Source organism: Pseudophryne corroboree, chromosome 5 (genome assembly GCF_028390025.1).
Source record: "Pseudophryne corroboree isolate aPseCor3 chromosome 5, aPseCor3.hap2, whole genome shotgun sequence".
Taxonomy (NCBI): Eukaryota; Metazoa; Chordata; class Amphibia; order Anura; family Myobatrachidae; genus Pseudophryne; species Pseudophryne corroboree.
The window spans coordinates 31296705-31826233 of record NC_086448.1 but is presented as its reverse complement, the minus strand read 5'-3'; the positions used below and the strand labels follow the sequence as shown (position 1 = coordinate 31826233).

General features: G+C 48.8%; 1 protein-coding gene across 12 annotated transcripts; it reads left to right on the top strand.

The window, feature by feature from the left end:
* Positions 1-53024: 53024 nt before the first annotated feature.
* On the top strand, positions 53025-502051 carry PTK2 (protein tyrosine kinase 2). Of its 12 annotated transcripts, none has more exons than XM_063921188.1 (34): positions 53025-53135; positions 182566-182592; positions 231353-231579; positions 238210-238376; positions 246387-246474; positions 310137-310216; positions 312564-312626; positions 323337-323391; positions 323771-323911; positions 325191-325268; positions 327643-327750; positions 362442-362559; positions 396402-396432; positions 397454-397506; positions 410824-410910; positions 415128-415184; positions 415760-415780; positions 416902-416999; positions 417681-417765; positions 421177-421277; positions 421786-421901; positions 422517-422617; positions 424732-424821; positions 437915-438119; positions 450921-451032; positions 458892-458978; positions 461622-461759; positions 462187-462318; positions 486919-486981; positions 490086-490125; positions 495353-495459; positions 498905-499060; positions 500321-500401; positions 500846-502051. In XM_063921188.1, exons 3-34 carry the CDS (start codon positions 231385-231387, stop codon positions 501056-501058), a joined length of 3267 nt encoding a protein of 1088 aa, XP_063777258.1. In that variant the 5' UTR covers positions 53025-53135; positions 182566-182592; positions 231353-231384; the 3' UTR covers positions 501059-502051. The 12 variants fall into 12 exon arrangements, with proteins under 12 accessions (XP_063777258.1, XP_063777259.1, XP_063777254.1 ...); XM_063921184.1 differs by lacking the exon at positions 53025-53135 and adding an exon at positions 109646-109715; XM_063921189.1 differs by lacking the exon at positions 182566-182592.
* Positions 502052-529529: the final 27478 nt, after the last annotated feature.

Below are 529529 nucleotides of genomic sequence, written 5' to 3'. Positions count from 1 at the left end.
CTGTTCCGCCGCTCCGGCTTGTAAGTATAGATACGTCTTCTCCCTGTACACAAATGACTGTACCTCAGAGGCGCAATCAGTAAGGATCATCAAATTCGCAGATGACACCACCGTCATCGGCCTCATCAAGGATGGGGACGAATCGGCCTATAGACAGGAAGTAGACCGGCTGGCCCAGTGGTGCATCCACAACAACCTTGACCTCAACCCCCTCAAAACTGTTGAGATGATAGTGGACTTCAGGAAGAAGTCATCTAGTGCACCTCCGCTAACGATTGCTGACAGTGTGGTATCGCTAGTGGACTCCTTCAAGTTTCTAGGGACCACAATCTCCAGGGACCTCAAATGGGGGTCCAACACTGACGCCACTGTTGGGAAAGCGCAGCAGAGGTTGTTCTTCCTCAGGCAACTAAGGAAGTTCAACATCCCACAGAAGCTCCTGCTCCTCTTCTACTCCGCGATTGTGGAGTCGGTACTGTGCTCCTCGATACTCGTATGGTACAGCTCCGCCAGCGCGAGGGACATATGCAGGCTCCAAAAGGTGGTCAGAACCGCAGAGAAGATCATCGGGGCCGACCTTCCCTCAGTCCAGGACCTGTACTTGTCCAGAGCTAAAAAGCGGGCAATGAAGATAGTAAAAGACCAGCTACACCCCGGCCACAGCATGTTTAACTTGCTTCCTTCAGGCAGGCGTCACAGGGCTGTCCCCGCCAGATCCACCAGAAGCCTCAAAAGTTTCTTTCCCCAAGCTGTCCGCCTGCTGAACTCCTGAACATTGACTGACTAGACGTACATGTAACTCACTTGTGTCTCTACGGTATACCTATCTGTGTAACTTTACTTGCCCCCCCCCCCCCCCCCCACACAAACACACACACACACCTGCTTACCTGTTACCTACTTGGCTGTTGTATAGCAAACCGAAGACAAATTCCTAGTATACGTAAGTATACCTGGCCAATAAAGCTGATTCTGATTCTGATTCTGATTCTGATTGAAATACAAATGCATCACAAATGTACACAAGGTATATGCTACACAAATGGCACACAACATTTACACTCCCCTTCAGCCCTTTAAGTGTGAAAGCGTCAGGAGACTGTAGACAGAGTGATTTCCAAGACTGGGATTTTGCCAGCAGAGCATGTGATATAATCCCACAACAATATAACCCGGGCAGAGAGTTTATATTGCACATGAGGGGCTGCAAAGTCATAAGAAGTTGGAGTAGACAATAATAGAATTGTGTGTTTGGCAGAAACTTATAACAACCTCATTGTATTCTGTACAATTATCTGGAACTCTTTAGGTTGAGCGTGAAACCTCCTACACAGCAGCCCCTGACGATCCTATCAGCGCTGAGAGTAGAGTGTCAGCACGGGGGTAATCAGAACCGCACTGTGGGCAATTATATTCTTGGAGCGAGGCGCATTGTGGTGGGGTCTGCAGAAATCCCTACAGTGTCTTTGCCAGTTTCACAGAAGAAAAACACAGATTCTGTTGCAGCTGTAAGTCTGGTTATAGGAATCTTGCTGATGTTTCAGAATATTATGACAACTGATCCACAACTGTATAAAAGCATTATTTACTAATAATCCAAAACAAAAGGGATTATTCCTCTCACAAATAGTTTTGGTTTTAACAGGAGCCTCAAGTCATTGCTCTGTACTGTTGAGAGAAGCTGCGCTTTCCACTATATGCCTCTAGACCTGGGTACACACTTGAGCGATGGCCATTCAAAGGCCCGTCAGCCCAAATTGTGCGTACACACTGGAGCGACTTTAATGAAGGACAGACAGTTCGTGTTCCGTTCATTAGCATACTACAGGACGCTAGCAATACCGCTTGGTTTGATGTGCAGCACATCAAACCAAGCGTCTGTCGCTAGCAACAACGGGAGCACACAATCCTCTGTACACACTGAACGATGTAGGCGGTATGTCGCTATGAAGCTGCATATTGGGGGTCATTCCGAGTTGTTCGCTCGCTAGCAGATTTTAGCAGCATTGCACACGCTAGGCCGCTGCCCTCTAGGAGTGTATCTTAGCTTAGCAGAATTGCGAACGAAAGATTAGCAGAATTGCGAATAGAAAATTCTTAACAGGACTTACTCCTACACTGCGATCAGTTCAGCCCGTTTCGTTCCTGGTTTGACATCACAAACACGCCCTGCGTCCAGCCAGCCACTCCTCCGTTTCTCCAGACACTCCCGCGTTTTATCCTGGCACGCCTGCGTTTTTCCGCACACTCCCTGAAAACGGTCAGTTTCCGCCCAGAAACACCCACTTCCTGTCAATCACACTACGATCACTTCAACAATGAAAATTCTTCGTTCGGACGTGAGTAAATCTACTAAGTTTTGTGCTAAATTACTTAGCGCATGCGCACTGCGTACCATGCGCATGCACATTTTTGCCTTAATCGCTCCGTTGCGAAAATCGGCAACGAGCGAACAACTCGGAATGAACCCCCTTGTGACAGCATCGCACCAGTGTGTACCCAACTTTAGGGGGAGATGTATAAAGCAGTGAAAAGAGTGGAGAGATCAGCCAGTGGAGATGTTGTCCATGGAACCCAATCAGCATTGAGGTCATATTTTTCAAGTGCATTCTATAAAATGATAAGTAGCAGCTGATTGGTTGCCAAGGGCAATTTCTCCACTGGCTCACTTCTCCAGTCTTTTCACTGCATCATATATCTCCCCCAGAGTCTGTGTCTTTCTTCTGCCTCCATTCCCCTCCTCACATCATGTTACTGCCCCTGTCACATGCAGTCCTGCCCTCACTGACACATCACTCATCTCCTGATATACTCTGTGCTGCTGGGGACCCTGCTCCTCCCACTACATAACTTAGTCTGTGGCTTCCTTCTGCCTCCATTCCCCTCCTCACATCATATCACTGCCCCTGTCACATGCAGTCCTGCCCTCACTGACACGTCACTCATCTCCTGATATACTCTGTGCTGCTGGGGACCCTGCTCCTCCCACTATATAACTCTCAGTCTGTGGCTTCCTGCTGCCTCCATTCCCCTCCTCACATCATGTCACTGCCCTGTCACATGCAGCCCTGTCCTCACTGACACATCACTCATCTCCTGATATACTCTGTGCTGCCAGGGGACACTGCTCCTCCCACTACATAACTTAGTCTGTGGCTTCCTGCTGCCTCCATTCCCCTCCTCACATCATATCACTGCCCCTGTCACATGCAGTCCTGCCCTCACTGACACATCACTCATCTCCTGATATACTCTGTGCTGCTGGGGACCCTGCTCCTCCCACTATATAACTCTCAGTCTGTGGCTTCCTGCTGCCTCCATTCCCCTCCTCACATCATGTCACTGCCCTGTCACATGCAGCCCTGTCCTCACTGACACATCACTCATCTCCTGATATACTCTGTGCTGCTGGGGACCCTGCTCCTCCCACTATATAACTCTCAGTCTGTGGCTTCCTGCTGCCTCCATTCCCCTCCTCACATCATGTCACTGCCCTTGTCACATGCAGCCCTGTCCTCACTGACACATCACTCATCTCCTGATATACTCTGTGCTGCTGGGGACCCTGCTCCTTCCACTATATAACTCTCAGTCTGTGGCTTCCTGCTGCCTCCATTCCCTCCTCACATCATGTCACTGCCCCTGTCACATGCAGACCTGTCCTCACTGACTGTTAGGGTCTCCTGCCCTGTGCTGCCACGTCGTCATGGCAACCGGGAGACAAGTGCTAGCGGAGTAACCTGAGCGCAGCTGATACTCCGGTTCGGGTCTTTTGCTGTGCAGTGGTTACAGGCTCTGTGCACGGCAGGGGATCCGGTGCTGGTTTTTGTGCTCACAGTCTGTGAGGTCTGAGTGGGGCGTGGACAGCACCTGCTTTATAAGGCCTCTTCTCAGGTTAAGCAGATGCTGCTGAATCTTTGTTGGTTAGTCAGTTCCTGAAAGTTAGCCAGTACTGTGTAGCTTTGTATTTGTTGTTGCTTACTGCAAATAGGCCTGGGGATTTGGTACTACACTCTGCCAATCCAGACCTAGCAGTAAGACTGGAGTCAGTCGTTTAACTTGCTGGGGTTCTTTTACTACTCTGTGAACTTAGCAAGTTTGCGGCTGTATTCTAAGACTTGCCTGCCTAAATCCTGTCTCACTGTGCAAGGTGTCAGGTGTCAGTTTAGTGGCAGTAAGCTGAACCTGTGCACTGCAAGTGAGAATTAGGATTGTGGAGACTCTCCTTGTGTCTATCATTCCATCTCTGACCAAGGAGTTTACTGCCACACCCATTGGTAACCCTTTAGGGTTTTGCTGTTGCCCTTAGCAACAGCATTTCGGGTTCTCTACGTATTAAAACACAACATCTTGCTTTTCCCATCTGAGCATTACTAATACTAGGGAGACACCCAGTTCCTTAGCCTCTGGGCTTCTCTGTTCACTTTGTGTGTATTTTGTTACCCTATCACCTTCTGTGTATGTAATGTCATATTCCCCAGTCTGTCTGTGAGTTCATTTGTTTTGCATACCTATCCGTTCAGACACCAGTACATTCCTGCAGGCACTGGTGTGCATAACAGTTCAAACACCAGTACATTCCTGCAGGCACTGGAATGCATAACAGTTCTGACACCAGTACATTCCTGTTGGCATTGGTGTGCATAACATATTCAGAAGCCTAATACTCCTGATGAAATTTTGTGGGAATATGGAGCATACCCCTCAAAATACGTTGCAACAGGTGGTCGATCAGGTGCAGGTCCTGACTCGACAATTTAATGATTTGTCCATTAAAATGCACACCTCTCAGGCCGCTGGCGGAGCTCCCGCAGCAGCAGCACCTTCAGGGGTTAAGGAGCAGAAAGTAAATCTCCCGGATCGTTTTTCTGGAGATCGCTCGCAGTTCTTTTGTTTCAAGGAGAGCTGCAAGCTATACTTCCGGCTTAGGCCTCAGTCTTCTGGGTCGGAGATTCAGCGGGTGGGCATAGTGATTTCCTTGCTACAAGGAGACCCACAGGTCTGGGCTTATGGGTTGCAGCCTGACTGTCCGTCGCTTAAAAGTGTTGATGCTTTTTTTACGGCACTGGGCATGTTGTATGATGACCCTGACAAGACGGCCTCAGCCGAGGCTCAGATTTCGATCCTTAAGCAAGGGCGAAGGCCAGTTGAGGTTTACTGTACAGAGTTTCGGAGGTTGGCCCATGATACCCAGTGGAATGACCCAGCCCTGAGACACCAGTACCGAAGAGGTCTTTCTAACCAGATAAAGGACCAACTGGTACAATATCCCTTGCCTGATAGCTTGGATCAGCTCATGCAGTTATCCATCCGGGTGGATAGACGGCTGAGAGAGCGTAGGCTTGAAAGGGAGACTGAGGTTTCCTTCTTTCCCAAGGGAACCTCAGACTCTGAGGAATTTTCTGAGGAGCCTATGCAGATTGGGGCTACCCGCCTCTCCTCGCGTGAGAAGACGCGGAGGAGACAGCAGGGGTTGTGTTTGTACTGTGGGAATAAAGGTCATGTGGTAGTATCATGCCCAGAAAAGCCGGAAAACTTCAGGGCCTGAGGGTGATGGGAAATATCCTGTCAGGCCAGAAGTCAGAATTTCCCCAAGAAGACTTTTATCATTCCGGTGACCTTGAAGATCCTCGGTCAAACTGTCAAGACTGAGGCCTTTGTGGACAGTGGGGCCGACGGGGTTTTCATGGACCGCCAATTTGCCCTGAAACACTCTGTTCCCTTAGTACCCTTGGCATCGGAAATTGAGATTTGTGGGTTAAACGGGGAACCATTATCCCAAGGTAAAATTACCTCTTGCACTAGCCAGATTTCTTTGTTTATTGGAGCCACATACTCTGAAAAATTGTCCTTTTATGTGACTGTCTGTACTTTTGCCCCATTGGTGTTGGGGTTACCCTGGTTAAGGGCCCACAATCCTCAATTTGACTGGGTCTCTGGGGAGATTCTTAGTTGGGGTACTGATTGTTTCAGGAGTTGCTTGAGCCTTCCAGTCAGGCTCTCGCAGCTAAGTTTGCCAGGATTGCCAGGGTGTTATGCAGATTTTGCGAACGTGTTCTCCAAAAAAGTTGCAGAGGTACTACCTCCCCATCGCCCCTATGACTGTGCCATTGATTTGTTGCCAAATGCTAAGCTTCCCAAGAGCAGGTTGTACTCCCTGTCACGTCCTGAGACTCAGGCTATGGCAGAGTACATTCAGGAGAACTTGGCTAAGGGATTTATCAGACCTTCACAGTCTCCAGTTGGGTCGGGGTTCTTCTTCGTGGGTAAAAAGGACGGTTCGTTGCGACCCTGCATCGACTTCAGGGAATTGAACCGTATCACGATTAAAAACTCATACCCACTGCCCCTCATTTCGGTCTTGTTTGACCAGCTTCGTACTGCCACCATTTTTTCTAAGATTAACCTACGCGGTGCGTACAATCTAATCCGAATAAGAGAGGGGGATGAATGGAAGACTGCCTTTAATACCCACTCAGGGCATTATGAATATTTGGTGATGCCTTTTGGGCTCTGTAATGCCCCGGCAGTCTTCCAGGATTTCATGAATGATGTGCTCAGGGAATATTTGGATAGATTCTTAGTTGTATACTTAGATGACATCCTAATCTTCTCCCATTCCCTGGAGGAACATCGGAAGCATGTACGTTTAGTCCTCCAGGCAGTCCTGGATTGGGTGCAGCCCACTAGTTTGAAGGCGCTTCAGCGTTTCCTGGGCTTTGCGAATTTTTATAGACGATTTATCGCTGGATTTTCGTCTATAGTGGCGCCCTTGGTGGCACTCACTAAGAAAGGGGCGGATGTTGCTCACTGGTCTTGTGAGGCTAAAGCGGCTTTTGCCCGTCTCAAAAGGGCATTTGTATCGGCCAAGGTGCTGCGACACCCAGATCCAGAGCGTCATTTTGTGGTGGAGGTGGATGCCTCTGAGATGGGAATTGGGGCAGTGCTTTCTCAGATGGGAGTGTCTGATAATCGCCTTCATCCCTGTGCTTACTTTTCCCGTAAATTTTCGCCTGCCGAGATGAATTATGACGTGGGTAACCGGGAATTGTTGGCTATTAAGGATGCACTCGAGGAGTGGAGACACTGGCTTGAGGGGGCTAAGTTTGTGGTCTCAATTCTCACCGACCATAAGAATCTGGCATATTTAGAGTCAGCGAAGCGTCTCAATGCCAGGCAGGCACGATGGGCTTTGTTTTTTGCTCGCTTTAATTTTTTGATAACATATCGCCCTGGGTCAAAAAACATCAAGGCTGATGCGCTCTCGCGGAGTTTTGCTCCAATCCAGGAGACCACCGAGGAGCCGTTGCCCATTGTGTCCCCATCATGTATTAAAGTGGGCATTACCCAGGACCTCTTATCATTAGTCCTTAGAGCACAGGAGCAGGCTCCTCCAGACCTTCCGGTAGGTCTTTTGTTTGTGCCTCCTAGGTTAAGACAGCGAGTGTTCCTGGAATTCCATGCCAAGAAGTCGGCAGGTCACCCGGGTATTGCCAGAACTCGGGAGTTGCTATCTAGGGCGGTGTGGTGGCCCTCGGTGGCTAAGGATGTGGATCAGTGGGTTCGGGCATGTGACATCTGTGCCCGAAATAAGACTCCTAGAGGGGTTCCTGTTGGCCCATTACATCCACTCTCTATCCCATCTAAACCATGGACCCACATTTCAATGGCTTTTGTGGTGGACTTGCCCAAATCCTCGGGGATGACAGCCATCTGGGTTGTCGTTGACAGGTTTTCGAAGATAGCGCACTTCGTTCCACTGGTTGGGCTGCCATCGGCCAGACGCCTGTCTGAATTATTTATGCTGCATGTTGTGCGTCTCCACGGGTTGCCACTTGATGTGGTCTCTGACCGCGGATCCCAGTTTGTGGCCAAATTCTGGAGGGCATTTTGTTCCGATCTCCAGATTTCTGTCAGCTTGTCGTCAGGCTACCATCCGCAGTCTAATGGGCAGACTGAAAGGGTGAACCAGTCCTTGGAGCAGTTCCTCAGGTGTTATGTCTCCAAGTGTCAGACTTACTGGGTTGCTCATCTGTCCATGGCGGAGTTTGCCTATAACAACGCGGCTCACTCTGCTACAGGGATCTCTCCCTTCCTTTGTGTGTATGGGCATCATCCTAAGGCCAATTCTTTTGACCCCCTGGACTCCACGCCTGGTGGTTCCTCTGTGGTTTCGGTCCTTAGAGGTATTTGGCGGAAAGTGAAGAAAGCCCTTGTGTCTGTGTCATTAGTGACCAAAAGGGTTTTTGATAAGCAGAAAAGACCCTGCAGCTTCAAATTAGGAGACTTCGTCTGGTTGTCTACCAAGAATTTGAAGTTGAGACAGCCATCTCATAAGTTAGGCCCCCGGTTCATCGGCCCTTATAAGATCACCAGGGTTATCAATCCGGTGGCATTTCAGTTAGATCTGCCCCGTTCTTTGGGTATCAATAAAACATTTCATTGTTCCCTTTTAAAACGGGCGATTCGTAATCCTTCTTCCAGTGAAAGACCTTCCCCTCTTCTGATACGTGGCCAGAGGGAGTTTGTTGTTGAAAGGATTCTTGACTCCAAGATGGTTCGGGGTCGGCTGTCATTTTTGGTGCACTGGAAGGGGTATGGCCCGGAGGAGCGGTCGTGGGTGCGCAGTTGTGATCTTCATGCCCCCAGACTGATACGCTCTTTCTTCTCGCAGTTCCCCGATAAACCCGGTGGTAGGGGTTCTTTGACCCCTCGTCAGAGGGGGGGTACTGTTAGGGTCTCCTGCCCTGTGCTGCCACGTCGTCATGGCAACCGGGAGACAAGTGCTAGCGGAGTAACCTGAGCGCAGCTGATACTCCGGTTCGGGTCTTTTGCTGTGCAGTGGTTACAGGCTCTGTGCACGGCAGGGGATCCGGTGCTGGTTTTTGTGCTCACAGTCTGTGAGGTCTGAGTGGGGCGTGGACAGCACCTGCTTTATAAGGCCTCTTCTCAGGTTAAGCAGATGCTGCTGAATCTTTGTTGGTTAGTCAGTTCCTGAAAGTTAGCCAGTACTGTGTAGCTTTGTATTTGTTGTTGCTTACTGCAAATAGGCCTGGGGATTTGGTACTACACTCTGCCAATCCAGACCTAGCAGTAAGACTGGAGTCAGTCGTTTAACTTGCTGGGGTTCTTTTACTACTCTGTGAACTTAGCAAGTTTGCGGCTGTATTCTAAGACTTGCCTGCCTAAATCCTGTCTCACTGTGCAAGGTGTCAGGTGTCAGTTTAGTGGCAGTAAGCTGAACCTGTGCACTGCAAGTGAGAATTAGGATTGTGGAGACTCTCCTTGTGTCTATCATTCCATCTCTGACCAAGGAGTTTACTGCCACACCCGTTGGTAACCCTTTAGGGTTTTGCTGTTGCCCTTAGCAACAGCATTTCGGGTTCTCTACGTATTAAAACACAACATCTTGCTTTTCCCATCTGAGCATTACTAATACTAGGGAGACACCCAGTTCCTTAGCCTCTGGGCTTCTCTGTTCACTTTGTGTGTATTTTGTTACCCTATCACCTTCTGTGTATGTAATGTCATATTCCCCAGTCTGTCTGTGAGTTCATTTGTTTTGCATACCTATCCGTTCAGACACCAGTACATTCCTGCAGGCACTGGTGTGCATAACAGTTCAAACACCAGTACATTCCTGCAGGCACTGGAGTGCATAACAGTTCTGACACCAGTACATTCCTGCTGGCATTGGTGTGCATAACACTGACACATCCCTCATCTCCTGATATATTCTGTGCTGCTGGGGACCTGCTCCTCCCACTATATAACTCTCAGTCTGTGGCTTCCTGCTGCCTCCATTCCCCTCCTCACATCCTGTCACCGCCCCTTTGTGCTTCTGTGTGCTGTGAGCAGGAGAGCTCCATCAGTGGTAGCTGTGATATTGTGCTGCAGGGAGTTTCCCTGCTGGCTTCCCCAGGGGGATGGATCCTCCTGGGGGAGAGAGCTCCCAGAGTGCAGGCCATGGCTCGGGCCCTAAACCAACAGCCAGACTAAAGTCTTCCGGTGCCCTGACAGATTGTGCGGCTGGCCAGTTGGGGACATCCAGAAGAGGCAGCAGTGGTAGTGCTAATGGTGCGGATTCAGTGAGGCAACTGGAGTTGCAGTCAGTTCCCCATAACATACCGGAGGGTGCTGCTCTCCTGTGTGAGGAAACACAGGATCGAGCGGTGGTGGCTGCTACGAGCCCTGTCGGTGTGGCTCTAGTGAAGGAACTAGAGCCTTCAAATCCCCCCAAACTGTCCGAGGGTGCTCCCCCATGTGCTGTAACATGGGGTGGAGTGGCAGCAGCCGCTGTCTGCCCTATGGACAGTGAAGTAGTGGGGGAGGGGATGAAGCCCTTTGATGCCAAAGAGAATGTGCCTGAGTCTCCTGGAAGTACTGATGATGAGGAAGAGACTTTTGACAGCCTCAGTGTGGAGGAGCTGCAGAAAGAATCAAAAAGAATAAGTGCAAGAATCGCTGATAAGAAAAAGAGAAGATACTCTTGCTTTAAATGGGAAAGACCTGTGCTGAGAGAAGCCATCAAGTCACTTTCTAAAGACCTGGATAAGGTAAAAAGCAAGCTGCATGAAAAGCGGCAAGATAGAAAAGACAAAGAAATGGCAGCACAAGCAGCAGTGCAAGAGTTACCTGATCAAGCAGCAGTGCAAGAGTTACCTGATCAAGCAGCAGAGCATGAGTTACCTGATCAAGCTGCAGCTCAGGTGTTGCAAGTGTCTATGCAGATGAGCTCTCAGGAAGCAGAAGGGTGTGGTGTCCAGAGCATGATCACCGAGGCTCCAGTGAGGACAGAAAGCAGTGCACACCCCGGCCTACTGACTGATCTGGAGACTGACAGTGGTGTGCAGGAGAATGCAGGTGTACCAGTCCATGCGGGATCAGAGGTGCCTACCACATCAGCAGCAGCTCAGCTTGGTCCTGCTCCCCCAGCAGTGGGGCCTCCTTCTGTAGTGATGGCTGCCATGGATGAGCTTGAGGAAGAGGAAAAGCGCACAGACTTCCAATTGCGCATGGAGGTAATTAAAGCAGAACTAATGTTGGCCACATATGCAGAGAAAATAAAGTTAAAGGTTGGTGTACAAAGTAAATCGGCAAATGTCAGTAATGTGCCAGTGACTGGGGAGGCTCTGGGGGTTAATGCTGGTGGGAACACTGTGCAATCCTGCAGTACAGCACAGGGTATGCCAGCACTAGATAAAAGTACTCTATCAGACGGTGGTAAAGACATTATTCAGTCTGTATATGGACAGATGGCTGCCCCAGCCATGGTCAAGGCTGCTGCTGAATTAATTAGCCAGGAACAAAAGAGGCGCAAAGGGTTAAGCAATATAAATGTGGTTAATGCAAATGCTATTGGAAATGTGAATGAACAGCCCGTTCCCGGTACAATGTCTTATTCTAATGTGGCTGCAAGGCCAAATGTTATTAATAATGTGTCACCTGTAATGGTCGGGCCTGGTCAGGTCAGTAAAAGAAGAAATCTTTTACAGTTTAAATGGGCAGGAACAGGTGAAGTTCCCACTAAAGAAGTGTTCCTACAAATGATTTTCAGCCTTGGGTTCCATGCCTCGGATCTGTATGCCTGCATCCATCCAGTTAAGACGCCAGATTTTGATGTGAGCTTCCTGTCCTATCAGGGACTGCAGACGTTTTGGACGAAGTGGCAGGCATGCAGATCCGTGGAACCCTACAGTAGCTACAAAACAAACTTGGTCACTAAACAGGATAAAGTTAAACTGACAATCTTGGTTAGGAACGAGTCAATTCCTGCCCAGGATATATTGTTCTGGTTATCCAGATTCTGTACTGTACAGTACAACTTGATCAAGGTTGGTTTTACAATGGGAGTTTGGGGGGGAGCGTGGTCAGCTATGGTCCAATTAAGAAGTACAGACAGAGGTTTTATACATGTGCCTTCTGCTGCGTATATAGGCCGAGACCATGTTCAATGTTTTTATTCAGGGCAACCCCGCACCTGCTTCAAATGCGGGGATTTTCGACACATGAGCAGTGATTGTAATGTTACCAAATGTACATTATGTGGGAAAATAGGACATGTTTCCAGGGATTGCAGTAATGTCAAATGTAATTTGTGTGGTGAGGATGGCCATACTTACAGCAGGTGCCCCTGGGCAAGTCACAATATGGAAAGTGAGAGAGAGCAGAGGGAGGAAACAACTAGGAATGAGAAAGAAGGTCAGGGAAAAGAACAGGGACCAGTTTTTGTGGGAGTAAGGACAAGGAGTTCTGTAGACAAGGAAGATGCCTTTCAAATGGTGAAAAACGGTAACAATAAAAAAAAGAGGAAAGGTGATGATGAGCAGGTAATCCTTACTAACAGATTTGATGTGCTTTCCACTGATGAGGAAGAGGAGGGTGAGGTGGCAAGGAATGGTGGGGAACCAATTTTTGTACCCAGAGTGAGTAAAAGAAAAGCAAAACAGAATAAAAAAAAACATCTGAAGGGGTAACTATTGAAAAGGGTAAAAGTAAAAGTAAAAGAAGGAAAAAGAAAAAACAAGTACTGGTAGAAGATGATAGTGGAGAAAGCGGAGGGGAGGAGGTACAGGAGGGTCTAGAATGGGACCCCATGGGCACAGAGTTGGTGGAAAATGAGGTGGCCAGGGATTCAGAGGTTGGAAACGGGCATACTCCTATTGATGAAATGGTAATAGAGGAGACTCAAGAGGTGGAGGAAGAAGAGATTAACATGGACTCTTCTGGTTCAATAATTAAGCCAAGTGGGGCACCTGCATGTGATTCACTGGGGGTTCCAGGCTTGACACACAGGTCTGAGCGTAAACCACCAGATCCTGGACCCTCACAGAGTAAGGATAGCCTGTCCCAAGGGTTAGGCAAGGGGGATGGCATGTTGGGTGTCATTGGGGAGAGGGAAACCCCTCCCAAAGGGAAAGAGACACAAGGATCCGGGTCTTCAAATATGGGGTCAGGGAAAGATGTAAAGGAAAAGTGAGCAAGGTTCTGCTTCTATAACCAAAAGAAACATGGATCCCCAACCCATACGATGTGCCACCATTAATGTGGCTTCCGTAATTTCCGAACATGCTCGTTTTCTGGCCTTTGATTTTTTCAATACGATTGAGATTGACTTTTTATTTTTGCAAGAGACTAGAATTACTAAGTTGGACACTCTCCACAAGGTGAAGCGTGAGTGGAGGCGTGGGCCTTCTTACTGGTCTCTTGCGGCCGAGCCGTACGGTGGGGTGGCAGTACTTTTTACTGGTATGGTAACCGTGCACAAGGTTATAGAATTACAGGCAGGTAGGTGTATGATTTTGGATGTCAACCTGAGGGGACATGACCTGAGACTCATTAACATTTATGGGCCACAGTCTTCATGGGACAGGAAATGTCTCTTCAGGGAGATAAAACCGTTCCTTTTTACGGCCCAACAGATTGTCTTTGGAGGTGATTTCAACACCATTATCAGGCCAAAAGACAGGGGAGGTTCAAGGACAACACTGGGTCCTGATTCCAATTTTTTAGTTAGCATGGTTAGACAGGCCGGTCTGGTGGATGTGCATGTTCGCCATTTCCCAGACCTCACGGGTTACACCTATTTTAGTGGTAGTCGTAGGTCTAGGATAGATAGGTTTTTTGTTAAGGAAACTTCGAAAACTTTGCCTCCAGAGGTAAAGCTAGTAGAGTTCTCTGATCACGCTTTTCTCTCTATTACTTTGAATGCTTCAAAAGCTACTCAGAAAGGACGGGGCCTATGGCGCTTGAGCTCTGAGCTCCTAAAGGAAGAAAGGGTTAGACATTCCTTTAGAGACTTCTTTCAATCCCAGGAAACACTTTTGGAGGCGGGTTGGAGTAGATCTGAGTGGTGGGAAGATACTAAAAAGAGAATTCGGAGATTCTTCCGTGGGCTGGTAGCAAAAAAGAACTTGATAAGATGGAATATCTATCAGAAACTGAGAAGGAAATTAGATTTCTTAATCTCTGAGTGTGGAGATAGTGGGGAAATCTCCCGGGTGAAGGCTCAAATGAAGGAATATCAGTATAACCGGCTGGATTCCTTGGTTCTGGAGAGGGATTTTGGAAAGTACCACTCACCTGATCCCTACCAGAGCTGTGGAAAATCAGTTGAGGTGAAGGAGGTGAGGGGTCTGTATGACAGACAGGGTGTCCTTCAAGAGGACAAGGAAGGTATCCTGAATGTTATTGGATCCTATTACTCCGATCTTTTGTCTGAGCAGCCACTTATCAGAGAGAGGATGGAAACATTTCTAAGGGAGACTCCTGGTCTTCGTAACCCAGATGCCTCTTTTGAAACTTTGCTTCAAATATACCCAATAGGTTATAGCAATAACTTTGTTCATAAACCCATTATAATTTTGGATCACATACCGAATTGGGGGAAAACAAAACACAAAAAGGAAAAAAAAAAAAGAAAAAAAAACCCACTGCTTTCTCTCCCTCTCTCATCATCATCATATGCAGCTCAAACTTATAGTAATCTGTCATTGATGTCCAAATGTATACGTATTGCTCCAGCTTCATTCTTTCACTCCGCCCACCACGTTCTGCAGTTCCTATCACACCATCACAGGCTTCTATTCTCCAATCCCTTGGCATTTTAAAAAGAAAACACAGGCGCATTCGTGGGAAGCGAGCAGGCCGGAAATGTATCTCCCCCGGTAACCATCTACGTCCTTTGCCCACCTGCTCACCCCCATACTCAAAGAACAATCAAATAGAAGTGATACCCAAAAGACGGCCCTATGTTTGGAAGGACAAAACGGTCAACTCTTGCTTTGTGACCCCCATACCCAGAGCTCCTGCAATTAACATAAAGAAAACTGAAGGCCCTCTGGTATGCCCAATCAGGTCAGTTCTTTGTAATGCCAGATCTATAAGAAACAAGACTGCAACAATTGCTGACCTTATTGAATCTGCAGTTCTAGCCTGTATTACAGAGACCTGGCTAGATGAAAATGCAGCACCTATATTGGAGGCTGCAGTACCAACAAACTACTCGGTCATCCACAACCCAAGACTGGACCGCAGGGGTGGCGGGGTGGCTATCTGCTTCAAAAAAGAACTTAAACTTAGGGTCCACCCTATTGAAATTACTCGCTCATTCGAGTGCATTGCTGCCCGGAGTTCGACAGGATTAGGTTTCAGAGTACTTCTCATTTACCGTCCACCTGGAGATGGAAAGATATTTCTACAAGAAATTGCAGACACTGTTGCTGGCCTGGTTCTGGAACATCAAAGATGGCTCATCCTCGGGGATTTCAATGCATGGGTGGATGATGAGCTCTCACGCCTTGGCCAAGACCTCCTGTGCACAATGAATGGTCTGTGCTTCACATAGGTCATTCCCTCTGCCACACATAAAAGTGGTCATACTCTTGATCTTGTCTTTCAGATTGGATTAGAAGTCACTGACCTAAAAATAAACCCAGTCATCTGGTCAGACCACTACTCCCTCTGGTTCTCAGTTGCAACCCCTCAAATAAGATCTCTGCCCATGGAGTTGACCAGGTATCGTCCAAGGAGGGGTATGACTCCCCAGGCTCTTGCAGCAAATCTGGATCTCTCTGCTATACTGGGTGCCTGTGAAGATCCCTGTTCCCTAGTCCGTTATTATAATAGGGATGTTATGGCTGCAATTGATATTATCGCCCCTGTGCGTATAAGACCTCGCAAACCACAACGTCAAGCTCCATGGTTCGACAACAGTGTTAGTGAGCTCAAGAAAAGGGGGCGTAGACTGGAAAGACGATGGAGGAAGACTAACCTAGTGGATGACAAAATAAAACTAATAAAGCATAACGAAGAATATCAATCGACAATCACTCGTAAGAAATCACAGTTCCTGTCAAATGAGATCACAGCAGCAAACAATAGGCCAGCTCAACTTTTCCGCACAGTGGAGATGCTTTGCAAGCCAGCATGCCTGCAGACTGATGAGACCCTTTCCCAGGCAAGATGCAACGAGTTTGCAAACTTCTTTGCAGATAAAATATCCACCATCCGGGCTGGAATCTCCACAGTGCCATCAAAGGAGTGCCAAACTACAAAGCCTGCCAATATAAGCTACCTGCCTTCATGGACCAGCTTTGACCCAGTGGATGTAAAGGACACTGCTGAAATTGCTCGGATTTTGCGTCCCACCACCTGTGGTCTGGACCCAGCCTCAACAAAGCTTCTAATAGGTTGTATGGATATAATTGGTCCTGTCTTTGCAAAAATTGTTCAATGCTCTTTGCAGACAGGCATTTTTCCTGGACCCCTAAAGGAAGCAATTGTTAGACCGCTTCTTAAAAAACCTAATTTAGATCCCGACTGCATGACCAACTACAGACCGGTATCAAACCTTCCTTTCCTAGGAAAGGTTATTGAGAAAGTGGTGGCAAATCAACTGGAAACCCGCCTGACAACCCATGATATTTATGATCCATTTCAATCAGGATTCAGGAGAAGACATAGCACTGAAACAGCCCTGGTGTGTGTGTTAAATGATCTTCTGATGGCAAAAGACAGAGGTGACTGTTCAATATTAATCCTTCTGGATCTCTCGGCAGCATTTGATACCGTGGACCATGGGCTTCTGATTGAGCGACTGATACATTTCTGTGGTTTGAATGGCACAGTCCTAAGCTGGTTCAAATCATTTCTCACAGGCAGGTCACAGAGAGTATCATCTGGATTATACTCATCACCACCAGTGCCATTGCCATGTGGTGTCCCACAAGGTTCTATACTATCCCCCATGCTTTTTGCAGTATACATGCTCCCATTGGGCGAAATAATCAGGCGCCATGGCCTGGTCTACCACTGCTATGCAGATGATACACAATTGTACTTGTCCTTTGCTCCGGGCACTGATAACCCAATAGCAACCCTAAATGGCTGTCTAGCTGAACTACAGGAGTGGATGAGCGCCAGCTGGCTACGACTGAACCCGGATAAAACAGAGGTCCTTATAATACGACCGCAACATCAAAGGACAGGACTGCAGCATAGCCAACCAACTGGACTTACACTCGGGGATTCAGAATTACAGACCAGTGATCGTGTGCGGAATCTTGGCGTTGTCCTGGATGGTGGCTTGACACTTAAACATCAGATATCAGCCACAATCAAATCCTCATTCTTTCACCTGAGGAACATAGCCAGAATCAAGCACTTAATTCCCTCAGATGATCTGCCAAAAGTCATACATGCATTTGTATCATCTCGATTAGACTACTGTAATGCCCTCTACCTTGGTCTACCAGCAAAAGAATTGCAACGCTTACAGCTGGTGCAAAACACAGCTGCCAGGCTGTTAACCAACCAGCCCCGTTCTAGCCACATAACACCCATCCTCTACTCCCTTCACTGGCTGCCTGTAAGATGGCGAATCATCTTCAAGATTGGCTTACTGAGTTTCAAAGCATTACATGACCAAGGCCCAAGGTACCTGAAACAGCTTCTGACCCCATACTGCCCCACTCGATTACTGCGATCTGTAGATGAAGGACTTTTAGCTGTACCTAGAATCTACCGTAATTCATCTGGGAGTCGAGCTTTTAGTCATGCGGCTCCGACTCTATGGAACTCACTTCCCCGCACAGTGCGAGAGGCCCCAACTATAGAATCCTTCAAAAGTAGACTCAAGACTTTCCTGTTTACTCAAGCATTTCCATAGTGTCCCTTTTAGTATCTTCGTGCTTCTGTATTTTATGAAAATGTACTTCATTATTTTCTGTATTATATCATGCTATATATCTGTTAAGCGCCTTGAGTCCTATTGGAGAAAGAGCGCTATATAAATAAAATTATTATTATTATTATTATTAATAATGTGACAGCAGAGGAAATCAGGAAGGCGATTGATGGGTTAAATTTAAAGAAGTCTCCAGGCCCAGATGGCTTAACATCTGAGTTTTATATAGCTTTTGCAGACCTCTTGATTCCCCGCCTTGTAGAAGTATATAATGAGTGCCTGGACGAGGGAATTCTCCCTCCTTCTATGAGGTTATCTGCTCTCATATTGTTGTCCAAAGGTAAGGATCCATCTCGCATTGAGTACTGGCGCCCCATCGCCCTTCTCAATACAGATAGAAAGATTTTGGCAAAAGTACTTTTTAATAGGTTGTTGGAATTTTCTGAACAACTGCTTTCTCCATCTCAGCACTGTACTGTGAAGGGCCGCAGCACCTTTAGTGCAGTCCTTGGCGTCCGGGAGGCCATAGAGCAGTGCCGTGCTGAGAAATGGGGAAAGTACTTGCTGGCATTAGATCAGTCTAAGGCTTTTGACCGAGTAAATCATGATTTCCTATGGGCCTTGCTTGAAAGGTATGGTTTTCCAGTCAGGGTGGTGAATTGGCTAAGAACAGTATACAGTCAGGCCGAGAGCTTCCCACTTGTTAATGGTTGGGTAGGTCCTACCTTTGGCGTGAGCTCTGGTGTTCGTCAGGGATGCCCCCTGAGCCCCCTTCTATATGTATTCGCGATCGATCCCTTCATCAGAAGGGTAGAGAACGGTGCAGTAGGAGGAGTGCAGCTGGGACCGGAGTTCCCTCTGAAGGTAGTGGCTTACGCAGATGATGTCACAGTGGTTCTGTCATCAGTGGCAGAGGCACGTGAAGTAGAAAATCTCATCTGTGAATACTCTGAAGCTTCATGCTCCAGAATAAACCATGAGAAGTGTGACGTTTTCTGGATGGGGGAGGAAGGCGAGGAATTCTGCCTTCCGGACAGCCTCCCCCTGGCCAGTTCACAGATAAAGATTTTAGGCATCTGTTTCGACCATGGTGACTATGCCACTCTAAATTGGGAGAGAACTCTGGAAAATGCTGCCCGGAAAGTAGAGAGCTGGAAGAGATGGAAATTCTCTTACAGGGAAAAGGTTGACTTGTGCAAAACCTACCTGATCCCGATCTTTCTGTACGTCAGCTATGTGTGCTTCTTGCCTCAATCTTTATGGACCAAATTGAACTCTCTGTTCTTTATGTTACTTTGGGGGAACAGAATAAATATAGTCAAGAGGGGCATCACTTATAAGTCGAGGAAAGACGGGGGTTTGAGTATGGTCAACCCTGTGGTCTTTTTTGTAACAACCTTTGTAAAACTTAATTTTGGGAGCCTACTGTTAGAGACTCCCCCTCGATGGGTAAGTGGCTTTGAGATCTGGGTGTCTCCCTTCCTCAGGTTTTGGTTAGAAGGGGGCCAAGTGAAGAGTCCCCAAATTCGGCATGGGTATCTCCCGATCTACGTTATCCAGTGCTTGAAAGTGATAAAGCGTTGGGGACTGGAAGTGGGGGAAGTCAAAAGTCTTTCCAGGAAGGAGTTGGGGGAGAGGATTTTGCGAACCCACTTTCATGTTCCGCTGTCACTAAGGGATTGCCCGAGTGATGTCGCTTCAGCAGGGTTGGCTCTGATTAATTCGGAGAGAATACCGCTGAAGTTCAGAGATATTGCTTGGCTTTCTTTCCACGGGAAGCTTTACGTAAAGGGGAACATGATGTGGAGAAATGCCAGTGATCGTGGTTGTCCACGGGAGGAATGTCTAGGGGAGGTGGAGACAATGGACCATTTCTTGATCAGGTGCCCCTTTAACGTAGAAATTTACAAGAGAGTTTCAAGAGCTTTACGTATCCCGTGCCTTTCGGGGCTTAATTACCCTGAGTGGGCTTATGGAGCATTCAAAAGATATGGTAGATTTAATTTGACCACCATTTTTTTAGTCAGTTTAGCAGTTAGATATCACACTTGGATGGCACGGTGTCAGGTGTCCATAAGAAATAAAGTCCTTCCCTGTGAAGTGGTGGTGGATTTAATTCTGCACGAGGTGGAAAGGATGATGGTTCTGGATAAGGAGAGGATGGATGCTGTCAGGTGGTCTCGTTGGTGGGGCCACCTGAAACCCCCTTGAGTGGGTGGTAGAAGTCCTCTCTAAATCTAGCTTTAGGGTCTTTTCTTCATTTCACATCCCATAGATTTTGAGTACTTTCATGTTTTATGGAATAGGTTTGCATACATTTAACTAGCTTTGCTCAATTTTTCTTAAACATAAGTGTGTAGATTTGGGTGGAGTGTTGGTGAGGGTGGTGGTTGGTTTGGAGTATTATTTCTGAATATTTATATATACAGTGTATCTTATTTATTCAAGGAATGTAAATTTGAGTTCTGTTTGTTAATCATTATTATTATTATTATTATTATTATTTTGTATAATGTATTTATATATTTATTTGTTTTATTCTGTATATATTGTAAATTTTGATGCAAGTTTTAAATAAATGAAACATTTCCTGATATACTCTGTGCTGCTGGGGACCCTGCTCCTGCCACTATATAACTCTCAGTCTGTGGCTTCCTGCTGCCTCCATTTCCCTCCTCACATCATGTCACTGCCCTGTCACATGCAGCCCTGTCCTCACTGACACATCACTCATCTCCTGATATACTCTGTGCTGCTGGGGACCCTGCTCCTCCCACTATATAACTCTCAGTCTGTGGCTTCCTGCTGCCTCCATTCCCCTCCTCACATCATGTCACTGCCCTTGTCACATGCAGCCCTGTCCTCACTGACACATCACTCATCTCCTGATATACTCTGTGCTGCTGGGGACCCTGCTCCTTCCACTATATAACTCTCAGTCTGTGGCTTCCTGCTGCCTCCATTCCCTCCTCACATCATGTCACTGCCCCTGTCACATGCAGCCCTGTCCTCACTGACACATCACTCATCTCCTGATATACTCTGTGCTGCTGGGGACCCTGCTCCTCCCACTATATAACTCTCAGTCTGTGGCTTCCTGCTGCCTCAATTCCCCTCCTCACATCATGTCACTGCCCCTGTCACATGCAGCCCTGTCCTCACTGACACATCCCTCATCTACTGATATATTCTGTGCTGCTGGGGACCTGCTCCTCCCACTATATAACTCTCAGTCTGTGGCTTCCTGCTGCCTCCATTCCCTCCTCACATCATGTCACTGCCCCTGTCACATGCAGTCCTGTCCTCACTGACACATCCCTCATCTCCTGATATACTCTGTGCTGCTGGGGGACCTGCTCCTCCCACTATATAACTCTCAGTCTGTGGCTTCCTGCTGCCTCCATTCCCCTCCTCACATCATGTCACTGCCCCTGTCACATGCAGCCCTGTCCTCACTGACACATCACTCATCTCCTGATACACTCTGTGCTGCTGGGGACCCTGCTCCTCCCACTATATAACTCTCAGTCTGTGGCTTCCTGCTGCCTCCATTCCCCTCCTCACATCATGTCACTGCCCCTGTCACATGCAGCCCTGTCCTCTCCTCAGACACATCACTCATCTCCTGATATACTCTGTGCTGCTGGGGACCCTGCTCCTCCCACTATATAACTCTCAGTCTGTGGCTTCCTGCTGCCTCCATTCCCCTCCTCACATCATGTCACTGCCCCTGTCACATGCAGTCCTGTCCTCACTGACACATCACTCATCTCCTGATATACTCTGTGCTGATGGGGACCCTGTTCCTCCCACTATATAACTCTCAGTCTGTGGCTTCCTGCTGCCTGCATTCCCCTCCTCACATCATATCACTGCCCCTGTCACATGCAGCCCTGTCCTCACAGCAGGGAGCTCACTATGGGACTAATTTGCGATCCAACCGGAATTTTTGCAGAAAAGAGGGGGTAGCCAGTCAGCATGCTGGGCGGCCTTGCCCAGCGATGGGCAGACCCCAGCATGAGATCCAAAGGATAGCAAATTCTGCTGATTAGCAGAATTTGCAATCCTTACTGAATTAGCCCCTATAGCAGCAGAGTGGCGGCAGAGACAGTACAGTGGCAGCAGAGACAGTACAGTGGCAGCAGAGAGTGCACTATGGTAACAGAGTGGCAGCAGAGAGTGCAACATGGTAACAGAGTGGCAGCAAAGACTGCACCATGGTAGCAGAGTGGCAGCAGAAACTGCACCATGGTAGTAGAGTGGCAGCAGAGACTGCACCATGGCAGCAGAGTGGCAGCAGAGACTGCACCATGGTAGTAGAGTGGCAGCAGAGACTGAACCATGGCAGCAGAGTGGCAGCAGAGACTGCACCATGGTAGTAGAGTGGCAGCAGAGACTGAACCATGGCAGCAGAGTGGCAGCAGAGACTGAACCATGGCAGCAGAGTGGCAGCAGAGACTGCACCATGGTAGCAGAGTGGCAGCAGAGAGTGCACCATGGTAGCAGAGTGGCAGCAGAGACTGCACCATGGTAGCAGAGTGGCAGCAGAGACTGCACCATGGTAGTAGAGTGGCAGCAGAGACTGAACCATGGCAGCAGAGTGGCAGCAGAGACTGCACCATGGCAGCAGATACTGCACCATGGTAGCAGAGTGGCAGCAGAGAGTGCACCATGGTAGCAGAATGGCAGCAGAGAGTGCACCATGGTAGCAGAGTGGCAGCAGAGAGTGCACCATGGAAGCAGAGTAGCAGCAGAGACTGCACCATGGTAGCAGAGTGGCAGCAGAGACCGCACCATGGTAGCAGAGTGGCAGCAGAGACTGCACCATGGCAGCAGAGTGGCAGCAGAGAGTGCACCATGGCAGCAGAGTGGCAGCAGAGACTGCACCATGGTAGCAGAGAGGCAGCAGAGACTGCACCATGGTAGCAGAGTGGCAGCAGAGACTGCACCATGGTAGCAGAGTGGCAGCAGAGACTGCACCATGGCAGCAGAGTGGCAGCAGAGAGAGCACCATGGCAGCAGAGTGGCAGCAGAGACTGCACCATGGAAGCAAAGTAGCAGCAGAGACTGCACCATGGTAGCAGAGTGGCAGCAGAGACTGCACCATGGTAGCAGAGTAGCAGCAGAGACTGCACCATGGTAGCAGAGTGGCAGCAGAGACTGCACCATGGTAGCAGAGGGGCAGCAGAGAGTGCACCATGGTAGCAGCAGAGACTGCACCATGGTAGCAGAGTGGCAGCAGAGACTGCACCATGGTAGCAGAGTGGCAGCAGAGACTGCACCATGGTAGCAGAGTGGCAGCAGAGAGTGCACCATGGTAGCAGAGTGGCAGCAGAGAGTGCACCATGGTAGCAGAGTGGCAGCAGAGAGTGCACCATGGTAGCAGAGTAGCAGCAGAGACTGCACCATGGTTGCAGAGTAGCAGCAGAGACTGCACCATGGTAGCAGAGTGGCAGCAGAGACTGCACCATGGTAGCAGAGTAGCAGCAGAGACTGAACCATGGTAGCAGAGTGGCAGCAGAGACTACACCATGGTAGCAGAGTGGCAGCAGAGAGTGCACCATGGTAGCAGCAGAGACTGCACCATGGTAGCAGAGTGGCAGCAGAGAGTGCACCATGGTAGCAGAGTGGCAGCAGAGAGTGCACCATGGTAGCAGAGTGGCAGAGACTGCACCATGGTAGCAGAGTAGCAGCAGAGACTGCACCATGACAGCAGAGTGGCAGCAGAGAGTGCACCATGGTAGCAGAGTGGCAGCAGAGAGTGCACCATGGTAGCAGAGTGGCAGCAGAGAGTGCACCATGGTAGCAGAGTGGCAGCAGAGAGTGTACCATGGTAGCAGAGTGGCAGCAGAGAGTGCACCATGGTAGCAGAGTGGCAGCAGAGAGTGCACCATGGTAGCAGAGTGGCAGCAGAGAGTGCACCATGGTAGCAGAGTGGCAGCAGAGAGTGCACCATGGTAGCAGAGTGGCAGCAGAGACTGCACCATGGTAGCAGAGTGGCAGCAGAGACTGCACCATGGTAGCAGAGTGGAAGCAGAGACTGCACCATGGTAGCAGAGTGGCAGCAGAGACTGCACCGTGGTAGCAGAGTAGCAGCAGAGACTGCACCATGGTAGCGGCAGCAGAGACTGCACCATGGTAGCAGAGTAGCAGCAGAGACTGCAGCAGAGAGTGCACCATGGTAGCAGAGTGGCAGCAGAGAGTGCACCATGGTAGCAGAGTGGCAGCAGAGACTGCACCATGGTAGCAGAGTGGCAGCAGAGACTGCACCGTGGTAGCAGAGTGGCGGCAGAGAGTGCACCATGGTAGCAGAGTAGCAGCAGAGACTGCACCATGGTAGCAGAGTAGCAGCAGAGACTGCACCATGGTAGCAAAGTAGCAGCAGAGACTGCACCGTGGTAGCAGAGTAGCAGCAGAGAGTGCACCATGGTAGCAGAGTGGCAGCAGAGAGTGCACCATGGTAGCAGAGTGGCAGCAGAGAGTACACCATGGTAGCAGAGTGGCAGCAGAGACTGCACCATGGTAGCAGAGTAGCAGCAGAGACTGCACCATGGTAGCAGAGTGGCAGCAGAGAGTGCACCATGGTAGCAGAGTAGCAGCAGAGACTGCACCATGGTAGCAGAGTGGCAGCAGAGACTGCACCATGGTAGCAGAGTGGCAGCAGAGAGTGCACCATGGTAGCAGCAGAGACTGCACCATGGTAGCAGAGTGGCAGCAAAGAGTGCACCATGGTAGCAGAGTGGCAGCAGAGACTGCACCATGGTAGCAGAGTGGCAGCAGAGAGTGCACCATGGTAGCAGAGTGGCAGCAGAGAGTGCACCATGGTAGCAGAGTGGCAGCAGAGACTGCACCATGGTAGCAGAGTGGCAGCAGAGACTGCACCATGGTAGCAGAGTGGCAGCAGAGACTGCACCATGGTAGCAGAGTAGCAGCAGAGACTGCACCATGGTAGCAGAGTGGCAGCAGAGACTGCACCATGGTAGCAGAGGGGCAGCAGAGAGTGCACCATGGTAGCAGCAGAGACTGCACCATGGTAGCAGAGTGGCAGCAGAGACTGCACCATGGTAGCAGAGTGGCAGCAGAGACTGCACCATGGTAGCAGAGTGGCAGCAGAGAGTGCACCATGGTAGCAGAGTGGCAGCAGAGAGTGCACCATGGTAGCAGAGTGGCAGCAGAGAGTGCACCATGGTAGCAGAGTAGCAGCAGAGACTGCACCATGGTTGCAGAGTAGCAGCAGAGACTGCACCATGGTAGCAGAGTGGCAGCAGAGACTGCACCATGGTAGCAGAGTAGCAGCAGAGACTGAACCATGGTAGCAGAGTGGCAGCAGAGACTACACCATGGTAGCAGAGTGGCAGCAGAGAGTGCACCATGGTAGCAGCAGAGACTGCACCATGGTAGCAGAGTGGCAGCAGAGAGTGCACCATGGTAGCAGAGTGGCAGCAGAGAGTGCACCATGGTAGCAGAGTGGCAGAGACTGCACCATGGTAGCAGAGTAGCAGCAGAGACTGCACCATGACAGCAGAGTGGCAGCAGAGAGTGCACCATGGTAGCAGAGTGGCAGCAGAGAGTGCACCATGGTAGCAGAGTGGCAGCAGAGAGTGCACCATGGTAGCAGAGTGGCAGCAGAGAGTGTACCATGGTAGCAGAGTGGCAGCAGAGAGTGCACCATGGTAGCAGAGTGGCAGCAGAGAGTGCACCATGGTAGCAGAGTGGCAGCAGAGAGTGCACCATGGTAGCAGAGTGGCAGCAGAGAGTGCACCATGGTAGCAGAGTGGCAGCAGAGACTGCACCATGGTAGCAGAGTGGCAGCAGAGACTGCACCATGGTAGCAGAGTGGAAGCAGAGACTGCACCATGGTAGCAGAGTGGCAGCAGAGACTGCACCGTGGTAGCAGAGTAGCAGCAGAGACTGCACCATGGTAGCGGCAGCAGAGACTGCACCATGGTAGCAGAGTAGCAGCAGAGACTGCAGCAGAGAGTGCACCATGGTAGCAGAGTGGCAGCAGAGAGTGCACCATGGTAGCAGAGTGGCAGCAGAGACTGCACCATGGTAGCAGAGTGGCAGCAGAGACTGCACCGTGGTAGCAGAGTGGCGGCAGAGAGTGCACCATGGTAGCAGAGTAGCAGCAGAGACTGCACCATGGTAGCAGAGTAGCAGCAGAGACTGCACCATGGTAGCAAAGTAGCAGCAGAGACTGCACCGTGGTAGCAGAGTAGCAGCAGAGAGTGCACCATGGTAGCAGAGTGGCAGCAGAGAGTGCACCATGGTAGCAGAGTGGCAGCAGAGAGTACACCATGGTAGCAGAGTGGCAGCAGAGACTGCACCATGGTAGCAGAGTAGCAGCAGAGACTGCACCATGGTAGCAGAGTGGCAGCAGAGAGTGCACCATGGTAGCAGAGTAGCAGCAGAGACTGCACCATGGTAGCAGAGTGGCAGCAGAGACTGCACCATGGTAGCAGAGTGGCAGCAGAGAGTGCACCATGGTAGCAGCAGAGACTGCACCATGGTAGCAGAGTGGCAGCAAAGAGTGCACCATGGTAGCAGAGTGGCAGCAGAGACTGCACCATGGTAGCAGAGTGGCAGCAGAGAGTGCACCATGGTAGCAGAGTGGCAGCAGAGAGTGCACCATGGTAGCAGAGTGGCAGCAGAGACTGCACCATGGTAGCAGAGTAGCAGCAGAGACTGCACCATGGTAGCAGAGTGGCAGCAGAGACTGCACCATGGTAGCAGAGTAGCAGCAGAGACTGCACCATGGTAGCAGAGTGGCAGCAGAGACTGCACCATGGTAGCAGAGGGGCAGCAGAGAGTGCACCATGGTAGCAGCAGAGACTGCACCATGGTAGCAGAGTGGCAGCAGAGACTGCACCATGGTAGCAGAGTGGCAGCAGAGACTGCACCATGGTAGCAGAGTGGCAGCAGAGAGTGCACCATGGTAGCAGAGTGGCAGCAGAGAGTGCACCATGGTAGCAGAGTGGCAGCAGAGAGTGCACCATGGTAGCAGAGTAGCAGCAGAGACTGCACCATGGTTGCAGAGTAGCAGCAGAGACTGCACCATGGTAGCAGAGTGGCAGCAGAGACTGCACCATGGTAGCAGAGTAGCAGCAGAGACTGAACCATGGTAGCAGAGTGGCAGCAGAGACTACACCATGGTAGCAGAGTGGCAGCAGAGAGTGCACCATGGTAGCAGCAGAGACTGCACCATGGTAGCAGAGTGGCAGCAGAGAGTGCACCATGGTAGCAGAGTGGCAGCAGAGAGTGCACCATGGTAGCAGAGTGGCAGAGACTGCACCATGGTAGCAGAGTAGCAGCAGAGACTGCACCATGACAGCAGAGTGGCAGCAGAGAGTGCACCATGGTAGCAGAGTGGCAGCAGAGAGTGCACCATGGTAGCAGAGTGGCAGCAGAGAGTGCACCATGGTAGCAGAGTGGCAGCAGAGAGTGTACCATGGTAGCAGAGTGGCAGCAGAGAGTGCACCATGGTAGCAGAGTGGCAGCAGAGAGTGCACCATGGTAGCAGAGTGGCAGCAGAGAGTGCACCATGGTAGCAGAGTGGCAGCAGAGAGTGCACCATGGTAGCAGAGTGGCAGCAGAGACTGCACCATGGTAGCAGAGTGGCAGCAGAGACTGCACCATGGTAGCAGAGTGGAAGCAGAGACTGCACCATGGTAGCAGAGTGGCAGCAGAGACTGCACCGTGGTAGCAGAGTAGCAGCAGAGACTGCACCATGGTAGCGGCAGCAGAGACTGCACCATGGTAGCAGAGTAGCAGCAGAGACTGCAGCAGAGAGTGCACCATGGTAGCAGAGTGGCAGCAGAGACTGCACCATGGTAGCAGAGTGGCAGCAGAGACTGCACCATGGTAGCAGAGTGGCAGCAGAGACTGCACCGTGGTAGCAGAGTGGCGGCAGAGAGTGCACCATGGTAGCAGAGTAGCAGCAGAGACTGCACCATGGTAGCAGAGTAGCAGCAGAGACTGCACCATGGTAGCAAAGTAGCAGCAGAGACTGCACCGTGGTAGCAGAGTAGCAGCAGAGAGTGCACCATGGTAGCAGAGTGGCAGCAGAGAGTGCACCATGGTAGCAGAGTGGCAGCAGAGAGTACACCATGGTAGCAGAGTGGCAGCAGAGACTGCACCATGGTAGCAGAGTAGCAGCAGAGACTGCACCATGGTAGCAGAGTGGCAGCAGAGAGTGCACCATGGTAGCAGAGTAGCAGCAGAGACTGCACCATGGTAGCAGAGTGGCAGCAGAGACTGCACCATGGTAGCAGAGTGGCAGCAGAGAGTGCACCATGGTAGCAGCAGAGACTGCACCATGGTAGCAGAGTGGCAGCAAAGAGTGCACCATGGTAGCAGAGTGGCAGCAGAGACTGCACCATGGTAGCAGAGTGGCAGCAGAGAGTGCACCATGGTAGCAGAGTGGCAGCAGAGAGTGCACCATGGTAGCAGAGTGGCAGCAGAGACTGCACCATGGTAGCAGAGTGGCAGCAGAGACTGCACCATGGTAGCAGAGTGGCAGCAGAGACTGCACCATGGTAGCAGAGTAGCAGCAGAGACTGCACCATGGTAGCAGAGTGGCAGCAGAGACTGCACCATGGTAGCAGAGGGGCAGCAGAGAGTGCACCATGGTAGCAGCAGAGACTGCACCATGGTAGCAGAGTGGCAGCAGAGACTGCACCATGGTAGCAGAGTGGCAGCAGAGACTGCACCATGGTAGCAGAGTGGCAGCAGAGAGTGCACCATGGTAGCAGAGTGGCAGCAGAGAGTGCACCATGGTAGCAGAGTGGCAGCAGAGAGTGCACCATGGTAGCAGAGTAGCAGCAGAGACTGCACCATGGTTGCAGAGTAGCAGCAGAGACTGCACCATGGTAGCAGAGTGGCAGCAGAGACTGCACCATGGTAGCAGAGTAGCAGCAGAGACTGAACCATGGTAGCAGAGTGGCAGCAGAGACTACACCATGGTAGCAGAGTGGCAGCAGAGAGTGCACCATGGTAGCAGCAGAGACTGCACCATGGTAGCAGAGTGGCAGCAGAGAGTGCACCATGGTAGCAGAGTGGCAGCAGAGAGTGCACCATGGTAGCAGAGTGGCAGAGACTGCACCATGGTAGCAGAGTAGCAGCAGAGACTGCACCATGACAGCAGAGTGGCAGCAGAGAGTGCACCATGGTAGCAGAGTGGCAGCAGAGAGTGCACCATGGTAGCAGAGTGGCAGCAGAGAGTGCACCATGGTAGCAGAGTGGCAGCAGAGAGTGTACCATGGTAGCAGAGTGGCAGCAGAGAGTGCACCATGGTAGCAGAGTGGCAGCAGAGAGTGCACCATGGTAGCAGAGTGGCAGCAGAGAGTGCACCATGGTAGCAGAGTGGCAGCAGAGAGTGCACCATGGTAGCAGAGTGGCAGCAGAGACTGCACCATGGTAGCAGAGTGGCAGCAGAGACTGCACCATGGTAGCAGAGTGGAAGCAGAGACTGCACCATGGTAGCAGAGTGGCAGCAGAGACTGCACCGTGGTAGCAGAGTAGCAGCAGAGACTGCACCATGGTAGCGGCAGCAGAGACTGCACCATGGTAGCAGAGTAGCAGCAGAGAGTGCACCATGGTAGCAGAGTGGCAGCAGAGAGTGCACCATGGTAGCAGCAGAGACTGCACCATGGTAGCAGAGTGGCAGCAGAGAGTGCACCATGGTAGCAGAGTGGCAGCAGAGAGTGCACCATGGTAGCAGAGTGGCAGAGACTGCACCATTGTAGCAGAGTGGCAGCAGAGAGTGCACCATGGTAGCAGAGTGGCAGCAGAGAGTGCACCATGGTAGCAGAGTGGCAGCAGAGAGTGCACCATGGTAGCAGAGTGGCAGCAGAGAGTGTACCATGGTAGCAGAGTGGCAGCAGAGAGTGCACCATGGTAGCAGAGTGGCAGCAGAGAGTGCACCATGGTAGCAGAGTGGCAGCAGAGAGTGTACCATGGTAGCAGAGTGGCAGCAGAGAGTGCACCATGGTAGCAGAGTGGCAGCAGAGAGTGCACCATGGTAGCAGAGTGGCAGCAGAGAGTGCACCATGGTAGCAGAATGGCAGCAGAGAGTGCACCATGGTAGCAGAGTGGCAGCAGAGAGTGCACCATGGTAGCAGAGTGGCAGCAGAGAGTGTACCATGGTAGCAGAGTGGCAGCAGAGAGTGCACCATGGTAGCAGAGTGGCAGCAGAGAGGGCACCATGGTAGCAGAGTGGCAGCAGAGAGTGCACCATGGTAGCAGAATGGCAGCAGAGAGTGCACCATGGTAGCAGAGTGGCAGCAGAGACTGCACCATGGTAGCAGAGTGGCAGCAGAGACTGCACCATGGTAGCAGAGTGGCAGCAGAGACTGCACCATGGTAGCAGAGTGGCAGCAGAGACTGCACCATGGTAGCAGAGTGGCAGCAGAGACTGCACCATGGTAGCAGAGTGGCAGCAGAGACTGCACCATGGTAGCAGAGTGGCAGCAGAGACTGCACCATGGTAGCGGCAGCAGAGACTGCACCATGGTAGCAGAGTGGCAGCAGAGAGTGCACCATGGTAGCAGAGTGGCAGCAGAGACTGCACCATGGTAGCAGAGTAGCAGCAGAGACTGCACCATGGTAGCAGAGTGGCAGCAGAGACTGCACCATGGTAGCAGAGTAGCAGCAGAGACTGCACCATGGTAGCAGAGTGGCAGCAGAGACTGCACCATGGTAGCAGAGTGGCAGCAGAGACTGCACCATGGTAGCAGAGTGGCAGCAGAGACTGCACCATGGTAGCAGAGTGGCAGCAGAGACTGCACCATGGTAGCAGAGTGGCAGCAGAGACTGCACCATGGTAGCAGAGTAGCAGCAGAGACTGCAGCAGAGAGTGCACCATGGTAGCAGAGTGGCAGCAGAGAGTGCACCATGGTAGCAGAGTGGCAGCAGAGAGTGCACCATGGTAGCAGAGTGGCAGCAGAGACTGCACCGTGGTAGCAGAGTGACGGCAGAGAGTGCACCATGGTAGCAGAGTAGCAGCAGAGAGTGCACCATGGTAGCAGAGTAGCAGCAGAGACTTCACCATGGTAGCAGAGTGGCAGCAGAGACTGCACCATGGTAGCAGAGTGGCAGCAGAGAGTGCACCATGGTAGCAGAGTGGCAGCAGAGAGTGCACCATGGTAGCAGAGTGGCAGCAGAGAGTGCACCATGGTAGCAGAGTGGCAGCAGAGACTGCACCATGGTAGCAGAGTGGCAGCAGAGACTGCACCATGGTAGCAGAGTGGCAGCAGAGACTGCACCATGGTAGCAGAGTGGCAGCAGAGACTGCACCATGGTAGCAGAGTAGCATCAGAGACTGCAGCAGAGAGTGCACCATGGTAGCAGAGTGGCAGCAGAGAGTGCACCATGGTAGCAGAGTGGCAGCAGAGACTGCACCATGGTAGCAGAGTGGCAGCAGAGACTGCACCGTGGTAGCAGAGTGACGGCAGAGAGTGCACCATGGTAGCAGAGTAGCAGCAGAGAGTGCACCATGGTAGCAGAGTAGCAGCAGAGACTGCACCATGGTAGCAGAGTGGCAGCAGAGACTGCACCATGGTAGCAGAGTGGCAGCAGAGAGTGCACCATGGTAGCAGAGTGGCAGCAGAGAGTGCACCATGGTAGCAGAGTGGCAGCAGAGACTGCACCATGGTAGCAGAGTGGCAGCAGAGACTGCACCATGGTAGCAGAGTGGCAGCAGAGAGTGCACCATGGTAGCAGAGTGGCAGCAGAGAGTGCACCATGGTAGCAGAGTGGCAGCAGAGAGTGCACCATGGTAGCAGAGTGGCAGCAGAGAGTGCACCATGGTAGCAGAGTGGCAGCAGAGACTGCACCGTGGTAGCAGAGTAGCGGCAGAGACTGCACCGTGGTAGCAGAGTGGCAGCAGAGACTGCACCGTGGTAGCAGAGTGGCAGCAGAGAGTGCACCGTGGTAGCAGAGTGGCAGCAGAGACTGCACCGTGGTAGCAGAGTGGCAGCAGAGAGTGCACCATGGTAGCAGAGTAGCAGCAGAGACTGCACCATGGTAGCAGAGTGGCAGCAGAGACTGCACCATGGTAGCAGAGTGGCAGCAGAGAGTGCACCATGGTAGCAGAGTGGCAGCAGAGAGTGCACCATGGTAGCAGAGTGGCAGCAGAGACTGCACCATGGTAGCAGAGTGGCAGCAGAGAGTGCACCATGGTAGCAGAGTGGCAGCAGAGAGTGCACCATGGTAGCAGAGACTGCACCATGGTAGCAGAGTGGCAGCAGAGAGTGCACCATGGTAGCAGAGTGCCAGCAGAGACTGCACCATAGTAGCAGAGTAGCAGCAGAGAGTGCACCATGGTAGCAGAGTGGCAGCAGTGACTGCACCATGGTAGCGGAGTGGCAGCAGAGAGTGCACCATGGTAGCAGAGTGGCAGCAGAGAGTGTACCATGGTAGCAGAGTGGCAGCAGAGAGTGCACCATGGTAGCAGAGTGGCAGCAGAGAGTGCACCATGGTAGCAGAGTGGCAGCAGAGAGTGCACCATGGTAGCAGAGTGGCAGCAGAGACTGCACCATGGTAGCAGAGTAGCAGCAGAGACTGCACCATGGTAGCAGAGTGGCAGCAGAGAGTGCACCATGGTAGCAGAGTGGCAGCAGAGAGTGCACCATGGTAGCAGAGTGGCAGCAGAGACTGCACCGTGGTAGCAGAGTGGCGGCAGAGAGTGCACCGTAGTAGCAGAGTAGCGGCAGAGAGTGCTCCGTGGTAGCAGAGTAGCGGCAGAGACTGCACCGTGGTAGCAGAGTGGCAGCAGAGACTGCACCGTGGTAGCAGAGTGGCAGCAGAGAGTGCACCGTGGTAGCAGAGTGGCAGCAGAGACTGCACCGTGGTAGCAGAGTGGCAGCAGAGAGTGCACCATGGTAGCAGAGTAGCAGCAGAGACTGCACCATGGTAGCAGAGTGGCAGCAGAGACTGCACCATGGTAGCAGAGTGGCAGCAGAGAGTGCACCATGGTAGCAGAGTGGCAGCAGAGACTGCACCATGGTAGCAGAGTGGCAGCAGAGAGTGCACCATGGTAGCAGAGTGGCAGCAGAGAGTGCACCATGGTAGCAGAGTGGCAGCAGAGACTGCACCATGGTAGCAGAGTGGCAGCAGAGAGTGCACCATGGTAGCAGAGTGCCAGCAGAGACTGCACCATAGTAGCAGAGTAGCAGCAGAGAGTGCACCATGGTAGCAGAGTGGCAGCAGTGACTGCACCATGGTAGCGGAGTGGCAGCAGAGAGTGCACCATGGTAGCAGAGTGGCAGCAGAGAGTGTACCATGGTAGCAGAGTGGCAGCAGAGAGTGCACCATGGTAGCAGAGTGGCAGCAGAGAGTGCACCATGGTAGCAGAGTGGCAGCAGAGAGTGCACCATGGTAGCAGAGTGGCAGCAGAGAGTGCACCATGGTAGCAGAGTGGCAGCAGAGACTGCACCATGGTAGCAGAGTAGCAGCAGAGACTGCACCATGGTAGCAGAGTGGCAGCAGAGAGTGCACCATGGTAGCAGAGTGGCAGCAGAGAGTGCACCATGGTAGCAGAGTGGCAGCAGAGACTGCACCATGGTAGCAGAGTAGCAGCAGAGACTGCACCATGGTAGCAGAGTGGCAGCAGAGACTGCACCATGGTAGCAGAGTGGCAGCAGAGACTGCACCATGGTAGCGGCAGCAGAGACTGCACCATGGTAGCAGAGTGGCAGCAGAGAGTGCACCATGGTAGCAGAGTGGCAGCAGAGACTGCACCATGGTAGCAGAGTGGCAGCAGAGACTGCACCATGGTAGCAGAGTAGCAGCAGAGACTGCACCATGGTAGCAGAGTGGCAGCAGAGAGTGCACCATGGTAGCAGAGTAGCAGCAGAGACTGCACCATGGTAGCAGAGTGGCAGCAGAGACTGCACCATGGTAGCAGAGTGGCAGCAGAGACTGCACCATGGTAGCAGAGTGGCAGCAGAGACTGCACCATGGTAGCAGAGTGGCAGCAGAGACTGCACCATGGTAGCAGAGTGGCAGCAGAGACTGCACCATGGTAGCAGAGTGGCAGCAGAGAGTGCACCATGGTAGCAGAGTGGCAGCAGAGAGTGCACCATGGTAGCAGAGTGGCAGCAGAGACTGCACCATGGTAGCAGAGTGGCAGCAGAGAGTGCACCATGGTAGCAGAGTGGCAGCAGAGACTGCACCATAGTAGCAGAGTAGCAGCAGAGAGTGCACCATGGTAGCAGAGTGGCAGCAGAGACTGCACCATAGTAGCAGAGTAGCAGCAGAGAATGCACTGTGCATATCTCAAACTTTCATTTTCTTTTCATCACCAAAGACAATAAGAGAAAAAAAACAACAACAATTAATACCACTTAACTGGCATGGTCAGATTTCATGCAACTGCGCCGTCCCATTCCCCCCCCCCCCCCTCCCCCGTTTTTGACGAGGAGATCCGTTCTGCAGATGCAGAATATAATGTTTAAATATTTAAAAAAATACTTTTTTTCAACTTTATTAAATAAAATACATTTTAAAAAACAATGGCCCTCATTCCGAGTTGTTCGCTCGGAAGGCGATTTTAGCAGTATTGCACACGCTAAGCCGCCGCCTACTGGGAGTGAATCTTAGCTTCTTAAAATTGCGAACGAAAGATTCGCAATATTGCGATTACACATCTCGTAGCAGTTTCAGAGTAGCTTCAGACTTACTCGGCATCTGCGATCAGTTCAGTGCTTATCGTTCCTGGTTTGACGTCACAAACACACCCAGCGTTCGCCCAGACACTCCTCCGTTTCTCCAGCAACTCCTGCGTTTTTTCCGGAAACGGTAGCGTTTTTTCCCACACGCCCTTAAAACGGCCTGTTTCCGCCCAGTAACACCCATTTCCTGTCAATCACATTACGATCGCCAGAACGATGAAAAAGCCGTGAGTAAAATACCTAACTGCATAGCAAATTTACTTGGTGCAGTCGCAGTGCGGAAATTGCGCATGCGCATTAAGCGGAAAATCGCTGCGATGCGAAGATTTTAACCGAGCGAACAACTCGGAATGAGGGCCCATGTTGTTAACGCTTTTGAAGGGAAAAATCGTCAGTTAAGTGGTTAACAGAGGATTCAGAAATGTTCAAGTAACTGGGTGAGATAACTATTACAATGATGTATACGAGCAGGGTAGTGCAATTACACTGTGATCTGTACCAAGGCTGCATAAAGGCCCTCATTCCGAGTTATTCGTTTTAGCAGCATTGCACACGCTAGGCCGCCGCCCTCTGGGAGTGTATCTTAGCTTAGCAGAATAGCGAACGAAAGGTTAGCAGTTCTTCTATTACATAATTCCTTGCAGTTTCTGAGTAGCTCCAGACCTACTCCTAGACTGCGATCACCTCAGTCAGTTTCGTTCCTGGTTTGACGTCACAAACACGCCCAGCGTTCGGCCAGCCACTACCCCGTTTCTCCAGCCACTCCCGCGTTTTTACCTGGCACGCCTGCGTTTTTTAGCACACTCCCTGAAAACGCTGAGTTGCCGCCCAGAAACACCCACTTCCTGTCAATCACACTACGATCACTCGAGCGATGAAAAAACGTTGCTCGAGCTTGTGTAAATCTACAAAGTTTTGTGTGAAAGTACTTAGTGCATGCGCGCTGCGTACCATGCGCATGCGCATTTTTGCCGTTTTTTTCACTTAAACGCTGCACTGCGAAAATCGTCAGCGAGCGAACAACTCGGAATGACCCCCAATGTTCTGTGTGACAATGCTAAATTCCTTGTCGTATAAACAACCCTTTATGAAGCTAAGAACACTGTACGCTGTTTGCTCAAGAAGTACCGTAATGGTACGCTATTGGCGTAGCGATCGCTCAGCCGTAGGCGAGACGCTCAAGCGTCACGTTCGCTCACGGCCCAGTGATCACAGGACACGTTATTGGTTATGTCTAGGGTAATGATTCACTATGGCGTAGCTTACGCTCGAGACCACGAGGAGGTCACCAGCGATGCAGACGCTCACAACACTATACCTTAATGTTAAAACCTTATACCAATGAAATACACTGAATACCTTAATGTGAGTACAGGGTGTAAATGCAACCTTGTGTAACCTGACTAACTACAAAGCTGCTTGAGCGTCACCGACGCTCAAGTGAACACTTAACACTATAGAAAATACACAGATACTGGTTTAGGTTCCAAAGCCTATTAACTGTATTATATCTAATATACTTGTAAAAGGGGATAACAGTACAAATGATACACTACAATATAACAGAGACTACCTAACCAGATAACTACACAAGAAATACAATACAATACAATTACTATTTATGGGAAAATGGAAGGGGAAGAGAAGAAGAGAGAGATAGAGAGAAATGGCTCATGATAACATTAAATAAGAGACAACATGGTTGCAGATAAAACTACACATGTGAGAGACAATCGCTGCGCAGTTAGTCAATGCTGAATACAGCATGGGATGGAAGCTAGACTCCATTTTGAGAAACCTCCACTTGATTCCAAAGACCACACCACATGGCTGAAAGGGGGAGGGGAAGACATCCAGCAGCAGCCATTTTAGATTTGCAGGTCCAAACACATGGCACTCTATACTAAACCACAATCACATAGCAGAAAACACAAGACTCCATTTTCTTCCAAAATGTCCAAGCCTCAAAACAATGCATATGTTCTGATTTTACAATTCCAAACCATCTAAAACACCTTTCACAATGTAATCCAACTTCCTAGAACCATCTCATAATTTCACATCCCAAACAACTTCAGTATCTCAATAACCAGAGCATATTCATCACAAGACCAGATCACAATGTAATTAACACAACCGTAACTGCATGGTGGTATTTATGATTAACAGGATATATATTATAACTAACCAGCACAATCTATTTTAAATCTCCATTGGCAAACAAATACCACAAATACTATGCTACAGATTGTATACTGTTCCAATTTATCACAGACTTCACAGAGTATCCACAAACACCCAACAATCACACAACCAAGTTACAATATCCTATTTAAACTAGAAAGCAATCTGTCTGTTTCCTTATCTAGCCATGTGAAGTTCAATACTTAGCCTTTAGTTTGGAAGATGTCCTGGGGATTCAGCCGCCATGCTGCTTGGTGCCAGGTAGCTGTGTGTGTGTCTGTGAGTGTAGCTACATTACATCTGTTCTCTGAGGCCACACCTGACCACTACCTTCCTGTTTGACCAGTACCTGGGGGAGGGGTCTTTCTTTCTCCTTTGTATTGAGTCACCATTCTCTTTGTATATGCTAATCAGGTTCAGCCCTGAAAACTTAGTAAAAGGTTGTCTTGAGCATCATATTGTTCTAACAATATGATCTTAGCTTTTATACATATAATCATATCTATCCGCTGCAATGTCCCACAACAACACAACAGGCCTCAAACTAACCCACACCTGATTCTGCTTGCTTCAATACCAAACATGATGTGTTTATCTGGTTCGGTTCGAATGATACACATCCATGACATTAATTCATTAGCCAATTCTAAATCTCCATGATGTCTGGTGCTGTTCATTATTATAACCATGTACTGTATGAAACAAGTGCCGAATCCATCTCTGTGCCATGTCCGAGCAAATGCGTGTGTTTCCATATATTGCTGTGCTCGCTGCGCATATTTGCAAGTATAGCGACTTATATGTGTGCAGTTTATATGGTCTCTCTATGTAATATTTTTGACTTTGACATGTGTAAGCCAGGTGTGGTCAGTAGCTGGGTACCAAATTGTGTGCCTACAGGTTGTAAATGTAAACCCAGGCCTGCTTATATGGAGAGTGAGACTACAGCTGTTACATATTGGCAGCAGCGATGGCACCCAGAGAGCGCTCACCATCCATCACCCCCTTACTACCACCACAAACACAGGCATTTACCTATCAGTGACTGGGGGCGGCATCATAAGAGACAGGCGCAGCGTGGAGGATGGGGGCTCAGTGCAGAATAAGTGTATTCAGCTGCATCATATTCCCAGCTAAGCAGGAAGTATACTGGTGCCTGTAGGGCATGCCGCAGGATGGCTGGTTCCTCCGATACCAAGCTCCGACTACTACAGCAATGCTGCACCCATGAGTGATGATAATATAGGGACGGATCGGGTAAACACCGGAACGGCTGCGGCTGCTGTCGGAAATAGAGGAAATGTGTCAGATATGGAGACATGAAACATTGGGGTGATACTTAATATTTGCTAGCCCGCCCCGCATGTCAGTGCCGCCCCCCCCCCCCCCCCCCCCCCGCAGAAGTGCAAAGTACACTTCAGGGGTAGCTCCCGCTAGCGTGCTGGCCGGGAGCTACTCCTCGCTTCCCAGCCCGCAGCGGCTGCATATGACGTCACGCAGCAGCTGCGGCCCGCCCCCTGTTTTGGTCCGGCCACGCCTGCGTTGGCCGGACCGCGCCTATGAAACGGCAGCCAAAAACAGCCGTTTCGCCCCCTCCCGCCCATCGATCGCCTCTGCCTGTCAATCAGGCAGAGGCGATCGCTGTCCTGCTACGGCCTTCGGCCGTCCAGCATGCGCAGGCGCACTACGGCATTAAAACGCAGCGAGCGAACAGGTCAGAATGACCCCCTATAGGTGCTGCTAAAATGACAAATTTACCAAGCTCCGGAATGTGAAGCATTTTGGATCTTGACCCCAGTAGATAACGCCATCTTCAGATGCGTTAGCCGTTGTAGTATATGAGCTACGGATCCGTTAGATCCCTCCCCCCACTCTCCGCTCACACATGCGCAGTCATCAGATTGTTTTTACACAGTAGCGTGGCCAGTCTCCGTGACTACAAGTTATTATCCATAAAAAAACAGTGAATCGTAAGCATAGAGATGTAGTATGTATGTATAATCATATATAGAGAGGCTGAAACTCATATTAGCATAAACTAGTAAGAAGGCTGCCATGTCCGAACGCAAAAGTGACTACAGGTATATCTGATTCAGAATAATGTGGGGAGATGTATTAAGCCTGGAGAAGTGTTAAAGCAGTGATAAGCGGAAGGTGATAATGCACCAGCCAATCAGCTCCTGTCGTTTTTCAAACCCGTAATGATTGGCTGGTGCGTTATCACCTTGCACTTACCAGTACTGCTTTATCACTTCTCCAGGCTTAATACATCTGCCCCACAGTGTGTAATATGTCATTCTGCCTTTATCCCCATTTTCCTGGCACTACGTCACGTTCTAGTGTCAGGACTGTACATTTAGGCTTAGCAAGCTGCAACGTATGGATATTACATGCAGAACTCCTGCGCCTTACCCTCAGTCTCTCACTGTCCATAACCAGTCCTGTGTCTCATATCCAAGGCACCTATGTGACTATATATGAGCATTATAGCACGATTTTATAAACAATCCCATTTACAAAGGCTACAGCCCACAGAACCGTCCCATTCATTCAGAAACAGCATAATTAGGAATACACAATAGACTAATCTATGTGAGGTATGCACATTATAGAATAATGTAGGGGCTACGGTCTATGTCTGGCACATAACTCGCGTTATTGTCTCATTAGAATGACCGCAGCAAAGCTCTGGAATGTGAAGGGTTTTCAATTTAATACAGAAAAACTCATTCCAAAGTATTAACCCCCAGGATGCTGGAACAATGTGTCTCATTACTGGTCATAGTGAAACCTGTTTGCAGCCAGTAAAGCTGGTGCAGACACCACACCATTATGCTATCTGTGACGCTATAAGGCAGGGGGACATAAGGATGGATAGTAATACCTATAATCTATATATATAAAAGGCAAATACCACTGACTCATCACAAAATCTCTTGAACCATAAGGACTAGGAACTTGACGTTTTGACAGTAGTTGCTTTTGTGACGTAGTCACCCACTAAGAAGGGATTTTTCAAAATTCCACCCACAAAGGGGTTAAAAAGGGTGAGATAATTCCCCCCTCACAGAGGAAAGTTAAGACAGTCTACCCAACTGGGGCTATAAGTGCATAGTGCCGGCGATACCAAGGGTGATATTCAATTTGGCCTGAAGAGACATCGGGAGTAAAAACCCCCAATGTTTCTTCGGGTGCTGCGGTCGGGCTATTTAATTTGCTCGGCCGGTAAAGTCTTCTTACAGCCGAAAACACACAGGTTCAGTGAAACCTGTGTGTTTTCGGGTGAAATAGCACCGTTTTCGGTTGAAAACGGGGCTGTTATCGGGCATTTTGCTTCGCCTGCCGGAGGCAGGTGAAGCAAAACCCCCGATAAGCCGCGGCACGCGCCGGCTTTTCAGGGCCAATTTAATAGCCCCCGCCAGCCGATACTTATCACCCGGCACCCTGGGACAAATTGAATACCTCAGCCTGTCGCGGAGCGGGGAGGACACAATGCTTTGTTCCTGTACTTCCTTGACAGTGGCAGTTGCAGAGCACTCCATTATTCAAATAGGGGAGCCACATCAACTGCCACCCCTTAACACTGTCAAACATCGCTGGGTGTGTCTCCCCTATTTGAATAATGGACTGCTCTGCAACTGCCACTGGAAAGGAAGTGCAGCCTTATGGCTCAAGAGATTTTGTGATAAGTCAGTGGTATTTGCCTTTTATATATATAGATTTCAGATATTTGGGGCTGATTCAGACCCAGTGTTCTACAAATAGCACAGCCTGCTTGCTGGCAATTCCAAACCTCTGGAAGTCTCCATCGTCACGGGTAACACCAGCTGTTTGTATTCCTTCTTCCCAGGGAACTCTGCATATTCTCTCAGTCCGGGATCCTTTGTGGACACTTATTAGCAGCCATTACCAATGATTTTCAAGCTCCATCAATGCCCTAAACTATATGTTTACATTGGAATTCATTCTTGTTTTTAGTATGTGATGTTTAGTTAATTAATAAATTACATGTTATTTTATTGAAATCTATCCACAGTTTTTATTATTGGAGAAACACGTAGCGCCAGTTCATATTTTCTAGTTACAGCACTGAGCAGGGCAGCATCAGAGGTGGGATGGGGCAGATAAGGAGGTGGATTATTCTCCTCAGCACCAGCATGTACAGCACTGAGCAGGGCAGCATCAGAGGCGGGACGGGGCAGAGAAGGAGGATGATTATTCTCCTCAGCACCAGCAGTTACAGCACTGAGCAGGGCAGCATCAGAGGCGGGACGGGGCAGAGAAGGAGGCGGATTATTCTCCTCAGCACCAGCAGTTACAGCACTGAGCAGGGCAGCATCAGAGGTGGGATGGGGCAGATAAGGAGGCGGATTATTCTCCTCAGCACCAGCAGTAACAGCACTGAGCAGGGCAGCATCAGAGGTGGGATGGGGCAGATAAGGAGGCGGATTATTCTCCTCAGCACCAGCAGTTACAGCACTGAGCAGGGCAGCATCAGAGGTGGGATGGGGCAGATAAGGAGGCGGATTATTCTCCTCAGCACCAGCAGTAACAGCACTGAGCAGGGCAGCATCAGAGGTGGGATGGGGCAGATAAGGAGGCGGATTATTCTCCTCAGCACCAGCATGTACAGCACTGAGCAAGGTAGCAGCAGAGGCAGGACGGGGCAGAGAAGGAGGCGGATTATTTTCCTCAGCACCAGCATGTACAGCACTGAGCAGGGCAGAATCAGAGGTGGGACGGGGCAGAGAAGGAGGCGGATTATTCTCCTCAGCACCAGCAGTTACAGCACTGAGCAGGGCAGCATCAGAGGCGGGACGGGGCAGAGAAGGAGGCGGATTATTCTCCTCAGCACCAGCAGTTACAGCACTGAGCATGGCAGCATCAGAGGAGGGACGGGGCAGATAAGGAGGTGGATTATTCTCCTCAGCACCAGCAGTTACAGCACTGAGCAGGGCAGCATCAGAGGCGGGACGGGGCAGAGGAGGAGGCGGATTATTCTTCTCAGGACCAGCAGTTACAGCACTGAGCAGGGCAGCATCAGAGGCGGGACGGGGCAGAGGAGGAGGCGGATTATTCTTCTCAGGACCAGCAGTTACAGCACTGAGCAGGGCAGCATCAGAGGCGGGACGGTGCAGAGAAGGAGGCGGATTATTCTCCTCAGCACCAGCAGTTACAGCACTGAGCAGGGCAGCATCAGAGGTGGGATGGGGCAGATAAGGAGGTGGATTATTCTCCTCAGCACCAACAGTTACAGCACTGAGCAGGGCAGCATCAGAGGTGGGACGGGGCAGAGAAGGAGGAGGATTATTCTCCTCAGCACCAGCAGTTACAGCACTGAGCAGGGCAGCATCAGAGGTGGGACGGGGCAGAGAAGGAGGAGGATTATTCTCCTCAGCACCAGCAGTTACAGCACCGAGCAGGGCAACATCAGAGGTGGTTCGGGGCAGAGAAGGAGGTGGATTATTCTCCTCAGCACCAGCAGTTACAGCACTGAGCAGGGCAGCAGCAGAGATGGGACGGGGCAGAGAAGGAGGCAGATTATTCTCCTCAGCACCAGCAGTTACAGCACTGAGCAGGGCAGCATCAGAGGCGGGACGGGGCAGAGAAGGAGGCGGATTATTCTCCTCAGCACCAGCAGTTACAGCACTGAGCAAGGCAGCATCAGAGGTGGGATGGGGCAGATAAGGAGGCGGATTATTCTCCTCAGCACCAGCATGTACAGCACTGAGCAGGACAGCATCAGAGGCGGGACGGGGCAGAGAAGGAGGTGGATTATTCTCCTCAGCATCAGCAGTTACAGCACTGAGCAGGGCAGCATCAGATGCAGGACGGGACAGAGAAGGAGGTGGATTATTCTCCTCAGCACCAGCAGTTACAGCACTGAGCAGGGCAGCATCAGAGGCGGGACTGGGCAGAGAAGGAGTCGGATAATTCTCCTCAGCACCAGCAGTTACAGCACTGAGCAGGGCAGCATCAGAGGCGGGACAGGGCAGAGAAGGAGTCGGATAATTCTCCTCAGCACCAGCAGTTACAGCACTGAGCAGGGCAGCACCAGAGGCGGGACGGGGCAGAGAAGGAGACGGATTATTCTCCTCAGCACCAGCAGTTACAGCACTGGGCAGGGCAGCATCAGAGGTGGGATGGGGCAGATAAGGAGGCGGATTATTCTCCTCAGCACCAGCATGTACAGCACTGAGCAGGACAGCATCAGAGGCGGGACGGGGCAGAGAAGGAGGTGGATTATTCTCCTTAGCACCAGCAGTTACAGCACTGAGCAGGGCAGCATCAGATGCAGGACGGGACAGAGAAGGAGGTGGATTATTCTCCTCAGCATCAGCAGTTACAGCACTGAGCAGGGCAGCATCAGAGGCGGGACAGGGCAGAGAAGGAGTCGGATAATTCTCCTCAGCACCAGCAGTTACAGCACTGAGCAGGGCAGAATCACAGGTGGGATGGGGCAGAGAAGGAGGCAGATTATTCTCCTCAGCGCCAGCCTTTTGACAGCATCAATCCGGGGAAGTCCCGGCCGGAGGTGTGGCCTGACAAAGATTGGCAGCGGTGGGCGGAGCATGTACTGTTGTCTAATTAGTTTACCAGGGAGCCCTTCAAAATTAAAGTTATACGCATGGACATACTTCAAATTCCGTTGCGAAGCACGGGTATTCAGCTACTACATAATATGATACCTATAATTATAATGCTGGAATCTCTGGGCTGATAATTGTGTCAGCAAAAAAGAATGCTTTGCTAAATGAAGCATGTAGTTCAGGGTAGGTAATGCGTTCTCTCTTAAGCGCCCTACACATTGGGCGACAGCAGCAATTTGGACGATGAACGATCTAAATGATGATAGTTATCATCCAGATTGTTTTTAATTGAAAAACGACGGGACACCAACGATGAACGACCGTGGGGACGTGCATCGTTCATCGTTGGTGCCTACACACTAATCGATACGGATGATATATCGTTCATTTCTGATTGATATTGTTCATATCGCCCGTCACCAGAGCCGGCCCTAACCAATATGATGCCCTAGGCAAGATTTTGGCTGGTGCCCCCTAGCACCACCGCTAGTTCTGCAGGAGATGCCTGGCATGAGTCAGCTGGCAGCTGTGCTAACGTCGGGCGCCTTTTGTTTATGAAAATGCATATTATTTGCATTACTATATGGCTAGGATGCACAAGCAGCTTCTGCTGATTAAAATGATATGCAGCATGCCTATATTCTGTGTGCGACTGTGGCTGTATCTGCATACGAAATGCTACATTACAGTGATTTCCAGGAATACACGCAACGTAGCATTTTGTATGCAGATACAGCCGCAGTCACACACAGAATATAGGCATGCCGCATATCATTTTAATCAGCAGAAGCTGCTGGTGTCCCTAAGCATACCAAATGCCCTAGGCATTTGCCTAGTTTGCCTATGCCTAAGGCCGGCTCTGACCGTCACCCAGTGTGTAGGGCACTTTAGGGCGAGAAATTCTAGAGTTCCACCACCAATGCAAACACACTTACAAACATAAGAGATGGACAATCTCCACAGAATATGTATAACAGCAACAAGCTGTGTTGAACAAGCTATTATCCTATGCTGATCAGTGTAGTTAGATTTTAATTTTATTTCTTAATCACTTTTTTTTTGTGATCAGCACGGTGGAGTGGTGGTTAGCATTGCCATCTCACAGGACTGAGGTCATGAGTTCAATTCCTGGCCAAGGGATTTATTTATACTCTGTGTTTAAAACACATCTGGAAACGGCAGCTTTTATGTGCTACCGCTTAGTAAATAAACCCACAAGCGTTATCTGTGGGGATTTTTTATGTTCTCCTTGTGTTGGCAGCAGAAGCGTCATAAGAGAGGAGGAGGGCCGTGTGCAGTCTCCTTGCGGGCCACTTCCTCTCTAGCTGGCAGCGCTCTGGTCACTAGGATCACTACGGGACCCTAACTCTGTCTCAGAGTCTAGTGAACATGCGCATGTGTGAAACCCCAGGAAAATGGCTGCCACGCAATTTTCCTACTGATTTCTGCAGCACTGCTGCTATGACGCGGGACTCAGGAGGCAGTAGCGGATCTTGCCACGGGCAAGCAGGACTTTTGCCCGTGGCGCCGCCTTCCGGAGGGCGCTGGCGCCATCCGGAGGGCGCCGCACCATGGCAAGATCCGCTACTGCTGTGCCCTCCGCTGCCCGCTGTGTCCCCCAGCTGTGTCCCCCTGTGAAGTCTAGTTTCCCTTCGTGGAGAGGACCTTTGCTGTGCGCGATGACGTCATTGCGCACTGCACAGCAAAGGTCATCTCCACGAAGGTAACTAGACGCGTAGCGTCTAGTTTCCCTTCGTGGAGAGGACCTTTTGCTGTGCGGTGCGCGATGACGTCATTGCGCACCGCTCAGCATTTCAGCGGCGCTGCTACTGTACAGGGGGCGTAACTGACCACGCCCCCTGTATTAAGCTACACCCCCATTTCCTGCCCGGGGCGCAAAGAGGGCTCGAACTGGCCCTGTCAGGAGGGTAAGTATTGAAAAAAAAATGGGTACAGAGTGTCCGATGTGGCCCCCATGCACCGCACAAACTACACCCATTACAAATATGCCAGTGGTTGGCAGAGGTTTGACTATTACCCTGGTTCCGTCCTACACTCCATAAACAGAAATGACTTTAGTGTCCATGAGGTAGGGAATATTAATAGTAAAAGCTGCACTGGGTCAGGGACTAATGTGAATTGCTAGCTATTCTCTGTAAAGCACTGCGCAATGTGTGTGCACTATATAAGTAATTGAAATAATATGCTGGGCAGGGGTGCTTTAAGAGAGGAGGAGGCCCGTGTGCAGCCTCCTCCGTTCGTGACCCCTCCTCTCTCTCGGAAGCGCTGAGAGTCTGAGCGCTAGAGGGCTCAGCCTCTACTGCGCATGCGCAGACCTCCTAGAAAATTGCGTGGCGGCCATTTTTTCCAGTGATTTCTCTACTGCGCATGCGCAGAACCCCGTGAAAATGGCCGCTGTGCTGTGTTTTAACAGCACTGCTGACGTCGTTGCAGGACTCCGTAGGGGTAAGTATTCCAAAAAAGGGCGCAGAGTGAGCAGTATCCCTGGACTTGGGCCCGTGTGCACTGCACACACTGCACCCACTATAAATACGCCAGTGATGCTGGGGCTTAAATACCCACAGACTTTTATTGGTACAGAACGATGTAGGTAACAGGTTCCCCAGAAATAGATCCAGCTTTTGGAACTCGTTATTCAGCTGCCTTACTAGTGGGCCCGGCTGGTGATGGCTGGCAGTGGGGTTTAATTACAGTCCTGGATCCTCCAGTGTTGCGGGAGGACCCCACAACTGCTGAGGGTATGCGGGTGTTCTGGCCTACACTCTGTGAGGGATGGAGGTAGAGTGGGGGGAGCAGCCAGTGTAGTAGGAGAGGGATGGACTCTGCGGGTTTCTGTTGCCTGAATATTTGGACAGAACATGTCTTGTCTCAGGAGCACTGCCTCCCCTCCAATACTCATCAGTACCCCAATATGGCCTGGGTACGATAGGTTTCCATTAACGTTTGCATGCAATCCTACACACGACTAACTGCTACTAGTTTCAGTTTTAGCAGACATTTATTGAAGACATTTATTGAAATTAAAGCTGTGATCAAGATGTTTTGTGGAAAATGAAATAGAAAAGTTAGTTGATTTCAGTAATTCAGTATTTATATTTCTGCTTGTTAGTTGATTTCAGTAATTCAGTATTTATATTTCTGCTATCTGCAATGTAAGACCCTTCATGTACATTGAAGGCCATTTTAGGCATTGGTACTGACCTCGGATCTGGGTATACACTTGTCTAGATTAGTAATTGTGCTCGCAAATTCCCGCTCCATTGTCTATACTGAGAAAGGACAGATAATAAGTAAATGTTAAATAGAACTGTTTCTGTGCAGTTCACCGAACAGGGCTATCCTGAGTATCTGCCGAGTTGTTCACATTTTATTGTGGAAAAATATGCTAAAAAACGATTTTCATGGGTAATGTACAGCAATGTGTATTGATATGAAACATTATTGTGCTTGGTTATAATTTGTTTTACAATATTTCGGCTTATAGAGTATATACTGTATGTATCCCGTCTGCTGTACATGGCCTGCTGAGAGCTGTGGCCTCCATGTTGGGTTACCGTCCAGAGAGATTTTGAAAAAATAAGAATTTACTTACCGATAATTCTATTTCTCGGAGTCCGTAGTGGATGCTGGGGTTCCTGAAAGGACCATGGGGAATAGCGGCTCCGCAGGAGACAGGGCACAAAAAGTAAAGCTTTAGGATCAGGTGGTGTGCACTGGCTCCTCCCCCTATGACCCTCCTCCAAGCCTCAGTTAGGATACTGTGCCCGGACGAGCGTACACAATAAGGAAGGATTTATGAATCCCGGGTAAGACTCATACCAGCCACACCAATCACACTGTACAACCTGTGATCTGAACCCAGTTAACAGTATGATAACAGCGGAGCCTCTGAAAGATGGCTCACAACAATAATAACCCGATTTTTGTAACTATGTACAAGTATTGCAGATAATCCGCACTTGGGATGGGCGCCCAGCATCCACTACGGACTCCGAGAAATAGAATTATCGGTAAGTAAATTCTTATTTTCTCTATCGTCCTAGTGGATGCTGGGGTTCCTGAAAGGACCATGGGGATTATACCAAAGCTCCCAAACGGGCGGGAGAGTGCGGATGACTCTGCAGCACCGAATGAGAGAACTCCAGGTCCTCCTTAGCCAGGTTATCAAATTTGTAGGATTTTACAAACGTGTTTGCCCCTGACTAAATAGCCGCTCGGCAAAGTTGTAAAGCCGAGACCCCTCGGGCAGCCGCCCAAGATGAGCCCACCTTCCTTGTGGAATGGGCATTTACATATTTTGGCTGTGGCAGGCCTGCCACAGAATGTGCAAGCTGAATTGTATTACACATCCAACTAGCAAAAGTCTGCTTAGAAGCAAGAGCACCCAGTTTGTTGGGTACATACAGGATAACAGCAAGTCAGTTTTCCTGACTCCAGCCGTCCTGGAACCTATATTTTCAGGGCCCTGACCACATCTAGCAACTTGGAGTCCTCCAAGTCCCTAGTAGGCGCAAGACACCACAATAAGCTGGTTCAGGTGAAACACTGACACCACCTTAGGGAGAGAACTGGGGACGAGTCCGCAGCTCTGCCCTGTCCCAATGGACAAACAGATATGGGCTTTTTTGAGAAAAAAAACCACCAATTTGACACTCGCCTGGTCCAGGCCAGGTCCAAGAGCATGTTCACTTTTCATGTGAGATGCTTCAAATCCACAGATTTGACTGGTTTTAAACCAATGTGTTTTGAGGAATCCCAGAACTACGTTGAGATCCCACAGTGCCACTGGAGGCACAATAGGGGGTTGTATATGCAATACTCCCTTGACAAACTTCTGGACTTCAGGAACTGAAGCCAATTCTTTCTGGAAGAAAAATCGACAGGGCCGAAATTTGAACCTTAATGGACCCCAATTTGAGTCCCATAGACACTCCTGTTTGCAGGAAATGCAGGAATCGACCGAGTTGAAATTTCTTCATGGGGCCTTCCTGGCCTCACACCACGCAACATATTTTCGCCACATGTGGTGATAATGTTGTGCGGTCACCTCCTTTCTGGCTTTGACCAGGGTAGGAATGACCTCTTCCTGAATGCCTTTTCCCTTAGGATCCGGCGTTCCACCGCCATGCCGTCAAACGCAGCTGCGGTAAGTCTTGGAACAGACATGGTACTTGCTGAAACAAGTCCCTTCTTAGCGGCAGAGGCCATAAGTCCTCTGTGAGCATCTCTTGAAGTTCCGGGTACCAAGTCCTTCTTGGCCAATCCGGAGCCATGAGTATAGTTCTTACTCCTCTACGTCTTATAATTCTCAGTACCTTAGGTATGAAAAGCAGAGGATGGAACACATACACCGACTGGTACACCCACGGTGTTACCAGAACGTCCACAGCTATTGCCTGAGGGTCTCTTAACCTGGCGCAATACCTGTCCCGTTTTTTGTTCAGACGGGACGCCATCATGTCCACCTTTGGTAATTCCCAACGGTTTACAATCATGTGGAAAACTTCCCCATGAAGTTCCCACTCTGCCGGGTGGAGGTCGTGCCTACTGAGGAAGTCTGCTTCCCAGTTTCCATTCCCGGAATGAAACACTGCTAACAGTGCTATCACATGATTTTCCGCCCAGCGAAAAGTCCTTGCAGTTTTTGCCACTGCCCTCCTGCTTCTTGTGCCGCCCTGTCTATTTACGTGGGCGACTGCCGTGATGTTTTATCCCACTGGATCAATACCGGCTGACCTTGAAGCAGAGGTCTTGCTAAGCTTAGAGCATTATAAATTTACCCTTAGCTATATTTATGTGGAGAAAAGTCTCCAGACTTGATCACACTCCCTGGAAATTTTTTCCTTGTGTGACTGCTCCCCAGCCTCTCGGGCTGGCCTCCGTGGTCACCAACATCCAAAACTGAATGCCGAATCTGCGGCCCTCTAGAAGATGAGCACTCTGTAACCACCACAGGAGAGACACCCTTGTCCTTGGATATAGGGTTATCCGCTGATGCATCTGAAGATGCGATCCGGACCATTTGTCCAGCAGATCCCACTGAAAAGTTCTTGCATGAAATCTGCCGACTGGAATTGCTTCGAAGGAAGTCACCATTTTTTTACCATGGCCCTTGTGCAATGATGCACTGATTTTAGGAGGTTCCTGACTAGCTCGGATAACTCCCTGGCTTTCTCTTCCGGGAGAAACACCTTTTTCTGGACTGTGTCCAGAATCATCCCTAAGCACAGGAGACTTGTTGTCGGGATCAGCTGCGATTTTGGAATATTTAGAATCCACCCCTGCTGTTGTAACAGTATCCGAGATAGTGCTACTCCGACCTCCAACTGTTCCCTGGACTTTGCCCTTATCAGGAGATCGTCCAAGTAAGGGATAATTAAGACGCCTTTTCTTCGAAGAAGAACCATCATTTCGGCCATTACCTTGGTAAAGACCCGGGGTGCCGTGGACAATCCAAACGGCAGCGTCTGAAACTGATAGTGACAGTTCTGTACCACGAACCTGAGGTACCCTTAGTGATAAGGGCAAATTTGGGACATGGAGGTAAGCATCCCTGATGTCTCGGGACACCATATAGTCCCCTTCTTCCCGGTTCGTTATCACTGCTCTGAGTGACTCCATCTTGATTTGAACCTTTGTAAGTGTTCAAATTTTTTTAGATTTAGAATAGGTCTCACCTAGCCTTCTGGCTTCAGTACCACAATATAGTGTGGAATAATACCCCTTTTCTTGTTGTAGGAGGGGTAATTTAATTATCACCTGCTGGGAATACAGCTCGTGAATTGTTTCCCATACTGCCTCCTTGTCGGAGGGAGACCTTGGTAAAGCAGACTTCAGGAGCCTGCGCAGGGGAAACGTCTCGACATTCCAATCTGTACCCCTGGGATACTACTTGTAGGATCCAGGGGTCCTGTACGGTCTCAGCGTCATGCTGAGAGCTTGTCAGAAGCGGTGGAACGCTTCTGTTCCTGGGAATAGGCTGCCTGCTGCAGTCTTCTTCCCTTTCCTCTATCCCTGGGCAGATATGACTCTTATAGGGACGAAAGGACTGAAGCTGAAAAGACGGTGTCTTTTTCTGCAGAGATGTGACTTAGGGTAAAAAACGGTGGATTTTCCAGCAGTTGCCGTGGCCACCAGGTCCGATGGACCGACCCCAAATAACTCCTCTTCCTTTATACGGCAATACACCTTTGTGCCGTTTGGAATCTGCATCACCTGACCACTGTCGTGTCCATAAACATCTTCTGGCAGATATGGACATCGCACTTACTCTTGATGCCAGAGTGCAAATATCCCTCTGTGCATCTCGCATATATAGAAATGCATCCTTTAAATGCTCTATAGTCAATAAAATACTGTCCCTGTCAAGGGTATCAATATTTTTAGTCAGGGAATCCGACCAAGCCACCCCAGCTCTGCACATCCAGGCTGAGGCGATCGCTGGTCGCAGTATAACACCAGTATGTGTGTATATACTTTTTATGATATTTTCCAGCCTCCTGTCAGCTGGCTCCTTGAGGACGGCCCTATCTATAGACGGTACCGCCACTTGTTCTGATAAGCGTGTGAGCGCCTTATCCACCCTAAGGGGTGTTTTCCAACGCGCCCTAACTTCTGGCGGGAAAGGGTATACCGCCCATATTTTCTATCGGGGGGAACCCACGCATCATCACACACTTCATTTAATTTATCTGATTCAGGAAAAACTACGGTAGTTTTTTCACATCCCACATAATACCCTCTTTTGTGGTACTTGTAGCATCAGAAATATGTAACACCTCCTTCATTGCCCTTAACGTGTGGCCCTAATAAGGAATACGTTTGTTTATTCACCGTCGACACTGGATTCAGTGTCCCTGTCTGTGTCTGTGTCGACCGACTAAAGTAAACGGGCGTTTTAAAACCCCTGACGGTGTTTTTGAGACGTCTGGACCGGTACTAATTGTTTGTCGGCCGTCTCATGTCGTCAACCGACCTTGCCGCGTGTTGACATTATCACGTAATTCCCTAAATAAGCCATCCATTCCGGTGTCGACTCCCTAGAGAGTGACATCACCATTACAGGCAATTGCTCCGCCTCCTCACCAACATCGTCCTCATACATGTCGACACACACGTACCGACACACAGCACACACACAGGGAATGCTCTGATAGAGGACAGGACCTACTAGCCCTTTGGAGAGACAGAGGGAGAGTTTGCCAGCACACACCAAAAACGCTATAATTATATAGGGACAACCTTATATAAGTGTTTTCCCTTATAGCATCTTTTTTATATATTTCTAACGCCAAATTAGTGCCCCCCCTCTCTGTTTTAACCCTGTTTCTGTAGTGCAGTGCAGGGGAGAGCCTGGGAGCCTTCCCTCCAGCCTTTCTGTGAGGGAAAATGGCGCTGTGTGCTGAGGAGATAGGCCCCGCCCCTTTTTCGGCGGCCTCGTCTCCCGCTCTTAACGGATTCTGGCAGGGGTTAAATATCTCCATATAGCCCCCGGAGGCTATATGTGAGGTATTTTTAGCCAAAAATAGGTTTTCATTGCCTCCCAGGGCGCCCCCCTTCCAGCGCCCTGCACCCTCAGTGACTGCCGTGTGAAGTGTGCTGAGAGGAAATGGCGCACAGCTGCAGTGCTGTGCGCTACCTTAAGAAGACTGAGGAGTCTTCATGCCGCCGATTCTGGACCTTCTTCTTGTTTCAGCATCTGCAAGGGGGCCGGCGGCGAGGCTCCGGTGACCATCCAGGCTGTACCTGTGATCGTCCCTCTGGAGCTAATGTCCAGTAGCCAAAGAAGCCAATCCATCCTGCACGCAGGTGAGTTCACTTCTTCTCCCCTAAGTCCCTCGTTGCAGTGATCCTGTTGCCAGCAGGACTCACTGTAAAATAAAAAACCTAAGCTAAACTTTTCTAAGCAGCTCTTTAGGAGAGCCACCTAGATTGCACCCTTCTCGGCCGGGCACAAAAATCTAACTGAGGCTTGGAGGAGGGTCATAGGGGGAGGAGCCAGTGCACACCACCTGATCCTAAAGCTTTACTTTTTGTGCCCTGTCTCCTGCGGAGCCGCTATTCCCCATGGTCCTTTCAGGAACCCCAGCATCCACTAGGACGATAGAGAAAGGTGCATATCAGCTAAGGAAAAAAATGATGCATTATTAAAAAGTCTATTTAAAGGACACAAGAAACTTTGTCTATGTGCGATGGCTGCTACAATAGTGTCGCGCTATAATAATAGTGTCGTGCTGCAAACGCATTTCATGTCGCAGTGACTGTGTAGATGGATGTGAGGTAAAAACCTAATTTTGTGTGAGGGAACAAATGTAGCATTGCGATAAAATCTGGAATTATCAAAGGAATTAAATAAATAAGGCAAATTAGGAAAATAAATAAATGAATAAATTGGTGTAAATGACTAGGATAAAAGTGTCCACACTGATGATGGAGTGCACTGTACATGTACTGCTGAGTTTATGCCCACATCTGACAGGGGCAGGGAGACATGACAGGGACAGGATACTCCTGCTGTGCACATCCCCTGCCCCTGCCAGCATCCCCCTGCCGCCATGTCAGTGACAAGAGGGGAGGGGGCGGGGCTCTCTTCCTGGCGCATGACGTCACCGTGATGGTTAGTTCCCGCAGGAACAGATTCCCACAAAAGGGGCGGAGCTACGGCGGAAGTGGGCAGGTGCAGGGAGGGCGGCAGAGGTAAAGAGGGCGTGTCTTCCAGGGGAGGAATGGACGCGTGACGGCGCGAGGAAAAGAGCGATTGTGCATGGGTGGGCGGGGTTTCTCGGGATCCATCCAGTAAGGGAAAGTGGAAATGGGAGGTGGGGTGGTCCCTGGGAGGAAGCGAGCGCGGCGCTGAAGCGCTTGTGAGGTAAAAGCGCGCTCCCGCTTGTGAAGTTCAGTGTGCGGCGGGGTCGCGCTGCGGGGTCACGGCGGAGGCGGCGGCTGTGACGGGTTCCCGGGGGTCTCGGTGAGGCCGATCAGGAGGTGAGCGCCGGGAGAACACACACTGCTGTTACATATATATGTGTGTGCTGCTGTACATGTGTGTGTGCCTAGTGTTACATGTCTGCGTGTAGTGCTCCAGTGTGTGTATCCATAGCGCTACACGACTGGGATGCTGTACATGTGTGTGTACCTACTATTACATGCCTGTGTACTGTACATGTGTGTACCTACTATTACATGCCTGTGTACTGTACATGTGTGTACCTACTATTACATGCCTGTGTGTTTACATGTGTGTACCTACTATTACATGCCTGTGTGTACTGTACATGTGTGTACTTACTATTACATGCCTGTGTGTACTGTACATGTGTGTACCTACTATTACATGCCTGTGTACTGTACATGTGTGTACCTACTATTACATGCCTGTGTACTGTACATGTGTGTACCTACTATTACATGCCTGTGTACTGTACATGTGTGTACCTACTACTACATGCCTGTGTGTACTGTACATGTGTGTACTTACTATTACATGCCTGTGTGTACCTACTATTACATGCCTGTGTGTACTGTACATGTGTGTACCTACTATTACATGCCTGTGTGTACTGTACATGTGTGTACCTACTATTACATGCCTGTGTGTACTGTACATGTGTGTACCTACTATTACATGCCTGTGTGTACTGTACATGTGTGTACCTACTATTACATGCCTGTGTGTACTGTACATGTGTGTACCTACTATTACATGCCTGTGTGTACTGTACATGTGTGTACCTACTATTACATGCCTGTGTGTACTGTACATGTGTGTACCTACTATTACATGCCTGTGTGTACTGTACATGTGTGTACCTACTATTACATGCCTGTGTGTACTGTACATGTGTGTACCTACTATTACATGCCTGTGTGTACTGTACATGTGTGTACCTACTATTACATGCCTGTGTGTACTGTACATGTGTGTACCTACTATTACATGCCTGTGTGTACTGTACATGTGTGTACCTACTATTACATGCCTGTGTGTACTGTACATGTGTGTACCTACTATTACATGCCTGTGTGTACTGTACATGTGTGTACCTACTATTACATGCCTGTGTGTACTGTACATGTGTGTACCTACTATTACATGCCTGTGTGTACTGTACATGTGTGTACCTACTATTACATGCCTGTGTGTACTGTACATGTGTGTACCTACTATTACATGCCTGTGTGTACTGTACATGTGTGTACCTACTATTACATGCCTGTGTGTACTGTACATGTGTGTACCTACTATTACATGCCTGTGTGTACTGTACATGTGTGTACCTACTATTACATGCCTGTGTGTACTGTACATGTGTGTACCTACTATTACATGCCTGTGTGTACTGTACATGTGTGTACCTACTATTACATGCCTGTGTGTACTGTACATGTGTGTACCTACTATTACATGCCTGTGTGTACTGTACATGTGTGTACCTACTATTACATGCCTGTGTGTACTGTACATGTGTGTACCTACTATTACATGCCTGTGTGTACTGTACATGTGTGTACCTACTATTACATGCCTGTGTGTACTGTACATGTGTGTACCTACTATTACATGCCTGTGTGTACTGTACATGTGTGTGATTGTATACATACTATTACATGCCTGTGTGTGCAGTATATGTGTAATCCATACTGCTGCATGACTGGGATCCTGTACATGTGTGTGTGTGTGTGTGATTGCGTACCTACTGTTGTTACATGTCTGTGTGTACTGTACATGTGTGCAATTCTGTATGGGCAACATGTCTGGTGCCACAGCTGTGTACATGAGTGCGCTCTCCAGAGCTTATTCTCCTATGCTTGTGTGTGTGCATTCCGCTGAGTGCGCTCTCTAGGGCTTATTCACTTGTGTGTGCATTACGATGAGTGCACTCACCTTAGCTTATTCTCCTGTTCTTGTGCGTGCGTTCCACTTAGGGGGTCATTCCGAGTTGTTCGCTCGTTATTTTTTTTTCTACGGAGCGATTAGTCGCAAACTGCGCATACGCAATGTACGCAGTGCGCCTGCGCCAAGTAAATCAGCACAAAAGTTTGGTATTTTACTCACAGCGTTACAAAGTTTTTTTCTTCGTTCTGCTGATCGGAGAGTGATTGACAGGAAGTGGGTGTTTCTGGGCGGAAACTGACCGTTTTATGGGAGTGTGCGGAAAAACGCAGGGATTATCTGGAGAAACGGGGGAGTGGCTGAGCGAACGCTGGGCGAATGTGTGACGTCAATCCAGGAACGAAACTGACTGAAATGATCGCTATTTGTGAGTAAGTCTGGAGCTACTCAGAAACTGCTAAGAAATTTCTATTCGCAATTCTGCTAATCTTGCGTTCGCTATTCTGCTAAGCTAAAATACATTCCCAGAGGGCGGCGGCCTAGCGTGTGCAATGCTGCTAAAATCTGCTAGCGAGCGAACAACTCTGAATCACCCCCATAGTGCGCTCTCCTGAGCTTGTGTGTGCATTCCGCTGAGTGCGGTCTCCTGAGCTGAGTGCTATCTCCTGAGCTTATTCTCCTATGCTTGTGTGTGCGTTCTGCTGAGTGCGCTCTCTAGGGCTTATTCTCCCGAGCTTGTGTGTGCGTTCCGCTGAGTGCGCTCGCCTGAGCTTATTCTCCTGTGCTTGTGTGTGCGTTCCACTTAGTGCGCTCTCCTGAGCTTGTGTGTGCGTTCCGCTGAGTGCGCTCTCCTGAGCTGAGTGCCATCTCCCGAGCTTATTCTCCTGTGCTTGTGCGTGCGTTCCGCTGAGTGCGCTCGCCTGAGCTTATTCTCCTGTGCTTGTGCGTGCGTTCCACTTAGTGCGCTCTCCTGAGCTTGTGTGTGCGTTCCGCTGAGTGCGCTCTCCTGAGCTGAGTGCCATCTCCAGAGCTTATTCTCCTATGCTTGTGCGTGCGTTCCGCTGAGTGCGCTCTCTAGGGCTTATTCACTTGTGTGTGCATTACGATGAGTGCACTTTCCTGAGCTTGTGCATGCATTCAGCTGAGTGCACTCTCCTGAGCTTATTCTCCTATGCTTGTGCGTGCATTCCACTTAGGGGGTCATTCCGAGTTGTTCGCTCGTTATTTTTTTTTCTACGGAGCGATTAGTCGCAAACTGCGCAATGTACGCAGCGCGCCTGCGCCAAGTAAATTAGCACAAAAGTTTGGTATTTTACTCACGGCGTAACAAGGTTTTTTCATCGTTCTGCTGATCGTAGTGTGATTGACAGGAAGTGGGTGTTTCTGGGCGGAAACTGGCCGTTTTCTGGGAGTGTGCGGAAAAACGCAGGCGTGTCAGGGAAAAACGCGGGAGTGTCTGGAGAAACGGGGGAGTGGCTGGGCGAACGCTGGGAGTGTTTGTGACGTCAAACCAGGAACGAAACTGACTGAACTGATAGCAGTGTAGGCGTAAGCCTCGAGCTACTCAGAAACTGCTAAGAATTTTCTCTATTCGCAATTCTGCTATGCAAAGATACACTCCCAGAGGGCGACGGCTTAGCGTGTGCAATGCTGCTAAAAGCAGCTAGTGAGCGAACAACTCGGAATGAGGGCCTTAGGCCCTCATTCCGAGTTGTTCGTTCGTTCTTTTTCTTCGCATCGGTGCGATAAGTCGCAAACTGCGCATGCGCAATGTTCGCAGTGCGTCTGCGCCAAGTAAGTCAGTGTCGTTCCTGGTTTGACGTCACAAACACACCCAGCGTTCGGCCAGACACTCCTCCGTTTCTCCAGCCACTCCCGCGTTTTTCCCAGAAACGGTAACGTTTTTTCGCACACACCCATAAAACGGCCAGTTTCCGCCCAGAAACACCCACTTCCTGTCAATCACATTACGATCACCAGAACGAAGAAAAAACCTCGTAATGCCGTGAGTAAGATACCTAACTGCATAGCAAATTTACTTGGCGCAGTCGCACTGCGGACATTGCGCATGCGCATTAGCGACTAATCGCTCCGTTGCGAGAAAAAAATAACGAGCGGACAACTCGGAATGACCCCCTTAGTGCGCTCTCCTGAGCTTGTCCGTGCATTCCGCTGAGTGCACTCTCTAGGGTTTATACTCCTGATCTTGTGCGTGCATTCTGCTGAGTGCAGTCTCCTGAGCTTGCGCGTGCATTTTGCGGAGCACGCTCTCCAGGCCTTATTCTCTTGAGCTTGTGCATGCATTCCACTGAGTGTGCTCTCGTGTACTTCTTCTACACTTGTGTGTGCATTCTTCTTGGTGTGCTCTCCTGCGCTTATTCTCTTGACCTTGTGCGTCCATGCTGAGTGTGCTCTCCTGCGCTTGTGTGTGCGCATTCTACTGAGTGTGCTCGCTGGGGCTTATTCTCCTACGCTTGTGCATGCATTACACTAAGTGCGCTTTACTTGGCTGATTCTCCTATGCTTGTGCGTACATTCCGCTGAGTGTGCTCTCCAGGGCTTATTCACTTGCGTTTGTGCCTGCGTACTGCTGCGTGCGCTCTCCAGGGCTTATTCTCCTGGGCTTGTTTGTGCGTACTGCTGAATATGCTCTCCAGGGCTTATTCACTTGCATTTGTGCGTGCGTACTGCTGAGTGCGTTCTTCAGGGCTTATTCTTCTGAGCTTGTACGTGCATTTTGCTGTGCGTGCTTTCTGCTGAGTGCGCTCTCTAGGGTTTATACTCCTGATCCTGTGCGTGCGCTCTCCTGATCTTGTATTCTGTTGAGTGCGCTCTCCAGGGCTTATTCTCCTGAGCATGCATTCCACTGAGTGTGCTCTTGTGTTTTTATTCTTCTATGCTTGTGTGTGTGCATTCTTCTTGGTGTGCGCTTATTCTCTTGTGCGTGCTGAGTGTGCTCTCCTGCGCTTGTTCATGCATTCTACTGAGTGTGCTCTCCGGGGCTTATTCTCCTATGCTTGTGTGTGCATTCCGCTGAGTGCGCTATCCAGGGCTTATTCTCCTGTTCTTTCGCGTGCATTCCACTGAGTGTGCTCTCCTGGGTTAATTCTCTTGAGCTTGTGTGTGCATTCTTCTGAGTTCGCTTTCCTGTGCTTATTCTTCTGTGCTTGTGTGTGAGTTCTTCTTAGTGCACTCTCCTGGGCTTATTCTCCTGAGCTTGTCCGTACATTCTACTGCGTGCACTTTCTTGTGCGTGCATTCTGCTGCGTGCCCCCTCCTGCGCCCCTCTCTGTGACTCTACGTGCCCCCTCCTGCGCCCCTCTCTGTGAGTCTGCGTGCCCCCTCCTGCGCTCCTCTCTGACACTGCGTGCTCCTCTCTGTGACTCTGCGTGCCCCCTCCTGCGCTCCTCTCTGTGACACTGCGTGCCCCCTCCTGCGCTCCTCTCTGTGACTCTGCGTGCCCCCTCCTGCGCTCCTCTCTGTGACTCTGCGTGCCCCCTCCTGCGCTCCTCTCTGTGACTCTGCGTGCCCCCTCCTGCGCTCCTCTCTGTGACACTGCGTGCCCCCTCCTGCGCTCCTCTCTGTGACACTGCGTGCCCCCTCCTGCGCTCCTCTCTGACACTGCGTGCCCCCTCCTGCGCTCCTCTCTGTGACTCTGCGTGCCCCCTCCTGCGCTCCTCTCTGTGACTCTGCGTGCCCCCTCCTGCGCTCCTCTCTGTGACTCTGCGTGCCCCCTCCTGCGCTCCTCTCTGTGACTCTGCGTGCCCCCTCCTGCGCTCCTCTCTGTGACTCTGCGTGCCCCCTCCTGCGCTCCTCTCTGTGACTCTGCGTGCCCCCTCCTGCGCTCCTCTCTGTGACTCTGCGTGCTCCTGTCTGTGACTCTGCGTGCCCTCTCCTGCGCTCCTCTCTGTGACTCTGCGTGCCCCCTCCTGCGCTCCTCTCTGTGACTCTGCGTGCCCCCTCCTGCGCTCCTCTCTGTGACACTGCGTGCCCCCTCCTGCACTCCTCTCTGTGACACTGCGTGCTCTTGTCTGTGACTCTGCGTGCCCCCTCCTGCGCTCCTCTCTGTGACTCTGCGTGCCCCCTCCTGCGCTCCTCTCTGTGACACTGCGTGCCCCCTCCTGCGCTCCTCTCTGTGACACTGCGTGCCCCCTCCTGCGCTCCTCTCTGTGACACTGCGTGCCCCCTCCTGCGCTCCTCTCTGTGACACTGCGTGCTCCTCTCTGTGACACTGCGTGCCCCCTCCTGCGCTCCTCTCTGTGACACTGCGTGCTCCTCTCTGTGACACTGCGTGCCCCCTCCTGCGCTCCTCTCTGTGACACTGCGTGCCCCCTCCTGCGCTCCTCTCTGTGACTCTGCGTGCCCCCTCCTGCGCTCCTCTCTGTGACTCTGCGTGCTCCTGTCTGTGACTCTGCGTGCCCTCTCCTGCGCTCCTCTCTGTGACTCTGCGTGCCCCCTCCTGCGCTCCTCTCTGTGACTCTGCGTGCCCCCTCCTGCGCTCCTCTCTGTGACACTGCGTGCTCGTGTCTGTGACTCTGCGTGCCCCCTCCTGCGCTCCTCTCTGTGACTCTGCGTGCCCCCTCCTGCGCTCCTCTCTGTGACACTGCGTGCCCCCTCCTGCGCTCCTCTCTGTGACACTGCGTGCCCCCTCCTGCACTCCTCTCTGTGACACTGCGTGCCCCCTCCTGCACTTCTCTCTGTGACACTGCGTGCTCCTGTCTGTGACTCTGCGTGCCCCCTCCTGCGCTCCTCTCTGTGACACTGCGTGCTCCTCTCTGTGACACTGCGTGCCCCCTCCTGCGCTCCTCTCTGTGACACTGCGTGCCCCCTCCTGCGCTCCTCTCTGTGACTCTGCGTGCCCCCTCCTGCGCTCCTCTCTGTGACTCTGCGTGCCCCCTCCTGCGCTCCTCTCTGTGACTCTGCATGCTCCTGTCTGTGACTCTGTGTGCCCCCTCCTGCGCTCCTCTCTGTGACTCTGCGTGCCCCCTCCTGCGCTCCTCTCTGTGACTCTGCGTGCCCCCTCCTGCGCTCCTCTCTGTGACTCTGCGTGCCCCCTCCTGCGCTCCTCTCTGTGACTCTGCGTGCCCCCTCCTGCGCTCCTCTCTGTGACTCTGCGTGCCCCCTCCTGCGCTCCTCTCTGTGACTCTGCGTGCCCCCTCCTGCGCTCCTCTCTGTGACTCTGCGTGCCCCCTCCTGCGCTCCTCTCTGTGACTCTGCGTGCCCCCTCCTGCGCTCCTCTCTGTGACTCTGCGTGCTCCTGTCTGTGACTCTGCGTGCCCCCTCCTGCGCTCCTCTCTGTGACTCTGCGTGCCCCCTCCTGCGCTCCTCTCTGTGACACTGCGTGCCCCCTCCTGCGCTCCTCTCTGTGACACTGCGTGCTCCTCTCTGTGACACTGCGTGCCCCCTCCTGCGCTCCTCTCTGTGACACTGCGTGCCCCCTCCTGCGCTCCTCTCTGTGACACTGCGTGCCCCCTCCTGCGCTCCTCTCTGTGACACTGCGTGCCCCCTCCTGCGCTCCTCTCTGTGACTCTGCGTGCCCCCTCCTGCGCTCCTCTCTGTGACTCTGCGTGCCCCCTCCTGCGCTCCTCTCTGTGACACTGCGTGCCCCCTCCTGCGCTCCTCTCTGTGACACTGCGTGCCCCCTCCTGCGCTCCTCTCTGTGACACTGCGTGCTCCTCTCTGTGACACTGCGTGCCCCCTCCTGCGCTCCTCTCTGTGACACTGCGTGCCCCCTCCTGCGCTCCTCTCTGTGACACTGCGTGCCCCCTCCTGCGCTCCTCTCTGTGACACTGCGTGCCCCCTCCTGCGCTCCTCTCTGTGACTCTGCGTGCCCCCTCCTGCGCTCCTCTCTGTGACACTGCGTGCCCCCTCCTGCACTTCTCTCTGTGACACTGCGTGCTCCTCTCTGTGACTCTGCGTGCCCCCTCCTGCGCTCCTCTCTGTGACTCTGCGTGCCCCCTCCTGCGCTCCTCTCTGTGACACTGCGTGCCCCCTCCTGCGCTCCTCTCTGTGACACTGCGTGCTCCTCTCTGTGACACTGCGTGCTCCTCTCTGTGACACTGCGTGCCCCCTCCTGCGCTCCTCTCTGTGACACTGCGTGCCCCCTCCTGCGCTCCTCTCTGTGACACTGCGTGCCCCCTCCTGCGCTCCTCTCTGTGACACTGCGTGCCCCCTCCTGCGCTCCTCTCTGTGACTCTGCGTGCCCCCTCCTGCGCTCCTCTCTGTGACTCTGCGTGCCCCCTCCTGCGCTCCTCTCCGTGACACTGCGTGCCCCCTCCTGCGCTCCTCTCTGTGACACTGCGTGCCCCCTCCTGCGCTCCTCTCTGTGACACTGCGTGCTCCTCTCTGTGACACTGCGTGCCCCCTCCTGCGCTCCTCTCTGTGACACTGCGTGCTCCTCTCTGTGACACTGCGTGCCCCCTCCTGCGCTCCTCTCTGTGACACTGCGTGCCCCCTCCTGCGCTCCTCTCTGTGACACTGCGTGCCCCCTCCTGCGCTCCTCTCTGTGACTCTGCGTGCCCCCTCCTGCGCTCCTCTCTGTGACCCTGCGTGCCCCCTCCTGCGCTCCTCTCTGTGACTCTGCATGCTCCTGTCTGTGACTCTGTGTGCCCCCTCCTGCGCTCCTCTCTGTGACTCTGCAGGCCCCCTCCTGCGCTCCTCTCTGTGACTCTGCGTGCTCCTGTCTGTGACTCTGTGTGCCCCCTCCTGCGCTCCTCTCTGTGACTCTGCGTGCCCCCTCCTGCGCTCCTCTCTGTGACTCTGCGTGCCCCCTCCTGCGCTCCTCTCTGTGACTGTGTGTGCCCCCTCCTGCGCTCCTCTCTGTGACTCTGCGTGCTCCTCTCTGTGACTGTGCGTGCCCCCTCCTGCGCTCCTCTCTGTGACTCTACGTGCCCCCTCCTGCGCTCCTCTCTGTGACTCTACGTGCCCCCTCTTGCGCTCCTCTCTGTGACTCTACGTGCCCCCTCCTGCTCTCCTTTCTGACTCTACGTGCCCCCTCCTGCACTCCTCTCTGTGACACTGCGTGCTCCTCTCTGTGACTCTGCGTGCCCCCTCCTGCGCTCCTCTCTGTGACTCTGCGTGCCCCCTCCTGCGCTCCTCTCTGTGACTCTACGTGCCCCCTCCTGCACTCCTCTCTGTGACACTGCGTGCTCCTCTCTGTGACACTGCGTGCCCCCTCCTGCGCCCCTCTCTGTGACTCTGCGTGCCCCCTCCTGCGCCCCTCTCTGTGACTCTGCGTGCCCCCTCCTGCGCTCCTCTCTGTGACTCTGCGTGCCCCCTCCTGCGCTCCTCTCTGTGACTCTGCGTGCCCCCTCCTGCGCTCCTCTCTGTGACACTGCGTGCTCCTCTCTGTGACACTGCATGCCCCCTCCTGCGCTCCTCTCTATGACACTGCGTGCCCCCTCCTGCGCTCCTCTCTGTGACACTGCGTGCCCCCTCCTGCGCTCCTCTCTGTGACTCTACGTGCCCCCTCCTGCACTCCTCTCTGTGACACTGCGTGCTCCTCTCTGTGACACTGCGTGCCCCCTCCTGCGCTCCTCTCTGTGACTCTGCGTGCCCCCTCCTGCGCTCCTCTCTGTGACTCTGCGTGCCCCCTCCTGCGCTCCTCTCTGTGACTCTGCTTGCCCCCTCCTGCGCTCCTCTCTGTGACACTGCGTGCTCCTCTCTATGACACTGCGTGCCCCCTCCTGCGCTCCTCTCTGTGACACTGCGTGACCCCTCCTGCGCTCCTCTCTGACACTGCATGCCCCCTCCTGCGCTCCTCTCTATGACACTGCGTGCCCCCTCCTGCGCTCCTCTCTGTGACACTGCGTGCTCCTGTCTGTGACTCTGCGTGCCCCCTCCTGCGCTCCTCTCTGTGACTCTGCGTGCCCCCTCCTGCGCTCCTCTCTGTGACTCTGCGTGCCCCCTCCTGCGCTCCTCTCTGACACTGCGTGCTCCTCTCTGTGACTCTGCGTGCCCCCTCCTGCGCTCCTCTCTGTGACTCTGCGTGCCCCCTCCTGCGCTCCTGTGTGCACTATTTTGCCTGTTCCCTTGTTGACAGTGTGAGTATGTTTTGTCTTTGGTGGTCATTCCGAGTTGATCGCTAGCTGCTTTCGTTTGCTGTGCAGTGAGGAGGCAAAAAAAGGCACTTCTGCGTATGTGGCGCAATGCGTATGCGCGACGTACTATTACAACGACCGATGTAGTTTCACACAGGGTCTAGCAAAGCTTTTCAGTTGCACTGCTTGCCGCAGAGTGATTGACATGAAGTTGGCGTTTCTGGGTGTCAACTGACCGTTTTCAGGGAGTGTTCGAAAAAAAGGCAGGCGTGCCAAGAAAAACGCAGGCGTGGCTGGGCGAACGCGGGGCGTGTTTGTGACGTCAAAACAGGAACTGAACAGTCTGAAGTGATCGCAAGCGCTGAGTAGGTTTAGACCTACTCAGAAACTGCACAAAAAACTTTGCCGCCGCTCTGCGATCCTTTCGTTCGCACTTCTGCTAAGCTAAAATACACTCCCAGTGGGAGGCGGTATAGCGTTTGCACGGCTGCTAAAAACTGCTAGCGAGCAATCAACTCGGAATGACCACCTATGTGCGTGTGCCCCCGCTATGATGTGAATTCCTTCATATAATGTACTTTTATACAGTATGTTGCACGGATTTGCTGCGTGGTGTGGTGCACACATGTACATCTATACTGGTGCAGTTTGGCTTTCTCTAAAGGACCTATTCATAGAAGGTCCTGACCCTGTAATTTGTGAGCCAATCATGGATGTAGTTACGGTGCCTCGAGGGCTGTGTGTGGTTCCTGTCTCTCCATATTCCACATGAGCAGCCCTGGTCCTTGTGTGTCTAGTCCTAAAATCAGAGTATGTTATGTGATGCCCATATACCGGAGATCCCTAGCGTGTTCTGTATGTCACCACTGGTTAGGTACGCTACAGGAGTGGGAGCCAGAAATGGGCCTGAAAGTCCCAGCTACAGACTTTTGCAGGAATGAAAACCTTTGTGCAGCTCTGTGTGGTTTATTTTTATTTCAGTACTACTCATTTTTTTGGGCGGGGAAGTGTTTATGGCAGAACAAAGGCTCTTGGCTGTTATCCGTTTCCCCTCTCCCTCCATCTGTAATGCAATATATGGACATTTCTACAGAAAGGACTATCCCCCTCCTATGCTACGGTATAAGTTCTTTCACAGCAAGCCTTCCTTACAGTATGTTACGTTCCAGAAACCCACATCCAGGCGTCACTTACAGTGTTGTGCAGACGTCTAGCACCGCACGTGTGACATACGATCCGCGGTGCTTGTTAAACTATTATGGAAACTGAGCCATTTTACTCGATAAACGTCCGGAGCTCGGGACTTCCTCCTGACTGCTTAACCCTTCTGTTACCGGTACTGGATGAGTCGTTGCTATAAACCAACATTGAGGGGGTGGGGGGGTTAAACGCAATGAATAATTGAAACACGCATTCTCCTGAATTGCGGTAACACCTATGTTTACAGAGCGTTCTGCAGTGTTGGCCGATCCTTGTTGTGGTTAGCGCTAATTGGGAGGGGGGGATTTGAGGGACCACAAAAATACAGAACTGGATGTAACATGCAGACTGTCATTGTACAGCAGTTTCAGGACCCTGTTGAGGCTTCTGGCTGGTTAAATAAGGATGTGATCTAGGTGGAGGCGTTAGTATACATGCAGCAGGCTTCCTATAATCTTGCTGGGTGACAGGCTGCATGAACAGGCGAGACAGAACATACAAAAATAACGTCTGGTCGGACTGGGATCCCCCTATCTGCAGGAGAAAGACCTGGTCCATGCGTTGCAGCTTTGGGTTATTTCCAGGTAGATTTCATATTGCCCAGGCGAGAGCAAACTCAATTGACTCTCTCTCTCTCTCTCTCTCTCTCTCTCTCTCTCTCTCTCTCTCTCTCTCTCTCTCTCTCTCTCTCTCTCTCTCTCTCTCTCTCTCTCTCTCTCTCTCTCTCTCGTTATACTTCCAGGCTACTACTATTCCAACACGTGTTGGTCCTGGGAAATTTACAGTTATCTTTTTATGAGGTGCCACAAGGGTTCTGCATCACCGCACTCAGTAGAGGCACATCTCCACATTAGAATAATGATTTGCTTCATAAAGATGTGGAGCCGGTTTATGTACTGCTTCGGTTGTGACTAACGATCGCCATTGTTCGATAGCTCGGTTGAAGCCATCTCTCGGGTTGTCAGGGATAACTGGGAGGCAGCGGACTTCGTAGGTCTGAGAGAGGAATGAAGTGTTGTTCCTCCTGGTACCTGGCTTTGGGGATTTATTTATTACCAGTTATTTATATAGCGCACACATATTCCGCAGCGCTTTACAGAGATTATTTGGCCATTCACATCGGTCCCTGCCCCAGTGGAGCTTACAATCTATATTCCCTATCACATGTACACGTGCACACATTCATACTGGGGTTAATTTTTGGATTGTTGGAGGAAACCCACGCAAGTACGGGGAGAATATACAAACTCCACACAGAGCCATGGTGGGAATGGAACCCATGACCTCAGTGCTGTGAGGCAGTAATGCTAACCATTACACCATCCGTGCTGCCCATATGACCTGCAGATTATGTCATGTGGTGTGTTCCCTTCTCCTACACTGGCCATTATTTAATTTACTACTGTACCAGGTGCAAGCAATAGATTTTGGCAATGAAGTCCAGGTATGGATGACCCCCTTACTCATATGAAATTGGGGGACCTAACGATGATCTGAACATGCCCACTTTTGGCCACCATCTAGCGCTTTGTCTTACCCCCCCCCCGTGCACCCTGTGTCGTTACAGTGTTGTGATGATTGAATATTTCAGCTGTAATAGTAATTCGGGTAGCTGCAATAATAAAATAGGAGGGAGGTCCGGGGCCCCGCAGACCATTTGTTAATGATGTAAGGGGTCACGTGGAAGGGTCTGCCCCTGTATAGGGGTGCCAATAAATCTGCATTTGGTTCCTGGTATCCCTCTGAGATTGGGATTGTTATCGGTGCGCAGGGGGTGTCTGTAATGATGACTTTCCGTGTAAATGATCTCCTGTGTACACACGCGCTGTCTGCTCTCCCGTCTACGCTTTCACAAATCGCTTCTCTGTGTTCTGTGCGTTTGCCCTTTTCTTTATTACATTACACTGTGTTTCTTGGAAAAGTCTGCAAGTCTCTATTTATAACTAATCCGTTTCTGGGTTTATTTAATCAGCAGCAAGTTACAGGTGAGGAAGCCCGGGAAAGTAATAGTGTACAAGGACCAGCCGTAATATTTATTTATAGAGCGCTTTTACAGAGAATATTCAGCCTTTCACGCCAGTCCCTGCCCCAGTGGAGCTTGCACTCTATGGGGGTAATTCAGACCTGATTGCTGCCGTGCGTTTTTTGCACAGTGGGCGATCAGGTCTGAACTGCGCATGCGTATGCACCGCAATGTGCAGGTGCGACGGACTGCAGCAACAGGGATTGCCGGTCAGCGACGGGATGGTGCGAAGGATCCGATCGCACAGGCGATCGCAAGGAGATTGACAGGAAGAGGGCGTTTGTGGGTGGGTGGAAACGGACCGTTTTCAAGGAGTGTCTGGAAAAACGCAGGCGTGTCCAACCGTTGGAAGGGCGGGTGTCTGACGTCAAATCCGGTCCCGGACAGGCTGAAGTGATCGCATCGGCTGAGTAAGTCCTGGGCTGCGCAGAGACTGCACAGAATCTGTTTGTACATCTCTGCTACACATGCTTGCACAGCAAAAATACACTCCCCTTGTAGGCGGCGACTATCTGATCGCAGGGCTGCAAAAATGGCTGCCCAGCGATCAGGTCTGAATTACCTCCTATATTCCCTACCACATGTACACCCATTCAATCTAGGGTTAATTTTGTCGGGAGCCAGTTAATCTACCAGTATATTTTTGGATTGTGGAAGGAAACCTACGCAAGTACGGAGAGAATATACAAACTCCACACAGTTATGGCCATGGTAGGAATCGAACCCATGACCTCAGTGCCGTGAGTCAATAATAGTAACCATTACACCGTCCGTGCTACATAACCAACCCCACATTGGCCATTTTTGGTGTTTTAAAAACTAATATTTAGTTGTTGAAAAAGTTCTGTAGTCTCTGTAAATATTCTAGCGGGACTCTTTCAGCATTGTCCATTTTATGGATCGCAGGTTAGACGTGGAGTCCAGGACTTGCTCCATTGAACGTGACGTAAGGATTTTTTCAGTGTTTTATTTGGGCAAGCAGCAGCGAAAAAACTGTTGGGTCATTGCATCAGTTCTAAAATCTTTCATTAATTGATCCTGGTCTGACAGGCGATTTGTGTGATGTGACAGCAATATGACCTATGTAGTGCCTGAAACCTCCTGCGCCGTGTAATAGGAACCTGCATTAATAGTTGTGCACTTACTGCAAGACTCTCGCCAATCTGCCGTAGACTCGCTGACAGTACTCACCGCAGGCACTCACATCTAGATTTTTTTACAGCTGATAAAATACAACCATAGAATAAAATGAAATAAACCTTATTCTCTCTGCAATGTACAATGTGATCGCTTTTCTATTGGTTAAGGGCCTAATTCAGAGTTAATCGCAGCAGCAAATTTGTTAGCAGTTGGGCAAAACCATGTGCACTGTAGGGGGGGCAGATGTAACATGTGCAGAGAGAGTTAAGGGCCCTACACATTGCGCGATCCGCCACCGAGCTGCCCGGCAGCGGATACGGCCGACCGGCGACCCGGTGGGGGAGGGAGTGAAGTTTCTTCACTCCACCCGGCTCCATAGCCCTGCATGCTAATATGGACGAGATTGTCCATATTGGCCTGCATGCACAAGCGACGGGGCACCAGCGATGAACGAGCGCAGGGCCGCGCATCGTTCATCGCTGGTGTCTCCACACTGAAAGATATGAACGAGATCGTTCATATCTTTCACTCATATCGCCCAGTGTGTAGGGCCTATTAGATTTGGGTGGGGTGTGTCCAAACTGAAATCTAAATTGCAGTGTAGAAAGAAGGCAGTATTTACCCTGCACAGAAACCATTTAACCCACTCAAATCTAACTCTCTCTGCACATGTTACATCTGCCCCACCTGCACTGCACATGGGTGGTCATTCTGAGTTGATCGCTCGCTAGCAGTTTTTAGCAGCCGTGCAAACGCTATGCCGCCTCCCACTGGGAGTGTATTTTAGCTTAGCAGAATGAAAGGCTCGCAGAGCGGCTGCAAAATAATTTTGTGCAGTTTCAGAGTAGCTTCAGACCTACTCAGCGCATGCGATCACTTCAGACCATTCAGTTCCTGAGTTGACGTCACAAACACGCCCTGAAAACGGTCAGTTGACACCCAGAAACGCCCTCTTCATGTCAATCACTCTGCGGCAGCCAGTGCGACTGGAAAGCATCGCAAGACCCTGTGTGAAACTACATCGTTCGTTGTAATAGTACGTTGCGCACGCATGCACAGAAGTGCCGTTTTTTTGCCTCATCGCTGCACAGCGAACAACTCTGAATGACTACCATGGTTTTGCCCATCTGCTAACAAATTTGCTGCTGCGATCAGATCTGAATTAGGTCCTAAATCTTTGAGACCGCCATGATGTCATATATAAACGAATAATTGGTTTTATACGTATATATACCGCTTCCGTCTTTGGTTTTAAACCCCCATAATGGGACTATAAATATTGCTCAGGATATTGTCTGATACTGTTGTTGCTTTCATACCATATCAGTCACTGGGATGTTATAGAGAACTTGCTGAAGGGATTTGCTGTAAGCATTGGTGGTGGTGGTGGTGGGGGTTTCGGGGAAATGTTTTGCCCAGTTGCAGTACATGTGGTGGTTTTGCGATGTGTTCACTAATTTGAATGGCACATAATGAGTAGCTAGATGTTCGCTATTGTGTTACACGTAAGATAATAGCGCAGCAGATGCCATGTGGTTATTATCGGGGATGGAGCCTGAGCAGATAAATATTACTTGTCTGTACGCGGCACGATTATCCCACAAGGGAAAATATTCAGTTATTTAGTGTTTAGTAGGCTCCATATTGACCCTTTCACTGCTAGACAGGAGCCTCTATCATTCTCTGTATGACATGGGGCTACAGCCGCGGTTCTCCTGCTTCTGCGTGAGCAAGAACGTCCTAATACACAGATGTATAGGACCGCTGGGAAGATAAAACCTGATTATAGCAGTGTAATGGGTAAAGGAGTAGTAACTGGGAAACAGCAGGGGGGGGATATGTAATCATTGCAGATATTGTCCCCTGGACTATGACCTGGGGGTTATCACAAAAGTATCATTTGTAAGCATTCTGTAACAACAGTCTCCGTATTCACAAAATCATAAATGTCAGTATAGAGGTCCTTGAGCAAGAGGACCACTCATAACCTAAAAGATTGCACATTCTGATTGGTCCTCCTGCCCCACCCCAGAATGTGTGCCAGGGCACATAAGGTTCTGTATCTCCCCAGTCCTGCCAGCCAGAAGGAGCGTAGTCCCCTTCCAAAATATCTGGCAATAACCAGACAATAACACCCTATACTATAGAAAGTGGTAAGACATCCAGAGTTGATGTGTGTGGTGGGGGTTCTTATTCCTAGGTCTTCACCATCCTGACAACAAACACTTGGGGGTCTCCTTAATGCGGTAGATACTATAGGTTGGCTACTTTTCAATTATTCCTTCACATTTTGATGCAGATTCTCTGTTAGAGCAAAGCAAACAACCCCCCCCCCCAAAAAAACAGACCAGTAAATTTGCACCTTTGAAAGACCAACTTGCAACACCGCGGGTGGGGTGGGGTTTTTGTTTCGGGCAGATGTCAGATTTGTAGAGATTTAAGTCAGCAATCGCAAAAAAAATATTTGCAGATTCAGAGAATTTATCCCCCCCCCCCCCCCCCCCCCCCCACACCAGGTTTAAAGATTCCCTAATCTACCAATCTGTGCCCATATATCTCACATAAGATGCATACACACAGTGCATTTTAGGGCCGGCGGCGCGGGTGACGTCACGGAGCGATATGGTTTGCGGTATCGCTCAGTGTGTACGCACTGTGCACTAGATACAGTCTGCAGATCTGCTGATTGTCACCATACACCAGCAATCTACAGGCCCAATTCATCTGTAAAATCCAACATGTTGGACAACCTGATTTAACAATCCCAATCAATTTTTGGTTTGAATCCGCGATCTTTGAGCCCCCGTACATTGCAGATTTATTTACATAATCGTCAGCAAATTGGCAGATTGGGCAATCGATTGCTGATGTAGGGGGGCCTTTTCGATTTGGGAGGGGCGTGTCCTAGTTGAACTCTAATTTGCAGTGTAAGAATAAAGGTGCCCAGCATGTGTGGGCTACATGTAGAAGCAGCCAGTATTTACCCTGCAAGGTGGAGGTACTGCCCAAGGGGAGTGTATATTCGACGTGCAAGTGTTCGCCGAGCTGCTAAAAATCCCTCAGTGAGCGGACCGCTGCACACCTGTTCGCACCTCACTCACCAGTGAATGATTTTTCTACTGTGTGCAGCCTGTGCGCAGCCCAGGACTTACTCCTACAGCGCGATGAGAATGGGCTGATCGGGGCCGGAGCTGACGTCACACACCCTCCCTGAAACCGCTTGGGAACGCCTGCGTTTTCCCTGACACTCCTTGAAAATGGTGAGTTACCACCCACAAACGGCTTCCTCCTGTCAGTCAGTCTGCGAATGGCTGTGCGATTGGAATTTTCGCACCAGCCTGTCGCTGATTGGCGATGCCTGTTGTTGTTTGAAGACGCGCGTGCACATTGCTGTGCATGCGCAGTCTATTGCTGATCGCCCGCTGTGCGAAGACGCACAGCGGTGATCAGGTCTGAATCGGGCCCGTGGTGTTTTGTACAGTACATTTTTTCTTTAATTTTGCTCCCAATTGAGCATGTGATGTCTTTATACATTTCATATAAACCAGTTTAAAAAAAAAAGCAACAAAAAAAAAAGCCCCAAACCCATATTTTCTTAATGAAGTGAGACCCAGCGCGTAGAATCTGTCTTTTTGCTGTTTCGGAAAGCTGGATAATACCGGGTCAGGAACCACAAAGTACTGTGCTTCTTGGCGGTGTTTATAAAAAAAACGAACCCAAAACAAAACCCACTTTTGGCTATTTTGGGCAGATTCCACGCCGCGTGAGCAAGCATAAATTTAGGCCTTTGAAAATAAAAAAACAAGGTATAATTTGTGTGGGTACGGCATGCCAAAAAAATTACAGAGTACAGCGTGACCCATCCAGCCAGTGCCAACATAAGCTCCGCACAGGGGTGGGGAAATGCTGCAGAGGCGAGGGGGTTTAACACCTTCTTAATTTGACGCTAAGATGACCACATGACACAGTCTCTGGAACCAGACGTTTGATACTTCTTTCATATGTATCATTCTTTTAACCACTTAACTGGCATAGGGGGCCATTCCGAGTTGATCGCTAGCTGCCGTTTTTCGCTGCGTAGCAATCAGTGGGAAAAATGGCTAATCTGCGCATGCACCGCAGTGTGCACGTGTGTCGTACGGGTCCTCTGTGGTTTTGCACTGGTTCTAGCGACGATTCCAATCGCACAGCCGATCGCAAGGAGATTGACAGGAAGAAGGCGTTTCTGGGTGTCAACTGACCGTTTTCTGGGAGTGTTTGGAAAAACGCAGGCGTTGCCGGGCGGGTATCTGATGTCGTTACCGCGTCACTCATCGCAGCAATCATCGCACAGGATAAGTAACTACAGGGCTGGTCTTGTTTTGCACAAAATGTGTTTGCAGGCGCTCAGCTGCACAGGCGTTCACACTCCTGCAAAGCGAAAATACACTCCCCCGTGGGCGGCGACTATGCGTTTGCACGGCTGCTAAAAACTGCTAGCGAGCGATCCACTCGGAATGACCCCCATAGTCCGATCACAAGCAACTGCGCCGCCCCACCATGTCCGCCAGTTTTTGACAAGGTCTGTCCTGCAGATGTGCATAATATATTTAAAAAATACTTTCTAAACTATATTAAATCTTTTTTTAAAACAATGAGTTTAATAAACCCGCCGCCAAACAAAACGTAACAGTGTGGGAATACCATAGTGGCGATATGTCTAATTTGGTTTGAGCACATGAAATGTCTATTGCTTATGTGTGTGTGGTGGTGGTGGGGGTGAGGAGGGGAGGGGGGTGGAGATCACCTAGTATCATGTTTCTATAAAACATGAAAGGGACAAAGGTTTCCCCACTCTGTGCACACACATAATAGTAACTGAGAATGACAGGTAAATCTCCGTCTGTCTGCGAGTTCTGCGGAAACCGGTTGGGCGATTGTGCTCCCTTTCAGTTTTTGCAGCCACAGGGCATGAATAATAGTGTAATCCGGAAGCGTTTCCCCGTGAAGCACGCAGCGAGCCTTGCTCTGTCATGTGAGGTTCCCGTCCTACCAGACTTCTCCCAGCTACCCGCATGAAGTCATCCTATTCTGCAGCTGGACAGGGATTAGGTGGCGCTCGAGGAATTTCTCCTGGAAACCTCCGACACGAACCCAGCCATGTTACTGAAAACGTGTGTGCTTATTATAAACGTGCATTTTTTGGGGTTACCGATTGCGCGGTGCTGAAGTCGTTAAAACAAGTTTCAGACTGGTTCCAGCAATCTTAGGGTAAAGCGTGGTACACACTGTGCCGTTTGCTCGGCGGATCAGATAAACGCTCTGTATTTGTAGCTCGGTGTGTATGTTCTTCAATAGATCGGGAAGCCGGGCATTTTAAATTTTAAGATTCGATCTCCCGATCCGATCTTCTGCAGGAGCGATTTGAGACGGTTATCGGCTTAAGGGGCGTACTCATGGAGCGATCGCTGCTTAAAATCTAAGCAATCTGACTAGATTGCTTAGATTTTAAAAACGATCGCTCTGTGTGTACCCCCCACAGCGATAGCGATGCACAGCCCCGCGCATTGCTATCGCTGGTGCTAGATTGACCTGCATGCCAATCTCGCGGGTCGCTCACTTCACCTGCTGGGTGAAATGAGCGCCGGCCCCCTGCACGCCCAGCACACATTGCGCTGCGCTGAGCGGCGGGAGAGATGTGTGCTGAGCGCTTCGCTCGGCACACATCTCTTCCACATCGGCCAGTGAGTACTGGCCTTAACTCTCCTGCATATGCACCTTAGGGTGCGTCAAACGCCCCGATATTCGGAATGCTTGCTGTCCCTATTCTTAAAATGTACCTTTTTAGCATAGAAACAACTGTGCAAAATTTTTTTTTTTATGTACGATTTGACTTAGGTGGTCCACCGCCAAACCCAAAAATTGTCTGTATTGTATTATACAAAACAACTAACTTTAGCAAAACGAAGCCAACTTTTGTATGTGTGCCATGAATGCGTGTCTTACATTGATTTAAGAACATAAGAATATAACAAAGAAAGGGAACAGCATGAAGCCTCATGGGCCTATCGTGGCTGTTCCCATCCTAATCATTAATCAAATCATTATTTCTTTTTCAGATAAAATAAATAGAAATTTATAAAAATAAAATGAAATTGAAATATAGAAATTAATAGAAATCTTTAATCTTCAGGGGCATGGTGGGCCACATAAATATCATCTCAGATTCTTCAAAATTGGTATGCAATATATCCTTAACAATTCAAAAAAATGCAGCATGGGGACAAATAATTTTTCTTACTTTCACAAATTCATGGGGCGTTTGATGCACCCTAACGTACCTATACCATTATTGGCTGATAGCAGGTGAATGGCCAGATCATTGCATAGGTGTGTACCTAGCTTAAGGCTGCAAGGCTCACGTATATTTGGTTCTAAAACACAATTTACATTTTTCAGGTGCAGCAAATTATTTTTTACTGTATGTATGGGGACTGGCAATTTAGACGCAAATTCCATCCAGCTCCGCATGAGACCCTAAGTTATGGTTTCTAGACACCTATGAATTAAACATGTTCTGTGGCCGATTAAAACCATATGTATTGCAGGTTTGAAGGCAACCGGCCACTGAACCTGTACAATTGATTAGTGTCCGTGATTAAAGGGATACTAGGGCAACTCTAACCGTAGGAGCTCCAACTGACTTGGAAGCAACTCAAAAACGGCAAAGCATGATATGATGCAAGGGGGGCATTTTTTTTTTCTTGGCTGCATTTGCCTGTAGCCCACAAATCTTTGACGGCTTAATTTTTGCAATGCAGCTTAGATTTGAGTAAGGAGAGGACCCTCCCACAGCTAACTCTCTGCACATGTTACCTCTGCCCCCTCTGCAGTTCAGCACGATATTACCAAGGTGTTAAGTTACTTGCTTTTTTTTTTTTTTTTTTTGTTAAGCTATGATCATTATCTACATTGTGTGTGATATATTTACATTACACTTGGGCTCTGGGGTGGATGTGTAAAAAGAACCTGTAACCACCACACCATTCTACATTAAACCAGTGTCTGGGCAGATAAATGCATTATCTCACTGTACAATTTATTTACTGCGCTTGCATAGCTACATGAAGTCAGCCATCCTCTGGGCGGCTTTGCATATTCATGAGTATTATTGAGAGGGAGAACAGCCCACGTGCTGACAGGAAAATGTGCCGTATGCTCCTCAAACTTCCTGTGACATCATCAAGCTGCCAGCTTTCTCTCCATTGGCTCGCAATGATCACATGGTCAATGTCACAGGAACTTCTGTTCCCATCGCCGCACCCGAATATCTGGGATAATGGCAGACGTAGGGGTCCCTGGCTAGTCATCCCGTAACACAAGTACCCCTTATAGCCCCCATGGCGGGCCTGCTGGTCCGTGTCATCTAGTAATGGATAGTTGTGCTTATACAGTATTTTTACTAACGGAGGCGTGATAAGTGCTTCATTTACCTTCTGTAGAATAATGGAATACACAGCTTTTTGTTTATATACTAGTTGAAACGTGTGAAATATATGGAACATATGGAAAATATGCACTTGCCTAAGAGGAATTTTCTTTCAGCCAATAAAACCTCATTAATCTACCCTGAAAGGGAATCTGTAAAGGCCCATACACGCTAAACAGGCCCCCCTGAAGCCGATATTGGCAGGACCTCCCTCGTCTATACGTGTTCAGACGAGGGAGGGGATTGTTAACATTAATGACATTGAGTGTACACACTAGACGAGATTGTAAAAGATCTCGCTCAGATCGGCCCTTCTTAGCGATATCTTTTTTTCTCTATCGTCCTAGTGGATGCTGGGGTTCCTGAAAGGACCATGGGGAATAGCGGCTCCGCAGGAGACAGGGCACAAAAAGTAAAGCTTTAGGATCAGGTGGTGTGCACTGGCTCCTCCCCCTATGACCCTCCTCCAAGCCTCAGTTAGATTTTTGTGCCCGGCCGAGAAGGGTGCAATCTAGGTGGCTCTCCTAAAGAGCTGCTTAGAAAAGTTTAGCTTAGGTTTTTTATTTTACAGTGAGTCCTGCTGGCAACAGGATCACTGCAACGAGGGACTTAGGGGAGAAGAAGTGAACTCACCTGCGTGCAGGATGGATTGGCTTCTTGGCTACTGGACATTAGCTCCAGAGGGACGATCACAGGTACAGCCTGGATGGTCACCGGAGCCTCGCCGCCGGCCCCCTTGCAGATGCTGAAACGAGAAGAGGTCCAGAATCGGCGGCAGAAGACTCCTCAGTCTTCTTAAGGTAGCGCACAGCACTGCAGCTGTGCGCCATTTTCCTCTCAGCACACTTCACACGGCAGTCACTGAGGGTGCAGGGCGCTGGGAGGGGGGCGCCCTGGGAGGCAAATGAAAACCTTTTTTGGCTAAAAATACCTCACATATAGCCTCCGGGGGCTATATGGAGATATTTAACCCCTGCCAGAATCCGTTAAGAGCGGGAGACGAGGCCGCCGAAAAAGGGGCGGGGCCTATCTCCTCAGCACACAGCGCCATTTTCCCTCACAGAAAGGCTGGAGGGAAGGCTCCCAGGCTCTCCCCTGCACTGCACTACAGAAACAGGGTTAAAACAGAGAGGGGGGGCACTAATTTGGCGTTAGAAATATATAAAAAAGATGCTATAAGGGAAAACACTTATATAAGGTTGTCCCTATATAATTATAGCGTTTTTGGTGTGTGCTGGCAAACTCTCCCTCTGTCTCTCCAAAAGGGCTAGTGGGTCCTGTCCTCTATCAGAGCATTCCCTGTGTGTGTGCTGTGTGTCGGTACGTGTGTGTCGACATGTATGAGGACGATGTTGGTGAGGAGGCGGAGCAATTGCCTGTAATGGTGATGTCACTCTCTAGGGAGTCGACACCGGAATGGATGGCTTATTTAGGGAATTACGTGATAATGTCAACACGCGCCAAGGTCGGTTGACGACATGAGACGGCCGACAAACAATTAGTACCGGTCCAGACGTCTCAAAAACACCGTCAGGGGTTTTAAAACGCCCGTTTACTTTAGTCGGTCGACACAGACACAGACAGGGACACTGAATCCAGTGTCGACGGTGAATAAACAAACGTATTCCTTATTAGGGCCACACGTTAAGGGCAATGAAGGAGGTGTTACATATTTCTGATACTACAAGTACCACAAAAGAGGGTATTATGTGGGATGTGAAAAAACTACCGTAGTTTTTCCTGAATCAGATAAATTAAATGAAGTGTGTGATGATGCGTGGGTTCCCCCCGATAGAAAATATGGGCGGTATACCCTTTCCCGCCAGAAGTTAGGGCGCGTTGGGAAACACCCCTTAGGGTGGATAAGGCGCTCACACGCTTATCAGAACAAGTGGCGGTACCGTCTATAGATAGGGCCGTCCTCAAGGAGCCAGCTGACAGGAGGCTGGAAAAATATCATAAAAAGTATATACACACATACTGGTGTTATACTGCGACCAGCGATCGCCTCAGCCTGGATGTGCAGAGCTGGGGTGGCTTGGTCGGATTCCCTGACTAAAAATATTGATACCCTTGACAGGGACAGTATTTTATTGACTATAGAGCATTTAAAGGATGTATTTCTATATATGCGAGATGCACAGAGGGATATTTGCACTCTGGCATCAAGAGTAAGTGCGATGTCCATATCTGCCAGAAGATGTTTATGGACACGACAGTGGTCAGGTGATGCAGATTCCAAACGGCACAAAGGTGTATTGCCGTATAAAGGAAGAGGAGTTATTTGGGGTCGGTCCATCGGACCTGGTGGCCACGGCAACTGCTGGAAAATCCACCGTTTTTACCCTAAGTCAAATCTCTGCAGAAAAAGACACCGTCTTTTCAGCTTCAGTCCTTTCGTCCCTATAAGAGTCATATCTGCCCAGGGATAGAGGAAAGGGAAGAAGACTGCAGCAGGCAGCCCATTCCCAGGAACAGAAGCGTTCCACCGCTTCTGACAAGCTCTCAGCATGACGCTGAGACCGTACAGGACCCCTGGATCCTACAAGTAGTATCCCAGGGGTACAGTTTGGAATGTCGAGACGTTTCCCCTGCGCAGGCTCCTGAAGTCTGCTTTACCAAGGTCTCCCTCCGACAAGGAGGCAGTATGGAAAAAAAAAAAAAATAAATTCACGAGCTGTATTCCCAGCAGGTGATAATTAAATTACCCCTCCTACAACAAGAAAAGGGGTATTATTCCACACTATATTGTGGTACTGAAGCCAGAAGGCTAGGTGAGACCTATTCTAAATCTAAAAAAATTTGAACACTTACAAAGGTTCAAATCAAGATGGAGTCACTCAGAGCAGTGATAACGAACCGGGAAGAAGGGGACTATCTGGTGTCCCGAGACATCAGGGATGCTTACCTCCATGTCCCAAATTTGCCCTTATCACTAAGGGTACCTCAGGTTCGTGGTACAGAACTGTCACTATCAGTTTCAGACGCTGCCGTTTGGATTGTCTACGGCACCCCGGGTCTTTACCAAGGTAATGGCCGAAATGATGGTTCTTCTTCGAAGAAAAGGCGTCTTAATTATCCCTTACTTGGACGATCTCCTGATAAGGGCAAAGTCCAGGGAACAGTTGGAGGTCGGAGTAGCACTATCTCGGATACTGTTACAACAGCAGGGGTGGATTCTAAATATTCCAAAATCGCAGCTGATCCCGACAACAAGTCTCCTGTGCTTAGGGATGATTCTGGACACAGTCCAGAAAAAGGTGTTTCTCCCGGAAGAGAAAGCCAGGGAGTTATCCGAGCTAGTCAGGAACCTCCTAAAATCAGTGCATCATTGCACAAGGGCCATGGTAAAAAAAATGGTGACTTCCTTCGAAGCAATTCCAGTCGGCAGATTTCATGCAAGAACTTTTCAGTGGAATCTGCTGGACAAAAGGTCCGGATCGCATCTTCAGATGCATCAGCGGATAACCCTATATCCAAGGACAAGGGTGTCTCTCCTGTGGTGGTTACAGAGTGCTCATCTTCTAGAGGGCCGCAGATTCGGCATTCAGTTTTGGATGTTGGTGACCACGGAGGCCAGCCCGAGAGGCTGGGGAGCAGTCACACAAGGAAAAAATTTCCAGGGAGTGTGATCAAGTCTGGAGACTTTTCTCCACATAAATATAGCTAAGGGTAAATTTATAATGCTCTAAGCTTAGCAAGACCTCTGCTTCAAGGTCAGCCGGTATTGATCCAGTGGGATAAAACATCACGGCAGTCGCCCACGTAAATAGACAGGGCGGCACAAGAAGCAGGAGGGCAGTGGCAAAAACTGCAATGACTTTTCGCTGGGCGGAAAATCATGTGATAGCACTGTCAGCAGTGTTTCATTCCGGGAATGGAAACTGGGAAGCAGACTTCCTCAGTAGGCACGACCTCCACCCGGCAGAGTGGGAACTTCATGGGGAAGTTTTCCACATAATTGTAAACCGTTGGGAATTACCAAAGGTGGACATGATGGCGTCCCGTCTGAACAAAAAACGGGACAGGTATTGCGCCAGGTTAAGAGACCCTCAGGCAATAGCTGGGACGTTCTGGTAACACCGTGGGTGTACCAGTCGGTGTATGTGTTCCATCCTCTGCTTTTCATACCTAAGGTACTGAGAATTATAAGACGTAGAGGAGTAAGAACTATACTCATGGCTCCGGATTGGCCAAGAAGGACTTGGTACCCGGAACTTCAAGAGATGCTCACAGAGGACTTATGGCCTCTGCCGCTAAGAAGGGACTTGTTTCAGCAAGTACCATGTCTGTTCCAAGACTTACCGCAGCTGCGTTTGACGGCATGGCGGTGGAACGCCGGATCCTAAGGGAAAAGGCATTCAGGAAGAGGTCATTCCTACCCTGGTCAAAGCCAGAAAGGAGGTGACCGCACAACATTATCACCACATGTGGCGAAAATATGTTGCGTGGTGTGAGGCCAGGAAGGCCCCACGAAGAAATTTCAACTCGGTCGATTCTTGCATTTCTTGCAAACAGGAGTGTCTATGGGCCTCAAATTGGGGTCCATTAAAGTTCAAATTTCGGCCCTGTCGATTTTTTCTTCCAGAAAGAATTGGCTTCAGTTCCTGAAGTCCAGAAGTTTGTCAAGGGAGTATTGCATATACAACCCCCTTTTGTGCCTCCAGTGGCACTGTGGGATCTCAACGTAGTTCTGGGATTCCTCAAAACACATTGGTTTAAAACCAGTCAAATCTGTGGATTTGAAGCATCTCACATGAAAAGTGAACATGCTCTTGGACCTGGCCTGGACCAGGCGAGTGTCAAATTGGTGGTTTTTTTCTCAAAAAAGCCCATATCTGTTTGTCCATTCGGACAGGGCAGAGCTGCGGACTCGTCCCCAGTTCTCTCCCTAAGGTGGTGTCAGTGTTTCACCTGAACCAGTTTATTGTGGTGTCTTGCGCCTACTAGGGACTTGGAGGACTCCAAGTTGCTAGATGTGGTCAGGGCCCTGAAAATATAGGTTCCAGGACGGCTGGAGTCAGGAAAACTGACTTGCTGTTATCCTGTATGCACCCAACAAACTGGGTGCTCTTGCTTTTAAGCAGACTTTTGCTAGTTGGATGTGTAATACAATTCAGCTTGCACATTCTGTGGCAGGCCTGCCACAGCCAAAATATGTAAATGCCCATTCCACAAGGAAGGTGGGCTCATCTTGGGCGGCTGCCCGAGGGGTCTCGGCTTTACAACTTTGCCGAGCGGCTATTTAGTCAGGGGCAAACACGTTTGTAAAATCCTACAAATTTGATACCCTGGCTAAGGAGGACCTGGAGTTCTCTCATTCGGTGCTGCAGAGTCATCCGCACTCTCCCGCCCGTTTGGGAGCTTTGGTATAATCCCCATGGTCCTTTCAGGAACCCCAGCATCCACTAGGACGATAGAGAAAATAAGAATTTACTTACCGATAATTCTATTTCTCGGAGTCCGTAGTGGATGCTGGGCGCCCATCCCAAGTGCGGATTATCTGCATTACTTGTACATAGTTACAAAAATCGGGTTATTATTGTTGTGAGCCATCCTTTCAGAGGCTCCGCTGTTATCATACTGTTAACTGGGTTCAGATCACAGGTTGTACAGTGTGATTGGTGTGGCTGGTATGAGTCTTACCCGGGATTCATAAATCCTTCCTTATTGTGTACGCTCGTCCGGGCACAGTACCTAACTGAGGCTTGGAGGAGGGTCATAGGGGGAGGAGCCAGTGCACACCACCTGATCCTAAAGCTTTACTTTTTGTGCCCTGTCTCCTGCGGAGCCGCTATTCCCCATGGTCCTTTCAGGAACCCCAGCATCCACTACGGACTCCGAGAAATAGAATTATCTGTAAGTAAATTCTTATTTTCTCGCCTAGTGAGTGTGGGCCTTATGTACTATATATAGATATGAAGTGCAGAATGGGTCACACCGTATCTCACATTGCATCTTTCTCCCCTCCCCGGTGGCTGTATGTGATATTGACACAGTGTACAGTGATTGCCACAGGAGACGTGGGGGCGGCCATATTGAGCCACAAGGATGCTACACTAGGCGAAATGTATCCTGCAAACGCTGGAAATGATCTTGGACTGTTATTATGTGTAGATGAGGATTTTGTGCTGCATGTCGGCATACGGTGAATGTCCTATTGTCAGCGGTGAAGTGTCGGCATGTTCATAATGTCACCATGTCGGCATATCAACGCCGATGAAATGATAACGTGGCAGCGTCTGCATATCCCCTAATGCTAATTCCTAGCGTCCACATTCAGCGTCGTCCTAGGATTGTCGCCTGTGTGACTGCGTGGCACTGTAACTGGCGCTCGGTATCATCCATTCCTGCTATGGTTTAGCGTGATGCGAGGGTTGCGCTGAGCAGGATGTTTGGGCTCCTTTTCCCTCCCTTAGGATGACAGCCGGGAACGCCCTTTCCTGTATCAGCGGCTGACCGCACATTTCCCCCCTGCTCAGATTGTACTGACAGAGAAATCCATCATCCTATTACCTGGGAGCAGCCACAGCTGTCTCGTGGTGACCAATCACGCCTCCTCTTTCACCAGTGGGCAATGTATTAGGTGAAAGCCAATCTGGGATTGGTTCCTGCAGATCACATAAATCACAATATATCTGGAGGCTTTCCAGCATCTGTGCAAATTTATTTCTTTTCTGGGTTACTATTTATGTCTTCTGTGCGCAAGTATAGCTTTCAGAAATATATTTGTTCAGTTCATTCAGAATGTAGTGTTTGCTAAAGCCAAACGAGCCTTCCCGCTCAGTTAGTGGCGTGGTCCCACCAGCCGAGTTGGAATTACCTGTGTTGGTTGGGATTCTGACAGTCGGCATTTCACCGACTGCAGAGATTCCGTCGCCAGTCTCCCGGTCGCTGGCACCCCGACAGCTAGTATATCAACTCCATCCTGATTGGCTGATAGAAGGAAATACCTATGAAACCAGGTACTTCTCTTTTCTATTAATAATAAGATTTTAAACCTACCGGTAAATCTATTTCTCCTAGTCTGTAGAGGATGCTGGGGACTCCGTAAGGACCATGGGGTATAGACGGGCTCCGCAGGAGACATGGGCACCTATAAAGAACTTTTAGTATAGGTGTGCACTGGCTCCTTCCTCTGTGCCCCTCCTCCAGACCTCAGCTAGAGAACTATGCCCAGAGGAGATGGACAATACGAGGAAAGGATTTTGTAAATCCAAGGGCAAGATTCATACCAGCCCACACCAATCATACCATATAACCTGGAATACACATAACCAGTTAACAGTATGAACAAAAAACAGCATCGGTCCAAGACCGATTCCAACTGTAACATAACCCTTATGTAAGCAATAACTATATACAAGTTTTGCAGATTTTCCGCACTGGGACGGGCGCCCAGCATCCTCTACGGACTAGGAAAAATAGATTTACCGGTAGGTTTAAAATCTTATTTTCTCTTACGTCCTACAGGATGCTGGGGACTCCGTAAGGACCATGGGGTTCATACCAAAGCTCCCAATCTGGCGGGAGAGTGCGGATGACTCCAACACCGACTGAGCAAATGCTAGGTCCTCATCAGCCAGGGTATCAAACTTGTAGAATTTAGCAAAAGTGTTTGACCCCGACCAAGTCGCTGCTCGGCAAAGCTGTAATGCCGAGACGCCCCGGGCAGCCGCCCAAGAAGAGCCCACCTTCCTAGTGGAATGGGCCTTTACTGAATGTGGGAACGGCAATCCAGCCGTAACATACGCCTGCTGAATCGTGATACAGATCCAGCGAGCAATAGTCTGCTTTGAAGCAGGCGCGCCAATCTTGTTGGCTGCATACAGGACAAACAGTGCCTCTGTTTTCCTAATTCTAGCCGTCCTGGCTACATAAATCTTTAAGGCCCTGACTACATCCAGGGACCTGGAATCCTCCAAGTCACTTGTAGCCACAGGCACCATAATAGGTTGGTTTATATGGAATGAAGAAACCACCTTAGGTAGAAATTGAGGACGAGTCCTCAATTCCGCTCTATCAACAATGAAAAATCAAGTAGGGGCTCTTGTGAGACAATGCTGCTAATTCTGACACCCACCTTGCAGATGCCAAGGCCAATAACATGACCACCTTCCAGGTGAGAAATTTCAACTCAACTATGTTAAGGGGTTCAAACCAGTGTGATTTTAAGAACTGCAACACCACGTTCAGGTCCCATGGTGCCACTGGGGGCACAAAAGGAGTCTGGATGTGTAGCACTCCCTTTACATAAGTCTGGACTTCTGGAAGAGAAGCCAATTCCTTCTGAAGAATATAGACGGAGCCGAAATCTGTACCTTAACAGCCTAATTTTAGGCCCATATCCACTCCTGTCTGTAGGAAGTGGAGAAAACGACCCAAATGGAAATCTTCCCTAGTAGCATTCCTGGTTTCACACCAAGAGACATATTTCCGCCAGATACGGTGATAATGTTTTGCTGTCACCTCCTTCCTAGCCTTTATTAGAGTAGGTATGACCTCTTCCGGAATACCCTTCTCAGCTAGGATCCGGCGTTCAACCGCCATGCCATCAAACGTAACCGCGGTAAGTCTTGGAACATGCAGGGCCCCTGCTGCAACAGGTCCTCCCTTAGAGGAAGAGGCCAAGGATCTTCTGTGAGCATCTCCTGAAGATCTGAGTACCAGGCCCTTCGAGGCCAGTCTGGAACAATGAGTATTGTCTGTACTCTTTTTCGCCTTATGATCCTCAACACCTTTGTGATAAGAGTAAGAGGAGGAAACACGTAGACCGATTGGAACACCCATGGCGTTACCAGAGCGTCTACTGCTATTGCCTGAGGGTCCCGAGGCCTGGCACAATACCTCCAAAGCTTCTTGTTGAGGTGTGACGCCATCATGTCTATTTGAGGAACTCCCCAAAGACCCGTTATCTCTGCAAAGACTTCTTGATGAAGTCCCCACTCTCCTGGATGGAGATCGTGTCTGCTGAGGAAGTCTGCCTCCCAGTTGTCCACACCCGGAATGAAGACAGCTGACAGAGTGCTTACATGATTTTACGCCCAGCGAAGAATCCTGGTGGCTTCTGCCATCGCGACTCTGTTCCTTGTCCCGCCTTGGCGGTTCACATGAGCCACTGCTGTGACATTGTCCGATTGAATCAGCACCGGTAGGTTGCGAAGAAGACTCTCCGCTTGTCGAAGGCCGTTGTATATGGCCCTTAATTCCAACATGTTGATGTGCAGGCAGGACTCCTGGCTTGTCCATAGTCCTTGAAAATTTCTTCCTTGGGTGACTGCTCCCCATCCTCGGAGGCTCGCGTCCGTGGTTACCAGAACCCAGTCCTGAATGCCGAATCTGCGACCCTCTAGGAGGTGAGCACTTTGCAGCCACCATAGAAGAGACACCCTGGCCCTGGGGGACAGTGTTATCTTTTGATGTAATTGTAGATGGGACCCGGACCATTTGTCCAGAAGGTCCCATTGAAACGTCCTCGCATGGAACCTGCCGAAGGGGATGGCCTCGTAGGCTGCCACCATTTTCCCCAGAACACGAGTGCATTGATGAACTGACACTCTTTTTGGCTTTAGCAGATCTCTGACCATGTTCTGGAGGTCCTGGGCTTTTTCCAACAGGAGAAAAACCTTCTTTTATTCCGTGTCCAGTATCATACCTAGGAACGCTAGTCGAGTTGCTGGAACGAACTGTGACTTCGGTAGATTGAGAATCCAACCGTGTTGCTGTAGTACTCTCAGAGAGAGTGACACGTTTCTCAGTAATTGCTCTTTTGATCTCGCCTTTATCAGGAGATCGTCCAAGTATGGGATAATTGTGACTCCTTGCTTGCGCAGGACCACCATCATTTCCGCCATTATCTTGGTGAAAATCCTCGGGGCCGTGGAAAGCCCAAACGGCGACGTCTGAAACTGGTAATGACAATCCTGTACAGCGCATCTCAGGTACTCCTGATGAGAGGGATATATGGGGACATGAAGGTAAGCACCCTTTATGTCTAGCGACACCATAAAATCCCCCCCTCCAGGCTGGCTATTACCGCTCGGAGCGATTCCATCTTGAATTTGAATCTTTTCAAGTACAGGTTTAGGGATTTTAGATTTAAAATGGGTCTGACCTAACCATCCGGCTTCGGGACCACAAAAAGGGTCGAATAGTACCCTTTTCCCTGTTGGTTCAGGGGAACCCTGATAATTACTTGCTGTTGACACAGCGTTTGAATTGCAGCTAATACTACATCCCGCTCTGGGGTAGAAGCTGGTAAGGCCGACTTGAAAAATCGGCGTCGGGGCACCTCTTCGAATTCCAGTTTGTAGCCCTAGGAAACTATTTCCAACGCCCAAGGATTCACGTCTGACCTGACCCAGACCTGGCTGAAGAGTCGAAGGCGTGCCCCCACTGGTGCGGACTCCCGCAGGGGAGCCCCAGCTTCATGCAGTGGGTTTTGTAGAAGCCGGGGAGGACTTCTGTTCCTGGGCACCAGCCGAAGCAGGTGTTCTCTTTGCTCTACCCTTACCTCTGGCAAGGAAGGAGGATCCCCGACCTCTTCTGGACTTTTGCGACCGAAAGGACTGCATATGATATTGTGGAGTTTTCTTTTGCTGTTGGGGAATAAAAGGTAAAAAGGTAGATTTGCCCGCGGTAGCTGTGGAAACCAGGTCCGCAAGCCCATCCCCAAACAACACGTCACCCTTATAGGGTAAAACCTCCATATGCTTTTTCGAATTCTCATCACCCGTCCATTGGTGGGTCCATAAGGATCGTCTCGCTGAAATAGCCATGGCATTGGCTCTGGAACCCAGCAACCCAGTGTCCCTTTGAGCGTGTCTCATATACAAGTCTGCATCTCTAATATGGGCTAGAGTTAACAAAATAGCATCCCTATCTAGGGTATCAAGGTCAGCCGACAGGGTATCTGTCCAAGCTGCAACTGCGCTATATACCCATGCCGACGCAATTGCTGGCCTGAGCAAAGCACTAGTATGTGAATAAATAGACTTTAATGTAGTCTCCTGCCAGCGGTCTGCAGGGTCCTTGAGGGCCGCTGTGTCTGGAGACAGCAGCGCCACTTTCTTGGACAGGCGTGTTTAAAGCCTTGTCCACAGTGGGAGAGTATTCCCAACGTACCCTGTCCTGTGTAGGGAAAGGGTATGCCATATTAATTCTTTTGGGAATCTGCAGCCTTAAGTTCATGAGATGGGGGAAAATGTATTTCTCTTACGTCCTAGTGGATGCTGGGAACTCCGAAAGGACCATGGGGAATAGCAGGCTCCGAAGGAGGCTGGGCACTCTAGAAAGATTTATGACTACCTGGTGTGCACTGGCTCCTCCCACTATGACCCTCCTCCAAGCCTCAGTTAGATCTTGTGCCCGGCCGAGGTTGGATGCACACTAGGGGCTCTCCTGAGCCCTTAGAAAGAAAGTATAGATTTAGGTTTTTTATTTTCAGTGAGACCTGCTGGCAACAGGCTCACTGCAGCGAGGGACTAAGGGGAGAAGAAGCGAACTCGCCTGCTTGCAGCCGGATTGGGCTTCTTAGGCTACTGGACACCATTAGCTCCAGAGGGATCGACCGCAGGCCCAGTCCTTGGTGTTCGGTCCCGGAGCCGCGCCGCCGTCCCCCTTACAGAGCCAGAAGCAAGAAGAGGTCCGGAAAAACGGCGGCAGAAGACATCAGTCTTCACCAAGGTAGCGCACAGCACTGCAGCTGTGCGCCATTGTTACTCAGGCACACTTCACACTCCGGTCACTGAGGGTGCAGGGCGCTTGGGGGGGGGGCGCCCTGAGCAGCAATAAAAACACCTTGGCTGGCAAAAATACCACAATATATAGCCCCAGAGGCTATATATGTGGTAAATACCCCTGCCAGAATCCAGAAAAAAGCGGGAAAATAGGCAGCGGAAAAGGGGCGGAGCTATCTCCCTCAGACACACTGGCGCCATTTTCTCTTCACAGTGCAGCTGGAAGAAAGCTCCCCAGGCTCTCCCCTGTAGTTTTTCAGGCTCAAAGGGTTAAAAAGAGAGGGGGGGCACTAAATTTAGGCGCAATATTGTATATACAAGCAGCTATAGGGGAAAATTCACTCAGTTATAGTGTTAATCCCCACATTATATAGCGCTCTGGTGTGTGCTGGCATACTCTCTCTCTGTCTCCCCAAAGGGCTTTGTGGGTCCTGTCCTCAGTCAGAGCATTCCCTGTGTGTGTGCGGTGTGTCGGTACAGCTGTGTCGACATGTTTGAGGAGGAGGCTTATATAGTGACGGAGCAGATGCCGATAAATGTGATGTCGCCCCCTGTGGGGCCGACACCAGAGTGGATGGTTAGGTAAAAGGTATTAACCGACAGTGTCAACTCCTTACATAAAAGGGTGGATGACGTAACAGCTGTGGGACAGCCGGCTTCTCAGCCCGTGCCTGCCCAGGCGTCTCAAAGGCCATCAGATGGCAGACACAGATGTCGACACGGAGTCTGACTCCAGTGTCGACAAGGTTGAGACATATACACAATCCACTAGGAACATCCGTGACTTGATCCCGGCAATAAAAAATGTGTTACACATTTCTGACATTAACCTCTAAAAATGGGTTTTTATGTTTGGGGAGAAAAAGCAGGCAATGTTTTGTTCCCCCATCAGATGAATGAATGAAGTGTGTGAAAAGCGTGGGTTCCCCATGATAAGAAACTGGTAATTTCTAAAAAGTTACTGATGGCGTACCTTTTCCCGCCAGAGGATAAGTTACGCTGGGAGATATCCCCTAGGGTGGATAAGGCGCTCACACGGTTGTCAAAATAGGTGGCACTACCGTTTTAGGAACGGACACTTTGAAGGTACCTGTTGATAAAAAGCAGGAGGCTATCCTGAAGTCTGTATTTACACACTCAGGTACTAGACTGAAACCTGCAGAGCGTGCTGCTGCAGCGTGGTCGGTGACCCTGTCAAACATACTAATTTGCTAACATGAGAACATATTAAAGACGTCGTCTTATATATGAGGGATGCACAGAGGGATATTTTGCCGGCTGGCATCCAAAATGAATGTAATGTCCATTCTGTCAGGAGGGTATTAGAGACCTGTCACTGGACAGGTGATGCTGACCTTAAAAGGTGCATAGAGATTCTGCCTTATAAGGGTGAGGAATTATTTGGGGATGGTCTCTGGGACCTCGTATCCGCAGCAACAGCTGGGAAGAAATATTTTTACCTCAGTTTTCCTCACAGACTAAGAAAGCACTGTATTATCAGGTACAGTCCTTTCGGCTTCAGAAAAGCAAGCGGGTCAAAGGCGCTTCCTTTCTGTACAGAGACAAGGGAAGAGGGAAAAAGCTGCACCAGTCAGCCTGTTCCCAGAATCATAATTCTTCTCTCGCTTCCTCTGAGTCCACAGCATGACGCGGGGGCTCCACAGGTGTAGCCAGGTACGGTGGGGGGCCGTCTCAAAAATTTCAGCGATCAGTGGGCTCGCTCACAGGTGGATCCCTGTTTCATTCAAGTAGTATTTCAGGGGTACAAGCTGGAATTCGAGATGTCTTCCCCCCGCCGTTTCCTCAAATATGCCTTGCCGACAACTCCCTCAGGCAGGGAGGCTGTGCTAGAGGCAATTAATAAGCTGTATTCCCAGCAGGTAATACTTAAGGTGCCCCTACTTCAACAAGGACGGGGTTACTATTCCACACGGTTTGGGGTACCGAAACCGCATGGTTCGGTGTGACTCTTTTTTATATTTAAAATCCTTGAACACATACATAAAAAATTCAAGTTCAAGATGGAATCGCTCAGGGCGGTTATTGCAAACCTGGACGAGGGGGATTACATGGTATCCCGGGACATCAAGGATGCTTACCTGCATGTCCCTATTTACTATCCTCGCCAGGAGTACCTCAGATTTGTGGTACAGGATTACCATTACCAAGTCCAGACTCTGCCGTTTGGACTGTACATGGCACCGAGGGTGTTACCAAGGTAATGGCCGGAATGATGATACTCCTTCGAAAAAGGGGAGTTTTAATTATCCCGTACTTGGACAATCTCCTTATAAGGGCGAGGTCCAAGGAGCAGTTGCTAGTCGGGGTAGCACTATTTTGGAAAGTGCTACAACAGCACGGTTGGATTCTAAACAGTCCAGAGTCACAGCTGGTTCCTACGACACGTCTACTGTTCCTGGGGATGGTTCTGGACACAGACCAGAAATAAGTGTTTCTCCAGGAGGAGAAAGCCAAGGAGCTGTCATCTCTAGTCAGAGACCTCCTGAAGCCAAAACAGGTATTGGTGCATCATTGCACGCGAGTCCTGGGAAAAATGGTAGCTTCCTACGAAGCAATCCCATTCGGCAGGTTCCATGCAAGAATTTTTCAGGGGGACCTGTTAGACAAGTGGTCCGGGTCGCATCTTCAGATGCATTAGGCTGATAACCCTGTCTCCAAGGACCAGGGTATCTCTACTGTAGTAGCTGCAGAGTGCCCATCTTCAAGAGGGCCGCAGGTTCGACATACAGGACTAGGTCCTAGTGACCATGGTTGCCAGCCTTTGAGGCTGGGGGGCAGTCACACAGGGAAGAAACTTCCAGGGACTTTGGTCAAGTCAGGTGACTTCCCTACATAAATATTCTGGAACAGAGGGCCATTTACAATGCCCTGAGTCAGGCAAGGCCTCTGCTTCAAAACCAGCCGGTCCTGATCCAATCGGGCAACATCACGGCAGTCGCCCATGTAAACCAACAGGGCGGCACAAGAAGCAGGATGGCGATGGCAGAAGCCACAAGGATTCTCCGATGGGCGGAAAATCATGTGTTAGCACTGTCAGCAGTGTTCATTCCCGGAGTGGACAACTGGGAAGCAGATCTTCTCAGCAGACACGACTTCCACCCGAGAGTGTGGGGACTTCATCCAGAAGTCTTCCAAAGGATTGTACACCATTGGGAAAGGCCACAGGTGGACATGAAGGCGTCCCGCCTCAACAAACCGCTATAAAAGATATTGCGCCAGGTCAAGGGACCTTCAGGCGATAGCTGTGGACGCTCTGGTAACACCGTGGGTGTACCAGTCGGTTTATGTGTTCCCCCCTCTGCCTCTCATACCAAAGGTACTGAGAATAATAAGAAGGCGAGGAGTAAGAACGATACTCGTGGTTCCGGATTGGCCAAGAAGAGCCTGGTACCCAGAACTTCAAGAAAATATATCAGAGGACTCATGGCCTCTGCCGCTCAGACAGGACCTGCTGCAGCAGGGGCCCTGTCTGGTCCAAGACTTACCGCGGCTACGTTTTGATGGCATGGCGGTTGAACGCCGGATCCTAAAGGAAAAGGGCATTCCGGAGGAAGTCTTTCCTACGCTGATTCAACCCAGGAAAGATGTAACTGCAAAACATTATCACCGCATATGGCGGAAATATGTTGCTTGGTGTGAGGCCAAAAAAGGCCCCAACAGAGGAATTTCAACTAGGTCGATTTCTGCATTTCCTACAAGCAGGAGTGTCTATGGGCCTAAAATTAGGCTCCATTAAGATACAGATCTCGGCTCTGTCGTTTTTCTTCCAGAGAGAATTAGCTTCAGTACCTGAAGTTCAGACATTGTAAAAGGAGTGCTGCATATTCAGCCCCCGGTGGTGCCTCCAGTGGCACCTTGGGATCTCAACGTGGTGTTGAGTTTCTTAAAAATCACATTGGTTTGAACCACTAAAAACCGTGGATCTAAAATATCTCACGTTGAAAGTGGTCATGTTAGTGGCCTTGGTTTCGGCCAGGCGTGTATCAGAATTGGCGGCTTTGTCATATAAAAGTCCTTATCTGATTTTCCATATGGATAGGGCAGAATTGAGGACTCGTCCCCAGTTTCTCCCTAAGGTGGTATCAGCTTTTCATTTGAACCAACCTATTGTGGTGCCTGCGGCTACTAGGGACTTGGAGGATTCCAAGTTACTGGACGTAGTCAGGGCCTTGAAAAATTATGTTTCCAGGACGGCTAGAGTCAGGAAAATTGACTAGCTATTTGTCCTGTATGCACCCAACAAGTTGGGTGCTCCTGCTTCTAAGCAGACTATCGCTCGCTGGATCTGTGACACGATTCAGCAGGCGCATTCTGCGGCTGGACTGCCGCATCCTAAATCGGTGAAAGCCCATTCCACAGGGAAGGTGGGCTCATCTTGGGCGGCTGCCCGAGGGGTCTCGGCTTTACAACTTTGCCGAGCTGTAACTTGGTCAGGGGCAAACATGTTTGCAAAATTCTACAAATTTGATACCCTGGCTGAGGAGGACCTTGAGTTCTCTCATTCGGTGCTGCAGAGTCATCCGCACTCTCCCGCCCGTTTGGGAGCTTTGGTATAATCCCCATGGTCCTTTCGGAGTTCCCAGCATCCACTAGGACGTCAGAGAAAATAAGATTTTACTCACCGGTAAATCTATTTCTCGTAGTCCGTAGTGGATGCTGGGCGCCCATCCCAAGTGCGGATTGTCTGCAATACTTGTAAATAGTTATTGCTAACTAAAGGGTTATTGTTGAGCCATCTGTTGAGAGGCTCAGTTGTTTTCATACTGTCAAACTGGATATAGTATCACGAGTTGTACGGTGTGATTGGTGTGGCTGGTAAGAGTCTTACCCGGGATTCAAAATCCTTCCTTATTATGTCAGCTCGTCCGGGCACAGTGTCCTAACTGAGGCTTGGAGGAGGGTCATAGTGGGAGGAGCCAGTGCACACCAGGTAGTCATAAATCTTTCTAGAGTGCCCAGCCTCCTTCGGAGCCCGCTATTCCCCATGGTCCTTTCGGAGTTCCCAGCATCCACTACGGACTACGAGAAATAGATTTACCGGTGAGTAAAATCTTATTTTTCTCTAACGTCCTAGTGGATGCTGGGAACTCCGAAAGGACCATGGGGAATAGCGGGCTCCGAAGGAGGCTGGGCACTCTAGAAAGATTTAGGACTACCTGGTGTGCACTGGCTCCTCCCACTATGACCCTCCTCCAAGCCTCAGTTAGATTTTGTGCCCGTCCGAGGTTGGATGCACACTAGGGGCTCTCCTGAGCTCTTAGAAGAAAGATAGTCTTAGGTTTATTATTTTCAGTGAGACCTGCTGGCAACAGGCTCACTGCAGCGAGGGACTAAGGGGAGAAGAAGCGAACTCGCCTGCTTGCAGCCGGATTGGGCTTCTTAGGCTACTGGACACCATTAGCTCCAGAGGGATCGACCGCAGGCCCAGCCTTGATGTTCGGTCCCGGAGCCGCGCTGCCGTCCCCCTTACAGAGCCAGAAGCAAGAAGATGGTCCGGAAAATCGGCGGCATGAAGACATCAGTCTTCATCAAGGTAGCGCACAGCACTGCAGCTGTGCGCCATTGCTCCTCTCACACTTCACACTCCGGTCACTGAGGGTGCTGGGGGGGGGGGGGGGGCGGCGCCCTGAGGCAGCAATAAAAACACCTTGGCTGGCAAAAATACCTCAATATATAGCCCCAGGGGCTATATATGAGGTAAATACCCCTGCCAGATTCCATAAATAAGCGGGAGAATAGGCCGCGGAAAAGGGGCGGAGCTATCTCCCTCAGCACACTGGGCGCCATTTTTCCCTCACAGTTGCGCTGGAAGGAAGCTCCCTGGCTCTCCCCTGCAGACTACTCTACAGAAAAGGGTAAAAAAGAGAGAGGGGGGGCATTTAATTTGGCGCAGTATATAGTTTATATTAAAAAGCAGCTATAAGGGACATAACTCAGTTAGTCCCTGCCTTATATAGCGCTCTGGTGTGTGCTGGCATACTCTCACTCTGTCCCCCCAAAGGGCTTTTGTGGGTCCTGTCCTCTATATAGAGCATTCCCTGTGTGTGTGGAGTGTGTCGATACGGCTGTGTCGACATGTTTGATGAGGATAATGAGGTGGAGGCGGAGCAGATGCCTTTAGAAGGGATGTCACCCCCTGGGGGGCAGACACCTGAGTGGATGTGCTTATGGAAAGAAATGAGTGCACGTATAGACTCATTACATAAGAAATTTGACGACATGCCGACTGCGGGACAGCCGAGTTCTCAGCTCGTGCCTGTCCAGGTGTCTCAAAAGTCATCAGGGGCTCTGAAACGCCCGCTATCTCAGATGGCACAAGTAGATGTCGACACGGATACTGACACCAGTGTCGACGACGAGTCAAATTTAATGCCCATTAAGGCCATTCACTGCATGATTGAGGCAATGAAAGAGGTGTTAAATATCTCTGATTTACATCCAGGTACCACAAAAAAGGGTATTATGTTTGGGGAGAAAAAACTACCTGTAGTTTTTCCCCCGTCAGATGAATTAAATGAAGTGTGTGAAGAAGCGTGGGCTTCCCCTGATAAGAAATTGGTAATTCCTAAGAAGGTACTAATGGGGTTCCCTTTCCCGCCAGAGGATAGGTTACGTTGGGAAACACCTCCTAGGGTGGATAAAGCGCTCACACGTTTGTCTAAAAAGGTGGCACTACCGTCTCAGGATACGGCCGCCCTTAAGGAACCTGCTGATAGAAAGCAGGAGGCGATCCTGAAGTCTGTATATACACACTCAGGCATTATACTTAGACCAGCTATTGCGTCAGCATGGATGTGCAGTGCTGCCGCTGCGTGGTCGGATAAACTGTCAGAAAATATTGACACACTAGACAGAGACACGATTCTGCTAACAATTGACCATATCAAAGACTCAGTCTTATATATGAGAGATGCACAGAGGGAAGTCTGCCGGCTGGCATCTAAAATGAGTGCATTGTCCATCTCTGCTAGGAGATGCTTATGGACTCGCCAGTGGACTGGAGATGCAGATTCCAAAAGGCACATGGAAGTTTTGCCTTATAAGGGGGAGGAATTATTTGGGGATGGTCTCTCCGACCTAGTTTCCACAACAACGTCTGGCAAGTCAGCATTTTTACCCCATGTCCCCTCACAGCCTAAGAAGGCGCCATTTTATCAGGTTCAGTCCTTTCGGACCCAGAAAAACAAGCGGGGAAAAGGAGGGTCTTTTCTCTCTAGAGGCAGAGGTAGGGGAAAAAGGCTGCAACTAACAGCAGGTTCCCAGGAGCAAAAGTCCTCCCCCGCTTCCTCTTCCAAGTCCGCCGCATGACGGTGGGGCTCCACAGGCGGAGCCAGGTACGGTGGGGGCCCGCCTCATGAATTTCAGCGATCAGTGGGCTCGCTCACAGGTGGATCCCTGGATCCTTCAAATAGTATCTCAGGGGTACAAGCTGGAATTCGAGGCGGCTCCACCCCACCGGTTCCTAAAATCTGCCTTGCCGATTGCTCCCTCAGACAGGGAGGCGGTGCTAGCAGCGATTCACAAGCTGTATTCCCAGCAGGTGATAATCAAGGTACCCCTACTTCAACAAGGCCGGGGTTACTATTCCACACTATTTGTGGTGCCGAAACCGGACGGTTCGGTGAGACCCATTTTAAATTTGAAATCCTTGAACACATACATAAAAAAATTCAAGTTCAAGATGGAATCGCTCAGGGCGGTTATTGCAAGCCTGGAGGAGGGGGATTACATGGTATCCCTGGACATCAAGGATGCTTACCTGCATGTCCCCATTTACCATCCTCACCAGGAGTACCTCAGATTTGTGGTACAGGATTGCCATTACCAATTCCAGACGCTGCCGTTTGGACTCTCCACGGCACCGAGGGTATTTACCAAGGTTATGGCGGAAATGATGATACTCCTTCGAAAAAAGGGAGTTTTAATTATCCCATACTTGGACGATCTCCTAATAAAGGCACGATCCAAGGAACAGTTGTTAGTGGGAGTAGCACTATCTCAGGAAGTGCTGCGCCAGCACGGCTGGATTCTGAATATCCCAAAGTCACAGCTGGTCCCGACGACACGTCTAATGTTCCTGGGAATGATTCTGGACACAGTCCAGAAAAAAGTGTTTCTCCCGGAGGAGAAAGCCAGGGAGTTGTCTTCTCTAGTCAGAGACCTCCTAAAACCAAAACAGGTATCGGTGCATCACTGCACGCGGGTCCTGGGAAAGATGGTAGCTTCTTACGAAGCAATTCCATTCGGCAGGTTCCATGCCAGGATTTTTCAGTGGGACCTGTTGGACAAGTGGTCCGGATCGCATCTTCAGATGCATCGCTTGATAACCCTGTCCCCAAGAGGGGCAGTCACAAAGGGAAGAAACTTCCAAGGACTATGGTCAAGTCAGGAGACTTCCCTTCACATTCTGGAACTAAGGGCCATTTACAATGCCCTAAGTCAAGCAAAATCCCTGCTCCTACACCAGCCGGTGCTGATCCAGTCAGACAACATCACGGCAGTCGCCCATGTAAATCGACAGGGCGGCACAAGAAGCAGGATGGCAATGGCAGAAGCCACAAGGATTCTCCGATGGGCGGAAAATCATGTACTAGCACTGTCAGCAGTGTTCATCCCGGGAGTGGACAACTGGGAAGCAGACTTTCTCAGCAGGCACGACCTCCACCCGGGAGAGTGGGGACTTCATCCAGAAGTCTTCCAAATGATTGTAAATCAGTGGGGTCGTCCACAGGTGGACATGATGGCGTCCCGCCTAAACAAAAAACTAGAGAGGTATTGCGCCAGGTCAAGAGACCCCCAGGCGATAGCTGTGGACGCTCTAGTGACACCGTGGGTGTACCAGTCAGTTTATGTGTTCCCTCCTCTACCTCTCATACCAAAGGTATTGAGAATAATAAGAAAGCGAGGTGTAAACACAATTCTCGTGGTTCCGGATTGGCCAAGAAGAGCGTGGTACCCGGAACTTCAAGAGATGATCTCAGAGGACCCGTGGTCTCTGCCGCTCAGACAAGACCTGCTACTTCAGGGGCCCTGTCTGTTCCAAGACTTACCGCGGCTGCGTTTGACGGCATGGCGGTTGAACGCCGGATCCTGAAGGAAAAGGGCATTCCGGAGGAAGTCATTCCTACGCTTATTAAAGCTAGGAAAGAGGTTACAGCAAATCATTATCACCGCATATGGCGGAAGTATGTTGCATGGTGTGAGGCCGAAAAGGCCCCAACAGAGGAATTTCAACTAGGTCGATTTCTGCATTTCCTGCAAGCAGGAGTTAATATGGGCCTAAAACTAGGCTCCATTAAACTACAGATCTCGGCTCTGTCGATTTTCTTTCAAAAAGAACTAGCTTCAGTACCTGAAGTTCAGACATTGTAAAAGGAGTGCTGCATATTCAGCCCCCATTTGTGCCTCCTGTGGCACCTTGGGATCTCAACGTGATGTTGAGTTTCTTAAAATCACATTGGTTTGAGCCACTAAAAACCATGGATCTGAAATATCTCACGTGGAAAGTGGTCATGTTATTGGCTTTGGCTTCAGCCAGGCGTGTGTCAGAATTGGCGGCTTTATCATGTAAAAGCCCTTATCTGATTTTCCATATGGATAGGGCAGAATTGAGGACTCGTCCCCAATTTCTCCCAAAGGTGGTGTCAGCGTTTCACCTGAACCAGCCTATTGTGGTGCCTGCGGCTACTAGGGACTTGGAGGACTCCAAGTTGCTAGACGTTGTCAGGGCCCTGAAAATATATGTTTCCAGGACGGCTGGAGTCAGAAAATCTGACTCGCTGTTTATCTTGTATGCACCCAACAAGCTGGGTGCTCCTGCTTCTAAGCAGACTATTGCTCGCTGGATTTGTAGTACAATTCAGCTTGCTCATTCTGTGGCAGGCCTGCCACAGCCAAAATCTGTAAATGCCCATTCCACTAGGAAGGTGGGCTCATCTTGGGCGGCTGCCCGAGGGGTCTCGGCTTTACAACTTTGCCGAGCAGCTACTTGGTCAGGGGCAAACACGTTTGCAAAATTCTACAAATTTGATACCCTGGCTGAGGAGGACCTGGAGTTCTCTCATTCGGTGCTGCAGAGTCATCCGCACTCTCCCGCCCGTTTGGGAGCTTTGGTATAATCCCCATGGTCCTTTCGGAGTTCCCAGCATCCACTAGGACGTTAGACAAAATAAGAATTTACTCACCGGTAATTCTATTTCTCGTAGTCTGTAGTGGATGCTGGGCGCCCATCCCAAGTGCGGTTTATCTGCAATACTTGTACATAGTTATTGTTAACTAAATCGGGTTATTGTTGAGCCATCTGTTGAGAGGCTCAGTTGTTTCATACTGTTAACTGGGTTCAGATCACAGGTTGTACGGTGTGATTGGTGTGGCTGGTATGAGTCTTACCCGGGATTCAAAATCCTTCCTTATTGTGTACGCTCGTCCGGGCACAGTGTCCTAACTGAGGCTTGGAGGAGGGTCATAGTGGGAGGAGCCAGTGCACACCAGGTAGTCCTAAATCTTTCTAGAGTGCCCAGCCTCCTTCGGAGCCCGCTATTCCCCATGGTCCTTTCGGAGTTCCCAGTATCCACTACGGACTACGAGAAATAGAATTACCGGTGAGTAAATTCTTATTATCTGTTTCTTTCCCTTAAACATGTGTACCCTCTTGTCTGGAACAGAGGGTTCATCAGCAATATGCAACACATCTCTTATTGCAATAATCATACACTGAATACTCTGTCACCTTAGGGTGCAATCTAGCTTCATCATAGTCTACACTGGAATCGGAGTCAGTATCAGTGTCTACAATTAGTGACAAGGGACGCTTTTGAGCCCCCGACGGGCCCTGTGAGTCGGTCCAATCCGAGGATTGACCCCATGAGGCCTCCCTGGATTCAGCTTTATCTAGCTTCTTATGTAAAGATGCCACACTTGCATTCAACATATGCCACATGTCCATCCATTCCTGAGTCGGCACTACTCACCGGGACACACCACTCAGACATGCCGACATGCACGTACCGACACCCCACACACACAGGGATATACTTATAAGGGGACAAATCCCCAACCAGGCCCTTAGGAGAGACAGAGAGAGTATGCCAGCACACACCCAGCGCCAAACTGACACTGGAAAATCCAGACAGCGCTTTTATATTATATATAATGCCAATCTTCCCACTCACTGCGCTCCAATGTGCCCCCTCCTCTTTTTCAGCCCTCTGAAGTGTTCAGCAGGGGAGAGTCCGGGGAGCCAGCGTTCTCTGCAGCCTTTGTGGAGAAAATGGCGCTGGTTAGTGCTGAGGGATCAAGCTCCGTCCCCTCCAGCGGCGGGCTTCGGTCCCTCTTCAATTTAATAAAATGGCGGGGGATCATCTATTTGCTGCCTCCGCAGCCTAATGTGACCTTTTTTGCCCAAAAACTAGGTTTATTGCTGCCCAGGGCGCCCCCCCCCCCCCCCCCCCTGCGCCCTGCACCCATCAGTGCTTTCTGTGTGTCTGTTGTGTGTGGGAGCAATGGCGCGCAGCGTTACCGCTGCGCGCTTTACCTCATGAAGATCTGAAGTCTTCTGCCGCCTTTGACGTCTTCTTGCTTCTCATACTCGCCCGACTTCTATCTTCCGGCTCTGTGAGGAGGACGGCGGCGCGGCTCTGGGACTAACCCCAGGGTGAGACCTGTGTTCCGACTCCCTCTGGAGCTAATGGTGTCCAGTAGCCTAAGAGGCAGAGCCTATCATTTAAGTAGGTCTGCTTCTCTCTCCCCAGTCCCTCGATGCAGGGAGTCTGTTGCCAGCAGTGCTCCCGGAAAATAATAAACCTAACAAAATTATTTATTTTTTTTTCCACAGAAAACTCAGGAGAGCTCCCTGTAATGCACCCAGTCTCCGCTGGGCACAGGATCTAACTGAGGTCTGGAGGAGGGGCATAGAGGGAGGAGCCAGTGCACACCCATACTAAAAGTTCTTTATAGGTGCCCATGTCTCCTGCGGAGCCCGTCTATACCCCATGGTCCTTACGGAGTCCCCAGCATCCTCTAGGACGTAAGAGAAAAAATGATACTAAAATGTTGCATAGCCCTACCCATGATGCAACGTTCCGGGCAATCATTGCTGCCAGACAATGGGGGTCATTCTGACCTGATCGCACGCTAGGATTTTTCGCTGCGCTACGATCAGGTCACTACTGCGAATGCGTGTGCACCGCAATGCGCACGCGCGTCGTACGGGTACAAAGCAGGTCGTTGCTGAGCGATTGATTTAACGAATCCATTCGCACAGCCGATCGCAATGAGATTGACAGGAAGAGGGCGTTTGTGGGTGTGAACTGACCGTTTTCAGGGAGTGGTTGAAAAAACGCAGGCATGTCCAAGCGTTTGCAGGGCGGGTGTCTGACGTCAATTCCGCGCCCGTACAGGCTGAAGTGATCGCAGCGGCTGAGTAAGTTCTGAGCTACTCAAACTGCACAAAACTTTTTGGTACCGCTCGGCTGCACAGGCGTTCGCACACTTGCAAAGCGAAAATACACTCCCCTGTAGGCGGCGACTATCTGATCCCAGCGCTGCAAAATAATAGCTAGCGAGCAATTAACTCGGAATGACCCCCAATGTTTCCCAGAGAGCTAGCAATCTAGAAGGTGACGCAGTGGTTTCCATGCAGACCTGGGGTCGGTAAATGAGAAGTGTGGAGAGAAAGTTGCCTGTTAGTTCACTCTGGAAAGTTTCATGTTTCTTAGTACCCCGCAGACAACTGCTATTTCCCTCTAATTCTTCCTTTTTCCAGCAAGTGAAGATGATGATCTGTGTCAGCCAGCCAGGGCAAGCGCCTGTGATGCAGCTTCCTCTTCTCATTAACCCTTTCCTGCTGCAGAGACCAACTACCTGCTTAGTTCTGTAGGCTGTCCTGGTGTAGGGATCGGCTGTGATCCCGATTTCCCACAGGGACCTGGTGTAGGGATCACCTCTGCTCCCGATTTCCCACAGGGACCTGGTGTAGGGATCACCTCTGCTCCCGATTTCCCACAGGGACCTGGTGTAGGGATCGCCTCTGCTCCCGATTTCCCACAGGGACCTGGTGTAGGGATCACCTCTGCTCCCGATTTCCCACAGGGACCTGGTGTAGGGATCACCTCTGCTCCCGATTTCCCACAGGGACCTGGTGTAGGGATCGCCTCTGCTCCCGATTTCCCACAGGGACCTGGTGTAGGGATCGCCTGTGCTCCCTGATTTCTCGCAGGGACCTGGTGTAGGGATCGCCTGTGCTCCTGATTTCTCGCAGGGACCTGGTGTAGGGATCGCCTGTGCTCCTGATTTCTCGCAGGGACCTGGTGTAGGGATCGCCTGTGCTCCCGATTTCCCACAGGGACCTGGTGTAGGGATCACCTCTGCTCCCGATTTCCCACAGGGACCTGGTGTAGGGATCACCTCTGCTCCCGATTTCCCACAGGGACCTGGTGTAGGGATCGCCTCTGCTCCCGATTTCCCACAGGGACCTGGTGTAGGGATCGCCTGTGCTCCTGATTTCTCGCAGGGACCTCGTGTAGGGATCGGCTGTGCTCCTGATTTCCCACAGGGACCTGGAGTAGGGATCGCCTGTGCTCCCGATTTCCCACTGGAACCTAGTGTAGGGATCTCCTGTGCTCTCGATTCCCCACAGGGACCTGGTATAGGGATCTCCTATGCTCCTGATTTCCCACAGGGACCTGGTGTAGGGATCTCCTGTGCTCCTGATTTCCCACAGGGACGTGGTGTAGGGATCTCCTGTGCTCCTGATTTCCCACAGGGAACTGGTATAGGGATCTCCTGTGCTCCTGATTTCCCACAGGGACCTGGTGTAGGGATCACCTCTGCTCCCGGTTTCCCACAGGGACCTGGTGTAGGGATCACCTCTGCTCCCGGTTTCCCACAGGGACCTGGTGTAGGGATCACCTCTGCTCCCGGTTTCCCACAGGGACCTGGTGTAGGGATCACCTCTGCACCCGATTTCCCACAGGGACCTGGTGTAGGGATCACCTCTGCACCCGATTTCCCACAGGGACCTGGTGTAGGGATCTCCTGTGCTCCTGATTTCCCACAGGGACCTGGTGTAGGGATCTCCTGTGCTCCTGATTTCCCACAGGGACCTGGTGTAGGGATCACCTCTGCTCCTGATTTCCCACAGGGACCTGGTGTAGGGATCTCCTGTGCTCCTGATTTCCCACAGAGACCTGGTGTTTTGTTCTTGGAAATTCATTTAATGTCTCAGAAATCTCTTGAGCTGGTTGTAGTAAATGTATTTTCTCTGACGTCCTAGTGGATGCTGGGAACTCCGTAAGGACCATGGGGAATAGCGGGCTCCGAAGGAGGCTGGGCACTCTAGAAAGATCTTAGACTACCTGGTGTGCACTGGCTCCTCCCACTATGACCCTCCTCCAAGCCTCAGTTAGATTTCGTGCCCGGCCGAGGTTGGATGCACACTAGGGGCTCTCCTGAGCTCTTAGAAAGTTATAGTCTTAGAATTTGTTATTTTCAGTGAGACCTGCTGGCAACAGGCTCACTGCAGCGAGGGACTAAGGGGAGAAGAAGCGAACTCGCCTGCTTGCAGCCGGATTGGGCTTCTTAGGCTACTGGACACCATTAGCTCCAGAGGGATCGACCGCAGGCCCAGCCTTGATGTTCGGTCCCGGAGCCGCGCCGCCGTCCCCCTTACAGAGCCAAAAGCAAGAAGATGGTCCGGAAAATCGGCGGCATGAAGACATCCTGTCTTCACCAAGGTAGCGCACAGCACTGCAGCTGTGCGCCATTGCTCCTCATACACACTTCACACTCCGGTCACTGAGGGTGCAGGGCGCTGGGGATGGGCGCCCTGAGGCAGCAATAAAAAAACCTTGGCTGGCTAAAATACCTCAATATATAGCCCCTGGGGCTATATATGAGGTAAATACCCCTGCCAGAATCCCATAAAAAGCGGGAGAATACGCCACAAAAAAGGGGCGGAGCCTATCTCCTCAGCACACTGGCGCCATTTTTCCCTCACAGCTCGGCTGGAAGGAAGCTCACTGGCTCTTCCCTGCAATTCTACAGTACAGTAAGAGGGAAAAGAGAGGGGGGGGGGCATTAAAATTGGCACTGTATACAGTATATTATATTGAAAAGCAGCTATAGGGGACATTACTCAGTTAGTCCCTGCATTATATAGCGCTCTGGTGTGTGCTGGCATACTCTCACTCTGTCCCCCCAAAGGGCTTTTGTGGGTCCTGTCCTCGTTTAGAGCATTCCCTGTGTGTCTGCGGTGTGTCGGTACGGCTGTGTCGACATGTTGAATGAGGAGGCTTATATGGTGACGGAATAGAGGCCGATATATGTGATGTCGCCCCCTGTGGGGCCGACACCAGAGTGGATGGATAGGTGAAAGGTATTAACCGACAGTGTCAACTCCTTACATAAAAGGGTGGATGACGTAACAGCTGTGGGACAGCCGGCTTCTCAGCCCGCGCCTGCCCAGGCGTCTCAAAGACCATCAGGGGCTCAAAAACGCCCGCTCTCTCAGATGGCAGACACAGATGTCGACACAGAGTCTGACTCCAGTGTCGACAAGGTTGAGACATATACACAATCCACTAGGAACATCCGTGACTTGATCCCGGCAATAAAAAATGTGTTATACATTTCTGACATTAACCCAAGCACCTCTAAAAATGGGTTTTAGGTTTGGGGAGAAAAAACAGGCAGTGTTTTGTTCCCCCATCAGATGAATAAATGAAGTGTGTGAAAAGCGTGGGTTCCCCCGTTAAGAAACTGGTAATTTGTAAAAAGTTACTGATGGCGTACCCTTTCCCACCAGGAGGATAAGTTACGCTGGGAGATATCCCCTAGGGTGGATAAGGCGCTCACACGGTTGTCAAAAAAGGTGGCACTGCCGTTTTAGGAACGGCCACTTTGAAGGTACCTGTTGATAAAAAGCAGGAGGCTATCCTGAAGTCTGTATTTACACACTCAGGTACTAGACTGAGACCTGCAGAGCGTGCTGCTGCAGCGTGGTCGGTGACCCTGTCAAGCATACTAGTTTGCTAATATGAGAACATATTAAAGACGTCGTCTTATATATGAGGGATGCACAGAGGGATATTTTGCCGGCTGGCATCCAAAATGAATGTAATGTCCATTCTGTCAGGAGGGTATTAGAGACCTGTCACTGGATAGGTGATGCTGACTTAAAAAGCGCATAGAGATTCTGCCTTATAAGGGTGAGGAATTATTTGGGGATGGTCTCTGGGACCTCGTATCCACAGCAACTGCTGGGAAGAAATATTTTTACCTCGGCTTCAGAAAAGCAAGCGGGTCAAATGGCGCTTCCTTTCTGTACAGAGACAAGGGAAGAGGGAAAAAGCTGCACCAGTCAGCCTGTTCCCAGAATCAAAATTCTTCCCCCGCTTCCTGTGAGTCCACAGCATGACGCGGGTGCTCCACAGGTGTAGCCAGGTACGGTGGGGGGCCGTCTCAAAAATTTCAGCAATTAGTGGGCTCGCTCACAGGTGGATCCCTGTTTCTTTCAAGTAGTATTTCAGGGGTACAAGCTGGAATTAGAGATGTCTCCCCCCAGCCGTTTCCTAAAATATGCCTTGCTGACGACTCCCTCAGGCAGGGAGGCTGTGCTAGAGGCAAGTAATAAGCGGTATTCCCAGCAGGTAATACTCAAGGTGCCCCTACTTCAACAAGGACGGGGTTACTATTCCACACGGTTTGGGGTACCGAAACCGCATGGTTCGGTGTGACCCATTTTATATTTAAAATCCTTGAACACATACATAAAAAAATTCAAGTTCAAGATGGAATCGCTCAGGGCGGTTATTGCAAGCCTGGACGAGGGGGATTACATGGTATCCCGGGACATCAAGGATGCTTACCTGCATGTCCCCATTTACCATCCTCGCCAGGAGTACCTCAGATTTGTGGTACAGGATTACCATTACCAAGTCCAGACACTGCCGTTTGGACTGTACATGGCACCGAGGGTGTTTTATCAAGGTAATGGCCGAAATGATGATACTCCTTCGAAAAAAGGGAGTTTTAATTATCCTGTGATTGGACAATCTCTTTATAAGGGCGAGGTCCAAGGAGCAGTTGGTAGTCGGGGTAGCACTATTTTGGAAAGTGCTACAACAGCACGGTTGGATTCTAAACAGTCCAAAGTCACAGCTGGTTCCTATGACACGTCTACTGTTCCTGGGGATGGTTCTGGACATAAACCAAAAATAGTGTTTCTCCCGGAGGAGAAAGCCAAGGAGTTGTCATCTCTAGTCAGAGACCTCCTGAAGCCAAAACAGGTAGCGGTACATCGTTGCACACGAGTCCTGGGAAAAATGGTAGCTTCCTACGAAGCAATCCCATTAGGCAGGTTCCATACAAGAACTTTTCAGAGGGACCTGTTGGACAAGTGGTCCGGATCGCATCTTCCGATGCATAGGCTGATAACCCTGTCTCCAAGGACCAGGGTATCTCTACTGTGGTGGCTGCAGAGTGCCCATCTTCAAGAGGGCTGCAGGTTCGGCATACAGGACTAGGTCCTAGTGACCATGGATGCCTGCCTTTGAGGCTGGGGGGCAGTCACACAGGGAAGAAACTTCCAGGGACTTTGGTCAAGTCAGGTGATTTCCCTACACATAAATATTCTGGACCTGAGGGCCATTTACAATGCCCTGAGGGGCAAGGCCTCTGCTTCAAAACCAGCCGGTACTGATCCAATCAGACAACATCACGGCAGTCGCCCATGTAAACCAACAGGGCGGCACAAGAAGCAGAATGGCGATGGCAGAAGCCACAAGGATTCTCCGATATGCGGAAAATCATGTGTTAGCACTGTCAGCAGTGTTCATTCCCGGAGTGGACAACTGGGAAGCAGAGCTTCTCAACAGACACGACCTCCACCCGGGAGAGTGGGGACTTCCTCCAGAAGTCTTCCAAAGGATTGTACACCATTGGGAAAGGCCACAGGTGGACATGATGACGTCCCGCCTCAACAAAAAGCTATAAAAGATATTGCGCCAGGTCAAGGGACCCTCAGGCGATAGCTGTGGACGCTCTGGTAACACCGTGGGTGTACCAGTCGGTTTATGTGTTCTCCCCTCTGCCTCTCATACCAAAGGTACTGAGAATAATAGGAAGGCGAGGAGTAAGAACGATACTCGTGGTTCCGGACTGGCCAAGAAGAGCTTGGTACCCAGAACTTCAAGAATTTATATCGGAGGACCCATGGCCTCTGCCACTCAGACAGGACCTGCGGCTGCAGGGGCCCTGTCTGTTCCAAGACTTACCGCGGCTGCATTTGACTGCATGGCGGTTGAACGCCGGATCCTGAAGGAAAAGGGCATTCCGGAGGAAGTCATTCCTACGCTTACTAAAGCCAGGAAAGAGGTTACAGCAAATCATTATCACCGCATATGGCGGAAATATGTTGCATGGTGTGAGGCCGAAAGGGCCCCAACAGAGGAATTTCAACTAGGTCGATTTCTGCATTTCCTGCAAGCAGGAGTGACTATGGGCCTTAAATTAGGTTCCATTAAGGTACAGATCTCGGCTCTGTCGATTTTCTTTCAAAAAGAACTAGCTTCAGTACCTGAAGTTCAGACATTTATAAAAGGAGTGCTGCATATTCAGCCCCCGTTTGTGCCTCCTGTGGCACCTTGGGACCACTAAAGACCGTGGATCTGTAATATCTCACTTGGAAAGTGGTCATGTTATTGGCCTTGGCTTCGGCCAGGCGAGTATCAGAATTGGCGGCTTTATCATGTAAAGGCCCTTATCTGATTTTCCATATGGATAGGGCAAAATTGAGGACTCGTCCCCAGTTTCTCCCTAAGGTGGTGTCAGCGTTTCACCTGAACCAACCTATTTGTGGTGCCTGCGGCTACTAGGGACTTGGAGGACTCCAAGTTGTTAGACGTGGTCAGGGCCCTGAAAATATATGTTTCCAGAACGGCTGGAGTCAGAAAATCTGACTCGCTGTTTATCCTATATGCACCCAACAAGCTGGGTGCTCCTGCTTCTACGCAGACTATTGCTCGTTGGATTTGTAGTACAATTCAGCTTGCACATTCTGTGGCAGGCCTGCCACAGCCAAAATCTGTCAATGCCCATTCCACAAGGAAGGTGGGCTCATCTTGGGCGGCTGCCCGAGGGGTCTCGGCTTTACAACTTTGCCGAGCTGCTACTTGGTCAGGGGCAAACACGTTTTCAAAATTCTATATATTTGATACCCTGGCTGAGGAGGACCTGGAGTTCTCTCATTCGGTGTTGCAGAGTCATCCGCACTCTCCCGCCCGTTTGGGAGCTTTGGTATAATCCCCATGGTCCTTACGGAGTTCCCAGCATCCACTAGGACGTCAGAGAAAATAAGAATTTACTCACCGGTAATTCTATTTCTCGTAGTCCGTAGTGGATGCTGGGCGCCCATCCCAAGTGCGGTTTATCTGCAATACTTGTACATAGTTATTGTTAACTAAATCGGGTTATTGTTGAGCCATCTGTTGAGAGGCTCAGTTGTTTCATACTGTTAACTGGGTTTCATATCACGAGTTATACGGTGTGATTGGTGTGGCTGGTATGAGTCTTACCCGGGATTCAAAATCCTTCCTTATTGTGTACGCTCGTCCGGGCACGGTGTCCTAACTGAGGCTTGGAGGAGGGTCATAGTGGGAGGAGCCAGTGCACACCAGGTAGTCTAAGATCTTTCTAGAGTGCCCAGCCTCCTTCGGAGCCCGCTATTCCCCATGGTCCTTACGGAGTTCCCAGCATCCACTACGGACTACGAGAAATAAAATTACCGGTGAGTAAATTCTTATTATTATGTCACATGTGCGTTACTCTTTAACTAATAGGGCGTTATTCAGTTACCTGCGATCATTGATTGCGTGTGATTCTCGCCGAGGGCTATTCAATTAGCCCCAATAAACTGGTATGAGACGCGGCTTATCAGGGATTTGTTTAACCTGCTTCAGCAAGTGAAGCAAAATCCCTGACCACAGCCCCATTTTCACCCGAATACGGGGCTGTTTCTATTGGAAACACACAGGTTCCACTAAACCTGTGTATGTTTTTGGATGAGAAGGATGTTTGTTTTTACCGGGAGAAAAAACATCAAAGAAACATCGGGAATAATCGCCCGAAGTTTCTTCCTCGTTAATTGAATATCCCCAATAGTATTTGTCATCTTATGTCACATGTTCCTCCTTTTAGTGTGTTATACACGTCCCCTTGTGTCACAGCTACCTCTGGGGTGTACACGTCCCCTTGTGTCACAGCTACTTCTGGGGTGTACACGTCCCCTTGTGTCACAGCTACTTCTGGGGTGTACACATCCCCTTGTGTCACAGCTACTTCTGGGGTGTTCACGTCCCCTTGTGTCACAGCTGCCTCTGGGGTGTACACGACCCCTTGTGTCACAGCTACCTCTGAGATGGGGGGTTTACACGTCCCCTTGTGTCACAGCTACCTCTGAGCTGTGTGTTATACACGTCCCCTTGTGTCACAGCCACCTCTGAGCTGGGGGGTGTACACGTCCCCTTGTGTCACAGCTGCCTCTGAGCTGGGGGGTGTATACGTCCCCTTGTGTCACAGCTGCCTCTGAGCTGGGGAGTATACACGTCCCCTTGTGTCACAGCTGCCTCTGAGCTGGGGAGTATACACGTCCCCTTGTGTCACAGCTGCCTCTGAGCTGGGGAGTATACACGTCCCCTTGTGTCACAGCTGCCTCTGAGCTGGGGAGTATACACGTCCCCTTGTGTCACAGCTGCCTCTGAGCTGGGGAGTATACACGTCCCCTTGTGTCACAGCTGCCTCTGAGCTGGGGAGTATACACGTCCCCTTGTGTCACAGCCGCCTCTGAGCTGGGGGGTGTACACGTCCCCTTGTGTCACAGCTACCTCTGAGCTGGGGGGTGTACACGTCCCCTTGTGTCACAGCCAGAGCCGGCCATAGCTATAGGCAAACTAGGCAATTGCCTAGGGCATTTGATATGCCTAGGGGCATCTGCAGCTTCTGCTGATTAAAATGATATGCGGCATGCCTATACTCTGTGTGTAGCATTTCATATGCAGATACAGCCACAGTCTCACACAGTATATAGGCATGCTGCATATCATTTTAATCAGCAGAATCTGCTTGTGCATCCTAGCCACATAGCAATGCAAATAAGATGCATTTTCATAAAAAAGGTGCCCGACGTTAGCATTGAGGCAAGATTTATGAGGACACATCTGTATCCAAGCAGAGGCAGAGGTCACAGTGTTAGTGGAAGTGTGAGTGCTGTGTGCATGTGAGTGGGTTGGTTGTGCAGTAGTGTTTGGAATATGTGTAAGGAGCATTATGTGTGTCATGTAAAAATGCATTAATAATGTGCAACATATGTGTAAGGGGCACTATGTGTGTCATTATGTGTATAACGGCATTAATAATGTGTGGCATATGTGTAACAGGGTACTACTGTATGTGTGTCATTATGTGTATAGGGGCACTAATAATGTGTAGGGGGCACTATGTGTCATTATGTGTATAAGGGCATTAATAATGTGCGGCATATATGTAAGGGACATTATGTGTAAAAGGGCATTAATAAAGGTTGTCATAATGTGTAAGGCACATTATGTTTATAAGGACATTAATAATGTGTAAGGGGCATTACTGTGTGGAATTATGTGTATAAATGCATTACTAATGTGTGGCATTATGTGTATAGGGTGCTCTACTATGTGGCGTTGCGTATAGAAAGGGCACTACTGTGTCATCTAATATGAATAAAGAGCAATAGGGTGTGGTGTAATGTGAATAAGGAGCAATTCAGTGTGATGTAATGTGAATAAGGGGCTCTACTATGAGGAGTAACGTTTATAAGGTAAAGTGATACTACTGTGTGATGCAATATGAATTATGGACACTATCGCATTATCAAATGTGAATAAAGTTGCAGTACTGTGTGGCGTAATTGGAATTGGGGTTACTATTGTGTGGTCATGCCCCTTGCCAGCAAAAACACACCCTTTTTGGGCTGTGCGCCAAATGTGCGAACTGTTCCTATTTAAAATATAGGGGGTACAAACACCAAAATAAGGACTGCTATGGATGAGGGGTGATGGTGCTGGGAAAGAGGTGTAACCAGTGGTGGTGCTAGGGGGCACCAGCCAAAATCTTGCCTAGGGCATCATATTTGTTAGGGCCGGCCCTGGTCACAGCTACCTCTGAGCTGGGGGGTGTACACGTCCCCTTGTGTCACAGCTGCCTCTGAGCTGGGGAGTATACACGTTCCCTTGTGTCACAGCTGCCTCTGAGCTGGGGAGTATACACGTCTCCTTGTGTCACAGCTACCTCTGAGCTGGGGGGTGTACACGTCCCCTTGTGTCACAGCTGCCTCTGAGCTGGGGAGTATACACGTTCCCTTGTGTCACAGCTGCCTCTGAGCTGGGGAGTATACACGTCTCCTTGCGTCACAGCTACCTCTGGTCTGGGGGGTGTACACGTCCCCTCGTGTCACAGCTACCTCTGAGCTGGGGGGTGTACACGTCCCCTTGTCACAGCCACCTCTGAGCTGGGGTGTGTACACGTCTCCTTGTCACAGCTACCTCTGAGCTGGGGGGTGTACACGTCCCCTTGTGTCACAGCCACCTCTGAGCTGTGTGTTATACACGTCCCCTTGTGTCACAGCTACCTCTGAGCTGGGGGGTGTACACGTCCCCTTGTGTCACAGCTACCTCTGAGCTGGGGGGTGTACACGTCCCCTTGTGTCACAGCCACCTCTGAGTTGGGGGGTGTACACGTCCCCTTGTGTCACAGCTACCTCTGAGCTGGGGGGTGTACACGTCTCCTTGTGTCACAGCTACCTCTGAGCTGGGGGGTGTACACGTCCCCTTGTGTCACAGCTACCTCTGAGCTGGGGGATGTGATTCTCAGGCAGGTTCCCCCATATCATGTTGCACATGCTTCCTGGCCGGAATGGTTGCAGGCAGGCTGTGCTCGCTCCTCCTTGTGTAGAGCTTCCTGTACTACCATCCCCTCTCCCAGAGGCAGCTGCCAGAACAGGGGGAGCGTAAGAGGAAGCAGACGCTGGAGTCCTGGAGGAAATGCCAGGAGCACACAGGCCGATCCAATGAACGGTAGAGTCCATCTCCTATTGCTGTGTCTTCTGCCTGCGCCTGCTGATGTTCTGTGCATGGGAAACCTCTGTAGCATGAGTTATTGTTCTTGTTTCTGTGGAGCTGGGACTGTTATTATCCCCTTGTTTCATGCAGCGACAGACAGAAGTCGCTTATTTGCAGTGAATGTTTATCTATAGCTTTATATAGGGCTCTGTAAAACGTTATGGCGTCTGTCTGATTATTCCAGCATACTGCGAGTAAAAGCAGCAGCCGCTATGATAATTCATGTCTGTAGCTTTCATGTGTTCTAGTCGCAGTGCTCCTTCCCTAGTGCCACTTTTCACACATCAGTAAATTCATGTAGTTCCCCTCATCCAAAGTTTATTACTATACAAAATAGGATACCATAGACAGTAACAGCACCATATACAGAGGTGATTACTGTATACACTGAAACCGTTTCACCCCAAGTTCATTGATAAATACAGTCAGAAACGCTTATTGCAAATGTTACTTTTAAGCAGTGAAAGCCCCTTATCCCAAGATCATTGTTATAGACAGTGATAGCACCTTAACCTGCTTTCTTTACTGTAGATGTTGGTTGCACAGCCTCCAAAGGATTATATCTGTATACGCTGAGGCAGATTCAGCCCAAGTTCATTGATACATACAGCAAGAGCCCCTTATGCCAAGTTAATGACTAAAAACAAAGGTCATTGTTATAGACAGTGATAGCACCTTGTCACAATTTCATTACTGTAGACAGTGACAGCACCTTATCCAGAAGTCATTACCCTGTACAGTGAGAACATTTCATCCCAGTACGGCAGTACGGATGGTGTAATGGTTAGCATTACTGCCTCACTGCACTGAGGTCATGGGTTTGATTCCCACCATGGCCCTAACTGTGTGGAGTTTGTATATTCTCCCCGTACTTGCGTGGGTTTCGTCTGGATACTCCCGTTTCCTTCCACAATCCAAAATATACCGGTAGGTTAATTAGCTCCCAACAAAAGTAACCCTAGCGTGAATGTGTCTGTGTGTACATGTGGTAGGGAATATAGATTGTAAGCTCCACTGGGGCAGGGACTGATGTGAATGGGCAAATATTCTCTGTACAGCGTTGCAGAATACGTGTGCGCTATATAAATAACTGGTAATAAATAAATCCTACATCCAATCATTTTTACATTGAACCATTTATAGCAATATAATGACTTTATGGTGAGATCACCATATACTAAGTACATTATTATAGACTGTTAGAGTACCATATGTCAAATAAATTGTTAGACAGTCAAGCACTTTATGACAAATACACTATTATAGACTGTTAGAGCACCTTGTGTTCATTGCTATAAATAATGAGAACTATGTGATATGTTTATTACATGATAAGAGTGAACCCCTCCTTTCACCTTTCTTGCTATAGACAGTGACAGTGGATTATTACAGACAGTGAGAGCCTCTTTTATATAAATGTAACACTATTTCATGGGTGGTCTTGATCCTATCTAGCTATAAAGCCGTTGTCTACTGCTATCTAATAACTACTCCTTCATGCTGGGAGTAACACCTATCTCTGGACCCTGAATCGGAGGCTTTGTTTCTGCATTGCCGATCTGCCGCAGTAGGAGTTGGTCCCATTGATTAACCCCGTACCTTGAACCCAAGCAGTGCCACATTTGTGTAGCAAACGGAAGGCAGTGGACCACAGTTGTAAGGGTCTTCTCTTGGACCCCTGTATCGGATTGGTTTGTGCATTGATGTTGCATCTTGCTTTTCAGGTGGGTTCTGCATTTTGTGCTACCCACTCCCCAGTGTCTTTAGGAATAGATAATAGTCTGTGTGGCTGAATTCCATAAGTTTTCCTGTATGTGTCCTGAAAGTTTTCTGTATGTTGTACAGATCTGCTCTGGGACAGAAACACTCCTTGCAGACTTTCTCCTAGTTAGCAGTAGACTGTAGATCTCCGCCCTGTGCAGAGCGGTGCCTACAAACCTGCTCCACTCACCTGGCATGCTAGATGGTGACCCAGGATGGGTGTGAGATAGCAGGAGTTCCCCGTGCTATTTTATATAAGTAATTGTGATATTTTTGTACAAAGTGACCTGTTCAGGCTGACCCATGGGCCCCTAAGCTTGCTCCTGGACACCCGCCAGTGTGGGAATATTCTCCCCACCCCCCACCCCCCCACCACTGTGGTATTCCCTGATTGCCCCAGTGCTGCTGGCCAGAATACCTTTTTACACATTTTTGCCGTCAGCCTGGCAGGCTCGGTACACACAGGCGTTGGAAAAACATTGCTTTTGTACTTTGTCCTCCCTTTCAACAAAGTCTTCAAATCCTGTTCTCAGGAACTGTGCACTCGCTGGGTGTTCCCGTAGCACATTACCGAACGTTAACGCATCTGGATGGTGCACGCATCACCATAACTGACTGGAAGCGAACGCTTGTTGGATCGTGTGTGTGCTGGACCATTACTTTTTTTACAGTACTTTTGTTATTGGCTTATAAGCACGTTTCACAGGCTGCACGTTTCTCCCCCCTCAGCAGGAAACGGTTACAGGCTCTGTCATGATGATGATGATGATCTGTGTAACCTACAATGATGTCAGGACTTTCTAATATCAGTTTCTGATCAGTTAATTTCCTGAACATCTTAACCCTATGTGCACTTCGCCGTCTCGGAGAATGACCTGTAAATTTGACGTTTTTCTTTATGATATCAGGACTGTCATGCTGGCCTGTTGTTTAATTCTATCTGGACACTGCTGACTTTTAGCAGATGATGGGTAGATCTCGTATTCAAAACAAAATAAATATAGCCCAGCGCCTATTAGTAACCAAATACCTGCCGCCTTTCAACGGGTATACCCAACCCGTTAAAAATCAAGAGAGACTGGTTGTGAAAAGCATAGGTATTTAGTAAGACAATGGGGTCTATTCAATTCACCGACAATTGAATAGCGCTGGGAGTTAGCTCCCGTCGCTATTCAATTCAGCTCAAGTTAAGTCGGCGAATTCACGTTCTCCCTGACTTAACAGGTTGATTTGTCGGGAGAACGGGCATTCTCCAACTTAACTCCCCGCCGCGATGCTGATTCCCGACAGAATCAGCCTTGCGCCGGCCGCGCGGCAGCACTTTTGTCGGATTTCTTCTCTCATCCCCCGGGGGTGAGAGAAGAATTCCCGACAATTGAGGGTCACTTGTCGCTGTATTGAATAGCACTGGGAGCTAATTCCCGGCGCTATTCAACTGTCAGTGAATTGAATCGACCCCAATGAATTAAATTCAAATCCTTTTTGTTTTATTAAAACTCGCTGTTATGCTATGTACACATTATGCGATCCCATACGATACGATATCGTATGATATTGTATAAGCTATCATATCTGATCGTGTGTACACACTACAAACGATGTCTAGAAACAAAGTCCTCACTGGAGTACAAAAGCACACAATATCACCTCATCAAGACTGCATATAGTCCGACAAACGATGTCACATGCGACCTGTGGGAGCGCGCATCGTACGTCGAATGCTGCATACAGATTGTACAAAATCATTCAGAAACAAACAATATCGCTCAAATTGTAAATGATATTGCACAGTGTGTACGGGCCATTTGGGCAACACATATATCCCATTAAAAAATATACATATAATAATAAACATCACCGACCAGTGACACCTATAAAACAATGCAATACACTTATTCTTTAAATAGTTCCCTATTCCAGGGATACACAATAGCACTTGATTCCAAGTAGCAGCTGAAACAATTGTGTCTCTTACTTCAATATTACTTTATAGCCTGATGTTATAATAAAAAAAAACCCAGTTAGTTTGGCCACAAAGTTCCAATCATTCTGTTGTTAATCCTCCATATGTATCATTGCCATGATTTAAGTGATTAGTAGCATGAAATGAATATAGGTTAGGTTTAGGCGCCACCTGGGGGTGGTTAGGCTGCAGGAAGGGGTAGTTAGGGTTAGGCACCACTGGGGGGAGTGTTAGGATTAGGGCAGGGTGGGGGTGGGGTTTAGGGTCACTAAGTGGGTGGGTTAAGGTTACCTCCCCCCTGTCGGGATTTCAACTATTGGGAAGCCGACATTTGTATTCTGACCGCTGGCATCTCGTACGCTAGGAAATCCTACTGAACCGGCATACAGATATGACCTCATATCTAGCCTGAATACGCCATGGCCATGAGACGGCCGGCGCAAGTGAGCTGCCCGGTTACCCTGAGTGAAAATGCGGCTATGTCAGAATTCTTAGATCCACCAGGAGACTGCACTGATTCATTTGATATTATGTATGTATGTATGTGTGTGTATGTATGTATGTATGTATGTATGTATGTGTGTATATATATATATATATATATATATATATATATATATAGATATATATATATATATATATATATATATATATATATATATATATATATTTTGTGTGCGCCACTGTCTGTGTAGCAAGTAAATGGAACTTGTATTGGGGGAAAAAAGTTGCAAATCTGCATTGTAGCTCTTTGTATACAGATTCGGAGTCCGTCACACACAGGTATACAAGTGTCACTTACTCCGTGCCGTCTCCTGGTGTGTCCTAGTCGCATCGCATTGTGATTACTACCCCTTTTCCACTAGCTCTTTTAAACACGGGTAAATGTGCGGGGGCGCGCATTTACCCGTGTTTTTCCCTAGTGGAAACGGGTCCCCCGGCAAATTCCCGGATCAAGTGATCCGGGAATCCTACCCTGTTAGCTAGTTGTCTAGTGTGAACGGGAGCCGTGTCGCCTGGGAGGGCGGCACTGGGAGATCATGTGATCTCCCAGCGCCGCCCCTGCCGCGTCGCTAGCGCGTCACCAACCCGGCAATTGCCGGGTTGGTGAGCGCTGTCTGCAGGGGGCTGTAGCACGGGTCGCAGCCGTGTCACCCGTGCTACGCTAGTGGAAAAAGGGTATCAGATGCATTTTCTGGCAGAAAAGATGCTCTGTGCTAGCTGAGTCACACAAGGGCCTGGAGCGCCAAAAAGGTCAGTTTGGCGCAATGGCGGAGCACGGAGTGGCCTCCATGTGGCACTATTTCTCAGGTAGGTCGCCACTAAGCTGAGTGCATTTATACAGTATGTGAATTGCTTGCAGGGTTATGTCCCTGTTACGTCTCTGTGCTTGTCCCTCTGTGGGAGTTCTGTGTATTGATTCCCGCGCTGGAGGCCTTTGAGCGCCGCCTTAGGACATGTCATGACCTACTTGGGTCCTGTGATCAGGAAGTATCGCTGCTCTGCATGTTACTGATTTTCTCTCCCCCACAGTATCATCTGGATGTCCCTTTCATAGCAATCCTCTCTGCATGATGATAAACCCTCGCTGTGACTGCTGGGGGAGTCAGGCTTCACAAGTGTCCGAGTCCCCATCGCCAGGCTCTCACTACTGCTCGCTAGAGGAGTCTGCGGCCTCCTTTATTACCTGAAGACCTTTCCTATTCCCTTCTCTATAAAGCAGATAATTCCCCCAGCCCCATCCCCCCATAGCATATGCATGGCTAATTACTAATGTCGGTGGGACTAACTGCACACGTATAGGGAGTAATTATCCCTTTTCCTGTATAGAAATGAAATAATTTCACGCCTTTTTAATTGATCCTGGGAAACAAGCATACTTGGGCTTGATGCAGTTCAAAGCTATAAACCGTTTCCGCAGGTTGTCGCTGCTGGGCGCGCTTTTTTTTTTTAGCTGGTCCATAGATATTAACTCAGCTTTTTTTTGTTTGTCACCCCCAAGCAATTGAAAATTATCGAACGATGTTTGTGATTCAGATGTGGTCACTTTTACCATCGCTGCTGCGTCCAAGACCTCCCGTGCGCATGTGTGATCTGCTGCTGCGTCCAAGGCCTCCTGCACGCATGTGTGAACGCGATCAGAACGCATTGGCTGGTTGCGCACACGCAAGATGGGACCTGTGCATTGGCGCTGGGAACGGGGTTATTGCGGTGATGCGACCTGAATAACCCGCTATATTTTTACTCCCAGCGTCTGATGTACAGATGCGTCCTCTCACAACTTTGCTCCATGCGCTACAAGTCGCGTTACACATAACGCATGAGTGCCGTGTGACTTGGTTGCATCGAGCGTCTTAATATAGGCATGCCGCGTATCATTTTAATCAGCAGAAGCTGCTCGTGCGTCCTGTTGCATTCGTGGCAAAAGACGCAAAAAAGACATTTGGCGCTACAGAGTCCCGCCGCGACATGGTGTGACTTGAAGGGCTGTATAGCGTGACTGCAGTTTGGATGTAAAAGGACACATCTGAAACATAGAAAGGCCGCTTGGCACATGTACAAAACATGCACACACTTTCACGCTAGGGTTCATTTTTGTCGGGAGCCAATTAACCTAGCAGTATATTTTTGGACTGTGGAGAAAAAAACTGGCGTTCCAGCAGAACGGGGAGAATATACAAACTCCACACAGGGCCATAGTGGGAATGGAACCCATGTACTTAGTGCTGTGAGGTAGCAATACTAACCATTACACCATCCGTGCTGTAGTCAGAGTGGAGGCACACAGGCTCTGAGCAAGATTGCCTAAAAGAGTCTTGTGGCTAATAGACTCTAGTTCAGTAAATATTCTGCCAATCCTTTGGGTTTACTTGGGAATGGATCCATCAGGCCTGTCTAAGACCAATATCCGCGCTCACAGATCATCTATATCACCGCTTATGGCATATACACAGATTGAAGTTGCGCTTGTATTTACGAAGCGGAGCCCTGGCGAGTTTTGTACTTGCGTGACGGACACTGAAGTGCGCTGCTTATGCCCACATTACTTTCACCCTTTAGGAAGCAAAGGCTTTTCTGTCTTTTGCAGGTCCCTATTGCTGTATATAGGGTTAGACCGTTTCTGGATGGCGTTACCCAACGACGCCAAGCTTTTATGTCACTTGATGAATTGTGATTTTCCTCCGTCACCATTGACCTCTATGGCCCAAATGTATTAAGCCTTAAAAAGTGATAAAGTGGAGCTGGATAAAGGGGTGTCATTCCGAGTTGTTCGCTCGTTGCCGATTTTCGCAACTGAGCGATTAAGGCAAAAATGCGCATGGTACGCAGAGCGCATGCGCTAAGTATTTTAGCACATAACTTAGTAGATTTACTCACGCCCGAACGAAGAATTTCTATCGTTGAAGTGTTATCGGAGTGTGATTGACAGGAAGTGGGTGTTTCTGGGCGGAAACTGACCGTTTTCTGGGAGTGTGCGGAAAAACGCAGGCGTGCCAGGATAAAACGCAGGAGTGTCTGAAGAAACGGGGGAGTGTCTGGGCAAACGCTGGGTGTGTTTATTACGTCAAACCAGGAACAAAACGGGCTGAATTGATCGCAATGTAGGAGTAAGTTTCGAGCTACTCAGAAATTGCAAAAAAAAAAATTCTATTCGCAAATCTGCTAATCTTTCGTTCGCAATTTTGCTATGCTAAGATACACTCCCAGAGGGCGGCGGCTTAGCGTGTGCAATGCTGCTAAAAGCAGCTAGCGAGCGAACAACTCGGAATGACCCCCAAAGAGTGATAATGTAACAGCCAATCAGCTCCTGTCATGTCACAGGCTGTGTTTGAAAAATGACAGCTAGGAAGTTGATTGGCTGGTCCTTTTATCACTCTTTATCTGTCTCGACTCTATCACTATAGGCACAGAGGTGAGCGGGTGATAAATAGGGGGATTTTGCTGACGTTAATCTCCTGATAACATGAGAGCTGAGAAAAGCTTTTCCGCTGAAGAAAGCCTTTTCCTATTTCATATGTAGACCCTTGGATAAGCAAGAGCCTACTATTGTGTACCAGGTAAGGGATAAGTTACCCTTAAAACTGCCCCAAGACATTTAGAAGACGAGCGGGTATACTGTGTGTCTGGTGAGGATAAACTGCTGGTATATAACAAACTAAGGGGCAAATTCAGTATGAATCGCAAGTAGCAATTCCTACGGAATTTTTGATGAGGGGCCGTGGGTGCATGCGCCCGCAATTTCTGCGGGGGCCGCAGAAATTACAATCGCCTCTGCCTGTCAATCAGGCAGAGGCGGTCGCGGGGCAGGAGGGGGGCGGCAACGCTCCATTTTCTGGGTGGAAACGGAGCTTTGCGGGGGCGTGCCAACCCAAACGGTGGGCTGGTACGCGCGTGTCGGGGTGCGGTCGAATCGGCTGTGTGACGTCATACGCAGCCGCTGCAACAACAAAAATGGTGCCGGGACTCCAGCGGCCGCAGCTAAGCTGCCCCGGCAGGAGTCAACCTTCATTTCTGCTAACAAGCAGAAATTGCGTGCTGTTCGCAATTTCTGCTTGAAGCAGGGAGCAGGCGCCGGTCAGCATGCTAAGAGGCCTTGTCCAGCGCTGGGCGTCCCCCAACATGCGTGCTAATGGTTAGCAAATTCTGCTGATTAGCAGCTTCCGCTAACCTTACTGAATTGGCCCCTAAATAATTTTTCATTTTAATTCAATTGAACACAATATTTATACCAGTATGTCCTAAAGGGGCATTTGTGCGACTGCAAAGCCTGCCCTCGATCCGTCTCTGATTATGTCCCGGCTCAGCCGCTTCTGTGCGACCCCCGAGTCCCGTGTAACGTTCCTTTTGTGGAACTATGCAGCTGAGAGCCGGAGCATTGTTCCGATCTGAGAGGGGTCACTTTTCCTTCCTCCGTAGAAGTGTGCCGCCATCTGGAACAATGGATCCCAGCATCTGTGATCATTCTATTCATTGCACATTGGCAGCTTAGAGATGTGTCTATTTCTAGCTGATTAATGTCGCTGAGGCTTGTCGCACCTGTATACAGAGGCTTGCGAGCGCAGGTGTTGGGCAAACAATGCAGTGTTAGCTGTGCGTTCGGGAACGGGTCTCCTGTATTGCGGCTGCTCAGGGAGGCTCATCATACAAGTCCATTGTGCCTACAAAACGGTAACGCTGCTAAACGCTGTAGGGAACATCAGACTGGACGCAGAACCGGCGCCCACCAGGAAGTTTGTGTTTGGGCTGTACTGGTCCATTCACTCTTTGTATTGTTAGAAGTAATATGATAAAGTAATAAAATAAAAATCTTTCTTAAGGAATTGAGTCGTGGGCTAAGGGGGCAAATTGCGGTTGGCGCAGCGTCGAATTGCTGGCATGACCTGATTTGTCCCCTTCACCAGGCCCGATTCACACCTCTTTTTAGATCAAAAGTACTCACTACCCTGTGGGATCCCACCGCCGTAAAGTGCACCGGGTGCTGCGCTAATTCATCCAGGCAAATCTGTTTGTGAGATAAAGTGCCTACCAACCAATCATCTCCTAGCTGTCCTTTTTAAAACACAGCCTGAAACATGGCAGTTAGGAGCTGATTGGTTGGTACGTTATCTCTCTCCACTTAATGTTTCTCCAAGGCTTTGTAAATAGACCCTCTAATTACTTAGTGGGTTTAATAGTGACAATACGAATTACTATCTTCTCACTGTATTATAGTTCTCATTATCCTTCATTTATATTGCGCCAAGAGGGGTCTGCAGCAACGTACAACAAAGCACATATGCAGAGACAATTCACCGCTATACCAAAATGTAAAAATGCCTTCACATCCTGCTCATGTGTCCCGTATCCTATAATTCTCTTGTGCCCGTATTCTGTATATAAAACATTTTGGATACTTTTTTCTCTCTCTCTCTCTCTCTCTCTCTCTCTCTCTCTCTCTCTCTCTCTCTCTCTCTCTCTCTCTCTCTCTCTCTCTCTCTCTCTCTCTCTCTCTCTCTCTCTCTCTCTCTCTCGTTCAATTCTATTCGGCAACTTAAGAATAGCGCCGGGAATTAGCTCCCGACGCTATTCAATTCAGCTCCAGTTAAGTCGGCGATGTCCCGTTCTCGCCGACTAAGCAGGTTGAATTGTCGGGAGAACGGGCATTCTCCGACTTAACTCCCCGGCGCGAGGCTGATTCCCGACAGAATCAGCCTCGCGCCGGCCGCGAGGCAGCACTTTTGTCGGGCTTCTTCTCTCATCCCCCGGGGATGAGAGAAGAATTCCCGACAATTGCGGGTCACTAGCAGCTGAATTGAATAGCGTCGGGAGCTAATTCCCGGCGCTATTCTTAAGTTGCCGAATAGAATTGACCCCATTGATTGAATTTGTGTTTGGCTTTCTGTACCGGAAACGTCCAGCTGATAGATTATTCCCCTCTATTGTTGGCATTTACGGAATATTGAAAGAACACTTTCAATCTCTCTTTTTTTTTTTTGTTAAAAGCTGATTTCACTAAACCGAACATAACCCCATCTCATATTAACATGTTTCTTCCTGCTGCATCCACATGGGGGCGCTCCTCCATGGGAAATCTGTGTATGTAATGAAGCATAACTGTAGTCTAGATTCAGCGAACAGAACTAATATGTGGTCTGAAGCAATATTAATGAGAATATGGTCTATTCATTTTTTTGTGGAAGTGTTTCCCCAAGTGGGTGCCACGGGTTGGCAAATGTTATCGTTTATTTTTAGGCTTATATCGTCTAGTGTGCATGGGGTATTATTTGTGATCGATGCGAGCTCCCGCACGTCGTTCAGCATTCGCCAATATTGAGCTGACATGTAGCTCAACGCGTCAATGTCGGGCTGAGCTGCGTGTCCGGGAATGCCGGCGGTGACGTCGCTGATCGTTGTCATTCAACGATAACGTTTAGTGTGTACGCGTTATATCGTTGAACGCTATATCGTTCAATGATATAGTCGTTCTTCGCCGGCATTTCAGCATAGCCTAGTGTGTACCCGGCTTAAGGGTGACAGATGAGCAGAGTTTACCTAATGTAATAATTTCTGCTGATTGCTTCAATAAGAAACGTTTGGCCTGGATGAGCGGTTAGGGGCAGTTAGACCCTCCGCCCCAAGGAGCGTCTGCTTCGCCGGCTGTTCTGCGCTACCCCAGCTGTGTAAATCCACACAGGGAAATACCCGGCGTTTGGAGAGCTGATTAAACCCTGTGTGTGCTCTCTTGCCTTGGGGAACCTCCTATCTGTGCATTAGTCTTGTTAATTAAAGTCTTCCCCACACCATGACATTCATCACCCACTAAGTATGTGTAATTTACAGATGATATGATTAGTAATAGAGAAAGCAGGAGGAATGTATTGGAGAATATGGCCGGGAACCTCTGTTGCGATGCTGTGCCGCTGTACACTAAGGCTGCGTCTTATCAATCATTCCTTAGCAGTGTCAGGGAAACGCAGTCTGCGCGTGTGGCCGGTGCACCAGGGACGGCGGCTTCCCCTGCCGGGGTAACATACAGAGGTCGTGGGAATATAATGCCGGAATGTTCATAGGACGCTGCAACAGGGATTTGCTGGATGTCCCCACAGAATGATATTGCGTTACCTCCACTGCAACATTATACAGTAAGTGGCGACACTGTCGGCTACGCGGTCCTGAGTCAGTATTACAGGATATTGCCATGTACACAAGCGCAATAATGCGTAAATATACGATTGCCATGACCGCCCGATTCAGGCTTGTCTGCTAAAGCTGGCGCAGTTGCGGATGTGTGCACAGCGACTGCGCAAAAATATGCGAATGACGCATACGTCTGCATTTGTATCGGGTTGCCACCAGCAGCTTTGCGAGTCCCAGCGGCTGCGTAAAAGACACAACGACACTTGCAGATCTGTCTATTATTTGGCTTCTGCGCAGCAGTATGGGAAGTGAGACTCTGGAACACATCCTCTCTGTGGCTGCTGTTACATGACGATCTGGCACATAGACGCCAGCGCAGATGGCGGATAATTGCCCAACTGGGTTTGAGTACAAGTCTGAATCAGGCCCATATAGCTGTGCATTATCCTTACGCATTGCTTTACTGTATGGAATAATTGCAGGGCATAATTAACACTGATACAAACAGTATATATGGCCCCGGCCCTTATAAGCTTACTATACACTCGTTCGTAGCAGAGATCTGAGGGGAATAGCCTGAGGCCCGCAGCCTCTGTGTCAGGCTAACTGGGGGAAATATGGGGCATATTGTATAGCGGGTGAAAGTATGATCATGGGATGTGCAGGACGACGCCTGGAGAGGAAGTATAAGACACGAGCGTCCTCAGCGGAGTCTGGGGCTTTCTGTTATTCTCTTGTTACCCTGGCACAGGCTGACCTCTTGCTTGCCACACTGAAGCGGGCCGTGGCTACTCACACGTAAAGGTTTAAGTTCAGGTAATTAGCATTAAGGTTCTGTGGGGGGAATTCAGGATTGATCGCAGCAGCAAATTTGTTAGCAGTTGGCAGTGCTTAAAGTGGCCCTAGAGAGGTGGTGGAACTCACCCCCCTCCCATGGCGCCCATGTAATAAAGGTATTGGCGCGCGCAGCAAAAAGGGTGTGTGGTCTCAAAAAGAAGGGCGTGGTCACACAATAGTAATAATGCCCACAGTAGTAGCACCCAAGTGGAAATTTTGAAGTGGAGGTATGGAAAAGAGAAGGTTGTAATTAAGTGCGCACCGAAGGCGCGTGCTCTCCTGAAAAGGGGGCGTGGTCACGCAAAAGGGTGTGTGCCCTTCAGTGTAGTTTACCACACCATATACCCCTTATACACATTATGCACCACAATAGTAGGACCCCTTTCACATTATACCACACAGTATGAGCCGAACTTCACATTTTAACACACAGTATGAGCCACATTAACATTATAGCACACGGTATGAGCCGAAATTCACATTATAGCACACGGTATGAGCCGAAATTCACATTATAGCACACGGTATGAGCCGAAATTCACATTATAGAGTGACAGGGAGAGTGACAGCAGGGACATGGAAAATGACAGCAGGGACATGGGGAGTGACAGCAGGGACAGGGAGAGGGACAGCAGGGGCATACAGTAGGGACTAGGGAGAGAGAAAGGCAGCAGGTTAGATTACCTGTTTACAGCGGCGGTGGTCTGCGGTGCTGTGGATGAGTAGGCTGTGGTAGGCGTGGAGTGGAGGAGGCTATGGGCCTCAGGTAGTGTTCACTCTAGGCTGTTTTAGCAGGGCGCCGCGCCCTGCCCGTTTTTTAACAGGCAAAACCCGCCCTGCCCCTTTTGCGGCGCCCTGCTAGAACAGCCGCCCGCTCCCTGCCCTCCCGGCGTGTATAGATGCTGTGCGCATGCGCGCAGCATCCATTCACGCATTGGGAGAGGGCTGGGGGAAGCCCAGCACCGACGGAGGTGCTGGGCACGCCCCCAACAGTGACGTCGCTGGCCACAGACGCTCTCTATAGTAGCGTCTGTGGGCCGCATCGCCCCCTAAAATGACGGATGCGTGGCCACGCCCCCTAATTTGCGTGGTCGCGCCCCCATTTCGGACGCGCGCGCACACTTGTGCCCCCGGAGTCCGGCGCCCTGCCCCTTTTCACTCCTAGAGTGAACACTACTCGGAGATAGTGCGGAGGAGGAGGCTGTGGGCATGCAGAGGTCAGAGGGCAGGGCGGCAGTGGATCTGGAACCAGGCTGGCTTTATTATCCCTGCCGCCGCATCGAGCTCCTGTGACCACGGCGCTAATATTTCAAAACTGCTGCGGACCGGCAGCCAATCAGCGACAAATTTGAACTAGTAGCGCCGCGGTCACAGGAGCTCGATGCGGCGGCAGGGATAATAAAGCCGGCCTGGTCCCAGATCCGCAGCAGCTGGGAGTCTGGAACTAGGGCTTCCACTGCGGCGGCGATGGTAGGGGCGGAGCGACTGAGGGCGGACCGGGAGCTCAGCTTCTTTGTCGGCCCATACAGTAATGCCCACAGCAGTAGCACCCCTTATACTATGCCCACAGTAGTAGCACCCCTTATACAATGCCCACAGTAGTAGTGCCCCTTATGCAATGCCTGCAATAGTAGTGCCCCTTATGTCCCCAGGAGTGGTGCCCCTTGTGAAGTGTCCCCTTTACAATGCCCTCATTAGCAGTGCACCCCATCAGCAATGCCCTTAATAGTAATGCCCCTGTGTAGTATTGCCCCCAGTAGTAATGTTGCCTGTAGTAATGCCCCCAGTTGTTTAGCCCCTTGCAGTTTAGCCCCAGTACTCATGCCCCCACTGGTAATGCCCCTGCAGTTATGACACTAGTAATTTACTCCCCCCCGCTCCTTTAATTTAGCCTCCCAGTGGTAATGCCCCCAGTAGTTTTGCCCTCATGTAGTTTGCCCCGTGTAGTTTAGCCCCCACTGGTAATGCCCCCTGCAGTTGTGCCCCCGGTTGTTTAGCCCCCGTTAGTAATGCCCCAGTAGTTTTCCCCCTTGTAGTTATGCCCCCCGTAGTTATACCCCCAGTAGTTTAGCTCCTGTAGTTATGCCCCATTGTAGTTTAGCCCCCAGTAATAATGCTGCCAGTAGTTTAGCCCCCCTGTAGTTTGCCCACTTGTAGTAATGCCCCCAGTAGTTTGCCCCTTTGTAGCTTCCCCCCTTGTAGTAAAGCCCCCCAGTAGTTTGCCCCCCCCCAGTAGTTTGCCCCCAGTAGTAAAGCCCCTTAGTAACAGCGCCGCTACTAGTACACATATGGGAGGGGGGGGAGGCACCATACTCGCCAAGCCCCGCTCCCGCCGCTGTCCTCTCTGGGCGTCCGCTCCTCGGCACTATGAGGAAGACGTCATGACGTCTCTCCCATAGTGCGCACTGACAGAGCTGGAAGCTGGAGCTCAGTAGTGAGCTCCTGCCTCCGGCTGCCGCTGTGGGAGGGAGACGGGTGCCCGCTGGTAACGCTATCTCAGCGGGCGCCCGGCATCTCCTTGCAGCGGGTTAGTTGAGCCGGGGGAGGCGGAACGCCGTTTCGGCTCACTTTAACTCCTGGCTGGGAAAAACCATGTGCACTGCAGGGGGAGGCAGATGTAACATGTGCAGCGAGAGTTAGATTTGGGTGGGTTATATTGTTTCTGTGCAGGGTGAATACTGGCTGCTTTATTTTTACACTGCGATTTAGATTTCAGTTTGAACACACCCCACCCAAATCTGACTCTCTGCACATGTTACATCTGCCCCCCCTGCTCTGCACATGGTTTTGCTCAACTGCTAACACATTTGTTGCTGCGTTCAACTCTGAATTATCCCCTATGTACCCAGGAGCTGCTAATCTGTATTGCCCCATCCCTTGGACCCCCTGTTTGGAGGGCCATACAGTATGTGACGTGTATTATACACATTGGTGCCTGCAGACCACCCCCTTGCCTGACGCTGACCATTTTCCCTATTTAATTTTGGAAGTTTTTTTAAAACCTCATGACCGCTTCCCTTTAAAGCGTCCTCTAACGTTGAAGTGGAACTAAAACCACAAAGATTATTGATCCTCCGTGAAGTGTTTTACAAGTTGCTCAGTACTTGCTGCCATATTCCTATTAAAGACTGCCTTTCATTCAAAGCGCTTGGCCACAGAGCTGCCCTGTTAATGCATGTTCTACAAGCGGCTTGTCTCACCACCTTTATTTAGCTCCTGTACTTCTTACACAGCAGCAGGTTTCCATTAGCACAGAATGCACCTCTCCTTTCTCTGTTATCTGTGGCAGCCGTACAGTTATGATGTTACATTAAGCTCCATTTATATGATCACAGGCTCCTTGTAGTCTTCTCCAGAAGAGTTAATTAGTGTCGGCGTTCTGTGGAGAGCGGCCCTCGGAGCCAGACTTCTTAATGTGTTATCTCCGGGATACACAGCTGTGACTGGAATCACTAAGGCTCCCATGTTCTGCAGGAATAAGAGGATCACTGGTCTCTGGATGCATCCCACATTCCTGCTCCAGTGGACCTGCCTGAGAGACGAGTCGTTGGAGGACTGTGCCGCTATTTGACTATATATATCAAAAGCTGGTTATTACTGCAGTGAATGGTATAGATCAGTGGTTCTAAAATGCGGTCCTCAAGGCAACCTAACAGTCCAGGTTTTACGGATATCCGTGCTTTTGCACAACTGGTATAATCAAACTGAATGACTGTGTTTGGGAACCTCTGCTATAAATGGACTAATAGGGGAGTTTGTATTGTTGTGATAGGCGATTGGTTATGCGGTAAGAGAGCAGACACCGATGCAGAGCGGGTCGGCGATATGTCTTCGGTCTCTGCTGATCTGTGAAGCCATGAAAATGCTCCAGGAGCTGTCTTTTGCAAGGAGACGCCCACCACTGGTTTAGCAAAAAATAAATAAAATTTCTCTGACGTCCTAGTGGATGCTGGGAACTCCGTAAGGACCATGGGGAATAGCGGGCTCCGAAGGAGACTGGGCACTCTAAGAAAGAATTAGGACTACCTGGTGTGCACTGGCTCCTCCCTCTATGCCCCTCCTCCAGACCTCAGTTAGAATCTGTGCCCGGCTCGAGCTGGATGCACACTAGGGGCTCTCCTGAGCTTCTAGAAAAGAAAGTATATTTAGGTTTTTTATTTTCAATGAGATCTGCTGGCAACAGACTCACTGCTACGAGGGACTTAGGGGAGAGAAGCGAACCTACCTGCTTGCAGCTAGCTTGGGCTTCTAGGCTACTGGACACCATTAGCTCCAGAGGGATCGAACACAGGCCCAGCCTCGGTCGTCCGGTCCCGGAGCCGCGCCGCCGTCCCCCTTGCAGAGCCAGAAGCAAGAAGAACGTCCAGGAAATCGGCGGCTGAAGACTCCGGTCTTCATTAAGGTAGCGCACAGCACTGCAGCTGTGCGCCATTGCTCCCCATGCACACCTCGCACTCCGGTCACTGATGGGTTCAGGGCTCTGGGGGGGGGGCGCCCTGGGCTGCAATAAGATTACCTTACATTGGCAAAAAAATACACATAATATAGTCATTAAGACTATATATGTGTAGAATCCCCTGCCATATATCCATAAAAAAAGCGGGAGAAGTCCGCCGTGAAGGGGGCGGGGCTATCTCCCTCAGCACACTGGCGCCATTTCCTCTCACAGCTCCGCTGGAAGGACGCTCCCCAGGCTCTCCCCTGCAGTTTCCAGGCTCAATAGGGTAAAAAAGAGAGGGGGGGCACTAAATTTAGGCGCAAATACTATATATATAGCTGCTATAGGGTAAAATCACTCATTATAGTGTACATCCCTGTGATTTATAGCGCTGTGGTGTGTGCTGGCATACTCTCTCTCTGTCTCCCCAAAGGACTTTGTGGGGTCCTGTCCTCAGTCAGAGCATTCCCTGTGTGTGTGCGGAGTGTCGGTACGGCTGTGTCGACATGTTTGATGAGGAGGCTTATGTGGAGGCGGAGCAGGTGCCGATAAATGTGATGTCACCCCCTGCGGGGTCGACACCTGAGTGGATGGATATGTGGAAGGAATTACGTGACAGTGTCAACTCCTTACATAAGAGGTTTGATGACATAGCAGATGTGGGACAGCCGGCTTCTCAGTCCGTGCCTGCCCAGGCGTCTCAAAAGCCATCAGGGGCTCAAAAACGCCCGCTACCTCAGATGGCAGACACAGATGTCGACACGGATACTGACTCCAGTGTCGACGACTATGAGACTAGTGTACATTCCAATAGGGCCATCCGTTACATGATTACGGCAATGAAAAATGTGTTGCACATTTCTGACATTAACCCTCGTACCACAAAAAAGGGTATTATGTTTGGGGAGAAAAAGCAACCTGTGGTTTTTCCCCCTTCTGAAGAGTTAAATGAAGTGTGTGATGAAGCGTGGGTTTCCCCCGATAAGAAACTGGTAATTTCCAAAAAGTTATTAAGGGCGTACCCTTTCCCGCCAGAGGATAGGATACGTTGGGAGACATCCCCTAGGGTGGATAAAGCGCTCACACGCTTGTCAAAGAAGGTGGCACTACCGTCTCAGGATACGGCCGCCCTAAAGGAGCCTGCGGATAGAAAGCAGGAGGCTATCCTGAAGTCAGTATAATACCTGAGTGTGTATATACAGAGACCGGCTATTGCTTCAGCATGGATGTGCAGTGCTGCAGCTGCGTGGTCAGATTCCCTGTTTGATAACATTGGTACCCTTGACAGGGACACTATATTGCTAACTGTAGAGCATATTAAAGACGTAGTCTTATACATAAGAGATGCACAGAGGGATATTTGCCAACTGGCATCTAGAATAAATGCAATGTCCATTTCTGCCAGGAGAGTATTATGGACTCGGCAGTGGACAGGTGATGCGGATTCTAAAAGGCACATGGAGGTTTTGCCTTACAAGGGTGAGGAATTGTTTGGGGATGGTCTCTCGGACCTCGTTTCCACAGCGACGGCTGGGAAGTCGACATTTTTACCCCAGGTTCCCTCACAGCCAAAGAAAGCACCGTATTATCAGGTACAGTCCTTTCGGCCCCAGAAAGGCAAGCGGGTTAAAGGAGCGTCCTTTCTGCCCAGAGGCAGAGGTAGGGGGAAAAAGCTGCACCAAACAGCAAGTTCCCAGGAACAAAAGTCCTCTCCCGCTTCCTCTAAGTCCACCGCATGACGCTGGGGCTCCACAGGTGGAGCCAGGTGCGGTGGGGGCCCGTCTCCGGAACTTCAGCGACCAGTGGGTTCGCTCACGGGTGGATCCCTGGATTCTACAAGTGGTATCTCAGGGGTACAAGCTGGAATTCGAGACGTCTCCCCCTCGCCGTTTCCTCAAATCAGCCTTGCCAACTACTCCCCCAGACAGGGAGGCGGTGCTGGAGGCGATTCACAAGCTGTACTCCCAGCAGGTGATAACCAAAGTACCCCTCCTTCAACAGGGACGGGGTTACTATTCCACAATGTTTGTGGTACCGAAACCGGACGGTTCGGTGAGACCCATTTTAAATTTTAAATCCTTGAACACTTATATAAGAAGGTTCAAGTTCAAAATGGAATCGCTCAGGGCGGTTATTGCAAGCTTGGACGAAGGGTATTACATGGTATCACTGGACATCAAGGATGCTTACCTGCATGTCCCCATTTACCCTCCTCACCAGGAGTACCTCAGATTTGTGGTACATGACTGTCATTACCAATTCCAGACGTTGCCGTTTGGTCTGTCCACGGCACTGAGGGTATTTACCAAGGTAATGGCCGAAATGATGATACTCCTTCGAAAAAAGGGAGTTATAATTATCCCGTACTTGGACGATCTCCTTATAAAGGCGAGGTCCAGGGAACAGTTGTTGATCGGAGTAGCACTAGCTCGGGAAGTGCTACAACAGCACGGCTGGATCCTGAATATTCCAAAGTCGCAGCTGGTTCCTACAACGCGTCTACTGTTCCTGGGGATGGTTCTGGACACATAACAGAAAAAGGTGTTTCTCCCGGAGGAGAAGGCCAAGGAATTGTCATCTCTAGTCAGAGACCTCCTAAAACCAAAACAGGTGTCTGTGCACCACTGCACGCGAGTCCTGGGAAAGATGGTAGCTTCTTACGAAGCAATTCCATTCGGAAGGTTCCATGCAAGGATCTTTCAGTGGGATCTGTTGGACAAGTGGTCCGGATCGCATCTTCAGATGCATCGGCTGATAACCCTGTCTCCAAGGTCCAGGGTGTCGCTGTTGTGGTGGCTGCAGAGTGCTCATCTTCTAGAGGGCCGCAGATTCGGCATACGGGACTGGGTCCTGGTGACCACGGATGCCAGCCTTCGAGGTTGGGGGGCAGTCACACAGGGAAGGAACTTCCAAGGACTATGGACGAGTCAGGAGACTTCCCTACACATAAATATTCTGGAACTAAGGGCCATTTACAATGCCCTAAGTCAGGCAAGTCCCCTGCTTCAACACCAGCCGGTGCTGATCCAGTCAGACAACATCGCGGCGGTCGCCCATGTAAACAGTCAGGGCGGCACAAGAAGCAGGATGGCGATGGCAGAAGCCACAAGGATTCTCCGATGGGCGGAAAATCATGTGTTAGCACTGTCAGCAGTGTTCATTCCGGGAGTGGACAACTGGGAAGCAGACTTCCTCAGCAGGCACGACCTCCACCCGGGAGAGTGGGGACTTCATCCAGAAGTCTTCCAAATGATTGTACACCGTTGGGAAAGGCCACAGGTGGACATGATGGCGTCCCGCCTCAACAAAAAGCTAAAAAGAGTTTGTGTTTCCTCCTCTGCCTCTCATACCCAAGGTACTGAGAGTAATAAGAAGGAGAGGAGTAAGAACTATACTTGTGGTTCCGGATTGGCCAAGAAGAGCTTGGTACCCAGAACTTCAAGAAATGATCTCAGAGGACCCATGACCTCTGCCGCTCAGACAGGACCTGCTGCAGAAGGGGCCCTGTCTGTTCCAAGACTTACCGCGGCTGCGTTTGACGGCATGGCGGTTGAACACCGGATCCTAAAAGAAAAGGGCATTCCGGAGGATGTCATTCCTACGCTGATTAAAGCTAGGAAAGATGTGACCGTAAGACATTATCACCGCATATGGCGAAAATATGTTGCTTGGTGTGAGGCCAGGAAGGCCCCAACGGAGGAATTTCAGCTCGGTCGATTTCTGCACTTCCTACAGTCAGGAGTGACTATGGGCCTAAAATTGTGTTCCATTAAGGTCCAGATCTCGGCTCTGTCGATTTTCTTCCAAAAAGAACTGGCTTCACTGCCTGAAGTTCAGACTTTTTTGTTAAAGGAGTGCTGCATATTCAGCCCCCTTTTGTGCCTCCAGTGGCACCGTGGGATCTCAACGTGGTGTTGGATTTCCTAAAGTCGCATTGGTTTGAGCCACTTAAAACCGTGGAGCTAAAATACCTCACGTGGAAAGTGGTCATGCTGTTGGCCTTGGCGTCGGCCAGGCGTGTATCAGAATTGGCGGCTTTGTCTTGTAAAAGCCCTTATCTGATTTTTCATATGGATAGGGCGGAATTGAGGACTCGTTCCTAATTCCTTCCTAAGGTGGTTTCAGCTTTTCATGTGAACCAACCTATTGTGGTGCCTGCGGCTACTCGGGACTTGGAGGATTCCAAGTTACTGGACGTAGTCAGGGCCCTGAAAATATATGTTTCCAGGACGGCTGGAGTCGGGAAAACTGACTCGCTATTTATCCTGTATGCACCCAACAAGCTGGGTGCTCCTGCTTCTAAGCAGTCTATTGCTCGCTGGATCTGTAGCACGATTCAACTTGCACATTCTGCGGCTGGACTGCCGCATCCTAAATCTGTAAAAGCCCATTCCACGAGGAAAGTGGGCTCTTCTTGGGCGGCTGCCCGAGGGGTCTCGGCTTTACAACTTTGCCGAGCTGCTACTTGGTCGGGTTCAAACACATTTGCAAAATTCTACAAGTTTGATACCCTGGCTGAGGAGGACCTTGAGTTTGCTCATTCGGTGCTGCAGAGTCATCCGCACTCTCCCGCCCGTTTGGGAGCTTTGGTATAATCCCCATGGTCCTTACGGAGTTCCCAGCATCCACTAGGACGTCAGAGAAAATAAGAATTTACTCACCGGTAATTCTATTTCTCGTAGTCCGTAGTGGATGCTGGACGCCCATCCCAAGTGCGGATTGTCTGCAATACTTGTATATAGTTATTGCCTAACTAAAGGGTTATTGTTATGAGCCATCTGTTCGTGAGGCTCAGTTGTTGTTCATACTGTTAACTGGATATAGTATCACGAGTTGTACGGTGTGATTGGTGTGGCTGGTATGAGTCTTACCCGGGATTCCAAATCCCTTCCTTATTGTGTCCGCTCTTCTGGGCACAGTTTCCTTAACTGAGGTCTGGAGGAGGGGCATAGAGGGAGGAGCCAGTGCACACCAGGTAGTCCTAATTCTTTCTTAGAGTGCCCAGTCTCCTTCGGAGCCTGCTATTCCCCATGGTCCTTACGGTGTTCCCAGCATCCACTACGGACTACGAGAAATAGAATTACCGGTGAGTAAATTCTTATTATTTATATATATATATATATATATATAATAAAACCTACACACACAGGTTGAGTATCCCATATCCAAATATTCCGAAATACGGTCTTTTTTGAGTGAGATAGTGAAACCTTTGTTTTCTGATGGCTCACTGTATACAAACTTTGTTTAATGCACAGAGTTATTAGAAATATTGTATTAAATGACCTTCAGGCTGTGTGTATAACGTGTATATGAAACATAAATGCATTCTGTGCTTAGACTTGGGTCCTATCGCCATGATATCTCATTATGGTATGCAATTATTCCAAATTACGGAAAAATACGATATCCAAAATACTTCTGGTCTCAAGCATTTTGGATAAGGGATATTCAATCTGTGTGTGTATATATGTATATGTGTGTATATGTGTGTATATATGTATATGTGTGTGTGTGTATATATATATATTATACATACAGTGGGGATCGAAAGTTTGGGCACCCCGGGCAAATATTAATTTTAATGTGCAAAAAAAAGCCAGGGAAAGATGGAAAAATCTCCAAAAGCCATCAAATTACAGATTAGACATTCTTTTAACATGTCAAAAAAAGTTTGATTTTATTTCCATCATTTACACTTTCAAAAGAACAGAAAACAAAAAATGGCATCTGCAAAAGTTTGGGCACCCTGCACAGTTAATACCTTGTACTGCCCCCTTTGGACAGCTGAGACCTGGCAGTGTCATGGATTGTTCTCAGTCATCGCCTGGAAAGACCAGGTGATGTCAATCTCAAAGGTTTTAAAAGCCCAGACTCATCTGACCTTGCTCCAACAATTAGCACCATGGGTTCCTCTAAGTAGTTGTGTAGAACACTGAATCTGAGAATAGTTGACGCTCACAAAGCAGGAGAAGGCTATAAGAAGATAGCAAAGCATTATCAGATGCCCATATCCTCTGTTCGGAATCTAATTAAGAAATGGCAGTCATCAGGAACAGTGGAAGTTAAAGCAAGATCTGGAAGACCAAGAAAAATATCAGACAGAACAGCTTGCAGGATTGTGAGAAAAGCAAGTCAAAATCCACGTTTGACTGCACGATCCCTCCAGGAAGATCTGGCAGACACTGGAGTTGTGGTACACTATTCCACTATAAAGAGATACTTGTACAAATATGGTCTTCATGGAAGAGTCATCAGAAGAAAACCTCTTCTACGTCCTCACCACAAAAATCAGCGTTTGACATTTGCAAATGAACATATAGACAAGCCTGATGCATTTTGGAATAAAGTTCTGTGGACCGATGAGGTTAAAATAGAACTTTTTGGCCGGAATGATCAAAGGTACGTTTGGAGAAGGAAGGGCACAGAATTTAATGAAAAGAACCTCTGTCCAACTGTTAAGCATGGGGGTGGATCAATCATGCTTTGGGGTTGTATTGCAGCCAGTGGCACAGGGAACATTTCACGAGTAGAAGGAAAAATGGATTCAATAAGATTTCAGCAAATTTTGGACGCTAACTTGATGCCATCTGTGAAAAAGCTGAAGTTAAAGAGAGGCTGACTTCTACAAATGGATAATGATCCTAAACACACCTCACAATCCACGGTGGATTACATCAAGAGGCGTAAACTGAAGGTTTTGCCATGGCCTTCACAATCTCCTGACCTCAACATAATTGAAAATCTATGGATAGACCTTAAAAGAGCAGTGCGTCACAGACAGCCCAGGAATCTCAAAGAACTGGAAGACTATTGTAAGGAAGAATGGGCGAAGATACCTCAAACAAGAATTGAAAGACTCTTGGCTGGCTACAAAAAGCGTTTACAAGCTGTGATACTTGCCAAAGGGGGCAGTACAAGGTATTAACTCTGCAGGGTGCCCAAACTTTTGCAGATGCCATTTTTTGTTTTCTGTTCTTTTGAAAGTGTAAAAGATGGAAATAAAATCAAACTTTTTTTTGACATGTTATAAGAATGTCTAATTTGTAATTTGATGCCTTTTGGAGATTTTTCCATCTTTCCTTGGCTTCTTTTTGCACATTAAAATTAATATTTGCCCGGGGTGCCCAAACTTTCGATCCCCACTGTATATAATATGTTACTCCAAATGGCGGCACTCCTTGAGGACTTTTACCAACGCAAAAATGAAGAGACTGACGCCCCTGTCAGTTGTTAACGTTTCATTTTTACAGCTTTCATCAGAACGTTCTGATGAAAGTTGAAAAACTGAAACGTTAACAACTGACAGGGGCGTCCGTCTCTTCATTTTTGCGTTGGTAAAAGTCCTCTAAGGAGTGCCGCCGTGTGGAGTAACATATTGCATGCCTAATTGATTGGATGGCACCTGGGGCAATCTTTTCTATAAAGGTGGAGTGCCGGTGGTAATTGGATGTATGTGTGTGTGTGTATGTATATATGTGTGTGTGTGTGTGTATGTATGTATATGTATATATGTATATATATATATATATATATATATATATATATATATATATATATATATATGTGTGTGTGTGTGTATATATATATATATATATATATATATATATATATATATATATATGTGTGTTTATATATATGTGTGTATGTGTATGTGTGTATATATATATATATATATATATAGCGCAGCTACTAATTATCTAGTAATGCTTCTTAGGTGCGTGTAAGGGAGGGGTTATTCTGTGCAATAAAAAGAACAGTTTTCCCCCAGCACACTAACAGGTATCGGTATGAAGAGTTGAACACTACATGATAATAGAAAATTCAGAGATATTAGTTACATGTATTTGCAAATATATGGTTAAGCCACCAGGCCTCGTCAAGGCTTCTCCGATACTGGTGGTCCCTAACGCTACATAATAATGGCAGCCACTCTGGGCCATATAATTGCTTATTGTTATGCTACATGATAATAGCACATGCAAAAATATATCTAACTTGAGAGTCATCTCACCATCTGTTAAATGTGCAGAAAACGATTGTGCGCGCGCATTTATACGGGAAAAAGGATGTCTTTCCAATTATCAGTTGCTTCAAGGAGGGGTTTGTCACCGCTAAAATGATGGTGACGTTGCTTAGCATCTATGCATTCTTCAATTAATCATTGTAGCCGTGTCCAAACAGCGGTCGGAGCGCTGTCTCGTAGCAGACAGGTGCTAGCAGACCGTTTGTTTTAGATTGCAGGCTGATCGGTAAGATCGTGTTGCAGTCCCTCTTGAAATTCCTTGGCAGTTAGACCAATGTTTGAAGACTGTCAGAAAGTGATTGTAACATAAGATCTGTTTCACAGTTTAAAGTGTCAGAAATGGATTGATTTTACAGAGTAATGTAATAGCTTGAATATTTGGAGCACAGGAATAAATGGCGTGTTTATGCTGAAATAAGCCCGTCTGTCTTTCATAGAGCGCAGGCATTGCATAGGGATGGTGGGGCTTCTCTGTCCTCTGTGTTAGGTCCATCCCATTTGGTCGTCTTACTGTACGATGTAAGGAGAGAATGTTGGATCGGGGGATCTGAACTAGTGCTGCCTGACGCCCAAAACGTTGCCGTGGACCTCCGAGGGATGAGCGTCAAAGGGCCACAGTGGCGAAAGCAAATTCTCCATTATCCGCCTGTTCATTCCATCCCAAAAGGCAAAACAGCCACATGCATCCAGTTTAATTAGACCTGACCACAGTTTAATTAGACCTGACCAGATAACTCATATCATACGGTAGTTGGGCTGAATTATTGCATATTCATTTGACAGGCTTTTCCACCAGCATTACCCAGGCATCAGTTGAGGGAACTTCTTGTGAAAGTTGCGTTGTGCACCATTCCAGATGTTGACGTCATGGAGCATATAGACCTCAGATGATGCCCCTATGCCCTGTTACGTCCCATTTTGTCTGGATTGTGCTGCGACCAAGGCGCATTTTCGGCAAAAACAGTCACAGACTTTAACAGAGTTGCACGGGACCTGGTGACTCTCTTCCCTCGGCGTCTCGCGCTTCATGGCGTATTGAGGCTGGATGTTTGAGGACGCATCTGTATGTTTGATTGACTTAATGGCCCACCTGTTCCATGTATGTCTTTGTAATTGCTTTATCTGCCTAATGACTGTAGAATGTGATATAACTGTAGCTATGGCTGATGGCCAGACGCGAGGAGGATTTTTACATTGCAGCTTGTACAGTCTTGTCTGAACTTTTGGACAGTGAAATGTTGTTTTTATGTAATCTAATTTTACTCTGTGAACATGCACAGTCTTAAAAATATATAACATATAATTATTTCTACCTGTTTGGGAGGAGAATTGAAGTTTATCGCTGTTGGTGGTTTTAGTGCTTGTGTCACTTTCACTGTCGCTACTTTTTGGTTACGAGGTTTTAAGAGAGAGAGAGAGAGAGAGAGAAACGTTGGGGGCATGTTATGATTTGCCTGGAAAGAATGTCCCCACTGCAGGGATAAGCAGAATAAGATAGGAGACGGCCGAGGATGTCTCTGCAGGGATTGGTGTGATGAGAAGATACAATGCAGGTTTTAGGGCTCTTTAGCTGTGCCAGCGGTGGTGGTAAGTATTCCTGATAACCTGTTATGCTGGCATCACAGCCAGTCATTATCCATAAGTAACTGCATTCATTCAGAGGAAAACCTGGTATGCCTCCGCTGCTGCTTTGTGTTGCTGGTAACCTGTCTGCAGACTTTTATTAGAAAATTCTGCAGGTGATGGTAAGAAATGTGAGAGACATCGGTGGGTAGAAAAGACATATAATTAGCTGTCTGGAAGCTTTGAAAGACTGAATACGTTTTATAGTCCCAGTGATGAGTGTTGTGCAAGGGATTATTATGCTTCTCCAGCCAATCTATACTCTCCTAAACTGGTACTACAGTTAGTGGTATTACACGGGAGTATTACTCCTCCAGAACCAGCAAACCTGTACTTCCTACAGCGGGGAGTATTACTCCTCCAGAACCAGCACTACTGTACTTTCTACAACGGGGAGTATTACTCCTCCAGAACCAGCACTACTATACTTTCTACAGCAGGGAAGTATTACTCCTCCAGAACCAGCACTACTATACTTTCTACAGCAGGGAAGTATTACTCCTCCAGAACCAGCACACATGTACTTTCTACAACTGGGGAGTATTGGAACCATCCCTAGAATCAGCACTACTTAGTACTGTACTTTCTACAGCGGGGGACTATTACTCCTCCAGAACCAGCACTACTGTACTTTCTACAGCGGGGGACTATTACTCCTCCAGAACCAGTACTACTGTACTTTCTACAACGGGGGACTATTACTCCTCTAGAACCAGCACTACTATACTTTCTACAGCAGGGAAGTATTACTCCTCCAGAACCAGCAAACATGTACTTTCTACAACTGGGGAGTATTGGAACCATCCCTAGAACCAGCACTACTGAACTTTCTACAGCGGGGAGTATTACTCCTCCAGAACCAGCACTACTGTACTTTCTACAACCGGGGACTATTACTCCTCTAGAACCAGCACTACTGTACTTTCTACAACGGGGGACTATTACTCCTCTAGAACCAGCACTACTATACTTTCTACAACGGGGGACTATTACTCCTCTAGAACCAGCAAACATGTACTTTCTACAACTGGGGAGTATTGGAACCATCCCTAGAACCAGCACTACTGAACTTTCTACAGCGGGGAGTATTACTCCTCCAGAACCAGCACTACTGTACTTTCTACAACGGGGGACTATTACTCCTCTAGAACCAGCACTACTATACTTTCTACAACGGGGGACTATTACTCCTCTAGAACCAGCACTACTATACTTTCTACAGCAGGGAAGTATTACTCCTCCAGAACCAGCAAACATGTACTTTCTACAACTGGGGAGTATTGGAACCATCCCTAGAACCAGCACTACTGAACTTTCTACAGCGGGGAAGTATTAGTCCTCCAGAACCAGCACTACTGTACTTTCTACAACTGGGGAGTATTGGAACCATCCCTAGAACCAGCACTACTGAACTTTCTACAGCGGGGAAGTATTAGTCCTTCAGAACCAGCACTACTGTACTTTCTACAACGGGGGAGTATTACTCCTCTAGAACCAGCACTACTATACTTTCTACAGCAGGGAAGTATTACTCCTCCAGAACCAGCACACATGTACTTTCTACAACTGGGGAGTATTGGAACCATCCCTAGAATCAGCACTACTTAGTACTGTACTATCTACAACGGGGGACTATTACTCCTCTAGAACCAGCACTACTGTACTTTTCTACAACGGGGGACTATTACTCCTCTAGAACCAGCACTACTATACTTTCTACAGCAGGGAAGTATTACTCCTCCAGAACCAGCAAACATGTACTTTCTACAACTGGGGAGTATTGGAACCATCCCTAGAACCAGCACTACTGAACTTTCTACAACTGGGGAGTATTACTCCTCCAGAACCAACACTACTGTACTTTCTACAACCGGGGACTATTACTCCTCTAGAACCAGCACTACTGTACTTTCTACAACGGGGGACTATTACTCCTCTAGAACCAGCACTACTATACTTTCTACAACGAGGGACTATTACTCCTCTAGAACCAGCACTGCTATACTTTCTACAGCAGGGAAGTATTACTCCTCCAGAACCAGCAAACGTGTACTTTCTACAACTGGGGAGTATTGGAACCATCCCTAGAACCAGCACTACTGAACTTTCTACAGCGGGGAAGTATTAGTCCTCCAGAACCAGCACTACTGTACTTTCTACAGCGGGGAAGTATTAGTCCTCCAGAACCAGCACTACTGTTCTTACTACAGCGGGGGAGTATTACTCCTCTCCAGAACCGGCACTACTGTACTTTCTACTGACCCGTCTCTTAAGGAGAGTATTACTTCCTCCACATAGGGTAATCCTCCAATCAGAGGACAGTCAGTCAGACTAGATTGTATTGAGTGATCTTCAGATTCTGCTGGAAGTACTATGCATGCGTTCTACCACTTTCCATTATAGTTTTGCAGTTTGGAATCTGTGGATGAGTTACGTGTAATTTGGCAGAGGAAGCAGCGTGACAGCCCCCATTCCTGGTCACATCCAGGAAATACGGTTATCTCTGCCTGTGTTGTAATGAACATTTGAGTGTCAATAAAATGATAAACCCTATTCTTCCTCCATAAGCTTGTGCAAGGTAGGTAACTGGTGAGACCGCCATTGCCAAAATGTGCAATAAAGGATCGTTTCACCATTACAGAAAGGAACCGTATCTGTGTGCCTGGAATACAGCAATGTAAATGCACACTGTGTACCCTGTGTTATGGAGCGGCCGGCTGCCCAGCTTGTATGGGGGCACTGCAGATTATAATGACACTGTTTATATGGTAGCGCAGCGGTTTGTGTGTATGGTAAATCAGTGTAAGACCAGTCCAGCATCTGGATGTGTGTGAAGATGGCGGTTAGTACTGACTGGGGTTGTAGAGGTCACCTGGAATAATGGATTGTACTGAATGGGCCGCATAGACCACTCTGATCCTTCAGATTTAAATTAGAACAATGAATCTAGTTCTTCCTTTTTTATTTATTCAGGGAACCATAAGCGATACAGTACAATGAAGTCATATAGAGTACCATACATTTATAAAAAAAATAAACAAAAATAATAAATTTACTTTTTAGACGTGACCATCTATGCCACAGAATTTGGGTATGGACACAGACTATTCAGGAAATCCACGGATCGCAACACTTTGTTACAGTTTGGAAGCTACCATCCTGGTTCCCTTAAATTAAATATGCCGGTCTCACAATTCTTGCGAGTACTTCGCAACAATTCAGACCCAGATACAGCCAATATACAACTTGAAGAGATGAAATTGAGATTTTCCTCTAGAGGATACAGTGAACAGATTATCAATAACTGCTTGCATAAAGCTCGGAAGATCTTCTCCTCTGGAAACCGAAGGAAACAACAGAAGGTGCAAAATCCATTTGTGGTTACTACTACATTTGATACTGCAGGTTCAGCGGTACGACGAGCAGTAAAAAATCTCTGGCCGGTGGTGAAGAGTGATCCAGCCCTCAACAAATATCTGCCAACCAAGCCTCTAATTAGCTTCAAACGGGGGCGGAATTTGAAAGATATTCTTATGCAACCTGATAGATTACTAAAATCTGACTCTGACTCATGGTTACAACCACAGAAAATGGGGTGTTATCGATGTGTCAACTGCACCACTTGCAGAAGTATGAATTCTGGTGAATATTTCCATCATCCGCATACTGGAAGGAAAATTAAAATTCAGCAGCGAGTAAGCTGTACGTCTGATTTCATCATTTACATACTTATGTGCCCATGCTCTCTGATGTATGTGGGCAAAACGATTCGTCCATTCAGAGAAAGAATGGCGAATCATCGCCTATCCATCAGAACAGCACTAAGTGTTGGACATTCAGACAAGCCTGTCGCAAGGCACTTCTACGAGGCAAAACATACCCTGGCATCACTCAAATGCATGATTATAGATCGGATATTACCCCTGAAAAGGGGAGGAGACAGAGCAAAACTACTGTTGCAACGAGAGGCATCATGGATCTACCGGCTGGACACTATTCGCCCGCGAGGCCTAAATGAAGGCATTCACTATGGGATATTTTTGGAATAATCCTCTAATTCACATCTTCAGTAAATATATTTTTTTATATATATTTTTATTTTTTATTTACTTTTTGTTTTTTATGTTTTTTGTTTTTCTTAATATCATTTTTCTGCGACTCTGGATTTCCACAATATGGATGGTCTGTGCCTATGCCCTTAATTGTTGAAGTTTGTTAATAGATAAATAAACTAGATAGTAACAATATAGTTTTACAATATCAGAATGTAATTAAAATACACCAGAGTCCTTGTAACATTAGCCAAATATGGCCTTGTTTGAGATACATATATCCACAGTGATACTCGCCAATATATGGATACTCCTATAGTTTCTTTTATAATTAGACCACTGATCGCTATGGTAACGGTGGTAACTCACACTGTTTACATATAGCTATCACTTCCTGATCTGACACTGGAACTTGTGTTCCAGAGACAGGAAGTACGGAGATCTGTGTAACATCCTAAGTCTATCTTCACCAGTTGGAGTACATACTTCCGGTCACGTGACCGGAGCGTGCGTTCCACAGACCGGAAGTGCGGGACGCAGTGGAACGCACGCCGCTTCTGAAGTGATTATAACAGTCAATACGGCGGTTCACAATGGATGTATGGTTTTAAAGTAAGAAATTTGCACATTTACTGTTATATGTTAGTAAGTCATGTTTGTATTAGTTGTATGATGTCTGTATTTTAATGTATAAAATTTGGGATCCCTCCAATTGGATGATTGGTGGGAGGGCCACATTTGGGTATAAATGGGGGCTATTCACAATACTAGATGTTCTTGACAAAGGTCCAAATTGGGGACCGAAACGTCGATACACCCCTGTTTCATATGATCTACTGAAAATAAAGAAAACTTGCTTTTGAAGACTGGTGAGTGCTCCTCTATTTTTGTATGTATGTATATATATATATACGTGTGTGTGTGTGTGTGTATGTATATATATATATATATATATATATATATATATAAAGGAGTCTGCGGCACTCAAGGTCTTATCAAAAAGCTGATTGTTATTGAAACATCAAAACAGGGACATCGACGTTTCGGGGAATTCAACCCCTTTCTCAAGATGTGTGAGGCGTGTATAGACATGTGAAAAGACTCACCTTAAATAGAGAAAGACCCACCGACCCAAGAGAGGTGCAGCCGCTCCGGAACCCGCCATGGACGCCAGACCGCGCAGAGTGATGACGCGTCAGCGCGTCAGAGAGGCGTTGCATAGACAGGTTGCTATGCAACGTCTGAAAAATAGTAAACACCCGGAGAGAAACCGCTGTAAAGTAAAAACCAAAACCGTGAATGGTATCACAGACGACATATATATATATATATATATATATATATATATATATATATATATATATATATATATATATATATATATATATATATATATATATATATATATATATATATATATATAATTTCTCTGACGTCCTAAGTGGATGCTGGGGACTCCGTAAGGACCATGGGGAATAGCGGCTCCGCAGGAGACAGGGCACAAAAGTAAAAGCTTTAGGATCAGGTGGTGTGCACTGGCTCCTCCCCCTATGACCCTCCTCCAAGCCTCAGTTAGGTTTTTGTGCCCGGCCGAGAAGGGTGCAATCTAGGTGGCTCTCCTAAAGAGCTGCTTAGAGTAAAAGTTTTGTTAGGTTTTTTATTTTCAGTGAGTCCTGCTGGCAACAGGCTCACTGCAACGAGGGACTTAGGGGAGAAGAAGTGAACTCACCTGCGTGCAGGATGGATTGGCTTCTTAGGCTACTGGACACTAGCTCCAGAGGGACGATCACAGGTACAGCCTGGATGGGTCACCGGAGCCGCGCCGCCGACCCCCTTGCAGATGCTGAAGAGAGAAGAGGTCCAGAAATCGGCGGCTGAAGACTTCCCAGTCTTCTTAAGGTAGCGCACAGCACGGCAGCTGTGCGCCATTGCTCTCAGCACACTTCACACCAACGGTCACTGAGGGTGCAGGGCGCTGGGGGGGGCGCCCTGGGCAGCAATGAAAGTACCTATGCTGGCTAAAAATACATCACATATAGCCTCTGGGGCTATATGGATGTATTTAACCCCTGCCAGGTTGTCAGAAAAACGGGAGAAGAAGCCCGCCGAAAAGGGGTCGGGGCCTATTCTCCTCAGCACACAGCGCCATTTTCCTACACAGCTCCGCTGCTAGGAAGGCTCCCAGGCTCTCCCCTGCACTGCACTACAGAAACAGGGTTAAAACAGAGAGGGGGGGCACTTATTTGGCGATATTATTATATATTAAGATGCTATAAGGGAAAACACTTATATAAGATTGTCCCTGTATAATTATAGCGTTTTGGTGTGTGCTGGCAAACTCTCCCTCTGTCTCCCCAAAGGGCTAGTGGGGTCCTGTCCTCTATCAGAGCATTCCCTGTGTGTGTGCTGTGTGTCGGTACGTGTGTGTCGACATATATGAGGACGATGTTGGTGAGGAGGCGGAGCAATTGCCTGTAATGGTGATGTCACTCTCTAGGGAGTCGACACCGGAATGGATGGCTTATTTAGGGAATTACGTGATAATGTCAACACGCTGCAAGGTCGGTTGACGACATGAGACGGCCGGCAAACCAATTAGTACCTATCCAGGCGTCTCAAACACCGTCAGGGGCTTTAAAACGCCCATTTACCTCAGTCGGTCGACACAGACACGGACACTGACTCCAGTGTCGACGGTGAAGAAACAAACGTATTTTCCATTAGGGCCACACGTTACATGTTAAGGGCAATGAAGGAGGTGTTACATATTTCTGATACTACAAGTACCACAAAAAAGGGTATTATGTGGGGTGTGAAAAAACTACCTGTAGTTTTTCCTGAATCAGATAAATTAAATAAAGTGTGTGATGATGCGTGGGTTTCCCCCGATAGAAAATTATTGGCGTTATACCCTTTCCCGCCAGAAGTTAGGGCGCGTTGGGAAACACCCCTTAGGGTGGATAAGGCGCTCACACGCTTATCAAAACAAGTGGCGTTACCGTCTCCAGATACGGCCGCCCTCAAGGAGCCAGCTGATAGGAGGCTGGAAAATATCCTAAAAAGTATATACACACATACTGGTGTTATACTGCGACCAGCGATCGCCTCAGCCTGGATGTGCAGCGCTGGGGTGGCTTGGTCGGATTCCCTGACTGAAAATATTGATACCCTTGACAGGGACAGTATTTTATTGACTATAGAGCATTTAAAGGATGCATTTCTATATATGCGAGATGCACAGAGGAATATTTGCACTCTGGCATCAAGAGTAAGTGCGATGTCCATATCTGCCAGAAGATGTTTATGGACACGACAGTGGTCAGGTGATGCAGATTCCAAACGGCACATGGAAGTATTGCCGTATAAAGGGGAGGAGTTATTTGGGGTCGGTCCATCGGACCTGGTGGCCACGGCAACAGCTGGAAAATCCACCCTTTTTACCCCAAGTCACATCTCAGCAGAAAAAGACACCGTCTTTTCAGCCTCAGTCCTTTCGTCCCCATAAGGGCAAGCGGGCAAAAGGCCAGTCATATCTGCCCAGGGGTAGAGGAAAGGGAAGAAGACTGCAGCAGGCAGCCCCTTCCCAGGAACAGAAGCCCTCCACCGCTTCTGCCAAGTCCTCAGCATGACGCTGGGGCCGTACAAGCGGACTCAGGTGCGGTGGGGGGTCGTCTCAAGAGTTTCAGCGCGCAGTGGGCTCACTCGCAAGTGGACCCCTGGATCCTACAAGTAGTATCCCAGGGGTACAGATTGGAAATTCGAGACGTCTCCCCCTCGCAGGTTCCTGAAGTCTGCTTTACCAACGTCTCCCTCCGACAGGGAGGCAGTATTGGAAACAATTTCACAAGCTGTATTCCCAGCAGGTGATAATCAAGGTACCCCTCCTACAACAAGGAAAGGGGTATTATTCCACACTATTTGTGGTACTGAAGCCAGACGGCTCGGTGAGACCTATTCTAAATCTGAAATCTTTGAACACTTACATACAAAGGTTCAAATCAAGATGGAGTCACTCAGAGCAGTGATAGCGAACCAGGAAGAAGGGGACTATATGGTGTCCCTGGACATCAAGGATGTTTACCTCCATGTCCCAATTTGCCCTTCTCACCAAGGGTACCTCAGGTTCGTGGTACAGAACTGTCACTATCAGTTTCAGACGCTGCCGTTTGGATTGTCCACGGCACCCCGGGTCTTTACCAAGGTAATGGCCGAAATGATGATTCTTCTTCAAAGAAAAGGCGTCTTAATTATCCCTTACTTGGACGATCTCCTGATAAGGGCAAGGTCCAGAGAACAGTTGGAGGTCGGAGTAGCACTATCTCAAGTAGTTCTACGACAGCACAGGTGGATTCTAAATATTCCAAAATCGCAGCTGATTCCGACGACACGTCTGCTGTTCCTAGGGATGATTCTGGACACAGTCCAGAAAAAGGTGTTTCTCCCGGAGGAGAAAGCCAGGGAGTTATCCGAGCTAGTCAGAAACCTCCTAAAACCAGGCCAAGTGTCAGTGCATCAATGCACAAGAGTCCTGGGAAAAATGGTGGCTTCTTACGAAGCGATTCCATTCGGCAGATTTCACGCAAGAATTTTTCATTGGGATCTGCTGGACGAATGGTCCGGATCGCATCTTCAGATGCATCAGCGGATAATCCTGTCTCCAAGGACAAGGGTGTCTCTTCTGTGGTGGCTGCAGAGTGCTCATCTACTAGAGGGCAGCACATTCGGCATTCAGGACTGGGTTCTGGTGACCACGGATGCCAGCCTGAGAGGCTGGGGAGCAGTCACACAGGGAAGACATTTCCAAGGAGTGTGGTCAAGTCTGGAGACTTCTCTCCACATAAATATACTGGAGCTAAGGGCAATTTACAATGCTCTGAGCCTAGGAAGACCTCTGCTTCAAAGTCAACAGGTGCTGATCCAGTCGGACAACATCACGGCAGTCGCCCACGTAAACAGACAGGGCGGCACAAGAAGCAGGAGGGCAATGGCAGCAAGGATTCTTCGCTGGGCGAAAAATCATGTGATAACACTGTCAGCGGTGTTCATTCCGGGAGTGGACAACTGGGAAGCAGACTTCCTCAGCAGGAACGACCTCCACCCGGGAGAGTGGGGACTTCATCTGGATGTCTTCCACATGATTGTGAACCGTTGGGAAAGACCAAAGGTGGACATGATGGCGTCCAGTATGAACAAAAAACTGGACAGGTATTGCGCCAGGTCAAGAGACCCTCAGGCAATAGCTGGGACGCTCTGGTAACACCGTGGGTGTACCAGTCGGTGTATGTGTTCCCTCCTCTGCCTCTCATACCCAAGGTACTGAGAATTATAAGACAGAGGAGTAAGAACTATACTCGTGGCTCCGGATTGGCCAAGAAGGACTTGGTACCCGGAACTTCAAGAGATACTAAGAAGGGACTTGCTTCAGCAAGGATCATGTCTGTTCCAAGACTTACCGCGGCTGCGTTTGACGGCATGGCGGTTGAACGCCGGATCCTAAGGGAAAAAGGCATTCCGGAAGAGGTCATCCCTACCCTGGTCAGAGCCAGGAAGGAGGTGACCGCACAACATTATCACCGCATTTGGCGAAAATATGTTGCATGGTGTGAGGCCAGGAAGGCCCCCACGGAGGAATTTCAACTCGGTCGATTCCTGCATTTCCTACAAACAGGAGTGTCTATGGGCCTCAAATTGGGGTCCATTAAGGTTCAAATTTCGGCCCTGTCAATTTTCTTCCAGAAAGAATTGGCTTCAGTTCCTGAAGTCCAGAAGTTTGTCAAGGGAGTACTGCATATACAAACCCCTTTTGTGCCTCCAGTGGCACTGTGGGATCTCAACGTAGTTCTGGGATTCCTCAAATCACATTGGTTTAAACCGCTCAAATCTGTGGATTTGAAATATCTCACATGGAAAGTGACCATGCTGTTGGCCCTGGCCTCGGCCAGGCGAGTGTCAGAATTGGCGGCTTTGTCTCACAAAAGCCCATATCTGATTGTCCATTCGGACAGGGCAGAGCTGCGGACTCGTCCCCAGTTTCTCCCTAAGGTGGTGTCAGCGTTTCACCTGAACCAGCTTATTGTGGTACCTGCGGCTACTAGGGACTTGGAGGACTCCAAGTTGCTAGATGTTGTCAGGGCCCTGAAAATATAGATTTCCAGGACGGCTGGAGTCAGGAAAACTGACTTGCTGTTATCCTGTATGCACCCAACAAGCTGGGTGCTCTTTCTTCTAAGCAGACGATTGCTAGTTGGATGTGTAGTACAATTCAGCTTGCACATTCTGTGGCAGGCCTGCCACAGTCAAAATATGTAAATGCCCATTCCACAAGGAAGGTGGGCTCATCTTGGGAGGCTGCCCGAGGGGTCTCGGCTTTACAACTTTGCCGAGCTGCTACTTGGTCAGGGGCAAACACGTTTGAAAAATTCTACAAATTTGATACCCTGGCTGAGGAGGACCTGGAGTTCTCTCATTCGGTGCTGCAGAGTCATCCGCACTCTCCCGCCCGTTTGGGAGCTTTGGTATAATCCCCATGGTCCTTACGGAGTCCCCAGCATCCACTTAGGACGTCGGAGAAAATAAGAATTTACTTACCGATAATTCTATTTCTCGTAGTCCGTAGTGGATGCTGGGCGCCCATCCCAAGTGCGGATTGTCTGCAATACTTGTACATAGTTATTGTTACAAAAATCGGGTTATTATTGTTGTGAGCCATCTTTTCAGAGGCTCCGCTGTTATCATGCTGTTAACTGGGTTCAGATCACAGGTTGTACAGTGTGATTGGTGTGGCTGGTATGAGTCTTACCCGGGATTCAAAATCCTTCCTTATTGTGTATGCTCGTCCGGGCACAGTATCCTAACTGAGGCTTGGAGGAGGGTCATAGGGGGAGGAGCCAGTGCACACCACCTGATCCTAAAGCTTTTACTTTTGTGCCCTGTCTCCTGCGGAGCCGCTATTCCCCATGGTCCTTACGGAGTCCCCAGCATCCACTACGGACTACGAGAAATAGAATTATCGGTAAGTAAATTCTTATTATAAACACACACACACACACACACACACACACACACACACACACACACACACACTTTTATCTCTCTGCGCTAATAAACTTTTAGTGTGTTGTTAAATAGTAGGCTGCTCTTCTTACTCTGTTTCCTGTTGTGTTTGCAGAACAAAATATGCAAGTAGCCAATACGGAGAAACAGGGAAAAAGAGGGGAGGGGACGACATAAAGGACTGTTCGGGAAGGACCAATCTATTCTGAATCTTGGCCCTCATTCCGAGTTGTTCGCTCGGAGATTTTCATCGCATCGCAGTGAGAATTCTCTTAGTGCGCATGCGCAATGTTCGCACTGCGACTGCGCCAAGTAACTTTACTATGAAGAAAGTAAGTTTACTCACGGCTTTTTCATCGCTCCGACGTTCGCATTGTGATTGACAGGAAATGGGTGTTACTGGGCGGATGCACGGCGTTTTAGGGGCGTGTGGCTGAAAACGCTACCGTTTCCGGGAAAAACGCAGGAGTGGCCGGGGAAACGGTGGGTGTGCCTGGGCGAACGCTGGGTGTGTTTATGACGTCAGCCAGGAACGAAAAGCACTGAACTGATCGCACAGGCAGAGTAAGTCTGAAGCTACTCAAAAACTGCTAACTCGTTTGTGATAGCAATATTGCGAATACATCGGTCGCACATTTAAGAAGCTAAGATTCACTCCCAGTAGGCGGCGGCTTAGCGTGTGTAACTCTGCTACATTCGCCTTGCGAGCGAACAACTCGGAATGAGGGCCTTTGTTCTTGAATCTAAACACGGTCTTTATATTTGTGATAGAAAAACAAAAAAAAATGAGTGCGGTCGGCTGGAATGTAATAGATAATAGGGGCTCAGTCAGAGTGAGTGCGTTATGCCAGTTATGTGAGAGAGCTCTGCATATACTCAGAAGAGTCTGGCGGTAGTCTAGTACAGTAAGTAAGTAGTGCAGTAAGGATACATTACGTTCATGTAGTTGCAAACACTAGCATACCTGTATGAGACGGATACCTGCCTAGAAACGACAGATCGTTTTCTGGGGCTGGCGCACTTATCGGATGAGAATGACGCTCCTTGAACTGCTTGTGATTGGCTGCTCAATAAGTCGACCCCAAATGATCGACGCAAATATTTGAGCCAAATTAGTGAAAACGTGTTCGCTTGCTACGCATCGGGCAAGGTGCAGGTTACTTTTCCCAGTCGTAGTCCACGTGAATGGTAAATGATGAAGGTGTTGAAAAAAGTTAAAAGGATGTGTCCACCGTTGTCACGCCAACCATTTGAACCTTTCAACCTTAAGCACTGTTTACCTTTTACATGTTGACCTTTTGCAACTGCCGACCTTTTGCACGTCGACCACATGAGATTTACCTGTTGATGGTCTTGTTGCATATTTATCGGCTGGATATGGCTTGCGAGCGCCCACTGAAGTGTATTTTTACTCCCTTGCCCGGGCACAGTGTTTGCTTTTGAGAGTATGTTTAATAATTTTTTGTTTTTTGTGATGTTTCTGCATAGAGTAGGTACAACTTTGGTGTAAGGACCTATGACGTCTTCCTGTCATGAAGCTGGCATGTACAGGTTGAGTATTCCATATGCAAAATGCTTGGGGCCAGAAATATTTTGGGTTTTCCCGTATTGTGGAATATTTGCATCCCATAATGAGATGTTGGGATGGGATCCAAACCTAAACACCAACTGCGTATTTCCCCTTACACACAGCCTGAAGGGGAATTTATACAATATTTGAAGTAATTTTGTGCATGAAATAAAGTTTGTTTACATTGACCAATCAGAAAGCACAGTGTCACCATCTCGGTCTCGCTCAAATTAGTTTTGCATATCTGACTTCTGGATATGGGAGACTCGGCCTGTATATAGCAGTTGGAGAGCTGAATGCATATTGGGCCTAATTCAGACCTGATCGCAGCAGCAAAATTGTTCTCTAATGGGCAAAACCATGTGCACTGCAGGTGGGGCAGATGTAACATGTGCAGAGAGAGTTAGATTTGGGTGTGGTGTGTTCAAACTGAAATCTAAATTGCAGTGTAAAAATAAAGCAGCCAGTATTTACCCTGCACAGAAACAAAATAACCCTCCCAAATCTAACTCTCTCTGCACATGTTACAACTGCCCCCCCCCCTCCCCCCGCTGCAGTGCATATGGTTTTGCCCATTAGAGAACAACTTTGCTGCTGCGATCAGGTCTGAATTAGGCCCATTGGTTGTAGATGAGACTGAGAATTTCAGTGATGATGCGCTTGTTTTGCATACCCTTTCCTCAGGTGTACAGTAACTTACGCCAGTTCTGCACCCCTTAGGTCAGGAAACTCAGCATTTAGGGAGTAATGATCGCAACATTTCAGTTTCCCCGGATGTTAGAGGGGCTGAGTTGATCCTGCTCACAGAAACATTGATGCTTGTAGACCTGGGAGAGTGAATGCACAGACAGCAAGTGTAACAAAAGTGGCTATTTACGGGCCTGGTAATTGGCACAAGTTTGGCAGAATACACATGTGAGATCAGCGTATTATCAAGGGAATAGAACTAGATGTAGCAAAGGGCAGACCTGGGAGCCGGCTCCTGGAGTGGGAATATCTCTGTGTGGTTATATGAAGGACCGCTCATGCCCAATATGTATCATTAGTTTTCATGAGGAACATACCGAGATAGGGCTGTGCAATTGAGGTAATATATTTTGACTTAGGGAATATATTTCATCCCACACCCCTGTGTGGCTCCATTAGCACCCGTCTGGCTGCAGGTATGGTGTCTCTTCCTCTAGGCCACCTGAATCACGAGCGGGTGACCTAGATCGGGTGGCCAACGCGTGACTCTCGAGCCACATGCAGCTCTTTCATCCGCCGCATGCGGCTCAGCCGGGTCCTGGCCACCGCTGCCCTGGCCCCCCCCATCCCCCGTGCTCAGTGCGCTGCTGCTGTCACTCTGAGGGGAGGAGAGCGCAGCGTGCGCCTCTCCTGCCCCTCACTCTCTGGCGGCGGTCCGTGAGCCAGTCAGAGCTCACGGACTGGCAGCTAAGGCTGTCAGACCACGAGCTTTGATTGGCTCACGGACCGGCGCCTAATTGAAAAGACACAGCCGCCGGAGAGAGAGGGGCAGAAGACGCGCACGCTGCGCTCTCCTCCCCTCACAGACAGCTGCAGCACGGGGGAAGGGGGGGGGGGGGGTGCGGACGGACAGTCATGTATATCTGGCACTGGGGGCATTGCTGGCACTGTGGGGACATGTATACCTGCCACTGTGGGGTCACTGGCATTGGGGGCATAGCTGGCACTGTGGGGACATGTATATCTGGCATTGGGGGGCATGTCTGGCACTGTGGGGGCATATATATATATATATATATATATATATATCTGGCACGGGGGCATAGCTGGCACTGTGTGGGGACATGTATATCTGGCACTGGGGGCAGAGCTGGCACTGTGTGGGGACATGTATGTCTGGCACAGGGGGCAGAGCTGGCACTGTGTGGGGACATGTATATCTGGCACTGGGGGCAGAGCTGGCACTGTGTGGGGACATGTATGTCTGGCACAGGGGGCAGAGCTGGCACTGTGTGGGGACATGTATATCTGGCACTGGGGGCAGAGCTGGCACTGTGTGGGGACATGTATATCTGGCACTTGGGGCAGAGCTGGCACTGTGTGGGGACATGTATATCTGGCACTGGGGGCAGAGCTGGCACTGTGTGGGGACATGTATATCTGGCACAGGGGGCAGAGCTGGCACTGTGTGGGGACATGTATATCTGGCACAGGGGGCAGAGCTGGCACTGTGTGGGGACATGTATATCTGGCACTGGGGGCAGAGCTGGCACTGTGTGGGGACATGTATATCTGGCACTGGGGGCAGAGCTGGCACTGTGTGGGGACATGTATATCTGGCACAGGGGGCAGAGGTGGCACTGTGTGGGGACATGTATATCTGGCACTGGGGGCAGAGCTGGCACTGTGTGGGGACATGTATATCTGGCACTGGGGGCAGAGCTGGCACTGGGGGCAGAGCTGGCACTGTGTGGGGACATGTATATCTGGCACTGGGGGCAGAGCTGGCACTGTGTGGGGACATGTATATCTGGCACTGGGGGCAGAGCTGGCACTGTGTTGGGACATGTATATCTGGCACAGGGGGCAGAGCTGGCACTGTGTGGGGACATGTATATCTGGCACTGGGGGCAGAGCTGGCACTGGGGGCAGAGCTGGCACTGTGTGGGGACATGTATATCTGGCACTGGGGGCAGAGCTGGCACTGGGGGCAGAGCTGGCACTGTGTGGGGACATGTATATCTGGCACTGGGGGCATATCTGGCACTGGGGGGACATATGTATCTGGCAGTGTGGAGGCACCCATTTTTTGACACTTTTATATGTATGTGTCACTGTACTGGGACATTATATGTATGTGGCACTGTACTGGGACATTATATGTATGTGGCATTGTACAACATGACTAAAAACGGAGTTATGACACAAGGTCATACTCCTACAAATGTCATAACGAAAGGTGTGCGCACAAAATGGGGTGTGGCTTTGTGAAAACTAGGCCACACCCCAATTTCTCTGACGTCCTAGTGGATGCTGGGACTCCGTCAGGACCATGGGGATTAGCGGCTCCGCAGGAGACAGGGCACAAAAATAAAAGCTTTAGGACTAGGTGGTGTGCACTGGCTCCTCCCCCTATGACCCTCCTCCAAGCCTCAGTTAGGTTTTTGTGCCCGTCCGAGCAGGGTGCAATCTAGGTGGCTCTCCTAAAGAGCTGCTTAGAAAAAGTTATTAGGTTTTTTATTTTCAGTGAGTCCTGCTGGCAACAGGCTCACTGCAACGAGGGACTTAGGGGAGAAGAAGTGAACTCACCTGCGTGCAGGATGGATTGGCTTCTTAGGCTACTGGACACCATTAGCTCCAGAGGGATCGAACACAGGCCCAGCCATGGAGTCCGGTCCCGGAGCCGCGCCGCCGACCCCCTTGCAGATGCCGAAAAGTGAAGAGGTCCAGAAATCGGCGGCAGAAGACTTTTCAGTCTTCATGAGGTAGCGCACAGCACTGCAGCTGTGCGCCATTGTTGTCAGCACACTTCACACCAGCGGTCACTGAGGGTGCAGGGCGCTGGGGGGGGGCGCCCTGGGCAGCAATGATAATACCTTGTTCTGGCTAAAAATACATCACATATAGCCCCTGGGGCTATATGGATGTATTTAACCTTGCCAGGTCTCACAAACACCGGGAGAAGAGCCCGCCGAAATAGGGGGCGGGGCCTATCTCCTCAGCACACAGCGCCATTTTCCTGCACAGCTCCGCTGCGAGGAAGGCTCCCAGGACTCTCCCCTGCACTGCACTACAGAAACAGGGTAAAAAAACAGAGAGGGGGGGCACTTTTTTGGCGATATTGATATATTAAGCTGCTATAAAGGAAACAACACTTCTGTAGGGTTGTTCCTATATATTTATAGCGCTTGGGTGTGTGCTGGCAAACTCTCCCTCTGTCTCCCCAAAGGGCTAGTGGGGTCCTGTCTTCGATAAGAGCATTCCCTGTGTGTCTGCTGTGTGTTGGTACGTGTGTGTCGACATGTATGAGGACGATGTTGGTGTGGAGGCGGAGCAATTGCCGGTAATGGTGATGTCACCCCCTAGGGAGTCGACACCGGAATGGATGGCTTTGTTTATGGAATTACGTGATGATGTCAGCACGTTACAAAAATCAGTTGACGACATGAGACGGCCGGCAAACCAGTTAGTACCTGTCCAGGCGTCTCAGACACCGTCAGGGGCTGTAAAACGCCCTTTACCTCAGTCGGTCGACACAGACCCAGACACGGACACCGAATCTAGTGTCGACGGTGAAGAAACAAACGTATTTTCCAGTAGGGCCACACGTTATATGATCACGGCAATGAAGGAGGCTTTGCATATCTCTGATACTGCAAGTACCACAAAAAGGGGTATTATGTGGGGTCTGAAAAAACTACCTGTAGTTTTTCCTGAATCAGAGGAATTGAATGAAGTGTGTGATGAAGCGTGGGTTAACCCCGATAGAAAACTGCTAATTTCAAAGAAGTTATTGGCATTATATCCTTTCCCGCCAGAGGTTAAGGCGCGCTGGGAAACACCCCCTAGGGTGGATAAGGCACTCACACGCTTATCAAAACAAGTGGCGTTACCGTCTCCTGAAACGGCCGCCCTCAAGGATCCAGCTGATAGGAGGCTGGAAACTACCCTGAAAAGTATATACACTCATACTGGTGTTATACTGCGACCAGCCATCGCCTCTGCATGGATGTGCAGTGCTGGGGTGGTTTGGTCGGATTCCCTGACTGAAAATATTGATACCCTGGATAGGGACAGTATTTTATTGACTATAGAGCAATTAAAGGATGCTTTTCTTTATATGCGAGATGCTCAGAGGGATATTTGCACTCTGGCATCGAGAGTAAGTGCGATGTCCATATCTGCCAGAAGAAGTTTATGGACGCGACAGTGGTCAGGTGATGCGGATTCCAAACGGCATATGGAAGTATTGCCGTATAAAGGGGAGGAATTATTTGGGGTCGGTCTATCGGATTTGGTGGCCACGGCAACAGCCGGGAAATCCACCTTTTTACCTCAGGTCCCCTCCCAACAGAAAAAGACACAGTCTTTTCAGCCGCAGTCCTTTCGTTCCTATAAGAACAAGCGGGCAAAAGGACAGTCATATCTGCCCCGAGGCAAAGGAAAGGGTAAGAGAGTGCACCAAGCAGCTCCCTCCCAGGAGCAGAAGCCCTCCCCGGCTTCTGCAAAGCCCTCAGCATGACGTTGGGGCTTTACAAGCGGACTCAGGGGCGGTGGGTGGTCGACTCAAGAATTTCAGCGCACAGTGGGCTCACTCACAGGTGGACCCCTGGATCCTGCAGGTAGTATCTCAGGGTTACAGGTTGGAATTCGAGAAGTCTCCCCCTCGCCGGTTCCTAAAGTCTGCTCTGCCAACGTCTCCCTCAGACAGGGCGACGGTATTGGAAGCCATTCACAAGCTGTATTCTCAGCAGGTGATAGTCAAGGTACCCCTCCTACAACAGGGAAAGGGGTATTATTTCACACTATTTGTGGTACCGAAGCCGGACGGCTCGGTAAGACCTATTCTAAATCTGAAATCTTTGAACCTGTACATACAAAAATTCAAGTTCAAGATGGAGTCACTCAGAGCAGTGATAGCGAATCTGGAAGAAGGGGACTTTATGGTGTCCCTGGACATCAAGGATGCTTACCTGCATGTCCCAATTTGCCCTTCACATCAAGGGTACCTCAGGTTCGTGGTGCAAAACTGTCATTATCAGTTTCAGACGCTGCCGTTTGGATTGTCCACGGCACCTCGGGTCTTTACCAAGGTAATGGCCGAAATGATGTTTCTTCTGCGAAGAAAAGGCGTATTAATTATCCCTTACTTGGACGATCTCCTGATAAGGGCAAGGTCCAGAGAACAGCTGGGGGACGTAGTAGCACTAACCCAAGTAGTGCTGCAACAGCACGGGTGGATTCTGAATTTTCCAAAATCTCAATTGACCCCGACGACACGTCTGCTGTTCCTGGGAATGATTCTGGACACGGTTCAGAAAAAGGTGTTTCTTCCGGAGGAGAAAGCCAGGGAGTTATCTGAACTTGTCAGGAACCTCCTAAAACCAGGAAAAGTGTCTGTGCATCAATGCACAAGAGTCCTGGGAAAAATGGTGGCTTCTTACGAAGCGATTCCATTCGGCAGATTCCACGCACGAACTTTTCAGTGGGATCTGCTGGACAAATGGTCCGGATCGCATCTGCAGATGCATCAGCGGATAACTTTGTCTCCACGGACAAGGGTGTCTCTTCTGTGGTGGTTGCAGAGTGCTCATCTGTTAGAGGGCCGCAGATTCGGCATACAGGACTGGGTCCTGGTGACCACGGATGCCAGTCTGAGAGGCTGGGGAGCGGTCACACAGGGAAGAAACTTCCAGGGAGTGTGGTCAAGCCTGGAGATGTCTCTTCACATAAATATACTGGAGCTAAGAGCGATTTACAATGCTCTAAGCCTGGCAAAACCCCTGCTTCAGGGTCAGCCGGTGTTGATCCAGTCGGACAACATCACGGCAGTCGCCCACGTAAACAGACAGGGCGGCACAAGAAGCAGGAGGGCAATGGCAGAAGCTGCAAGGATTCTTCGCTGGGCGGAAGATCATGTGATAGCACTGTCAGCAGTGTTCATTCCGGGAGTGGACAACTGGGAAGCGGACTTCCTCAGCAGACACGATCTACACCCGGGAGAGTGGGGACTTCATCCAGAAGTCTTCCACATGATTGTGAACCGTTGGGAAAAACCAAAGGTGGATATGATGGCGTCCCGCCTCAACAAAAAACTGGACAGGTATTGCGCCAGGTCAAGAGACCCTCAGGCAATAGCTGTGGACGCTCTGGTAACACCGTGGGTGTTCCAGTCAGTGTATGTGTTTCCTCCTCTGCCTCTCATACCAAAAGTACTGAGAATTATACGGCAAAGGGGAGTAAGAACGATACTCGTGGCTCCGGATTGGCCAAGAAGAACTTGGTACCCGGAACTTCAGGAGATGCTCACGGAAGATCCGTGGCCTCTACCTCTAAGACGGGACCTGCTTCAGCAGGGACCGTGTCTATTCCAAGACTTACCGCGGCTGCGTTTGACGGCATGGCGGTTGAACGCCGAATTCTAAGGGAAAAAGGCATTCCGGAAGAGGTCATCCCTACCCTGGTAAAAGCCAGGAAGGAGGTGACTGCACAACATTATCACCGCATTTGGAGAAAATATGTTGCGTGGTGTGAGGCCAGGAAGGCCCCGACGGAGGAATTTCAACTGGGTCGATTCCTACATTTCCTGCAAACAGGATTGTCTATGGGCCTCAAATTAGGGTCCATTAAGGTTCAAATTTCGGCCCTGTCGATTTTCTTCCAGAAAGAATTGGCTTCAGTTCCTGAAGTCCAGACTTTTGTAAAAGGAGTACTACATATACAGCCCCCGGTTGTGCCCCCAGTGGCTCCGTGGGATCTTAATGTAGTTTTGGATTTTCTCAAATCCCATTGGTTTGAGCCACTCAAATCGGTGGATTTGAAATATCTTACATGGAAAGTAACCATGCTACTGGCCCTGGCTTCAGCCAGGAGAGTGTCAGAATTGGCGGCTTTATCGTATAAAAGCCCATATCTGATTTTCCATTCGGACAGGGCAGAACTGCGGACGCGTCCTCAGTTTCTGCCTAAGGTGGTTTCAGCGTTTCACCTGAACCAGCCTATTGTGGTGCCTGCGGCTACTAGCGATTTGGAGGATTCCAAGTTGCTGGACGTTGTCAGGGCATTGAAAATATATATTTCAAGGACGGCTGGAGTCAGAAAATCTGACTCGCTGTTTATACTGTATGCACCCAACAAGCTGGGTGCTCCTGCTTCTAAGCAGACGATTGCTCGTTGGATTTGTAGCACAATTCAACTTGCACATTCTGTGGCAGGCCTGCCACAGCCTAAATCTATCAAGGCCCATTCCACAAGGAAGGTGGGCTCATCTTGGGCGGCTGCCCGAGGGGTCTCGGCATTACAACTCTGCCGAGCAGCTACGTGGTCGGGGGAGAACACGTTTGTAAAATTCTACAAATTTGATACCCTGGCTAAAGAGGACCTGGAGTTCTCTCATTCGGTGCTGCAGAGTCATCCGCACTCTCCCGCCCGTTTGGGAGCTTTGGTATAATCCCCATGGTCCTGACGGAGTCCCCAGCATCCACTAGGACGTTAGAGAAAATAAGATTTTACTTACCGATAAATCTATTTCTCGTAGTCCGTAGTGGATGCTGGGCGCCCATCCCAAGTGCGGATTGTCTGCAATACTTGTACATAGTTATTGTTACAAAAAAATCGGGTTGTTATTGTTGTGAGCCGTTTGTTCAGAGGCTCCTACGTTTATCATACTGTTAACTGGGTTCAGATCACAAGTTGTACGGTGTGATTGGTGTGGCTGGTATGAGTCTTACCCGGGATTCAAAATCCTTCCTTATTGTGTACGCTCGTCCGGGCACAGTATCCTAACTGAGGCTTGGAGGAGGGTCATAGGGGGAGGAGCCAGTGCACACCACCTGATCCTAAAGCTTTATTTTTGTGCCCTGTCTCCTGCGGAGCCGCTAATCCCCATGGTCCTGACGGAGTCCCAGCATCCACTACGGACTACGAGAAATAGATTTATCGGTAAGTAAAATCTTATTTTTTGTGCGCACGCATGTTACTGGCTCTTGCCCTTGACTACGGATCTTTTCTGGCTCTTTGCCTCTGACTGGTTGGCCACCCCTGACCTAGATGGTCACAGTGTAACGTGTGTACGTAAGGTGATGGGTCACGTCTGGCCAGGAGAAGTTAGTGTATGCAGCCTTTCATGCTGGGCAGCAAGATAGCACTCCGCAATGTCCGTCCTCTGCTAAAGGGTTCTCTATCGGATGTTGGTCTCCTTTCTTGGTCCATGCATGTAGTCCCACATGTTACACTGTCCTTAGACTAGTGATCCTGCACCCTCTCCTGTGTGGAATATGTTCTGCTGGCAAGTACTGTATGGTCTCCACACTGAGTGTAGAAAATATGTGCTTGAGGGAGGGTTCGTGCTGTGTGTCGTCGGAGGATTGCACTTTTGCTGAAGGGAATAAGCAGATTTAAGGTGTAGATCTGTTAGAATTAGACTCTTGCATGTGATTCCATGCCGGTCGCTGCTACACATCTACGCTCTGCCCTCTTGTGGGCAAAAGAGTAATTGGCACACATTGTATTGTAGCAGTGCCTCCTGCTCAGTGCTGATCCCAGGGAGGCTGACTTCTCCTCCTGGATCACTTCTCTTATCACTGAGCGTTCCCTCACAAGGCATATTACGGTCTACATTTAGGCACAAGTATCTCTTGTGATAGATGGGTCATTGGCGGACAATCGGCCGTTCTGTAACGCCCTTAGAGTGTAAGCTCTTTTGGGAATGGGCAGCTATATCCAAAGGAGGAGACTGTACGCGCCAATTACTTCTCTTTTAAAAGAATAACCCCTGTCTGTGTTTAATCCAACACTGAGCCCCAAATGTAATACACTGTGAGATGCGGGCAGCGCTGATATAGAAAACCAGGGTACCTCTCTTAAAACAAATTGCAGCTTTAAATCTAGTAGCTACAGTACATCAGTGAAAATTTGCCGCTGTCCACATCTCACAGGTCTTTAAAGATTTGGTTCTATTGTTAATCAATGACACCTTTAATAATCACACACGGATGGCCGTAAACCATGGCCTGCTCTGGGTACCCCAGGAGGTTCTCACTCTGGTCACGAGTTCTCCCGTGAGATTGGGAGCTTTAAACTCTTTATCTGCAAGTTGTCCCTCCTGGTGGTCACTGAAATGTGGTCATCACAGGGAATAGGTTGCAGCGTATAGAGAATATTTATTCTCAGCATCTAATCCCCATCCAGTACTTTTCCAGTGTCTCCATTCTATACGTTGGGATATAAAGAAGAGAAGAGCAATCTGGAAGCACAGCTGATCTGGCCTTTTCTTACATATTCTGAATCGCATCCTACTTCCCTTGGTGGCTGGTGGCTGCGGGCTTGTGTCCGGTGACCGATTCTACTGTATGCTTAACGGGCGCAAAAAAGTGTTTTGTGTCACTAACACCGTATCCTCTACCTAATGGTACTAGAAGAGAGTTACATAAGTGTTATTTCTCTTACGTCCTAGAGGATGCTGGGGACTCTGTAAGGACCATGGGGTATAGACTGGCTCCGCAGGAGACATGGGCACTATAAAGAACTTAACTTAAGAATGGGTGTGCACTGGCTCCTCCCTCTATGCCCCCACTCCAGACCTCAGTTAATTCCTGTGCCCAGAGGAGTCTGGGTGCATTACAGGGAGCTCTCCTGAGTTTCTCTGAAAAAAGAATTTTGTTAGGTTTTTTTATTTTCAGGGAGCACTGCTGGGGGAGTCAATCCATGGCTTTGACTGTGTCACAGGGCCCTTCAGGGTCTCAAAAACGTTGTCTATCCCAAATAGCAGACACTGATACCGACACGGATTCTGACTCCAGTGTCGACTACGATGATGCAAGGTTACACCCAAGGGTGGCCAAAAGTATTCATTATATGATTATTGCTATAAAAGATGTTTTGTATATCACAGATGACCCCTCTGTCCCTGACACGAGGGTGCGCATGTATAAGGAAAAGAAACCTGAGGTAACCTTTCCCCCATCTCATGAGCTGAACGAGTTATTTGAAAAAGCTTGGGAAACTCCAGACAAAAAACTGCAGATTCCCAAGAGGATTCTTATGGCGTATCCTTTCCCTGCACAGGACAGGGTACGGTGGGAATCCTCGCCCAGGGTAGACAAGGCTTTAACACGCTTGTCCAAGAAGGTGGCGCTACCGTCTCCTGACACGGCAGCCCTCAAGGATCCTGCTGATCGTAGACAGGAAACTACCTTAAAATCTATTTATACGCATATGAGTGCTTTACTCAGACCGGCAATAGCATCGGCATGGGTATGTAGCGCAGTTGCAGCTTGGACAGATAGCTTGTCAGCTGACATTGATACCCTAGATATGGATACCATTTTATTGACCTTAGGTCATATTAAAGACGCAGTCTTATATATGAGAGACGCTCAAAGAGACGTTGGGCTGCTAGGTTCGAGAGCCAATGCCATGGCGATTTCTGCTAGGTGAGCCCTGTGGACCCGCCAATGGACGGGTGATGCCGACTCAAAGAAGCATATGGAGGTTTTACCTTACAAGGGTGAAGTTTTATTCGGGGAAGGTCTTGCGGACCTGGTTTCAACAGCTACCGCGGGTAAATCTACCTTTTTGACTTTTGTTCCCCCGCAGCACAAGAAAACTCTGCAATATCAGATGCAGTCCCTTTCGGTCGCATAAGTCCAGAAGAGGTCGGGGCTCATCCTCCCTCGCCAGAGGTAAGGGTAGAGGGAAAAGAACGCCTGCTTCGGCTAGTTCCCAGGAACAGAAGTCCTCCCCGGCTTCTACTAAATCCACCGCATGACGCTGGGGCTCCACTGAGGGAGTCCGCACCGGTGGGGGCACGTCTTCGACTCTTCAGCCAGGTCTGGGTTCTGTCAGACGTGGATCCTTGGGCGATGGAAATTGTATCCCAAGGCTACAAACTGGAATTTGAAGAGGTGCTCCCTCGCCGATTTTTCAAGTTGGCCTTGCCAGCTTCTCCCCCAGAGAGGGCAGTGGTGTTAGCTGCAATTCAAAAGCTGTGTCAACAGCAGGTGATTATCAAGGTTTCACTAGTCCAACAGGGGAAAGGGTACTATTCAACCCTGTTCGTGGTCCCGAAGCCGGATGGCTCGGTCAGACCCATTTTAAATCTAAAATCTCTAAACCTGTACTTGAAAAAGTTCAAATTTAAGATGGAATCGCTCCGGGCAGTGATCTCCAGTCTGGGAGGGGGGGATTTTATGGTGTCACTAGACATAAAGGATGCATACCTTCATGTCCCCATATATCCTCCTCATCAGGAGTACCTGAGATTCACTGTACAGGACTGTCATTACCAGTTTCAGACGTTGCCGTTTGGGCTTTCCACGGCCCCGAGAATTTTCACCAAGGTGATGGCGGAGATGATGGTGCTCCTGCGCAGGCAGGGAGTCACAATTATCCCGTACTTGGACGATCTCCTGATAAAAGCGAGATTGAGAGATCAATTGCTGAAAAGCGTATCGCTCTCCCTGAGAGTGCTACAACAGCACGGTTGGGTTCTAAATCTGCCAAAGTCAGTTGATTCCAACGACTCGACTATCATTCCTAGGCATGATTCTGGACACGGAACAGAAGAGGGTTTTTCTCCCAATGGAAAAAGTCCAGGACCTCCAGAACATGGTCAGAGACCTGCTAAAACCAAAAAGAGTGGCTGTTCATCAATGCACTCGAGTTCTGTGGAAAATGGTGGCAGCCTACGAGGCCATCCCTTTCGGCAGGTTTCATGCGAGGACATTTCAGTGGGACCTTCTGGACAAGTGGTCCGGGTCCCATCTACAAATACATCAGAAGATAAGCCTGTCCCCCAGGGCCAGGGTGTCTCTCCTGTGGTGGCTGCAGAGTGGTCACCTTCTAGAGGGTCGCAGGTTCGTCATTCAAGACTGGGTTCTGATAACCACGGACGTGAACCTCCAAGGATGGGGAGCAGTCACACAAGGAAGAAATTTTCAGGGACTATGGTCAAGCCAGGAGGCTTGTCTACACATCAACGTACTGGAATTGAGGGCCATATACAACGGCCTACGACAAGCGGAGAATCTTCTTCGCGACCTACCGATTCTGTTTCAATCAGACAACGTCACAGCAGTGGCTCATGTAAACTGCCAAGGCGGGACAAGGAGCAGAGTGGCAATGGCGGAAGCCACCAGGATTCTTCGCTGGGCGGAAAATCACGTAAGCGCTCTGTCAGCAGTCTTCATTCCAGGAGTGGACAACTGGGAAGCAGACTTCCTCAGCAGGCACGATCTCCATCCAGGAGAGTGGGGACTTCATCAATAAGTTTTTGCAGAAGATAACAAGTCTTTGGGGGAATTCCTCAAATAGACATGATGGCGTCACGCCTCAACAAGAAGCTTCGGAGGTATTGTGCCAGGTCAAGGGACCCTCAGGCAGTAGCGGTGGACGCCCTGGTGACACCATGGGTGTTTCAGTCGGTCTATGTGTTCCCTCCTCTACCTCTCATCTCAAAAATATTGAGAATCATAAGGCGAAAAAGAGTGCAGACGATACTCATTGTTCCAGATTGGCCTCGAAGGGCCTGGTACTCAGATCTTCAGGAAATGCGCACAGAAGATCCGTGGCCTCTTCCTCTCAGGGAGGACCTGTTACAGCAGGGGCCCTGCGTGTTCCAAGACTTACCGCGGTCACGTTTGACGGCATGGCGGTTGAACACCGAATCCTAGCTGGTAAAAGTATTCCGGAAGAAGTCATACCTACGCTGATAAAGGCTAGGAAGGAGGTGACGGCAAAACATTATCACCGTATCTGGAGGAAATATGTTTCTTGGTGTGAAGCCAAACATGCTCCTACGGAGGATTTCCATCTGGGCCGTTTTATCCACTTTCTACAGACAGGAGTGGATATGGGCCTGAAGTTAGGCTCCATTAAGGTACAGATTTCGGCCTTAACTATATTCTTTCAGAAGGAATTGGCTTCTCTCCCAGAAGTCCAGACTTTTGTAAAGGGAGTGCTGCACATCCAGCCTCCTTTTGTGCCCCCAGTGGCACCATGGGACCTTAACGTGGTATTACGGTTCCTAGACTCTCACTGGTTTGAACCGCTTCAGACGGTTGAATTAAAGTTTCTCACTTGGAAGGTGGTCATGTTGTTGGCCTTGGCATCTGCGAGACGGGTGTCCGAATTGGCGGACTTGTCTCACAAGAGCCCCTATCTGATTTTCCATATGGATAGAGCGGAGTTGAGGACTCGTCCTCAATTTTTGCCCAAGGTGATTTCATCGTTTCATATGAACCAACCTATTGTGGTGCCTGTGGCTACGGGTGACTTGGAGGACTCCAAGTCCCTGGATGTAGTCAGGGCCTTAAAAATCTATGTAGCCAGGACGGCTCGGGTTAGGAAAACAGAAGCTCTGTTTGTCCTGTATGCGGCCAACAAAGTTGGCGCTCCTGCTTCGAAGCAGACTATTGCTCGCTGGATCTGTAACACGATTCAGCAGGCTCATTCTACGGCAGGATTGCCGTTACCAAATTTAGTAAAGGCCCATTCCACTAGGAAGGTGGGCTCTTCTTGTGCGGCTGCCCGAGGCGTCTCGTCTTTACAGCTTTGCCGAGCAGCTACCTGGTCGGGTTCAAACACCTTTGCAAAGTTCTATAAGTTTGATACTCTGGCTGATGAGGACCTTGCGTTTGCTCAGTCGGTGCTGCAGAGTCTTTGCCTGATACTGTCTTGTTGCATACTGTTAACTGGTTGCGTATATTCCAGGTTATACAGTGTGGAAGGTGTGGGCTGGTATGAATCTTGCCCTTGGATTACCAAAATCCTTTCCTCGTACTGTCCGTCTTTTCTTGCCACAGTTCTCTAACTGAGGTCTGGAAGAGGGGCATAGAGGGAGGAGCCAGTGCACACCCATTCTAAAGTTCTTTATAGTGCCCATGTCTCCTGCGGTGCCCGTCTATACCCCATGGTCCTTACGGAGTCCCCAGCATCCTCTACGGACTAGGAGAAAAAGATTTACCTGTAGGTTTAAAATCTTATTTTTGCCGTAGAGCGCCGGATGTCCATCAACCACGATGGTTCTAGAACCATTGCTAGATATGCCACTAGACCTAACCACAATGCCAGGCTGTGCACATATGAACCAGGTAGGGTAGTGCCAACACTGCGACATATTGGAATGGTGGTGGTCTCGATGTTCCAGAGTAACACATCTCTCCCACCTGGCCTGATGGAATTTCCCACCGTAGAAACCATCTTCATTCTTACATATTTTTTTGCAAGTTTTAGAAAAAGCGAATGTCTTATTGGTTGTTATGTGACATCACCCATTCAACAAGAGCCCGTTTCCTGCAACTCACTGCACCATCTATACCTAGGATCATTGTCCATATGTCACAGTATCTGTTGAGGGTCGTAGTCTGCTGTCCTGCTGAACGTGAGAATCTGACATGGCGGTCTTTAGAAAATAGGGCCCATCTAAATGAATCTCGCCCCCGACTGAGCCACGCTTATTGGAATTGTCTTCGTTACAGGGCAGCTGTGCTTGTCCGATACACGTAATGTAGAATGCGTTGTGGCTATGACCTCAGTTTTGGCACCAGGCACTTATAGATGAGCGCGTTCTCCTGATCTACTGATTCATAAATTACCGTTGTGTTATCTGTTTCCAGAGAGCGTTCCTGGCAGCCGGTGACTCACCGAAGCCTGTCCACTCAAATCATCCTGCTTTCCTAATGGGAAGCACTCCTTCTGGCATGTCCGCCTGTAAAATAAAGATTTCTCCACGAGCGAGAGCAGAGTATAATTCAGTTTCATTCTGCATGGTATGCTGTCCACATGTCATTGTGTTGGAATTGTGACCTTACTGTAGAAACAGCCAAGTCTGAGCGATAATGTGATTATGTGACATTTATATAGACACTGCTTTGTGTGCAGGGGAGATTCTTCAGCCGCATTACTAATTCATTCCTGTTCATCCTGATGATTGAAGGACCTCTAAGCCCTACTGATCTGCCCAGTGTGTTTCTGCCAGGCAAGTCTGTCAGTCTCTCTGTGTCTGCTCTGCTGGAGAAGCTCCTCCATCCTCCCCTGCTGCAGGTGTAAGAGGGCATGGCGGATGAAATAAAAAGCCTTTGATGTACTACACCAAATAATTGCGAATGTGACTTTGTCTACATTTAACAATTACAAATGTGACTTTATTGTCTACGTTTAGGGAAAATAAAAGGGATGTTTGATAACAATTTTCCATGAACAGGTTCTTACTGTATTTCGGTTACGTCTATACGCCTCCTCCCATTCTGTCTCTTCCCCGTCACGCGATTCAGCATTCTTATGGCGATTTTGCTAGAGGACAAAGGCCACAAAATGTCCTTACTTCTAGCTCCATAGTGTTTGACTGTTACTATTACTTTTGTACTTAGTGGTTGGATACTTTTCCTGAGCAAACCTAGAAGAACATGTATCCCATGTAACTATAAAGCATATTTATCCCATTCTTCGTTTTCGGACTTCAAAGCCAATTGTACTGCGTGACTTACCGTATTGACTATGCTTTATTTATACACGACAGACCAACTTGAGCAAGGAGATAAGAGTGAGCGGTCACTGCTCACTAGAGGCCGCCGCCGCCACCACCCTAGAGCCGAAATCCCCAAATCTGTCCTGGTGATGTTGGTCGGTGCGAGTGACCTTTCGGCCTGTATTCCTTGGAGGCTCTGGAGAGAAGCGGCCAGCTGCTGTGTGTAATACAGACCCCCATATAAATAAGCGGAGCATCTGTAACCTGTAAAACGCTGGCCACACTAATATAAAACCTGACGTGGAGTGCAGCTGTCAGCAGTAGATTTAGTTGCTTCTCGGTCACATTTAGGGGCAGATGTATTAAGAGAGAGAAAGTGTCAACCAATCTGCTCCATTTTTCAAACACGGCCGCAACATTGCAGTTAGGGCCCGACTGGATGGTACTTTATCTCTCTCCACTTCATCACTCTCTCCGAGGCTTAGTACATTTTCCCCCTATATGTATCCTCTCATGTGTCGCACAATCTGCTGAGCACAAGTGTTTCTGGGACGACGCTGATGGCCTCAGCTGGTGCATTATGGTCCCATTGCCCCCTGGGACAGCTTCTGGCTGGATGGTCTCACTTTTATGAACTGGGAAATCCTAGACAAAGCTGGTGACGGGGAGTGTGAGGGAGTGTGGGGGGGAGGGGGGTCCTGCCTGTCACTGTAATAAAGAGAAATATGAACTGCCATGGTTTATGTAATTCATGACCATTCCCCAGGTTGCAGAGTGGTGTCTTATGTCCTGCAATATTGTATTATTTGCTAGGATATCACTGATACGGTTCTGCCTGTGTGCCAAGCACTGTGTCTGCATGAGCGCCAGATAGTATTATTTATAGCAGCCGTTCGTTGGCCGGATCTTAGATACGTGTCGGCGATGTCCCATAGTAGATTGCGTTTCTAATAAGCGTTCTATAATAGTCAGAAAACAGATGGACTTGCTGGTGTGAAAGTCCAGCCTGTAATGTCTGCCATCCCGGGCGAACAAATGGCATTACCATAGAAAATGAAATTAAAGAAAAAAAAAAGAATACCTTTTACACCCTGAGCAGGGGGTAGAGTCCCGCTCAAGATTTATTGTGCTGTGACCCCAACTGCAGACGGGCTGAAACTCATCCACCCCCATCTGTCACTGCTAAGGGGATCTGACCGAGTCCACAGACCAGTGACGAAGGCCTTTTGTGTGACTGAGACGGAACAAAAGACATTTTTGTAGTTTGAGCTCAGGAAGTGGCCGGCAGCGCAGACCGTTCCTCCGCTCCTTGGGAAATCTGCACGGGCTTAAATGCCGGCCAAGCATTTGGATCCGGAAGACAGAAGTCGCAGCAACAGGGCCTTGCTGGAGATATTCCTTAAGAAAAGACGGTACATGGAAAGGGCCCCCCATGGTAAGAGATGTACGATGGCTGCATCCTTCTAGATAAAGACCCTTTTATTTATGGGCTAGGCAATGGGCAGAGAATATAGAGGTCATTTGTGTCACGTTCGTGTCTGGTGGGTTTGGGCAAATACCCATGGCTACAGCACACCCATCTAAATTGTCAAATTAAGGACATGTTCCGACTTACGGTGGTGAATAAGGTGTTGGCAATTAATTCTAATTCTGTTACTATATGTGATGGCACCTCCACACTGTATATAACCAAGTGCTGTTACTTATATTCCTGTACTGCTATGGTTCCTAATACTGTTATGCTGCTTTCACATCGCAAAACCTGCTTTTGAAATGGTATTTGAAACGGTTCTTAAAACGGGTCTGAGCAGTTAAACCCCTTTCACATCTCATGTTGTAACCAGTAAATTACCATTTCATTCCCGTTTTGGTACCTTTCACACTGAACCCGTTTCACCCATAGAAAACAGTGGTTGTCATTATAAATGGACTTTTCTGGCCCACACATTATTATTAATCACTAATTAATTCATTATTAATAATTTGGATAGTCGTACGATGGAACCCAGCAGCTTGAAGCATATCTATTTTTATTAGATGGGATTAGGTACTTGGTTTGTCTTTTTTGGAGGCACAAGTATTATTTATATTTTTTAAATTATTATTTTTTTTTTTAGATGGAATGGTTAAATACAGGAAAAAAATGGCGTGGGGTCCCCCCTCCAAAGCATAACCAGCCTCGGGCTCTTCGAGCTGGTCCTGGTTCTAAAAATGCGGGGAAAAAATTGACAGGGGATCCCCCGTATTTTTAAAACCAGCACCGGGCTCTGCGCCTGGTGCTGGTGCAAAAAATACGGGGGACAAAACGAGTAGGGGTCCCCCGTATTTTTCACACCAGCATCGGGCTCCACTAGCTGGACAGATAATGCCACAGCCGGGGGTCACTTTTATGCCGTGCCCTGCGACCATGGCATTAAATATCCAACTAGTCACCCCTGGCCGGGGTACCCTGGGGGAGTGGGGACCCCTTCAATCAAGGGGTCCCCCCCCCCAGCCACCCAAGGGCCAGGGGTGAAGCCCGAGGCTGTCCCCCCCCATCCAATGGGCTGCGGATGGGGGGGCTGATAGCCTTTGTTGTAAATGAAAAGATATTGTTTTTTCCAGTAGTACTACAAGTCCCAGCAAGCCTCCCCCGCAAGCTGGTACTTGGAGAACCACAAGTACCAGCATGCGGGAGAAAAACGGGCCCGCTGGTACCTGTAGTTCTACTGGAAAGAAATACCCAAATAAAAACAGTACACACACACCTTGATAGTAAAACTTTATTTCATACGTCGACACACACATACTTACCTATGTTCACACGCCGACATCGGTCCTCTTCTCCATGTAGAATCCAGGGGTACCTGAAAATAAAAGATCAATATACTCACCTCAACCAGGCTCCAGAGATAAATCCACGTACTTGGAGAAAAAAACAAACCGGACAACCGACCACACGGACTGAAAGGGGTCCCATGCTGACACATCAGACCCCTTTCCACGAATGAGACCTGTCAGTGACAGCTGTCACAGAAAGGTCTCTTAAGCCAATCAGGAAGCGCTACTTCCGTGGCGCTCACCTGATTGGCTGTGCGCTGTCTGTGCTGTGACAGCGCATCGCACAGCTTCGTCCATTATATTCAATGGTGGGAACTTAGCGGCTAGCGGTGAGGTCACCCGCCGGTCAGCGGCTGACCGCGGGTGACCCCACCGCTAGCCGCAAAGTTCCCACCATTGAAAGTAATGGAGCGGCTTTGCGATGCGCTGTCTGACAGCTCAGACAGTGCACAGCCAATCAGGTGAGCGCCACGGAAGTAGCGCTTCCTGATTGGCTGAAGGGACTTCAGTGACAGGAGTCACGTGATGTCCCGGCATTCGGGGAGAGGGGTCTCATGTGTCAGCATGGGACCCCTTTCGGTCCGGGTGTTCGTTTTCTTTTTTTGCCAAGTCCGTGGATTTATCTCTGGACCATGGCTGAGGTGAGTATATTGAACTTTTATTTTCAGGTACCCCTGGATTCTACATGGAGAAGAGGACCGATGTCGGCGTGTGAACATAGGTAAGTATGTGTGTGTCGGCAGTGTGTAATAAAGTTTTACTGTCGACGGTGTCTGTGTCCTGTTTTTATTTGGGTATTTTTTTTCCATTAGAACTACAGGTACCAGCGGGCCCGTTTTTCTCCCGCATGCTGGTACTTGTGGTTCTCCAAGTACCAGCTTGCGGGGGAGGCTTGCTGGGACTTGTAGTACTACTGGAAAAAACAATATCTTTTCATTTACAACAAAGGCTATCAGCCCCCCCATCCGCAGCCCATTGGATGGGGGGGGACAGCCTCGGGCTTCACCCCTGGCCCTTGGGTGGCTGGGGGGGGGGGGACCCCTTGATTGAAGGGGTCCCCACTCCCCCAGGGTACCCCGGCCAGGGGTGACTAGTTGGATATTTAATGCCACGGCCGCAGGGCACGGCATAAAAGTGACCCCCGGCTGTGGCATTATCTGTCCAGCTAGTGGAGCCTGATGTTGGTGTGAAAAATACGGGGGACCCCTACTCGTTTTGTCCCCCGTATTTTTTGCACCAGCACCAGGCGCAGAGCCTGGTGCTGGTTTTAAAAATACGGGGGATCCCCTGTCAATTTTTTCCCCGCATTTTTAGAACCAGGACCAGCTCGAAGAGCCCGAGGCTGGTTATGCTTTGGAGGGGGGACCCCACGCCATTTTTTTCCCGTGTTTTTCACATTTAAACGTGTATAAAGCCACTCTCTCATGTGTCTCCTATGTTTTCCAAGCTGTTTCCTGGTTGTGGCTGGTGACATCACACATGGAGACAGCCTATCATCTTCTGGGGCTTGCAAATACCGTTTCAGACCCTTTCACACTGCACAGTGAAATGGGACTGAAACGGGTAGGACCCTGCTTTTTTACCGTTTCAAAATACCGGTATTTTGAAAACGGTAAATTGAAGGGGACCCTTTCACATCGCAGCTTGACCCGTTTAGGAAGCCAGTTAAAACGGCAAAATACCGGGTATAAGCTGCGGTGTGAAAGGGGTATTACTATATGTGATGGCCCCTCCACACTGTATATAACCAAGTGCTGTTACTTATATTCCTGTACTGCTATGGTTCCTAATACTGTTACTATATGTGATGGCCCCTCCACACTGTATATAACCAAGTGCTGTTATTTATATTCCTGTACTGCTATGGTTCCTAATACTGTTACTATATGTGATGGCCCCTCCACACTGTATATAACCAAGTGCTGTTACTTATATTCCTGTACTGCTATGGTTCCTAATACTGTTACTATATGTGATGGCCCCTCCACACTGTATATAACCAAGTGCTGTTATTTATATTCCTGTACTGCTATGGTTCCTAATACTGTTACTATATGTGATGGCCCCTCCACACTGTATATAACCAAGTGCTGTTACTTATATTCCTGTACTGCTATGGTTCCTAATACTGTTACTATATGTGATGGCCCCTCCACACTGTATATAACCAAGTGCTGTTACTTATATTCCTGTACTGCTATGGTTCCTAATACTGTTACTATATGTGATGGCCCCTCCACACTGTATATAACCAAGTGCTGTTACTTATATTCCTGTACTGCTATGGTTCCTAATACTGTTACTATATGTGATGGCCCCTCCACACTGTATATAACCAAGTGCTGTTACTTATATTCCTGTACTGCTATGGTTCCTAATACTGTTACTATATGTGATGGCCCCTCCACACTGTATATAACCATGTGCTGTTACTTATATTCCTGTACTGCTATGGTTCCTAATACTGTTACTATATGTGATGGCCCCTCCACACTGTATATAACCAAGTGCTGTTACTTATATTCCTGTACTGCTATGGTTCCTAATACTGTTACTATATGTGATGGCCCCTCCACACTGTATATAACCAAGTGCTGTTACTTATATTCCTGTACTGCTATGGTTCCTAATACTGTTACTATATGTGATGGCCCCTCCACACTGTATATAACCATGTGCTGTTACTTATATTCCTGTACTGCTATGGTTCCTAATACTGTTACTATATGTGATGGCCCCTCCACACTGTATATAACCAAGTGCTGTTACTTATATTCCTGTACTGCTATGGTTCCTAATACTGTTACTATATGTGATGGCCCCTCCACACTGTATATAACCAAGTGCTGTTACTTATATTCCTGTACTGCTATGGTTCCTAATACTGTTACTATATGTGATGGCCCCTCCACACTGTATATAACCAAGTGCTGTTACTTATATTCCTGTACTGCTATGGTTCCTAATACTGTTACTATATGTGATGGCCCCTCCACACTGTATATAACCATGTGCTGTTACTTATATTCCTGTACTGCTATGGTTCCTAATACTGTTACTATATGTGATGGCCCCTCCACACTGTATATAACCAAGTGCTGTTACTTATATTCCTGTACTGCTATGGTTCCTAATACTGTTACTATATGTGATGGCCCCTCCACACTGTATATAACCAAGTGCTGTTACTTATATTCCTGTACTGCTATGGTTCCTAATACTGTTACTAGGCTTCTGGTTGTTTTACTAGGTATACTATAGGCAATTGCCAGCTATACTATAGGCATTAGAGCTGTACACATTGCCAGGCATACTATAGGCATTAGAGCTGTACACATTACCAGCAGTACTATAGGCATTAGAGCTGTACACATTGCCAGGTATACTATGGGCATTAGAGCTGTACACATTGCCAGGTATACTATGGGCATTAGAGCTGTACACATTGCCAGGTATACTATAGGCATTAGAGCTGTACACATTGCCAGGTATACTGTAGGCATTAGAGCTGTACACATTACCAGGTATACTATAGGCATTAGAGCTGTACACATTGCCAGGTATACTGTAGGCATTAGAGCTGTCCACATTGCCAGGTATACTATAAGCATTAGAGCTGTCCACATTGCCAGGTATACTATAGGCATTAGAGCTGTCCACATTGCCAGGTATACTATAGGCATTAGAGCTGTCCACATTGCCAGGTTTACTATAGGCATTAGAGCTGTCCACATTGCCAGGTATGGGCATTAGAGCAGTACACATTGCCAGTTATACTATAGGCATTAGAGCTGTCCACATTGCCAGGTATACTATAGGCATTAGAGCTGTCCACATTGCCAGGTATACTATAGGCATTAGAGCTGTCCACATTGCCAGGTATACTATAGGCATTAGAGCTGTCCACATTGCCAGGTATACTATAGGCATTAGAGCTGTCTACATTGCCAGGTATACTATAGGCATTAGAGCTGTCCACATTGCCAGGTATACTATAGGCATTAGAGCTGTCCACATTGCCAGGTATACTATAGGCATTAGAGCTGTCTACATTGCCAGGTATACTATAGGCATTAGAGCTGTCCACATTGCCAGGTATGGGCATTAGAGCTGTCTACATTGCCAGGTATACTATAGGCATTAGAGCTGTCCACATTGCCAGGTATACTATAGGCATTAGAGCTGTCCACATTGCCAGGTATACTATAGGCATTAGAGCTGTCTACATTGCCAGGTATACTATAGGCATTAGAGCGGTCTACATTGCCAGGTATACTATAGGCATTAGAGCTGTCCACATTGCCAGGTATGGGCATTAGATCTGTACACATTGCCAGGTATACTATAGGCATTAGAGCTGTCCACATTGCCAGGTATACTATAGGCATTAGAGCTGTCTACATTGCCAGGTATACTATAGGCATTAGAGCTGTCCACATTGCCAGGTATACTATAGGCATTAGAGCTGTCTACATTGCCAGGTATACTATAGGCATTAGAGCTGTCCACATTGCCAGGTATACTATAGGCATTAGAGCTGTCCACATTGCCAGGTATACTATAGGCATTAGAGCTGTCCACATTGCCAGGTATACTATAGGCATTAGAGCTGTCTACATTGCCAGGTATACTATAGGCATTAGAGCTGTCCACATTGCCAGGTATGGGCATTAGATCTGTACACATTGCCAGGTATACTATAGGCATTAGAGCTGTCCACATTGCCAGGTATACTATAGGCATTAGAGCTGTCTACATTGCCAGGTATACTATAGGCATTAGAGCTGTCCACATTGCCAGGTATGCTATAGGCATTAGAGCTGTACACATTACCAGCAGTACTATAGGCATTAGAGCTGTCCACATTGCCAGGTATACTATAGGCATTAGAGCTGTCTACATTGCCAGGTATACTATAGGCATTAGAGCTGTCCACATTGCCAGGTATACTATAGGCATTAGAGCTGTCCACATTGCCAGGTATACTATAGGCATTAGAGCTGTCCACATTGCCAGGTATACTATAGGCATTAGAGCTGTCTACATTGCCAGGTATACTGTAGGCATTAGAGCTGTACACATTGCCAGGTATGGGCATTAGAGCTGTACACATTGCCAGGTATACTATAGGCATTAGAGCTGTCTACATTGCCAGGTATACTATAGGCATTAGAGCTGTCCACATTGCCAGGTATACTATAGGCATTAGAGCTGTACACATTGCCAGGTATACTATAGGCATTAGAGCTGTACACATTGCCAGGTATACTATAGGCATTAGAGTTGTCCACATTGCCAGGTATATGCATTAGAGCTGTACACATTGCCAGGTATACTATAGGCATTAGAGCTGTACACATTGCCAGGTATAGGCATTAGAGCTGTACACATTGCCAGGTATACTATAGGCATTAGAGCTGTACACATTGCCAGGTATATGCATTAGAGCTGTACACATTGCCAGGTATACTATAGGCATTAGAGCTGTACACATTGCCAGCTATACTATAGGCATTAGAGCTGTACACATTGCCAGGTATACTATAGGCATTAGAGCTGTACACATTGCCAGGTATACTATAGGCATTAGAGCTGTACACATTGCCAGGTATACTATAGGCATTAGAGCTGTACACATTGCCAGGTATACTATAGGCATTAGAGCTGTACACATTGCCAGGTATACTATAGGCATTAGAGCTGTACACATTGCCAGGTATACTATAGGCATTAGAGCTGTCCACATTGCCAGGTATACTATAGGCATTAGAGCTGTACACATTGGCAGGTATACTATAGGCATTAGAGCTGTACACATTGCCAGGTATACTATAGGCATTAGAGCTGTACACATTGCCAGGTATACTATAGGCATTAGAGCTGTACACATTGCCAGGTATAGGCATTAGAGCTGTACACATTGCCAGGTATACTATAGGCATTAGAGCTGTACACATTGCCAGGTATACTATAGGCATTAGAGCTGTACACATTGCCAGGTATACTATAGGCATTAGAGCTGTACACATTGCCAGGTATAGGCATTAGAGCTGTACACATTGCCAGGTATACTATAGGCATTAGAGCTGTACACATTGCCAGGTATAGGCATTAGAGCTGTACACATTGCCAGGTATACTATAGGCATTAGAGCTGTACACATTGCCAGGTATACTATAGGCATTAGAGCTGTACACATTGCCAGGTATACCATAGGCATTAGAGCTGTACACATTGCCAGGTATACTATAGGCATTAGAGCTGTACACATTGCCAGGTATACTATAGGCATTAGAGCTGTACACATTGCCAGGTATACTATAGGCATTAGAGCTGTACACATTGCCAGGTATACTATAGGCATTAGAGCTGTACACATTGCCAGGTATACTATAGGCATTAGAGCTGTACACATTACCAGGTATACTATAGGCATTAGAGCTGTACACATTGCCAGGTATACTATAGGCATTAGAGCTGTACACATTGCCAGCTATACTATAGGCATTAGAGCTGTACACATTGCCAGCTATACTATAGGCATTAGAGCTGTACACATTGCCAGGTATACTATAGGCATTAGAGCTGTACACATTGCCAGGTATACTATAGGCATTAGAGCTGTCCACATTGCCAGCTATACTATAGGCATTAGAGCTGTCTACATTGCCAGGTATACTATAGGCATTAGAGCTGTCCACATTGCCAGCTATACTATAGGCATTAGAGCTGTCTACATTGCCAGGTATACTATAGGCATTAGAGCTGTACACATAGTAGATGTATAACACCGGTCTGTGTTTTGGAGAAGTGTTCATTCCGGCGCGCGTTGGTGATACATCCTCTGGATTGCTGACCTGTGAGTGCAGATATTATATACGTGGTGACATTTTATTGTAGCCGCAGTGGACAGACCTGTGTGTGAGTTTAGGGCACATCTATGATAAATGTGGGAAGGATCGGAGCTTGGACCGCCCTACTGTCTGGCTGCAAACCTACAGTAATTCTTAATTAACAGACTGGTTTGAACTATGACAAAGGGTCCCAGGGTCTCTATTGAGAACTCAGGTAGTTGTTCCTTTGTGTCCGCTGAGTGTACCCCCCCCCCCCCCCCATCTTCCTAGTGGGCTGTTGTTCTCTCAGTCAGTCGCTGGTAGGAGATGCTGTGTCTTTTGTGTGCTGGGCCGGTAAGGAAAATGGCCCCGTCACCACTGGGGAGGGAGTCTCTATGCTCCAGCACTGGTTGTGTATTCACACACAGCCCACAAACACTCAGGGACAGCATGACCCTGTCATTATTTTACTAGGATTCTAGTTACTGAATTATCAAGCAGATGTCCATTCAGGGGGTTTCTATATGACAAAATGCTGTGCCCAATACCCCCTCCCATGTTGAGACCCAAGCTTCACCAGAGGAGATCTGTAGAGCAGTCCCAGCTTAATGTGACTGCCTGCCCTCCAGGAGAGGGCAGATCAGGCCACAGTCAGTGCAATGACAGGAGAAAACCCCTTTTAAAGCCCTGGACTAGATTCCATGTGTAAATGTATTTTCTTTTTCCCAAAATATTTTTTATTAAAGCATTGTTGGAAGTGCCAGATCCGAACATAACATCATAAGCAAGTCGTGTGCAAAACACCGATACAAAATAAAAAATTACAAGTTACTCATCCAGGTGATGTACAAAGGGGGTCATTCCGAGTTGATCGCTCCCTAGCAACTTTTTGCAGCACTGCGATCAGGTTAATTCTCGGCAAAACTGCGCATGCACCGCATTGCGCAGGTGTGTCGTACGCGTACAAAGCCGATCGTTAATGGGCGATGGATTTAACGAAGAATCCATTCGCACAGCCGATCGCAAGGTGATTGAAGGGAAGAAGGCGTTTGTGGGTGTCAACTGACCGTTTTCTGGGAGTGTTTGCAAAAATGCAGGCGTGTCCAAGCGTTTGCAGGGCGGGTGTCTGACGTCAATTCCGGGACTAAAAAGTTTGAAGTGATCGCAGCGGCTGAGTAAGTCCAGAGCTACTCAGAAACTGCACAAAACTTTTTTGTGGCGTCGGCTGCAAAAGCGTCCGCACACTTGCACAGCTAAAATACACTCCCCTATAGGCGGCGACTATCTGATCGCAGCGCTGCAAAAAGTTGCTAGCGAGCAATCAACTTGGAATGACCCCCACAAATCACAGCTGAACCGAATATGTAAAATGTAGTATTGAGCAGTGTATATAACTGCTCAAAAACAAGGATTGTACGCAGGATACATGTTTAAGCAAATAGTGAAACAGGATGAATGAGTCAAGATGTGATGTCAAACCAGGAATGCAACAAACATAAGAGGAAAATAAATAAATAATCCCCCCCTTCCCCCATACCCCCAGGAAGCCCCGTCATACCCACTGCTCAGGTAGTATTACTATCAAGACCAAAAGGTGGATAAATGTATTGTCCAATTTTACATTTTGTGCTATGAATGAACAAAAATAAAACATTTCCTTCTAAATATGCGTAAGTTTGATTGTAAGCTTTGTGGGACAGGGTTTTATCCCAGAAACTATACAGTTACCCACCATTGTAGTACTTGACATTCATCCTCTGCCAGTTTTGCCGGATACAGGTGTCTGGGCAGCGGTTGCCTGGCAGGTGAAGGGGCAGAGAGGTTCGCAGCTGCTGGAACATGAGTGATGTGGGTAATGCTGCACTATAGTGGTTTCCTCCATTGCTGCATGCAGTATGCATGTTCTATAGGATGGCCATTGCCGTTCCCCAGCCACAGGAATGGCTCTCCTAGGGAATACTGCTGGCTACAAAGGCTAGTAAGCTGGATGCTGAACTCTCCTCCTGCACATATTTGGGGTGGGTGGGTGTATGTGTGCACTCATTCTGGGCAGTATTAGGGGTTAATTCAGTCCTGGTCGTAGATGTGCAAAAAAACCGCACATCTACGATGAAATTCTTAGACCTGCGGCGGGATGCCCAGCACAGGGCAAGTCTGCCCCGCATTCCAGATTCAGCCCCTTCCCGCAGACATGAGAAAGCAGGCTACCCGCCATGTTTCGGGTCACAGCGGCTGCGTGTGATGTCAAACAGTCCGGACAAGCCTGCGTTGTCCGGACTGCCATGCCCCCCACCCCCAAAGTCGCCGCGATGGCCTCATCCCGCCCCACCAACCCCTCTGCGAAGTGTGTGCACGTGCAGTGCGGCTGCTGCGTATGCGCAATCTCACTTTACTGGCCTTCAGCCTGCGACCGAAGTCATAGCAGCGTCCAGGTCTGAATCGACACCTTAATTTTAAACTGCTCTTAAGAGTGGTACTAGGGTATGTGCCCCCCTCCACCCCCCTTTCCCCCAAATCTGAATCTGTTAAGTTTAAAATGGTTGGGTCGGGTGACCGGTGGTGGAGATCCCGGCGGTCAGTATACCGACGCTAGGATCCTGGCAGGGTGGTGAGGGCAACGAAGTCCCTTACGGGCTTGCAGTGCTGGCCACACGTTCTATTGCCACTCTGTGGGTGTCGTAGACACCCACGAGTGGGCATAGCCCTGGGCGCCCTGCCGGCATCCTGGCGGCCAGAATCACGGTGTCGGTATGCTGATCGCCAGGATTCAGACCGCTGGTCACCTGACAACATCCTGTTTAAAATTTGCCCCCATGCAGTACAACACTGTTTTGCCAGGACACAAATTGCACCTCCAGCCCTGCACCCGCTGCAGGAGAAAGTGACTCCGCAGCTCTGGATGGTTGTCATGGGTACAGTGATAACTTTGCGAGCATAATGAGGGTCTTATGGGACGCTGTCTGTACTATGGATAGACACTGTCTAGAAAGACAGTCAGTAGCTCCAAATCATATGGTCGACGGTCAAAAGTTCAACAGGTTCAAAAAGTGAACACATATGTTCGACACTAGATGTTTGGGGTTTTTCACATTTTTTATGTCTTTAACATTTGCTTTACCTAGATGGGGGGCTGGCAGTCTGCAGTTACCCATCAGCAGTATGCCAGTCACCCGGTCATGGCTGTGTTTCTTGCTCACACACAACAAGCTCTGCACTATCCTGAATTATTCTCTCTCAGCGCTGAGCAGTGTGCCATGTGACCAGCTCCATCTTATAGTGTGATGGGTGTAATATGTACTCATTAGGTAAACCGCGCTCCAGAGTGTATCTACCCTCTGTAGATTGTATAAAGATCCGGGCATACGGCTGCATTGCACTTTATGTGTGTTTGACACATGGGTGAGGATGTTATGTATATATTTAAATCTTTTCACTTTTTTTGCATTTGATCCCTGAGGAATGTTACAATTCAGGGTGACTGGAACTTCAGATATGATCTATGCTTATTGTTCTAATTAAGGTACTGTAATTGCCCCGTGAGTGGTGCCTGGTGAGTTCCATTTGTCTGTTTTCATAGGAGCTATTTTACAGAATATTGTTTTTGATCCAATTGTTCTTCTGAATATGCGCACTATCGGTTCACTAGGAGCTAGTGACTTCATTTGTGCCTCATGCCTCAGTGAGTCGGATTGCTTTTTTATAAATGGTATAGCACACAAAACGCCTCTTTCCACTGTGTAGGTGACTTCTGCACTGTTAACAAGTTGTATGTATTATAAATGTCCTATAGACATATGTTTGAAACCAGTCTGACAGGAGCCTTGTATTATTACTCTGTGCTGCTGGGTGATCCTGGTCTTCCACTATATAACTCTCAGTCTGTGGCTTCCTGCTGCCTCCATTCCCTCCTCACATCATGTCAATGCCCCTGTCACATGCAGCCCTGTCCTCACTGACACATCACTCATCTCCTGATATACTCTGTGCTGCTGGGGATCCTGCTCCTCCCACTATATAACTCTCAATCTGTGGCTTCCTGCTGCCTCCATTCCCCTCCTCACATCATGTCACTGCCCTGTCACATGCAGCCCTGTCCTCACTGAGACATCACTCATCTCCTGATATACTCTGTGCTGCTGGGGACCCTGCTCCTCCCACTATATAACTCTCAGTCTGTGGCTTCCTGCTGCCTCCATTCTCCTCCTCACATCATGTCACTGCCCCTGTCACATGCAGCCCTGTCCTCACTGACACATCATGCATCTCCTGATATACTCTGCGCTGCTGGGGAACCTGCTCCTCACACTATATAACTGTCAGCCTGTGGCTTCCTGCTGCCTCCATTCCCCTCCTCACATCATGTCACTGCCCCTGTCACATGCAGTCCTGCCCTCACTGACACATCTCTCATCCCCTGATATACTCTGTGCTGCTGGGGACCCTGCTCCTTCCACTATATAACTCTTAGTCTGTGGCTTCCTGCTGCCTACACTCCCCTCCTCACATCATGTCACTGCCCCTGTCACATGCAGCCCTGTCCTCACTGACACATCTCTCATCTCCTGATATACTCTGTGCTGCTGGGGACCCTGCTCCTCCCACTATATAACTCTCAGTCTGTGGCTTCCTGCTGCCCCCATTCCCCTCCTCACATCATGTCACTGCCCCTGTCACATGCAGCTCTGTCCTCACTGACACATCACTCATCTCCTGATATACTCTGTGCTGCTGGGTACCCTGCTCCTCCCACTATATAACTCTCAGTCTGTGGCTTCCTGCTGCCTCCATTCCCCTCCTCACATCATTTTGCAGCCTTGTCCTCACTAACACTATTGCATAAGTGTAACCTAAGATCAGTAGTGAAATACTCTGTGCTGCTGTGAACATTCTGACCTGTTTGGTCACCGGATGATCCCACATGATGGCTGATGGTGGTAATCTGTGCCCATCATACGGCCACGTCAGCATGGTGTGGCCAGTATCACACATCCCTAAATCCATGTGCTTGGGGTCGGGTCTGTGCACAGGACATTAAAGACCTTGTGACTATAGTCATTGTTTTATTTCAGTTATTATATTTTAGTTGCCTTTTGAGTATTATTTACGTTGCTACTTAGTCTTTACGAATGACCAGTAGTTCCCAGCAAATATAATGTTGGAAAGGTTGTTGTGTATATGGACACGAGCATGTTGGGGGCACTCACTGTTTATGCTTAGATCATGATTTGTAATGTGGTCTCTGTTTTATTTTTGTTTTTTTCTTACTTTTATTAGACCTTTTTTTAGTATTTGACTTTCTATTGCGGTTAATATCATGCCACAGCTTCCCCATTGTCTCTGATTGCAATCTGCAGCCATTCAGAGTGATAAAAGCGGATCTGTGCCCAGCACTGAGAGCTCACATTCAGCCCCCGAGCCATAGTTACCTCTTATTACCCAGCTGTAGCAGTGTGCTGACGCTTCTTTATATATATCCTGTGTGCACCGTACATTGCAGCCAGTAGGTCGCTGCACAGATAGTATACGACACAAGGAGGGAACATGAACAGTCCTAAATACTGAAGTAAAGGGGGATTGACTGTTTTCAAGCGAATCCGTTTGGGATCCCAGCAGTTGGAATCCTGACACTGCTTGGAATGCTGACACCGGCAACCCGATGTAGATCAAAGTGCCGGCACCGGATTCCCGGCTGAGCTCTGCCAGGAGTCCTCAGTGGTAAGCCGTGGTGGTGGGGGGTTAGGTTGAGGCTGCGGGGGTGGGTGGGAGAGGAGGTTAGGCTGCGGAGAGGGGGCATTAGTGTTAGGCTGCGTGGGAGGGAGGGTTGGTTAACTTTAGGTTTCGGGTAGGGGGGATTAGGATTAGGCACCACTGGGAGGGTTAGGGTTAGGCTGCGGGGGAGGGAGGGTTAGGTTTAGGCTGCAGGGAGGGGGGATAAGGGTTAGGCACCACTGGGAGGGTTAGGCTGCAGGGGAGGGAGAGGGGGATTAGGATTAGGTACCACTAGGAGGGTTAGGGTTAGGCTGCAGGGGAGGGAGGGTTAGGTTTAGGCTGCAGGGAGAGGGGATTAGGGTTAGGCTGCGGGGGGAGGGAGGGTTAGGTTTAGGCTGCAGGGAGGGGGATTAGGGTTAGGTTTAGGCTGCAGGGAAGGGGGATTAGGCACCACTGGGAGAGCTAGGTTTAGGCTGCGGGGGAGGGAGGGTTAGGGTTAGGCTGTGGGTAGGGGTGATTAGGATTAGGCACCACTGGGAGGGTTTGGGTTAGGCTGTGGGGGAGGGAGGGATAGGTTTAGGCTGCAGGGAGGGGGGATTAGGGTTAGGTACCACTGGGAGGGTTTGGGTTAGGCTGCGGGGGAGGGAGGGTTAGGTTTAGGCTGCGGGAAAAGGGTATTAGGGTTAGGCACCACTGGGAGGGTTAGGGTTAGGCTGCGGGGGAGGGAGGGTTAGGGTTAGGCTGCGGGGGAGGGAGGGTTTGGGTTAGGCTGCGGGGGAGGGAGGGTTAGGTTTAGGCTGCGGGAAAAGGGGATTAGGGTTAGGCACCACTGGGAGGGTTAGGGTTAGGCTGCGGGGGAGGGTTAGGGTTAGGCTGCGGGGAGGGGGGGGGGTTAGGGTTAGGCTGCGGGGGAGGGAGGGTTAGGCTGCGGGGGAGGGAGGGTTTGGGTTAGGCTGCGGGGGAGGGAGGGTTAGGTTTAGGCTGCTGGAAAAGGGGATTAGGGTTAGGCACCACTGGAAGGTTAGGGCCAGGCTGTGGGGGAGGGAGGGTTAGGGTTCGGCTGCGGGGGGGTGGGGGGATTAGGCACCACTGGGAGAGCTAGGGTTAGGCTGCGGGGAGGGAGGATTAGTGTTGGGGACCACTGGGAAGGTTAGGGCCAGGCTGTGGGGAAGGGAGGGTTAGGCTGCTGGGAGGGGGGATTAGGATTAGGCACCACTGGGAGGTTTAGGGTTAGGCTGTGGGGGAGGGAGGGTTAGGTTTAGGCTGCGGGGAGGTGGGATTAGGGTTAGGCACCACAGGGGGGGCTAGTGTTAGGCTGTGGGGGGACGAAGGTTAGGGCCAGGCTGTGGGGTAAGGGTTAGGGAGGTTAGGGGTAGATTACTCACCAAATAGGTGTTGGTATCCTGAGCGTCAAAATGCCGCTGTTTGTATTCTGACTGTCGGCATCCAGAGCGCCGGGATCTTTGTTTTTAGGAAGTCCCTTTAAAAGTGCACTTGTGACCTACACGTGTTGGAGGCAGGCATGTTGTGTGTTGTTCCCATACCTGGTCTACAATATCCATCCATTAGGACAACACTATAGCGTGAGGCTCAGTCCTGTAGAGTCCTGATATACTCTGTGCTGCTGGAGGACCCTGTTCCTTCCACTGTATAACTCTTCAGCTATTACCAAACTTTCTTGAATCAGCATTATTTATGGCACCTAGGCCAAATGTTTCTTGTTGATAAATTCAGCAAAAATTAAATAAGTAAATTGTCCTAACCTGTCCTCCATAGGCTCAGTTATGTGCTGGTGGACGGGGCTGCGCTTCCATATATGTTACGGGTGGCAGCCACCAGTTCTGGTTCTGCCTGTCACAATGGCCATACATTACCTGATTTGCTCATGGGCCATCTGTCCATGTGCTAGCCAGTCTTGGGGCGAGACGTCACCTCCCCGTTAGCTAGGAGGCTGCGATGTATGGTGCATTAGGCGTCTGTGCACTGCGCCAGAGGGAGAGGGGTCCTGCACGTCATAGCTGTGGACAGTTCTCTCAGGTAAATTAGACTGACAGGTGGACTTTTGGTAGAGATCCTGTAATGGCTTTTAAGGAGAGAGACAAAAGCGATGGCTCTGTAATTGGTAAGATTAGGACACAGAGAAAGAGATTCCTTGTGTTAAAGAATACAGATTCATATTTTGCAGATGTTACACAAACAGCGATCGTGTGATGACCGGTGGGGGGGGTCTAGTTTTAAAGAGAATGTTAAAGTAACAATGCCAGAAATGGGTATGAACCCTACATTGAATAAGATGCACCTCAACCCTGATGCCCAAATCTGACCACCATTCTCTTTCTCTGTTTTGCAGACATTTCGAGGCTTTCATTCCTACCAGGTGAGTGTGATGTTTCCTATTGTACCAATCTGCTCCTTACAGCACAAGCTGCAGATGGCTGTGATACAGTAAATAGGAGTTTAGATGTTAAACTGCAGGAAAAGGGGAGATTTTATTCCATTGTCAAAGCCACATTGATAGAGACGTTTCTCACACCAGACCGGCCTGTTTCTATGAATGTAACTGCTTTTTAGAAGGTAGCTTATGATTAGCAGTCTTTGGCGCAGATTTATCAAGCCTTGGAGAGTGATAATTTGCACAGTGATAAAGTACCAACCAATCAGCTCCAACTTGTCAGTTTTCAAACACAGCCTGTAACATGACAGTTAGGAGCTGATTGGTTGGTACTTCATCACCGTGCTATTTATCACTCTTCAAAGATTGATAAATCTGGGCCTTCTTTTATCTTGCAAACGTTACTCCCAGCGCTGCAAGTGGGTGGGTACGGCGTACCCTTAAGAATTTAGCCGCCGGGCCGCCGCTCCCTCCCTCCCCTGCTGCTGCTCACTGCGACGCTGCTACCTTCAATTCGGCGCCGGCCCGTGATCACGGATCGACACCTAATTGAAGGTAGACACTGAGGAGCAGGAGAGGCGCACGCTGCGCTCTCCTCCCCTCACACACAGGAAACAGCAGCGTGGTAAGCAGGAGGGGGGCATATGGCACTGCGGGGACATATATATCTGGCACTGGGGGCATCTTTGTGTCTGGCACTGGGGGGCATTTCTGTATCTGGCACTCAGGGCATCTCTGGCACTGGTGGCATTTCTGTATCTGGCATTGGGGGCATATCTGGCATTGTGGGGGCATTTCTGTATCTGGCACTGGGGTGACGTGTATCTGGCACTAAAGGGCAATGTAAATCTGACACAGTGGGGTCACTTGTGTATCTGGCACTGTGAGGCAATGTATATCTGGCACTCTGGGGGCATTTGTGTATCTGGCACTGTGGGGCAATGTGTATCTGGCACTGTGGGGCAATGTGTATCTGGCACTGTGGGGCAATGTAAATCTGGCACTCTGGGGGGCATTTGTGTATCTGGCACTGTGAGGCAATGTATATCTGGCACTCTGGGGGCATTTGTGTATCTGGCAATGTGTATCTGGCACTCTGGGGGCATTTGTGTATCTGGCACTGTGGGGAAATGTGTATCTGGCACTGTGGGGCAATGTAAATCTGGCACTCTGGGGCATTTGTGTATCTGGCACTGTGAGGCAATGTAAATCTGGCACTCTGGGGGCATTTGTGTATCTGGCACTGTGAGGCAATGTAAATCTGGCACTCTGGGGGCATTTGTGTATCTGGCACTGTGAGGCAATGTGTATCTGGCACTGTGAGGCAATGTATATCTGGCACTCTGGGGGCATTTGTGTATCTGGCACTGTGAGGCAATGTAAATCTGGCACTCTGGGGGCATTTGTGTATCTGGCACTGTGAGGCAATGTGTATCTGGCACTGTGAGGCAATGTATATCTGGCACTCTGGGGGCATTTGTGTATCTGGCAATGTAAATCTGGCACTCTGGGGGCATTTGTGTATCTAGCACTGTGAGGCAATGTGTATCTGGCACTGTGAGGCAATGTATATCTGGCACTCTGGGGGCATTTGTGTATCTGGCAATGTAAATCTGGCACTCTGGGGGCATTTGTGTATCTAGCACTGTGAGGCAATGTGTATCTGGCACTGTGAGGCAATGTATATCTGGCACTCTGGGGGCATTTGTGTATCTGGCAATGTAAATCTGGCACTCTGGGGGCATTTGTGTATCTAGCACTGTGAGGCAATGTGTATCTGGCACTGTGAGGCAATGTATATCTGGCACTCTGGGGGCATTTGTGTATCTGGCAATGTAAATCTGGCACTCTGGGGGCATTTGTGTATCTGGCACTGTGGGCAATGTGTATCTGGCACTGTGAGGCAATGTGTATCTGGCACTCTGGGGGCATTTGTGTATCTGGCAATGTAAATCTGGCACTCTGGGGGTATTTGTGTATCTGGCACTGTGGGGCAATGTGTATCTGGCACTGTGAGGCAATGTAAATCTGGCACTCTGGGGGCATTTGTGTATTTGGCACTATTGGGGTCATATGTGTATCTGCCCTCCCCCCCATATCTGTATCACGCCCCCATTTTCATTGACCACGCCCCATGTGGCATTTGGCCACACCCATTTTTTGGCGCGCACACACGTTGTTCCTGTAAGACATTTTTTTCTACTTGTGCCACTGGTTACTCCCAAGTAACTCTTAAGGGGGGTACACACGGAGCGATAATCTAAGCAATCTGACTAGATTGCTTAGATTTTCAGCAACATTGCTCCGTGTGTAGCCCCCTCAACGATAGCGATGCGCGGCCCCCGCACATCGCTATCGCTGCTGCTAGATTGGCCTGCATGCAGGCCAATCTAGCGGGTCGCTCACTTCACCCGCTGGGTGAAATGAGCGCCCCCCCCCCCCCCCCCCCCCCCCCCCGTCTCCCCCCGCACGCTCAGCACAGATCGCGCTGTGCTGAGCGCCGGGAGAGATGTGTGCTGAGCGGTTCGCTCAGCACACATCTCTCCCAAATCGGGCCGTGAGTACTGGCCTTAAGAGATTAGGTTAAACACATCTCTATGTTCAATGTAAGTATTGTATCACTTGTTATGCTTTTGAGTTGAGTGTTACATTGGAGTCGGTGGAAAATTACGATCAAACAGTATGGCAGCTCCCATAAATATGATCAAACCGTATGGCAGCTCCCATTTTACTGATTAGTTTAAGTATTGTGATCTTGTTGTACCTTGCTTCATACGTATGACTTACAAATCTGGTCAAGTGTAAAAATGTATTATCCCTCACAAATAGTGACGGAGAGGAGCGTGAGATTGCAGCTGCTTATTGGCCACCCCCACCGTACCCAGTCTCCAGGTGTTTAAAACATGCTGAATCGTACATTGCTCCCGTAAGGGCAGCATTTCATTGTTATGGATCCAAGTCAGTGACTTGAAGTGTGGCACACAGTTTTGCAGAAATATGGCAGTGTTCTGAGTAACGTCTGAATTTTTGAGTGTTTCCGTGTTTGGGGACTGGAAAGACTGATCGCTCTTGTACAGTATATTGATGTATAGTCTGTTATAGGTAAGAAAGAGGTTTATAGAAACCATATAATTACTGCTAGTGTTACTCTTCTCTTATAGTACTGACCTGTTGATGATAAGTTATTGGCTCTGTACTTTGACATGAACTGACATTTGTGAGCGTTTTTATTTTTAACATACATGTGTGTGTGTGTGTGTGTGTATATATATATATATATATATATATATATATATATATATATATATTCTTATCTTATGTAGACGCCTTAAATGTCCAGAGAAGGCATCATATTATTATAATTTGATTTTAAAGTTCCGTTACCCCCTGCAATGGTGAATACTTCCGTTGGCCACTTTTAATTGACTGCAAAGAGTTGGTGTGTGTGTGTGAGAGGGAAGACCAATCGGGAGGTACAATATCTGACAGCGGACTCTCATTGGTTCCTCTTTATCACACACCATCTTCTCACTCCTCTCCGCAGACTCAAACAGGGGCAGAGCCAATAAGCGGGAGTGTAGATATATTATATTATCTTAGGGAAGGATTAGGCTACAGGAGGTGATGGTTAGGGATAGGCACTAGGGGAAGGGTTAGGCCACAGAAGGGTTAAGCTGTGGAAGAGGAGGTTAGGCACTGAAGGATGGGAGGGTTAGGCTGTTGAAGAAGAGGCTAGGCACTAGGGGGAGGGTTAGGATTATGCCCTGGGGGAGGGTTAGGTTAAGGCTGTCGGAGGGGAGGGTTAGGCACATGGGAGGGTGAGGCTGTGAGGGGGCGGTTAGGCACTAGGGGGAGGGTTGACGTTAGGCTGTGGGAGGAAGGGTTAGGGTTAGGCACTAGGGGGAGGGTTAGGATACAGGGGTGGGGTTATGCACTAGGGGGAGGGTTAGGATACAGGGGTGGGGTTATGCACTAGGGGGAGGGTTGGGGTTAGGCTGTGGGAGGAAGGGTTAGGGTTAGGCATTAGGGGGAGGGTTAGCCTACGGAAATGGGTGTATTAGGATTAGGCTACAGGAGGGAGGTTAGGCACTAGTGGGAGGGTTAGGGTTAGGCTACAGGATTGGAGTGTTAGGGCTAGGCTGCCGGAGGGGAGGTTAGGGTTAGGCAGTAGGGGGAGGGTTTATCTATGGGAGGGTTTGTCACGGTGCCGGAGTGGTGGCCGCTGCGCTTACCTCTCCGTATGCGGTGGTCTCCTGGGCGGCTTCTCTCCCTGCCGTCCCGGTGGGCGCGTGGCGCTGCGGCCGGCGCTTCCCCGGTCCATGGGCGCTGTCATGTTACTGGTGACTCACTTGGGGGCAAGGGGGCCGGTGACGCAACCACTGCCTCTCCACCAATAGGAGAGGAGCGGGAAGTTTAAAAGGAGACGACGGGCTGAGTATTGTCGCTGCAAAGCTACCCGCCAGGCTCACGTCTCTCAGCTACAGAGTTCCAGTGCTTCCAGCATACAGTGCGTCTCTCAGCTACAGAGACCCAGTGCTTCCAGCATACAGTGTCTCTCTCAGCTACAGAGTTCCAGTGCTTCCAGCATACAGCGTGTCTCTCGGCTACAAAGTTCCAGTGCTTCCAGCATACAGCGTGTCTCTCAGCTACAGAGTTCCAGTGCTTCCAGCATACAGCGTGTCTCTCAGCTACAGAGTTCCAGTGCTTCCAGCATTCAGCGTGTCTCTCAGCTACAGAGTTCCAGTGCTTCCAGCATACAGCGTGTCTCTCAGCTACAGAGTTCCAGTGCTTCCAGCATACAGCGTGTCTCTCAGCTACAGAGTTCCAGTGCTTCCAGCATACAGCGTGTCTCTCAGCTACAGAGTTCCAGTGCTTCCAGCATACAGCGTGTCTCTCAGCTACAGAGTTCCAGTGCTTCCAGCATACAGCGTGTCTCTCAGCTACAGAGTTCCAGTGCTTCCAGCATACAGCGTGTCTCTCAGCTATAGAGTTCCAGTGCTTCCAGCATACAGCGTGTCTCTCAGCTACAGAGTTCCAGTGCTTCCAGCATACAGCGTGTCTCTCAGCTACAGAGTTCCAGTGCTTCCAGCATACAGCGTGTCTCTCAGCTACAGAGTTCCAGTGCTTCCAGCATTCAGCGTGTCTCTCAGCTACAGAGTTCCAGTGCTTCCAGCATACAGCGTGTCTCTCAGCTACAGAGTTCCAGTGCTTCCAGCATACAGCGTGTCTCTCAGCTACAGAGTTCCAGTGCTTCCAGCATACAGAGTGTCTCTCAGCTACAGAGTTCCAGTGCTTCCAGCATACAGCGTGTCTCTCAGCTACAGAGTTCCAGTGCTTCCAGCATACAGCGTGTCTCTCAGCTACAGAGTTCCAGTGCTTCCAGCGTACAGCGTGTCTCTCAGCTACAGAGTTCCAGTGCTTCCAGCGTACAACTTGTCTCTCAGCTACAGAGTTCCAGTGCTTCCAGCATGCAGCGTGTCTCTCAGCTACAGAGTTCCAGTGCTTCCAGCATGCAGCGTGTCTCTCAGCTACAGAGTTCCAGTGCTTCCAGCATACAGCGTGTCTCTCAGCTACAGAGTTCCAGTGCTTCCAGCATACAGCGTGTCTCTCAGCTACAGAGTTCCAGTGCTTCCAGCATACAGCGTGTCTCTCAGCTACAGAGTTCCAGTGCTTCCAGCATACAGCGTGTCTCTCAGCTACAGAGTTCCAGTGCTTCCAGCATACAGCGTGTCTCTCAGCTACAGAGTTCCAGTGCTTCCAGCATACAGCGTGTCTCTCTGCTTACAGTCACCAGCATTTCCAGCTCTCACTTAGTGTTCCCCACCATAATTTACAAGTCATCACTCATACAGTGTTCTTCAGCATTGTTTACAAGTCATCGTTTTCATTCCTCATTCAGTGCACCCAGCATCGTTCACAAATTGAAGTAATCTATTAATCCTGCATGAGGAAGACCTACATTCGGCCGTCTCTATTTCGACCCAACTGCGGTTCTACTTCCCGACCATCGGAAGAATCCCAGAGTTCTCAACTCTCTCAAACCAAGTCCGTGACAGGGTTAAGATTAGGCTGTGGGAATGGAAGGTTAGGGCTAGGCTGCAGGAGGGGAGGTTAGATACTAGGGAGAGGGTTAGTGTACAGGAGAGGAGTGTTAGGATCAGGCTGCGAGAGGGATGGGTTAGGCTACTGGAGGGAAGGAGCAGGGTTAGGCTTTGGATTGGGAGTTTATATTTCGGCACCAGTGAAAGGTTAGGCTACAGGAGGTTAAGGAATGGGTTAGGTTTAGGCTATGGGAGGGGAGGGTTAGGTTTAGGCTATGGGAGGGGAGGGTTAGGTTTAGGGTACGGGAGGGGATGGTTAGGTTTAGGGTACGGGAGGGGAGGGTTAGGTTTAGGCTATGGGAGGGGAGAGTTAGGTTTAGGCTATGGGAGGGGAAGGTTAGGTTTAGGCACAGGCACTAGGAGGAGAGTTAAGGTGGGTACACACTAGAAAGATATATCTGCAGATCAATTGATCTGCAGATATATCTGTGGACGGATCGGGCAGTGTGTTGAGCATACACACTGCCCGATCCGTCGGGGACTGATGTCATGAACTGGGCGAGCGTGTACACAGGCCCGCCTAGTTCAGCTGTCAATCACCGCCGGCCGCCGCAGCATGTGTACCGCCGTACACACACAGCGACGCGCCAATATATCGTTAGATATATTGGCCGTCGGCTGTGCTGCGAGTCCGCCGGCCAGTGTGTACGGCCGATACATCTGTGAACTCCGTCGTTCACAGATGTATCGGCCGTACACACTGGCCGGCGGACCCGCGATATATTGGCTGCTCAAGAGAACGGCCGATATATCGGCCAGTGTGTACGGGCCTTTAGAATTAGGCACTAGAAGGAAGGTTAGGTTGTGGGACTGAAGGGTCAGAGGTGAGCGATACTCACCACTGGAAGCAGAACCCATACTGTTGAGTCTTGCTCATTTACTATTGACTCTTTTTGCAAAATGTATTAAGAATACGTAATGCTGAGAACTTGGGGCCTGATTCAGAAATTGATGCAGATCACATAGCTGCAACAATGTGAAAATTTGCTAATGCAGCAGGAGGAGTTTGATGGAAAAAGACGCGCCCCCCACCCTTCCTGTATCGCAGATCCGAGCGATACGTCCTAAGGGGCAGCCTCGGATTATTTGCGAAACCATCTGTAACCCCGAGGTTATTTAGATTGGCTCTTGTAGTTCCGTGTCCAAGGATAGGAAGTCTGCGCTGGGAGACACAGATCCTGGCCACGACACTCCCTGTTTTAGGGATCACTGCCCAGCGCCGCCCTGCCACCCATCTCCGCCCTGGCGGTAGCCTTTCACTCAGGCTTTGGTTTAAGGGGCACTCTGTGCAGTGATGCAGAACCGAAGGCCTGGTTCTGATTGAGCTGTATCTGAGAACGGTTGGGATCTGGGATCTATACCTGTTGCCGTGTCACGCAGTGATCTGCCGCATGTTGCAGTAGGTCTACCATAAGATCATATCTTTTATCCATATGACAGCGTGTATGGACGCCTTTAAGCATTAACAAGTGTAAGAACCTCTCAGACAAAGGAGCGCTTATCTATCCCGCTGCCAGGTAATATCGGCTAGGCTCCAGGCTGCTGACAAACCGGATTGTCCATGTCTGCTGCAGGGAAGACGGAACCTGCTGAAACAGAGGCTGCATTTTTGCGTAGTGGCTGCTTTATGTTGTTGAGGCGCTTTCTAGTCATTGCTGTGCGCGCAGCTTTTCCTTGTTCCTGACACCGCCACTTCCTGCCTAGCAGAACACATACAGTATATATGCGTGTCCCTATTGCCATTTCATTATCAGTATGGAGCTGTGCTGAGCCCTGTTGTGGGTTTTCATGAATGGGCCTGAATGTCTGGGCACAAACCTGCAAGGATGGACACTTTCTGCTTTTTGTTGATCAGTTGCTAAAAAATAATAATATATATTTTATGTTCTCCGTGATGGATCCAATGAAAACTGACAAAATCTAATGGCGGTGATGTTGGAAAGGTTTAGGCATCCTGTGCGTATATATGTGCTGACACGCTCACGATCCTGGCCGTAGGCGGCTTATCTCTGTGATTCCCACAAATAAGGCCATCCCTGTGTCTTATCATCAGGGCAGTGGTTCACACGCAAGAGAATGGAATGGAGGCGTGTCGTAGCAGCGTCCAATTAAAGCAGCAATCCCTCCGAGCCTTTATTCAGCCATCTGATTGGCTTTATATTGTGTTATCTGTCCTGCAAATCATTATCTCCTCTCCCAATCTTTCTGGAGGGCAGACATATGGTTGCCAGACTCTCTCTCTGATGTGGGACAGGTACATAGGAGGGTGGTGTATTGGTAGGAGAGGGTTTTTTGAAATTGCAGATGAGATGTAAGTGTTCATTCCCGCTTTTTACAAATGTGTATAAAAACATTGAAATATTACTATAATGACTTTTTCTGTACTCTAGAATGCTGGAAACAATTTTATGAGAAACACTTTTTTTCGGGTGTGGTATTGAAAGTCGACAGTAACTATGTCGATAATGTCTAGGTCGACCACTATTGGTCTACAGTAACTAGGTCGACAGGGTCTTTAGGTCGACATGTTCTAGGTCGACAGGTCAAAAGGTCGACATGAGTTTTTAATGTTATTTTGGTGTCGTTTTCTTCATAGAGTGACCGGGAACACCAATTAGTGCACCGCGTCCCCTCGCATGGCTCGCTTCGCTCGCCATGCTTCGGGCATGGTGCCTTCGCTTCGCTCGGCACAGATTACCGTTCAAATCGTAGTTTACGTGGATCGTTAAGTATGAAAAGGTTAAAAAAAAAGAAAAAAATTGTGAAAAACTCATGTCGACATTTTGACCTGTTGACCTAGAACACGTCGACCTAAAGACCCTGTCGACCTAGACACCCTGTCGACCTAGTTACTGTCGACCAATAGTGGTCGACCTAGACATTGTCGACCTAGTTACTGTCTACTTTCAGTCCGGATCCCCTTTTTTTCAACCATTAATAAAAAGTACATAAAAAACCTCCAGTACTTTCCACTATCAGCCTTTTACACAGCTGATTCACATTATTAAGACCACCACCAGCTAATAGCCGGAGTTACCGCCATGTGCAGCAGCTAGACGGTTGAACTGTCGTAGACACACGTCTGGTAACCCCCAGGTTCATTGTGACGGTGAGCTGCTCCACTGTAGCGCGTCGGTCAGCCCTCACGCACCTTCGTAGCGGACGTTCACCTCTCACGTCAATGGCACGTGGTGCTCCGCAGTTTCCACTTCGGTTATTCACAATGGTGCCATTTGTCCAGTCACGATACACCTTCACCGCAGCAGCACGCAGACAGGTTACACACTGCGCTGTGTCAGAAATACCGTCGCCCGAAACCCGATAAACATCCTTTTCTGCAACTCTGATAAATCGCCCCTTTTACCCATGACAGCAATGAGTGATATGTGTGCAGACGGTCTATCACACACCTTATATACCCACCAAGCCAGCGCACGACACATGACGTACTTCATGGGCTACGCACTGCCGACCTCACATGTAGGAGGTGGTCATAATAATGTGACTCGCCCGTGTCTGTGGTCCTGCAATCTCAGTTGTTCATTTTTTGGGGGTCCAGGGCCGCTTCCCCACTTTTTCATGCACTTCTCCCAGGTCGCATTTTGCAGAAAAGTCTTGCAACCTCGTCGCAACTGCCGCCATTTTTAATTGGATCTTCTATTTGTCGGGTGAGCACATTCCTAAGATGTTTGCAAGTTTCACGAAATAAACTGGCACCTAATTGGATTGACCCCCATGTATTCTGTTTGACATGCAATGTTATGTGTACAGTATATATTTGTATGATAATTGCACCCTATAGGAAGGGTTCTCTGCTGTATGTTATATGTAAAGTATATATCTATGATAATTGCACCATATAGGAAGGGTTCTCTGCTGTATGTTATGTGTACAGTATATATGTGTATGATAATTGCACCCTATAGGAAGGGTTCTCTGCTGTATGTTATGTGTACAGTATATATGTGTATGATAACTGCACCCTATAGGAAGGGTTCTCTGCTGTATGTTATGTGTACAGTATATATGTGTATGATAACTGCACCCTATAGGAAGCGTTCTCTGCTGTATGTTATGTGTACAGTATATATGTGTATGATAACTGCACCCCATAGGACGGGTTCTCTGCTGTAGGTTATGTGTACAGTATATATGTGTATGATAACTGCACCCTATAGGAAGGGTTCTCTGCTGTATGTTATGTGTACAGTATACATCTCTGATAACTGCACCCTATAGGAAGGGTTCTCTGCTGTATGTTATGTGTACAGTATATATGTGTATGATAACTGCACCCTATAGGAAGGGTTCTCTGCTGTAGGTTATGTGTACAGTATATATGTGTATGATAACTGCACCCTATAGGAAGGGTTCTCTGCTGTATGTTATGTGTACAGTATACATCTCTGATAACTGCACCCTATAGGAAGGGTTCTCTGCTGTATGTTATGTGTACAGTATATATGTGTATGGTAACTGCACCCTATAGGAAGGGTTCTCTGCTGTAGGTTATGTGTACAGTATATATGTGTATGATAACTGCACCCTATAGGAAGGGTTCTCTGCTGTATGTTATGTGTACAGTATACATCTCTGATAACTGCACCCTATAGGAAGGGTTCTCTGCTGTATGTTATGTGTACAGTATATATCTGTATGATAATTGCACCCTATAGGAAGGGTTCTCTGCTGTATGTTATGTGTACAGTATATATCTGTATGATAGTTGCACCCTATAGGAAGGGTTCTCTGCTGTATGTTATGTGTACATTATATATGTGTATGATAGTTGCACCCTATAGGAAGGGTTCTCTGCTGTATGTTGTGTACAGTATATATCTGTATGATAATTGCACCCTATAGGAAGGGTTCTCTGCTGTATGTTATGTGTACAGTATATATGTGTGTGATAATTGCTCCCTATAGGAAGGGTTCTCTTCTGTATGTTATGTGTACAGTATATATGTGTGTGATAATTGCTCCCTATAGGAAGGGTTCTCTGCTGTATGTTATGTGTACAGTATATATGTGTGTGATAATTGCACCCTATAGGAAGGGTTCTCCGCTGTATGTTATATTTGCTGTGTGAGGTTTTGTCGCTATGGGATATTCCTGTCTGGAGTCACAGGCAGGTGGTAATGAGCTGCATCCTAGGCTTCTGCCAGCGAGTGACTGATGTGGTCATCTGCTGTGTGGTATTATCTGTAGAGCTGCAGGACAGAGTCACGGTATCTCTCGCCGGTTCCAGCTAGCGCACATCGCTCTCCGCACATGACCCGATCCATCCAGGTCACAGTTCTGTACAGGGTGGGGGCTCCCGTACATGCTCCTTTCACTGTACAGGTGCATTTACAGTGGACGGTGGGCTGAATTCTGTGCTCAGCCATGGCTATATGCTGAATGGTTTCCCTGCAATTAGATCATATATATATTGCTCTGAAGAACGGGGGAATGTATTTGTTTTCCTTTTATTTTCCCTGTTGATGGTCCGGTACATTAAACCACTCTACTGTCTGTGTCGGTGGTTTCCAAACTTTTTTGAATCACGGCGCCCTCGAATATCAGAAATTTTTTTCACGGCACCCCTAGGCCAAAAATTTATTTTTGAGAAAGTTAGAAAGAAATATTACATTAAGTAGATCGCGTTTATATGTCATCCTTAGGGTCAGTTGTGTGGTGAGGGACAAGATTTGCTTCTGTTTGGCCACATATTTTATGATTGGCAGCCACCAGCACTGGTTTTGCCTATTATATTGACCATGAATAATTTGAATTGGTCCTGGACCACCAACCCAGGGCACCCCTGCAAGTGTCCCAAGGCACCCCAGGGAGCCACGGCACACAGTTTGGGAACCCCTGGCCTATTATATTGACCATGAATAATTTGAATTGGTCCTGGACCACCAACCCAGGGCACCCCTGCAAGTGTCCCGAGGCACCCCAGGGAGCCACGGCACACAGTTTGGGAACCCCTGGCCTATTATATTGACCATGAATAATTTGAATTGGTCCTGGACCACTAACCCAGGGCACCCCTGCAAGTGTCCCGAGACACCCCAGGGAGCCACGGCACACAGATTGGGAACCTCTGGTCTGTGTCTCCATCCTTCTATAGTTTTCAGACATCGCCACCACTAAGTACAAGGCCATATTGTAGTGTCTTTGTGGCAATATACAGTCAAGTCAAAGAGTGGCTCGATCCTGTGGTTTCTCCGGGTACTGAGGACATAGGGGGGAATGTATCCAACCTTCTAGACAAGTACAGAAGCTGCCAGTAGCAGCCAATCCGATTCATTTTATTGCATGTATTAGATAAATGATTGCTAAAAGCGGAGTGGTTGCTATTGTCGCTCCATGATTATATATCAGTCATGGGGTGATACGGTAATAGCTCGGAAAATGGTTTCTCTGATGCCCTTTGTAATAAACCAGGCCTGACTTTGTGCCGTGTGTATGGCTGACCTGCACATTGAGCTGACACTTATGTGAATGGCAGACGTGTGCGGAACATATAGAGACTTGTTCCTGACGTGTTCTGTATAGCGTACGGAGTGAGAACGTTCTAGCACAGCTGTTCTCTAATCCAGCACTTATGCTGCGGAAACACTGCATTCTGCTGTACAAAGAGTGAGCTGCATTTGGCTGCTTGCAGAATGCATCGGAGACCTCATGCCAGACAGAATTGGTCTCCTGTGGAGAATTACACACTGGGCACTAGATGGGTCAGACCACAGGATAATCTCTTATTTCCCAGAGAAAGGAAATATATCCAAAATGGCCATCATTCATTTAATGAACCATTGTTTAAATATCGCACTCTTATTGCGCAGTGCTGTACAGAGAGTATTTCAGTCGGTCACACCAGTCCCTACCTATGTGATGGGTACACACCGTACAATAATTGTACCCATTTCCCAATAATCAGGGCATCGGCCTGATTTCTTGTATAGTGTGTACGAACAATCGTTTCGGCATTTTGCAGATTAAATCGGGAAAATCTTGGCCACAAACAAATCAGTCAGGAGCGACAATCTCGGCCACAATCTCCCGATATCCTGCAGTGTGTGTGTTCTCAATAATCTGGCCATATTCCCCACGTTTTTCCCTGGCTGTGTCATCCTCTGTGTGGATGGGCACATGCAAATGCGTGGCAGAAAACCGGCTACTTGATAAAATAATTGCTTTGTGTGTAGCTCCGATATTGGAGCCTTCAATGGGGGTCGATTGGTGTCGGAACGACCCAAAAAAATCTAACAGTGTGTACCTATTGTAATAATCTATATTCCTTATTACATGGTCAGACATACGCACTAGGGTGAAAAAACATTTTTTAGAATCCAATTAACCTACCAGTATGTTTTTGGAATGTGGACAGAAACTGGAGCATCCGGACTAAGCTCGCAAAAAAAAAGGGGGGGAGAGAACATATGAACCCCACACAGAGTGCTTTGGACTGGAAAAAAACCTCCTGATCTTTGGGCTGTGAGTCACTAATACTAACCACTATGCCAACTGTGCACCATTAAGAAACATTTGGGGTAATTCTGAGTTGATCGCAGCAGGAATTTTGTTAGCAGTTGGGCAAAACCATGTGCACTGCAGGGGAGGCAGATATAACATGTGCAGAGAGCGTTAGATTTGGGTGTGGTGTGTTCAATCTGCAGTCTAAATTGCAGTGTAAAAATAAAGCAGCCAGTATTTACCCTGCACAGAAACAATATAACCCACCAAATCTAACTCTCTCTGCACATGTTACATCTGCCCCCCTTGCAGTGCACGTGGTTTTGCCCAATTGCTAACAAACTTGCTGCTGCGATCAACTCAGAATTACCCCCCATTATGCGGTTTCAGTTTTGGAATCTTTCTACCTCTCCAAAACAGCAAAAACCGGATTATACAGACAAATAGTCCTGATACAATCTTAAACAAATTTGCCCTACAGAAATCTATAGTGCAAATAATGTGTAGGAATATGGTATCCGGACTGACTCTAGGTCGACACCATTGGTCAACAGTTTCTAGGGCGACACTAGAAATAGGTCAACACGGCCATTAGGTCGACATGAGTTTTTCACTTTTTTGGGGGGGGGGGGGGGGGGACTTTGTAAAGTATGAAAATCCACGTGGACTACGATTGGGAACGGTAACCTGCCCGCAACAAGGGGACACTGTGCACTAATTGGGGTTCCCGGTCACTTTACGAAGAAAACGACACCAAAAAAACAAACAACTCATGTCAACCTTTTTTTCATGTCGAGCTATTTCTAGTGTTACCTTCACACTGTCGACCAATGGGTGTCGACCCTGAGTTTCGAGGGACAGACCCTGTTTGGGGGGCTGCCCCGCTGTTCCCTGCTCCAGGGGGGGGCCTGCCCCGCCATTCCCTGATTCGGTATGTGGTGGTGGGGTGACAGCATTGCATACAACAATAAATATTTCAAGCTGCCATAATCTCGCGGGGGACAAAAACTTTGGCCGCAATTGGATTGATCCCTATGGAGGCTATTTGGAGATGAACGCAGATCTTGTTTCCACAGCAAGATCTGCGTCCATCTAGTCGCAGGCTGGGGGCCGCCAGGCACAGGGTAAGGCCGCCCAACATGTTCTCACAATTTAATTGCAAACGCATAGATTAGAGGATGACCCCTGCTTGTGCTGGCGAGCGGTCTGGCGCAATTTTTTCTTGCTCGAAACGGCTGCTGTGTATAAACGGGTCTGTATAAGGCCCTATATGTCCTACTGCGTATAATTAGGGAGTCACCTCTATAACCTGACTGTGTAGTGCACAGTAGTCTCCAGAAGGTGGCGCAATAGCAGGAAACTAATAAAAAAATAAATGACCAAATAAGACACTGGAATATATATTTATGAAACATTGCCACTACTTGCTGAAGGTCTGTGGAAAACATCCTGCCACATTTCATGTATGTATTGTCTGTCTATGCAGAACTGTCCGGCGTGGCACGGTGCCCAGAAGGCGGATTCGCTGGCCCGTTGCTGATTGACCTGTATTTCTTCTAATCCCTGAGCCTCATGCACCACTGGAGACGAGTGGGACTCGCCCTTAGCAGGCACAGGGTTATTCTAAGGGTTTCATGGCTGTTCCCATAGTACTCCATTGTCTCTTGGAAAACTGCATGACAGGTGCACTTCAGAGCTGCCACTGACCTGTGCCGTCAGCTGATTTCTATCAATGTGCAGAGGACAGTCCTGCATCCCCACCCTTCCCTGGTCACTCTCAGAGGCCGGCACCGCTGTGCTTGTAGTGGAGGGTTCAGTCTGCAACGCCCGCTCTCAGCAGCTGTCAGGGTTTAGGTGTAGCAATATGATTGGAAATCAAATCATCAATATAAGGTGTGGTGTTAAAGCTGCTCTGTCCTTTAAATGTTAAATTTTTATGCTCAGCCCTTCCACTCTCCAGACCTTGGAAAATAGCGGGTTCTTTTCTGCAAATGGGGCTGCACTGTTGGCACATTGGTTAGCATTACCGCCTCACATCACTGGGGTCTAAGGTTCAGTTCCCACCAGGGTCCTATTTGTGTGGAGTTTGTATATTCTCCCCGAGTTTGCCTGGGTTTCCTCTGCATGCTCCGGTCTTCTCCACACTCCAGAAACATACAGGTAGGGAATATAGATTGTAAGCTCCACTTGGGCAGGTACTGATGCAAGTTACTGATCTATTCTCTGTACAGCGCTATGGAATGTGTGTGCACTAGAGAAATAATTGTTAATAAGTAATATAGGACTCTATAGGATTTCCTGCAGTAATCCCCTATGCACAGGCGATTAAACAGCTGTAGAGAGCTGTATGTTTAGTGTAAATAAACATATAAATCATATCTATATCCAAAATTTCCCTGTGCGGATGTTTTACCACCGTGACAAACTGAGTGCATGTTACATTGTTTCTGGCTTCCTATTTTCTCACTGCACTTTGTTTTTCTCCCCTACCTGCCCAGGACAGTGCATGAACGATGCTGCATGATCCTGTCCCTTTAATTAGAGGTTCCAGCCTGGGAAGCGGAGCCAGCTTGTGCTGTGGTAAACAGAGTCTGCAGGATAAAGTGAGATTAGCATATTAACAAGGTGTATGCTAATGCCTCTCCCAGACTCCTCCCCTCACTCCTCCTCCTCCTCCCTGCCTCTCTCTCTCTCCCTGACTGAATGGAGACAGGAGCCACAGGCACACACAGTCACGTTACTGGCCGTCTCGGGCACTTCTCCCAGGGAAAGGATGGTCCGCGTCTCCGGCTGCTGAGGAATGAGCAGGTTGTGCCTTTGGAAGGGTATCCTTAATGCTGCACATCCGGCAGCGCTGTCCCTGCATACACAACCAGCGCAGCAATGCAGTGGAGGCTCCCATTCTATCCTGTGCTGCTCCCAGCCCCCGAGCGCTGAATTGGGACATTGTATCCTGGCTGCTGGCTTGACGTTCCCCTGGCTGTGTGTATGTTGTTGGAACTGGCAGGCCGGCTAGGCCCAGGACGGACAGGTGCTGTCATCTATATGGAGAAGAGCGGCTGCAGCCCTTTTCCAATATGCTGGGCTAAAGGTATTTACCCATCCAGACAGTAATTATAGCCGGGGAGCCTCTGTCAGCACTTCTATGCTGAGCTCATTAACACTGCAATGTGGGAACACTGATTTCTTCCCTCACACCTGCAGCTCCCAGAGCTGAGAATTCTAATAGCAGGGGCTGTCAGGTCATTAACCCTTTGCTGGTCCTGGATCTGCTCTTTCATTCAAATCTTGTTCCCCAATAACAGTCAGGTTATGAGGGGTTAATCCATGCACTTGTGTGGACAAGGGGTCATTTAAGTAACGAGGAGTTGGTGCTACAGGGTTAACCCTTTGGTGTGAGCAGGCTGATCTGGGGTGCATTGCCTTTCTATCGTACTAGGAAAGATCCGGATTTGCTATAAAGAGGACGCAAGGTATTAGGCACAGGGTATATGAAGCCGTCCATATATAAAGAAACAACGATTTATTGCTATATAATGCCCGCAGGCTCTGCATGTAATATTCATGGGTACATTATTACCGCACGTTCCATTTGTATAATACAGCTGTTGCTGACCTTAGTAATGCATCGCTATAAAGATCAGTGTTCTGTATGTAGTGTGTCGGTGCGGCGGGTGGGGGTACGGTGTTACCGGGGCGCTGTGGCCTGGATGTACAGCTGGATTACTGCAATCTGTCACCCTATTACACGGGATTATTCCCCGCACACACATAGGGACAGCAAGTGCCGGAATGGATGAGATTCCTCTCAATGGACTTTAAGGCCGCTACCTGTCTTTGGATTAAACAGGACTTGAAGTATATAGTATATACCAGTATCAATAATCTGCTGAAATGTGTGTATATGTATGTATGTGTGTGTGTGTGTGTGTGTATGTGTATATATATATATATATATATATATATATATATATATATATATATATATATATATATATATATATATATATATATATATTTATATTGAGTATCCCTTATCCAAAATGCTTGGGACCAGAGGAATTTTGGATATCGGATTTTTCTGTATTTTGGAATAATTGCATACCATAATGAGATATCATGGTGATGGGACCTAAATCTAAGCACAGAATGCATTTATGTCACATATACACCTTATACACACAGCCTGAAGGTCATTTTAGCCAATATTGTTTATAACTTTGTGCATTAAACAAAGTGTGTGTACATTCACACAATTCATTTATGTGTCATATACACCTTATACACACAGTCTGAAGTTCATTTAATACTCAAAGTTATTAAAAATATTGTATTAAACAAAGTTTGTGTACACTGAGCCATCAAAAAACAAAGGTTTCACTATCTCAGTCTCACTCAAAAAAGTCCGTATTTCGGAATATTCCGTATTTTGGAATATTTGGATATGGGATACTCAACCTGTGTGTGTGTGTGTATATGTATATTTATTATTCTGCGCACACACACACACCTTGTGTAGCCGCTGTTCTGGCACTTGGTATACTCCTGTGTGTTTGATATTTATTGAATAAGGAACCGGATAGGGAAACGACACCTGGAGCCTAATACTTTGCAATGCAACGTATCCGTGTGTGGGGAATGTTCCGTGTAGTTTACAATGAGAATTTCTGCTGCCACCATCTATCTGCCCGTCTCCTGTCGCAGAAAGTCGTGTTGCTGAGTAATGAGACGTGTTACACCGATGTCAGAAGACAGAGTGCCGTCCTTTCTGACCTCTTGAACCATTGTAGTAAAGATGCGGCTGGTAACTGGTCGCGTAAGGGTTAAACCATGGCTGCCACAGGCTCGGCACTGTGATCTGGCCTGTGATGTGCTAATTAGTGGCAGCGATTAGCAGTAAAGTTACACTACATCTGTCAGTCTGTTCTTACTGCAGCTACTTTGTAATAACACTACAGAAGTTTTGCAGTAAACCAGTTGTGTAGCAGCTTCCAGCGACTGAAGGCTCCCCCCACTGTTTGCTCATATGCTGCAGGTATGGTGGAAGGTAAAGCTGTGGTGTATTTATTTGGACACATAGTGGACGTAGTGTGTTCCGCCAATGCACAGGTGCGTATGTGTGTCCGAGGCGCAGTAAATTGTATGGACGTTACTTTCGGGGGGAGGAGGTGAATGTTCTTTCTGCAGAAGGGGGATGTAAGGTGCCAGCAGATGGAATATCCGTTGAAGTGTTGATATATTGTCTTTTGTCGTGTCATACACAAACACTTGTGAGACTGATTAGCCGGCGAGAGTGATGTAATTTCAGTTGCTGCCCTCAGGGAGCGGAAAGACCTGACACACCCCATATCCCGCGTGTATGTGTTACAACTGTGAGTTGTGTACTTGTATGCCCCCTTTCCTCTTCCCCGGCCAGGCAGATTCTTTCTGGTGGCACAGCGGCCTCTGCTAGAGTTCAGCCATGCCAGCGTTACATGAGGCCGTGTATAGGTTGCCGGCTCAATGATGGACCTTATGAAAGTTCATTTTTTTTCCCGTCATCCGGTCGGCTCTATAATGGCCCTAAATTACCCATTAGTGCATAGGTGGTAATACACATACAGCCTGGTATTGGTGTGTAGGGGTTACCGCGTCTGTTTATGGGGAGATTCTGCCGCACTTGATTATTTTGGATCCTCGTTGATTGGATCATTTGCTTCATTGGCTCAGATGTTTATTTTACTCTTTAAGATTTAGTCCAACCTCATTCTCTCTCCACACTGCTGCGAGCCTTCCCTAATATTGTAGTATTACCTCGGTGCCCGGTGGACCTGGGCCTAATTCAGACCTGATTGCTAGGGTGCGTTTTTGCATCCCTGCGATCAGGTAGTCGCTGCCTACAGGAGGAGGGGGAAACCGCTGTGCAGGGGTGCGATGGCATGTGCAGGAGAGCTGTATAAACAGAAGTTTGTGCGGTCTCTGCACAGCCCAGGACTTCCTTTTCCAGTGCGATGATCGGGGTCGGAGCTGACGTCAGCAACACTCCCTCCAAACGCCTGGTCCCTCCTGCGTTTCTCTGGACTCCTTAAAAATGGTTAGTTGCCACTCACAAACGCCCTCTTCCTGTCAGTCACCTTACGATCGCTTTTCTCGCACCATCCTGTCTCTGCCTGGCACTCCCCGTTGCTGCGGACCGACGCGCCTGCGCATTGCGGTGCATACGCATGCACAGTTCAGACCTGATTGCAGGCTGTATGGAAACACAGCCTAGTGATCAGGTCTGAATTAGGCCAGCACTGATTAGAGTCTAAAGCTGGATGCACGCCATCAGATTATCTGACCAGTCTGGCTGGTTGGTGCAAAAATCTGCTAATGTATTAAGGGCCCCGTACACTAGAGCGATTATGCCCGATTTCAGCCCAATTCGGGCCAATATATCGGGTGAATTCGGGCATTTTGGCTGTGTATCCGATCCGGTGCACGGCCCTGTGAGCGTTTTGATCGGATCCTCCAGATCGTTAGTGCTGCACTCCTGATATGTCGGTTCCCGCAGGCGTGGCTGGGATCGCATACAATATATCGCACGCAAAATGTACCAAATCGTATGGAACCAGTCCCAGGAAGCTCCCGGGAGAGTTCAAGGGAAATCACCTCCGACTTCAGCCTCAGACATATCGTTGTAGTGTATGGGGCCCTTTAGAGCAAATGACAATCAACCATTTGCTCCCAAAAGCCGGAAAGTGGGCAGAAATGGTCATTTGAATAAATTGGTTAAATCAAATGGTTTTAACCGACTTGTCTGAATGTACATCTTTGTCTGTTGTCACTGTTTTGAGAGCAAGTAATCAATTTGCTCCCATGCATTACCAGATTCTTACAGTGCGTATCCAGCTCTCACCTACCAGTATAATTACAGCACCTGTACTGTATAATGTCCTGACCTGACGTGTGGCGGGATCCTCTAGTGATCTAATTCTGTATGTGACTCTATATTAGCGAGATGCAGCTCTGGATTCTGGAACACTCCCTCTCCCGTTGATAAGGCACATTGTATTATTATCTGTAGGCTGGTCTGTCCATTCACATGTACCCATCAAATGGGCCCGGTCCACACATTGCATCAGTCATTTTGGACGTCTTATACACCTCAAGTGTTCTGGCTAATAAAGTTATTGTGTTGCTTTAATACACAGCTGCTCTAATACTGCGAATGGAGCCCCTCCCATATTAGGGCACTTCCTTTGTAATCTCTGTAGGCAGCAGTAAGACTGAGGGGTGACATGTTCCATACAGCTTATTGCCACTGTAACCCTGTCTGAATGGAACCATCCAGGTTGTGTTTGCAGAAGTGCGGATCCTTCCACCTTGGACGCTGTGTTTGCAGAAGTGCGGATCCTTCCACCTTGGACGCTGTGTTTGCAGAAGTGCGGATCCTTCCACCTTGGACGCTGTGTTTGCAGAAGTGCGGATCCTTCCACCTTGGACGCTGTGTTTGCAGAAGTGCGGATCCTTCCACCTTGGACGCACACCTTGGTGGTGTGTGAGGGTCTTACAATTTATGAATGTCATCAGTCATGTGGCATATGAAAGAATCGCATGTAAAAAGTGTGAAATCCCTGATTCAGTGCAAGACAGAGACTCAGTGCTGTGTAAGACTCTTGTGGAGACCCAATCGGCCTTCCTGAGTGCACCTTCCATAACGGCGAGTGATACATTAACTTGCTTTTCTTTTTCTTGTTTCTTCCTTTTTATTTAGTAGAACAAATACAAAAACAAGAGGAGGTTTAAGTTATACGTAGAAGGAATTCCGTGTTTCTACAACCAGCCACTGTTCCATTATCCATGTTGGTAGTTTCTTGCGGTCTCTGATATTCTTTGGTTGCTTTTGACGTGTCAGTTTGGCTCCTAATATTCTACAAATCCCACCCAGAGAGCAGTATTGTGGCTTGATTCTCCGTTCCACACAGCAGCAGTATTCACGCAGGAGAGGCATTTTTTTTTTTTATACACTTGCGTGAAAATCCCTAAAAACTGCTAGAGCGCATGCGTTGCACAAAGACGCAGTTGCAATTGAGACGCACGGTACAACAGATGTTGGGAGGTGGCTAAACAGACGCACGGTCCCTCTTATGGGCGTGTTGTAGGTGTTTCACGGGCGTGTGGCTGAAGTCTCTGCTTACACAGATGCTCAGTCGTTCACACTGGCGCCCGTAATCGGAGGCAACATCGCCACTTACCATAGGGCTGGATGGTGCGGCCGATAGTGGTGGTTCCCCCCTGTACGCCCACTGGTGACTGTCATCTGACGCTATAACCCGGGGTCCCGTTCCTCTGTTGCTATCGTTATGTCACCAATCTTGCTGTAAATGGATTTTTGTGACTCGCGTTCATCATTTTACATTTTGATGTCTTTTATATTACCTCTTACCCACCTGTCCAGGTTACCTGTGTGTTGGCGTAGTGGTTAGCATTGCCGTCTTGTAGTGGACCCGACACAATTTATTTAATTTTTTTTAAAGAATTTAGCAAATAGGACATATTTTAATCCTCTTTCCGGTTTTCCTCATTGTTTTATTACTTTAAACTTTATTATTTTATACACGTAGCACCGATGCTGCTATTACTGAATAAGTCCCCAACTGAAGTTGGATACAACACACGCACAGCCCCCCCCATACTCCCCCCCCCCCCCCCCCCCCCCCCTCCCTTTCCAGTTAACAGCCTGCAGTGAAACTAGGGCATTCGCCCATTGTTCCCACAAATACCACGTATGGTGAAATGTCAGTCATGTGACTGCTGGTGCCTGGCCTCCTGGCAGCGTTGTATCGGTCTGTGCTGTGCCTGGTGAATTGATTCTGAGCCTGTTGCTGATACAACACATCCTGTGTATTGTGGCAGATGCTTGTAATGCAGCAGTTCCGCAAATTGGCATTCGTACTGTAACGTCCAATCCTAGCCTGCTGGCTCCCCACGCCGCGAGTGCTCGGCGCGCTGTGGAATATAGATCACCGTGACATTTTCTCTCCCAGAGAGGGGACGGTCTTGAAAATGATCCCTCTGTTTTCGGATTAGGGTCGCCCTCTCCCTGTGATTACCAGCTGATCCAGAGCCCTCCGTTCCATCCCTCATCCCCGGCGCTACCGCGCCACTCATTAATTGTCTCTTGTCTCTGTGTCGGCTATGTAATCTCTCTGCGATTTAGGATTAGTCTTTAATAACTTACTATAATGTGAAGAGCAAAATGTATTCCCTTCAGCAGTTTTCCAGAATTCATCCAGCCTTACACAACCCGAGCCGAATGTTCTCTGCGGAACGCTGTGTCGGGTACTGCGGGTCCGGCAGCTCCAGGGCTTTGGTTATGGACTATGGATTGGTCCTGTTGGAGGGTAGAAGGTGATTTAATGTATGTATACAATGGGACATATTACATACTGAAAGCATTCCAGTCTAAGCTGTCTGTTGCCATAGGATGTGTCCATTCCCCCTCGCCCCATTCATTGTGTGCTGCGTTCTGGTCCCTTCTCAGCCTGTAACACGGTGATAAATCAGGGCTATGCTTAGTGGAGCTGCTGTTCTAATAATTATTATCCTTTATATGGCGCCACAAGGGTTCCGCAGCGCCCAGTTACAGAGGACATACACAGGAAAATAGTTACTTAGGGGTCTATTTACTAAGCCTTGGATGGAGATAAAGTACCAGCCAATCAGCTCCTAACTGTCATGTCACAGGCTGGGTTTGAAAAATGACAGGAGCTGATTGGTTGGTACTTTATCTACGTCCACTTTATCTCCACCCAAGGCTTAGTAAATAGACCCCATACAGTTGGAGACAATGTGGGACAAGCACAGGGTATAGAAACACGGCTGCATCAGCGGATGACACGGGCATAAGCATCAGGGTGGCAGAAAACAGAGGGATTTGGTGCTTTGGAAGATGTGAGAGCAGGAAAAGCACATTAGGGAAGAGGGCCCTGCCCGTGAGAGCTTACATTCTAAATACCGCAATACCTGACTTCAGCCACAGAAGTAAAGGTCTGGCCTAAATTTTTTGCCGCATAATAAATACAAACTTAGACTTTCTGGAAAGTCTAATTATTTTGGCAAGTTGTGCGTTTTAGAGTACACGCACACATTGCCAGGCTGCCTAACTCTCTGTAATAGTACCATGAGCACAGAGGCCTTCCCTCGCCTGTGCCCCCCCCCCCCCCCCCCCCGCAGGCCTTCCCTCGCCTGTGCACCCCCCGCAGGCCTTCCCTCGCCTGTGCCCCCCCCCCCCCCCCCCCCCCGCAGGCCTTCCCTCGCCTGTGCACCCCCCGCAGGCCTTCCCTCGCCTGTGCCCCCCCCCCCCCCCCCGCAGGCCTTCCCTCGCCTGTGCCTCCCCCCCCCCCCCCCCCCCGCGTAGGCCGTCCCTCGCCTGTGCCCCCCCCCCCTAAGGCCTACCCTCGCCTGTGCCCCCCCCCCCCGCAGGCCTTTCCTCACCTGTGCCCCCCCCCCGCAGGCCTTCCCTCGCCTGTGCCCCCCCCCCCCCCCCCCGCAGGCCTTCCCTCGCCTGTGCCCCCCCCCGCAGGACTTCCCTCGCCTGTGCCTCCCCCGCTGGCCTTCCCTCGCCTGTGCCCCCCCCCCTTAGCCTTCCCTCGCCTGTGCCCCCCCCGCTAGCCTTCCTTCGCCTGTGCCCCCCCCGCAGGCCTTCCCTCGCCTGTGCCCCCCCCCCCCGCAGGCCTTCCCTTGCCTTTTCATCATAGTGTTGTTTTTCCTCCAGTTGTACTAGATCACTGTGACTGTAGTATTACCCAAAGGAGCGAGTTCTGGTGTAACCAGGGAGCAAGGGCAGGTACAATAGAGGTGCCCGTAGTGCAATAAATGAGATCATTTTACCCAAGAACTGAGCTACTGGCTCAATATCTGAGTATTACTGGCCTGATATTAGTTTGGATGGACATTTGGGGGTTTATTTACGAAGTATTGGGTTCTAAAAACCGGCGCTTCCAATCATGCCGTAAATGTAATCCGGCAATGATTTTGCTAACAAAACACAACCAGTAAAAGCATTGCCCTTTTAAATTCTGGGCTTAAACCTGATCGGAAGCGCCGGGTTTTAGTACCTGTTACTTAATAAATAAATACATACCTTTGTCCGGGTGCTGGTCACATGGTCTTGTTACAGAGATATGTGACTATGGGTCTAATTCAGACCTGATCGCCCCTCCGGGAATTTGCAGAGGTTTGCGATCAGATAGTCGCCGCCCAGACAGAGTGAATATCCGCCCCGTGCAAGTCTGCGTACGCCGTGCAACGTTTTGTAAACCAACGCCAAATGTCCGCTTCCTGGCAACAAGTCTGCATTCGCCTAGCGATCAAAAAAGACATTGTATTATTAGCAGTTTGGCCTCGCGCCTGCTCATTATGATCTGTATGCGTGCGCAGTCGTTCGGTAGTCAGCTGCTGTGCGATTTTGCTCAACAGCGATCAGGTCTGAATTAGGCCCTATATCCCCCCCCCCTCCCCCACCCCTGGGCATGCTGACCAGGTACCGGCGTACTATATCCCCCCCCCCCCCCCAACCCTACCCCCGGGCATGCTGTCCAGGGACCGGCGTACTATATCCCCACCCCCGGCATGCTGTCCAGGGACTGGCGTACTATCCCTTCCTCCCCCCCCCCCCCCCTCCAGATCCCCCCACCGCCGGGCATGCTGTCCAGGGACCGGTGTACTATATCCCCCCCCCCCCCCCATCCTCCGGCATGCTGTCCAGGGACCGGTGTACTATATCCCCCCCCCCCCCCCATCCCCCGGCATGCTGTCCAGGGACCGGCGTACTATATTCCCCCCCCCCCCCCCCCCCCCCGGGCATGCTGTCCAGGGACCGGCGTACTATATCCCCCCGGGCATGCTGTTCAGGGACTGGCGTACTATATCCCCCCCACCCCCGGGCGTGCTGTCCAGGGACCGGTGTACTATATATCCCCCCCCCCCCACCTCCGGCATGCTGTCCAGGGACCGGTGTACTAATTCCCCCCCCCCCCCCCAGGCATGCTGTCCAGGGACCGGTGTACTAATTCCCCTCCCCCCCCCACCCCCGGGCATGCTGTCCAGGGACCGGCGTACTATATCCCCCCCCCCCCCCCCCCGGGCATGCTGTCCAGGGACTGGTGTACTATATCCCCCCCCCCCCCCCCCCCCCTGGGCATGCTGTCCAGGGACCGACGTACTATATCCCCCCCACCCCACCCCCGGGCGTGCTGTCCAGGGACCGGTGTAGGAGGCAGATGAGTGTTGTAGCGCTGTCATATTACAAGCTCTGTCACATGACCCCGGCGCTGGATGCGTCTTATCTATTTCTTCTAATGGGCTTTGTGCGTTCGGTGCCAGTGATTCCATTGCCTTCATGCATCACATTTGGTAGCGGATATGAGACTGTCCGTAGTGCTTAGGCTGATTGCGCTCTGCTGTCAGAATAACCCCAGAGCGTGGGGGTAGTGCAGGGACATGAAATATTAATGTGGTTCCTAGAGCCAGGCTGAGACTATACAATTTACAGCATGGGTACATTGATCACTTATGGGTGGACAGAGAGCTGCCAGAATTACACGCGCCATATTCCTCCTGACATTTGCGCACGCTCTGACCTTACAGTAATGCAATTCCTTCTATTCCGCGTCGGTCCCTCGGTTATATCGGGGGGTTGGGAGAGCCGAATCCTTCTGCTGTCCTGCCCCTGTCTGAGTGGATTATGGTGACCATATAAGTAATGATGCTGCAGCCCAAACTGCACTCGTAGATGTGACACCCCCCCCCCCCCCCCCCCCTGTCTCATGGTAACAGATCAGTGACCCCATTGTGATGCTGCTCTTCAACTTGTGACCCACATCCTTAGTGTGGGGAGGGGACGGCCTCTGTTAGGGCTTCACATCTGCTGTCTCCTGCTGGAGGATCATTTAATGACCTCGTTTATAGCAGAAACTTGCGGTACCACTGGGATCAGCCCAGTGCGGCTGCGACTTAGCTATCTGTAACACTAAAGCATTGCAGCTCTGATGCATCAATGTCCCAGTACGTATGTAGGGCCTAATTCAGACCTGAACGCAGCAGCAAAAATGTTCATTTATGGGCAAAATCATGTGCAGTGCAGGTGGGGCAGATGTAACATGTGCAGAGATAGTTATATTTGGGTGGGGTGTGTTCAAACTGAAATCTAAATTGCAGTGTAAAAATAAAGCAGCCAGTATTTACCCTGCACAGAAACAATATAACCCACCCAAATCTAACTCTCTCTGCACATGTTACATCTGCCCCACCTGCAGTGCACATGGTTTTGCCCATAAGAGATAGATTTTGCTTATGGTATTTGTTGTGTATCTAAACCATCAGATACTTTGTTTCCAAGAGCGAACTTTACATTGGTAATCCATGACCCATTGCATTACTGTGGAGTCCCATGTTCTTTTATGAAGGCACATGGGGTAACTAGCATCTTGTGTCCCAAAACTAGAGCGTATCAAGTCATCTGGAGCAGCACCATCAGTAAGCAGGCAGGGCATGTGCTCCAATCCCCTAGGGGGGTGGGCACTAGAGGAAGGAATGGTATCCCTGGAGGCAGGTGCATCGGTCTCGTCGGCTTACTGGGAAGGCTACTGGTGTTACAGTGGGGTCGATTTAATTCAGCAACAGTTGAATAGCGCCGGGAATTAGCTCCCGACGCTATTCAATTCAGCTAAAGTTAAGTCGGAGAAGGCCCGTTCTCGCCGATTTAACAGGTTGTTTTGTCGGGAGAACGAGCATTCTCCGACTTAACTACCCGCGGCAATGCTGATTCCCGACAGAATCAGCCTTGCGCTGGCCGCGCAGCAGCACTTTGTTTTCTACTCTCACCCCCCCGGGGCTGAGAGAAGAATTCCCGACAACTGAGGGTACCTAGTCGCTGTATTGAATATCGTCGGGAGCTAATTCCCGGCGCTATTCAGCTGAATTGAATCGACCCAATGGTAGTAGTTTTGTGTTCCAAATCTCCAGATGGTGGGTATAACGGATATACAGAATAGATGTGAAGAGAGAGTAGGCAGGGCTCTGCTCGTGGCTGCGTACAAGAGAGAGGGGCAGGTGACATGGGTGGTGGTGCACCTCATTAAAGTGGTTTCTGGAAAACCAGACTACATCAAGGTATGGTTCCTTTAGTGTCAGTGAGATGAGTAAATAGTGTCTGGGTGATGGGAAACAGGTGGGCATACTGTGGACTGGATAACAGGGAGCAGAAATATTTAGAGGGTGAATAGAGTGGAACGCATGTAAAATGCACCTCACAATCCATTTTTATGGAACTGCTCCATTTGAAACTCTTGAATTGTTGTACACCCGGGATTACGGAGTTCAGCGATGCTTTATAAGGGGAGTTTTACCCAGATAATGTTTATATGACTCTGCTCTTAAGCAACTAGATATCATTAATAAAATAATAATATCCGGGTGGCATTGGGCATTACAGGGGCATTTTTTAAGCTATTCTTTGTCTCAGAAATTCATTGCTTTCCATATTCACAGAACTGTATAACAAAACACCGTTAAAATAAGTAGAACAGTCCATTCATTCTGCACTGAACGATGGGTTAGAACGTGTCGGGGATTGTATGACATTGTGCAGGGAGAAAGGGCTGGCATTCATTAGAAGTGGCTGTGACTGCAGTGGTGAAAGTAGTTGGCTGTGTTTAGCGGCGTGGCTTCTTTCTGCCACGTAATACTTAATTACAGGATCACTTTAGTGGTTGTGGAGTATCCCCAAATGCTGCGTGGCGCGTTTCTGCCCTTCTGTGCGTCTTCTAGCGGGGTCACATGTGCAAAATTATCATTCCCGTAGGAAGAAGCCATTATATATATATATATATATATATATATATATATATTCTTTTCAGGCAATGTGAAACCTAATGTGAACGGAAGTGATCATTTGTCATAAAGCGTGTGTGTGTGTGTGTGTACACGGGTCCATTCACTGTATATTACACCCCCATTATATCAAATACGTCAAGGGCTTCTATCAAATATATCAAGGGATTTAACAAAGTCCAGGAGGAAACATTCTCCAAATGAAGAGAAGCAATAGGACACGAGGACATGCACTGAGACTGGAGGGGGGGAGGTTCAGGGGAAATTTGAGGAAAAATGACTAAACAGAAAGGGTAGTGGACAAGTGGAATAGCCTCCCATCAGAGGGGACTAGATTACTTAGAAGCAATCTGCTAACATTTGCTGCTACGATCAGGTCTGAATTACCCCCTTGGTATTTCCAATAAATACTGCCAGTAGAGTTCAACGCTGACATTTGGCATTTTTGCATGCAGGGGAAACACGGACTGCTTTTACATGTAGTCCTCCATTACTGGGCCGGTTTATTTTCACCCTGTGGTTTACAGTTAAGCCAGGGCGCTGCTCACCGCTGTTGGGCTCCCCCCGTTCTATCTGCTGAATGTTATCAATTTGGCCTCCCGGCAGTGCAGGATTGCAGCTTTCTATATGTTCTATGGGTTCTACGGGTTCTACCTATAGGGTCTATCTGTGTATAGTAGATCGGATTCTGCTGCTTATTTGTTTTCAGTACAGCTATTTAAATATTGACCTTGTGAGAGCTCTCAGCCAATGTATGGACAGTAAATAACGTTTAAAGTCTTTCTCAGGATAAGTGCACTTTACTTACTGCATTTACACTTACTACATACTGCATTTATGTTGTTGTGGTTCTGTAAAGTGCTCGTGGTCATGGACACGCATTAAGTCCTGCAGACCGTTCTCCTAGACCGGGGAGTTCTGCATACAATACACAAGTGGGGAGTGTGTGTATACATCTTCCTCCTGGATGTACAGTGGAAGATATTTACCTTGATGGCTTTCCAGCGCACTCTGGATCCGCCCCAGCAAAGTTAAAGTGCCTCGGCAAAACCTGTACAGCAAAAGTGCAAGTGTTTTACAAACCTCAAACTCTACCACTTTAAAACCATCTTTCAGCTACTGTCTTTAATACTGTGTTCTGGTGTCTTCTGGTTTTATTTGCACAGGTGACAACCCCCCCCCCCCCCCAAAGATCTGTAGATCAATCTTGTTCTGCTTCTGCACTTCTCTGCCGTAAAGAGTCGCCCCTGATCTGCCTGCTCTGTATTTACTGGAAGAGCCTTTACTCCACCTGGTGACTCCTCTCTGTTTCTGCAAACTCCATTCAAAGCAATGGCGTTAATTGAAGGAGCAGCCCACAGACTCTGGCGTAAGGCTTCTGCGTTTAATCCAGCAATTTAGGACGCTAAGGTGGGGTATTCAGTTACCGCCAATCACTGCTACTCAGGTAACCAGGCATCAAACTTCAGGGAAACATCTGCAGAGTTAGTGGTCACAAGGTGCCATCGTCGCTAATTGTACAAACGACCCGCATGACAAAGGGCGGTCTGCGTGCTTGTGGTTCCATGTTTACTTTCAGTTACATGTATCTTACTGACATGTATTTATATAGCGTCAGCATATACGTGGCACTTCATACATGTAACATGAACGCTAGGGAATATGTGACTATCCTTATCAACTTGCACACATTAACCCAGAACCATTAAAAAAATTAAAATAAAAATCAATGTCTTAATACCTACTTAAGAGACATGTATGGGCCTGGCCTTGCTGTATTGCTCTTTGACTTTGCACATTACCTGCCTCTCGCGAGGGGCGCATGATGCCTTTAAATATGGAAGCAAACCCCGATAGCCTAGATGTACTGCTTGATGCCAGTGCAGGGACCTGCTCAGATAATGTGCGGGGGTGGAAACCTGTGCCGCTCAATGAGATTGCCCCGGCTACCGGGAATTTCCGCCCACCCTCTGTAGGTATGGCCATCGGAGCCCCTTCCATCGATGCTGATGGTGACATGAACCATCGATGGTATCAAACTATGTGGTCATGTGGTTTTAACCGTCGGTACTTCATGCCCGAGCAGCTTAAGTCAACGGGGGCCAGGGCAGGAGTCTTCCAGAATCCCAGCACACTTGTTTGTGTGCAAGAGCCGGATTTTGGTGGCGACGTAAGGGGGCTAGTGAGTCTGTCACATCCGCTATAGAGGTGGGCAATCGTCGCCCTAGCACACTGTATGTGTGTTACTTACAGTGTGCCGATGGCCTGCCTTGCTCTATAGCTGACGTGGCAGGCTCAGCTGTCAGTCAACAGCCCCCTTATGTCACCCCCAACTCCACCCTTACACCCAGTGTAACACTGTAACAGGGAGTGGGGCGGAGACACCATGGGTAGGGTGGCCAATCCTGGGACATTTTTTCAATCCCAGGTAACAGGATTGAAAAATGGTCAATCCTCGGATACCCGGGATTGGTTTATCTCCAGCGCCGTTCCTCCGCCCCGCGCCCTCCCCCATAACTTACCACATGGCCAACTTCCTCCAGTTCAAGGTCCGTGCGGTGGGCTGGTGGCTGGCCTGTGTGACTTCACATCACGCTACACAGGGGGGAGCCGGGCAGCCTCTTAGCCTCCTGAGGACGCTCAACGCAGCCTGGCATTAAAAAACAAACAAACAAAGAACCACCTGATCCTGAAATCCCCGTGATTGGAACTTCTAATCCCAGGATTGAACCCCCGACGATTTTTGGCCTAAGTCCTGGGTTCTCACCGATCCTGATCCCGGGATTGGCCAACCTAACCATGGGCCCATGGCTACCATCTATGGTGGAAACACATTTTGGTTCTCTGCCATCGATGGTAAAATTATTCAACATTGGGAGACCATGACATTTTTTTTTTTTTTTTTAAACATCGATGGTCCATCCCTAACGCTAGGTGCAAGAGATCGGGAACAGGCTTCCCTACTCCTGTACACATGACTCAGAATGGCACAGAGCCTTAGGATGGTTCAGTTGTGTGACCAGCCCCATATAGACTCTGCTGACACAGATATTTCTGCCGCTGTATGCAAGCATCAGGGACCCTAAGGCTAAGCTAGCCATAAAGTATTTGATACAACATGGCTGCGTCACAATACTGCCCCGCTCCTCCACCGTGGCAGGGTCACTAGTGGGAACAGAAGTGAATGGTGGGAATCTCCCCCCTCGTTCCTCATATGATTCAGTTACGCCGTGCGAACCTCGCCCGGGGGATCTCTCTGCACAGTCTCTGAGTAATCTGCGCTCGCTGCAGGATCTGCCAAAACCAGGAGATTAACCCTTTGCTGAACCTGCTGAATAAGCTCCCTCGCATTGTGTACTGTTTACATCATGAGCCGTTCCAGAGGGACAAAACTCCATGATAAAAAATCATGTTCAAACAAAGTGCCACAGGCGGTTTCCAGAGAGTGGATGGATGAATGGATTCCTGGCAGCCGCTGAGGCCGAAAGTGTCTAATAATTGCTAAAGTCAGGGCTCTCGGTTATTGGGTCATGAATAGGCTTTTTTAAAGAGTTGAACACTTAAAGAGCTAGTGAGGCTACAATTTACTATTAATATACAGGAAATGCTGCTTGTGATTGAGCTGAATTATATAACCGGAATAGCGGCAGTGTTCAGAATATAAAGATGTCCAATATGCTCTGTTGCAGGCTGCCCGCTAAGGTAGGGTGATCTTGTATGTGGGGGGTGGGGATAGTGCAGTAGGAGTGACTGCTACCAGATGGGGGCAGTGTTCCTGCCACTGAGACTTTCTTATCAGGGTCATATCTCCAGTGATGCCTTCATTGCAGGAGAGGTCAGACACAGACGCTGTATGGTGCATGTTCTGTGTCTTTATTGTGGGAGAGAGTCAGACACAGATGCTCTATGGTGCATTGTTCTGTGTCTTCATTGTGGGAGAGGTCAGACACAGATGCTCTATGGTGCATGTTCTGTGTCTTTATTGTGGGAGAGGTCAGACACAGATGCTCTATGGTGCATGTTCTGTGTCTTCATTGTGGGAGAGGTCAGACACAGACGCTGTATGGCGCATGTTCTGTGCCTTCATTGCGGGAGAGGTCAGACACAGACGCTGTATGGTGCATGTTCTGTGCCTTCATTGCAGGAGAGGTCAGACACAGACGCTGTATGGCGCATGTTCTGTGTCTTCATTGCAAGAGAGGTCAGACACAGACGCTGTATGGTGCATGTTCTGTGTCTTAATTGCAGGACAGGTCAGACACAGACGCTGTATGGTGCATGTTCTGTGCCTTCATTGCGGGAGAGGTCAGACACAGACGCTGTATGGTGCATGTTCTGTGTCTTCATTGCGGGAGTGAGGTCAGACACAGATGCTGTATGGTGCATGTTCTGTGCTTCATTGCGGGAGAGGTCAGACACAGACGCTCTATGGCGTATTGTTCTGTGTCTTCATTGCGGGAGAGGTCAGACACAGACGCTCTGGTGCATGTTCTCTGCTTTCATTGTGGGAGAGGTCAGACACAGATGCTCTATGGCGCATGTTGTCTGCCTTCATTGCGGGAGAGGTCAGACACAGATGCTCTATGGCGCATGTTCTCTGCCTTCATTGCGGGAGAGGTCAGACACAGACGCTCATATGGCGCATGTTCTGTGCCTTCATTGCGGGAGAGGTCAGACACAGACGCTGTATGGTGCATGTTCTCTGCCTTCATTGCGGGAGAGGTCAGACACAGACCGCTCTATGGTGCATGTTCTGTGCCTTCATTGCAGGAGAGGTCAGACACAGACGCTGTATGGCGCATGTTCTGTGTCTTCATTGCAGGAGAGGTCAGACACAGACGCTCTATGGTGCATGTTCTGTGTCTTCATTGCAGGAGAGGTCAGACACAGACGCTCTATGGCGCATGTTCTGTGCCTTCATTGCGGGAGAGGTCAGACACAGACGCTGTATGGTGCATGTTCTCTGCCTTCATTGCGGGAGAGGTCAGACACAGACGCTCTATGGTGCATGTTCTGTGCCTTCATTGCAGGAGAGGTCAGACACAGACGCTCTATGGTGCATGTTTCTGTGCCTTCATTGTGGGAGAGGTCAGACACAGATGCTCTATGGCGCATGTTCTCTGCCTTCATTGTGGGAGAGGTCAGACACAGATGCTCTATGGCGCATGTTCTCTGCTTTCATTGTGGGAGAGGTCAGACACAGATGCTCTAATGGCGCATGTTGTCTGCCTTCATTGCGGGAGAGGTCAGACACAGACGCTGTATGGTGCATGTTCTCTGCCTTCATTGCGGGAGAGGTCAGACGCTGTATGGTGCATGTTCTCTGCCTTCATTGCGGGAGAGGTCAGACACAGACGCTCTATGACGCATGTTCTGTGCCTTCATTGCAGGAGAGGTCAGACACAGACGCTCTATGGTGCATGTTCTGTGTCTTCAGTGCGGGAGAGGTCAGACACAGACGCTCTATGGCGCATGTTCTGTGTCTTCATTGCGGGAGAGGTCAGACCACAGATGCTCTATGGCGCATGTTCTCTGCCTTCATTGCAGGAGAGGTCAGACACAGACGCTCTATGGCGCATGTTCTCTCTGCCTTCATTGCAGGAGAGGTCAGACACAGATGCTCTATGGCGCATGTTCTGTGCCTTCATTGCAGGAGAGGTCAGACACAGACGCTCTATGGTGCATGTTCTCTGCTTTCATTGTGGGAGAGGTCAGACACAGATGCTCTATGGCGCATGTTCTCTGCTTTCATTGTGGGAGAGGTCAGACACAGATGCTCTATGGCGCATGTTCTGTGTCTTCATTGCGGGAGAGGTCAGACACAGACGCTGTATGGTGCATGTTCTGTGCCTTCATTGCAGGAGAGGTCAGGCACAGACGCTCTATGGCGCATGTTCTGTGTCTTCATTGCAGGAGAGGTCAGACACAGATGCTGTATGGTGCATGTTCTGTGTCTTCATTGCGGGAGAGGTCAGACACAGACGCTGTATGGTGCATGTTCTGTGTCTTCATTGCGGGAGAGGTCAGGCACAGACGCTCTATGGCGCATGTTCTGTGTCTTCATTGCAGGAGAGGTCAGACACAGACGCTCTATGGGTCATTTTCTCTGCCTTCATTGCAGGAGAGGTCAGACACAGATGCTCTATGGCGCATGTTCTGTGCCTTCATTGCAGGAGAGGTCAGACACAGATGCTCTATGGCGCATGTTCTGTGCCTTCATTGCAGGAGAGGTCAGACACAGACGCTCTATGGTGCATGTTCTCTGCTTTCATTGTGGAAGAGGTCAGACACAGATGCTCTATGGCACATGTTCTCTGCCTTCATTGCGGGAGAGGTCAGACACAGACGCTCTATGGCGCATGTTCTGTGCCTTCATTGCGGGAGAGGTCAGACACAGACGCTGTATGGTGCATGTTATCTGCCTTCATTGCGGGAGAGGTCAGACACAGACGCTGTATGGTGCATGTTCTGTGCCTTCATTGCAGGAGAGGTCAGACACAGACGCTGTATGGCTCATGTTCTGTGTCTTCATTGCAGAAGAGGTCAGACACAGACGCTCTATGGTGCATGTTCTGTGTCTTCATTGCAGGAGAGGTCAGACACAGACGCTGTATGGTGCATGTTCTGTGCCTTCATTGTGGGAGAGGTCAGACACAGATGCTCTATGGTGCATGTTCTCTGCCTTCATTGTGGGAGAGGTCAGACACAGATGCTCTATGGCGCATGTTCTCTGCCTTCATTGTGGGAGAGGTCAGACACAGACGCTCTATGGTGCATGTTCTGTGCCTTCATTGCAGGAGAGGTCAGACACAGACACTGGGGTATATTTACTAAGCTCCCGATTTTGACCGAGATGCCGTTTTTTCATCAAAGTGTCATCTCGGTCAATCTCGGTCATTTACTAAACACTAATCACGGCAGTGATGAGGGCATTCGTAATTTTTTGCTAGTTCAGGTAAAAAATTACGAATGAATACACCATCGGTCAAATTACGCCTGTTTAGATACGAATCTCGGTCATTTACTAAGCAAAAAAACACAAAACACTGCCGTGAAAAATTACAATTCGCAAAAAAGTCCTAAAAAAAAACAGACCTGCTTTTTTTATTCGTGATTTGAGATGCATGCAGGGATCCATGAGATCCGTGCATGTATATCAATGGGAAGGGGTGGGAAAGTGTTTTTTGTTGTTAAAAAAAAATTGCGTGGGGTCCCCCCTCCTAAGCATAACCAGCCTCGGGCTCTTTGAGCCGATCCTGGTTGCAGAAATATGGGGAAAAAAATGACAGGGGTTCCCCCATATTTAAGCAACCAGCATCGGGCTCTGCGCCTGGTCCTGGTCCCAAAAATACGGGGGACAAAAAGAGTAGGGGTCCCCCGTATTTTTAAAACCAGCACCGGGCTCCACTAGCTGGACAGATAATGCCACAGCCGGGGGTCACTTTTATACTGCGCCCTGCGGCCTGTGGCATCAAAAATCCAACTAGTCACCCCTGGCCGGGGTACCCTGGGGGAGTGAGGACCCCTTCAATCAAGGGGTCCCCCCCCCCCAGCCACCCAAGGGCCAGGGGTGAAGCCCGAGGCTGTCCCCCCCCCATCCAATGGGCTGCGGATGGGAGGGCTGATAGCCTTTGTTGAAAAATAAAAGATATTGTTTTTAGTAGCAGTACTACAAGTCCCAGCAAGCCTCCCCCGCATGCTGGTACTTGGAGAACCACAAGTACCAGCATGCGGCGGAAAAAACTGGCCCGCTGGTACCTGTAGTACTATTACTAAAAAAATACCCAAAAAAACACAAGACACACACACCGTGAAAGTATAATTTTATTACATACACACATACATACATACTTACCTTAAGTTCCCACGCAGGTCGGTCCTCTTGTCCAGTAGAATCCAAGGGGTACCTGTTGAAAAAATTATACTCACGAGATCCAGGGGTCCAGGCTCCTCGGCAAATCCAGGGTTAATCCACGTACTTGAATAAAATAAAAAAACGCTGTCACGACCACGAACTGAAAGGTGACCCATGTTTGCACATGGGTCACCTTGCCCCGAATGCCAGAAACCCACTTAGCCAGAAGGCAAAGTGGGTTTCTTCAGCCAATCAGGGAGTGCCACGTTGTAGCACTCTCCTGATCAGCTGTGTGCTCCTGTCTTCACTGACAGGCAGCACGCGGCAGTGTTACAATGTAGCGCCTATGCGCTACATTGTAACCAATGATGGGAACTTTCTGCTCAGCGGTGACGTCACTTTAGGTCAACCGCAGGGCAGAAAGTTCCCATCATTGGTTACAATGTAGCGCATAGGCGCTACATTGTAACACTGCCGCGTGCTGCCTGTCAGTGAAGACAGGAGCACACAGCTGATCAGGAGAGTGCTACAACGTGGCGCTCCCTGATTGGCTGAAGAAACCCACTTAGCCAGAAGGCAAAGTGGGTTTCTGGCATTCGGGGCAAGGTGACCCATGTGCAAACATGGGTCACCTTTCAGTTCGTGGTCGTGACAGCGTTTTTTTTTATTTTATTCAAGTACGTGGATTAACCCTGGATTTGCCGAGGAGCCTGGACCACTGGATCTCGTGAGTATAATTTTTTCAACAGGTACCCCTTGGATTCTACTGGAGAAGAGGACCGACCTGCGTGGGAACTTAAGGTAAGTATGTATGTATGTGTGTATGTATTTAATAAAATTATACTTTCACGGTGTGTGTGTCTTGTGTTTTTTTGGGTATTTTTTTAGTAATAGTACTACAGGTACCAGCGGGCCAGTTTTTCCGCCGCATGCTGGTACTTGTGGTTCTCCAAGTACCAGCATGCGGGGGAGGCTTGCTGGGACTTGTAGTACTGCTACTAAAAACAATATCTTTTATTTTACAACAAAGGCTATCAGCCCTCCCATCCGCAGCCCATTGGATGGGGGGGGACAGCCTCGGGCTTCACCCCTGGCCCTTGGGTGGCTGGGGGGGGGGGACCCCTTGATTGAGGGGGTCCCCACTCCCCCAGGGTACCCCGGCCAGGGGTGACTAGTTGGATTTTTGATGCCACGGCCGCAGGGCACTATATAAAAGTGACCCCCGGCTGTGGCATTATCTGTCCAGCTAGTGGAGCCCGGTGCTGGTTTTAAAAATACGGGGGACCCCTACTCTTTTTGTCCCCCGTATTTTTGGGACCAGGACCAGGCGCAGAGCCCGATGCTGGTTGCTTAAATATGGGGGAACCCCTGTCATTTTTTTCCACATATTTCTGCAACCAGGATCGGCTCAAAGAGCCCGAGGCTGGTTATGCTTAGGAGGGGGGACCCCACGCATTTTTTTTTTAAAAATTACATTGTTTACTTTAAAAAAAAAAAAAAAAAAAACCCCAGCACGGATCACACAAATCCGGCCGAGATTGATTGTAAAAAAAAAACGGCAGTGTTTTGCTAATCACTGCCGTTAAATTAGGTAAAAAAACACGAATGACATCGACATCGGAAGCAAAGAAAAACACGAATACGACAGCTTAGTAAATTAGTCGTAATCCATTCAAAAAGTTGCAGTTTTACACTGTCGATGTCATTCGTGATTGAACTTTGACCTTTTTTCGGAAATTACGAATCTTAGTAAATAAACCCCACTGTATGGTGCATGTTCTGTGTCTTCATTGCGGGAGAGGTCAGACACAGACGCTCTATGGTGCATGTTCTGTGTCTTCATTGCGGGAGAGGTCAGACACAGATGCTGTTATGGTGCATGTTCTGTGCCTTCATTGCAGGAGAGGTCAGACACAGACGCTCTATGGTGCATGTCCTTGCCCCAGGATTGCTGTTTATCTATAGAATGCTACCCGAGGAGGATTAGCAAAGCACTAACATATAATATGCTGCTTGTGAGATTAACTGGGTAACCCTCTGTAAGAAAGTAGATTATCCTTACTGGTACCTGAATTAAAGTATTCGCTAGGTAATCTGAGGCGGACCAGCTTTCCTGTGTCGTCAATGAAAACCAACCCTTACATTTTCCAGTATTTTATTTATTATTTATTAAGTGACTTTTATAGTGCCGGCAAATTCTGTTGTGCTTTACAGTCGGGAACAAAACCGTAATAAAACAAGACTGGGTAGTAACAGACAAACAGAGGTCAGAGGGCCCTGCTCTCCTGCCTAATGTCTATAGGGAAAGAGGCAGGTGATGCACAAGGATAGGTGCTGCTTATTGCGTTCTGGTCCGGCCATATTGTAGGGTTTCTAGGTGGGCCGTATGATCCAGTCACACAGGAGCATTGTCCAGGGGTCAGCAGGAAGTGTGAGTGAGGAAAGAGTAGCTGTAACATTATGCGCGGGCTGTATAGAGGGGATGTAATTGGGTAGGATAGCGTTACATTTTATTTATGAAGTATTTTACTAGGAAGAAATACAAGGAGCTTAGGTTCTAGTTTTCAAGTCTGTTCTGGGTATGTCAATGACAAGTGTGGCCTGGTTACCATAACTACATCCCGTTGTAAGGTGCGTCAAGCATCTCAGTGTGAGTTTGGGCATCTGCCTTCAAATCCACAAACCCCATAGTATAGAGGTGGCATTGCTGCGTTTCCGGCCGTAGCAGGTAGTCAGGATTTGCCTGTCTGCTGAAAGCCCAATGTGACACCCACTATGGATGTGCGGCAGTCTGTATACAAGCCAAGCACCTGGCCAAGACAGACCATGAACCCAGATATTTTGCTTCTGTATAATACACTTTGAAAGTTTCGCTTCTGTAAAAAGGAACATGAACTTAAAGAAACCTATTTTGTTTTGAGTTACCTGGCGTTCCAATCGGGAGATTGGATCGCAGCACATTAAGGTCAGAAGTTTGAGCTCTGCGCGAACAAGATGGTATCATCTGTGTTTATTGGCATCGCAGCTGACTTACTGACTGAGGAGAAGTAATTGGTAAATACAGAATCTATCACTGGCTCCGGAGACAGGTGACATCTAGGAGGATCTATTTTAGAGAGATGCATGTAGCACAGACTAGGATTTCTCTGATGTATCTGTTGCGGCTGGGCGCAGCACCTGATGTCCTGGACCTGGCGCGTCTGGGCGCAGCACCTGGCGTGTCTGGGCGCAGCACATGAGTGCAGTGCCTGATGTAGCTGGGTGCAGCTGTGCGCAGCGCCTGTCGTAGTGGAGTGCAATACCCGAGCGCAGCACCTGGTGAAGCCGAGCACCGTATACCGTGGTGTGGTTTTTGGTCTGTTTGGCTTTATACTGCGTCAGAGGCTTTTGCATAATGTCGGAATATTTGCATCAGTCTGATAAATTACAGTACAGAGCTTTGGCTATTCCCATTGAATGGTTTGGATGAAAGCCAGACTGAAAAGGAACAGGGGACATTAGTTGTTTTTGTAACAATGTGTTCATTTAGGAATTATGGATGGTAAAGGTTCTATACGTCCGTATTTATATACGTCAGACAATGCTGATGTCCCCATGTTCTGTGGATTGGGAGGAGTCTGGGAAACCGCCAGATGACATAACGGCGTTTAATAAGGCGATGAGGAACCATTGGGCGGATATGGAGGTTCACGGCTCTACAAGCGGAAACCCTACCGCCCATTGTCTTTACGCCAGACGCCGCAACCACCATTAATATCAGCACGGGCACCAACTCCATCCGTCAGGCTTCCCTTCCCTGTACATACAACTTGCACAGAGCTATACGTAATCCCCCATGACACTCCTACAAGGATGATTCCATGCACCGGCCCTATCACCACCTGAAACGCCCAATTTCATGGCAAGACCGATCAGGCCAACATCTGCCCAACTCAGGATCGTACTGACATCCGCAGAAATGCGTAAATTCCCATCTGTTCATGGGCTGCATGCAGATACTCGCCGCTGGCCTCCATGAACAGACATCCATGGCCCCAGTCTGAGGAAGCTGAGGAGCAGTACTGCAGCAAAACGCGTCAAGTGATTCCCGGCTAACCGCAACGCCGTTACTGTAACCTTTACTTATAGACCATTATCGGGACTTCACCACTGCATGCCCATTACAGGGAATCCGGATGATTGGTCCACAGTTAAAAGGTTGACAGTCAATAGGTCGACACCAAATGATCGACATGCATATGGTTAACATGACAGTGGTCAACACAGCATATAGTCGACATGGCTTTTTAATTTAATTTTTTTAAACTTTTTCATACTTTACCATCCACATAGATAACGGTAATAGTAACCGTGCGCGATGTATGGCGAGCGAAGTGGTACACTAATTGGGGTTCCACGTGCTGCAAGGTGCAATTTGACACTAATAAAACATATACAACTCATGTTCACTTTCATGTGTCAACCATTTAACCTTTTGACCCCGTTGACCTTTTGACTGTCGACCATAACCCAGTTAAAGGGACAAGCAGCAGACCTGTACCTGGTGAGGACGTCTTGCTAAAGGACTTATTTGGGCTCTTGCCACCACCAATCGGTAATATATGTCTAATCCTGGCAGGAATACCCGGATTGAATTTTAATATCCATTCCTATACCCAAAGTCCCTCCACTCCAGGCTGTCCATCCACCTAATAGGGACTCTGGCCTTAATCTGGTTTGTTAGCAAAACAAAAGAGCACACTGATGGGCAAAACCATGTGCAGTGCAGGTAGGGCAGATGTAACATGTGCAGAGAGAGTTAGATTTGGGTGGGGTGTTCAAACTGAAATCTAAATTGCAGTGTAAAATAAAGCAGCCAGTATTTACCCTGCACAGAAATAATATAACCGACCCAAATCTAACTCTCTCTGCACATGTTACATCTGCCCCACCTGCACTGCAGCATGGTTTTGCCCATTAGTGTGCTTTTTTTGGTTTGCTAACAAACATGAATAACCCCCAATATTCTCATATTGGTGACATTTTATCTGGCTGTGATTATGGCGGTTCAGCTGCATATACCAAGTGTATAATGATTGTTATGTATTTAATGTAGATTTGATATTAAATGTGTTTTAACTTCTGTCCACAAGCCATACTCATTATTCATTTACTTTTCTGGAATACTCCTTTAGCGCTGCGATCTAACGTTAGCCATACTTGCCTACCTGACCCTCTCCATGAGGGAGAAAATGCTCTGTTCCTGGACTTTCCTGGTAATGTATGATTGCCATCACCTGTGGTGAAACATCTTTCTTATCAATTAACTGACTCACCACAGGTGATGGCAATCATACATTACCAGGAAAGCCCAGGAACAGAGCATTTTCTCCCTCATGGAGAGGGTCAGGTAGGCAAGTATGACGTTAGCACATCGTGAATGAGGTGACCTTGGGGTCTATTTATGAAGCAGTGAAAAGAGTGGAGAAGTTGCCCATGGCAACCAATCGTCTGCTCTGTATGATTTGATAGTATGCATATTCTATGTGTTACTTCAATGCCGAATAGTTCTTCTCCACTGGTTCACTTCTCCACAGTTTTCACTGCTTCATGAATAGACCTCCTAGACTCATGATATCGTGAGTCCGCTAGCTGCCCGCAGGGGATTGAAGGGGTATTACATGTGATACCTTGTTTAAGATTATGGACAGTTTAAGACTGGATGCCTCTGACCTCCCCTATACACCCCTGTCTGGTAGTAAGTTGGCCTATGTGAGTCTGCCGCTTCCCTCCCCTGTCTGGTAGTAAGTTGGCCTATGTGAGTCTGCCGCTTCCCTCCACTGTCCCCCCTGTCTGGTAGTAAGTTGGCCTTTGTGAGTCTGCCGCTTCCCTCCCCTGTCTGGTAGTAAGTTGGCCTATGTGAGTCTGCCGCTTCCCTCCACTGTCCCCCCTGTCTGGTAGTAAGTTGGCCTTTGTGAGTCTGCCGCTTCCCTCCCCTGTCTGGTAGTAAGTTGGCCTATGTGAGTCTGCCGCTTCCCTCCCCTATCTCCATTGCTATTTCATTAAGTTCCTATAGTACAACATGGGAGTACCACCATTTGCCTTCCTACTGATCTGACGTTGTGCACATTTTACTAGTTGTATGTGTGTCTGATGTCTGCGTGCCAGACCCTCACTGAGCCAGAGGTGGTGACCAGCAGCCGTGGCCGGTATAGCTATGCGTTACGTGCTGCCGTCCTCTCCATCTGAGCCATCAATCAGCTGGAATGTGCTAATTCATGTTTTTACATGCCTGGGACTGCTGAAAGCGAAAGCAGCTGCTTATAGAAAGGTCTGTGCAGTAGCTGCTGTGATACAGTGTAACCACATAGCAATAGCCGGATGAGTGTGGGGATACAGTGACACAGCAGGCGCTGACCCGGGTCACAGGATGTCTCCCTGCCCTGTTCCTTACACTGGATACAGATAGGGTGACTCATCATGTAACATTGTGTGGGTGTTGTCAGCCTGCGCTGTAACTGCTGACTCTCAGCAGCTGTGGAGCAGGAAGCGTGTGTTCCTTGGCTTGCAGAGGATGCTGGGAGTTGTAGTCCTCTCAGTTATTTCCACTAGCTTTAGTTATATTACCTTACAGAGACTGTTGTTGCTGCTTTATTGCCTGGTTGCCTTGCTCTTGTGCAGAATTATCCTGAGTGCAGCTACACCGCCAGGCTGGGATGTGTAGTTCCACAGCAGCTGGAGTGTCAGAGGTTGCCTACCCCTGCTCTGAAATTGGCTGAACTCAAACTTGTAGCCAGACAGGTCATCACTGTATTCATAAAAGCACAGAGTATTTCAGGAGATGCATGTATTGGCCTGGTGGGATGCAGCGACTTTCTTAACCCGATTCCACCAGCATGCAGGGCAGGGACAGGGTCCTGATACGAGGCAGGGAGTGGACACTTGGAACGATTGTACATGTGTATTCCAGGATAGCCCAGCTGCCCTATGTAACGTTGCTATTTTCTCAGTTCTGGTTACTTTTAAATATACGGTATCAGCAGCAAATGTTGGTTCCGTTGGTTTTGCAGGCTGAGATGCTGCGGTGAGCGAGCTATACCGCCTCACTACAGAACTAGGCCAGGCCCCAGCAGAGGTAATCATTGTGAAAGGATAATGAGGCCTTTTCTTTCCTCCCCAGGAAATATTTCTGTTTCCCAGTGGAAGGTGCCTAATTGTTTTAATCAGTCGGAATTCATTACTCTTGTGCAGACAATCTTCCTGCGATGCGGCAGAAACAGACTCGAGGTTATGGAGTGACCTTTCCATCACTCGCGGAGTACATTTATCAGACTGTTCTTATGTAGGCGAAGGTCATCTGTCTGCAGAGTGTAAAACACAGTGAATATTTGTTTTTATATGCATATAAAAAAAAAAGAAGCCTGCTCCCTTATGGTGGAAATGAAGCACTTGCGAACTCATTTTTTAGTCCTATAGTTTGAACAGGTGATCATGATGACCTAGCCTAGGTGGTTGACACTCGCATCCCTTTGGCTTCCTCTGAGTTGACATCTTGATGACAAACCTTTGTTAGCTTTCATCATTTACATATATAACACCCACACACACACCCCCCCCCCCCCCCCCCCCCCCCCCCCCCCCCCCCCCCCTGAACTATGGAGACTGGAAAAAAAAAATGTTCTGGCATCACACAAAAACGACTAATTTGGATGGCGTTTTTACTGTTGTATAGCATAGTGACCTATGACGAAACTGAGGTATGTATGATCTCGATGTGACATCAGGGAGAGGCGCAATAAAGGAAAAACAGACTCTTGACCGGCGGCGCACTGAAAGTTGGTGTTCCGATCAAGCTTCTGCGGAACTTGACTCCGCAAAAGTTATGCAATGGAACCAGACTAAAAGTGACTGCTCTGCAGAAGAACCTAATTGAGGCAGAGATTCTAACGGGATGTGGCGCAGGTGAGTGTGTTTATACCACACATATACCCCTAATCCCCAACAATTTTCTTTTTCAATTCAAGCGCAGTTTCATGTAAGCGTCTGCTTCGCTATGATGATCAACAAGTCGCAGAGGCAAACACTCAGGGTTGCAGGCGTAGATCTCAGGACCAGCTGTTTCTCCCATGGGCAGCTTTACGTGGCTTGCTCACGAGTTAGTAGCACCAAGCATCTTTGTCTGTTAATCCTTGAAGGAAAAACTGCAAATATTATTTACAAAGAAATTGTGTGCTCAATGTGTACAATAGAACATATATATCACAATATTAGATGTTGCTGTCTTTGTTATTGCTCAGCGGAACTAATTTTACAGATCTCCACACAAGCGAAGCCGCGGGCAAACACTGGTATCCTATATAATGCTTGTAGCTACATTTAGGCTGAAAGCACTTTATTTCATCCATAAGGCAGCAGATAGATGATCAAACTGGAGATGCAAATAATTATGATGGCTGTCACTATTAGCGTTCCGTCAGCCTCTACCAATGCTGTGGTGTAACGCAATCTTGCAACCTTACGGTCACACTTTAACCACAACATTTAGGGGGTCATTCAGATTTGATCCCTGGGCTATGTTTTTTGCTGTCTTGCGTTCAGATAGTCGCCGCCTGCAGCGGGAGTGTACTATCAACGTGCAAGTGTGCGATGCTACAGTTTGTGTTAGTAGAGCTGCTAAAAATCAGTGTGTGCAGTCTCTGCGCAGCCCAGGATTTACTACTCCAGTGCGATTGATTCCTGCTAATCGGGGCCGGAGCTGACGTCAGACTCCCTCCCTGAAAACGCTCGAGTCCGCCTGCGTTTTTTTCCGGACACTCCCGGAAAACGGTTAGTTACCACCCTCAGTTGGCCCCCTCCTGTCAATCACCTTACGAACGCCTGTGTGATCGGATTTTTCGCACCATCCCGTCGCTGACCGGGCGATACCCATTGTAGCTGACCGACGCACGTGCGCATTGCGGCTCAGACGCATGCGCCGTTAGGATCTGATCGCCCGCTGTACGAAAATGCCCGGCAGCAATCCGATCTGAATCGCCCCCTTAGGCTGGAGATGACGTAGAGTTGTCACAGGGATCGTTAATCCCTACAGCTCAAGTCGTGTATTAAAGAAATCTTTCAGAGCGTTTTGCTTATAAATACAGTGGAGTTCCAGATGTCCCGTAACCTAAGCGACAGCGGGCGCTAGCTGGCATTAACGGGGCATAGTCATAGATCACTGCGTTCAGAGGCTTCAGCTCTCACAAAGCACAGTGTGTATTTTGGCTTTACCTGACAGCCTCCTATATTTATATCCCTCTAATCGCCGCGGTTAGTGTGTGCACCACAATTACGCGTTTAACTCTTTCTCTGGCTGCGTTGTGTGGCAGTGACGGAGTTACGTATGACTGTGTTTCCGAGCTGTGGTCCTGAGACTGTTGTTCTTCGGATTGTATTGTCAGCAATAGAAGGCTTTCCTGAGAACTTTCATTCTAGAAATGCTATTTACATTTAGGAAAATATAAAAAAAATAAAAAATAAAATGCTGGGATGCGTAGTTCCAGAGCGTGTGGGGGGTGGTGGGGGGATATGGCGGGGCCGCATGTCCTATACCCCTCTGGTCTAGTGTGTGGAAGCACTGTGTCAGGCTGGTGGTTATCTTTCTATAAAGCACTAATAGGGGCATGTGAGCCCATTTGTCCGTCTTCACTTACTAAGAGGTTGGTGGATGATGCACAAGTATAGCTGCAAGCTGGAAATGTATTCAGTGTCAGTAACTTAGCTGTACTCGTATGGGGGGCCTTGTGCTGCAGGAGAGACCACGTATCAAAGTAGGGTCTGAAATCTGAACCGGGAGAACGTGGCAATGCTTTCCCGGGGACCAACTACTGGGCTCACCTCCTTAAAGAGATTTCACCCACTTTTTTACACTACGTCAATCCATGTTTTATTAATGAAGCGAGTAATATCAGTGTATAATCTGTCTAGCTTTACCATCAGTCCCACCGCCTTTCTGAAACATTGCTACCTTTAGGACATTGTTTCGGCCAAATCGGGGTCGATTCAATTCACTGACAGTTGAATAGCGCCGGGAATTAGCTCCCGGCGCTATTAAATACAGCGCCAAGTGACACTCAATTGTCGGGAATTCTTCTCTCATCCCCGGGGGATGAGAGAGGAAATCCGACAAAAGTACTTCCGCGCGGCCGGCTTGAGGCTGATTCTGACGGGAAGTTAAGTCGGACAATGCCCGCTCTCCCGACAGATCAACCTGTTAACTCGGGAGAACGGGCATTCGCCGACTTAACTTGAGCTGAATTGAATAGCGCCGGGAACTAATTCCCGGCGCTATTAAGCTGTTGGAGAGTTGAATCGACCCCATTGGGAGAAGTACAGAAACATTGACCAGCTTGCGGTCTCCTAGACTCCATAAATCCTGTAGACAGATCGGCTGATCATATACATGATACACTAATAGTGAAGCCATAGCCAACCTAACTGACATGTCGTGCTTTAGCGTTTAAGCCTTTTGTATACATCAATACCTTTACAGCCATTGTCCAGATCAAGCCTGACCAACCCATGTCTCTTCAGCTGTTGTGAAACTACACATCCCAGAATGCCCTGCCACAGTTTTGCTATTTGGGAATGCTGGGATGTGTAGTTACACAACAGCTGGAGAGCCACTAATTGGCCAGGCCTGGTCAGGATTTTTTTTTTTTTTTTTAGTTTTAAGTAGGAATTTTCCTAATGCATCTTCCTTGATAATCAAGTTGCAGTTAATAGTTCATTATACGGTCATTAATCGTATGTGGGATGTTTAATTTTTGGGATTAGTTGTCCTGCGGTGTAGGCATCAATGGAAGTCTTTTGTAATAACTATAATGACGGATATGTATTAAAAACAAGTATAATTACAGGAAGAAGGTTTAGTGGTTACAACATGTATATTGAGCAGGGCAATATTGGACTTGTAGTTCCCCTAGCAGGTGTGTTTCCTTAGTAACATTTTCCAGGTGACTCTCGGCACCCGTGTGGTGAAGCGGCTGGCGGAGCAGGAGTTAAATAGGTGTTGTGTAGCCAGCACTTGGCTGAACAGTTCCGTCCCTGTGTATAAACCCAACCTTACAGGGTGTGTACTCCCCACAAATTCCTCTAACAAGGTTCCTCTTCCTGGTCTGGATGTAACCCTGATGCCTCTCTAATCTGCTCCGCTTAGACGTTTTTATCCATCCTGAGACCAGGGTTTAAAAATACTTCAGGGCAAAGTGTGAGGACAAATTCCCCCATTGCATAATGTCACCATGAGTCTCGGAGATTGCAGGTTGTGGATGTGTCACCAAGGAAGGACGTCACCTGCACACGATGTGACTGGACGGGCTCTAAGCTCCAGCTTGTCTCTTTAATATCCTATGCGGAATAAATCCCAGAGATTAACTCTTTCCAGGGAGCGACGTTCCTGTTGGTTTCACGCTGAACCTCTGTCTCTGTTATTGACTGACTTCTAGTCTCTGCTATGTGTAAATGTGTTTCATGGCTCTTACTATGAGCACTTACTGGGTAACGCTAGCCATGAGTAACAATGGACGTAGTAGTAAGTGTGGAACTGTGGGTAGAGTCTAGTTTGTGCAATCCGCTGCCTTCCCTCCAGGTCAGACCCAATCACTTTAAAATTGTCAAGACTGGTTGTCGATGCCCCTCCCCTTTTGGTGTGCCTACTGAACGATAGAAAAACTTATTAAGAACCATTGCTTTAAGGCGAAACAGCCCAGGGCTTAAAAGAATAGCGTAAAGCTACAGCAGGGACGCGCGTGACAGATTTACCAACAAAAGATTAAGTCCGACAACCACCAAAATGTTCTCGATAGCACCAGATGTGGAGTACGCACGCCGCACAATAATTGCTTCATTTCAGCCGATCACCTGGACCGCAAATCGTCCACTGTTTTTATATATAGGGTCGGGTTGATCTCGGCGCACACTGCTAATTTTGTACGATGCCTTGCCTATGGGGCCGACATAGCATCACACGCTATCGGTTACTGATCCGACGGGTTATCCACTGACCCATGTGCAGAACACACTAAATAATTCTTAGGCCAATGACCCAATATCTGACGGGTTGTCCCGAGAATTGTATAGTGTATACCCAGCATAATAAGCTACGTGTTTGTAGGCTTTATTTCTCAGTCCTCCATAGGGGACACTGGGATCAGGTTACGCTGGGGTATAGCTTCAAGGCCACTGACCGTTGTCTACAGACATATCATTGACTGTGACCCTTTGACACCTTTTCTCAGCAGTCTTTTAGGTGGAATTAGGCCCCAGGTTTATGCCCCATGCAGCAGTAGGAATGTCAGTAAGTCCTGAAACGGGTATGACTAGTTATTGCGAGTGATGCACAGTGCTGGATTGATCATCCATCCCATGGCGAGTAATATTACGTGTCCGTTTCCCTCCCTTGACTCGTTGTTTTAGTCTGGTGTCTCCTGTGATGACCCTGGGTTTTCTGTTGCAGAATATGACAGACACCTAGCATCCAGCAAGACTATGGCCGCGGCTTACCTGGATCCGAACCTGAACCACACTCCTAACTCCAACGCAAAGTCCCGCCTGAGCACCGGCATGGAGAGGTCACCGGGGGCCATCGAAAGAGTGTTAAAAGTCTTCCATTACTTTGAAAGCAACAGTGAGCCAGCGACGTGGGCCAGCAATATCCGTCATGGGGATGCCACCGATGTCAGGGTAAGCACCACTGCTATATAAGGACCTTCTCGTAGCTCAAAACGTTGTCTTCCGGGTGATATTATAGATATGACTGAAGTGTTTATATGTAAATAAATGTGTCACCTGACCAATCCCTTTGCTAGAAGTGTACATGCTGGGTTATGGGGTATGGTGGTGGAGCTTCTTTGTCTTGCATCACTTGGGAGGAGGAGTGAGAGGCGGGGCATAGATGACTGACGCTCCGTAGATGTAGGTGATTGGTTGAGTGGATTTAAACACAATGTTTTATTATAGAGGATGGGAGACCTGCACCATAGTCTCTTATTTCTTATAAAAGATGTGTATCTTCTCTCCTTGGTAACAGTATATTTCTGGAACACATTATTAATCAGACTTGGGTTGTATACATAAATGACCCTATCATCAGAAGTGTTTCCTGGGAAAGGACCTTTCCCCTTCCTTTTTGAAGGACTGCAGAGTCCATTGATAAACCGCAGTGACCCCCTGCAGCCACGACCCAGACACTAAAAGGGGCCGAGCATAACTATTTATTCAGTAGTTATTAATGTCTTGAATTTCCTGTGAGCGTCCCGTAGACTGCAGCTCCGGAGTGCGTTCTCCGTACACCAAACGGCTGCAGCTGAATTACTAATATATCCTCCAGAATAGCGCCCTGGCTGTGTACACCTACCATGCTCTATCAGGAATAGAACGCTGTGCTTTAAATGTGAAGCATCTCTGACTGCACACTAAAGGTTTGCTCATATTTATTATTATTATTACTCTTATGTCTCTTTCATCCACTAGGGGACACTGGAAGGATTACACTGGGGCATAGAGGCTTGATTAGTGGGAGCTGGCACTGGCTTTTTAGCCCTAATCTCTCTGTTAATGCTGTTTACAAAGTTGTAGCCATTATATATATAATATTTTATGCCGTAGCAATCCCCATTTCTCTATCGTCCTAGTGGATGCTGGGGTTCCTGAAAGGACCATGGGGAATAGCGGCTCCGCAGGAGACAGGGCACAAAAAGTAAAGCTTTTCCAGATCAGGTGGTGTGCACTGGCTCCTCCCCCTATGACCCTCCTCCAGACTCCAGTTAGATTTTTGTGCCCGGCCGAGAAGGGTGCAATTCTAGGTGGCTCTCATAAAGAGCTGCTTAGAGAAAGTTTAGCTTAGGTTTTTTATTTTACAGTGATTCCTGCTGGCAACAGGATCACTGCAACGAGGGACAGAGGGGAGAAGAAGTGAACTCACCTGCGTGCAGGATGGATTGGCTTCTTGGCTACTGGACATCAGCTCCAGAGGGACGATCACAGGTACAGCCTGGATGGTCACCGGAGCCGCGCCGCCGGCCCCCTTGCAGATGCTGAAGTAAGAAGAGGTCCAGAATCGGCGGCTGAAGACTCCTGCAGTCTTCTAAAGGTAGCGCACAGCACTGCAGCTGTGCGCCATTTTCCTCTCAGCACACTTCACACGCAGTCACTGAGGGTGCAGGGCGCTGGGGGGGGGCGCCCTGGGAGGCAAATGAAAACCTATTAAAAGGCTAAAAATACCTCACATATAGCCCCCAGAGGCTATATGGAGATATTTAACCCCTGCCTGGATTCACAAAATAGCGGGAGACGAGCCCGCCGGAAAAGGGGCGGGGCCTATCTCCTCAGCACACGGCGCCATTTCCTCTCACAGCTCCGCTGGTCAGGACGGCTCCCAGGTCTCTCCCCTGCACTGCACTACAGAAACAGGGTAAAACAGAGAGGGGGGGCAAATTTAATGGCAATATTTTGATATATATAAAGCAGCTATAAGGGAGCACTTATTATAAGGCTATCCCTGTCATATATAGCGCTTTTTTGGTGTGTGCTGGCAGACTCTCCCTCTGTCTCCCCAAAGGGCTAGTGGGTCCTGTCTTCGTGTAGAGCATTCCCTGTGTGTCTGCTGTGTGTCGGTACGTGTGTGTCGACATGTATGAGGACGATATTGGTGTGGAGGCGGAGCAATTGCCAAATATGGGGATGTCACCTCCTAGGGGGTCGACACCAGAATGGATGCCTTTATTTGTGGAATTACGGGATAGCGTCAACTCGCTTAAGCAGTCGTTTGACGACATGAGGCGGCCGGACAATCAATTAGTGCCTGTCCAGGCGCCTCAAACACCGTCAGGGGCTGTGAAACGCCCTTTGCCTCAGTCGGTCGACACAGACCCAGACACAGGCACTGATTCCAGTGGTGACGGTGACGAATCAACCGTATTTTCCAGTAGGGCCACACGTTATATGATTTTGGCAATGAAAGAGGCGTTACATTTAGCTGATACTACAGGTACCACTAAACAGGGTATTATGTGGGGTGTGAAAAAACTACCTATAGTTTTTCCTGAATCAGAAGAATTAAATGACGTGTGTGATGAAGCGTGGGTTGCCCCTGATAAAAAGCTGATAATTTCAAAGAAATTATTGGCATTATACCCTTTCCCGCCAGAGGTTAGGGAGCGCTGGGAAACACCTCCTAGGGTGGACAAGGCGCTAACACGCTTATCTAAACAAGTGGCGTTACCCTCTCCTGAGACGGCCGCACTTAAAGATCCAGCAGATAGGAGGATGGAAAATATCCAAAAAAGTATATACACACATGCAGGTGTTATACTACGACCAGCTATAGCGACTGCCTGGATGTGCAGTGCTGGGGTAGTTTGGTCAGAGTCCCTGATTGAAAATATTGATACCCTGGACAGGGACAATATTTTACTGTCGTTAGAACAAATAAAGGATGCATTTCTTTATATGCGTGATGCACAGAGGGATATCTGCACACTGGCATCACGGGTAAGTGCTATGTCCATTTCGGCCAGAAGAGCTTTATGGACGCGACAGTGGACAGGCGATGCGGATTCAAAACGGCATATGGAAGTTTTGCCGTATAAAGGGGAGGAGTTATTTGGAGTCGGTCTATCAGATTTGGTGGCCACGGCCACAGCCGGGAAATCCACCTTTCTACCTCAAGTCACTCCCCAACAGAAAAAGGCACCGACTTTTCAACCGCAGCCCTTTCGTTCCTTTAAAAATAAGAGAGCAAAGGGCTATTCATATCTGCCACGAGGCAGAGGTCGAGGGAAGAGACAGCAACAGGCAGCTCCTTCCCAGGAACAGAAGCCCTCCCCGGCTTCTACAAAAGCCTCAGCATGACGCTGGGGCTTCTCAAGCGGACTCGGGGACTGTGGGCGGTCGTCTCAAAAATTACAGCGCGCAGTGGGCTCACTCGCAGGTAGATCCCTGGATCCTGCAGATAATATCTCAGGGGTACAGGTTGGAATTAGAGACAGATCCACCTCGCCGTTTCCTGAAGTCTGCTTTACCAACGTCCCCCTCCGAAAGGGAGACGGTTTTGGAAGCCATTCACAAGCTGTACTCTCAGCAGGTGATAGTCAAGGTACCTCTTCTACAACAAGGGAAGGGGTATTATTCCACTCTATTTGTGGTACCGAAGCCGGATGGCTCGGTAAGGCCTATTCTAAATCTGAAGTCCTTGAACCTGTACATAAAGAAGTTCAAGTTCAAGATGGAGTCACTCAGAGCAGTGATAGCGAACCTGGAAGAAGGGGACTTTATGGTATCCTTGGACATCAAGGATGCGTATCTCCACGTTCCAATTTACCCCTCACACCAGGGGTACCTCAGGTTCGTTGTACAAAACTGTCACTATCAGTTTCAGACGCTGCCGTTTGGTTTGTCCACGGCACCTCGGGTCTTTACAAAGGTAATGGCCGAGATGATGATTCTTCTTCGAAGAAAAGGCGTATTAATTATCCCATACTTGGACGATCTCCTAATAAGGGCAAGGTCCAGAGAACAGCTAGAGATGGGATTAGCACTATCTCAAGAGGTGCTAAAGCAGCACGGATGGATTCTGAATATTCCAAAATCCCAATTAATGCCGACAACTCGTCTGCTGTTCCTAGGGATGATTCTGGACACGGTTCAGAAAAAGGTTTTTCTTCCCGAGGAAAAAGCCAAGGAGTTATCCGACCTGGTCAGGAACCTCCTAAAACCAGGAAAGGTGTCTGTACATCAATGCACAAGAGTCCTGGGAAAAATGGTGGCTTCTTACGAAGCAATTCCATTCGGCAGATTCCATGCAAGAATTTTCCAAAGGGATCTGTTGGACAAATGGTCAGGGTCGCATCTTCAGATGCACCTGCGGATAACCCTGTCTCCAAGGACAAGGGTATCTCTTCTGTGGTGGTTGCAGAGGGCTCATCTATTGGAGGGCCGCAGATTCGGCATACAGGATTGGATCCTGGTGACCACGGACGCCAGCCTGAGAGGCTGGGGAGCAGTCACACAAGGAAGAAACTTCCAGGGAGTGTGGTCGAGCCTGGAAAAGTCTCTTCACATAAACATTCTGGAACTAAGAGCAATCTACAATGCTCTAAGCCAGGCGGAACCTCTGCTTCAAGGAAGACCGGTGTTGATCCAGTCGGACAACATCACGGCAGTCGCCCATGTAAACAGACAGGGCGGCACAAGAAGCAGGAGTGCAATGGCAGAAGCTGCCAGGATCCTTCGCTGGGCGGAGAATCACGTGATAGCACTGTCAGCAGTGTTCATCCCGGGCGTGGACAACTGGGAAGCAGACTTCCTCAGCAGACACGATCTTCACCCGGGAGAGTGGGGACTTCATCCAGAAGTTTTCCACATGCTAATAAACCGTTGGGAAAGACCAATGGTGGACATGATGGCGTCTCGCCTCAACAAAAAACTGGACAGGTATTGCGCCAGGTCAAGAGATCCGCAGGCAATAGCTGTGGACGCGCTGGTAACACCTTGGGTGTACCAGTCGGTGTATGTGTTTCCTCCTCTGCCTCTCATACCAAAGGTATTGAGAATCATACGGCAAAGCGGAGTAAGAACGATACTAGTGGCTCCGGATTGGCCAAGAAGGTCTTGGTACCCGGAACTTCAAGAGATGGTCACGGACGATCCGTGGCCTCTACCTCTGAGAAGGGACCTGCTTCAACAGGGTCCCTGCCTCTTTCAAGACTTACCGCGGCTGCGTTTGACGGCATGGCGGTTGAACGCCAGATCCTAAAAGGAAAAGGCATTCCAGAAGAAGTCATTCCTACCTTGATTAAGGCAAGAAAGGAAGTCACCGCGAAGCATTATCACCGCATTTGGCGGAAATATGTTGCGTGGTGCGAGGATCGGAGTACTCCGACGGAGGAATTTCAACTGGGTCGTTTCCTACATTTCCTGCAATCAGGATTGTCTATGGGTCTCAAATTGGGATCTATTAAGGTTCAAATTTCGGCCCTGTCAATATTCTTCCAAAAAGAATTGGCCTCAGTCCCTGAGGTCCAGACTTTTGTCAAAGGAGTACTGCATATACAGCCTCCTGTGGTGCCTCCGGTGGCACCGTGGGATATAAATGTAGTTTTAGATTTCCTCAAATCCCATTGGTTTGAACCACTAAAAAATGTGGATTTGAAATATCTCACATGGAAAGTGACTATGTTACTGGCCCTGGCTTCCGCCAGGAGAGTATCTGAACTGGCGGCTTTATCTTATAAAAGCCCTTATTTAATTTTCCATTCGGATAGGGCAGAGCTGCGGACGCGTCCGCATTTTCTCCCTAAGGTGGTATCAGCGTTTCACCTGAACCAGCCTATTGTAGTGCCTGCGGCTACAAGCGACTTGGAGGACTCCAAGTTGTTGGACGTTGTCAGAGCTTTAAAAATATACATTTCAAGGACGGCTGGAGTCAGAAAATCTGACTCGCTGTTTATACTGTATGCACCCAACAAGTTGGGTGCGCCTGCTTCTAAGCAGTCGATTGCTCGTTGGATTTGTAACACAATTCAACTTGCACATTCTGTGGCAGGCCTGCCACAGCCTAAATCTGTTAAGGCCCATTCCACAAGGAAGGTGGGCTCATCTTGGGCGGCTGCCCGAGGGGTCTCGGCATTACAACTCTGCCGAGCAGCTACGTGGTCAGGGGAGAACACGTTTGTAAAATTCTACAAATTTGATACCCTGGCAAAAGAGGACCTGGAGTTCTCTCATTCGGTGCTGCAGAGTCATCCGCACTCTCCCGCCCGTTTGGGAGCTTTGGTATAATCCCCATGGTCCTTTCAGGAACCCCAGCATCCACTAGGACGATAGAGAAAATAAGAATTTACTTACCGATAATTCTATTTCTCGGAGTCCGTAGTGGATGCTGGGCGCCCATCCCAAGTGCGGATTATCTGCAATACTTGTACATAGTTATTGTTAACTAATTCGGGTTATTGTTTAGGGAGCCATCTTTCAGAGGCTCCTCTGTTATCATACTGTTAACTGGGTTTAGATCACAAGTTGTACGGTGTGATTGGTGTGGCTGGTATGAGTCTTACCCGGGATTCAAAATCCTCCCTTATTGTGTACGCTCGTCCGGGCACAGTACCTAACTGGAGTCTGGAGGAGGGTCATAGGGGTAGGAGCCAGTGCACACCACCTGATCTGGAAAAGCTTTACTTTTTGTGCCCTGTCTCCTGCGGAGCCGCTATTCCCCATGGTCCTTTCAGGAACCCCAGCATCCACTACGGACTCCGAGAAATAGAATTATCGGTAAGTAAATTCTTATTATTACATCCAATGATTTATTTATTCCAGGGTATAATCCAGAAGATTGTGGACAGTCACAAAGTAAAATGTGTCTCCTCGTATGGATTACGTCTCAGTCACTTGCGCTCCGAGGAGGTCCATTGGCTGCATCTGGATATGGGAGTGTCTCACGTCCGAGAGAAGTATGAGCAGGCTCATCCGCCTGAGGAGTGGAAGTAAGTGTTAGCTCTTCCGGTCTGGGATTTAACGCGGCACAAATTATGTTTCACAAGTGTTGCACGGATAGTTATTTTGTATTGTTTCAAATATCAATCCGATAGCGGAGGTCCACCGATGCCCTTTATCTCAGTTCTGGTCACTGGGCCTGGTTCAGAGCTGGGCGTACATACATTCACAGGCTCAAATGTGTATGCCGCGGCTGTGCGGATTTCTACAAATGTCCCGGCCGCTTGGATTGTGTACTGAGAAGCCCACTGGCGTCTTTGCAGATCCCAGCGGCTACATACGATATATATAAGCACGACTTTGACGCATGTGCAGAACCCCAATAATAGGATGGTTTGCGTCTGGATCAGGCACACTGACTGGAGGTAGAACAGCATCTGAGATTGGACATGGGGGGGGTCATTCCGAGTTGATCGTAGCTGTGCTAAATTTAGCACAGCTACGATCTTTTTCCCTGACATGCAGGTGGACGCCCAGCACAGGGCTAGTCCGCCCCGCATGTCAGTGTCCCCCCTCGCAGAAGTGCAGCTTAAGCGTGCTGGCCGGGAGCTACTCATCACACCCCGGGCCGCGGCGTCTGTGTGTGATGTCACGCAGTCGCTGCGGCCCGCCCCCGTTTGGTCCGGGCACGCCTGCGTTGGCCGGACCAATATACGAAATGGCGGCCTAACGCCGCCGTTCCACCCCCTCTTGCCCAGCGATCGCCTCTGCCTGTCGATCAGGCAGAGGCGATCGTATCCCTGCTACGGCCTTCGGCCGTCTGGCATGCGCCGGCGCACTACGGCGCCGGCGCAGTAGGGACCCGTTCGCTCTGCTGCGTTAAAATGCAGCGAGCGAACGGGTCAGAATGACCCCCATGGATGTTTCATATTAACGCCCGTGCCTGTTCAGTGAACAACTCATTTCTCAGCCTACTGATTACACCGATACTCTAGAACAAAATCCATTCCATGTGATTGAGGTTTAATCTGGAGGGTATTATCAGTATTCGCATTCCGCCTGGTGTAAAGCTCTGCGTTTTCTTGTTTTATGTTGAACGAATCCTCCCCCAACACATTTATCTGTTCTCCACAAGTCACCGCTCCCAGGGAGGAAAGCGAGTGTTCAGCGGATAGAGCTACAGTCCCGTCCTCGCTGTAATTAATTTGATCTGGAATCGCAATATTTCATTTTAATTAATGCCTTTGTTTTTATGGCAAGCCGAGTTGCGGTAGGGGGTTTATAAAATATTAATATTCAGTGCGCCGGCAGCTGGCGCTGATTCTGTGATTGTACAAATAAATCCACTTTCTGATCATTTTATTTATGCCTGTTGCGGAGTGAGAAACTCATTTAGTTCTAATATAAACTGATGTGAGATTTATATCAAAGCTTTTGTCACCGTGTCTTTATGCCGTACTGCGTGCTGTATCGTTTCCGCCTTATGTCGCTGGCGCAGTCGCATGCTGCATTCGTAGAGCAACAAAAACGTTTCACAGCGTTTGCGTTCCATTATAGAAATGGATGCAAAGGTGTAGCCTGTATCAGCCAATCAATGCGCTTAAGCGTTTCATTGCTGCGTTGGGAAAAAAAAACGTTTGATCTGGTTGTTATTAGTGAGTCATGTGATTTAGATGGGTGGAGATCTGTGGACTGAAGACCTAGGGAAGGACGTACGAGTGTACAGCAGACCCAATAGAAAGTTTTCCGTTTTGGGCAGAGACCTCTGAATATTAACACGTTTGGGGCACTAATCTAAACTGGGCTTGGCAGTATATAGAGGGGGAGGAGCCAGCTACACTTTCTGAAAAAAAGTAAAGTGCAAGGCTCCAATTATACACTCATCTATACGCCATTGTCTATATGCTCCAGTGTCCCCTATGGAATCGGAGAAAGGGATTTATCGGTAAGTACCATAGTCCTATTTTCTCTTACGTCTTAGAGGATGCTGGGGACTCCGTAAGGACCATGGGGATAAATGGGCTCCGCAGGAGACATGGGCACTAAAAAGAACTTTAGATATGGGTGTGCACTGGCTCCTCCCTCTATGCCCCTCCTCCAGACCTCAGTTTGATACTGTGCCCAGAGGAGACTGGGTGCATTACAGGGAGCTCTCTTGCGTTTCCTGAAAGAAATAATTTTTGTTAGGTTTTTTATTTTCAGGGAGCACTGCTGGCAACAGGCTCCCTGCATCGAGGGACTGAGGAGAGAGAAGCAGACCTACTTAACTGCTAGGCTCTGCTTCTTAGGCTACTGGACACCATTACCTCCAGAGGGAGTCGGAACGCAGGTCTCTCCTAGCTGTTCGTCCCGGAGCCGCGCCACCGTCCTCCTCGCAGAGCCGGAAGATAGAAGCCGGGTGAGTATATGAAGAAAGAAGACTTCAAAGGTGGCAGAAGACTTCGGATCTTCACTGAGGTAATGCGCAGCGGTAACGCTGCGCGCCATTGCTCCCACACAACACACACACGGCAGGCACTGTAAGGGTGCAGGGCGCAGGGGGGGCGCCCTGGGCAGCAATTTAAACCTCTGGTCTGGCAAATCAGGACATATATGGGCTTTGCACGGTATATCTGAGATCCCCCGCCAGTTTTTCAAAGTAATCAAGCGGGACCGAAGCCTGCTGCTGAGGGAGCGGAGCTTGATCCTCAGCACTCACCAGCGCCATTTTCTCCACAGCACACCACTGAGAAGCTGGCTCCCCGGACTCTCCCCTGCTGAACACGGTGACAGAGGGTTTGGGTTGGACAAAGCAGAGTCCAGGGAATGTACAGGGAGTTTAGCCCTGCCTTTAACTATGTCATAGGGACCTTCTGGGTCTCAGAAGCGCCCACTATCCCAAATAGTAGACACTGATGACGACACGGATTCTGACTCCAGTGTTGACTACGATGATGCAAAGTTGCAGCCAAAATTGGCTAAAAGTATTCATTATATGATTATTGCTATAAAAGAGGTGTTGCATATCACGGATGAACCCTCTGTCCCTGACACGAAGGTGCACATGTACATGGAAAAGAAACCTGAGGTAACCTTTCCCCCATCTCATGAGCTGAACAAATTATTTGAAAGTGCTTGGGAATCTCCAGACAAGAAACTGCAGATTCCCAAAAGGATTCTAATGGCGTATACTTTCCCGACTAAGGACAGGATACGGTGGGAATCCTCCCCAAGGGTGGACAAAGCGTTGACACGCTTATCCAAAAAGGTAGCGCTGCCATCTCAAGATACAGCTACCCTCAAGGATCCTGCGGATCGCAGGCAGGAGACTACCTTGAAGTCTATTTACACACATACGGGTACCTTACTCAGACCGGCGATAGCGTCGGCTTGGGTTTGTAGCGCTGTAGCAGCGTGGACAGATACCTTATCTTCTGATATAGATACGCTGGATAAGGAGACCATTTTATTGACCCTGGGTCATATTAAGGATGCTGTCCTATATATGAGAGATGCTCAGAGAGACATTGGCCTACTGGGTTCCAGAGCCAACGCTATGGCGATTTCGGCTAGACGGGCCCTATGGACCCGACAATGGACGGGTTTTCCGACTCGAAGAGGCATATGGAGGTTTTACCTTACAAGGGTGAGGAATTGTTTGGGGAAGTTATCACGGACCTAGTTTCCACGGCTACGGCTGGTAAATCAACTTTTTTGCCTTATGTTTCCTCACAGCCTAAGAAAACGCCACATTATCAGATGCTGTCCTTTCGGTCGCATAAACCCAAGAGAGTGCGGGGATCTTCCTTTCTTGCCAGAGGTAAGTGCAAGGGGAAAAAGCTGCCAGCCACAGCTAGTTCCCAGGAGCAGAAGTCCTCCCCGGCCTCTACAAAATCCACCGCATGACGCTGGGGCTCCCCTGAGGGAGTCTGCCCCAGTGTGGGCACGTCTTCGACTTTTAGCCACGTCTGGGTTCACTCGCAGGTGGATCCCTGGGCAATAGAAATTATTTCCCAGGGTTACAAGCTGGAATTCGAAGAGGTGCCTCCTCGCCGGTTTTTCAAATCGGCCTTACCGGCTTCTCCCCCAGAGAGGGAGATAGTGTTAAATGCAATTCAAAAATTGTGTCTTCAACAAGTGGTGGTCAAAGTCCCCCTGCTGCAGCAGGGGTTGGGGTATTACTCAGCTCTGTTTGTAGTCCCGAAACCGGACGGTTCGGTCAGGCCCATTTTAAATTTAAAATCCTTAAACCTATACTTAAAAATGTTCAAGTTCAAGATGGAGTCGCTCAGAGCAGTCATCGCCAGCCTGGAAGGGGGGGGATTATATGGTGTCCCTGGACATAAGGGATGCATACCTTCATGTCCCCATATATCCGCCTCATCAGGCGTTCCTGAGGTTTGCTGTACAGGATTGTCATTGCCAATTTCAGATGTTGCCGTTTGGGCTTTCCACGGCCCCGAGGATTTTCACCAGGGTGATGGCGGAAATGATGGTGCTCCTGCACAAGCAGGGTGTCACATTTATCCCGTACTTGGACGATCTCCTAATAAAAGCGAGATCGAGAGAACAGTTGCTGAACAGTGTATCACTCTCCCTGAGGGTGTTGCAACAGCACGGCTGGATTCTCAATATCTTGAAGTTACAGTTGATTCCAACGACTCGTTTGCCTTTCTTAGGCATGATTCTGGATACAGACCAGAAAAGGGTTTATCTTCCGATGGAAAAGGCCCAAGAACTCATGTCTTTGGTCAGGGACCTATTGAAGCCAAAAAGGGTGTCAGTGCATCACTGCACTCGAGTTCTGGGAAAGATGGTGGCGACTTACGAGGCCATTCCATTCGGCAGGTTCCATGCGAGAACTTTTCAGTGGGACCTTCTGGACAAGTGGTCCGGGTCACATTTACAAATTCATCAGATGATCACCCTGTCCCCCAGGGCCAGGATATCTCTCCTGTGGTGGCTGCAGAGTGCTCACCTTCTGGAGTGTCGCAGGTTCGGCATTCAGGACTGGGTTCTGGTAGCCACAGACGCGAGCCTCCGAGGTTGGGGTGCAGTCACGCAGGGAAGAAACTTCCAGGGTCTCTGGTCAGGCCAGGAGGCTTGTCTTCGCAATCAATGTACTGGAGTTGAGGGCCATATACAACGCACTTCGACAAGCGGAAAATCTACTTCGCGACCTACCGGTTCTGATCCAGTCAGACAACATCACCGCAGTGGCACATGTAAACCGCCAAGGCGGAACAAAGAGCAGAGTGGCAATGGCAGAAGCCACCAGGATTCTTCGCTGGGCGGAAAATCATGTAAGCGCCCTGACAGCAGTCTTCATTCCGTGAGTGGACAACTGGGAAGCAGATTTCCTCAGCAGACACGATCTACATCCAAGAGAGTGGGGACTTCATCAGGAAGCCTTCGCAGAGATTGCAAGTCGGTGGGGACTGCCCCAGATAGACATGATGGCGTCACGCCTCAACAAGAAACTACCGAAGTATTGCGCCAGGTCGAGGGACCCTCAGGCAGTGGCAGTGGACGCCCTGGTGACAATGGGTGTTTCGGTCGGTCTATGTGTTCCCTCCTCTTCCGTTCATCTCAAAGATATTGCGAATCATAAGACGAAGAGGAGTACAGACATTTCTCGTTGTTCCAGATTGGCCGCGAAGGCCCTGGTATCCGGATCTGCAGGAAATGCTCACAGAAGATCCGTGGCCTCTTCCTCTCAGAGAGGACCTGTAACAACAGGGGCCCTGTCTGTTCCAAGACTTAACGCGGCTGCGTTTGACGGCATGTCGGTAGAACGCCGGATCCTAGCGGAGAAGGGCATTCCATATGAGGTCATTCCTACTCTGATAAAGGCTAGGAAAGACGTGACAGCTAAACATTATCACCGTATATGGCGAAAGTACGTATCTTGGTGTAAGTCCAGGAATGCTACTCCGAAAGAATTCCATTTGGGCCGTTTCCTTCACTTCCTACAGACAGGAGTGAATTTGGGCCTAAAATTAGGCTCCATTAAGGTTCAGATTTCGGCCCTATCCATTTTCTTTCAGAAGGAATTTGCTTCTCTCCCAGAAGTCCAGACTTTTGTGAAGGGAGTGCTGCATATCCAGCCTCCTTTTGTACCTCCAGTGGCACCCTGGGACCTTAACGTGGTGTTGCGGTTCCTTAAGTCTCACTGGTTTGAACCACTTAAAGCGGTGGAATTAAAATATCTCACTTGGAAAGTGGTCATGTTGTTGGCCTTGGTATCGGCAAGGCGAGTGTCGGAGTTGGCGGCTTTATCTCACAAAAGCCCCTATCTGATTTTCCATGTGGATAGAGCAGAGTTGCGGACTCATCCTCAATTTTTGCCCAAGGCGGTTTCTTCTTTTCATATGAACCAACCTATTGTGGTGCCTGTGGCTACACGGGACTTGGAGGATTCCGAGTCCCTTGATGTGGTCAGGGCATTGAAAATTTATGTGGCCAGAACGGCTCGGGTTAGGAAAACAGAGGCACTGTTTGTCCTGTATGCAGCCGAGAAGGTTGGCGCTCCTGCTTCGAAGCAGACTATTGCTCGCTGGATCTGTAACACGATTCAGCAGGCTCATTCTACGGCTGGATTGCCGTTACCAAATTCTGTAAAGGCCCATTCCACTAGGAAGGTGGGCTCTTCTTGGGCGGCTGCCCGTGGTGTCTCGGCATTACAGCTGTGCCGAGCTGCTACTTGGTCGGGTTCAAATACCTTTGCGAAGTTCTACAAGTTTGATACCCTGGCTGATGTTTGCTCACTGATGTTTCCTCATGTTTGCTCAATCGGTGCTGCAGAGTCATCCGCACTCTCCCGCCCGTTTTGGAGCTTTGGTATAATCCCCATGGTCCTTACGGAGTCCCCAGCATCCTCTAGGACGTAAGAGAAAATAAGATTTTAAACCTACCGGTAAATCTTTTTCTCCTAGTCCGTAGAGGATGCTGGGCGCCCGTCCCAGTGCGGACTACATCTGCAAGACTTGTATATAGTTTTTGCTCACTTAAGGGTTATGTTACAGTTTTGATCAGTCTCGGGCTGATGCTGTTTGTTTCATACTTTTAACAGGTTCGTTTATTCCATGTTGTACGGTGTGGATGGTGTGGGCTGGTATGAATCTTGCCCTTGGATTAACAAAAATCCTTTCCTCGTACTGTCCGTCTCCTCTGGGCACAGTTTCTCTAACTGAGGTCTGGAGGAGGGGCATAGAGGGAGGAGCCAGTGCACACCCATATCTAAAGTACTTTTTAGTGCCCATGTCTCTTGCGGAGCCTTTCTATCCCCATGGTCCTTACGGAGTCCCCAGCATCCTCTACGGACTAGGAGAAAAAGATTTACCGGTAGGTTTAAAATCTTATTTTTAATACCTGCCATTTTCCTAAGGCAGCGTTTTATGTTTTTGGGATACTTTTTTCTTTTTTTCTTTATGTAGGGATACTTAATGGGTTTGTTCATTAAGTCTGATTGGGCAATGTTTTGATTGGGGCGGGATGGTAAATCTGGTTGGCTGACTGCAGCGTTGGCGCGTGCCGTCATTGGCTGATGTTGGTCGTTGTGCCCGTTCAATTTATCATTTGGACAAGCGCACCTGTGGGTTATTTCTGCCACTAATCCGATCATTAGTGTTGAAGTGCTGCGTGAACTGCTGATCCGGCAGTGGGGGGAGAATGCATGCCGTAGAGCAGGCATTATGTAGTCTATAAATTACTTTTTTATTGTCTGTGTTAGTAAGACAGCAGGAGGGATTAGCAGATGTAGGGACCTAACTCCCTCCTGGTATAACGGACGTAGCAGATGGTAATATGGGCAGGGGAAGGGGTTTCTATGACCCATCGCAAAGTCGATGAAAAAGCTTAAGCGGCTTTTTGTTCTCTTTGATGTGAGGAAACTTCAATCCTGTCCATTAGCGCGTGCTGACTGTAAGGTCCTTTGACGTCAGAGCCAGCAGTCAGAATTCTGATGTAATCGGACCCTAATGGTTTGGTGCAAGCGTAATCGTTTGTAAAGCCTGGTGCTTCGGCCTGATCAGTGGATTGTGCAATATTTCTGATCATTTCTGTGTGCTTCTGTCTTTTAGGTATGAACTGAGAATTCGATATTTGCCCAAAGGGTTTCTGAACCAATTCACAGAGGACAAGCCCACCTTGAATTTCTTTTACCAGCAGGTAGGCCACTTTTTATGGGATGAATTATTGATGAAATGGTCATTGTCGCAGCTCAACGCACCCGACTGCTTTATTCCAAAATCTGTTGCATACAGCGGTGTTACGTGTTCAGCATCACCCCCTCCCTCCCTGCTAAGAAAACGCCTCTCTCTGTAGGTGCGTCCTTTCCATACATGATCTCGTACTGGAAACTTACTCTGTGTCAGAGACTGTTGAAGAAGAGAAGCTGCTGATCTAGTTGTCCCCAAACCATTCACATTGCCGGTTTTTATGATCTGGACAATGGGTGTCACGGTTCTGTTGCCATCTTTGGGTGGTTCATACGTTAAAGAAGATACGTAGAAATTAGATCATCGGTGTTTAATACTTTTATAGCCTGATGTCTGATTTGACGTTTATAGGAATTGTAAAAATATGTTCTTTATGGGATAGAACTCTGGTAGAGGAGTGCTGCACACCGGGAAGCGGGGTCTGTAGGCCCATGACGTCCCCCGAAGTGCTTCATGTTACCCCCACCTCCCCTCACAGCTCCCAGTAAAGCCTGTGGTGTAGCTGGAGGAGTTATAATGTAGTTGGGCCTGGTTTATATGTGAGTTCCGTGGCTACATTGAGTAGAGTGTAGTATTATATTGTACTTTAGAAGACTGCGATGAGTACATACAGTATATTTCATAATGGTAGCGAATATTGCACACTGGATCGGGGCATAGGCTTTGATGCTGATTATGCAGAATATATTCTATTGTTGTCTCGTTAGATGTTTGTGATTGTTGTGACATCTCCTCTGGCCAACGCTCGCCACTGTTCTCAATGCAATGTGACATGTACTGGAGGCTACTTCATCCGACTGTCCCCTGACGTATACTCTGCATACATTATACAGAACCCAAACCCTATAGACAGGGAACCAATAACCTTACACAGAGATTTATTTTGATCTCTCTGCAGCGGATTGGATGTGACACAGTCTTGTGTGTTACAATGTGACCAATATTCTGCTTACCGGCGGCCCGTCAATATAAACTGTCATTTAGGGATAAATATGGTTCTAGTGTTTCTTATGTATAGGTGGGTGTTGGTAATGGAGAGTAATTCATGTCTGCTGGCTTCTGCTTAATTAGAAAATCGTGTTAAGTTAATGTGGGTTTCAATGGGAGAAATTAATGTCCATATGTCGGGACACGGTGCGGCTTCCCTGGTAAACCCCTGATGAATAATAATGTGTTTAAATAGTAATTAGTAATGTTTTTTTGTTTTTTTTAACTTGCAGGTGGAAGTTGCAAGTGTTTTTCCCTAATATTGTACTAACTTGTACATACACACTTATAAATCACAGTATATACATTTAAATATACAGATGTAGCCACGCTCATCCAACATGCAGCATTTTCCGTATTTGTGGCAATCCAGGAACGGCAAGTGTGCCCACGGCTAGGACGCGCACACGTCTCAGTACGTGCGGCATACTAAGTCACACCTGCGCCTCGGCACGTGTTGCAAACTTGATGAGCGTGGCTACATCTGTTTCGCTAAATATTTTACACATTTGCTGGAATGCACATGCTGGCTATCATTTTCATTCATCAAATAAAAGTTGTAAAATTCAGCTTTGTGACTCCTTACACCAGCCCCCTGCCGCTGTCCTTGGGGCCACTCCCGGCCCCTTGGGGCCACTCCCGTCCCCCTGCCGCCGTCCTTGGGGTTACTCCCGTCCCCCTGCCGCCGTCCTTGGGGCCACTCCCGTCCCCCTGCCGCCGTCCTTGGGGCCACATGTTTTAATATTTCATAAGGAGGCAGGCTGGCCGCACCTCCCCACATATCCCCCGACCCCACCTTCCCTTTGCCCCCTTCCCTCCCGTACGTGGGCCCAGCACAGCTGTTGGCGTCCCTGGTCATTCCATGTGACTCTTCCTACATTTCTTGTTAATATTTAGAAGGTTAAATGCACCACAAGCAAAATTGAAGCTGAAATTCAACATTTTAAAAACATGACAATAATCGCGTTACACACTAATGCGACTCGCGCTCCACACTAATGCGACTCGCGCTCCACACTAATGCGACTCGCGCTCCACACTAATGCGACTCGCGCTCCACACTAATGCGACTCGCGCTCCACACTAATGCGACTCGCATTACAGTTCTGTCCCCAGTCACAGGGCTCCGATACAAATTACACACACCTGTACAATTCACGTGAATTAGTCAATGTAGGCCTGTTTTATCTTCCCAAATAAGTGTCAAGGTATATAATATAATTCATCTGGTGATGATGGCCATATAAAATACATTTATAAAATACGTGATACTTAGCCGTTATCCACTTCAACAACTTCTGTGTATGTTCAATGTTTACACACCTGGAAAATCAATACACGATAAATAAATCGATTTTCAGTTATCACACATTATACTATGATCTTTAAGCAGCATAAATATACTAAAATGTTAGCGGTTATGTGAAATGTAATTTTCATGTATTGTATCCTGTATTTCATAAAATTACCGTATTGTTTTACACCTAAATGCTTATTATTGTTTATTGATTGTGGAGTCTGTCATATTGTTAGTGCTGTCTGGAAGAACAGCACCATCTAGTGGTAGAAAGCTAAAAGGCAGTCCCTATGCAAAGATCAAGTATAGGAACACTTTCGTTTTATTAAAGACCTAAGTAAAACATACACTGCTTTCAGAATGTTTTCTCTGCTGTGTTTGCTTCTCTTCATGTGTGTTGTAGTTCTTAAACTACCTGACACAACACTAACTGGAAACCTGTTTCTCGGTCTCATTAGTCAGAGTATTTGCTGAGAACAAAGCGAGTCTGTGTTGCAGAGTCCTGGTTATCGTGCACTAAGATGTTCAGGGATTTCTCCTGTGCTCAAGGTTATATGTTGATTCTCTGGAGTGACGCACACGCGTATTACACAAACAGCCAACTATTGTCTTGTCATCCAGGGCCGAGCTGATAAGGGCCGCTTGTTATGTGCAAGGAAACTGATTTATATATGTCATTGCCTAAAAACATTTAACACTCCAGTCTGTTCCGTCTACAGTGAGGTTTTCTTTTCTTAGTGCCCGGGTCTTCCTACTCAGAACTCGTTCCAGTTGGTTGCCGTATACCTCTGGCTATATAATAATAATAATAATATTTGGGCAGACTGGGATTTTTCCACTGGCCCGTCCTGGTTTCCTCCCTGGTAACGAATCGTCCTTGGTTCTCACGCTCTCTCCCATTCCCAAACAGGAGCCCTTCATTTCTGTCAATTGGTAATCCAGAATATTAATCCTGGACGTCGCACCTCCAGATAACGTGCTAATTGTGTCACGCTGCATTAATACGTCCTTAGTCCTGGGTGCATTCACTGGTCATGTGAGGTCATAACCTCAAGTCACTAATTCTGCTTGAGGCTCCGCTCCGGTTTATAATGCGCCGTCATTGGCAAGACCTTCTGCAGCTAGGTTCCCTCTCGGACTCTGAGCGTCTCTGTATCCACTTAATGTAAACGTGGCAGGCTCACGGTACAAATCACACTTTAGATTGCAAGCTCTGTTGAACACACCACCATATCTCTGTTACATTGGGTTACAGAATTATTACTGATGAAGCTAATTTATTCTGTTTGCAGAGCGGTGTGGAATAAGTCAGTAAAGGATAATTAGCATATGCTAAGTGTTGCTTGAAATCTCTCTGGTCTGTATTTAAGCACCATACTGTCCCTTTAAACCGGGACTCTCATGAATTACACAGGTTCTGTGGCTGGCTGACTTCAAGCCTGATTTCACCTAGTTTTAATCAGCCATGGAATCTGTGTAATTTATGAGTGTCCCGGTTTAACGGGCTAGTATGGTAAACCTATGTATATCTGTGAAGTATTCCTTATGGCATACATGTGAATTATACTTTGTGCATCATATGGTGCGAGACGTCTGGCACAATTTCCACGCTGTGCGCTTTTTCCTTCATTCTGTTACTTTTCTCCTCCATTATTCCTGCAGTGTTTATGGTGCACTGTGTGCTTAGGATTTGTGTTATGTTTCTTTCCTCCCAATGGCATTGTAAAGGCGCAGATAAAGCGTTAGATGCATGGCGCGGGTCACTAGCGCAGGGACCTGTCTTTGCCTTTTTACACAGACTGTGCGCTTTTTGTGCCTTACTTTGCTAATGGGGGGTCATTCCGAGTTGATCGCTCGCTAGCAGTGTTTAGCAGCCGTGCAAACGCATATTCGCCGCCCACGGGGGAGTGTATTTTCGCTTTGCAGAAGTGCGAACGCCTGTGCAGCAGAGCGCCTGCAAACACATTTTGTGCAAAACAAGACCAGCCCCGTAGTTACTTATTCTGTGCGATGATTGCTGCGACGAGTGACACGGTAATGACATCAGATACCCGCCCAGCAAACGCCCGGCCATGCCTGTGTTTTTCCAAACACTCCCAGAAAATGGTCAGTTGACACCCAGAAACTCCCTCTTCCTATCAATCTCCTTGCGTTCGGCTGTGCGATTGGAATCGTCACTAGAACCAGTGCAAAACCACTAAGGACTTCGTACCCGTATGACGTGCTGCGCAGTGCGGTGCATACGCATGCGCGGATTAGCCGTTTTTTTCACTGATCGCTACGCAGTGAACAACGGCAGCTATAAATCAAATCAGAATGACCACCATAGTGTACTCTGTGCTTCGTGTTAGTAATTTTGTATAAGAACATTTATTTTCCTCTGTGCAGGGTAAATACTGGCTGCTCTTGCATGTAGCCCACAAATGTTGGACAGCTTTACCTTTACACAGCAAATTACATTTCAGTATGAACACACTCTACCCAAATGTAATCTCTCTGCACATGTTACATCATGTGACCGACGCCGGAATCCTGACGCCACTCGGGTGACCGGCGCCGGAAAACTGACAGCCGACATCCTGAGTGTAATTATCGGGGGGCATTGTTAGGGTTAGGACCCAGGCGGTTAAGGTTAGGCACTGGGGGGGGGGGGGGGGGGGGTAGTCCTAGCCATCCCCCCAGGGTTAGCCCTAGCCACCACCCCTCCAAGGGTTAGGGTAGGGGGGTATAAATACTTATCCCTGCCGACGTAGGAATGTTTAATGTCTGAATGCCGGCGTCCGTGATGTGACTGCTGGCATCCAGATAAGTGGTATATACTGAACCCGCAGTGCCCCGTGGTTACTTGATGATTTTTTATTTGTATTTGTGCTTTACTTCCAAATCAGGATCAGGGCCCGTAGTGTACTAGGCAATGACCATTAATGTTTTGGTGCAGCTAGGTCACAGTCTGGCGCTCTAGATTCAGCTATTTGGTGCTGAAGATAGCTGTATCAGGACATATCTCTATGAATTGGTGTATTTTTAGCAAGAATAATTCATGGGTGTTACCTTTACTAAATCTTAATTTGTAACCAAAGTGGTTCTGTTAGCACCCGTATAATGAGCTCTTTAGCATTGCAATGCAGTCGTTATACTGTTTAATTACAGTAGAAGTGATCCAGGATGTTGCAGGGTATAGTTACTTCTGTTTTAAATTCTACTCGAGATGGAGGTTTCAACTTGACAAGTTAGGGGTGAATTGGATTAGAAGTCGCACTGCTTGGGGAGCGGGAGGGGGATTAAACTGTTCAGTCAGAGGTGATATGGAGAAGGGGGGCTGGTGATCGCTGAACATCTACTGTGCAAGTTTTACTTTTATAGATCGTTACACCCCTGGCCTGGCAGGACGGAGTGACTATAACCCCTGCCGTATACCAGTGACACTCGTTATCCATGCCTGCGCTTCCTGTAGAGCGGCGATAGGTACATATCTGCCTCATATAGAACACTGATGAGCCAGGGAACCCTGACAAGCCTTCTGAGATGGCTTCTGCCTGGCTCTGTATAATTACTGTGCGTCTTTCCTCCGACTGATGTCTGCAGCTCTGCATCAAAGGGACGGAGCCCTGTAATTAGGCAGCCAGGGGGAGGCTACTAAACATGGCTCACAGCCAGTGGTGCAAGTAGAAAAAATGTCTTACGGGTACTGTGTGCGCGCGCCGAAGGCGCGCGCGCAAAAAAATGGGTGTGGCCAAATGCCACATGGGGCGTGGCCAATGGAAATGGGGGCGTGATACACATATGGGGGAGGGGCAGATACACATATGACCCCAATAGTGCCAGATACACGTTGCCCCACAGTGCCAGATATACATTGCCCCACAGTGCCAGATACACATTGCCCCACAGTGACAGATATACATTGCCCCACAGTGCCAGATACAGAAATGCCCCCAGAGTGCCAGATATACATTGCCTCGCAGTGTCAGATACACGTTGCCCCACAGTGCCAGATATACATTGCCCCACAGTGCCAGATATACATTGCCCCACAGTGCCAGATACACATTGCCCCACAGTGCCAGATACAGAAATGCCCCCAGAGTGCCAGATATACATTGCCTCGCAGTGTCAGATACACATTGCCCCACAGTGCCAGATACACATTGACTAACAGTGCCAGATACACATTGCCCCACAGTGCCAGATACAGAAATGCCCCCAGAGTGCCAGATATACGTTGCCTCGCAGTGTCAGATACACGTTGCCCCACAGTGCCAGATATACATTGCCCCGCAGTGCCAGATATACATTGCCCCACAGTGCCAGATACACATTGCCCCACAGTGCCAGATACAGAAATGCCCCCAGAGTGCCAGATATACATTGCCTCGCAGTGTCAGATACACATTGCCCCACAGTGACAGATATACATTGCCCCACAGTGCCAGATACACATTGACTAACAGTGCCAGATACACATTGCCCCACAGTGCCAGATACAGAAATGCCCCCAGAGTGCCAGATATACGTTGCCTCGCAGTGTCAGATACACGTTGCCCCACAGTGCCAGATATACATTGCCCCACAGTGCCAGATACACATTGCCCCACAGTGCCAGATACACAAATGCCCCCACTGTGTCAGATATACATTGCCCCCCGTGCCAGATACAGAAATGCCCCTACAGTGCCAGATATGCCCCCAGTGCCAGATATCCCCCAGTGCCAGGTATACATGCCCCCCCAGTGCCAGATATCCCCCAGTGCCAGGTATACATGCCCCCCTGTGCCAGATATCCCCCAGTGCCAGGTATACATGCCCCCCTGTGCCAGATATCCCCCAGTGCCAGGTATACATGCCCCCCTGTGCCAGATATCCCCCAGTGCCAGGTATATATGCCCCCCAGTGCCAGATATCCCCCAGTGCCAGGTATATATGCCCCCCAGTGCCAGGTATATATGCCCCCCAGTGCCAGATATCCCCCAGTGCCAGGTATATATGCCCCCCAGTGCCAGATATCCCCCAGTGCCAGGTATATATGCCCCCCAGTGCCAGATATCCCCCAGTGCCAGGTATATATGCCCCCCAGTGCCAGGTATATATGCCCCCCAGTGCCAGATATCCCCCAGTGCCAGATAGAAATGCCCCCCCCAGTGCCAGATATCCCCCAGTGCCAGGTATAACCCCCCCCCCTTCCCTGCTCACCGCTGCCGCTGGCCGCTGCCGTCCTGTGTGAGGGAAGGAGAGCGCAGCCTGTGCCTCTCCTTCCCCTCAGTCTCCGGCGGGTGTCTCACAGTTTAATTCAGCGCCGATCCGTGAGCCAATCAGAGCTCGCACCGCGAGCTCTGATTGGCTCACGGATCGGCGCTGAATTAAACTATGACAGCCGCCGGAGACTGAGGGGAAGGAGAGGCACAGGCTGCGCTCTCCTTCCCTCACATCAGCGGCGGTGCGAGGAGCGGCGGCCCGTCGGTGTGGGTACGGCGTACCCACGGCTAAATTCTTACGGGTACGCCGTACCCACCCGTACCCGCCCACTTGCACCACTGCTCACAGCCTAGACCAAAGGCAAAGAACACCTTGTGTGACCTTATGTGAGGAGCAGCGTGGCTGGGACACAACCACCTCTACTCCACAGCTGGTGGAACTTTCCCACTGAGCCGGGGGTCCACACTTCAGAGCTGCTGGCTGCCACTCTCTTGGGCGCTGTGTATGTATTGTGCAGTAGTGAGCTTTGCACTATGAGTGTGCAGTCCTGGTGCATAGTGTGTGTGTGGTGGTGTTGTTGTTTACTGTGTATGCTGTGTATCCAGTAGTGTCTTTGAATCGATTTGAGTTACAGTTGGCTTGTAACTAAATAATAATAATAGTATTAGTAGTAATAATGTCCTATATAATAGCCCAGATCTGTGATTTTGTGATTGATTTGCTAACGCTGGGTGGAGTCACAACAGTGGGCGGAGTTAGTGAAATGAGTCACAGATCTGGCCAAATCTATAGGACACTAGGAGCAGCTGCAGCTGCAGATAGTATGGACATGGCACAGGCAGGGGTGTATACCTCCCAGCTTTCCTCATGAGCTTTCTTCAGGCAGAAGGAGGGGGACGGGGACACACACACACACACACACACACACACACACACACACACACACACACAGACACACACACACAGACACACCGAAAAGGGGGCGTGGCTTCACGGGAGGGCCCCGTTTTCGTCAGTGAGGGGGCATGCCCAGCGCTCTGTGAGCTGCTGGCATGCTCCCAGGGGCTGATTATGAGTCCGGGGGGCACAGGGTACTTGAGAAAGGGGAGCCCTATCTCATTGCTGTGCCTGCTGTGGGGTTGCGGGCGTGGCCTAATCGCGGGACGCGAGGCCACGCCCCTTATGCAAATTCCGGCGTGTGTTTTTTTTTTTTTTAATGGGATTTTGGCCCCTCAGCTAGGGCTAAATCCAGAGGAGGTGGTCGCTCCCCCCTACACACCCTCACAGGCAGAAGAAAGCAGGGAGACTGCTGCCTCCCTGCAACACCACAGACCTGCCAATACGCAGCAGCGTGTGCTGACTGTAGCACAATGTTGTTGCTGGCAGGGCGGGGAGCTTCTGAGCTGGGACAGAGCTACTCCAGCCGGGGGGCCACCTAAAACTGTGGGGCCAACAGTACGTACCGCCTGCCCCCCACCCTTAATCCGGCTCTGCTGCTGGAACCCCCCCCCCCCTTAATCCGTACCCCCTGATGCCCCCTCTCCCTCTGTCTCCACTATTCACCGCTGCTCTGCTAAGCAGAACAGCGAGTACCGGAGCTTTCCAACTGCCCCCCCCCCACCGTGGGACACTGCGACCCGCGGGTGGGACAGCGGGACAGACCCCAAAAAATGGGACTGTCCCGCGAAAATTGGGACATTTGGGAGGTATGGGGGGGTGTGAGGGGGTATGCCATACTTGACCCCCACATCAGCATACTCAGCAGGGTCTCTCTGGCGCGGAGGAGCGTCACTTTCTGGTACACTCCACGCTTCTTAGCTGTAGTTTTGTGGGTCACCAGCCGCTGTGCACTTTCCGTACTGCCTCTGTTATCTCCAGCCCCGGCAACCCCACCGCTAGCTGCAGCGCTGCCACCCGCAGTGAGGTGCGCCCAGCTTCTTCACACACTTTAGCCGGCGGGTAGCGCTGCAGAAGTCCGCGCTGCTTGCAGGCTCTGACCCCCTCCTCCCTCCAGCAGCAGCGTCTCCTGGGAGCTAACCAGTCACTCCCAGTCTACCCTTACCACAGTGCCTGGCAGCTGCGCGAGGTCTGCGGTGTGTGACTGAGGAGGGGGGGAGTGATGCGGACGGGCAGAGGAAGCAGGACTACAGCCTAAGAGAGTCAGCCATGCCAAGTCTCCACCAGCAGCAGATCCCAACAGGTTGGAGTGGAACAGCAGCAGCCAGCAGCAGTGACTCCGGTAACACACATCTGTCTGTCACCACTGTTCTGTCCCTAATACCAATCTCTCCCATGCCCTGTGTTCTGTCATGTCCCTGTCACCCCTGGCCTTGACCTGCCACCCTTATCCTGGCCCTTTCACCCTTATCCTGGCCCTTTCACCCTTATCCTGGCCCTGTCACCCTTATGCTGGCCCTGCTACCCCTATCCTGGCCCTGTCACCCCTGTGCTTGCCCTGTCAACCCTATACTGGCCCTGTCACCCCTGTCCTGGTCCTGCCGCCCCTACACTGACCCTGTCACCCCTATCCTGTCCCTGTCATTTCTGTCCTGGCCCCGTCGCCCGTGTCCTGGCCCCGTCACCCCTGTCCTGGCCCCGTCACCCCTGTTCTGACCCTGTCACCCCTGTTCTGACCCTGTCACCCCTGTCCTGGCCCAGTCAACCCTGTTCTGACCCTGTCACCCCTGTCCTGGCCCTGTTACTGCATACCCTCCAACTACCTTTTTGGCAGGTACAGTACCCGCAGCACCTCCAGACCTCTCCCCAATGCACCACACCTCCGCACCTTCCCCTCCACCACATGCGGCACTCCACCCTTCCCCCACATGCTGTGCATCCAGACCCCCTACACCACCCGCGGCTCCCACTCCTCCGCCCTTTCACCACCCCCAGCAATCTCCAGGCCCCCTCCACCATTCACCCCCCTTATATGTCTCCCCCACACCTGCCCCCCTCCACCCGCAGCATCTGCAGACACCCTCCTCCATCCGCGGTCCCCCCCTCACCCACCCCTCCCCCACCAATGGCACCCCCGCACCTGCCCCTCCACCACATGCAGCACCTCCGGACCTCCTTCCCGATCCGCCGCAACACCCGTACCTGCCCCTCCCCTACCCATGGCGCGTGCGGACCCCTACCCCACCAGCGGCACTCCCGCCCCTTCCCATCCCACAGCACCACCGGAACCCTTCACCCATCTGCAACATCCCCACACCTGCCCCTCCCCCACCCATGGCACCCCTGCCCCTCCCCCACCTGCAGTGCCTCCGGACCCCTCCCCCATCTGCATCCCCCACTCCTCTGCCCCTCCCCCACCCGCAGCACCTCCCAACCCATCCCTATCCGGGCCCCACCCCCACTTCCGCCCCCCCTCCATCCGCAGCATCTACAGACACCATCCGCAGTACCCCCCGCACCCGCTACATTCTGTACATTGTGGCCTGCAGGTGCTGTTCATGCCGTCGCAAGGGACTGCGCCTCCTTCACCATCGCACATCCTTTCATTGTGCAATATTTAACCACTAACAAAGGAATGCAGGTGATACTCCATATAACACAAATATTGAACCCCAGAAAGGCATGCAAGGGTTAAGGGGGCGTAGCCCCTTGCGACGGTGTGAAGAGCGCCCGTAGGGCGCGATGAAGCACCTAGTAATAATAATAATAGTATTATTAATAAGCTCCACAAGTATTACACTCTAAAGAACAATGTATTGTGTACTTGCTGATCGTCCTCAAAAGAAGTATGCAGTAATGACATGCCTCCTGTACCCCATGTATTATGTGTCTTTATCAGGGCCGTAACTAGGGGGGGAATTCCAAGTTGATCGCAGCAGGATTTTTGATAGCAATTGGGCAAAACCATGTGCACTGCAGGGGAGGCAGATATAACATGTGTAGAGAGAGTAAGATTTGGGTGGGTTATATTGTTTCTGTGCAGGGTAAATACTGGCTGCTTTATTTTTACACTGAAAATTAGATTGCAGATTGAACACACCCCACCCAAATCTAACTCTTTCTGCACGTTACATCTGCCTCCCCCACAGTGCACATGGTTTTGCCCAATTGCTAACAAAAATCCTGCTGCGATCAACTTGGAATTACCCCCTAGGTGTGTGCGGAGGGGGCACCGCACATAGCGCTGCATGGTAGGGAGCGCTGTTGGCGGCACTTGGCAATTATCTGTTTTAATTACTTTCACTTGCAGCTTCCCCCTTTTTGAAGCCCAGCATCTCCTGACCACCCCTGTCTCCTACCCTGACCCCTTCTGTCACTAATACCTATACAACATTCATGACCTCAAACTGAGATTTCTTTGTTATTCAGTCGCACTGTCCTTTATTACATTTTAAGATGCTGACATAGCCGAGATTCGAACCCATTGCCTGTGGCACTGCAGTCAGACCATCTGTTTATTCATTGAGCTATCTACCCTTACATAGAAAGCTAGAGAATTCTGTTTGAAGCTCACCTTGTACTGTGTGAAAAAAATTATCAGCATTGCGACTAAGCAGATCTATGTAGTGTGTGGCTGCAGGAGATTGGATGTGTGGCTGCACACTACATAGATCTGCTCAATTACAATGTACCATTAGCTTCATATAGTGTATGTGTATATATAGGGGTACACACACACACACACACACACACACACACACACACACACACACACACACACACACACACACACACACACACACACACACACACACACAGTGTGTGTGTATATTCAATTAAGGTCGAAACGACGGCAGTTTTCTACACTTTTTCAGGTCGGAAGGGGTTCCGACCTATTCCCCAGCTTTTTTATTCGACAAGTTGGGGAATTCGACTTGTGGAATAGTACATGAATTGGCGGTATAGCTGCCGATCCACGTGCTTCTGAGGGAAACGGGGACAAATTCGACAGGTTTTGGCCCCGTCTCCGATCATCTCAGTCCGACTTAAAAAAAAAAAACGACCTGAGAGGAGGGGAGGGGGGAGAGCCGCGGGCAGACGGGGGACAGTAGCGCTACAGCACAGCGCTGCAGGAGGAATGCGGCACAGCCGCCGCTCACGGCAGCGTCCACCTGGCTCCAGCAAGTGAGGTCCTGCTTGCTGGAACCGGGTGGACGCTGCCGTGAGGTCTGGTGGCTATGCCACATCCTCCTGCAGCGCTGCTGTGCCCCGTCTGCCCGCGGCATGTAATATGTGTCTTTATATCACGTGCTGGGCCTTCTTACCAGTACAGCTTCTGTAGCTGATCACCATGTAATATGTGTCTATATATCACGTGCTGGGCCTTCTTACCAGTACAGCGTCTATAGCTGATCACCATGTAATATGTGTCTCTATATCATGTGCTGGGCCTTCTTACCAGTACAGCTTCTATAGCTGATCACCATGTAATATGTGTATTTATATCACGTGCTGGGCCTTCTTATCAGTACAGCTTCTGTAGCTGATCACCATGTAATATGTGTATTTATATCATGTGCTGGGCCTTCTTACCAGTACAGCGTCTATAGCTGATCACCATGTAATATGTGTATTTATATCACGTGCTGGGCCTTCTTGCCAGTACAGCTTCTGTAGCTGATCACCATGTAATATGTGTCTTTATCACGTGCTGGGCCTTCTTACCAGTACAGCGTCTATAGCTGATCACCATGTAATATGTGTCTTTATATCACGTGCTGGGCCTTCTTACCAGTACAGCGTCTATAGCTGATCACCATGTAATATGTGTCTTTATATCACGTGCTGGGCCTTCTTACCAGTACAGCGTCTATAGCTGATCACCATGTAATATGTGTCTTTATATCATGTGCTGGGCCTTCTCACCAGTACAGCGTCTATAGCTGATCACCATGTAATATGTGTCTCTATATCATGTGCTGGGCCTTCTTACCAGTACAGCTTCTATAGCTGATCACCATGTAATATGTGTCTTTATATCACGTGCTGGGCCTTCTTACCAGTACAGCGTCTATAGCTGATCACCATGTAATATGTGTCTTTATATCACGTGCTGGGCCTTCTTACCAGTACAGCGTCTATAGCTGATCACCATGTAATATGTGTCTTTATATCATGTGCTGGGCCTTCTCACCAGTACAGCGTCTATAGCTGATCACCATGTAATATGTGTCTTTATATCATGCGCTGGGCCTTCTTACCAGTACAGCTTCTATAGCTGATCACCATGTAATATGTGTATTTATATCACGTGCTGGGCCTTCTTACCAGTACAGCTTCTGTAGCTGATCACCATGTAATATGTGTATTTATATCATGTGCTGGGCCTTCTTACCAGTACAGCGTCTATAGCTGATCACCATGTAATATGTGTATTTATATCACGTGCTGGGCCTTCTTGCCAGTACAGCTTCTGTAGCTGATCACCATGTAATATGTGTCTATATATCACGTGCTGGGCCTTCTTACCAGTACAGCTTCTGTAGCTGATCACCATGTAATATGTGTCTTTATATCACGTGCTGGGCCTTCTTACCAGTACAGCGTCTATAGCTGATCACCATGTAATATGTGTCTTTATATCATATGCTGGGCCTTCTTACCAGTACAGCTTCTGTAGCTGATCACCATGTAATATGTGTCTTTATATCACGTGCTGGGCCTTCTTACCAGTACAGCTTCTGTAGCTGATCACCATGTAATATGTGTCTTTATATCACGTGCTGGGCCTTCTCACCAGTACAGCTTCTGTAGCTGATCACCATGTAATATGTGTCTTTATATCACGTGCTGGGCCTTCTTACCAGTACAGCGTCTATAGCTGATCACCATGTAATATGTGTCTTTATATCACGTGCTGGGCCTTCTTACCAGTACAGCTTCTGTAGCTGATCACCATGTAATATGTGTCTTTATATCACGTGCTGGGCCTTCTCACCAGTACAGCTTCTGTAGCTGATCACCATGTAATATGTGTCTTTATATCATGTGCTGGGCCTTCTCACCAGTACAGCGTCTATAGCTGATCACCATGTAATATGTGTCTTTATATCACGTGCTGGGCCTTCTTACCAGTACAGCTTCTGTAGCTGATCACCATGTAATATGTGTCTTTATATCAGGTACTGGCCCTTGTCACCAGTACAGCTTCTGTAGCTGATCACCATGTAATATGTGTCTTTATATCACGTGCTGGGCCTTCTTACCAGTACAGCTTCTGTAGCTGATCACCATGTAATATGTGTCTTTATATCATATGCTGGGCCTTCTTACCAGTACAGCTTCTGTAGCTGATCACCATGTAATATGTGTCTTTATATCACGTGCTGGGCCTTCTTACCAGTACAGCGTCTATAGCTGATCACCATGTAATATGTGTCTTTATATCACATGCTGGGCCTTCTTACCAGTACAGCGTCTATAGCTGATCACCATGTAATATGTGTCTTTATATCACGTGCTGGGCCTTCTCACCAGTACAGCTTTTGTTGCTGATCACCATGTAATATGTGTCTTTATATCACGTGCTGGGCCTTCTTACCAGTACAGCTTCTGTAGCTGATCACCATGTAATATGTGTCTTTATATCACATGCTGGGCCTGTTCACCAGTACAGCTTCTGTAGCTGATCACCATGTAATATGTGTCTTTATATCACGTGCTGGGCCTTCTTACCAGTACAGCGTCTATAGCTGATCACCATGTAATATGTGTCTTTATATCATGTGCTGGGCCTTCTTACCAGTACAGCTTCTGTAGCTGATCACCATGTAATATGTGTCTTTATATCATGTGCTGGGCCTTCTTACCAGTACAGCTTCTATAGCTGATCACCATGTAATATGTGTATTTATATCACGTGCTGGGCCTTCTTACCAGTACAGCTTCTGTAGCTGATCACCATGTAATACAGGTTGAGTATCCCTTATCCAAAATGCTTGGGACCAGAGGTATTTTGGATATCGGATTTTTCCGTATTTTGGAATAATTGCATACCATAATGAGATATCATGGCGATGGGACCTAAATCTAAGCACAGAATACATTTATGTTACATATACACCTTACATACACAGCCTGAAGGTAATTTTAACCAATATTTTTTTATAACTTGGTGCATTAAACAAAGTGTGTGTACATTCACACAACTCATTTATGTTTCATATACACCTTATACACAGCCTGAAGGTCATTTAATACAATTTCTCTGACGTCCTAGTGGATGCTGGGACTCCGTAAGGACCATGGGGAATAGCGGCTCCGCAGGAGACAGGGCACAAGAATAAAAGCTTTAGGATCAGGTGGTGTGCACTGGCTCCTCCCCCTATGACCCTCCTCCAAGCCCCAGTTAGATTTTTGTGCCCGAACGAGAAGGGTGCAGGCTAAGTGGCTCTCCTGAGCTGCTTAGAATAAAAGTTTATTTAGGTTTTTTTATTTTCAGTGAGTCCTGCTGGCAACAGGCTCACTGCATCGTGGGACTAAGGGGAGAAGAAGCGAACTCACCTGCGTGCAGAGTGGATTGGGCTTCTTAGGCTACTGGACATTAGCTCCAGAGGGACGATCACAGGTTCAGCCTGGATGGGTCACCCTAGCCGCGCCGCCGGCCCCCTTACAGAGCCAGAAGAGTGAAGAGGTCCGGAGAAAGCGGCGGCAGAAGACGTTCCTGTCTTCAACTAAGGTAGCGCACAGCACCGCAGCTGTGCGCCATTGCTCTCAGCACACTTCACACTCCGGTCACTGAGGGTGCAGGGCGCTGGGGGGGGAGCGCCCTGAGACGCAATATAACAGATACCTTAGGTTTGGCATAAAGAAATACATCACATATAACTCCTGGGCTATATGGATGTATTTAACCCCTGTCATTGTTACAGAAAAGAGCGGGAGATAAGGACGTCGTGAAGGGGCGGAGCCTATCTCCTCAGCACACAAGCGCCATTTTCCCTCACAGCTCCGCTGGAAGGACGGCTCCCTGACTCTCCCCTGCAGTCCTGCTACAGAATCAGGGTAAAAAAGAGAAGGGGGGGCACTATTGGCAGCTTATAATAACAGCAGCTATAAGGGGAATAACACTTATATAAGGTTATCCCTGTATATATATAGCGCTTGGTGTGTGCTGGCAAACTCTCCCTCTGTCTCTCCAAAGGGCTAGTGGGGTCCTGTCCTCTATCAGAGCATTCCCTGTGTGTGTGCTGTGTGTCGGTACGTGTGTGTCGACATGTATGAGGAGGAAAATGATGTGGAGGCGGAGCAATTGCCTGTGTTAGTGATGTCACCCCCTAGGGAGTCGACACCTGACTGGATGATCGTATTTAAAGAATTACGTGATAATGTCAGCAACTTGCAAAAAACTGTTGACGACATGAGACAGCCGGCAAATCAACTAGTGCCTGTCCAGGCGTCTCAGACACCGTCAGGGGCCTTAAAACGCCCGTTACCTCAGTGGGTCGACACAGACCCAGACACGGATACTGAGTCTAGTGTCGACGGTGAGGAGACAAACGTAATGTCCAGTAGGGCCACACGTTACATGATCACGGCAATGAAGGAGGCATTGAACATTTCTGACACTACAAGTACCACAAAGAAGGGTATTATGTGGGGTGTGAAAAAACTACCAATAGTTTTTCCTGAGTCAGATGAATTAAATGAGGTGTGTGATAAAGCGTGGGTTTCCCCCGATAAAAAAGTGCTAATTTCTAATAAATTGTTGGCACTATATCCTTTCCCGCCAGAGGTTAGGGCGCGTATGGAAACACCCCCTAGGGTAGATAAAGCGCTCACACGTTTATCTAAACAAGTAGCGTTACCGTCTCCTGAAACGGCCACCCTCAAAGAACCAGCGGATAGAAGGCTGGAAAATATCCTAAAAAGCATATACACACATACTGGTGTTATACTGCGACCAGCAATCGCCTTAGCCTGGATGTGCAGTGCTGGAGTCGCGTGGTCGGATTCCCTGACTGAAAATATTGATACCCTGGACAGGGATAATATATTGCTAACTATAGAGCATTTGAAGGATGCATTATTATATATGCGTGATGCACAGAGGGATATTTGCACCCTGGCATCAAGAGTAAGTGCTATGTCCATTTCTGCCAGAAGAGCGTTATGGACGCGACAGTGGTCAGGGGATGCGGATTCCAAACGACATATGGAAGTATTTCCGTATAAAGGGGAGGAGTTATTTGGGGCTGGTCTATCGGACCTGGTGGCCACGGCAACGGCTGGAAAGTCCACCTTTTTACCCCAGGTCACCTCACATCAGCAGAAAAAGACACCGTCTTTTCAAACTCAGTCCTTTCGTTCCCATAAGTACAAGAGAGCAAAAGGCCACTCATTTCTGCCCCGGGGCAGAGGAAGAGGAAAAAGACTGCACCATGCAGCCACTTCCCAGGAGCAGAAGCCCTCCCCTGCTTCTGCCAAGTCTTCAGCATGACGCTGGGGCTTTACAAGCAGACTCAGACACGGTGGGGGCACGTCTCAAGAATTTCAACGCGCAGTGGGCTCACTCGCAAGTGGACCCCTGGATTCTACAGGTAGTATCGCAGGGGTACAAACTGGAGTTCGAGGCGTTTCCCCCTCGCCGGTTCCTGAAGTCTGCTCTACCAAAGTCTCCCTCCGACAGGGAGGCAGTTTTGGATGCCATTCACAAGCTGTATTCCCAGCAGGTGATAATCAAGGTACCCCTCCTACAACAAGGAAAGGGGTATTATTCCACACTATTTGTGGTACCGAAGCCGGACGGCTCGGTGAGACCAATTTTAAATCTGAAATCCTTGAACACTTACATAAAAAGGTTCAAATTCAAGATGGAGTCACTCAGAGCAGTGATAGCGAACCTGGAAGAAGGAGACTATATGGTGTCTCTGGACATAAAAGATGCTTATCTCCACGTCCCAATATACCCTTCTCACCAAGGGTACCTCAGGTTTGTAGTACAAAACTGTCATTATCAGTTTCAGACGCTGCCGTTTGGGTTGTCCACGGCACCTCGGGTCTTTACCAAGGTAATGGCCGAAATGATGATTCTTCTTCGAAGAAAAGGCATCTTAATTATCCCTTACTTGGACGATCTCCTGATAAGGGCAAGGTCCAGGGAACAGTTAGAAGTCGGAGTAGCACTATCTCAGGTAGTGTTACGTCAGCACGGGTGGATCCTAAATATTCCAAAATCGCAGCTGATTCCAACGACACGTCTACTGTTCCTAGGAATGATTCTGGACACAGTCCAGAAAAAGGTGTTTCTCCCGGAGGAGAAGGCCAGGGAGTTATCCGAGCTAGTCAGGAACCTCCTAAAACCAGGCCAGGTGTCAGTGCATCAGTGCACGAGGGTCCTGGGAAAAATGGTGGCTTCTTACGAAGCAATTCCATTCGGAAGATTCCATGCAAGAACGTTTCAGTGGGATCTACTGGACAAATGGTCCGGATCGCATCTTCAGATGCATCAGCGGATAACCCTGTCGCCAAGGACAAGGGTGTCTCTTCTGTGGTGGCTGCAGAGTGCTCATCTACTAGAGGGCCGCAGATTTGGCATTCAGGATTGGGTCCTGGTGACCACGGACGCCAGCCTGAGAGGCTGGGGAGCAGTCACACAGGGAAGGAATTTCCAGGGCTTGTGGTCAAGCATGGAAACATCTCTTCATATAAACATTCTGGAATTAAGGGCCATTTACAATGCCCTAAGTCAAGCGAAACCCCTGCTTCAGGGTCAGGCGGTATTGATCCAATCGGACAACATCACGTCAGTCGCCCACGTAAACAGACAGGGCGGCACGAGAAGCAGGAGGGCAATGGCAGAAGCTGCAAGGATTCTTCGCTGGGCGGAAAATCATGTGATAGCACTGTCAGCAGTGTTCATTCCGGGAGTGGACAACTGGGAAGCAGACTTCCTCAGCAGACACGACCTTCACCCGGGAGAGTGGGGACTTCACCCAGAAGTCTTCCACCTGATTGTAAACCGTTGGGAAAAACCAAAGGTGGACATTATGGCGTCCCGTCTAAACAAAAAACTAGACCGATATTGCGCCAGGTCAAGGGACCCTCAGGCAATAGCGGTGGACGCTCTGGTAACACCGTGGGTGTACCAGTCAGTGTATGTGTTCCCTCCTCTGCCTCTCATACCAAAAGTACTGAGAATCATAAGAAGGAGAGGAGTAAGAACGATACTCGTGGTCCCGGATTGGCCAAGAAGGACTTGGTACCCGGAACTTCAAGAGATGCTCACGGAAGACCCGTGGCCTCTACCTCTAAGAAAGGACCTGCTCCAGCAGGGGCCTTGTCTGTTCCAAGACTTACCGCGGCTACATTTGACGGCATGGCGGTTGAACGCCAGATCCTGAAGGAAAAAGGCATTCCAGATGAAGTCATCCCTACCCTGGTCAAAGCCAGGAAGGATGTAACCGCAAAACATTATCACCGCATTTGGCGAAAATATGTTGCGTGGTGTGAGGCCAAGAAGGTCCCTACAGAGGAATTTCAACTGGGTCGTTTCCTCCATTTCCTGCAAACAGGACTGTCTATGGGCCTAAAATTAGGGTCCATTAAGGTTCAAATTTCGGCCCTGTCGATTTTCTTCCAGAAAGAACTGGCTTCAGTGCCTGAAGTTCAGACATTTGTAAAAGGGGTACTGCATATACAACCTCCTTTTGTGCCTCCAGTGGCACCTTGGGATCTCAATGTTGTTTTGAGGTTCCTAAAGTCACATTGGTTTGAACCACTCACCACTGTGGATTTAAAATATCTCACATGGAAGGTGACGATGCTGTTAGCCCTGGCTTCAGCCAGGCGTGTGTCAGAATTGGCGGCTTTATCATATAAAAGCCCTTACTTAATTTTTCATTCTGACAGGGCAGAATTGAGGACTCGTCCTCAATTTCTCCCTAAGGTGGTTTCTGCTTTTCACATGAACCAACCTATTGTGGTACCTGCGGCTACTAGGGACTTGGAGGACTCCAAGTTACTTGACGTTGTCAGGGCCCTGAAAATATATGTTTCCAGGACGGCTGGAGTCAGAAAATCTGACTCGCTGTTTATCCTGTATGCACCCAACAAGCTGGGTGCTCCTGCTTCTAAGCAGACGATTGCTCGTTGGATTTGTAGTACAATTCAGCTTGCACATTCTGTGGCAGGCCTGCCACAGCCAAAATCTGTAAAAGCCCTTTCCACAAGGAAAGTGGGTTCATCTTGGGCGGCTGCCCGAGGGGTCTCGGCTTTACAACTTTGCCGATAAGCTACTTGGTCAGGGGCAAACACGTTTGCTAAATTCTACAAATTTGATACCCTGGCTGAGGAGGACCTGGAGTTCTCTCATTCGGTGCTGCAGAGTCATCCGCACTCTCCCGCCCGTTTGGGAGCTTTGGTATAATCCCCATGGTCCTTACGGAGTCCCAGCATCCACTAGGACGTCAGAGAAAATAAGATTTTTACTTACCGATAAATCTATTTCTCGTAGTCCGTAGTGGATGCTGGGCGCCCATCCCAAGTGCGGATTGTCTGCAATACTTGTACATAGTTATTGTTAACTAAATCGGGTTATTGTTGTTGTTGTGTGCCATCTTTTCAGAGGCTCCTTCGTTGGTATCATACTGTTAACTGGGTTCAGATCACAAGTTGTACAGTGTGATTGGTGTGGCTGGTATGAGTCTTACCCGGGATTCAATATCCTTCCTTATTATGTACGCTCGTCCGGGCACAGTATCCTAACTGAGGCTTGGAGGAGGGTCATAGGGGGAGGAGCCAGTGCACACCACCTGATCCTAAAGCTTTTATTCTTGTGCCCTGTCTCCTGCGGAGCCGCTATTCCCCATGGTCCTTACGGAGTCCCAGCATCCACTACGGACTACGAGAAATAGATTTATCGGTAAGTAAAAATCTTATTATTTTTAATAACTTTGTGTAATAAACAAAGTTTGTGTACATTGAGCCATCAAAAAACAAAGGTTTCATTATTTCACTCTCACTCAAAAAAGTCCGTATTTCGGAATATTCCGTATTTCGGAATATTTGGATATGGGATACTCAACCTGTATGTGTCTTTATATCACGTGCTGGGCCTTGTCACCAGTACAGCTTCTGTAGCTGATCACCATGTAATATGTGTCTTTATATCACGTGCTGGGCCTTTTCACCAGTACAGCTTCTATAGCTGATCACCATGTAATATGTGTCTTTATATCACGTGCTGGGCCTTTTCACCAGTACAGCTTCTATAGCTGATCACCATGTAATATGTGTCTTTATATCACGTGCTGGGCCTTCTTACCAGTACAGCTTCTGTAGCTGATCACCATGTAATATGTGTCTTTATATCACGTGCTGGGCCTTCTCACCAGTACAGCTTCTATAGTTGATCACCATGTAATATGTGTATTTATATCACGTGCTGGGCCTTCTTACCAGTACAGCTTCTGTAGCTGATCACCATGTAATATGTGTCTTTATATCATATGCTGGGCCTTCTTACAAGTACAGCTTCTGTAGCTGATCACCATGTAATATGTGTATTTATATCATGTGCTGGGCCTTCTTACCAGTACAGCGTCTATAGCTGATCACCATGTAATATGTGTATTTATATCACGTGCTGGGCCTTCTTGCCAGTACAGCTTCTGTAGCTGATCACCATGTAATATGTGTCTTTATATCACGTGCTGGGCCTTCTCACCAGTACAGCTTCTGTAGCTGATCACCATGTAATATGTGTCTTTATATCAGGTGCTGGACCTTTTTACCAGTACAGCGTCTATAGCTGATCACCATGTAATATGTGTCTTTATATCACGTGCTGGGCCTTGTCACCAGTACAGCTTCTGTAGCTGATCACCATGTAATATGTGTCTTTATATCACGTGCTGGGCCTTCTCACCAGTACAGCGTCTATAGCTGATCACCATGTAATATGTGTCTCTATATCACGTGCTGGGCCTCCTTACCAGTACAGTTTCTATAGCTGATCACCATGTAATATGTGTCTTTATATCATATGCTGGGCCTTCTTACCAGTACAGCTTCTGTAGCTGATCACCATGTAATATGTGTCTTTATATCATATGCTGGGCCTTCTTACCAGTACAGCTTCTGTAGCTGATCACCATGTAATATGTGTCTTTATATCACATGCTGGGCCTTCTTACCAGTACAGCTTCTGTAGCTGATCACCATGTAATATGTGTCTTTATATCATATGCTGGGCCTTCTTACCAGTACAGCGTCTATAGCTGATCACCATGTAATATGTGTCTCTATATCACGTGCTGGGCCTCCTTACCAGTACAGCGTCTGTAGCTGATAACCATGTAATATGTGTCTCTATATCACGTGCTGGGCCTTCTTACCAGTACAGCGTCTATAGCTGATCACCATGTAATATGTGTCTTTATATCACGTGCTGGGCCTTCTTACCAGTACAGCGTCTATAGCTGATCACCATGTAATATGTGTCTTTATATCACGTGCTGGGCCTTCTCACCAGTACAGCTTTTGTTGCTGATCACCATGTAATATGTGTCTTTATATCACGTGCTGGGCCTTCTTACCAGTACAGCTTCTGTAGCTGATCACCATGTAATATGTGTCTTTATATCACATGCTGGGCCTGTTCACCAGTACAGCTTCTGTAGCTGATAACCATGTAATATGTGTCTCTATATCACGTGCTGGGCCTTCTTACCAGTACAGCTTCTGTAGCTGATCACCATGTAATATGTGTCTTTATATCACGTGCTGGGCCTTCTTACCAGTACAGCGTCTATAGCTGATCACCATGTAATATGTGTCTTTATATCACGTGCTGGGCCTTCTTACCAGTACAGCGTCTATAGCTGATCACCATGTAATATGTGTCTTTATATCATGTGCTGGGCCTTCTTACCAGTACAGCTTCTGTAGCTGATCACCATGTAATATGTGTCTTTATATCATGTGCTGGGCCTTCTTACCAGTACAGCTTCTGTAGCTGATCACCATGTAATATGTGTCTTTATATCACGTGCTGGGCCTTCTTACCAGTACAGCGTCTATAGCTGATCACCATGTAATATGTGTCTTTATATCACGTGCTGGGCCTTCTTACCAGTACAGCTTCTGTAGCTGATCACCATGTAATACAGGTTGAGTATCCCTTATCCAAAATGCTTGGGACCAGAGGTATTTTGGATATCGGATTTTTCCGTATTTTGGAATAATTGCATACCATAATGAGATATCATGGCGATGGGACCTAAATCTAAGCACAGAATGCATTTACCGTATATACTCGAGTATAAGCCGACTTTTTCAGCACTTTTTTTTGTGCTGAAAAAGCCACCTCGGCTTATACTCGAGTCAGTGACAGGCAGAGGCAGAGCAGTGTGAAGGAGGGACACGAAGCGCACAGCGCGCGGCTCTCCTGTGTCCCTCCTGCATCTCCGGCGGCAGCAGCGGCGGTTCTATTACAGGAAGTACCCGTTCGTGACCTCTGATCACGAACTGGCACTTCCTTTAATAGACCTGCCGCGGCCGCCGAAGATGCAGGAGGGACACAGGAGAGGCGCGTGCTGTGCGCTTCGTGTCCCTCCAGAAGACAGCGCGGGATCGACGGAGGGGTAAGTAACAACACTGTGGGGCATACCTGGCACTTGGGGAGGGAGCATATCTGGCAGCATGAGGGGGTATATGTGGCAGCATGAGAGGACGTATCTGGCAGCATGAGGGGACATATCTGGCAGCATGAGGGGGCATATGTGGCATCATGAGGGGACATATCTGGCAGCATGAGGGGGCATATCTGGCAGCATGAGGGGACATATCTGGCAGCATGAGGGGACATATCTGGCAGCATGAGGGGGCATATCTGGCAGCATGAGGGGGCATATGTGGCATCATGAGGGGACATATCTGGCAGCATGAGGGGACATATCTGGCAGCATGAGGGGACATATCTGGCAGCATGAGGGGGCATATCTGGCAGCATGAGGGGGCATATCTGGCAGCATGAGGGGGCATATGTGGCATCATGAGGGGACATATCTGGCAGCATGAGGGGACGTATCTGGCAGCATGAGGGGGCATATCTGGCAGCATGAGGGGGCATATGTGGCAGCATGAGGGGCATATGTGGCAGCATGAGGGGCATATGTGGCAGCATGAGGGGCATATGTGGCAGCATGAGGGGCATATGTGGCAGCATGAGGGCATATCTGGCACATCAGGCACTGTGGGGCATATCTGGCAGTGTGGGGGCATATCTGGCAGTGTGGGGGCATATCTGGCAGTGTGGGGGCATATCTGGCAGTGTGGGGGCATATCTGGCACTGTGGGGGCATATCTGGCAGTATGAGGGCATATCTGGCACTGAGGGCTGTGTACGGCTAGAGCTGCATTTCCCACCCTAGGCTTATACTCGAGTCAATAAGTTTTCCCAGGTTTTTGTGGTAGAATTAGGTGCCTCGGCTTATATTCGGGTCGACTTATACTCGAGTATATACGGTATGTTACATATACACCTTACATACACAGACTGAAGGTAATTTTAACCAATATTTTGTTATAACTTGGTGCATTAAACAAAGTGTGTGTACATTCACACAACTCATTTATGTTTCATATACACCTTATACACAGCCTGAAGGTCATTTAATACAATATTTTTAATAACTTTGTGTAATAAACAAAGTTTGTGTACATTGAGCCATCAAAAAACAAAGGTTTCATTATTTCACTCTCACTCAAAAAAGTCCGTATTTCGGAATATTCCGTATTTCGGAATATTTGGATATGGGATACTCAACCTGTATGTGTCTTTATATCACGTGCTGGGCCTTGTCACCAGTACAGCTTCTGTAGCTGATCACCATGTAATATGTGTCTTTATATCACGTGCTGGGCCTTCTTACCAGTACAGCGTCTATAGCTGATCACCATGTAATATGTGTCTTTATATCACGTGCTGGGCCTTCTTACCAGTACAGCTTCTGTAGCTGATCACCATGTAATATGTGTCTTTATATCACGTGCTGGGCCTTCTTACCAGTACAGCTTCTGTAGCTGATCACCATGTAATATGTGTCTTTATATCACGTGCTGGGCCTTGTCACCAGTACAGCTTCTGTAGCTGATCACCATGTAATATGTGTCTTTATATCACGTGCTGGGCCTTCTTACCAGTACAGCTTCTGTAGCTGATCACCATGTAATATGTGTCTTTATATCATGTGCTGGGCCTTCTTACCAGTACAGCTTCTGTAGCTGATCACCATGTAATATGTGTCTTTATATCACGTGCTGGGCCTTCTCACCAGTACAGCTTCTATAGCTGATAACCATGTAACATATGCCTTTATATCACGTGCTGGGCCTTCTTACCAGTACAGCGTCTATAGCTGATCACCATGTAATATGTGTCTTTATATCACGTGCTGGGCCTTCTTACCAGTACAGCTTCTGTAGCTGATCACCATGTAATATGTGTCTTTATATCACGTGCTGGGCCTTGTCACCAGTACAGCTTCTGTAGCTGATCACCATGTAATATGTGTCTTTATATCACGTGCTGGGCCTTCTCATCAGTACAGCTTCTGTAGCTGATCACCATGTAATATGTGTCTTTATATCACGTGCTGGGCCTTCTTACCAGTACAGCTTCTGTAGCTGATCACCATGTAATATGTGTCTTTATATCACGTGCTGGGCCTTCTTACCAGTACAGCTTCTGTAGCTGATCACCATGTAATATGTGTCTTTATATCACGTGCTGGGCCTTCTTACCAGTACAGCTTCTGTAGCTGATCACCATGTAATATGTGTCTTTATATCACGTGCTGGGCCTTTTCACCTGTACAGCTTCTATAGCTGATCACCATGTTATATGTGTCTTTATATCACGTGCTGGGCCTTTTCACCAGTACAGCTTCTATAGCTGATCACCATGTAATATGTGTCTTTATATCACGTGCTGGGCCTTCTTTTTTTTTAAATCAAGTAGTTTTTATTGAGTTTTGTGTCACATACAAACAAAACAAAACATCAACATTGAAATTTATCTATAACTTTAACAGTTGCCATCAATAAACCGATTTTTTCAATCACATTTTGGTGTGCGTGTTATTTCTTATCATATATAGTTACATATATGTATCCATGACGAGGAGTATCCATAGTTTTACAATGTCGCTCATGTGCTTAATACTTGTTCGCCCAGCCCTGCGCCACCCCATTGGCCCCACATCTCCGTAAATCGATAGGTGGAACCCCGTATTTTATACATATGTCTCTCATGGCGAATTACCTCGTTCACCAACGCCCTCCAGTGCTCCACCCTAGGTATATCAGCAGAGAACCAGACCCTAGCAATAACCACCTTAGCTAGCGTTGTGAGACACAGGACATATTTGTACATCAAAACAGAGTGCGTCTCCTCCAGATCTAGCCCAAATAAACATATACCAGGATCTAATGTAGGAAGGGACGGTGCTGTCATGACTACCTCACACCAAACTCTATGCCAGAAAAGGGAAATCTCAGGGCAGTCCCACAATAAATGCCAAAATCCGGCATCAGCTGCCTGACACCTGGGGCAGTTAGAATCTTCCCTAAGACCAGCCCTCCGCATACTAACCGGAGTACGGTAGGACCTGTGTAGAATGTAGAAAAAAACCTGCTTATACCTTATACATGGTGTAGTGTATTTAAGTGAACTCATAATCTGAAGCCACTGCTCTTGGGACAATTGCCCTAAATCAGTCTCCCATTTAGTACGGAGATTGTTTAATAGATCGGGATAGCTATTGTTATTTAAAGCAGCATATATGGTAGACACCTTCCCCCTCCGGCCCATTGAAGCAAGCAGCGTCTTAACAGGTGAGTCAGCCATCGATGGTGGGCCGTGAGGGAATTGGGTCTGTACAGCATGTCTAAGCCGAAAGTATCGGAACATAGCTGTGTTAGGCACATCAAATTCGCTCTTTAGTTGCTGAAATGACTTCAGCACTCCACCGTGGTATAGCTGACCCAGTGCCACAACTCCCCTAATAATCCATATGTTATCTAGCGACATCTCATATAGCTCAGGGTATGCACTATTAAACCACAATGGAGTACAGGTATCATGTCCCTCCCAGTCATACAAAGTGTGCGCATAACGCCAGATAAGCAAGGCTTGACGCAGCAAGGGAGGCATGCCAGACGTTGAGAGACCAGAAAGGAGAAGTTGAAGAGGAGAGAGAGAGAAAGCAGGAGAGCACTCCGTCCGCTCAGCCAGAAACCCCCTTATCGTATCTCCCAGAGAGTCCCCAGTCCATTCACTCAGATGGGCCAACTGAGTGGCCACATAGTATAGTCTGAGATCTGGGAGGCTTGCTCCGCCAGACACCTGGGATCTGCACATCGTTCTTATAGAGACCCTCGCCTGCCTGCCACTCCATATAAATGAGGATAAAACTCCCTCAATAACAGTAAAGATCTTCTTGGGAAGGTAGACCGGGGAATTCTGTAGAGCATAGAGAAACTTTGGCTGCATCACCATTTTAAATAAATTGACCCTACCCAGGACAGACAGCGGTAATTTTTTCCAGCTATGTGCCTTTTCTTTAAATGTCGCTAGTATGGGGTCAATATTTTGGGCCATATAGCTACGCGCCATAGGAGTAATCCAGATCCCTAGATATTTGAATCGCAGTGTCCATTGCAAAGGATACGCCCCCTGTGTGTTTTCGGGAAGAAGGCCAGAGATAGGAAAAATGTGGGACTTGTCCCAGTTGATTAGCAGACCGGAAAAGATACCAAAATTCTCCACTACCTGTAGTGCTGTTCGTAGGGAGTCATCAGAGTCCTGCAGGAAGAGTAGCATGTCATCCGCGTATAGCGCCACCACATCCACATGACCCCCAATCTCAACTCCCCTGACCCCGCCATCACCTCGCAGCAGGGCGGCCAACGGCTCCACGGCCATCGCAAACAGTGCAGGAGACAGGGGGCAGCCCTGTCGAGTGCCCCTCTCCAGTGCAAAAAGCTCAGACGTGAAACCATTGGCCGTCACACGAGCCACAGGCAAGGAATACAATAATTGGATAAAGCCAATAAAACGAGGACCAAAGGCAAATTTCTCCAGCACCCCCCATACGTGCTGGGCCTTCTTACCAGTACAGCTTCTGTAGCTGATCACCATGTAATATGTGTCTCTATATCACGTGCTGGGCCTTCTTACCAGTACAGCTTCTATAGCTGATCACCATGTAATATGTGTCTTTATATCACGTGCTGGGCCTTGTCACCAGTACAGCTTCTGTAGCTGATCACCATGTAATATGTGTCTTTATATCACGTGCTGGGCCTTCTTACCAGTACAGCGTCTGTAGCTGATCACCATGTAATATGTGTCTTTATATCATATGCTGGGCCTTCTTACCAGTACAGCTTCTGTAGCTGATCACCATGTAATATGTGTCTTTATATCACATGCTGGGCCTTCTTACCAGTACAGCGTCTATAGCTGATCACCATGTAATATGTGTCTCAGTGATCGCAAAATACGCGCTGTAGCGCGTTTTTACGCGCTACAGCACACAAGGGACTCACTTTTTAAAAATGAGCGGGTCCTACAGGACGCGCTGTGAGTCAGTCCTGTGTTCGCCTCGTCCTGTGTGCGCCTCAGCCAATACTGAAATGCTATTGGATGAAGCGCACACAGGACTCAGCGCGTCATGCAGGACCTGCTTATTCCTCGGTGGCCGTCCCCCCTGTCACTCACCGCTGGCAGCATGCCCCATCCGTCCTTCTTGTAACTGAGAAGAGGGGGCGGGGCCAGTGTGTGTGTGTGTGTGTGTGTGTGTGTGTGAAGCCAATAGCTGACTACATTCCAGGGACTTCCTGCCTTGTTACCATAGTACCCGTGATTAGGTTCCCTGGTAACCTGTCCTGGTTACCGCTGCTGCTTCGGGCTGTGGCCAGTGTGATGAGCATGTGTGTGGAGATGTTTCCGCACGCCTGAGGCCGTCCCGCTGCTCTGGCTGCCGGCGGTGGCCGGGGCTGAGCCCAGCAGGTTTAATGACGTGCTGCTGTGCCCACCGCGGGGGAGAGGGTAGCGGCTGTACCACGTTGTCTACTTCCCGGGAGACGTGCAGGCAAGTGCGGTCAATGGGCATGATGCTGATATGGGCATGAAGCTGATACTACTCAGCGCCCTGCCAGAGACCAGTGTCTCTGGCTGGGCCCTGAGTAGTATCAGCATGGGCAACTGGCTGGTTCTGAGCTGCACGCAGGTTCTGCATGGGCAAGGATGATTGACAACCACCGCGCTGTTTTTATCTGCACATTCCATATACAGGCTGCGTGATCATGTGTCAGTCATATCAGGGTGGGAACCCGGATTGGTCCAGACTGTTGGTTGACCCTGCAATAGCTGACAGCAGGTGGGGAGTGGTATTTGTGGTGTGCTGTGCGGCCTCAGTAGCACTGCGGGGGCGCGTATCTATCTCCCCACTACTGCACGAACAGCAGGGCCAGGTAACCGGGGGTATGGCGACGCTGTCACAGAAGGGGGCTCCGTCACCCATTCATGTGACCACGGGGCGCACATACATGCATACAGCCGTCCCAGGTCCCTTTCCCATGTTGCTCTGTTCGCTCCCTCTCTGGCCTATACAGCAGGAGGAGGCAACGGCTGTAGTACGGGTGACCGGCGGTCTCCTGACCGCCGGTCACCTTACCGACGCCGGGATCCCGGCAGCATACCGACGCTGGGATCCCAGCGGGGAGGGGCGAGTGCAGCAAGCGAGTGCAGCAAGCCCCTTGCGGCCTTGTTACGCTGCGGGCTCGGTGGCGACCTGCGGTCGCCACGGGTTCTATTCCCACTCTATGGGTGTCGTGGACACCCACGAGTGGAAATAGTCCCTGTTGGTCGGCATGCCGACCATCGGGATAGTGAGCCGTCGGGCTCACGGAGGAGGTCATGTGACTGTCGGTCAGCCGACCGGCGGTCACATGACTACCACCTGGAGGCAACCTGTGGCTCTCTATGGCTACGGTGCAGGTACAAGACCCAGGCTAACTGATTGTTACACAACCTGCTGAGGCTCCCAGGTGCAGTATCTGGCCTATGGGGAATCAATATGTAATGCCAGAGCATGGGATCCTGGCGTTCATGACACGGATGCCAGAATCCTGATATATAAAATACAGACAGGGGTGAGTAGATGGTATATACCCCTGCTCCATAACCCTAACACTCTATTCCCGCAGACTAACCTCCCCCCTTAGTGTCTGACCCTAACCACCCTCCATCCCTGCTGCCTATATCTAACCATCCCTCCCCCGCAGCCTGACCTGTTTTGTTTTTATATACTGTAGATAGTAGCCCAGGTAAATCTGGATGTTAGAATAGAGAAAGCCTTTTACTGTTGGCATGCTGGGCATTGCATTATTAGTATCAATTATTTATAGCTCTGCAATCTGTGTACTACGAAATGCGGGCTGTCGGGATCCCGGCACTGGGTTCCCAACAGCCGGCATGCTGGCAGCAGGGTGAGCGCAAAAGAGCCCCTTGCGGCCTCGCTGCGCTCGCCAAGCTACAGGCACAGTGGCGCGCATATTCTCCCTCCAGGGGTGGTGTCATGGACACCCCAAAGAGGAAGAAAATTTGTGAATATATCGGCGGTCGGGATCCCAGTGTCGGTATGCTGAGCGCCGGGATCCCGACAGCCGGTATAACGAGTGCCACCCCTCTGCAATGACTAGAGGACAACAGACCGGGTCCAGCAGGACACGCTGTGAGTCAGTCTTGTGTGTGCCTCAGCCAATACTAAGGAATGGTATTGACTGAGGTGCACACAGGATTCTGACTCACAGAGCGTAATGCAGGACCCGATCATTCCTCAGTGGCCGTATCACTTGTCAATGACCTCCTTTCCCACCAGTACTGCCCAAACTACTTTATACCCTTACCCCCTCGATAGGATGTAGCTACCATAGGTGCAGGGAGTGCAGCTGAGAGGGGCCCATCTTACCTGTCAATTATGTTTTATATGCATACCCCCAGCACTTTCTGCCCCTAACCACCTCCTTGCCCTGAGTACTGCCCCGACTGCTATCTACCTTTACCACCTCCCTCTACCACCATCACTCCCCCCTGTACTGCCTGGCCCTAAACCCTCGCCGCCAACACTGCCCTAACTATCAACCCTTATCCCCTTCCTACCCCCAGCACTACCTGCTCCTAACCCTCTCCTTGTTCCCCAGTACTGTCCCATCTGCTTTCTGCCCTCATCCCCCATAATATGTGATGGGACCCAGAAATAGTGGCGTAGGACCCACATTTTTTCAAGTGAGGGGTCCCCAGGACCCACAAATTCTTTTGCTCCGCGCGATCACTGTGTCTTTATATCACGTGCTGGGCCTTCTCACCAGTACAGCTTCTGTAGCTGATCACCATGTAATATGTGTCTTTATATCACGTGCTGGGCCTTCTCACCAGTACAGCTTCTGTAGCTGATCACCATGTAATATGTGTCTTTATATCACGTGCTGGGCCTTCTTACCAGTACAGCTTCTGTAGCTGATAACCATGTAACATATGCCTTTATATCACGTGCTGGGCCTTCTTACCAGTACAGCGTCTATAGCTGATCACCATGTAATATGTGTCTTTATATCATGTGCTGGGCCTTCTTACCAGTACAGCTTCTGTAGCTGATCACCATGTAATATGTGTCTTTATATCATGTGCTGGGCCTTCTTACCAGTACAGCTTCTGTAGCTGATCACCATGTAATATGTGTCTTTATATCACGTGCTGGGCCTTCTTACCAGTACAGCGTCTATAGCTGATCACCATGTAATATGTGTCTTTATATCACGTGCTGGGCCTTCTCACCAGTACAGCTTCTGTAGCTGATCACCATGTAATATGTGTCTCTATATCACGTGCTGGGCCTTCTTACCAGTACAGCTTCTATAGCTGATCACCATGTAATATGTGTATTTATATCACGTGCTGGGCCTTCTTACCAGTACAGCTTCTGTAGCTGATCACCATGTAATATGTGTCTTTATATCACGTGCTGGGCCTTCTTACCAGTACAGCGTCTATAGCTGATCACCATGTAATATGTGTCTTTATATCACGTGCTGGGCCTTCTCACCAGTACAGCTTCTATAGCTGATCACCATGTAATATGTGTCTTTATATGACGTGCTGGGCCTTCTCACCAGTACAGCTTCTGTAGCTGATCACCATGTAATATGTGTCTTTATATCACGTGCTGGGCCTTCTTACCAGTACAGCGTCTATAGCTGATCACCATGTAATATGTGTCTTTATATCACGTGCTGGGCCTTCTTACCAGTACAGCGTCTATAGCTGATCACCATGTAATATGTGTCTTTATATCACGTGCTGGGCCTTCTTACCAGTACAGCGTCTGTAGCTGATCACCATGTAATATGTGTCTTTATATCACGTGCTGGGCCTTCTCACCAGTACAGCTTCTATAGCTGATCACCATGTAATATGTGTCTTTATATCACGTGCTGGGCCTTCTTACCAGTACAGCGTCTGTAGCTGATCACCATGTAATATGTGTCTTTATATCACGTGCTGGGCCTTCTTACCAGTACAGCGTCTGTAGCTGATCACCATGTAATATGTGTCTTTATATCACGTGCTGGGCCTTCTTACCAGTACAGCGTCTATAGCTGATCACCATGTAATATGTGTCTTTATATCATGTGCTGGGCCTTCTTACCAGTACAGCTTCTGTAGCTGATCACCATGTAATATGTGTCTTTATATCATGTGCTGGGCCTTCTTACCAGTACAGCTTCTGTAGCTGATCACCATGTAATATGTGTCTTTATATCACGTGCTGGGCCTTCTTACCAGTACAGCGTCTATAGCTGATCACCATGTAATATGTGTCTTTATATCACGTGCTGGGCCTTCTCACCAGTACAGCTTCTGTAGCTGATCACCATGTAATATGTGTCTCTATATCACGTGCTGGGCCTTCTTACCAGTACAGCTTCTATAGCTGATCACCATGTAATATGTGTATTTATATCACGTGCTGGGCCTTCTTACCAGTACAGCTTCTGTAGCTGATCACCATGTAATATGTGTCTTTATATCACGTGCTGGGCCTTCTTACCAGTACAGCGTCTATAGCTGATCACCATGTAATATGTGTCTTTATATCACGTGCTGGGCCTTCTCACCAGTACAGCTTCTATAGCTGATCACCATGTAATATGTGTCTTTATATGACGTGCTGGGCCTTCTCACCAGTACAGCTTCTGTAGCTGATCACCATGTAATATGTGTCTTTATATCACGTGCTGGGCCTTCTTACCAGTACAGCGTCTATAGCTGATCACCATGTAATATGTGTCTTTATATCACGTGCTGGGCCTTCTCACCAGTACAGCTTCTGTAGCTGATCACCATGTAATATGTGTCTTTATATCACATGCTGGGCCTTGTCACCAGTACAGCTTCTGTTGCTGATCACCATGTAATATGTGTCTTTATATCATGTGCTGGGCCTTCTCACCAGTACAGCGTCTATAGCTGATCACCATGTAATATGTGTCTTTATATCACGTGCTGGGCCTTCTTACCAGTACAGCTTCTGTAGCTGATCACCATGTAATATGTGTCTTTATATCACGTGCTGGGCCTTCTTACCAGTACAGCTTCTGTAGCTGATCACCATGTAATATGTGTCTTTATATCACGTGCTGGGCCTTGTCACCAGTACAGCTTCTGTAGCTGATCACCATGTAATATGTGTCTTTATATCACGTGCTGGACCTTCTCACCAGTACAGCGTCTATAGCTGATCACCATGTAATATGTGTCTTTATATCACGTGCTGGGCCTTGTCACCAGTACAGCTTCTGTAGCTGATCACCATGTAATATGTGTCTTTATATCACGTGCTGGGCCTTCTTACCAGTACAGCTTCTGTAGCTGATCACCATGTAATATGTGTCTTTATATCACGTGCTGGGCCTTGTCACCAGTACAGCTTCTGTAGCTGATCACCATGTAATATGTGTCTTTATATCACGTGCTGGGCCTTCTCATCAGTACAGCTTCTGTAGCTGATCACCATGTAATATGTGTCTCTATATCACGTGCTGGGCCTTCTCATCAGTACAGCTTCTGTAGCTGATCACCATGTAATATGTGTCTTTATATCACGTGCTGGGCCTTCTTACCAGTACAGCGTCTATAGCTGATCACCATGTAATATGTGTCTTTATATCACGTGCTGGGCCTTCTCACCAGTACAGCTTCTGTAACTGATCACCATGTAATATGTGTATTTATATCATGTGCTGGGCCTTCTTACCAGTACAGCTTCTGTAGCTGATCACCATGTAATATGTGTCTTTATATCACGTGCTGGGCCTTCTTACCAGGGTTTCCGTTCACATGGTCGACCATGTTATGGTCGACAGTCATTAGGTCGACATTGACATGGTCGACATGGACACAAGGTCGACACATGAAAAGGTTGACATGAGTTTTTTTAACTTTTTTTTTCTTTTGGGGAACTTTTCCATACTTTACGATCCACGTGGACTATGATTGGAACGGTAATCTGTGCCTTGCGAAGCGGTAGCGGAGCGAAGGCACCATGCCCGAAGCATGGCGAGCGAAGCGGTGCACTAATTGGGGTTCCCAGTCACTTTACGCAAAAAACTGCACCAAAAAAGGTAAAAAAACTCATGTCGACCTTTTCATGTGTCGACCTTTTCAGGTGTCGACCTTTCATGTGTCGACCATTTTCATGTGCCGACCATGTGTCCATGTCGACCATGTCAATGTCGACCAATAGTGGTCGACCATAACATGGTCGACCATTCATACCGGAACCCTTACCAGTACAGCTTCTGTAGCTGATCACCATGTAATATGTGTCTTTATATCACGTGCTGGGCCTTCTTACCAGTACAGCGTCTATAGCTGATCACCATGTAATATGTGTCTATATATCACGTGCTGGGCCTTCTTACCAGTACAGCTTCTGTAGCTGATCACCATGTAATATGTGTCTTTATATCACGTGCTGGGCCTTGTCACCAGTACAGCTTCTGTAGCTGATCACCATGTAATATGTGTCTTTATATCACGTGCTGGGCCTTCTTACCAGTACAGCTTCTGTAGCTGATCACCATGTAATGTGTGTCTTTATATCACGTGCTGGGCCTTCTTACCAGTACAGCGTCTATAGCTGATCACCATGTAATATGTGTCTTTATATCACGTGCTGGGCCTTCTTACCAGTACAGCGTCTATAGCTGATCACCATGTAATATGTGTCTTTATATCACGTGCTGGGCCTTCTTACCAGTACAGCGTCTATAGCTGATCACCATGTAATATGTGTCTTTATATCACGTGCTGGGCCTTCTTACCAGTACAGCTTCTATAGCTGATCACCATGTAATATGTGTCTTTATATCACGTGCTGGGCCTTCTTACCAGTACAGCGTCTATAGCTGATCACCATGTAATATGTGTCTCTATATCACGTGCTGGGCCTTCTTACCAGTACAGCGTCTATAGCTGATCACCATGTAATATGTGTCTTTATATCACGTGCTGGGCCTTCTTACCAGTACAGCGTCTATAGCTGGTCACCATGTAATATGCGTCTTTATATCACGTGCTGGGCCTTCTCACCAGTACAGCTTCTGTTGCTGATCACCATGTAATATGTGTCTTTATATCACGTGCTGGGCCTTCTCACCAGTACAGCGTCTATAGCTGATCACCATGTAATATGTGTCTTTATATCACGTGCTGGGCCTTCTTACCAGTACAGCTTCTGTAGCTGATCACCATGTAATATCAGAATCAGAATCAGGATCAGAATCAGCTTTATTGGCCGGGGGGGGGGGGGGGGGGGCGGGGGCAAGTAAAGTTACACAGATAGGTATACCGTAGGGACACAAGTGAGTTACATGTACGTCTAGTCAGTCAATATTCAGGAGTTCAGGAGGCGGACAGCTTGGGGAAAGAAACTTTTGAGGCTTCTGGTGGATCTGGCGGGGACAGCCCTGTAACGCCTGCCTGAAGGAAGCAAGTTAAACATGCTGTGGCCGGGGTGTAGCTGGTCTTTTACTATCTTCGTTGCCCGCTTTTTAGCTCTGGACAAGTACAGGTCCTGGACTGAGGGAAGGTCGGCCCCGATGATCTTCTCTGCGGTTCTGACCACCTTTTGGAGCCTGCATATGTCCCTCGCGCTGGCGGAGCTGTACCATACGAGTATCGAGGAGCACAGTACCGACTCCACAATCGCGGAGTAGAAGAGGAGAAGGAGCTTCTGTGGGATGTTGAACTTCCTTAGTTGCCTGAGGAAGAACAACCTCTGCTGCGCTTTCCCAACAGTGGCGTCAGTGTTGGACCCCCATTTAAGGTCCCTGGAGATTGTGGTCCCTATGTGTCTTTATATCACGTGCTGGGCCTTCTCACCAGTACAGCTTCTGTAGCTGATCACCATGTAATATGTGTCTTTATATCACGTGCTGGGCCTTCTTACCAGTACAGCGTCTATAGCTGATCACCATGTAATATGTGTCTTTATATCACGTGCTGGGCCTTCTCACCAGTACAGCTTCTGTAGCTGATCACCATGTAATATGTGTCTTTATATCACGTGCTGGGCCTTCTTACCAGTACAGCGTCTATAGCTGATCACCATGTAATATGTGTCTTTATATCACGTGCTGGGCCTTCTTACCAGTACAGCTTCTGTAGCTGATCACCATGTAATATGTGTCTTTATATCACGTGCTGGGCCTTGTCACCAGTACAGCTTCTGTAGCTGATCACCATGTAATATGTGTCTTTATATCACGTGCTGGACCTTCTCACCAGTACAGCGTCTATAGCTGATCACCATGTAATATGTGTCTTTATATCACGTGCTGGGCCTTGTCACCAGTACAGCTTCTGTAGCTGATCACCATGTAATATGTGTCTTTATATCACGTGCTGGGCCTTCTTACCAGTACAGCTTCTGTAGCTGATCACCATGTAATATGTGTCTTTATATCACGTGCTGGGCCTTGTCACCAGTACAGCTTCTGTAGCTGATCACCATGTAATATGTGTCTTTATATCACGTGCTGGACCTTCTCACCAGTACAGCGTCTATAGCTGATCACCATGTAATATGTGTCTCTATATCACGTGCTGGGCCTTCTCATCAGTACAGCTTCTGTAGCTGATCACCATGTAATATGTGTCTTTATATCACGTGCTGGGCCTTCTTACCAGTACAGCGTCTATAGCTGATCACCATGTAATATGTGTCTTTATATCACGTGCTGGGCCTTCTTACCAGTACAGCTTCTGTAGCTGATCACCATGTAATATGTGTCTTTATATCACGTGCTGGGCCTTCTTACCAGTACAGCGTCTGTAGCTGATCACCATGTAATATGTGTCTTTATATCACGTGCTGGGCCTTCTTACCAGTACAGCGTCTATAGCTGATCACCATGTAATATGTGTCTTTATATGACGTGCTGGGCCTTCTCACCAGTACAGCTTCTGTAGCTGATCACCATGTAATATGTGTCTTTATATCACGTGCTGGGCCTTCTTACCAGTACAGCGTCTATAGCTGATCACCATGTAATATGTGTCTTTATATCACATGCTGGGCCTTCTTGCCAGTACAGCTTCTGTAGCTGATCACCATGTAATATGTGTCTTTATATCACGTGCTGGGCCTTCTTACCAGTACAGCTTCTGTAGCTGATCACCATGTAATATGTGTCTTTATATCATGTGCTGGGCCTTCTTACCAGTACAGCGTCTATAGCTGATCACCATGTAATATGTGTCTTTATATCACGTGCTGGGCCTTCTTACCAGTACAGCGTCTATAGCTGATCACCATGTAATATGTGTCTTTATATCATGTGCTGGGCCTTCTTACCAGTACAGCTTCTGTAGCTGATCACCATGTAATATGTGTCTTTATATCATGTGCTGGGCCTTCTTACCAGTACAGCTTCTGTAGCTGATCACCATGTAATATGTGTCTTTATATCACGTGCTGGGCCTTCTTACCAGTACAGCGTCTATAGCTGATCACCATGTAATATGTGTCTTTATATCATGTGCTGGGCCTTCTTACCAGTACAGCTTCTGTAGCTGATAACCATGTAACATATGCCTTTATATCACGTGCTGGGCCTTCTTACCAGTACAGCGTCTATAGCTGATCACCATGTAATATGTGTCTTTATATCATGTGCTGGGCCTTCTCACCAGTACTGCTTCTGTAGCTGATCACCATGTAATATGTGTCTCTATATCACGTGCTGGGCCTTCTTACCAGTACAGCTTCTATAGCTGATCACCATGTAATATGTGTATTTATATCACGTGCTGGGCCTTCTTACCAGTACAGCTTCTGTAGCTGATCACCATGTAATATGTGTCTTTATATCACGTGCTGGGCCTTCTCACCAGTACAGCTTCTGTAGCTGATCACCATGTAATATGTGTCTTTATATCACGTGCTGGGCCTTCTCACCAGTACAGCTTCTATAGCTGATCACCATGTAATATGTGTCTTTATATGACGTGCTGGGCCTTCTCACCAGTACAGCTTCTGTAGCTGATCACCATGTAATATGTGTCTTTATATCACGTGCTGGGCCTTCTTACCAGTACAGCTTCTGTAGCTGATCACCATGTAATATGTGTCTTTATATCACGTGCTGGGCCTTCTTACCAGTACAGCTTCTGTAGCTGATCACCATGTAATATGTGTCTTTATATCACGTGCTGGGCCTTGTCACCAGTACAGCTTCTATAGCTGATCACCATGTAATATGTGTCTTTATATCACGTGCTGGACCTTCTCACCAGTACAGCGTCTATAGCTGATCACCATGTAATATGTGTCTTTATATCACGTGCTGGGCCTTCTTACCAGTACAGCGTCTATAGCTGATCACCATGTAATATGTGTCTTTATATCACGTGCTGGGCCTTCTCACCAGTACAGCTTCTGTAGCTGATCACCATGTAATATGTGTATTTATATCATGTGCTGGGCCTTCTTACCAGTACAGCTTCTGTAGCTGATCACCATGTAATATGTGTCTTTATATCACGTGCTGGGCCTTCTTACCAGGGTTTCCGTTCACATGGTCGACCATGTTATGGTCGACAGTCATTAGGTCGACATTGACATGGTCGACATGGACACAAGGTCGACACATGAAAAGGTTGACATGAGTTTTTTTAACTTTTTTTTTCTTTTGGGGAACTTTTCCATACTTTACGATCCACGTGGACTATGATTGGAACGGTAATCTGTGCCTTGCGAAGCGGTAGCGGAGCGAAGGCACCATGCCCGAAGCATGGCGAGCGAAGCGGTGCACTAATTGGGGTTCCCAGTCACTTTACGCAAAAAACTGCACCAAAAAAGGTAAAAAAACTCATGTCGACCTTTTCATGTGTCGACCTTTTCATGTGTCGACCTTTCATGTGTCGACCATTTTCATGTGCCGACCATGTGTCCATGTCGACCATGTCAATGTCGACCAATAGTGGTCGACCATAACATGGTCGACCATTCATACCGGAACCCTTACCAGTACAGCTTCTGTAGCTGATCACCATGTAATATGTGTCTTTATATCACGTGCTGGGCATTCTTACCAGTACAGCGTCTATAGCTGATCACCATGTAATATGTGTCTATATATCACGTGCTGGGCCTTCTTACCAGTACAGCTTCTGTAGCTGATCACCATGTAATATGTGTCTTTATATCACGTGCTGGGCCTTGTCACCAGTACAGCTTCTGTAGCTGATCACCATGTAATATGTGTCTTTATATCACGTGCTGGGCCTTCTTACCAGTACAGCTTCTGTAGCTGATCACCATGTAATGTGTGTCTTTATATCACGTGCTGGGCCTTCTTACCAGTACAGCGTCTATAGCTGATCACCATGTAATATGTGTCTTTATATCACGTGCTGGGCCTTCTTACCAGTACAGCGTCTATAGCTGATCACCATGTAATATGTGTCTTTATATCACGTGCTGGGCCTTCTTACCAGTACAGCGTCTATAGCTGATCACCATGTAATATGTGTCTTTATATCACGTGCTGGGCCTTCTTACCAGTACAGCTTCTATAGCTGATCACCATGTAATATGTGTCTTTATATCACGTGCTGGGCCTTCTTACCAGTACAGCGTCTATAGCTGATCACCATGTAATATGTGTCTCTATATCACGTGCTGGGCCTTCTTACCAGTACAGCGTCTATAGCTGATCACCATGTAATATGTGTCTTTATATCACGTGCTGGGCCTTCTTACCAGTACAGCGTCTATAGCTGGTCACCATGTAATATGCGTCTTTATATCACGTGCTGGGCCTTCTCACCAGTACAGCTTCTGTTGCTGATCACCATGTAATATGTGTCTTTATATCACGTGCTGGGCCTTCTTACCAGTACAGCTTCTGTAGCTGATCACCATGTAATATCAGAATCAGAATCAGGATCAGAATCAGCTTTATTGGCCGGGGGGGGGCGGGGGCAAGTAAAGTTACACAGATAGGTATACCGTAGGGACACAAGTGAGTTACATGTACGTCTAGTCAGTCAATATTCAGGAGTTCAGGAGGCGGACAGCTTGGGGAAAGAAACTTTTGAGGCTTCTGGTGGATCTGGCGGGGACAGCCCTGTAACGCCTGCCTGAAGGAAGCAAGTTAAACATGCTGTGGCCGGGGTGTAGCTGGTCTTTTACTATCTTCGTTGCCCGCTTTTTAGCTCTGGACAAGTACAGGTCCTGGACTGAGGGAAGGTCGGCCCCGATGATCTTCTCTGCGGTTCTGACCACCTTTTGGAGCCTGCATATGTCCCTCGCGCTGGCGGAGCTGTACCATACGAGTATCGAGGAGCACAGTACCGACTCCACAATCGCGGAGTAGAAGAGGAGAAGGAGCTTCTGTGGGATGTTGAACTTCCTTAGTTGCCTGAGGAAGAACAACCTCTGCTGCGCTTTCCCAACAGTGGCGTCAGTGTTGGACCCCCATTTAAGGTCCCTGGAGATTGTGGTCCCTATGTGTCTTTATATCACGTGCTGGGCCTTCTCACCAGTACAGCGTCTATAGCTGATCACCATGTAATATGTGTCTTTATATCACGTGCTGGGCCTTCTTACCAGTACAGCGTCTATAGCTGATCACCATGTAATATGTGTCTTTATATCACGTGCTGGGCCTTCTCACCAGTACAGCTTCTGTAGCTGATCACCATGTAATATGTGTCTTTATATCACGTGCTGGGCCTTCTTACCAGTACAGCGTCTATAGCTGATCACCATGTAATATGTGTCTTTATATCACGTGCTGGGCCTTCTTACCAGTACAGCTTCTGTAGCTGATCACCATGTAATATGTGTCTTTATATCACGTGCTGGGCCTTGTCACCAGTACAGCTTCTGTAGCTGATCACCATGTAATATGTGTCTTTATATCACGTGCTGGACCTTCTCACCAGTACAGCGTCTATAGCTGATCACCATGTAATATGTGTCTTTATATCACGTGCTGGGCCTTGTCACCAGTACAGCTTCTGTAGCTGATCACCATGTAATATGTGTCTTTATATCACGTGCTGGGCCTTCTTACCAGTACAGCTTCTGTAGCTGATCACCATGTAATATGTGTCTTTATATCACGTGCTGGGCCTTGTCACCAGTACAGCTTCTGTAGCTGATCACCATGTAATATGTGTCTTTATATCACGTGCTGGACCTTCTCACCAGTACAGCGTCTATAGCTGATCACCATGTAATATGTGTCTCTATATCACGTGCTGGGCCTTCTCATCAGTACAGCTTCTGTAGCTGATCACCATGTAATATGTGTCTTTATATCACGTGCTGGGCCTTCTTACCAGTACAGCGTCTATAGCTGATCACCATGTAATATGTGTCTTTATATCACGTGCTGGGCCTTCTCACCAGTACAGCTTCTGTAGCTGATCACCATGTAATATGTGTATTTATATCATGTGCTGGACCTCCTTACCAGTACAGCGTCTATAGCTGATCACCATGTAATATGTGTCTTTATATCACGTGCTGGGCCTTCTCACCAGTACAGCTTCTGTAGCTGATCACCATGTAATATGTGTATTTATATCATGTGCTGGGCCTTCTTACCAGTACAGCTTCTGTAGCTGATCACCATGTAATATGTGTCTTTATATCACGTGCTGGGCCTTCTTACCAGGGTTTCCGTTCACATGGTCGACCATGTTATGGTCGACAGTCATTAGGTCGACCACTATTGGTCGACATTGACATGGTCGACATGGACACAAGGTCGACACATGAAAAGGTTGACATAAGTTTTTTTAACTTTTTTTTTCTTTTGGGGAACTTTTCCATACTTTACGATCCACGTGGACTATGATTGGAACGGTAATCTGTGCCTTGCGAAGCGGTAGCGGAGCGAAGGCACCATGCCCGAAGCATGGCGAGCGAAGCGGTGCACTAATTGGGGTTCCCAGTCACTTTACGCAAAAAACTGCACCAAAAAAGGTAAAAAAACTCATGTCGACCTTTTCATGTGTCGACCTTTTCAGGTGTCGACCTTTCATGTGTCGACCATTTTCATGTGCCGACCATGTGTCCATGTCGACCATGTCAATGTCGACCAATAGTGGTCGACCATAACATGGTCGACCATTCATACCGGAACCCTTACCAGTACAGCTTCTGTAGCTGATCACCATGTAATATGTGTCTTTATATCACGTGCTGGGCCTTCTTACCAGTACAGCGTCTATAGCTGATCACCATGTAATATGTGTCTATATATCACGTGCTGGGCCTTCTTACCAGTACAGCTTCTGTAGCTGATCACCATGTAATATGTGTCTTTATATCACGTGCTGGGCCTTGTCACCAGTACAGCTTCTGTAGCTGATCACCATGTAATATGTGTCTTTATATCACATGCTGGGCCTTCTTACCAGTACAGCTTCTGTAGCTGATCACCATGTAATATGTGTCTTTATATCACGTGCTGGGCCTTCTTACCAGTACAGCTTCTGTAGCTGATCACCATGTAATATGTGTCTTTATATCACGTGCTGGGCCTTGTCACCAGTACAGCTTCTGTAGCTGATTACCATGTAATATGTGTCTTTATATCACGTGCTGGGCCTTCTTACCAGTACAGCTTCTGTAGCTGATCACCATGTAATATGTGTCTTTATATCACGTGCTGGGCCTTCTAACCAGTACAGCTTCTGTAGCTGATTACCATGTAATATGTGTCTTTATATCACGTGCTGGACCTTGTCACCAGTACAGCTTCTGTAGCTGATTACCATGTAATATGTGTCTTTATATCACGTGCTGGGCCTTCTTACCAGTACAGCTTCTGTAGCTGATCACCATGTAATATGTGTCTTTATATCACGTGCTGGGCCTTCTTACCAGTACAGCTTCTGTAGCTGATAACCATGTAATATGTGTCTTTATATCACATGCTGGGCCTTCTTACCAGTACAGCGTCTATAGCTGATCACCATGTAATATGTGTCTTTATATCACGTGCTGGGCCTTCTTACCAGTACAGCTTCTGTAGCTGATTACCATGTAATATGTGTCTTTATATCACGTGCTGGGCCTTCTTACCAGTACAGCTTCTGTAGCTGATTACCATGTAATATGTGTCTTTATATCATGTGCTGGGCCTCCTTACCAGTACAGCTTCTGTAGCTGATCACCATGTAATATGTGTCTTTATATCATGTGCTGGGCCTTCTTACCAGTACAGTGTCTATAGCTGATCACCATGTAATATGTGTCTTTATATCATGTGCTGGGCCTCCTTACCAGTACAGCTTCTGTAGCTGATCACCATGTAATATGTGTCTTTATATCATGTGCTGGGCCTTCTTACCAGTACAGCTTCTGTAGCTGATCACCATGTAATATGTGTCTTTATATCACGTGCTGGGACTTCTTACCAGTACAGCGTCTATAGCTGATCACCATGTAATATGTGTCTTTATATCACGTGCTGGGCCTTCTTACCAGTACAGTGTCTATAGCTGATCACCATGTAATATGTGTCTTTATATCATGTGCTGGGCCTCCTTACCAGTACAGCTTCTGTAGCTGATCACCATGTAATATGTGTCTTTATATCATGTGCTGGGCCTTCTTACCAGTACAGCTTCTGTAGCTGATCACCATGTAATATGTGTCTTTATATCACGTGCTGGGCCTTGTCACCAGTACAGCTTCTGTAGCTGATTACCATGTAATATGTGTCTTTATATCACGTGCTGGGCCTTCTTACCAGTACAGCTTCTGTAGCTGATCACCATGTAATATGTGTCTTTATATCACGTGCTGGGCCTTCTAACCAGTACAGCTTCTGTAGCTGATTACCATGTAATATGTGTCTTTATATCACGTGCTGGACCTTGTCACCAGTACAGCTTCTGTAGCTGATTACCATGTAATATGTGTCTTTATATCACGTGCTGGGCCTTCTTACCAGTACAGCTTCTGTAGCTGATCACCATGTAATATGTGTCTTTATATCACGTGCTGGGCCTTCTTACCAGTACAGCTTCTGTAGCTGATAACCATGTAATATGTGTCTTTATATCACATGCTGGGCCTTCTTACCAGTACAGCGTCTATAGCTGATCACCATGTAATATGTGTCTTTATATCACGTGCTGGGCCTTCTTACCAGTACAGCTTCTGTAGCTGATTACCATGTAATATGTGTCTTTATATCACGTGCTGGGCCTTCTTACCAGTACAGCTTCTGTAGCTGATTACCATGTAATATGTGTCTTTATATCATGTGCTGGGCCTCCTTACCAGTACAGCTTCTGTAGCTGATCACCATGTAATATGTGTCTTTATATCATGTGCTGGGCCTTCTTACCAGTACAGTGTCTATAGCTGATCACCATGTAATATGTGTCTTTATATCATGTGCTGGGCCTCCTTACCAGTACAGCTTCTGTAGCTGATCACCATGTAATATGTGTCTTTATATCATGTGCTGGGCCTTCTTACCAGTACAGCTTCTGTAGCTGATCACCATGTAATATGTGTCTTTATATCACGTGCTGGGACTTCTTACCAGTACAGCGTCTATAGCTGATCACCATGTAATATGTGTCTTTATATCACGTGCTGGGCCTTCTTACCAGTACAGTGTCTATAGCTGATCACCATGTAATATGTGTCTTTATATCATGTGCTGGGCCTCCTTACCAGTACAGCTTCTGTAGCTGATCACCATGTAATATGTGTCTTTATATCATGTGCTGGGCCTTCTTACCAGTACAGCTTCTGTAGCTGATCACCATGTAATATGTGTCTTTATATCACGTGCTGGGCCTTGTCACCAGTACAGCTGCTGTTGCTGATTGCCAGTGGTCATAGGGGGTAATTCAGATCTGATCGTAGATGTGATAAATTTAGCACATCTACGATCAGTTTCTCAGACATGCGGGGGGACGCCCAGCACAGGGCTAGTCCGCCCCTCATGTCTGACCCTACTCCCCTGCAAGGGTGCAAAAGCATCACACAGCGGCGATACTTTTGTACCCGCTGAGTAGCTCCCTGCCAACGCAGCTCCTGCGCGTGCAGGCAGTTACTCGCCGCATCCTGGTTCGCTGCGTGTGACGTCACGCAGCTGCTGCGACCTGCTCCCCCAACGGTCCGGACATATCCTGCATTGTCTGGACCGCACCCCGATAATGGCGTTCTAACACCGTTGGCACGCCCCCTCCCGCCCCATGACCGCCTCTGCCTGTCAATCAGGCAGAGGCGATCACAGCCCATCTCACTGGGCTCCCAGGGTACACACACGCAGTGCGGCTACTGCACGTGCACACTCCAGCAAAGACTTCAGTCTGAATTAGGCCCATAGTGCTATGTGAGAGTGTCTATCTGACCTACAGATGGGCTCCCAGCTTCCCTTCCTCGCGCTAACGCTGAATATTCCCCATCTGGTGCTATGAGCGATCGTCTCTCATTGTTCTGTGTCATCGCCATGTGTCTCCCTGTGATCTGCATTTACAGAGCAGCTGGACGGTAACCTGTATTTCTCTATCGTCCTAGTGGATGCTGGGGTTCCTGAAAGGACCATGGGGAATAGCGGCTCCGCAGGAGACAGGGCACAAAAAGTAAAGCTTTAGGATCAGGTGGTGTGCACTGGCTCCTCCCCCTATGACCCTCCTCCAAGCCTCAGTTAGATTTTTGTGCCCGGCCGAGAAGGGTGCAATCTAGGTGGCTCTCCTAAAGAGCTGCTTAGAGAAGTTTAGCTTAGGTTTTTTATTTTACAGTGAGTCCTGCTGGCAACAGGATCACTGCAACGAGGGACTTAGGGGAGAAGAAGTGAACTCACCTGCGTGCAGGATGGATTGGCTTCTTGGCTACTGGACATTAGCTCCAGAGGGACGATCACAGGTACAGCCTGGATGGTCACCGGAGCCTCGCCGCCGGCCCCCTTGCAGATGCTGAAACGAGAAGAGGTCCAGAATCGGCGGCAGAAGACTCCTCAGTCTTCTTAAGGTAGCGCACAGCACTGCAGCTGTGCGCCATTTTCCTCTCAGCACACTTCACACGGCAGTCACTGAGGGTGCAGGGCGCTGGGAGGGGGGCGCCCTGGGAGGCAAATGAAAACCTTTTTTGGCTAAAAATACCTCACATATAGCCTCCGGGGGCTATATGGAGATATTTAACCCCTGCCAGAATCCGTTAAGAGCGGGAGACGAGGCCGCCGAAAAAGGGGCGGGGCCTATCTCCTCAGCACACAGCGCCATTTTCCCTCACAGAAAGGCTGGAGGGAAGGCTCCCAGGCTCTCCCCTGCACTGCACTACAGAAACAGGGTTAAAACAGAGAGGGGGGGCACTAATTTGGCGTTAGAAATATATAAAAAAGATGCTATAAGGGAAAACACTTATATAAGGTTGTCCCTATATAATTATAGCGTTTTTGGTGTGTGCTGGCAAACTCTCCCTCTGTCTCTCCAAAGGGCTAGTGGGTCCTGTCCTCTATCAGAGCATTCCCTGTGTGTGTGCTGTGTGTCGGTACGTGTGTGTCGACATGTATGAGGACGATGTTGGTGAGGAGGCGGAGCAATTGCCTGTAATGGTGATGTCACTCTCTAGGGAGTCGACACCGGAATGGATGGCTTATTTAGGGAATTACGTGATAATGTCAACACGCGCCAAGGTCGGTTGACGACATGAGACGGCCGACAAACAATTAGTACCGGTCCAGACGTCTCAAAAACACCGTCAGGGGTTTTAAAACGCCCGTTTACTTTAGTCGGTCGACACAGACACAGACAGGGACACTGAATCCAGTGTCGACGGTGAATAAACAAACGTATTCCTTATTAGGGCCACACGTTAAGGGCAATGAAGGAGGTGTTACATATTTCTGATACTACAAGTACCACAAAAGAGGGTATTATGTGGGATGTGAAAAAACTACCGTAGTTTTTCCTGAATCAGATAAATTAAATGAAGTGTGTGATGATGCGTGGGTTCCCCCCGATAGAAAATATGGGCGGTATACCCTTTCCCGCCAGAAGTTAGGGCGCGTTGGGAAACACCCCTTAGGGTGGATAAGGCGCTCACACGCTTATCAGAACAAGTGGCGGTACCGTCTATAGATAGGGCCGTCCTCAAGGAGCCAGCTGACAGGAGGCTGGAAAAATATCATAAAAAGTATATACACACATACTGGTGTTATACTGCGACCAGCGATCGCCTCAGCCTGGATGTGCAGAGCTGGGGTGGCTTGGTCGGATTCCCTGACTAAAAATATTGATACCCTTGACAGGGACAGTATTTTATTGACTATAGAGCATTTAAAGGATGTATTTCTATATATGCGAGATGCACAGAGGGATATTTGCACTCTGGCATCAAGAGTAAGTGCGATGTCCATATCTGCCAGAAGATGTTTATGGACACGACAGTGGTCAGGTGATGCAGATTCCAAACGGCACAAAGGTGTATTGCCGTATAAAGGAAGAGGAGTTATTTGGGGTCGGTCCATCGGACCTGGTGGCCACGGCAACTGCTGGAAAATCCACCGTTTTTACCCTAAGTCACATCTCTGCAGAAAAAGACACCGTCTTTTCAGCTTCAGTCCTTTCGTCCCTATAAGAGTCATATCTGCCCAGGGATAGAGGAAAGGGAAGAAGACTGCAGCAGGCAGCCCATTCCCAGGAACAGAAGCGTTCCACCGCTTCTGACAAGCTCTCAGCATGACGCTGAGACCGTACAGGACCCCTGGATCCTACAAGTAGTATCCCAGGGGTACAGTTTGGAATGTCGAGACGTTTCCCCTGCGCAGGCTCCTGAAGGCTGCTTTACCAAGGTCTCCCTCCGACAAGGAGGCAGTATGGGAAAAAATTCACGAGCTGTATTCCCAGCAGGTGATAATTAAATTACCCCTCCTACAACAAGAAAAGGGGTATTATTCCACACTATATTGTGGTACTGAAGCCAGAAGGCTAGGTGAGACCTATTCTAAATCTAAAAAAATTTGAACACTTACAAAGGTTCAAATCAAGATGGAGTCACTCAGAGCAGTGATAACGAACCGGGAAGAAGGGGACTATCTGGTGTCCCGAGACATCAGGGATGCGTACCTCCATGTCCCAAATTTGCCCTTATCACTAAGGGTACCTCAGGTTCGTGGTACAGAACTGTCACTATCAGTTTCAGACGCTGCCGTTTGGATTGTCTACGGCACCCCGGGTCTTTACCAAGGTAATGGCCGAAATGATGGTTCTTCTTCAAAGAAAAGGCGTCTTAATTATCCCTTACTTGGACGATCTCCTGATAAGGGCAAAGTATACAGGGAACAGTTGGAGGTCGGAGTAGCACTATCTCGGATACTGTTACAACAGCAGGGGTGGATTCTAAAGATTCCAAAATCGCAGCTGATCCCGACAACAAGTCTCCTGTGCTTAGGGATGATTCTGGACACAGTCCAGAAAAAGGTGTTTCTCCCGGAAGAGAAAGCCAGGGAGTTATCCGAGCTAGTCAGGAACCTCCTAAAATCAGTGCATCATTGCACAAGGGCCATGGTAAAAAAATGGTGACTTCCTTCGAAGCAATTCCAGTCGGCAGATTTCATGCAAGAACTTTTCAGTGGGATCTGCTGGACAAATGGTCCGGATCGCATCTTCAGATGCATCAGCGGATAACCCTATATCCAAGGACAAGGGTGTCTCTCCTGTGGTGGTTACAGAGTGCTCATCTTCTAGAGGGCCGCAGATTCGGCATTCAGTTTTGGATGTTGGTGACCACGGAGGCCAGCCGAGAGGCTGGGGAGCAGTCACACAAGGAAAAAATTTCCAGGGAGTGTGATCAAGTCTGGAGATTTTTCTCCACATAAATATAGCTAAGGGTAAATTTATAATGCTCTAAGCTTAGCAAGACCTCTGCTTCAAGGTCAGCCGGTATTGATCCAGTAGGATAAAACATCACGGCAGTCGCCCACGTAAATAGACAGGGCGGCACAAGAAGCAGGAGGGCAGTGGCAAAAACTGCAAGGACTTTTCGCTGGGCGGAAAATCATGTGATAGCACTGTCAGCAGTGTTTCATTCCGGGAATGGAAACTGGGAAGCAGACTTCCTCAGTAGACACGACCTCCACCCGGCAGAGTGGGAACTTCATGGGGAAGTTTTCCACATAATTGTAAACCGTTGGGAATTACCAAAGGTGGACATGATGGCGTCCCGTCTGAACAAAAAAAAAAAACGGGACAGGTATTGCGCCAGGTTAAGAGACCCTCAGGCAATAGCTGTGGACATTCTGGTAACACCGTGGGTGTACCAGTCGGTGTATGTGTTCCATCCTCTGCTTTTCATACCTAAGGTACTGAGAATTATAAGACGTAGAGGAGTAAGAACTATACTCATGGCTCCGGATTGGCCAAGAAGGACTTGGTACCCGGAACTTCAAGAGATGCTCACAGAGGACTTATGGCCTCTGCCGCTAAGAAGGGACTTGTTTCAGCAAGTACCATGTCTGTTCCAAGACTTACCGCAGCTGCGTTTGACGGCATGGCGGTGGAACGCCGGATCCTAAGGGAAAAGGCATTCAGGAAGAGGTCATTCCTACCCTGGTCAAAGCCAGAAAGGAGGTGACCGCACAACATTATCACCACATGTGGCGAAAATATGTTGCGTGGTGTGAGGCCAGGAAGGCCCCACGAAGAAATTTCAACTCGGTCGATTCCTGCATTTCTTGCAAACAGGAGTGTCTATGGGCCTAAAATTGGGGTCCATTAAGGTTCAAATTTCGGCCCTGTCGATTTTTCTTCCAGAAAGAATTGGCTTCAGTTCCTGAAGTCCAGAAGTTTGTCAAGGGAGTATTGCATATACAACCCCCTTTTGTGCCTCCAGTGGCACTGTGGGATCTCAACGTAGTTCTGGGATTCCTCAAAACACATTGGTTTAAAACCAGTCAAATCTGTGGATTTGAAGCATCTCACATGAAAAGTGAACATGCTCTTGGACCTGGCCTGGACCAGGCGAGTGTCAAATTGGTGGTTTTTTTCTCAAAAAAGCCCATATCTGTTTGTCCATTCGGACAGGGCAGAGCTGCGGACTCGTCCCCAGTTCTCTCCCTAAGGTGGTGTCAGTGTTTCACCTGAACCAGCTTATTGTGGTGTCTTGCGCCTACTAGGGACTTGGAGGACTCCAAGTTGCTAGATGTGGTCAGGGCCCTGAAAATATAGGTTCCAGGACGGCTGGAGTCAGGAAAACTGACTTGCTGTTATCCTGTATGCACCCAACAAACTGGGTGCTCTTGCTTTTAAGCAGACTTTTGCTAGTTGGATGTGTAATACAATTCAGCTTGCACATTCTGTGGCAGGCCTGCCACAGCCAAAATATGTAAATGCCCATTCCACAAGGGAGGTGGGCTCATCTTGGGCGGCTGCCCGAGGGGTCTCGGCTTTACAACTTTGCCGAGCGGCTATTTAGTCAGGGGCAAACACGTTTGTAAAATCCTACAAATTTGATACCCTGGCTAAGGAGGACCTGGAGTTCTCTCATTCGGTGCTGCAGAGTCATCCGCACTCTCCCGCCCGTTTGGGAGCTTTGGTATAATCCCCATGGTCCTTTCAGGAACCCCAGCATCCACTAGGACGATAGAGAAAATAAGAATTTACTTACCGATAATTCTATTTCTCGGAGTCCGTAGTGGATGCTGGGCGCCCATCCCAAGTGCGGATTATCTGCATTACTTGTACATAGTTACAAAAATCGGGTTATTATTGTTGTGAGCCATCTTTTCAGAGGCTCCGCTGTTATCATACTGTTAACTGGGTTCAGATAACAGGTTGTACAGTGTGATTGGTGTGGCTGGTATGAGTCTTACCCGGGATTCATAAATCCTTCCTTATTGTGTACGCTCGTCCGGGCACAGTACCTAACTGAGGCTTGGAGGAGGGTCATAGGGGGAGGAGCCAGTGCACACCACCTGATCCTAAAGCTTTACTTTTTGTGCCCTGTCTCCTGCGGAGCCGCTATTCCCCATGGTCCTTTCAGGAACCCCAGCATCCACTACGGACTCCGAGAAATAGAATTATCGGTAAGTAAATTCTTATTATTAAACGTATAACCCCCTAAGTCATATGTCATCTTGTGTCCAACCACTGAGTGCGGTGGGAATAGCTGGCCAGATGGATTAGATAACGGCCTCCATCATTCTCACATCAGTGTGCAGAAAACCTTCTATGTTCCCATGCGCTGGACTGTGTTACGTGCTGGCAAAACTTTACCAGGCCTGGTGCAGTGTGCAGTAGAGGTGGCATTTATTGTCACACAGCGCTCATCCCTCTCCCCTAGATGAATGAATGGATAAGAATTGTGTTCCTATCAGTATCCTGTCACAAGTCACTATGTCTGCGGAGCCACAACAGGTTGTGCAGCACAATTCTTTACTCGATCACACACACACACACACACACACACACACACACACACACACACACACACACACACTACGAGGCGAATTGTAATGTGTGTCTATAACATTCCTGAAACGCTGACCTTGATCTGTGGGAGCTGCGACGTCCGTTCTCATCACCGTCTGCACTTTGCATTTACACATTTCTGCCCGGAAGCCTTTTGCATACATTTATAAAGGAGATTTCGGTGCGGAATGAGACCAGAATTTAATTGCGCCTCCCGTGTTCATATGCCAAAAAGAAAACGATTAAATATTTAAACCTCTCGTTCAGATGTTTTCCCATCGTCTGGCAGTGCAGTTGTTGTGGAGAGAGAGAGAGATAAAAAGAGCAAAACGACTAATGCCTGTATCTGTCTAATGTGTGTGCGTGTGTCTATACGGGCAGCACGGATGGTGTAGTGGTTAGTATTACTGCCTCACAGCACTGAGGTCCTGGGTTTAAATCTCACCATGGCCCTAACTGTGTGGAGTTTGTATATTCTCCCCGTACTTGCGTGGGTTTCCTCCGGGTACTCTGGTTCCTGTCACAATCCATAATATGCTGGTAGGTTAATTGGTTCCCGACAAAATTAACCCTAGCATGATTGTGTGTGCGTGTACATGTGATAGGGAATATAGATTGTAAGCTCCACTGGGGCAGGGACTGATGTGATTGGCTGGTATAAAAAAAGAAATATATAAATAAATAATAATTTAAAAATAAAGAAATATAAATATATATATATATATATATATATATATATATATATAACGAAAGAAGAATGGAGGGCGCAGGTGTAAGTAAAAGGTTTACAATTCCATTTATTAAAAACAAATGCTCACATACATCTCAGTTTAAAATGGTGCGTTCCGTCCTCCATATAGCAATCGAGCCCCGGAACCGCTCTCTCCCATATCCGATCCTCCGTCTCTCTGTTAGGAATCACGGGCAATTAATCGTTCTTTCACCGGGACCAAGACCAGGTTATGACAGTCTGTCACCAGCTCCACAGGCCACTCCCTCCATTCTTCTTTCGTTACATGTGCATTGGAATTAGTGGCTCTAATTCCTAAACGGAGGAAGCGGCAGCGTACATCATATATAAAAAACGGGACACAGGACTTTCAAAAAATCTGCTGGATACGTGAAAAAGGAAAGTGTGTCTAATGCGCAGCTTTTTTATTGATATATATATATATATATATATATATATATATATATATATATATTATATAAAATATAGTAATGCAAAAGCCCTCACTCACTCATCACTAATTCTTACTTCCTGATATGTTAGGAAGCTTAAATGTAAAGGGCCCTACACATTGGCCGAGCTGCCCGACGGCGGATACGGCCGACGGGCGACCCGGCGGCGGGGGTAGTTACGGGGGGAGTGAAGTTTCTTCACTCCCCCCGTCACCTGGCTCCATAGCAGTGCAGGCAAATATGGACGAGATCGTCCATATTGGCCTGCACGCACAGCCGACGGGGCACCAGCGATGAACGAGCGCGGGGCCGCACATCGTTCATCGCTGGGGCCTCCACACACAAAGATGTGAACGTTTTCTCGTTCATTAATGAACGAGATTGTCCATATCTTTCAGTAATATCGCCCAGTGTGTAGGGCCTATTACATAGATATTCTTCAGGTGGGAAATAGGAAAACTATGTACTTAGAATTTTAATTAACCTCCCCTAAGGGGATGAAAAGTGGGTTGACATAATGACGTCCTTTCCGATGTGTGACTTGTGTTACGATAACGCCCAAACGGACAATCAGATCAAAATTTGGATTGCACCCCCAGTGTGTAGAAAGTAATAAAATACAAATATGCTCCTGTCACGTATTGCCGTGGGTGGTCTTCAGTATGCCGACTATCGGGATGCCGGCGCACAGTATACCGGCGCCAGAATACCGACAGCCAGCATACCGACAGATATTCTCCCTCGTGGGGGTCCACGACCCCCCTGGAGGGAGAATAAATAGCGTGGCGCGCCACCGTGCCCGCAGCGTAGCGAGCCTGCAAGGGGCTCATTTGCGCTCGCCACGCTGTCGGTATGCCGTCGGTCGGGCTCCCGGCGCCGGTATGCTGGTCGCCGGGAGCCCGGCCGCCGGCATACCATACTACACCCATTACCGTATCTGCTACAAGTGCTCCTCGGGTAACGCCAAGAACCAGGGATTAATATTTACTTACATTAACACGTCTCAAATTTACATTTCTATAGATTTACCAAATTAAAAAAGGCAGGATACTTCATAACTCTGACGCTTATTGGGCGGCGGGGGCAGGGGGGTTGGGGGGGGGGGGGGGGGGCAGAGAGCAGGATACAGACAGATATTGGCTGAAAACCTGCAGCCATCTGCAAGAGATTTATGTCCTAGCAGAACAATGACACGCAGCGTAATGCACGCTGGAGTAACTTGCACTAAAATAAACGTCCTGGAGTGAACCAGTCTGAGCCCAGATCCCATCTAGACCCCGCTGAATAATATCTGGAAACCTAAATCCCATAAGGTCATTTAAAAAATTTTTTTTTTTAATTAAATGTTGGAAGTTCTTGTACAAAAGAAAAAAAAAAGATGGCAGAGCAGGGATCACTGGGTAAGATTTGCAGCATCAGTAAAACGGAGGTAGGGGCCTTTTTATATTTGTAAATGAGAAACCTAATAAATGAAGAAGGAAATCGGTCACTGTTCAGACAAGTGCAAGTTGCAGAATGTTCATTATAGAAATATTTTTAAACAGTTTGTTTTCTTTTTAAATAACATTTGGAAAATACCCCCAATACCTCTATCTAAGAAATCTACCGCACTGTCGCGAAGTGAGGTATAGGCCCTCCCCAGGTGTTCCGCTTCGTATTGGGCTGGCGCTCATCGGGAATAATGGATCTCTAGGGAATATCCTGAATTGTATAGAAATCTGTACGTACCCCACTTCATCTGAAAAAGTGTGAGATGTCCCAATGGCTGGTGCACTGCGTCACCCCGGTAAACTGACAGACCCTTTGATACGCACATACAGTATTTCATAGAGGTCACACCTCGCCCTCCTGGTGCCTCATCTCTGACTGTCCCAAATATATAATGATCCCAGCACCTGTCTGTACCATTGTGAGATCACGCTACAACAGACTGACCGCAGTGGGTCACACACACGTTTGTTGGAAGCCAATTAATCTACAGTATCAGTATATTTGGGAGGAAACCGGAGTACCCGGAGGAAACCCACGTAAGTACGGGGAGAATATACAAACTCCACACAGTTGGGCCATGGTGGGAATGGAACCCATGACCTCAGTGTTGTGAGGCAGTAATGCTAACCACTACACCATCCGTACTGCCCAATATTGTATAATTCAAGTACAAGAGACCCATCCGCCCACCCAGCTAATCTCAAGCTAAGGACCAATCTTTTCACCACCTTTATATTGGCTGATGGGAGACGTCGGTCAGTCTTTGAGGTTTGGGAGAGAGATAGAGATACATTGTAACAGACAGAACATTGCTTACACTACACTGTTGCTAGGTTACACTCCTGCTTTTACATGGGGTGTTTGTAACGGGATCCGGTCTGAAGATCGACAGTATCTAGGTCGACAATGTTTAGGTCGACCACTGTAGGTCGACAGTCACTAGGTCGACATGGATGGAAGGTCGACAGGGTTTCTAGGTCGACAGGTCTAAAGGTCGACATGAGTTTCAAATTTTTTTCTTTTTTTGAATTTTCTCTGACGTCCTAGTGGATGCTGGGGACTCCGTAAGGACCATGGGGAATAGCGGCTCCGCAGGAGACTGGGCACAAAAGTAAAGCTTTAGGACTACCTGATGTGCACTGGCTCCTCCCCCTATGACCCTCCTCCAAGCCTCAGTTAGATTTTTGTGCCCGAACGAGAAGGGTGCACACTAGGTGGCTCTCCTGAGCTGCTTAGTGAAAAGTTTAGTTTTAGGTTTTTTATTTTCAGTGAGATCTGCTGGCAACAGGCTCACTGCATCGAGGGACTAAGGGGAGAAGAAGCGAACTCACCTGCGTGCAGAGTGGATTGGGCTTCTTAGGCTACTGGACACCATTAGCTCCAGAGGGATCGAACACAGGCCCAGCCATGGAGTCCGGTCCCAGAGCCGCGCCGCCGGCCCCCTTACAGAGCCAGAAGCAAGAAGAGGTCCGGAAAATCGGCGGCAGAAGACATCCTGTCTTCACCAAGGTAGCGCACAGCACTGCAGCTGTGCGCCATTGCTCCTCAGCACACTTCACACTTCGGTCACTGAGGGTGCAGGGCGCTAGGGGGGGGCGCCCTGAGCAGCAATAAAAACACCTTGGCTGGCGAAAATACATCACATATAGCCCCCAGGGCTATATGGATGAATTTTAACCCCTGCCAGAATCCATAAAAAAGCAGGAGAAAAGTCCGCGAAAAAGGGGCGGAGCCTATCTCCTCAGCACACTGGCGCCATTTTCCCTCACAGCTCCGTTGGAGGGAAGCTCCCCTGGCTCTCCCCTGCAGTCACTACACTACAGAAAGGGTTAAAAAAGAGAGGGGGGCACTAATTAGGCGCAGTATTAACAATACAGCAGCTATAAGGGGAAAAACACTTATATAAGGTTATCCCTGTATATATATATAGCGCTCTGGTGTGTGCTGGCAAACTCTCCCTCTGTCTCCCCAAAGGGCTAGTGGGGTCCTGTCCTCTATCAGAGCATTCCCTGTGTGTGTGCTGTGTGTCGGTACGTTTGTGTCGACATGTATGAGGAGGAAAATGATGTGGAGGCGGAGCAAATTGCCTGTAATAGGGATGTCACCCCCTAGGGGGTCGACACCTGAGTGGGTGAACTGTTGGAAGGAATTAACAGTGTCAGCTCTTTACAAAAGACAGTGGTTGACATGAGACAGCCGGCTACTCAGCTTGTGCCTGTCCAGACGTCTCATAGGCCGTCAGGGGCTCTAAAGCGCCCGTTACCTCAGATGGCAGATACAGACGCCGACACGGATACTGACTCCAGTGTCGACGGTGAAGAGACAAATGTGACTTCCAGTAGGGCCACACGTTACATGATTGAGGCAATCAAAAATGTTTTACACATTTCTGATAATACGAGTACCACCAAAAGGGGTATTATGTTCGGTGAGGAAAAACTACCTGTAGTTTTCCTGAATCTGAGAAATTAAATGAGGTGTGTGATGAAGCGTGGGTTTCCCCCGATAAAAACACCTCCTAGGGTGGATAAAGCGCTCACACGCTTGTCAAAACAAGGGCTCTACCCTCTCCTGAGATGGCCGCCCTTAAGGATCCTGCTGATAGAAAGCAGGAGGGTATCCTAAAATGTATTTACACACATACTGGTGTTATACTGCGACCAGCAATCGCCTCAGCCTGGATGTGCAGTGCTGGGTTGGCGTGGTCGGATTCCCTGACTGAAAATATTGATACCCTAGATAGGGACAGTATATTATTGCCTATAGAGCATTTAAAAGATGCATTTCTATATATGCGTGATGCACAGCGGAATATTTGCCGACTGGCATCAAGAGTAAGTGCGTTGTCCATTTCTGCCAGAAGAGGGTTATGGACACGACAGTGGTCAGGTGATGCGGATTCCAAACGGCATATGGAAGTATTGCCTTAATAAAGGGGAGGAGTTATTTGGGGTCGGTCTTTCAGACCTGGTGGCCACGGCAACAGCTGGGAAATCCACGTTTTTACCCCAGGTCGCCTCTCAACATAAGAAGACGCCGTATTATCAGGCGCAGTCCTTTCGTTCCCATAAGGACAAGCGGGCAAAAGGTTCCTCATTTCTGCCCCGTGACAGAGGGAGAGGAAAAAGGCTGCAGAAATCAGCCAGTTCCCAGGAACAGAAGCCCTCTCCCGCCTCTGCCAAGCCCTCAGCATAACGCTGGGGCTTTACAAGCGGACTCAGGCACGGTGGGGGCCCGTCTCAAGAATTTCAGCGCGCAGTGGGCTCACTCGCAAGTAGACCCCTGGATCCTTCAGGTGGTATCTCAGGGGTACAAATTGGAATTCGAGACGTCTCCCCCTCGCCGTTTCCTAAAGTCGGCTTTACCGACGTCTCCCTCCGACAGGGAGGCAGTTTTGGAAGCCATTCACAAGCTGTATTCCCAGTAGGTGATAATCAAGGTACCCCTCCTGCAACAGGGAAAGGGGTATTATTCCACACTGTTGTGGTACCGAAGCCGGACGGCTCGGTGAGACCGATTTTAAATCTAAAATCTTTGAACACTTACATACAGAAGTTCAAATTCAAGATGGAGTCACTCAGAGCAGTGATTGCGAACCTGGAAGAAGGGGACTACATGGTGTCTCTGGACATCAAGGATGCTTACCTTCATGTCCCAATTTACCCTTCTCACCAAGGGTACCTCAGGTTTGTGGTACAGAACTGTCACTATCAGTTTCAGACGCTGCCGTTTGGATGGTCCACGGCACCCCGGGTCTTTACCAAGGTAATGGCCGAAATGATGATACTCCTTCGAAGGAAGGGAGTTTTTAGTTATCCCTTACTTGGATGATCTCCTGATAAGGGTAAGATCCAGAGAACAGTTGGAGGTCGGTGTAGCACTATCTCAGGTAGTGTTGCGGCAGCACGGTTGGATTCTCAATATTCCAAAATCGCAGCTGGTTCCGATGACTCGTCTTCTGTTCCTAGGGATGATCCTGGACACAGTCCAGAAAAAGGTGTTTCTCCCGGAGGAGAAAGCCAGGGAGTTATCCGAGCTAGTCAGGAACCTCCTAAAACCGAGCCAAGTCTCAGTGCATCAATGCACAAGGGTTCTGGGAAAAATGGTGGCTTCCTACGAAGCAATCCCATTCGGCAGATTCCACGCAAGAACTTTCCAGTGGGACCTGCTGGACAAATGGTCCGGGTCGCATCTTCAGATGCATCAGCGGATAACCCTGTCACCAAGGACAAGGGTGTCCCTCCTGTGGTGGTTGCAGAGTGCTCATCTTCTAGAGGGCCGCAGATTCGGCATTCAGGACTGGGTCCTGGTGACCACGGATGCCAGCCTGCGAGGCTGGGGAGCAGTCACACAGGGAAGGAATTTCCAGGGCTTATGGTCAAGCCTGGAGACATCACTTCACATAAATATCCTGAAGCTAAGGGCCATTTACAATGCTCTAAGCTTAGCAAGACCTCTGCTTCAAGGTCAGCCGGTGTTGATCCAGTCGGACAACATCACGGCAGTCACCCACGTAAACAGACAGGGTGGCACAAGAAGCAGGAGGGCAATGGCAGAAGCTGCAAGGATTCTTCGCTGGGCGGAAAATCATGTGATAGCACTGTCAGCAGTATTCATTCCGGGAGTGGACAACTGGGAAGCAGACTTCCTCAGCAGACACGACCTCCACCCGGGAGAGTGGGGACTTCACCCAGAAGTCTTCCACATGATTATAAACCGTTGGGAAAAACTCGACAGGTATTGCGCCAGGTCAAGGGACCCTCAGGCAATAGCTGTAGACGCTCTGGTAACACCGTGGGTGTACCAGTCAGTGTATGTGTTCCCTCCTCTGCCTCTCATACCCAAGGTACTGAGAATTATAAGATGGAGAGGAGTAAGCACTATATTCGTGGCTCCGGATTGGCCAAGAAGGACTTGGTAACCGGAACTTCAAGAGATGCTCACGGAGGATCCGTGGACTCTACCTCTAAGAAGGGACCTGCTCCAGCAAGGACCCTGTCTGTTCCAAGACTTACCGCGGCTGCGTTTGACGGCATTGCGGTTGAACGCCGGATCCTGAAGGAAAAAGGCATTCCGGATGAAGTCATCCCTATCCTGATCAAAGCCAGGAAGGATGTAACCGCAAAACATTATCACCGCATTTGGCGAAAATATGTTGCGTGGTGCGAGGCCAGTAAGGCCCGACGGAGGAAATTCAACTGGGTCGATTCCTACATTTCCTGCAAACAGGAGTGTCTATGGGCCTGAAATTGGGGTCCATTAAGGTTCAAATTTCGGCCCTGTCCATTTTCTTCCAAAAAGAACTAGCTTCAGTCCCTGAAGTTCAGACGTTTGTAAAAGGGGTACTGCATATACAGCCTCCTTTTGTGCCTCCAGTGGCACCTTGGGATCTCAATGTAGTTTATGGGTTCCAAAAGTCACATTGGTTTGAACCACTTAAATCTGTGGAGTTAAAATATCTCACATGGAAAGTGGTCATGCTGTTGGCCCTGGCCTGGGCCAGGCGCGTGTCAGAATTGGCGGCTTTATCCTGTAAAAGCCCTTATCTGATTTTCCATTCGGACAGGGCGGAATTGAGGACTCGTCCTCAGTTTCTCCCTAAGGTGGTTTCAGCGTTTCACCTGAACCAACCTATTGTGGTGCCTGCGGCTACTAGGGACTTGGAGGACTCCAAGTTGCTAGACGTTGTCAGGGCCCTGAAAATATATGTTTCCAGGACGGCTGGAGTCAGAAAATCTGACTCGCTGTTTATCCTGTATGCACCCAACAAGCTGGGTGCTCCTGCTTCTAAGCAGACTATTGCTCGTTGGATTTGTAGTACAATTCAGCTTGCACATTCTGTGGCAGACCTGCCACAGCCAAAAATCTGTAAATGCCCACTCCACAAGGAAGGTGGGCTCATCTTGGGCGGCTGCCCGAGGGGTCTCGGCTTTACAACTTTGCCGAGCAGCTACTTGGTCAGGAGCAAATACGTTTGTAAAATTCTACAAATTTGATACCCTGGCTGAGGAGGACCTGGAGTTCTCTCATTTGGTGCTGCAGAGTCATCCGCACTCTCCCGCCCATTTGGGAGCTTTGGTATAATCCCCATGGTCCTTACGGAGTCCCCAGCATCCACTAGGACGTCAGAGAAAATAAGAATTTACTTACCGATAATTCTATTTCTCGTAGTCCGTAGTGGATGCTGGGCGCCCATCCCAAGTGCGGATTGTCTGCAATACTTGTACATAGTTATTGTTACCAAAAATCGGGTTATTGCTGTAGTGAGCCATCTTTTCTAGAGGCTCCTCTGTTATCATGCTGTTAACTGGGTTTAGATCACAAGTTATACGGTGTGATTGGTGTGGCTGGTATGAGTCTTACCCGGGATTCAAAATCCTTCCTTATTGTGTACGCTCGTCCGGGCACAGTATCCTAACTGAGGCTTGGAGGATGGTCATAGGGGGAGGAGCCAGTGCACACCAGGTAGTCCTAAAGCTTTACTTTTGTGCCCAGTCTCCTGCGGAGCCGCTATTCCCCATGGTCCTTACGGAGTCCCCAGCATCCACTACGGACTACGAGAAATAGAATTATCGGTAAGTAAATTCTTATTTTTTCATATTTAACGATCCATGTGGACTACGATTGGAACGGTAATCTGTGCCGAGCGAAGCGAAGGCACCATGCCCGAAGCATGGCGAGCGAAGCGAGCCATGCGAGGGGACGCGGTGCACTAATTTGGGATCCCGGTCACTCTACGAAGAAAACAACACCAAAAAAAAAAAAAAAATCCTCATGTCGACCTTTAGACCTGTCGACCTAGCACATGTCGACCTAGATACCCTGTCGACCTTCCATCCATGTCGACCTAGTGACTGTCGACCTACAGTGGTCGACCTAAACGTTGTCGACCTAGATACTGTCGATTTGATGAACCACACCCGTTTGTAACGGGTGTGGTATGGAAGGTAGATAGTAACTAGGTCGACCACTATTGGTCAACAGTAACTAGGTTGACAGGGTCTCTAGGTCGACATGATCTAGGTCGACAGGTCGACATGTGTTTTTTTAATGGTTTTTTTGGAGTCGTTTTCTCAGTACAGTGACCGGAAACCCCAATTAATGCACCTTGTCCCCTTGTATGGCGAGCAAACTTCAGGCAAGGTGCCTCGCTCTGCTACCACTGCGCTCAGCACAGGTTACCATTCCCAATCGTAGTCCGCGTGGATCGTTAAGTATGAAAAAGTAAAACATTTTTTTTTAAATCGCATGTCGACCTTTTGACCTGTCGACCTAGAACATTTTGACCTAGAAACCCTGTCGACCTAGTTACTGTCGACCAATAGTGGTCGACCTAGTTACCGTCGACCTAGAGACCGGATCCCGTTTGTAACTGGCACCGTTGTAGCCATGCCCCTTATCCCTTTCCGATAGCGTACCCTTGTTGTTGATGCTATTTCTGTGATGGTTATTCCTCTGTACATTTGAGCAGAACGATATCACTGACCTTCCTACTCCGCTTCTTCCATCTGTATAGTAACCCGGAATAAAATGTGGGGCAATCTCAGTATAATTCTACGTTGTGTTTCTGTCCTCCCCTGCACGGGGTTAATATCTGGAGAGAAGTTTTAAGCATATGGCTGTTAGTGGCAGCTGTGATGCTGAAGTTTGGGGTCACGACAGCTCCCCCCCCCCTCCCTCTCCCCCATCCCCCCTCTCCCCCATCCCAATTCATTCCCACAGCCCTGCAATATGCTAGTAAAACAGCAGATTTATGCTCTGACTATGGGGGTGGTGGAGCCCGTTACCCAATACAGGGTAACGTCACCGCTTCCTTACTGGTTGGTGGGACGGAGGGATGTTACTATGGGGCCTAATCGTCACTCTGTCACTTGTCACCTTATTCTGCGGAGATTTCTTACCCAGCAATAAAAGGATTTCATAGTGTTATCTGTGTTAATAATGCATGTGGAATTGTCCGTCAGGAGTAAGAGGCTTTCGCTGTTTCTGAAGCCATCTGAGCAGATTCCAGCTAATCCTTTTACTTTCTGAAAGTGTGAGACATATGGCGCAATGGATTTATCGCTATGAAAATCAAATTTCAGTAATGTGGAGTTTAAATCCCAATGGTTCATTTCTGTGAGCAGATTGTGTAATTGCGTGCTGTGCTGTCACTACAGTAACGCCTAGATAACATTTCCCTATCTATATATAACTAGGACTTTTATAGCGATACTTTTATTTTCTTTTTTTACAGATTTATTGCATTGGTTTTTAGTTGCAGTTTTGGATTTATATTCTCTGTTTCGCTCTCTCTCCTATCGCGCTGCTTCTTTAATTTACTGTATTGCTTAACGTGTAACGTGTTTTAGGTTTGGGCACAGCTAGCCGAGCATCCCGTAATAGTAGGCTGTATTAGATCACTCCCGAGTCTGATTTACCCAGAGCCGTGTCGCTGTGTTCCGTGTCCTCTAATCAATCTTCTCCGCTTTTATTCCAGGTGAAAAATGACTACGTGTCTGAGATGGCAGACCAGGTGGACCAGGAAATTGCTTTGAAGCTGGGCTGCCTTGAAATCCGGTAATACCAAATATATACACCTAGCAAATACCCATTGCTGCAAATATCCGCTACTCTGTGACTTGTGAAATTGCAGATCGGAGCCGACACCTGGTATTTTCTTGTGCTAATGTCCTGTTCTTTGCCATTTGCAGTAGGGAGAGCCTGGGGTAATGTGGCTCGAGTCTCTGCTTTTATATTTACTGACCTTTTATAATGTGCTACCACTATTCTTGCAGTATTAAAGTTACTATATGGGCGTGTGACACTGTAACGTTAGATTAAGTGGGGATAAGAAGTAATGTGTTGCTTTATGTTATGGTATGATGTTGGGTCTTGTCTGAATAAAACACATACTGCCCCCTGCAGGATACAATACGGTACTGCACACCAGAAAAGGGGAGTACAGATATTGTATAAAGCCATTGGATATTATTATATGCTAAGCAAGATTACAGCTTTTAAGTCTGACAATAAAATAAACATCAAGATATATATAATGATTCAGTTGTGTCGCTCGTCCCCTACTGGCTGTCTGTCCGTCGGCGCTATTAAATGGTTTGTCTGATCAGCTGCCCATTAGCCGCAGGGGTGCGGTATGTTAGGTAGATTCGACTTGGGTTTGACAGTGTCTACGTCACTATTGGTCGACCTTAAGACCGGATCCCAGCCGCAGCACATACTTTTTTTCGCAGCCTCTGGAGGTGCAAGAAAAAAATGTGTGAAAAGTCCATAGATTGGGCGCCCAAAGGTCCCAAACCCAGAGTTCCCGATGCCCAAACGAGAACTTTAGGCTGGTTTAGCCGCTTTGCGCTGCTAATCCCGTAGCTGTCGGTCGCGTTAAATGTTAATGGGCACTTGATCCGAGCAACAATTGTATAGCTCTGATTGAAGCATACTCGGTTGGACGGCCAGCAGGAGGCGCGCACCACAATTGAATGGCCCCCCCTTCTTGATGTCACAGACATATAGGAGCGATTTTAATTAGCCACGAAAATGCTTTTTCATGGTAAAAAATGCTAATTTACCGTGAATCGTGGTAAATTTGCGAAAGCGCGGATTCATTTGTCCGTGAAAACGTTTTTTGCTAAAAATTTTACAGCAGATTTCAGTTCACCAACTCATGAGCAGGTAATAAACTTAGAAAAATCCTTATTCTAAGTTGGGACATTCCACTGAATGGCTAATTAGGCACTTAGAAGTTTTTAATTATTTGTAATTGACCAATGACATCATTTTTGGGGTAAAAAAGTGCAGAATGATAGACCATGGGGTACAAGGTAGGGGACAGGTATATTGGGGTGCCTTATGAGTGGGACAAGTGTTTTTAGACTTGCAGTTGGCAGTAATCGGTCTGTTATCACTTTAAATAAAAATAAAAAATCCCCTAAAATGACCCAAATATACTTATATCCATTTTTATGACCCAATTAAAGCACCAGAAATACTTTTATTAAAACCAATAATACACTTTAATACTGTTATCCAATGTTAGTTTCGATTTTTTTGGGGGGTACGTCCAGATTTACCCATTTTTCACTTTCGACACCAATTTTCGCAGTAATCCCGTTTTTGCAAATTTGCAATTAAATAGGGCGAATCGCGGGAGCATGCATATCCGCAAAAAGTCAGTTTTCGTGGCCGAAAAGGCGCTAAACTGGGAATCGCGGTAAATTGCTACGATTTCGCGACTAACTAAATTCAGCCCATTAGTGTTGAAAAATGATCCTATAAATGCTATCTGATAAACCAAGGTTGGGCGACAGGATTGAAGAAATAATTCTACATCGGAAATTGGATAATGTGTGTCAAAATAAGTGGAGCTAAGTTTTTATTCCGTTACTCCCATCTGTGAGCATATCTTCCTTTTTTTAGAAAGGAGCAATAAGGGTGGAGATGTGATGAAGTCTACTGAGTGCCTTTTATTATGGGGCGGGCAGGAGACGACCGTTCCCCTCTTCCCCCTCTTTCCCTCTTCCATGAGTGACTTGTGTGGTCAGTGGGTTGCAGTGTTGCTCGGTCACCGGATGATCCCGTGTGGTATATACAACATTCGGGTTACGGGTGCCTCGTCTTGCTGTGTAACAGAAGAGGGATGAATAGTAGTTTAAGGCTTTGTTTGGTTTCTGTAGATATTACTGTATCTTTGCAAGGTTTAGTTTTTCCTTGGTGGCCTCACTGAACCAATCAGCCGGTGATCACTAATAATACATTACATCCGTGATGCTGTATTCCTGGAAGTAATGTCTGTGAGTTCTGATGTAACCACCATGGGAATACTGTGCATTATTACAAGGAGTACTGGCACTTGTAGTTCCACAACAGTTCAGGAGGGTAGAATTGAACGATGTCCATTCTGTACTTCTAGGCGATCTTATGGGGAGATGAGAGGAAACGCTCTGGAAAAGAAATCAAACTATGAAGTATTAGAGTAAGTATCTTTTCATGTCACGTTTGGTTAATACTCCTGAATGATATTAAAGTAAGCTGCATCCTATACCTTATACAGACCCTCTATCTACTTCCCATCGCCTGCACCCAGTGGGAGCGTTAATATTCAACTTATACAATCAGGGAGAGCTAGCAACGTCTCTGAGGTGTGAGGCACAATTTGCCTCAGTTATGTCGATGGTTCTAGTAAACAGACGGGTTGTGTTTCTTCCATTCAGTTTACCTACCTTTGAACAGAGTGGTAATTATTATTATTATTATTTCTCTGACGTCCTAGTGGATGCTGGGTACTCCGTAAGGACCATGGGGAATAGACTGGCTCCGCAGGAGACTGGGCACTCTAAAGAAAAGATTAGGTACTACATCTGGTGTGCACTGGCTCCTCCCTCTATGCCCCTCCTCCAGACCTCAGTTAGAATCTGTGCCCGGCCAGAGCTGGATGCACTCTTGGGGCTCTCTTGAGCTTCCTAGAAAGAAAAGTATTTGTTAGGTTTTTTATTTTCAGTGAGATCTGCTGGCAACAGACTCACTGCTACGTGGGACTTAGGGGAGAGAAGCAAACCTACCTGCTTGCAGCTAGCTTGTGCTTCTAGGCTACTGGACACCATTAGCTCCAGAGGGATCAAACACAGGGCCCGACCTCGATCGTCCGTTCCCGGAGCCGCGCCGCCGTCCCCCTTGCAGAGCCAGAAGACGGAAGAAACCGGAGGAAATCGGCGGCTGAAGACTTCGGTCTTCATTAAGGTAGCGCACAGCACTGCTGCTGTGCGCCATTGCTCCCTATGCACACCACACACTCCGGTCACTGGTGGGTGCAGGGCGCTGGGGGGGGCGCCCTGGGCAGCAATTAGAGTACCTTACATGGCTAATTGACACATAATACAGCTTTTAAGCTGTATATGTGCATAATCCCCCGCCATTATACAGATAAAAAAGCGGGAGAAGTCCGCCGAGAAGGGGCCGGGGCTATCTTCCTCAGCACACCGGTGCCATTTTCTCTTCACAGCTCCGCTGGAAGACAGCTCCCCAGGCTCTCCCCTGCAGTTTCCAGACATCAAGGGTAAAAAAGAGAGGGGGGGGGGGGCACTAAATTTAGGCGCTAACTATATATGAAAGCAGCTATAGGGAAAATCGCTTTTGTTAGTCTAAATCCCTGATTATATAGCGCTGTGGTGTGTGCTGGCATACTCTCTCTCTGTCTCCCCAAAGGACTTTGTGGGGTCCTGTCCTCAGTCAGAGCATTCCCTGTGTGTGTGTGCGGTGTGTCGGTACGGCTGTGTCGACATGTTTGATGAGGACGCTTACGTGGAGGCGGAGCAGGTGCCGATAAGTGTGATGTCGCCCCCTGCGGGGCCGACACCTGAGTGGATGGATATGTGAAAGGTATTAACCGACAGTGTCAACTCCTTGCATAAAAGGTTCGATGACGCAGCTTTGGGACAGCCGGCATCTCAGCCTGCGCCTGCCCAGGCATCTCAGAGGCCGTCAGGGGCTCAAAAACGCCCGCTACCTCAGATGGTAGACACAGATGTCGACACTGAGTCTGACTCCAGTGTCGACGAGGATGAAACAAATATACAATCCACTAGGGCCATCCGATGCATGATTACGGCAATGAAAAATGTGTTGCACATTTCTGACATTAACCCGGTTACCACAAAAAAGGGTATTATGTTTGGGGAGAAAAAGCAGCCAGTGACTTTTCCCCCATCTGATGAGTTAAACGAATTGTGTGAAGAAGCGTGGGGTTCCCCAGATGAGAAACTAGTAATTTCTAAGCGGTTACTAATGGCGTACCCTTTCCCGCCAACGGATAGGTTACGCTGGGAGACATCCCCTAAGGTGGACAAGGCGCTCACACGCTTATCAAAAAAGGTGGCACTGCCGTCTCAGGATACAGCCGCCTTAAAGGAGCCTGCGGATAGAAAGCAGGAGGCTATCCTGAAGTCTGTGTATACACACTCAGGTACTATACTGAGACCTGCTATTGCTTCAGCATGGATGTGCAGTGCTGCAGCAGCGTGGTCTGATTCCCTGTCTGATAACATTGATTCCCTTGACAGGGACACTATATTGCTAACCATAGAGCATATTAAAGACGTAGTCTTATATATTAGAGATGCACAGAGGGACATTTGCCGGCTGGCATCTAGAATTAATGCGATGTCCATTTCTGCCAGGAGAGTATTATGGACTCGGCAGTGGACAGGTGATGCTGATTCTAAAAGGCACATGGAAATTTTGCCTTATAAGGGTGAGGAATTGTTTGGGGACGGTCTTTCGGACCTCGTATCCACAGCAACAGCTGGGAAGTCGACTTTTTTACCTCGGGTTCCCTCACATCCTAAGAAAGCACCGTATTATCATGTACAGTCCTTTCGGCCTCAGAAAGGCAAGTGGGTTAGAGGCGCGTCCTTTCTGCCCAGAGGCAAGGGTAGAGGGAAAAAGCTGCACCATACAGCCAGTTCCCAAGAACAAAAATCCTCTCCTGCTTCCACTAAGTCCACCGCATGACGCTCGGGCTCCACATGTGGAGCCAGGTGCGGTGGGGGCCCGTCTCCGGAACTTCAGCGACCAGTGGGTTCGCTCACAGGTGGATCTCTGGGTTCTACAAGTGGTATCTCAGGGATACAAGCTGGAATTCGAGACGTCTCCCCCTCGCCGTTACCTCAAATCAGCCTTGCCAGCTACTCCCCAGGACAGGGAGGTAGTACTGGCGGCAATTCACAAGCTGTACCTCCATCAGGTGATAATACAAGTTCCCCTCCTTCAACAGGGACGGGGTTACTATTCCACAATGTTTGTGGTACCGAAACCAGACGGTTCGGTGAGACCCATTCTAAATTTGAAATCCTTGAACACTTATATAAGGAAGTTCAAGTTCAAAATGGAATCGCTCAGGGCGGTTATAGCAAGCCTGGAAGAGGGGGATTACATGGTATCACTGGACATCAAGGATGTTTACCTACATGTCCCCATTTACCCACCTCACCAGGTGTACCTCCGTTTTGTGGTACAGGACTGCCATTACCAATTCCAGACGTTGCCGTGTGGTCTGTCCACGGCACCGAGGGTATTTACCAAAGTAATGGCCGAAATGATGATACTCCTTCGAAAGAAGGGAGTTATAATTATCCCGTACTTGGACGATCTCCTTATAAAGGCGAGGTCCAGGGAGCAGTTGTTGGTCGGAGTAGCACTATCTCAGGAAGTACTACAACAGCACGGCTGGATTCTGAATATCCCGAAGTCGCAGCTGGTTCCTACGACGCGTCTGCTGTTCCTGAGGAATGATTCTGGACACAGAACAGAAGAAGGTGTTTCTCCCGGAGGAGAAGGCCAAGGAGTTGTCATCTCTGGTCAGAGACCTCCTAAAACCAAAACAGGTGTCGGTGCATCACTGCACGCGAGTCCTGGGAAAGATGGTAGCTTCTTACGAGGCAATTCCATTCGGCAGGTTCCATGCACGGATCTGTTAGACAAGTGGTCCGGATCGCATCTTCAGATGCATCGGCTGATCACCCTGTCCCCGAGGGCCAGGGTGTCTCTGCTGTGGTGGCTGCAGAGTGCTCATCTACTCGAGGGCCGCAGATTCGGCATACAGGACTGGGTCCTGGTGACCACGGATGCAAGCCTCCGAGGTTGGGGGGCAGTCACTCGGGGAAGAAACTTCCAAGGACAATGGTCGAGTCAGGAAGCTTCCCTACACATAAACATTCTGGAACTAAGGGCCATTTACAATGCCCTAAGTCAGGCAAAACCCCTGCTTCAAAACCAGCCGGTGCTGATTCAGTCAGACAACATCACGGCGGTCGCCCATGTAAACCGACAAGGCGGCACAAGAAGCAGGATGGCGATGGCAGAAGCCACAAGGATTCTCCGATGGGCGGAAAATCACGTGATAGCACTGTCAGCAGTGTTCATTCCGGGAGTGGACAACTGGGAAGCAGACTTCCTCAGCAGGCACGACCTCCACCCGGGAGAGTGGGGACTTCATCCAGAAGTCTTCCAGCTGGGAAAGGCCACAGGTGGACATGATGGCGTCCCGCCTCAACAAAAAGCTAAAAAGATATTGCGCCAGGTCAAGGGACCCTCAGGCGATAGCTGTGGACGCTCTAGTGACACCGTGGGTGTACCAGTCGGTTTATGTGTTCCCTCCTCTTCCTCTCATACCAAAGGTACTGAGGATAATAAGAAAGAGAGGAGTAAGAACTATACTCATCGTTCCGGATTGGCCAAGAAGGACTTGGTACCCGGAACTACAAGAAATGGTCTCAGAGGACCTTTGGCCTCTGCCTCTCAGACAGGACCTGCTACAGCAGGGGCCCTGTCTGTTCCAAGACTTACCGCGGCTGCGTTTGACGGCATGGCGGTTGAACGCCGGATCCTGATGGAAAAGGGCATTCCGGTTGAAGTCATTCCTACGCTGATAAAAGCTAGGAAGGATGTGACAGCAAAACATTATCACCGCATATGGCGGAAATATGTTGCTTGGTGTGAGGCTATGAAGGCCCCAACAGAAGAATTTCAGCTGGGTCGATTTCTGCACTTCCTACAGTCAGGAGTGACTATGGGCCTAAAATTGGGATCCATTAAAGTCCAGATTTCGGCCCTGTCTTATTTTCTTTCAAAAAGAACTTGCTTCACTGCCTGAAGTTCAGACGTTTGTTAAGGGAGTGCTGCATATTCAGTGTTTCCAGGACGGCTAGAGTCAGAAAAACTGACTCGCTGTTTATCCTGCATGCACCCAACAAGCTGGGTGCTCCTGCTTCAAAGCAGACTATTGCTCGCTGGATCTGCTGCACGATTCAACTTGCACATTCTGCGGCTGGACTGCCGCATCCTAAATCAGTCAAAGCCCATTCCACGAGGAAGGTGGGCTCTTCTTGGGCGGCTACCCGAGGGGTCTCGGCTTTACAACTTTGCCGAGCTGCTACCTGGTCGGGATCAAACACGTTTGCAAAATTCTACAAGTTTGATACCCTGGCTGAGGAGGACCTTGAGTTTGCTCATTCGGTGCTGCAGAGTCATCCGCACTCTCCCGCCCGTTTGGGAGCTTTGGTATAATCCCCATGGTCCTTACGGAGTACCCAGCATCCACTAGGACGTCAGAGAAAATAAGATTTTACTCACCGGTAAATCTATTTCTCGTAGTCCGTAGTGGATGCTGGGAGCCCGTCCCAAGTGCGGAATTCTGCAATACTTGTATATAGTTATTGCTTAACTATAGGGTTTTTTGTTCTGAGCCATCAGTTTAATGAGGCTCAGTTGTTGTTCATACTGTTAACTGGGTATAATTATCACAAGTTGTACGGTGTGGCTGGTATGAGTCTTACCCTGGATTCCAAATCCTTTCCTAGTAATGTCAGCTCTTCCGGGCACAGTTTCCTTAACTGAGGTCTGGAGGAGGGGCATAGAGGGAGGAGCCAGTGCACACCAGATGTAGTACCTAATCTTTTCTTTAGAGTGCCCAGTCTCTTGCGGAGCCCGTCTATTCCCCATGGTCCTTACGGAGTACCCAGCATCCACTACGGACTACGAGAAATAGATTTACCGGTGAGTAAAATCTTATTTATTATTATTACATTTTATTTATAGGGCGCCACAAGTGTTTCGCAGCGCCGTACAAAGGACAGTACAGGGAGACAATACTTAGCATTACAATAACTAAATAACAAAAATAGTAATGGTTGGACTCTTGCTCAGCCCATGCTCTCGTCACGATTCGGTGGAGATATTTTCAAGCCCTTGGGGCTTATTTACTAATAATCACGGCACTGCCGCGGTTATTAACAGTCTGTATTGCGACAGATATTTTTATTTTGAATGGAACTATCCCCGCTATTTATGAAGTGTAACTCGCAGGGACACTGTGCAGGCACAATGTCAGATTTGGGAGCCGCCCGGAGACTGCGGGAGAGGGATGGTAAGATCCTCCACCTTCGGGAATGCCTCTGTAGGTTTAACGCGGTTTACGCCATCTGTGGTTGGTGTAAACCTACAGAAGGGGGGTCAGACCGTAGTCCCTGTTGATACTAATGAGGTCTGTGGTCTACAGGACTTCTTAACCTTCTGCCGGAGGTTTGTGTGAAATGTCCTGCACTAGGCTATTAGTGCATAGCGGGAAAACATAGAATTATGGGAAATAATTGGGAAAAAATCTATCATTTATTTCTAAAGTGCTGCAAAGGTCTGCAGAGCCATGGAATGGGGTTCAGAACAAGACAACTACAAGTGACATAGTACAGAGCAGGGGACAAGCCTGGGTGCCGACACATAGACGCGACACATGGCTCATAACACAACATGGCAGGGGACCTAGAAACCAGACAGAAGGTGTCTGACAGCGGTGTACGGGGAAGGGGTAGGCAGGATAATAGTAGGAACAAAGGCCCTGCCTCATGTCCCTCTCAGTGTGTAAATGTATATGTTACCTAGGAAACTGCAAGCCACCTTCTCAGACTCCACTTCTAAAACATGGAAGTTTTTTTTTTAAATCTTAAAATGTTTGCCAATTGTGGTCCATAATCCCAGTAAGGGTGAGGAGTAACAGAATATCTCCAGGTAGTGTATGGAGGGAGGCTGTTTTACTGACGACACATGTCTGTAATGGGGTAAATAGTCGCTGTGAGTGCTCCTTTTTCCTCGTAGCAATCTCTCTGGGGGGGAACACTAAGCCTCCACCATTATAAGTACATTTCAGTGACCCAGAAAGCAACTTCAATGCAGTAATTACCCATTGTCATCCCATCACCCTCCTTGACCCAGCGTTGCCTGACTCTTAGATCACCTAATTGGCCATTAATGTGTAACATGCATGTCCAGCTGTGATAACGACATCGATCTCTGCACAGCGACCCATAAATATTTGATTGCAGACAGTGAGGGTAGCTGGGGATTGCTGTCACCTTCAAGTCCACTCAAAAGAAATGTTCCCAGATTCCCAGTGTTAACACTTCTCTGCTGTGTCCACGGCTGGAAACGGATCAATACACCCGGAGCATGTGGCACTTTGCATCTGACCGCGGCAAAAACAGACCATTGGTGTCTGCATTATCACAACCGCTGCAAATAAAAGTGTGTGGGGTGGGGGGTTGTTTATATTTTGATCAAAACATGTAAGTTTGTAGCCCCTATCAAGGAACCCCAAATCTCTGCAAGTCCCCTGTACTAGTATATATACTAACACACCAGTTATGTATGCATTCACCTCTCCGGTACATGGGGGTAGTATATTTTATTTGACAGAAGCCAGCAACAAAGCAATATTTTTTATGGCTGTTCCTATCTATATCTAATGGGCAATTGCGTATATAACCGCAATGCAGCATAGAATTGGGGTCACTTGACGACGGGCTGCAAGCTTACGTTTTTGATCAAAATATTCCGTAAACCCAGCATGGAGAACACAATCGCCATGCTATTATCTGCTAGATGCACACAGCTACGGTGGCCAATACCATGATCTGCTGGATCCCAGGATTTAGACCTAAAATTGGCCGGGATTCAGTCCCCAGATTGGAGCTTCCAATCCCGGGGATTTCGGGATTAGGAAGCACCCTTATTTTTTCAATGCTGGGCAGCGTTGAGCGTCCTCAGGAAGCTCAGACGCTGGCCAGCACCCATCTCCCGGCTCCCCCTGCCCCCCCGGCTGAGCGCACTGCACATCGTGAAGTCAGAGGTCATGAGGTGCAGTCTGATGCCAGCACAGACCGCACCTCGCCGCCCACTGCCTGCAGCAAGTGAACTCCCGGAGGATGGTGAGTAGTTCTGTGGGCTGGGCGGGTCCGGGAAGGAGGGAGACACTGATGAGTTTAATTTTAAAATCTTCAACCCAATCCCAGGATTGACCAATTTTTTTAATCCCGCTACCCAGGATTGAAAAAAAAGCCCGGGATTGGCTTCCCTACACACAGTTTTGCAGTACTAGTGACCGGGGCGCCAACAGTGGTCTTTCTGTTTATTATACATGTGCAGCATTAATATTGCTACACAGCTGGCACCATGTACAATATGGGTACAGCAAAGCGTAGGCATATTCCTTTTCTGGTTTATGCATCTGGCTCGTGTTCTCGTGATATATGTATGTATGTATCCCCTATATAATAGCCCAGATCTGTCACTCAGTGCCTGTGTGTGTAACGCTGGGCGTGGCTAGGAGCTCTCATTGGGTTTGCAGCAGGTCTATCACACCCAGTCCACAGTTGATTGGGTGATAAACGCCCTCCCACACAGGTTACATCCAATGGGAGGCTCTGCCCTTTGGCTGCTGTGTGTTCTCAGAGCAGGATTAACAATGGGGCTGATGGAGCTGCAGCTCCAGGTCCACACCCCAAAATAGGCCCACTGCATCTGCAGCATCATACCCTCCAACAATGTACACATAAACATCGCTACAAATTCCAAAAAGGGGCGTGGTCACGGGTGCTGCGGCGTAGTCACGCCCCTTTCCCTATACTTTCGATGGAAGTTTGGAGATCCAAAAATCGGTACAGACCATAAAAAAAAAGGTTCTGTATCTGCCAAAAAGGTGCAGCTGGAGGGTATGCCGCAGCATCAGCAGCAAGTCTCTGCCCTGTAGATTGGGGGGGAATCCTTTTACTGCAGCGTCCTATGGGGGTCATTCTGACCTGATCACTCGCTGCAGTTCATCGCAGCGATCAGGTCAGAACTGCACATGCGCCGACACATGGTTGACAGCCGACGGCTGTCGTTGCCTAGTGATCACCTCTGCCTGATTGACACGTAGAGGCGGTCGCTGGGCGGGAGGGGGCGGCAAAGCGGCGCTTGGCCGCTGTTTTGCGGCTGTGGTCCGGCCAACACAGCCGCTGCGACACGGGCAGCGACGAGTAACTCCCGGCCAGCTGCAGGAGCTGCGCTGGATGGGAGTTACTCTTCAAGTACAAAAGCATCGCCGCTGTGCGATGCTTTCGTACTTGTGCGGGGGTGGTGGGGGGGACCGGCCTGACAAGTAATCGTAGCTGTGCTAAATGTAGCACAGCTACGATCAGGTCGGAATGACCCCCTATGTCCTGCTGCCAGTCCGCCTGCCCCCTCCGGCATCAAAATCCCCATTCCCTAGCCGCAGCGCAGGTGGAACAAACGCTGTTGCGGCCACCGGCATAGATGTGTATGAAAGCGGCGCAGCAGAAGGCTTACATAGCCCTCCCAGTGCTGCATACTCTCTGAGCCCTGGAGCCTCCTCTGCGTGTGATGTCACAGAACTGCCTCCCCGCCACAGCCGCACCCAGATCCCCAGAGGCCCTGACTCCGCAACACAGCACCTGGCCGGCCTGGAAGCCCCAAGATGGCTAATGTAACAGATAGAGTGGGTGATATCGCGGAGGGGAATGTCTGGACGCTGAATCAATGTAAAAGGTGGCAGTGCTGTGCAGTGCAGTGGGTGTGCAGTGTCACTGACACTGCACAGCACTCTGCCCTTTTACATTGATTCAGCCAGTCACTCAGTTCTGCCAGCCAGTCACTATTGTTAGCGCTGGTGTCCCAATGCGCCGCATTACAGGGATGTATACGCACTAAATAAACTACAGCTCCCAGCAACCCTTAGCGCCGAAGCATTTAGGCGCTAAGGGCTGCTGGGAGCTGTAGTTTGAGTGCATCTTCTTCCCTATAATGCGGAGCGTTGGGACACCGGCGCTAACAATAGTGACTGGCTGCTGTGCGAGTCTCCGGGAGAGCCACTGCCAAAGGGAGGACAGCAGCTTAGCTGCTGACAGGAGAAGCAGGAGAAGCATTACCCGCCCCTCCCCCACTCGCAGTACCTCCGGGCCCCATCCGCGGCACCCGCACACTCCCCCTCCAGCACCCGCAGTGGTTCCGGACCCCCACCCGCAGCACCCCTGCACCCGCCCCTCCCCCACCTGCGGTGGCTCCGGACCCTCACCATTGCGACACCCCCTACCCCACCCGCACCACCCCTGCAACCACCCCTCCCCCACCCGCGGCACCCCCCTCCCCCATCCGCGTCTCCCCCGCACCCGCCACTCCCCCAACCACAGCACCTACTGATTCATCAGGCCCTGCGTGCGCTGTTCACGCCGTTGCAAGGGGCTACGACCCTTTAACCATCGCACGCCCTTTGTCCGTGCAATATTGAACCACTCACACAATTATGATTGGAGGTAATACTCCATATAATACAACTATTGCACGCCAAAAGAGCGTGCAAGGGTTAAGGGGGCATAGCCCCTCACGACGGTGTGAAGAGCGCCCGTAGGACGCGCTGAATCACCTAGTGTGTGTGTATGTATGTATGTATGTATGTATGTATATATATATATATATATATATATATATATATATATATATATATATATATATATATAATTATGTTTGGAAAGTGTAAAGCCAATAATATAGTAAAATAATTTATATAACATAATGACCAAACTGGTACCTCTCGCTAGCTGTCGCTGGTAAGTCTCGCTATCTGACGGCGTATGTCGTGTCTGTGCGCTACATTGGTGTCTGAGACATGACTGATGAGCGGCACAATGCAGCCCCCACACAATGTTGTGTAACGCTAGGAGAGATACAGAAGGTATAATAGGTGACAGCAAAGCACCATGGGGATTACACCGCGAGCCGCTATTGTGTATTGTGACAGCTGCTATTAATCTCAGAAATGATGGCGTTTAGTATTATAAGCAGTCTGCTGATTTCCTTGCAGGAAAGACGTGGGACTCAAGAGGTTCTTTCCGAAGAGTTTGCTGGATTCTGTTAAGGTAAAGTTGTTTCTCCTGGTTGATGTCTAGGGGTCCGATGCCCGATTTCTGTACTCCCTCCCCTCTTACCTGCAGCTGAGACCGATAGCGCCTGTGCTGACAGGAAATGCTCCTGGGCCTGCCCAGCCCTATGCCAGTACTGTAGAATGGTAAAGTTGCGTTCAGACTGGTTCCATATTCTGCTCTGTGTGCTGCTCCTGGCTGTCAGTAGCAGAGGGTCCCTATGGTGGTAACAGCGCAGAATAAGGGGGGATAAAGGCCTAGGTTTACAGAGTGTGCTTATCAGACTATTTCTATTCTATTATGTTTTAATAAACACGTAACGCTGTAATACCTTCTGTTATTTTCATTTACATTTTTTGTGCATTGTAACGTTCAGGCAAAAACCCTACGGAAGTTGATCCAGCAAACGTTCCGGCAGTTCGCCAACCTCAACAGGGAAGAAAGTATCTTGAAATTCTTTGAAATCCTCTGTCCGGTTTACAGATTTGACAAGGAATGCTTTAAGTGCGCCCTGGGAGTAAGTATGTCAGGGGTCCATTACACCTGTGCTGTCTTAGTCTGGGATAATTACCTGTGATCACTGTTCTGCTTTCATCTCCGTTCCTCAAACTGGTTTTAGCATCTGTGTATGTTCTAATGCGTTGTAAACGCCTGCGCAGATCGTCTGCGCCTATTTTGTTGGCTGGACCATGATTTGCTAGAAAGCTAGAAACCACGTAACTACTGACCTTCCTAGTAGCTTTTACATCCATAATAACTCGTCATCACATGATGATCAATTTAAGTGTTTCAGGTTCATAATAAAATGGTGTTTGAGGTTCAGCACTGAGAATACACGGGGTAGATATATACGTTATATGTAGGATTAACCATTAATTCCATCCAAACCTAAACCTGTAGCTATGGGAGGGATTAGGTAGCATAAACCAAACCAGAAAGTCTTGACTGCAATACTTCTGTGTGGCGGGTTCCTAATCTTTGATACTCTCTCCTGCTTGGCTGGACCGCGGGGGAGGGGCTTTGACAACCACCCTTTTAGGGAGGAAGGTTGATGTTTTCTAGATTGATTTATCCTCGTACACCCAACACTACACTTTTAATTATGCAGCATTAAACTTTATCATCTCACTGTCTTCAGGGTTCTGCCGTGCGTTGGACAACTTTTACATCCATGTTTATAAACACGTGTTTTATTCAGCTTGCATTGATACGTTACGTTCAGTAGAAAAATGCGTGGATAGAACCTAATTGGCAACTGTCATTCTCTGCTTACCGCCTGTTACAGTGAGTGTCGGTGTGTTCCAAGCAAAAGTGGGGACAAATTCTGCTTACTAACTCCAGTTTCTGACGGGGATGGGGGGTATAGCTTGTAGGGCACCCAACACCAGGCCTCGGAGAACCCTGACATTACATGTTTTCCAGGTCTCCTCACACCGTCACCAGAGAGATAATTAGTACCACCTGTGGATCTTTTAAAATGTGTCCGCTCCAGCAAGGGGATATGGAAAACATGCGCTGCCGGGGTTCCCTGAGGACTGGAGTTGGGTGACACTGTTGTAGGGATTGTCTGATAGATGGATCAGTCCTGCAAACAACGAATGTGTCATCATCCCTGGGGTCCGTGTCCTGACACAGCTGCTTGCCAGGCTCACACCTCAATAGTTTTTTTTTTTTTTGTGTGATTTACAGTACAGCTGTTAGGTCATAGTTTTAACTCTCTCTCTCTCTCTCTCTCTCTCTCTCTCTCTCTTTCTCTCTCCCCGTACTGACGCAATTGATAACGTAACCCATTAAAGTCCAGTTGGATTATATCTGTGGAGTTGGCAATCGGCCCTGAAGAAGGAATTAGTTACCTTACGGACAAAGGGTCTAACGTAAGTATCTGGTTTAGTGCACCAACCGTACTTGTTATATAAGAACACCAGGTAGGTGCATGTTATCGGAAGGCGTGTGCGTCCCGGCTTCTCTCTTCCTGAAATAGAGGCAATAATATATTCTTGTCTCGAATTGTAAGTAAAATTAAAGTTCTAATCCTTATTTATGAATATTAGTTGTAACTCCCATTACCCTAAAGGAATCCGTTTCTGATTCATTCTAATAAAGAATGAATACAGTGTTTGCATTGTGTGGCTTTGGCACATGCGCATTGGTAAAATGTCGCTCCACTGCATCTGTCACAGATATTGCATGACGCTCTGAATCGGGCCTCTAGCTAGGTTGCAAAACATCGGCCTTCAGACATTATAACTGCAACATTTTAAAAAAGACAAATGCTGGAACCCGCTGCTCGTAATGTGATTATACTAGAAAAACCACTCCGAGTTACAGCACCCGTGTTTCAGCACCAGTTCCGATAATGTGTCTGTGTGACGTTAATGCACAGCCGCGTTCTGGGGCTGATTCAGACCTGATCGCTGCTGGACATTTTCGCACAGCAGGCGATCAGGTCTGAACTGCGCAGGCGCAGCAGTGCGCCGGCGCATGCCAGAGATGCGATCGGCATCTCAGCCCAGCTATCGCCTCTGCCTGATTGACAGGCAGAGGCGTTTGCTCGGTGCTAGGGGCGAGTCCGGGCAACGCAGGCGTACCCGGACTATACGGGTGCGAGCCGCGGTGGTTGCGTGACGTCACACGCAGCCGCTGCAACCCGGAGAGCGACAGGTAGCTCCTTGCCAGCGCGTAGGAGCTGCGCTGGTAGGGAACTACTCTTCAGGTACAAAAGCATTGTCGCCGTTTGTACCTGTGCGGGGGGAAGCAGAGGCAGACATGGGACGCGGACTATCCCTGTGCTGGGCGTCCCCCCCGCATGTCTGAGAAAGTGATCGTACGATCAAGTCTGAATTACCCCCTCTGTTCTAAAAAAAATATTTGATATTGGCTTCCTGCAAAATTGTTAACTTGCTTACACATCTGATAAGTCAGAGAAACCAATTTTCTAACCTTATGTAACCTTCTGAAATCATACATTTTATTCTGTCTCTCTGTTATTTTGCATGATGGTGGTATTTTATGTTTATTTTATTGTGTTTGTTTTTAGGACAAAAATGTATTCCAGTATAAAGGGGCAATACATGCACAGTCAGGACATAAGGCCTGATTCATGTTTGTAAGTAAACCAAAAAAAGCAGGTAATACCCCTTTTCCACTGCCTGTAAAATCCCGGATTTATTACACGTGCACCAAGCCGGGATTAGGTCATGGAAAAGGAAATGACCTGGAACAAAGTGACTGTTCCACGACCTTTCTTTCTACCTGGGTCGGGGCTGAGACCTGCGAATTTGCTGGGTTGATAGTCCCAGTAATTTCCCAGGTCAGCAATAGAAAAGGGTTATAACTTTGTATCTGGAACAAACCATGTTGCCATGCAAGGGAGCAAATGCATATAAATATTTCATGTGCAGGGTAAATATTGTCTGCTTTTGCATGCAGCCCAGAGGTTTCCAAATGCGAACCTTAATGCTCCCCAATTGTCCAGGTTTTAAGTATATCCATGCTTGGCCACAGGTGACGTAATTTAGTATTTCAGTCAAGTTGATTTAACCATCCGTGCGGATTCATGGATATCTTTAAACCTGGGCCGTTGGGGTGGCTTAAGGGCCGCGTTTTGGCAACCACAAATGTCAGACAGCTGTATTCTTACTCTACAATTTAGGACACCCCCACCCAAATCTCTCTGCACATGTTACATCTGCCCTACTTGCAGCTCTGCATGGGTTTGCCCAGTTGCTTGCTTTTTTGCTTTACTTACGGACATGGCTCAGGCCGATAGACAGATGAAAGAGAGAGCTACATTTGATTTCCTATTGTTACTTCTGTGTTTTGGTGTTGACGAACCCAAAACAAATAGTAAGTGTTGAGGCTGAGACGGTATGAGTCTAGAAAGGGGTAAAGGTTTATATCGAGAGGAACGGAGTCACTGATTGTTTAAATCTATGTAAATACGCACGAGTGCATCTACAGGTGTAGGTCTGTAAGCTCTGAGAGAGCGTGCTTTATGGAAACCACAGTCCTCACACCTGGAATATCTCCCGCTGCTCCCCCTAAGACACATACCTGTCCTATGTCCCAGTTACTGACCTGTAATCACCGCCGGGTTACCTTCCTGTAGTATTACACCAGCAATACATGAGAAAAGATGGAATCTCGGCCCTGATACATGGCTGTTATTTTCCACACTTACCTATAATCCACTGCATCGCTGTCTGACGTGTGATACATAATCATCTCTTGTTTTTCTCCCTCTTTCAGCCGACCCATCTCGCTGACTTTACTCAGGTGCAGACGATACAGTATTCCAGCAGTGAAGACAAGGACAGGAAAGGGATATTGCAGCTAAAGATCGCAGGCGCGCCAGAGGTAAATACTCTACTCCAGACCGCAATCTACTGTAACCCTCCTCTCCTGACTTATATACACATTATACAGCAGGTGTAGTAGAGGCACCGGAGGTACATGCTGTGCTCTGGCAGTGATCCCCTGTAACCTCCTCTCCTGCCTCATATACACATTATACAGCAGGTGTAGTAGGGGCACCGGAGGTACGTGCTGTGCTCTGGCAGGGATCTCCTGTAACCTCCTCTCCTGCCTCATTATACACATTATACAGCAGGTGTAGTAGAGGCACCGGAGGTACGTGCTGTGCTCTGGCAGGATCTCCTGTAACCCTCCTATCCTGCCTTATATACACATTATACAACAGGTGTAGAGGCACCGGAGGTACGTGCTGTGCTCTGGCAGTGATCCCCTGTAACTCTTCTCTCCTACCTTATATACACATTATACAGCAGGGTGTAGTAGAGGCACCGGAGGTACATGTTGTGCTCTGGCAGTGATCCCCTGTAACTCTCCTCTCCTGCCTTATATACACATTATACAGCAGGGTGTAGTAGAGGCACCGGAGGTACATGCTGTGCTCTGGCAGTGATACCTGTAAGCCTCCTCTCCTGCCTTGTATACACATTATACAGCAGGGCGTAGTAGAGGCACTGATCCCCTGTAACACTCCTCTCCTGCCTTGTATACACATTATACAGCAGGGTGTTGTAGAGGCACCGGAGGTAAGTGCTGTGCTCTGGCAGTGATCCCCTGTAACTCTCCTCTCCTGCCTTATATACACATTATACAGCAGGGTGTAGTAGAGGCACCGGAGGTACGTTCTGTGCTCTGGCAGTGATCCTCTGTAACCTTCTCTCCTGCCTTATATACACATTCTACAGCAGGGGGTAGTAGAGGCACCGGAGGTACATGCTGTGCTCTGGCAGTGATCTCCTGTAACCTTCTCTCCTGCCTTATATACACATTATACAGCAGGGTGTAGTAGAGGCACCGGAGGTACATGCTGTGCTCTGGCAGTGATCCCCTGTAACCTCCTCTCCTGCCTTATATACACATTATACAGCAGGGTGTAGTAGAGGCACCGGAGGTATGTGCTGTGCTCTGGCAGTGATCTCCTGTAACTCTCTTCTCCTGCCTTATATACACATTATACAGCAGGGTGTAGTAGAGGCACCGGAGGTACATGCTGTACTCTGGCAGTGATCCCCTGTAACCTCCTCTCCTGCCTTATATACACATTATACAGCAGGGTGTAGTAGAGGCACCGGAGGTACGTGCTGTGCTCTGGCAGTGATCCCCTGTAACCCTCCTCTCCTGCCTTATATACACATTATACTGCAGGGTGTAGTAGAGGCACCGGAGGTACGTGCTGTGCTCTGGCAGTGATCCCTGTAACCTCCTCCTGCCTTATATACACATTATACAGCAGGGTGTAGTAGAGGCACCGGAGGTACGTGCTGTGCTCTGGCAGAATCTCCTGTAACCCTCCTCTCCTGCCTTATATACACATTATACAGCAGGGTGTAGTAGAGGCACCGGAGGTACGTGCTGTGCTCTGGCAGTGATCCCCTGTAACCTCCTCTCCTGCCTTATATACACATTATACAGCAGGGTGTAGTAGAGGCACCGGAGGTACGTGCTGTGCTCTGGCAGTGATCCCCTGTAACCCTCCTCTCCTGCCTTATATACACATTCTACAGCAGGGTGTAGTAGAGGCATCGGAGGTACATGCTGTGCTCTGGCAGTGATCTCCTGTAACCTTCTCTCCTGCCTTATATACACATTATACAGCAGGGTGTAGTAGAGGCACCGGAGGTACATGCTGTACTCTGGCAGTGATCTCCTGTAACTCTCTTCTCCTGCCTTATATACACATTATACAGCAGGGTGTAGTAGAGGCATCGGAGGTACATGCTGTGCTCTGGCAGTAATCCCCTGTAACCTCCTCTCCTGCCTTATATACATATTATACAGCAGGGTGTAGTAGAGGCACCGGAGGTACGTGCTGTGCTCTGGCAGTGACCCCTGTCGCCTCCTCTCCTGCCTTATATACACATTATACAGCAGGGTGTAGTAGAGGCATCAGAGGTACATGCTGTGCTCTGGCAGTGATCCCCTGTAACCTCCTCTCCTGCCTTATATACACATTATACATCAGGTGTAGTAGAGGCACCGGAGGTACATGCTGTGCTCTGGCAGTGATCCCCTGTCACCTCCTCCTGCCTTATATACACATTATACAGCAGGGTGTAGTAGAGGCACCGGAGGTACATGCTGTGCTCTGGCAGTGATCCCCTGTAACCATCCTCTCCTGCCTTATATACACATTATACAGCAGGGTGTAGTAGAAGCACCGGAGGTACATGCTGTGCTCTGGCAGTGATCCCCTGTAACCTCCTCTCCTGCCTTACATACACATTATACAGCTGGGTGTAGTAGAGGCACCGGAGGTACATGCTGTGCTCTGGCAGTGATATGTAACCTTCCTCTCCTGCCTTATATACACATTATACAGCAGGGTGTAGTAGAGGCACCGGAGGTACATGCTGTGCTCTGGCAGTGATCCCCTGTCACATCCTCTCCTGCCTTTATATACACATTATACAGCAGGTGTAGTAGAGGCACCGGAGGTACATGCTGTGCTCTGGCAGTGATCCCCTGTAACCTCCTCTCCTGCCTTATATGCACATTATACAGCAGGGTGTCATAGAGGCACCAAAGGTACGTGCTGTGCTATGGCAGTGATCCCCTGTAACCCTCCTCTCCTGCCTTATATACACATTATACAGCAGGGTGTAGTAGAGGCACCGGAGGTACGTGCTGTGCTCTGGCAGTGATCCCCTGTAACCTCCTCCTGCCTTATATACACATTATACAGCAGGGTGTAGTAGAGGCACCGGAGGTATATGCTGTGCTCTGGCAGTGATCTCCTGTAACCTCCTCTCCTGCCTTATATACATATTATACAGCAGGGTGTAGTAGAGGCACCGGAGGTATGTGCTGTGCTCTGGCAGTGACCCCTGTCGCCTCCTCTCCTGCCTTATATACACATTATACAGCAGGGTGTAGTAGAGGCATCAGAGGTACATGCTGTGCTCTGGCTGTGATCCCCTGTAACCCTCCTCTCCTGCCTTATATACATATTATACAGCAGGGTGTAGTAGAGGCACCGGAGGTACATGCTCTGTTCTGGCAGTGTTCCCCTGTAACTCTCCTCTCCTGCCTTATATACACATTATACAGCAGGGTGTTGTAGTGGCACCGGAGGTATGTGCTGTGCTCTGGCAGTGATCCCTGTAACCTACTCTCCTTCCTTATATACACATTATACAGCAGGGTGTAGTAGAGGCACCGGAGGTACATGCTGTGCTCTGGCAGTGATCCCCTGTAACCTCCTCTCCTGCCTTATATACACATTATACAGCAGGGTGTAGTAGAGGCAGCGGAGGTACGTTCTGTGCTCTGGCAGTGACCCCTGTAACCTCCTCTCCTGCCTTATATACACATTATACAGCAGGGTGTAGTAGAGGCACCGGAGGTACATGCTGTGCTCTGGCTGTTATCCCCTGTAACCCTCCTCTCCTGCCTTATATACATATTATACTGCAGGGTGTAGTAGAGGCACCGGAGGTTAAGTGCTGTGCTCTGGCAGTGACCCCTGTCGCCTCCTCTCCTGCCTTATATACACATTATACAGCAGGGTGTGGTAGAGGCATCAGAGGTACATGCTGTGCTCTGGCAGTGATCCCCTGTAACCTCCTCTCCTGCCTTATATACACATTATACATCAGGTGTAGTAGAGGCACCGGAGGTACATGCTGTGCTCTGGCAGTGATCCCCTGTCACCTCCTCCTGCCTTATATAAACATTATACAGCAGGGTGTAGTAGAGGCACCGGAGGTACATGCTGTGCTCTGGCAGTGATCCCCTGTAACCATCCTCTCCTGCCTTATATACACATTATACAGCAGGGTGTAGTAGAAGCACCGGAGGTACATGCTGTGCTCTGGCAGTGATATGTAACCTTCCTATCCTGCCTTATATACACATTATACTGCAGGGTGTAGTAGAGGCACCGGAGGTACATGCTGTGCTCTGGCAGTGATCCCCTGTCACATCCTCTCCTGCCTTTATATACACATTATACAGCAGGTGTAGTAGAGGCACCGGAGGTACATGCTGTGCTCTGGCAGTGATCCCCTGTAACCTCCTCTCCTGCCTTATATGCACATTATACAGCAGGGTGTCATAGAGGCACCGGAGGTACGTGCTGTGCTCTGGCAGTGATCCCCTGTAACCCTCCTCTCCTGCCTTATATACACATTATACAGCAGGGTGTAGTAGAGGCACCGGAGGTACGTGCTGTGCTCTGGCAGTGATCCCCTGTAACCTCCTCCTGCCTTATATACACATTATACAGCAGGGTGTAGTAGAGGCACCGGAGGTACGTGCTGTGCTCTTGCAGTGACCCCTGTAACCTCCTCTCCTGCCTTATATACACATTATACAGCAGGGTGTAGTAGAGGCACCGGACGTATGTGCTGTGCTCTGGCAGTGATCCCTGTAACCCTCCTCTCCTGCCTTATATACACATTATACAGCAGGGTGTAGTAGGGGCACCGGAGGTACATGCTGTGCTCTGGCAGTGATCCCTGTAACCTACTCTCCTTCCTTATATACACATTATACAGCAGGTGTAATAGAGGCACCGGAGGTACATGCTGTGCTCTGGCAGTGATCTCCTGTAACCTCCTCTCCTGCCTTATATACACATTATACAGCAGGGTGTAGTAGAGGCACCGGAGGTACATGCTGTGCTCTGGCAGTGATCCCCTGTCACCTCCTCCTGCCTTATATACACATTATACAGCAGGGTGTAGTAGAGGCACCGGAGGTATATGCTGTGCTCTGGCAGTGACCCCTGTCGCCTCCTCTCCTGCCTTATATACACATTATACAGCAGGGTGTAGTAGAGGCATCAGAGGTACATGCTGTGCTCTGGCTGTGATCCCCTGTAACCCTCCTCTCCTGCCTTATATACATATTATACAGCAGGGTGTAGTAGAGGCACCGGAGGTACATGCTGTGTTCTGGCAGTGTTCCCCTGTAACTCTCCTCTCCTGCCTTATATACACATTATACAGCAGGGTGTTGTAGAGGCACCGGAGGTATGTGCTGTGCTCTGGCAGTGATCCCTGTAACCTACTCTCCTTCCTTATATACACATTATACAGCAGGGTGTAGTAGAGGCACCGGAGGTATGTGCTGTGCTCTGGCAGTGACCCCTGTAACCTCCTCTCCTGCCTTATATACACATTATACAGCAGGGTGTAGTAGAGGCACCGGAGGTACATGCTGTGCTCTGGCAGTGATCCCCTGTAACCTCCTCTCCTGCCTTATATACACATTATACAGCAGGGTGTAGTAGAGGCACCGGAGGTACATGCTGTGCTCTGGCAGTGATCCCCTGTAACCTCCTCTCCTGCCTTATATACACATTATACAGCAGGGTGTAGTAGAGGCAGCGGAGGTACGTTCTGTGCTCTGGCAGTGACCCCTGTAACCTCCTCTCCTGCCTTATATACACATTATACAGCAGGGTGTAGTAGAGGCACCGGAGGTACATGCTGTGCTCTGGCTGTTATCCCCTGTAACCCTCCTCTCCTGCCTTATATACATATTATACAGCAGGGTGTAGTAGAGGCACCGGAGGTACGTGCTGTGCTCTGGCAGTGACCCCTGTCGCCTCCTCTCCTGCCTTATATACACATTATACAGCAGGGTGTAGTAGAGGCATCAGAGGTACATGCTGTGCTCTGGCAGTGATCCCCTGTAACCTCCTCTCCTGCCTTATATACACATTATACATCAGGTGTAGTAGAGGCACCGGAGGTACATGCTGTGCTCTGGCAGTGATCCCCTGTCACCTCCTCCTGCCTTATATACACATTATACAGCAGGGTGTAGTAGAGGCACCGGAGGTACATGCTGTGCTCTGGCAGTGATCCCCTGTAACCATCCTCTCCTGCCTTATATACACATTATACAGCAGGGTGTAGTAGAAGCACCGGAGGTACATGCTGTGCTCTGGCAGTGATCCCCTGTAACCTCCTCTCCTGCCTTACATACACATTATACAGCTGGGTGTAGTAGAGGCACCGGAGGTACATGCTGTGCTCTGGCAGTGATATGTAACCTTCCTCTCCTGCCTTATATACACATTATACTGCAGGGTGTAGTAGAGGCACCGGAGGTACATGCTGTGCTCTGGCAGTGATCCCCTGTCACATCCTCTCCTGCCTTATATACACATTATACAGCAGGGTGTAGTAGAGGCACTGGAGGTACATGCTGTGCTCTGACAGTGATCCCCTGTAACCTCCTCTCCTGCCTTTATATACACATTATACAGCAGGTGTTGTAGAGGCACCGGAGGTACATGCTGTGCTCTGGCAGTGATCCCCTGTAACCTCCTCTCCTGCCTTATATGCACATTATACAGCAGGGTATCATAGAGGCACCGGAGGTACGTGCTGTGCTCTGGCAGTGATCCCCTGTAACCTCCTCTCCTGCCTTATATACACATTATACAGCAGGGTGTAGTAGAGGCACCGGAGGTACATGCTGTGCTTTGGCAGTGATCCCTGTAACCTACTCTCCTTCCTTATATACACATTATACAGCAGGGTGTAGTAGAGGCACCGGAGGTACGTGCTGTGCTCTGGCAGTGATCCCCTGTTACCTCCTCCTGCCTTATATACACATTATACAGCAGGGTGTAGTAGAGGCACCGGAGGTATATGCTGCGCTCTGGCAGTGATCTCCTGTAACCTCCTCTCCTGCCTTATATACATATTATACAGCAGGGTGTAGTAGAGGCACCGGAGGTACGTGCTGTGCTCTGGCAGTGATCCCCTGTAACCTCCTCTCCTGCCTTATATACACATTATACAGCAGGGTGTAGTAGAGGCACCGGAGGTACGTGCTGTGCTCTGGCAGTGATCCCTGTAACCCTCCTCTCCTGCCTTATATACACATTACACAGCAGGGTGTAGTAGGGGCACCGGAGGTACATGCTGTGCTTTGGCAGTGATCCCTGTAACCTACTCTCCTTCCTTATATACACATTATACAGCAGGTGTAATAGAGGCACCGGAGGTACATGCTGTGCTCTGGCAGTGATCTCCTGTAACCTCCTCTCCTGCCTTATATACACATTATACAGCAGGGTGTAGTAGAGGCACCGGAGGTACATGCTGTGCTCTGGCAGTGATCCCCTGTCACCTCCTCCTGTATTATATACACATTATACAGCAGGGTGTAGTAGAGGCACCGGAGGTATGTGCTGTGCTCTGGCAGTGACCCCTGTCGCCTCCTCTCCTGCCTTATATACACATTATACAGCAGGGTGTAGTAGAGGCATCAGAGGTACATGCTGTGCTCTGGCAGTGTTCCCCTGTAACTCTCCTCTCCTGCCTTATATACACATTATACAGCAGGGTGTTGTAGAGGCACCGGAGGTATGTGCTGTGCTCTGGCAGTGATCCCTGTAACCTACTCTCCTTCCTTATATACACATTATACAGCAGGGTGTAGTAGAGGCACCGAAGGTATGTGCTGTGCTCTGGCAGTGACCCCTGTAACCTCCTCTCCTGCCTTATATACACATTATACAGCAGGGTGTAGTAGAGGCACCGGAGGTTCATGCTGTGCTCTGGCAGTGATCCCCTGTAACCTCCTCTCCTGCCTTATATACACATTGGCCCTCATTCCGAGTTGATCGGTCGCAAGGCGAATTTAGCAGAGTTACACACGCTAAGCCGCCGCCTACTGGGAGTGTATCTTAGCATCTTAAAATTGCGACCGATGTATTCGCAATATTGCGATCACAAACTACTTAGCAGTTTTAGAGTAGCTCCAGACTTACTCTGCCTGTGCGATCAGTTCAGTGCTTGTCGTTCCTGGTTTGACGTCACACACACACCCAGCGTTCGCCCAACCACTCCCCCGTTTCTCCGGCCACTCCTGCGTTTTTTCCAGAAACTGTAGCGTTTTCAGCCACACGCCCATAAAACGCCGTGTTTCCGCCCAGTAACACCCATTTCCTGTCAATCACATTACGTTCGCCGGAGCGATGAGAAAGCCGTGAGTAAAAATACTTTCTTCATAGCAAAGATACTTGGCGCAGTCGCAGTGCGAATATTGCGCATGCGCACTAAGCGAAATTTCACTGCGATGCGATGAAAAATACCGAGCGAACGACTCGGAATGAGGGCCATTATACAGCAGGGTGTAGTAGAGGCACTGGAGGTACATGCTGTGCTCTGGCAGTGATCCCCTGTAACCTCCTCTCCTGCCTTTATATACACATTATACAGCAGGTGTAGTAGAGGCACCGGAGGTACATGTTGTGCTCTGGCAGTTATCCCTGTAACCTCCTCTCCTGCCTTATATACACATTATACAACAGGTGTAGTAGAGGCACCGGAGGTACATGCTGTGCTCTGGCAGTGTTCCCCTGTAACCTCCTCTCCTGCCTTATATACACATTATACAGCAGGGTGTATTAGAGGCACCGGAGGTACATGCTGTGTTCTGGCAGTGATCCCCTGTAACTCTCCTCTCCTGCCTTATATACACATTATACAACAGGTGTAGTAGAGGCACCGGAGGTACATGCTGTGCTCTGGCAGTGATCCCCTGTAACCTCCTCTCCTGCCTTATATGCACATTATACAGCAGGGTGTCATAGAGGCACCGGAGGTACGTGCTGTGCTCTGGCAGTGATCCCCTGTAACCCTTCTCTCCTACCTTATATACACATTATACAGCAGGGTGTAGTAGAGGCACCGGAGGTACATGCTGTGGCTCTGGCAGTGATCCCCTGTCACCTCCTCCTGCCTTATATACACATTATACAGCAGGGTGTAGTAGAGGCACCGGAGGTATATGCTGTGCTCTGGCAGTGATCTCCTGTAACCTCCTCTCCTGCCTTATATACATATTATACAGCAGGGTGTAGTAGAGGCACCGGAGGTACATGCTGTGTTCTGGCAGTGTTCCCCTGTAACTCTCCTCTCCTGCCTTATATACACATTATACAGCAGGGTGTAGTAGAGGCACCGGAGGTATGTGCTGTGGCAGTGACCCCTGTAACCTCCTCTCCTGCCTTATATACACATTATACAGCAGGGTGTAGTAGAGGCACCGGAGGTACATGCTGTGCTCTGGCAGTGATCCCCTGTAACCTCCTCTCCTGCCTTATATACACATTATACAGCAGGGTGTAGTAGAGGCACCGGAGGTACATGCTGTGCTCTGGCTGTTATCCCCTGTAACCCTCCTCTCCTGCCTTATATACATATTATACAGCAGGGTGTAGTAGAGGCACCGGAGGTACGTGCTGTGCTCTGGCAGTGACCCCTGTCGCCTCCTCTCCTGCCTTATATACACATTATACAGCAGGGTGTAGTAGAGGCATCAGAGGTACATGCTGTGCTATGGCAGTGATCTCCTGTAACCTCCTCTCCTGCCTTATATACACATTATACAGCAGGGTGTAGTAGAGGCACCGGAGGTACATGCTGTGCTCTGGCAGTGATCCCCTGTCACCTCCTCCTGTATTATATACACATTATACAGCAGGGTGTAGTAGAGGCACCGGAGGTATGTGCTGTGCTCTGGCAGTGACCCCTGTCGCCTCCTCTCCTGCCTTATATACACATTATACAGCAGGGTGTAGTAGAGGCATCAGAGGTACATGCTGTGCTCTGGCAGTGTTCCCCTGTAACTCTCCTCTCCTGCCTTATATACACATTATACAGCAGGGTGTTGTAGAGGCACCGGAGGTATGTGCTGTGCTCTGGCAGTGATCCCTGTAACCTACTCTCCTTCCTTATATACACATTATACAGCAGGGTGTAGTAGAGGCACCGAAGGTATGTGCTGTGCTCTGGCAGTGACCCCTGTAACCTCCTCTCCTGCCTTATATACACATTATACAGCAGGGTGTAGTAGAGGCACCGGAGGTTCATACTGTGCTCTGGCAGTGATCCCCTGTAACCTCCTCTCCTGCCTTATATACACATTGGCCCTCATTCCGAGTTGATCGGTCGCAAGGCGAATTTAGCAGAGTTACACACGCTAAGCCGCCGCCTACTGGGAGTGTATCTTAGCATCTTAAAATTGCGACCGATGTATTCGCAATATTGCGATCACAAACTACTTAGCAGTTTTAGAGTAGCTCCAGACTTACTCTGCCTGTGCGATCAGTTCAGTGCTTGTCGTTCCTGGTTTGACGTCACACACACACCCAGCGTTCGCCCAACCACTCCCCCGTTTCTCCGGCCACTCCTGCGTTTTTTCCGGAAACTGTAGCGTTTTCAGCCACACGCCCATAAAACGCTGTGTTTCCGCCCAGTAACACCCATTTCCTGTCAATCACATTACGTTCGCCGGAGCGATGAGAAAGCCGTGAGTAAAAATACTTTCTTCATAGCAAAGATACTTGGCGCAGTCGCAGTGCGAATATTGCGCATGCGCACTAAGCGAAATTTCACTGCGATGCGATGAAAAATACAGAGCGAACGACTCGGAATGAGGGCCATTATACAGCAGGGTGTAGTAGAGGCACTGGAGGTACATGCTGTGCTCTGGCAGTGATCCCTGTAACCTCCTCTCCTGCCTTATATACACATTATACAACAGGTGTAGTAGAGGCACCGGAGGTACATGCTGTGCTCTGGCAGTGATCCCCTGTAACCTCCTCCTGCCTTATATACACATTATACAGCAGGGTGTAGTAGAGGCACCGGAGGTACATGCTGTGCTCTGGCAGTGATCCCCTGTAACCTCCTCTCCTGCCTTATATACACATTATACAGCAGGTGTAGTAGAGGCACCGGAGGTACATGCTGTGCTCTGGCAGTGATCCCCTGTAACCCTCCTCTCCTGCCTTATATACACATTGGCCCTCATTCCGAGTTGATCGCTCGCAAGGCGAATTTTGCAGAGTTGCTCACGCTAAGCCTACGCCTACTGGGAGTGTATCTTAGCTTCTTAAAATTGCGACCGATGTATTCGCAATATTGCGATTTCAAACTACTTAGCAGTTTGAGTAGCTTCAGACTTACTCGGCATCTGCGATCAGTTCAGTGCTTGGCGTTCCTGGTTTGACGTCATAAACACACCCAGCGTTCGCCCAGACACTCCCCCGTTTCTCCGGCCACTCCTGCGTTTTTTCCGGAAACGGTAGCGTTTTTAGCCACACACCCCTAAAACGCCGTGTTTCCGTCCAGTAACACCCATTTCCTGTCAATCACACTACGTTCGCCGGAGCGAAGAAAAAGCCGTGAGTAAAAATACTATCTTCATTGTAAAATTACTTGGCGCAGTCGCAGTGCGAATATTGCGCATGCGTACTAAGCGGAATTTCACTGCGATGCGATGAAAATTACCGAGCGAACGACTCGGAATGAGGGCCATTATACAGCAGGGTGTAGTAGAAGCATCGGAGGTACATGCTGTGCTCTGGCAGTGATCCCGTCACATCCTCTCCTGCCTTATATACACATTATACAGCAGGGTGTAGTAGAGGCACTGGAGGTACATGCTGTGCTCTGGCAGTGATCCCCTGTAACCTCCTCTCCTGCCTTTATATACACATTATACAGCAGGTGTAGTAGAGGCACCGGAGGTACATGTTGTGCTCTGGCAGTGATCCCTGTAACCTCCTCTCCTGCCTTATATGCACATTATACAGCAGGGTGTCATAGAGGCACCGGAGGTACGTGCTGTGCTCTGGCAGTGATCCCCTGTAACCCTCCTCTCCTGCCTTATATACACATTATACAGTAGGGTGTAGTAGAGGCACCGGAGGTACGTGCTGTGCTCTGGCAGTGATCCCCTGTAACCTCCTCCTGCCTTATATACACATTATACAGCAGGGTGTAGTAGAGGCACCGGAGGTATATGCTGCGCTCTGGCAGTGATCTCCTGTAACCTCCTCTCCTGCCTTATATACATATTATACAGCAGGGTGTAGTAGAGGCACCGGACGTATGTGCTGTGCTCTGGCAGTGATCCCTGTAACCCTCCTCTCCTGCCTTATATACACAATATACAGCAGGGTGTAGTAGGGGCACCGGAGGTACATGCTGTGCTCTGGCAGTGATCCCTGTAACATACTCTCCTTCCTTATATACACATTATACAGCAGGTGTAGTAGAGGCACCGGAGGTACATGCTGTGCTCTGGCAGTAATCTCCTGTAACCTCCTCTCCTGCCTTATATGCACATTATACAGCAGGGTGTCATAGAGGCACCGGAGGTACGTGCTGTGCTCTGGCAGTGATCCCCTGTAACCCTTCTCTCCTACCTTATATACACATTATACAGCAGGGTGTAGTAGAGGCACCGGAGGTACATGCTGTGGCTCTGGCAGTGATCCCCTGTCACCTCCTCCTGCCTTATATACACATTATACAGCAGGGTGTAGTAGAGGCACCGGAGGTATATGCTGTGCTCTGGCAGTGATCTCCTGTAACCTCCTCTCCTGCCTTATATACATATTATACAGCAGGGTGTAGTAGAGGCACCGGAGGTACATGCTGTGTTCTGGCAGTGTTCCCCTGTAACTCTCCTCTCCTGCCTTATATACACATTATACAGCAGGGTGTTGTAGAGGCACCGGAGGTATGTGCTGTGCTCTGGCAGTGATCCCTGTAACCTACTCTCCTTTCTTATATACACATTATACAGCAGGGTGTAGTAGAGGCACCGGAGGTATGTGCTGTGGCAGTGACCCCTGTAACCTCCTCTCCTGCCTTATATACACATTATACAGCAGGGTGTAGTAGAGGCACCGGAGGTACATGCTGTGCTCTGGCAGTGATCCCCTGTAACCTCCTCTCCTGCCTTATATACACATTATACAGCAGGGTGTAGTAGAGGCACCGGAGGTACATGCTGTGCTCTGGCTGTTATCCCCTGTAACCCTCCTCTCCTGCCTTATATACATATTATACAGCAGGGTGTAGTAGAGGCACCGGAGGTACGTGCTGTGCTCTGGCAGTGACCCCTGTCGCCTCCTCTCCTGCCTTATATACACATTATACAGCAGGGTGTAGTAGAGGCATCAGAGGTACATGCTGTGCTATGGCAGTGATCCCCTGTAACCTCCTCTCCTGCCTTATATACACATTATACATCAGGTGTAGTAGAGGCACCGGAGGTACATGCTGTGCTCTGGCAGTGATCCCCTGTCACCTCCTCCTGCCTTATATACACATTATACAGCAGGGTGTAGTAGAGGCACCGGAGGTACATGCTGTGCTCTGGCAGTGATCCCCTATCACCTCGTCTCCTGCCTTATATACACATTATACAGCAGGTGTAGTAGAGGCACCGGAGGTACATGCTGTGCTCTGGCAGTGATCCCCTGTAACCCTCCTCTCCTGCCTTATATACACATTGGCCCTCATTCCGAGTTGATCGCTCGCAAGGCGAATTTTGCAGAGTTGCTCACGCTAAGCCTACGCCTACTGGGAGTGTATCTTAGCTTCTTAAAATTGCGACCGATGTATTCGCAATATTGCGATTTCAAACTACTTAGCAGTTTGAGTAGCTTCAGACTTACTCGGCATCTGCGATCAGTTCAGTGCTTGGCGTTCCTGGTTTGACGTCATAAACACACCCAGCGTTCGCCCAGACACTCCCCCGTTTCTCCGGCCACTCCTGCGTTTTTTCCGGAAACGGTAGCGTTTTTAGCCACACGCCCCTAAAACGCCGTGTTTCCGTCCAGTAACACCCATTTCCTGTCAATCACACTACGTTCGCCGGAGCGAAGAAAAAGCCGTGAGTAAAAATACTATCTTCATTGTAAAATTACTTGGCGCAGTCGCAGTGCGAATATTGCGCATGCGTACTAAGCGGAATTTCACTGCGATGCGATGAAAATTACCGAGCGAACGACTCGGAATGAGGGCCATTATACAGCAGGGTGTAGTAGAAGCACCGGAGGTACATGCTGTGCTCTGGCAGTGATCCCCTGTCACATCCTCTCTTGCCTTATATACACATTATACAGCAGGGTGTAGTAGAGGCACTGGAGGTACATGCTGTGCTCTGGCAGTGATCCCCTGTAACCTCCTCTCCTGCCTTTATATACACATTATACAGCAGGTGTAGTAGAGGCACCGGAGGTACATGTTGTGCTCTGGCAGTGATCCCTGTAACCTCCTCTCCTGCCTTATATACACATTATACAACAGGTGTAGTAGAGGCACCGGAGGTACATGCTGTGCTCTGGCAGTGATCCCCTGTAACCCCCTCTCCTGCCTTATATACACATTATACAGCAGGGTGTCATAGAGGCACCGGAGGTACGTGCTGTGCTCTGGCAGTGATCCCCTGTAACCTCCTCTCCTGCCTTATATACACATTATACAGCAGGGTGTATTAGAGGCACCGGAGGTACATGCTGTGTTCTGGCAGTGATCCCCTGTAACTCTCCTCTCCTGCCTTTATATACACATTATACAACAGGTGTAGTAGAGGCACTGGAGGTACATGCTGTGCTCTGGCAGTGATCCCCTGTAACCTCCTCTCCTGCCTTTATATACACATTATACAGCAGGTGTAGTAGAGGCACCGGAGGTACATGTTGTGCTCTGGCAGTGATCCCTGTAACCTCCTCTCCTGCCTTATATACACATTATACAACAGGTGTAGTAGAGGCACCGGAGGTACATGCTGTGCTCTGGCAGTGATCCCCTGTAACCTCCTCTCCTGCCTTATATACACATTATACAGCAGGGTGTATTAGAGGCACCGGAGGTACATGCTGTGTTCTGGCAGTGATCCCCTGTAACTCTCCTCTCCTGCCTTATATACACATTATACAACAGGTGTAGTAGAGGCACCGGAGGTACATGCTGTGCTCTGGCAGTGATCCCCTGTAACCTCCTCTCCTGCCTTATATGCACATTATACAGCAGGGTGTCATAGAGGCACCGGAGGTACGTGCTGTGCTCTGGCAGTGATCCCCTGTAACCCTCCTCTCCTGCCTTATATACACATTATACAGCAGGGTGTAGTAGAGGCACCGGAGGTACGTGCTGTGCTCTGGCAGTGATCCCCTGTAACCTCCTCCTGCCTTATATACACATTATACAGCAGGGTGTAGTAGAGGCACCGGAGGTATATGCTGCGCTCTGGCAGTGATCTCCTGTAACCTCCTCTCCTGCCTTATATACATATTATACAGCAGGGTGTAGTAGAGGCACCGGACGTATGTGCTGTGCTCTGGCAGTGATCCCTGTAACCCTCCTCTCCTGCCTTATATACACAATATACAGCAGGGTGTAGTAGGGGCATCGGAGGTACATGCTGTGCTCTGGCAGTGATCCCTGTAACCTACTCTCCTTCCTTATATACACATTATACAGCAGGTGTAGTAGAGGCACCGGAGGTACATGCTGTGCTCTGGCAGTAATCTCCTGTAACCTCCTCTCCTGCCTTATATGCACATTATACAGCAGGGTGTCATAGAGGCACCGGAGGTACGTGCTGTGCTCTGGCAGTGATCCCCTGTAACCCTTCTCTCCTACCTTATATACACATTATACAGCAGGGTGTAGTAGAGGCAGCGGAGGTACGTTCTGTGCTCTGGCAGTGACCCCTGTAACCTCCTCCTGCCTTATATACACATTATACAGCAGGGTGTAGTAGAGGCACCGGAGGTACATGCTGTGCTCTGGCAGTGATCCCCTGTCACCTCCTCCTGCCTTATATACACATTATACAGCAGGGTGTAGTAGAGGCACCGGAGGTATATGCTGTGCTCTGGCAGTGATCTCCTGTAACCTCCTCTCCTGCCTTATATACATATTATACAGCAGGGTGTAGTAGAGGCACCGGAGGTACATGCTGTGTTCTGGCAGTGTTCCCCTGTAACTCTCCTCTCCTGCCTTATATACACATTATACAGCAGGGTGTTGTAGAGGCACCGGAGGTATGTGCTGTGCTCTGGCAGTGATCCCTGTAACCTACTCTCCTTTCTTATATACACATTATACAGCAGGGTGTAGTAGAGGCACCGGAGGTATGTGCTGTGCTGTGGCAGTGACCCCTGTAACCTCCTCTCCTGCCTTATATACACATTATACAGCAGGGTGTAGTAGAGGCACCGGAGGTACATGCTGTGCTCTGGCAGTGATCCCCTGTAACCTCCTCTCCTGCCTTATATACACATTATACAGCAGGGTGTAGTAGAGGCACCGGAGGTACATGCTGTGCTCTGGCTGTTATCCCCTGTAACCCTCCTCTCCTGCCTTATATACATATTATACAGCAGGGTGTAGTAGAGGCACCGGAGGTACGTGCTGTGCTCTGGCAGTGACCCCTGTCGCCTCCTCTCCTGCCTTATATACACATTATACAGCAGGGTGTAGTAGAGGCATCAGAGGTACATGCTGTGCTATGGCAGTGATCCCCTGTAACCTCCTCTCCTGCCTTATATACACATTATACATCAGGTGTAGTAGAGGCACCGGAGGTACATGCTGTGCTCTGGCAGTGATCCCCTGTCACCTCCTCCTGCCTTATATACACATTATACAGCAGGGTGTAGTAGAGGCACCGGAGGTACATGCTGTTCTCTGGCAGTGATCCCCTATCACCTCGTCTCCTGCCTTATATACACATTATACAGCAGGGTGTAGTAGAGGCACCGGAGGTGCATGCTGTGCTCTGGTAGTGATCCCCTGTAACCCTCCTATCCTGCCTTATATACACATTATACAGCAGGGTGTAGTGGAGTTACATGCTGTGCTCTGGCAGTGATCCCCTGTAACCTCCTCTCCTGCCTTATATACATATTATACAGCAGGGTGTAGTAGAGGCACCGGAGGTACGTGCTGTGCTCTGGCAGTGACCCCTGTAACCTCCTCTCCTGCCTTATATACATGTTATACAGCAGGGTGTGGTAGAGGCACCGGAGTTACATGCTGTGCTCTGGCAGTGATCCCCTGTAACCTCCTCTCCTGCCTTATATACACATTATACAGCAGGGTGTAGTAGAGGCACCGGAGGTATGTGCTGTGCTCTGGCAGTGATCCCCTGTAACTCTCCTCTCCTGCCTTATATACACATTATACAGCAGGGTGTAGTAGAGGCACCGGAGGTACATGCTGTGCTCTGGCAGTGATCCCCTGTAACCTCCTCTCCTGCCTTATATACACATTATACAGCAGGGTGTAGTAGAGGCAGCAGAGGTACGTTCTGTGCTCTGACAGTTACCCCTGTAACCTCCTCTCCTGCCTTATATACACATTCTACAGCAGGGTGTAGTAGAGGCACCGGAGGTACATGCTGTGCTCTGGCTGTGATCCCCTGTAACCCTCCTCTCCTGCCTTATATACATATTATACAGCAGGGTGTAGTAGAGGCACCGGAGGTACGTGCTGTGCTCTTGCAGTGACCCCTGTCGCCTCCTCTCCTGCCTTATATACACATTATACAGCAGGGTGTAGTAGAGGCACCGGAGGTGCATGCTGTGCTCTGGCAGTGATCCCCTGTAACCTCCTCTCCTGCCTTATATACACATTATACAGCAGGTGTAGTAGAGGCACCGGAGGTACATGCTGTGCTCTGGCAGTGATCCCCTGTAACCCTCCTCTCCTGCCTTATATACACATTGGCCCTCATTCCGAGTTGATCGCTCGCAAGGCGAATTTTGCAGAGTTGCTCACGCTAAGCCTACGCCTACTGGGAGTGTATCTTAGCTTCTTAAAATTGCGACCGATGTATTCGCAATATTGCGATTTCAAACTACTTAGCAGTTTGAGTAGCTTCAGACTTACTCGGCATCTGCGATCAGTTCAGTGCTTGGCGTTCCTGGTTTGACGTCATAAACACACCCAGCGTTCGCCCAGACACTCCCCCGTTTCTCCGGCCACTCCTGCGTTTTTTCCGGAAACGGTAGCGTTTTTAGCCACACGCCCCTAAAACGCCGTGTTTCCGTCTAGTAACACCCATTTCCTGTCAATCACACTACGTTCGCCGGAGCGAAGAAAAAGCCGTGAGTAAAAATACTATCTTCATTGTAAAATTACTTGGCGCAGTCGCAGTGCGAATATTGCGCATGCGTACTAAGCGGAATTTCACTGCGATGCGATGAAAATTACCGAGCGAACGACTCGGAATGAGGGCCATTATACAGCAGGGTGTAGTAGAAGCACCGGAGGTACATGCTGTGCTCTGGCAGTGATCCCCTGTCACATCCTCTCCTGCCTTATATACACATTATACAGCAGGGTGTAGTAGAGGCACTGGAGGTACATGCTGTGCTCTGGCAGTGATCCCCTGTAACCTCCTCTCCTGCCTTTATATACACATTATACAGCAGGTGTAGTAGAGGCACCGGAGGTACATGTTGTGCTCTGGCAGTGATCCCTGTAACCTCCTCTCCTGCCTTATATACACATTATACAACAGGTGTAGTAGAGGCACCGGAGGTACATGCTGTGCTCTGGCAGTGATCCCCTGTAACCCCCTCTCCTGCCTTATATACACATTATACAGCAGGGTGTCATAGAGGCACCGGAGGTACGTGCTGTGCTCTGGCAGTGATCCCCTGTAAACTCCTCTCCTGCCTTATATACACATTATACAGCAGGGTGTATTAGAGGCACCGGAGGTACATGCTGTGTTCTGGCAGTGATCCCCTGTAACCCTCCTCTCCTGCCTTATATACACATTATACAGCAGGGTGTAGTAGAGGCACCGGAGGTACGTGCTGTGCTCTGGCAGTGATCCCCTGTAACCTCCTCCTGCCTTATATACACATTATACAGCAGGGTGTAGTAGAGGCACCGGAGGTACATGCTGTGCTCTGGCAGTGATTCCCTGTCACCTCCTCCTGTCTTATATACACATTATACAGCAGGGTGTAGTAGAGGCACCGGAGGTACATGCTGTGCTCTAGCAGTGATCTCCTGTAACCTCCTCTCCTTCTTTATATACACATTATACAGCAGGGTGTAGTAGAGGCACCGGAGGTATGTGCTGTGCTCTGGCAGTGACCCCTGTAACCTCCTCTCCTGCCTTATATACACATTATACAGCAGGGTGTAGTAGAGGCACCGGAGGTACATGCTGTGCTCTGGCAGTGATCCCCTGTAACCTCCTCTCCTGCCTTATATACACATTATACAGCAGGGTGTCATAGAGGCACCGGAGGTACGTGCTTTGCTCTGGCAGTGATCCCCTGTAAGCCTCCTCTACTGCCTTATATACACATTATACAGCAGGGTGTAGTAGAGGCAGCGGAGGTACGTTCTGTGCTCTGGCAGTGACCCCTGTAACCTCCTCTCCTGCCTTATATACACATTCTACAGCAGGGTGTAGTAGAGGCACCGGAGGTACATGCTGTGCTCTGGCAGTGATCCCCTGTAACCTCCTCCTGCCTTATATACACATTATACAGCAGGGTGTAGCAGAGGCACCGGAGGTACATGCTGTGCTCTGGCAGTGATCCCCTGTAACCTCCTCTCCTGCCTTATATACACATTATACAGCAGGGTGTAGTAGAGGCACCGGAGGTATGTGCTGTGCTCTGGCAGTGATCCCCTGTAACTCTCCTCTCCTGCCTTATATACACATTATACAGCAGGGTGTAGTAGAGGCACCGGAGGTACATGCTGTGCTCTGGCAGTGATCCCCTGTAACCTCCTCTCCTGCCTTATATACACATTATACAGCAGGGTGTAGTAGAGGCAGCAGAGGTACGTGCTGTGCTCTTGCAGTGACCCCTGTCGCCTCCTCTCCTGCCTTATATACACATTATACAGCAGGGTGTAGTAGAGGCATCAGAGGTACATGCTGTGCTCTGGCAGTGATCTCCTGTAACCCTCCTCTCCTGCCTTATTTACACATTATACTGCAGGGTGTAGTAGAGGCACCGGAGGTACATGCTGTGCTCTGGCAGTGATCCCCTGTCACATCCTTTCCTGCCTTATATACACATTATACAGCAGGGTGTAGTAGAGGCACTGGAGGTACATGCTGTGCTCTGGCAGTGATCCCCTGTAACTTCCTCTCCTGCCTTTATATACACATTATACAGCAGGTGTAGTAGAGGCACCGGAGGTACATGTTGTGCTCTGGCAGTGATCCCTGTAACCTCCTCTCCTGCCTTATATACACATTATACAACAGGTGTAGTAGAGGCACCGGAGGTACATGCTGTGCTCTGGCAGTGATCCCCTGTAACCTCCTCTCCTGCCTTATATACACATTATACAGCAGGGTGTCATAGAGGCACCGGAGGTATGTGCTTTGCTCTGGCAGTGATCCCCTGTAACTCTCCTCTCCTGCCTTATATACACATTATACAGCAGGGTGTAGTAGAGGCACCGGAGGTACATGCTGTGCTCTGGCAGTGATCCCCTGTAACCTCCTATCCTGCCTTATATACACATTATACAGCAGGGTGTCATAGAGGCACCGGAGGTACGTGCTGTGCTCTGGCAGTGATCCCCTGTAACCCTCCTCTCCTGCCTTATATACACATTATACTGCAGGGTGTAGTAGAGGCACCGGAGGTACGTGCTGTGCTCTGGCAGTGATCCCCTGTAACCTCCTCCTGCCTTATATACACATTATACAGCAGGGTGTAGCAGAGGCACCGGAGGTACATGCTGTGCTCTGGCAGTGATCCCCTGTAACCTCCTCTCCTGCCTTATATACACATTATACAGCAGGGTGTAGTAGAGGCACCGGAGGTATGTGCTGTGCTCTGGCAGTGATCCCTGTAACCCTCCTCTCCTGCCTTATATACACATTATACAGCAGGGTGTAGTAGGGGCACCGGAGGTACATGCTGTGGTCTGGCAGTGATCCCTGTAACCCACTCTCCTTCCTTATATACACATTATACAGCAGGTGTAGTAGAGGCACCGGAGGTACATGCTGTGCTCTGGCAGTGATCCCTGTAACCTTCTCTCCTGCCTTATATACACATTATACAGCAGGGTGTAGTAGAGGCACCGGAGGTACGTGCTGTGCTCTGGCAGGGATCCCCTGTCACCTCCTCCTGCCTTATATACACATTATACAGCAGGGTGTAGTAGAGGCACTGTAGGTACGTGCTGTGCTCTGGCAGTGATCCCCTGTAACCTCCTCTCCGGCCTTATATACACATTATACAGCAGAGTGTAGTAGAGGCACTGGAGGTACATGCTTTGCTCTGGCAGTGATCCCCTGTAATCCTCCTCTCCTGCCTTATATACACATTATACAGCAGGGTGTAGTGGAGTTACATGCTGTGCTCTGGCAGTGATCCCCTGTAACCTCCTCTCCTGCCTTATATACATATTATACAGCAGGGTGTAGTAGAGGCACCGGAGGTACGTGCTGTGCTCTGGCAGTGACCCCTGTAACCTCCTCTCCTGCCTTATATACATGTTATACAGCAGGGTGTGGTAGAGGCACCGGAGGTACGTGCTGTGCTCTGGCATTGATCCCTGTAACCCTCCTCTCCTGCCTTATATACACATTATACAGCAGGGTGTCGTAGAGGCACCGGAGGTACATGCTGTGCTCTGGCAGTGATCTCCTGTGACCCTCCTCTCCTGCCTTATATACATATTATACAGCAGGGTGTAGTAGAGGCACCGGAGGTACATGCTGTGCTCTGGCAGTGATCCCTGTAACCTCCTCTCCTGCCTTATATACACATTATACTGCAGGGTGTAGTAGAGGCACCGGAGGTACATGCTGTGCTCTGGCAGTGATCTCCTGTAACCCTCCTCTCCTGCCTTATATACACATTATACAGCAGGGTGTAGTAGAGGCACCGGAGGTACGTGCTGTGCTCTGGCAGTGATCCCCTGTAACCCTCCTCTCCTGCCTTATATACACATTATACAGCAGGTGTAGTAGAGGCACTGGAGGTACATGCTGTGCTCTGGCAGTGATCCCCTGTCACCTCCTCCTGCCTTATATACACATTATACAGCAGGGTGTAGTAGAGGCACCGCAGGTACGTGCTGTGCTCTGGCAGTGATCCCCTGTAACCTCCTCTCCTGCCTTATATACACATTATACTGCAGGGTGTAGTAGAGGCACCGGAGGTACATGCTGTGCTCTGGCAGTGATCACCTGTAACCTCCTCTCCTGCCTTATATACACATTATACAGCAGGGTGTAGTAGAGGCACCGGAGGTACGTGCTGTGCTCTGGCAGTGATCTCCTGTAACCCTTCTCTCCTGCCTTATATACACATTATACAGCAGGGTGTAGTAGAGGCACCGGAGGTACATGCTGTGCTCTGGCAGTGATCCCCTGTAACCTCCTCTTCTGCCTTATATACACATTATACAGCAGGGTGTAGTAGAGGCACCGGAGGTACATGCTGTGCTCTGGCAGTGATCCCCTGTAACCTCCTCTCCTGCCTTATATACACATTATACAGCAGGGTGTAGTAGAGGCACCGGAGGTACGTGCTGTGCTCTGGCAGTGATCCCCTGTAACCTCCTCTCCTGCCTTATATACACATTATACAGCAGGGTGTAGTAGGGGCACCGGAGGTACATGCTGTGCTCTGGCAGTGATCCCCTGTAACCTCCTCTCCTGCATTATATACACATTATACTGCAGGGTGTAGTAGAGGCACCGGAGGTACATGCTGTGCTCTGGCAGTGATCTCCTGTAACCCTCCTCTCCTGCCTTATATACACATTATACAGCAGGGTGTAGTAGGGGCACCGGAGGTTCGTGCTGTGCTCTGGCAGTGATCCCCTGTAACCTCCTCTCCTGCCTTATATACACATTATACAGCAGGGTGTAGTAGAGGCACCGGAGGTACGTGCTGTGCTCTGGCAGTGATCCCCTGTAACCTCCTCTCCTGCCTTATATACACATTATACAGCAGGTGTAGTAGAGGCACCGGAGGTACATGCTGTGCTCTGGCAGTGATCCCCTGTCACCTCCTCCTGCCTTATATACACATTATACAGCAGGGTGTAGTAGAGGCACCGGATGTACATGCTGTGCTCTGGCAGTGATTCCCTGTCACCTCGTCTCCTGCCTTATATACACATTATACATCAGGGTGTAGTAGAGGCACCGGAGGTGCATGCTGTGCTCTGGCAGTGATCCCCTGTAACCCTCCTCTCCTGCCTTATATACACATTATACAGCAGGGTGTAGTAGAGGCACCGGAGGTACGTGCTGTGCTCTGGCAGTGATCCCCTGTTACCTCCTCTCCTGCCTTATATACACATTATACAGCAGGTGTAGTAGAGGCACCGGAGGTACATGCTATGCTCTGGCAGTGATCCTCTATAACCCTCCTCTCCTGCCTTATATACACATTATACAGCAGGGTGTAGTAGAAGCACCGGAGGTACATGCTATGCTCTGGCAGTGATCCCCTGTAACCTCCTCTCCTGCCTTACATACACATTATACAGCAGGGTGTAGTAGAGGCACCGGAGGTACATGCTGTGCTCTGGCAGTGATCTCCTGTAACCCTCCTCTCCTGCCTTATATACACATTATACTGCATGGTGTAGTAGAGGCACCGGAGGTACATGCTGTGCTCTGGCAGTGATCCCCTGTCACATCTTCTCCTGCCTTATATACACATTATACAGCAGGGTGTAGTAGACGCACTGGAGGTACATGCTGTGCTCTGGCAGTGATCCCCTGTAACCTCCTCTCATGCCTTTATATACACATTATACAGCAGGTGTAGTAGAGGCACCGGAGGTACATGTTGTGCTCTGGCAGTGATCCCTGTAACCTCCTCTCCTGCCTTATATACACATTATACAACAGGTGTAGTAGAGGCACCGGAGGTACATGCTGTGCTTTGGCAGTGATCCCCTGTAACCTCCTCTCCTGCCTTATATACACATTATACAGCAAGGTGTCATAGAGGCACCGGAGGTACGTGCTGTGCTCTGGCAGTGATCCCCTGTAACCTCCTCTCCTGCCTTATATACACATTATACAGCAGGGTGTATTAGAGGCACCGGAGGTGCATGCTGTGTTCTGGCAGTGATCCCCTGTAACTCTCCTCTCCTGCCTTATATACACATTATACAACAGGTGTAGTAGAGGCACCGGAGGTACATGCTGTGCTCTGGCAGTGATCCCCTGTAACCTCCTCTCCTGCCTTATATACACATTATACAGCAGGGTGTAGTAGAGGCACCGGAGGTACATGCTGTGCTCTGGCAGTGATCCCCTGTCACCTCCTCCTGCCTTATATACACATTATACAGCAGGGTGTAGTAGAGGCACCGGAGGTATGTGCTGTGCTCTGGCAGTGATCCCCTGTAACCTCCTCTCCTGCCTTATATACACATTATACAGCAGGGTGTCATAGAGGCACCGGAGGTATGTGCTTTGCTCTGGCAGTGATCCCCTGTAACTCTCCTCTCCTGCCTTATATACACATTATACAGCAGGGTGTAGTAGAGGCACGGAGGTACATGCTGTGCTCTGGCAGTGATCCCCTGTAACCTCCTATCCTGCCTTATATACACATTATACAGCAGGGTGTCATAGAGGCACCGGAGGTACGTGCTGTGCTCTGGCAGTGATCCCCTGTGACCTCCTCTCCTGCCTTATATACACATTATACAGCAGGGTGTATTAGAGGCACCGGAGGTACATGCTGTGTTCTGGCAGTGATCCCCTGTAACTCTCCTCTCCTGCCTTATATACACATTATACAACAGGTGTAGTAGAGGCACCGGAGGTACATGCTGTGCTCTGGCAGTGATCCCCTGTAACCTCCTCTCCTGCCTTATATGCACATTATACAGCAGGGTGTCATAGAGGCACCGGAGGTACGTGCTGTGCTCTGGCAGTGATCCCCTGTAACCCTCCTCTCCTGCCTTATATACACATTATACTGCAGGGTGTAGTAGAGGCACCGGAGGTACGTGCTGTGCTCTGGCAGTGATCCCCTGTAACCTCCTCCTGCCTTATATACACATTATACAGCAGGGTGTAGCAGAGGCACCGGAGGTACATGCTGTGCTCTGGCAGTGATCCCCTGTAACCTCCTCTCCTGCCTTATATACACATTATACAGCAGGGTGTAGTAGAGGCACCGGAGGTATGTGCTGTGCTCTGGCAGTGATCCCTGTAACCCTCCTCTCCTGCCTTATATACACATTATACAGCAGGGTGTAGTAGGGGCACCGGAGGTACATGCTGTGGTCTGGCAGTGATCCCTGTAACCCACTCTCCTTCCTTATATACACATTATACAGCAGGTGTAGTAGAGGCACCGGAGGTACATGCTGTGCTCTGGCAGTGATCCCTGTAACCTTCTCTCCTGCCTTATATACACATTATACAGCAGGGTGTAGTAGAGGCACCGGAGGTACGTGCTGTGCTCTGGCAGGGATCCCCTGTCACCTCCTCCTGCCTTATATACACATTATACAGCAGGGTGTAGTAGAGGCACTGTAGGTACGTGCTGTGCTCTGGCAGTGATCCCCTGTAACCTCCTCTCCGGCCTTATATACACATTATACAGCAGAGTGTAGTAGAGGCACTGGAGGTACATGCTTTGCTCTGGCAGTGATCCCCTGTAATCCTCCTCTCCTGCCTTATATACACATTATACAGCAGGGTGTAGTGGAGTTACATGCTGTGCTCTGGCAGTGATCCCCTGTAACCTCCTCTCCTGCCTTATATACATATTATACAGCAGGGTGTAGTAGAGGCACCGGAGGTACGTGCTGTGCTCTGGCAGTGACCCCTGTAACCTCCTCTCCTGCCTTATATACATGTTATACAGCAGGGTGTGGTAGAGGCACCGGAGGTACGTGCTGTGCTCTGGCATTGATCCCTGTAACCCTCCTCTCCTGCCTTATATACACATTATACAGCAGGGTGTCGTAGAGGCACCGGAGGTACATGCTGTGCTCTGGCAGTGATCTCCTGTGACCCTCCTCTCCTGCCTTATATACATATTATACAGCAGGGTGTAGTAGAGGCACCGGAGGTACATGCTGTGCTCTGGCAGTGATCCCTGTAACCTCCTCTCCTGCCTTATATACACATTATACTGCAGGGTGTAGTAGAGGCACCGGAGGTACATGCTGTGCTCTGGCAGTGATCTCCTGTAACCCTCCTCTCCTGCCTTATATACACATTATACAGCAGGGTGTAGTAGAGGCACCGGAGGTACGTGCTGTGCTCTGGCAGTGATCCCCTGTAACCTCCTCCTGCCTTATATACACATTATACAGCAGGGTGTAGTAGAGGCACCGGAGGTACGTGCTGTGCTCTGGCAGTGATCCCCTGTAACCCTCCTCTCCTGCCTTATATACACATTATACAGCAGGTGTAGTAGAGGCACTGGAGGTACATGCTGTGCTCTGGCAGTGATCCCCTGTCACCTCCTCCTGCCTTATATACACATTATACAGCAGGGTGTAGTAGAGGCACCGCAGGTACGTGCTGTGCTCTGGCAGTGATCCCCTGTAACCTCCTCTCCTGCCTTATATACACATTATACAGCAGGGTGTAGTAGAGGCACCGGAGGTACGTGCTGTGCTCTGGCAGTGATCTCCTGTAACCCTTCTCTCCTGCCTTATATACACATTATACAGCAGGGTGTAGTAGAGGCACCGGAGGTACATGCTGTGCTCTGGCAGTGATCCCCTGTAACCTCCTCTTCTGCCTTATATACACATTATACAGCAGGGTGTAGTAGAGGCACCGGAGGTACATGCTGTGCTCTGGCAGTGATCCCCTGTAACCTCCTCTCCTGCCTTATATACACATTATACAGCAGGGTGTAGTAGAGGCACCGGAGGTACGTGCTGTGCTCTGGCAGTGATCCCCTGTAACCTCCTCTCCTGCCTTATATACACATTATACAGCAGGGTGTAGTAGAGGCACCGGAGGTACATGCTGTGCTCTGGCAGTGATCCCCTGTAACCTCCTCTCCTGCATTATATACACATTATACTGCAGGGTGTAGTAGAGGCACCGGAGGTACATGCTGTGCTCTGGCAGTGATCTCCTGTAACCCTCCTCTCCTGCCTTATATACACATTATACAGCAGGGTGTAGTAGGGGCACCGGAGGTTTGTGCTGTGCTCTGGCAGTGATCCCCTGTAACCTCCTCTCCTGCCTTATATACACATTATACAGCAGGGTGTAGTAGAGGCACCGGAGGTACGTGCTGTGCTCTGGCAGTGATCCCCTGTAACCTCCTCTCCTGCCTTATATACACATTATACAGCAGGTGTAGTAGAGGCACCGGAGGTACATGCTGTGCTCTGGCAGTGATCCCCTGTCACCTCCTCCTGCCTTATATACACATTATACAGCAGGGTGTAGTAGAGGCACCGGAGGTACATGCTGTGCTCTGGCAGTGATCCCCTGTCACCTCGTCTCCTGCCTTATATACACATTATACATCAGGGTGTAGTAGAGGCACCGGAGGTGCATGCTGTGCTCTGGCAGTGATCCCCTGTAACCCTCCTCTCCTGCCTTATATACACATTATACAGCAGGGTGTAGTAGAGGCACCGGAGGTACGTGCTGTGCTCTGGCAGTGATCCCCTGTTACCTCCTCTCCTGCCTTATATACACATTATACAGCAGGTGTAGTAGAGGCACCGGAGGTACATGCTATGCTCTGGCAGTGATCCTCTATAACCCTCCTCTCCTGCCTTATATACACATTATACAGCAGGGTGTAGTAGAAGCACCGGAGGTACATGCTATGCTCTGGCAGTGATCCCCTGTAACCTCCTCTCCTGCCTTACATACACATTATACAGCAGGGTGTAGTAGAGGCACCGGAGGTACATGCTGTGCTCTGGCAGTGATCTCCTGTAACCCTCCTCTCCTGCCTTATATACACATTATACTGCATGGTGTAGTAGAGGCACCGGAGGTACATGCTGTGCTCTGGCAGTGATCCCCTGTCACATCTTCTCCTGCCTTTATATACACATTATACAGCAGGTGTAGTAGAGGCACCGGAGGTACATGCTGTGCTCTGGCAGTGATCCCCTGTAACCTCCTCTCATGCCTTTATATACACATTATACAGCAGGTGTAGTAGAGGCACCGGAGGTACATGTTGTGCTCTGACAGTGATCCCTGTAACCTCCTCTCCTGCCTTATATACACATTATACAACAGGTGTAGTAGAGGCACCGGAGGTACATGCTGTGCTTTGGCAGTGATCCCCTGTAACCTCCTCTCCTGCCTTATATACACATTATACAGCAAGGTGTCATAGAGGCACCGGAGGTACGTGCTGTGCTCTGGCAGTGATCCCCTGTAACCTCCTCTCCTGCCTTATATACACATTATACAGCAGGGTGTATTAGAGGCACCGGAGGTGCATGCTGTGTTCTGGCAGTGATCCCCTGTAACTCTCCTCTCCTGCCTTATATACACATTATACAACAGGTGTAGTAGAGGCACCGGAGGTACATGCTGTGCTCTGGCAGTGATCCCCTGTAACCTCCTCTCCTGCCTTATATACACATTATACAGCAGGGTGTAGTAGAGGCACCGGAGGTACATGCTGTGCTCTGGCAGTGATCCCCTGTCACCTCCTCCTGCCTTATATACACATTATACAGCAGGGTGTAGTAGAGGCACCGGAGGTATATGCTGTGCTCTGGCAGTGATCTACTGTAACCTCCTCTCCTGCCTTATATACATATTATACAGCAGGGTGTAGTAGAGGCACCGGAGGTACGTGCTGTGCTCTGGCAGTGATCCCCTGTAACCTCCTCTCCTGCCTTATATACACATTATACAGCAGGGTGTAGTAGAGGCACCGGAGGTACGTGCTGTGCTCTAGCAGTGACCCCTGTAACCTCCTCTCCTGCCTTATATACACATTATACAGCAGGGTGTAGTAGAGGTACCGGAGGTATGTGCTGTGCTCTGGCAGTGATCCCTGTAACCCTCCTCTCCTGCCTTATATACACATTATACAGCAGGGTGTAGTAGGGGCACCGGAGGTACATGCTGTGCTCTGGCAGTGATCCCTGTAACCTACTCTCCTTCCGTATATACACATTATACAGCAGGTGTAGTAGAGGCACCGGAGGTACATGCTGTGCTCTGGCAGTGATCCCTGTAACCTCCTCTCCTGCCTTATATACACATTATACAGCAGGGTGTAGTAAAGGCACCGGAGGTACGTGCTGTGCTCTGGCAGGGATCCCCTGTCACCTCCTCCTGCCTTGTATACACATTATACAGCAGGGTGTAGTAGAGGCACTGGAGGTACATGCTGTGCTCTGGCAGTGATCCCCTGTAACCCTCCTCTCCTGCCTTATATACACATTATACAGCAGGGTGCAGTAGAGGCACCGGAGGTACATGCTGTGCTCTGGCAGTGATCCCCTGTAACCTCCTCTCCTGCCTTATATACACATTATACAGCAGGCTGTAGTAGAGGCACCGGAGGTACGTGCTGTGCTCTGGCAGTGATCCCCTGTAACCTCCTCTCCTGCCTTATATACATGTTATACAGCAGGGTGTGGTAGAGGCACCGGAGGTACGTGCTGTGCTCTGGCAGTGATCCCTGTAACCCTCCTCTCCTGCCTTATATACACATTATACAGCAGGGTGTCGTAGAGGCACCGGAGATACATGCTGTGCTCTGGCAGTGATCTTCTGTAACCCTCCTCTCCTGCCTTATATACACATTATACAGCAGGGTGTAGTAGAGGCACCGGAGGTACATGCTGTGCTCTAGCAGTGATCCCCTGTAACCTCCTCTTCTGCCTTATATACACATTATACAGCAGGGTGTAGTAGAGGCACCGGAGGTACGTGCTGTGCTCTGGCAGTGATCCCCTGTAACCCTCCTCTCTTGCCTTATATACACATTATACAGCAGGTGTAGTAGAGGCACGGGAGGTACATGCTGTGCTCTGGCAGTGATCCCCTGTCACCACCTCCTGCCTTATATACACATTATACAGCAGGGTGTAGTAGAGGCACCGGAGGTACATGCTGTGCTCTGGCAGTGATCTCCTGTAACCCTTCTCTCCTGCCTTATATACACATTATACAGCAGGGTGTAGTAGAAGCACCGGAGGTACATGCTGTGCTCTGGCAGTGATCCCCTGTAACCTCCTCTCCTGCCTTACATACACATTATACAGCAGGGTGTAGTAGAGGCACCGGAGGTACATGCTGTGCTCTGGCAGTGATCTCCTGTAACCCTCCTCTCCTGCCTTATATACACATTATACTGCAGGGTGTAGTAGAGGCACCGGAGGTACATGCTGTGCTCTGGCAGTGATCCCCTGTCACATCCTCTCCTGCCTTATATACACATTATACAGCAGGTGTAGTAGAGGCACCGGAGGTACATGCTGTGCTCTGGCAGTGATCCCTGTAACCTCCTCTCCTGCCTTATATACACATTATACAGCAGGGTGTAGTAAAGGCACCGGAGGTACGTGCTGTGCTCTGGCAGGGATCCCCTGTCACCTCCTCCTGCCTTATATACACATTATACAGCAGGGTGTAGTAGAGGCACTGGAGGTACATGCTGTGCTCTGGCAGTGATCCCCTGTAACCCTCCTCTCCTGCCTTATATACACATTATACAGCAGGGTGCAGTAGAGGCACCGGAGGTACATGCTGTGCTCTGGCAGTGATCCCCTGTAACCTCCTCTCCTGCCTTATATACATGTTATACAGCAGGGTGTGGTAGAGGCACCGGAGGTACGTGCTGTGCTCTGGCAGTGATCCCTGTAACCCTCCTCTCCTGCCTTATATACACATTATACAGCAGGCTGTAGTAGAGGCACCGGAGGTACATGCTGTGCTCTGGCAGTGATCTTCTGTAACCCTCCTCTCCTGCCTTATATACACATTATACAGCAGGGTGCAGTAGAGGCACCGGAGGTACATGCTGTGCTCTGGCAGTGATCCCCTGTAACCTCCTCTTCTGCCTTATATACACATTATACAGCAGGGTGTAGTAGAGGCACCGGAGGTACGTGCTGTGCTCTGGCAGTGATCCCCTGTAACCCTCCTCTCCTGCCTTATATACACATTATACAGCAGGTGTAGTAGAGGCACGGGAGGTACATGCTGTGCTCTGGCAGTGATCCCCTGTCACCTCCTCCTGCCTTATATACACATTATACAGCAGGGTGTAGTAGAGGCACCGGAGGTACGTGCTGTGCTCTGGCAGTGATCCCCTGTAACCTCCTCTCCTGCCTTATATACACATTATACAGCAGGGTGTATTAGAGGCACCGGAGGTGCATGCTGTGTTCTGGCAGTGATCCCCTGTAACTCTCCTCTCCTGCCTTATATACACATTATACAGCAGGGTGTAGTAGAGGCACCGGAGGTACGTGCTGTGCTCTGGCAGTGATCCCCTGTAACCTCCTCCTGCCTTATATACACATTATACAGCAGGGTGTGGTAGAGGCACCGGAGGTACGTGCTGTGCTCTGGCAGTGATCCCTGTAACCCTCCTCTCCTGCCTTATATACACATTATACAGCAGGGTGTCGTAGAGGCACCGGAGGTACATGCTGTGCTCTGGCAGTGATCCCTGTAACCTCCTCTCCTGCCTTATATACACATTATACAGCAGGGTGTAGTAGAGGCACCGGAGGTACATGCTGTGCTCTGGCAGTGATCTCCTGTAACCCTCCTCTCCTGCCTTATATACACATTATACAGCAGGGTGTAGTAGAGGCACCGGAGGTACATGCTGTGCTCTGGCAGTGATCTCCTGTAACCCTCCTCTCCTGCCTTATATACACATTATACAGCAGGGTGTAGTAGAGGCACTGGAGGTACATGCTGTGCTCTGGCAGTGATCTCCTGTAACCCTCCTCTCCTGCCTTATATACACATTATACAGCAGGGTGTAGAAGAGGCACCGGAGGTACGTGCTGTGCTCTGGCAGTGATCTCCTGTAACCCTCCTCTCCTGCCTTATATACACATTATACAGCAGGTGTAGTAGAGGCACTGGAGGTACATGCTGTGCTCTGGCAGTGATCCCCTGTCACCTCCTGCCTTATATACACATTATACAGCAGGGTGTAGTAGAGGCACCGGAGGTACGTGCTGTGCTCTGACAGTGATCCCCTGTAACCTCCTCTCCTGCCTTATATACACATTATACAGCAGGGTGTAGTAGAGGCACCGGAGGTACATGCTGTGCTCTGGCAGTGATCCCCTGTAACCTCCTCTCCTGCCTTATATACACATTAAACAGCAGGGTGTAGTAGAGGCACCGGAGGTACGTGCTGTGCTCTGGCAGTGATCCCTTGTAACCTCCTCTCCTGCCTTATATACACATTATACAGCAGGGTGTAGTAGAGGCATCGGAGGTACATGCTGTGCTCTGGCAGTGATCTCATGTAACCCTCCTCTCCTGCCTTATATACACATTATACAGCAGGGTGTAGTAGGGGCACCGGAGGTACGTGCTGTGCTCTGGCAGTGATCCCCTGTAACCTCCTCTCCTGCCTTATATACACATTATACAGCAGGTTGTAGTAGAGGCAGCGGAGGTACATGCTGTGCTCTGGCAGTGATCCCCTGTAACCTCCTCTTCTGCCTTATATACACATTATACAGCAGGGTGTAGTAGAGGCACCGGAGGTACGTGCTGTGCTGTGGCAGTGATCCCCTGTAACCTCCTCTCCTGCCTTATATACACATTATACAGCAGGTGTAGTAGAGGCACCGGAGGTACATGCTGTGCTCTGGCAGTGATCCCCTGTAACCCTCCTCTCCTGCCTTATATACACATTATACAGCAGGGTGTGGTAGAGGCACCGGAGGTACATGCTGTGCTCTGGCAGTGACCCCTGTAACCTCCTCTCCTGCCTTATATACACATTGTTACAGCAGGGTGTAGTAGAGGCACCGGAGGTACGTGCTGTGCTCTGGCAGTGATCCCCTGTAACCTCCTCTCCTGCCTTATATACACATTGTTACAGCAGGGTGTAGTAGAGGCACCGGAGGTACGTGCTGTGCTCTGGCAGTGATCCCCTGTAACCTCCTCTCCTACCTTATATACACATTATACAGCAGGTGTAGTAGAGGCACCGGAGGTACATGCTGTGCTCTGGCAGTGATCCCCTGTAACCCTCCTCTCCTGCCTTATATACACACTATACAGCAGGGTGTAGTAGAGGCACCGGAGGTACATGCTGTGCTCTGGCAGTGATCCCCTGTAACCTCCTCTCCTGCCTTATATACACATTATACAGCAGGGTGTAGTAGAGGCACCGGAGGTACGTGCTGTGCTCTGGCAGTGATCCCTGTAACCTCCTCTTCTGCCTTATATACACATTATACAGCAGGGTGTAGTAGAGGCACCGGAGGTACGTGCTGTGCTCTGGCAGTGATCCCTGTAACCTCCTCTTCTGCCTTATATACACATTATACAGCAGGTGTCGTTTTGAATGGCTTTTGTAGAATTCCATATATGATAGGTAAAGGCAGATTATTCCCTGCTCTCTGCAACATAGCTGGTTCTATGAAAGCGCAATGCCGTGCACTTCACCCCTGGCTATGGTCTATGTAAGATATAAGATCTCAGGGAAAGGTTCTTCCTGTTACATTGTCTTTATATTGTCACTTCTTAGTCTGCCATTCCTAGCAGGGTTTCTGGTGTCATAGAAGTGGCTTCGCTATCCCTTAACTATGCAGAATTGCTGTGCCTGATTTTTTTTCTTCCACCTCTTACTATGTAATATACATTTCATGATTTCCAGGGATTATTTAATCTGTCCCCACACACATACACACATGGTTAGCCTATCTATAGTCCTTGCATGTTTGTCATCCATCTCAGACGGTTCCAGGCTTCTCCTCCTCTTCTCTGCAGTTGTGGTGTTCTGTGTTTTTCCCAATATCTCCTCTCACATTTCCTGTACTTACCATGTGTCGGCATACACTGTTACTATGTATATTCCCTGAGTGGCGATGCAGACCCTCTGTGGCGCCCTTAAAAATATGAGCTAGTAATTATGGTAGTTCTCCTCTTGCCTGATTTGTAGAGCAGACTCTCCGGTATTCGTCCATTTCATAACTAGCGCAGATTTATGAGCCCCATCTAGCATGCACCAGCGCAGTTGTCATAGATTTTATTTGCATGATTAGGACTTGTTATGTGTCTGTTAATGGGGCTTCTCTATAGAGTGCAACCTCCTCACACTCACTGCTCGCCAGGAGGTTGATCAGGGTGCCTGCTGTAAAGGACTAATCCCCCTCCGTGTTCTCTTCCCTCCTACTATCGCTCCCACCAAGATGTAGGGAAGGGGCACACCGAGTTCTTCCTCTCACCCCCAGGCACTGTCTAATTATGGCTATGGTATTTGTGCATCTTTTCCTGTGGTCACATTGTGCGTCTCTGTATCATTAGACCCTAGTCTGGGTGAATGGAGTCCAGTGGGTGCTGGCAGGATTCATTAAAGGGCTGTGCAGAGTGAAGGGTCCTGTTTTTTTTTGTTTTTTTTTTAAAGGGACCTGAATTCCTGCTCTAGGTCCTGTACATCTAATTAGTATTTGAACCCAGAGAGGTTAATCTGTAGAGATCAGCGCTTCTCCGCGTGTGACGCTTCTGTTTTGTGCACCGCTAGGATGCAGCTGTGCTGAGAGGCATGGGAGAGAATAATAATACCCCTATTGTTGGTCTGTCCTCCTCCTCAGCCGCTCACTGTGACAGCCCCGTCTCTTACCATCGCAGAGAACATGGCCGACCTGATAGATGGATACTGTCGCCTTGTCAACGGAGCCTCCGAATCCTTCATTATCAGGCCGCAAAAAGGTAAATTGATTTCTGTGCTGCAAGCCCCGTCCGTCTGTTCTGTATGCTCATTCCCAAAGCTAAGCGCTTGCTGTGCCCCTGAATATAAATGTAACGCACCGTGCTTCATGACCTTCAGATCGCCGCAGCTCTAGTACTAGGCGGCTGCCCAGGCTCCGAGTGGGGATAATCTCCTGTTAGTTGTCATTTTCTGCATAGATGCTGCTGATATAGAGGAGTGCGGAGAAGTAACCGGCGCTTGTCTGTATCAGGCGTAGAACACTGAATATAAAAGATGTATGAGACTCTGCTGTTGTCTTCTGCGCGTTATCTGCAATTTGTAATTTAACACTTCTCCGGCAGATCGGAAGAAGCAGTTTGCAGTTTAATGTGGTTAGAATTTATCACTTGCATCCTGAGGTTTTCACCCTTCCATGTCTTATTGGTACAATCCAGCTATAGGCTTGCAAGTATGGATTATAGGAGAAGATAGATGGCTTCAATTGCATATTCAGCAATAGTGTACCTTGCCGTTATCTGTGGTTACAATTTAAAGGGACAGGAGTACCAACATTATGCAGCAAAAAAAAACCTAACAACAACCTTTTAGAGTTGAATTTAGAGTTGTGTTTTTCTTATGTATACATGTTTTGAGCCACCTTGTAAATCTAATAATCTGTTAGTCCTTTTTTGTGGGTGTTTTTATATGTCATAGTTATTGCTGTAAAGATGAATCCTTATTTACCGTGCCTGAAATTGCACCACAGTGGACAGTGGGGTCATTCCGAGTTGATCGCTAGCTGCTTTCGGTCGCCGCGCGGTGATTTGGTGAAAAATCGGCTTCTCTGCGCATGCGTATGGGCTGCAGTGCACACGCGCGAAGTACTTTCACACAAAGCTATGCATTTTTACACAAGGACTAGCGACTCCTTTCAGTCGCTCTGCTGGTCGGTGAGTGATTGACAGGAAGTGGGTGTTTCTGAGAGGTAACTGACCGTTTTCCGGGAGTGTGCTAAAAAACGCAGGCTTGTCAGATGAAAACGCAGGCGTGCCTGAGGAAACGGGGGAGTGGCTGGCCGAACGCAGGGCGTGTTTGTGACGTCAAAACAGGAACTAAACAGACTGCAGTGATCGCAAGGTAGGAGTAGGTTTGCAGCTACTGAGAAACTGCATGAAAATTTTTTTGTGCTGTTCTGCTAATCTTTTGGTCGCACTTCTGCTAAACTAAGATACACTCCCAGAGGGCGGCGGCCTAGCGTGTGCACTGCTACTAAAAGCAGCTAGCGAGCGATCAACTCGGAATGAGGGCCAGTGCTCTGCTTCCCTGCCAGGCCTGGACTGTCACTGTACGAGCGATGTGTAATAAATTTCCAGATGCACAAAACGTATTATATTTACTAATAGCGTGAACATTAAATTTTTTCAAAGTATTCGTCAGACGAGTCTATACAACGTTGCATGCGCTCAAAACACTTGGTGAAAAAGCTGGACCAGTCCGAAGAGTTACGTCTTCTACTTGCAGCTTACAGTGACTCAAAACCAATCCCACGCATCTTTCGCTTGTTTTTTTGGGAAAACAAAGAAGTCTCATGTGGCCACGTTTTGACTGTACGACGGGTGACCAAGCTCATGCATGCATCCGTGGACCAGAGAAGACACCACTTTCCTGGACTTGTGGGCAGGTGCATTGTCATGATGGAGAAGGGCACTAAGAGCATGAGTTCTTGGACAGTGCCTGAAAATGGCTTCCAGCAGGCATTGGTTGGCGTAGCAGTCCCCAGTGACGATGCGTGAGTGGTACTGTAACTACATGACCAGTCTTGGCCACAAAACGAGCCACCATCTGCTTGGTAATGCTGCACTCACGTCTGAACTTCTGTGGCAACACACCTCCAACTAGGGTCCACTGGGCCGACTGTTGTTTGGTCTCGTGGTCATAACTTTAGATCCAGGATTCATCTCCACTGGTTTCCTACACAGAATTTGAGCGACTGCCATCAAACCTGGCCAGCATGTCACCCGAGCCGCCTCCTCTTCTCGAATCAGCTTATGGGATACCCAGCATGCAGTGCCCCAGGCTAAGCTTTTCGGGAAGTATCAAGTTCTCTAACTAGGCCACGGCCATCCTGGCGTCCACCTCAATTGTAGCCTGTTTAGCAACAATATTGTCCTTGGTGATGGCAGACACAGGTCGGCTGCAGCGCTGCACGTCTTCTAGGGTCTCCTGCTCTGAAATTCTGCGGTCCGGACAACGCAGGCATGTCCAGAGCCGCTGAGTAGGTAGAGGTCTACCCTAAACATGCGAAAGCATTGGTGTCGTACAATGCTGTTGCATGCTTTGGGGGATTGGCAGGGCCCAGCATGCGGGGCGGACTTGCCCTGTGCTGGGCGACACCCCCCCTTTCCCCCTGTCAGTGTATGGTCCTAATTCAAGGTTGATTACAAATTAACATTTTCCTCTAATGAGCAAAACCATGTGCACTGCAGGGGGGGCAGATGTACCATGTGCAGAGAGAGTTAGATTTGGGAGGGTTATATTGTTTCTGTGCAGGGTAAATACTGGCTGCTTTATTTTTACACTGCAATTTAGATTTTAGTTTGAACACACCCCACCCAAATCTAACTCTCTCTCTGCACATGTTACATCTGCCCCACCTGCAGTGACACATGGTTTTGCCCATTAGAGGAAAATTTTATTTTGCAATCAACCTTGAATTAGGCCCTATATACGGCTCTGTGTGGTGACATTTCACAAGAACCTTAGTCAGAGATTACAGGTCACAACCAGACAGTAGGACTGTGTCTACGCTACCTATGCACTGCGCATCCGGTAACTTACTGCACACCCCTCGTAAATGCTGTTATAAATGAAGTCATTTCAGGCTGGACAAACCTCAGGAGGCTGGTAGCCACTGAGCCGAAGTAATTTCTGATGATGCCAGTAATATTGGATTAAGTCCGGGGAATCTCTGTAAATGCACTGAACTCTTAAAGATTCCCGCTTGCTCTTATCATGTGACTTGCTCTTATCATGTGACGTAACATAGTTAATGAGGTTGAAAAGAGGCAGAATGCCCATCGGGTTCAACCTGTATTCTTTATTAAGCTGTACACGTTATAATGCACCAGCTGAAGTAATGGTTTCGTACCAATTGACCAATTGACTTGCTCCTATCATGTGACTGGCTCTTCTTCAAGTAATCTTTGTTTTCTGATGATCCAAGTTCCTATAACATTGCATTGCAAAGTGGTGCGCTACCTGCTCATGTCTACATTTATTATCTGAAAATAATGCAGTATATATACTGCGCTCAACCACTTGGTGTTTGCGTACAGCTATGTTATTGGGAATGTACCTCCTTGTGTTTGTAAAACAAAATTAATGTATTGTGGAGGACAAATGTGCTAATAGCTAGGCTGTTTACTATACAAACATTCTGTTACACACAGGTATTGCAATGAAAATGGATTACACTCTGTACACAGCAGCCACAATAAATGAAAATAGACCAAACAAAACAACATGCAACTTAGGGTGTGTACACACGGTGATATTTTTTCTTACGATTTTGACTATATAGTCAAAATCGTAAGAAAAATTAGTGCAGATCGCAAGGTCACCTTGCGATCCCGATTCGATGCCGATGCACGGTACCGCGCGGTCAGCATCGCAAGAATAGATAGACTGTGCAGGCAAGTCAATTTTGACTATCTCTATAGAAGAGATAGTCAAAATTGACACTTAGCCAAAATCGCACATAGTATCACAAGCACATAATGAGTGTGCTTGCGATATTGACTATGTGCCGACCTAGCCCTTGTCGCATAGTGAGAATCGGGCATAGCCCGAATCTCACCGTGTGTATGGGCCATTAGTGTGATGGAAACCAGTGAATGCGGTTTCTATTCTGCAAAGTCTTACTGGTCCCTATCAAATCCGTTGCTGTGAATAATCGGGGCGCAGATACACAACGTTGTTTTTAAGTTCCGCTGATATGACGGAGAGTGTCGTCCCACATCTCTGTATGCCAAAAGTCTCCCGGGTGATGGTTCCTGCAGCTGGTCGTGGTGAAGATAATTTCCCCTTCTGTGCCCGGTCTTCCGATCCACAGGATCCCGGTGAGCCCTGGACTGGCGGCTTCAGCCTTCCTAAGTGATGCTTGCCAGGAGTGCGTCCTCAAGGGACACTCCCATTGGCTATCAACTTATCTGGGGACGCTGTTCCTCGGAGGAGAAGATGCAGCCGGTGGTGATTCAGTAAGAGCCTGCCACCGGGGCATCGATCCTCCTATAACGCAGTCTACCCAGCGATTGCCTGCTTGTCTGGTGGCCGGTCTCCTCAGTCGGGTACTGGATTTCTCTGCTGGGGTTCCTGGCGGCTTGCTTTCCTGGCACTGAGCCACCTGGTTCCTGCTGCCTCCAGTCAAATTATTATTTGGTGTAATTTTTTAGAGGCTGAAGTATTCATATTTGTATCGGTCAGTGTTACCGGGCAGAACTTAGTGTTACCAAGAGTATTGATGGCTAGAACCAGGCCACTTCACATACTGCTATGTAGAGAGGTAAGTACCATTCCGTAACGGTTTATAGTAAGTGTTCCCAGCCTGGGTTCTCCCCTCTCCAGATGATAGAACGAGATGGCTTAAACACCTCTTGAGCCAATACACGCAGCACGTTCCAGCCTCTCGTTTCTTACTCCCTTCCAGGTTTTCCCGTCGCTCAGTCCTGTCGTCTGGTGTGAAAGCTAAATTAAGATGTAAATGAGTTCGCTGCTCTTCTGGATCACCTTCTGTTCCTGACATCCGTCACCCGTCAGACGGCTCAGCGCTGGCAGAGCATTGTGCTGCGTGTGCTAGCCCAGACCTTCAGTAAACATTTATGTCTCGTTGTGCCGTGCTGGCTCTTTATACAGAAAGCGTGCCTCCCGATCTGCTGCTCTGCACTGAGGTGACTGTGGTGCCTCCCGTCTGCTATACATGTAATTTACATTTTCATACATTGAATATAGGGCAGCTCCTTTGCATGGATGGGGTGTGGGGGCTTCCTGTGCGGAAGTATCATACCTTAACTTTCTGTACTTGTTTCCTTTCCTCTTCCCCTATTGTATGGGATGGGCAATAGGCAAACATTCTAGGGAAATTGGCGCTTGCGGATGGGGTTGGGACGTTAACTAGATATTTCGGTTGATTTCCGCAACCTGCATGTGGCAAGTGAGATTTGTATCCGAGCGGCGTCTCCAGTAGTCTGTATCCTTAGAGCAAACCAGGCTTCAGGTCTATGGTTCTTCTAGAAGCTAAGCCTTGTTTATATATAAGGGATGGTATCGGTATCCTGGCGCTTGGGATGGTGGCATTCAAAATACTGTACCAACATTGGCATTCCGACGCTCAGGATCCCGACACAACCACAGTGGGACGTAGATTGCCCTAATTCCCAATCGCCCTAATCCTAACCCCCCCATCCCCTCTGCAGCCTGCCCCTAACCCTTCCCTCTGCAGCCTGACCCTAACCCCCAATTCCCCTCCCTTCCTCAGCCTGACACTAACCCTCCCTGGTGGTGCCTAACCCCAACTTCCCCCGTAGCTTAATCCTGACCCCTCATCCCCCGGTGGTGCCTAGACCTAACCTTCCCCACCCTGCAGCTTAACACCCACCCTCCCCCTGCAGCATACCTCAATTCCGGATCCCAGTGTCAGCATTTCAATCCGTGTTGGGATGTCGGTATCAGTATTCCGACTGCTGGATCCCATATAGAATAGTGTAAGGCCCAGTGACCCCAGTTCTTGTCTGATTCACTGTTTTGTTTAGTGGGTGTTTAGTATTAAGCAATAAATTCCAAAAAGAAATTGTGTCCACATACACCTAGCCTCAAATTGCGCTAAATATCCCTGTTTAACGCGCCGCAGACTTTGCAACTTAGCCACGACAAAACACTAATCCTAAGTAGCTATAAGTGAACTAAGACGTGGAAGTGAGGAAAAAGTAGCACAGTCTGAAGTAAATGGGCAAAAGACGGGTCCACACATTGTTGTGATACATCTGTGACTTTATACCCGTTCCTTTGCTACAAAACACAAATCCTATATACCCAGTACACTATAAGCAAAGCCAGGAGCAAAATTGAGATAAAAGTGCACAGCACAGGAATGGCGCCATGTGTCTTGCGCCATATGGTGTAAAAAGGGATGGGTGTATGAAGACACATCTCTCAAGCAATTGGTGAGGGAGCCCACTTGCAAAGACTCAATGTTAGATTTAATTCTTACAAATGGTGACAGGATATCAGACATATATGTGGGTGAGCCCCTGGGATCCAGTGATCATCAAGCAGTATAGTTTAGTATAAAGACAGGATCCAACTCCTGTCAGACAAAAACAAAGGTGTTGGATTTTAGGAATGCTGATTTTGCAAAAATGGGGAGATGTTGAAGTATTTCATTGGTGGACTGGAGGAACTTGGAAGGAGTGCAGGAGAGGTGGGAAAAACTGAGAAGTGCAATACTAAGGGCAGCAGACCTTTGTATCGAAAGGGTTAGGAAAAGCACCAGGAAAAGGAAGCCAGTGTGGTTCACAAAAGAAGTATCAACTAGTGTGAAAGCAAAAAAGATGGCTTTTAGGAAATAAAGACTAAAAATAATAATCACAAAGAGGTGTATCTTGACAGACGGAAGGATGCTAAGAAAGTGATCAGATGTGCAAAGGCAGAAGCTGAGGAGAAAATGGCCCAGTCAGTAGATAAAGGGGGCAAAACTTTTTTTAAGTACCGTATTTGCCGGCGTATAAGACGACTTTTTACCCCTGAAAAACATGCCTCCAAGCGGGGGGTCGTCTTATACGCCGGGTGTCGTCTTATACGCCGGGCGGGAAGTCGCGCTGTGGGAAGTCTCGAAACATGGGCGTGGCCTCGCGGTCGGACCGCCGTTTTCAGCAATCCAGGGGGTTAAGAAGATGATGTTGGCTGCCCACCCCACTTCCCCTGTGAAGTGCCTCTATCTGTACGGCGCTGCCGGCGGGTGAAGCTGTGTGAAGTCCGGCTCCTACACAGGGACAGGAGCCAGGTGCTGCACGTATTGTTACAGTGCAGCACCCGGCTCATGTCACTGAGCAGGAGCCGACATTCAGCAGTGACAGGCGGTGCATAAGAAGGAGGGGGACGGGGGGACAGCGGCTTAGGCAGGGGGGACAGCGGCAGCACTGCAGGGAAGCTGCAGGTGAGGGGGGCTTACAACTTTATGTGGTGGGTTAATACTGGTACTACAGGTACCTTGGATTCAAGGGCGGACCAGATGGATCTATTAAAAGGTTATACACGAGGAGGTGCCGCCCGCTGTTTTTCTTCTAGTCTTCTACAGTGTGTTGCCAGAGTTCCTCTGGGTTGTGGGCTGCCTGCCTGTGTTCCTGAGAAATCAAATCAAATCTGATGTTCTTTTACGTTTTATTTGGTGTGTGGAAGGTGTGCAGAAGAGGGGGTAGTCTTATATGGCGAGTACATAACAAACTATATTTTGAGTGGAAATGTTGGGGGGTCGTCTTATACGCCCAGTCGTCTTATACGCCGGCAAATACGGTATATAAATGAAAGGAGAAAATCAAATGGAGGAATAAGAAGACTTTAGACGGAGAGTGAGAATTTGGTGGAGGGGGACAAGGCAATAGCAGATCACCTAAATAATTATTTTTGCTCCGTATTTACTACAGAAGGAGAAGGAATGGGGCCACAGTTAAGTTGCAAGGACATTCATAAAAATAAGGTAGATTAAACTACATTTACAGAGGAGAAGGTCCTAACAGAACTTTCAAAACTAAAAGTGGATAAATCAATGGGGCCAGATGGGATACACCCAAGGATACTAAAATAACTAAAAGATGTGCTGGTGGCACCATTAACAGAATGATTTAACCAGTCACTAAATACAGGTGCCATTCCAGAGGACTGGAAAAGAGCAAATGTAGTTCCACTGCAGAAAAGTGGAAGCAAGGAAGAAGCAAGTAACTACAGACCAGTAAGGCTTACATCAGTAGTAGGGAAAGTAATGGAAAAACTATTGAAAGAGTTGTGGAATATCTTAAATCAAACAACTTACAAGATCCAAAACAGCATGGATCATACCAAACAAATCTTATTGACTTTTTTAACTCTGTGATGAAAATAATAGATCATGGGGGAGCTGTAGATGTAGCAATCTAGACTTTAGTAAGGCATTTGACACTGTCACACATCACAGACTACTAAATAAACTTGAAAGTGTGGGGGTGGATTATAAAACAGTTAAATGGATAAGAAGATAGGAAACAGACAGTTGTAGTAAAAGGAGTGCAATCTTTGGAGGGAAATGTTACCAGTGGAGTACCCCAGGGTAATTGGACCAGTGGAGTACCCCAGGGTACTTGGACCAGTTCTCTTTAATATTTTTGTTGATGACATTGCAAATGGTATTGAAGGGAAAGTATGCCTTTTTGCAGATGATACAAAGATATGCAACAGGGTAGACACACCGGGAGGGGTAAAACAAATGATTGATGACCTAGGTAGGCTTGAGAAAATGTCAAGAACGTGGCAACTACAGTTTAATGCTAAAAAATGCAAAATCATGCACTTAGGTCTCAAAAACCCAAAGGCTAAATATTAGAGATGAGCGCCTGAAATTTTTCGGGTTTTGTGTTTTGGTTTTGGGTTCGGTTCCGCGGCCGTGTTTTGGGTTCGAACGCGTTTTGGCAAAACCTCACCGAATTATTTTTGTCGGATTCGGGTGTGTTTTGGATTCGGGTGTTTTTTTCCAAAAACACTAAAAAACAGCTTAAATCATAGAATTTGGGGGTCATTTTGATCCCAAAGTATTATTAACCTCAAAAACCATAATTTACACTCATTTTCAGTCTATTCTGAATACCTCACACCTCACAATATTATTTTTAGTCCTAAAATTTGCACCGAGGTCGCTGTGTGAGTAAGATAAGCGACCCTAGTGGCCGACACAAACACCGGGCCCATCTAGGAGTGGCACTGCAGTGTCACGCAGGATGTCCCTTCCAAAAAACCCTCCCCAAACAGCACATGACGCAAAGAAAAAAAGAGGCGCAATGAGGTAGCTGTGTGAGTAAGATTAGCGACCCTAGTGGCCGACACAAACACCGGGCCCATCTAGGAGTGGCACTGCAGTGTCACGCAGGATGTCCCTTCCAAAAAACCCTCCCCAAACAGCACATGACGCAAAGAAAAAAAGAGGCGCAATGAGGTAGCTGACTGTGTGAGTAAGATTAGCGACCCTAGTGGCCGACACAAACACCGGGCCCATCTAGGAGTGGCACTGCAGTGTCACGCAGGATGGCCCTTCCAAAAAACCCTCCCCAAACAGCACATGACGCAAAGAAAAAAAGAGGCGCAATGAGGTAGCTGACTGTGTGAGTAAGATTAGCGACCCTAGTGGCCGACACAAACACCGGGCCCATCTAGGAGTGGCACTGCAGTGTCACGCAGGATGTCCCTTCCAAAAAACCCTCCCCAAACAGCACATGACGCAAAGAAAAAAAGAGGCGCAATGAGGTAGCTGACTGTGTGAGTAAGATTAGCGACCCTAGTGGCCGACACAAACACCGGGCCCATTTAGGAGTGGCACTGCAGTGTCACGCAGGATGTCCCTTCCAAAAAACCCTCCCCAATCAGCACATGATGCAAAGAAAAAGAAAAGAAAAAAGAGGTGCAAGATGGAATTATCCTTGGGCCCTCCCACCCACCCTTATGTTGTATAAACAAAACAGGACATGCACACTTTAACCAACCCATCATTTCAGTGACAGGGTCTGCCACACGACTGTGACTGATATGACGGGTTGGTTTGGACCCCCCCCAAAAAAGAAGCAATTAATCTCTCCTTGCACAAACTGGCTCTACAGAGGCAAGATGTCCACCTCATCTTCACCCTCCGATATATCACCGTGTACATCCCCCTCCTCACAGATTATCAATTCGTCCCCACTGGAATCCACCATCTCAGCTCCCTGTGTACTTTGTGGAGGCAATTGCTGCTGGTCAATGTCTCCGCGGAGGAATTGATTATAATTCATTTTAATGAACATCATCTTCTCCACATTTTCTGGATGTAACCTCGTACGCCGATTGCTGACAAGGTGAGCGGCGGCACTAAACACTCTTTCGGAGTACACACTTGTGGGAGGGCAACTTAGGTAGAATAAAGCCAGTTTGTGCAAGGGCCTCCAAATTGCCTCTTTTTCCTGCCAGTATAAGTACGGACTGTGTGACGTGCCTACTTGGATGCGGTCACTCATATAATCCTCCACCATTCTATCAATGTTGAGAGAATCATATGCAGTGACAGTAGACGACATGTCCGTAATCGTTGTCAGGTCCTTCAGTCCGGACCAGATGTCAGCATCAGCAGTCGCTCCAGACTGCCCTGCATCACCGCCAGCGGGTGGGCTCGGAATTCTGAGCCTTTTCCTCGCACCCCCAGTTGCGGGAGAATGTGAAGGAGGAGATGTTGACAGGTCGCGTTCCGCTTGACTTGACAATTTTGTCACCAGCAGGTCTTTCAACCCCAGCAGACCTGTGTCTGCCGGAAAGAGAGATCCAAGGTAGGCTTTAAATCTAGGATCGAGCACGGTGGCCAAAATGTAGTGCTCTGATTTCAACAGATTGACCACCCGTGAATCCTTGTTAAGCGAATTAAGGGCTGCATCCACAAGTCCCACATGCCTAGCGGAATCGCTCCCTTTTAGCTCCTTCTTCAATGCCTCCAGCTTCTTCTGCAAAAGCCTGATGAGGGGAATGACCTGACTCAGGCTGGCAGTGTCTGAACTGACATCACGTGTGGCAAGTTCAAAGGGCATCAGAACCTTGCACAACGTTGAAATCATTCTCCACTGCACTTGAGACAGGTGCATTCCATCTCCTATATCGTGCTCAATTGTATAGGCTTGAATGGCCTTTTGCTGCTCCTCCAACCTCTGAAGCATATAGAGGGTTGAATTCCACCTCGTTACCACTTCTTGCTTCAGATGATGGCAGGGCAGGTTCAGTAGTTTTTGGTGGTGCTCCAGTCTTCTGTACGTGGTGCCTGTACGCCGAAAGTGTCCCGCAATTTTTCTGGCCACCGACAGCATCTCTTGCACGCCCCTGTCGTTTTTTAAAAAATTCTGCACCACCAAATTCAAGGTATGTGCAAAACATGGGACGTGCTGGAATTTGCCCATATTTAATGCACACACAATATTGCTGGCGTTGTCCGATGCCACAAATCCACAGGAGAGTCCAATTGGGGTAAGCCATTCCGCGATGATCTTCCTCAGTTGCCGTAAGAGGTTTTCAGCTGTGTGCGTATTCTGGAAAGCGGTGATACAAAGCGTAGCCTGCCTAGGAAAGAGTTGGCGTTTGCGAGATGCTGCTACTGGTGCCGCCGCTGCTGTTCTTGCGGCGGGAGTCCATACATCTACCCAGTGGGCTGTCACAGTCATATAGTCCTGACCCTGCCCTGCTCCACTTGTCCACATGTCCGTGGTTAAGTGGACATTGGGTACAACTGCATTTTTTAGGAGACTGGTGAGTCTTTTTCTGACGTCCGTGTACATTCTCGGTATCGCCTGCCTAGAGAAGTGGAACCTAGATGGTATTTGGTAACGGGGGCACACTGCCTCAATAAATTGTCTAGTTCCCTGTGAACTAACGGCGGATACCGGACGCACGTCTAACACCAACATAGTTGTCAAGGACTCAGTTATCCGCTTTGCAGTAGGATGACTGCTGTGATATTTCATCTTCCTCGCAAAGGACTGTTGAACAGTCAATTGCTTACTGGAAGTAGTACAAGTGGGCTTACGACTTCCCCTCTGGGATGACCATCGACTCCCAGCGGCAACAACAGCAGCGCCAGCAGCAGTAGGCGTTACACGCAAGGATGCATCGGAGGAATCCCAGGCAGGAGAGGACTCGTCAGACTTGCCAGTGACATGGCCTGCAGGACTATTGGCATTCCTGGGGAAGGAGGAAATTGACACTGAGGGAGTTGGTGGGGTGGTTTGCGTGAGCTTGGTTACAAGAGGAAGGGATTTACTGGTCAGTGGACTGCTTCCGCTGTCACCCAAAGTTTTTGAACTTGTCACTGACTTATTATGAATGCGCTGCAGGTGACGTATAAGGGAGGATGTTCCGAGGTGGTTAACGTCCTTACCCCTACTTATTACAGCTTGACAAAGGGAACACACGGCTTGACACCTGTTGTCCGCATTTCTGGTGAAATACCTCCACACCGAAGAGCTGATTTTTTTGGTATTTTCACCTGGCATGTCAACGGCCATATTCCTCCCACGGACAACAGGTGTCTCCCCGGGTGCCTGACTTAAACAAACCACCTCACCATCAGAATCCTCCTGGTCAATTTCCTCCCCAGCGCCAGCAACACCCATATCCTCCTCATCCTGGTGTACTTCAACACTGACATCTTCAATCTGACTATCAGGAACTGGACTGCGGGTGCTCCTTCCAGCACTTGCAGGGGGCGTGCAAATGGTGGAAGGCGCATGCTCTTCACGTCCAGTGTTGGGAAGGTCAGGCATCGCAACCGACACAATTGGACTCTCCTTGTGGATTTGGGATTTCAAAGAACGCACAGTTCTTTGCGGTGCTTTTGCCAGCTTGAGTCTTTTCAGTTTTCTAGCGAGAGGCTGAGTGCTTCCATCCTCATGTGAAGCTGAACCACTAGCCATGAACATAGGCCAGGGCCTCAGCCGTTCCTTGCCACTCCGTGTGGTAAATGGCATATTGGCAAGTTTACGCTTCTCCTCCGACAATTTTATTTTAGGTTTTGGAGTCCTTTTTTTACTGATATTTGGTGTTTTGGTTTTGACATGCTCTGTACTATGCCATTGGGCATCGGCCTTGGCAGACGACGTTGCTGGCATTTCATCGTCTCGGCCATGACTAGTGGCAGCAGCTTCAGCACGAGGTGGAAGTGGATCTTGATCTTTCCCTAATTTTGGAACCTCAACATTTTTGTTCTCCATATTTTAATAGGCACAACTAAAAGGCACCTCAGGTAAACAATGCAGATGGATGGATTGGATACTAGTATACAATTATGGACGGGCTGCCGAGTGCCGACACAGAGGTAGCCACAGCCGTGAACTACCGCACTGTACTGTGTCTGCTGCTAATATATAGACTGGTTGATAAAGAGATAGTATACTCGTAACTAGTATGTATGTATAAAGAAAGAAAAAAAAACCACGGTTAGGTCACTGGTATATACAATTATGGACGGGCTGCCGAGTGCCGACACAGAGGTAGCCACAGCCGTGAACTACCGCACTGTACTGTGTCTGCTGCTAATATATAGACTGGTTGATAAAGAGATAGTATACTCGTAACTAGTATGTATGTATAAAGAAAGAAAAAAAAACCACGGTTAGGTCACTGGTATATACAATTATGGACGGGCTGCGGAGTGCCGACACAGAGGTAGCCACAGCCGTGAACTACCGCACTGTACTGTGTCTGCTGCTAATATATAGACTGGTTGATAAAGAGATAGTATACTCGTAACTAGTATGTATGTATAAAGAAAGAAAAAAAAACCACGGTTAGGTGGTATATACAATTATGGACGGGCTGCCGAGTGCCGACACAGAGGTAGCCACAGCCGTGAACTACCGCACTGTACTGTGTCTGCTGCTAATATATAGACTGGTTGATAAAGAGATAGTATACTCGTAACTAGTATGTATGTATAAAGAAAGAAAAAAAAACCACGGTTAGGTCACTGGTATATACAATTATGGACGGGCTGCCGAGTGCCGACACAGAGGTAGCCACAGCCGTGAACTACCGCACTGTACACTGGTTGATAAAGAGATAGTAGTATACTCGTAACAACTAGTATGACGACGGTATAAAGAATGAAAAAAAAACCACGGTTAGGTGGTATATAATACAATTATGGTTGGACGGACTGCCTGCCGAGTGCCGACACAGAGGTAGCCACAGCCGTGAACTACCGCACTGTACACTGGTTGATAAAGAGATAGTAGTATACTCGTAACAACTAGTATGACGACGGTATAAAGAATGAAAAAAAAACCACGGTTAGGTGGTATATAATACAATTATGGTTGGACGGACTGCCTGCCGAGTGCCGACACAGAGGTAGCCACAGCCGTGAACTACCGCACTGTACACTGGTTGATAAAGAGATAGTAGTATACTCGTAACAACTAGTATGACGACGGTATAAAGAACGAAAAAAAAACCACGGTTAGGTGGTATATATTATAATACAATTATGGATGGACGGACTGCCTGCCGAGTTCCGACACAGAGGTAGCCACAGCCGTGAACTACCGCACTGTACACTGGTTGATAAAGAGATAGTAGTATACTCGTAACAACTAGTATGACTATGACGACGGTATAAAGAAAGAAAAAAAAAACCACGGTTAGGTGGTATATAATACAATTATGGATGGACGGACTGCCTGCCGAGTGCCGACACAGAGGTAGCCACAGCCGTGAACTACCGCACTGTACTGTGTCTGCTGCTAATATAGACTGGTTGATAAAGAGATAGTATACAATACTACTAATATACTGGTGGTCAGGCACTGGTCACCACTAGTCACACTGGCAGTGGCACTCCTGCAGCAAAAGTGTGCACTGCTTAATTTTAATATAATATTATTTATCATGTACTCCTGGCTCCTGCTATAACAACCTGCAGTGCTCCCCAGTCTCCCCCACAATTATAAGCTTTATATACAATACATTGATGTGCAGCACACTGGGCTGAGCAGTGCACACAGACTGAGTCACTGTGTGACTGTGTATCGTTTTTTTCAGGCAGAGAACGGATATATTAAATAAAACAAACAACTGCACTGTCTCTGGTGGTCACTGGTCACTGTGGTCGTCAGTCACTAAACTCTGTCTGCACTCTGCACTCTCTTCTAATCTACAGTATCACAGCAATCTCTCTCTCTCTCTTCTAAATCTAATCTAAATGGAGAGGACGCCAGCCACGTCCTCTCCCTATCAATCTCAATGCACGTGTGAAAATGGCGGCGACTTATATAGAATCCGAGTCTCGCGATAGAATCCGAGCCTCGCGAGAATCCGACAGCGTCATGATGACGTTCGGGCGCGCTCGGGTTAACCGAGCAAGGCGGGAAGATCCGAGTCGCTCGGACCCGTGAAAAAAAAAGTGAAGTTCGTGCGGGTTCGGATTCAAAGAAACCGAACCCGCTCATCTCTACTAAATATAGTATCAAGGGTACTATAATGGAAACTATTGAAGAGGAAAGGGATTTAGGAGTCACTATTTCAAGTGACTTAAAGGAAGGAAAGCAATGCAACAAAGCAATGAGAAAGGCAAGTCAGATGCTTGGTTGCATAGGGAGAGGAATCAGTAGTAGGAAAAAAGGCTAAAAGATCTTAACATGTTTAGTTTGGAGGAGAGAAGGGAAAGGGGGGACATGATAGAAACTTTCAAATATACCAAGGGTCTTAACAAAGTTCAGGAGGGAAACATTCTTCAAAGGAAGAGAAGTATTAGAACTCGAGGACATACACTGAAACTGGAGGGAGGCAGGTTCAGGAGAAATTTAAGGATAAATTACTTCACAGAAAGGGTAGTGGACAAGTGGAATAGCCTCCCATCAGAGGTGGTAGAGGCTAAGACTGTAGAGCAATTTAAACATGCATGGGATAGGCATATGAATATCCTTACAAAGAAATAAGGTTCAAAAAGGGTTGAGATTACCTAAAGGATAAAAAAAAGGGTCGAGATGGGCCAAGTGGTTCTTATCTGCCGGTAAATTCTATGTTTCTATGTAAATGGATAATGGGTATATATTTACACTCATCCAGGCATACCTATTAAACCTTTACCATCACATATGGACCACGTGCCTAAAGTGTCTGCATATCCTGATTCGAAGAATTATAATAGAGGGGAGGGGGGGAGGAGAATTATATGGGCGAAATTCAATTGTTTTTGGGTGCCCGATGGGAGCTATTCATTTATTTTGCTATCTAGCACGAGTGCTGCAAGCTCCCATTAGTTCTTCTCTCACCCTCCTGAGCTGGCGAGCAGAAATTCCCCCCAGTGTCGGGCCTTGCAATCAAGGTCCTGCTTACAGTGGATTGTGGACTACTTTGTAAAGCATTATACTGGCAAGGGAGCACTTGCTCACCTGTTTGGTGCAGTTGTTACTCATTGGTTGGTGGTAAATCGATTGCTGATTGAGCTGCAGCCTATCTGGGCGCGGGAGGTGACCTTTTTATATTTCAGTACGTTGCAAGAGTGTAGCTGCTTTGTGGGGTCTATTCTTAAAGCAGAGAAAAGCCCTGCAGAAAACAGGGACGTTCTCTGCTTTGGGCAATTCACAGAGCGCGTCACGGTAGAGAAGTGTCTGACTTCTCCAGCGGCACCCCCACTCCGTGCCTGAATCGCCTGACCACACCTGTGTATGGTGAGTGCCATTTATGAAGGAACTGAAAGCTCTGCCTTGTGCTTCTCCATTTAGTTCAGATTTGCCATCTCAGGGTGGTGCAACCTGAACTGCGGTGCAGTAACTGCAGGGAAGCTCAATGCTTCACTGCTCTTGGCCCGGTACCCGTGCTGGCTCCGCCCCCTGACCTCCCAGCAGCCACTGCATCCTCCCAGGAGGTTAGCCAGCGGCGCATGCTCAGAGGCACCCAACGGCTTACTCCAGTCATGGGGAATAGACCTATGAGGTCTATTCATGTACAAAACGAAACATGAATGGTTACTTATCACTATACATCGCTTCAGTTCGGTGTGATAAGTAGCAATTCATATATACTCACCTCTCCGGCAATGTAATCCACTATCTTGGGGTCCAGCAGTGAGGTCTTCTCCTGCGGTCTCCACTGCAGTGATTTGAGTCAGCCTGCGGGTATTTCTGTGCATGCGCCACCGGCTGACCACCTGGGAGGCCGCAGAGGCTGCTGGGAGGTCAATGGGCGGAGCCAGCATGGGTGCATTGAGCTTCCACGCCGTTTCCGCACCGCAGTTCAGATTGCGCCATCAGGTGATGGTGAATCTGGACTCCATGGAGAAGCAGAAAGCAGAGCTTTCTGTTCCTTCATGAATCGCACATGCCATACAAAAGTATGGTGATGTGATTAAGGCACGGAGCGGGGGTAGCGCTGGAGAAGTTGGGAACTTCTCCGCGGCAGGGCTTTTCTCTGCTTTATAAATAGACCCCTATGTGTCTGAACCCGGTGTATTGGGGTGTGACATTAGTGAGAAGTAACAGCCACCCATCTACAGAACAATTGAATACCACCCATCAGCGGCCAATTACTTACACACGCTCAAAAACAATTGAATGCCCAGCTGTGTATGTGGAAGGAGCAGAAAGTGGCGAGAATTCCGCTGTAAATAACTCCATAGGCTATTAAATAAATACAAAATCATCCCCTTTGTGTTACAGGCCTGACACAAAGTGGTGATTTTTTATAGAAGATTAATTACGGTCATTATAAAGATGATTACCTCTGCTTCATCCCATGCACTTGATCTGCCACCGCATTGTTGCTAATTGAGTAATAAATGCTATTTCATGTATATATAAAATAATGGAACTCTTCAGTAGATGCTAAAAGACTCTGCAATTACTTATCACTTGTGGTTTGAACTTGGGACACAGCAACATTTATTTATGTATCCGATTACACACGGAGAGTATAATGATAAATGTGAGAGCATGTCTGTGAAGCAGAGCAACAACGGAGGTTCTCGCGTCTTCTAAATTCAGCATTTATCATTGACGAGTTGTGCACAAGTTACTTCTCGTGTTACAGTGTTATTTCATAGACATCTGCGGAGAGGTTTACACCCACAAACGGTTGGTTAGAAATGCGCAAAAGTTACCAACACTGTGTTTTAAATTTGTCTGTAACAACAAGACAATTGTCTGTAACAATTTCAGGCTATAGTCCGCACCTCCGATCCCGTATTCCCGGTATTATGTGTTTAATGTAGAAGTCTTTCACTGACAGCAGCAGTTAGTAACCCTTTTGGGTAAATTTACAAAAGTGAGGTTTTTCTTTTTAAGAAGTGGTGAGGTTGCCCATAGCAACCAATCTATATAGCCCTGAGTGTGAGTATTGCTGCAGGTAGCAGATATGTACACCGATATTCCTCTGCTGGTCTCAGGGAGATTGGAGCCTTGGGAACACTGGTAATGGGCTTCCACAGGGACATGTGGCCTGTGGCCCTGTGCATCGCGCGGCCTGTGGCCCTGTGCAACGCGCGGAACAGCTGCTGTTTGTGTATTCCCAGCAACCGTGCTTCCTCCGTACTCTGCTACAGTGTGACGTTGTATATTATTAGTTTCCACTGTAGCCGGGAACTAAGTGGTGAAAATGTAAACGCGTGTGGGTAGATGACCATCTAGAACCCCAGGGTTTGTACAGTAGCTACAAGCCAGCTTTTCCATTCATGTTCTGGTTTACATACAAGAGAAGCGGAACGTGATGGTGTCTTTCTGCTGTATAATGTTTCACAGAATGATGCGAGTAACAGGTGTGCCTTGTTAAAGTTCCCCCTGTCCCGAAGAGACCCTCTCTCCATCTGCTGATCCTTTTTCATCAGCTTTCACTTATTTCGGCAAATAAAGTGGGTTTGTGCTTAGCAGCACTTTCGCTGATCAAGTAATGCACAGCTGTACTATGAGCAGGAGTGATAGCGACTGTGGGGGAGAGTTATCTGATGGTGGAGAGAGATAAAGTACCAAACAACCAGTTCTTATCTGTCATTTCTCTAACGTCCTAGTGGATGCTGGGAACTCCGTAAGGACCATGGGGAATAGCGGGCTCCGAAGGAGGCTGGGCACTCTAGAAAGATCTTAGACTACCTGGTGTGCACTGGCTCCTCCCACTATGACCCTCCTCCAAGCCTCAGTTAGATTTGTGCCCGGCCGAGGTTGGATGCACACTAGGGGCTCTCCTGAGCTCTTAGAAAGTTATAGTCTTAGAATTTGTTATTTTCAGTGAGACCTGCTGGCAACAGGCTCACTGCAGCGAGGGACTAAGGGGAGAAGAAGCGAACTCGCCTGCTTGCAGCCGGATTGGGCTTCTTAGGCTACTGGACACCATTAGCTCCAGAGGGTTCGACCGCAGGCCCAGCCTTGATGTTCGGTCCCGGAGCCGCGCCGCCGTCCCCCTTACAGAGCCAGAAGCAAGAAGATGGTCCGGAAAATCGGCGGCATGAAGACTCTGTCTTCACCAAGGTAGCGCACAGCACTGCAGCTGTGCGCCATTGCTCCTCTCACACACTTCACACTCCGGTCACTGAGGGTGCAGGGCGCTGGGGGGGGCGCCCTGAGGCAGCAATAAAAACACCTTGGCTGGCTAAAATACCTCAATATATGGCCCCAGGGGCTATATATGAGGTAAATACCCCTGCCAGAATTCCATAAAAAACGGGAGAATAGGCCGCGAAAAAGGGGCGGAGCCTATCTCCTCAGCACACTGGCGCCATTTTTCCCTCACAGCTCGGCTGGAAGGAAGCTCCCTGGCTCTTCCCTGCAATTCTACAGTACAGTAAGAGGGAAAAGAGAGGGGGGGCATTAAAATTGGCACTGTATACAGTATATTATATAAAAAGCAGCTATTAGGGACATAACTCAGTTAGTCCCTGTATATATATATATAGCGCTCTGGTGTGTGCTGGCATACTCTTACTCTGTCCCCCCAAAGGGCTTTTGTGGGTCCTGTCCTCATTTAGAGCATTCCCTGTGTGTCTGCGGTGTGTCGGTACGGCTGTGTCGACATGTTGAATGAGGAGGCTTATATGGTGACAGAACAGAGGCCGATATATGTGATGTCGCCCCCTGTGGGGCCGACACCAGAGTGGATGGATAGGTGAAAGGTATTAACCGACAGTGTCAACTCCTTACATAAAAGGGTGGATGACGTAACAGCTGTGGGACAGCCGGCTTCGCAGCCCGCGCCTGCCCAGGCGTCTCAAAGGCCATCAGGGGCTCAAAAACGCCCGCTCTCTCAGATGGCAGACACAGATGTCGACACGGAGTCTGACTCCAGTGTCGACAAGGTGGAGACATATACACAATCCACTAGGAACATCCGTGACGTGATCCCGGCAATAAAAAATGTGTTGTACATTTCTGACTTTAACCCAAGCACCTCTAAAAATGGGTTTTAGGTTTGGGGAGAAAAAACAGGCAGTGTTTTGTTCCCCCATCAGATGAATAAATGAAGTGTGTGAAAGCGTGGGTTCCCCCGTTAAGAAACTGGTAATTTATAAAAAGTTACTGATGGCGTACCCTTTCCCGCCAGGAGGATAAGTTACGCTGGGAGATATCCCCTAGGGTGGATAAGGCGCTCACACGTTTGTCAAAAAAGGTGGCACTGCCGTCTTAGGATACGGCCACTTTAATAGGTACCTGTTGATAAAAAACAGGAGGCTATCCTGAAGTCTGTATTTACACACTCAGGTATTAGACTGAGACCTGCAGATAGTGCTGCTGCAGCGTGGTCGGTGACCCTGTCAAACAGGGATACTAGTTGGCAAACATAAAAACATATTAAAGACGTCGTCTTATATATGGGGGATGCACAGAGGGATATTTTGCCGGCTTGCAACCAAAATAAATGTAATGTCCATTCTGTCAGGAGGGTATTAGAGACCTGTCACTGGACAGGTGATGCTGACTTAAAAAGCGCATAGAGAGCCTTATAAGGGTGAGGAATTATTTGGGGATGGTCTCTGGGACCTCGTATCCACAGCAACTGCTGGGAAGAAATAATTTTACCTCAGGTTTCCTCACAGACAAAGGTACAGTCCTTTCGGCTTCAGAAACAAATGGCGCTTCCTTTCTGTACAGAGACAAGGGTAGAGGGAAAAAAGCTGCACCAGTCAGCCTGTTCCCAGAATCAAGATTCTTCCCCCGCCTCCTGTGAGGCCACACCATGACGCGGGTGCTCCACAGGTGTAGCCAGGTACGGTGGGGGGCCGTCTCAAAAATTTCAGCAATTAGTGGGCTTGCTCACAGGTGGATCCCTGTTTCTTTCAAGTAGTATTTCAGGGGTACAAGCTGGAATTCGAGATGTCTCCCCCCAGCCGTTTCCTAAAATATGCCTTGCTGACAACTCCCTCAGGCAGGGAGGCTGTGCTAGAGGCAATTAATAAGCGGTATTCCCAGCAGGTAATACTCAGGGTGCCCCTACTTCAACAAGGACGGGGTTACTATTCCACACGGGTTGGGGTACCGAAACCGCATGGTTCGGTGTGACCCATTTTATATTTCTCTATCGTCCTAGTGGATGCTGGGGTTCCTGAAAGGACCATGGGGAATAGCGGCTCCGCAGGAGACAGGGCACAAAAGTAAAGCTTTCCGATCAGGTGGTGTGCACTGGCTCCTCCCCCTATGACCCTCCTCCAAGCCAGTTAGATTTTTGTGCCCGGCCGAGAAGGGTGCAATCTAGGTGGCTCTCCTAAAGAGCTGCTTAGAAAAGTTTAGCTTAGGTTTTTTATTTTACAGTGAGTCCTGCTGGCAACAGGATCACTGCAACGAGGGACTTAGGGGAGAAGAAGTGAACTCACCTGCGTGCAGGATGGATTGGCTTCTTGGCTACTGGACATCAGCTCCAGAGGGACGATCACAGGTACAGCCTGGATGGTCACCGGAGCCTTGCCGCCGGCCCCCTTGCAGATGCTGAAGTAAGAAGAGGTCCAGAATCGGCGGCAGAAGACTCCTCAGTCTTCTAAAGGTAGCGCACAGCACTGCAGCTGTGCGCCATTTTCCTCTCAGCACACTTCACACGGCAGTCACTGAGGGTGCAGGGCGCTGGGAGGGGGGCGCCCTGGGAGGCAAATGAATACCTATTTTGGCTAAAAATACCTCACATATAGCCTCCGGAGGCTATATGGAGATATTTAACCCCTGCCAGAATCCGTTAAGAGCGGGAGACGAGGCCGCCGAAAAAGGGGCGGGGCCTATCTCCTCAGCACACAGCGCCATTTTCCCTCACAGAAAGGCTGGAGGGAAGGCTCCCAGGCTCTCCCCTGCACTGCACTACAGAAACAGGGTTAAAACAGAGAGGGGGGGCACTAATTTGGCGTTAGAAATATATAAAAAAGATGCTATAAGGGAAAACACTTATATAAGGTTGTCCCTATATAATTATAGCGTTTTTGGTGTGTGCTGGTAAACTCTCCCTCTGTCTCTCCAAAGGGCTAGTGGGTCCTGTCCTCTATCAGAGCATTCCCTGTGTGTGTGCTGTGTGTCGGTACGTGTGTGTCGACATGTATGAGGACGATGTTGGTGAGGAGGCGGAGCAATTGCCTGTAATGGTGATGTCACTCTCTAGGGAGTCGACACCGGAATGGATGGCTTATTTAGGGAATTACGTGATAATGTCAACACGCTGCAAGGTCGGTTGACGACATGAGACGGCCGACAAACAATTAGTACCGGTCCAGACGTCTCAAAAACACCGTCAGGGGTTTTAAAACGCCCGTTTACTTTAGTCGGTCGACACAGACACAGACAGGGACACTGAATCCAGTGTCGACGGTGAATAAACAAACGTATTCCTTATTAGGGCCACACGTTAAAGGCAATGAAGGAGGTGTTACATATTTCTGATACTACAAGTACCACAAAAGAGGGTATTATGTGGGATGTGAAAAAACTACCGTAGTTTTTCCTGAATCAGATAAATTAAATAAAGTGTGTGATGATGCGTGGGTTCCCCCCGATAGAAAATTATGGGCGGTATACCCTTTCCCGCCAGAAGTTAGGGCGCGTTGGGAAACACCCCTTAGGGTGGATAAGGCGCTCACACGCTTATCAAAACAAGTGGCGGTACCGTCTATAGATAGGGCCGTCCTCAAGGACCAGCTGACAGGAGGCTTGAAAAATATCATAAAAAGTATATACACACATACTGGTGTTATACTGCGACCAGCGATCGCCTCAGCCTGGATGTGCAGAGCTGGGGTGGCTTGGTCGGATTCCCTGACTAAAAATATTGATACCCTTGACAGGGACAGTATTTTATTGACTATAGAGCATTTAAAGGATGCATTTCTATATATGCGAGATGCACAGAGGGATATTTGCACTCTGGCATCAAGAGTAAATGCGATGTCCATATCTGCCAGAAGATGTTATGGACACGACAGTGGTCAGGTGATGCAGATTCCAAACGGCACAAAGGTGTATTGCCGTATAAAGGAAGAGGAGTTATTTGGGGTCGGTCCATCGGACCTGGTGGCCACGGCAACTGCTGGAAAATCCGCCGTTTTTACCCTAAGTCACATCTCTGCAGAAAGAGACACCGTCTTTTCAGCCTCAGTCCTTTCGTCCCTATAAGATCATATCTGCCCAGGGATAGAGGAAAGGGAAGAAGACTGCAGCAGGCAGCCCATTCCCAGGAACAGAAGCGTTCCACCGCTTCTGACAAGTTCTCAGCATGGCGCTGAGACCGTACAGGACCCCTGGATCCTACAAGTAGTATCCCAGGGGTACAGATTGGAATGTCGAGACGTTTCCCCTTCGCAGGCTCCTGAAGTCTGTTTTACCAAGGTCTCCCTCCGACAAGGAGGCAGTATGGGAAAAAATTCACAAGCTGTATTCCCAGCAGGTGATAATTAAATTACCCCTCCTACTACAAGAAAAGGGGTATTATTCCACACTATATTGTGGTACTGAAGCCAGAAGGCTAGGTGAGACTTATTCTAAAAAATTTTTTGAACACTTACAAAGGTTCAAATCAAGATGGAGTCACTCAGAGCAGTGATAACGAACCAGGAAGAAGGGGACTATATAGTGTCCCGGGACATCAGGGATGCTTACCTCTATGTCCCAAATTTGCCCTTCTCACTAAGGGTACCTCAGGTTCGTGGTGCAGAACTGTCACTATCAGTTTCAGACGCTGCCGTTTGGATTGTCCACGGCACCCCGGGTCTTTACCAAGGTAATGGCCGAAATGATGATTCTTCTTCGAAGAAAAGGCGTCTTAATTATCCCTTACTTGGACGATCTCCTGATAAGGGCATAGTCCAGGGAACAGTTGGAGGTCGGAGTAGCACTATCTCGGATACTGCTACAACAGCACGGGTGGATTCTAAATATTCCAAAATCGCAGCTGATCCCGACGACACGTCTGCTGTGCCTAGGGATGATTCTGGACACAGTCCAGAAAAAGGTGTTTCTCCCGGAAGAGAAAGCCAGGGAGTTATCCGAGCTAGTCAGGAACCTCCTAAAAACAGTGCATCATTGCACAAGGGTCCTGGTAAAAATGGTGGCTTCCTACGAAGCAATTCCATTCGGCAGATTTCACGCAAGAACTTTTCAGTGGGATCTGCTGGACAAATGGTCCGGATCGCATCTTCAGATGCATCAGCGGATAACCCTATATCCAAGGACAAGGGTGTCTCTCCTGTGGTGGTTATAGAGTGCTCATCTTCTAGAGGGCCGCAGATTCGGCATTCAGGATTGGATGCTGGTGACCATGGAGCCCAGCCCGAGAGGCTGGGGAGCAGTCACACAAGGAAAAAATTTCCAGGGAGTGTGATCAAGTCTGGAGACTTTTCTCCACATAAATATACTGGAGCTAAGGGTAAATTTATAATGCTCTAAGCTTAGCAAGACCTCTGCTTCAAGGTCAGCCGGTATTGATCCAGTGGGAAAAACATCACGGCAGTCGCCCACGTAAACAGACAGGGCGACACAAGAAGCAGGAGGGCAATGGCAAAAACTGCAAGGACTTTTCGCTGGGCGGAAAATCATGTGATAGCACTGTCAGCAGTGTTTCATCCCGGGAATGGAAACTGGGAAGCAGACTTCCTCAGCAGGCACGACCTCCACCCGGGAGAGTGGAAACTTCATCGGGAAGTGTTTTCCACATGATTGTAAACCGTTGGGAAATACCAAAGGTGGACATGATGGCGTCCCGTCTGAACAAAAAACGGGACAGGTATTGCGCCAGGTCAAGAGACCCTCAGGCAATAGCTGTGGACGTTCTGGTAACACCGTGGGTGTACCAGTCGGTGTATGTGTTCCCTCCTCTACTTCTCATACCTAAGGTGCTGAGAATTATAAGACGTAGAGGAGTAAGAACTATACTCATGGCTCCGGATTGGCCAAGAAGGACTTGGTACCCGGAACTTCAAGAGATGCTTACAGAGGTCTTATGGCCTCTGCCGCTAAGAAGGGACTTGCTTCAGCAAGTACCATGTCTGTTCCAAGACTTACCGCAGCTGCGTTTGTCGGCATGGCGGTGGAAAGCCGGATCCTAAGGGAAAAAGGCATTCCGGAAGAGGTCATTCCTACCCTGGTCAAAGCCAGAAAGGAGGTGACCGCACAACATTATCACCACATGTGGCGAAAATATGTTGCGTGGTGTGAGGCCAGAAAGGCCCCACGAAGAAATTTCAACTCGGTCGATTCCTGCATTTCCTGCAAACAGGAGTGTCTATGGGCCTCAAATTGGGGTCCATTAAGGTTCAAATTTCGGCCCTGTCGATTTTCTTCCAGAAAGAAGTGGCTTCAGTTCCTGAAGTCCAGAAGTTTGTCAAGGGAGTATTGCATATACAACCCCCTTTTGTGCCTCCAGTGGCACTGTGGGATCTCAACGTAGTTCTGGGATTCCTCAAATCACATTGGTTTAAAACCAGTCAAATCTGTGGATTTGAAGCATCTCACATGAAAAGTGACCATGCTCTTGGCCCTGGCCTGGACCAGGCGAGTGTCAAATTGGTGGTTTTTTCTCAAAAAAGCCCATATCTGTTTGTCCATTCGGACAGGGCAGAGCTGCGGACTCGTCCCCAGTTCTCTCCCTAAGGTGGTGTCAGTGTTTCACCTGAACCAGCTTATTGTGGTGCCTTGCACCTACTAGGGACTTGGAGGACTCCAAGTTGCTAGATGTTGTCAGGGCCCTGAAAATATGTTCCAGGACGGCTGGAGTCAGGAAAACTGACTTGCTGTTATCCTGTATGCACCCAACAAACTGGGTGCTCTTGCTTCTAAGCAGACTATTGCTAGTTGGATGTGTAATACAATTCAGCTTGCACATTCTGTGGCAGGCCTGCCACAGCCAAAATATGTAAATGCCCATTCCACAAGGAAGGTGGGCTCATCTTGGGCGGCTGCCCGAGGGGTCTCGGCTTTACAACCTTGCCGAGCAGCTACTTGGTCAGGGGCAAACACGTTTGCTAAATTCTACAAATTTGATACCCTGGCTAAGGAGGACCTGGAGTTCTCTCATTCGGTGCTGCAGAGTCATCCGCACTCTCCCGCCCGTTTGGGAGCTTTGGTATAATCCCCATGGTCCTTTCAGGAACCCCAGCATCCACTAGGACGATAGAGAAAATAAGAATTTACTTACCGATAATTCTATTTCTCGGAGTCCGTAGTGGATGCTGGGCGCCCATCCCAAGTGCGGATTATCTGCAATACTTGTACATAGTTACAAAAATCGGGTTATTATTGTTGTGAGCCATCTTTTCAGAGGCTCCGCTGTTATCATACTGTTAACTGGGTTTAGATCACAAGTTGTACGGTGTGATTGGTGTGGCTGGTATGAGTCTTACCCGGGATTCAAAATTCCTCCCTTATTGTGTACGCTCGTCCGGGCACAGTACCTAACTGGCTTGGAGGAGGGTCATAGGGGGAGGAGCCAGTGCACACCACCTGATCGGAAAGCTTTACTTTTGTGCCCTGTCTCCTGCGGAGCCGCTATTCCCCATGGTCCTTTCAGGAACCCCAGCATCCACTACGGACTCCGAGAAATAGAATTATCGGTAAGTAAATTCTTATTTTAAAATCCTTGAACACAAAAATTCAAGTTCAAGATGGAATCGCTCAGGGCGGTTATTCCAAGCCTGGACGAGGGGGATTACATGGTATCCTGGGACATCAAGGATGCTTACCTGCATGTCCCCATTTACCATCCTCGCCAGGAGTACCTCAGATTTGTGGTACAGGATTACCATTACCAAGTCCAGACACTGCCGTTTGGACTGTACATGGCACCGAGGGTGTTTTATCAAGGTAATGGCCGAAATGTTGATACTTCTTCAATCTCATTATAAGGGCGAGGTCCAAGGAGCAGTTGGTAGTCGGGGTAGCACTATTTTGGAAAGTGCTACAACAGCATGGTTGGATTCTAAACAGTCCAAAGTCACAGCTGGTTCCTATGACACGTCTACTGTTCCTGGGGATGGTTCTGGACATAAACCAGAAATAGTGTTTCTCCCGGAGGAGAAAGCCAAGGAGTTGTCATCTCTAGTCAGAGACCTCCTGAAGCCAAAATAGGTAGCGGTGCATCATTGCACGCGAATCCTGGGAAAAATGGTAGCTTCCTACGAAGCAATCCCATTAGGCAGGTTCCATACAAGAACTTTTCAGAGGGACCTGTTGGACAAGTGGTCCGGATCGCATCTTCCGATGCATAGGCTGATAACCCTGTCTCCAAGGACCAGGGTATCTCTACTGTGGTGGCTGCAGAGTACCCATCTTCAAGAGGGCCGCAGGTTCGGCATACAGGACTAGGTCCTAGTGACCATGGATTCCAGCCTTTGAGGCTGGGAGGCAGTCACACAGGGAAGAAATTTCCAGGGACTTTGGTCAAGTCAGGTTATTTCCCTACACATAAATATTCTGGACCTGAGGGCCATTTACAATGCCCTGAGGCCGGCAAGGCCTCTGCTTCAAAACCAGCCGGTACTGATCCAATCAGACAACATCACGGCAGTCGCCCATGTAAACCAACAGGGCGGCACAAGAAGCAGGATGGCGATGGCAGAAGCCACAAGGATTCTCCGATAGGCGGAAAATCATGTGTTAGCACTGTCAGCAGTGTTCATTCCCGGAGTGGACAACTGGGAAGCAGATCTTCTCAACAGACACGACCTCCACCCGGGAGAATGGGGACTTCCTCCAGAAGTCTTCCAATAGGATTGTACACCATTGGGAAAGGCCACAGGTGGACATGATGGCGTCCCGCCTCAACAAAAAGCTATAAAAGATATTGCACCGGGTCAAGGGACCCTCAGGCGATAGCTATGGACGCTCTGGTAACACCGTGGGTGTACCAGTCGGTTTATGTGTTCTCCCCTCTGCCTCTCATACCAAAGGTACTGAGAATAATAAGAAGGCGAGGAGTAAGAACGATACTCGTGGATGGCCAAGAAGAGCTTGGTACCCAGAACTTCAAGAATTTATATCAGAGGACCCATGGCCTCTGCCACTCAGACAGGACCTGCGGCAGCAGGGGCCCTGTCTGTTCCAAGACTTACCGCGGCTGCGTTTGTCGGCATGGCGGTTGAACGCCGGATCCTGAAGGAAAAGGGCATTCCGGAGGAAGTCATTCCTACGCTTACTAAAGCCAGGGAAGAGGTTACAGCAACTCATTATCACCGCATATGGCGAAAATATGTTGCATGGTGTGAGGCCGAAAGGGCCCCAACAGAGGAATTTCAACTAGGTCGATTTCTGCATTTCCTGCAAGCAGGAGTGACTATGGGCCTTAAATTGGGTTCCATTAAGGTACAGATCTCGGCTCTGTCGATTTTCTTTCAAAAAGAACTAGCTTCAGTACCTGAAGTTCAGACATTTATAAAAGGAGTGCTGCAGAGTCAGCCCCCGTTTGTGCCTCCTGTGGCACCTTGGGATCTCAACGTGGTGTTGAGTTTCTTAAAATCACATTGGTTTGAACCACTAAAAACCGTGGATCTGAAATATCTCACGTGGAAGGTGGTTATGTTATTGGCCTTGGCTTCTGCCAGGCGAGTATCAAAGTTGGCGGCTTTGTCTTGTAAAAGCCCTTATTTGATTTTCCATATGGATAGGGCAGAATTGAGGACTCGTCCCCAGTTTCTCCCAAAGGTGGTGTCAGCGTTTCACCTGAACCAGCCTATTGTGGTGCCTAGGCTACTAGGGACTTGGAGGACTCCAAGTTGCTAGACGTTGTCAGGGCACTGAAAATATATGTTTCCAGAACGGCTAGAGTCAGAAAATCTGACTCGCTGTTTATCCTATATGCACCTAACAAGCTGGGTGCTCCTGCTTCTAAGCAGACTATTGCTCGTTGGATTTGTAGTACAATTCAGCTTGCACATACTGTGGCAGGCCTGCCACAGCCAAAATCTGTCAATGCCCATTCCACAAGGAAGGTGGGCTCATCTTGGGCGGCTGCCCGTGGGGTCTCGGCTTTACAACTTTGCCGAGCAGCTACTTGGTCAGGGGCAAACACGTTTGCAAAATTCTACAAATTTGATACCCTGGCTGAGGAGGACCTGGAGTTCTCTCATTCAGTGCTGCAGAGTCATCCGCACTCTCCCGCCCATTTGGGAGCTTTGGTATAATCCCCATGGTCCTTACGGAGTTCCCAGCATCCACTAGGACGTTAGAGAAAATAAGAATTTACTCACCGGTAATTCTATTTCTCGTAGTCCGTAGTGGATGCTGGGCGCCCATCCCAAGTGCGGTTTATCTGCAATACTTGTACATAGTTATTGTTAACTAAATCGGGTTATTGATGAGCCATCTGTTGAGAGGCTCTATTGTTTCATACTGTTAACTGTGTTTCATATCACGAGTTGTACGGTGTGATTGGTGTGGCTGGTATGAGTCTTACCCGGGATTCAAAATCCTTCCTTATTGTGTACGCTCGTCCGGGCACAGTACCTAACTGAGGCTTGGAGGAGGGTCATAGTGGGAGGAGCCAGTGCACACCAGGTAGTCTGAAATCTTTCTAGAGTGCCCAGCCTCCTTCGGAGCCCGCTATTCCCCATGGTCCTTACGGAGTTCCCAGCATCCACTACGGACTACGAGAAATAGAATTACCGGTGAGTAAATTCTTATTTTTTCAAACACAGCCTGTACCATGAAAGCTAAAGGGTGATTTGGTTGGTACTTTCTTTTTTCTCTCTCCAAGCTTTGGTAAATCTCCCCTTGCTGCTCGGATTGTGCCCCAATAGCACTGTACACTCACTGACTAGCTCTGTCTGCGCCTGTCCGTCTGTGGCAGTTTAGCGGCAGTGTTTTGCCAGTTTCCTATCTTCTGGAACGCTATTGGAATCCTGATCTTACTAAAGCCTCTTTTATTGCGTTTTTAGATGTAACATCGTTATATGAAGGGTTAAAAGTCCAGCATAATTATGGCCAATCGTATGTTTTTCTCTGGGTGAAACTTCATTACAGCCATCATTTTGCTCCGTGCTGAACATATCTGGGAGAAGGACAAATGTGCGGCTATAAATGTAATCTGCCAGGTCACATTAGATGAATCTGTGAGCCGCGACGGCTAAATGTCATTGCTGGGTGATATTTCATATATCTCTGCCTTGGGAGCCCTCCCTGGTTTGTCCACCCCCTCCGCAGTAGTACATAGCTCTGAGCAATCCCCAAACCCCTATTAGCAGGGACTGTCCTTGTTTATGTAACCCGTGAGATTGTTGTTCTTAGTCCAGCAATAATTGGAGGCATTTGGTTGGTGGAATCTGGCAGGGAATAGGGTTAAGTACTGCTAAGTGCAGCTTCCTTTTCTCTGTAATGCCTGATCCGTCCCAGCACAGACGAAGACCAGTGTTGTGAACGCCATTTAATTCTGAGTTTGGCGGTTGGGAACAGCCTCATCCATTAAAAATAAATAAAAGCCTTTAAAGTGACCAGTTTTGTACAAATATTCACGAGAAACCGGTTTAATGTCAATACACCACAATGTTCGTGGGGAGGTGCGAGGCACTTGGTGCCTCTGTGAAGTCTCTAAATCCCTGTGAATTGTTCATGGCCTGCTCAGCACGGCAGCCGTGTTGTAGGTGGTGTCAGCGTTTCACCTGAACCAGCCTATTGTGGTGCCTAGGCTACTAGGGACTTGGAGGACTCCAAGTTGCTAGACGTTGTCAGGGCACTGAAAATATATGTTTCCAGAACGGCTAGAGTCAGAAAATCTGACTCGCTGTTTATCCTATATGCACCTAACAAGCTGGGTGCTCCTGCTTCTAAGCAGACTATTGCTCGTTGGATTTGTAGTACAATTCAGCTTGCACATACTGTGGCAGGCCTGCCACAGCCAAAATCTGTCAATGCCCATTCCACAAGGAAGGTGGGCTCATCTTGGGCGGCTGCCCGTGGGGTCTCGGCTTTACAACTTTGCCGAGCAGCTACTTGGTCAGGGGCAAACACGTTTGCAAAATTCTACAAATTTGATACCCTGGCTGAGGAGGACCTGGAGTTCTCTCATTCAGTGCTGCAGAGTCATCCGCACTCTCCCGCCCATTTGGGAGCTTTGGTATAATCCCCATGGTCCTTACGGAGTTCCCAGCATCCACTAGGACGTTAGAGAAAATAAGAATTTACTCACCGGTAATTCTATTTCTCGTAGTCCGTAGTGGATGCTGGGCGCCCATCCCAAGTGCGGTTTATCTGCAATACTTGTACATAGTTATTGTTAACTAAATCGGGTTATTGATGAGCCATCTGTTGAGAGGCTCTATTGTTTCATACTGTTAACTGTGTTTCATATCACGAGTTGTACGGTGTGATTGGTGTGGCTGGTATGAGTCTTACCCGGGATTCAAAATCCTTCCTTATTGTGTACGCTCGTCCGGGCACAGTACCTAACTGAGGCTTGGAGGAGGGTCATAGTGGGAGGAGCCAGTGCACACCAGGTAGTCTGAAATCTTTCTAGAGTGCCCAGCCTCCTTCGGAGCCCGCTATTCCCCATGGTCCTTACGGAGTTCCCAGCATCCACTACGGACTACGAGAAATAGAATTACCGGTGAGTAAATTCTTATTTTTTCAAACACAGCCTGTACCATGAAAGCTAAAGGGTGATTTGGTTGGTACTTTCTTTTTTCTCTCTCCAAGCTTTGGTAAATCTCCCCTTGCTGCTCGGATTGTGCCCCAATAGCACTGTACACTCACTGACTAGCTCTGTCTGCGCCTGTCCGTCTGTGGCAGTTTAGCGGCAGTGTTTTGCCAGTTTCCTATCTTCTGGAACGCTATTGGAATCCTGATCTTACTAAAGCCTCTTTTATTGCGTTTTTAGATGTAACATCGTTATATGAAGGGTTAAAAGTCCAGCATAATTATGGCCAATCGTATGTTTTTCTCTGGGTGAAACTTCATTACAGCCATCATTTTGCTCCGTGCTGAACATATCTGGGAGAAGGACAAATGTGCGGCTATAAATGTAATCTGCCAGGTCACATTAGATGAATCTGTGAGCCGCGACGGCTAAATGTCATTGCTGGGTGATATTTCATATATCTCTGCCTTGGGAGCCCTCCCTGGTTTGTCCACCCCCTCCGCAGTAGTACATAGCTCTGAGCAATCCCCAAACCCCTATTAGCAGGGACTGTCCTTGTTTATGTAACCCGTGAGATTGTTGTTCTTAGTCCAGCAATAATTGGAGGCATTTGGTTGGTGGAATCTGGCAGGGAATAGGGTTAAGTACTGCTAAGTGCAGCTTCCTTTTCTCTGTAATGCCTGATCCGTCCCAGCACAGACGAAGACCAGTGTTGTGAACGCCATTTAATTCTGAGTTTGGCGGTTGGGAACAGCCTCATCCATTAAAAATAAATAAAAGCCTTTAAAGTGACCAGTTTTGTACAAATATTCACGAGAAACCGGTTTAATGTCAATACACCACAATGTTCGTGGGGAGGTGCGAGGCACTTGGTGCCTCTGTGAAGTCTCTAAATCCCTGTGAATTGTTCATGGCCTGCTCAGCACGGCTGCCTCCAGTGTGGCCAGCTGAGCGAGTCGTGGGAATATATTTACAGACCGCCTCGTTATATTTCCCTAATGTTGTGGCCAGTCTCTCCTGCACTATAGAGGGTTTATTTGTTCCCGGATTCCTTTGCCTGGTCTGCAAAACCCACTTGCTGAAACGCGTTGCTAAGGTTGGTCATACAGCTAATTACAGTGTAACCTGGTTGGCAGAGCGTCCTTCATTTCGTGCCAGAAAACGCTGCCTGTTTGTTTTACTCCGTGTGAGTCGGTGTCACCGAATGCTGGAAATTTGTCACCACGGCAGGGTGTAGAGTGGACAGAACAGCAGAGGCTCCTGGTAGTGAGGACAGGGCACAATTGTGTTACCTGGGTCAGGTATTTCCTCCTTGTGATACATTGTGTATGCAGTAACCGTGCACTCTGTAACTGCGCACCGCGGTGGCAGCCCTTCTGCGGGGTGAACCAGTGTTTGCTTAGCTCCCGGTCAGCGGGCAGCCCTACAACACGGCTGCTACCACTCTCTGCAGGGGGTGTGGTATTGAAAGTCGACAGTAACTAGGTCGACAATGTCTAGGTCGACCACTATTGGTCGACAGTAACTAGGTCGACAGGGTGTCTAGGTCGACAGGGTCTTTAGGTCGACATGTTCTAGGTCGACAGGTCAAAAGGTCAACATGAGTTTTTAATGTTATTTTGGTGTCGTTTTCTTCGTAGAGTGACCGGGAACCCCAATTAGTGCACCGCGTCCCCTTGCATGGCTCGCTTCGCTCGCCATGCTTCGGGCATGGTGCCTTCGCTCCGCTCGGCACAGATTACCGTTCCAATCGTAGTCCACGTGGATCGTTAAGTATGAAAAGCTTCAAAAAAAGAAAAAAATTGTGAAAAACTCATGTCGACCTTTTGACCTGTCGACCTAGAACATGTCGACCTAAAGACCCTGTCGACCTAGACACCCTGTCGACCTAGTTACTGTCGACCAATAGTGGTCGACTTAGACATTGTCGACCTAGTTACTGTCGACTTTCAATTTGGATCCCCTCTGCAGGTGACCGGTCCGTTATGTCTGTGCATATGTTGTAGTGTAAGATGATGCTCACACGTCTCTCTCTCTCTCTACACAGAAGGTGAACGGGCGTTGCCGTCTATACCAAAGTAAGTACTTTTGTTTTTGTACAGTGTTTTTGTTTTCTTTTTGGAGAGACCTATCCGCTGTAGTTATATGCAAATAGGAAACAGAAACGGATAAGCCAAGGAAACCCCCCACAAAAGTAATTTTTTAAATTTTTTTTTTCTTTTTCTTGTCTTATCACGAGCATCTGTTTTAAGACAATAAATTTGATTCGGCAACTGGCCTTTTGTATATCACAAACTAATAAGCCATGGGCCGGACACTAATAGCTCCATAGTATCAGCCAGAAGGGGCTTCCTGACACGTCCTTGATTACAGACCGGAAATATAGAGACCGTTCTCCCCCCACAGGCTCACAGATCTGCAGTTCTGACAACTTTCCTGATAGTTTGTTTATTGTTTGTAGTTGGATTTTCTGTTTTCTTTTACATACATTTTAGGGTCTCCCCCTTACCCCTCCCCCCCCCCCCCCCCCCTTCTCACTACTTTCTCTCTCTCTCTCTCTCTCTCTCTCTCTCTCTCTCTCTCTCTCTCTCTCTCTCTCTCTGTAAGAACAGAGCTGAGGTTTATAGCTTACATAGAGAAGACTCAGTTTACTGAGTAACTTGGTAAGGGAAGGAAGTGCAGGCCAGACATAAGGATTTATACACACACACACACACACACACACGCACAGCCCACTTCTGGATCACTGATTCCAGTGTAAGCGTCACACTGAGCTCTTCTTGTACGTGTCATTAGTACTGTAATGAATTGGCTCTGAAAATAGAGCAAACGCACGGCGTAGCGGGAATTTAATGTGAAACGCAGCTGTGGAACTAGTAAAATCTTTACACGTCCTCTGTGAGCTCTGCAGTCTCCGCTGTTAAATGTCAGATCAGCAGGAGGAGTCACTGGTGTTTCCCTTGTGTAATCCCCCCACCTCCCTCGCGAGGAATGGTTCAGTCCGGCTAATTACAGAAGGTAGCCTGTGAGAATGAATACAGACTCTCTGTTACCATGAAGAATGTGCACCATTCACAGATACAACCCTCTCTCTTACAGGCTGGCCAACAACGAGAAACACGGCGTAAGGGCCCACACCGTCTCCGTGTCAGGTAAGGGGTGCGCTGGCGTACGTCCCTGCTCTACCTGCAAGCTACTCGCTGTACGCTGACAGTCCGTCACACAGTCTGCCCCCTGGGGTTATTACATATGCGCAGTCTGGATTCCCCAGCTGCACTGGGATAATGTGCCTTGTAGGAAGTGTTTGGAAAAAGATTGAGAAGAAGAAAACAAAAGTATAAAAAAAAGAATGTATTTTTGGAATTGTGACGTTTCTGTCTCTGCATCTTCTTCTGATTTTAACATCTCCGTGGATTATTTTTTTTCATTATCATACGTTTATCGAACGCTTCGGCCAGTATGTACATCTGTCTGTCCTCTGTAGAATGTTCCGCTTTTGCTTAAAATACATATACGTGTGTGTATAGATCTTTCCGTGGATCTTGTGCCAGTGGCGCTCCAGTCTGTAACTCTATTAAAAGATATAGCTCTTCAGGCTCTAAAGTGATGGATAACAGAAGATAATAATAGTTCAACGCTGGGATACGTGACTACCGTTCCAAATACCTGTCTTCTCTAGAACATGTAAGACTCATTGGGCCTCATTTAGATGCTGCTGGAGTACCCAAGTCGGTCTGTGTTTTTTCGTACTGCGCATGCGTCTGAGCCGCAGTCAGTGAATTACGATAGCGTAAGCAATGAGGGGTTAGTGGCAAAGGGAGTGATAAGGAAGACGGCGTTTGGGGGGTGGTAGCGGGAGTGGTCAGGTGAACGCGTATCATAGCCGTTCAGACGCTGTTTTCTGGGCATGCATAAATTAGCAGTTGCGACCTCACTTGCAGCTGGAGAGCCCTCGGCATCCCGGAAAGAGCAGCTCAGCCTGCGCGTCTTCAGAGACACTTAGAATCTGCGTGACGACCCGATTTGTGTTGTTGGTACCGATGATGTTTCGGCATTTGTACGCAGTCGGACGGAAAGGACGAGGCAGCGGGCCTCTATGCTTATGTTAGCTTCTGCCCATATTATCATTTAGTTGCAATTGTGGACGCCAAAAAAAAGCAACAGCAATCTCATCAGCAACCACATCTGAATGAGGCCCATTGTGAGAATTATCTGTTTCCTAACGACCTTGAGGTCCCTGGATCCGTGCACATCATGATGAAGCTTTTCCTCTATCACCGTTCAGTCAGGTGCTGTCTGCGCTCTGCCCGTCTGTCTGCTTCTTAGTGATGGGACGCCGGTCTCGGGTATTTCTAGGCAGCAATGGATTTGGTGTATGGATTTATCCCCTCCCACAAGTCTGTAGAGCGAGGCTGGAGTAATTCAGGTAGTGCTGTTTTATTCCTGCCTGAAACTCGCTCATAGCCTGTGGTGGGCCCGCGAGGTGGGTGTGCACACGGCAGGAAACCATGTTATGGGCTGGTCCAGTATTAATGAGAATTCTGCCTATCATTAGGATTCAATGCCTTAATGCTACTAGTTCCTAAAAGCTGCATGGAGTACACAGTGCCTCATGCCTCAGGGATGCTGGTTCCTATTTAACTGGTATTTGAATGTACCCGTGTTAAAGAGATAATAATGCTTGTTAAACACAGGTTAATCTGTTCATACGTGAAGCACAAGGGTGAAATGTACTGTTAAGTGTAACCCTGAAGTTTTACTGCAGTGTATTGGAGTAAAAACTTCCCCACCCAGCGCGTACTGCAAACGGCTCATCCCACAAATCCCGAATGTTACACTGTAGTACGTCTTTTTATTCCTGTGACATCACAAGCCCCGCCCCTATGGCAGAATCTGCCGCAGTCTGTGCAGAGCGCCTAGAGCAAGCCTGGCAAACCTGTGGCTCTCCAGCTGTTGTGACACTACAAGTCCCAGCATAGCCTCCCAATGATCAGTTGGTAAAGCATGGTGGAACTTGCAGTTTCACAACAGCTGGAGAGCCACAGGTTGGGCAGGCCTGGCCTAGAGGGTTGTGTCCCTCAATGTCTGCTCTGTAATAGCCCTCAGAGGCGCACAATATGAGCTGCACCCTCCAAACCTATAAGCATACTGTACTATACTATATATTATATTACGCCGTTAGTGCGTTTAATGTATTCTTTTATGCTGGTGAAATGGGTCGTCCAGGTATCCTATATAAATGTGATTCCCACTGATTGTCTGTGACTCAATAGAACATCCGTGGAGAGCCCCTGTCAGGAACCAGCGTGACGGATAATGTGTGAATCCCCCCCTTTACACTGCAGAATAAAGGACATGGGGCCAGATGTACTAATCCTTGAAAAGTGATACATTTCACAGTGATTAAGGAGTCTATTCATAAAGCAGTGAAAAGTGTGAAGAAGTCAACCAGTGGAGAAGTTGCCCATGACAACCAATCAGCATTGAAGTAACATTTATGATTTGCATACTGTACAATTGTACGGAGCAGCTGATTGGCTGCCATGGGCAACTTCTCCACAGGCTCACTTCTCCACTCTTTTCACTGCTTCATGAATAGACCCCAAAGTGCCAACCAACCAGCTCCCTGCTGTCATATTTCAAACCCAGCCTGTGACATGGCAGTTAGGAGTTGATTGACTGGTACTTTATCACTATGAAATGTATCTCTTTTTCTCTAACGTCCTAGTGGATGCTGGGGACTCCGAAAGGACCATGGGGAATAGCGGCTCCGCAGGAGACTGGGCACAAAGTAAAAGCTTTAGGACTAGCTGGTGTGCACTGGCTCCTCCCCCTATGACCCTCCTCCAAGCCTCAGTTAAGATTTTGTGCCCGAACGAGAAGGGTGCAATCTAGGTGGCTCTAGTGAGCTGCTTAGAGTAAAAGTTTAAATAGGTTTTTTTATTTTCAGTGAGTACTGCTGGCAACAGGCTCACTGCATCGTGGGACTAAGGGGAGAAGAAGCGAACTCACCTGCCTGCAGAGTGGATTGGGCTTCTTGGCTACTGGACATTAGCTCCAGAGGGACGATCACAGGTTCAGCCTGGATGGGTCCCGGAGCCGCGCCGCCGGCCCCCTTACAGAGCCAGAAGAGCGAAGAGGTCCGGAAAAATCGGCGGCAGAAGACGTTCCTGTCTTCAAATAAGGTAGCGCACAGCACCGCAGCTGTGCGCCATTGCTCTCAGCACACTTCACACTCCGGTCACTGAGGGTGCAGGGCGCTGGGGGGGAGCGCCCTGAGACGCAATAAAACACGGTTTAAACCTTATATGGCTAAAGAAATGCATCACATATAGCTCCTGGGCTATATGGATGCATTTAACCCCTGCCAGTTTTCCTAAAAAAAGCGGGAGAAAAGGCAGCCGTGAAGGGGGCGGAGCTTATCTCCTCAGCACACAAGCACCATTTTCCCTCACAGCTCCGCTGGAAGGACGGCTCCCTGACTCTCCCCTGCAGTCCTGCACTACAGAAACAGGGTAAAACAAGAGAGGGGGGGCACTATTTGGCAGTTAATATAAATACAGCAGCTATAAAAGGGAGAAACACTTATATAAGGTTATCCCTATACAGATATAGCGCTCTGGTGTGTGCTGGCAAACTCTCCCTCTGTCTCCCCAAAGGGCTCGTGGGGTCCTGTCCTCTATCAGAGCATTCCCTGTGTGTGTGCTGGGTGTCGGTACGATTGTGTCGACATGTATGAGGAGGAAAATGATGTGGAAGCGGAGCAATTGCCTGTTTTAGTGATGTCACCCCCTAGGGAGTCGACACCTGACTGGATGGTCGTATTTAAGGAATTACGTGACAATGTCAGCACTTTGCAAAAAACTGTTGACGACATGAGACAGCCGGCGAATCAGTTAGTGCCTGTCCAGGCGTCTCAAACACCGTCAGGGGCTCTAAAGCGCCCGTTACCTCAGATGGTCGACACAGACACGGATACTGACTCCAGTGTCGACGGTGAGGAGACAAACGTAATGTCCAGTAGGGCCACACGTTACATGATCACGGCAATGAAGGAGGCGTTGAACATTTCTGACACTACAAGTACCACAAAAAAGGGTATTATGTGGGGTGTGAAAAAACTACCCGTAGTTTTTCCTGAATCAGATGAATTGAATGAGGTGTGTGGTAAAGCGTGGGTTTCCCCCGATAAAAAACTGCTGATTTCTAATAAATTATTGGCACTATACCCTTTCCCGCCAGAGGTTAGGGCGCGTTGGGAAACACCCCCTAGGGTAGATAAGGCGCTCACACGCTTATCAAAACAAGTGGCGTTACCGTCTCCCGATACGGCCGCCCTCAAGGAACCAGCTGATAGAAGGCTGGAAAATATCCTAAAAGGTATATACACACATACTGGTGTTATACTGCGACCAGCAATCGCCTCAGCCTGGATGTGCAGCGCTGGAGTGGCTTGGTCGGATTCCCTGACTGAAAATATTGATACCCTGGATAGAGACAGTATATTATTAACTATAGAGCATTTAAAGGATGCATTACTATATATGCGAGATGCACAGAGGGATATTTGCACCCTGGCATCAAGAGTAAGTGCGATGTCCATTTCTGCCAGAAGAGGGTTATGGACGCGACAGTGGTCAGATGATGCGGATTCCAAACGACATATGGAAGTATTGCCGTATAAAGGGGAGGAGTTATTTGGGGTCGGTCTATCGGACCTGGTGGCCACGGCAACGGCTGGAAAATCCACCTTTTTACCCCAGGTCACCTCTCAGCAGAAAAAGACACCGTCTTTTCAAACTCAGTCCTTTCGTCCCCATAAGGGCAAGCGGGCAAAAGGCCACTCATTTCTGCCCCGGGGCAGAGGAAGGGGAAAAAGACTGCACCAGGCAGCCTCTTCCCAGGAGCAGAAGCCCTCCCCCGCTTCTGCCAAGTCTTCAGCATGACGCTGGGGCTTTACAAGCGGACTCAGGCACGGTGGGGGCCCGTCTCAAAAATTTCAACGCGCAGTGGGCTCACTCGCAAGTGGACCCCTGGATCCTGCAGGCAGTATCACAGGGGTACAAATTGGAATTTGAGACGTCTCCCCCTCGCCGGTTCCTGAAGTCTGCTCTACCAACGTCTCCCTCCGACAGGGAGGCAGTATTGGAAGCTATTCACAAGCTGTATTCCCAGCAGGTAATAATCAAGGTACCCCTCCTACAACAGGGAAAGGGGTATTATTCCACGCTGTTTGTGGTACCGAAGCCGGACGGCTCGGTGAGACCAATTTTAAATCTAAAATCCTTGAACACTTACATAAAAAGGTTCAAATTCAAGATGGAGTCACTCAGAGCAGTGATAGCGAACCTGGAAGAAGGGGACTATATGGTATCTCTGGACATCAAAGATGCTTATCTCCATGTCCCAATCTACCCTTCTCACCAAGGGTACCTCAGGTTTGTGGTACAAAACTGTCATTATCCGTTTCAGACGCTGCCGTTTGGATTGTCCACGGCACCCCGGGTCTTTACCAAGGTAATGGCCGAAATGATGATTCTTCTTCGAAGAAAAGGTGTCTTAATTATCCCTTACTTGGACGATCTCCTGATAAGGGCAAGGTCCAGGGAACAGTTAGAGGTCGGAGTAGCACTATCTCAGGTAGTGCTACGTCAGCACGGGTGGATTCTAAATATTCCAAAATCGCAGCTGATTCCAACAACACGTCTACTGTTCCTAGGGATGATTCTGGACACAGTCCAGAAAAAGGTGTTTCTCCCGGAGGAGAAGGCCAGGGAGTTATCCGAGCTAGTCAGGAACCTCCTAAAACCAGGACAAGTGTCAGTGCATCAATGCACAAGGGTCCTGGGAAAGATGGTGGCTTCTTACGAAGCGATTCCATTCGGAAGATTCCACGCAAGAACTTTTCAGTGGGATCTGCTGGACAAGTGGTCCGGATCGCATCTTCAGATGCATCAGCGGATAACCCTATCTCCAAGGACAAGGGTGTCTCTCCTGTGGTGGTTACAGAGTGCTCATCTCCTAGAGGGCCGCAGATTCGGCATTCAGGATTGGGTCCTGGTGACCACGGATGCCAGCCTGAGAGGCTGGGGAGCAGTCACACAGGGAAAAAATTTCCAGGGCTTGTGGTCAAGCATGGAAACGTCACTTCACATAAATATCCTGGAACTAAGGGCCATTTACAATGCCCTAAGTCAGGCAAGGCCTCTGCTTCAGGGTCAGCCGGTGTTGATCCAGTCGGACAACATCACGGCAGTCGCCCACGTAAACAGACAGGGCGGCACAAGAAGCAGGATGGCAATGACGGAAGTTGCAAGGATTCTTCGCTGGGCGGAAAATCATGTGATAGCACTGTCAGCAGTGTTCATTCCGGGAGTGGACAACTGGGAAGCAGACTTCCTCAGCAGACACGATCTTCACCCGGGGGAGTGGGGACTTCACCCAGAAGTCTTCCACATGATTGTGAACCGTTGGGAAAAACCAAAGGTGGACATGATGGCGTCCCGCCTCAACAAAAAACTGGACAGATATTGCGCCAGGTCAAGGGACCCTCAGGCAATAGCTGTGGACGCTCTGGTAACACCGTGGGTGTACCAGTCAGTATATGTGTTCCCTCCTCTGCCTCTCATACCCAAGGTACTGAGAATCCTAAGAAGGAGAGGTGTAAAGACTATACTCGTGGCTCCGGATTGGCCAAGGAGGACTTGGTACCCGGAAATTCAAGAGATGCTCACGGAAGACCCGTGGCCTCTACCTCTAAGAAAGGACCTGCTCCAGCAGGGACCATGTCTGTTCCAAGACTTACCGCGGCTGCGTTTGACGGCATGGCGGTTGAACGCCGGATCCTGAAGGAAAAAGGCATTCCGGATGAAGTTATCCCTACCCTGATCAAAGCCAGGAAGGATGTAACTGTGCAACATTATCACCGTATTTGGCGTAAATATGTTGCGTGGTGTGAGGCCAGGAAGGCCCCTACAGAGGAATTTCAACTGGGTCGATTCCTGCATTTCCTGCAAACAGGACTGTCTATGGGCCTCAAATTAGGGTCCATTATGGTTCAAATTTCGGCCCTGTCAATATTCTTCCAAAAAGATCTAGCTTCAGTTCCTGAAGTTCAGACGTTTGTCAAGGGGGTACTGCATATACAGCCTCCTTTTGTGCCTCCAGTGGCACCTTGGGATCTCAATGTAGTTTTGGGATTCCTAAAATCACATTGGTTTGAACCACTCACCACTGTGGACTTAAAATATCTCACATGGAAAGTGGTAATGCTGTTAGCCCTGGCTTCAGCCAGGCGTGTCTCAGAATTGGCGGCTTTATCCTATAAAAGCCCTTACCTGATTTTTCATACGGACAGGGCAGAATTGAGGACTCGTCCTCAATTTCTCCCTAAGGTGGTTTCAGCATTTCACTTAAACCAGCCTATTGTGGTGCCTGCGGCTACTAGGGACTTGGAGGATTCCAAGTTGCTGGACGTAGTCAGGGCCCTGAAAATATATGTTTCCAGGACGGCTGGAGTCAGAAAATCTGACTCGCTGTTTATCCTGTATGCACCCAACAAGCTGGGTGCCCCTGCTTCTAAGCAGACGATTGCTCGTTGGATTTGTAGTACAATTCAGCTTGCACATTCTGTGGCAGGCCTGCCACAGCCAAAATCTGTAAAGGCCCATTCCACACGGAAAGTGGGCTCATCTTGGGCGGCTGCCCGAGGGGTCTCGGCTTTACAACTTTGCCGAGCAGCTACTTGGTCAGGGGCAAATACGTTTGCAAAATTCTACAAATTTGATACCCTGGCTGAGGAGGACCTGGAGTTCTCTCATTCGGTGCTGCAGTGTCATCCGCACTCTCCCACCCGTTTGGGAGCTTTGGTATAATCCCCATGGTCCTTTCGGAGTCCCCAGCATCCACTAGGACGTTAGAGAAAATAAGAATTTACTTACCGATAATTCTATTTCTCATAGTCCGTAGTGGATGCTGGGCGCCCATCCCAAGTGCGGATTGTCTGCAATACTTGTACATAGTTATTGTTACAAAAATCGGGTTATTGTTGTTGTGAGCCATCTTTTCAGAGGCTCCTTCTGTTATCATGCTGTTAACTGGGTTCAGATCACAGGTTGTACGGTGTGATTGGTGTGGCTGTATGAGTCTTACCCGGGATTCAAAATCCTTCCTTATTGTGTACGCTCGTCCGGGCACAGTATTCTAACTGAGGCTTGGAGGAGGGTCATAGGGGGAGGAGCCAGTGCACACCAGCTAGTCCTAAAGCTTTTACTTTGTGCCCAGTCTCCTGCGGAGCCGCTATTCCCCATGGTCCTTTCGGAGTCCCCAGCATCCACTACGGACTATGAGAAATAGAATTATCGGTAAGTAAATTTTTATTTTAAGGCTTGGTGCATCTCCCCAAATGGTCTGATAAAGGTGTTAGTGCAGCAGTGTGTCCATAGGAAGGATTGGTTACTATCAGGGGGGGGAGGGTTGCTTCCTGTCATTGGAGGAAGCCTGGCGTGCTTAGAGTGTAAGCTCTTTGCGCTCCAGTGTGTGAATGGTAAACCCCTCGCCCCGTGTGTGTTACTCTGTAGTACCTTGCACATAATAACGGGGTGGTTGCTGAGTATACTGTTGGCCTGAGAAGATGTAAGCTCCTGTGTGCTGTAGTCCCCGCTGGCAGAGGCTTCGGTGCTGTGCTTGGCAGGGTCCGGGCTGCCTCTTCTGCCACCCAGGCCGGTGGAATGGTGATTGGCATACATGAGACATGGGGGGATAATTCGGCAGCTGTCCCCTCTGCTGTAAACATGTCAGCGTATCTGTGTTTTCCATAAATCATGGTAAGTTCTCCAACGTGATGATGTCATGGAGACTGCGGCCGGGGTAACCTCCAGCTCATCGCCTCCCGCACTCAGCTGCTATGTTACAGTCAGAGTTCTGTTACCGTGCAATGTGGACGGAACGTCTGTGACTCTAACGTTCCTGTTTCTCTCTTACACTCTCGCTTTCTGTCCGTCGGACTCTCTCATTGTGTCACTCTCACTTTCTGTCTGTGATTCATTTCCCCCACATTCACGGTCTCTCTTGCTTTCAGTGTCTAAATCACTCTGCGCTCCTCTCTCTGTTGCGCTGTCTTTCTTTGTCATGCTCTGTCGCGCTGTCTCTCTTTCTCTCGCACTCTGACGTGCATTTTGCCGCACGCTCTCTCTTGCACAGTCACACTGTCACTCTCTCTGTCGTGCTCTCTCTCTATTTCTCTCTGTTGCACTCTGTCGCTCTAACGCTCTGTAGCACTCTCTCTGTCGCACTCTGTCATGCTGTCTCTTTCTCTCTGTCGCACTCTGTCACTAACGCTCTGTAGCACTCTCTCGCTCTCAGTGTCTGTATGTGTCTTGCTAGTTTGGTTTTCTCTCAGGACACTAGAATACTAATACGGTGACACCAGCACAATAGCAGTGACCGTTGTTCTAGGTTAGGGATGTCTCCTAAATGCCAGCCCTACCGCTTCTACTGTCACGGTCAGAACCAGGTTCTTAAAGTTGCAGTGGGGTAAAATTTGCACCTTCAGCAACAGATCATTTCCAGTTCACTCTCCTGCGATTTCCCAGGCCTCCACCATGTATAACTCTCTATACTGCGCTGTGAGTGGGTCAGTCCTGCCTGGTGTACGAGGTACAGTGACCTCTCTGTCCGTGAGCCGCCCGCTGTGCCTCAACCTGTGAATGAGATCCTTGTCCTCGCTAATGAATGCTCACCGGGGGGGGGGGGGGGGGGGGGGAGTTGTTCGTGGAGTTGTAGGCTGAGCTGGATGAATGCAGGGCGGATGTGGTGTGTAGTGTGTGGAAGTCTCCCAGCAGTGTGTCTGACATTGCCTCATCTATAGAGGTGACTGAGCTGCCCCCAGAATACAGGACACTTTCCGCATAAAGTTGTTATTTACAGCCCAGGAGCACAGGAAATCCTGCGGGGGCCTCAGCCCCTCAATTCTTCATTTTTAGAGTTTTCTGTCCCTTACAGTGTTGGGTTTTCCTTTTTGTTTTGTTATTCTAGCAGATTTGCTTGAATCTCACAGCATCTCTCTCTATACTGAATAAAGGGACAAGTGCTCCCTTCACGTTGCCATACTACTGTGGACGTCTGTCCCACATTCCAGTTCACTGATTTGGGGCTGTAATAAAGTGACTGGTTAGCAGCATCACCATAGCAATATCCATATCCTATATTACCGGTGGTGAATTACGGCACAGAAATATAATTAGATGGGATTACTGGTGTTGATAGAACATTTGTTGTGTATACATACATGCCACTTGTACAAAGCCCATCAGTAATTCATGAGTCTGGTGCACACTCGGATGGGGGGAAAAGATGGTTTCCCAAAAATACCTGAATGAATCACTAATTAGCATACATATGGGAAAATATATGAGCCGTCTTATTAAAAGCACAGGATGTTTTCAGAAACAGATCCAATAAACTGCAACAACGCTCCAGGAGGAAACTGCTAGCGTCCCATCAAGATGTAAAGTAAATTGGTGTAAAAATAAATACATCACGATCATAACCCAAGATAAAAACATGAATTATCCCACCCCCCAGAACAAACAAAATAAATGACTAAATCAACAGATTGTGAAACTAGACATCATCGCGTTCCGTGCGCCAAACCCACCTGATTCACATCTCCGTATAGTCCACAATTCCTTCTGCATGCTATCCAACGCTAATCCAGACACCCAGTTACACCGGGTCTAGGACTCGCGGTCGACACCAATTGGTTGGCGCGCCTTAGGTCGACACCTGAAAAAAAATTGACTTAGAAAAAGGTCGACGTGAGTTTTTTTTATGTGTTTTTTTTTTTGTCGTTTTCTCCGTAATGTGACCGGGAACCTTCGGGCAAGGTGCCTCGCTCTGTTACCGCTGCGCTCGGCACAGGTTACCGTTCCCAGTTGTAGTCCACGTGGATAGTAAAGTATGAAAAAGTATTTAAAAAAAAAATTTAAAAAATCACATCAACCTTTTCTTACGTCGACCTTGCCCGTGTCGACCAATTGGTGTCGACCTGGAGTCCGGATACCGTTACACCCACCCAGCGCCAATTAGACATGCGTCCAGCTCTGATTCGCCCGTAATTGCTCAAAGTTGCGTATGCTCCTCCATGGAATGTCCTGCAGGTAGACTGGCTTCCTTATCCTCAGCCTATAGGAACAGCCCACCAGTCTAGGGGCAGATGTAACAACGAGTGATAATCTTGTTATCACTTGTTACTGATCTTATATGGTGCTGCAGCCAATCGGCTCCTAAGTGTCATGTGTTTGAAAAGTGACCGTTACAGATGTGTCCTCCTGTATCCATCCTCCATACACCGCGCAGCGCGTGATGCCTGGCATGAGTGAGCCGCCAGGTGCCGTACGTCTCTGCGTCTTATTCGCATTGCGAAGTGACTAATACCCCTTTTCCACTAGCTCTTAGATACACGGGTAAATGCGCGGGGGCGCGCATTTACCCGTGTTTTGCCCTAGTGGAAAAGGGTTCCCCGGCAAATTCCCGGATCAAGTGATCCTGGAATCCTACCCGGGTAGCTAGCCGGGTTGAACACGTGTTCAACATGGCTAGCTGTCTAGTGTGAACGGGTGCCGTGTCGAGGCGACACGGCTCCCGTTCACAGTGTATAGGGAGGGCGGCGCTGGGAGATCATGTGATCTCCCAGCGCCGCCTCTGCCGCGTCAGTATTAGCGTCACCAACCCTGCAATATGCCGGGTTGGTGAGTGCTGTTCAAAAGGGGCTGTAGCACGGGTCGCAGCTGTGTCGGGCGACACGGCTGCGACCCGTGCTTTAGTGGAAAAGGGGTATAAGACACGCCAGGCGACTCTCCTGAGTAATGTAATATGACGCCTGTATATTGTATTGGAAGAAAGCTGCGGATGCTACATTGCAGCACTTCATGTACAGATTCAGACTCGTCACACACACAGATACAAGTGTCATATATCGCATTAATCAGCGCAGTCTCCTCGTGCATCCTAGTCGCATTGCCTTGTGACTAAGACACATGTTCTGCAAATAAGACTCCTGACGCTAGAAGGTCCTGGCGTGCCGAGAGTGGCTGTTTGGCGTGACTGCGGTAAAGATGAATGAGGACACATCTGTAGGAGCTGATTGGCTGCCCCTAAGACCGCTGCTCATTGCGACTTACAAGTGATATCGCTCCCAGCTCAGTACAGCATCCTGGGGATATAGGAGGGGCCTCCGTCATTCTCACTGCAGTGAATGGCCAGCCTTAATCAGTCGTTATTCTGCTATAACCTCTCCCTTCTAATAGTTCAGTGGAAATAGATAAATGAGAAAGTACAAATGTTCAGCTGTAAACAAACTCTGGTCGTGTCTTACACCCTGCAATGATGCCGTTTAACAGAAGTATATGACCAGGCCTTTGAGGTAGTTCGTTGCTGTATTAGAGACCATCTGCAATAATAGCTTCTTCCCTGAAAGTCATCAAACGCAAATCTGGACGAATGCACAGCTGAACCGTTCTAAATTGCCGATTAGACTTTGCGCTGAGATGTGCAGCAACATTTTAAATAGGCATCTATGAATGGAATATGTTTTTGCTCATAGCGGTCATTCACAGGTTTTTGGTGCCACCTTGTGGTAGGCAATGGATAATGCATTGCCAGGTGTACATGCCAACGTATAGTGCAAGTCGAGCAATATGAATGTATTATTATGGGAAGTGTAGACTTGTTGTCTGTAGCAAGGTGGGGCTAGCACAGGGTAGGGGTCCACTTTCAGGCTGAAATTTCTGTATCTGAATTTTAGTTTTCCCTCATACTTCAGTTAAAATCCTTTATCGAGTCCCCCGGATCTCTTCCTACCGCGCTTAGTTGTTGTGATCATAGCGTTCCGCATAAACTTTAGGTGGAGGCTGCGCTGACCACTGATGCGCTCTCTGGATGATGCATTCCAGCCTCATGAGTAATCCTCAGGCCGCAGGGCGTCCATTGTTCCCCCACTATTCTATTCTGGTCTCAGGAAACCCCTTGTCCCTGCTGAGTTTGCTCCTTTCCCGGAAAGCCATCGGAAGCTTTAAAACGGTTGCAGGCCTACGAAACGCGCAAGACACTTAGAAGATCTTGGGCCCCAACATTTTCACACCAATCGATCCGCTGCCTTTCAGACTGTACAGCTGAGTTTGCTGGTTTTGGATGGCTGTAATATGACCTTTTTACTAAATACAGTGCGCTCTGTTTGTGACGTCTGTGCTTTTCAGTCATGTCATCAGTCACTGTTGCCCTTTGATCTGACACAGGTCTGCTTTGGATACAACTGTACCCAGAAACCTGCTTTATGGCACCATAATGCCTCTTCTGAATATAATCTATACTTGTGCAGTCACGCTAGTGTGCAGACAATTTCATTGTGTAGTTAACGCTTCGTATCTCGTCTCTCTTCTCTTCCGTCTTACGTGTATGTGTATGTGAAGGTACCTCACCCCCTCCGCCTAGAAGGGCGCACAAAGCCAAGTGTTTTCTGCCATTCATCCTCTGTTCCCATGACTCTCCACCAAAGGGTACTGCAAGGCCTCTAATGACTGTTCACTAACGTCCCACTGCCCGTCACTAATCGCTCAGTGCCTGCATGGTGTGCGATAGTGTTACCCAGAGTTATTGTGTGCACGCATCGTTAGGAGGGTCACATACTGGTGTTATTATTCTATACAGCCGAAAAAGTGTTACAGCACAAGTCAGGCAAGAACGCTTTATTGGAATTAGGAACACTGGGGGAGGTGTATCAAGCCTTGGAGAGAGCGAACGCGTCTGTAATTTCAAAGACTGTGCTAGATAAATGACAGCAGCTGTTTCTCTGCATGGTCTCCAGTGCTTGATCCACCTCCCCCACTGATTTAAGTACAGTACACTGGGACTTGTAGTTCCGCAACAGCTGTAGAGCCACAAGTTTCTTATATGTACTCTTAATATAGTTAAAATGCACAAAGTGTGAATAACAATCGTCTTGGGGACTGCTGAGAAGGCTAAGGTACTTTGGGGGATATTTATCAAAGCTTGGAGAGAGATAAAAGGAGAGTTGTGCTAAGCCTTGGAAAAAAACAAAGTGGAGAGACATAAGGAGTCTATGCACTAAGCCTCGGAGAGATCTAAAGTGGGCGGAGATAAAGTACCACCCAATCCGCTCCTAGTCTGTAACATGGCAGTAAGGAGCTGACTGGCTGATCCTTTATCTCTCTCTCTCTCCAGGGTTTGGTAAATCTCCCCCATTGTACGCTCTCTTACACAGCAGTGCGGTGGAAACGCGTGCAGGCGTCACATCTCTAGTGTAGGTACTGACGTGTGATTTTAGAGACGTATTTGCAGGGGCCTGCACTAGTTATGTATACTTACGCACTGTCACCCCAGAACAGAATCTTCTGGTTGTCTGTAATGCTGGGTAATAATAATCAGTACTAAAGTCCATCACCTGTCACATATGTGATTGTGATCTGTAGTGGGGAGACGTTCTAGGGGGGGGAGTCCTGAGCACCTGCAGGCAGAATACAATTGTGTTCTACAGTAGAGGCGGGGCACAGTGCTATGCAGAGACTGTATACAATAAGTCATGTGACTACACACAAGCACTCGTACACACCTCTCATACTGTGTAGGAGTACCATAACATATGATCTCCTGCTGTCAGGGTGCAATTGCGTATGGGGACTGCTTTTTGGGCTTAGCCATTGTTCAGCCTCTCATTTGACTAAGAGCTGGAGTCCTCAGAGAGGCGCGAGGTATGATGTACCTCAGTGATGACGCTGGTTACCGCTGAATTACTTCTCTGCAGTCTGGAATATTATCTCGGATTACAGGATGGCGGTCTCCGCTGTGTAAGCGACAGGTGATCAGAGCGGAATGACTGGAGTCTGTGCTGTAATCTCCGCCCTGGCTCCCCCACATTATACCGTATTTATATGATAAATATGACACCACTGAAAGCCCTTCATCCACTTTGTCATGCGATTTATGACTCTTGTACAAGTCATTTGTGTTGAGGATCCTGCTCGTTACAGGCAATTTGTTAATTGTAGAGATGTCATTTATTATCAGACCATTAATGCCATTTAAATACCCTGTGGCACGACAGCTGTTTAACTGAGGTCTTCCGTCAGCTTTTAATTGGCTGGGGGGGGGGGGGAAGGCTGTAGTGCTTGTGAGGATACTACGATGTAACAATGCAAGTACCTATATGTCTGTGTTCCGCATCCTCGTCTATGCAGTAGGAGTCCTTGGCGTGTGCCTAAAAATCGCCATGGATTGCTGAGGTAGGGTGTAGTATGTAAAGTAGACGTCCAGAATGTTGACATCGGATCAACAAGGAAAATGTCAACATTCACAATTGCTGGTGTGGTTGTCTATGCCAGAATGCCGACATACATTTTTATTTTTATTTTTTTATTTTTTGCATGTTTTAGCCTAACCCTAAAAATAATGCAAAAATGTGCTGTCGACATTCTGGTGTCACCATGTTAAATGTTGACACTGAACATTTTTGGCAATGTGTGAATGGTTACGTTTTCCCTATCGACCTAATGTCTGTGTCGACATTTGGAAACTGTGGACATTCTAACTGTCCACAATCTCACCGGATACCCAGTGGAAATCTCTGCGGCAGCTGTGTCTCTTTAAGCGCAGGGGGACACTGGAGACATTTGTGGTATTTACGGTGCTACAAGGCCTCATCCTTATAACGGTGAGCTGCCACCACTGCCTGTGGCCGATAAGTGCACTTTATTACCATGTTACAAATGTGACGCAATCCCATCGGATATTGGCTTTAATTACTTGCTTAATAATAAGAGCCTGGGGCAGATTTATCAAAGTTGGGAGAGAGATCAAGTACCAACCAATTATCTCCTAACTGCCATGTTACAGGCTGTGTTTGAAAAACTGCAGTTGGTACTTTCAGGGACATTTACTAAGCAGTGATAAGAGTGGAGAAGTGAGCCAGTGGAGAAGTTGCCCATGGCAACCAACCAATCAGCACTGAAGTAACATCTATAATTTGCATACTATAAAATGATACAGAGCTGCTGATTGGTTGATGGGCAACTTCTCCACTGGCTCACTTCACCGCTCTTATCACTGCTTAGTAAATGTCTCCCTTTATCTCAGTCTCTCTAAGCCGCCCCAGTGTCTTATTTGTTGCTTTTCTGATGCTATAGATGTGCGTCCCATAGGACTTGGTTCTGTGATGAAAGGAAAGTTATTCTATGCAAATGCCGCACCCTAACCTGAGCATCACACAGGCCCCTGCAAGGCCGCGCTCTGCCTGCAGCACGTTATTCCCTATCCCCCTTCCACACCAAGCTGTGATCTTCACACGCACATCTCGGGCTAGGCGCTGGTGTTTGCTTTCACACGGGACTCTCGCTAAGGAAGGGAGGGCATTTTTGCTTTGTGATATAGCTGTGCCTTGCCCTCGGGTGATGCTGTCTGTAGTGCTAGACGCTGCTATACCACAGGTGCCCGGTAACGGGCGAGCAACGATTAGCTCACGCCTGACCTGTGCTGTTCAGTCTCTAACCAGCAGGATGTGTATTCTGAATGATTAACTTCCCAGATGCACCTTACAGTGGCGACAGACAATGCATTCCTCTACGCTCACGCTTCTCTCTTTCCTTGCATGCATCCTGGATCCGCAGAGGAGTTTAGTGGGGACGGTAATAACCTGCGCCTTACTCGTTTTCTTCTGTTGTTCTGTCTCACTAACTGTGTCTAATGAATCTGTGTAATACATAATGGGTGTGTTCAGCACTGTGCCCTCCTATCACACGTCCGCACACACATGCTAACACAGGGGTCTGCTCCGGGTAACCCTAGGGCACAAAGCTGCTTGCCTGTCACACGTAACAGTAGGCTACCCCGGGTCCAGCACTGTGCTGAGGATGGAGCAGAGGTCTCTAGTACATGCTTGCTGCATATATCACATGTAATGTGCCGCCCCAGACACGTATGGTTGAGCTGTATGATGCCACATATCAAGTTCCTGCGTCTTCAGAGCCACATCCTAACGGCATATGGCACAGGCCAAACAGCCACATTGCAGTCTCTACTGAGATGCGGGGCCATAAGCCTGCTTGTGACTTCCATCAAGATGACTGAAGAAAGCAACTCTGCATAGCAAGTCTTCCAGGCGGCCAGTCTCACCCTGCCTGCTCTGAGAAGCTCCTTCCCTCTCATTAGTTGTAGTGGTTACACACCGCACCCTTCCATATACATGTGTGTGTGATGTAGCGGCTGCCCTTGCTCTGCTAACATTAGTCATTAGCGGCTCTCCTTGCTCTCTATATAGTATATAACACGACTGTTAATTATACCTGTCCATTTCCCAGCATGGATTCATTATGTAGAACGTCTTGTGTACCGCAATTATTTTTCCTATGTTTTTTTGAGTGCGCACATATCAGAAATTGGCATTCCAAGACATAAGACATTTATAATGGCAAATATGTTGGACTCATTCGGTCTTATATCAATGTTCCCACCGTTCATCTCCTCCCCATAAAGATCTCGCAGTGATTCGGAGCGTAACACAGTAGGCTAGTATTATATTCTGAGCAAGCAATGATAAGCGTCATTGACTAATCAATATTTCTGGTTAATCAGTATCCTGTATGGGTAATAATCTCCGAGTCTTCACACTGTCTCTCCTGGGTGTTTTCCCTGTTGTCTGGTGTTTGTGCTTTTATACTGTCTGTTTGAGTCACTGACCATCGCGCTGGTTTTCTATTGGCAGAAACCGATGACTATGCAGAGATTATAGATGAAGAGGATACTTACACCATGCCTTCCAGTAAGTACTGTCCTCCACCCTGAAGCCCGATACGTGGCCCTGTCCGAAATAAACAGGCCAAAAGTGTCGGCCCAACCACACCACACAGCAGAATTGACCATCACAGTATCTACTCATAGAAAATACTAAAAGTTCTGTGCTGCAGGCGGTGCGTTTTGTGCCGCAGACGATGCCCTCCGTGCTGCAGGTTGTACGTTCCATCACATGAATTATAATTCTGTGCCATAGATAATGTATTCTGTAGCACAGCAAATGCAGAATGCTGAGATTTTGTAGCCAGACTTCTGTTCGCTGCAAAACTAGTGCCTGGCCAAAAACTCTGCGTAACACTCCGTCGCAGTGTCCTTCTCCTGTAGTACAATACGTCATGTATTGTTTCCTCTACATCCCCTTATATGATACATTCCTGCATTAAGCTCTATGCTAACGGTAGAACCGGCCGCACTGACTCCGTGTCTCACAGGCCACGACTGATAATCAGCCCCCAGTGTTGACGGATGCTTGTTTTATATCTTGTGCATTTTTCCTTGTGTAAAGGACATTTATTTTCTGTTCCCTCTCTAAACGCCATTCAGAAAGCTATGGATTAGACGAAGGTAACCGGTTTTGCCTGCTGTGTTTGTAGTGCCGCCTGAATTTTAATTATTTATTATTTTTATGTTTATCTATGAAGTTCTGTTCACATTTTTATTTTTTTTAGTTGGTATCAGTTGATTATTATTTTATTTTTATTTTTTTTATTCTGCCTGGAAAAGTTACCGGACTAAAGTTTATATTTACCTATGTTTCTATACTGAATTAAGAGGAACATAATATAAAATTAGGTCTTTTTAGCATTTACAAAGTTTGTCTAAAATCCCTTTGATGGGAACTGAGATTTTCTGCAGATTACGTACTCTCGTTAGCTGGACGTGTAAATTATATGACTATTAGCTTTACAGCCAGTCACACTCCTGTAACGTTTCCAGACCTGTGTATATCTTTGAATGTATCTAGTAATTTTGTATGAAACATTTACTGGGGTATTTATCAATGCTTGGCAAAAGATAAGATTGTGGGAGATAAAGGAGCAACTCATCAGCTCCTAACTGTCATTTTACAAGTACAGCCTGCAAATTGTAAATTAGAAGTTGATTGGTTAGTACTTTAAGTCTTACAATTTTAATAACCCCCTTAGAATCTTAGTATACTATGCGTCAGTACACCCAGTTGTCTGTCTACACCTTGGCATATACAGATTACGCAGCCAATGACTGAGTCTAGATGTGTGATGCTGCTATTGGAAGATCCACTGATTATCAAGCACCGTCCTTTTCCAGTACCCTTCTCCCTATTAATTGGGAATTTAAATCCCCTGTGGTATTGCCATAGCTGTCCGTTGTCCCCACCATCAGTGCCTCCTTGTACTGCAGCCTTTTTCCTTCCTTCAGTGTAGAATTCAGCACCATCTCCGTCTGCGGTGTCACATTCACCTGTCATTCAGTAATTGCTCTGTAAGCCATCCTGTGATATTATTGTGACTGCAGTGCTTGTGATAGATGCCGTGTAAAATGCTAATTCCTCCGTCTCGGCGGCGTTACTTGCAGGAGAGGATGTCACAGATTCTCTTAAGTGTTGCGTGGTGTAATATATACCGTCTGTGCGTGGGAGTTCTGTATGTCTGCTGTGTCCGCTCGTTCTCTCACGGATGCTGTAAATTAGGTTTTTATCTTAACAGCCGGCGACTATGAGATCCAGAGGGACCGGATCGAGCTGGGGCGTTGCATCGGGGAAGGGCAGTTCGGAGACGTGCACCAGGGAGTTTACATGAGCCCGGTAGGTATTGGGTTATTAGGCAGTGCTGTCACTCTTTATCATTCAGCCATTTAACCGTTAAGTTTCTAATACAGAGTTGGAAATAAATTGCGCACACACTGCTCAAAAGTGCATGCACGTAACAAATGCGACTATTGTCACGTATGCAGCTCCGTACCCCTCTCTCCATGCAGTTTATCCATCAGTGGGTACTTGCACCTGCCCTGTACAATTTGCAAAAGATTCCCATTGACAAAGGAGTATTCTCGCTTACGTCTGTTAGGTCTGCATGACCCACATTTGGGGGAAAGCACCCCTTGCGGTTTTGTCCCATCACACCCTAATTCTGCATCGCCCTTACATTACATGAGATTTTAGTATGAAGCTGAATCCTTAGCGGCATAAATTGCAGCTTGTGATATTTGTATGTGAAAATGTGTATAGTAACTGGTCGTAAAACGTTCATTGATTTGTATTGGTCCACTGTAAGAAATGACATTTATAAAGCCAGATCTATACGAATACATATATTTACATAGACTCCCGAAAACATGGCTGCATTTATCCTGCATTCCCTGCTTAGGCGTCACCGTCCGCCGTGGGTCGTCGGCCAGACGCATCCAGTGACCAGTAGCTGTATAATATATGTAATATGTAGCCGTATACATGGAAAGGTCTTCTAAGGTCCTTCTGTTTTCTCAGGAGAATCCAGCCATGGCGGTCGCAATCAAAACGTGTAAGAACTGCACCTCCGACAGCGTGCGGGAGAAATTCTTACAGGAGGCCTGTAAGTCGTCTTTACATTACAAATAGCATCCTCATGTTTATTCCCTTTTTTAATAAGAATTTGTGACAGTTAAGGTTTTTTTTAATTTTCTGCATAAAGGAGCCTAGAACCGCTGCAGGTTTCTGTGTATAGCGTGATGTGATGGTGGACGGTTACTAGTTACTGATACTAGCCACATTCCCAAACACTCTCATCCAGGAGGACACTGGAGACGTCAGAGATTATTTTCCCACTCCTTGATCTGCAAATCCGCGAGCTGTCCACGTTCCGCCACCGAGCAGCCATCCTTGGGGAATTGTCCCAGTATTGCAGGACCTGGTAGATGCCAAAAAATAATCCCATAAAATGATCATTATTGGGTGTGATGGAAATGGAGTCCGAACTCGACCACACTCTGTCTGTGTGCGCGGCCGTATCCAGACCGTGGTAATGGGCTGCGCTTTCCACCAGGAAGTGATCTAGTGAGGACTGGGCAGGTCGTCCGGTTCTGCCCTCCTATGTGTCGTCAGTTTGATGACCCCGCTCGATGGACCCTCCGGTCAGCAGCTGGGTCAGCCCGTGTGTACGGAAGGGCCAAACCCCTATGATCTTACTCCCAGCTCCTCCATCTTCCGTTCTTTGTCCATGTGACCGGCTGACATTTGTACTATAGTCATCCCCAATTATGCAGTGTCCCAGGACTTTGGGTTAATATCCAGGAAAATTTTAAATATCCAGAGTATTTAGCATTGGTTGTACCCTCTCTGTCATTTGGTGTCACTTGTCTAGCTCAGTGGGATCACTTGCTACATTTATACGGTTTAATTTCATTCCTCTGTCAGGGGTCCCCAACCATGGTCCTTAAGGCACACTAACAGTCCAGGTTTTACGGATAACCATATTTAAGCACAGGTGACCTAATTCGTATCTCAAGTTATTTTTATTGAACCATCTGTGCTCAGACCTGGATATCACTGTTATGTTGGGTACACACTGGACGATATATATTGGCCGTTCCATTGAGCGTCCGATATATCGCCGGCTCGTCGGCCGGTGTGTTCCAACGATTTGTCGCGCCGGCCCTGTAGCACACACGATGACCAATATATCTACATACATATTGGTGCATCGTTGCGTGTGTACGGGCGTGCAGCAGCCGGCGGTGATTGATGGCTGAACTGGGCCGGGCACCTGTAAATGCTTGCCCAGTTCGTGACGTCAGTCACAACGGATCGGGCAGTGTGTATGCACAACACACCGCCCGACCAGGCTATAGATATATCTACAGATACTATCTACAAGTGTGTGCCTTGAGGACTGAGGTTGGGAATGACTGCAAAATGTCATTTGGCAACATAAGTATATTGTAACAGCCTTAGGGGGGAATTCAATTGAGCCTGAAGAATTTTCAGGCACAAAAAAAAATTGACTTTACCGTGATTTTCTGTTTTGCCTGATGTTTTTTTTTCCGGGCAATTCAATGCACACCCGTTTTGTACACACAATACACACAGGAACCGGATGGAAACACATAGGATCTGAGATAAGTTCCCGGACCTGCGTTTTTACGGCTGCAAAAAAAATGGAACTTATTGTATCAGGGATTTTGATTGTAAACCACAGGGACGTGCTCATTCCTATTATAATAGAGATTACTAGCAGTTGATCACAGCAGTTGGACGCTAGGGTCCAACAACTCATCCTGTTGTCAAAACAGAAGGTGTTTCTTTCTCGAACTGCAGTCATGGCTTCTCCGCAGCGCACCCGGCGCACGTTTATTACAGTAACATGAGCTGAATTAATTGATATTTAATAGTACATGAAATCCGATTACTGCAACAGGGAACGTAATTAGGAGGTGCTGGGGCAGAGTGTTTTGTGCTGGATGCTGCAGGCTCTGATAAATGAGCCTCTCTGCAATTAGGATGTGTAATTAATGTGGGGTTCGCAGCGTCTCCTCGTTCCATTCCTCAAGCTGTCCGCATGGCGGGGCTTTTACTAACTAGCCATTGATTTATCGCCCCACCGTGTGCGCGCCAGTATAAGTGTCTGCAGCTGCGTGACTTATGGCTGATAATAATAGGCTGTTACCCTCTGGTTAGCAGAATGTGCCGCTGCCCGCCAGCTGTTAAAGAACATTCAGAGCCAGTTGGGCACAGAGTGGGATGGGGAGGAGGGTTATAGCTGAAATCTACATCCATATTTGCCACCTCCGTAACAGAATGGTGGGTGACCGGCCATGTAGTGCCCATACAATTATCAAGCATCAACTATGTTTCATTTGCCTTTAAAGAACTTCAATAGGTCACCAAACACTCGATAAACCGCTCACGGCTTCACCTTGTGTAGTCTCACTGTTAAATCCGCCACCACCAGTTACATATGGGAACCGATTTTACCAATCACAGCGTCTGCGATACGAGACGATGTCCTGGGCACCACGCGGATCCACCACCACCCATCCACCACCACCCACCACGCGGATCCACCACCACCCGACAAACGCGGCTGCAGTCTTACTCCACATTTACTATAGAAGAAGCGCTCTAACTACAGTTTGTTCTCTGCAGATTAAGGCCCAGATTTATCAAGCCTTGGAGAGTGATAAATTGCATGTAAATAAAGTACCAATCAATCGGCTCCTAAATTATTTTTCAAACACAGCCTGTAACGTGACAGTCGGATGCTGATTGACTGGTACTTTATAACAATGCAATTTATCACTTTCCAAGGTTGGATAAATCTCGGCCTCAATCCAAATGACTCCGATTGCAAACTGTACAAATGTACTTCTCAGTATTTTCATTTTAAGACTTACTCGCTCGCAATCTACATGAACAGCGCAGTGGAATCCAATCCAAGGCCATAGTAATGTTAATCACTCTACCGGCCACGCTAAACGTTATGAAGGACCACAATCTAACATAGGCAGGGAATAGAATTTTTTAAATAACTTGTTTTGTTTTATATTTGAAACGGGTGTAGTATGATATGCCGGCGGCCGGGGCTCCTGGCGGCCAGCATACCGGCGCCGGAATCCCGACCGCCGGCATACCGACAGCTGGGCGAGCGCAAATGAGCCCCTTGCAGGCTCACTGTGCTTGCCACGCTGTGGGCATGGCGCATCTATTCTCCCTCCAGGTGGGTCGTGGACCCCCAAGAGGGTTAAAAAAGGTGTCGGTATGCCGGTGGCCGGGATTCCGGTATACTGTGCACCGGGATCCCGACAGCCAGCAAACTGAAGACCACCCACTTGAAATAAATGTTAAGGTTCATCTTTTCTCCCCTTAAGTTTTTTTATCTTGATTTTAGATTTTTTATTTATTTTTGTATTCTAATTCACTAGTGAATTCACATACTGCGGCTCGTTCTCACCCAGTAACGATTTGTATTGTAGTTATTAGTGAACGCTCTGTGTTCTTCTCTCCGTAGTAACGATGCGCCAGTTTGACCACCCGCATATTGTGAAACTAATTGGGGTGATTACAGAAAACCCAGTTTGGATAATCATGGAGCTTTGTACCCTGGGCGAGGTAAGTGTTACGCCTTGGAACGGAGTCCAGTGCGTTGATCAGCATTACGTGCGCAGAACTCTGTGTGAGGAATAGCTGCGGCAGCCCAGTGGTCAGTGTGTGCTGGCAATGCAGATCTGTTGCTCCCTGTTTTATTCATGCGAATAAGATGCACATTTTGATTTAAAAAAAATGCTTGCCAATTCCTTGTTGCTAGGCACCAAGCGCGCAGAGAGGGTAATTTGGCGCGACTGAAGCAGCAGTTAAAAAATAAATAAAATAAAGTACGTATCTGTGCGTACATTGCAGACAAGAACAGAATTCCAAAATACAACCGTGCAGGTAAATGTAAAGCAGTGGTCTTCATCTTCAATCCTCAAGTATCCCCAGCAGGTCATGGTTTCAGGATAAACATGTAGGCATTTAAGTGTTCCTTTTAAATAAATACATTTTCCTAAAACAATCGGACAATATAATTTGTCACTAAGGTCCTCTCTATTGTATGTCTTACCCATCTTCTTGTCTATAGTTGCGGTCGTTTTTGCAAGTCCGAAAATACAACCTGGATCTGTCATCGCTAATCCTCTACGCCTACCAGCTCAGCACAGCCCTCGCCTACCTGGAGAGCAAACGATTTGTACATAGGTATGAGAGATACATTTGTCCAATTATGCTTGCACAGTCATAAATATCTATCGCCACCTGCTGGGTATTTTTTGTACTTTGAGCTGAGTTGCACATTTTTACCATTCTGAAGTAGTCGCATGTTTTGACAGTTTAGTTTTCATTTCATGTAGGTTTTTAAGCTGGTTTTAAATGGGGCAGTTCAATTAACACTACTGTGTAGATTAACTTTTGGGAATGAGATCGCAATTGCACCGATCATGCCTGGGAGTAGAATACGGCCCATTTATGGGAGTAGAATACGGCCCATTTAATGGCTTTTAAATCTGGTTATTTATCTTTACGCTCTGTATGGAACGCCAATATAGTGCTGTTTTGTTTGTTTGGTGCACCCAATCTCTGTGTGTAGTGTTGGCCGCCATTGTGTTCAGTGAACCAATCATAAAATGCGATCTGTTAATTGGTGGAGACACTGCTTTGCAACGCATCAATTAGCTGCGTAGTCTTGTTGAGTCAGGCCGTAGACCCCCCACCCCACCTGATAACAGTCGTGTTTTTTATGATATAAAGTCTGTATCTCATTGCCGTGAAAGTGCAGTCGTTACATTTATACTGAAATAATCCTTTATTTGCTAGGGATATTGCTGCTAGGAACGTATTGGTCTCCTCTTCGGACTGTGTGAAGTTGGGAGATTTTGGGCTCTCACGGTATATGGAAGACAGTACTTACTATAAAGGTAAGGAGACCACGTGTCGAAGTAATCGCATCACGGGATGTCCTGCTGTAAATGTGTGTGTGTTATACATGTCACCGCTGCATCCTGTGACCTAAGGAACACCGGAACGTTCTGAACGCTTTCTAGTATGCTTATACGTAATGGCTTGTGATAAACTGTTCCAATCTTCCTCCGGTGTCCAGATACTAAACTCAAAGCTTTTTAGAAATGAAATAACTCCTATTTATGATCCAAGGTGACTTCCGACATTTGTAATAAGTTACAGTAGGTTCTGCATCATCCCTTATAACAGGGGTGGGGAACTTTTGGCCCTCCAGCTGTTGTTGAGCTACACATACCAGCATGCCCTGCAACAGTTTTGCTATTTGGCCATGCTAAAACTGCTGTAGGGAATGCTGGGATATGTAGTTCAACAACGGCTGGAGGGCCAAAGGTTTCACATCCCTGCCTTATAATAATATTTTGACATTTATATTGTACCAACATATTCTGGATGCAAAGTTTCTCTAATGAGCACTGAAGGGAAGGCAGCGGAGTGGAATGTGCAGGTTAATTGCAGGCACTTAGTTGTTTCTACTGCTGAATATAAGATATAGACATGAAATAGATGTAGGTATGAAAGTTACATCAATGTAAAGCGTTCAGGCACTTATGGAGAACTAAACCAGTTTTATTTTTTGTTTTCCACTGTGAATATTTTTTTATTTAAAGATGGTGGGGCCCCCCCCCCCCTCTACGCAAGTCGCACAGTCTTAGAAATGTCATGGGCATTGTATAATGATGATTTATCCCACTTTGTAGATGTTCATTTGAATTCACCCATGTCTTACAATACGCATTGGGCATGAAATGAACACAAGAGTGGATATTCCTTATCCCTCATAATAACGGGGGTAGATGCCATTAAACATTCTCTCATCAGCTCTAAATCTGTCTGAAGGGTGACATGGCATTCTACTGGATGCAATTATGTTTATTCCCTCAATTATTTTTTACTTAATGACACTTTTTATTTACAAGCACTGGGAACAGCCATGGGTACCAGGTTTGCGCCTAGTTTCACAAATCTCCTTAGGGACCACTTTGAAGACCAGTTTGTCTGAAGCAGCCTATGTAGAGATAACCTGGTCCTCTATTGCCATTTTATAGGCGAATATGATCTGGAACTTTATTTATTAATCATTTCAACTAGGGGCTCCCAATCTTTTATGATTATCAGCATTTTTATCACTGCTCCCCTTAGATAAAAGTCTTTATTGATAAATTTGGTAAAAAAATATATTCCTTAATGTCATCCTTAGGTTCAGTTATGTGGTGGTATACAGTTGTGCTTCTGATTGATATATTATGATTGGCAGCCACTAGCACTGGTTTTGCCCATCACTTTGACCATAAATAATTTGATTTGGTTCTGGACCATCAACCCGAGGCACCCCTGCAAGAGCCTTATTTATTTATTATTTTACAGTTATTTATATAGTGCAGCAAATTCCGTTGTGTTTACAATTGCAAACAACAGTGATAAAATAAAACTGCGTTATAACTGACAATCATAGAGGTAGGAGGCCAGCCTTGTGGCACCCCAGGGTGCCAAGGCCACAGATTGGGAACCACGGACGTAAATACTAATGATTTTAATATAACCTTCACGCACAACTTTAATCATGATACTGTTATTTCCCTTGATATAGCTTTCTCCATCCAGGACCTTACTGTAGTCTTCACTGAATTATCAAAAATCAGAAGATACCTTAATTATTGCAGTGGTCATTATCGACCCTGGATTAAAAATATGCCCGAGCACTAAGTATTGCATTTAAGACAAAATTGCAGTGACGAAGGTTGGATTTTGTGTTACAAAAGGACAAAATGTGACTAATTTTATAGAGCTACAGGATACCCAGCAAAACTACTTCTTGAAGCAGTTTATACCAAGAGCAGTGATTGTCTCTTTGTGCAAGGACTGTGCTACATTTCTCCGAAGTGTCTGTGAGTGTATGGTCTATTGCTGCTGCTTTGTATACGTTACTAGCGTAGAATGAGGTGTCATTGTCACTTACTGGTATTTTCTCACACTGGCACTAATCTATTTCCTCTCATTTCCATTTGGGCAGCTTCTAAAGGTAAACTGCCCATTAAATGGATGGCCCCAGAGTCCATTAACTTCCGTCGTTTTACCTCTGCGAGTGATGTCTGGATGTTCGGTGAGTGAAACCAGTCTCTTTGTTCCCTCCTAGAGATACCTTTTATTCATGTCTATTAGTTAAGATTTGGGAGAATTTTCCTACATACACACTGACGTTAAATTCAGCATTTATGATGGGATTCTAATTCAAGTAGCACATTTATACAGAGAATTAATTTCACCTAATGAGTCGGTATGTATGTATATTTTGTGTACCTTGTGTTTGTGTTGTGCTGAGTCATTCATGCACTATGTCTCCCACTCCAATTCAGGGTGAACACACAGAAAAACGTAACCTTTATTGGCATGGGAAAACATTGTAAACGCTGCTTAACGTCATCTCATTATATTTACATATGTGCTGCCTGCAGTGCTGTTCATTTGCATAATTTTCCCCTTCTGTGATCCAGTTGCTGTTCTCCATCCTTACAGAGCTCTGTGCTCCAGTCACTGCTCCCTGCCCCTACAGAGCTCTGTGCTCCAGCCACTGCTCCCTGCCCCTACAGAGCTCTGTGCTCCAGCCACTGCTCCCTGTCCCTACAGAGCTCTGCTCCAGCCTCTGCTCCCTGCCTCTACAGAGCTCTGTGCTCCAGCCACTGCTCCCTGCCCCTACAGAGCTCTGCTCCAGCCTCTGCTCCCTGCCCCTACAGAGCTCTGTGCTCCAGTCACTGCTCCCTGCCCCTACAGAGCTCTGTGCTCCAGTCACTGCTCCCTGCCCCTACAGAGCTCTGTGCTCCAGTCACTGCTCCCTGCCTGTACAGAGCTCTGTGCTCCAGCCACTGCTCCCTGCCCCTACAGAGCTCTGTGCTCCAGTCACTGCTCCCTGCCCCTACAGAGCTCTGTGCTCCAATCACTGCTCCCTGCCCCTACAGAGCTCTGTGCTCCAGCCACTGCTCCCTGCCTCTACAGAGCTCTGTGCTCCAGCCACTGCTCCCTGCGCCTACAGAGCTCTGCGCTCCAGCCACTGCTCCCTGCCCCTACAGAGCTCTGCGCTCCAGCCACTGCTCCCTGCCCCTACAGAGCTCTGCGCTCCAGCCACTGCTCCCTGCCCCTACAGAGCTCTGCGCTCCAGCCACTGCTCCCTGCCCCTACAGAGCTCTGCGCTCCAGCCACTGCTCCCTGCGCCTACAGAGCTCTGCGCTCCAGCCACAGCTCCCTGCCCCTACAGAGCTCTGCGCTCCAGCCACTGCTCCCTGCCCCTACAGAGCTCTGCGCTCCAGCCACTGCTCCCTGCCCCTACAAAGCTCTGCGCTCCAGCCACTGCTCCCTGCCCCTACAGAGCTCTGTGCTCCAGCCACTGCTCCCTGCGCCTACAGAGCTCTGTGCTCCAGCCACTGCTCCCTGCCCCTACAGAGCTCTGCGCTCCAGCCCCCACAGAGCTCTGCGCTCCAGTCACTGCTCCCTGCCCCCACAGAGCTCTGCGCTCCAGTCACTGCTCCCTGCCCCTACAGAGCTCTGCGCTCCAGCCACTGCTCCCTGCGCCTACAGAGCTCTGCGCTCCAGCCACTGCTCCCTGCCCTTACAGAGCTCTGCGCTCCAGCCACTGCTCCCTGCCCCTACAGAGCTCTGCGCTCCAGCCACTGCTCCCTGCCTCTGCAGAGCTCTGCGCTCCAGTCACTTCTCCCTGCCCCTGCAGAGCTCTGTGCTCCAGCCACTGCTCCCTGCCCCTACAGACCTCTGTGCTCCAGTCACTGCTCCCTTCCCCTACAGTGCTTTGTGCTCCAGTCACTGCTCCCTGCCCCTACAGAGCTCTGCGCTCCAGCCACTGCTCCCTGCCCCTACAGAGCTCTGTGCTCCAGCCACTGCTCCCTGCCCCTACAGAGCTCTGTGCTCCAGCCACTGCTCCCTGCCCCTACAGAGGTCTGTTCTCCAGCCACTGCTCCCTGCCCCTACAGAGCTCTGCGCTCCAGCCACTGCTCCCTGCCCCCACAGAGCTCTGCGCTCCAGTCACTGCTCCCTGCCCCTACAGAGCTCTGTGCTCCAGCCTCTGCTCCCTGCGCCTACAGAGCTCTGCGCTCCAGCCACTGCTCCCTGCCCCTACAGAGCTCTGCGCTCCAGCCACTACTCCCTGCCCCTACAGAGCTCTGTGCTCCAGTCACTGCTCCCTGCCCCTACAGAGCTCTGTGCTCCAGTCACTGCTCCCTGCCCCTACAGAGCTCTGCGCTCCAGTCACTGCTCCCTGCCCCTACAGAGCTCTGTGCTCCAGCCACTGCTCCCTGCCCCTACAGAGCTCTGTGCTCCAGCCACTGCTCCCTGCCCCTACAGAGCTCTGCGCTCCAGCCACTGCTCCCTGCCCCTACAGAGCTCTGCGCTCCAGCCACTGCTCCCTGCCCCTACAGAGCTCTGCGCTCCAGCCACTGCTCCCTGCGCCTACAGAGCTCTGCGCTCCAGCCACAGCTCCCTGCCCCTACAGAGCTCTGCGCTCCAGCCACTGCTCCCTGCCCCTACAGAGCTCTGCGCTCCAGCCACTGCTCCCTGCCCCTACAGAGCTCTGCGCTCCAGCCACTGCTCCCTGCCCCTACAGAGGTCTGCGCTCCAGCCACTGCTCCCTGCCCCTACAGACCTCTGTGCTCCAGTCACTGCTCCCTGCCCCTACAGAGCTCTGTGCTCCAGCCACTGCTCCCTGCCCCTACAGAGGTCTGCGCTCCAGCCACTGCTCCCTGCCCCTACAGAGGTCTGCGCTCCAGCCACTGCTCCCTGCCCCTACAGAGGTCTGCGCTCCAGCCACTGCTCCCTGCCCCTACAGAGGTCTGCGCTCCAGCCACTGCTCCCTGCCCCTACAGAGCTCTGCGCTCCAGTCACTGCTCCCTGCCCCTACAGAGCTCTGCGCTCCAGCCACTGCTCCCTGCCCCTACAGAGCTCTGCGCTCCAGTCACTGCTCCCTGCCCCTACAGAGCCCCGCGCTCCAGTCACTGCTCCCTGCCCCTACAGAGCTCTGCGCTCCAGCCACTGCTCCCTGCCCCTACAGAGCTCTGCGCTCCAGTCACTGCTCCCTGCCCCTACAGAGCTCTGCTCCAGCCACTGCTCCCTGCCCTTACAGAGCTCTGCGCTCCAGCCACTGCTCCGTGCCCCTACAGAGCTCTGCGCTCCAGCCACTGCTCCCTGCCTCTGCAGATCTCTGCGCTCCAGCCACTACTCCCTGCCCCTACAGAGGTCTGTTCTCCAGCCACTGCTCCGTGCCCCTACAGAGCTCTGCGCTCCAGTCACTGCTCCCTGCCCCTACAGAGCTCTGCGCTCCAGCCACTGCTCCCTGCCTCTACAGAGGTCTGTTCTCCAGTCACTGCTCCCTGCCCCTACAGAGGTCTGTTCTCCAGTCACTGCTCCCTGCCCCTACAGAGCTCTGTGCTCCAGCCACTGCTCCCTGCCCCTACAGAGCTCTGTGCTCCAGTCACTTGTCCCTGCCCCTGCAGAGCTCTGTGCTCCAGCCACTGCTCCATGCCTCTACAGAGCTCTGTGCTCCAGCCACTGCTCCCTGTCCCTACAGAGCTCTGTGCTCCAGTCACTTCTCCCTGCCCCTGCAGAGCTCTGTGCTCCAGCCACTGCTCCATGCCTCTACAGAGCTCTGTGCTCCAGCCACTGCTCCCTGCCCCTACAGAGGTCTGTTCTCCAGTCACTGCTCCCTTCCCCTACAGTGCTCTGTGCTCCAGCCACTGCTCCCTGCCCCTACAGAGCTCTGTGCTCCAGCCACTGCTCCCTGCCCCTACAGAGCTCTGTGCTCCAGCCACTGCTCCCTGCCCCTACAGAGCTCTGTGCTCCAGCCACTGCTCCCTGCCCCTACAGAGCTCTGTGCTCCAGCCACTGCTCCCTGCCCCTACAGAGCTCTGTGCTCCAGCCACTGCTCCCTTCCCCTACAGTGCTCTGTGCTCCAGCCACTGCTCCCTGCCCCTACAGAGCTCTGTGCTCCAGCCACTGCTCCCTGCCCCTACAGAGCTCTGTGCTCCAGCCACTGCTCCCTGCCCCTACAGAGCTCTGTGCTCCAGTCACTGCTCCCTGCCTCTACAGAGCTCTGTGCTCCAGCCACTGCTCCCTGCCTCTACAGAGCTCTGTGCTCCAGCCACTGCTCCCTGCCCCTACAGAGCTCTGTGCTCCAGCCACTGCTCCCTGCCCCTACAGAGCTCTGTGCTCCAGCCACTGCTCCCTGCCCCTACAGAGCTCTGTGCTCCAGCCACTGCTCCCTGCCTCTACAGAGCTCTGTGCTCCAGCCACTGCTCCCTGCGCCTACACAGCTCTGTGCTCCAGCCACTGCTCCCTGCCCCTACAGAGCTCTGTGCTCCAGTCACTGCTCCCTGCCCCTACAGAGCTCTGTGCTCCAGCCACTGCTCCCTGCCCCTACAGAGCTCTGCTCTCCAGCCACTGCTCCCTGCCCCTACAGAGCCCCGCGCTCCAGTCACTGCTCCCTGCCCCTACAGAGCTCTGCGCTCCAGCCACTTCTCCCTACCCCTACAGAGCTCTGCGCTCCAGCCACTTCTCCCTGCCCCTACAGAGCTCTGCGCTCCAGCCACTGCTCCCTGCCCCTACAGAGCTCTGCGCTCCAGCCACTACTCCCTGCCCCTACAGAGGTCTGTTCTCCAGTCACTGCTCCCTGCCCCTACAGACCTCTGTGCTCCAGTCACTGCTCCCTGCCCCTACAGAGCCCCGCGCTCCAGTCACTGCTCCCTGCCCCTACAGAGCTCTGTGCTCCAGCCACTGCTCCCTGCCCCCACAGAGCTCTGTGCTCCAGCCTCTGCTCCCTGCCCCTACAGAGCTCTGCGCTCCAGCCACTTCTCCCTGCCCCTACAGAGCTCTGCGCTCCAGCCACTGCTCCCTGCCCCTACAGAGCTCTGCGCTCCAGCCACTACTCCCTGCCCCTACAGAGGTCTGTTCTCCAGTCACTGCTCCCTGCCCCTACAGACCTCTGTGCTCCAGTCACTGCTCCATGCCTCTACAGAGCTCTGTGCTCCAGCCACTGCTCCCTGCCCCTACAGAGCCCCGCGCTCCAGTCAATGCTCCCTGCCCCTACAGAGCTCTGCGCTCTAGCCACTGATCCCTGCCCCCATAGAGCTCTGCGCTCCAGTCACTTCTCCCTGCCCCTGGAGAGCTCTGTGCTCCAGTCACTGCTCCCTGCCTCTACAGAGCTCTGTGCTCCAGTCACTGCTCCCTGCCTCTACAGAGCTCTGTGCTCCAGCCACTGCTCCCTGCCCCTACAGAGCCCCGCGCTCCAGTCACTGCTCCCTGCCCCTACAGAGCTCTGCGCTCCAGCCACTGCTCCCTGCCCCCACAGAGCTCTGCGCTCCAACCACTGCTCCCTGCCCCCACAGAGCTCTGCGCTCCAGCCACTGCTCCCTGCCCCTACAGAGCTCTGCGTTCCAGTCACTGCTCCCTGCCCCTACAGAGCTCTGCGCTCCAGCCACTGCTCCCTGCCCCTACAGAGCTCTGCGCTCCAGCCACTGCTCCCTGCCCCTACAGAGCTCTGCGCTCCAGCCACTGCTCCCTGCCCCTACAGAGCTCTGCGCTCCAGCCACTGCTCCCTGCCCCCACAGAGCTCTGCGCTCCAGTCACTGCTCCCTGCCCCTACAGAGCTCTGCGCTCCAGTCACTGCTCCTTGCGCCTACAGAGCTCTGCGCTCCAGCCACTGCTCCCTGCCCCTACAGAGCTCTGCGCTCCAGCCACTGCTCCCTGCCCCTACAGAGCTCTGCGCTCCAGCCACTGCTCCCTGCCCCTACAGAGCTCTGCGCTCCAGCCACTGCTCCCTGCCCCTACAGAGCTCTGCGCTCCAGCCACTGCTCCCTGCCCCTACAGAGCTCTGCGCTCCAGCCACTGCTCCCTGCGCCTACAGAGCTCTGCGCTCCAGCCACTGCTCCCTGCCCCCACAGAGCTTTGCGCTCCAGCCACTGCTCCCTGCCCCCACAGAGCTCTGTGCTCCAGCCACTGCTCCCTGCGCCTACAGAGCTCTGCGCTCCAGCCACTGCTCCCTGCCCCTACAGAGCTTTGCGCTCCAGCCACTGCTCCCTGCCCCCACAGAGCTCTGTGCTCCAGCCACTGCTCCTTGCGCCTACAGAGCTCTGCGCTCCAGCCACTGCTCCCTGCCCCTACAGAGCTCTGCGCTCCAGCCACTGCTCCCTGCCCCTACAGAGCTCTGCGCTCCAGCCACTGCTCCCTGCCCCTACAGAGCTCTGCGCTCCAGCCACTGCTCCCTGCCCCTACAGAGCTCTGCGCTCCAGCCACTGCTCCCTGCGCCTACAGAGCTCTGCGCTCCAGCCACTGCTCCCTGCCCCCACAGAGCTTTGCGCTCCAGCCACTGCTCCCTGCCCCCACAGAGCTCTGTGCTCCAGCCACTGCTCCCTGCGCCTACAGAGCTCTGCGCTCCAGCCACTGCTCCCTGCCCCTACAGAGCTCTGCGCTCCAGCCACTGCTCCCTGCCCCTACAGAGCTCTGCGCTCCAGCCACTGCTCCCTGCCCCTACAGAGCTCTGCGCTCCAGCCACTGCTCCCTGCCCCTACAGAGCTCTGCGCTCCAGCCACTGCTCCCTGCCCCTACAGAGCTCTGTGCTCCAGCCACTGCTCCCTGCCCCCACAGAGCTTTGCGCTCCAGCCACTGCTCCCTGCCCCTACAGACCTCTGTGCTCCAGCCACTGCTCCCAGCCCCTACAGAGGTCTGCGCTCCAGTCACTGCTCCCTGCCCCTACAGAGCTCTGTGCTCCAGTCACTGCTCCCTGCCCCTACAGAGCTCTGTGCTCCAGTCACTGCTCCCTGCCCCTACAGAGCTCTGTGCTCCAGTCACTGCTCCCTGTCCCTACAGAGCTCTGTGCTCCAGCCTCTGCTCCCTGCCCCTACAGAGCTCTGCGCTCCAGCCACTGCTCCCTGTCCCTACAGAGCTCTGCGCTCCAGCCACTGCTCCCTGCCCCTACAGAGCTCTGCGCTCCAGCCACTGCTCCCTGCCCCTACAAAGCTCTGCGCTCCAGCCACTGCTCCCTGCCCCTACAGAGGTCTGCGCTCCAGCCACTGCTCCCTGCCCCTACAGACCTCTGTGCTCCAGCCACTGCTCCCAGCCCCTACAGAGGTCTGCGCTCCAGTCACTGCTCCCTGCCCCTACAGAGCTCTGTGCTCCAGTCACTGCTCCCTGCCCCTACAGAGCTCTGTGCTCCAGTCACTGCTCCCTGCCCCTACAGAGCTCTGTGCTCCAGTCACTGCTCCCTGTCCCTACAGAGCTCTGTGCTCCAGCCTCTGCTCCCTGCCCCTACAGAGCTCTGTGCTCCAGCCTCTGCTCCCTGCCTCTACAGAGCTCTGTGCTCCAGCCACTGCTCCCTGCCTCTACAGAGCTCTGTGCTCCAGCCTCTGCTCCCTGCCCCTACAGAGCTCTGTGCTCCAGTCACTGCTCCCTGCCTCTACAGAGCTCTGTGCTCCAGCCTCTGCTCCCTGCCTCTACAGAGCTCTGTGCACCAATTGTTCGTAAACTAAAATCATTTACATAATGTTATTTGACAAAATTCATGCATTATTTGAGATTAATAAAACATTACATACAGTAATAAACCATGAGAATAAAAGTTAGAAGCTCTGCTACGATGGGACAGACCGTTCAGGAGGATGTAGTACCCAGCGGATTGAGGCGCTGTTCTGTGAGCTGTGATAGTCCCTGGGCTGCTCAGTTTAGGAGAGTGATCGGTCAGTTGTGAGTCCAGCAAAGTGTAATCTGCAACAGAATTATGCAACTGCGTCGCTCACCAAGGGGTTTATTTACTAAGCTTCAGAGAGAGATAAAGTACCAGCCAACCAGCTCCTTACTATCAAACAGACTGGAACATGGCAGCTAGGAGCTGATTGGATGGCATTTTATCTCTTTCCACTTTATCACTCTCCAAGGCTTAGTAAATAGACCCCCAAGTTCTGTAGACTTCCTCCAGTCACCGCTCACAGGTCTCCCAATATTCCAGGAAGTCAAACAGCTATAGTAAATAAGGAGAACTGTCAGCCCATTTACTACGTTTACTGTGAGGATGTTCCACCTTTTTGGCAAGAATATTTTTAAGTTAATCAGGAAAAGTTCTTGTTGCTGCATTTGTATCACTAACACACATACCTGAGCGCAGAGTGCCAGTCACTAACACACATACCTGAATGCAGAGTGCCAGTCACTAACACACATACCTGAATGCAGAGTGCCAGTCACTAACACACATACCTGAATGCAGAGTGCCAGTCACTAACACACATACCTGGGCGCAGAGTGACAGTCTCTAACGCACATTCCTGGGCGCAGAGTGACAGTCTCTAACGCACATTCCTGGGCGCAGAGTGACAGTCACTAACGCACATACCTGGGCGCAGAGTGACAGTCACTAACGCACATACCTGGGCGCAGACCTGGGCGCAGAGTGCCAGTCACTAACGCACATACCTGGGCGCAGAGTGCCAGTCACTAACGCACATACCTGGGCGCAGAGTGCCAGTCACTAACGCACATACCTGGGCGCAGAGTGCCAGTCACTAACGCACATACCTGGGCGCAGAGTGCCAGTCACTAACGCACATACCTGGGCGCAGAGTGCCAGTCACTAACGCACATACCTGGGCGCAGAGTGCCAGTCACTAACGCACATACCTGGGCGCAGAGTGCCAGTCACTAACGCACATACCTGGGCGCAGAGTGCCAGTCACTAACGCACATACCTGGGCGCAGAGTGCCAGTCACTAACGCACATACCTGGGCGCAGAGTGCCAGTCACTAACGCACATACCTGGGCGCAGAGTGCCAGTCACTAACGCACATACCTGGGCGCAGAGTGCCAGTCACTAACGCACATACCTGGGCGCAGAGTGCCAGTCACTAACGCACATACCTGGGCGCAGAGTGCCAGTCACTAACGCACATACCTGGGCGCAGAGTGCCAGTCACTAACGCACATACCTGGGCGCAGAGTGCCAGTCACTAACGCACATACCTGGGCGCAGAGTGCCAGTCACTAACGCACATACCTGGGCGCAGAGTGCCAGTCACTAACGCACATACCTGGGCGCAGAGTGCCAGTCACTAACGCACATACCTGGGCGCAGAGTGCCAGTCACTAACGCACATACCTGGGCGCAGAGTGCCAGTCACTAACGCACATACCTGGGCGCAGAGTGCCAGTCACTAACGCACATACCTGGGCGCAGAGTGCCAGTCACTAACGCACATACCTGGGCGCAGAGTGCCAGTCACTAACGCACATACCTGGGCGCAGAGTGCCAGTCACTAACGCACATACCTGGGCGCAGAGTGCCAGTCACTAACGCACATACCTGGGCGCAGAGTGCCAGTCACTAACGCGCATACCTGGGCACAGTGTGCCAGTCACTAACACACATTCCTGAACGCAGAGTGCCAGTCACTAACACACATTCTTGAACGCAGAGTGCCAGTCACTAACACATTCCTGAACGCAGAGTGACAGTCACTAACACATTCCTGAACGCAGAGTGACAGTCACTAACACACATACCAGGGCACAGTGTGCCAGTCACTAACACACACACCTGGGCGCAGTTTGACAGTCACTAACACACACACACACACACACATACCTGGGCGCAGAGTGCCAGTCACTTTCACACATACCTGAACGCAGAGTGCCAGTCACCTTCACACATACCTGGGCGCAGAGTGCCAGTCACTAACGCGCATACCTGGGCGCAGAGTGCCAGTCACTAACGCGCATACCTGGGCGCAGAGTGCCAGTCACCAACGCGCATACCTGGGCGCAGAGTGCCAGTCACCAACGCGCATACCTGGGCGCAGAGTGCCAGTCACCAACGCGCATACCTGGGCGCAGAGTGCCAGTCACCAACGCGCATACCTGGGCGCAGAGTGCCAGTCACTAACGCGCATACCTGGGCGCAGAGTGCCAGTCACTAACGCGCATACCTGGGCGCAGAGTGCCAGTCACTAACGCGCATACCTGGGCGCAGAGTGCCAGTCACTAACGCGCATACCTGGGCGCAGAGTGCCAGTCACTAACGCGCATACCTGGGCGCAGAGTGCCAGTCACTAACGCGCATACCTGGGCGCAGAGTGCCAGTCACTAACGCGCATACCTGGGCGCAGAGTGCCAGTCACTAACGCGCATACCTGGGCGCAGAGTGCCAGTCACTAACGCGCATACCTGGGCGCAGAGTGCCAGTCACTAACGCGCATACCTGGGCGCAGAGTGCCAGTCACTAACGCGCATACCTGGGCGCAGAGTGCCAGTCACTAACGCGCATACCTGGGCGCAGAGTGCCAGTCACTAACGCGCATACCTGGGCGCAGAGTGCCAGTCACTAACGCGCATACCTGGGCGCAGAGTGCCAGTCACTAACGCGCATACCTGGGCGCAGAGTGCCAGTCACTAACGCGCATACCTGGGCGCAGAGTGCCAGTCACTAACGCGCATACCTGGGCGCAGAGTGCCAGTCACTAACGCGCATACCTGGGCGCAGAGTGCCAGTCACTAACGCGCATACCTGGGCACAGTGTGCCAGTCACTAACACACATTCCTGAACGCAGAGTGCCAGTCACTAACACACATTCCTGAACGCAGAGTGCCAGTCACTAACACACATTCCTGAACGCAGAGTGACAGTCACTAACACACATACCAGGGCACAGTGTGCCAGTCACTAACACACACACCTGGGCGCAGTTTGACAGTCACTAACACACACACACACACACACACATACCTGGGCGCAGAGTGCCAGTCACTTTCACACATACCTGAACGCAGAGTGCCAGTCACCTTCACGCATACCTGGGCGCAGAGTGCCAGTCACTAACGCGCATACCTGGGCGCAGAGTGCCAGTCACTAACGCGCATACCTGGGCGCAGAGTGCCAGTCACTAACGCGCATACCTGGGCGCAGAGTGCCAGTCACTAACGCGCATACCTGGGCGCAGAGTGCCAGTCACTAACGCGCATACCTGGGCGCAGAGTGCCAGTCACTAACGCGCATACCTGGGCGCAGAGTGCCAGTCACTAACGCGCATACCTGGGCGCAGAGTGCCAGTCACTAACGCGCATACCTGGGCGCAGAGTGCCAGTCACTAACGCGCATACCTGGGCGCAGAGTGCCAGTCACTAACGCGCATACCTGGGCGCAGAGTGCCAGTCACTAACGCGCATACCTGGGCGCAGAGTGCCAGTCACTAACGCGCATACCTGGGCGCAGAGTGCCAGTCACTAACGCGCATACCTGGGCGCAGAGTGCCAGTCACTAACGCGCATACCTGGGCGCAGAGTGCCAGTCACTAACGCGCATACCTGGGCGCAGAGTGCCAGTCACTAACGCGCATACCTGGGCGCAGAGTGCCAGTCACTAACGCGCATACCTGGGCGCAGAGTGCCAGTCACTAACGCGCATACCTGGGCGCAGAGTGCCAGTCACTAACGCGCATACCTGGGCGCAGAGTGCCAGTCACTAACGCGCATACCTGGGCGCAGAGTGCCAGTCACTTTCACGCACGTACCTGAGCGCAGAGTGCCAGTCACTTTCACGCACGTACCTGAGCGCAGAGTGCCAGTCACTTTCACGCACGTACCTGAGCGCAGAGTGCCAGTCACTTTCACGCACGTACCTGAACGCAGAGTGCCAGTCACTTTCACGCACGTACCTGAACGCAGAGTGCCAGTCACTTTCACGCACGTACCTGAACGCAGAGTGCCAGTCACTTTCACGCACGTACCTGAACGCAGAGTGCCAGTCACTTTCACGCACGTACCTGAACGCAGAGTGCCAGTCACTTTCACGCACGTACCTGAACGCAGAGTGCCAGTCACTTTCACGCACGTACCTGAACGCAGAGTGCCAGTCACTTTCACGCACGTACCTGGACGCAGAGTGCCAGTCACTTTCACGCACGTACCTGGACGCAGAGTGCCAGTCACTTTCACGCACGTACCTGAACGCAGAGTGCCAGTCACTTTCACGCACGTACCTGGACGCAGAGTGCCAGTCACTTTCACGCACGTACCTGGACGCAGAGTGCCAGTCACTTTCACGCACGTACCTGGACGCAGAGTGCCAGTCACTTTCACGCACGTTCCTGGGCGCAGAGTGCCAGTCACTTTCACGCACGTACCTGGACGCAGAGTGCCAGTCACTTTCACGCACATACCTGAACGCAGAGTGCCAGTCACTTTCACGCACGTTCCTGGGCGCAGAGTGCCAGTCACTTTCACGCACATTCCTGGGCGCAGAGTGCCAGTCACTTTCACGCACATTCCTGGACGCAGAGTGACAGTCACTTTCACGCACATTCCTGGACGCAGAGTGACAGTCACTAATACACACACACACACCTGGGCGCAGTGTGCCAGTATACAGTGGTGATGGTGGGTGATGTAATACTTCTGGGGAATTGCCCTTTGCAGATGATATACTGACATAAACTCACCGGGTGCCAGGAGTGATTCAGTCGCCTGTTTACATGAAATCCTCAGCAGTGGCCTTTTATGGAAAAATGAGAGCGTTCCGATCTGTATGTTCCGTCTCCCTTTCATCACATAGACTCCCTTCTCTCTTATTCCCTCCGCTCATTGTCCGCAAGTGATAGAAGCACCCGTGCTTTATTCAGATATCCCTTCCAAGAGGTTATTCACATATTCACATCCTCTGCGTATTATATGTATATGATTCACAGTGGAATCCCCCCCCTCCACCCCCTATTTCACTCATCACACGTCCAGTCTATAAACTTCCAGAGTCCATACATTGCGCCCCTTAGCAAGGAAACATGCGCTATTGATGCAGTCATTCCTGGGAGCATTTACATATATCGTACATAATACATTTTGCAACTTTTATTTATTCTCAATAAAGCTGTGTGTTAGGTTTAGGAGCGGCATAACAGTTTCCCGTCTACACGATAACATGAAGTGAAGCTCATTCGTAGGGAAACCAGTCCTGATAATGTGCTGCAGCGCTCACTGGGACGTGTGATATTCCTGTCATTGCGCTTTCTTCTGCTCTGCAGGGGAGAGTCTGCCCCCTACTGTCCCAAGTGTAGACCTAGCTGGGACACTGAGGAATGTGATTGCGGCTCCCTATATACATGTCAGCCTGTGGTCTCTAATACAGAGAGAGACACTGATTCCTATCTGTCCTTTATATTGCAGGTGTATGTATGTGGGAAATCTTAATGTATGGCGTGAAGCCTTTCCAGGGCGTGAAGAACAATGATGTGATTGGTCGGATAGAGAACGGCGAGCGCCTACCCATGCCGCAGAATTGCCCCCCCACTCTCTATAGCCTTATGACAAAGTGCTGGGCATATGACCCCAGCCGGCGGCCGCGATTCACGGAACTCAAAGCACAACTCAGGTGAGTGCAACCCGCTGTATGCAGTATCATTGCTGTGTTCTCCGCTTATGTGTTTATTTTATTTGTTTACCCTTGTGGCAGTGAATTATTATAGCGATCAAACCATTTGTGCAATGTTAATTTTGACAAGGATTTAAAATTTCGTTTTAGTCTTAGTCACGTACTGCAAATTGTAGTTGGTTTAAAGTCACATATTAGTTTTGGTTTGTCTTAGTCCACATTTAGTCAGTGGATCTCAGTTTTCATTTAAGTTAATGTTTTAGTCATAACTTTTGCCAACAGTTTATTGATGCTGTAATGGATTTGCTGAAGAACATTTCTCTAAACTTCATATGAGAAGTTTGCCTACCTTTTAACTATGTGTTTAGTAACTTAGGCTCAGTAGACTGAGAATGTATTGCATACTGAGCCTGACTTACCGTAGTGCTCCCATAAATTATTAGTAATCTAGGCTCAGTAGACTGAGAATGTGTTACATACTGAGCCTGATTTACCGTAGTGCTCCCATATATCATTAGTGATCTAGGCTCAGTAGACTGAGAATATGTTACATACTGAGCCTGACTTACCGTAGTGCTCCCATATATCATTAGTGATCTAGGCTCAGTAGACTGAGAATATGTTACATACTGAGCCTGACTTACCGTAGTGCTCCCATATATCATTAGTAATCTAGGCTCAGTAGACTGAGAATGTGTTACATACTGAGCCTGATTTACCGTAGTGCTCCCATATATCATTAGTAATCTAGGCTCAGTAGACTGAGAATGTGATACATACTGAGCATGACTTACCGTAGTTCTCCCATATATCTTTAGTAATCTAGGCTCAGTAGGCTGAAAATGTTACGTACTGATTTACAATAGTGCTCCCACATATCATTAATAATCTAGGCTCAGTAAATGTAAAACCTACTTCCAGTGTAAATTTTGACAAGTATTTAAAATTTTGTTTTAGTCTGTCGCTTTTTTTTTTTTTTTTTGCTTCGTTTTAGTTCAGATTTAGTCAGTGGATCTCCGTTTTCATTTTTGTCTAATTTACTCTAATTTTAATCATGAAGTAAACTGTCGTTGACGATGACTTTTAGGCACGGGTGGGCATGTGTGTACCTGGCACTGTGGGGATATATGAATCTGGCATTGTGGGGGCATATGTGTATCTGGCACGGTGGGGCATATGTGTACCTGGCACTGTGGGGCTTATATGTATCTGGCACGGTTGGGCATGTGTGTACCTGGCACTGTGGGAACATGTGTATCTGGCACTGAGGGCATATATGTGTCTGGCACACTTGGGGCATTTGTGTATCTGGCACGGTGGGGCATATGTGTACCTGTCACTGTGGGGCTTATACGTATTTGGCATGGGTGGGCATGTGTGTACCTGGCACTGTGGGGCATATATGTATCTGGCATTGTGGGGGCATATGTGTATCTGGCATTGTGGGGGCATATGTGTATCTGGCACTGGGGTTTATATGTATCTGGCACGGTGGGGAATGTGTGTACCTGGCACTGTGGGGCTTATATGTATCTGGCACGGTTGGGTATGTGTGTACCTTGCACTGGGGGCATATATGTATCTGGCACTGTGGGAACATGTGTATCTGGCACTGAGGGCATATATGTGTCTGGCACTGTGGGGACATGTGTATCTGGCACTGTGGGGCTTATATGTATCTGGCACGGTTGGGCATGTGTGTACCTGGCACTGTGGGGCATATATGTATCTGGCATTGTGGGGACATGTGTATCTGGCACTCTGGGGGCATATGTGTATCTGGCACTGGGGTTTATATGTATCTGGCACGGTGGGGCATATGTGTACCTGGCACTGTGGGGCTTATATGTATCTGCACGGTTGGGCATGTGTGTACCTGGCACTGGGGCCATACATGTATCTGGCACTGGGAGCATATATGTATCTGGCACTGTGGGGGCATGTGTATCTGGCACTGAGGGCATATATGAATCAGGCACTGTGGAGGCACCCATTTTTGGACGTTGTTATACAGTACCAGTCAAAAGTTTAGACACCTTCTCATTCAATGGTTTTTATTTATTTTAATTATTTTCTACATTGTAGATTAATACTGAAGACCTCAAAACTATGAAAGAACACACATGGAATTATGTTGTAAACAAAAAAGTGTTAAATCAAAATATGTTTTATATTTTAGAGTCTTCATATTAGCCCCTTTTGGTTTGATGACCGCTTTGCACACTCTTGGCTTTCTCTCAATCAGCTTCATGAGGTAGTCTTCTGGAATGGTTTTGAATTAACAGGTGTGCCTTGTCGAGAGTCAATCTGTGGAATTACTTGCCTTCTTAATGTGTTTGAGTCCATCAGTTGTGTTGTGCAGAGGTAGGCTTAGTACACAGTGGACACCCCTATTTGACTACTGTTGTAATCCATATTATGGCACGAACCACTCAACTCAGCAAAGAGAAACGACAGTCCATCATTACTTTAAGACATGAAGGTCAGTCGATATGGAAAATTTCAAGAACTATGAAAGTATTCTCAAGTGCAGTTGCAAAAACCATCAAACGCTATGATGAAACTGGTTCTCATGAGGACCGCCTCAGGAAAGGAAGACCAAGAGTAACCTCTGCTGCAGAGGCTAAGTTCATTTACCAGCCTCAGAAACTGTGACTTAACAGCACCTCAGATTAAAGCCAACAAAAATTCTTAACACCGTTCAAGTAGCAGACAAAACATCAACTGTTCAGAGGAGACTGCGTGAACCAGGCCTTCATGGTCGAATAACTGCGAAGAAGCCACTACTGAGGATGAACAACAAGAAGAAGAGCATTGTTTGGGCCAAGAAACACAAGGAATGGACATTTAGACCAGTGGAAATCTGTACTTTGGTCTGATGAGTCCAAATTTGAGGTTTTTGGTTCCAACCGCTGTGTCTTTGTCTTTGTGATACGCAGAGAAGGTGAGCGGATGGTTTCTGCATGTGTGGTTCCCACTGTGAAGCATGGAGGAGGAGGTGTGATGGTGTGGGGGTGCTTTGCTGGTGACACTGTTGGTAATTTATTCAAAATTCAAGGCACACTTAACCAGCATGGCACCACAGCATTCTCCAGCGCCATGCCATCCCATCTGGTTTGCGCTTACTGGGACCATCATTTGTTTTTCAGCAAGACAATGACCCCAAACACACCTCCAGGCTATGTAAGGGCTACTTGACCAAGGAAAGTGTTGGAGTGCTGCGTCAGATCACCTCACCTCCACAATCACCTGAACTAAACCCAATTGAGATGATTTGGGATGAGTTGGACCGCAGAGTGAAGAAAAAGCAGCCAACAAGTGCTCAGCACCTCTGGGAACTCCTTCAAGACTGTTGTAAAACCATTCCAGGAAACTACCTCATGAACCTGATTGAGAGAATGCCAAGAGTGTGCAAAGCTGTCATCAAAGCAAAAGGGGGCTACTTTGAGGAATCTAAAATATAAAACATATTTCTCTGACGTCCTAGTGGATGCTGGGGACTCCGTAAGGACCATGGGAATAGCGGCTCCGCAGGAGACTGGGCACAGCTAAGAAAGATTTAGGACTACCTGGTGTGCACTGGCTCCTCCCACTATGACCCTCCTCCAGACTTCAGTTAGAATCCTGTGCCCGGCTGAGCTGGATGCACACTAGGGGCTCTCCTGAGCTCCTAGAGAGAAAGTATATTTTAGGTTTTTTATTTTACAGTGAGATCTGCTGGCAACAGACTCACTGCAGCGAGGGACTAAGGGGAGAAGAAGCGAACCTACCTAACTGGTGGTAGCTTGGGCTTCTTAGGCTACTGGACACCATTAGCTCCAGAGGGATCGACCGCGCCGCCGGCCCCCTTACAGAGCCAGAAGCAAGAAGAATCCGGAAAATCGGCGGCAGAAGACATCAGTCTTCACCAAGGTAGCACACAGCACTGCAGCTGTGCGCCATTGCTCCTCATACACACTTCACACTCCGGTCACTGAGGGTGCAGGGCGCTGGGGGGGGGGGCGCCCTGAGAAGCAATAAATACACCTTGGCTGGCAAATATATCACAATATATAGCCCCAGAGGCTATATATGTGATAAATACCCCTGCCAGAATCCATAAAAAAGCGGGAGAAAAGTCCGCCGAAAAAGGGGCGGAGCTATCTCCCTCAGCACACTGGCGCCATTTCTCCCTCACAGCTCCGCTGGAAGGAAGCTCCCTGGCTCTCCCCTGCAGTCTACACTACAGAAAAGGGTAAAAAAGAGAGGGGGGGCACTAAATTTAGGCGCAATATACATATAGCAGCTATAAGGGCATATAATTTAGTTAATCCCTGATTTATATAGCGCTCTGGTGTGTGCTGGCATACTCTCTCTCTGTCTCCCCAAAGGGCTTTGTGGGGTCCTGTCTTCTGTCAGAGCATTCCCTGTGTGTGTGCGGTGTGTCGGTACGGCTGTGTCGACATGTTTGATGAGGAGACTTATGTGGAGGAGGAGCAGGTGCCTATAAATGTGTTGTCACCCCCTGCGGGGCAGACACCGGAGTGGATGGACTTGTGGAAGGAATTACGCGAAAGTGTCGACTCCTTACATAAAAAATTTGACGACATGCCAAATGCGGGGCAGCCGGCTTCTCAGCCCGTGCCTGCCCAGACGTCTCAAAAGTCATCAGGGGCTCTAAAACGCCCGCTACCTCAGATGGCAGACACATATGTCGACACGGATACTGATACCAGTGTCGACGACGAAGAGACAAATGTAATGTCCAATAGGGCCACTCGTTATATGATTGAGGCAATGAAAAATGTTTTACACATTTCTGAGGTGACCCCAGGTACCACAAAAAAGGGTATTATGTTTGGGGAGAAAAAACTACAAATAGTTTTTCCCCCTTCTGAAGAATTGAATGAAGTGTGTGAACTAGCGTGGGCTTCCCCCGATAAAAAATTCGTAATTTCAAAAAAATTACTAATGGCGTACCCTTTCCCGCCAGAGGATAGGTCACGTTGGGAAACACCCCCTAGGGTGGATAAAGCACTTACGCGCTTATCAAAAAAGGTGGCACTGCCGTCCCAGGATACGGCCACCCTAAAGGAACCTGCTGACAGAAAGCAGGAGGCTCTCCAAACAGCTATATATACACACACTGGTATTATACTGAGACCAGCTATTGACTCAGCATGGATGTGCAGTGCTGCAGCTGCATGGTCAGACTCCCTGTCAGAAAACATTGACACCCTAGACAGGGACACTATATTGCTAAACGTAGAGCATATTAAAGACGCTGTCTTTTACATAAGAGATGCACAGAGGGATATTTGCCGGCTGGCATCAAAAATAAGTGCACTGTCCATTTGTGCCAGGAGAGGGTTATGGACCCGGCAGTGGACAGGTGATGCAGATTCCAAAAGGCACATGGAAGTTTTGCCTTATAAGGGTGAGGAGTTGTTCGGGGATGGTCTTTCAGACTTAGTGTCCACAGCAACAGCTGGGAAGTCAGCGTTTTTGCCACATGTCCCCTCACAACCAAAGAGAGCGCCGTATTATTAGGTGCAGTCCTTTCGCCCCCAAAAGAGCAGACGGGGTAGAGGCGCGTCCTTTCTGCCCAGAGGCAGAGGTAGGGGAAAAAAGCTGCAGCATACAGCCACTTCCCAGGAACAAAAGTCCTCCCCCGCTGCTTCTGCTAAGTCCGCCGCATGACGCTGGGGCTCAGCAGGCGGAGCCAGGTACGGTGGGGGGCCGTCTCAAAAACTTCAGCAATCAGTGGGCTCGCTCACAGGTAGAGCCCTGGATCCTTCAAGTGGTATCTCAGGGGTACAGGCTGGAATTCGAGACATCCCCCCCCCCCCCCTGCCGTTTGGTAGCTTCCTACGAAGCGATTCCATACGGCAGGTTCCATGCCAGAACCTTTCAGTGGGACCTGTTGGACCAATGGTCCGGATCGCATCTTCAAATGCATCGGTTGATAACCCTGTCTCCAAGGACCAGGGTGTCTCTGCTGTGGTGGCTGCAGAGTGCTCATCTCAGAGAGGGCCGCAGATTCGGCATACAGGACTGGGTCCTGGTGACCACGGATGCCAGCCTTCGGGGCTGGGGGGCAGTCACACGGGGAAGAAACTTCCAAGGACTTTGCTCAAGTCAGGAGACTTCCCTACACATAAATGTTCTGGAACTGAGGGCCATTTACAATGCCCTAAGTCAAGCAAAGCCCCTGCTTCAAAACCAGCCGGTTCTGATCCAGTCAGACAACATCACTGCTGTCGCCCATGTAAATCGACAGGGCGGCACAAGAAGCAGGACGGCGATGGCAGAAGCCACAAGGATTCTCCGATGGGCGGAAAATCACGTGTTAGCACTGTCAGCAGTGTTCATTCCGGGAGTGGACAACTGGTAAGCAGACTTCCTCAGCAGGCACGACCTCCACCCGGGAGAGTGGGGACTTCATCCAGAAGTCTTCCAACTGATTGTAAACCGTTGGGAAAAGCCACAGGTGGACATGATGGCGTCCCGCTTAAACAAAAAGCTAGAAAAATATTGCGCCAGGTCAAGAGACCCTCAGGCGATAGCTGTGGACGCTCTAGTGACACCGTGGGTGTACCGGTCGGTTTATGTGTTCCCTCCTCTTCCTCTCATACCCAAGGTACTGAGGATAATAAGGAGAAGAGGAGTAAGAACTATACTCATTGTTCCGGATTGGCCAAGAAGAGCTTGGTACCCGGAACTTCAAGAAATGATCTCAGAGGACCCATGGCCTCTGCCGCTCAGACAGGACCTGCTGCTGCAGGGGCCCTGTCTGTTCCAAGACTTACCACGGCTGCGTTTGACGGCATGGCGGTTGAACACCGGATCCTAAAAGAAAAGGGTATTCCGGAGGAAGTCATTCCTACGCTTATTAAAGCTAGAAAAGATGTAACCGTACAACATTATCACCGCATATGGCGAAAATATGTTGCGTGGTGTGAAGCCAGGAAGGCCCCAACGGAGGAATTCCAGCTAGGTCGATTTCTGCACTTCCTACAGTCAGGGGTGACTATGGGCCTAAAACTGGGTTCCATTAAGGTCCAGATTTCGGCTCTGTCGATTTTCTTCCAAAAAGAACTGGCTTCACTGCCTGAAGTTCAGACATTTGTCAAGGGAGACATATAGATTGGTAAATGCTCAATTAGCTTAGTGATATCATTCAGGTGCTCGAAAGGAAGGGGTATTTCTGAGCAAGAAAAAAAGCAATTGTTTCCCCAGCACACTGAATGGATAACAGTACATTTGTCAAGGGAGTGCTGCATATTCAGCCTCCTTTTGTGCCTCCAGTGGCACCGTGGGACCTCAACGTGGTGTTGGGTTTCCTAAAGTCACATTGGTTTGAGCCACTCAAAACCGTTGATTTAAAATATCTCACGTGGAAAGTGGTCATGCTTTTGGCCTTGGCTTCGGCAAGGCGTGTGTCAGAATTGGCGGCTTTGTCATGTAAAAGCCCCTATTTGATTTTCCATATGGATAGGGCAGAATTGAGGACTCGTCCCCAGTTTCTTCCTAAGGTGGTATCAGCTTTTCACTTGAACCAACCTATCGTGGTGCCTGCGGCTACTAGGGACTTGGAGGACTCCAAGTTACTGGACGTAGTCAGGGCCTTGAAAATTTATGTTTCCAGGACGGCTGGAGTCAGGAAGACTGACTCGCTATTTATCCTGTATGCACCAAACAAGATGGGTGCTCCTGCTTCAAAGCAGACTATTGCTCGCTGGATTTGTAGCACAATTCAGCTTGCGCATTCTGTGGCTGGCCTGCCGCAGCCTAAATCTGTAAAAGCCCATTCCACGAGGAAAGTGGGCTCTTCTTGGGCGGCTGCCCGAGGGGTCTCGGCTTTACAACTTTGCCGAGCTGCTACTTGGTCAGGGGCAAACACGTTTGCAAAATTCTACAAATTTGATACCCTGGCTGAGGAGGACCTGGAGTTCTCTCATTCGGTGCTGCAGAGTCATCCGCACTCTCCCGCCCGTTTGGGAGCTTTGGTATAATCCCCATGGTCCTTACGGAGTCCCCAGCATCCACTAGGACGTCAGAGAAAATAAGATTTTACTCACCGGTAAATCTATTTCTCGTAGTCCGTAGTGGATGCTGGGCGCCCGTCCCAAGTGCGGACTGTCTGCAATACTTGTATATAGTTATTGTTAACTACAAGGGTTATTGTTGAGCCATCTTTTGAGAGGCTCTGTTGTGTTCATACTGTTAACTGGGTATATTATCACGAGTTATACGGTGTGATTGGTGTGGCTGGTATGAGTCTTACCCGGGATTCAAAATCCTTCCTTATTGTGTCAGCTCTTCCGGGCACAGTATCCTTACTGAAGTCTGGAGGAGGGTCATAGTGGGAGGAGCCAGTGCACACCAGGTAGTCCTAAATCTTTCTTAGCTGTGCCCAGTCTCTTGCGGAGCCGCTATTCCCCATGGTCCTTACGGAGTCCCCAGCATCCACTACGGACTACGAGAAATAGATTTACCGGTGAGTAAAATCTTATTTTTGATTTGTTTAACACTTTTTTGCTTACAACATAATTCCGTATGTGTTCTTTCAAAGTTTTGATGTCTTCAGTATTAATCTACAATGTAGAAAATAATTCAAATAAACAAAAACCATTGAATGAGAAGGTGTGTCCAAACTTTTGACTGGTACTGTATGTTTGTGGCACTATACTGGGGCATTATATGTATGTGGCACTGTACTGGGGCATTATATGTATGTGGCACTGTACTGGGGCATTATATGTATGTGGCACTGTACTGGGGCATTATATGTATGTGGCACTGTACTGGGGCATTATATGTATGTGGCACTGTACAACGTGACTAAAAACGAGGGAATGAGACAAGGTCATACTCCTACAAACGTCATACCGAAAGGTGTGCGCACAAAAATGGGGTGTGGCTTTGTGACAGCTAGGCCATGCCAGGGCCGAAACTAGGATTTTCGTCACCCGGGGCAAGGTAGTAATCCCCCCCCCCCTTAAATAAAACAACTATCAGATTAAAATAATCAGATTATCAAAAGTTTTGAAAAAAGGGGATACTACTGGACAATATTCCCCTATGTGCCTCAAATGCCCTACAGTATGCGTCACATGCCCCACCAGTGTGTTCAACTACATGCTCCTCTGTGTGTCCCCATACATTGCACTATATCACTGCACCTTATCATAACACTTCATCACTGCATACATTCCCCTATCCACTGCACTACATCACTATACTACATCTCCTACACGCTGAACTACATCACTACACTACATGCCCCTATGCAATGCACTACATACCCTATGTGCTACACTACATCACTACACTACATCCCCTTATATGCTACACCACATAAGTGCACTACATGCCCCTATATTCTGCAATACATTACTACACTACATACCCAATATGCTACACTACATTACTGCACTACACCACCCTATAAGCTATACCAAATCCTCCCATCTGTGAGGCAAAGCGGAGGTTGATTCTGCTAACTGGGAGCACAGTGCACTTCTATAGCTTGTACGGTGCACCGCACACTAGTCGCAGCACTGCATGGCAAAGAAGAGAGTTTAAGACCGTAGCCGATATAGGAGAGATCCCAGGTACTGGAGCTCACCCGCACAGCGTCGGAGCCAGCTGCGGGCAGACAGGTGGGTCAGAGACATTGCCCCAGGAGCTGTCTGCTGTCTCACTGGAGCAGCACAGCATTGCCAGTTATAAAAACTAAAAAAAAACCTGCTCCTCTGTAACTTTTTGGCACCCCCTCAAATCCTGCACCCGGGGCACATGCCCCCTTAGGGCCCCCCCTAGTTACGGCCCTGGCCATGCCCCCATTTTTGTGCTCACGCATGATAGTGGCTCTTACTCTTCACTACAGATCTTTTCTGGCTCTTTGCCTGTGACTGGTTGGCCACCCCTGGTCTAAGTGATACATTTATAAACATGGACTGAGTTCCGTCTATAGCAAGTCTCCCTGTGCCCGTCTCCGTGGATGGAGCCTGTTTATTGGGTACATACAGACTGGCAATGAGGACTGTTTATATCCTGGTGGAGGTAATATGAGGTATCTGCTGGAGGGCTGGAGGTCTTATCGCTGCACATACGGGTTTATCACGGGACACACGTCTATAAATGCAGTACATCTAATTTCCCTGCTAAATCTAATTCTCACAATTTGTGTCATTCCATTTTCCTGCTCTATAATACATGAGACACTAATCTGCAGCACCAGGTCTTCTCCTGTAATCAGATAGAAGCAGAACCCGTGACCCGTGTTAGTGATTCACATGTAAAACTTTCCTCTTTCCGTGATCAATGCGTGTCCTATGTCCCGGCTGCTCTTTTGTGGTGACCGCTGTCCGCGCTTGTGTCCGTCCTCTGTGAATGAGCCATTCTATCTCTCAGCTCCAGCGGACAACAAGCCTTGGGGCAAACATCCTCCCTGTGCATCAACTTGTCCAGATTTATTTATCAATTAGAGCAATTGTCCCCGCTCATCCTAAGACTTTCCACATCCTGGGTATTAGAAGCAGGCGGGCGCTTTCATTCTCCCTATTCGGCACATAGCTCCTTCGAGAACCCGTGTTAATGGGAACATTTTGCTTGTTTTAATTAAATTTTTATAGGCGAAAGTTATCTCCTAGACATCCTTCAGTATTCCACTATGCCCACTGGGGGCGCTGTTCCATTGTAGCCCGAAGCTGTCTTGCAAATGGTAACTCTGGGGGAGGTGTATCGAACCTTCTGAGGAGTGCAGGTAGAAATGATGCCCAATCAGCCTTCGGATATCGTTTCTTTGCAAAACACTTGATAGATGATAGCTAGGTGCTGATTGGTTATTATGGGCAACTTCTCCAATTATTCTGGACTGGATAAGGTTTGATATACCTCCCCCCATGTCTTGTGCTGACCTAAGAAAAATAGATACAATGCATGACCCCGCCTGTTAATACGTGTCACTTGCATGTTATATATATGTATAATGTACATTACATATACATATATATGTACATACATGTAAAACGTTAAGGATCATTCCTTTGGGATATAGGGGGCTAATTCAGCATGGAACTATAAGGGGCATCAACTCGGCGTTGGGTGGTGGGGGATGCGGTCCGGACAATGCAGGCGCATCCAGACTGTTTGCGGACCGCGGCGGCTGCGTGACGACACACGCAGCTGCAGCGACCACAAACATGGCTGGTAGACGCCTGCCTGTACAGTTAGGCCGCGTAGGCAGAGGGCTACCCTAAACATACGACAGCATCACCACTGTGCATTCGCATGTTTGCGGGGGGAGGGGTGCTGGATCCAGCACGTCAGAGAAATGGATCGTAAATTGCATTTTTATCACACATCTCCGATCCATGCTAAATTAGGCCCATAGACCGTTGTCGGTGTAATTGTCCTCGTACTTGGAGAAAGTCCTGTTATTTGCTTACAGCTACACAAATATTTGTGTTCAATATTTAGCAAAAAAGTAAAACAAAAAAAAAGCTGCCGTGCCCCCAGAAGTATATCGGCGCTGGTCTCCTCGGTTGCGTTCTTATTTATTTCTTGTTTCTAAAAATACTTCATTTGGGAAAATATGTGACAATGTGACTCCTTGGCCGGGAGTGACCCCTCTCTCTCTCTGTGACTGCTGTGAGGTCACCTCCAGCAGCTGGAGAGGCCAGCGCTCTCGCAGGGCTCGGCCTCCATCTATGGACTGGTCTGTCCCGTTCCGCAAACACAAGTTATTTATATGCCGTGGGGACACACAGCCCCCACTCGCCCCGTGACCGTTCCCTTGCTCAAATGTCTGCAGTTAGAGTTTCTCTAGCTGATGTGTGGCCAGCTGGGACTTGTAGTCCAACACTGGATTTGCTACGGGGTTACCTAAGCCCGGTGTTGTATTTGCAGAATATTGGTTTGAAGTCTGTATTTAAGCATTCCTCTATGTCTCTGGCACTATATCTCTGCGTCCATGGCTTAGAAGGCATCCGAAGCATCCATTGTTATTTTAGCAGGGATGGGGGGGGGGGGGGGGGGGTCGGTGTAATCTCACACTTTGCTTGCTGTGACACTAACTGTACCGAGCAGCGTCCCTGTGCAAGCTCACCCTGCAAAGTGCCTGAGTGTGAAAGTATGTGGAGAGTGGAAGTCGGCCTCTTCCTGTCTGAGTAATATGGGAAAAATTATTCATTTCTGGGGGAATAGACCGGCCGCAGATAAGGCGGAGGGGGAAGCGGAGCTGTACAGGGTAGCCATGGCGCAGAGCTGCTCTGCGCTGCCATCCCTGTGCCCGGAGTGATCGATGAGAGAGCTGCAGTCACCAGAGATTCCCAGGTTTCTGCTGAGTGCCTGAAAGGGATGGCACGCTTCCAACATTAACAATCCGCATAGCAGAGCTGGGAGGCGGCAGCTGGAAGACTGCAGATCTCTTGCAGATTGTCACGTTAGCTCTGCACAGCCTGGGTAAGTTGCTGCGGCAGTTCTGCTCTCTCCACCGACTCCATTCTCCACTGCACCGTTCCCAAGACTGTTTGTTTTTTGTGTGTGTTTTTTTTTTGCATATTATTACTTTGACTTTTTGTTTGATCTTATTTTAGTTCTTTGTTTTATTTTTGTTATTATGCAGCAGCTTAAAATATATATCGGTATTTATCTGTATATTTCCGTGCATTGCTGCTTACGTAGGGGGCCTCTGCTGTATCTTGCGGGAAAATTGGCTTTACACTGGAGGCATAGTGGCTGACCGTTGAAAGGAACCATACAGCTGACACTCGGTGCGTGTCGCTCTCAGCATTGTTCTCCTCTCTCTTGCAGTACAATATTAGAAGAAGAAAAGCTACAACAGGAGGAACGGATGAGGATGGAGTCTCGGAGGCAGGTGACAGTGTCCTGGGACTCCGGAGGATCAGACGAGGCTCCTCCAAAGGTCAGTGTTTCGTCAGCCTCTAATGCATTCGCCTGCTCTGCTACTTTACGTGTTGTTTTTTCCCTTTTGTGTTTTTTTTCCCCTTGTTACCGTCGTCCGCTCTGGTAGTGAGTCCATTGAATTCTTCAGTCGTGTTCCAATGATCTTTGCGTTGCTGTTTGTTGGGTGTTTTTGTTACTATAATTGTGTCGGCTTGCAGAGTTTCCTCTCAGGAAGCCGCTGTCTTGGTGTCCCCAGCAGATAGTGCCCTGTGCGGCTGTATCTGTTATTATTTAATTTAAAGACCGATGGAGGAATGGGCAGGATCCGGGGAAAGTAGAAGTGCGGATTCGCGGCAGCCTATTCCTCCGTGGAGCATCTGGAATACACGTGCCGTTTTAGTTGTGAAAAATAACCAGATGTCTGTATTTTAACTACACCCGGGAGGAGGGGGGGGGGGGGGGGGTTTGTTACGATATGAAAAGTTTTGTCGTTGGCTATCTGCAGTGTGATTACTTTGTGCCGCCAATCGTGTTTATGGTGAATAATACTATATAGATTTTATATACTTTTTGTTACTATAATTTTTATTTTTATTGTTTTTATTTTGTTTGTGTTTTTGGTAGGGATGGGGCCGGTTGTCGGAAACACAACGCGAATCATTTCTCTACTCTTTTTATATGTTTTATTTGATATGTTTTATGTCTACACTGAATCCCTTCCATTATTGTATGTTATTATATATGCTTTTGTTGTGGGTGTCTTTAACTGGATAGCCTATAGATTTAGGTCCTTATTCAATTAGCCGTCGTTAATTGCCACGGGCTAATTGATCTGCCGAAGCGATTGTTAGAACCCATGATCAGCCTGCAGGCTACACTTAATGCATTTTTTATTTCTCTGACGTCCTAGTGGATGCTGGGGACTCCGTAAGGACCATGGGGAATAGACGGCTCCGCAGGAGACTGGGCACATCTAAAGAAAGATTTAGGACTATCTGGTGTGCACTGGCTCCTCCCCCCATGACCCTCCTCCAAGCCCCAGTTAGATTTCTGTGCCCGGCTGAGCTGGATGCACACTAGGGGCTCTCCTGAGCTCCTAGAAGAAAGTATAGTTTAGGTTTTTTATTTTCAGTGAGACCTGCTGGCAACAGGCTCACTGCAACGAGGGACTAAGGGGAGAAGAAGCGAACCTACCTAAGTGGTGGTAGCTTGGGCTTCTTAGGCTACTGGACACCATTAGCTCCAGAGGGATCGAACACAGGACCCGACCTCGTTGTCCGTTCCCGGAGCTGCGCCGCCGTCCCCCTTACAGAGCCAGAAACAAGAAGGTGGTCCGGAAAATCGGCGGCTGAAGACTTCTGTCTTCTCCAAGGTAGCGCACAGCACTGCAGCTGTGCGCCATTGCTCCTCATGCACACCACACACTGCGGTCACTGATGGGTGCAGGGCGCTGGGGGGGGGCGCCCTGAGCAGCAATAATAACACCTTGGCTGGCAAAACTAACACCATATATAGCCCCAGAGGCTATATAGGTGTATATTAACCCCTGCCAGAAACGATAAAATAGCGGGAGAAAGCCAGCCGAAAAAGGGGCGGAGCCAACTCCCTCAGCACACTGGCGCCATTATTCCCTCACAGCTTCGCTGGAAGGAAGCTCCCTGGCTCTCCCCTGCAGTCCTGCACTACAGAAAGGGTAAAAAAGAGAGGGGGGGCACAATTTAGGCGCAGTATATATATATTATAGGCAGCTATAGGGGAAAACACTCTGTATAGTGATATCCCTGTGTTATATAGCGCCCTGGTGTGTGCTGGCATACTCTCCCTCTGTCTCCCCAAAGGGCTTTGTGGGGTCCTGTCCTCTGTAAGAGCATTCCCTGTGTGTCTGCTGTGTGTCGGTACTGCTGTGTCGACATGTATGATGAGGATAATGATGTGGAGGCGGAGCAAATGCCTGTGAATGTGATGTCACCCCCTGCGGGGTCGACACCAGTGTGGATGGACTTATGGAAGGAATTACGTGACAGTGTCAGCTCCTTACATAAAAGGTTTGACGACATAGGACAGCCGGCTACTCAGCTTGTGCCTGTCCAAGCGTCTTAAATGTCATCAGGGGCTATAAAACGCCCGCTACCTCAGATGACAGATACAGATGTCGACACGGATACCGACTCCAGTGTCGACGATGATGAGACGAGTGTACCCTCCAATAGATCCACCCGTTATATGATTGAGGGTATGAAAAATGTATTGCACATTTCTGATGATACCCCAGGTACCACAAAAAAGGGTATTATGTTTGGTGAGAAAAAACTACCAGTAGTTTTTCCTGCATCTGACGAATTAAATGAGGTGTTTGAGGAAGCGTGGACTTCCCCAGAAAAGAAATTGATCATTTCTAAACGGTTAATGGCTGCGTACCCTTTCCCGCCAGAGGATAGGTCACGCTGGGAAACACCCCCTAGAGTAGATAAAGCACTGACACGCTTATCAAAGAAGGTGGCACTACCGTCTCCGGATACGGCCGCCCTAAAAGAACCTGCTGATAGAAAGCTGGAAAGTACCCTAAAAGCTATATACACACACACTGGCATTATATTGAGACCCGCTATTGCATCAGCTTGGATGTGCAGTGCTGCTGCTGCGTGGTCAGACTCCCTGTCGGAAAACATTGATACCATGGATAGGGACAATATTTTGCTAACGATTGACCATATAAAAGACGCGGTCTTATACATGCGTGATGCACAGAGGGATATTTGCCGGCTGGCATCAAAAATAAGCGCTATGTCCATTGCCGCCAGACGGGGGTTATGGACTAGGCAATGGTCAGGTGATGTCGACTCCAAGCGGCACATGGAAGTTTTACCCTATAAAGGGGTGGAACTTTTTGGGGAAGGTCTTTCAGACCTCGTTTCCACAGCTACTGCTGGGAAATCGACCTTTTTGCCACAGGCTACCCCACAGCAAAAGAAAGCACCGTATTATCAGGTACAGTCCTTCGGCCCCAGAAAAATAAGCGGGCTAGAGGCTCATCCTTTCTGCCGAGGGGCAGAGGAAGGGGGAAAAAGCTGCAGCACACAGCTAGTTCCCAGGAGCAGAAGTCCTCCCCTGCGTCCGGTAAGTCCACAGCATGACGCTGGGGCTGCTCAGGCGGAATTGGGAACGGTGGGGGCACGTCTCAGGTTTTTCAGCACACAGTGGGCTCTCTCACAAGTGGATCCCTGGGTCCTTCAAGTAGTATCTCAGGGGTACAGGCTGGAATTCGAGACGTCTCCCCCCCGCCGTTTCCTAAAATCTGCCTTGCCGGCAACTCCCTCTGCCAGGGAGGCAGTGTTGGTGGCTATTCAAAAACTGTATTCACAGAAAGTGATCGTCAAGGTACCCCTCCTTCAGCAAGGAAAGGGTTACTACTCCACAATGTTTGTGGTACCGAAACCGGACGGTTCGGTGAGACCCATCTTAAATTTAAAAGCCTTGAACACTTATATCAAAAGGTTCAAGTTCAAGATGGAATCGCTCAGGGCGGTTATTGCGAGCCTGGAGGAGGGGGATTACATGGTATCCCTGGACATCAAGGATGCGTACCTGCATGTCCCCATTTACCCTCCGCACCAGGAGTACCTCAGATTTGTGGTACAGGACTGTCACTATCAGTTCCAGACGCTGCCGTTTGGGTTATCCACGGCACTGAGGGTCTTTACCAAGGTAATGGCCGAAATGATGATACTCCTTCGCAAGAAGGGAGTTTTAATTATCCCGTACTTGGACGATCTCCTGATAAAGGCGAGGTCCAAAGAACAGTTGATAGTGGGGGTGGCACTTTCTCAGGAAGTGCTACAACAGCACGGCTGGATTCTAAACTTTCCAAAGTCACAGCTGGTCCCGACGACACGTCTTCTGTTCCTGGGAATGATTCTGGACACAGACCAGAAAAGAGTGTTTCTTCCACTGGTCTGTGAGGAATTGTCATCTCTGGTCAGAGACCTCCTAAAACCAGGAAAAGTGTCGGTACATCAATGCACACGAGTCCTGGGAAAAATGGTAGCTTCGTACGAAGCAATTCCATTCGGAAGGTTCCACGCAAGGACGTTCCAGTGGGACCTGTTGGACAAATGGTCCGGGTCCCATCTCCAGATGCAACAGCGGATAACCCTATCGGCCAGAACCAGGGTGTCGCTGCTGTGGTGGCTGCAGAGGGCTCATCTACTAGAGGGCCGCAGATTCGGAATACAGGACTGGGTCCTGGTGACCACGGATGCCAGCCTTCGGGGCTGGGGGGCAGTCACAAAGGGAAGAAATTTCCAAGGACTGTGGTCAAATCAGGAGATTTCTCTTCACATAAATATCCTGGAGCTAAGGGCCATTTACAATGCCCTAAGCCAGGCAAGACCCCTGCTTCAAAACCAGCCGGTACTGATCCAGTCAGACAACATCACGGCGGTCGCCCATGTAAACAGACAGGGCGGTACGAGAAGCAGGATGGCGATGGCAGAAGCCACAAGGATTCTCAGATGGGCAGAGAATCATGTGTTAGCACTGACGGCAGTGTTCATTCCGGGAGTGGACAACTGGGAAGCAGACTTCCTCAGCAGGCACGACCTCCACCCGGGAGAATGGGGACTTCATCCAGAAGTCTTCCAAATGCTGGTCAACCGGTGGGAAAAACCACAGGTAGACATGATGGCGTCCCGCCTCAACAAGAAGTTGAAAAGATATTGCGCCCGGTCAAGAGACCCTCAGGCGATAGCGGTGGACGCTCTAGTGACACCATGGGTGTACCAGTCGGTTTATGTGTTTCCTCCTCTACCTCTCATACCCAAGGTACTGAGAATAATAAGAAGGCGAGGAGTGAAAACCATACTCGTGGTTCCGGATTGGCCAAGAATAGCTTGGTACCCGGAACTTCAAGAGATACTTACAGAGGACCCTTGGCCTCTGCCGCTCAGACAAGACCTGCTGCAGCAGGGACCCTGTCTGTTCCAAGACTTACCGCGGCTGCGTTTGACGGCATGGCGGTTGAACACCGGATCCTGAAGGAAAAGGGTATTCCGGAGGAAGTCATCCCTACCCTGATCAAAGCCAGGAAGGATGTCACCGCAAGACATTATCACCGCATTTGGCGAAAATATGTTGCTTGGTGTGAGGCCATGAAGGCCCCGACGGAGGAATTTCAACTGGGTCGATTCCTGCACTTCCTGCAAGCAGGGGTGACGTTGAGCCTCAAATTGGGGTCCATAAAGGTCCAGATTTCGGCTCTGTCGATTTTCTTCCAAAAAAAAAAGAACTGGCTTCACTGCCCGAAGTTCAGACTTTTGTCAAAGGAGTACTGCATATTCAGCCTCCTTTTGTGCCCCCAGTGGCACCTTGGGATCTCAATGTGGTTTTGGCATTCCTGAAATCACATTGGTTCGAACCACTTAAGACTGTGGATTTAAAATATCTCACGTGGAAAGTGGTCATGCTGTTGGCCTTGGCGTCGGCCAGGCGGGTTTCAGAATTGGCGGCTTTGTCTTGTAAAAGCCCTTATCTGATTTTCCATATGGATAGGGCAGAATTGAGGACTCGTCCTCAGTTTCTCCCAAAGGTGGTCTCAGCTTTTCACTTGAACCAACCTATTGTGGTGCCTGCGGCTACTAGGGACTTGGAGGATTCCAAGTTGCTGGACGTAGTCAGGGCCCTAAAAATATATATTTCCAGGACGGCTGGAGTCAGAAAGACTGACTCGCTGTTTATCCTGTATGCACCCACCAAGCTGGGTGCTCCTGCTTCTAAGCAGTCTATTGCGCGCTGGATTTGTAGCACTATTCAGCTGGCGCATTCTGCGGTAGGCTTACCGCAGCCTAAATCTGTAAAAGCCCATTCCACACGGAAGGTGGGCTCATCTTGGGCGGCTGCCCGAGGGGTCTCGGCTTTACAACTTTGCCGAGCAGCTACTTGGTCGGGGGCAAACACGTTTGCAAAATTCTACAAATTTGATACCCTTGCTGAGGAGGACCTGGAATTCTCTCATTCGGTGCTGCAGAGTCATCCGCACTCTCCCGCCCGTTTGGGAGCTTTGGTATAATCCCCATGGTCCTTACGGAGTCCCCAGCATCCACTAGGACGTCAGAGAAAATAAGATTTTACTCACCGGTAATTCTATTTCTCGTAGTCCGTAGTGGATGCTGGGCGCCCATCCCAAGTGCGGATTGTCTGCAATACCTGTACATAGTTATTGTTACAAAAATTGGGTTTTGTTGTGAGCCATCTCTTCAGAGGCTCCATTTGTTATCATACTGTTAACCGGGGTTCCTATCACGTGTTATATGGTGTGATTGGTGTGGCTGGTATGAGTCTTACCCGGGATTCAAAAATCCTTCCTTATTGTGTCAGCTCTTCCGGGCACAGTTCCTAACTGAGGCTTGGAGGAGGGTCATGGGGGGAGGAGCCAGTGCACACCAGATAGTCCTAAATCTTTCTTTAGATGTGCCCAGTCTCCTGCGGAGCCGTCTATTCCTCATGGTCCTTACGGAGTCCCCAGCATCCACTACGGACTACGAGAAATAGAATTACCGGTGAGTAAATTCTTATTTTTTTTTGTTCGAGCCTGATCGTGGGTGCCACGAGCGCGTTCTCCCATAGCTACTGGAACTTATCACGAATTGTAATGGTTAACGCGCAAGGAAAAGGGGATGTAATTGAATAGCCCCAGGCGTGATATCCCTAGGCTTCCACCCTTTTCCCGGCGTGGTAAACTACTGCATCTAATTGCATCCAGACCTTAGATGGGTTGTATTTTCAATGGTAATTTACATTATAAATAAAATGATACTAAGAATGAATCTCCTACCGTCACTTGAATTGCAGTTAGCCCCTCCCTCTGCGCTATTACAGTAATAAGACAAGACAGCGTTCTGTTGAGCCCTCTTGCAGCGTCATTACTTGGTTTTATGAAGTCCACATAATTATACATGTCACAATCCCCAGTGCTGATAGTCCCCATTCTGACAATTTGAAAAGTAATTACTTCTGTGGGAAGAATTAGCGGAATGGTGCGGCGACTAACAACGAACGCCCTTCTGCGATCGGCACAGCAAATTGCGTACTCACAATGCCGCCAGACTCGTGGCAAGCATGATTCATTTTCATAGAATGAAATTAAAGCAAAACACTTTCTATATAGTTCCTGTTGGTGTACTTAGCTCTGCGTTAGGTGGCCTTTGTTTAGAGGCGCCGTTTACAAATTGCACCTAAGTATGGTGATGGCTCGCTGCCCAGCTCAGCCATATACCTGGAGCCCCGTTGTCCTGCCATGGATTCCGGTGACGTTACCAGCTTACAGTTCCTGGCCACCCGATCGCTGTGCATTGCAAAGTTATGCCCAGTGTAGGATGTACGCACAGAGAGATCCAGCTGCTAGATCCAGGTTACACCGAAGCCATCAGTGTCTGCAATAGCTGGGCCTGGAGATTGGCCGCCAGGTTTAAACATAAAGAAATAAAATGAATCTATTGGATTCCTATGCTCGGTGACAATACTATGATAGAGAGAAACGTCCTCACCTGCTTTAGTTCCCGGCTCATTATTTTCCACTGGCTCCCTGCTAATAGACAAGTGTTGTCCTGTGACACGGAAATAGAACAACTTTCACGGGTGTTAGGAGGTCACTGCAGGGGCATGTTACAGGAGAAGTCACACACACAGCGGACCAGTGTCCGCAATGGACGTCCAGCTTCTCACCACCTGTCCGGGACACTGCCGGCCTTTGTAATGGCACCAGGGTTTGCAGAGGACAGCTGTGACCCTACGCCTTCCACGTGTCCGGTTACAGCGAGCCCGTGTCTGGTAGCAGCGAGCGTCCTCCTCATTCTCACATCTTGTGTGTTTTTCTGCTTGCAGCCCAGCCGGCCAGGATACCCCAGCCCCAGGTCCAGCGAAGGCTTCTTCCCAAGTCCCCAGCACATGGTACAGCCAAATCACTACCAGGTAATGTGCGTTCTATCTGTATGTTCTATATATATTCGTGGAATCCCAGAGCGTCGCTGGGTTTTTACAGTTGTTGGAAGCTTATCTGCAAAGCCGCTTGGTCTCCGGCTTGCATACGGTTAATGCTTTTGCTGCTTTTAGCATGAGCGGCGAATATTTTTTTCTTGCTGGTAAAAAAAATAATATATGAAATACATTTGTGATGACACATTTATCCCTAGTTTCCACGAACGCAGGCCAAGGTTTTTCAGATAGGTCCATGGAAATGTCCTGTTTTAGTGATGGGATCTGCACAGTACAGTCTAACCTTATTCCATTTATTATATGCAATTCACATTAGAAATCCAGAGGTCTTTGTTACATACATTTGCAAATATATGATAAAGCCACCAGTCCTCGACAAGGCTTTTCTGATGCTGGTGGTCCCTAACTCTACGTCTGGGCCTGGGTTGCAGAACCCCACAAACCGGCAAAGGCCAGCTACCCCAGGGCAGCACAATGCGAGGAAGGTAAAGTGTTTATCATATATTTGCAAATGTATGTCACTAAGACCTCTGGATTTCTATTATATATAGTATGTCATGTCTTGGTACAGGTACAGCTTAGTGTGCTGGGGGACACCGGGGATTAATCCCCAATGTATTTCTAATTAAGGTTTTATTCCAACTCCGTGCACATAGATAAGATGGCCCTCACTCACTAGCAGGGAATGTGTACCAGTAATACAGTGTTTGCACGTTTTGGAGCTGGTGGAAACTCACGCAGACGTGGAAAAAACATACAATAGGGCCCAGGTTGGAATTGATCCAATGTCATCAGTGCTGTGAGGAAGCAATGCAAACTACTGTGCAGTCATTCCATCACATTGATTTCTGCGCTAGTATTGACCACTCAGCCAGGCGTCTGCACATTAGACTGGTACAAAGCAATCACATTTCTGATTGCAGATTGCATCGCCTATCTGGCAGATGTTTTCCGCCCTGTAGTTAATTTCTGTGAGAAATAATTGGGAAGCAATTGGATTGCATGCATGAGGAGATCAATATTTCCTGAACAACCACCCGAGTAATGAATTTGTATCCTAACTACACACATCAAAGACACCGAAATGCAGAATTCTGCATGTAAAGCACAATGGTTCCATTGCATGGAAAAAAAAAATCTTCCAAACTGGTTTGATTGCATCTTTCATACACAGATTTCTGTTCAGTCCAACCAATTGTATTGTATGATCAAATTGTATCATGCTGGTATATCAGTGATCTGAGTGCGTGCATATATAATGTGCAGCTTATGTCTGTCCCTGAGTTTGGAAATACTTTACCAGCCACCAAGAATTGAACTCTACAGTAGAACATATGTGACAGACCCAGCCAGACCTCAGACGGGCCTAAACGTGCATGTAACGTGAGCAAGTAACCTGCCCAGTAATGGTAACACTGTACAGACACCGTTCTGTATACATACTATAGATGCAGGAATGTGCAGCTTGCATATGTACACTGTATCCGTTATGATGGATCTCTGGGAGGAAAGATTCCGATGGGTCATCCTGGACTGCATGGGGGATTACTGATTCTCCTACCAGCGATTCTAAAGATACTCTGTGTACATATGCAGTGCTTTTACAGCTCTCTGGTTATTAAGGTCACCATACACTAGAACGATAATGCCCGATTTCATCCAATTTCGGGCCGATACATCGGGTGAAATTGGGCATTTTGGATGTGTTTCTGATCCGATCCGAAGCGCGTTCCTGTGAGGGTTGGATCGGCTTCCCTAGATCGCTAGTGCTGCACTCGTGATATGTCAGTTCCCGCAGGAATGGCTGGGATCGCATACGATATATCGCATGCAAAATGTACCAAATAGTATGGAACCACTCCGGGGAGAGTTCAAGGAAAATCGCCTCTGACTTCAGCCTCAGACATATCGCTGTAGCGTATGGGGCCTTTTACACTTTGTGTTCTGTATCCTCTCTTATGTTTTGCTATCTAGGGATAGTTAATAGGAGATTCAAACAGTTAAAAACAGTTGTTAAAACAGTAACATTTACTAATTAATAAAAAAAATTATTAGACGGAATTCTTGGAGCCTATTCAGTTAACTGTGAGCTGCTTGCGTCGCGCATAGGGAGAAACAATAGGCAGCTTCTGTTTGCGCCTCCATCGGTTGCGAGCAGCGACTGGACCCCCACGCGCATGCTGCGAACGCCTCTGTCTGACTGATGGGCAGAGGCGTTCGCGGGCCGGCAACCAGGCGTTTTTGGGGCGCCCTCAGGGAAACTGGGGCGTGTCGGCTGCTTTTCGGGTCGGCTGCGTGACGTCACACGCAACCGATCCGATTGAAAAAATGGCACCTGCAGGAGGCTTTACTAGTTTCTACGACCACAATTAAAGCGTGATGGCAGTGAGTAAGCGGTGGGTAGTACTCTGTGCGAGCTTGCCCTGCGATGGCCGGTCCCCAATATGTGATTGCAGATTCTGATAAAATTCCTTACTGAATTAGGCCCAGACTCCGCCTTCCAAAGTTACACCAGAAGCCGGAGGGAACCGTAAATGAGTGGGACCCTGTATGTTGTGGGACAAGATGTATGTAACGTGGCTGCTAGGAGTTTCCTGTAAAGAATGTTTCTCTCTGTAGGTGTCTGCTTATCCTGTCACCCACGGAATCTCCTCTATGCCCGGAAACATTTATCCCGGCCAGGCCACAGTCTTGGACCATCTTGACTCCTGGAACCATCGGCCACAAGACATAACCATGTGGCAAGCTAATATGGAGGTAACGTTCTGGGCTAGCCTGGTGGGATGCACACAGGTGATAGGTTTATACAGTGCAGTGGGGCTTAGTGGGTAAGGGCCTGAGCCTGGGTAAGGCGCAAATCGAAACATGCACGGTGCATGCTCCACAGACGGGGACAGCACGCTGTGCATGCATCAAACCATGCGAACATTTACTGGCGGAGATTGAATATGTGCCCGGATTGAGCTGTCTATCAACAGAGCACTCTTTCCATGAAATCTGCATTACTGACTTGCGGCCATACGGTTGCATGTAACTGTTGTGCGTCATGGGTGTGTCGACAGTTTGATGTTTAGTGGAAGAAAATAGACCAGCATCATCCAGCAGATAGCTTACACGTGTATATGTGCATGTCATTGTAATTACCCATCAAACAAAGGTCACATCTTGTCTTCTGATTCCACAGGACACGGGACCCCTGGACATGAGATGTTTGGGGCAGGTTCTACCCACACATCTAATGGAGGAACGGCTAATACGGCAGCAGCAGGAAATGGAAGAGGACCAGCGCTGGTTAGAGAAAGAAGAACGGTTTCTGGTAATTACCTCCCTCTATAATGCAGTAACGCAGCACAGTGCTGATGTGTATATACCCTCCCTCTATAATGCAGTAACGCAGCACAGTGCTGATGTGTATATACCCTCCCTCTATAATGCAGTAACGCAGCACAGTGCTGATGTGTATATACCCTCCCTCTATAATGCAGTAACGCAGCACAGTGCTGATGTGTATATACCCTCCCTCTATAATGCAGTAACGCAGCACAGTGCTGATGTGTATATACCCTCCCTCTATAATGCAGTAACGTGGCACAGTGCTGATGTGTATATACCCCCCTCTATAATGCAGTAACATGGTACTGACCTGATTTGTATATACCCTCCCTCTATAATGCGGTAACAGGGCACAGTGCTGATGTGTATATACCCTCCCTCTATAATGCAGTAACGCAGCACAGTGCTGATGTGTATATACCCTCCCTCTATAATGCAGTAACGCAGCACAGTGCTGATGTGTATATACCCTCCCTCTATAATGCAGTAACGTGGCACAGTGCTGATGTGTATATACCCCCCTCTATAATGCAGTAACATGGTACTGACCTGATTTGTATATACCCTCCCTCTATAATGCGGTAACAGGGCACAGTGCTGATGTGTATATACCCTCCCTCTATAATGCAGTAACGCAGCACAGTGCTGATGTGTATATACCCTCCCTCTATAATGCAGTAACGCAGCACAGTGCTGATGTGTATATACCTCCCTCTATAATGCAGTAACGCAGCACAGTGCTGATGTGTATATACCTCCCTCTATAATGCAGTAACACAGCACAGTGCTGATGTGTATATACCCTCCCTCTATAATGCAGGAACGCGGCACAGTGCTGATGTGTATATACCCTCCCTCTATAATGCAGTAACGCGGCACAGTACTGATGTGTATATACCCTCCCTCTATAATGCAGTAACGTGGCACAGTGCTGATGTGTATATACCTCCCTCTATAATGCAGTAACGCAGCACAGTGCTGATGTGTATATACCCTCCCTCTATAATGCAATAACGCAGCACAGGACTGATTTGTATATACCCTCCCTCTATAATGCAGTAACGTGGCACAGTGCTGATGTGTATATACCCTCCCTCTATAATGCAGTAACGCAGCACAGTGCTGATGTGTATATACCCTCCCTCTATAATGCAGTAACGCGGCACAGTGCTGATGTGTATATACCCTCCCTCTATAATGCAGTAACGTGGCACAGTGCTGATGTGTATATACCCCCCTCTATAATGCAGTAACGTGGCACAGTGCTGATGTGTATATACCCTCCCTCTATAATGCAGTAACGTGGCACAGTGCTGATGTGTATATACCCTCCCTCTATAATGCAGTAACGCGGCACAGTGCTGATGTGTATATACCCTCCCTCTATAATGCAGTAACGTGGCACAGTGCTGATGTGTATATACCCCCCTCTATAATGCAGTAACATGGTACTGACCTGATTTGTATATACCCTCCCTCTATAATGCGGTAACAGGGCACAGTGCTGATGTGTATATACCCTCCCTCTATAATGCAGTAACGCGGCACAGTGCTGATGTGTATATACCCTCCCTCTATAATGCAGTAACGCAGCACAGGCCTGGTGTGTATATACCTCCCTCTATAATGTAGTAACATGGTACCGGCCTGATTTGTATATACCCTCCCTCTATAATGCGGTAACAGGGCACAGTGCTGATGTGTATATACCCTCCCTCTATAATGCAGTAACACGGCACAGTGCTGATGTGTATATACCCTCCCTCTATAATGCAGTAACGCAGCACAGTGCTGATGTGTATATACCCTCCCTCTATAATGCAGTAACACAGCACAGTGCTGATGTGTACATACCCTCCCTCTATAATGCAGTAACACAGCACAGTGCTGATGTGTATATACCCTCCCTCTATAATGCAGGAACGCGGCACAGTGCTGATGTGTATATACCCTCCCTCTATAATGCAGTAACGCGGCACAGTGCTGATGTGTATATACCCTCCCTCTATAATGCAGTAACGCAGCACAGTGCTGATGTGTATATACCTCCCTCTATAATGCAGTAACACAGCACAGTGCTGATGTGTATATACCTCCCTCTATAATGCAGTAACGCAGCACAGTGCTGATGTGTATATACCCTCCCTCTATAATGCAATAACGCAGCACAGGACTGATTTGTATATACCCTCCCTCTATAATGCAGTAACGCGGCACAGTGCTGATGTGTATATACCCTCCCTCTATAATGCAGTAACGTGGCACAGTGCTGATGTGTATATACCCCCCTCTATAATGCAGTAACATGGTACTGACCTGATTTGTATATACCCTCCCTCTATAATGCGGTAACAGGGCACAGTGCTGATGTGTATATACCCTCCCTCTATAATGCAGTAACGCGGCACAGTGCTGATGTGTATATACCCTCCCTCTATAATGCAGTAACGCAGCACAGGCCTGGTGTGTATATACCTCCCTCTATAATGTAGTAACATGGTACCGGCCTGATTTGTATATACCCTCCCTCTATAATGCGGTAACAGGGCACAGTGCTGATGTGTATATACCCTCCCTCTATAATGCAGTAACACGGCACAGTGCTGATGTGTATATACCCTCCCTCTATAATGCAGTAACGCAGCACAGTGCTGATGTGTATATACCCTCCCTCTATAATGCAGTAACACAGCACAGTGCTGATGTGTACATACCCTCCCTCTATAATGCAGTAACACAGCACAGTGCTGATGTGTATATACCCTCCCTCTATAATGCAGGAACGCGGCACAGTGCTGATGTGTATATACCCTCCCTCTATAATGCAGTAACGCGGCACAGTGCTGATGTGTATATACCCTCCCTCTATAATGCAGTAACGCAGCACAGTGCTGATGTGTATATACCTCCCTCTATAATGCAGTAACACAGCACAGTGCTGATGTGTATATACCCTCCCTCTATAATGCAGGAACGCGGCACAGTGCTGATGTGTATATACCCTCCCTCTATAATGCAGTAACATGGCACAGTGCTGATGTGTATATACCCTCCCTCTATAATGCAGTAACGCGGCACAGTGCTGTGTATATACCCTCCCTCTATAATGCAGTAACGCAACACAGTGCTGATGTGTATATACCCTCCCTCTATAATGCAGTAACACAGCACAGTGCTGATGTGTATATACCCTCCCTCTATAATGCAGTAACACAGCACAGTGCTGATGTGTATATACCCTCCCTCTATAATGCAGTAACGCGGCACAGTGCTGATGTGTATATACCCTCCCTCTATAATGCAGTAACGCAGCACAGTGCTGATGTGTATATACCTCCCTCTATAATGCAGTAACGCAGCACAGTGCTGATGTGTATATACCTCCCTCTATAATGCAGTAACGCAGCACAGTGCTGATGTGTATATACCCTCCCTCTATAATGTAGTAACGCAGCACAGGCCTGGTGTGTATATACCCTCCATCTATAATGCAGTAACGCAGCACAGTGCTGATGTGTATATACCCTCCCTGTATAATGCAGTAACGCAGCACAGTGCTGATGTGTATATACCCTCCCTCTATAATGCAGTAACGCTGCACAGTGCTGATGTGTATATACCCTCCCTCTATAATGCAGTAACGCAGCACAGTGCTGATGTGTATATACCCTCCCTCTATAATGTAGTAACGCAGCACAGTGCTGATGTGTATATATCCTCCCTCTATAATGCAGGAATGTGGCACAGTGCTTATGTGTATATACCCTCCCGCTATAATGCAGTAACGCAGCACAGTGCTGATGTGTATATACCCTCCCTCTATAATGCAGTAACGCAGCACAGTGCTGGTGTGTATATACCCTCCCTCTATAATGCAGTAACGCAGCACAGGACTGATGTGTATATACCCTCTCTCTATAATGCAGTAACGCGACACAGTGCTGATGTGTATATACCCTCCCTCTATAATGCAGTAACGCGGCACAGTGCTGATGTGTATATACCCTCCCTCTATAATGCAGTAACGCAGCACAGGACTGATTTGTATATACCCTCTCTCTATAATGCAGTAACGCGGCACAGTGCTGATGTGTATATACCCCCCTCTATAATGCAGTAACGCAGCACAGGCCTGGTGTGTATATACCTCCCTCTATAATGTAGTAACATGGTACCGGCCTGATTTGTATATACCCTCCCTCTGTAATGCAGTAACGCAGCACAGTGCTGATGTGTATATACCCTCCCTCTATAATGCAGTAACGCGGCACAGTGCTGATGTGTATATACCCTCCCTCTATAATGCAGTAACGCAGCACAGGCCTGATTTGTATATACCCTCCCTCTGTAATGCAGTAACGCAGCACAGGGCTGATGTGTATATACCCTCCCTCTATAATGCAGTAACGCGGCACAGTGCTGATGTGTATATACCCTCCCTCTATAATGCAGTAACGCAGCACAGTGCTGATGTGTATATACCCTCCCTCTATAATGCAATAACGCAGCACAGGACTGATTTGTATATACCCTCCCTCTATAATGCAGTAACGTGGCACAGTGCTGATGTGTATATACCTCCCTCTATAATGCAGTAACGCAGCACAGTGCTGATGTGTATATACCCTCCCTCTATAATGCAGTAACGCGGCACAGTGCTGATGTGTATATACCCTCCCTCTATAATGCAGGAACGCGGCACAGTGCTGATGTGTATATACCCTCCCTCTATAATGCAGTAACGCGGCACAGTGCTGATGTGTATATACCCTCCCTCTATAATGCAGTAACGTGGCACAGTGCTGATGTGTATATACCTCCCTGTATAATGCAGTAACGCAGCACAGTGCTGATGTGTATATACCCTCCCTCTATAATGCAGTAACGCGGCACAGTGCTGATGTGTATATACCCTCCCTCTATAATGCAGGAACGCGGCACAGTGCTGATGTGTATATACCCTCCCTCTATAATGCAGTAACGCGGCACAGTGCTGATGTGTATATACCCTCCCTCTATAATGCAGTAACGTGGCACAGTGCTGATGTGTATATACCTCCCTCTATAATGCAGTAACGCAGCACAGTGCTGATGTGTATATACCCTCCCTCTATAATGCAATAACGCAGCACAGGACTGATTTGTATATACCCTCCCTCTATAATGCAGTAACGCGGCACAGTGCTGATGTGTATATACCCTCCCTCTATAATGCAGTAACGTGGCACAGTGCTGATGTGTATATACCCCCCTCTATAATGCAGTAACATGGTACTGACCTGATTTGTATATACCCTCCCTCTATAATGCGGTAACAGGGCACAGTGCTGATGTGTATATACCCTCCCTCTATAATGCAGTAACGCGGCACAGTGCTGATGTGTATATACCCTCCCTCTATAATGCAGTAACGCAGCACAGGCCTGGTGTGTATATACCTCCCTCTATAATGTAGTAACATGGTACCGGCCTGATTTGTATATACCCTCCCTCTATAATGCGGTAACAGGGCACAGTGCTGATGTGTATATACCCTCCCTCTATAATGCAGTAACACGGCACAGTGCTGATGTGTATATACCCTCCCTCTATAATGCAGTAACGCAGCACAGTGCTGATGTGTATATACCCTCCCTCTATAATGCAGTAACGTGGCACAGTGCTGATGTGTATATACCCCCCTCTATAATGCAGTAACATGGTACTGACCTGATTTGTATATACCCTCCCTCTATAATGCGGTAACAGGGCACAGTGCTGATGTGTATATACCCTCCCTCTATAATGCAGTAACGCAGCACAGTGCTGATGTGTATATACCCTCCCTCTATAATGCAGTAACGCAGCACAGTGCTGATGTGTATATACCCTCCCTCTATAATGCAGTAACGTGGCACAGTGCTGATGTGTATATACCCCCCTCTATAATGCAGTAACATGGTACTGACCTGATTTGTATATACCCTCCCTCTATAATGCGGTAACAGGGCACAGTGCTGATGTGTATATACCCTCCCTCTATAATGCAGTAACGCAGCACAGTGCTGATGTGTATATACCCTCCCTCTATAATGCAGTAACGCAGCACAGTGCTGATGTGTATATACCTCCCTCTATAATGCAGTAACGCAGCACAGTGCTGATGTGTATATACCTCCCTCTATAATGCAGTAACACAGCACAGTGCTGATGTGTATATACCCTCCCTCTATAATGCAGGAACGCGGCACAGTGCTGATGTGTATATACCCTCCCTCTATAATGCAGTAACGCGGCACAGTACTGATGTGTATATACCCTCCCTCTATAATGCAGTAACGTGGCACAGTGCTGATGTGTATATACCTCCCTCTATAATGCAGTAACGCAGCACAGTGCTGATGTGTATATACCCTCCCTCTATAATGCAATAACGCAGCACAGGACTGATTTGTATATACCCTCCCTCTATAATGCAGTAACGTGGCACAGTGCTGATGTGTATATACCCTCCCTCTATAATGCAGTAACGCAGCACAGTGCTGATGTGTATATACCCTCCCTCTATAATGCAGTAACGCGGCACAGTGCTGATGTGTATATACCCTCCCTCTATAATGCAGTAACGTGGCACAGTGCTGATGTGTATATACCCCCCTCTATAATGCAGTAACGTGGCACAGTGCTGATGTGTATATACCCTCCCTCTATAATGCAGTAACGTGGCACAGTGCTGATGTGTATATACCCTCCCTCTATAATGCAGTAACGCGGCACAGTGCTGATGTGTATATACCCTCCCTCTATAATGCAGTAACGTGGCACAGTGCTGATGTGTATATACCCCCCTCTATAATGCAGTAACATGGTACTGACCTGATTTGTATATACCCTCCCTCTATAATGCGGTAACAGGGCACAGTGCTGATGTGTATATACCCTCCCTCTATAATGCAGTAACGCGGCACAGTGCTGATGTGTATATACCCTCCCTCTATAATGCAGTAACGCAGCACAGGCCTGGTGTGTATATACCTCCCTCTATAATGTAGTAACATGGTACCGGCCTGATTTGTATATACCCTCCCTCTATAATGCGGTAACAGGGCACAGTGCTGATGTGTATATACCCTCCCTCTATAATGCAGTAACACGGCACAGTGCTGATGTGTATATACCCTCCCTCTATAATGCAGTAACGCAGCACAGTGCTGATGTGTATATACCCTCCCTCTATAATGCAGTAACACAGCACAGTGCTGATGTGTACATACCCTCCCTCTATAATGCAGTAACACAGCACAGTGCTGATGTGTATATACCCTCCCTCTATAATGCAGGAACGCGGCACAGTGCTGATGTGTATATACCCTCCCTCTATAATGCAGTAACGCGGCACAGTGCTGATGTGTATATACCCTCCCTCTATAATGCAGTAACGCAGCACAGTGCTGATGTGTATATACCTCCCTCTATAATGCAGTAACACAGCACAGTGCTGATGTGTATATACCTCCCTCTATAATGCAGTAACGCAGCACAGTGCTGATGTGTATATACCCTCCCTCTATAATGCAATAACGCAGCACAGGACTGATTTGTATATACCCTCCCTCTATAATGCAGTAACGCGGCACAGTGCTGATGTGTATATACCCTCCCTCTATAATGCAGTAACGTGGCACAGTGCTGATGTGTATATACCCCCCTCTATAATGCAGTAACATGGTACTGACCTGATTTGTATATACCCTCCCTCTATAATGCGGTAACAGGGCACAGTGCTGATGTGTATATACCCTCCCTCTATAATGCAGTAACGCGGCACAGTGCTGATGTGTATATACCCTCCCTCTATAATGCAGTAACGCAGCACAGGCCTGGTGTGTATATACCTCCCTCTATAATGTAGTAACATGGTACCGGCCTGATTTGTATATACCCTCCCTCTATAATGCGGTAACAGGGCACAGTGCTGATGTGTATATACCCTCCCTCTATAATGCAGTAACACGGCACAGTGCTGATGTGTATATACCCTCCCTCTATAATGCAGTAACGCAGCACAGTGCTGATGTGTATATACCCTCCCTCTATAATGCAGTAACACAGCACAGTGCTGATGTGTACATACCCTCCCTCTATAATGCAGTAACACAGCACAGTGCTAATGTGTATATACCCTCCCTCTATAATGCAGGAACGCGGCACAGTGCTGATGTGTATATACCCTCCCTCTATAATGCAGTAACGCGGCACAGTGCTGATGTGTATATACCCTCCCTCTATAATGCAGTAACGCAGCACAGTGCTGATGTGTATATACCTCCCTCTATAATGCAGTAACACAGCACAGTGCTGATGTGTATATACCCTCCCTCTATAATGCAGGAACGCGGCACAGTGCTGATGTGTATATACCCTCCCTCTATAATGCAGTAACATGGCACAGTGCTGATGTGTATATACCCTCCCTCTATAATGCAGTAACGCGGCACAGTGCTGTGTATATACCCTCCCTCTATAATGCAGTAACGCAACACAGTGCTGATGTGTATATACCCTCCCTCTATAATGCAGTAACACAGCACAGTGCTGATGTGTATATACCCTCCCTCTATAATGCAGTAACACAGCACAGTGCTGATGTGTATATACCCTCCCTCTATAATGCAGTAACGCGGCACAGTGCTGATGTGTATATACCCTCCCTCTATAATGCAGTAACGCAGCACAGTGCTGATGTGTATATACCTCCCTCTATAATGCAGTAACGCAGCACAGTGCTGATGTGTATATACCTCCCTCTATAATGCAGTAACGCAGCACAGTGCTGATGTGTATATACCCTCCCTCTATAATGCAGTAACGCGGCACAGTGCTGATGTGTATATACCCTCCCTCTATAATGCAGGAACGCGGCACAGTGCTGATGTGTATATACCCTCCCTCTATAATGCAGTAACGCGGCACAGTGCTGATGTGTATATACCCTCCCTCTATAATGCAGTAACGTGGCACAGTGCTGATGTGTATATACCTCCCTCTATAATGCAGTAACGCAGCACAGTGCTGATGTGTATATACCCTCCCTCTATAATGCAATAACGCAGCACAGGACTGATTTGTATATACCCTCCCTCTATAATGCAGTAACGCGGCACAGTGCTGATGTGTATATACCCTCCCTCTATAATGCAGTAACGTGGCACAGTGCTGATGTGTATATACCCCCCTCTATAATGCAGTAACATGGTACTGACCTGATTTGTATATACCCTCCCTCTATAATGCGGTAACAGGGCACAGTGCTGATGTGTATATACCCTCCCTCTATAATGCAGTAACGCGGCACAGTGCTGATGTGTATATACCCTCCCTCTATAATGCAGTAACGCAGCACAGGCCTGGTGTGTATATACCTCCCTCTATAATGTAGTAACATGGTACCGGCCTGATTTGTATATACCCTCCCTCTATAATGCGGTAACAGGGCACAGTGCTGATGTGTATATACCCTCCCTCTATAATGCAGTAACACGGCACAGTGCTGATGTGTATATACCCTCCCTCTATAATGCAGTAACGCAGCACAGTGCTGATGTGTATATACCCTCCCTCTATAATGCAGTAACGTGGCACAGTGCTGATGTGTATATACCCCCCTCTATAATGCAGTAACATGGTACTGACCTGATTTGTATATACCCTCCCTCTATAATGCGGTAACAGGGCACAGTGCTGATGTGTATATACCCTCCCTCTATAATGCAGTAACGCAGCACAGTGCTGATGTGTATATACCCTCCCTCTATAATGCAGTAACGCAGCACAGTGCTGATGTGTATATACCCTCCCTCTATAATGCAGTAACGTGGCACAGTGCTGATGTGTATATACCCCCCTCTATAATGCAGTAACATGGTACTGACCTGATTTGTATATACCCTCCCTCTATAATGCGGTAACAGGGCACAGTGCTGATGTGTATATACCCTCCCTCTATAATGCAGTAACGCAGCACAGTGCTGATGTGTATATACCCTCCCTCTATAATGCAGTAACGCAGCACAGTGCTGATGTGTATATACCTCCCTCTATAATGCAGTAACGCAGCACAGTGCTGATGTGTATATACCTCCCTCTATAATGCAGTAACACAGCACAGTGCTGATGTGTATATACCCTCCCTCTATAATGCAGGAACGCGGCACAGTGCTGATGTGTATATACCCTCCCTCTATAATGCAGTAACGCGGCACAGTACTGATGTGTATATACCCTCCCTCTATAATGCAGTAACGTGGCACAGTGCTGATGTGTATATACCTCCCTCTATAATGCAGTAACGCAGCACAGTGCTGATGTGTATATACCCTCCCTCTATAATGCAATAACGCAGCACAGGACTGATTTGTATATACCCTCCCTCTATAATGCAGTAACGTGGCACAGTGCTGATGTGTATATACCCTCCCTCTATAATGCAGTAACGCAGCACAGTGCTGATGTGTATATACCCTCCCTCTATAATGCAGTAACGCGGCACAGTGCTGATGTGTATATACCCTCCCTCTATAATGCAGTAACGTGGCACAGTGCTGATGTGTATATACCCCCCTCTATAATGCAGTAACGTGGCACAGTGCTGATGTGTATATACCCTCCCTCTATAATGCAGTAACGTGGCACAGTGCTGATGTGTATATACCCTCCCTCTATAATGCAGTAACGCGGCACAGTGCTGATGTGTATATACCCTCCCTCTATAATGCAGTAACGTGGCACAGTGCTGATGTGTATATACCCCCCTCTATAATGCAGTAACATGGTACTGACCTGATTTGTATATACCCTCCCTCTATAATGCGGTAACAGGGCACAGTGCTGATGTGTATATACCCTCCCTCTATAATGCAGTAACGCGGCACAGTGCTGATGTGTATATACCCTCCCTCTATAATGCAGTAACGCAGCACAGGCCTGGTGTGTATATACCTCCCTCTATAATGTAGTAACATGGTACCGGCCTGATTTGTATATACCCTCCCTCTATAATGCGGTAACAGGGCACAGTGCTGATGTGTATATACCCTCCCTCTATAATGCAGTAACACGGCACAGTGCTGATGTGTATATACCCTCCCTCTATAATGCAGTAACGCAGCACAGTGCTGATGTGTATATACCCTCCCTCTATAATGCAGTAACACAGCACAGTGCTGATGTGTACATACCCTCCCTCTATAATGCAGTAACACAGCACAGTGCTGATGTGTATATACCCTCCCTCTATAATGCAGGAACGCGGCACAGTGCTGATGTGTATATACCCTCCCTCTATAATGCAGTAACGCGGCACAGTGCTGATGTGTATATACCCTCCCTCTATAATGCAGTAACGCAGCACAGTGCTGATGTGTATATACCTCCCTCTATAATGCAGTAACACAGCACAGTGCTGATGTGTATATACCTCCCTCTATAATGCAGTAACGCAGCACAGTGCTGATGTGTATATACCCTCCCTCTATAATGCAATAACGCAGCACAGGACTGATTTGTATATACCCTCCCTCTATAATGCAGTAACGCGGCACAGTGCTGATGTGTATATACCCTCCCTCTATAATGCAGTAACGTGGCACAGTGCTGATGTGTATATACCCCCCTCTATAATGCAGTAACATGGTACTGACCTGATTTGTATATACCCTCCCTCTATAATGCGGTAACAGGGCACAGTGCTGATGTGTATATACCCTCCCTCTATAATGCAGTAACGCGGCACAGTGCTGATGTGTATATACCCTCCCTCTATAATGCAGTAACGCAGCACAGGCCTGGTGTGTATATACCTCCCTCTATAATGTAGTAACATGGTACCGGCCTGATTTGTATATACCCTCCCTCTATAATGCGGTAACAGGGCACAGTGCTGATGTGTATATACCCTCCCTCTATAATGCAGTAACACGGCACAGTGCTGATGTGTATATACCCTCCCTCTATAATGCAGTAACGCAGCACAGTGCTGATGTGTATATACCCTCCCTCTATAATGCAGTAACACAGCACAGTGCTGATGTGTACATACCCTCCCTCTATAATGCAGTAACACAGCACAGTGCTAATGTGTATATACCCTCCCTCTATAATGCAGGAACGCGGCACAGTGCTGATGTGTATATACCCTCCCTCTATAATGCAGTAACGCGGCACAGTGCTGATGTGTATATACCCTCCCTCTATAATGCAGTAACGCAGCACAGTGCTGATGTGTATATACCTCCCTCTATAATGCAGTAACACAGCACAGTGCTGATGTGTATATACCCTCCCTCTATAATGCAGGAACGCGGCACAGTGCTGATGTGTATATACCCTCCCTCTATAATGCAGTAACATGGCACAGTGCTGATGTGTATATACCCTCCCTCTATAATGCAGTAACGCGGCACAGTGCTGTGTATATACCCTCCCTCTATAATGCAGTAACGCAACACAGTGCTGATGTGTATATACCCTCCCTCTATAATGCAGTAACACAGCACAGTGCTGATGTGTATATACCCTCCCTCTATAATGCAGTAACACAGCACAGTGCTGATGTGTATATACCCTCCCTCTATAATGCAGTAACGCGGCACAGTGCTGATGTGTATATACCCTCCCTCTATAATGCAGTAACGCAGCACAGTGCTGATGTGTATATACCTCCCTCTATAATGCAGTAACGCAGCACAGTGCTGATGTGTATATACCTCCCTCTATAATGCAGTAACGCAGCACAGTGCTGATGTGTATATACCCTCCCTCTATAATGTAGTAACGCAGCACAGGCCTGGTGTGTATATACCCTCCATCTATAATGCAGTAACGCAGCACAGTGCTGATGTGTATATACCCTCCCTGTATAATGCAGTAACGCAGCACAGTGCTGATGTGTATATACCCTCCCTCTATAATGCAGTAACGCTGCACAGTGCTGATGTGTATATACCCTCCCTCTATAATGCAGTAACGCAGCACAGTGCTGATGTGTATATACCCTCCCTCTATAATGTAGTAACGCAGCACAGTGCTGATGTGTATATATCCTCCCTCTATAATGCAGGAATGTGGCACAGTGCTTATGTGTATATACCCTCCCGCTATAATGCAGTAACGCAGCACAGTGCTGATGTGTATATACCCCCCTCTATAATGCAGTAACGCAGCACAGGCCTGGTGTGTATATACCTCCCTCTATAATGTAGTAACATGGTACCGGCCTGATTTGTATATACCCTCCCTCTGTAATGCAGTAACGCAGCACAGTGCTGATGTGTATATACCCTCCCTCTATAATGCAGTAACGCGGCACAGTGCTGATGTGTATATACCCTCCCTCTATAATGCAGTAACGCAGCACAGGCCTGATTTGTATATACCCTCCCTCTGTAATGCAGTAACGCAGCACAGGGCTGATGTGTATATACCCTCCCTCTATAATGCAGTAACGCGGCACAGTGCTGATGTGTATATACCCTCCCTCTATAATGCAGTAACGCAGCACAGTGCTGATGTGTATATACCCTCCCTCTATAATGCAATAACGCAGCACAGGACTGATTTGTATATACCCTCCCTCTATAATGCAGTAACGTGGCACAGTGCTGATGTGTATATACCTCCCTCTATAATGCAGTAACGCAGCACAGTGCTGATGTGTATATACCCTCCCTCTATAATGCAGTAACGCGGCACAGTGCTGATGTGTATATACCCTCCCTCTATAATGCAGGAACGCGGCACAGTGCTGATGTGTATATACCCTCCCTCTATAATGCAGTAACGCGGCACAGTGCTGATGTGTATATACCCTCCCTCTATAATGCAGTAACGTGGCACAGTGCTGATGTGTATATACCTCCCTGTATAATGCAGTAACGCAGCACAGTGCTGATGTGTATATACCCTCCCTCTATAATGCAGTAACGCGGCACAGTGCTGATGTGTATATACCCTCCCTCTATAATGCAGGAACGCGGCACAGTGCTGATGTGTATATACCCTCCCTCTATAATGCAGTAACGCGGCACAGTGCTGATGTGTATATACCCTCCCTCTATAATGCAGTAACGTGGCACAGTGCTGATGTGTATATACCTCCCTCTATAATGCAGTAACGCAGCACAGTGCTGATGTGTATATACCCTCCCTCTATAATGCAATAACGCAGCACAGGACTGATTTGTATATACCCTCCCTCTATAATGCAGTAACGCGGCACAGTGCTGATGTGTATATACCCTCCCTCTATAATGCAGTAACGTGGCACAGTGCTGATGTGTATATACCCCCCTCTATAATGCAGTAACATGGTACTGACCTGATTTGTATATACCCTCCCTCTATAATGCGGTAACAGGGCACAGTGCTGATGTGTATATACCCTCCCTCTATAATGCAGTAACGCGGCACAGTGCTGATGTGTATATACCCTCCCTCTATAATTCAGTAACGCAGCACAGGCCTGGTGTGTATATACCTCCCTCTATAATGTAGTAACATGGTACCGGCCTGATTTGTATATACCCTCCCTCTATAATGCGGTAACAGGGCACAGTGCTGATGTGTATATACCCTCCCTCTATAATGCAGTAACACGGCACAGTGCTGATGTGTATATACCCTCCCTCTATAATGCAGTAACGCAGCACAGTGCTGATGTGTATATACCCTCCCTCTATAATGCAGTAACACAGCACAGTGCTGATGTGTACATACCCTCCCTCTATAATGCAGTAACACAGCACAGTGCTGATGTGTATATACCCTCCCTCTATAATGCAGGAACGCGGCACAGTGCTGATGTGTATATACCCTCCCTCTATAATGCAGTAACGCGGCACAGTGCTGATGTGTATATACCCTCCCTCTATAATGCAGTAACGCAGCACAGTGCTGATGTGTATATACCTCCCTCTATAATGCAGTAACACAGCACAGTGCTGATGTGTATATACCCTCCCTCTATAATGCAGGAACGCGGCACAGTGCTGATGTGTATATACCCTCCCTCTATAATGCAGTAACATGGCACAGTGCTGATGTGTATATACCCTCCCTCTATAATGCAGTAACGCGGCACAGTGCTGTGTATATACCCTCCCTCTATAATGCAGTAACGCAACACAGTGCTGATGTGTATATACCCTCCCTCTATAATGCAGTAACACAGCACAGTGCTGATGTGTATATACCCTCCCTCTATAATGCAGTAACGCAGCACAGTGCTGATGTGTATATACCCTCCCTGTATAATGCAGTAACGCAGCACAGTGCTGATGTGTATATACCCTCCCTCTATAATGCAGTAACGCTGCACAGTGCTGATGTGTATATACCCTCCCTCTATAATGCAGTAACGCAGCACAGTGCTGATGTGTATATACCCTCCCTCTATAATGTAGTAACGCAGCACAGTGCTGATGTGTATATATCCTCCCTCTATAATGCAGGAATGTGGCACAGTGCTTATGTGTATATACCCTCCCGCTATAATGCAGTAACGCAGCACAGTGCTGATGTGTATATACCCTCCCTCTATAATGCAGTAACGCAGCACAGTGCTGGTGTGTATATACCCTCCCTCTATAATGCAGTAACGCAGCACAGGACTGATGTGTATATACCCTCTCTCTATAATGCAGTAACGCGACACAGTGCTGATGTGTATATACCCTCCCTCTATAATGCAGTAACGCGGCACAGTGCTGATGTGTATATACCCTCCCTCTATAATGCAGTAACGCAGCACAGGACTGATTTGTATATACCCTCTCTCTATAATGCAGTAACGCGGCACAGTGCTGATGTGTATATACCCCCCTCTATAATGCAGTAACGCAGCACAGGCCTGGTGTGTATATACCTCCCTCTATAATGTAGTAACATGGTACCGGCCTGATTTGTATATACCCTCCCTCTGTAATGCAGTAACGCAGCACAGTGCTGATGTGTATATACCCTCCCTCTATAATGCAGTAACGCGGCACAGTGCTGATGTGTATATACCCTCCCTCTATAATGCAGTAACGCAGCACAGGCCTGATTTGTATATACCCTCCCTCTGTAATGCAGTAACGCAGCACAGGGCTGATGTGTATATACCCTCCCTCTATAATGCAGTAACGCGGCACAGTGCTGATGTGTATATACCCTCCCTCTATAATGCAGTAACGCAGCACAGGCCTGGTGTGTATATACCTCCCTCTATAATGTAGTAACATGGTACCGGCCTGATTTGTATATACCCTCCCTCTATAATGCGGTAACACGGCACAGGCCTGATGTGTATATACCCTCCCTCTATAATGCAGGAACGTGGCACAGTGCTGATGTGTATATACCCTCCCTCTATAATGCAGTAACACGGTACAGGCCTGGTGTGTATATACCCTCCCTCTGTAACACGGCACAGGCCTGGTGTGTATATACCCTCCCTCTATAATGCAGTAACGCAACACAGTGCTGATGTGTATATACCCTCCCTCTATAATGCAGTAACGTGGCACAGTGCTGATGTGTATATACCCCCCTCTATAATGCAGTAACATGGTACTGACCTGATTTGTATATACCCCCCTCTATAATGCAGTAATGCAGCACAGGCCTGGTGTGTATATACCTCCCTCTATAATGCGGTAACATGGTACCGGCGTGATTTGTATATACCCCCCCCCCCCCCCTCTATAATGCAGTAGCGCAGCACAGTGCTGATGTGTACATACCCTCCCTCTATAATGCAGTAACGCGGCACAGTGCTGATGTGTATACACCCTCCCTCTATAATGCAGTAACGCGGCACAGTGCTGATGTGTATATACCCTCCCTCTATAATGCAGTAACGCAGCACAGTGCTGATATGTATATACCCTCTCTCTATAATGCAGTAACGCGGCACAGTGCTGATGTGTATATACCCTCCCTCTATAATGGAGGAACGCAGCACTGGGCTGATGTGTATATACCCTCCCTCTATAATGGAGGAACGCAGCACAGTGCTGGTGTGTATATACCCTCCCTCTATAATGCAGTAACGCAGCACAGGACTGATGTGTATATACCTCCCTCTATAATGCAATAACACAGCACAGGGCTGATGTGTATATACCCTCTCTCTATAATGCAATAACACAGCATAGGACTGATGTGTATATACCTCCCTGTATAATGCAGTAACGCGGCACAGGCCTGGTGTGTATATACCCTCCCTCTATAATGCAGTAATGCAGCACAGGGCATATAATGGGCACATATTGCCTATGGGACGGTCTGACGTTGGCCCTTTTCATCTGGTGTTGTCTCTATTTTCCCATGGCGGCGATTGTATTACATGATAGATAGTAATGTGCGCAGCTGGACATGAATTGAAGCCTCCCCCAGAGAGTTAAAATTCTGGCTATTGAAATGTTCCATTTACGTGACTTTGATTCCTCTTTACCTATAGAAGTGGTGGAGACTAAACGTAGACTTTTTGCTTTGTGTTTTAACATAATTTACTGTTGTCTACCATACGACTCTCCAATTTGAAAATGGTGACCCTCCAGCTTGATCCTCCCACAATAAATCCGTTTTTTGTAAAAATATCTGTATTTCTCTGACGTCCTAGTGGATGCTGGGAACTCCGTAAGGACCATGGGGAATAGCGGCTCCGCAGGAGACTGGGCACAAAAGTAAAGCTTTAGGACTACCTGGTGTGCACTGGCTCCTCCCCCTATGACCCTCCTCCAAGCCTCAGTTAGATTTTTGTGCCCGGCCGAGAAGGGTGCACACTAGGGGCTCTCCTGAGCTTCTTAGTGAAAGTTTAGTTTTAGGTTTTTTATTTTCAGTGAGACCTGCTGGCAACAGGCTCACTGCATCGAGGTACTAAGGGGAGAAGAAGCGAACCTGCCTGCTTGCAGCCAGCTTGGGCTTCTTGGCTACTGGACACCATTAGCTCCAGAGGGACCGAACACAGGCCCAGCCTCGGAGTCCGGTCCCAGAGCCGCGCCGCCGGCCCCCTTACAGAGCCAGAAGCAAGAAGAGGTCCGGAAAATCGGCGGCAGAAGACATCAGTCTTCACCAAGGTAGCGCACAGCACTGCAGCTGTGCGCCATTGCTCCTCATACACACCTCACACTGCAGTCACTGAGGGTGCAGGGCACTGGGGGGGGGGCGCCCTGAGCAGCAATAAAAACACCTTGGCTGGCAAACATACATCACATATAACCCCCAGGGCTATATGGATGTATTTTAACCCCTGCCAGAATCCATAAAAATGCGGGAGAAAAGTCTGCGAAAAAGGGGCGGAGCCTATCTCCTCAGCACACTGGCGCCATTTTCTCTCACAGCTCCGTTGGAGGGAAGCTCCCTGGCTCTCCCCTGCAGTTACTACACTACAGAAAGGGGTTAAAAAAGAGAGGGGGGCACTAATTAGGCGCAGTATTAATAAAACAGCAGCTATAAGGGGAAAAACACTTCTATAAGGTTATCCCTGTATATATATAGCGCTCTGGTGTGTGCTGGCATACTCTCCCTCTGTCTCCCCAAAGGGCTAGTGGGGTCCTGTCCTCTATCAGAGCATTCCCTGTGTGTGTGCTGTGTGTCGGTACGATTGTGTCGACATGTATGAGGAGGAAAATGGTGTGGAGGCGGAGCAATTGCCTGTAATGGAGATGTCACCCCCTAGGGAGTCGACACCTGAGTGGCTGAGCTTATGGAAGGAATTACGTGACAGTGTCAGCTCTTTACAAAAGATTGATGACATGAGACAGCCGGCTACTCAGCCTGTGCCTGTCCAGGTGTCTCAAAAGCCATCAGGGGCTCTAAAACGCCGTTACCTCAGATGGCAGATACAGACGCCGACACGGATACTGACTCCAGTGTCGACGATTAAGAGACGAATGTGACTTCCAGTAGGGCCACACGTTACATGATTGAGGCTATGGAAAATGTTTTACATATTTCTGATAATACCAGTACCACTAAAAAGGGTATTATGTTGGGTGAGAAAAAACTGCCGGTAGTTTTTCCTGCATCTGAGGAATTAAATGAAGTGTGTGATGATGCGTGGGTTTCCCCCGATAAAAACTGTTAATTCCTAAAAAGTTATTAGCATCATACCCCTTCCCGCCAGAGGATAGGGCTCGTTGGGAAACACCCCCTAGGGTGGATAAAGCGCTCACACGCTTGTCTAAACAGGTGGCACTACCGTCCCTGGATACGGCCGCCCTTAAGGAACCTGCTGACAGAAAGCAGGAAAATATCCTAAAAATGTATATACACTCACACGGGTGTGATACTGCGACCAGCAATCGCCTCAGCCTGGATGTGCAGTGCTGGGGTGGCTTGGTCGGATTCCCTGACTGACAATATTGATACCCTAGATAGGGACAGTATATTACTGACTATAGAGCATTTAAAAGATGCATTTCTATATATGCGTGATGCACAGCGTAAGTGCGCTGTCCATTTCTGCCAGAAGAGGGTTATGGACAAGACAGTGGTCAGGTGATGCTGATTCCAAAAGGCATATGGAAGTATTGCCTTATAAAAGGGAGGAGTTATTTGGGGTAGGTCTAACAGACCTGGTGGCCACGGCAACGGCTGGGAAATCCACATTTTTACCCCAGGTAGCCTCTCAACATAAGAAGACGCCGTATTATCAGGCGCAGTCCTTTAGGCCCCATAAGGACAAGCGGGCAAAAGACTCCTCATTTCTGCCCCGTGGCAGAGGGAGAGGAAAAAGGCTGCAGCAGAAGCCATTCACAAGCTGTATTCTCAGCAGGTGATAATCAAGGTACCCCTCCTACAACAGGGAAAGGGGTATTATTCCACGCTGTTTGTGGCACCGAAGCCGGACGGCTCGGTGAGACTTATTTTAAATCTGAAATCCTTGAACACTTACATACAAAGGTTCAAATTCAAGATTGCGAACCTGGAAGAATGGGATTATATGGTGTCTCTGGACATCAAGGATGCTTATCTCCATGTCCCAATTTACCCTTCTCACCAAGGGTACCTCAGGTTTGTGGTACAGAACTGTCACTATCAGTTTCAGACGCTGCCGTTTGGTTTGTCCACGGCACCCCGGGTCTTTACCAAAGTAATGGCCGAAATGATGATACTCCGAAGGAAGGGAGTTTTAGTTATCCCTTACTTGGACGATCTCCTGATAAGGGCAAGATCCAGGGAACAGTTGGTAGTCGGGGTAGCACTATCTCAAGTAGTGTTGCGGCAGCACTGTTGGATTCTCAATATTCCAAAATCGCGGCTGATCCCGACGACACGTCTTCTATTCCTAGGGATGATCCTGGACACAGTCCAGAAAAAGGTGTTTCTCCCGGAGGAGAAAGCCAGGGAGTTATCCGAACTAGTCAGAAACCTCCTAAAACCAGGCTAAGTGTCAGTGCATCAGTGCACAAGGGTCCTGGGAAAAATGGTGGCTTCCTACGAAGCAATTCCATTCGGCAGATTCCACGCAAGAACTTTCCAGTGGGACCTGCTGGACAAATGGTCCGGATCGCATCTTCAGATGCATCAGCGGATAAACCTGTCACCAAAGACAAGGGTGTCTCTCCTGTGGTGGTTGCAGAGTGCTCATCTTCTAGAGGGCCGCAGATTCGGCATTCAGGACTGGGTCCTGGTGACCACGGATGCCAGCCTGCGAGGCTGGGGAGCAGTCACACAGGGAAGAAATTTCCAGGGCTTGTGGTCAAGCCTGGAGACATCACTTCACATAAATATTTTGGAGCTAAGGGCCATTTACAATGCCCTAAGCCAAGCAAGACCTCTGCTTCAAGGTCAGCCGGTGCTGATCCAGTCGGACAACATCACGGCAGTCGCCCACGTAAACAGACAGGGCGGCACAAGAAGCAGGAGGGCAATGGCAGAAGCTGCAAGGATTTTTCGCTGGGCGGAAAATCATGTGATAGCATTGTCAGCAGTGTTCATTCCGGGAGTGGACAACTGGGAAGCAGACTTCCTCAGCAGGCACGACCTCCACCCGGGAGAGTGGGGACTTCACCCAGAAGTCTTCCACATGATTGTAAACCGTTGGGAAAAACCAAAGGTGGACATGATGGCGTCCCGCCTAAACAAAAAATTGGACAGGTATTGCGCCAGGTCAAGGGACCCTCAGGCAATAGCTGTGGACGCTCTGGTAACACCGTGGGTGTACCAGTCAGTGTATGTGTTCCCTCCTCTTCCTCTCATACCAAAAGTACTGAGAATTATAAGACGGAGGGGAGTAAGAACTATACTCGTGGCTCCGGATTGGCCAAGAAGGACTTGGTACCCGGAACTTCAAGAGATGCTCACGGAGGACCCGTGGCCTCTACCTCTAAGAAGGGACCTGCTCCAGCAAGGACCCTGTCTATTCCAAGACTTACCGCGGCTGCGTTTGACGGCAGGGCGGTTGAACGCCGGATCCTGAAGGAAAATTCCGGGTGAAGTCATCCCTACCCTGATCAAGCCAGGAAGGATGTAACCGCAAAGCATTATCACCGCATTTGGCGAAAATATGTTGCGTGGTGCGAGGCCAGTAAGGCCCCGATGGAGGAATTTCAACTAGGTCGATTCCTGCATTTCCTGTAAACAGGAGTTTCTATGGGCCTAAAATTGGGGTCCATTAAGGTTCAAATTTCGGCCCTGTCAATTTTCTTCCAGAAAGAACTAGCTTCAGTTCCTGAAGTTCAGACGTTTGTAAAAGGGGTACTGCATATACAGCCTCCTTTTGTGCCTCCAGTGGCACTTTGGGATCTCAATGTAGTTTTGGGGTTCCTAAAGTCACATTGGTTTGAACCACTTGAATCTGTGGAGTTAAAATATCTCACATGGAAAGTGGTCATGTTGTTGGCCCTGGCCTGGGCCAGGCGCGTGTCAGAATTGGCGGGCTTTATCCTGTAAAAGCCCTTATCTGATCTTCCATTCAGACAGGGCGGTATTGAGGACTCGTCCTCATTTTCTCCCTAAGGTGGTTTCAGTGTTTCATCTGAACCAACCTATTGTGGTACCTGCGGCTACTAGTGACTTGGAGGACTCCAAGTTGTTGGACGTAGTCAGGGCCTTGAAAATATATGTTTCCAGGACGGCTGGAGTCAGAAAATCTGACTCGCTGTTTATCCTGTATGCACCCAACAAGCTGGGTGCTCCTGCTTCTAAGCAGACTATTGCTCGTTGGATTTGTAATACAATTCAGCTTGCACATTCTGTGGCAGGCCTGCCACAGCCAAAATCTGTAAAAGCCCATTCCACAAGGAAGGTGGGCTCATCTTGGGCGGCTGCCCGAGGGGTCTCGGCTTTACAACTTTGCCGAGCAGCTACTTGGTCAGGGGAAAACACGTTTGCTAAATTCTACAAATTTGATACCCTGGCTGAGGAGGACCTGGAGTTCTCTCATTCGGTGCTGCAGAGTCATCCGCACTCTCCCGCCCGTTTGGGAGCTTTGGTATAATCCCCATGGTCCTTACGGAGTTCCCAGCATCCACTAGGACGTCAGAGAAAATAAGAATTTACTTACCGATAATTCTATTTCTCGTAGTCCGTAGTGGATGCTGGGCGCCCATCCCAAGTGCGGATTGTCTGCAATACTTGTACATAGTTATTGTTAACTAAATCGGGTTATTGTTGTGAGCCATCTATCCAGAGGCTCCTCTGTTATCATGCTGTTAACTGGGTTCAGATCACAAGTTGTACGGTGTGATTGGTGTGGCTGGTATGAGTCTTACCCGGGATTCATAAATCCTTCCTTATTGTGTACGCTCGTCCGGGCACAGTATCCTAACTGAGGCTTGGAGGAGGGTCATAGGGGGAGGAGCCAGTGCACACCAGGTAGTCCTAAAGCTTTACTTTTGTGCCCAGTCTCCTGCGGAGCCGCTATTACCCATGGTCCTTACGGAGTTCCCAGCATCCACTACGGACTACGAGAAATAGAATTATCGGTAAGTAAATTCTTTTTTTTTATTTTATTTTTTTTATTGAATCCTGGCTAACTTTCTGGGCTATTTCCCACTTAAGCCTTCATTAGGTCCTTTGAAACATGACATAAGTATTTGCTGATCGGATTGCGTTAATTAGTATACTAGTTTCTGTCGTCCAGTGTTCCAGTAGCCTCTTAAAAAGTTGATAAATGTAATGGTTCTGACCCTTAGTCGTAGATATGCCTGAAACGCGTAAGTAGCTAAGTACATAAGAAGAGTCTGAGGAATTCTGGGTAACCTTCTGGTTATACATTCGCCTCAAAGGGAGGCATCCAGTTATGGGTAGACAACTCCGCCCTGCTAAATCACTGCGGTAACAGCCGCACATTACTGCAACCCAATATCGCACAAAATCTCTTGCACCCCAATAGGGTTGCGATCGGTTTTGTGGTAATTCATGATTCAGGTGGACGGGTGAGGGGTGTGAGGTTCGCTGCCGTTGCTGACGTTTAAATGCTGCGGTATCGTAATTTTGCACCAATCTCCCACAATTTCATCCCTGAAATTCCGCCGGTTCCATGAAATTGGAATCTATTACATACAGATGGGTCCACGTGGACCCATCTGTAGTCCCAATATGTACTAAACGTTCACAGTTCCTTTTAAATAGCTTTCTGCATGAGTTTTTTTTCTTATATTTGCTCGTTATGCAGTACTGATTAAATACTTCAATAAGTTGGCAGCAGAAGTCGGCGTGGCCTCTAATATAAGTGCAAATGGCCAGCTCTAAGCAAGTGCATATTGGAAAGCAGAAGTCATTTGCCATTCAGATCATAGTCCCTCGGGAAGACCGGTGCTCTGTAAAAGCCGGTGTTACATTTATTTTTGCGTCACCCTTTTGCGGCCTCCTCCTAGTAACGCAGCCCGGCGGTCGTTTTCCTGCCAGCTTCACAGAGCCATCTCCTCGCATTACGTCTGGTTGCTAATTAATCACATGACTTATAAACTTCTCCTGATTTATTTATGTACCTAGGTGACGAGTGTTTCCCCCTTTGCTCCTTTCAGCCCCGTTCCTGGGACGTTAATGCAGCAATCTCAGGCTGCTGCGTATTAAATAGCATTTTGGGCACAGCGAGCTGGGAAATTTATTTATGATCCTCTGCGCACAGCCAAGTCGTTTCTCTCCTTGTCCAACAGTTCTTCCTGTCTAATAAACTGCAGAAGAAAAAAACAAGAAAAAAACAACTCAGCTTGTGCAATGCTTAAAGTTTTTCAGTAATTGGCCCCACTTCCACTCTCGCTGCAGCAGCCAAGCCAAGCGCATACAAGGCTCTTCCTCCAGCAGGAAACTGGAATTAATGCAGCGCCCTGTCTTCTGGTTGTTTTCAAGAAAGCAGCCCGGACAGCTGCTAGCCCTAACATAATGCAAGTGTTCAAATGTTGTGTCGGCAGAATGGTACGATTTACCCCTTTTTATATTTTTCGGATGTGTTTTTGTTTGTTTGGAGTTAATTTTTGCTAAATTTGTCGGAGGATTCAGGATACCTGGAAGTAACATTAGGAGTTGGGGATCGGACACTGGGCGCGTTTCCTGGGCGGCTGGTCCTGTTCGCCTGCAGGGTGTCATAATTTTTTTTCTTTGTCGTTTCTTCCAGAAGCCAGACGTCCGGCTCTCCCGAGGCAGCATTGAGCATGTGGACGGCAGCATACAGTGTCCGGTGAGTCTTCTCTTCCACAGCCTTTCCTCTCCGGAGATTATTAGGAAGCTGCGTTCTGCCTGTGGAACAGCTGTTGGCGAGCTATATTACATAGGAAGAAATAGTTCACATACCGTACCTCCATTGTGGCAGGTAAATGTGATTCCGCTGATAGTGTCTCCGGTTTCTGCAGCTCGCAGTCTGTCGGCAGCAGAAGTTTAGTAGTGCCTGGAAGGTTACCGTCTACAGATGTTTGTATAACCTTTCATTATGTGCTTGGTGTGCATGTTTTTTATATGGTTTATTTTTCGTGTATATGTTAGTGAATAGTCTTTCTGTGGTTTCTTGGGTATTGGGTGTGTATTTCCTCTGAAGAAGATGTGTGAAGTCCTGGACGCCTCTATAACCATCTGTTCTCCTGTGCGAGAGGATATATTCTGCAATTACAGCCGTCCTTTCCATTACACCTGAATGGGGATTTCTGAGCAGGACCGGTAGTTGCTCATTTTATTTTATTTTAAGGAGCTTGTTGCTCATTTTCTGTATGTTGCACCCCTTGATACGATTCCCACCTGGCTTAGCTTATGATAACGGAGGTCTGCTCCGCCTAATGAGAGTACATACAGCAGCCTGTGATTAACCTCTCAGGTGCCAGAAGCCATCTGCGGACCTTGCTGGTAGCACCAAATGCTGTGAAAATGTACACTTCGACTGTATACGTAGATTTATGGGGATGATAGACGTTGCGTGCCCCCTGTGTCCCCGGATTGGAGAGCGTTGCAGTTTCCAGTTCTGGAGAATTATAGTGATGGTTGCTCAGGCTACCCCGTTGCCCAAATTTATGTAACGGTTGCTGGCATAACACCAGGCGGGCACTCCCACCCGTCCCCCCATTAGCCGGTTCACGCTGGGAACTGTTGTGTTCTAATTCTGAATCTGATAAATGGTTGTATAAACATTGCATTTTAGTAACATACAAGCACCACCTACACGAATCTGTCCGTAGTCTGTTGCTTTACTACAGAACCTTCGGGATCCCCTGTTCCTTACTCCAATCCTCTTACTTCTTTTCATCCACAGTCTGTTGTCTGTAATCCTTATTTCTGCCTCTTTCTCCTCTCCGCTCCCTTTACATCACTATGCATCCCACAGACTTCTCTAAGCCCCGCAGACCTGTTTCCTCTGCCCCCCTAATCACTTGTCCCTTCTAATACCTTCCTCCTGGTCCTCTGTTATCTCCTAACCTTCTATAGCCCCCATCCCCACCTTCCTGGTGCTAGTATTCCCTGCACCCACTACCACAGCACCTGCTCCGTCGTGCAGCACGTCCGTAGGGGGTCTCCAGCGTCCAATTCATTTCACGCTAACCGGTTCCACTTCTGCTTGAAATCTGACTTTTTACACCAGTGCAGCTTGTATGAGGATCTGAGGAGAAGCCTGGTCATAGCTCACCATTACTTTCTGTTGCTAATCCTCTTAGTAACGGGCAGTGAATGATTTCCCGTCCCGTCGTTGGCCCCGGGCCCCGCTCTAAGTGACAGTAAATGTACGATATAAAGCATTCCTCTCTTAAAAGCATAGTGACAGACAAATATTATGCTCTTCTCCAAATTCCTTTCTCATCCCATGAAATCCTCGACCTTCTGGTTCTGGAGCCTGAGAGCGAGCGAGTGAGGGAGCGCTCTCGGAATGCCTGTGGTTGGAAGACCATGAAAGGGAAGTTGGAAGAGTCCGAGGTTTAGATAAGAGGTTCAGCAGAATTCCAGCAATGACCCCCCCTCCTCCTTGTGCCAGAGTAATACTCTGCAGCCTGGGAGAACTTGTCACTTCATTCTTCAGTGTTCGGGGAGGGTGACCGGGCCTGTGACTACATGTAAACAGAGCAGACATAATTGAGGCTCTAGCTCTGTTCACTTTAAATGTTTAACCCTTTATTTCCCCGCACGCTCCTTGTGCATCAAGTGCACAGCGGATTTCTGGCCTTGGATTGTAGCAGCCCCCCCAAAACACATAGACTGATGATAACTGAACACACGTAGGTTCGTAGCTGTTATTCCAGACACCCTGCCATATTTCCGCAGGGGGCTGCAGTGCTGTGGCCAAATCTGAGTCTGGTCTGTACCAACGATCCGCGGCTCAGACAATGGTTCCCTCTGTGGCGTCCTCGCTCCACTTGAGATGGCATCGAGATCTAAACATGTAACTCTGCTTAAAACGTATACCCCGTCACTGGCTTGTATAATACGTGCCGGGATGTCTGTAGGATTTCTAGCATGAATCATTTGCAACCGTACAGGAAACCTGTCCACCAGAGAGTCTGTTGCAGCACATGTGCAGGTGATTTCAGGATATCCTCCAGTGTTTGGGTGTGGTGTAACAGGCGGCTGCTGTCAGTTATGTAACGTTACTCAGTCCCAATGAGGGGAAGACATGACTTCTAGTTGTGAGCCACTTTTTACTCCTTATCATAAGGAGCCTCTGATGTGACATTATAGTGTACGGAGTGGCCCTACACACATGCCGATTTTTTGAAAGATATGAACGATCTCGTTCATAAATGAACGAGAACTCGTTCATATCTTTCAGTGTGGAGGCTCCAGCGATGAACGATGCGCGGCCCCGCGCTCGTTCATCGCTGGTCCCCCGTCGGCTGTGCATGCAGGCCAATATGGACGATCTCGTCCATATTTGCCTGCACGTCTATGGAGCCGGGTGACGGGGGGAGTGAAGAAACTTCACTCCCCCCGTCACTGTCCCCCCGCCGCCGGGTCGCCCGTCGGCCGTATCGGCCGTCGGGCACCTCGGCGGCACATCGCCATATGTGTAGGGCCCATCTAGACACATTTGCCATCCTGCTTTACAGAATATCGCCCGTAGATGTCGCTAGACTCTGTGATCCTACAAAGCTTCTCCAATCCACTGCCTGTGTCCTCACCACGCTAGGGTCACACACATTCCTGGGGGTCCTGCTGTCTCATGCCCCCTATGACGCTGGGCGTAGCCGCATTACAGCCAGTTCTGGAGCAGAGACCGACCATTTAGATTTATGTTGCAACATAAAATATAAGTTTGAATATGTGCCTGTTCTGTATGTGTTTTATGACGTGAAGCTTTGTCTGTTACAGGCTGGTAACCAGCACATATATCAGCCCGTGGGGAAGCCAGGTGAGTTACACCACCAGCGTCGGCTCATACATTGATTATTTCATAGGCCATAGACCATTCTCTGGGTTTTTTATTCTAAAAGGAAAAATGTATCTCATCTTTTACTAATAATAATCAGTGAAACCGGTTGTTATGCGCTGTCTCACTTCTGTCCTTCAGGGCATAGCCAATTGGCCACAAGGTTTTTATGATATAAACTACTGTGGACCTTTCAACCAATGTGCGCGCTTCCGATACCTGCGGTATTCAATTGAAAAACAAAATGGTTGCGTTATTTTTTTGGCTGACACCCTTGAGAAATGAAAGGAAAAATAAAAAGGACCCGAAGAAAAAACAATTGTTCTTTAAAAATGTAACGGCTGATAAGTGCATGTTTTTTTGTTAAAGTAAATGGCTTTCAGATAATTACAAATGATTTGAACGAAAAAAAAGAGAGAAAACAGGTGAATTTGGGATAATTTGATCATCTGAGATGTATGTTTAAAAAAAAAAAAAAAAAACTTTCCGTAAAAAAGAAATACTAAAATCTCATATGGGGGACATAAATGAATGAATAAAGTAGATTTGGGGGTAATTTGAGTTTTTTTTTTTTTTTTTTTTCACAAGCCATAGTGACGAGTCATTATTGGACTAATTAAGTCACTATTGGGGGATGCCCAGTGCGTTCTGGCGCCTCTGAGACTCGTTTGTTTGGGGGCACTCTTTGGTTCATTTAAAATGTAACTTTTATTAAATCCTTTCATTAAAAACCTTGAGTCATAATGAGAAAAAATAGTAATAAAAAAACAATGTGAAAAACAATAGAATAATTCCCAGTAACACAAAAAGGGTGAGATTCAAATGATAGATCACGCCCAATTTCCTTTCTAAAATGATCTCCGTTATTGCGCCCATAGTAATCAGGTTTAGCTGTGTATAGGGTTGGGTGCCTCGCTACCTCGGGGGTAGCGAGCTGAAATAATGATATAACGTCCCTGAGGGCAGAAACAGTACGGGTGTGTAAAGGGGTGAAAAGAATTTAATCCCGCCCCAAGAGTCCAATAATAATTTGTACAATTAATGAGCACTAATGTTAAGCTCCTCTATACATCACATCAATCACTTGGCACCACAATAGATACAAGAAGACAAAAGAGCGAACAAACAAAATATCAAACAGAAAACCAGTATATCAACAAATCAAACTGCCAACAAATGAGCCCCAAAATACCTGAGATTGGAGGAGTTGTTTTATATACACAGCTGTCCGTGATATCATACCCCTCCTACAAATGTCCGTAATAACATGCCCTTCTATACCAGCAGCATCTGCAAAGCATGTAATCATAGGTAGTGAGAGCAAGAAGACATTAGTATGGAAATCCACAATCAGGGACGTCGCTAGATTGTTACATATTAGCGACTAATGTTTTTCGATATTTTGTATTTACTTGTCTAGAGAAAGAGAAGGACCGCTGCCACAGGGATAGTAATAGTACAGAAAAGCACGTGCATTTGAGTCGCAGTGCAGATCTACTTTTGACCATGTGCTCGTCAGGAGAGAAATGGCTGCTGCCAAACAAGAGGTAGGAACCCGGTGTGCACAGCCGGACTCCCTGACTTACACGTGTTTCACCCTATGGGCTTGGTCACAGTCAGTGACTGACTGAGGATTTCCTCAATTGGTATTGGTGTACCCTACTTCCATGCAGGGGATATTTAAATACTCTGTCTCACTTTAGAGTCCTATTGAGCTCTACGCTCCTGTTTATCTGACACTTTCTGTACTCTCATCAGCCCTATCTCTGGGGGCTGACAGCAGATACAGGAGATACTTTTGTTCACGTGTATCGGTTTAACGGACTCTCATTGGCCATTCTCTCCTGACGAGCACATGGTCAAAAGTAGATCTGCACTGCGACTCAAATGCACGTGCTTTTCTGTACTATTACTATCCCTGTGGCAGCGGTCCTTCTCTTTCTCTAGACAAGTAAATGCAAAATATCGAAAAACATTAGTCGCTAATATGTAAAAATCTAGCGACGTCCCTGATTGTGGATTTCCATACTAATGTCTTCTTGCTCTCACTACCTATGATTACATGCTTTGCAGATGCTGCTGGTATAGAAGGGCATGTTATTACGGACATTTGTAGGAGGGGTATGATATCACGGACAGCTGTGTATATAAAACAACTACTCCTCCAATCTCAGGTATTTTGGGGCTCATTTGTTGGCAGTTTGATTTGTTGATAAACTGGTTTTCTGTTTGATATTTTGTTTGTTCGCTCTTTTGTCTTCTTGTATCTATTGTGGTGCCAAGTGATTGACGTGATGTATAGAGGAGCTTAACATTAGTGCTCATTAATTGTACAAATTATTATTGGACTCTTGGGGTATATGCAATTCCGGGCGAATTGCGGCACTTTTTCGCCTGTTTTTAAATTCGACACAATTCGACCGTCGAATTCCGGCAGGTGGGTGCCGCAATTCGACATATTCAATAAAAAACGGATTCGACAGTACCGCTGTCGAAAAACGGACCAATTGACGGATTTTGATTTGATTTTTAAAAATGTCAAAAAAACGGTAAAAAACACGAAAAAAAATTGCGTGGGGTCCCCCCTCCTAAGCATAACCAGCCTCGGGCTCTTTGAGCCGGTCCTGGTTGTAAAAATATGGGGGGGGGGGGGGGGAATGACAGGGGATCCCCCGTATTTTAACAACCAGCACCGGGCTCTGCGTCCGGTCCTGGTGCAAAAAATACGGGGACAAAAAGCGTAGGGGTCCCCCATATTTTTCACACCAGCACCGGGCTCCACTAGCTGGAGAGATAATGCCACAGCCGGGGGACACTTTTATACCGCTCCCTGCGGCCGTGGCATTAAATACCCAACTAGTCACCCCTGGCCGGGGTACCCTGGAGGAGTGGGGACCCCTTCAATCAAGGGGTCCCCCCCCAGCCACCCAAGGGCCAGGGGTGAAGCCCGAGGCTGTCCCCCCCCCCCCCCCCCCATCCATGGGCTGCGGATGGGGGGCTGATAGCCTTGTTGAAAATTAAAGAATATTGGTTTTTTGCAGAAGAACTACAAGTCCCAGCAAGCCGGTACTTGGAGAACCACAAGTACCAGCATGCAGGGGGGAAACGGGCCCGCTGGTACCTGTAGTTCTACTGCAAAAAAAATACCCAAATAAAAACAGGACACACACCTTGAAAGTAAAACTTTATTACATACATGCCGACACATACATACTTACCTATGTTGACACGCCGACTCTGTCCACGTCTCCAATGTCGACGTCCGGGGTACCTGAAAATAAAATTATACTCACCTGATCCAGTGTCCGGTTCTTTTATTGTAATCCACATACTTGGCAAAACAAAAAAACGCATACCCGAACCAGACGGACTGAAAGGGGTCCCATATTTACACATGGGACCCCTTTCCCCGAATGCAGAGACCCCCTGTGACTACTGTCACAGAGGGTCCCTTCACCTGACCACGGGTAACCCCACCGCTGACCGCAAAGTTCCCACCATTGAAACTAATGGAGGTGCAATGCGATGCGCTGTCTGACAGCACAGACGCGCAAAGCCAATCAGGAGAGTGCCACGAAGTGGCGCTTCCTGATTGCCTGAAGGGACCCTCTGTGACAGGAGTCACAGGGGGTCTCAGCATTCGGGGAAAGGGGTCCCATGTGTAAACATGGGACCCCTTTCAGTCCGTCTGGTTCGGGTATGCGTTTTTTTGTTTTGCCAAGTACATGGATTACAATAAAAGAACCAGACACTGGATCAGGTGAGTATAATTTTATTTTCAGGTACCCCGGACGTCGACATTGGAGACGTGGCCAGAGTCATCGTGTCAACATAGGTAAGTATGTGTGTCGGCATGTATGTAATAAAGTTTTACTTTCACGGTGTCTGTGTCCTGTTTTTATTTGGGTATTTTTTTTTTGCAGTAGAACTACAGGTACCAGCGGGCCCGTTTTACCCCCGCATGCTGGTACTTGTGGTTCTCCAAGTACCAGCTTGCGGGGGAGGCTTGCTAGGACTTGTAGTTCTGCTGCAAAAAACAATATTCTTTCATTTCACAAAAGGTTATCAGCCTCCCATCCGCAGCCCATGGATGGGGGGGGACAGCCTCGGGCTTCACCCCTGGCCCTTGGGTGGCTGGAGGGGGGACCCCTTGATTGAAGGGGTCCCCACTCCTCCAGGGTACCCCGGCCAGGGGTGACTAGTTGGGGTTTTAATGGCACGGCCGCAGGGACCGATAGTAAAGTGTCCCCTGGCTGTGGCATTATCTCCCCAGCTAGTGGAGCCCGGTGCTGGTTCCAAAAATACGGGGGACCCCTACGCTTTTTGTCCCCCGTATTTTTGGCACCAGGACCGGACGCAGAGCCCGGTGCTGGTTCTAAAAATACGGGGGATCCCCTGTCATTTCCCCCCCCCCGTATTTTTACTACCAGGACCGGCTCAAAGAGCCCGAGGCTGGTTATGCTTAGGAGGGGGGACCCCACGCATTTTTATTTTTAACCCATTCCATTAAAAAAAATATATATATATATTTTAGAAAATATATTAAAAAAACTTGTGCCTCCTAAATAGACAAACCAAGTACCTAATCCCTTCTAATAAAAATAGATATGCTATTACCAATAAATAAAAAAATACCCGTGGTATTTTTTTATTAGATTCCGCCAGCAAAGTGAGGCGGATTGAAAATGACGAATTTACTGTCTAAAAGCACTGTTGTCGAATTTACAATCTTCAATTGAATATATTCTTGTCGAAAAGCCGCATTTGTACCATTGCAGAAATGTCGAATTTGTCAAACGTCGAATTTCAAAAAGTCGAATTTGAAAAGTCCGTTTTTTTGACGAAAAGTACTGAATTGCATTGTCGATTTTTTTTTTTTTTTTGGGGGCGAAAATGTCCAGTTTTTCGACATTTTCGGGAATTCGACCGCAATTGCATATACCTATTTGTGTGTTACTGGGAATTATTCTATCGTTTTTCACATTGTTTTATTATTACTATTTTTTCTCATTATGACTCAAGGTTTTTATGAAAGGATTTAATAAAAGTTACATTTTAAATGAACCAAAGAGTGCCCCCAAACAAACGAGTCTTCTTTCCCCCTTCCTTTTTCTATGATTTATAGTAATGCAGTGCGCAGGACAGCAGATTGCAGTCTCTTGTTGTGAATCTGCTGTTATAACACGGTTGCTTCTTGCTGTGTATATAGATCATACGGCTCCACCAAAGAAGCCTCCTCGGCCGGGAGCACCCAGCCACCTCAGTAACCTGGCCGGGCTGAACAGTCCTGTGGATAGCTACAATGAAGGAGTGAAGGTAGGACACTCGCCGGTATTTGTGTGTCTATAGGGGCTCACAGGCGCCCCCTAAAGGCAGATAGCTGTACCTGTATAGTACACAGGTTTGCCTGTGAGTGTTACGTGTTCTGTTTTATGGTTCTAGTAATCAAATCTGAAATACTGTATGTGTAATAAGTATTCTGGTTACAGGAGATCGGGGGAGGTGAACAAGGAGGGGGAAGGGAGTGACATTTTGTTTGTGTTTCAGTTTGTTAAAACTTCTCTATTTCGTCTCATATCAAATGAATCGGCGCAGTCTTGTGAAGCGGTTTTGTCCCATCACATTTGCAGAATTCATGGGAAGAGACGCGAGAATAAAGCTCCGTGCAATCAGCTTTACGCGGGACCTGGCGCGGCAGGAAGGGCTGTTCGACGCTACTGCGGCAATAGTATATAAGGGACACATCTGTATAGTCGCTGTGCCGTGTTCAGTGATATTGGGTAGAATAATAAACAGATAAACGGTTTATGATATAACTACTGGGCTGAAACGCGTACAGTCAGTAAAAGCTGTATGATGGTGCAAGACCATGCCATGTCATCTGCAGGTAGATGACCGCTTTAAGTATTTGAAGCTGTTGCAATCAATCAGCCTCCACACACAGACGACCTCTGACGGGTAGGGCATTCTGGGACTTGTAGTTCCATAACAAGAGCTAGCATTAGCCTAAGAATTGTCCAGATGTCTGTAGTACCCAGTGTTATCCAGAAGAATGAATTTGTAAGGCCGTGGCAAGAGCAGTAGGTGCCCCTACCCCCTGTAGGCATTGCTCACACTCCTCCTTGTTACCTTTTGTTGAGTGGAGGATGGGCAAGCGGCATCTTCACTCTGGCATAGGGCAGTGACATCATAACCCAACACGGACTCTTTGCCAGTCACAAGTCAGCGAGATAGAACTGGCCACTTACATCCAGTTTGGTCACCTGAGAGTTCTGCCAGCAAGCAGCAGATTAGTGCCAGCTAGAACTGTCTTCCTACACCTGAGGCGGAGGCAGGGCCGTAACTACGTGTGTGCCAAGTGGCCCTGAGGGCCTGGCGCTGCTGTGGATGCTGGGATGGAGGAACTACATCCCAGCATTCACAGCAGCGCCAGGCAGCCAATACGGAAGAAGAGGGGGCTGCTGCAGCGGCGCTTACTACCAATGAAATAGCGCTGCTGCGGCTCCAGTCCTCCTTCTCACCTGCCTGCACCGAGGAAGCTGCACGAGGAGCCTGTCAGCGGGGAGATGGTAAGTATCTCTCTCTCTCTCTCTCTCTCTCTCTCTCTGACACCGTCTGCCATAATGTGTAAAAAGGGGGCCTGGCTGCCGCACTGTGTAAAAAGGGGGCCTGGCTGCCGCAATGTGTAAAAAGGGGGCATGGCTGCCGCAATGTGTAAAAAGGGGGCCTGGCTGCCGCAATGTGTAAAAAGGGGCATGGCTGCCGCAATGTGTAAAAAGGGGGCCTGGCTGCCGCAATGTGTAAAAAGGGGGCCTGGCTGCCGCAATGTGTAAAAAGGAGGACCGTCTGCCGCAATGTGTAAAAAGGGGTACACCATCTGCCGTAATATGTAAAAAGGGGCCTGGCTACCGCAATGTGTAAAAAGGGGGACTGGCTGCCGCAATGTGTAAAAAGGGGGACTGGCTGCCGCAATGTGTAAAAAGGGGGACGCTGGCTGCTGCAATGTATATAAAGGGGGACACCACCTGCCGTAATGTGTAAAAAGGGGGACTGTCTGCTGTAATGTGTAAAAAGGGGGACGCTGTCTGCCGTAATGTGTTAAAAAGGGGGACTGTCTGCCGTAATGTGTAAAAAGGGGGACGCTGTCTGCCGTAATGTGTAAAAAGGGGGACTGTCTGCCGTAATGTGTAAAAAGGGGGACTGTCTGCCGTAATGTGTAAAAAGGGGGACGCTGTCTGCCGTAATGTGTAAAAAGGGGGACGCTGTCTGCCGTAATGTGTAAAAAGGGGGACGCTGTCTGCTGTAATGTATAAAAGGGTCTCTACCTGGTGTAGTGGAGCTACTGTGCAGCGTAATTTGAATAATGGAGACCACTGTGCACCGTAGTATGAATTGCTATTATTTTGTGGCCACGCCCCTTCCCCATTAAGCCACACCCCTATATATTTTCCGGGCGCCTATGGCGCGCACTGCCCCTATCTTACAAGGGGGGGGAGGGCGCCAATGTCGTTTCTTGCACACAGCACTAAAATGCCTAGTTACGGCGCTGGGCGGAGGTATGGGGCACAGACACAGGACAGATGCTCAGCGTGAACACACCTGTGCTGAGAATAAATCACTGGTAGCCTTTTGTGTGGTCAGGTGACATGAATATTCATGGCAGAGTTGGCTGTACGGTTTGTTTTCAGACCTGATTTGACAAACACTGCGTCGACGGTGATAATGTTTTCGCCATGATATCGACATTGTTTAAATGGTAATAAGGACTTATCTTCTTAAATCAAAAAAGTGCTGCGCACAGGCTAGGATGCAGAGTTCCTCTTATTGGTGGAGACCCTGTTGCTTTTGCCATCTATGGAGTTATGTGTCCATTTTCCCTCAAGCCTATAAAAGTCAGGACTGCCCCCAACCTGGCATTATATAAGCTTGTTATAACTCCTCGTTGCCCAATTGCTGAAACGCCACTCGTTGTAAATGGCACGAACGTTCCCGGTCTCGTACTTTCCCTGTGTATTTAATGTGTATTGAGAGCTGCAGGTCGCCATTACCGCTCCACGCAATAACACTGAGCCATGCGTTGCTCCCAGCCGCTGCAGCACCCCTTATAATGACACAGAAATAGGGGTAGGGAATTATTGGCTCTATGTACTAAGCCGTGGAGAGAGAGAGAAAGTGCCAGCCAATGAGCTCCTGTCATTTTTCAAACACACCCTGTAACATCACAGTTAGGAGCTGATTGGCTGCTACTTTATCCCCGTGCACTTTCTCTCTCTCCAAGTCTATGCCTTATAAGACGTAATAGGATGGCTGTATACCATAGCTGCGGGTGCCGTCCCTGTGTCTCTCCTAAGGAGGCATAGGTGCTTTTAAAGAGCCTCTAAGCCAGAGTTGATTAGTTACCGCCATGTGTAACCAACACAGAGCAGAATATGCCAGCCTGCCAAACCACAGCATTGTTCTCTGACCCTCGCCCCCGTGCAGAGACGCACAGCTTCCACCTGCCGCAGTACACATACACACGCAGAATCCAGGAGTCCGTTACATAATCACATTAATAATTGATCTAGATCTCTTTTCTTTTTTTCTAAATTTCCAAATTATTTGGCAGCCAATTGTGCTTTTCCGCCATATGTGCAGTCCGTATTTCCAGCCTCCTATGTCTCCAGTTGTTGCACAGCGCCACCTAGTGCTGGTTTTATTTTTTATTTTATTTTTATTTTCGCTCCGTTTTACCGTCTACAATATTTGTATTTGCTTGTAGATTCAGCCGCAGGAAATCAGTCCGCCCCCCACCGCTAACCTGGACCGCACCAATGACAAAGTGTATGAGAATGTGACTGGCTTGGTGAAAGCTGTGATAGAGATGTCCAGTAGGATCCAGCCAGCCCCTCCGGAGGAGTACGTCCCGATGGTGAAGGTAAATCATTAGATGGCAGATACCGTAACTATTGCTTCACGGGATCTGGCTCAGCGTCTACACACCAGACAGCGTATGTACTAACCACAGACGCAGCCTACGCAGTCTGTTCTCGCACAACTCCCATGGGGGATTATGGTTCAGTGGCCTTCATACTGCGGTGACCAGTAACCTTAGTCACTTATGGTGACCGCTCAAAAGCTTTTGGAATCGAGTTGCAGTCTACTAGGTAACATAGCACAGGCTGCGGCTTCTTGGATTCATACTCGCAGGTCTTTTCAGTGACCTAACTGATATGCATTGCTTTATCGTTTGTCCTTTTTCCCCTGTGCCGCATGCACCTTTTAAACTTGATCTCAGAGCAGTACGGATGGCTGGAGCTGTTATGACCGCGCGTTAACATTCAGAAAGATACTTGGCCTAAAATAGAGGGTCACACCCAGAATTCACTCTTCAGGGGTTCATCACAGCTGCAGGTTTGTGATCATTGGTGCAGATTTATTTCCATATAGGCAGCAGTTATGCCCTCGAACGTCACAGGTCACTGCCTCCTGCGTCCTTACGCCATTTCTTCAGTTTGGTTTTAGCAGTAAAGGCCAATAACAGACCGTACTGAGAGAAATGTAATTAGGATGAACATCTTGTATTCTGTCGTAACATACAGAAATATTAGATTGAGTTACAGGGAGCTCTGCACCTGACCCCTGTTGTTGTAGATTGTGTCCTGTAGCCAAACGTTACTTTGAGGAATCTAGTGTGTGACGGCTTTGTACATACGGATTTCACCGTTGTTTTCTCAGCATATTTCAATTCTGCGTTATACCAGAAAACAAGCAACGTCCATAGACCAGTTTTCCCAGTATAGTGATGCCAGACGTGTGTTTTACGCAAGGTCTGGAGAAGTTAGAGCGTCCTTACCAGGGCTATAGAGGGATATTGTGAGGCGTGAGGTTACATCGGAGCCACGTGCGCTAACACAATGCTGGTTATCCAGGCAGGACAACCTCACTCATTTCTGCATGCGCCGCTTTGGAGACATGGGGATGTTGCAGGAGTCTCCGTTGCCTGTCTGAGGGCGTCACTGGCCCACATTGGGCGATTACAGGAGCTTTACATCTGTTGTCAGTAAGGACACTGAGGGGAGATGTATGAAATCCGCCAAGGTGGAAACGTGGAGGAACGTAGCGTCATTGTACAGCATTTACTAGATAAAAAGTGTCCCCCTGTAACAACACTGACCTGTCTGCCTTGTATCCACAGGGGGTTGGCCTGGCGTTACGGACACTGCTAGCAACTGTGGACGAGACCATTCCTGTTCTCCCTGCAAGTACACACAGAGAGGTAAGTGATGCTCGGTGTCCATAATCGCTGTCAGTCCTGGTACAGAGGTGTCCTCTGTTTGCTGTATGTGTTGTGCGATGCGCAGAACTTAGGCGCTTTGCCACGGGTGGCTACTACTGGATGTTTCCTAAATTTAGCACCCTATTCGCATCGTAGCCGCATCCAGAGCCGATTATAGCGTCCTGGCGCTTAGGATCAGTCATTTGTTGTAAAGGAAATGGTGTAAAATTGTAGATTAAGCACAGCTATGCGAGGTGCGAATCAATGGTGCGGCTCAGTCATTATGAACCTTTGTCTTTTTCCCCAGCTTAGCGTTCGAGTTGCGCATAGCGCCAGTATATAGGGTACCCATGCATTGTCCTTTTATTGCATTATTGATGCAAATAGCATAATCCGTGTTGATCGAGTCCACCTTGATTTGACGCTGACTTTGTGCTGTTTCAGATCGAGATGGCTCAGAAGCTGCTGAACTCGGACCTGGGGGAACTCATCAATAAAATGAAGTTGGCGCAGCAGTATGTGATGACTAGCCTGCAGCAAGAGTACAAGAAACAAATGCTGACCGCTGCACACGCACTGGCCGTGGACGCCAAGAACTTGCTAGATGTCATTGACCAAGCCCGACTGAAAATGATTGGACATTCCAGGCCGCACTAAAGCGTATGAGAACAGACTCCTGTTACGTCTCTGTCTAACATGTATTCCCGCTTCCGGGATTACGTAAAGCCAATTACCAGCAATCCTCGGCTTCGGCCAGCGGCCGCTTCTCCAGTGCTGATTGGTGCCAACTTGGCGCCGCGTGAAGTATAATATTTTTCTCCTTAAGTTCTCATTGGCTGCGACGCCGCTGGCCTGATTTTACCGACGTGTCTGTCACCGGGAGTAATTGTTGGCAGAGAACTTTGGAGGGTTGCACTTGGGACCTCTGGTAACCTCTTCGCCAAGAAACAGAGGGGAGAGTGGAAAGTCGGAGGCCAGGTTACGGCCCTGTGATACCAATTAATCCGGGAAAACCAGAGAGCACACAGCGTCCGTCCGAGTCGTGACCGCTGTTGGAACTGGAATCTCTTATCCTTTTGTTTTGTTTTTGTTTTTTTTATTTCTTTTACATTAAGTCACAATATGCTACTAAGAAGCGATATTTTCAAGACTTAAACGCTCTGTTTATTTTTTGCTCCTTTTGTGGATGTGTGTAATCTTTGATTGGAGACCATGTGAGAATCCATTTTGTCTCCCCCTGCCCCCCCCTTCCCCAATCCTCTGGAACTAAAGTGCCAGGATTTCTTTTTTATTTTATTTTTCCTCTGTAGGGTCAGCTTTTGTGTCCCAATTTTTTTTATTTTTTTTGTAACCATGTATAAAACACGCTGCTGACAAAACAATTGCGTGTAGAGAGGTCCAGAGCCATTATATATATATATCCCATTTTTTTTTTTATATAAATATATATAATTTATAAATAAATCTTACGGCTGTGCTAACATTTGAAATGCTTGCAGCTGTCTCCATCACGCCCGCCTTGCCTGTTAACCCGAATTTAATTTAATTTTTCTCGTTTTTTTTTTTTGTTTTTTTAATTTTTTTTATCTTCTATTTTTGTTGTTGTCATTTTTACTACCCAAATAAATTATGAAACCGTTTTCACCCTTAGACCTGTTCCCCTCCCTAGGGTTTGTCGGGGGGTGGCTGGGAGGGGGGTTATAAATTATTCTCAGGAAGCGTATAAAGAACTTGTACAGATAATTTCGGCTGTCTGAGGCGAGCGGGACCCGGCTGGCTGCTACCGTCTGATCGTGGCTGCAAAAACGGACTCATCACAATCTCCGGATCAATGTTGGACAAATGGAGCCGCTGGGAAATTCAACACCCGCATTTCAGATCATTATTAAAGGATTTGAATATACTGAGGCTTTTATTGGAGTCTTGTCCCTTCCGCACAGGCTTTAGGGGTGGAAATTCTGTTTATTGGGCTACGTGAAAAGCGAGACTTGTACGTATTTGGAAGGGGTTTGTCGCCTATTGCAGAATGCTATGAATTGTAGACTAGTGTGACATTGCCTGTAGCTGAGGGTGACGTGACAGACCGAGGTGTACACCTTGCAATCCAATCGCCAAGGTTTGGCCGTACACGAGCGTCCGCATTGGGGGATGTTCAGCGCTCTGGCAGTGGCGCTGGATTATGTCGCTGAGGCTTGTAAGTGTGGTGGAGACAGGATTACACACCGGCCGCTAGCGGTTGCCCTGTATTATGGTGGAAGCGCTGTCGGTTCCAGTGATAGCTGTGGGGCTGTTACCCCTGCGTTATTGGCCTGCATCGTTCTCGTTACCAGGAATGCCGGCAATCAGTAGGTGCCGTAACACAATCTGCACGATGGGATTTAAACACACCTGAGATAGACATGAGGCTCTGGAATGTTATTACAGCACAGTCCTAAATCTCCCAACATGTGTAAAGGGAAATTGGGGGGGGTTGGGTTTACGGTTAAGGTTAGGCATTTATGAATGTCGTCATTTTTCCCGTCGACCTAATGTCCTTGTCAACAGTCAGGAAATATTACTTTGAGGAATCAATCTTCCCCAAACTGGTAACATTTTGGGAGTCCCTCATAGACTTGCGTAATTGTGACCCTCGGCGCCACCCCTCTTGCGGTACTCCCCTGGCCGCAGCAGCAGTGTCTGGGGGGCCTGCTAGGGCTAATGATGACGCTTGGGAGTGTATACACAGGCAGTATTCATAATGCTTTCAGGTGTCATCAGTGCAGGCCCCCAGGTCCGGCATTGTGCAGATAGCCCCAGCTGCCGCTCTGTACGCAGATGGTGCTGCGAGGTGTAGAGCCTTCCCTTGTTGTGGTAGTCTGTCTTGGCTTCCGCGCGGGGCTGCGCTACATGAGCTTACCATTATCCAGCTGTCACCCGGAATCCAGGTGTTTATATATGTCTAGGCTGACGGGTTACAACCTGACCACTATGGAAGCTGGAATGAATATAGAAGTGCATATTACATCTCGGAGTATAACAGCCTATATTATAAGCCATAATATTAGTGCACTCTTACCACAAAGAATACTTACCCTAATGTGCAAAACGCCCTATCTGGGAGCGCTCCCAATAATATAAGCAGATATGTAGGTTATACACTCGGTATCATGCAACTTACGTCTGTAAGCCAAGCGCATTTCACATGTCTCTCCATTGTGCGTGCGCTGTGCCGACCGTACATAACTACAGGCGACGAGGAGCTGTACGTACTTACATATATACTGGTGACTGAAGAGCAGTAATTGTGCAAAGGTCAGTGAGGACGTGCTGCGCAGCCATGGCCAGGAGCGTATATAACGCCTGTATCCTGGTGCGTCATTTGGTGCAAGTGCGCAGCGATGAAGGTGATGGGTAAGACTAAGGGGGTCCATACGTAAACTCTGCAAATGGATATACACATTTAGTTATCCAGTGATGGTGCCTTGCGTTCAACTCTGCGTCAGTCAAACCATCAATTAACAACCGATATAAGAAACTGTTAATACATATAACTCCAGTAAGAGGGCTGTGCTCATAAGCTTACACTCTATAGTCCCACTGGGGTGTGATACAGTGTCACGTAGTGCTCATTGGTCCAGCCAGGCAGTAAGAGTGAAAGCCCTGGAATAGTGTTACCAATTATTATTTTCTCTTACGTCCTAGAGCAGGCCTGGCCAACCTGTGGCTCTCCAGCTGTTGTAAAACTACAAGTCCCATCATGCTTTGCTACAGTTTTGCTATTAGGGAAGGCTAAAACTGTGGCAGGGCATGCTGGGATGTGTAGTTTCACAACATCTGGAGAGCCACAGGTTGGCCAGGCCTGTCCTAGAGGATGCTGGGGATTCTGTAAGGACCATGGGGTATAGACGGGCTCCGCAGGAGACATGGGCACTCTAAAGACTTTAGAATGGGTGTGCACTGGCTCCTCCCTCTATGCCCCTCCTCCACACCTCAGTTAGATCCTGTGCCCAGAGGAGACTGGGTGCATTGCAGGGGAGCTCTACTGAGTTTCTCTGAAAATACTTTTTGTTAGGTTTTTTTATTTTCAGGGAGCACTGCTGGCAACAGACTCCCTGCATCGTGGGACTGAGGGGAGAGAAGCAGACCTACTTAACTGCTAGGCTCTGCTTCTTAGGCTACTGGACACCATTAGCTCCAGAGGGTCGGAACACAGGTCTCACCCTCGCCGTTCGTCCCGGAGCCGCGCCGCCATCCTCCTCACAGAGCCAGAAGATAGAAGCCGGGTGAGTATTGAGAAGAGAAGAAGACTTCAAAGGCAGCAGAAGACTTCAGATCTTCACTGAGGTAACGCTGCGCGCCATTGCTCCCACACATATACATACAGCGGGCACTGTAAGGGTGCAGGGCGCAGGGGGGGCGCCCTGGGCAGCAATATAAACCTCAAGGGACACTGGCATTTGGATTATATACTGCGGAGGCGGTATATTAAAAAAAAAACCCCACCAGTATAAATAATTTGAGCGGGACCGAAGCCCGCCACTGAGGGGGCGGGGCTTGATCCTCCAGCACTAACCAGCGCCATTTTCTCCACAGCACAAGGCAGAGAAGCTGGCTCCCCGGACTCTCCCCTGCTGAACACGGTTACAGAGGGCAAAACAGAGGGGGGGGGGGGGCACATTAATTGGCGCAGTGAGTGTAATAGTATATATATTTCTATAAAAGCGCTGTACTAGCTGGGATTTTATTCCGGTGGCCCTGGGTGTGTGCTGGCATACTCTCTCTCAGTCCCCCAATAAGGCCCTTTGGAGAGACAGTCTCCATATAGATATATCCCTGAGTGTGTGGGGGTGTCGGTACGCGTGTGTTGGTATGTCTTAAGCGGAAGGCTCATCTACGGAGGAGGTGGAGCAGATGATTGTGGTGTCTCCGTCGGCAACGCCGACACCTGATTGGTTGGATATGTGGAATGTTTTAAATGCAAATGTGTCTTTATTACATAAGAGATTGGACAAAGCAGAGTCCAGGGATAAAACAGGGAGTCAATCCATGGCTTTGACTGTGTCACAGGGCCCTTCTGGGTCTCAGAAGCGTCCACTGTCCCAAGTAGCAGACACTGATACCGACACGGATTCTGACTCCAGTGTCGACTACGATGATGCGAGGTTGCACCCAAGGGTGGCCAAAAGTATTCATTATATGATTATTGCAATAAAAGATGTTTTGCATATCACAGATGACCCCTCTGTCCCTGACACGAGGGTATGCATGTTTAAAGAAAAGAAACCTGAGGTAACGTTTCCCCCATCTCGTGAGCTGAATGAGTTATTTGAAAAAGCTTGGGAAACTCCAGACAAGAAACTGCAGATTCCCAAGAGAATTCTTATGGCTTATCCTTTCCCGGCACAGGACAGGTTACGGTGGGAATCCTCACCCAAGGTGGACAAGGCTTTAACGCGCTTGTCCACAAAGGTGGCGCTACCATCCCCAGACACGGCAGCCCTCAAGGATCCTGCTGATCGCAGGCAGGAGACTACCTTAAAATCAATTTATACACATACGGGTGCCTTGCTCAGACCGGCAATAGCGTTGGCTTGGGTTTGTAGCGCTGTAGCAGCTTGGGTGGATACCTTGTCAGCTGACATTGATACCCTAGATAGGGATACCATTTTATTGACCTTAGCTCACATTGGAGACGCAGTCTTATATATGAGAGACACTCAGAGAGACGTTGGGCTGCTGGGTTCGAGAGCCAACGCCATGGCGATTTCTGCTAGGCGAGCCCTGTGGACCCGCCAATGGACTGGTGATGCAGATTCAAAGAGGCATATGGAAGTTTTGCCTTACAAGGGTGAGGTTTTATTTGGGGAAGGTCTTGCGGACCTGGTTTCCACAGCTACCGCGGATAAATTGACTTTTTTACCTTATTTTCCCCCACAGCAAAAGAAAACACCACAATATCAGATGCAGTCCTTTCGGTCGCATAAGTCTAGAAGAGGTCGGGGCTCTTCCTTCCTCGCCAGAGGTAAGGGTAGAGGGAAAAGAATGCCTGCTACGGCTAGTTCCCAGGAGCAGAAGTCCTCCCCGGCTTCTACTAAATCCACCGCATGACACTGGGGCTCCTCTGAGGGAGTCCACGCCGGTGGGGGCACATCTTCGACTCTTCAGCCACGTCTGGGTTCAGTTAGACATGGATCCTTGGGCAATGGAAATTGTATCCCAAGGCTACAAGCTGGAATTCGAAGACGTGCCTCCTTGCCGGTTTTTCAAATCGGCTTTACCAGCTTCTTCCCCAGAAAGGGAGATGGTTTTAGCTGCAATACAAAAACTGTGTCAACAACAGGTGGTTGTCGAGGTTCCCCTAGTTCAACAGGGGAAGGGGTACTATTCAACCCTCTTCGCGGTCCCGAAACCGGATGGCTCGGTCAGACCCATTCTAAATTTAAAACCCCTAAACCTGTACTTGAAAAATTTCAAATTCAAGATGGAATCGCTCCGGGCAGTGATCTCCAGCCTGGAAGGGGGGGATTTTATGGTGTCACTAGACATAAAGGATGCATACCTTCATGTCCCCATATATCCCCCTCATCAGGCATACCTGAGATTCGCTGTACAGGACGGTCATTACCAGTTTCAGACGTTGCTGTTTGGGCTTTCCACGGCCCCGAGGATTTTCACCAAGGTAATGGCGGAAATGATGGTGCTCCTGCGCAGGCAGGGAGTCACAATTATCCCGTACTTGGACGATCTCCTGATAAAAGCGAGATCGAGAGATCAGTTGCTGAAAAGCGTGTCGCTCTCCCTGAGAGTGCTGCAGCACCATTGCTGGATTCTAAATCTACCAAAGTCGCAGTTGGTTCCAACGACTCGGCTATCTTTCTTAGGCATGATTCTAGACACGGAACAAAAGAGGGTTTCTCTGACGTCCTAGTGGATGCTGGGAACTCCGTAAGGACCATGGGGAATAGCGGCTCCGCAGGAGACTGGGCACAAAAAGTAAAAGCTTTAGACTAGCTGGTGTGCACTGGCTCCTCCCCCTATGACCCTCCTCCAAGCCTCAGTTAGATTTTTGTGCTCGAACGAGAAGGGTGCAAGCTAGGTGGCTCTCCTGAGCTGCTTAGAAGTAAAAGTTTAAATAGGTTTTTTATTTTCAGTGAGTCCTGCTGGCAACAGGCTCACTGCATCGTGGGACTAAGGGGAGAAGAAGCGAACTCACCTGACTGCAGAGTGGATTGGGCTTCTTGGCTACTGGACATTAGCTCCAGAGGGACGATCACAGGTTCAGCCTGGATGGGTCCCGGAGCCGCGCCGCCGGCCCCCTTACAGAGCCAGAAGAGCGAAGAGGTCCGGAGAAAGCGGCGGCAGAAGACGTTCCTGTCTTCAAATAAGGTAGCGCACAGCACTGCAGCTGTGCGCCATTGCTCTCAGCACACTTCACACTCCGGTCACTGAGGGTGCAGGGCGCTGGGGGGGAGCGCCCTGAGACGCAATAAAAACGATATGTAAACCTTATATGGCTAAAAAAAAATGCATTACATATAGCTCCTGGGCTATATGGATGCATTTATCCCCTGCCAGTTTCCTGAAAAAAGCGGGAGAAAAGGCCGCCGTGAAGGGGGCGGAGCCTTTCTCCTCAGCACACAAGCGCCATTTTCTTTCACAGCTCCGCTGGAAGGACGGCTCCCTGACTCTCCCCTGCAGTCCTGCACTACAGAAACAGGGTAAAACAGAGAGGGGGGCACTATTGGCAGCTAATATATAAATACAGCAGCTATAACAGGGAGTAACACTTATATAAGGTTATCCCTGTATATGTGTATATATATATATATATATATATATATATATATAGCGCTCTGGTGTGTGCTGGCAAACTCTCCCTCTGTCTCCCCAAAGGGCTAGTGGGGTCCTGTCCTCTATCAGAGCATTCCCTGTGTGTGTGCTGGGTGTCGGTACGATTGTGTCGACATGTATGAGGAGGAAAATGATGTGGAAGCAGAGCAATTGCCTGTGTTAGTGATGTCACCCCCTAGGGAGTCGACACCTGACTGGATGCTAGTAATTAAAGAATTACGTGACAATGTCAGCACTTTGCAAAAAACTGTTGACGACATGAGACAGCCGACAAATCAATTAGTGCCTGTTCAGGCGTCTCAGACACCGTCAGGGGCGCTAAAACGCCCGTTACCTCAGATGGTCGACACAGACCCTGACACGGATACTGAATCCAGTGTCGACGGTGACGAGACAAACGTAATGTCCAGTAGGGCCACACGTTACATGATCACGGCAATGAAGGAGGCATTGAACATTTCTGACACTACAAGTACCACAAAAAAGGGTATTATGTGGGGTGTGAAAAAACTACCAGTGGTTTTTCCTGAGTCAGATGAATTAAATGAGGTGTGTGATAAAGCGTGGGTTTCCCCCGATAAAAAACTGCTGATTTCTAATAAATTATTGGCACTATACCCTTTCCCGCCAGAGGTTAGGGCACGTTGGGAAACACCCCCTAGGGTAGATAAGGCGCTCACACGCTTATCAAAACAAGTGGCGTTACCGTCTCCTGATACGGCCGCTCTCAAGGAACCAGCTGATAGAAGGCTGGAAAATATCTTAAAAGGTATATACACACATACCGGTGTTATACTGCGACCAGCGATCGCCTCAGCCTGGATGTGCAGCGCTGGAGTGGCTTGGTCGGATTCCCTGACTGAAAATATTGATACCCTGGATAGGGACAGTATATTATTAACTATAGAGCATTTGAAGGATGCATTACTATATATGCGAGATGCACAGAGGGATATTTGCACCCTGGCATCTAGAGTAAGTGCGATGTCCATTTCTGCCAGAAGAACGTTATGGACGCGACAGTGGTCAGGTGATGCGGATTCCAAACGACATATGGAAGTATTGCCGTATAAAGGGGAGGAGTTATTTGGGGTCGGTCTATCGGACCTGGTGGCCACAGCAACGGCTGGAAAATCCACCTTTTTACCCCAGGTCACCTCTCAGCAGAAAAAGACACCGTCTTTTCAAACCCAGTCCTTTCGTCCCTATAAGGGCAAGAGGGAAAAAGGCCGCTCGTTCCTGCCCCGGGGCAGAGGAAGGAGAAAAAGACTGCACCATGCAGCCTCTTCCCAGGAGCAGAAGCCCTCCCCCGCTTCTGCCAAGTCCTCAGCATGACGCTGGGGCTCTGCAAGCAGACTCGGGCACGGTGGGGGGCCGTCTCAAGAATTTCAGCGCGCAGTGGGCTCACTCGCAAGTGGACCCCTGGATCCTGCAGGTAGTATCACAGGGGTACAAATTGGAATTCGAGACGTCTCCCCCTCGCCGGTTCCTGAAGTCTGCTCTACCAACGTCTCCCTCCGACAGGGAGGCAGTATTGGAAGCTATTCACAAGCTGTATTGGGGACTATATGGTATCTCTAGACATCAAGGATGCTTATCTCCATGTCCCAATCTACCCTTCTCACCAAGGGTACCTCAGGTTTGTGATACAAAACTGTCATTATCAGTTTCAGACGCTGCCGTTTGGATTGTCCACGGCACCACGGGTCTTTACCAAGGTAATGGCCGAAATGATGATTCTTCTTCGAAGAAAAGGCGTATTAATTATCCCTTACGTGGACGATCTCCTGATAAGGGCAAGGTCCAGGGAACAGTTAGAGGTCGGAGTAGCACTATCTCAGGTAGTGCTACGTCAGCACGGGTGGATTCTAAATATCCCAAAATCACAGCTGATTCCAACAACACGTCTACTGTTCCTATGGATGATTCTGGACACAGTCCAGAAAAAGGTCTTTCTCCCGGAGGAGAGGGCCAGGGAGTTATCCGAGCTAGTCAGGAACCTCCGAAAACCAGGACAAGTGTCAGTGCATCAGTGCACGAGAGTCCTGGGAAAAATGGTGGCTTCTTACGAAGCGATTCCATTCGGAAGATTCCATGCAAGAACTTTTCAGTGGGATCTGCTGGACAAATGGTCCGGATCGCATCTTCAGATGCATCAGCGGATAACCCTATCTCCAAGGACAAGGGTATCTCTCCTGTGGTGGTTACAGAAGGCTCATCTTCTAAAGGGCCGCAGATTCGGCATTCAGGATTGGATGCTGGTAACTACGGATGCCAGCCTGAGAGGCTGGGGAGCAGTCACACAGGGAAGAAATTTCCAGGGCTTGTGGTCAAGCATGGAAACGTCTCTTCACATAAATATCCTAGAGCTAAGGGCCATTTACAATGCCCTAAGTCAAGCAAGGCCTCTGCTTCAGGGTCAACCGGTATTGATCCAGTCGGACAACATCACGGCTGTCGCCCACGTAAAGAAGCAGGAGGGCAATGGCAGAAGCTGCAAGGATTCTCCGCTGGGAGGAAAATCATGTGATAGCACTGTCAGCAGTGTTCATTCCGGGAGTGGACAACTGGGAAGCAGACTTCCTCAGCAGACACGACCTCCACCCGGGGGAGTGGGGACTTCATCCAGAAGTCTTCCAAGTGATTGTAAACCGTTGGGAAAAACCAAAGGTGGACATGATGGCGTCCCGTCTCAACAAGAAACTGGACAGATATTGCGCCAGGTCAAGGGACCCTCAGGCAATAGCGGTGGACGCTCTGGTAACTCCGTGGGTGTTCCAGTCGGTATATGTGTTCCCTCCTCTTCCTCTCATACCAAAAGTACTGAGAATCATAAGAAGGAGAGGAGTAAGAACGATACTCGTGGCTCCGGATTGGCCAAGAAGAACTTGGTACCCGGAGCTGCAAGAGATGCTCACGGAGGACCCGTGGCCTCTACCTCTAAGGAAGGACCTGCTCCAGCAGGGACCTTGTCTGTTCCAAGACTTACCGCGGCTGCGTTTGACGGCATGGCGGTTGAACGCCGGATCCTGAAGGAAAAAGGCATTCCAGATGAAGTCATCCCTACCCTGATCAAGGCCAGGAAGGATGTAACTGCAAAACATTATCGCATTTGGCGAAAATATGTTGCGTGGTGTGAGGCCAAGAAGGCCCCTACGGAGGAATTTCAACTGGGTCGTTTCCTACATTTCCTGCAAGCAGGATTGTCTATGGGCCTAAAATTAGGATCCATTAAGGTTCAAATTTCGGCCCTGTCGATCTTCTTCCAGAAAGAACTGGCTTCAGTGCCTGAAGTTCAGACGTTTGTCAAAGGGGTACTGCATATACAGCCTCCTTTTGTGCCTCCAGTGGCACCTTGGGATCTCAATGTAGTTTTAGGGTTTCTAAAATCACATTGGTTTGAACCACTTGCCACAGTGGATTTGAAATATCTCACATGGAAAGTGGTAATGCTGTTGGCCCTGGCTTCAGCCAGGCGCGTATCAGAATTGGTGGCTTTATCCTATAAAAGCCCTTACCTGATATTTCATTCGGATAGGGCGGAATTGAGGACTCGTCCTCAATTTCTCCCTAAGGTGGTTTCAGCGTTTCACATGAATCAACCTATTGTGGTACCTGTGGCTACTAGGGACTTGGAGGACTCCAAGTTGCTGGACGTAGTCAGGGCCCTGAAAATATAGGTTTCCAGGACGGCTGGAGTCAGAAAATCTGACTCGCTGTTTATCCTGTATGCACCCAACAAGCTGGGTGCTCCTGCTTCTAAGCAGACGATTGCTCGTTGGATTTGTAGTACAATTCAACTTGCACATTCTGTGGCAGGCCTGCCACAGCCAAAATCTGTAAAAGCCCATTCCACAAGGAAGGTGGGCTCATCTTGGGCGGCTGCCCGAGGGGTCTCGGCTTTACAACTTTGCCGAGCAGCTACTTGGTCAGGGGCAAACACGTTTGCTAAATTCTACAAATTTGATACCCTGGCTGAGGAGGACCTGGAGTTCTCTCATTCGGTGCTGCAGAGTCATCCGCACTCTCCCGCCCGTTTGGGAGCTTTGGTATAATCCCCATGGTCCTTACGGAGTTCCCAGCATCCACTAGGACGTCAGAGAAAATAAGAATTTACTTACCGATAATTCTATTTCTCATAGTCCGTAGTGGATGCTGGGCGCCCATCCCAAGTGCGGATTGTCTGCAATACTTGTATATAGTTATTGTTACAAACAAATCGGGTTGTTTATTGTTGGAAGCCATCTTTTCAGAGGCTCCTACGGTGATCATACTGTTAACTGGGTTCAGATCACGAGTTGTACGGTGTGATTGGTGTGGCTGGTATGAGTCTTACCCGGGATTCAAGATCCTTCCTTATTATGTACGCTCGTCCGGGCACAGTATCTTAACTGAGGCTTGGAGGAGGGTCATAGGGGGAGGAGCCAGTGCACACCAGCTAGTCTAAAGCTTTTACTTTTTGTGCCCAGTCTCCTGCGGAGCCGCTATTCCCCATGGTCCTTACGGAGTTCCCAGCATCCACTACAGACTATGAGAAATAGAATTATCGGTAAGTAAATTCTTATTTTTTCTCTCGTTGGAAAAAGCCCAGGAACTCCAGAACATGGTCAGAGACCTGTTAAAACCGAAAAGAGTGTCAGTACATCAATGCACTCGAGTACTGGGAAAAATGGTGGCAACCTACGAGGCCATCCCCTTCGGCAGGTTTCATGCAAGGACATTTCAGTGGGACCTTCTGGACAAGTGGTCCGGGTCCCATCTTCAAATTCATCAGAAAATCAGCCTGTCCCCCAGGGCCAGGGTGTCTCTCCTGTGGTGGCTGCAGAGTGCTCATCTTCTAGAGGGTCGCAGGTTCGGCATTCAAGACTGGGTTCTGGTGACCACGGACGCGAGCCTCCGAGGATGGGAAGCAGTCATACAAGGAAGAAACTTTCAGGGAACATGGTCAAGCCAGGAGGCTTGTCTGCACATCAACATACTGGAATTGAGGGCCATATACAACGGCCTACGACAAGCGGAGAATCTTCTTCGCGAACTACCGGTTCTGATTCAATCAGACAACGTCACAGCCGTGGCTTATGTAAACTGCCAAGGTGGGACAAAGAGCAGAGTGGCAATGGCGGAAGCCACACGGATTCTGCGCTGGGCGGAAAATCACGTAAGCGCTCTGTCAGCAGTCTTCATTCCGGGAGTGGACAACTGGGAAGCAGACTTCCTCAGCAGACACGATCTACATCCAGGAGAGTGGGGACTTCATCAAGAAGTTTTTGCAGAGATAACAAGTCTTTGGGGACTTCCTCAAATAGACATGATGGCGTCACGCCTCAACAAGAAGCTTCGGAGGTATTGTGCCAGGTCAAGGGACCCTCAGGCAGTAGCGGTGGACGCTCTCGTGACACCATGGGTATTTCAGTTGGTCTATGTGTTCCCTCCTCTTCCTCTCATCTCAAAGATACTGGGAATCATAAGAAGAAAAAGAGTGCAGACAATACTCATTGTTCCAGATTGGCCTCGAAGGGCCTGGTATTCAGATCTTCAGGAGATGCTCACAGAAGATCCATGGCCTCTTCCTCTCAGGGAGGACCTGTTGCAGCAGGGGCCCTGCGTGTTCCAAGACTTACCGCGGTTACGTTTGACGGCATGGCGGTTGAACACCGAATCCTAGCTGGAAAAGGTATTCCGGAAGAAGTCATCCCTACTCTGATAAAGGCTAGGAAGGAGGTGACGGAGAAACATTATCACCGTATCTGAAGGAAGTATGTTTCTTGGTGTGAAGCCAAGAATGTTCCTACGGAAGATTTCCACCTGGGCCGTTTTCTCCACTTTTTACAGACAGGAGTGGATATGGGCCTGAAGTTAGGGCCGAAATCTGTACCTTAATGGAGCCTATCTATATTCTTTCAGAAGGAATTTGCTTCTCTCCCAGGAGTCCAAACTTTTGTAAAGGGAGTGCTGCACATCCAGCCTCCTTTTGTGCCCCCAGTGGCACCATGGGACCTTAATGTGGTGTTACAGTTCCTTAAGTCACTGGTTTGAACCTCTTCAAACAGTGGAGTTGAAATTTCTCACTTGGAAAGTGGTCATGTTGTTAGCCTTGGCATCTGCGAGGCGGGTGTCCGAATTGGCGGCTTTGTCTCACAAAAGCCCCTATCTAATTTTCCATGTGGATAGAGCAGAGTTGAGGACTCGTCCTCAATTTCTGCCTAAGGTGGTTTCATCGTTTCATATGAACCAACCTATTGTGGTGCCTGTGGCTACGGGGGACTTGGAGGATTCAAAGTCTCTTGATGTAGTCAGGGCCTTAAAAGTTTATGTAGCCAGGACGGCTCGGATTAGGAAAACAGAGGCACTGTTTGTCCTGTATGCAGCCAACAAGGTTGGCGCCCCTGCTTCTAAGCAGACTATTGCTCGCTGGATCTGTAACACGATTAGGCAGGCTCATTCTACGGCTGGATTGCCGGTACCATATTCGGTAAAGGCCCATTCCACTAGGAAGGTGGGCTCTTCTTGGGCGGCTGCCCGAGGTGTCTCGGCATTGCAACTTTGCCGAGCGGCTACTTGGTCGGGTTCAAACACTTTTGCTAAATTCTACAAGTTTGATACCTTGGCTGAAGAGGACCTCATGTTTGCTCAATCGGTGCTGCAGAGTCATCCGCATTCTCCCACCCGGTCTGGAGCTTTGGTATAATCCCCATGGTCCTTACGGAATCCCCAGCATCCTCTAGGACGTAAGAGAAAATAAGATTTTAAACCTACCGGTAAATCTTTTTCTCCTAGTCCGTAGAGGATGCTGGGCGCCTGTCCCTGTGCGGACTAAATTCTGCAAGACTTGTATATAGTTTTTGCTTACATAAGGGTTATGTTACAGTTTTGATCAGTCTTGGGCTGATGCTGTTTTGTTTCATACTGTTAACTGGTTCGTATATTCCATGTTATACGGTGTGGATGGTGTGGGCTGGTATGTATCTTGCCCTTAGATTAACAAAAATCCTTTCCTCGTACTGTCCGTCTCCTCTGGGCACAGTTTCTCTAACTGAGGTCTGGAGGAGGGGCATAGAGGGAGGAGCCAGTGCACACCCATTCTAAAGTCTTTAGAGTGCCCATGTCTCCTGCGTAGCCAGTCTATACCCCATGGTCCTTACGGAATCCCCAGCATCCTCTACGGACTAGGAGAAAAAGATTTACCGGTAGGTTTAAAATCTTATTTTTTGTAATTCTTAAATATAGAATATTTTACATTTGTTTCCAGGGAGGCTGGAGAGCTCTGATCCCAGTGTGCGGAGTGTCTTCAGAGTGCGCCCTGTGTACTACAGTCTCCTTCCTGGCCCGATTACAATATATTCCTGGTTAGATCTTACGTTTTCAATATTCCGTCCAATACATATTAATATTATAAAGGAACATTGCCGGGGTAAGGGAATCTTTATAGTCTGGGAGGCTCCCTGGAAATTAGGGACGGTTGCCCATTTTTACAATTGTAACTTAATAAAACCTATCCATCATATTGACATACCTGTGACATCCAGAAAACGTGCCCTGCTTCCTTCATGACTGGCTTGAAGTTGTAGAGGTCATTGTAATATTGATTTTGGTTTATTTACCAACATGCTACATCTGGCTTTCCACAGCGACGGGTCACCTGGTGTATTCCACAGTACTGACATGTAGGACCTGATTCGGAGGAGCAAAGCAAACAATTTTGCATCTGGGTAGAACCATGCTGCAGTGCAGGGGGCAGATGTAACATGTGCAGAGAGAGTTGGATTTGGGTGGGGTGTCTAAACTGTAGATTGCAGTGTAGTAATAATAAAGCGGCCAGTATCTGTGGGCTACAGGTAGAAGCAGACAGAATTTACCCTGCGGCCGTGTAGGGTGTTTGTCCAGGTGTAAAGTCACTGGCTTTTTTTAAATTAGGCTTACCATACCACCCAATTAAACAGGGACACATGCGTTACCTGGTTTTATTCAGCCGCATAACCTGTGTAACATGCAGGCTTGAATTAAGCTAGCCACAGAACCTGTGTAATTCATGAGTGTCCTGGTTTAAAGGGACGGTATGGTAAGCCTATGTATAATGCCAGCTGGGGACTGTCACTCTCATATCATTTCTTTGCCATAAGTGAAGATGTCTGTCTTACACGGACCACAAGCCAGTGGAGTCTTGGCAGTTACCATCTTTCATTGCCTTGTCTTTTCAGGTTCTTCCCAGTGAAGTCATTCCCACACTACTAATGATGTATAATTGTGCACAGTGTCATGTGACTGGCATGGCAATTCTTCACATGGCACTATTAAGTGAGCGGAGAGACTTTGGAATGCCCCTCTGAACTCTGCTGTTCGGTGCATTCCTTCTCAGCCATCACATGACCTGCTGAGTGGCATGAATCAGTTTGTGTGTGTGACTAGCAACCATGCTTTTCTGCCCTCCAGAGAGATTTTGAAAAAGTGATGATTTGCAGGAGGACATCTATGAAAAGAGCTACTTGCTTTTTGAAGAAAAGAAAATAGGATTTTAATACCTACCGGTAAATCCTTTTCTCTTAGTCCGCTGGGGATGCTTCAAGAACCATGGGGTATAGATAAGATCCCAGGAGACATGGGCACTTTAAGACTTTAAAAGGGGTGTGAACTGGCTCCTCCCTCTATGCCCCTCCTCCAGACTCCAGTTATAGGAACTGTGCCCAGGGAGACGGACATTTTGAGGAAAAGGATTTATTTAATTTTTAAACTAAGGTGAGATACATACCAGCTCACAACTCAAACACGCCGTACAACATGGCATTCAACACCAACGCATGCAACGGCATGACTAACATCAGCCACAGACTGACTGAACTCAACACAACATGTCTGTGTAATCATACAATGACTGCAGATAGAGTCCGCACTGGGACGGGCGCCCAGCATCCTCTACGGACTAAGAGAAAAGGATTTACCGGTAGGTATTCAAATCCTATTTTCTCTGACGTCCTAGTGGATGCTGGGAACTCCGTAAGGACCATGGGGATTAGCGGCTCCGCAGGAGACTGGGCACAAAAGTAAAAGCTTTAGGACTACCTGGTGTGCACTGGCTCCTCCCCCTATGACCCTCCTCCAAGCCTCAGTTAGATTTTTGTGCCCGGCCGAGAAGGGTGCACACTAGGGGCTCTCCTGAGCTTCTTAGTGAAAGTTTTAGTTTTAGGTTTTTTATTTTCAGTGAGACCTGCTGGCAACAGGCTCACTGCATCGAGGGACTAAGGGGAGAAGAAGCGAACTCACCTGAAGTGCAGAGTGGATTGGGCTTCTTAGGCTACTGGACACCATTAGCTCCAGAGGGACCGAACACAGGCCCAGCCTCGGAGCTCAGTCCCAGAGCCGCGCCGCCGGCCCCCTTACAGAGCCAGAAGCAAGAAGAGGTCCGGAAAAATCGGCGGCAGAAGACATCAGTCTTCAACAAGGTAGCGCACAGCACTGCAGCTGTGCGCCATTGTTACTCAGGCACACTTCACACTCCGGTCACTGAGGGTGCAGGGCGCTAGGGGGGGGCGCCCTGAGCAGCAATGTAAAACACCTTGGCTGGCATAAATACACCACATATAACCCCCAGGGCTATATGGATGTATTTTAACCCCTGCCAGAACTTTCAAAAAAGCGGGAGAAAAGGCCGCCGAGAAGGGGGCGGAGCCTATCTCCTCAGCACACAGGCGCCATTTTCCATCACAGCTCCGCTGGAAGGACGTCTCCCTGACTCTCCCCTGCAGTCCTGCACTACAGAAAAGGGTAAAAAAGAGAGGGGGGGCACTAATTTGGCGCAGTTTTGATACTAACAGCAGCTATAAAGGGAAAAGCACATTTTATAGTGGTATTCCTGTTTATATATAGCGCTCTGGTGTGTGCTGGCATACTCTCCCGCTGTCTCCCCAAAGGGCTAGTGGGGTCCTGTCCTCTATCAGAGCATTCCCTGTGTGTGTGCGGTGTGTTGGTACGATTGTGTCGACATGTTTGAGGAGGAAAATGAGATGGAGGCGGAGCAATTGCCTATTATACAGTTGTCACCCCCTGGGGAGTCGACACCTGAGTGGATGAGCTTATGGAAGGAATTGCGTGACAGTGTCAGCTCGTTACGACAGACAGTTGACGACATGAGACAGCCGGCTACTCAGCTTGTGCCTGTCCAAGGGTCTCAAACACCATCAGGCGCTTTGAAACGCCCGTTACCTCAAATGGCAGACACAGACACGGATACTGACTCCAGTGTCGACGATGATGAGACAAACGTGACTTCCACTAGGGCCACACGTTACATGATTGAAGCAATTAAAAATGTATTGCATATATCTGATAATACAAGTACCACTAAAAAGGGTATTATGTTTGGTGAGAAAAAACTGCCTGTAGTTTTTCCTGTATCCGAGGAATTAAATGAAGTGTGTGATGAGGCGTGGGTTTCCCCCGATAAAAAACTGATAATTCCTAAAAGGTTATTGGCATCGTACCCTTTCCCGCCAGAGGATAGGGCACGTTGGGAAACACCCCCTAGGGTGGATAAAGCGCTCACACGTTTGTCAAAACAGGTAGCACTACCCTCTCCTGATACGGCCGCCCTAAAGGAACCTGCCGATAGAAAGCTGGAGAATATCCTAAAATGTATATACTCTCACACGGGTGTTATACTGCGACCAGCAATCGCCTCAGCCTGGATGTGCAGTGCGGGCCTGGCGTGGTCGGATTCCCTGACTGAAAATATTGATACCCTAGATAGGGACAGTATATTACTGACTATAGAGCATTTGAAGGATGCATTTCTATATATGCGTGATGCACAGAGGGATATTTGCCGACTGGCATCAAGAGTTAGCGCGCTGTCCATTTCTGCTAGAAGAGGTTTATGGACGCGGCAGTGGTCAGGTGATGCGGATTCTAAAAGGCACATGGAAGTATTGCCTTATAAGGGGGAGGAGTTATTTGGGGTAGGTCTATCAGACCTGGTAGCCACGGCAACTGCTGGAAAATCCACATTTTTACCCCAGGTAGCTTCTCAACCTAAGAAGACGCCGTATTATCAGGCGCAGTCCTTTCGGACCCATAAGGGCAAGCGGGCAAAAGGCGCCTCATTTATGCCCCGTGGCAGAGGGAGAGGAAAAAGGCTGCAACGAACAGCCAGTTCCCAGGAACAAAAGCCCTCCCCCGCCTCCGCAAAGTCCTCAGCATGACGCTGGGGCTTTACAAGCACACACGGTGGGGGCCCGTCTCAAGAAGTTCAGTGCGCAGTGGGCTCATTTGCAAGTGGACCCCTGGATCCTTCAAGTGGTATCTCAGGGGTACAAATTGGAATTCGAGACGTCTCCCCCTCGCCGTTTTCTAAAGTCTGCTTTACCGACGTCTCCCTCAGACAGGGAGGCAGTATTGGATGCCATTCACAAGCTGTATTCCCAGCAGGTGATAATCAAGGTACCCCTCCTACAACAGGGAAAGGGGTACTATTCCACACTATTTGTGGTACCGAAGCCGGACGGCTCGGTGAGACCAATTTTAAACCTAAAATCCTTGAACACTTACATACAAAGGTTCAAATTCAAGATGGAGTCACTCAGAGCAGTGATTGCAAACCTGGAAGACGGGGACTATATGGTGTCTCTGGACATCAAAGATGCTTACCTAAATGTCCCAATTTGCCCTTCTCACCAAGGGTACCTCAGGTTTGTGGTACAGAACTGTCACTATCAGTTTCAGACGCTGCCGTTTGGATTGTCCACGGCACCCCGGGTCTTTACCAAGGTAATGGCCGAAATGATGATACTCCTTCGAAAGAAGGGAGTTTTAGTTATCCCTTACTTGGACGATCTCCTGATAAGGGCAAGATCCAGGGAACAGTTGGAAGTCGGGGTAGCACTATCTCAGATAGTGCTGCGCCAGCACGGTTGGATTCTCAATATTCCAAAATCTCAGCTGATCCCGACTACCCGACTCCTATTCCTAGGGATGATCCTGGACACAGTCCAGAAAAAGGTGTTTCTCCCGGAGGAGAAAGCCAGGGAGTTATCCGAACTAGTCAGAAATCTCCTAAAACCAGGCCAAGTCTCAGTGCATCAATGCACAAGGGTCCTGGGAAAGATGGTGGCTTCTTACGAAGCGATTCCATTCGGCAGATTCCACGCAAGAACCTTCCAGTGGGATCTGCTAGACAAATGGTCCGGGTCGCATCTTCAGATGCATCAGCGGATAATCTTGTCACCAAGGACAAGGGTGTCTCTCCTGTGGTGGTTGCAGAGTGCTCATCTTCTAGAGGGCCGCAGATTCGGCATTCAGGACTGGGTCCTGGTGACCACGGATGCCAGCCTGAGAGGCTGGGGAGCAGTCACACAGGGACGAAATTTCCAGGGCTTGTGGTCAAGCCCGGAGACATCACTCCACATAAATATCCTGGAGCTAAGGGCCATCTACAATGCTCTAAGCCTAGCAAGACCTCTGCTTCAAGGTCAGCCGGTGCTGATCCAGTCAGACAACATCACGGCAGTCGCCCACGTAAACAGACAGGGCGGCACAAGAAGCAGGAGGGCAATGACAGAAGTTGCAAGGATTCTTCGCTGGGCGGAAAATCATGTGATAGCACTGTCAGCAGTGTTCATTCCGGGAGTGGACAACTGGGAAGCAGACTTCCTCAGCAGACACGACCTCCATCCGGGGGAGTGGGGACTTCACCCAGAAGTCTTCCACATGATTGTGAACCGTTGGGAAAAACCAAAGGTGGACATGATGGCGTCCCGCCTCAACAAAAAACTGGACAGGTATTGCGCCAGGTCAAGGGACCCTCAGGCAATAGCTGTGGACGCTCTGGTAACACCGTGGGTGTACCAGTCAGTGTATGTGTTCCCTCCTCTGCCTCTCATACCCAAGGTACTGAGGATCATAAGAAGGAGAGGAGTAAGGACTATACTCGTGGCTTCGGATTGGCCAAGAAGGACTTGGTACCCGGAACTTCAAGAGATGCTCACACCCGTGGCCTCTACCTCTAAGAAAGGACCTGCTTCAGCAGGGACCCTGTCTGTTCCGAGACTTACCGCGGCTGCGTTTGACGGCATGGCGGTTGAACGCCGGATCCTGAAGGAAAAAGGCATTCCGGATGAAGTCATCCCTACCCTGATCAAAGCCAGGAAGGATGTGACCGTGCAACATTATCACCGGATTTGGCGTAAATATGTTGCGTGGTGCGAGGCCAGGAAGGCCCCTACAGAGGAATTTCAACTGGGTCGTTTCCTACATTTCCTGCAAACAGGACTGTCTATGGGCCTAAAATTAGGGTCCATTAAGGTTCAAATTTCGGCCCTGTCGATTTTCTTCCAGAAAGAACTGGCTTCAGTTCCTGAAGTTCAGACGTTTGTCAAGGGGGTACTGCATATACAGCCTCCTTTTGTGCCTCCAGTGGCACCTTGGGATCTCAATGTAGTTTTGGGGTTCCTAAAATCACATTGGTTTGAACCACTCTCCACTGTGGACTTAAAATATCTCACTTGGAAAGTGGTAATGTTGTTAGCCCTGGCTTCAGCCAGGCGTGTCTCAGAATTGGCGGCTTTATCCTATAAAAGCCCTTACCTAATTTTTCATACGGACAGGGCAGAATTGAGGACTCGTCCTCAATTTCTCCCTAAGGTGGTTTCAGCGTTTCACTTGAACCAGCCTATTGTGGTGCCTGCGGCTACTAGGGACTTGGAGGACTCCAAGTTGCTGGACGTAGTCAGGGCCCTGAAAATATATGTTTCCAGGACGGCTGGAGTCAGGAAATCTGACTCGCTGTTTATCCTGTATGCACCCAATAAGCTGGGTGCTCCTGCTTCTAAGCAGACTATTGCTCGTTGGATTTGTAGTACAATTCAGCTTGCACATTCTGTGGCAGGCCTGCCACAGCCTAAATCTGTAAAAGCCCATTCCACAAGGAAGGTGGGCTCATCTTGGGCGGCTGCCCGAGGGGTCTCGGCTTTACAACTTTGCCGAGCAGCTACTTGGTCAGGGGCAAACACGTTTGCTAAATTCTACAAATTTGATACCCTGGCTGAGGAGGACCTGGAGTTCTCTCATTCGGTGCTGCAGAGTCATCCGCACTCTCCCGCCCGTTTGGGAGCTTTGGTATAATCCCCATGGTCCTTACGGAGTTCCCAGCATCCACTAGGACGTCAGAGAAAATACGAATTTACTTACCGATAATTCTATTTCTCATAGTCCGTAGTGGATGCTGGGCGCCCATCCCAAGTGCGGATTGTCTGCAATACTTGTACATAGTTATTGTTACAAAAATCGGGTTATTATTGTTGTGAGCCATCTTTTCAGAGGCTCCTCTGTTATCATGCTGTTAACTGGGTTCAGATCACAGGTTGTACGGTGTGATTGGTGTGGCTGGTATGAGTCTTACCCGGGATTCAAAATCCTTCCTTATTGTGTACGCTCGTCCGGGCACAGTATCCTAACTGAGGCTTGGAGGAGGGTCATAGGGGGAGGAGCCAGTGCACACCAGGTAGTCCTAAAGCATTTACTTTTGTGCCCAGTCTCCTGCGGAGCCGCTAATCCCCATGGTCCTTACGGAGTTCCCAGCATCCACTACGGACTATGAGAAATAGAATTATCGGTAAGTAAATTCTTATTTTCTCATACGTCCTAGAGGATGCTGGGGATGCTTCAAGAACCATGGGGTATAGATAAGATCCCAGGAGACATGGGCACTTTAAGACTTTAAAAGGGGTGTGAACTGGATCCTCCCTCTATGCCCCTCCTCCAGACTCAAGTTATAGGAACTGTGCCCAGGGAGACGGACATTTTGAGGAAAAGGATTTATTTAATTTTTAAACTAAGGTGAGATACATACCAGCTCACAACTCAAACACGCCGTACAACATGGCATTCAACACCAGCGCATGCAACGGCATGACTAACATCAGCCACAGACTGACTGAACTCAACACAACATGTGTGTGTAATCATACAATGATTGCAGATAGAGTCCGCACTGGGACGGGCGCCCAGCATCCTCTACAGACTAAGAGAAAAGGATTTACCGGTAGGTATTCAAATCCTATTTTCTCATACGTCCTAGAGGATGCTGGGGACGCTTCAAGAACCATGGGGTTTATACCAAAGCTCTAGAACGGGCAGGAGAGTGCGGATGACTCTGCAGCACCGAATGACCAAACAAGAGGTCCTCCTCAGCCAGGGTATCAAACTTGTAAAACTTCGCAAAGGTGTTTGATCCCGACCAAGTAGCAGCTCGGCAAAGCTGTAATGCCGAGACCCCTCTGGCAGCCGCCCAAGGTGAGCCCACCTTTCTGGTAGAATGGGCCTTCACCGATTTCCGTAACGGCAATCCTGCCGTAGAATGAGCCTGCTGAATCGTATGACAGATCCAGCGTGCAATAGTCTGCTTGGACGCAGGAGCCCCAATCTTGTTGGGAGCCCATAGGACAAACAGAGCCTCTGTTTTCCTAATTTGAGCCGTTCTGGCGACATAGATTTCCAAAGCTCTGACCACATCGAGAGACTTTGATTCCGCCAAGGCGTCAGTAGCCACTGGCACCACAGTAGGCAGGTTTACGTGAAACGATGAAACCACTTTTGGCAGAAATTACTGGCGAGTTCTCAACTCCGCTCTATCAGCATGGAAGATTAAATAGGGGCTTTTGTGAGACAAAGCCGCCAATTCAGATACCCGCCTTGCAGATGCCAAGGCCAACAACATGACCACTTTCCAAGTAAGGAATTTCAACTCAACCTTACGTAAAGGTTCAAACCAATGAGATTGCAGGAACTGCAACACCACATTAAGATCCCATGGTGCCACTGGGGGCACAAAGGGAGGTTGGATGTGCAGCACACCTTTCACGAAGGTCTGAACTTCTGGAAGGTAGGCCAATTCTTTCTGAAAGAAAATTGATAAGGCCGAAATTTGTACTTTAATGGAGCCTAACTTTAGGCCCGCATCCACACCTGCTTGCAAAAAAATGGAGCAAACGCCCCAGCTGAAATTCTTCCATAGGAGCCTTCTTAGATTCACACCAAGCCACATATTTTCTCCAAATACGGTGGTAATGCTTCGCTGTTACTTCTTTTCTAGCCTGAAGTAGTGTGGGAATGACTTCACTGGGAATACCCTTTCTGGCTAGGATTTGGCGTTCAACCGCCATGCCGTCAAACGCAGCCGCGGTAAGTCTTGATACACGCACGGTCCTTGCTGTAACAGGTCCTCTCGTAGAGAAAGAGGCCAGGGATCTTCTATGAGTAATTCTTGAAGATCTGGATACCAGGCCCTCCTTGGCCAGTCTGGAACAATGAGTATCGCCTGAACCCTTGTTCTTCTTATGATCTTTATCACCTTTGGAATGAGTGGAAGTGGAGGGAACACATAGACCGACTGAAACACCCACGGTGTCACTAGGGCGTCCACCGCTATTGCTTGAGGGTCCCTCGACCTGGAACAATATCTCTGAAGTTTCTTGTTGAGGCGAGATGCCATCATGTCTATTTGAGGAATTCCCCAACGACTTGTCACTTCTGCAAAGACCTCTTGATGAAGACCCCACTCTCCTGGATGGAGATCGTGTCTGCTGAGGAAGTCTGCTTCCCAGTTGTCCACTCCTGGAATGAAGACTGCTGACAGAGCGCTTGCATGTTTCTCCGCCCAGCGAAGAACTTTTGTGGCTTCCGCCATCGCCGCTCTGCTCTTTGTTCCGCCCTGGCGGTTTATGTACGCCACTGCTGTTACGTTGTCTGACTGAATCAAGACGGGCAGACCGCGAAGATGTTCCGCTTGTAGAAAGCCGTTGTAAATGGCCCTTAATTCCAGAATGTTTATGTGCAGACAAGCTTCCTGGCTTGACCATTTTTCCTGGAAATTTTTCCCCTGTGTGACTGCTCCCCAGCCTCGGAGACTTGCATCTGTGGTCACCAGGATCCAATCCTGCATCCCGAACCTGCGTCCTTCTAGGAGGTGAGAACTGTGCAGCCACCAGAGGAGAGAGATTCTGGTCCTGGAAGATAGGATTATTTTCCGGTGCATGTACAGGTGAGACCCGGACCACTTGTCCAACAGGTCCCACTGAAACACTCTGGCATGGAACCTGCCAAACTGAATGGCCTCGTAGGCTGCTACCATCTTCCCCAGCAACTGAGTGCATTGAAGAACAGACACCTTTGCCGGTTTCAGAATCTGTTTGACCATGTTCTGTATTTCCAGAGCCTTTTCCACTGGAAGAAAAACTCTCTGTAATTCTGTATCCAGAATCATACCCAAGAACGACAGCCGTTTCGTCGGAACCAATTGTGATTTTGGCAAGTTTAGGAGCCAACAATGTTGAATTGTCAGGGAGAGCGTAACATTTTTCAGTAATTGCTCCTTTGATCTCGCCTTTATCAGGAGATCGTCCAAGTACGGGATAATTGTGATTCCCTGCTTGCGCAGGAGAACCATCATTTCCGCCATAATCTTGGTGAAAATCCTCGGAGCCGTGGACAGACCAAACGGCAACGTCTGAAATTGGTAATGACCATCCTGAACAGCAAACCTCAGATAAGCCTGATGTGGAGGATATATGGGACTTGTAAATAGGCATCCTTTATGTCGACCGACACCGTAAAATCCCCCTCCTCCAGACTGGAGATCACTGCTCGGAGAGATTCCATCTTGAATTTCAATTTTTTTAGATAGAAATTGAGAGATTTTAGGTTCAGAATCGGTCTGACTGAGCCATCCGGCTTCGGGACCATGAACAGGCTCGAATAAAAGCCTTCTCCCTGTTGTGACGGGGTACCATGACAATGACTTGATTTTGACACAGCTTTAGTATTGCAGCGCATACTACCTCCCTTTCTGGAAGAGAAGCTGGCACGGCCGATTTGAAAAATCGGTGAGGGGACACGTCTTGAAACTCCAACTTGTACTCTTGGGCTACTATTTCTAACACCCAAGGATCCAGGGCCGTGCGAACCCAGACCTGACTGAAGAGTTGGAGATGTGCCCCCACCGGTGTGGACTCCCGCAGAGGAGCCCCAGCGTCATGCAGTAGATTTAGTAGAAGCCGGGGAGGACTTCTGCTCTTGGGAATTTGCCACAGCCTGTGACCTTTTTCCCCTTCCTCTTCCTCTCGTAGCAAAGAAGGAAGACCCTCGTCCTTTTTTGTATTTATTGGGCCGAAAGGACTGCATCTGATAGTGGGGCATTTTCTTTTGTTGTGCAGGAACATAAGGTAGGCACGATGACTTACCTGCGGTAGCCGTAGATACCAGGTCAGTGAGGCCAACACCAAACAAGACACTACTGTTCCATTGATGAATCCAAAATGCTCTCCTAGCCGAGACTGCCATGGCATTGGCCCTTGATCCCAAAAGGCCAATATCCCTCGCAGCTTCCTTTTAGATAGGCTGCAGCATCCCTTTTATGACCCAGTGTCAAAAGCACGCCATCCCTGTCCAGGGAATCTATATCAGATGACAAGTTATCTGCCCACTATTCAATAGCGCTATTCACCCATGCCGATGCAACGGCAGGCCTAAGCAGCGTACCTGTAGTGATATAAATGGACTTTATAGTATTTTCCTGCTTACGATCCGCAGGATCCTTTAGGGCTGCCGTGTCAGGAGACGGAAGTGCCACCTTTTTGGACAGACGCGATAGAGCTTTGTCCACCGTGGGGGTTGACTCCCACTTTTCCCTGTCCCCAGAGGGGAACGGATATGCCACCTGAATTCTCTTGGGAACCTGTAACTTCTTGTCAGGATTTTCCCAAGTTTTTTCAAAAAGAGCGTTCAGTTCATGAGAGGGAGGAAACGTCACCTCAGGTTTCTTTCCCTTAAACATGCAGACCATAGTATCAGGAACAGCAGGGTCTTCCGTGATATGTAATACGTCTTTTATCGCCACAATCATGTACTGAATGCTCTTAGCCAGTTTAGGATTCAATCTGGCATCACTATAGTCGACACTGGAATCAGAGTCCGTGTCGGTATCTGTATCCGCTATCTGGGTAAATGCACGTTTCTGTGACCCCGAGGGGGTCTGAGCTTGCGACAATGCATCCTCCATGGATTTTCTCCATGTCTGGTTCTGAGACTCAGATTTATCTAATCTCTTATGCAACCGAGCTACATTTGCATTCAAAACACTCAAAATATTTACCCAATCAGCTGTCGGCGGTGACACGGTCACTCCCACAGTCTTTTCTGTCCCCACTCCAGCCTCCTCCTGGGAAGAGCACTCAGCCTCATACATGTCGACACACGCGTACCAACACCCACAAACACACTGGGGCTGTAGGGGACAGACCCACAGCAAAGCCTGTTAGAGAAACACAGAGGGAGTTTTGCCAGCTCACAACCCAGCGCCTATCCCGGTACTGAAACGATTAAAGTAATGCCTCAGCCCTGTTAGCGCTTTTATACTAATAAAACAGCACCAAAATACTGTGGCCCCCCCCCCCCCCCCGTTTTGCACCCTGTTACTTGTACAGCAGTGTAGGTCAGGACCAGCATCTCTACAGCTATGTGAAGAGAAAATGGCGCTGATTAGAGCTGTGAGGGCTAAGCCATGCCCCCTTAATAGCGCGCTTCAGTCCTGCTCATTTTCATATTCTTTATACTGGCGGGGTTCTGGACATAGTGCCAAAGAACTGTATTCCTCTTTTGCCAGGTATTTATGAGGTATTATGCTGCCCAGGGCGCCCCGCCCTGCACCCTGTTGTGCCGCTGTGTGTGTGGGAGCATGGGCCGCAGCGCGGTACCTCAAAGACACTGAAGTCTTATGCCGTCACTGAAGTCTGCTGATCTTCTTTTACTCACCCGTCTTCTGGCTCTGCAAGGGGTGTGACGGCGCGGCTCCGGGAACGAACATCTAGGCGTACCTAGCGATCAGACCCTCTGGAGCTAATGGTGTCCAGTAGTCTAAGACGCAGAGCCTTGAAACTCACAGAAGTAGGTCTGCTTCTCTCCCCTAAGTCCCACGAAGCAGGGAGCCTGTTGCCAGCAGGTCTCCCTGAAAATAATAAACCTAACACAAGTCTTTTTTCAGAGAAACTCAGGAGAGCTCCTCAGTGTGCATCCAGTCTCGCTGGGCACATAATCTAACGAGTCTGGAGGAGGGGCATAGAGTGAGGAGCCAGTTCACACCCCTTTTAAAGTCTTAAAGTGCCCATGTCTCCTGCGGATCCCGTCTATACCCCATGGTTATTGAAGCATCCCCAGCATACTCTAGGACGTATGAGAAAAAGTAATCTGTGTGGGATTGCTGCTATAACATCTGCCTTATAAACACACTAACTCCCACCCCATGGGCAGTATGTGGAGACAGGAAGATTGTGGTCTCACCCAGTCTGCACAACATATGACCCACAAGCCCAAATGCTGCTACTGCCAGCTGGAGCACAATATGGGAACGTAATGCTGTATAAGTGATGTGTGCATTCTGGTGCCGCCGGTGGTGACTGATACAATACATCCTCGTTACTTACAGAAATGACTTTAAATTAGTTATTATAACTTTACAGACTGTTCTAATGATTATAGTGACATATACAAGGGATTAGGCTTCTTCAGTGTCATGATTTTTTTAATTATTACCTATTTGCTGAGTAGAACCTGCAGTCTCTGGAGGTCTCATGACGAGCTCTTGTTGGACCTCCTATGACTACAGCAACAATACTGATGAACATTCAAATCTGACAGAAGCTGCAGTGTCTTTGACCTTATATTATTGTCCCCTCTTGCTAACACCCTTCCATGGTGTTAGCAAGAGTGAACGCCGTGGTTTCCGACTGGGGAAATAGCTTGATAGAAGCAGCATCTGATCAGGGAAAGCGAATGACCTGACCACGCATAGGTGGGACTACATCTTTACCAGATCCATCTGCTAAGCTGTGTCCTTCTTATCCTTTGTACACTGGGTTTTTAAAGGCGCACCAAGTAGGCAATTGGACGTCACCTGGTCCTCTGGCCTGCAGTCCCTGAAGCCCAACGTGCTGCCCTCTCATTTTGTCAAAGGGGAGCTGATGTGGGAAGTTGTGAGAGGCCTCAGAGAGAGCACACCCAAGCCTTCTAGCAGTAGGGGGCCTTATATCTCCAGGAGCTGGAGATGTAAAGGGTCTCCCAAGGTTTCATGAAGGAGGGCTTGAAGTCCGTACCTCCCTAATGGGCCTTATGGGGAAGGGGAGAATGGGGTCCTGACCGCTTTGTCCTAAGTCGGAGCACAGTCTCAACGCTGCACTTGGTATCATAGTATCTGAGGTTGAAAAAAGACAATTGCCCATCGAGTTCAACCTATTTGTGGTGTCCTATGCATGATGATTTG

Bases quoted from the DNA above. Each gene is read 5' to 3' on its own strand.
- PTK2 (XM_063921180.1), top strand. From the start codon at position 199,158: ATGTTGTTGGAACTGGCAGGCCGGCTAGGCCCAGGACGGACAGGTGCT. The intron at 327,751-362,441 runs GTAAATACTCTA...CCTCCTCCTCAG, and splicing joins AGATCGCAGGCGCGCCAGAG to CCGCTCACTGTGACAGCCCC. The intron at 410,911-415,127 runs GTACTGCAAGGC...TTCTATTGGCAG, and splicing joins CCATGACTCTCCACCAAAGG to AAACCGATGACTATGCAGAG.